Here is a 576,716-nt window from a genome sequence, read left to right on the forward strand (position 1 = left end):
CAAATTATGGAAAGAGCCTAAATGTCCATCAACTGATGAATGGATAAAGAAATTGTGGTTTATATACACAATGGAGTACTACGTGGCAATGAGAAAGAATGAAATATGGCCCTTTGTAGCAATGTGGATGGAACTGAAGACTGTGATGCTAAGTGAAATAAGCCATACAGAGAAAGACAGATACCATATGGTTTCACTCTTATGTGGATCCTGAGAAACTTAACAGAAACCCATGAGGGAGGGGAAGGAAAAAAAAAAGAGGTTAGAGTGGGAGAGAGCCAAAGCATAAGAGACTGTTAAAAACTGAGAACAAACTCAGGGTTGATGGGGGGTGGGAGGGAGCGGAGGGTGGGTGATGGGTATTGAGGAGGGCACCTTTGGGGATGAGCACTGGGTGTTGTATGGAAACCAATTTGACAATAAATTTCATATATTGAAAAAAATAAAAAGAAAAATGCATAAGTAATGTGACTGCCAACAAAATCTAGTTTTAGATATTTTCATCCCCCCCAAAGATCCCTTGTGTCCCTTTTTAGTCAGCCCTACCATCCTTTTGCCTCTTGGAAACCAGTGATATTTTTTTTTATGGTTGTATCACTTCTAAAATGACAAATGACATCATACAGAGTGTGGCTTTTTTTTTCCATTAAGTCTTTCCTTTCACTAAGCACAATGCATTTGGGGTTCATTCATGTTATTGCATGCATCAGTAGTTCATTCATTTTTCTTCCTGAGTAATATTTTATTGGGAATACAGACCATGGTTTGTTTATCCATTCAAAAGTTGAAGGATCACCCGAATTTTGAGTAAAATTGTTATTCTAATATAAACATTATTTGCTCTTTCATGTTCCTCTCCTTGATCATTCACCAATCCCAGGTGCTGTACAAGGTTCTCCAAAATAATTCATGTGCAAATACTGTTGTTACCTTGCTGCCCCCTATTTGTTGTTTCCTAAAAACAGTGGAAGTGAACCTGGAATAGAGTTCCCATCTTGAACAACTAAACCAAAACATTAACATAAATATTTCATCTTTTAATTTTTGATAGTATAATTATCATTGGCAATTATGCTACTTTCTTCATTCAACCAATAGTTTCTGAGTACCTACTTTATTCCTGGAACTGATTTAAGTGCCCTGGAGAAAATGGCAAGTGAATATTTGACATAATTCCTGTGCGTGCAGAGTTTACAGTCTAATAAAGAAATACTCACTAAGTAAATGGTCATAAAAATTAAAGTAAAATATCAATAATAAAAATACTAGATGGGCTATGACACTTTAGGTTATGGGATTAGGCCGAGGAAGCAAAGTTTGAGCAGAGAACAGATGAAAGAGAAGAGAACATTCCAGGCACAGAGAACAGGCACATGTCTCCATGTCAGGAGGGAACATGGTATGCATGAATTTTACAAGTTCAGAGAGCAAAAGAAATGAAGTTGTGACAAGAGACTTGAGATGCATATAAGGGCTAGATGGTCTTACAGGCCGGGCTGAAGAATTTATCACTAACCTAGAAGTATTTGGAAGTCGTTGTTTGGATTTATGTAAGAGAGTTGGAGTAATCAGATTTAAGTTTCAAAAACTGGTTCTAACTGACTACAGATGGAGATATTTTTCTGTTGTGCTTTAAAGGTGAAGTAAAGGGACCACAAAGGCCAAAGTTAAACTCTGGCATTTAGCAAAGTATCACAATAATTCAGGCAAGAGATAATGGTAATTTGAACTAAGATGAAGTTGATTTGGATAGAGAGAAGTGAACTGACATCAGAAATATTTCAGGAGTAAAGGGACAAGACGTTGAATCAAATTAGATAAGGTAGTTTTGGAGAGGAGAATGAGGCATCAAAGGTGACTCCTTGGTTTCCAGCTTGTGTGGATGGCTTGGTGTGGGTGTCATCTATGGAGATAGAAAATTCTCAGGTAATTATATGAGTTCAGTTTCACACTTTTTAAGCTTGGGGTGTTTTAAACATTCAAAAGTAGTTTGAAACGTGCAGATAGCTGTATGGGTCCACCTGGATCAAAAGAGTGCTCTATGTGACCCCGTGGCTCATATGCATAGATAAGGATTGAAGACATGGTCATAGATTATATTGGTTAGTGCAAGAATACAGAGGAAAATAGAAGAGTTTAGGAGTAAGCACTGAAAATTGCAACATTAAATGGACAAGAAGGGTATAGTGATCCTGCAGGGAGATTTCAAAAGAACACGTACTGATATTGACGAAAAACCGGGGATGTGCAGGATTATGGAAAGTCAGGGAGATGAGAGTGTTTCAGGAAGTGGAGAGAAGCCAACATAGCATATGCTCCCAAGAGATTTCCAGTGACTTTAGTGAGAGAAATGTTGGTGAAATGATGGGAGTAGAAGCTAGACCAAAGTGGTTTAAAGAGTAAGTGGGTGATGAAAACAAATGGAGGCAGAAAGCATGCACAACCCTTGGGAAAATATTACTGTGAAGGGGCAGTGGTAGGTGGTGAAAGGTGAAGAGGAAGAAAAGGTAGCAACTGACAGCATGACTATTTCAGTGAAGGTTTTTTCCCTTCGATTGTAAAGACGTGAACATGGTTAAGAAGCCAAGAATAGAATATATTAACAGGGAGAGGTGGAGAATAAGAGGCAAGGAAAACTGGAAGAAATGGGCTCTAGAAAATAGGTGGTAGGATTATCCTTAGATAGTTATTGAGAGAGAACCCCTTGTTTTTAACAAAAAAGATGTAGGATTTTGCTTATGGTTAGGCAAGAAGAAAAAGTTGTCACTTTTTCCTGGCCAGTATTTTTCCTCTGTAAGGTAGAAGGTGAAGGCCACGCACTGAAAGGATCTGTAGGGCAGTGGGTTGGAGGACTGAGCTGAGTAGAAAAGGTTGGAAATAATTGTTGCTTTGTGAGACAGTGAGTTAACAGAGAATGGCCATAGACTTGACATATATTGATCCCTGATTGGATTTCATTAGAATCATCTCTCTCTCTCTCATATATATATATATATATATATATATATGTGTGTGTGTGTGTGTGTGTGTGTGTGTGTATATACGTATATATGTATGTGTGTATATATATGTAATACATATATGTATATATATATTATATATATATAAGTTTTAAGCATTATCAGGTTGCCAAACAAAACAGATGGAATCTGTACATTCGACTCCCTCTCCAAAACTGCTCCTCTCGCAATATTCACGCAAGCATACGTAGAAATGTACAGCTTCACAATTATAGTTTCTAGACAGCACCTGAAGTTATTATGACCAAATCTTCCATAACAATATATTTGCAACTACTTTTTAAGTGACACATACATAGATACTATTTGTGACACATAGTTCACAGTAAATATTGAATTACATCTCTAACTTGAAGGGAAGTAAAGAATGGAGAGAAGAAACAAAGATCAGTAGACACCGTTTCCACTTAACAAACAATACGTCTTGCTTTATTTATAAAATATATTCAAGTTTTAGTCATGCTTTTTTGTCAAGCTAAAGTGAATCTTCCCATGAAGGATCTTTGTTTGTTTGTTGGTTGGTTGGTTTTGGGTGGGGGGAGCAGAGGGAGAAGGAGAGAGAGAATCTTTTTTTTTTTTTTAATTTTTTTTTTCAACGTTTATTTATTTTTGGCACAGAGAGAGACAGAGCATGAATGGGGGAGGAGCAGAGAGAGAGGGAGACACAGAATCGGAAATAGGCTCCAGGCTCTGAGCCATCAGCCCAGAGCCTGACGCGGGGCTTGAACTCACGAACCGCGAGATGGTGACCTGGCTGAAGTCAGACGCTTAACCGACTGCGCCACCCAGGCGCCCCGGAGAGAGAGAATCTTAAGCAGGCTTCACACTCAGCACCAAGCCCGACTCAGGGCTCGACTCGGAGCTCAACTCAGGGCTCGATCTCACAACTGTGAGATCCTGAACTGAGCCGAAATCAAGAGTTGGACACTGAACTGACCGAGTCACCCAGGCACGTGTCCCATGCAAGATCTTTAATGCTTTACATTATAAGTAGTCAAGAAACCCACTTATAAAGGAAGATTGGGTGAATAGATAATAACAATGTCTGGGATGCTCAGAAAATCAATATTATAAAAGTCTATTAGCCAATACATCCCATGTAACCAAAACATAAGATAAAACTTCATAACTTATGTCTGTTTAATATCTTTCCTTTAATTCTAGGACAATTAAAGGAAATGTTAAAAACACACAGTAATCCTCGAATATGACTAAAGGAAGGGATGGTATCTAAAAATGACAATCTGTCTTCTTAATTTAGGATTCCTCATTCTATAGCCTGCAGGTTGTGCCCAATGATAAAGGTCTGTCTCATGTTTCCATATATGCTCTCTTATTCCTTTGAGTAGATGATCTTGTGTCATAAAACCCATCTCCTGTAACACAATATTCTGATTTTATTTTTTTAAACCCGTGTAAGAGCGGAGTAAAAAAAAATCTCTTAATAGGAACTATTTAAGAAGGAAAAGGGCAATGAGAAAAGATTCTGCATATAAAATAAAAACTGACCTTCTGTGGTGAATTTCACTATTTTTCACGTGTGACAAGAGTAATAAGTCTTGGCAGTTGGAACATGGTATTCACCTGAGGGCTGTCAATCATTCTCACTTTGAAAGACAGAATTTATGAATTGTCAATGTGTCTTTTAGGCAAGAAACCAGTGTTCATTAAGAGAAAAACTACAATAAATGCTCAGATAAATTGAAAATCAAAATGTTGCCTGGTCAGCTGATCTTAAGACCATATTACACATAATCTCCAGTTCATATGTTATAATAATTGGTAATATGTGAGATGTGGATGGCCAACTGCATGGCTATTACTGTGCTTTTCAAGTGGAATATAGTCTGGAGATCAATGGCTTGAGCTTTTTCCCTCCCCCTACATTCTATATAAAGTAAACTATTTGTCATTGAGCAACTCCCATAAATACAACTCTGCTACCAAAACTGCTGACAGCCTTGTAGGCGATTTTAGTAGTGGAAGCCAGGACTGAACACACTGAACTGCATTAGAGTTGGTCCCTGGAGAACGGAATTGAACTTCATTGGCAACAGCACAGTCAGAGTTCCATTTGACTCCTCATTAAACCTCTCATAGGGATTACAGCTCTTTCTCCGTGCCTGCTACTGCTTCTTTGCTATAGAAGAGATAGATATGAACACATGGGCATCGGCACATTTTTTACATATTTAGGAAAAGATGGATGTTCTTTTTTTTTTAAAAAAATTTTTTTTAACGTTTATTTATTTTTGAGACAGAGAGAGACAGAGCATGAACGGGGGAGGGGCAGAGAGAGAGGGAGACACAGAATCGGAAGCAGGCTCCAGGCTCCAAGCCGTCAGCCCAGAGCCCAACGCAGGGCTCGAACTCACGGACTGCGATATCGTGACCTGAGTTGAAGTCGGATGCTTAACCGACTGAGCCACCCAGGCACCACAAGATGGATGCTCTTAACAAAAACAAAGTGACTGACAGATTTTTTTAAAAGCATCTTCCAATCTCTTGTTCATTAACAGCCTTATTAGTATTTCCAAAAGAAGCAGAATTTTATTTCAATTTGTGCACATTCATTTTTCAATGCCTCTCTTAGAGCACATAAGAGGTTCTGTTTGGTCCATTTACCTTTTCTCCAGGAAAAGCGGCATTCGGGGTAAAATAGTTGGGGATAACCATCTCTGTCTTCTTTACCCGGCAGTACTGTTATGATAATGAAATCAGAGCAAATATTTTGAAATAACTGGTAAAGCACATATTACCACCTGCACTATATATTGCCCATGGCCATTCTTGCTGATTTGGAGTCTTGAAAATAGCATAATAAGATTTACCATACTTTGGAAGTATTGCACTGGAAAACCTGTCAATAGTTAAAAGAAACACTCTGCATGCTCTATGGAGTGAAAACCCCACACTGCTGGTGATACAACATTCACATCCTTCTCGGGAGTCTCTCCTAGGAAGATTCCCAAGACTTATTGTTTTAAGTGCAATAAAAACAAATGAAACTTTTTTTTTTCCAGCAACAGCTAAGTAAAATACTCTTCTCCAGAGAGGAAATCTTCTGTGATTATGAAATAATGTCATCAGTCTTCAGGCCATCTAATCACAGTGTTACTTAATGGAATATTAATAATGCTAATTACTAATACTTTAATGGAGAATGCTTTACTGCTTTCTGTTCACTGCTATTGTTCCCCAGAAGTGATTCATATGTACATAAGTGCTAAGCAAATTGTGGTATAAGTGATGAAAAAAAACCCAGAAAGACAACATAGCAAATACTGTTATGTAAAAATGTACCTCACTAATAAAGTTCTTTTTGCATTTACAAGATGACTGTATGATCAGTAGAATTGCTTTTTGCTGCCCTACATACACCAGCCAAGCCTATATCCCTGTATCTACACACACACTCACATGCATGTACACACACATATAAATACCTTTATGTATATAAGCAAACCACAACATGGCCACCTTAAAATCAAATTTGATTCAAAAGAGTTGTTAGCAATTTGTGAGTATGATTTTGTCGCTGGTCTAAACGTGTCTTTAGTTCTAGATATTAGATCACTTCAGTGCCACTTTCAGAAACATTTGGGAATAGAATGCTGCTTTCGGCAGCTTCAAACTAAAAGGAAAATGTATCAAAGCAAAGCCCCTACGAGTGCAGTCCCAAGGATAAAATTTTCAGATAGCCCATGAGTCTGATACAGAGCGAGGGAGAAGCAGTTAATATTTTCCCAAGGGAAAGAAAAGGTCCAGGCCAACAAAGAGAGGGTATCAAGGCACTAAAATGAGCATATAAGGGGGAAGAACATGGCAACAAAAGATACTTGCACAAAAGACACCAAAGACAATATTTTCATGGAAATTCAAACCACTATTGTATATTTATGTATATGACCATTTAGTACACAAACATACACATGTAAATATATTCAATCTAAACCTTTCTTAGACACACATATACATACCAACCAAGTGATTAGTATTTGGTCATTAGTTATCTAGCAAAAGGTCAAGTAAACGTAGCCCTTTTTCATGTCACTACTCCCTAATGGTGGGTCTGAGACAAACTCTCTGTATTCATAACCAAGGTCACCTTGCCTGTCTCCTGGTGCCCAAGCATGTCTCAAAGACAAATAGGAAGTTCTATCACTGGCAAGGCACAGCAAGGGTCATTTACATGATAAGAAGGAGTGATTCATATTTGAATAGTGTACTCCATACTTATTTTGACAGACATTTTTCAAAAACTACACATAACCACCAAAGGGATATAAATACTTTGAAAATACACAGCTTGGAAATACTTGCCTGAGCTTCTAAAAGGTCACAGATTAGTTACTCACAAGTAATTCACATGTGTTAAGAAGCAAATGCTGTGAAAGCGGTCAAAGGTTACAAATTTTCAGTTACAAAATAAATAAGTCCAGGGGATGTAAGGTACAGGATGGTGACTTTAGTTAGTACTGGGTATTTGAAAGTTGCTAGAAGAGTAGATCTTAGTTCTGCTCACAAGAAAAAAACGTAACTATCTGTGATGATGGTTGTTAACTAGACTTGTTTGGGTGATCACTTCACAATACACACAAACACTGAATCATTATGAGGTATACCTAAAACTAATACAATGCTATATGTCAATTATATCTCAATAAAAAATAGTTTGGGAAGGTCCTGTTTATCCTTCACCAGCTTTCTTCAAAGGCAACATTTTATATAATTATAAAATCAGGAAACTGACATTAGTACGGTTCACAGTCCTAATTCAGATTTCACCAGTTGTACAGACACTTGTATGTGTGCACGCCGACGGAGGCGAACACTCCTGCGCCTATATGCAGTTTTATTACCTAGGTAGATTTGTGTAACCACCACCACAATCAAGATACAGAACTGTTTCATCACCACAAAGATTCCTAACATTACAGTTTTTTAATTACACACCTCTGTCCCGGAACTCTCTCCCCCACCCCCCACCCCCCACTGGTAGTTATAACCATTCTGGACAAGTTCAACAGTTTCTTTAATAGTTTCACATTTTTAAAGTATATGTTTATAAATACGTAATAGATTGTGATCTCCCCTCCCCCACTTCAGGCGACCTGACAGACTTTGGTATCAAAAGGCAGCCCTTGAAATTTATATAAGAACTGAGTTCAAACGGATAATGTATTTAATTGTGCTTCTTCCTCCCGGGGAGGAGTGGGACGGAGAGAATGGAATCATCCCCATCAAACACACAGGCACGCACCACGCATTCCATCACCCCAATCACAACCACCGCTCCCCTCCGAGTGCTTTCTGTACTTTCACAACAGCAACTGAGAGCAGATGTAGGAAGATTGAGAGGAGACTGGGATCCGCTCCCCAAGTTGCTCTAGAGGAGTCAGGGAAACCCCCGCACAACTCCCGAGTCCCAGAGACGGTGGAAAGGGTTGGGGCGGAGCCTGGAGTGGGGGTTGCCCAGCAAGAAGAGGCGGCAGGCGGACCCCGGTGGGAGGGCTGGGAGGCTGCTGTCACTTTATGAGCCCGCAGACCAGACTGAGAGTATCCTGCTGCGGGAGGACCGCGGCCGGCTGGGTGCAGGGCCCCCGCCTCTCGCTCACCACGCGGACCCCGCGTCTCCTCGGAGCCTCGGTGGCGGCGGCTGCGGCGGCGGAGCCTCGCCCACCTCAATCCCCACCCTCTCCATCCTTAGCTGTTAAAGAACAGCAGCGCCTGGCACGTTCCTGGAGGACCTCGGGCGCAGAAGACGAAAGGAAGCAGGCGCAAGGGGACTGGGAAGGCAGCATGCGCCCGCCGGGAACAGCCTCGGCGCCCACGGTCTGAGGCGGCAGCCTCACTTCGCCATTGTGAGCCGCCGCCGGGGGAGCTCGCACGCGCCGCGGACCCCCGGGTCCCCGTCGGCACCGTGATGGGGCACCTGCCCGCGAGAACGCGCGGCGGCCGCCGCCTCCTGCCTCTGCTCTGGCTCTTTGTGCTACTCAAGGTAGGGGAGCGCCCCCCCACCCCCCACCCCGCCCCTGCCCCGGCGGTCCTGCCTGCGTCCGCGCTCCGACGCCCCGGCTCCATCCCGGGGGCTTGATGGCCGGGCCGCTGCACGCGCCGGTCGTGCAGCCGGGCGCAAGCTTTGTTGTCCTTGCGTGTGCGTGTTCCCGGCGGTTTTGAGGGATGGGATGGAAGAACAGGCAACTTTGCTCCCTCCAGCTTTCGCCCTTTGTGCTCTTTTTTTTTTTTTTTTTTTTCTTTACCGCGGCTGGTATCCACGTCAAAGGTGGGCTTGTTAGGTAGCGTTTCACCAGGCAAAATGAGGTCACTTTTCCTTCTGGTCACTACTACAACTCCAGTGCTCTCCCCAACGGTGTGTGCGGCTGCTTTGTCTCAATTTACTTTCTGCTGGAACTGTGCACCTGGGGCTGAGCTCCCTGTTCGCAAAGGACTGCCGGGGTGGTTCGTGAGCATGGTTTTCTCTGAATAAAGAGTGTCAACTTGAGCCTGGAGAGAACTCTTTCCCCCAGGTCTTCGTCTTCAACCTCATCGTTCCCCTTACAAAGTCTTTAGACTTTCCCCCACCTTATTTACAAAGGCTGGTATCTCTAAATTTAAGTGGCAGAGAAATCTGTGTGATTAACTTTTTCGAGTTTTCTTTGGATTCTACTGCTTTAGGCTGTGATTTTGAAGAAAATGAGAAGGAAGGGGGCTGCTTAAAAAAATCCTACTTTGGTAACTATGCTGTGCATGAAATCTTTCAGACAAATTTCAGCTACATCTTTGCTTGGAAAGTAGTGTGGAGTTGTGAGGTAATTGTCTACCACTTGTGTCCTCAGTGGGTCTAGCTTTTCGTTTCCTCATTAGTCCTTTTCCCTTCCTGGCAAAGTAGGTCACAGGTGACTGGGAGCTATCCTTTCAGCACCACCGTGATTGCTACCTTGGAAATGGATGTAACGTTAATGGATACAAAGGTTTCCTTACCAAAGAGTCACTTTTTGCTTACGTGTACCATTAATTATGAATGCTTGACAAGGAGACAGTGGAATAGGACCAATGGATTGAGAAAAGCATCAATTTTAAATATTCCATATTTTTATGGCTCTTAATGGAATATAGGAAAAAATAGTTTCAGGGAGAAAAAGCAACAGAGTAAATACATGAAATTTTAAGTTATATTTAATATGTTTTTACATTTTTCTTAAGTTTTAAATGATAGTTTTATTTAAAATCTGGCAAATGATAAGTTTGGTGTTAGGCTTTTACTCTAGGAGATTGCTCTTTTAGCATACCCCACAATTGTATTAGATTTATTTAAGCTTTCTATTAATTTTTCTACTTGTCAAATTCTGTCATAACTATTATGTCTATGCAACACTTGTCATGAACCCCAAGTGGGAGATGGCATCACCACACATTTTTCTAAGTAACAGCTAAGACCTACATGTATGACATCTGCTCCAAATCCAACCTTTGGCACAACCACAGGTTTTTATTTGAATTCTTCATAACGTGTGAGAATTTCAGGAATGTTCAAATGATGAGTTTGAGAGCAGGGGTGGAGCGCTGCAATTAAAATGGACAAAATGTGGCAAAACTTCTAATCAAAACCTGATACAGATGTGAGAAAATGCAGTCAGTGTTGGCATAACAGTAGTCTCAGTGACTGTAATAGAGGTTCACCCTATTCCACATAATAGGTGTATTTTTGCCCATTGACAGGTGGATGTCAATTATGGTTGACTGCATCACATAGTAAATACATTGATAAAGCTTGTCATTTAAATAAATATTGTAATGGGACAACTATGTAAATGCGGTTTTGTGTCATCTTAATATAAAGTATATTAGAGGAAAAAAATTATATGTATATATACTGAATACCCATCAGGTGCCAGTCAGTCTTCCAGGGACTTCATATATGCTATTTCAGTAGGCTTAATCTGTTACAGTTGACAAAGAGACGTTCGCAGTGTTAAATTGGGCACAAAGGATAATGCATTGACATTTGGGAATAGTATATTACATGATAAAATGGGCATATCGTATCATCTCTTTATAATTTGGAGATATATTTGCCTTCAAGGTTTTGAACAAGTGTCAGTAAAGTAGTCCTGAAAACAATTCCGTTATTAAATAGCAGATTGTTGATTGAATCCCAATGATAAGTTCTGTGTGCTGAGTCAGAAACATTTATCCAACCTCACCCACATCTCTGTAGCTCTCATTAAGTCAACAAATCTTTCACTACTCCACATGAAGTGTCTTCTATATAAGAATAAAAATTCTTAAAAGCGATAAAGTTAGAGAAACCAAAATATGAGGCTTGATTTATAGTATTATCTTTTTCACAAATCAGAAGCAAGCAACTGGGTATAAGTGATGGGAAGTCTAAAAATTTGAATCTGTATGATTGGCTATAACCAGTTTCATTGAGGTAGCCTAAATGAGCCTGGCCATGGAAGCCTTTGTACATCATTCCTTATCCCTAGCTAAGTGATAGGAACATTTAATCGGGCATCTCAGATTGTCTAAATCATCCACTGTATGCTGTAAGGCTAATATCTGCACAACTAGTGTTGCATAAACAATGTTAATTATGCAATTAAAAAAATAAATTTCATAATCAATATTGATGGTGTATATAACAATAGAAAAAAAAGTAGAACTCTATTATCAAGTATACTGGGAACTACCAGTCTGGAAATCTTCTACCCACATATGAATGTAAATGGAGTAGTTATCTGATGAGTCTCCTTCTTGTGCATCTTCCCATAATTCCCAGGGAAGGCAATATAATTTCTCTCACCTATCCTATCTTTACTAAACCTCTTCTTGAAAATTGCTTCCTGTATCAGTTCACTCGATATCAGTATTTTGTCAACTAAAATGCAAATTGTAGAATATGACATCATAGGAATTTAAATTCTGCCTTCCCTGAAATGGTGCTCATTAGTAGTCAAGTGGAATGTTTCCCTAAACTCATAGGCTTGGCATGAATCCTTCTTTCTTTACTTAACCTCCTCTCTATATTTTTCTCTGTGTCTGCTCTTACCTGATATGTAATTAAAGAACATTAAATTTGAAAGAGGACTTAATTATATTTTCTGAAAGGAGGTTTAGGTTTAATTCTATAAAACATGAGTGTTATGATGTTGGCCATAGTACTCCTATTTAGGAGAAATATCCACTTTCCAAGGTCTGTCTGCCTTTCTCCACCATTCTCTCTCTCTCTTCCTCTTTCTCTTTCTCTCTCTCTTCTCATCCCTCTCTCTTTCCCTTTCTTTGACTCTCTCTCCCTCTCTCTCTCTCTCTCTTACACACACACACACACACACACGCACACACACATGCACACAGACACACACATGAAATAATTTTCACTTCCTCATGGAGGTTTCATTCACATTCTATATTATACAACATTAGCAGATGAACTATAATGTCAGCTTGAACCACCCTCCTCGCAATGAAGTTTGCTGTCATTAACTCTTCTGTCAATCGACTCCTTTGATAAATGTTGTGGCCAACCTTTTAGAGAAACTCTTTCGCATATGACATCGCCAGTAAGTTGGAGAAGGTTCACCGGGCAGGGCTTCTACTGGGGATTGGGTAATCCTTCCAACTGTCCACATGTTTGCCTTTGTTCTTTGTTGCGTGACAGATTATTGTTACCTTAAGGAATAAAAAATCCACACCATACCCCTGCCTCATTTTGGCTCATAAGAAAATGCACATCTGTAGGCATAGGTAATTAAAAACAATGTAAGAATTGTACTTTTAAAAAATTTTTTTTCATGTTTATTTGTTTATTTTGTGTGAGAGAGAGATAGAGCACAAGCAGGGGAGGGGCAGAGAGAGAGAGAGACAGAATCCCAAGGAGGCTCTGTGCTGTCAGTGCAGAGCCCAGTGCAGGGCTAGATCTTGCAAACCATGAGGTCATGACCTGAACAGAAATCAACAGCCAGAAACTTAACTGGCTGAGCCACCCAGGCACCCCTTTTTGTACTTTGTTTATTTATTTTTAATTTTATTATTAAAAAAACTTAATGTTTTATTTATTTTTGTGAGAGAGAAAGACAGAACATGATCAGGGGAGAGACAGAGAGAGAGGGAACCATAGAATCTGAAGGAGGTTCTGGGCTCTGAGCTGTCAGCACAGAGACTGATGTGGGGCTTGACCCATGATCTGAGCGGAAGTTGGATACTTAAACAACATCCAGGCACCCTTGCACTTTATTTTTAAATGTGGCACTATTTCTAGCATCTAAATGTCCAACTTAAAGTTATTTAAACTTATAAACACATTGACTCTTGAGTTTTATGAATATAATTCCAACTTGAGTCTTGAGGGTTTGCAAAGGACCTTTGGTGTTGGATACAGTTGGTGCACCTATTTAAGCCATTGTGATTGGCAGCAGTGTGGCACAAGAGAAGGCTTAACGGGAATGACCATAGGTATTTCTCATTTTCTTCCTAATTTAATGCCTTCAGGTACACAGTTTCAGTGCTGCATTTTCAGAAGCATAGCCCCACTGCAATGATGAGCTTCACTAGAAAGCACCTAGTATGTTCATTTTATTACTCCAAATACATTTATTTCTGTTTTCTTTTTAATTTTTAATGTTTATTTTAGAGAGAGAGAGAGACAGAATGTGAGTGGGGGAGGGGCAGAAAGAGAGGGAGACACTAATCTGAAGCAGGATCCAGGCTCTGAGCTGTCAGCACAGAGCTTGACATGGAGTTTGAACCGACCAACCGTGAGATCATGACCTGAGCCAAAGCCAACGCTTAACTGACCCAGCCACCCAGGCGCCCCTACGTTTATTTTTGAAATAAAGGAAAGTATATTGCAATTTTTTGTCTCCCGCTGTGCTTAGTATGTGGAATTAGGCAAATGATAGAAGCTTCATAAACAGAATTTCAATTTTCAGCATTATATAGTTTCTGACAGAAAAGTGTTAAATACCATCATATTGATTTGTGAATACATCTTTAAGGAAAACATGAGAAAATTATCATTTTGTGAATTAAATCACTATAATTACATTGCAGTCATTACAGTAAAAAATAATAAAAAGTTACCAGTTCCTCATATCAAGAACTCTTTAAGATTATGAATCAAAATACCAAGGTGTTATTTTTTTTTCCAAAAATGCAGCACTGTTGATTGCTCATTTATTCACCAGTGTTACCTCCACTGCATTTGCTATCATCTATATAAAAGCCAAGTTGAAATAATAGAAGAAATTGCTTTCGTTACCTTTACATGTGACCTGCAGCTTCAGCCAACATCCAGCCAGCTCTGCAAGTCATATTCTTGCTTCCTCTTCCGTATCATCATTCTTCTGTGACCACTACCAGCTAGAGCTGACAAAGATTTCTGCATTCTTCTAATAGAAACCACTCTAATTTTTGCCATAACGTTGCCCTTGAGAGAGATGAAGCCTTTCCTACACCCCAGTCTTGGTTCTATTTATGGTGGTGTTTAATCCAAGAGCATAACTCAAAGCCTTAAAGAACTCTTCTGTCATGGCCTCAAAGATCCATTGGTATTAGCTCTTTCTGCTTAAATAAATATGTGAGAGACTTCTTTGTGCACCTGTGTCCTTTATTGGAAGAAGCAAAACAAGGCTGACGTGGCACAAGTGGAATGAGCCAGGGGGTGAACGGGTTGGGACGAAGCTAGAGGCAGATACAAAGACTCGTATCCTCATCTCTCCTGGTGCTATTGGCTCCAACAGGTGCCATAGTGCTTCCACCAGCTCATCAGGGCAATATGTAAATAACCTCATTAAGCACCTCTCTTGTAATCTAGAGTCACTAATTATTCCTAATTACTAAGTTTGTCCTTTCACAAGCTTGTCCTTGGGCGCCAGAGCACTGATCCTTAGGCTGTTTTTTTTTTTTTTTCCCCTCTGAACATGGTGCCTTCAAATTTATTTCTATAAGTACAACCATATTTTATCCTTGTGTCAGAAAACCGTTCTCAACTCTTTCATTTAAAATCTAATTCTCGGGGCGCCTGGGTGGCGCAGTCGGTTAAGCGTCCGACTTCAGCCAGGTCACGATCTCACGTCCGTGAGTTCGAGCCCCGCGTCGGGCTCTGGGCTGATGGCTCGGAGCCTGGAGCCTGTTTCCGATTCTGTGTCTCCCTCTCTCTCTGCCCCTCCCCCGTTCATGCTCTGTCTCTCTCTGTCCCAAAAATAAATAAAAACGTTGAAAAAAAAATAAAAAAAAAAAAAAGAAAAAAGAATGCAAGCATGGCAGAGTTTAGGAAAATACAAGTGCGCATAAAAGGAAGGGAGGGGATAGATACCAGATCAGGGAGACTCCTATATGCTGTGCTAAAAAAGTAGGATCTTTATTTTCTAGGTGAAGATGATCATTGAAGGGTTGGGCCAGGCTTAGTAGAGTAAGATTTGTAGTTCAGAGAGAGTTTTTGGCTATAAGAAAGGTTATCCCAAAGGTGAAGTGGGCCCGGAAGCAGTTGAACTACTAGGAGGTTATTATAATGGTCCAATTAAGAGATGACAAATGGTGACCCTAGGGTGATGGGAAAAGAAACTAAAAGTAAGGAGGCAATGTTAAAAGTAGCTAAATTGACAAGGCTGGTTAGATGTGGGGAACCGGGGAGAGGGTAATTTTCATGCTAACTTCCAGATAACTGACACCTTTGCCTGAAATGTTGCAGTTTTAAGAATGTGTGCTCCTCCAGATCTGTCTACCCCCTTCCCTATCATGCTTAGTACCACTGTTCCTGGTCCACACCTTTATTAATCGTCCTTTAATTAAACTCTCTAGGATTTCCCCTGAGTGCCCTACCGGGGCCTTGACTGATATATAGGACATGACAAATTTAGTGGAAGATCTCTTGAGTTTGAAGTGCCAAAAAACCACAAGAGTATTATTAGATATGAGTCTGATGTCCAGGGGCGATGGCAAGCCTGGAGATGTGAATGGGGATGTCCCAGCAGAGAGAAAAGTAGAGAAGGGCAGTGGGCCAGGATGGGCCTTGAGGAGCACTAACATTTAATAAGGAACTTAAGAAGATGAAGAAGAAACATCCAGAAAGGTGTAAGAGGAATGTAGAATCAAGGAAATTCGGAGTCTAGGAAATTTCAAAGGGGAAGGATTGGCCAACAACATCAAACACAACAGAAAGGTCCCATAAGCTAAGATCTGGAAAATATCTTTGGACTGGAAAATAGGTAGGCCATTGGTCTCCATGAAGCTTGGGAAGAGCTGAGGAATAGAGAACCAGGCACTTATTTGTTAAGAGCATAGGCATCAGGTCAGAGAGACCTGATTTCGATTTTGGCTTCCTTGGCTATGCCACTTACCAACAAGCTGGATGTGGAGAAAAGTTATTTCACTTGTGTGGTGCCCCTTTGGCAATCTGTTGCACTTATGTCAGATAATACTTGTCAGGCAGGAATAGGTGAGATGGCCATAACATACTTTAAAAAGTGCCTTAGAATACAGTAAGCACTCAATAAGTGTTCTGTACAAAAACAAAAAGAGAAGGCAAGAGATAGGATAGGAAGGCAAGAGGTAGTTAAAGCAAAATCAAAGAGGTAGAACAATAAAAATGTGTATAGAGCCACATCTTCCAGAATATGCATCATGGAACATGAGAGACTTCCAATGTCAGAGATGTTATTAAAACTAAACACTTCTGTGGTAACATGACTCTTGGAAATAATCAATTTAACTTTGTTTAAACTATTATTTATTCATTTACTCTTATTTTTTTGTACCAGGACTTCTCAGAACACTTAGTTTGTTAATATGCATTGTGCTTTCCAGAAGGGCGATCTAGCATGTAGCATTTCCCAAGTTTGATTGTAGAACCCATTTTGTAAAAATGCTTCATGGGAATACATGTGATTACACTCTAAGAAACAATATCTGTGCTTGTACACTAGACACTTCTTTTTATTCCTTTATCACTCTTTTTTGTAAATGAGAAATTTAACTTTAATGATAAGAAAAAAACACAGCAGGAAGATCCTTTATAATTTAAATCGCAGAATCAGAAGACTTTGCATGAAGGAAAGTAACCATTCCCAACTTTCTTATCAAGGACTGATGTTCAAGAAACTGTCTTAGGAGAAAACAAATGTACATATTCTCCTTATTTTACGGATTGTGCTAACTCCAGTTTTGGTAACTGTGTATACAAAAAAGGTTCTTTGGCTTTTGGCTATTGAAAAATGAAAAAATCATTTTGACCCTATTTTCTAATATAATCCTCTTACTATATAACTCGAACAATATATTTTATTCAGTATTATTTGTCTCTAAGATTACTGCCAATTGGTTAAAATTTTTTTTACTGTTTATTTATTTTTGAGAGAGAGAGATACAGAGTGCAAGTGGGGGCAGGGCAGAGGGGAGCGGGGGGAGAGAGAATCCAAAACAGGCTCCAGGCTCCGAGCTGTCAGCACAGAGCGCAACATGGGGCTGGAACCATGAGATCATGACCTGAGTGAAGTTGGATGTACGGCCGACTGAGCCACCCTCGCACCCCTGTGACCATTGGTTTTAAACGGTGAAATCACTCTCAGCCAAGAGGTGGCTGCTCCCCTTCTCAGCACCTGTTTTGTTGTTTGGTTAGTTTGGTTTGGGGATGAGCTGTTTCTGGTGGTAGCTTTCACACATTGCTACTATCTCCATTTCACTTGAGTTGAGCACTGTGTTGGGACTGTTCCCGCTTTCTTGCATGCTCTGAATAACTGCTTGTCAACAGACCTGACAGGTTATAAAGATAACATGCGAGAAGCTTGTCATCTCTCTGTCCTGTCCTCAGCCGCCCATCATACCACTTTCACAGTTTACACTAGCCCAGATTTTCTGCCTGTTGCCCGTTCTTCTCTTTTGTGGCCACGACAGCTAGTTGGGTAGAAGGCAATTCTCGTTCTTCCCCAGTAGGGCCCCATGATGAACCATGATATCGGTTTGAGAGTGTTAGCATGAGAAAAATACTTGGTACATTATAAGCATTTTATAAATGCAGATTTTATTTTATTCCAATCTCTGTTCAAAGGGCATTTCCTCAACATGTCTTTTGTCAACAGTCAATCTAAAATCACCCTGTCACTCTAAAATTTTACCACTTTTACCCGGATTTATTTTCTTCAGAGAATGTATCACTCACCACGTGGTGAGTTTTTTATTACTTGATCCTCCTTTGGAATGCTTGTAAGTTCCATGAGAGCAAGGACTTTATCCACTTTGTTCCCTGCTGTATCCCCAGCTGCTAGAAGAGCACCTGGACCATGGGAGATGCTCCGTGAATACTTGTTGAATAAATGAATGAATGTTGCATGAGTACATGGGGTGAGAAAGGTCAGGCAGCAGCGCTGGGACAGACTCAAGAGGATGAGCTGGATGCAGGCGTGCCAGCGCAGGGACGGGGCTGCTGCGCAACCCCGTGAACTAGGAGGGAGAATCTGTCAGGCGGGTGGTTCCTGGCACCGTGAGGGGAATCAGAATGAGGAGATGGTCTGGAAATGCTGCTTTGTTGATCTTGTGAAGAAAGCAGAGACCTTATTATAAGTGAAAATGAACTTTTTTTAGGCATCAGGATGAGGTTGCTCACCTATTTTGTTCTTGCTATTTTCTTGGGTCAGAATAAACTGCCAAGGAAGGACAAATGATGTGTGGCCAAGCAACAGATGGGTTCTCTTGTGTGATCAATTCTCATTTGTAGTGAAGTAAAAACGGATTTTTTTTATCACTTATTCTCTATCTTATTCATTAACTGTGTATAATTTACTTTGACTTCTAAAACAAAGTTATTTCTGAACTCTTGAAATCTAAGAATGTGTTCTTTTTTTAAAAATATAATTTATTGTTAAATTGGCTAACATACGGTGTGTAAACTGTGCTCTTGGTTTTTGGGTAGATTCCTGTGGTTCGTCGCTTACATGCAACACCCGGTGCTCATCCCAACAAATGCCCTTCTCAGTGCCCATCACCCATTTCCCCCCCTCCTCCACCCCCACATCCACCCTTAGCTTGTTCTTTGTATTTAAGAGTCTTCTATGGTTTGCCTCCCTCCCTCTCTGTAACTATTTTTTTCCACTTCCCTTCCCCCACGGTCTTCTGGTAAGTTTCTCAAGATCCACATATGAGTGAAAACATATGATATCTGTCCTTCTTCGACTGACGTATTTCACTCAGCGTACTACCTTCCAGTTCCATCCACGTTGCCGCAAATGGCATGATTTCCTTCTTTCTCATTGCCAAGTAGTATTCCTGAAAAACAGGGTGGAGAGTGTGTTCTTTCTTGGCTTTACAGTTTGAAAATATCAACATTAAAAGAATTTTATAAATAATTTTTCCTCATTTTCCTCTCACCAAGCATGTTGATGTACTCAGATTGGCTCTGGACCTCTAAACTCATTTTCAGAAACTCGTGTAACTAACTGAAGCTAGATGACAAATTATTATTTTTCTTTAATACTTAAAATTTATGATTTTTTACCCCTAAAAATGATATTTTTGAATGCATAGGAGTACTTCACAGAAAAAATTTTAAATGGATTTTAGAAAATGGATGTCCTTTCCTGTATAAGGTCCCAACATGTAACTTTATATAGAAAAAGATGGTAATTTTCATACTCAGTTGAAATACTAGATAATAAGTATTTCATTACCCCAATATGAACAATTAGTTGAGCTGATTGAGTAAATTAGTGCTTTGTTCATTAAAATGTTAGTATATACACACCAAGACCCTGGATTTTCAAGATTTTCAAATGACAAAAATACCCAAAGTATGATTAAAACAAATGCTATTACTTCTATAAATCAGTGTGTCACTAGAGAATCGAAAGGTGTTACATCAGTCATATACCAATCTATATCTAAGTATATATAGTCTACCATTCACTGTGCTGGTCTACTACTGTGCTGGTAAAGTGTGAAAGTTTGGGCTAGTTGTAATTTTTTTCTATTACCTTAATTTTGTTTTGTTGGTTGATAAATTAATATATCCCTTAGAACCAAAAAGAGAAGAAAATTGTGATCAAATATAGATATACTCACATGCATGGCTATTAACCACAATTCTGTGATTCACAAATTATTTTCCTTAAGTTTAATGATCTTTTTTAATATCAAATCAAGGTTTCTGGAAATCTTCAAAAACAGATTTATGAGGGTCCCTTTTTGTCTCTGAGTGGCTATGTTGGAATTAGACTAATCAGACTACATCATCCTGTCTCTTGGTAACCAGGAATTTCCTCTTAAAGTCAAGTTGATGCTCCGTAAAATAGACACCCTAGTAATATTGCTATAGCATTTCTATTTACTTTGACATTGTGCTAAAAACTAAAGTGCAGTCATAAAATTGGAGTGTTCTTGCCAAATACCACAAAGTAAAAGCATCATATTTACAATAAGTGCCAACACCATTATCATAAGAAATGCCTTATTACTTGGATGTACTTAAAATTCCTAGATTTTATCTAAGAAGAAAAATTGGCTTACGTTTCTGAATAAGTTGATTAATAAGGTGAATAATAAAAAGCCAAGGGAATTGTATGTTGTCTGTAATGTATTATTAAACAGTGAGTCATGTGGTCCTCCTTTAAAGGATTATAGAAAAATCCTTTATACATGTATGAAACGTATGGGTACAACAGAGTTATTTACATATAAATATAGTGATGAGATATGGCCAAGTTCATTTTTTTCATCATCATGGAGAAATTCCTCTACGGTTTCCCCTAACTAATTTATACTTTTTAATTAGTCTCTCGGAAATGACTACAGGCCTCACTCAAAATGGTTAGGTACTTGGGATTTGTAATATTGAGATTCTGTTGTTGTCAAAACTGTGCCAAGATGATTTCATGGGCTTAGAATTAAGTATTATGGACTTAGTCCTAAAAACAGCTTATCAGTTGCTTCTTTTCAATTAGCTGTAACTGTTAAATCTTCTAAAAATCAGCCATTCTTTAGAGGTGCTCCACGTTGCTTCCTTGAATTCATTTTTTTGCGTATTTGCAACTAACAAAATACAGCTGTATCTTTAAGTCTTTTTTCATCTGATTGATGCACCATTGTCTTATTTATTTATTTTTGTTGAAGGCTAATTGGGAACATAATGAGAATCTTTCTATTGAAATTCTTGATGCTGTGCCGAGGCCTTCAATTAGCCTTTTACTACATGGCTTCTGGAGGTTCTAAAGAAGGAAGTACTTAATTTGAAATCTGTAATTCTGAATCAGGTGTGCATCACCAGACACAAGAATTTTATAATAATGGATTAAGAATTCAGAAACTAATACATGTTCACTGAGGAAACTCTGTCAGATACAACAGGAAGGAAAAGAAGAAAGCCGTCATTCCTACACACTCTATTCCAAAATAACCACCATCTGGAGATATATCATTCCAAATTTTTCCCAAAGTCTGTGTATCTAAGTGAGTATGTAAAAAAGAAAAAATCAAATTGTCCTACTATTTTAGCCTACTCTTTTCACTTAAATGTATTATAATAATTTTTCAAGCATTTTCAATCCTCTGCAATTTAGGACATTAAGTCATAGATCTTTGGGTCAACTGTATTCAATTCCCAGTTGTATTTGCATTTGTTAAGGACATGGATGATAATGGGGCACCTGGGTGGCTCAGTAGGTTGAGCGTCCAACTTCGGCTCAGGTCATGATCTCACGGTCTATGAGTTTGAGCCCCACATCGGACTCTGCTGACAGCTCAGAGCCTGGAGACTGTTTCAGATTCTGTGTCTCCCTCTTTCTCTGCCCCTCCCCTGGTCATGCTCTATCTCTCTCTCTCTGTCAAAAGTAAATAAACATTTAAAAAAAAAAGGACATGGATGATAATAAAGATTGATTATGATCACAAAGTGTTGGGGATCGTCACCTATATGTGGGCCTCTCATTAATGAGGCTACTTCAGAATTAACCACTTAGAAAAATTTCAGAAGCTATATTGCAAGCATTTATTGCCCATTTCTCCATAGCTAAACACAGTGCATAAAAAATTTAAGAATATAGGCGTGCTAGTCAAAAAGATGTAGTATTGCTGACCCTCTCACAGCAGACACAAATTACAGTGGCTGCCCAGATCACCATTCCTTCTGTGGCCAAGTCGGCCATCTGCTCCACTACCTGCCCTCTGTAGACGGAACTTCCTTCTTTCTGATCCATATGTTCTGAAAGGTGTTGCTACCCTCCTACTTGGCCTCAATGCCCTGGACAGAGTGATCAGTCAAAGGGGTGAACCCCTGCCCTAAGATAAGCCCATTTGGGGACTACACCTCACTGACCGTTGTCTTTGAGCTTGGCATTGATCTAAGCTAAACCTATCAGAATCTGTCCCTGCAAGTATTTTCAAACTGGCAATGGTGGGGAAGAGTCCTCCCCTCTCAGTTGTGGAGCTCTGACAAGAGCTAAGACACACAGAGGTAAGACATGAGATTAGAAGCTGTTCCCAACCATAAAACTGACTCACAAGAAGATACTTTTTTTTAAAATATAAAATACTTTCTTTTTTTAAGTTTTTATTTAAATTGTAGTTAGTTAACATACAGTGTAATATTAGTTTCAGGTGTACAATATAATTATTTAACACTTGCATACATCACCCAGTGCTCCTCATGACAAGCGCTCTCCTTAATCCCCATCATCTCTTTCACCCATGCCCCCATCTCCCCTCCCATCTGGTAACCGTCGTTCTCTATAAAGAGTCTGTTTCTTGCTTTGTCTCTCATTGTCTTTCTCTCTTATTTTTTTCTCTTTGCTTGCTTGTTTCACTTCTTGAATTCTACGTATGAGTGACATTTTCTAACTGAAAAGGAGGAAGGAAGAACAGTAGGGACTTCAGCAAGACTATCATTCATTGCGAGAAGACTGTCTCATTTCTCAGACTCCAGAGAGTCACTCCAGAGGTACTCAGAAAGATTACAAAACAGCAATCTACTCCAATACAATTCCATCATAGCCAAGCAGGCATAATAGCAATGCTTGGAATCTTTAAGTAATCTGAATAAGAGTGATTATATAATTTATCATACTAACCAGGGCATTTCTGAGAGTGAAGGGATCATTATGCCAGGATAGCAGGCATAAACCGGCCTGTTCTGGGAGAACCGGGACAGATGGTTATTCCTTCCTGAAAATACTAACAAAAATGTTTGATGCGGATTGTACTCACGAGCTCATCACCCATCTCACCCATGTCTGAAAACCTATGGTTTAAACAGGTTGAATTAGCCATATATGAGGAACTGTAATTTTCTTCATCAAAACCTAGAGCCTGTGCAGGAATGTTTACAGCAGCTTTGTTTGTACTAGCCAAACACTGAAAATAACCAAAATGGCGTTCAGTCAGTGAATGGTTCAATGAACTGTGGTATTCCCATACCAGGTAATACTACTCACAGCAAATTGAATGAACCTCAGGAAAATTATGCTGAGTGAAAAAAGCCAATCTCAAAGGGTTTCATACTTTAAGATTCCATTTATATATACCCTTGAGATAACAAAATTATGGAAACGAGAACAAACTTGTGGTTGCCAAGGGTTAAAGATTGGGTGGGGAGGGGAGGAGGGAGGAGGTAGAGATGGCTATAAAGAGGCAGCATGAGGGAGCCTTGTGATAATGGAAGAGTTGTGTATCTTGATCGTGGTGGTAGTTACATGAAGTTATACACGTGATAGAAGTGTATAGGTCCGTATATACTCAGACACAAATGAGCACATAATTACTGGTGAAATCTGAATAAACTCTATGAATTGTGCCAATGTCAGTTTCATAGTTTGGATATTTTCTTGTTTTGGTTATTTTCTTATTTGGATTTGCAAGATGTCAACACTGGAGGAGGCAGGGTGAAGGGTGCACGAGACCTTTCTGTCCGTTTCTTTACAACCTTCTCTAAATCTGTAATTTTCTCAAAGGCAAAGGTTAAAAAACCTTGTAAGCATATATATATATTTATTTATTTTTATTGTGATCGCTTCTCAGCCTTTTGGCTAAGATCAAGTGTATTTTTATTGTGCCTGGCCCTCTGTTAAGTATTTTAGCTGACTAGTTGACAGAGCCTCTTTCTTATGAGGACTGTCTCAGAAAGAAAATAATTATACTAGGTAAAGATATCTAAGCAAATGTGAAAACAAAATATTAGAAAATTACACAAGGGCCTCAATACATCACATTTACCACAAATTCAAGTGCATTATGAAGAAGGTTGGGTGTTGAACTACATTCTTACAAGATTTATCTACTGAGCTCTGGAAAGGACCCGAAGTTATTGGTCCTTTCATAATTCCGATAACATCAATGTTAAAGACAACTTTTTTTAAAATTATTTTTTAATTTTATTTTTTTAAATTTACATCCAAATTAGTTAGCATATAGTGCAACAATGATTTCAGGAGTAGATTCCTTAATGCCCCTTACCCATTTAGCCCATCCCCCCTCCCACAACCCCTCCAGCAACCCTCTGTTTGTTCTCCATATTTAAGAGTCTCTTATGTTTTTCCCCCTCCCTGTTTTTATATTACTTTTGTTTCCCTTCTCTTATGTTCATCTGTTTTGTCTCTTAAAGTCCTCATAGGAGTGAAGTCATGATATTTGTCTTCCTCTGACTAATTTCGCTTAGCATAGTACCCTCTAGTTCCATCCACCTAGTTGCAAATGGCAAGATTTCATTCTTTTTGATTGCTGAGTAATACTCCATTGTATATATATACCATATCTTCTTTATCTATTCATCCATCAATGGACATTTGGGCTCTTTCCATACTTTGGCTATTGTTGATAGTGCTGCTATAAACAGTGGAGTGTATATGTCCCTTTCAAACAACACATCTCCATTTTAATGACTCTTCAGAAAAATAGTTGAAAATAGAGTAACAAATTACCATTGTGGGAAGTGAGGACAAAATATTGATTAATCAAGTGATATCATTCTTCCTTTTTGGGGGAGTTATTAAGTAACATATCTGGAAATAATATAAATAAATTAGAATGAAATAAAAAGTGTAAGACAAGTTTAGGAGGCTTGAGTAAAACAGGGGTGATGAATGCAGGATATATAAAGATGAACAGGTATTTAACTATTTCAACAAGTCAATCATCAAACATATATTAATCTGGACATGGAAGAAAGGTGCTGTGTTCATCATCTCCAAGAGTATAGGACAAAGTTATGCCCTCAGGAAGTCTGAAATATAAAGGTAAATAATATAAATATATAGCAAGTTAAAAGGCAATATATGACTTACCACTGTAAGAGATTTCTGAAGTAGTAACACATTTATTCGCAAATGAGTGAGACAGATAACTTATAGGCAGCAAAGTGCCCTTGCCTTCAGATAAGGAAGAGAGCCCTTAGGCTTGAAGGAGCACTAGGTTCATGAAGGAAGACAGATTTTAATCTGAATCTGGTCTGATAGAGTCAGATAGATAGACTAGGTTAAGGAAAACTTTCTAGGTTGGAGAAATAGGAGCAAATAGGAATGTGAGAAAATGTAGACTCTGTTTAGGAGGCTTGAGTAAAACAGGGTGGATGGATTCAGGTCCTAAGGGGTTTGAGTGGCTGGAAGCAAGGTGGAAAAGGTGGTTTTTCCCCGCCAGGAGCTTCTTATTCATAACCTTCGGTACAACAGTGCTACAAAGGCAAACATTAAAATGAGCTTTACCTCAGCAGTGGTGTGCAGGCAAAAAAAAAATTACCATACCTCATTTTAGCTTTAATTGCTTTTATAATTCTGAATTTGCTGGTAAATGCAAATGCTTAATTCTAAATACGTGCGCTCTGTCTTAATTAGATAAAATAATCCTCTGTTGGTTGGGTAGTTCAGTAAATTAGTCCCTAGACTTAAACTCCCCTGGATCGTGTTGTTTATGCATTAATCTGTGTGCACTCTTAGAGATAAATGGAAAATAAGTGGATTTTTCAGAGACAAGTTGTAACTGTCAGCATACTTTTGTCAACCTTCAAAATAAAATAGCCAGTTAGTATACCAACAAAATGAGTTTATTCAGGAATAGCAGATAAATTGCAATTTGAGACATGCAAACTATGCCAAACCATAGGCAAGTCCGGAGAACAGAGAAGTATTGTTTTATAGAGGAGAAAAGAATTTGGGGAGGGCTTTTTGAAACAAAAGTCTACAGGAGGTGAGTTTGGGGTTGTGGTGACTTACTGGCTGAATTGTGGCAGTTCTCATTGGCTGGGTTATTGTTGGGCAAGGAGAAAATCTTCCTTCTTCCTGCTTGGGATAGTAAAGTAAGCTTCTTCTAATCAAGATATATAGAGTAAGCCTCGAAGAGTGGTACATGCATCAGTGATTCCTCTTCAGGACCTCCATTTTAAAATTTAAAAAAAATTTTAAATTTATTGTGACAGAGAGAGAGTAGGGAAGAGACAAAGAGAGAAGGAGTGAGAGAACCTGAAGCAGCCTCTGCTATCCGTGCACAGCCCAATGTGGGGCTCAAACCCATGAACTGTGAGATCATGACCTGAGCCGAAACCAAGAGTCGGACACTTAACCAAATGAGCCACCCAGGCACCCCAGGACCTCCATTTTGAATGAGATTTTCCTTTCCGTGGTTTCACACTTTCAGAATTAGATGCTCTGTATGTGACTAAAAGTTGCCATGCTTATTATAAAAATTATCATTCACATACATATCCTGTCATGCTTGTAGAATTTCTTCTACAGTTTTATCCTTTATTTAAAACTACAAGTAAAAATGACATTCTACTAGACAAAACTAACTAGAAAATCTGAACCTGTTATACACATAAACATCCTACCAACTCAGCAATTAGGGTCCTACCAATAGTGCCACATTTGTTTATAAGGTATATCCAAAAGGAAACAACCAGTACAAGTATCTCTGGCAGAAGTGAAAAGACAAGTTCTTCCAACGCCCGCCATCTTACTGAAAATCCTGACAATCGCTGTCATTTATTGACAGGCTGCTGTTTACTGGGGACTGGCCCAGAGACTTTGCACACATGACCTCATTGCATCCTAATATAATCCTGCAATCATCATCACCGTTTTAATAATGAGTAAACTGAGTTTCAGACAGGTATTGAAGGAGTTAGGAATGTAACCATAGAATCTGAACACTATATCATACCCTTCGGTGTGAGAGCTCTCACATGGCTTCTATTTCCTCATTTACTAACTTATATCTTCTGCCTCTTCGTCTTAAGATAGAAGTATTCTGGCACCTGGGTGGTCAGTCAGGTGAGCGTCCCACTTCAGCTCAAGTCATGATCTTACGGTTCATGGGTTCCAGCCCCACGTCAGGCTCTGTGCTGATAGCTTGGATTCTGTGTCTCCCTCTCTCTCTGCCCCTCCACTGCTGGTGCTCTGTCTCTCTCTGTCCCTCAATAAAATAAATAATAAATAAATAAAACATTAAGAAATTTTTTAAAATAAATTTTAAGATAGAAATATTATGAGACACAGGAGACTGAATCAGCTTTTGAGTCATTGGTGGGGACTACCATCCAGAAAGAAATGGGCCACAGGTTACTCCTGGAGACAGTTGATTCCTGCTCATCCAAAACTCTTTCTTGCAGTTTCTCCTTTCTGTCAATCAGTCTGTCGGTCACATGTTCAACCTTCGGTTTAATGGATTGGGGGCTTCTGCCCTTTGTTAGATAATTGCACAGAGCCGAATATAATACATTGTGTTAAGGTAGAGAGCTCAGACTTCCAGTTTTTGTGTAGAGCACTGAGAATCAATGATTCTCAGGAGGATTTTTGTCCTGGCTTTGGAAGCCGACTTGAGATTTTGTAGCTTGCTGGCTTTGTGCAGCATTTACACCTCAGACAGGCCTTTTCCTCCATGAAAGATGCCACCTGGACAAAAACAATTTTAACACTAATGTCTTCCTTTTGATTGCATTAGATTTGCAAATTAAACAGATTAATGGTAGTGCTCTGTGTTCCTCTCAGCTCTTCTGTTTAATACTCTTATCTGACAAAGTGTAAATAGAAGACATAATTAATTACTCATGACGTGCATGTCAAGTTGCATAAAAAATTACATCCCCAAGACACCCATTATTACACATCTGACTGTTCTGTGAAATTGGTTTTGTAAAGAAAAAGCATACCTGAAGATAAGGTTTTGTTTGTTTTTCTCCTCTTTTTATTTAATTTACTAGAGTATCTTGAAAAAAGATGTGGAAGAACGACATGAACTGTTAACATAATTTTAAAGAGCTTACTTCATTTGCCCAAGGGTGTGTTATTTTTGCTTTTTTGAAATTTTTCTGTTGGGTTATGAGATACTAAGTTCTGTATATGAAACTAGTAAAAATGATGATGCTTGCATAGAAGGAAGGCCCCAGAATATGGCTATTAATGCTTTAGAATATGTCTTGCTGAGAAATTATTAGCCAAGCACACTATGCCTTACCATCCCCTCCATAAATTATCTCAACCTTGAGCTGGGAAGTGTACTACCATGACTGAAAAAAAACAGAATAATTGTTCAGCCATTTCTTCTGTCTCATCTGTTTGAGTTGATCTGAATGAAATGAGGTCTGTGCTTTAACTGGAGAGCTCAGCATTTCATATTTAGCTCTCAATCTGTTTTATGATAATTTTCGAAGGAACAGACTGCTCATGACAAAACGTGCTGTACTATTATTAAAGGTGTCCTGCCTTTATAGATTTCTATCACTTTGAAGCAAAATGATGGCTGGGAGGATTTTTGAATGGGCATATTTTCCAAGTTTTTAATAGATTTTTAATAAAATGTAATAGGTATCTCAAGTTGGAGAAAGCCAAGTACCTGATGGAAAAGTATTTTAGGGTTATCATAATGAAACAAGGCAGCGTGGAGGAGAGATCATTTGCCCACAATCACTTATTCACTTTACCCATCTGTAAAAATGAAAATTTCTACCTCACAGGATTACGGTGTAATTTAAATGAGATAATCTCTGAAAGGTCTTTGTAAATTGTAAGACACAATTTAAATATGTGATATTTGGGCGCCTGGGTGGCTCAGTCAGTTGAGTGTCCGACTCTTGATTTTGGCTCAAGTCCTGATCCCAGGGTTATGGGATCAAGTTCCGCATTGAGCTCTACACTGAGTGTGGAGTCTGCTTAAGATTTTCTCTATCTCGGAGTGCCTGGGTGGCTCGGTCAGTTGAGTGTCCAACTTCGGCTCAGGTCATGATCTCACTGTTCATGGGTTTGAGCCCCATGTCAGGCTTTGTGCTGACAGCTCAGAGCCTGGAGTCTGCCTCAGATTCTGTGTCTCCCTCCCTTTCTGCCCCTCCCCTCCCCTCCCCTGCTCATGCTTTCTCAAAAATAAATACACGTTGAAAAAAAAAAAGATTTTCTCTTTCTCTCTCTCCCTCTGTTCCTCTCCCACTCTTGTCCTGTCTCTTTCTAAAAATAAAAACAAACAAACAAATAAATAAATAAATAAATAAATAAATAAAATATTATCTTACTAAAAAATGATTGTATCTCCTGTTTCATTTGCTCTGGTACAGAGATGTTTTCTTTTTTCACATTTATGTGTATCTGCCCATGTGGATAGTGTGTGTCATGGAGGGCTGTATTTAATACTGTAATATATTCTTTTTCTTTTTAAAAAATAGAGTTTGCCCTACCCAAGTTAATTTTGGGTCACCTATAATCACAGCTTGATTATGTGACTGGTATGATTTAATGTATAAAATTTACTAAATATTTATGACTAGTAACAAAATATTTTCATAACAGCTTTGCCTCTGACCTACTGATCAGATCATTCCAATAAAAAAGATTTTTTTTAAGTTTATTTATTCACTTTGAGAGAGAGAGAGTGTACGCGAATGAGTAGGGGAGGGGGAGTGGCAGAGAGAGAGAGAGAGAGAGAGAGAGAGAGAGAATCCTAAGCAGGCCTTGTGTTTTCAGTACAGAGCCTGACACAGGCTCAATCTCAGAAACTGCAGGATCATGACCTGAGCTGAAACCAAGAGCAAGAGTGGGACGCTTAACCAACTGAGCCACCAAGGCACCTCTAAAAAAGGATTTTTTACATAACTTTGTGCATGTAATACTGTCAAGCATTCTATTCATTCAGTATGTATATGATTATTATTCATCTTTTATATGTTATGTTGAACCATAATTCATTCATTCTTTTAATGAACATTTTTTGAGCAATAATTACATGCCAAATACTGTGCAAATCATTCACTATTTCTTCAGGTTTCACTCATCTGTGCTTAGAAATTGGTACATATGTACAGTAATTCCAAATATAAACCAGTTGGCTCCATCAGTACACGTGAGGCAATAGCCCTCTTCTCTAAAGTGTCCATTTGGGTATTTCTGAGTATCTAGTGGGGCATTTATTATGGAACCTCAGTTCCTCTGTGTACCACCTCTGCCCTTCCAGCCCCTTCATTCCCCTATTAGACATCTCCCCTACTCTTCCAGGTACTACTCCTGCAGTCCAACCCTTTCCCTGACTCTCTCAATATTTCCTGTCGCCTTGATAACTGAGGATTTCTTACTGGTCAAGCTTGTGTTTTGGCTTTTGTTTTTCTCCCCAGAGCTTGTCAGCTGTGAGCCAATGGATTTCTGGAATTCTTGTCCCACTAATTCTTCAAGCATGTGTGAATTCCACTTAGATAGCAGCTGAGATCTGAGCCGCCCCCATCCTATAACATTAACAGTAGCAAAAATTACTTAATTTATTTGATCTGCCTTTCGTTTACTTTGTCCACTTTCTCGCCAAGTCAGATAAACTGCTGGAAAGTGAAATAATCAAATGCTTCATAGCATGCAGAATGATAAACAAATAAACATGAAGACAACCTAACTACAAAGAAAGGAGAAAGCTTGTGTTAAATACATTCTATTTTATGGTATTTATTTTAAAAAATGGCATCTTAATTGAATATGAAAATAGATACAAGATCAATACTTAATTTATATTTGGTACTGTGCCCCAGGTATTGATTTATTAATTCCTCAGTGGTTGAGATATTACAAATTATTAAAAGATCTATTTGTCTCAAACGTATTCACATTTTACAGTAAATGTCCCAAGTAAGTAGCCATTGTACATGAATTCAAAATTAAAATGTAAAAAGAAGCTTTATTGTACACATGAACATATCTAAACTGAAGGAGAATTGTATGTGAGTCTATGTAAACATTATTACGTTCTAACTAAAGTAGAATAAAATAAATAATATATGAAAACCTAGCTTTATTTCTTGGGAAAAAAATAAATACATTTACACCATTTCAAAGTTCCCACTTTTAATTATTGTTAATGTTAAAAAATCCCAGAGTTATGGGCATGGGGAATATGTTATACTGCAAGTGTAATGCTTGCTGATTACATCATTTTAAGAATCATTAGTGAGCATAACCCAAGTGGTTCTAAAATACATTTATTTGGAAACTTAAATTAAAAAAGCAGATCATCTTCAAGTATTTCACAAACATGACACTTATTTTTTAGAGCATGTTTGTCCAAAGGAGTAATTCAATATAGTCAAATTCTGCTAGACCTCCTCCCACGGAAGTCTTATAAAACTTGGATATGTGTGAATAAATCAATGAAAATAATGTCAACTTCTTCCTTCTAACTCAGCAACTTAAGATTAATAAAACACTTATTAAAAGAGGTGAAACCAAATGTAGTAAATATTATTTAAATGGTTTTGTGTTATAAATTAAAACTCCTATATATGAACTTTCAGATACAATCCATGTAAGATTTCCCTAATGAAGCTTTCAGAACACTATGTGAAAAAAAATGGGTTTTAAGTTTGTGATTTCATGGCTCTTTTCATATGCTGATCTCAGTTCAATATCAAGTCTCCCTCTTTTCACAAACCATCTGGGAGATTGACAAGTTGCATCTCACCAGATGGCCTAGCATACCAACCTCTCACTTCAGTGGCACCAACCTCCATGATAAATCGGGGAATGCTTTGGTACAGTGCTTCTGCTCAGGAAGAATTCCACAGCTCATGACATAAAGTGCCAGTTCACCATTGCCCACCTCGTTCTAAGGTTGAGATTGGATATGATTTCCATCGGTATTAAAGTGTTGTAGGACACAGAAGAATTGATGCCGCTCACCAGCCTCCTATTATCCTATCTTTCTATAATTGCTCTTCCTAGCTCATCTTTCCCTCTCTACTCCCTAGTCTACACTTTTATTATTTAAACTTTATATAGAGAGCCTTCTTCTTCCTTCCTCTTCTTGTCCCTTATACAAATCATTGGAAAATACACATTAAAGCATCAGAAAATAACTACACAGTTTTGGGTTCTGTGGGTGGGATAATATCTTCCTGAGTCTAGAGTGCAGCCTGTTTATATTTTGTTAACAAGAAATTTAATTGCCTGTGTCAGTTATTTTGTAGAATAACTTTATGTTTAGAAGTTACTGCCTGTGACTAAGCTCTCAAGGCCTTTCTGCTTTCCTTTTGTCTTTATAAATGTCAAGGAGGCACTAGCAAAGTCATGAAGGACAAGGACATGGAAAGGGCTTTTTTTTTTCCAGCTTAGAGCTCAAACCTGACTTCAATTTCTTCCCCCATTCCCTCCCCTACTTTTCTCCTCTGAACCCCTCTCATAAGTTTTATAAATTCTTCCAGCTATTTAGTATTAACGAAAAAGTGTGAATCAGAAATGTTTACAAATATGATAGGTCTTCTGGTGCCTTGAGCATCTTTCTTTTAACATATTTCATTTTATTTTATTTATTTATTTTTTTGAATGTTTATTTTTGAGATAGAGGGAGACAGAGCATGAATGGAGGAGGGTCACAGAGAGGGAGACACAGAATCAGAAGCAGGCTCCAGGCTCCAAGCTCCAAGCTGTCAGCACAGAGCCCGACGTGGGGCTTGAACTCACGGACTGTGAGATCATGACCTGAGCTGAAGTCAGATGCTTAACCGACTGAGCCACCCAGGCGCCCCAACATATTCCATTTTAGCTTCCAATTTTTTGCTGTCTTTTTCTTGACTTTTAGGCTTTACTGCTTCTGTATTCCCTGACAAACATAGAAACTGCCCATATCCTCAAGTCCACATTTTGAAGAGTAAGCCTAAGTGCCTGCCAGGTTCTTCTTCTCATTTAGCAGTAGTTGACTGTCATGAATGTGCACCATTATAAGCACAGACCATATCACATTAGAAATTCACCTACAGGGGGGCGCCTGGGTGGCGCAGTCGGTTAAGTGTCCGACTTCAGCCAGGTCATGATCTCGCGGTCGGTGAGTTCGAGCCCCGCGTCAGGCTCTGGGCTGATGGCTCGGAGCCTGGAGCCTGTTTCCGATTCTGTGTCTCCCTCTCTCTCTGCCCCTCCCCCATTCATGCTCTGTCTCTCTCTGTCCCCAAAATAAATAAAAAATGTTGAAAAAAAAATTAAAAAAAAAAAAAAAAAAAAAAGAAATTCACCTACAGGAACTTTATTTCAAATCTCCTTTTTACTTAAGTTTTCAAAATTCTATCTTATATGTTATTTTGTCTCCCATCCCCAGCTTGGCTATGACAGCAGCATATTCCCATACTTTTTATCTGTGGAGGTTTGTTTCTCTTTTTCTCAGATGCAGAGCCATAGGAAATTGTCCACATCTTGCCAAAGACAGGAATAGCTTGAGGGAACAGCCTTTGCTCAACCCAATTTGATATTGATCCCAAGCGAGTTTAATGCTCCCCTCATGTGTGATTTTGTAGACTAGAAGAACATCAGCCCATCTTTCCTGGGAATCCTGCATGTTCTATTGGTTGTGGAGAAAAAAAGAAATGAGGTAATCAATGGAAGAAGAATCTCTTGATAGAAAGGGTAGAGATTAGTTTCAGCATGGGGTGGGAGAACTACCAACTAATTCAGTTAGTCGGAAGTAATGGAATTAGGCAAGATGAAAATCTGTCATTTCACTTTTCTGTTTAAAATACATAAATGGCTTTCCATGGTTCTTTGGCTATAATCTACACTCTTTCATGGGCTTAAAGTCCCTTTTTGATCTGGTTTGTGACTATTCTAGTATCATTTCTAATTCCTCACTTTTTATGCTGTGGTCATTCTGAACTTTTCTCATTTCTTCGTACTTGACACTCATTCTCACCATCCTCTAGTCCTTTGAATGTGCCCTTCTTTCTGCCTGGAAAATTCCTTTCTCTTACACCCTCTCCCTAACCCAACAAGCACATACCCATCCTCTGGGTCTTAGCAATGATGATCCTTTAACCACAAATCCATTCCTGACTTTCTCTTCTCCAAACTGGGAGAAGAACCTAAGTTTTTCCCATCTCCCTAGAACTCCATTCCATCCCTCCATGTCCATCTGGAAGAGTTTTGTTTTTTTTCCTCAAAACACAACTTAAAATCTTCACTTCTTTGAAATCATTCCAGCCATATTCCGAATGTGGTGGACTCCTTCCTCCTTAATGCATCACTGTAACATGAAGATATATCTATTATTGGTTTAGTTGCACCATAGTGGCAATATTTGTCCATATATTTGTATTCCTGACCAGACCATAATATCGAGTTCTTGAGGAAAGAGATTGCCTTAGAGCATGTCTTTTTTAAAATTTTAATTCCACTGTCGTTACCATGTCTCTATTACCTTTATATCTCCAAAATGTTCTTTCCTTACCTGTTCATCCTGGACATGTAATTACTTTTTAATTATCTGGTTCCCAATTACTTTGTAAGCCTTGTAAGGGAGGGACCATGTTTTGTTCACCATTCTTTACCTTTCACAAAGGTTGGCAATCTCGATACTCAGATATTTCTAGGATAAATGTATGCATTCATATTAAATTCATATAAATGATAAATCTTTCTATAAGTAGTCACAAAGAAGACAAGAGTCATGATGGCTCTTGAATAGCCTTTAGTAATAATGTTTATGATTTATGATAAATCAAAGATTATAGAAAGATTCATTTGATCTGATGGGTATAATTCATTTGCCATGGTCCATGGTCCCATGAAAGGCAAAGATCTAGAAAACATAATTATCTAGTATTCTTATAAAAAATTATGGCAGAGGTGCCTCGGTGGCACAGTCGGTTAAGCGTCCGACTTCAGCCAGATCACGATCTCACGGTCCGTGAGTTTGAGCCCCGCGTCAGGCTCTGGGCTGATGGCTCGGAGCCTGGAGCCTGTTTCCGATTCTGTGTCTCCCTCTCTCTCTGCTCCTCCCCCATTCATGCTCTGTCTCTCTCTGTCCCAAAAATAAATAAACGTTGAAAAAAAATTAAAAAAAAAATTATGGCAAGTAAATCAGGTAAGAATATAAAATTTTTAATTTATCTATGGCCCTATAAAAATCAGAGATATAATCAAAAGACCTACATACTTATTGTCATCTGCCTATATTTATTTTGTGTTTCAACAAGCACTATTTATTGATCACTTAAAATATGCTAAGCCCTTTCGATAGGAAGAATAATGGTCTCCCAGAGATGTCTACACTCTAACCATGGAACTTTTAAATAGATTACCTTGTAGGACAAAGGAAGTTCGCAGATGTGGTTAAGATTAAAGACCTTTCAAGACTGAGAGTATCCTGGAATTTACAGTTGGGCTTAATCTCACCCATGAGTCCTTAAAAATAGCAGAAAGTAGAAGAACAGATCAGGATGGACTCAGACTCAGCCATTACTAGCTTTGAAGCTTAAGGAAGAAGGGCAAGCCCGGGTATTCAGGCAGTCTCTAGAATCTGCAAATAGTCTTCAGCTGGCAGCCAACAAGGAAATGAAACCTCAGTCCTATGGATGCAAAGAACTGAATTCTGCCAACAACCTGAAGGAGCAAAAAGATTCTTTCTTAGAGCCTCCAGAAAGGAAGCCTTGCCAACAACCTTGATTTCAACCCAGTGAGATGCATACCAGATTTCTTACCTATAGAATTGTGCCATCATAAATTTGTGTTGTTTTATGTTGCTTTATCTGTAAAATTTGCTAGGGCAGTAATAGAGAAGAAATACAGCATTGGACTAAACTCTTGGGGGAGAACAATATGGTCTTAATTATGGTCCTCTCTTCAAAGCATTCTTGAAGACCACACAACAGTTTGGTCAGGAAAACAGATATGTGCACAAATAATGCCAATACAGTGTAATTAAACCTCTAATAGAAATACGTAAGTTTTATGCTTCAAAAATAGAGATGGAATTAAGGAAGGAGTCAACTCTATTTGGAGTGGGATCAGGGAAATTTTCAGAGAAGAGGCAATTTTAAGATGGGTTTTTAAGTGATGAATCCTGATTTTCCATTTGGATGGATGGCTAAAAGATGGCACATCAGTTGGTAAAATGTTGGACTAGGAATGGTGCGGTTTGAGGGGAGTAAATAGATGGATAAGTGTCACAGGGACTTCGTTATCATACAAAATATTTTTTGGATAAATAATGTGGAAGGATTTGCATTTTAGAAAGTATAGAATAGAGAAGAGGCAAGACTGTACGCAGGGAGTCTGCTACAATATTCTTAGCAAGAAGGATGAAGTGTCTGCTTTATAATAGCAACCATTCACCAGAACTTTATTTCGTATGCCAGCAACTATACCAACACTTTACGTGTATAATCTAATTGAATCCTTACTATTCAGCCCTGTGAGGTAGATGTTATATCCATTTCACATATGAAGAAACCAAGGCTCCCTTCAAAAAGATGTGTCCCCTCAAAGAGGTAACAAAAAAGGGATTCAAACACTGGTATTAGTGGAGCTAAAACGTCCACTCTAATTCACTTTTCATGGAAGGAGCAGGGGACTAAAATAAGAAGATAGGGAGAAATTTAATAGGTAAGATCAACTAAGCTTTGATTAGATGAAGTGACAAGGAAGAGAGAAGTTAGGGCAACTACCAGTTTTCTGAGTTGAATTATTAAAGCTATCACTGTTAACTAAGGTAGAGGCCACACCTAGTAGAAATGTTCTGGGACAGGGGTGGGGTGAAATAAAAGTTAAGTTTTGGATGAATTTAAGAAGTGTGAACACGATATCCAAACAGAGATTTCTAGACGCCAGCCAGAAACCAGTTTGGAGTTTAGAACTAGGGCATGGACTGACGATGGCATTTGAAAATTATCTACCGGTAGGTCACTTTCATAGACTAGAACATTTCATATAAAAATCTTGGAGAAATCTCCTATTTCTAATGGACAGGTACAAGTCTATCTTTAACTCTTCAAGAACCGTATACTCTATTGACTGAACCAGCCAGACTGTAATGGACAAAGTACAAGTCTATCTTTAATTCTTTTCTGAAAGAAATTCTCACGTGAGGCCAGGAGATGGCTCAGCCTCACATCAGTGTCATCAGTGTCAGACTGAGGCTGATGGAAGAATGGCAGATGACCAATGGTCCAGGGATCCCACCCATGTGTCCTGCTTGATGGGGTCAGAACCCTGCTCTCATGAAAGACCCTCTATGCGATGTAGCTCTGACTCTGTATTTCTTGGCAGCCAGTGTGAAAGTAAGCACTTTGCTTTAGATAACTTTTTAATCTCCTAATGAACATAGCGACTTCCACCCTTCCCCCCAGTTAGCTGCGTGTCAGTCAATTAGCAGATTGACAGCTCAGCCAAAGGAATAGTGGAGGCCAGTTTTGCAAAGAATCATTAAATCCGGCTTGAATATGCTAACGGAAAGGGAGAGGAATTTAAGACAAATCCTGTTCCCTGTTTTCTGATCAAAATCTTTTAAATGAAAGAATTGCCATCAAATACTCTGGTATGGAATTTCTTGAAACTGCCTGGTTACTTTATTAGAGGGGGAAGCAGGCACTAACTGCAAAAGACTACCTTTGTTGTACCAGACACACAAGAAGAGATTTTCACCATTGCAGAGCTATTTATACACAGCCAGCTTCTGTGCTCAGTTCACACACACACACAACTCCCATTGATATCCGTGGAGGCTACAGACATGTGGCGGGAACAGAACTTGGCCCACTGAGCTGCAAGGCTTGGCATTCTTTTGCTCACTATGACAACTTCAGAACTGGATCTCTTAGCATATGAGCTCTCAGAGAAGAGTTCTTGATTTCTTTTTTCTTTCTTCCTCATTATCTTAGCCTTGAAATACAAAATGGAGACCGGGAAACTACCGGCCACCTTGGTGGCTTGCCTAGAGTACCCTGAGGGACTTGGAGAAACTGAGACCTTCTAAATTTTAGATTCAAAAACTTGACAAAGATCATTTCATAGAAGTGCCGTAGTCCCCAGGGTACAAGACTAAAGGTTTGGCTTCACAGTCACCCTGGAAGTAAAGGCAAAAGATGTCTTGAAACAGCTTTTGAACATATAAAAAAATGCTCAAGTCCCAAATTTAATTTACAAATGACATGTCCCAATAAATGCTTGAAATCTGCCACTAATGTGCCCCTTACATTCTTTCTTATAGAAATTGTTCCTTCTCTAGTCCAAGAGATTCTGGTGGGGAGCAGCCAGACCCCTGTCCCCATTATATGGTTACATGTCAGACTAGGGAGTCAGGGTATCCGATTCTCTTGGACAGAAACATTGGTCCAGAGGTAGGCATATGAACCAAAGAAGGATAATCAGTTATGCTACTTCAAAGACTATAGAAGCACAGAAAAATTGAGACTCCTAAGATTAGGAAATGAAATCATACAAAAGTTTTAGCTCTTTGGGGACAGTATTCTACCACCTGGAGAAAACATGATAAATAATGAAACTAACAGAGAGGAGAGTAAAGATATTAAGGAAAAAAAATTTTTTGGTCACATAATTTAAGTACCTGGACCCCGTTATGCCTGACTGGATTTCCCCAATATGAAAGAAAATAAATCCCTTTTATTCTTAAAGTGGTTTGAGTCCAGTCTCCATAACGCGTATCCTATAAAGATTCAACGAAAACAAAAAACCAAAAAAACCTCCTGTCAAATGTACCTTATCCATCCCATTCAAACACTCATATTTCAACAGGTCTACACATACTGAAACTTTCCTAAATAACCTCAGGGGAAATATGTCATTTTCAAATTACTATGGGTGCTCTGCATACTAAATATGATGTAAAGCACATTTCCATGTCTCCTCTCTATAGGGGAAGAGGAAGCCTTGTGGATATGCTTTGAGGAAGCAACTCATGGTCTTGGCTCTTGGCTCTTGGCTCTTGCCCAATGCAGCACCTGATGGAGGCTGAGCCCAGCATGTAGCCCCTGTAATGGATCTGGCAACAGGGAGAGTGTGTTACAGGGCTCCTTCCACTTGACCGGCTACCATCACTAAATCAGTTCTCCCCAAATTATTTGAGTGCCATTTTTAGAGAAAGGAACTGTTCGTGGTTGGTAGCTACCAAAGCCACAATTTTCAAAGGAATGAACACCAAGGATGGAGGCATAGAGGATGGGATTTTCAGAAGTGTGAAAACCCAGAGGGAAGGGGGTGTCTTCTGCCCTTGCGAAGTTGTACTGCTCAAATCATCCGAGACACAGAGGAAATGTGATTCAGCCTTGATATACATGAATCGGAAAAACAGCTTACAGAAACAGGTTTACTTACCTTCATTTAGCATAGCAATGAATCCACACAGAACCTTAATAGTTCCTCTGTGCAGTAGATTTTCATCAGTCATCCAGAAATATGTGTTAGGAATATATATCTGTTATCTACTTCCGAAGGAGTTTGATTATTGAAGAAATCGTTTGCTTTCAGCATGGTCTGATTTCTGGCATCATTATCAATGTGTGTTTTCTCACATATAATAACTTATTTTCCAGACACTCATCTTAATACTCCCATCCATATGCAGGTTACAGTATCCATTAGACACAGAAGTCTGTTTCACCACACACACACAAACACACAACAGAAAGCTAAAAAATGTTAAAGTTTAAGTAGTTTCACTCATCTAAGGGAATTTCAAACATTCATTTAACCGTAGGGGTAACGATATCAGGCAAGGCTCCAGTCGCCACTTATGCCTGTCATTTGCTGTAATTAAATCGTATTTGCATTATGTTTCTCTTCTATTTTAAAGTGCGCATTTATTACTGAGTAATAAGAAGGACCATTTAAAGAGGGCTATAACAAGCACCTTGAATACATTGTCTTACTGAATACTCAAACAGCATGGCACACATAAAGTGACCCCTATTTTGCAAACAAGAAAACAATCCTCAGTGACAGGAAATCACCAAGCAAGTAGGATGGACTCCAAAGCCCATTCTCATACACGCTAAGTAAATTTCAGTTACATTGATGTCTATTTTAATGGAGCTTTATATAAAAGGATCTCTAAAGGCCAAAACCCTCTATGCGTGTAGTTACAAGCACAACCATCCCCTACCATTCTGCGTATTTTTCCTCAATACATTTCCCTTGAGTCCACACTGACCTACCCAACTGTATTATTTTTGAAATTCTTAACAGTAAAGGTATGTAGGAGAGGGAGGTTGAAGGGGAAGAGGAAGGAAGAGAGAAGCACACAGATTACAATGAATTTAGAAATCAAGGCAACTGTGACTCATGTTGAGTGACACTTCCCTGTCTCCTTCCAGTGCTGCCATCTGAGATGGACCTCTTGCAGGTTAGGTTGTAGGTTGCAGGTTAGGACCTCTTGTTAGGTTAGGTTGCAGTCTCACGACTTTACCCCCAGCACTCTTTTCCTACAAAGGACTGAAGGCAGTGAACAGAAACAAGCTCTCTCATCCTTACTGACAGGTCGGTTTGGGTTTCATGTAATAAACTGTAACTATGCCCTCCTTCCCCCACTGATCTCCATGTTTACCACACCATTAAAGCAGATGACTCAGCTGCAAACCTCCTTTCTCTGCCCAGGAACAGCCCATTTCTTACTGGGCAATTTTAGTTCCCACTATTAAGAAAACACTTCCAGTAAGGACATGTATTGCCTGATGAGAATTCCTGAGAAGCAGCATGGCCCTCGTGTACAGGACAAGGGATGTAGCTATTCCTTTGTGATGTCTAATGCATTGCAAAGGTGAAGACAAATCCCGTTCACGTCTTTCTCCTCATGTGAAGGTTTTTTTTAAATGCTTGAAAAAAATGCCTGAAATCTTGCTCCACAAAAGAACATTTGAGTCAGATCTGTTTAATCTGATAATCATGTATGTTCATTAAAAGTTACCAGATAGTTTAATGTTTGTTAGACTGAAATGTTGGAAATAAAGATTAAAACTCCTTATACATAGGGGTGCCTGGGTGGTGCAGTCGGTTAAGTCTCTGACTCTTGGTCTCGGCTCAGGTCATGATCTCATGGTTCATGAGTTTGAGTCCTGCATCAGGCTTCTGTGCTGACAGTGCAGAGTCTGCTTGGGATTAGGTCTGTTCTTCTGTCTGCCCCTCCCCTGCCTGTGCATATGTACTCTCTCTCTCTCTCTCTCTCTCAAATAAAAAAAAAAAAGTAAAAAAAAAAACAACAAAAAACAAACTCCTTAAAAGTATAAACTGAAGTTTTCCATGGTTATTTATGTTCTTATATAAAAAAATAACAAAAAAGTGCTTTTATTCATTTGAGGAGGTAGCTGGTATTTGCTAGAAAAGGAGAACTACCATATAATTAACTGTGTCAAAATGTTTTCTTTGTTCACAGTTAATCTAACTGCAGCTGCTAGGAGGCAGAATGCATAAATATGACTGTGTACTTTTAATTACAGAAAATGACAGGCGTAAGTTGTGACTGGAGCCTTGCCTGATACTGTTATAGGCGAAAATGTTGCTCAGAGACTCATTGAATTAATAAGTAACCTTTTGTTTTTTTGGTATCAAAATTTTATAGATGTTAACGGCAACTAAAATAAAACAAAAATTCAGAATTTTAATCAGCCAAAAGAAATTTAAATAGAACCCGAGTAACGTATATAGAGAAATCATGGCACACAGTAACCAACTTTATGCCAAATAATATCTCATGCATGGGACTCTATCTTGGAGAAAGAAATGTTCCACATCTGTAAATTTTCTAAAGATACCTTTAAGAATTAAATCATTTTTTCCCAATTTTCCTCTCCATACTATACAAGGAAGTTACTCTCAATTTAAATGTTTATCCTAGGTGCTCTATTTGCAATGGAGAAAAAAATGTTTTCTATTTGATACTTTTTTTGTTTTCGACAGTATGTGGCAATGCCCGTAAATGGAAAGATGTCTATCCCTGGGCCCTGGAGTTCATTTTCCTCTAAATGTTTAGGTCTATGAGATAGTACTGACTAGAAACGAAGCAGCACTTTCCTCCTTATGACATTGCTCTCCTTATCTGCCTTTCATAGCTGAATGGTACAGCGAGCAGAATGTTCACTAGGCTTTACATCAAACATGTTGTATCATCCTCGTAACCCTAAACAAACACTTAAAATCTCTCTGAATATCTGTTCATTCTTCTATGAGGGTGAGATGGGATAATTCATGTTTAAATCTTAAATACAGTAGTTGCTCGAAATGTTATTTTAAAAAATTGCTTTCCTATGATTATTTTTTTAAATCATGCTTTCCTTTACATGCCTTTTCTCTTTTCTGTATAATGTTAGGCAGAGAGGGGGTGCAGTTTGGGTTAGAGAGGGTTCAGGAGTCATGGTCAAGGCTGTGCATGAGTGCTGTTTTTAAGCTTCCTTGTTGTCTTCATTCCACTGTTTATCCCTCTACTCATTCACTGTGGGGGTGGCTGTCACCTTGGTGACAGCAGTTTTGTGCAGCACATGTGGTGTGAACACCGGCCTGGTGCAGAGTATAAACAGGTTCTGCTGTCTCAAGTAATTCACTATAAGCAGATAAGCGATTGCCTTTGTTCTCTTAGCTGCTCTGCTGCTGAAATACACTAATAATAGAACATGTTCGTTGAAATTGTGCCTCTCCATCTCTAATTACTGCATGCCAACATATTCTGACTGCTACTGTCAACAACTGATGGCTGTGGGTGATTGTTTTAGACTGCGCCCAAGGGGGTTCTTCTACTCACTCTGCCTTCGTAGCGTGCACAGTTACTTGACTGGCTCATTTCAATATGCCGGATGGCTTAAATGAAATAAAAATGAACATTAAGAAAATATTTTCAGACCAGCAGATGTTTGTTGTGGATTGACTCTGTTTAAGGGAAAATGGAACAGTCATAGAATGAAGACAGTCTGTTCATTCTTGAGTTCACCTTACCTGATGTTGGTGAGGACAGTTATTCAACTCCGTCCTTCCCCTATCTGCTCCCCCAAGTCTCCACACATTTCAGACCAGGCCTGAAACCATGACCTGGCTTCCTTCCTGCTGCAAGCAGTCAACTCTACTCGGTTAGGCTTCAAGGTCTCAGACAATCTCTAATCCAGTTTCCAAGGACCATCAATGGAAGGAGCTCCATGCTAAATGAATTATACAAGTTCTCAGGGTAGCCAAAGCAGAGACAGAAGAAAAATCCAGGTTTCCCATCTGTTGATCTCATATACTTTCTGCCTCACTTCATTGCATCTTTTACCGGTTAGTTCATGTCACTGATGTTGCTGATAAAATGTGAACAGAAGTTGTTGATGAAGGTACAAATCCCAGGCCAACATGGAAAGTTTATCGCTGCCAGAACTTCTGTTCAGTTTTAGTTACATCTGCTTGGGATTTTATGCTCAGTTGACATGCATCTTCTAAAAGACCCTTGGTATTTTGCATCACTTTCATTTACTCTTTCCTGATACATCTTATGGAAGGAGATTAAAATGATCATGTACCTTGCATGGACTTACACACTCAAAGTTGAATTTTAGGTGCATCCGGAATTTGCTCAAATTCTGTAATATAAAACCTCAGTTGAAACTGGGCTGTCCTCCAGAGCAAGTTTGCTATAACTGAGGTACAAGAACAACATGTATTTTCCAGAAGATCCAACCTGCTATTTCTGAAAGAAAGAATATATTACCCCTAGTATATTTACTAGAGGCAAATTGTATTTTTAATAGAAAGGGGAGGGGGTAATTAACAAATTATAATACTGATTCTCATCCATGGATGAACTTAGATATATTTTGCATTGATTTAGGCATTCTTTCAGGCCCTTCATGATTGTTTTATTAATTTTCAATGCCTTTGATTTATTCTCAGGTATTAAAATACTTTGGTTGCTGTTGATCATGTTTTTGTCCTTTGTTTTCGTTGATTTACTGGAACAGAGTTGATTTTTATGTTGATCTTCTGTCCACCATCACTGCAGAACTCTCTTATTAGCTCAGTTTGTCTTTCCATTTTCTAACCTCATCTTGTACCATGCCCCCCCCCCCACCATTGCTTTAACCACACTGACCTTAAATAGTTCCTAGAACTCCGCAAGCATTTTCCTTACTCAGAGCCTTTGTTCTTCCTGTTTCCTGTGCCTTCGAATGTTCTTCGGCTCTTCAAGTGATCAGCTCATTTTCCTTTATCTTTCAGGACTCCATTTAAAAATCAACATATCCAAAGAGGCTGTTTCTGACTCCACCATCAGAAGTGGGCTCTCCTTCATCCCTTTTCTAAAATCACCAGCATCATGTTTATATTCTTTGTAAAATGAATCACAAGCTGGAAATACTTTATTTACTTATGTATTTACATCAAAATATGAGTTTCAGCAGGGAAGGAACTTATCATTGTGGCTCACTCTTGTCTTCTCTGCAGCTAGAATAGTGCCTGTCTGACAAACAGTAGCTACTCAGAACATAAGAATAAAGAGAGATCTGAGGTTAATGATAGAAGATTCTGGGTTATAGCATAGAAGATACATTTCCAAGCATATAATAATATACTTTATATCCATTGTCAAAGGACACAAATAATATAAAATCATAATGAATATTCATGACAAAGAAAAATGGCAAAATTTTCTGTTCCCAGTACTGTTCAAGGTAGTATGCAGGAACAACCAAAAAAAAAAAAAATCATAATGTTATTGGCCACTAGGATTTAAACAATTTGTCATCTTGTTAGTCATATACGTATATTTTAACCTATAACATACAGGTTAAAAGCACAAACCAATACAAAAGAACTTATGAAAAATATCCAATAGTTAGGCAATCACTTGCTTCAGAAACTCAGAACAGTGAAGAATGGACTTTTTGGTCAAGCTTCATTAACAGAGGGTTCTATTAATGAACCTTAAATCTGCCATAGGAAAGAAAAAAGTTATTCCGATGTGTCAAATAAATGGGTCAACTATCAGTAGCTGGTTTTGTCAAAGAGCACAAATGAGTGAATGAGTTAAAAAAAAAAAGTTATGTGGATATTTGGCAAATGTAAAAGAACAAAATTCTTGAAGTTTTGTCACCATGTGGATGCTGTGCTGTGTTCTGATATACAGTATTGCCCCTAATGTTCAACTGTATATCAAACTTATATGTGGAGAATAATTCCCCCTTCTTTATCCCTCCTCTCATACCAAGCTCCTCGGGAACGGCATAATTTAAAAGCACCAACTATCCCAGGGACCTCATTTATGGGGACATTTCCGTGTCTGTGTGTTGCTATTACTGGAATACTGCCACACTACCACTGCATCCCATTCTCCAAGGTTCTGAAGCATCCCTGAAACTCACTGAGGTCTCTGGATTCACCAGGAACTGTGAAAGATATCAGCAGCTATTGAGAAAACAATGCAAAATGAAATGTAACCCTGGTTGGACAATAAATAGGGAATTGGGTGCTGAGTCCATATGCATCATCCTTGGTCACGCATCAAAGCTAAATGTCAGGTTTTGTACAGCAGTGTCGCATTTATTTTTATTTTATTTTACAAATGCAATGCCATTCCACTATTAAAAGCCCAACTATTCTTAAATGCTTCTAAATATATTTTATCTAAGTATTTATGTTAGATTTACTCTGAATATATCAGGCCTTTAGAGAAAAAACAGCAAATAGGAAATTCCTGATATTTACAAAGTATTTTCTCAGATTAATGTATCTTGTTATCACGTGCCCTTTCTTCTGCGATACAGTTGGTAAAATTTTAAGAGTTCATTAGAAAATAAATTGGGAACTAGGAGTGAGGCCTAGTAAATTAGGAACCAATACAACAAAAGTAATGACCTCTTAATCTAGAAGTAGCTTCAACTATAAAATAAATTCTAGTTCCAAAAAATGAAATTATGACATGCGTGTTCAACAGGTATTAATAAATTACATGAAATCTTTTTATAATCTGAGTTAAGTATTCTCATTATTATAAACTAATACACACAGCTTTCTAATTCCAAACTGGGAAAGCTTACGTTATTTACCAAAATATTTTCAATTAAATTATTTTAAAACTTTACATATATATTTCTATTATTACTTGAGTATTATTACTTTCAGTGTTAATTATTTAAACTAATCTTGGAACACCTTGCAAAATATGATTGGAATGAATCCTTCAGGAAGGAATAGCTATAAATTCAAGATGGTGGAAATTTAATTTCGATGCTGACCTTGAGTACGTCTAGGAGGAAAATTGGAATTCTCTTAACAAAATAAACCGGAGTTTAGTTTCTGTATGGAATGGAGTTTGAAATGAATATGGAATGAAAGTAAATATTTAGAAGATTAATTCCTTGAGCTTCCTCAATATCTTAGTTTTGCAAGACTTTGAAACTATCTTCTCCAGGGACAAAAGAAAGTAATTACCTCTCCTCCACATGGAGTTTAATCATGCTCTATTTTTCGAAGAGCAGCTGTGCAACCCTGGCCAGGCTACAAATTAAACACACCTCCTTCAACTTGCCTAGATTTAAAAGATAATGAATATGTTGGGTGACAGAATCTGAATTCCAAAAGATTTTAATAGGCTGGAGCTATAGGCTGAAAATAAGATGAAAGTCAAAGATAAGTGTAAGATCTTATACTTGGGTCCAGGAAACCAGTGAGCAGACTCAGGGTGCAGAAGATACGGCTTAATAGCAACACAATAGCAGAGTGGATTAGAAAACACAACATTTAGAAGCTTTATTTGACAAAAAGCTAAATATGAGATAGTGGTTTTATCTGATTAGCAAAAAAATTTAATGTGACTCATACTACGTAAGTAAAAGGATTCATAATTTAGGGTTGATAAACAAAAAATAATTGTGATGGATGAAGGCCCTTTGCAAACAAATGTGATTACTGCTCATTTAAAGTTTCTTCAAACCAAGACCCAAAGGTCTGCATTGACATCATGTTCATTTTACTAGTTTTACTGAAACTTGAAGAGCTCCCCTTATGACAGGATTCACAAACTTGTGGGCACTTGGTGACACCGGACTATTATGTATATAAAATATTTGCATATACAACACACATCAGTTAGTGAAACTGGCAGCAGCTAAAATGAGACGACAACAGAGAACCATCCATTTCGCTAATGGCACTTATTAAATCTACTTTACTTTCAGAATTCTGGAAAACTCTGAAACTGACCATTGCACGATACAGAAGGAAAAGTATGATCTCCCCCCAAATCACAAAAAGACATATGAGACATTTTTGAGGATTCACTCCAGATCATAGAGAGTGCACCATGATGCAAGTGGTGCCAGGAGATAAAATAAACCTCTAAGCATATGTAAAAAGAGCGAGGTTATCAGTATCTACGTGAATATTCATTATTACAGAACTGGTGCATTTCCCCAGTGGAAAAAAAAGTGTTTTCTTGGCTTCTCTCTCTACAAATAAATCACTACAGTAAAAGCTCTCAAAGGAATGTCAGGTGGGTATTCTGGAAATATTTACCATAATTGATTTCTGTGGGTTTCTAAATGCTTTAGTCCAAAACCTCATTTATCAACTTTCTGTCTATTTCATTGTAATTGCAGAATTTTCTATTACTATATGCTGCCAGATCAAGGCAGTGCTGACACAGGAGCTCTCATGTTGGAAGGAGGGGAGCACATTCCCACACACCAGCCTAGCAATCCGGGCTCTTGACAGTAATTAAACTTACAGGGGAGTTATCCTTGTCTGCTGGGGAAGGAGGCGGCTGATTTGTAGGATTCATTAAGTTTTAGCAGCCATGCTGAATACCTGCATGAAAACTTTCTCTGAATTTTTGAAGTCTGTACACATTTGGCTGAATAAGAAAAGATTGAATGATTTTGTTCTGCAACAGTGGCACATAGTATATTGCTCAGCCGTACTCTTGAATCCTAGAATCACTGGTCCCATTAATTGAATAATATAAACATGCTCTTTGAAGAGACTGATATACCAAATTTTGCTATTCTAATACCAATTCACTGTAGTTAGAGGTGTCTGGCCTGGGATCCCGAGACAGTAACATTTTCAATGGGTTGGTTACTAAATCTCTTGACTTTTGCATTTGGACCTATTCTTTATCTTTATCCTTTATAGTTATCCCTTTCTGGAGTTGACTTACTTTTCCTTTGCACAGTTAAGCTTTGTCCCTGCTCTGCCTCACTTCCCCAGCTTTGACCATTTGCTTCTATCTTTGCCAAGAATTTTGAATCTAATTTTGATTATACTGCTTTTTCTACACTGAATACACCCCCTTAGCCCCAGTGGTGGTCTTGAGGAACGCTGATCCTGGATGCCCTTGTCTCTTACCCTTCTTCCACCCACTCACCCCTCCAATTGTCCAAATTTGGCCAATTCACATGATCATTTAATTTATGTGAGTATTAAATAAAAGTTGAGAAAACTTTATTTTCAAAACGTAAACACCATTCAGACTTCTGAATACTCCTGTCTGAAATGTGTTCAGATCCTTTGGAATTCAAAACTATGCTCCTTGCCACATGGTTTTCCCTTTGCTTGATGAGAGACTATGGCTTTAAAGTAATGAAAAGCCATTTCAGTATAGATCTTCTAAAAAAGACTTTACCATAGGTAAATGGGACAGATGGAAGTTGTGTTTTATCTAAATAATACATTTACATTCAAGAAAAAGACTATTTAAGGAAAATGTATTAAGCACGATACAACCCCAAATAGCTTCAAGTAGCTGAGCAGATCCCTAGGTGGTGAGATTCACTTCATGCTCTTTCTCACCGAGCCCAGGTTCCACCAGATAGCGGCAAAACCCCACAAGCTCCACTTGCTGACTGGTACCCCCCACCCTCTCAAGCTGCCGTGGCTACTCCAGAAAGTTTCCTTCTCCATGGAAAATGGCAAGTGCCAAAATTTTGGCTTTTGGGTATGTCATGCAGTGACTGCTAATTTTGCCCTTTCAGTAAAAAGCATGGAAAGATTTCCGCACAGAGTCTGAGACAAAGTCGAGAGAAGGAAAGGAAAAGAAACAGCGTCCTCAGGGTAGGATTTCAGGGGAATTAGCTTTTTGTTGCCTTTCCTATCTCTACCTGTCTTTGATCTCTGGGCTGCTTATAATAATTTGACTACCTATTCCTTCTCACACCTTCTTTACTATTTCTTGTGTTTTATTAACTCTACCTTTTAACTCCCAAATTTGACCTTTATTATGATCCTCATCTTAACAGAGGAAGATGCGAGATAAGGTCACAAGGCTAATAAGTGGTGGAGCAGACCATTAAGCTACACTGCCTCCAGAGAAATCTAAAGGTAGTAGTCTGAACTAGAGTTCACAGTGTTGCAGAACAAAATTAGTTCAGTGTATTCATTTTTGTCTGACTTCCCTTATTACAGGGTATGTGAGACTGCCAATAAACTAACATTATTTAAACCTGCAATACAGAAGATGTTGAAATACTTGTCTCATTTAGACCCAGTTTCTGTGTTCTGGATTTTTCCGTGGCTATAGAAACTTTACTGGGAGTATTCTTTGGAGGTATAAAACATCTTTTTACTTATCTGAAATATTCTATTAAGAATAAAAAAAACCCGAGAAGTTCCTTTTTCTCCATTCCATCGACAAAGAACATCCTCTTCAACCTGACTAGGTTGCTCACAAATGCATGTCCTCAGACTAATGTGCCCGAAACTGGGCTTCTCACATTCTCCTGCCAAACCTGCTCTCTTGCAATTTTCCCATCTCAGTTGGTGGCAATTGAATCCTCCCCCTTGGCCCAGGTCTCACATTTTGGATCATCCTTGACTCCTTCCATGCTCTCAAACCCCACAGTGCCCAGTCCTACATTGAATGAGATGAAACAGGCAGAATGTTCTTTCTCTTGGTGGACGGCTGTGGTTATAACCAAGCACTCTAAACCAAGCCTGCAGTGGATGGAGCCGGAACTCACTCTGCCCCAGGCAACAACACCTGTCCTTCCTCCCTTTTTTGGGTCTAAGGGTGATGGAAGAGGCAATAAAGACTGCTTCCTTGACTCAGGTAGTCCATCAATCAGTGAATCAGTCATCTGAACATATCCTAGCAAAACACATCGATGGCTTCATTTCTCAATCAGAGGCAAAGTGCTTGCAACCAGCTACGAGGCCCATCATGATCTGGACACCTCTTACCTTTTGGGCCCTAGAGTAGTGCCCTGCTCTACATGTGGCTCTTCTGTTCCAGTCACGGTCTTTGGCTGTTCTTCCAGTGTGACAGGTAGAAGCTTTGCCCCAGCTCTTCTCCCTACCTCGAATGTCCCCTTGCACCTCCTCTCTGCTCAGCAGTGATCTTGCCATATTTGGCTGGTTATTCAAATGTTACCTTCTCAGTGAGACTCTCCTGGCCACTTTATATAAGGATTTAGTTTAATATGCCCTCATTGCTTTCCTTCCCGTACCTTTCCTTGCTTTACTTTCCTCCTTAGCACTTCTGCCATTAAAGCACTATACAGCTTATCTATTGGTCTTATTTGTTGACTGTCTATTTCGACAATGTAAGCAGGTATGTTTGTCTGCTTTAAAAACTGCTGCATCCTCGGCACCTAGAGTAGTACATAGCCCAGAGCAGAACTCAAACAAATACTGTTGAATGAATATGTCGTTGGAAATGAGTGAATAACTGTCAGGAAGTATAGATACATATGAAGTCTGTTAATGAGCCTGGATTTATGCTCTAGGTTTAGATCTCCATCATATTCGTTTCTCTGAAAACATGTCTCCTAAGATTAAGCACTGAGAGTGTTAGAAGTCGTGTAATTCTTGCCTATTGTTACACCTTTAGTTTGTAGAAGTAGTTTAGTAACCTGGTGTATTTCTGAGATGACAAAGAGGGTTGTCCCTTGTTTGAAAATAAAGCATATCTGCTGTGGGGGGTTGGGGTGTGTGGGAGGGAAGAGGACACAGATAACAAACTCACATTCTTCTCTATGGGCAACCCCCTTGGGGGCTGTGAAATCCTGGGGAAGGGCAGCACTGAGATGGCAAATTCTGTCTCACTAAAGAAGCCTGCCAGATGGATGAAACTTAGTTTGCCAATTTAGTGCTTCATTAATTCTCTAACCACCCTGTGGGCGTGAAGGGGACTGCTGTACATTTTAAAAGGAGTTTTAATTGGGTTTTCAGCCAAGACAGTTTCTGTAAAACGAAAATTAAGAGGAGAATTTTGGAAAGGTTGGAAATTGGAAGGGTTCAGTGAACACGTAATCTGCAATAAGAAGGAAGATTTCTTTGAGTTTTCGTGTATTAACGAGACACACCCCATAATTGAAAACAACTCACAACTGAAAAGGTGTGACAGGGAAGAAAGTAGTCAATTTTTTTTCCTTGACCGGAAAGGCTTCAACTTGAACTCTTTCTCATTTACCCTCTCTTATCGATATGCCAATAACTGAAGGTACAGAGAGAGCTTAGTGTAAACCTACCAGGTAAGATGTGAAATCTCTGTATAGCCTCATGGCCTATTTAAACAATTCATCCAATTTTGTCTCCTTTGAAAGACTTCCTAAATTGGAAAAAACATGATGGATTAAGTTAGTTAAAATATTCTACTGGAATTCCTGGATTATAAATTTGATAACCTAATATAGACTGTAGCTCATGTCTCTTTCCTCATTAGTTCACTGGTTACAACAAAACTGCTTATGCAATGAGAAGTGATTTCCAGCCTCTAAAGTTTCCTTACATATTATATTGACAACACAGAATCTGGAAAATTCTGACAAGTGAAAACTGAGGGTTACCCATCAATAATAAAAATTTAAGTCTGTTTCTTCCTCAAAGATTAAGATAGGTATATATGTTATTTTAGTTATGTGACACATGTTTTAGCAGTTCTTTGAGAAAAATTCTTGTGGACAAAGCCTTTGTATAAATTGAGATCTTCACAAAAATTAGTATAAGCATTTCATATATTTTAAAGAAAAATTGGAATGTTTCCCACCCTGTTGTCTTGCATTCCTAAAGTTCCAACCTCCTTTATGTTTCAATTCATCAGTGATTAAAAAACGATAATAAGCAGGAAACAACTCTATGAATAGCAAGTTCAACTCTGTCATAATGCATTCAGTGGGGAAAAATCTGTAATACCAAAATAAATCCCAAAGTGGTTGAAGTCTTAAATGCAAATTAAAAGTGTAAAATGATTTTTAAAAAAAATATTGAATATTAGTTTAATTATATCATGTAGAGAACTTCTCAAAACATAATTCTAAGTTTAGGCATGAATTTTTTTTAACTTTCAGTATGTTTGATTTTATTATAAATAGATTTAAAAGCTAAACTATACATGAATGACAGTAGTCTTAATTTTGTATATTCTTGATTTTTGTAATACATAAAGATTTTTGCAAATCAGTTCAAAAGAGGAATACTTTGATAGAAAAAATAAGCAAAAGAATTAATTGGCGATTCCGAAAAAAGTACAAATTGCACAAAAGCACAAAAATCCTTAGTGAATGTTACCGAAATTTATGAAGAAACTTCGGAATTTCTTCATAAGAAAATGTGTATTCTATTTTCCTTGGATAGGATGTTTTATATATATATATATATCTTTTAGAACCATGTATTCTGAAGTATGCTTCACGTAAAAAATGTTCTTGTGGGAAAAAATAACTTTAACTAAAGGTACTCACTTAAAATAAAGCATATTAGATAGGAGGTTGGTTGGAGGTTGGGCAAAATAGGTAAAGGGGATTAACACTACACTTGCCATGATGAGCACTGAATAATGTATAGAATTGTTGACTCACTGTATTGTACATCTGAGACTAATATGTGAACTGTATGTGAACTGTACTGGAATTAAAATAAAAACTTAATTTAAAAAAATCAGGCACAGGGGTGCCTGGGTGGCTCAGTCAGTTAACCGTTCAACTTCAGCTCAGGTCATGATCTCATGGTTCGTGAGTTAGAGCCCCTTGTCGGGTTCTGTGCTGACAGCTCAGAGTCTGGAGCCTGCTTCAGATTCTGTGTCTCCCTCTCTGCCCCTCCCCTGCTCATGTCCTGTCTCTTTCTCTCTCTCTCTCAAAAATAAATAAACATTAAAAAAAATTTTGGGGGAAGCACATGTGAAAAAATCCACTGTTTTGCCTTTCAGGGTCACAAAAAGATAAAAATAAATCATAATTCTCTTTGTTGGCAGTAACGCAGGCAAGATTTCTATAAACTTCTTAAGAGCAAGTGGCATTAAAAACCAAAACACACAAAAACAGGCATACATTTCATCCAGTAATTCCATTTAGGAGTCTATATGTATGGAATTAATCAAAGATGACACAAAGCCTTTGTCAAAGATAAGTGCAATGATACGTATGAAAAATGGTCGTTGAAGCACTACTTGGAATATTAAAAAACTGAAGAAGCCTACATTTCCAACAACCAGAGATTGTAAATTGTGACGTATTCATACTTGGCAAGCAAAGACAATAATGCTGCATAAGATACCATCCAGCCTGTAAAATGTTGATGATATGTTGTGAAATAAAAAATAAATGGGATGTTGATTGTGATGCAGATTATAATATGGATAGATCTTCACCAAACTGCTCATATTAGCTTTTTCAAGTTGGCGATATAATGATTTTCGAAGTTTTATGCAATGAGTATTGTATTTATAATTAGAAAGAAATGATATCTTGTAAAAGTTTTAACGCTTTACAACCAGCAAGTAATTTCTTAATGTAAAATAAATAGAAAAACCTCGAGCTTACATTTTTTAAACAACTGATTATAGGAGAATAATAATCCTCAGGCATTCACTAAGCCTGCCATATATTATACGTATGTGTTTGTGGTTTTATAATAATATATGATAAACATATACAATAATTTATTTAATAATAACAAATTAGCTCTTAGTTTAATAACTAATAACAAATATTATCAGTTAATATTAACAGGCTATATTATTAATTAATATTGGTAATTAATAATTTAATTGTGAGTAAATTATAATACATTTATTAATTTATAATAAATTTAAATATGTCCACTTTGCAAAATTCTTTAAATTATGAGCTCCTTTAAAATACATTCTGTTCAGGGGCGCCTGGGTGGCGCAGTCGGTTAAGCGTCCGACTTCAGCCAGGTCACGATCTCGCGGTCGGTGAGTTCCAGCCCCGCGTCGGGCTCTGGGCTGACGGCTCAGAGCCTGGAGCCTGTTTCGGATTCTGTGTCTCCCTCTCTCTCTGCCCCTCCCCCATTCATGCTCTGTCTCTCTCTGTCCCAAAAATAAATAAACGTTGAAAAAAAAAATTTAATAAAAAAAATAAAATAAAATACATTCTGTTCACTAAACATTCCTTAAAAATTCTGTGTGTCAAATACTTACGATATATTAATGTTGATATATATTCCTAATGAACCACTCAATCACGTGTGCTGAGAATGGTTTCTGCCTTCTTAGCATGTTGGGATGCAATTTAAAATGTGAGATATCCAGGGCTCCTGGGTGGCTCAGCCAGTTGAGCATCTGACTTGCCTTCAGCTCAGGTCATGATCTCATGATCGTGAGAGGTCAGGAGATGGAACCCCATCAGGCTCCGTGCTAAGTGTGGAGCCTGCTTAGGATTCTCTCTCTGCCCCTCCCCTGCTTGTGTGCTCTCACTCTCTCTCTCTCTCTTTCAAAATAAAGAAATAAATAAATGTTTTTAAAAAATAAAATAACAAAAATTGAGATCTCTGATTAACATGAATCTTGGGGCCTAAGCAGAACAAGGTAGATAGAACTTCACTTTTTTCTCTCTCTCTATAGCAGGACCCATTTGTACAGAAATACCCCATTCTACTTCCATAATGCTTTTTATGGGACGGCCTCTAAGGTCCATTATGGAACTAATTAGGAAACTCCTTACTATCGTTAAACCCAACCCCTCTGGTTTGACCACAACTGCTATATAGCAGTGGAAACACAATTTGATAGCTCCTTGTCTGTTTTAAAGGAGGAAGTAATGAATAACTTCCCTAATTAAAACCACTATGATTTGGTGGGATTTTATTTTTCTTTAACAGGGAGGACAGGATAATTACACAGATTGGAATGCAGCCAAACAATAAAGCTAACTGCTTAAAAGTGAAATACCGTGCAAGGATTCAGCTTCCTTAATAAGCTGTTCGGTGTGGGGGATGGGCACAAGACATGTACTCAGGACTTTCCTGAGTGGCTTGTGAATTGAATCTACCCCTGAAGATAACCTAGATATAGATTTTTAAATATAAAACTACAGTAAAACTTTGGTTTGCCAGCATAATTCGTTCCGGAAACATGCTTGTAATCCAAAGCACTTGTATATGAGAGTGAATTTCAAGAACCATGGTCTCAGTTGTGATCATGTGATGTTCAGCATCACATACTACTCGTAGTGCAAGATGTTGCTTGCTTATCAAGTTAAAATTTATTAGAAATTCTTGTTCATCTTGTGGAACACTCTCAGAACAAGTTACTTGCAATCCAAGGTTTTACTGTACTCCGTGTTCCTTGGTAATTTAGCCTAAGAAATAAGTAGACTGTCTTATCAGTGCCCAGGATTTTCACAGGCAGTGCTGCAAAGGATATTATTTTGTGCTGGGTTCAGACTAAGACTGGTACAGGCAAGTGGACCATCTTTATTTGTCGGTTGATTAATTAGAGTTGGTTTTGAGTCAGTTAATGACATGACTGTCACCAGGGCAAGTAGGAGTGTAAGTTTATAGGACAGGCAGTAATTAGTGTCTCCAGATGTTTTACATGAAATCTAGTTAAAACACATGGACAAAATCAAAACAGAAGCAATTACAGTACCTATGAGAAACTGCTACCACATTCGGATCCATATCTAAAATGCTAAGTGGGCACAGAGGGGCTTCATAGAAACAAAGATAATTATGGAGCATGATGTTGAGCATGGGCTTTGCTGCCTTGGACTGTGAATACTAGCATGGTGATGACAAATTGTCTTGTGACAAATACACAATAGGACAGAAGAAGAAAGTAATTTGGGTGCTGAGATTGGCATCACAGTGGGGGCCCACAAGAAGCAAATCTTTACCAGTTGTTTTGTATCATTTCATACAAAAGGATGTTTTGGAGAGGCAGAGAGTAGGAGTGGTAGAAATTGAGAGATATCTAAAGTTTCCCAAAGTCTATTTTGAACCTATTCTTAATTTCAGCAGTACTTTTTCATCTTTTTTTTTTTTCCCACCCACTCTACTATTTTATGAGTGCAACATATTTTCAAATTCTTCTAGTTCCTTGTTGAGGGCAATGTGTATCTGTCAAAAATTAAGGGTACAGTTAAGGAGGTTAAAATAAAAATAGGTGAAGTAGTATTTATTCAAAGTGTAATTATTAAACACTTATTATGCACAAATCATTTTATGTATCATAGTAACTGACATTTAATTAGCACTCAGTAAATTTCATCTTTCGTGTTTACAAAGGATAAATTCTCTCAGATACAAAGATGTTAAAAAATATAGAAACAATAATTATAAACAAATGTAGTGTGAAATTCTAGGAGAAGAATTTTTTTATCTGTGTTCCAGAAAGATCTTAAGGATTCAGGCCAATGAATATATTGGGAACAGTGTATATTTTTGTACTCACATGTGTATATATTTTATAGAAAGTGAGAATCAATACTATTCATCATTCTTTTTCAAAGACTCAATCACTACAAAAATGCAAAGAACAATTGGTTGAAGGAAGAGAAAGAGGATACCAGATAAGCTAGAGAACATGTTGATTGATACAGACATTTGTTAATAATTGCATCTGGAAAATATTTTAAAAGATTGTATATTTATTTCCTGCTTTTGGAATGGCACAGAACAATTCCAAGACAAGACTAATATCCATTGGGAAGACTTTCTTTTCCCAAATAGAAACTGGGTCACTAAAATATTGGGAAGGGAATAGGCAAAAATAAGAGCTAATGAAGGGACTTGGAATGTCTGGGATATTAGAGTCAGTCCACTCCTTCATAAAAGCAATGAAAACATAGGAGAAAAAAATCATACAGATCAACTCTTTCAGAATTCTAAAAATTAACCAAAGACTTGTAACAATCTTGAGGAGTGTTATTCCAAAAAAAGAAATTGCTGAACCTCAGTAAGAACAAGATTTATGGCTCTTAAACTTGACCTACCCCATGCCCTTCTCCCGAGTTCTTTTTTTTTTTTTTAATTTTTTTTTCAACGTTTATTTATTTTTGGGACAGAGAGAGACAGAGCATGAACGGGGGAGGGGCAGAGAGAGAGGGAGACACAGAATTGGAAACAAGCTCCAGGCTCCGAGCCATCAGCCCAGAGCCCGACACGGGGCTCGAACTCACGGACCGCGAGATCGTGACCTGGCTGAAGTCGGACGCTTAACCGACTGCGCCACCCAGGCGCCCCCTTCTCCCGAGTTCTACAGTGGCCTTGTAAAACAATAGCCTCAGCGCCATGAAGCATGAGGGCAGGCTGGCCAAATTCAGAGTTCTTCAAATGGTTCCATTCCCAGAGCATTATCACTATTTGATCTGTCTCAAAGCTGCTTGGAAAATCTTTATTCAAAAGGCATTGTCATTATTTGACCTGATCAGAGCTCAAAAGCCCTACCTCCAGGGTGTATGTGGAAAACAACCAACAAAGATTATTTGATATCACAGACACTTACAGCATCAGTTGGGGCAAACAAGAGCCTGGACAGAAAAATAAAAGGAGATGTTCACTGGGGTCTTTGAAAAGATCTGATATACTACCAGGGATTTGGAAGTCCACATATATTAGCAGGGCTGTGCGCATGTGAGGAAAAACCCAAAAGTGCCCCAATCTCTCATCTCTGGTCGGTCTTGAGGCCCTGTACAAGCAGGAAGTAAAGGCAAAGGCAGAATTATACATTGCCTGAGCATTACTGGAGTTCCAGAACACAAATAAAGTTCCTTGAGAAAGGATAGAAGACCTACTGGCTCAAGGCATTTAGGAAAGTATCTGACCAATCATTTCCTGACCATTTAGTTAATAATAGACTTCAGTGGCTGACCACCACAGGGAATACAGACTTTTCAGAATTAGTCCCGGAAAGTCACTAAACAACCCCCACCCCAATAAAGAAATAAATCCAGCAGCAATAACAATAAAAACTAACAAGAACACATCATGGGGAAGGGACCTGAATTCCAGTTTTGCCACGTTATATGTTCTCAAATATACACTTTCCAAGAGGAAAATTATGGTTCAAACACAGGAAGAAAGTTATAAATAGAAACTGACCCTAATGGGACCCAGATTTTAGAGGTACTAGACAAAAATTTTAAATTAGCTATTATTAATATATTCAAAACTGAAGAAAATCATGTCTGAAGAATTAAAGGAAAGTATGACATTGATGCTTCACCAAATAAAGAATATCAATAAAGGAATTTAAAAAATGTTTTTAAGAACCAAATAGAAATTCTAGAATTGAAGGTACAATGACTGAAATGAAAAATTTACCAGAGGGGTTTACAACAGATTCGAGCTTGCAGAAGAAAGAATTGAAAAATTTAAAGGTAGCTCGATTGAGATTACCCAGTTTAAGGAACAGAAAGAAAAATGTCTGAAGACGAATGAACAAGATCTCAAGGAGCTGTGGGATACCATCAAGCATACCAACATAGGCAAAATGGGAATCCCAGAGCAGAGGAGAGAGAGGGAGGGGCAGAAACAATATTGGCATAAATCATAGACACAGACTTCCCAAATGTGATGAAAAACATCAACCTATACATCTAAGAATCTTAAATTTTAAGTAAGAGAAAGTCAAGGAGATCCACATTTATTCAGTCTGTCAAAAGACAAAGAAAGAATCTTAAAATCAGCAAGAGAAAAATGGTTCACCGTGTACAAGAGATTCTTAATAAAGCTAACAGCTGACTTCTCATTAGAAACCAGGGAGGCAAAAGACAATGAGATGAACATTCAAAACGCTGGAAGAGAGATGCCTGGGTGGCTCAGTCGGTTAAGCATCCGACTTCGGCTCAGGTCACGATCTCACAATTTGTGAGTTTGAGCCCCACTTTAGGCTCTGTGCTGACAGCTCGGATTCTGTCTCCCTCTCTCTCTGCCCCACTTGCACTCTGTCTCTATCTCTCAAAACTAAATAAACATTAACAAAAATAGTTTGAAAGCTAAAAAGATGAGGGGCAAAAAAACCCCATATAAACAGTAAGCGAAAACTGAAAGGAAAAACAGAAATTCAAAATCATAGTTGGGAGAATTTAATCTCTCACCTTGAAAAATGGATAGGACACCTAAGTAGAAGATTAATTAGGAAGCAGAAGACTTGAACAATACTCTGAACCAGTTAGACCCAAAAAACACCTATAGAACACTCCATCCAACAGCAGCAGAATACACATTTTTTCTTCATTGCACATACAATATTCTACAAGAGAGACAATATATTAGGTTATTAAACGAGCCTCAGTATGCTTAGGATAATGAAATCACACAAAGTATGCTCTTTAAGCACAATAGAATTAAATTTGAAATCAGTAATAGAGGGAAATTTGAGAAATTGACAAAAATGTGGAAATTAAACAGCACACTTCGAAATAACCAATGGGTCAATGAATAAATAGCAAGTAAAGCTTTAAAATTCTTTGAAATGAATGAAAAGTAAAACGCAACATCCTAAAACTTATGGAATGCAGCTAAAACAGTGCTTAGAGGGAAATTTATGGCTGTGAACATCTGTCTATATTGAAAAAGAAAAAAGATTTTTTAATCAGTGGCCTCATCTTCTACCTTAAAAAACTGGGTGAAAAAAAGAGCAAACTAAATGTAAAGCAAGCAAAAAGAAAAAAATAAACTTAAAAGTTAGAGCATAGAGGTGCCTGGGTGGCTCAGTTGGTTAAACATTCCACTCTTGATTTCAGCTGAGGTCATGATTTCACTGTTCATGAGATTGAGCCCCACGTCGGGCTCTGTGTTGACAGCTCAGAGCCTGTTTTGGATTCTCTCTCTCTCCCTCTCTCTCTGCCCCTCCCCTGCTCATGAGTGCCCTCTCTCTCTCTCTCTCTCTCTCTCAAAATAAATAAATAAACCTAAAAAAAAGTCAGAGCATAAATAAATGTAATAGAAATTAGAAAAGCAACAGAGAAAACCTAAAACCGAACTTGGTTCTTTGAAAAGATCAACAAAATGAACAAAACTTAGCCAGACTGACCAAGAAATCAAGACAGGATCCTCAGATTACTGAAATCAGAAATAATAAAGGGGACACTACCATTGAACTTACAGCAATAAGGAGAAAAAGGATTATAGGAGAATACTATGAACAACTACATGCTAACAAATTAGAAAACATAGATGAAACTGACAAATTCCTACAAAAACACAAAATACCAAAAGTGATTCAAAAAGAAATACAAAATTGGAACAGACCTATAGTAAGTAAAGAGATTGAATTTGTAATTTAGGAATTTCCAGTAATTAAAAAGTCCCAAGCTCATATGACTTCATGATTAATTTTACCAAACATTTAAAGAAGAAATAGTATCAATTCTACACACATTCAAAAAAATTGAAGAGGAGGGAACACTTCCTAACTCAGTGTGAGGCCTGTGTTACCATGATACCCAAAGCAGACAAAGACATCACAAAAGAGACTACAGAAAGGGAGAAAATATTTGCAAGTCATATATCTGAGAAAGGACTTGTATCCCAAATATGTAAAGAGTACATAACAACTCAGTGATAAAAAGTTAAGTAACCCAATTAAAAATGGACAAAGGATTTGAATAAACATTTCTCTGAAGAAAATAAAGAAGTTATTAAAAAGTCCATAAATAGATGCTGAAATGCATTTGTCATTAAGGAAATACCAGTCAAAGCCACAATGAGATAACAATTCACACCCACTAGGATGGCTATGATCAAAAAACAGACAATAAAAAATAAAAATTAAAAACAGACAAACAATACAAGATAAAAAATAAAAAACAGACTGATAATAACAAGTGTTGGCAATAATGTGGCGAATTTGGAACCCTCATACATTGCTGGTGGGAATGTAAAATAATATGGCAATTTTGGAAAATAATTTGACAGTATCTTACCATGTTAAATTTCATTCATAAATATATGTCCAAGAGAAATCTAAATACATGTCCACCAAAAACTTATATAGAATGTTCATGGCATATTACTCAAAATGCTAAAAAAGTGGAACCAACCAAAATTTTTATCACGACAAATGCAGAAACATAATTTGGTATACGCAGACAATGGAATATTATTTTTGCGATTCCATTTGCATTATTCTTTAAATATGGGAAAGATGGAATACTTAAGAAAAAATCTTGCATTTTAGCATTGATGTTCAAACTTAATAAAGGTTTTCTTTCAATGCCTTGTTCTCTGAATGTCAAACTCAGATCAATTTAAGTGGCATCCCTACCAGAAACCTGTCTTTGGTGGCTGTTTTCTATATCCCTAACACAATAGTATAAAGTCATTAATGTTCATCATGTTGTATATTTTCAGCCAGCAGTGGTCAAATGACCTTTCTAAGGTTGTGTATTAGTTTGTTCTCACCATTACTCCCCTGACAGTTCCAAACCTCAATTGTTACTTTACAAATAACCAAGAAGGTGAAAAGGCAACAAAAGCCTCTCATGACACCTTGCTGCTACTTCATGTTGGAAAATGGTCACATTGGGGCACCTGGGTGGCAGAGTTGGTTAAGCATCTGACTCTTGATTTCATCTAAGATCATGATCTCACAGTTAGCGGCATCAAGCCCTGCGTCAGGCTTTGTGCTGGCGGCACGGAGCCTGCTTAAGATTCTCTCTCTCTCTCTCTCTCTCTGCTCCTCCCCCCCACCCTCGTCTTGCACACTGCGTCTCAAAATAAATAAATAAACTTAAAAAGAAAAGAAAAAGGTCATATTTATTGTAACATTTTTTCCCTGTGTTGTTTAAAACATATTTCCTCTTTGAATTCCCACGGAATATGTGACAAGAGACATACTTGCCTTTGTTAATGGCAAAATATACTTAATATGTTTAACTCCCTTCTACCTTTCCTTTCCCTAAATGGAAAAGATCTCTCAGGTAGTGTTTACATTTAAGCTTCAAACTCTAAGTTGGAAAAATATTTGTCTGCAATTAAAAGTTTCATGGCTTTCTTACTTTAGATTCTTTTTAAATGGTGAATTTAAAATTCCCTCATCTAGGGGCGCCTGGGTGGCTCAGTCGTTAAGCGTCCAACTTCCGCTCAGGTCATGATCTCATGGTTCATGAGCTGGAGCCCCACGTCGGGTTCTGTGTTGACAGCTCAGAGCCTGGAGCCTGCGGATTCTGTGTCTCCCTCTGTCTCTACCCCTCCCCAGCTCGTGCTCTGCCTCTCTCTCGCTCTCAAAAATAAATAAAAACATGAAAATAAATCAATAAATTCCCTCATCTCTAAAATAGCTAATAATAGCTCTTTGTGGAAGATAAGCTGAGAAAAACAAATTAGAAACATCTAAAAATATGTCTTATCATTTCTACAACCATCTTTCTGAGCAAACAGATTTTCAAGCAAACAGATTTTCAAACAGAGCTTGTGACAAAAGCCTATGTGCGATTATTTTATTAGAGAGCGCAATCTCAGGAAAGAAGGAGGAAAGAAAAAGGGAGATAGCGTAGAAGTGAGAACAATGTATGTGTGATTACAAAGGCTGTCACCGCTTGGTACCAAGCAAACTGCACAGATTTTTGACGATATTTCAGGAGACTGGATAAATCGCTGAATCTCTCAGGACAACTGGTTTGGGAAGAGGAACAGAAGAATTTATCTCCCAAAACTCAAAGATCTAAGTCCCCCACACGTCCAAGCAAAAGCGCTGGGGCTGCGAGAACACCCTTCTATCCTATTCCCCAGCGCCAACCGGGGAGCTCAAGGGCAGGAGGCAAGAATTGCACAGCACAGACTGTAGAGAGAAAATAGGCCAACCTGAAGCCCATCAGAGCCCGTGCAGTGCTGGTGGCCGCAGCAGCAGGGGCCTCAGAGGCAGGTGATGCTGACAGGGAATGAGATGAGACATAGAAGGTGTTGATTTGCCATCCTTCAAACCAAAGCCTGTGGATAGAAATGCAGCACGTTTAAGTTCATGTTTAAGTGACAGATTGGAGCAATTATGTTATTGTTCTGTTCTTGGGGAAAAGTGTGCAAAGGCTTGATTACAACCATGTCAAAAGGACCATAAAAATTAAAAAAAAAAATTTTAGGACATGTCAACTAAGCACAACTTGTGCCTTTCACTATAAACCTTTGTATGTATTGCAATTCTTGTTAATCAGCTCACTGTAGTAGTCACCTCATACTGACGAAATAAAATACCATAGACTGGGGGGTTTAAACAACAAAAGTTTAGTTTGTCACAGTTCTGGAGGCTGGAAAGCCCAAGGTTAATCTTCTTGCCAATTCCTGGTTCCTGGTGAGCACTTTCTTTCCAGCTTATAGGCAGCCGCCTTCTCAGAATTTACAGTAAGAATAGATGAAATGTTTAAATAAATTAACGCAGGAATAAAAAAAATAAAGAGCAAGAGATTATTAAAAGTGGTCACTCATTTTTGAAAAAGAACCAAAATAATTTCTACATATGAGAAAATTTAATGAATAATATTAAAAATTAAACAGAGGACTTAACTAGCAGAATACATTCAGTTGACATAAAAGATTATAGAATAGATCTGAACAAATTACAAAGAATGTGGGGCGCCTGGGTAGCTCAGTCGGTTGAACGTCTGACTTTGGCTCAGGTCATGATCTCACAGTTTGTGGGTTCGAGGCCCATGTCAGGCTGTGTGCTGACAGCTCAGAGCCTGGAGCCTGCTTCGGATTCTGTGTCTCCTCTCTCTATTCCTCCCCTGCTCATGCTCTGTATCTCTCTCTCTCTCTCAAAAATAAATAAAGATTAAAAAAAATTACAAAGAATGTAGCACAAAGAACACAGATACATGGAGACATGAAAGGCCACAGGGAGACAGTTCAATATATGTCTAATTAAATTCACATAAAGAGTCAATTTTGAAAGAATATTTGTCATTATAAAAACATAATTTTGCTCTACTATTCTTAAAATATAAGAATGATTTTTTCTAATTTTTTTAATGTTTATTTTTGAGAGAGAGACAGACAGACAGACAGAGCATGAGCAGAAGAGGGAGAATCCAAAGCAGGCTCCAGGCTCTGAGCTGTCAGCACAGAGCCTGTGCGGGACTCAAACTCGTGGGCTGCAAGATCATGACTTGAGCCAAAGTTGGGCGCTTAACCAATTGAACCACCTGGGAGCCCAAATACAAGAATCATTTTCTGGGGGCAGGGGAGGACCTGGGTAGCTCAGTTGGTTAAACAACTGACTCTTGATCTCAGCTCAGGGCATGATCTCAGGGTCGTGAGTTTAAGCCCTGTCTTGGGCTCTGTGCTGGGCATGAAGCCTACTTTAAAAAAAAAACTCATTTTGTTAGGATTTAAAAGATAACTAATAATTATTATATCTGAATTTATTATTATAAAACACATTTGATTTGTAAAATATTTTCACAGTAAACACTCAAGCCAATTTTTTAGTGCTTTTCTATCTCTCTTTCTCCACTTCTATTGCCTGTCTGTCTCTGTCCATATAAAGATTAGATAGATAGATATCTGGTCATAAACCTGATATGCACGTATAAGTTGATAAATATAATCTTATGTGTGTGTGTGTGCATGTTTATTATTTTGAACCATATGAAATTGCCATTTGGAGCGTCAAAGAGTCACATAGAGGCAATTTTATATGCTTAAACCTATATATACATATTGGATTGAGGATGCATTATATTTTACAGTAGCCTTTCTACATAAGGGCAAAAATATATTTTTCTCTAAGGATTCTCCGAGTTCTATCTCACATCCGGTAGCCTGTATGATAGTAACATTTCTTCAGGACTGTAACTCCCACACGGGGTTACAAAGATTAGCTCTCCTCATGATAGTGATGCATAGTACTTAATTGGCTTTGTCAGACACTCACCTTTATGTTCCCATCTTCCTCCCTAACAGGCAGATTTCTAGATCTTTTATTCCTCCAAAATCTGCTTAGAGAAATAGCTATGATTTCCTTGCCATTTATTTGGCTGCCAAGTGTTAGTAACACCTGATATTAGATTCATTTAAGATGAAGATTGGAGACTGGCTTGAAATAATCCATTAGATTATTCTTCTCCCATCCTTCCTACTACTACTGGCATCATTGGTAGTAGAAGCGGGTGCAGGCACTGGATGAACTGTATATCCCCCTCTAGCTGGTAGCCTAGCCCACGCTGAAGCCTCTGTAGATCTAACCCTCTTTTCCTTCCACCTTGCAGGCGTTTCTTCAATCTTAGGTGCTATTAATTTCATTACTACAATTATCAATACAAAACCCCCTGCTGTATCTCAATATCAGACACCTTTATTTTTCTGATCCGACCTAATTACTGCCGTCTTGCTACTCCTATCACTACCAGTATTAGTGGCCGGCATTACCAGACTACTAACAGACCGAAACTTAAACACCACCTTCTTTGATCCCGCTGGAGGGGTCCTATCCCATGTCAGCACTTGTTCTGATTTTTTGGGCACCCGAAGTCTGCATCCTAATCTTGCCAGGTTTCAGAATAATTTCACACATCGTCACCTATTACTCAGGCAAAAAAGAGCCCTTTGGTTATATAGGAATAGTCTGAGCATTAATATCTATTGGCTTCCTAGGTTTCACTGTATGCGCTCACCACATGTTCACCATGGGAATAGACGTTGACACACGAGCATACTTCACATCAGCCACCAGAATCATTGCTATCTCCACAGGGGTAAAAGTATATCTGACTTGCCACCCTTCATGGAGGCCACATTAAATGATTCCCTGCTACGCTATGAGCCCTAGGCTTTATTTTCCTATTTACTGTAGGGGGCTTAACAGGCATTGTACTAGCAAGCTCCTCGTTACATAGCGTTCTTCGTGACACATGCTATGTAGTAGCTCACTTCCACTATGTATTATCAACAGGAGCAGTATTCGCTATTATAGGAGGGCTCACTCATTGATTCCCCCTATTTTCAGGAAATACTCTCGGTAACACCTGAGCAAAAATCCATTTCACAATTATATTTGTAGGGTTAACACGACGTTCTTTCCTCAGCACTTTCTCGGATTATCCTGAATACCTCTACATTACTCTGACTATCCAAATGCAATACAACTTGAAACACAATTTCCTCTATAGGTTCTTTCATTTCTCTAACAGTAGTAATATGAATAATTTTTATAGTCTGAGAAGACTTCGCTTCCAAACGAGAAGTAGCAATAGTAGAACTAACCACAACCAACCTCAAATGGCGGCATGGATGTCCTCCTTCATATCATACGTTTGAAGAGGCAGCCTATGTAACCTTAAAATAAGAAAGGAAGGAAGCACACCTCTAAAACTTCCTTCCCCAATACCTTTCAAATTACATAGCCTCTGAAAACTCTTTTTTGTTGTTGTTGTTGTTTACTTATTTTTGAGAGAGAGAGAGAGAGAGAGAGAGAGAGCACGGGTGCGCGCACAAGTGGGGGAGGGGCAGAAAGAGAGGGAGACACAGAATCTAAAGCAGGCTCCAGGATCTGAGCTGTCGTCACAGAGCCCAAAGGTGGGGGCTCGAACTCACGAACCACGAGATCATGACCTGAGCTGAAATCAGGTACTTAACCTTCTGAGTCATCCAGGCGCCCAGCCCATGAAAACGCTTGTAAGCCAGATCTATCTCAGAACTAAAAGAACATGAACAATCTAGAGGAAAATTATTCCACGTATACACAGATATCAAGAAAAACACTGCTTTCATCATGCCATCTCAAACGCTTTCAAAGGCCTTCATTGCTTACATGGTACATTCTAGATCTCTTATTCAGCATGCAGATTCTTCTGAAACCTGCTTCCAGCCCCCATTTCAATCTTACACCCCAGTAACCTAAGCATCTAGCACATGGCTATCAGTTATCACCTCCAAAAATAAGTTGGATCTTTAGCCTACTCCGGTAAAAAATATTACTATCCCAGGAAAAAAAAAAAGCCCAAAGTTCTTAACGTGTTATTAACAAGAAGTAGGGGGGAGGGGACTGTCCTTACCCCACAGAACTCTTAATTTCTGTAGAAATTACTTGCTGTAGAGCCCCATGTCTTTCGTCATGCTGTGCCTTTACCTATAAGCTGTTCTCACCCACCTGGTGAAGCCTGGTCCTCTTCAACTGTCAACTCCTCAGTGAAGCCCTCCCTGACATCTTCAGCAGAGTTTGATGTTTTTGCTTTATGCTTTCTTAGTACTTTATTCATATCTCTGCCTGTCTATCCCCTTAGACTACAAATTCACTTTTGGCGGGTGTCATGCTATCTGAGTATATCGATATCTGCCACATAACCTGGTGCTGTGTCTTTCTGCTGAAAGAATGAACCAGCAAAGGAATGAAAGGCCAATAATGCAAGGTAGTTAAGAGAAGTAATGCTAGACTGCTAATATTTTACTGTCTAACCCAAAAAATCTTAAACAGTGATAACACAGTCATAGGAGAACAGTTTCTGTGCTGCTATTATGCCAGTTGAAAAGCTTCTTCTGGTTCTTCCAGAGACTATAGTTGTACATCTACAGGACTGATTAGTCCCCTGATCTCACAGTTTGATTTATGTGCATCATGCACTCCATAAGGAAAGCCAAAGAAGATCCACTTCACTGTGAACAGTGCTCATTAGAAACCAACCTCCAGCTAGGCCAGTGCACAAAGCCTCAGGGAACACTAAAGGAGATTTTTTTTCCTTTCAAGCACAAATTGTGTTTTCATTTTTTTTAATGTTTATTTTTGAGAGAGGGACAGAGACAGAGAGACAGCAGAGAGAGAGGGACACACAATACGAAGCAGGCTCCAGGCTCTGAGCTGTCAGCACAGAGCTCCACGCGGGGCTCAAGCCCACAGACTACGAGATCATGACCTGAGCTGAAGTTGGATGCTCAACAGACTGAGCCACCCAGGCACCCCCAAAATATTCTATTTTTTTAAATGACTACATACTATCTGAAAGTATAGATGTAGAATCACTAATTTAACCAATTTTTTTTTTTTAACTGCAGAGACTATTCTTTCTTCACTGATTTAATTTTGTCTAATACTAAGACTCTATATAAGCCCAGGCCTGCTTCTGGCTTCTTCATTGTGTTGGAGTCTTAACCAACTGAGCCATCTAGGCGCCCCCAGCACATATTATTTTTTTAAATGTTTTTTTAATATTTTATTTATTTTTGAGAGAGAGAGAGAGAGAGAGAGAGAGAGAGTGAACGGGGAGGAACAGAGAGAGAGAGAGCGACACGGAATCCAAAGCAGGCTCTAGGCTCTGAGCTGACAGCACAGAGCCTGACGCGGGCCTGGAACCCACCAATTGTGAGATCATGACCTGAGCTGAAGTCAGACATTTAACTGACTGAGCCACCCAGGTGCCCTAGCACAAATTATTTTTTAAATATAAAAAAACAATGTGTATGTTTGTCTTCTTAGTGGAAGTGTGATTAATTTCCATAATGTGAGAATATAATATGTGGATTACCCAAGAAAGTTTTATATTTTAAAACAAATTCAAGAAAAAAATATATAAACACTACAGGAATAAATATTACATATAAATTTTTACACTTCCTTTAGATAATATAGAAGAGATATCTACCTGCCCACATCCCAGTTTTATAATAAAAATCTAGTTTTTAATTAAAAACACATTGAACTCTTTCTTCCCATTTTTAAAACTGTTCAAAAATTATAAGATTTGAAAGGCTTTTGGTAATAGCGAGCAAGTCCTGCCATTAACAAATGCCAAAAGCATAATAAAACACCTAAAATGATAAGGTACTGGTGTCGGAGCTGAATAGCCCTTTAATTAGAAAAAGTTCATGTATTAGTATTCAACATTAAGCAGTGATTAATAGATACACCGTGTGCTTTTTTAAGTAGGGTAGATAACATGTCCAATTTTAATGTAAATTTAGTGACAATATCAGCGTGTTTCTCTAAAACGCTCTGTCTGATTAGTTTCAGAGGAGTAAAAAAAAAAATCTTGATCAGTGAGCACATCCGTAAAATATTAATACTAAAACTCCTTACATAATTGTATTCTCTGAAATTGTTGCCGTGGCTGGCTGGGAGGCTTTCATGCTCAAAAACAACATGTTATAAAAAATGAAATCCAAATGAGGTGCTCGCTCTTTTCTCCATCCTAGAAAAACATCTACTCTTACTGACCTCATTCCTTGCTCTCACTGACTGATCAAAGAAAAAAAAAGCCTATTTTTTTTTCTGTCTTCTTAAAGAAAGCTCTATTTTGACAGTGTCTTTTTTTTTTCCTTCCCTCCAGGGAATCTTTAAATAGCCAGGTAAGAAGAATTCTCAGAGTAAAAGGTACAGGGAATGTGAAAGCAAAAAATGACATGTGGGACAACTTTTTCTCAACTTTCACATTCAAGGAGCTCCGTTTTAGTAGTGAAGATACCATGTTCCCTCAAATATTGCTGTCAACGTTGAGTAAATTTCCCTTGCCTATTTTATTAGAATACTCGTCCTTTCTCACAGGTTTATCTACCATCCAATTCTATCTATTCACCTTAGACTTATATTTCAATGCCAGACTCTTTACGGGTGAAATCCATATTCAATTCCACAGTCTAAGATTAAATTTATCGTCTCCCCATCCCCAAAAGTAGCTCTCCTCCCAGGGTTCCCTGTTTTCCCTTGACTCTCGCAGCTGGTTATTCAGGCTCGAGACATTGACAAGACCTAGCAGTCCTTTCACTTCAAATAAAAGTTTCCTTCAAAATGTTTTTCAAGTTCTGTTTTAATCTAGGTTTTCCCCAAAAGCTAAACCATAGACCAAAGCTTGTGTAAAGGTCATTAAAAAAATTTTTTTTAATGTTTATTTATTTTTGAGAGAGAGCTAGAGAGAGAGAGAGAGACAGCGCCAGCAGGGAAGGGGCAGAGAGATGGAGACACAGAATCTGAAGCAGGCTCCAGGCTCTGAGCTGTGAGCAAAGAGCCCGACGTGGGGCTCTAACTCAGGAACCATGAGATCGTGACGTGAGCTGAAGTCGGACACCCAACCGACTGAGCCATCCAGGTGGCCCCAAAGGTCATTCATTTTATTTGGGAATATAATCTTAGAGGACAAGCATGAGGGCAGTAGTTTTGAACAGGGAAAAACCAATTTGAAAAATGTGCTTTTGTGAGCTGCCGTCCTTCATTCTCATAGGAACTTCTAAGGAGCCTTGTGAAACATGTTTGAGAACTAATGGCCTGGGGCAATAGGGGAGGCAATTCATCCCTTGATCCCTATCCCCATTACCTAAGGTGTAACCTAAAGTAATCTCTGGTTGTGCATGCATAAGGGCCAAGTAAGGTGCCACAGGTATCCCACACAGTTGTGCCAAGTAGTCCCATAGCAGGAAGAGTTCCGTGGTCTCAGCCCACAATGAGATGTTATAAGTCTGAACCAAGGTGAAGATGGTGAAGCATTTAATGGAACTCGCTACCAAAGCAGTGGTTGGGATAAGACATGAACTAAGAGGGTATGAAATGGCCAGTACAGCCTATCCCTTGCACCACTCAGATCCACCCATATGCCCTATTAGGTAAAACCTGTCACTGAGTCCCCTTCAGGGTAGTGATAAGTTGTAATCTCTGAAAAGGCTTAATTCTGGGGGTTATTGGAATGAATTACACTCTCACTATTGCAGGCAGTGCCAAGGTCATAACTGATATTTATCATCTCCTTCTTTACTACTCATTCAGTTTATTTTCCTCATGCTAAGCCAACACTCCGGCTGGCCTAGTTTTCTTGTCTGCTGGAATGACCTTGATTTTCATATGTGAGAGATCTGTGCCCTTCGTTGCCTTTCCTTCTTTGGACTGTATTTACTATAATTGTCCATACACATTATCTCTTGGCAGAGAAACACAAATATGCACTCCTCTTGTATGTTGTGATTCTACATGTACTCCTTCCTATTCCCATTATATACCACAAATCCCAGAACTTCATAGAAATTAGATTCAATCACCTCTATGAGAATAGTAATTCTTCACCTTGGTTGCTTCAATGGCATGGGCAATTCAACATGACCAAGTAGTAGCTATAGTTTCAAGTTAAAGTGGACTGTATTAAGAGTTCCACTCTGTCTTCTGGGGGAAACAATCCCTTTGCACAAACCAAGGTCACTAATCCTGTAGAACCCATGTTTATGGAGATGAAGATCACAACTTCATTGGGTCACTGGGAAGAATGGTGAGATGAACTAACCCCACTCTCACTCATTAGTTCTGGGACCCATGCATTTTAGCTACTGGAGAGAGTACCATTAATCAGCCATTGATTTAGTGCATTCACCACATCCTAGAGGACAGCACCCCAACCAGACTGTACCTAAGTGTATGTCTTCCTTAAGCCTCTAACTGACCATTCCATTATTCAGTTCCTAGGTGAGGAGATATATGGTAGGACAAGTGGATTGTGTGTTTAAGTGCCCATTCCTGTATGGTAAAAGAGATAACTGTGAGAAACCATGAAAATATATGTCGTATGTTGTATAATCCTTAGGGTGATAACGTCAGTGGTGATCCTTGAATCAGGGAATGCAAATTCATATCCAGAGAAGGTGTCAATTCATGAAAGGATGAATTTTTGCTCCCTCTACTGGGGTTCAGTTTGATGTAATCAACCTACCACCAAGTGGTAGACTGGCTCCCTTGAAGAATGACTTCATAATGAGGGCTTAATTTTGTTTTATGCCCCTGACTAGTCACCAGTAGTCAGATAAAATTTACAGAAAACGGACCCTAGCAGGGTCCTGAGGCTGCGTAGCTGTATCCCTGCCACAATGGTCACTCTGTTTATGGTCCCATTCTGCTAGCACCAGGGTTGCCAAAGAAAGATGCTTATTGCCATCCACAGGACAAGTTTCCTCCTTGGTTATTGAGTTCCTCTTCTGAGATAAATGGTCCCTAGTGGTCATGAGTATGAGAAAGACAAGTGCACATGCTGTGCCCACTTCCATAGATCCAGTGCATGGATTTTCTTAAGATTTCATTGTCTCTTACCCACTTATTGTCTTTTTTTCTGAGTTCTGACCAACTAGCCAAACCACTCTGCCCAGGAGCCCAAAACTCCATGGAAAATAAACTTCCAAATGTTATCTTTGAAGGTCTAGTGCACTCTCATGTCCTTTAGAGCCAGACCTATCTAAGCCTCAAGTGTAACAATTATCCAGTAAAGCTAACATGAAGAAATTGCACCAACTTACCTGTGAATTGGGCCTCAGTTATTTCCTTTGTTATTTAGTCATAGGGAAACCCAAGATGCCATAGCAAAAGTTGTGACAGAGAACCTAATACCCTACAAATGGTTTAGGTGTTTGGTCACCTGTTTATTGTAATTTACTTGTGTCTTCTGGAACTTCTCCAGCCCAATTCTGAATGGTGCATTCATAACAAATCACTACTCTTCCTGCCCAAACTTATGACTCAATGGATTAGATAATATACAGTTCTAAGGATCTAGTATCATGGCAGGAATTTTTTTTTCCAAAATTACATAATTCTTTGCTGCAGAAGGACTGGTCTTGCTCTAATACCCTAGGAGTTTTTGTTGTGAGTCTTCTACTGAGGTTTGCCCTTTGACACATAGGCAGATTAGGATGCCTAGAATGCCGGCCACTTTCTACTAATCATGTTAAATTACCATTTATGTCACCGATATAACAAACCAACATGATGTGTTGTGGAATGTAAAAATGATCAAGGTCCCTATAGACTATACAGTGACAGAGAGCAAGAGATTTAATGTAGCTCTGAGGGAAGGCAATGAGTGTATATTGTCACCCTTCCCATGTAAAAGTGATCTGGTTTTGATTTCTCTTACCATGGGGAATTGAATTACAGTCAACAAATCAGTTATAGCCAAATACCAAATACAAGAGACTGAGTTAAGTTACTCTGGTACTGAAAAGGTATCACCTTCAACATGTGGTAATTAGGACTACGACTTGGTTAATTTTTGATAGTTTATTGCCATATGCTCTGATCCTTCTTGTTTATTCAAAGGCCAGCCAAATCAATTAAATGGCATTATCAGGCGAACCTCCACTATTGCAACTGAAGTTTTTAATGGTGGTGTTAACGTCTGACATTCTTTTTGGCATGAAGTCTGGTATCTGATTGCTGTCTGTCACCTGGAGAAAACACCACAGGAGTGGAAGAAATCACACATAATAGAAGAGAATTATAGTAACACTAAAATTTAATTGGGAGGCAGAGGAAAAACATGAAGTAAATAAGATAGAGATGGGGGTCAGAGAGGAGAATAAAGTGACAGCAATATTCAAGAAGTGGTCATCAATGTGAAATATTGCTGGGTGTCACAAAGGAATTAGGGCTGCAATAGGGCCAGTAGGTATAGAAAACAGGACACTATTTGCCTTTGCTTGAGCAATTTAGGCAGAAACACAGAGTCAGATGTCAGATTGCTGGGAACTGAGAAGTATAAGGAAACTGAGGAAGTTGAGGCAACGAGTTTAAACTATTTTAATAGTTTAAAGAGAATAGAAAATAGAAAATTTTCTTGAGAGTAGAATAGAAAAGCAGAAATAGGATGGCTTGGAGAGAAGGAAGATGCAGAATTAGCTGGTGGCTGTTGTTGCTGTTGTTTAGGACTGGGACAGTGTGAACAAGTTTTAGTCAGATGACAGAGAGAAAGCAAAGATACAAGAAAGTGAAAAAAAGACTCTTCTTTGCCTAAAAAGCCTCCATTCTTTCAATCCCATGGATAATAACAAATCTCATAGCTTGGCCCATCTTGGAATAGAATCTTTAGTCTCTTATATTGGCTAATTTTATGACTAACATCTTAATTTTATTTCCTTATTGCTTGTAGCTTAGTACAGTCAGATTTGCAAAACCATTAAATGTTAGACTGCAGCATAGAGAAGGCAGGGAATATTTCCACAATTACCTTGCCCAAATTGAAGCTGTCCAAATTTAAATTACTAGTGCTTTTTAAGAGATAACAACCTATGCCCAAATTGAAGCTGTCCAAATTTGAATTACTAGTGCTTTTTAAGAGATAACAGCCTATTTCATTTTATTGTCTCTTAATATATGACAGCACTGCAGAATTAAAGATCACACATGCTGATGATGAAAGCCCTTGTATTGGAAAATGGGATATTCTGGTGTGCCTGAAAAGATTGATTAAGCAATGAACCAAGACAAGTGTATGGTTGTTTCAGAGTAATCAGGCCTTTGGGACTACTTAAGGTTATAAACAGAAGCAGGTGTCTAATTCCTCATGAGTCCTTTTACCATTGAGAACACAGATCAGAGATGTGTATGTATAATATACCATTTCTGGAAGCTCCTATAGTCTGTAAGTTGATTTATTTAATTTCTTCTTATGAGTAGGGTGCGTCTTTTGGTGTGTTCCCATAGAAATGTATCTGAATATATGTGATGTTGGAGATGTGTGAATTTGCACATAAAGATACAGATTCATAGATGGAAATGTATGTATTTGGGTGTATATATTTGTATGTTTGCATGTGCAATTAAGGCTTAACCATAGGGGCTGGACTCATCTGAATCACACTTGTGTCTTCAGTTGTGACTTTAAAATTGAAATGTGGTAAACAATTCAGTTAAGCATTTATGGTTAATTTTGAGAAAAATGTATATATCCTAAATAATGCTGTTGCCTTAAATATTACTGAATTACTATATTTTTTAATTGAAGTTACTGGAAAGATTGCTTTGAGTTGGCACTATTTTTATATTCAAGAACTAACTGCAAAATTCTGGATCCAAAAAATTGTTCTTAATGTGATGTGATAATAATGTCTAATTAGGGGGGAACAAACCGAAAGGAAACTCTCTGTTGAACAAAGAATCCAGAAACAGAAATTCATAGGGCTGGTCAAGTATCTACAGGCACACACGCTGCTAAGTTTTTCATCTGACACAGGCTCATTCTATAACATTGTATAGACTTTTATGGTTCTGTTGAGGAAGAAAATAAAATGGAAGTCAAGGAAGCATTTTTATTAGGTCATTTACTCCCCTTAACACAGTCTTTCCCTTCAAACATTTACAATAAAGCAGATTTAATCCTTTGCCTTCCCATGGGAAGTCTAACACAAGAAAATGGAATTGTAGAAGAATCACACACAGTGTAAGACCAAGTATTTTTAGAAAGTACTCTCCCAGGAAGTGGCTGAGTTACATGATGTGACTAAGGCAGTCTCTGGGAGTTTCACCATTTTGGGACGTCCAGGAGCTTGGCATTCACATGAGTTACTGGATATTTTTCTTTGCTTATAATGCATCACTAAATTCTAAGACCATACAATATTTGTCCTCAATAGAGAGGCACGGTGATACACTGAAATAACAATATTTTAGTGACTGGCCTACCATCAAACTTTGTAACTCAAAGATTACATTTCTTTCTAATTAGATTTGCTTTCCTTAGCCACCAAGATCTAAGCAACTGATAATATTTATATCTCTAACAACTGTGTTTTATTTATACAAAGGAAGAACAGAAATAAGCTTTCATTAAGCAACAACAATATGCCAATGACTGTGAAATATGCCTTCCCATGTGTTGTTTACTCCTTGTAATAACCCTAAGAGATTAATATCATTATCTCCATTTAACAGACAATACAAGCCAGATCTTCCTGATTAAAAAGCCCCTACCTCAGTCTGACAGAGAGAATGAGGACTTCCTTCAATTAGATTGCTTTGAATTGTCCTCAGTTGCCCAGTGTTCAAACAGCCATACTTCTGAACTTGGATTTCATAAACTCGAGTCACCTCTGAGTGAGAGCACAGACATATATAACCTTTAGGGCAGTCCCTTGGGAAGGCTGAGTGCCCCAGGAGAGATAAGATCTGTGGCTTTGTTTTTAGTTTATTCATCTGTCAACCAACCTTTACTGAACACCTATGTGCAATCTACTATTTTAGGAACTGGAAACAAAACAAAAATTTCTGGCCCTCAAGGATCTTACATTCTGTTGCATTCTGTGGGGTGGGGATGGGGCAGGGAGGATGGTGGCAGAGGATTCGGATTAATATCCAAGAAAACTCTGAATACTAATTGACCAATATAACCAAAAAATGTAACTATTTGACAACTTAAATTCTTCCAAGGTAGGCCTTGTGGAATGTGGGAATATGCATTATTATGGCAATGGACTACCACCCTGACCCCATGACCTGTTTTTGTTACCCTGAAAAATTAAGGGTAAAAGGAATAAACCCCAAATAAAACCAGTATCCACAAAACAGGCAGCTGGGGGCCGGGTGGGGGGGGGCAAGGCAAGGGTTAACTGATGCTCCCAACATTTTCCCACCCATCTTTAACTGTGAAGAGAAATACGAGGAGAATCAGAGAAATCTAACGTGGTCAGGATGTGACTGATGTAGGTGAATGAAAAGCCCTTTAAATACTAACACTGTTCACAACACAGAGATGCATTGCTTATTGAATTGGTGAAATGAGTAGTTCTTAGAAGCATGGCATGGTTCAAATATTTAGAAAGCTCTTAATATAATACCTTTCCCCCTTTTAGGCCTACTGTTTTTTTTGGGAGGGGGGGGTTGGTGTTTTGTTTCGAGAGAGAGAGGGAGGGAGGGAAGGGCAGAGAGAGAGACAGAGAGCCTTATGCAGACTCTATGCCCAGTGGGGAGCCCAACACGAGGCTCAAACCCAAGAACCGTGAGATCATGACCTGAGCCAAAATCAAGAATCAAATGCTCAACTGATTGAGCCACCCAGGCATCCCGGCCTGCTGTTTTAAAATAATGGTTCTTTGGTACCCTGAAATAACATCTTTTTTCCATGTGCATTTTTGCTTTCTCTTATTACTTTTGGTCTTTGATCCTCTGGGTACAGTGGAAAAAAATGGACAGAAATGTGTTCCAGTTCCAGGTATGCTATTTATAGACTAGCTATAGCTATATTTCTTCATAAAAAATAACTCTCTGAATCTTGGTTTCTCATTTACTTCATCTTTACTGTAAAAACAATAACACCTACCATAGAGGGTTTTGAGAATTAAATAACATTTAAATTGTCCCCCAAGTAGGCATTTAGTAAATTTAGTTAAATCCTAGAATATGTAATCCTTTGCAGAAAAACTGTTTTTAATCATCTGCCTTATTCAAAGTGGAGTCTCAGTAAATACTTGTGGATTGAATGTTCACATTTTGTATTTCAGATATTTTCAGTATAACACTGAATGTCACTATGTACAACTTAGTAGTTATCATGTATTAGGCATATCAAATTAGTGCATAAAATTTTTGCAAATTATTAGTAAGCGTATCAAATTAGTGTATTAATTGAGGATGGAAAAACAGTCTTCTTTTTTTCTTAAGAGTTCGGCTCAATCCTAGAAATGCTTTCTAACCATTAGAGCTGACCCACAATAAAATGGATTGGGTTATTCGGGGATAAGTGCTACATTTCCACAAATGCTAACAAAGGGACTAAATGGGCATCTGTCAGGAAAGTGGCCGGGATTTCTAAATTAGTTGGAAATTATCCAAGATGATTCCCAAAGTCTCTTTTTCTCAATGATCTCATAATTCTAAACAATACATAATGCTTTATTTAGAAACAAGTAAGGAAAAGGAACTTTTGATTTCCTATTACATTATTCACAGGGACACTTTAAGCATTATTTCATCCCAAATTCTCTTTTTAGGTAATAAAAACATCTAACAGTAATATACCCCTGCCAGGCACTATTCTGAGTTCTTTACACACATTAGCTCATTTAATCCTTATAGCCATCCTATGTGGTGAGTGGGTGGGTGGGTTCCTCATGTTTTACACATGAGGAAACGAAGGCATTGAAAAGTTAAATAACTTGCCCAAGGTGAAGTTAATAAGTGACAGAGCTGGAACTGAACCCCAGGCAGTCCATCCCTAAATCCTAAGAGTATGTGGTGTAAGGGCCACACACAAGACAATCTTGTTTCTCACAGATCCAGAGTTTGTCCCACTAACCCAGAAGCTCCACGAAGTCACAGACCATATATGTTGGTACTCATCCTTAAACCTACAGTATCTGACACATAATAGGTAAAAAATAAATGATTTTTTAATTTTTAATTTTTTTAAATTTTAGAGAGAAAGAAAGAAAGTGGAGGAGAGGGGCAGAGGGGAGAGAGAGAGAGAGAGAGAGAGAGAGAGAGAGAGAGAGAGAGAGAATCCTAAGCAGGCTTCATGCTCAGCATGGAACCAGACACAGGGCTTAATCCCATGACCCTGGTATCATGACCTGAACAGAAATCAAGAGTCCAATCCTCAACCAACTGAGCCACCCAGGTGCCCCGATGATTTTTTTGATATATAAAGATTAATCCAACTCCCATTTTTCATGTCTTTTAAAAGGCATACCATAGAAAAGTGTGCTGCTTAGCTTTTATACCCAAATTATTATTTATCTGATTATAGATAAGTGGTTGAGAAATGCTTGTTTGTACTATACTTAGTACCAGAAGCCCTTTAAGATGACATAACATGAATATATAAAACAGGATAGGATGACCTAAATTAGAAGTCAGTAAAATCAAAAAGCAAAACCTAGGGCAGAAACATACCATGGATAGGGTAATATAAATACACATACTGTTCTATACAGTTACTTCAAGTGGATCACACATTGGTCCTAAGCTTTTCCACAGGCACAGGGAAAAAGGAAATTGATCCATTTAAAATTGTACCTGTCTTTAAGAGTACAAAAAGAGTATTTCTAAGGAGAAGCAAATCTATTCTCAGTGTTAAACCAGGAAGAAATCTCTTCCAAAAATCTTCAAAGAGACCCTGGTAAGGAAATGAACAACGTCATCCAGAACATTCTGTGTGTATTCTTTCCATACTGCCTCTTAACCAAGGCATCTGAGACCAAGGCATCTCGTAGAGCCTGGTTACTAAGGAGGAAGCTGTGCGGACAGCAGGTTCTCCCTCTGTAAGGAGTTGGTGCTTAGTTCTGGTCAGAAGCTTAAGGTAAGTTGCTAAACTCCAAATCATTGTATTTAGCTCTGAGTTAAAGATAGCAATAAGTTGAAACAATACACCCCATACACTCTTCCCAGTCTATTTCCCTCACAGCCACCTGGGTGTCCCTTTGAATCCCTTCAAGCATTGTCCCCTGTTTTTTTAAGCTAAGACGACAATCTTTTTTTTTTTTAATGTTTATTTATTTATGTTGAGAGAGAGAACACGTGTGTGAGCAGGGGAAGGGACAGAGAAGAGAGAGAGAACCCCAAGCAGGCTCTGTGCTGTCAGTTTAGAGTCACCTGCGGGGCTCTATCCCGTGAACAGAGAGATCATGACCTGAGTAGAAACCAAGAGTCAGACACTTAATTGAGCCACCCAAGACCCACGCAACCCAAAGCCTACAGTCTCTAACAAGACCTACATGGCCTGTGTAATCTGCTCCCCCGTCCCCCTCCCAGTGGTCTCACCACACCTTGTACCCCCTGTGCCTATTGTTCTCTACCCTCAATCTAAATCGCCTTTGTTTCTCCTTCGTGTCAGTGGCTCTGCATATGCCATCCCATTTGCCTGGAATGGTTTCTCCTTTCCCCCTCTGCCATCCCTTGCCCCATTAATTCCTGCTTCTCAAAAGCTCACTCTGGTGAGCTTGGGAAGCTCTACTCCCCCTTGGTGGACTGGGCATCTTGCATCAATACAGACTGTCATCACACTTTGTGTATTTCCCTTGTGAAAAGTATCAATATTTTAATTAGATCATTAAACTTCTTCCATTGTTTATCATAGATGTGGAGATGAACATCTGCTTTGCACTGGGTACTTTTCTAGCCCTAAAAAAAAAACAGCCATGAACAAAATATATAAAAACCCCTGCCCTCCTGTAGTTTCCATTCTGTTCTAAGTTTCTTCAGTAAAATCCAAGTGGACTATTTCTGTCTTGTTTACTGATGCATCCCCACACAAGGCACAATGTGTTGCACGCAGCTTGTATTAGAGTAGCCCAATAATGGCATGGAAACAACCCACCCTAAGATTTTAGTGGCTTAAAGCAACACAGGTTTTTGATCATTCTGTATGACTGGGGTCTCTTATCACTTACCAGCACAGTCATTCAGGGACAGTTCAGTAGAACAGTCATCATCTTAAATATTGCCAGTCATTATACCAGAGAGAGAGAAAAAACTCTCCGGAGTTCTAACCAGCAGTTAAATGACTCCCCACAGTTTGAACCAAGAGTTAAATACTCCAGCCTGGAAGTGCACAAGACGCTTCCACTACAACTCAGTGTCCAAAAGTAGTCACCGGGCCGTATCTAACTACGAACGGCCAAAGGGAACAACCACAATTGTTCGGCAGATGTCACTACTGACTATCACAGAGAGAATTTAATAAATACTTGAGGAAAAGATGACTTAATGGCAATGGAGAGTAGTTATGATACAGATAAAAGCCATGTGTGAATTTCTCTCTGAAATACATGTATTCATAAGATGTGTGCAGTATGTAGAGATTAGGCTAATGATAAAACAAATGAGTTTGCATTGCTTCCTCCCACATCATCTTATACCTTGATTAAAGTCAACAAGGAATGACAAAATTGCTATGTGCAAAGTATAAAATAGGCATCCTACAGGCAAATAATGGAGAAGTCACTATCTAATAAAAATTGATTCTTCCAGTGAACTATAAAATATTTCATGGGTTGGATTTCATTGGACTGGTTCACTTGGCTGTTCTCTTTGTGGTCTTTTGCAAATCAGACTTAGACACATTCTGCAGGGGTGACTGAAAAGCAAGATCAATTTCACGTTTTGTTCTCCTTGCCAACTCTAATTTTGTATTTTGCCTGAACATTCAATTTTCTATATTTAATTAAAAATTAATTAAAATTCATCAGAGTATAAATTGTATCTCATAATTTCATTGAATTCTAACCATGGGTCATGCCTCTTAAACACGGAAATGGTCTAACATTTTATTTCAGTATGAAGTGGAAGAATTGTCAGGATTATTTTGATGCCCAGATGGGGATTTGGTATTTGTTTGACTGAATTCTGTCTTTAAGTTAGAGAAAGAAAGGAGCGTTGGGAACTTAAATTAGAAAGATTAGCCAGAGCAATAAGAAAATCCAATAGGAATTCTTTCTTGAGATACAAGATTTTTGTGAAATTTGTTTACTTCGTGGGATTTTCACCTACTAAATTTCACCTACTAAATTCTGAGGATTATGAGCCCCTGTCTGAAACACAATACTATGTTTCAGAGCAGTAGTTCCTACCTGGAGTCTTTGGACATACTTTTGGAAGACTTAGAGTTTGCTATGTAAATTGTTAAATGTTACGTCCCTATTTGATAACAATTCAATGCATATATATATATATATATATATGCTTTAGAAAATAAGAATGGTACATGCTGACATTGCTTTTCTGTCTGACTTTTATTTATTTATCTTTTAATTTTATTGTGGTAGAACACAGCGTGAGATCCATCTGTTTACTATACATTATTATTGTCTGTAGGTATAGTGCTTTACGGTACACTGCTAGAGTTTATTCACCTTACTGAACTGAAACTTTATGCCTTGATTAATAATGGCTCATTTCACCCTCTCCCCAGGTCCTGATAACCACCTTTTCTGTCTTTGATTTTATGAATCTGACATTTTAGGTGCCTCATAAAAGTGGGATTAGGCATTGCTTGCCTTTCTGGGTCTGGTTTATTTCACTTAGCATAATGTCCTCAAAGTCCATTCATGTTGTCACACATTGCAGAATTTCCTTTCTTTTCAAAGGCTGAATAGTATTCTATTGTGTGCATCTGGACCACATTTTCTTCATCGGTTCATCTGTCAATGGACATTTAGGTGGTTTCCACATCTTAGCTAACGGGAATAGTGCTTCAGTGAACACAGGAGTGTTAATCTCTCCTAGAGATCTTGATGTCTGTTACTTGATTGACACCGAGCATTACTGGTTTAGTTATTCTAAGCATTGATATATGGAATGAAAGAAAATAGTTAGAGATAAGAAGATAGTGGAGTCAAGCCAAGTAAAACATGATAAGCAAAGTGAAGGATAGTTTCAAAAAAACTAAAATAAGAAGATTGGTGTTAATATAAGTACATGTCACTAAACAGAACCTACAGTGTGACACTTGGTACTAAATACATGCGTCGAATGCAACGTGAGGTTGGCAGAGATCATCTGCCGCATTAAATCAATGTTGACAATTTTAAATTTACAAGTTTTGTACTTTTATTTCTGGGTGATTGGTGAGTTCAGAGTAAACATTTAGTTTCCTATTCATTTGAAGTTCATATCTGTTTAGACTGTTAGCCCTTAGACAAGCTTTACAACTAAGAATAAAAATCAAACCCTTTACCATGACCTGTAAGGCCCTGAAAGAGCTGACTTCTTCCCACCCAGCCCCTTCCCATCTTGCTATATTATGTTTGGACCACGCCACGCTTGGCCATGTTACTCTTGACCACTGTGCTCTAACTCCACTGGCATTTCTGACAGTCCTTAAAGCACACTCAGCCCTCCCTTAATTCATCACGTATACACACAGTGTTTTTCTCTGCCTGCATACTTTTTTAGGCTCATAATAAAGCTAGTTTGTTCTAATCTCTCCAATCTTAGCTTAATATACCCTTTTTGGAGGAGCCTTCCCTGACCTCTCTATCTCCTCCACCATTACTTTCTATCGCAGTCCCCTATTCATTTCCTTCATTGTAGTGAGCTCAATTTATAACTTTATTTATCTGATTATTGCTTGGCTGCCCTAAACACCAAACACACACATGTACACACACACTCCAGGATGTAAGGTCCATTAAGTACAGTGATCTCATCTTATTCTTCATTGTATCCCCATGTCTTAAAAGAGTGCTTGGTACATACAATAAATAGTATTTGACTAAATTACAAAATTCATTCCTCCTTAGTCTCCAGTACTATCTTTCTAAAAATCTTTGCTAATTTTATCAGCAAAAACGGCATGTTATTGTTTTAGTTTCCCTCTGGTTACTCATGGCATTGGACATTTTTATATGCTTATTGGCCATATGTATACTTTGTTAGTGAAATTCATATATTTTGCCCACTTTTCTTTTGAGGAAGATTTCAATGTATTTGTGTTATTTATGTAATCAGGACATTGATCTCTTAACCATTTTGCATATTACAAAAATGCAGTTCTCATTATTTTATGATTTTTTTGTACCTAATAGTTTCTCTTTATGACATGAAAGTTGTCAGTGTTTTTCAAGTAGATGTTATTAGTCATATTCTATAGGTTAATAATATGAAATTAAGAAAAAAATTACAAATGACTCATGTTTAATAAGATCTATAGCATACGGTTTCACTTATATGTGGAATTTAAAAAACAAAATAAACAAACGGGGCGGGAGGGGCGGGGGAAGAGAGGTAAACCAAGAAACCAACTCTTAACTATACAGAACAAACTGGTGGTTACCAGAGGGGAGGTGTGTGGGGGGACGGGTTAAATAGTTGATGGAGATTAAGGAGGACATTTGTGATGAGCACCACGTGTTGTATGGAAGTGTTGAATCACTAAATTATACACCTGAAACTAATATTACACTGTGTTAACTAATGGAATTTAAATCACAACTTGGAAGAAAAAAAATGTATCTAATTCAAAATTCATGTTTTTTCTACTCTACATGAAGCTGACTTCTGCACAGAGTCAATATGTCTCAATGCTCGGCAGCAGATATTTAGCAAAAGCTATATTTCTGTGCATCTGTTTGAGGGAAGAAATAAGTCTGATTGCTTTGTTGTCACATTCGCATGACTGTATCATGAATGTCATCTAGCAAAAGATCTAAGGTTCCCAGGATTCTAAATTTTACAAAAACTGTCTTGGTGTTTCTAATGGAAATTGCTCATTTGACTGCATTAAGACTGTGTGGGCCAACTGAAATGTTATGTTTCTAAGCTTTGGGCCAACTTTTTTTTGTCACCTAACTGTGGTATCTCATATTAATTAGGAACTCTAATTGATAGTCCTGTATGTCTGACTAATACAAATGGGAAAATGTATTAGTTCCTAATTAGCTAGTGGGTAGGCAAAAATGTTTAATAATATAGAATCTACAAAGAGAGAAGAAAATTAGTTGTATTCTTTTCGGTGAAAAAGTTTGTAAGCCATTATCCAAGAATATCTTTAGTTTCATTTGACTGTACGCAATATTGCACTTTTTTTAAGCTTATTTATTTTGAGAGAGAAAGAGAAAGCACATGTGCACATGAGCGGGGGAGGGGCAGAGAGAGAGAGAGGGAGAGAGAATCCCAAGCAGGCTCTGCGGGGCTTGAACTCACCACCGTGGGATCATGACATCAGCCGAAATCAAAAGTGGACACTCAACCGACTGAGCCACCCAGGTGCCCCCAGAAGTACTGAACTTTAAGAGGAAGGATTCTAAAGTAACTTTCTCATTTTTAATTTACTGGCAGACAATTAATTATTACTATTTTATTTTTTTGTAATTTTTTAATGTTTATTTATTTTTGAGAGACAGAGAAACAGCATGAATGGGGGAGAGGCAGAAAGAGAGGGGGACACAGGATGCGAAGCAGGCTCCAGGCTCTGAGGTGTCAGCCCTGAGCCTGATGCAGGGCTCAAACTCAGGAGCTGTGAGATGGTGACCTGAGCCAAAGTCAGATGCTTAGCCGACTGAGCCACCTAGGCTTCCTTACATTTTAAATAATATATCCTGAATGACAAGGTCTCTTCATACCAGAAGATCAGTTAATTATAAATCGTTCCATTTTGTTAAAACTGATGGAAGTCTACACAGTCTTACCATATGGAGCAGAATGAAAGAAGCAAGACATGAGAGGTACGGTGAAAACAGAAAAAGTAGAAAAGGATGTAAATATGTTCAAGTATGGAATAAATAGAAAATATTTATTTTATATGGAATAAATAAAAAAATATGGAAAAATAAAAAAATAAATATTTTAAGAAATTAAAAAGAAGTTAGTGGCAGTGTTGGGACCTGAATTCAGGGGTCACCTGAGTCTGCTATAATATTCTTGTAGCCATAACTCACTATTTCTTTTAAAAAATTTTTTTAATGTTTTATTTATTTTTGAGAGTGAGAGACAAGAGTATGAGCGGGGGATGGGGCAGAAAGAGAGGGAGGCACAGAATCTGAAGCAGGCTCCAAGCTCTGAGCTCTCAGCACAGAGCCCGATGCAGGGGTCGAACCCACAGCTGTGAGATCATGACTGGAGCCAAAGTCGGACGCTTAACCAACGAGCCACCCAGGCGCCCCTCATAACTCACTAACTCAGATGATGATTTGACTTGTAATTATCACAAACCACAATGGCATCCACAAGCCATCTTCTGCTGGCGACTGTGTGTGCAGGCATCATACGTGGATACTATTAAAATACATTACATGACACATGTAGGGATACATGCAGGGAACATGATCTCTGTAAGCCCAGCAAAGTTATAAAGAGCCATGAAACTTCAAATGAAATTCTTGTTTCCAGAACAGCTAAATCAATCATGAACCCTGAAACTTCAGTCCAAGAACATGTTTTAATCAACATCAATTTTTCTTGTAGTCTTATATACAATGTCCACCCTGAAGTACTGTCATTTTTGAAAGTGATTTAGATACTGATTTTTAATCTTCTTCTTTTGGTATTATAGCCCTTTTGTTTGCTCTCTTTCTGATTAGGCTATTTTATATGCAGTTTTCCTCCAGTGAACCTATTTGGTTAAACAAAAGTAATAATGACATGGTCTTAGATTAAGTTTAGTTCTGAATGTCTTCTCAAGGGCTTGAAATCAAGCCACAGTAAAAAAATAAGTAGATTAATTCGAAGTATCCTGATTTAATTGTGTTTATAGAGAGCACACAAAATGCCACACATATGATGAGGCTCAGAAAGGATTATGCAATATTTTGTTAACGTCCTCTTAGTTACATTGATATAATAAGAACTTAAAAAAATATCATGGTAGGAGAACAGTTTTGCACCAATATAAGGTGAAACAGCACAATATTTTGCTTTCCCTGTTTTTTTTTTTCTAGTCACCAAGATGGTATGGAGTTAAACATTAAATAGTGTATAGTAAATAGTAAATAGACTATCCTGATTAGAAATAGAAACTAAAACTAAAATGTAGAAATAGTGTTTTTGGTGCATAAAGTATTTTGCAGCCATTTGTTATTTCTACTATTTAATTCCGTCAGAGTCTGAGTGATTTTCCTGAGTTTGGATTATAGGAATAAGAATGCCACAGTTCATGTACCTACCACAGGCTTCTGGTCCCCTCATCATTTACCTTAAGATAAGCTTCATCTCCGGGCGCCTAGGTGACTCTGTCGGTTAAGCGTCCAACTTCCGCTCAGGTCATGATCTCACGGTTTGTGGGTTCGAGCCCCGTGTAGGGTTCTGTGCTGACAGCTCAGAGCCTGGAGCCTGCTTCGGATTCTGTGTCTCCCTCTCTCTCTGCCCCTCCCCTGCTCACGCTCTGTCTCTGTCTCAAAATAAAAATAAAAAATTTTTTTAAAAAATTTAAAGATAAGGTTCATCTCTTAGTTCATGCTTAAGTATATTCTGACCTCCATGCTGGTGTTTTTGTTTTGTTTTGTTTTGGTTTGGTTTGGTTTGTTTTGGTTTGTTTTGGTTTGGTTTGGTTTTGACTCAGCATTATTTAGAAAAATCTAAGAACAAATGTTGGTCTAAACCCTTGTATGGCCTCTAGTCCTAATCTGTTTAAAGCCTCATGGAAACTCATTTTGTTCATCACAAAATTACTGGTTTCTTTTCCTAATTCAGTTGATCACCAAATCTGAAAGCATTGATTAAATCCCTAGAACTTAGTGTCTACTCCAAAAAGCGCTTCAAAATATCAGTCTTTGAGCAATTAGAGAAATAGAAAGATGCATTTCTTCCCTTCAAGTAGCTTACTGTTTATGTAAAGTGCCAAAGAAGAACAGTTAAAGAACACAAGCTACGCTTGCATTGTATAGCTTATAACTATACTTCTTACTGTAACCAGTGACGACCTTCCAACCTGCAATTACAACTGGGATTTCTAACCTTTTTCTTGCGATAATCCAAAACATTTTGACTTTATCCTCCCTTTTTATTTTGATTATGTTCACCACATATGAAAAACTAGATCCTAGGGGGTTTAAAAAAAATGAGAGGAAAATGAAAACTAAAAAGAATAAGCATATAGATGACCAATCTTTCAGTTTTTCTTTGATCTTTGTGTAAGAGGCTTGAAACAATCTATTTATTTATCTGGCTCATTCTCCTGCCTTCCTAGCAATTTCAAAGTTGACTGCTCCTACAAGATGAGGAAATTAAATGCCGAGAGAGAGCAGGTACTGCCGGGATGGGGGATCTGATGGAGAAAACTGACTTGATTTCCTTAAAATCCCAGACTCTAGCTCAAGATTATTTTCTTAAGTATCCTCTTTTATCATCATTTAATTTTGGTCTCTAGGATTGAGATTCTATTGTTCCAGGAAAAAATACAGATTTTATAGTAACCATTTGAACATTCCACTCCTTTGGGTGTGCCTGGAAGCTTCCCTATGTGGGGTCAAGGGGGTGGATTTTCAACGATGCTTGTAATTATTGGTCTGTGTTAGAATCATCACTATTCTTTTTTTTCATTATCTCACATTAGAAAAAGACACATACATTTGGTCATTTTAACTTTATAATGACCAACTTTAACTCTATAGAAGTCTGTGTCATCAAGTATCTCTCTTCAGATAAAATCAATGACAGCCTATGTTTGACAAAATCACCATAGTATTAGAGAATAGATCTGCCATGAGAGGTTCCATTTTTAATTTATGTCATTTGAAAAAAATGTTTTTAACTTTGATGGTAGTCAGACTTTCTATGTTAGGTTTTTTCACATACATTATCTTTGAGGTGTGAAAATAAAAAAAAAACACACACCTTATTTTCCATTTTATTCTTGTTTTTAATTATTTTTTAATTATTATTTTTTTTTGAGAGAGACCACAAGTAGGGGAGGGGTAGAGAGAGAGGGGGACAGATCATCTGAAGTGGGCCCTACACTGACAGCAGAGAGCCCAACAGGGCTTGAACTTACGAACCGTGAGATCATGATCTGAGCTGAAGTCTGATGTTCAACCGACTGAACCACCCAGGCACCCCAAGAATATTAGATTCTTATAAAGCACCAAGTTTGGCACAAAATAGTCCAATAAATGTACTTACTGTGAATATCAATGTTTAGTCCAATTTTCTTCAGAGTTGAATTCAAGTTCTAGTTCCCTTTAGAAAATCTTACCTGAAAATTCAAACTTTTGTGATTATTACCTACTCTAAACATTTCTCTATATTTTGTCTTTTGACATATGCTACTTTGTACTTACGTTTGTGGGTTTTTTTTAAGTTTATTTATTTATTTTGAGAGACAGAGAGAGAGCGCGCACAGGGAAGGGGAAGAGAGAGGATGGAAAGAATCCCAAGCAAGCTCTGTGCTGTCAGCACAAAGCCCAATGCAGGGCTCGAACCCACAAACCGTGAGATCATGACCTGGGCTGAAGTCAAATGCTTAACCAACTCAGCCACCCAGGTACCCTACATTTGTCTTTTTTATATGTTTGTCCAATCTCCCCAGCTAGATTGTAAACCCTAAGATATAAGGAATGACAACACCACTGTGTATCTCTAGGACCTATTTATCAGAGTGCCTTATGTCTAGTAGACGCTCAATAAAAGTTGGGAATAATTCAATTTTATTTCCACTTCTGTGCCTTCTCGAATGAATGGGATTTCTATATTAACCTCCTAGAGTTTTTCTCTTTTAAATAATATTTTATAGTGATAACTAACTTAGATAATCTAAGTCAACCTCTTACCAGACTCTAGAAGAAAAAAAGGATCTCATGGAAGCCAGCCAATGAACATCACCACTGTGTCAAAACACTGTAGCTGATTTCAAAACCTGCCCTTGTCTCTCACTGTGCCAATTTACTTTCCCCAAGATGTGCCAAATTTGAGAGGCCTGACAACAAAGGGCTCAGAGGTATTGCCAATTTCATAGACCCATGATGTGTTGGTTGCCTCTGCAGAGAATATGGGCTTACGGAGTTTTTCCCTGGCACTGAGAGTTAGAATGAGCACAAGCCAAGAGAGTATTTGCTTTCATTTGTTAAAGCAACATCAACACTTCTTAGAAACAGTAGACAAGAGTGTAAAAGTAATGTTTATTGTAGTGACACCGTGCACAGAGTATCTTTTCCTCGGCTTCTAAGTATCTGTACCTGTCCTTTTTACCGGCAGAGTAGGGACCATGCATTCAGCAAGCTTAATGTACTAGAAGAGAGAACCTCACAGTAAAGATGCCGCCTGATTAAGGTATAACAAAGACTTACTAGCTACAGGATAATGGGGCAGAAGAGACAGACAGACAGACAGACATCGAAAGAAAGGAGAAGAGTTGCCAATGTAAGGAAAAGCAATAAATGTTTGTGTGTTTAAAGGACACCAGAAGTATGGAATCAACATACACAATTGGTAAAACACATGAGAAAAATAATTCCCTAAATGCAACATGATCTTTGGTCTTTTTTGATGGTAATCAGATTTGGCAAAAGGTAGTTAAACTCCATGACCATAGTTTTCCTTACTGGCGCATAATTATAACAATAAGATTTTGTTGAATAAATTGCCATTGAAAATCAGTGTGGCAAATGAAAAGAAAACAGCATGCAAATAAAGAACAGTTTCTCCCGTTCATTTTCAGCCACAGGCAAATTAGGGAGCCTCAGTATCCTAATCTAATGGAGATTTTTATTTATTTATTTATTTATTTATTTATTTATCTTACTGATGGCTGAGAATATTTCCCAGGAAATGTACAGTGTTTGGCATTCAATATGATGTCTTGTGTTGGTATAGAAGTTTTGGACTTACGTGATAACCAAATTTAGCATTTTGGTTATTTAGTATTTGATTATTATTTGAGAGGTGGCAAATAATATCTGATGGAGTTGTGAGCCTGGCTGGTGCTTTGAGGAACAACTCCAGAGCTGGAAGAGCTATAAAGGGGGCCGACTCTGAGAGAGCGTCAAAGGATGAAAGGGGAGGAAGGAAGAAGGCCCCAAACTGGGTATAGCAAGTGGAAGACCTTGCTGATGGGAGAATTCTGGAGCAGGGCAAGAGATTACTGGGGTCCACCGTGGACTGAGGCCAGGTGGATGGCACTTTGTGTGTAGTTAGGGCAGGTCTTTGGGGCAAAGGGGTGGGACTGGCAGCCAGTGAGATTAAGCTGGATATCTCAGGGACCAGAGGACCATCCTCCTCTGGAAGACATTTTACACCAAGCAAGGACAGCACTGAAAACCTGGGTATTTGTAACCTCTCCTTTCCTGGGAATCTGACAGCATCTGAAATGTAAGCACTGCCTTCCTTAAAGGGTAAAGCCAGGAGAGGTGGGGGCACCCCTGAACCCTAGGTCCAGACCTGTTTGTTTTTGTCTTCCAGCTTGGGGCATGTGTAGAGTCCTCAAAGAACAAAGGCTTGGGGATCCCAAGAAGAGTGAGTTAGGAAAAAAATTTAATTATACATCTAAATTATAGGAAAAAATAGCAATGATCTGCATTAGAAACAAAATATAGTACCTGAAAGATTTTCTTTGAACAAGCAACCATGATAGATGTTGGGCAGGGCAGGGGATGGGGCAGAGTGGATGGTAATGTTTTTGAAATAGTTAACAAGGGGTGGGGGGCTCATAAATAAAACTGCATTATTAAAGATTCCTTAAGGTAATCCTTCTTACTTAGTTTCATTTCGAGGGGTACCTGGGTGGCTCAGTTGGTTGAGCATCTGGCTTCGGCTCAGGTCATGATCTCACAGTTTGTGGGTTCGAGCCCCGCATCGGGCTCTGTGCTGACAGCTCAGAGCCTGGAGCCTGCTTCAGATTCTGTGTCTCCCTCTCTCTGACTCTCCCTCGTTCATGCTCTGTCTTTCTCTGTCCCAAAAATAAATAAACATAAAAAAAAAACCTTTTTTTAAATAAATAAATAAAAACATTACAAAAATCTTTAAAAAAAGGAACAGAAAAAGACTTAGAATGAAAGAAGCAAAAAACATGCTAGAAACGAAGTGGAAGTTAAATACAATCCTATATAGGGGTACCTGGTGGCTTAGTAGGTGAAGCCTCCAACTCTTGATTTCAGCTCAGGTCATGATCTCACAGTTTGTGAGTCTGAGACCCACGTTGGGGTCCACGCTGACAGTGTGGAGCTTGCTTGGAATTCTCTCTCTTCCTCTCTCTGCCTCTCCCCAACTCATGCTTTGCCTCCCTCTCTCAAAATAAATGAATGTTTAAAAACGATCCTATATATTTTATAAAATTAAGTCACCTCTACTTCTGATGAAAATGGATTTTATTAATAATTTCCAGGTATAATTGTGAAGATTAATTTGTTCACATAAATAATTGTAGTTTGTACATGAGATTCAAATCTGCTTGTCATCATCTGTTAGTTTAAAGTCCTGTCAGTAGTAAAAATATTATTGTGTCCCGGGGCGCCTGGGTGGCTCAGGTCATGATCTTGCAGTTTGTGGGTTTGAGCCCCGCTTAGGGTCTGTGGTGACGGTTCGGAGCCTGGAGCCTGCTTAGGATTCTGTGTCTACCTCTCTCTCTGCTCCTCTGCCGCTCACACTCCGCCTCCCTCTCTCTCTCTCTCAAAAATAAACATTAAGAAAAAATTGAGGGGGGCACCTTGATGGCTCAGTCAGTTAAACATCTGACTTTGGCACAGGTCATGATCTCGCGGTTTGTGAGTTCAGCCCCACTTTGGGCTCTGTGCTGACAGCTTAGAACCTGGAGCCTAGAGCCTGCTTCAGATTCTGTGTCTCCTTCTCTCTCTGCCCCTCCCCTGTTTGTGCTCTGTCTCTCTCTCAAAAATAAACATTAACAAAATTTTTTTTTTAATATTATTGTGTCCTAATAGAAATGTAAGTAGTGTGATAGAGAATACTATAGGTGGGATTGAAGTGTAGAATCATTTATGGTGAGGACACAACAGGTTCATTTTTGAAGGAGTGATCTATTATTGACTCCTACATCTAATAGAGTTCATCATAAAAAGACAATAACATTAGAAGGATAGTGGTTTAAATCTTGGCACATAGAAATTATGTGTCTCTGACAGCTAGTTTTCCAAGCTGAGATCAGGATGCTATGGAATTATCTCCCTAAAGAAATTACATGGACAATTATGCAATATTTTTGGTAATGAGGAAATGTTAGCTTACTGAATTAAAGTCTGAAGAAGCAAACTGCTGTGAGAAAAGTTAAGTTGATTATTATTAAAAAAAAATGATATTTGAACTGTATCTTAAAGATAATGGATACCCTTTAAGTCATTCAGTAAAATTTAAAATTACTTAATTTAAAAGTAAGAAGGATGTTTGTTAATTCAGAATGTACTTTACCCACGGATTCAATGAAAGCAATTATTTAGATTTTTAATCCCCCTATCTCCTAATTTGTTATATTCAGAGAACAGTAGATGGTTCAAGTTAATTATTTGTCTAAACTTTTCTGGATATTTGCTTCTATTGTCCACACACAAAATATGGGCTATTACTTCATGTGAAAATGGAATAAAGAGTTATGTTCAAGTCTTTTTCCTGGTGACTGAAGAAAGTTTTCTTCAGTTCTATTTTTAACTTCTTTATTTTTAAATTATTTTTACTTTTTTTAAATTCAAGTGTAATTAACATACAGTGTTATATTAGTTGCAGGTGTACAATATAGTGATTCAAATATCTACCCATTACTCAGTGCTCATCATGATAAGGGTGCTCCTAATCCCCTTCGCCTATTTCACCCATCGCCCCACCCACCTCCCCTATGGTAATCTGTTTGTTCTTTACAGCTAAGAGTGTTTTTTTTTTAAACTTCTTTATAAATAATCTACTTTGCTTGTCACCCTTGGATAAGGAACAGGAAAGGTGACACTGTCTGGGGAAGCTAAAAGCAAAGTAGTGGGACTTTAGGATCTGAAGGTAATCAACAGTGGCTGTGTATTCAAAACAGAATATTCCAGTGCAACTCACAAGCATTCTAAAGTCTGAGCAGGACACTTGAGCACATTCAACTTTGACCTAAGAGCTTGGTGGACACATAACGATATTTAAGATGGAGAGTCTAAAGGCAATACTTAATTCTTCCATGATTCTTGACTTAGGCAATCAGAGTACAGTCCACCTGGAAAGTGATTTCATGCTATTCCATTTTTTAAAAAACAAGCTTAATCCTCAAATAGTCTGTGATTTACCACAAAGACTCGGAGCATTATTTGGGGTCACTTTGCTTTATTTAACCTAGACCTGTTACTATTTGTGGTATAAATTATCTTGGTTAAGCAACATGCTTCAAGCAGGCTAAACACAATCGGAATAATTATCACAGAATAAGGAAAAAGAGAGCCTGTCTCCTTGAGAGAGGCATGTTGCAAATTCTGCCAAGATCATTACCATGTTTATTGTTTTCACTTGCTGGGCTCAGATTCACACGTCAGCGAAATTGCAAAATGTCTTTGGGGTCACTGACACATGGTTGAAACTACAAATCCTTTACCTGGAAATGCCGGATTTTCTGGCGAGAATAGCATTGGAAAAATGTCTTACAATATTTAAAAACACACAGTGTTATTATTTCCTGCCCTAAGGGATACTGCTCCTTTTGAAAACTAATTCTTAGACATCAGATTTTTTTCCAATATTTTGTATAGCCTTAAATCAATGTACACTGTCAGCTGCAACATTTTATATACATTTCAAGAGAAGTAAGATTTTTTTTATTAACAGTTCTATCCTCTGGCTGTTAAAATGCTGTAAAATCAAATGTTTCACTGTGAGAGAGGCTATCATTGCTTCATTGGATAAGTCACCAAAAATGTTTCTTTTTTCTGTTTGTTATGACATGAGTTTAGCTGCTGCTGATTTTGGAATGAAGAAAGCCCTTAATTAACACTCCTGTAACTTCTGTTTTTTGGTTTTGTTTTGTTTTGTTTTGTTTTTTGAACTTCAGCTTATAACTAGTTGAGTCATTATATGAAAGTAATAAACAACTGATAAGCAACTCTAATTGTCATGGATGGTGTTGCATTTTGTATCTTCTTATAAAGATTTGGTGAATCTTTACATTCTCTTGAAAGATTGACACGACCAAGTACTAGCCATTAATTACTGGAAACAGTATTACATTTTATAAAACACCTTACTTGGAGTTTCTTGGCTGATACACGCATGGAGATTTGGGAAGAGCATCACTCTTGGAAAAGGCATGAAGCTCCAAGCCCCTTCTCCATATCTTGGCCTGTGCATCTCTTCCTGAGTTATATCCTTTTATAGTAAACTAGTGATCTAGTGTCCTTATGAGAAAAAGACTGAGATTTGAGTACAGAGCCAAGGAGGAAGACACTATGACAACTGAGGCTAGATGCCATGCTACCGGCTTTGAAGGGGAGGCCCTTCAAAGGGAGGGAGGGGCCCAGAGCCAAGGAATGCACCTAATCAAGCTCTAGAAGCTGGAAAAGGCAAAGAAACAGATTGTGTCCTGGAGCCTCCAGAAGGAGCATGACCCTGGGGACATCTTAATGTTGGCCCAGTGAAACTCATTTCAAATTCTGACCTCCAGAATTATAAAGATAATAAATGTGTGCTGTTTTAAACAAAACGAAACGAAACACACACACACAAACACACACACACACAAACACACACACACACACACAAAACAAAACAAAAAACTAAAACAAAAACAAAAAAGACACACACAAACTCACCTTTTTTTATTTACAGAAAAAGGAAAAATACAAGCCAGTGAATAGATGTCCTTGATATAATTAATGGCGGGGTGTGGTTTTTAGCATGGGTGACTGTATGCTTTGAATAAGAATGCACTGATTGATTTTAAAATCATACTCTTTTTGAGATTAGAAAAAAAATTGTTTAAGTTTTTAAATGATTGAAAGATTTTGTTAAGTGGGAAAAATATTACATTTGAGCAAAAGTTTCCACCATTGAAAAAAAGCAAGCTTTAAAACTACCAACTTGGGATCAAGTAACATTAAAAATTAAAATATAAGTGTCAATATGCTAAATCAATATTTCCATTTATCTAAAAAGTAAAAAACATAAATTGCAAAGTAGTTAGAAGGGAAACAATTGGTCCTTCTGTTCATCTGCCTTTGTATAGATTTAGATTCATTTGTCACAGACTCCCAAATAATACTGTTGCTGTGGTTCCGCAGACCACCCGCAAAGCATTCTAGAAGCATGCAAATCTTAGCACAGTGTCCCTCATCTGGCAGGTCCCCAATAAATGTTTATTTCTCCATCAGAAGCTAGCTAGGTGTATTGGCATAAGATATTTCCTTTTCTTTCCTCCTTTATTCTTTCTTTCCCTAACTCAATCCTCTGCCTAGAAGCTATTTTATTTTTCTCTGGTAAATCGAGCACTTACGTTTGTTCTATTGGGGGTGTGCCCTTTCTGTTGAGCATCCTTCAAAGAGTCATAAAGGTCTGGTTCATACTTTTGACAGTATTTATTTCAAATTTTTATTTACTCAGCTGCCTCAATTACAATCATAAGTTATCTTTTAGGATGGCTTCTCTTTCTCACAGTTACCCTGGCCAGAAACTCAATTATATGAACACCTGTAAAAGCAACAAGAAAGTGTTGACTGATATTTTATTTTTAAAAGCACCAAAAAAAGAGGAAATGGCTGAGATTTTTTTTTGAAAATGGAAATGTAGTTGTCTAATATAGCCATTTAGAAAAATACCATTTCCAAATCTGTACTTGAGTTTGTATGCAAATTTGGTCTATATCTACTCGATCATCTTTTAATCCTACAATGTTACATTGGAGAGTACAAGGCCAACACTGCCCATTAATTTCTTCAAGAATAATCTCAAAAGCTAACTCCACCAAGTTGGTGTGGAATACAGAAGGATTTCATGCATGAGGAGTTCTACTAAGAGAAAGTGGGATGAGCTGGCATAGCTAAGGTGGACGGGCCGAGAAAGAACACGGAGACAGAATACAGAAGCAGCTGCCATGTACACTTCATAGAAGAATACTCAAATTTTGGAAAATCCACAAATAACCTAAATTGTTTCCCTTGCTGACCCACCCAACTATCCATGGACAAAATACCCTAAATGGCTTCTTTGCAATCTCCCAGCTACTCAGAGGTTTGCTCAAGAAAAGGTAAACAAAACTTGATGTTCCATATTGTTCCCAGCTTTTCCTTCTTTCTCTCTGCTTTTTCTTGTATAAATCAGTGTTTTTGTTAGATGAAATCAATTTATTATACATTCTTTGATTATATAAATAAAATAATGTGCTGAGATATAACCTTATGTCTTTCTATTCCTTTTTATTTCTTCCCGTCATTCTTTGAATAGGAAATAGGTGTTTAATTTGAAGACATATCTAAATATAATTATGAGAATCAGCCTCAAATATTAAAAGGCTGGAGAGCAAAAGTTTCCTTTTTGCTATAGAGCACAAAATTTATATCAACAGATAATAATCACATGAGAAAGAGCTTTACTAAAATCAGAATACCAGTAAAGTCTCTTTATTTAAAGTTCAGGGGTCATATAACAGACATGGGACAAATAGCACTTATGTATTTTAATCTATAATTTATTTGTCTGTGAGTCTCATTACAGTGGACCACTTGGAGCCAGGGACTATATCTTATTCATCTTTGTATCTCCTGTACTTAGTATAGTATCTGGTTCACATTCATTGAACACGTCTTGTGGAGAAGTACTAAAAGGCACAATCTTAGGATTTTAGAACTTTTCCAATGCCGTGTGTTTGCAACATTGAATGGTTGAGTTAGGAGTCTCAAGCTTACTTAACATTTCCCACCTGCCATGATTAATGGTCAAGCTAAATCTTGGCTCTTCTCTGTTAATCCAATTTCCGATCCTCATTGACAGCCCTCTTGTTAGGAAATTAGTGAGTTTTTTATATCCTGGCGGGGGTTTTAATACTTCCTTTTTTCTTGGCAACCGAAATACTCTTTTCCGTGACCACGTGGAGTTGTGCAGATTTTCCTCCGAGTTGTAAATAACAACACTCGAGTTCCCTGGCTTTCTCTTCATTACCTTTATGAATTTTACCTTGTGTCAGTGTTTGGCCAGAAACCAATGGTAATAGAAAATCAATACACCATATGAAGAGAAGTGGAAAAATGGCTGGGATACAAATTTTATATGCATTTCCTGTCTATACGGGAACTTATACAGATTGGATGTAGTTGAAAAATTCTCTTATTATTATTTACCCAAGCCCTATTTGTACCTTCCTGAGAGCCACAGGACTTTAGACTCCCATGTTTTGTGAACTGTGTAAACAACATTCTGGAAATGGTCAGAACCTTTATTCCTATACAGCCCAACTATGTGCAAAGGTATCAAGTATAGGTTAAAAAATGAATTAATAAAAACCTGTGCAGTTATGGATATCAAGAAAGAAATGAGTGAATTCTATGCATATTACTTACAAATTTTTAATAACACTTAAATATGACAGAAAGATAAAGGATCTTTAATTCCTATATGAATGAAAACAGCAAAAGGATATATTGAGAATGATTAAGCCCAGTTTTCTGCAATGGTTATGCAATGAACTGTAAATACTGCAAACACCAAGCCTCACTACTCAATGTGACCCACTGTCCAACAGCATTGGAATTGTTTGGAAGCTTGTTAAAAATGTAGAAACTAAGGCCTGCTCCAGACTTATTAAATAGGAATAGTATTCTTTACAAGGTTCCCAAGAGATTTGTATGCACATTACGTTTGAGAAACTAGTTTAATGAGTACATAGTAAGTATTGATCATACCCTTGTTCCTTCTCACAAAGGAAGTGACGGTAGAACCTTAAACAAAGCAATTAAAGAACGTAATTGAAGGACAGGAACATTGCTCTGTTCTACATTCTCGTTTGTGTCTGTGCTACCCCCCAGAGTCTACTTCTGAACTGGAATTCTTCAAAGTTTTTAACACTAAGATTTAGTCTCTCTTTAAACCTGCACTCAAATTACAGCCTTTAGGAACTGAGTCTACAGTTGATAACTCAACAAAGCAGGAACATAGTCTAGAGCGGTTCAATCCAAAGTGAGATGAGAAGACTGTGCCCATCTGTGAGTTGTTTCTTACTAGTCTGCAGCAACACGAAGACCTTGGTAGAATGTGCATAAGGAATGAAGCAACTTATGCCAGAGTGTAAATTACCTACACCACTAGGCACACTGTTAATTTCAGCTATTTTTTTTTTCCTAGTAAGACTTTTTTGATGAAGGCAGCAGTGTACTGACTTCCATTCAGGTCAGGGTCATGGCCCTCCTTGTGGACAAGAACTTTGAGTAGCACAGGCAAAGAAATTAAATGCAGAGGGCCTCTCTACTTGCTAAATGTGAATATGCTTAATTACCCCAAGTTCTTTTTTTTTTTTTAAAGAAATGCTTCTATTTTTATTTTTGAGAGAAAAAGAGTGTGTGAGCAGGGGAAAGGCAGAGAGAGAGTAGGGGACAGAAGATCTGAAGCAGGTTCTATGCTGACAGCAGAGAGGCCGATGTGGGGCTCAAACTCCTGAACCATGAGATCGTGACCTGAGCTGAAGTTGGAGGCTTAACCAACCGAGCCACCCAGGGACCCCCAAGTTCTTCATACTATAGCATACATTAATTACTAATACAGATTAACTTCTCCGTAACTCCATAATGTATATTGTGTTCACTACTAAATTCCTAGTACCTGGCCTAGACATGGGCTTCAATAAAGATCTGTTGAATGAATGAACTGCCCAGATCAACTCCGGCCATTCTTGTTGTTTTCTTTTTTTCTGGCTTGTATTATGAGCTTCCTGCGATGTAGATGTGTGGTATAGATATGGGAGGTCTGGCTTAAAGGGTCCTCAGCAGAAGTGATTGTTGGGACCCATCACACTATACACACACAAAGTATTAACTATTATAATAAAAGTAGAAACATTTTGATACTTTTGGAAGCTTCCAGAGTAAAATCTTGCATGGCTGATGGTACATTTCCTACAATGTAAAATTTAAGGCATTACTAATACATAGTAAATCAGAATGAGAGTAGACAGAAGATAAAATAGATGCGATTTTGAAAGAAGGAAGGTGAGTTCAAGGCATAGACCAAATAGGCACAGATCCGCTATGACTTTTTAGCAGATATTAATTTGCTCCTTGAGAAAAGCTTCCTCTCCCTTCGTTTGTGCCAACAAGTCATTTATCATCTTAAGATACTCCATGGAAGCTAATTGATGTGATACAATTTTTTCAGACCCCAGAGTTTTGGAGAAAGGGCAATGTGGTAGTAAAGTTGCCTATTAAAAATAGCATCTATAAACTGTCAGCAAAGAGTACAAGGAGAGGATGAAGCAATTTAGACTGCTTTCTTCCTTTTTCAGGATCCCTGGAAATAAATATTTTTATTAGATGTGAGAAATGCAACCACATGCTTAACTGAAGCTAAAGTAAAATCATTTTTTAATGGTTGAGATGAACTTCAAGCTATCTAAGCCACAGAATAAAGAGTGGTGACCTCAAAGGTTGACCTATGGGAATTTTTTTTTCTTCTAATTAAAAAACAGACTATGGTTAGAAAATGACTCAGTCCACCACAATTATTTAATGCCCTTTGAGAGTGTTTCATTTAAATAGGCACCATGTGCATGAGAGAAAAAAGGCACAGAAAAGGTAAAAGCTAGTGTTTGTTTTGTTTTATTTTTGTTTTCAGAGAAAAGAGAAGTAATCCAACATTGCATAGACTTTATCAAGATTAGTAAATGTGCATTCAGAGGAACCATTAAACAAACCAACTGAGTCAGTTACGTATTGGACATTGCCCCGAGCTTCTGATTCATGCCCCTCAAGGCCCATAGTTGGCTTTTACAAATCTAAGTCTGGTATTGTCCCTTCCTGCTTATAAGCCAATAGTGTCTCTTTCATAACTTTCGGAACTGTGCCCCAGTTGCTTACCATGTCTTGAGAACCTTCAGATCCCACTTCTGCCTGGTTATACAACCTTGCCCAACTCTTGTACCACTCACTCACACCTAATTCTCCTCCACTGCAGGTGCCAGGGTCTGAACCATCCTATCTCTGCGCATTGGTTAGGATTCTCTAACCACCTGGAATGGGATCACATCCTTTTCATCCTGGGAGATAGCCTTTCAGCTATAGAAACTCAATTCAAGAATCATGTCCTGCGTGTCTTACCACATTCACCACCATAAAAAGGACCCTTGAGACTTAAGTCCTTACATTTTTGCAGGGATTAAATAAAACACTGTATGTATTTAGCACAGAGCCTAAATATGCTAAGTAACTATCATTATATATTAATTACCCTATGCTGAGAAATGATACAACATGGCGAGACCGCCCAGCTCCATTACTCACTAGTTCTGTGAATCTAGGCAACTTACTGAACCTCTCAGTGTCAGTTTCCTCACCTGTGAAACAGATACGCTAATAGTTCCTACCTTACAGGGTAGTTGTGAGAGTTGAATATGTTTATACAGGAAAAGTACTTAGTACCTGCCTCTTAGTAGGCATTCAGTAAATGTTAACTGTGCTAATGATGTACTTCTAAACATTTACCATAAGTAAATTTCAAATATATACAAAACTGGAGACAATAATATAACGATTACCCGTGTATCGTACACTCAGTTTTAGCAGTTATCAAATTTTTGCCGTTATCATTTCATTTATCTCTCTCTCTTTTGTGTAGATACTGTTCCTAGAGTACATTAAAGTGAATTGCAGACATCATAGCAGTTTACCTTTACATGCTTCCTAAAAACTGATGACTTTGTAAATAGAATTATAACACCCTTTGCGCCCCTGTCTTCCATACACCTCTTTGTAGTACCTACAGTCTTTCATTGAACTTATTTATTTTCCTGTCTTTCCTTCTAGGCTCTGAATCTTTGAGAACAGTAGTTGTGTTTGACTCACCTTAGTCTCTAGCTTGCTGACTAGAACATGGAAGGAACTCAATAAATATACATTTTATTTTTATTTATTTATTTATTTATTTTAAAATTTTTTTTTCAACGTTTATTTATTTTTGGGACAGAGAGAGACAGAGCATGAACAGGGGAGGGGCAGAGAGAGAGGGAGACACAGAATCGGAAACAGGCTCCAGGCTCTGAGCCATCAGCCCAGAGCCCGATGCGGGGCTCGAACTCCCGGACCGCGAGATCGTGACCTGGCTGAAGTCGGACGCTTAACCGACTGCGCCACCCAGGCGCCCCTAAATATACATTTTAAAGAGAGGGAAGGAAGGAAGGAAGGGAGGAAGGGAGAGAGGGAGGGACTGGGGCCTGGGTGGCTCAGTTGGTTACGCTTCCAACTCTTCATCTTGGCTCAGGTCATGATCTCATGGTTCAGTTCATGAGTTTGAGCCCTACATTGGGCTCTGCACTCATGGTGCGGGGTTCTGTCTCTGTTTCTCTCTGCCCCTCCCCTGCTTGTGCTCTCTTTCTCTCAAAATAAATAAATAAGCTTAAAAAAAAAAGGGAGAAAAGTGGCTCATGTAACAATGTAAGACATTTGACATTAAAAGATACAATAACAGTACAAATAGTGCCTGATCAACAGTAAGAACCAAATACTATGGTCCAAGAGAGAAGACTCCAAAAACCGATGTATAGGTAGGTTTGATTTGTGGGTTAGATATTATTTCGTTGCCTGGGATGTAGAAAACGAAAATAAAAGAGTGCATTGTTCTGTATCACCATGGTGTCAAAGTGTTTATTCTGGAGTCTGTATCTGTTCCCCACTTCCAATTATTTGTATTATTTACCATTACTGAAATACTACTCTAAAGCTTTGTGATATCTAGTGTGAAACAAAAGAATGTACGAAGTTCAGACATCAGATTGCCTAGCGTCAAACTCGAGCCTGGCCTTTACTAGTTCTGTGATCTTGGCAAATCACTCTCTGTTGGAAGATAGAGGAGAGACAGTAAAGTATCCTCCAAACTCAGAAGGCACTCTGAGAGCAGAAAATGAAGCAGACCACTCCATACGGTTTCAACAGTTTTATTCAGGGTAACTTACCGATTCAGGGGATCGGGCCGGTAATGACGCTGCACAGCTATTCACCCCAAAGTCCAGACGGTAGTCCACAGATTTTGTAGAGCAGGTGATGTGCAGAGGGCATTGTGGTGACACCAAAGGATCTACCACTCAACAGACCTGTGGGGCCACCTGTGTGCCAGAAAGGTGGGTGAAGAAACTATGTCACCTCTACTAATTATCTAAACAACGTTAGGGAAGATCAGAGCAAGCCTTCCTACATTCTGGTCAGGGTATACATTAACCTCCAAGGGGGCCTGGAACACAAAGCCCTGAGGAAGGGAGGGCCAAAGGTGGAGTCCATTTTGTCGGCACTCTTACAGCGTCTTGCTTCAGTTCATTTTTGAAGTAGGGCAATATTAGCACCTACCTCATGGAATTGTTGAGAGTATGTGATATACTTAGGACCATCCCTGATTCATGATAACATTTTTTTAATTGTGGCTAATATTATTAGTATCTAGCGATCAGAGAACAATGAAATAAATGTGAAGCTTTCCATTTAATAAAAAAAAGAGAATGTTTCCATTTCAGATACTTTCTGTGCCACAGAGCTGCTAAACAAATCTTTGCAACAATTCCAAAATAACTTACCCCAGGGAGTAGGATTTGGATATGGCCAAACTAAAGAATTAAGATACTTTTTGAATTGTCATTCATTGTCACCTCTGTCTGACGTAATTGCAAAGAGAGGGAAAAAGGGACATTACCACCACATGAAATGAATTTTTTTTTTACTTTTTTTTTAAACTGTTTTTTTGAGGCACTTGAGGCAATCAAAAACTCACACGTGGTACCCAGCACGTAACTATTAAGATGATGGGTTGGTGCAAATATGGCTTTATAATGAATGAAATTGCAAAAAATACCTTGAAAAAGAATTGTAATAATTATATTAGCTATAATTGGGTGTCTGCTATGTGCCAAAATTTTTTATATATTAGATTGAACCAAGTAACACTGCCAATATTTGACCTAAGAAAATAGCCATGGAATAAAGCTCAGCCTAAATACGTTTTTTTCCATTCCTCCAAGTTGTAGCATTTTCATTTTTTCAGAAGGAAATCTGGGCTTAGAAAGATTAAGTGACTTGCCTAAACCACATGGTTATAAAGCAACAGCCTGGAGATATAGGCCCAGGTTTGGGGGCCCATCTCATTAGTGACTAATTACAACATCCTTTGAGTATTTCCCACCATGTAAATAATAAAAGATGTAAGAAATATTTGTCATAGTAAACGAACAACTGGGCAGTCAGATTTTACATATTTAAAACAGGGTTAAATGTTTAGTGATTAGGCAGAGCAAAACATGCTACCATGTTACCAGAAGATAGGGATTAAAGATGTGAATCCTGTGTTGCATAAAACCGAAGAATATTTCCCTTCCAGTGTAATAATGAGATAATTATCACCTATTGATTTAGATGCCCTATTGTACATCCTCTCTCCCTAATTCTCAAAGATTATGATATTGCTATGCAAAGGGTATTTGTTATTTGTTTGCTTAACTTTTTAAGGGACATTAAGAAAGAGAAAATATTGCACATTTTGAGGGGAGAATCATTTTAGAGAAATTGAAGCAAAGACTTGGGGGAAGGGTCACTTGATGGGAACGTGCCTCTGGCTGGGGGACGGGAGAGCAGAGCTCTTGCCCTACTTCTCTCTAATTGCTGTGAACCTTGGGTAAATCCCTCTCCTTTCCGAGGCATCTGATTCTACTTACCTGAAATAAGATGGCTGGGCCCAATGCTCCCCGATGTTTCCCAGAGTTTTAATAATGTATTCATCTTGTAAAATTAGACCATTAATTATCTTTTAAGTTTATGCTTTGCAAGGTGTTAAGATGGAAGGAATAAAACAGTAAAATATGAAGGAGCTTATGATCAGAAATATTTTCCATATTTAATTATAGTTTATTTCTTACAGAAGTGTAAGCTGAGGTGGGGTATAGTAAAACCAATATTGGCCTACTGTGTGAAAAGTTGGCGGAAATTACTAAATACTTAAATATTTGTAGAAAATCAGGTGTTATTTGCTATTCTGTATATAGACCCAATTTTACTACTTTCTTAAGCTTCAGAACGAATGAAAACATTTTGATTCATTCACATCTGTAGTATTATTTGGGAGACCTAGAAGTGTTTTTTTATTTTTTTACCTATGTGCAATGACATCTCAGATTCATTTGGTTTTAGAGTTGCTTCTTGGCTTTCAGCATCATGCTGGTAAAGGCAAGTAATAGGATAATCAGAGGTTCACTCACATCCATTGCTTTTGCCTGTCAATATCCTAATTACCTCTCTAACCCATTTAGATGACTCAGAGTCAATGCCATGAATACTGATGATCAGAGAAGATGCCAGGGAGACAACTTATTGTAGTTTCATACTGTCTTTCTGCTTTTATCCTTCCTCAACTGAGAATTTAAGGGCACAAGTTAGAGAAGTCTGATCATCTAAAGGGAATTCATTAGCCTTTTAAAATAGGGCAGCCTAGTAGAATAGGCAACCTACAAAAAGATGCATCTCTGACTTGCTGGACAGCATTTCTAATTATCAGCATTTTTTTCTGGTGCTTTAAGTTGTAACTGAATATTCTTAAATAAATATTGCAAGAATATGGAATGTGACATTATGTATTTACTTTTCAGTGAAATATATTCTTATTTATTTACATACAGCACATTCTATTTTAAATCTTGTATTTACAGAACATCAAAACTCACACATTTGACAGTGTAGTTTGTTCTGAAAAGACTTTTCCAAAAGAGAATAAAGATGGAAGTAAAAAAGTAACATTGGTTGATGGTAAAAATATCCTATTTTCCTTTAACATTTAACATTTTTATATCATATATATGATTATGGTTGAAGTAGGAATGAATTTGTTAAAGACTGTGGAATCAATTAATAATTATCCATGAAAATAAAAAGGAGGTATTTTTATTTTTTTAAGTTTATTTATTTTTGAGAGAGAGGGAGACCGAGAGAGGGCAAAGGAGGGGCAGAGAGAAAGAGGGAAAGAGAGAGATTGTCAAGCAAGATCCAGACTGTCAACATGGATCCTGATTTGAGACTTGAACTCATGAACCATGAAATCAAAAGTCAGACCCTTAATCGAATGAGCTACCCAGGTGCCCCAGATAGGAAGTATTTTTAAACAAATACTCACTCATCATTAACAAATATATATATATATTTTTTTCAACGTTTATTTATTTTTGGGACAGAGAGAGACAGAGCATGAACGGGGGAGGGGCAGAGAGAGAGGGAGACACAGAATCGGAAACAGGCTCCAGGCTCTGAGCCATCAGCCCAGAGCCTGACGCGGGGCTCAAACTCCCAGACCGCGAGATCGTGACCTGGTTGAAGTCGGACGCTTAACCGACTGCGCCACCCAGGCGCCCCAACAAATATATTTTTAAGTCTCTACTATGTGCTGGTCTCTACTATGTGCAGAGAAATAAACTAGTAATAGCTTTGGTTCTTAAGGAGCTTGCAATCGTTTGGGAGATATGCACACAGAAGGATAAAACAAGTCAGAAGATGGTGTGCAACCCATAGTCGATACATAAACAACAAAATAATGGGTGCATGAACGAGGAGACTCTCCCCTGAGAACTAAGGAAAATATTCCAGGAGAGAAACCATTTGAGCTGAGTGTTGAAAGATACAGAGAATATTCCCAGATGAAGAAACAGAAGCAGGGCATATCAACCAGAGGAAATATCAATAGGTGTTAAGGGAATGTGCAGAGTCTTTAGGGAATTTAGGGAATGGTGACCGGGCCAGGCAGCTCAAGTGTAATGGTGAAGATGAGCTGGGACCCCATTGCCCAAGCCATTCAGTGCAAATGTTTGTCACTCCACAGGTCACCTGGTCTCATCTGGGAGGCCGGATAGGTGTCCCTCTCCTCCCTCAGGCATGAAGTGCTTCCTTGCTAAAGCTGCGGTCATTTCACTAATGTCTAAGTTTGTGTTTTCCGGTTACTAGAGGTTATAATAAGGGTGAACTGCTTGGCTTTCATTTTTCTTTGATTTGTATCTTTTGTCTATTTTTTCCATAATTCATTGCCACCCACCTCTTGGCTTGTAGAGGCTCTTTACAAATACCGAAAGCTATCCTTTGTCATCTTTATGTTTGCTTGTGCTTCTGTGGCATTTTGCCTGTTTGTTATTCTGTCTGTGATTTTATCCTATACACAAGCTTTATTTTTTAAGTTTAGTTAACACTTAGTATGTGACAGGCCTCTCCAGGGGGAGGGGGCATGTGGCCCACCCACTTGCCCTACGGGCTGCTCCACTAATGCTTTTTTTAAGCTTCAGTTCTCTCCGTCGCTTGTCTAGAGCCAAGTCTACGAGCAGCCTTATGCCTTCAGTGCACCTCTCCTTTCTAACTCATCACCTTCAAGTGTAATTACAGCTTGAAAGGCATTCAATAAAGAAGGAAAAACCGGGCATGCTAAAAAAAAAATGTTAGCACATTTATTCTTAATAACAACTCTACAGGGAAGGTATGAATATCCCCAAATTTCAAGTAAGGAGGCTGAGCCAGCCGCATGGAGCGGTTATCTAACTTGTTGGTATGTGTGAGTCCAGGAAATGTTCCAGAGCCCAGGCTTGGAGCCTCTGCTAAACTGCTTTCTTTAAAATTTCATCAATTTGCAATTCATTTTGTGCACAATTTGAGTTAGAAATCTTTTCCCCTCTAATGTTATGTCATTTGTTGTACTAGCCACTATTTCCTTGATTGATTTGAAATAATGAATGTATTCTAAAATAGACGTTGATATACACATGGGTTTCTTTATAGCTTCTTGATTCTGTTTTGTTGTTCAGTTGTTCATTCCTCCACTAATACTGCATTGTTCTAACTGTAACTTAACAGCACTGGTGCTGATAAATGTTAGAGTAAGTGTCCTCTTTTATCAAATGCCACTCTTCCTATGCATTTACCCCTCCAAAGAAATGAAGTCAGCTTCTTAAATTCTATAAACTATAGAGGGGGTGGGTGGATTTTGACTTGTGATATCATGTACTTTTCTTTTTTTTAAAAAAAAATTTTTTTTAACGTTTATTTATTTTTGAGACAGAGACAGAGCATGAATGGGGGAGGGTCAGAGAGAGAGGGAGACACAGAATCGGAAGCAGGCTCCAGGCTCTGGGCCATCATCAGCCCAGAGCCCAACGCGGGGCTCGAACTCACGGATCGTGAGATCTTGACCTGAGCTGAAGTCGGACGCTTAACCGACTGAGCCACCCAGGCACCCTATCATGTACTTTTCAATTAATTTGAAGAAAACTGACATCATCAAAATGATTATCTTTTTCATACTAGAATGTAGCGTGTTTCCATTTATTGAAGTCTTTTTTATATGATGTGGGGAACAAAGACAGAAGGCAATGGCAGATAAAATTAAATTTCCTTATAACCTGCAGCCCATTGGCAAATACTTGAGGCAGGTAGCGTAAAACGTTTCATCAGGAACTCCCTACTATCTTAATGCTAATGCTTTGCAAGGGAAAAAAACAACCTTACCTTGACAATAGCTAGGCCACCAGTATCCTGTGAGTCTTCTTTAGCATATGGAAATCTCACTGGAAACTTCCCCTGGGCTTTACCTCCCCCAATCCCATAGGATATAACCAGTCTCTCCTCATGGTCCCAGGGCAGCTCTTTATGCCCAAGGGTCCTGTCCCTGTGCTTTAATAAAATCAGCTTTTGCACCAAAGATGTCTTCAAGAATTCTTTCTTGTCATCGGCTGAAGACCCCACTAACCCCACTGTCACCCCCCAAACCTCATCATTATACTTCACACCGTTTTTATACTTTTCTTCTTAAAGGTCTTATATGATATTTGCTAAGCTTATTCCTAAGTTTTTTTCACTGTTTTCCACTTTTAATGAGATCTCAAATTTCATTAAAACTTCTAATTGGATCCTGCTGACGTATTGAAAAACTATTAATATTTGCATGTATTTCTTGTATATAATCACTGCATTACATTATTATATTAGTTCTAATAATTCTTTAATTAGTTATCTTGGAATTTTTCTTGGACAGTCATACTTATGAAAATTGTAAGCTTTATCTCTTCTTCTGCAATATTTACTACACTTTTTAATTATATGGTCTCCTTTGTATGTGTATAACGAGAACTATGGGTGATAATATTCTTAATTTTCTAGTTCCTGGTTTTAATTGAAATGCTTCTGATATGTTGTCATTAAGATGTCCTTACATAGAAGTTTGTTTTTATTCCTAGAGTACTTTATTTCACCCTCACATTTAAATGACACTTTGACCAGTAGAGGACTTTAGGTTCCCAATTCTTTGTCTCAACTTTCTAGATCTTTCCAAACATAGCCTCCTGTGTTCCAGAGAAGTCTGATACCCACCTGAGAGTCATTCCATTGTGGTGACTCATTTAGGGTTCTTCACATCTTTCCATGCTCATTTCTGGAACTGTCTCATCCTTGGAGTTCAACGATTTTATCTCAGTTTCATCTAAATGTATATAGATTTGGAGTTAAGGTGGCTAGACAAGGTACCAGACCCTCTAGCCAGTATAATTTCAGGTAAACAATAAACTAAAACTCTCTCTCTCTGCCTCAAATGTATGTATTTTTATTTGCTAAATCTAACAATACTTATAGGGGATTTATTATTGTTATTATTATTATTATTATTACTTTATTATGCTTTGGCACTTTGTGAGTTTTTTTTCAGCTAAAGTCGTTTTTCAGCTCAGAGAAATATTTTTTTATTATTTGTTTAACACTTTGTACTATGTCAGAAAACTGGTTCTTCAAATCATTGTGTATATTGGATATAGTGCTAACTTTACCCCCCAGACAAGCTGTTCTTAATTTGGTTGTGTGTCTTAGGCTCTTAAATGTTCACATGATAGAATAGAACAAAAATGGTGGAGATTTTTTTCCTCCTTTAGTCTCTTTTCTTGCTTTCTGGGAAAATGAATATTGGATATCCTGAATTTAATCTCTATTTCTCATAAATTTTCTATTACATTTATATTTTTTGTCTTTTATGTCTTATTTTTTGGGAGATGCTGCCAGCCAAATTAATTCTATTATTTAGACTTTTCATTAAAGTATTAAATTTCAGCTATCATGGTTTTAATTTCTAAGAATGTTTTCTTCATCTCAGACTATCCCTTTATCATAGCAATTTGTTCTTCCTCTATGACTTTTAAAATTCTCTTTGTTGCATTATTTTGGGTTCCTCTAGGTACCTCTAATCTTAGAGGTTCTAACTAATCCTCTAGGATTAGTTCTGTTTAATCAGCCTTCTCCTTGTACATGAAGGCTTTGGTTTTCCTCAATTTCTGTTGGCCCCTGGTTATTCTTATTTGTACACATTCATGTTTATAAATGAAAGATTGTGCTTATCAACATAGGTAACTACTGTGGTTCTCACAATAGCTGTAAAAATCTGTTTTGCAATAAGCGTCTCCCCTGAATAGGAGAAGGAAATTCAGGGTTTCTAGGAATGAGGTCTGGGTATGGTGGATTTCCTTTGTTTTACAAACAGTAGGAGGCAGACAGTTTGGACCCTTTCTTTGCTGTCTAAGCAACTGTTCCTCTGGGTAGCGCTTTTAAGATCAAGTGCTTTAACAAAGGACTGAGTGAAATTTGAAGACAACCACATCATTGTTTTTAGAACAAGTTGATTTCAGAACCATTACTACAAATGATTCAGTTGCAAGGGTGCATGATACTTAAAATAACATGGTGATTCTTAGCACACTCACATTGAAATATGGGCTGAGTTTTACATAATAGTATTGTGTCAATATTAACTACCCTAAACTGAAAAGTATGTTGTGGTTATATAAGAGAATGTCCTTGTTCTTAGTAAATATGCACATGTCAAGTAAGGAGTATGGGGTCATGATTTATGGAAGTTACTCTCAAATGGTTTAAATTTTTTAAATGTATTTTATAATGAAATTATATATATATTTGGATGGATGGATGGATAGACAGACAGATAAAGAGACAGACAGAACAAATGAAACAAAATGCAAAACGTTAGCAATTGGTAAATCTAGGTAAACACTCTCTGGGATTCCTTTGTACTATGCTTGTAACCTTCTTATAACTTAAAATTATTTTATAATAAAAAAGTTCTTTAAAATCAAGGGTTCTGAGAAAAAATTAATTAGATTTAGGTTCGACTTATTGCCAAATAAGAAAGAAGTTTACATCCCTGCTGCCAGGAACTCAGGCTCTTTCTATCTTGTTATTTCTCCATTCATGGCTTCCATTTTCATAGTCACCTCATGATCTAGGATAAATGCTGGAATTTTGGCATTTCCATTCACATTTCCACCAGAAGAAAGGAGAAGATCATTGAAACAAAGCACATTCCTTTCCTTTAAGAACACTTTGGAAGTGGTGCACTTTTCTCTTATATCCCAATAACCAGGAATTGGTCCTATAGCCATATATGGCTGCACAGAAAGCTGCTAAACGCAATCTTCTCCAATTCATATACCCACTAAAAGTCAGGGATTATTGTAGAAATTGGATATTAAGGATAATAAGGAGTATCTGACACACCATCTGAACAGATCAGTTCATATTTTTCAAGTTCTTTTCAATCTCATGAATCTCTCACTCATTCATTCATTCATCCATTCCAAAGAGATCTCTTGAGGGCTTACCATGTACCAGTCACTGTAGTAGGATTTGAGATCAACATGATGAGGACATACACATGTTCCAGCTTAAAGGATGGGCAAAGAAGGGGCTGGAGCAGGAAGACCACTTAGAGAAGAGAGCACATGCACAAATCTCAAGGTGGGAGGGAGAACATTCCAGTTAAGAACCTTAAAGAAGGTCTGTCTGGCTGGAATACAGGAAAGCAAGATGGTATGTGGAAGGAGATGAAGCTGGAAAGATTATCAAGGTTAAAATGATGTGAGCACTAAGGCAGGCCACATAAAGTTACATCTGTCCTTATCCCAGGTATACCAGGTGTCCAGTGAAGGGTTCGAGGCAGAGAGCAACATTACCAGCTTTATATACTGGAAATATTTTCTGAATACAGTGTAGAGACTAGCTGGGAGAGCATGAGAAGATAATACACTCTAGAAATCTATGGCAAATAAGAGAAGAGGAAATTTGAGCAGAATCAGACATGTTCCGGAGATAAAAACCACAGGACATAAGTTCAATTTGGTAAGAGAAGGTGAGGGTGAAAAGAAATTGAAGATGACCCCACATTTCCAGATTGTACATTTCCAGACGGATGGTGGAACATTTTCTGAAATGGGGTAATACCAAATAGAGATTAGGGTTAGGGACAAGGTGTTGATTTTTAGTTTGTTTTAAGAGCCTTGAGTTTGAAATGCCTTTCAGATATTCGAGCAGGTATTTCAAGGAGGCAGTTAAATATGCTGGTCTGGGGCTCAGAGGAGGTGTCGGGATTAGAAAACCAGATTCTAGAGTGTTCAGCACACAGATGGTTGGTAAATAAACCACAGTCCCAGATGTGGTCACCTATGGAGATAACAAGAGGGAAAAAATGAGAATTTAGAACTTGAATATAAAAAAAAATTAATAAAACAGCCACAAGGAGGATGGCAAGGGGAGGCAGAGAAGACAGAGGAGTGGCTGGAAGATGAGTCAGAAGTTTGTAGTGTGATAGAAGCCAAGGGAAGAGGACTCAGGAGCACTAACCAGAATCAGATTCTGCAGAGAGGTTGAGGAAGGACAGTAAGTCAAATTTCAGACAAAAGTGTTCTGAAATGTTACTGCAAGGATAAGATGTGACAAATACCTCTTCAAGTCAGCAGTGCATGGGGTGGGGTGTGTGTTATGCGTTAATAATAGGACCTCTCTGAAGCCAATTCTCCAATGATCCTAGTAAAGATTTAGCTTCGTTGAGGACAGAATTTTCTTTTCTTTTTTTTAATTTTTTTAATCTTTATTTTTGAGAGAGAGACAGCGTGCGAGCAGGGGAGGAACAGAGACACATACACAGAATCCGAAGCAGGCTCCAGGCTTTGAGCTGTCAGCACAGAGCCCGACACAGGGTTCGAACTCAGGAACCATGAGATCGTGACCTGAGCCGAAGTTGGACGCTTAACCGCCTGATCCACCCAGGTGCCCCTCAAGCCCTTATAATTTTAGTGGATGTAATCATTGCTATCATTCAATGAAATGGGTCTTACATGGATGCATATATCAAAACACATGAAAATACAATAAGAAACTCATGGTTTTCTACATGACTACAAATTGAGATCATTTTCAAAGGGATTATTTCTCTTTTATTTGGCTTTTTACTTTAGAATGAAAAGTATTCATATTTTAGAAAAACTTTGGGTGAGGTGTTATACTTTTCACCAAAAAAAAACCCCCCCACAACTATATATTAGTTCAAAAACTGTTCACTAATGTTTAATCGTTCCTTTTAAAGCTGCTTCCTTAACCTAGAGACGCATTTGCCGTTCTCTCCATATTCGTGCTACGTGTGACCACATGGCAATCTTAGCTAATATTCCGTGACCATGCAAGCTTGTTTAGTGTGTGTAAATTAATGTTCATTGTGACCTTGAACACAGCACCTTATTTTTTTTCTTTTTTCAGGACTAAATGTCCTCCTGTATATTAAGTTTGAAAATCCTCCAAAATCCTCTATACTGAACATATATAGCTGGTCTCCGGGTCACTGTGCAGAGGCTGCATTTCCTGTGTGTGCCTGTATCACGGGGTCCTTCTTTTTACCCAGTTTGCACAAAGGTTGCTTATTTGAAAATGAGTGGTGCGGTACAAATGTCCTTCACAGGGACACCTGGGTAGTTCAGTCCATTAAGCTATCAATTCCCGAATTCAGCTCAGGTTATGATCTCACAGTGAGGTCAAGTCCCACATCAGGCTTTTACTCTTGGAGTTTGCTTTGAATTCTCTGCCCCTCCTCCACTTTCTCTCACTCTCTCTCTCTCTCTCTCTCTCTCTCTCTGTCTCTCAAAATAAATAAATAAACTTCAAAAAACATCCTCTACAGAATTATTTCCTTTATTTCTATTATAAATTCTACCAAATTTTAGCGTAACTGCCAGAGACCTTGAACAACTTAAAAATGATTGCCTTGGGGTGCCTGAGTGGCTCAGTTAGTTAAGCTCTCTTGACTTCAGCTCAGGTCATGATCTCACGGTTTGTGAGTACGAGCCTTCCATCCGGCTCTGCACTGACAGCACGGAGCCTGCTTGGGATTCTCTCTCTCCCTCTCTCTCTGCTCCTCCCACACCGGCACACGTGTTCTGTCTCTCAAATAAATAAACATTTTTTTAAAAATGATTGCTTTATCAGGTGAAAACCAGATGTAGACCCAAATGAAATACCTCATATTCCGGTGCACGAATTTCCCATTTCATATTAAATTTCAAAATACATGTTGGTTTCTATTCAGCATTTTTAGTTTTGATCCACAGGCAACAAGGTAACACTAAAAGTAAATTGGTTTTGGTGGAATATCTTTCATACAAGTAACGGTAAAGAAACTGAGGGCAAGTAAGCACTTTATTTTCTCTTAGGTAAATACAAAAGTAGCAAACATCAATATTTCCTGGAAGAGAGGAAAACATTTTGCCAGGGGTCTGCAAGTCCATTTGAACAACAAACATTGTCCACAGAAACATAAAAGCTACTACTGGTGTCTCCTGCTTTTCAAAAGTTCAAGTTTTGCTTTGCCACTTTGCTTTTGCAAAAGACCTGCATTAGTACCTGTTTTCGCTAACCAAAGGAAATTAGAAGAGAATTTTCCTTTTTCAAAAAAAAAAGGCGAAAAGCAAAATTAGCATTTAGTTTTTGTTTTGCAGCAATCTTCTGTAGAGGCAGTGCCCACCCAGCGTTATCTAAGAGGGGTCCCGCCAAGTTTCTTCCCCAGGAACCACACTCAACATCTCAGCATCCAGCCACCGGAGCTTTGAACAGTGTCTGTGACCATCTGTGCTTTATCTCCATTTATTTTGTGCATCCATTAGCAAGATGTGTCCTGAGGTATCAGAGAAGCCTAAGAGAGGTTGTTTTGGGGGTCTGGGAATGCTCAAAAAATCTCCATATAAATCAATGCTAATTGCTTTTTCACTTTATGCTATTTCGGCTAAGGAGAGGTTTCATAAGAAGCCTCTACTTTTGGATAGCAGGGAAATCAGTGTCCCTAAATTCTCTCTAGTTCAACTGCCATAAACTGAAAAGATCTGATCAGCTTATTCAATCCCTATCATATAGGGAGCACCTCCCATAACGAAAACTTGTAGATAAGAAAATGAAATGAGGTTATAGACCTTCTCAACTATCAGAGGATAAGAGTAGTTGTAACCATCAAAAATATAACAGACCTTTCAGAAGTATGTCAGCTTAACCCTTCAAATAATGGCTCCTAAGATACGATTTTATATGATTTGGAAGAGTTTTACAAAGCACAATTTTCATCTACCTTAAAAACTAAAGCAAAGAAAAACTATAAGAATTTTTGTGTAACTGAACTGACATGACACATGCAGTCCCTGCTTGGTCAGTACTGTGTCATTCTTTCAAAAAGAATTTATTTATTAATGTTAACACTGATGCAGCTTTGCACTGCATGGGATATACATCTGTGGTTCCTTTGAATTTCAGCTAAGGTTGACCATAGTTTCTTAGTGAATGAATTAGCAAAGCATCTCTTTTTCTTCTTGTCAATCTCTTCATATAATTCCTCTTTACCTCGGGGCACCTGGGTGGTTCAGCTGGTTAAGGATCACACTTTGGCTCAGCTCTTGATCTCACGGCTCACGGGTTCGAGTTCCACGTCAGGTTCTGTGGTGACAGCTCAGAGCCTGAAGCCTGCTTCAGATTCTGTGTCTCCCTCTGTCTCTGCCCCTGCCCCTCCCCCACTCATTCTCCCTCTCCCTCTCTCTCTCTCTGTCTCCTTCAAAAATGAATAAACGTTAGAGGCGCCTGGGTGGCTGAGTTGGTTAAGCGGCCGACTTCAGCTCAAGTCATGATCTTGCCGTCCGTGAGCTCGAGCCCTGCGTCGGGCTCTGTGCTGACAGCTCAGAGCCTGGAGCCTGTTTCAGATTCTGTGTCTCCCTCTCTCTGACCCTCCCCTGTTCATGCTGTGTCTCTCCCTGTCTCAAAAATAAATAAAACGTTAAAAAATTTTTAAAAAATATGGGGTGCCTGGGTGGCGCAGTCGGTTAAGCGTCCGACTTCAGCCAGGTCCCGATCTCGCGGTCCGGGAGTTCGAGCCCCGCGTCGGGCTCTGGGCTGATGGCTCAGAGCCTGGAGCCTGTTTCCGATTCTGTGTCTCCCTCTCTCTCTGCCCCTCGCCCGTTCATGCTCTGTCTCTCTCTGTCCCAAAAATAAATAAACGTTGAAAAAAAATTTAAAAAAATAATTAAAACAATTTTTTAAAAAATGAATAAACGTTAAAAAAAAATTCCTCTTTACCTCTGTCAGTTTTTCTCTCTCTCATATTCCTTACTTCCACATCACCACTGTTTCTTCTCTGTCCTGATTCAGAATTTCTGAGAAAGGTTCTAATCAGCATTGCAAGGTTAGAAGAAATAACTAGGCCCTAGTGAGAGATAATGGCTCAGTAACATGAGAAGCAGAATATGTGTTTCCTAAATACTAATGCTTATAACACCCGATTTTAGTTGCTTATATCATTGAAAATATTTCCACTAGTCATTGACTCAGACTATGATTGCTGGATCCAGCAAGTGCACAGTGGTTACCTCTGAGTGATGGACTTATGACGGTTTATTTCTTCCGTTGTTAATTTTTTCTTACTTATTGAACCTAATTATGGTATCATGATCATGTAGTTTTTTTATTAAAATATTAGGACTCGTGGAAAGGATTATTTTTTAATTTATCATCTGTTATATCTGTTTAATATTTTTATATTTCAACTCAGGGCCTATTAGTGTGTCTCAATATGCTATGATAAGTGGCTGGCTCGGAGCCCCTATAAATACAGTGCACAGCCTTAGAATGTGACAAACTACAGGTACCCAAATGGAAGGGCTGAAGCTAATTGGCTTTTATTTTCAAAGTATCCAGTTTCAAAGATGTATTTGTTCGAATATTAGCAATTTCGTATGGCTTGACATAATACTAAATGGAATTATATCTAAGCAGGATTTCCTCTCACCCTGTTCTAACTTATAATTAACCACATGCCCATAACACATGGATAATCATTACTTTTCTCTATTTCACAAAATATACTTTGGTATCTCCATTTAGGGGAAAAACCGTTTCACTAAAATGAATCATTTTGAACTGACATGAACAACAGGTTCTGAAAATTTCTGCTTGGTTTCTGCATTGTAAGTTTTCTTCAGTAAATTAATCTTTATCTCCCTAGGGCAGGCTTTTGACATGCCTGAAACAAAACTCAGCCAAATGTCAAAATAGCTGGGACAGAAACAGCTCAGCTGAAACATACCAGCCAAATCCAACTTGGAAGAATTTATTTATCTGGGACAGAGAGCACTTATGAAATTGATATTGGTAAAGTAGAACTTGTAGCATGTTAACAAAAAGTACTAAACACAGAGGTTTTTTAAATAGTGAATCACCTAGTGCTCTGATGCCTCATTAATATGGTGCCAGGCTGTCTAGAACAATGCATAATAGCAGTGCATGTCCTCGGTAGATTATTCTGCCGTTCTGCAACTTGAAAAGCAATAAATTATCCCAAACTTTGAGGTTTGGTATTTTAAATTATATAAGTTTATGCTACTTGAGGCTTAAATTTTACTCATATGCCCACATCTCTGTAATTAGAGTCTTCTGGTCCGGGTAAAGAGCATTATTAGAAGAAGTAGGATAAAGTGCGTGTGTGTGTATTGTGTGTGTATACACGCACTTATTTATTTATATATTTTGTTATATATAAATGATAGACCTTTTATGTATAATTATATATAAATTATATGCTGTTTATATAATTATATAATATATTTATTATATATATATATGTGCTTTGCAAAACATTCTTTTTTTAAAATTTTTTAATGTTTATTTATTTTGAGGGAGAGAGAGTTAGAGTGCAAGCAGAGAGGGGTAGAGAGAGAGGGAGACACAGAATCTGAAGCAGGTTCCAGGCTCTAAGCTGTCAGCACAGAGCCCGACCTGGGACTCGAACCCACAAAGCACGAGATCATGACCTGAGCCGAAGTCAGACACCCAACCGACTGAGCCACCCAGGCACCCGTCAAAACATTCTAGTCTCATCCCCTGCCCACCAAAGAAATGAGGGGCAAAGGGATCCCACACTGTCCTCAAAGCAGCAAGTGCTGAAATTGCTAAAATAATGGAATAATCATACAGTCCTGTCTCACTTAACTGGGGCCCAAAAGTAAAGTAAGAGAAGGTCCCCTCCGGTGCCACCAAGGCATGTCTCGTTATACCACCGAGAGCGAAGGGTGTTTGAGGAAGGGACTCCCCTGCGAGCTTGGAAAGAGCAGGCTAAGTTGCACTGCCCTTTTTCCTTTTTCTTACCACCAGAAGACAAAACAACAACACCCTAAAAATAACACCTGCAAGGACCCTACATTACTCATGTTTGGGATAATGACCATGCATCTTCTGGCCCCAGCTTTCCTGCATGTTGACACCAAGGCCCAACCTCCAGTGACTCCTGTGGTATTTGCTTCTTGCAGCCTGTATTCAGCATATGAATCATCAAGCCCCCAGCAGAGGGCTGCCCCAAGAAAAAGCCTAAGATTTTAGTTAAAGAAGCAGCGTTATGGACTGATGGTTGGTTCTCACCCACAACTCATAATGGCAAGTGAAACAGAGTAACAACAAATGGCCATGCTTTTCTCTTTGTTAATGGGTTTCAGGGGAGAAAGGCAGTAGAAAGTATGAATGTCGTAAAAGAATGAAATATTCAGGCCCCAAATTGCGCTTCGGTAAATTAAAAAAAAAAAAAAAAATCACAGCAGTTCTTATTGCTCAATTCCAGCCCATTTGTGGAGAATAATAATAATAATTTAAAAAAAGCAATGTAAGTAAAAGTAAGGTAATAAGCTCAGCAGGTATTTGCTACCTTAGCTTTTTTTTTTTTTAATTTTTTTTCAACGTTTATTTATTTTTGGGACAGAGAGAGACAGAGCATGAACAGGGGAGGGGCAGAGAGAGAGGGAGACACAGAATCGGAAACAGGCTCCAAGCTCTGAGCCATCAGCCCAGAGCCTGACGCGGGGCTTGAACTCACGGACTGTGAGATCGTGACCTGGCTGAAGTCGGACGCTTAACCGACTGCGCCACCCAGGCGCCCTGCTACCTTAGCTTTAAATGCTACTGCATTTGGGAGTCTAGCTGTTTTACCATTGGCCTTCCCAGACCCCACTGGACCTCTGTCAAGAAATATGGAGACACTTTGGATGAACAAGGCAGCCCTGACAGAATTAACTCTAGGAATAAGAGAACACCCCCCATGATGAAGGGTTTACTGGACTTAAAGACAATTAGTGAACTCCTGGTGGAATTTCTGAAGGATGCATCCAAAAATTGATTCTTGAACTTGCCGCAAACCTATGCTTTGTAACTATTATTCTCCACACATGAACAGTCTAGGAAGCAAAATTTTTGACAGCTAACCTCACCAGCTACATAAGTGGGTTGCATCTTACTGTCTTCAAACAAAAAAGACAATTATAGACATATTGTGTTTCTGGTTCTTTTGAAACTGATGGTTCAATATCGTATGTCAGGTTCATTTCAAAAGGATTGTGATTTATCAGGGAGAAATTGTGATTTCATGTCAGTCTTCTCAGGAGATATTTATTTTATTTTGAAGTATAATTCCAGTTGGGCTGCATTGCAAATAAGTGAAAATTGCTTCTCCTCTCATTGAGGTAAAGGGTGATTTCAGTTTTCAAGAATTCCAAATTGTGTTCACTTGTGGCAACTGTAACAATGAAGTCACAAATCTGCAGCAATGCTGCAGAAACTAAAGATACTCTGAAACATGATGTATATTTCATTTCTTTAACCTATAAGGTAGTGAAATGCTAAATATTACATGTCTGTGTACTTCCCCTGCTTTGCCCACCTCGATATAACTTGGTTCCAATATATGTTAAAAACGATGTTTTCTGGGGCATCTGGGTGGCTCAGTCAGTTGAGCGTCTGACTTCGGCTCAGGTTATGATCTCGTGGTCTGTGAGTTAGAGCCCTGTGTCGGGCTCTGTGCTGACAGCTCAGAGTCTGTAGCCTGCTTCTGATTCTGTGTCTCCCTCTCTCTCTGCCCCTCCCCAACTCATGCTCTGTCTCTCTCTGTCTCAGAAATAAAAAAAAATTAAAAAAATTAAAAAAAAAACAAAAAATGATGTTTTCCAATACTATGAATGTTCCTTATGGGATCATATGTACAAGAATCCATCCAGGGTTATGGTTTTGTGTATTCATGCTTCCCCTGACTTGCAAAAAGCACTAATTATTAAGGAACAGTGGGAAGGGATAGAGCGTGGGCACCACCTGTCTGCACTTGAACCATAGGTTCACATCAAACCCTCCTTTGAGGGTTGCCTGGGTGGTCCTGTCGATTAAGTGTCTGACTCTTGATTTTAGCTCAGGTCATGATCCCAGGGTCATGGAATCGAGCCCCACATCGGGCTCTGCACTGGGTGTTGAACCTGCTTGGGATTATCTCTCTTCCCCTCTCTCTCTCTCTCTCCCTCTCTGCCCCTTCCCCACTTGTGTTCTCTCCCGCAAAATAAATAAACATTTTTTTAAAAACCCAGAATATTGTCAAACACTTGTTTGAATGGTTTCCTGTCAACAATGTTCAGGTTCTTAGCCTGGCATTCAAGGCTTGCCTTCCTTTGCTCTAATCTAGCTATCCCTTTGCCTTATCTCTCACTGCTTTTTCTTGTGCACCAAGTGCTCTCACTGAATAAAATTGCTGAATTTATCTGAAAAAGTCCTATTCTTCACACTATCTCTAACAAACTTTCCTCACCATTTTCACCAGCCTGAAGGATAAGACTAAATCACTTCCAAGATCTCTTCTAATTTTAAATGTAATGACTTATGATTCAAGGAAGTACTACTTCCTATATGAAACAATCTTTGATTCCCCCTCCCGAATACAATCTCCCTTGTTTCCTTCCCCACTCTTATTGTCTTTTCATGTTCTGTATATTACCCATCTGTATCCATGTTTATATCCTCTGCTGTATTTGCCAGTTCTCTGAGCACTGCTGCATCATTTTACCTTGTGTCTCCTACATCCCCATGACAGTACCCGGCTTTCGGCATATTGCCTCAAATTATCAAACTGCACCAAATTACTAAGCGACATCCCTGCTGATACGTGAGTTTTATACGAGGGCTGATTTACCAGCTTTTCCTCTCCTGTGTTTTGGAAGCCCTCAGCCTGAAGTAGCTGAGGGAGATGGCCGTTTTCTGGTCCTGAATCAGATCCTCTCCTGCCTTTGCCACCTCGGCCCTTCTCTGCCTGTGTTGACCATAATGATGTGACCGCCGTAGGGAAAGCTTGCTGTTACACCAAGTACACCAATTTTAAGTCTCGCTGTCCATAATTGTTCAATTTAGTTCTTAAAGTCTGAGCTTTCTGCCTCTGTCACATGGAGTTCATCAAATCTACCTGCTGTTCTTTCTAGATCTAAATCTGGTTCACAATCCATACACCCCTGGAAACATGCAGGTGCACTATTCTTCTCCGACTCTTTGATAGACCATTTCTGTGTGTAAAGAATTATATTTAACTGCCCAACATGGAAGTGGCTTATAAACTTTCTAGACCTGGAATGAGAAAAATAATAGTTAGTTCCAAGGCTTAAAGATTCACTCACATGATTTTCAAGCACACATTCCTCTAATGCTTTGAACACCTGCTGTGCAACCGAGTTTCCATGTGTATTATCTTATTAGCTTTTTTGAATAATTCTAAACATAATGTTGACAAAAACTGGAGCTTAAAGTATAAAATTGAGTAAAACTAAGGCTCAGAATCTTTAAAGGGTAACATAGCATCATAAAGCGAGTAACAGGATTTGAACTGAAACACCTAAAGCAAAGTCTTGTGCTCCCAGGATGACACCCAGGGTGTCGTGGCGATTTGTCAACTGTGATGGTACATGGCTAGTGTTTCCCCTGTATTTAGAGCCTCTGAGCCTCATCTGTGTGTTGCTCGTGTTGGGAACCACCCTTTCCCGAAGATGACTTCACAATAGAGTATCAACGAGTTGCCTTGTCCACTCAGTGACCTGTTTCACCCTGCAAATGCCTCCCAGTCAGAAGGACTGACTTTTTCAGTTCCACTTTACCTAGATGGCTCCTGGCTTTGCTGATTAACTATCCATGCCTATAACCAGGGAGTAAAAACTGAAACGTGAGGGCTGGCCGTGCAGTATGTGCTGTTGACCAGAAGCATTAACAACATCTGGCAGCTTGTTAGAAAAGCAGAATCATGGGCTCCATCCCAGGCCACCGGAATTCATATGCCCTTTAAGTTTGAAAAGCCCTACTCTAGGGGCACCTGGGTGGCTCAGTCGGTTAAGCGTCCAACTTTGGCTCAGGTCATGATCTCTAGGTTTGTGAGTTCGAGCCCCGCATCGGGCTCTGTGCTGACAGCTTAGAGTCTGGAGCCTGCTTCGGATTCCTTGTCTCCGTCTCTTCCTGCCTCTCTCTCTCTCTCTCTCTCTCTCTCTTTCTCAAAAATAAATTGACATTAAAAAATCTCAATTTCTTGGTTTTGTTCTTAATTTATTCACTTATTATTAAAAAATGATAATCTCTAAAGGCAGTCTTCTTTGCCACTTGGAAAGCACTCACTTGTTTACAATAGCTTCACAAATCTGACCACTCACCTACATGCCAGATTTGATTATACCGCTATAGCACGTGTAGAAAGCCCATCTGAGTCCATTTTCTTATGGCGGGAAGAAAAAAAATGTCAACTGATTTGGTAGGTTTTGGAGAGTGAAACATTGCAATGGAAATATCACTGGAGAGGGTTCTAGGAGACCTGCACTTAAAGAGTCTTCCTCTGGCCGTAGCAACATTTTTCTAGACATGTCTCCTCAAGCAAGGGAAACAGAAACACAAACTATTAGGACTACATCAAGACAAAAAGCTTTTGCATGACAAAGGAAACCATAAAAAACCAAAAGACAACCTACTAAGTAGGAGAAGATATTGCAAATGATATACAGTAAAACCTTGGTTTGCAAGGATAATTCGTTTCAGAAACATGCTTGTAATCCAAAGCACTCATATATCAAAGCGAATTTCCCCATAAGAAATAATGGAAACTCAGATGATTCATTCCACAACCTAAAAATATTCAAATAAAAATAATTACAATACTGTATATAATACAAAATAATAAAGAGAATACAAAATATAAAGAAAAATAAATTAATCTGCACTTACCTTTGAAAACCTTCATGGCTGGTGTGAGGGAGAGAGGAGGGTTATTGTGTAGGACGACTTTCACTATCACTAACAGATGTTGACTAAAGTATGAATAAAGTCCTGTCACATACTGTATTTAATGTAACTGGCAGTAAGGCAGCAGAGGAAAGGGTCTATATCTGCAGGCAGCCTGACCTAGAATGAAGCGAAGCATCCCTAAGCTTATTCCTGTATGGAAAAGCAAAGGACTGTCCATAGGTGCTTTGAAGTGACAAAAAATACACTAGTGCCAATTGTGGGCACCTTCCAATATTCTGAAAAATCAATGATTCTTGCCAAACACCTCAGCTTGAGACTGGGCATCTGAGCTTGGGAGACGAGCATCCACAATCCCACAGTGAGAGAGAGAGAGAAAAACCATTGGCTCAGTTGTGATCATGTGATGCTCAGTGTCATGTATTACTCGTATTGCAAGACAAAGCTTGTTTATCAAGTTAAAATGTATTAGAAATGTTTGTCTTGTGGAACACTCACAGAACAAGTTACTTGCAATCCAAGGTTTTACTGTATCTGATAAGGGGTTAATATCCAAAATATATAAAGACCATATACAACTCAACACTGAAAAAAACAATCCAATTAAAAAATGGGCAAATGAGGGGCACCTGGGTGGTTCAGTCGGTTAAGCGCCTACTTCAGCTCAGGTCATGATCTTGTAGTTGGTGGGTTTGAGCCCCGCATTGGGCTCTGTGCTGACAGCTCAGGGCCTGGAGCCTGCTTTCGATGCTGTGTCTCCATCTCTCTCTGCCCCTCCCCCACTCATTCCCTGTCTCTCTCTGTCTCTCAAAAATGAATAAAAGTTAAAAAAATTTTTTTTAAATGGACAAATGACCTGAATAGACATTTTTCCAAAAAAGGCATACAGATGGCCAACAGACACATGAAAAGATGCTCAGCATCACTAATCATCAGGGAAGTGCAAGTCAAAACCAATAAGATGTTACTTCATACCTGTCAGAATGGCTAAAATCAAAATGACAAGAAATAACAAATGTTGGTGAGGATGTAGATAAAAAGGAACCCTTGGGCAGTGTTGGTAAGAATGTAAATTGGTACAGTTACTGATGTAAACAGAATGGAATTATATGATCCAATAATTCCACTATTATATATTCCAGAATTATATGATCCAATAATTCCACTATTAGGTATTTACCCAACGAAAATGAAAACATTGACTCAAAAGGATATCTGCACCCCTATGTTTATTGCACCATTATATACAGTAGGCAAGATGTGGAAGCAACCTAAATGTCTATCAATAGAGAAATGGAAAAAGAAAACGTGGTGTGTATAAAGGTGCATGCACAGACACACATATACATGCTCAATGGAATATTACACAGCCATAAAAAACGATGAGATCATGCCGTATGAGACAACATGGATGGACCTGAAGGATATTACACTAAATGAAATAAGTCAGTCTGAGAAAGACAAATACCATATGATTCCACTCATAAGTGGAACCTTAAAAAAATGAATAAACAAACAAAAAGCAGAGTTAGACCTATAAATACAGGGAACTGATGGTTCACAGAGGGGAGGGGGTAAAGGGTTGGGCAAAATGGATGAAGGAAATGCTAGTGACGGAATGAATAATCCAAGGGAATAAAAGGCACAGCATAAAGAATACAGTCAGTGATGAGGGCGCCTGGGTGGCTTAGTCTGTGGAGCGTCCAACTTCAGCTCAGGTCATGATCTCACAGCTCATGAGTTCAAGCCCTGCGTCGGGCTCTGTGCTGACAGCTCAGAGCCTGGAGCCTGCTTTGGATTCTGTGTCTCCCTCTCTCTCTGCCCCTAACCCACTCACATTCTGTCTCTGTCTCTCTCAAAAATAAATATTAAAAAAATTTTTTTTAAAAAAAGAAAACAGCCAGTGATGTACTGGTGATGTAATTGGGACAGAAGGTAGCTACACTTGTGGTCAATGTAAAATTATATATAAATTTGTGAAATCACTAAGTTGTACACATTAACTAATGCAGCATTAGCATGTCAACTGTACTCCAAAAAACATTGTCTTTCTCCTATCAGCCAGATAGCCTTAAGCAGGCCCTTTTCGCCTCTGGGCCTCGGGTTTCCTCATCTGTATTAAGGATTTTGGACAACACAGTCTAAAGCTCCTTCCCACTCTGAGCACCTGTAGGCACTCTCCTATTACCTCCCTAATAGATCTTTCATTGTGCCCCTCGTCTCGTTCACCCCTGCAAAATCCAGGCCAGTCTTCCTGGAGTTACTACCGCGGCCTTCTAATTGATCTCCTGCTTCGTGCTGATCTCCCCCAATTCAGGTTCACACCACCAATAGTTCTTTTGTTCTCAAAAGAAAATCTCACAGCCATCTCATGCTCACATTTCAGTGGCCCTAAAATAATGCCCAAATGCCTGGACATGGCTTTCAAGGCCCTTCCTGCTCCTTGAAGGTGCTGCACTGTCCTCTATTCCCCTTTCCAGCCCCTCTTCTTGAAATATCCCCCATACTCTGGCCTCTTTGCAATCCAAGTCCTATTTATCTTTCAAGCACCAACTTCCCCATCACTAGGAAAGGTGTTCTTGCTACCAGAGTACTTTGTGCTTCTTGTCATAATATTTGACGCTTCTTACTATTATTGCCCATTAGAATTAACCTTCTTGAGGTCTGAAACCAGTCCCTCTGGCTCACAACCATGACCTTGTAGCTCACACCAGTCAACTACTATGAATTATTGTTCAAATTACTCCTATTTGAGTTCCTGGTGTTCCACTTCCTAGTTATTGATAAAATAATAATAGTAAATTCTAAATGTTTTAAGGATGAGGCATAATTAATCTAAAGCACCTAGAATAAACCCTGGCATACATTAGGCATTTAAGGTATGCTGGCTATTACTATTGTCATTATTCTTTTCTCTCTTTAATTATAGCAGTTAGTATGGGCTTAATTATAATTACCTGATAACTAACAGTCTCTTTCTTATTTTGAATGCTAAAGGGAATAGACAAAGAAGTAGACACATTAATCAACTAGACAAATGGATCAAATTAATGGTATTTTTTATTCCAGTGAAGTAGAGAATCATATTGTTATGTACTAAATATATATAATTAATCCTATTTATTATAAATTATGCAGCAATGTATTTGGAAAATATTGTATTGAATTATCATAAGCTATGATTAAATTCTTCCAGTAAATGTTCTATGATTTGTTTCCTCAAAGCTAAAGCTAATGGAAAAGGCCTGAGAGAAATTGTCATTTTGAAGAAAACAGATCCTGGATACTTATAGCCTAAAAGGAAATCTGGCATGCATTTCTTAATATTCTTAGAAGTTACTCATAGGTTCAGCTTTTATTAATTTATAACTCTTCAAAGTTATGAATTGAAAGAGGTCCTAAAGTCCAATCACTCATCCAATATTTGAATTTCCATGGCACCATTCTAGCCAAGTGGATGGACAGCCTCTGCATGAGCAATTAGACCATTAAATCTCTATTAGTTCCCATAGCAACGTAGGATTTATTAATGGTTTATCTATGAGTCTTTAAGAATGTATTCTCTGCAAAGCAGAAACAAATTATAATGTAATCATAGGAGAGAAAAGGAAGGTGGACAGTGGATAAGGAAAGAGTTGAGATATTAATGCAAATTTAGCTTGATTTCTTTTCTGTCAAGTATTAAATAATAACAGAGGTAGAATTCATGACCAGCAAAGATACAAGATCAATGTTATTCTGTCACTGGTTTATTGCTCACTATTTTACTCTTCCCCAATTTACACATGTTTTTTGCTGTCTCCCACCCATTATTTCCTTGTATTTCTTTAATTGTTATTCTTCATCTGATTCCCTCTTTCTCTCCACCTGCCTCCTTGCCTATTTCCCCAATAGCTCTCTTTGTTTGGCCAAGTATTCTTTTATTTCTGTGATACAAAGATACTGATTTTGGCTTAAAAATCCAGAAACTGAACTATAGTAATAAATACTCAGACACATAAGAATAGGGTGTACAGACATGGTAGGAATATGTCATGAAAGGCTCAGTAAGTGTAGAGTACATGAATGGATGGATGATTTAAGTTTACAAATATCTATTAAGTTCAAATAGAAACATACTCTGATAGACAGTAAGTGAGATCTGAATACTTGTCTTTAGGAGATTAAAATCTAGCAGGAAATTTATATATAGAACTAACCAAACACAGCACAAGGCAGACCATGAGAAGCAATACAAAGAGGAAAACATGGAAAGAAAAAACAAGATGTACAGAAGAAGCAAGAAAGGGAATATTATTCAGGGAGGAGGAAAAAGAGTAATTGGTAAATAGAAAATTAATATTGATCATAAATATTATATTTCAAGGCATTTAAAATAAGAAAGGCTTGTTTCAGGGGCTCCTAGGCGGCTCAGTCAGTTAAGCATCCAACTTCAGCTCAGGTCATGATCTCACAGTTCGTGAGTTCAAGCCCCACGTCAGTCCCTGTGCTGACATCTCAGAGCCTGGGCCTGCTTCAGATTCTGTGTCTCCCTCTCTCTCTGTCCCTCCCCTGCTCACGCTCTGTCTTTCTCTGTCTCAAAAATAAATAAACGTGAAAAAATTAAAAAAAAATAAAGGCATATTTCAGAACTTAAAGCACATTGATACTAATTTTAAAAATCCTATGGATCCCACACTCAGCTGTTGATAAAAGTGCTGCATGCTGTGACTTTACTAAATCTTTATTATGAGTTGAATAAAAACTTCGTAAATAAAGATCTTTTGTTGAATGTAAACAGCGTAGATTATTGTAAATTGACATAAGGTACTTGTGTCAGGCAACCAAGAGCAGCTGCTGCCTTTAAGAACAGAAACCTTAAACTAATCAGCAAAGATACGGAGAGTTAAACATTTCTGTAAAGAATCCTATGAAAAATTTTCAATGTTGACATTAGATTCTGTACTATTGACATTTTCTAATGGTCAAAACCACTTTTTAAGATTCTCTCAATGAGGCAAACATTTCACCTTTGTAAAATACATATTATACAGGGCCACAAGAAAATATTTAATGAGGAAATGCCAATTAGCAACAAGTGCAGTGTGTCAAGTAAAACCAATGATATTTCCTTACCAAATACCACAGCATGATTTCCATAAATGCCATCCTTTTCCAAAGAATAGAACCCTTTCACTTGCTGTAGTAAATTGCATACTGTCTTTTTACAGCTGTTCCCAAAGACAAAGATATTTTTGAGCTTCATTTATAAAACATAAATATCAGATCGTTGTTCTAGCCTTCTTGTAATTCAAAATAGTATCAGTGCTGGCTGAACATATTACTCATACCGTGGAAAGTAAGAAATGGTGACAATTTCAAGCTAACACTGTGAAATGAAGATGAATATGTGAAATGTTAACTTCAAATGGTTTAAGTGGATGCTATAAATACTTAACGTGAGGATAGCGGGATTTTGGTAAACGAGAAGAGCCCTTTGAAATTATTTCCACTTCTTACTGCAGGAACAGTGTACCTGTTACTAGACTCGTGTGATCCCGTGTGCAAAGTGATGTGTCCTTCACACATTGGGCTGTGAGTTACAGGAAGAGAGAGCCCATTCTTTATGGGATGGTTATAAAGGCTTTGCAAAGAAGGTGGCATTTGATGGAGATGTCAGTGTCAAATAGAATTGGACATTGAAAGTGGGAGAAGGGATATTGCGGGCTGAAGGAATGCATGAATAGAACCCAGAGGAGAGCACCTGGGGCATAGGGAATGGGGGGCTTGACTAGTGTGTAGGGTTTTCAGGGGTTCGTGGAACTTCTTGACCGAGAAGCAGCAGCAGATAAGATAGAGTTGTAAACAGGGACGGGCTGTGGAGGGGGCTGAGTGTCAAGCTAAAGAATCTGGTTTTTATTTGATAGTGAATATTAAGCTCAGTGATTTTCCCTGAGGTTTTTAACTTGGAACATTCACACGATCAGAACTCTGCCATGTGTTAGGGGCACTTAGAATGCACCCAGGTAGGTAGTTTACAAACATTATCCTATAGAGTCACCACAAAAATGTAGTTGAAAGAAGATGAGAAAAACCCCATTTTACAGATGATAAAACTGTCTCAGAGAGGCTACATAACTTGCCTGTGGTCAGCAATCTAGTAAGCCAAATTTTTTTACCCTAAATTGTATGTTCTTTACTCTTCATGATCCCATTTTCATAAGTTTATTGTTTAACCAAGATCCTGTAACATCACAATTCTGTTACTATTCATAATTCAGTATATTTGAAGAAGACAGAAAATAGAAAGTCAGGCAAGTTTAGAGGCCATTTTAATAGAACAGTAAGAAATAATGTTTCTAATAGAATTATGTTTGTCACTAGTTCAAATAACATCAAATGTGAGCTACTGTTGTTCCTGAAAAATGCACACTGAAAAATTGAGTGATTATTATTTTAGGGTTTTGTTACGATGTGGAGGGTTCTTACACAAGTGAAAACTTAAATTCCTTTTGTCGTCTGTTAGGTTTCTTATGATAATCAGAAAGCTTTTTGATGCAGCTAACAAGAGCTTCCTTAGCAAGATTCATTGCGTGTAATTTCCACTTTTTTTAAACCATCAAAATTAAGTACTTAGTATGTATAAGGTATAAAATCTAATAAGTATCTTTTTTTTTTTAATTTTTTTTTTCAATGTTTATTTAATTTTTTTGGGACAGAGAGAGACAGAGCATGAACGGGGGAGGGGCAGAGAGAGAGGGAGACACAGAATCGGAAACAGGCTCCAGGCTCTGAGCCATCAGCCCAGAGCCTGACGCGGGGCTCGAACTCACGGACCGCGAGATCGTGACCTGGCTGAAGTCGGACGCTTAACCGACTGCGCCACCCAGGCGCCCCCTAATAAGTATCTTAAGTACAGTTTTTTCATTTTATTCTGATAACATTCTTAGTAGGCACTCTTTTCCCATTTTATAAAGAAACTAAGGTTCAGAGAGGTCTCTGTGTGATGGAACTGATATTCATATTCAACTTTATTTGCCTTTAAGTCATTACTCTTCCTACTACAGCCAAATGCCCCGCAACTCCCCATGAAATAAAGATGAGTGATCTTAAAAGACATTCATCCTTCTTGGCCGCAAAGAAATAAAGTAAAAGATGGTCTGAAATGCAGCTCATGGCAGTAACAGAGGCATGTGTAGGATCAGTGTTAATGCACAGACCTTGGACTCAAAGGCATGTGGATTTAATTCTCTTGTCTACCACCTAAAAGCTGTGTTTCCTCAGATGTGTTACTAAATCTTCCTGAGGCTCAATTATTAATCTGGAAAATACAAATAATAATATCTATTTCAGAAGGTTGTTAAGAAGATGAAGCAAAGTAATGCCTAAATAGTTCTTAGCAGAAAGTAGATTCTTAATAAAAGTATAAGTTCTCTTGAACTGCCTGGGTGGCTCAGTCGGTTGAGAGTCCATCTTCCGCTCAGGTCATGATCTGAGCCCCTCATTGGGCTCTGTGCTGACAGCTCAGAGCCTGGAGCCTGTTTCAGATTCTGTGTTTCCCTCTCTCTCTCTGCCCATCCCCTGCTTGTGCTCTGTCTCTCTTGGTCTCAAAAATAGATAAACATTAAAAAATTTTTTTTAAATGTATAAGCTTTCTTAATAGTAGCTGTTGTAGTCCCATGCAATGGTATTTCCTTGATTTCCTGGGCCCCAGCTGCCATCCGTGAAATAATATTTGATGCCGAGCTCTCTTCTGAATTCTGGATCCATATATCTTGTCAGCTACTTGGCATTTGCATTTGAATGTCCACAGGCATCTCATACTCCCTTATGCATCAAACTGAACTGAGTGAATGATACACGTCACCCTTTTTCTGACCCTGCTAATATCGACAGTCTTTCCTATAGATGATGATGATGATGATGATGACGACGACGATGATGAGTGTGTATAAAATCCATACCACAACCAACTCGAATCTCAGGTCACTGAGTTCTGAGGAACACACTGTCTAAATTTCTGCTGACATCTTGGTCCTAGTCACCTTCGCATCCGTAATAGAATACTTCGATCACACTTATTTCTGCCTGTCCTCACCAACCAGCTCTCTGCAATATAACCAGAAGGAGCTTCCTGCCCCTTGGAAGGCCTCAATGAAATTAGCTTTAAATCCCTTCCCATGTCCCATGAAAGCTCAAATTACCTTGGGATTTTTGTCACTTTCCAGGAGGTTTGCCTTCTCACTTCCTCCTCCCTCAGGCGCCAAGTTCCACAAATAGGGCTTCTGTGTCCTAACACATGGATGGGAAACTCAGCCTTCTCTGCAAATTCCACAAATGACCCACTCACACGAAGCATCTGCGGGTATGGCAGATATCATTAAAGGTTGGGACTTGGGAAGATGGAGATGTGTTTACTATACAAAATGCTAACTTCAAGTGGAACATTAGGCATTTGCAGTTTTAAAAATGCTCTTTGACCTCCTCCATCTGGATATTTCCACTGACTGATTTCCCTTCCCTATGCCAGCATCACACCATCCTGCTGGCCCTCCTCTCTGTTTTTTCTAGTCCCTTCCCTCTTACCTCGCTCTCTTACTTTCTGGAATGAAGCCATTTTTTTCTTTGTAACTTGAAGCTTTCCTTGTCACTTGTTTGACCCTTTTTATTTTTGTTTTTGTTTGTTTGCCTAGATGCCTGTGCTCACATCTGTAGAGTGTTCCCTTCCATCCCAGGTGGTTCATTCGTTACCAAGTAGTTTTCTATTAAAAGTCCCCCCAGTAGAAATTTGAGAACCAGCAGTTAACATAATATATTCTTCTATTACCGATGCAAGCCAGTCATTTCACGCTCCTAATAACCTATAAGTGGCTTCCCATTGCCTTTAGCATAAGGCTCAACATTTTTTAGAGATCCTATTCTTTCTCCAGCTCCTCATCAGGTCAACTCTGACTTAAGGCCTGTACTTACCTGTGTGAACTCTTACTTCCTCCAAATTAGATCCTCCTGCTAGGTCTCTCATCATTATGCCATTCTCAACACTTGTAATTATTCATTTATTTAAAATAGTGTATTTCTTCTCTTTTGCTGTAGACTCCAAAGACCATTGCGACGATGACCAGATTTCTTTTCTCAATCATTGTATCCTTAGCTCCACGCATACAGCAAGCACTCAATTTTCAAAAACTACATGAAGGTAAACATCGAGCCAGAAGCATGTATGTAAAGCAATGTACTTCATCTCCCTTAACTTCTGAGCTTGAATTTATCTGGCACGGATGGATCAGTCTTCTAAAAAAAAACCCCATAAAACCCCAATGACGGCGGAGGGCACAGGAAACTATATGCTTTGAAGGTCTGGCAGTTTTGCTGCTGAGGATGTTAACAACTCAGGGGCATTAAAGGTCAGTGCTCACAAAAGGTCATGAAGGTCACATCTAAATATGCTGTGAACTACATGTTTAGTAACGAGACTGCACTCTTTGTTAGCTATCATCAGGATTTAATTAACTGGTGTCACAGTTGGAGAGACACTTCATGCCTGTGGGGAAATTTGACTGAACTCATCCATTCTAAAATAAATGATTAGCACCATCATCTTCCACATTATCTTTCAATAAGTGGGACAGCTACATTTTTCAGAAGCATCTTTCTTAGGTAACACTCTTTTAAAACTATGAATACTGGTAAGGATAGAAAGGAGGTTTGGGGAATAATAAATTCAGGCAAAATTACGGTTTTTGAGTGCTTCGTTTTATGAAAGTAACACTTGTTTCACAGATAGAATTAACCTGCCAGGAACCCTTATTTTTTGTGAAAACATTTAACCAGAAGAATGTTGCCTATTTTTAGGAGTGGCCTGATCATTGAACTGTTGAGAACAAATGTATTTTGTGGCTTCCTGGACTGTGGACCCACCTCCTCCTGAGTCAATCATCAGCCAGGCACAGCTTCACAACTGTTCCCATGGTAACCTTCAGTCAACTAGGGCAGCTCAGGCTCATACGCAGGCATAAGAGAAAAAGAAATACTGGCTGCTCTTGTTCATGATGCCACAAAAAGGGGTAATACTGATTGCTGGATGAATAGCCTCAAAGGCAGAAGAGCTGCTGAACCATGTATAAATCATGGTGTTAGTGTCCTAGGAAGATACAGCTTCTAAAATTTACACGTTCCAAAGAAAATCAGTGTGAAAATGCAGATCAGAAATTTCGTAGTAACAATTAGTTGTGTTTGGAGAATCTACTAAGTAGTAGGTGTTGGGTTAAATAATGCACACATATAGTCTTGTTTGCTTTTCTTCAAAAGCCCAGTCATTCTAGTATTACCACCATCTGCCCAAAGCAACTGAGGTTCAAAGAGTCAAAATGTGAAGGTATCACTTAAGTGGGACTTGAACCCGGGTTTGCCTGTCTCCAGAATTTCTTTTTCTCTCTCAAAGTTGCCGCTTTTGTGACACCAGCGTTTTGGAGTATCTATCAAGCATAATCTAGAGGAATAAGTCATGGTCTGTGCTGAGGGAGTTCACCACCAATTATACAGATATGAAAAGTAGTGTTTGGGAAATCATTTTGGCTCCAGGATCTTACAATCTGGGGACTGTAGTGTTATAGAGTCATAAAATTTACAGTTAAAGAATTGCCTTGAGGTGCCTGGGTGGCTCAGTCAGTTAAGCAACTGACTCTTGATTTCAGCTCAGGTCATGATCCCAGGGTTGTGGAATCGAGTCCTGCATCAGGCTCGGCCCTGAGTGTGGAGCCTGCCTGAGATTTTCTCTCTCTCTCTCTCTCTCCCTCTCACTCTCTCTGCCCCTCCCCACTCACTCAACACTCACTCTCACTCTCTCTCTCAAAACAAATAAATAAACTTAAAAAAGAAAAAAAAGAAAAGAATTGCCTTGAGCGCCAGCTCCTCCCCATTATAACAGAGTAGCCTGGAGAAACCATTTAATTTCTTTGCACCACAGTGTTTTCATCTGTGAAGTGAGATAATGATTTCACGAGACGGGTTGAAGATTAAATGAGAAAATGTGTTTGAAAGTGCTTTATAAAATATAAAATGTGATATATGGTTGTTATTGTTTTCCTAAATATCACATTGAATTTTGGCACATCTCTGCAGCATAACATAATTCTTCCAACTTAAAAATGCCAGATTAAGTTCTTTCCTTAGGCATGTTTCGTTTAATCTCCAAAATTAAGAGTTCTGTACAGCTTCCACCACAAGTCCGTATTGGGAATCAGGAAATCATTACTGCATTCATATGTATATAATAAAATGCCATTTGAGGTGCTCAGTGAGTTAAGCGTCCAACTCTTGATTTCAACCCAGGCCACGATCTCACGGTTTGGGAGATCGAGCCCCACATCAGCACAGGAGCCAGCTTGGGATTCTCTCTCTTCCTCTCTCTCTGCCCCTCCCCCATCATGTGTTCAAGCTCTCTTTCTCTGAAAAATAAATAAAAATAAAATGCCAGTTAACACATACATACATGGTAACTTGATAAGGAGATGCCATTTGTATTTATTTTAAATGAATGCATAGGGGGTAACAGAATTCTGTTACCATTCTGCACTCTGGTTGGGCAGAGCAAAGAGCATGATTGGAAGCTGCCGGTCCAAAGATAAGGTGTTTGATCAAGGAAATGGCAATGCAACAAGTTCGGGTGTAATGAGCTGTCAGCCTCTGGGCTGACACTGACCTTCAAATGTGTTTTCTTTGGCCAGCATAGTTTTATTTTGTTATAATTGTGCATTTTAAGGACGCTTTTAGGTAATGTGTCCACCCTCCCGTTTGCTAACTATTTCATCCATCAATCCTGTTCTACTAGACCGCTTCTCACATTTATATCACCTGCCTGACGTATGAGTGTGGACCCCTCTGCCAAAAAAGAGGCAAAAGAGATGAGGACTCTGCATTTTGAAATCATAAAAACAGAAGTGAAGGTATCTAGGCATGTAAAATATGGAGGTTGAACTGTCACGAATGTGGACTCGGGCATGGAGGGAGAGCTGACACGTTCCACCTGAAAACATACATTTAGGTCACATACAAAGAAATCTGGTATTACACAGAAGATTGTAAATACCAGCAACTTGCTGGAGGAGCTTCACAGCAGTTTCTGGCGGCACATACCAAGCACATAACTGTGTAAGTTAGTGTTCTTTACTGTGATTTCATCATCATCCTTACCATCATCACCATCGCTATGCTTGGTCAGACGCAGTGCTCGTGAGGGCAAAGGCACATACTACCTGTCTTCCTCTTTACTCCTAAGTAGAGTGAATCCCCAGCATCCTGCACCGTTCCTGATATATGCTTGCTGCTCAAGACACATCTGAAGGTTTCACAAATAATGGAAAATTAGTGGGAGGCCATCCCTAGCCTTTGAGATCAACATCCAAATTCTGTTCTGACGATTTCCGACAGAGTGCTGTGCATAATTCTGAGAAAGTGTCAGGAGGAGCTCGGTCCTGTCAGGGCAGCTCTGGGACTTTGATCTTCCTGAAGGAACCAAAAGGAAAGAAGATGTTGCTGGAAAAGTTTTCCTGCAGCTGCACAGGAGGCTAAGAGGATGAATTACATAGCGTCTGCAGAGAAGTATGGCCGTAAATGCTATATGAGCACCGGACACCATTGATATTACTATTTTAAAGAATTGAGCATCCCATTACTTTTTATGTGGTAACCTTAGCACAGCAGAATATTCTAATTGTTCCTTCTAAAATGCCCTCTCATAAGTCTAATCATTGATTGGGGTACCAGTGGAGCATTGATAATGTTCTGGATGCAGGTCACACAGGCAGATTTGGTGTAGGCAGCATTTTCTTAGACTTTCATCGGGTCTTCCCTGAATGGTTGTAACAGCCTCCTTAACAGTCCACTGGCCTTAGGTGGTCCTACTCGGGCAATTCCTAACTATACTGGCCCATGTTCCTAATTATATTGACCTTTCTAAACTGTGACCTAATCATGTCACTTTTCTACATTAAAACAGTCCACGATTTCTTTTGGCCCAAGAAATACTCAAATTCACATCTTGAATTGGGCTATCTACCCTCCCCTCTGAAGGTCCTACTATGATCCAGCCACCACAGAGAACTGTGGAGTCTTTTCTTCCCATTTCTCTAGATGACTCTCTGACCTTTGTTTCCCTGGTAAACTCCTGAGCCTCTTTCAAGCATCACTTCCACCTTGAAACCTTCCCCTCACGCCCATCACAGAAGCCAAATTAATTGCTTTCTTCTCTACATGGCGATAGCACTGAACAATTCTCTTGTATTGACCAGGACTGTAAGTTTTGGAAGTTCAGCTTAACTGACGTAAGCCATAAACTGGAATTTATTCACTCAGGTCACCAAACTGCCCAGGGGCGGGGCCATAGAACGTCTGAAACCAGGGCCTCAGACCGTATCAGGGATTCTCCCCCAATTCTTTCTTCATGACATAAATTATAGATACTGACTTCTCCAGATTTATATCCATACATACTTGGCACCAGAGGGGAAAAAGCCCCTTCCCATTAATTCCAGTCATAAAATTTCAGAGAAAGCATTCTAGTTGGCTGACTTGGTCCACATGAGCTTCCCTATGGCTCTCTCCATGAAGGGAGGACTGGGCAATATGATTCACCCAGACTGAGTCAAGGTACTGACCTGGGAGTAGGGCACTATTAGCAACCCCCATCGGACCCCTTTTTGGCTTTATTTTGGGAAAGAAACAGTGCTCCAAAATAAGGAGGTGCAATCTAAGAAGGGATTCCAGCCAGGCAGAAAAAACAGGCATCAACCAGACAGGCTTTCAAAGTCTGTAACTAAACTAGCAGTACTCACATAGTGTTAAAATTATGCATTTAAGTGAGCCTTTCTCACTAGAGTCCATGCTCCAGGAGTTCAAGTGCCCCTCAGAGCCTGTCGCCAACACCCAGCAAGATATCTGATACCAAGTGGGAGCTCAGCTAGTGTTTGTTTGTTGTTGAATTGACAAAATGGATAGCTCTCCAATATTCTGTAAATATAACATCAAGTGAACACGATTACAGAGTCCCAAAGAGTTTTGAAGTTAGTTAAATGGATGTTTATAGAACCTCTATAGTTTAACGGTCATTGAGGGATTCAGCACTTAACTAAAACACCAGAACCTTTGAAGTACAACCAGTATTTATTGAGTTCATTCTATTAACATTTTTATAAGAGCCATTTAATTCTTACTAAAAGCCCATGAGTTATAGGAATCACCCCTGTTTTACAGATTAAGAAGATGAAGTTAAGAGATCTTGTTTCCCTGTGTTCTCAGATAATAGGCTGCAGCAAAGGAATAGAAACTCAAACCTTCTGATTCCAAGTCTATTGCTGTGTTCTTAAGCAGATTATCTAACCTCTCTGAGTAAAACAGGGAAAATGACACTTATTTCTAAAGATTGTTGTAATGAAAAAAGAAAAACAAAAAACATAAAATGCCAAGTGCAAAGCCTGATCCAGATTAGGGGATCAGTACATAACAGTTGCTGTGTTTATCAGAGATGTTCCTAAGATGTCTGACTCCAACATCTCTGAGGCCAGTTCTCTTCCTTGTCCCACATTCTAGGCACTCATCCTGCATTTTCCTGCTCTTTAGTGCTGCCCGCTCTGTCTCCAGTAGCTTCTGTTCCCTGGGACTGACCACTGAACAGGTCATAGGCTCCTGGGCTCCCCCTTCCTTACTGAGGCCAAGCACCCAGGCTCCCTTTGCTGCCTCAAGCAACTTACCTCTAGTTCATGAAAGAGAAATACCAGGAGATGTAAGGATGTGTGGATCCTAAACCTTGTTGTGACATCAATTAGCTGTGTGACATTTGCACCGCTGTTCTCTCAAGTGTGAAATGAGGGTGTTGGAGCGGAGAAATTTCTGTATTAAATTTTCTTATGCAAAGGAAATTTCAGTAAAAATATTTTCATTGCGGAGTCAAGTCAAGCAATACTATTACTCGGTTTCAAAAAAAAAAAAAGTTTTAAATATTTCTCTATCCACCAAATAAATCCATGTTGGCCTTGCCTAAGTTTATCCATTTCTATTACTTATAAGTCTTCCTTCTTGCTGTACCCAGCAAGGATTACATGTCTGTAGCAGACATTCAGTATTTTCTCCTGAATATAGGTTCCAGGAAAAGCTGAAGCAAAGAGGACAGAGAAGAAATAGCATGATGACATTTCTTTAGGCTCACTGCCTAGACTCACTTGGCCTGCTGCCTTATTCTCATTAGTCCCACTGACTGAATCTGATTAGCCTACCCTGATTTATTTTTGGCAACCTGGGAGCACATGGGCCAATACTTATTTTCATGGCTGATACAATCATGCCCAAAGCTGTCATTAGATTTTGGAAGATTAGTCTCTTTCCCTGGAAGATTGCACTGTCTGTGAAGCATCATGACCCATTAGATATATGTTTCTTAAACACTTTACAAAATTGAGTCTATTTATCCCTCTTTTCATTACCTCAAAAACTGTGTTATTGGCTACTACAACGTAGAGCAGGGGTCCTGGGTAGCTCAGTTGGTTACGTTTCTGACTCTTGATTTTGGCTCAGATCAAGATCTCACAATTATGACATGAGATGGCGCCCCGAGTTGGGTTCCGCACTGGGTGTGGAGCCTGCTTAGAATTCTCTCTCTCCCTCTCTGTCTCTGCCCTTCTGATGCTCATGCCCCCCCCCCCCACTGCTTTCTCTGTCTCTCAAAAATAAATAAATAAAACATAGAGCAAAAAACTCTTGTCATTATGAACCTGATGTTTGTAAACTTAACCGTTTTCTGAGTTGGTGAACCAGTATTTATAACCAATAATTAATAAAAGCCAGAGTTCAGTGTTACTGGATATTCAATGCTTGGTTTAGCGTCACAGTTCCGTCTGGATCACTGGCAATATGAATGGGTCCCATTTTCTATATGTTTATTATGTTTACCAAAAGAACACGATTTTAGAAATCTGCCCATGTGTCTGAGGATGAGAGACAATATGGATAAAAGTACATTTTAAACATCAGTCCGTACTGACTGTTCTATATTAGAGAGACCTGCCTACGACTGACCGGATCACAAAGCACCTAGCATATGCTAGGCAGTGGTCCTAGAACTCCAGATGCAGCTAGCAATGAGACACAGCCCCTGGTCCTAGAGGATTTGGGGTCTAGTATGGTTATAATATCATAAACACAATTAAATCTACTAAATGTTAACATGGAATTAAACTTCTGTCAATGGCCAGATATTCCTTACAAATACTAGGACCTGTAAACACTAGATTTCTAAAAAATCCAAGTAATAAGAAAAAACATTTTTAGGTACACTTTAACCTCGTTTAGGGAGCTGATATATGTATTGTATGCATGATTTGGCTACTGACAATGTGTGAGGTACCATTAGGTTAATTCTCAGAGGCAAATGTCCACGTATAATTAATGCGATCAGCAATGCTTTCATTCATTTAGCAGAGACTTACCAGTTGTGTATGTGTGTCAGACTCAGTGTTAGGAAAAGAAATCAAGAGGGGAAGATAAATAAATATGTGGAACAATAATGGAACTCAATTTTGGTACTTGTGTGATAAGTGCTTAAGAGCCCAAACTAGATGTGTGGCATGGGGCAAGTGACTTCATCCTTCTGAGCCTCAGTTTCCTTAACTACAAACTGAGGTTGAAAAGTAATACCTATGTCATGAGGTCGTTTTGAATATTAAATGAGATGATCACGTTTATAGACTACACAGCTTCATATCTGGATCCATGTAAGTCCTAAACAAGTATTAGCAGTTTTTGTGTCCCACTTTCACAGAAGAGAAATCTGAGGTTCAGAGCAGTGAAATAACTTCCTTGGACCCCACAGACCCAGAAGATAAATTAAAAACAAGGCAGCAGTGGGGCTCCAGGGTAGGTCAGTCGGTTAAGCATCCAACTCTTGATCTCAGCTCGGGTCATGATCTCACAGTTCCTGGGATGGAGCCCCACATTGGGCTCTGCAATGACAGCACGGAGCCCACGTGGGATTCTCTCTCTCCCTCTCTGTCTCTGCCTTTCCCCCATCTGTGCACGTGCGTGTGTGCACATGCACGTGCTCTCTCTCAAAATAAATAAACTTAAAAAAATAAAACAATTAAAAAATAAAAATGGAGCAGCACTGATATAAAGTATATGAGTCTTGTTTGATATCAGAGAGCAGACGGACTGAATCTGCTTGTGCAGTACGGGAAAGAATCAGGAAGGAATATTTAAACCAAGTACACAATGACTTTCCAAATGCTGTCCATAAACATTTATCTAGAGACTTGGAGCAGTTTTCATTCCCCTAACCGCTGCCGTTCCCACAGATCCCAGTGATCCTCAGTCTGGTTCCTTCTTCAAAGAGCATTTTAGCTTTTCTTATTAAAGATTGGCTAACCTTTAATGAGGAGGATTATCACAGGATTCTCAGTCCTGACTTTATTTTCAGAACTGACAGGTGAAAAGTGAGAGAGGAAATAACTGCCTTACAACATGCTTTTAGAATTTCCCTGGGACTACCACGGCATTACTCCTTCCAATATAAAATAGAGTGCTTCAAACCATATAGTTTCTCCAGAATAGCTGAAACCAAGGACTTCTCTGGAAGTTCAGTGCCAAGATGATTTTCATTCATTCATTCTTTACTCATTTCCACGATTTTTTAGTTGTGTTTATTACACGACACAATCCATGAACTGGAAAGCAGCTTTTCAATGGAGAAGAATCAAAAGCGAAAGCCTGAGAAGATCATTAGTCATAAGAGGGTTAAATCTCTCTCTTCCTGCTTTTCCCTGAACGCTAAAATACCTGTGTGATGCTTATCACAAATACTAGTTTTGGAAAAATGATCTCAGCATAATTTTATTGCCAATAATCTCAATTTGACCTTCATGTCCTTTTTTTTTCTCTTCTCTCAAACAGAATGCCACAACATTCCGCGTAACTGTTCAAGATGATAATAGCATCGTTGTCTCTTTAGAAGCTTCAGATGTCACGAGTCCATCATCTGTGTATGTCGTGAAGATAACGGGGGAATCAAAAAATTACTTCTTCGAATTTGAGGAATTCAACAGCACTTTGCCTCCTCCTGTTACCTTTAAGGCTAATTATCATGGCCTTTATTACATAATCACTCTGGTAGTGGTAAATGGAAATGTGGTTACCAAGCCATCCAGATCAATCACTGTGTTAACAAGTAAGCATCATTTGTAATATCATCCTCTTGTGTTTCTTTTTGGGGTATATTTTCTTGGGGCTCTCACTGAAAGGAAGGCAGCCCAGAATGGCAAGATCAATCGCCTTGAAGCCAGGTGAAGTAAATTCAAAGTTCTGCTTTATATTAAGAGTACAGCTGCTTGCAGCATTTGATAATGTTTAACTGTTCCCTTTTATTTTTAAAAACTCTGCTTTAAACTCAGTGAAATAGTATGCTTTGAGACGGAATGACAATTTTAGATTCATGATTGGGCCATGTAATTTTTTGCTATATAACTTAATAGTATGATCATAACTAAACTATTTCTTTCCAGAACACATATTCTCATATTAAGTTTTGAGACAATGAATTTATACTCGTATTTCACCTGCTCAAAATTAATTATACATTTTTAGCTGAGAGAGAGAGAGAGAGAGAAAAGATATCATTATTTATCAGTTTCTATTCTTGACCTCGCCCTCAAAATAGCCTTGGTTTCCACTGCCCAAGAAAAACACCAAGAAAAACAAATCATTGGCATTTTAACCTTCAGTAGCCCATGTCTTAAAGTAAAGAAGTGATGCTGATATTAGGAATTTTTAGGAGTGATTTTAACTATATGTGATTTTCACTTTACTCTCTGGAACTTTAATATCTAATCTCAAAGTAAGATACAGCTCTACTGAATATGTTGAGGTATATGTTGAAAGAAAAACTGTTATCTATAAGATGGTAGAATTTATCACTACAGCAATTTAATGGCTCAGTGGAGTTCTTTTTGCTTATTGTTCTTTAGTGCAGATTTTCCAGTGGCTGCGATTTTTTAAATGTCAGCTACATGCAATCATTTTCGCCACAATTAAGGAAAAGAACATCGTGATATTTTTCTCTTGGGATGAAAGGAAAGAGAAACATCAGGAAGCAAGAACTCAGAATCAAGCTAGGAGACATATTTTTAATATGTCTGTCAAAAATTAATTAAAGTTTCCCTTGGCAGAGTCTCAGAATCAATATTGAATCCTAAAAATTAGGAATGGAATGGCACACACCCAAGACCTTCAAGGTTTATAGATATAATGAACAAATCTACGACCTACTAGAATTAAAGGAAGAACTTGCCTGTTCTTTAAAATACTGTTTAAAACAAGCTGCAGAAAAAAGGTGAATTGAGAGTTAATAGGTATGGCAACAGATCTAAGTATACAATGGCTATAATACAATTTCTTGAAATCAGAAGTCCTGCATTATTCATCTTCACAATCTCATAAGCACCTAGCATGAATTTTGTACTTAATACGTGAACAATAAATATTAATTCAATTTAGTTGAGCAAGTAACGGGAGAAAGAGCAGAGGAAAAAAAAGACTAAGACAAAGCAAAGTAAAAGTGTTGCTGACCTAACATTCATGAACATGCATTCAGCCACTCAAGATCAGACAAAGCTCTAGCAGTCAGCCCTTGAGCTAACGGTTCGTAAAGACATTTGATAAGTAAGTAAATGATAAGTAGGTACATGGTAAGAGATTTCTATAATATCTCATTGATATTTTAGCATGTGCAATGAGTTCTATTCAAAATATATCTTTATTTTCCTTTGTGATTCCTTTTCCAACATGTGGGCTTGGAAGTGTGTTGAATATTCAAAAGTTTGACATTTTTCAGAAACATTTTTATTAATTTCTAGGTAAACGCTGTTGTGATCAAAAGGCATACTCTATATGATTTCAATTACCTGAAAATTGTTTCAGTTCATTTTATGGTCACAAATATGGTCTATCTTGGGATGTATTCTGTACCCACTTGTTGGGTGAAGTTTTGATACATCTCAGGTCAAGTTGGTTGCTCAAGCCTTCTCTACCCATACTACTTTTCTGTCTACTTGTTCTAATAATGATGGATAGTGGTGTGTGAAAGTCTCCAATTATATCTGTGGATTTGTCTGTTTCTCCTTGCACTTCTTTTAGTTTATGCTCTGCATAATTTGAACTCTGCATGAAGTTTGACTTTGTATCTTTCAACTTTTAAGATTACCATGTCTTCGTTTTTTATAATCAGGTATCATTTGACATATAAAGTTATATTAGTTTCAAGTGTACGACATAATGATTTGATATTTGTATATACTGCAAGATCATCACAGCAAGTCCAGTTACTATTGTCACCATTGAGTCTCAAATTTTGTTTCTTGCAATAAAACTTTTAAGATTCCCTCTCTTGACAACTTTCAAACATGCAGTACAATATTATTGACTATAGTCACTACCTTATACATTACATCCCATAACTTATTTATTCTATAACTGGAAGTTTGTACCTTTTGATCCCCTTCACCAATTTTGCCCACCCCACCATCATTCCGTTCTCTGCATCTGTGAGTTTTGCCTTGTTTTGTTTTTTAGATTTTCATATACACGGGATTCTACAGTATCTGTCTTCCTCCGTCTAAGTTATTTCATTTCGCAGAATATGCTCACATTCCATCCAAGTTGTTGCAAATGGCAAGAATTCACTCCTTTTTATGGCTGAGTAGTATTCCACTGCACAGGTATACACCACATCTTCTTCATCCATTCATCTGTTGATGGATGTTGAGGTTGTTCCGTATCCTGGCCATTATAAATAATTCCACAATGAACATAGAGATGCATATATCTTTTTGAATTACTGTTTTTGTTTTCTTTGGATAAATACCCAGAAGTGGAATTTCTGGATCTGGTAGCTGTCTGGTAGCCCTTTTTTTAATTGTTTGAGAAATATACATACTGTTTTCCATACTGGCTGCACCAGTCTACATTCCTACCAACCATGCATATTAGTTCCCTTTTCTTCACATTCTTACCAACACTTGTTATTTCTTGTCTTTTTGATAATTACGATTCTAACAGATGTGAGGTGATATCCTGTGGTGGTTTTGATTTGCATTTCCCTGATACTTAGTGATGTTGAGCATCTTTTTATGTGCCTTTTGGACACCTGTATGTCTTCTTTGGAAAAATGTCTAGTCAGATCCCAAATATTCTGATGATAACAATAATTTTATATATATGTGTGTGTATATATATATATAACTAATTAATGTCCTTTTTATCATACTTTGATGATAACAATAATTTTATGTGTGTGTGTGTGTATAACTAATTAATGTCCTTTCTTTTGATGATGAATTCCTTTAGCTTTTGCTTATCTAGAAAACTTTTTCTTTCTCCTTCAAATGTGAATGACAACCCTGCCAGATAGAGTATTCTTGGTTGGAAGTTTTTTTCCTTTCAGCACTTTGAATATATTTGTCACTCCCTTCTGGTCTATAACGTTTTTGCTGAAAAATATGCTAATAGTCTTATGGGGCTTCCCTTGTATGAAACTCCTCTTGCTACTTTTAAGATTCTCTCTTTATCTTTAACTTTTGACATTTTAATTATAATGTATCTTTTTTTTAAAATTTTTTTCAACGTTTATTTATTTTGGGGACAGAGAGAGACAGAGCATGAACGGGGGAGGGGCAGAGAGAGAGGGAGACACAGAATCGGAAACAGGCTCCAGGCTCTGAGCCATCAGCGGGGCTCGAACTCACGGACCGCGAGATCGTGACCTGGCTGAAGTCGGACGCTTAACCGACTGCACCACCCAGGCGCCCCGTTAATTATAATGTATCTTGAGTGCATCTCTTTGGGTTCATCTTATTTGGAACTCTCTGGGCTTTCTAGACCTGAATGTCTATTTCCTTCCTCAGGTTAAGAAAGCTTTCAGCCATTATTTCTTCTAATATGTTTCCTGCCTCTTTCTATCTTCTCATTCTGGGACTTCTAGAATGCAAATGTTATTCTATTTGATGCAGTCCTACAGGTCCCTTAAACCGCTTTCATTTTTTTTATTGTTTTTTTTTCTTCTGTTTCTCTGTTTGGGTGAGTTCCACTGCTGTGTTTTCTACTGATCCTTTCTTCCATTTCATCTAGTTTGCTGTTGAATACTTGTGGTGTATTTTTCAGTTCAGTTATTGCCTTCTTCAGCTCTGTGACTACTGTTTGGTAATTTCTTATATTTTTATGTCTTTTGTTGAAATTTTCACTGTTCATTCATCCTTTTGAGTTCAGTGAACATCTTCATGACGGCTACTTCGAACCTTTTATCAGGTAAATTACTTGTCATTCATTAAGGGTTTTTTTCCTGGGGTTTTATTTTATTCTTTTGTTTGGAACATATTTCTCTGTTTCCTCATTTTGCTTGACTCTCTGTATTTGTATCTATGTATTAGGTAAAACAACTGTCTCTCCCAGTCTTGAAGGAGTGGCCTTGTGTCAGGAGAAGAACATTATCATTCAACCTTGCCCTAGCTCTTGGTTGTCTCTTGAACCTTTGTGATCAGCTAAGCAGCTTGATTTATTCTTGTTGCATCCCAGTTGGATGCTAAGGGTAGTGCTAGGATTTGTCAGTGGAGATCCCAGTGGGAGTGCTAAGATTTGTCAGTGTTCCAAAGGGGGGGATCTCAGTAAACACTTAGTTTCAGGCTGATTGGAAGCCATGCTCTCAGGCAGAAGCTTTTAAGGTGAGCAAGTATGTAAAGTCCTGAGGCACCACAACTGTAAACCCTGTTGACTTCCAAACCAGTTGATCTGGAAGAGTCCTCTGGACAACTGTTGTAAAAATCAGGGCTCCAGACAGGTATACAAGCTCCTTTCTGGGAAGTACTAGCAAGCTGTAGCAAGACTTAGAAAGATTACAAAAATGGAATTGCCTGACCTAAGTTCCCTACGCAGTCTGTAGATGTGTGGCAAACTTGAAGACTGCCCTTCAGGCTGAAACTCCAGAACAACTAAATAAACCTTTGTCACAGACACACCGGTGGTATGTTTCAGTCTACTGCCTGTGCAATGCCCTCAGGATGGGAGCCTGCCAACAACTGCTTCTCCAGTTGTTACAGTTCTGTGGGGCCCAGGGACAGAAGCCCCCAAGCCACCAGAGCCGGCTGATCAAGGAACACCCCCTTTGTGGACTGTATGGGTTTTAGGGAGGCAGTGGGAGAGCACAGGACTGAGACACATGCACCAGCTCTAAAAAGGCATGACATTTTTTTCTATATGCAATGGCCATCTTTATCCCAAGAAATATGCTTGGTGTTGAAGTTGATTTTGTCTGCTATTACTATAGATATTTTAGCTTTCTTCTGTTAAGTCTTTTCATGGTATACTTTTTTTATCCTTTTATTTTCAACCTACTTATGTCTTTATATGTAAATGGGTTTCTTAGCATCGTACTTTTTTTTCCAATCTGAAAATGTCTGAATTTTAAGCGGAGTGTTTAGACCAGCAGTATCCAATAAAAATAGGATGTTAATCATATATGTATATTAAATTTGGGATAAACACATTAAAAAATTTTCTGAAAAGGTGAAATTAATTTTAATAACATTTTAATTAATATTAATCCACTCCATTTAAAATATTACTATTTCAGTATATAATCAATATAAAAGTTTACATATAACTTTTAAGCGTAAGTTTACTAAAATTAAATAAAGCTTAAATTCAGCTTCTCAGTTGTACTAGCCTCATGTCAAATGGTCAGTAGTGTATGTGGCTAGTGGGTACCAATTTTGACAGTGCTCGCTTAGAGCATTTATACTTAACATAAGTATTTATATTGTTGGATTTAATTTTAATCTATCATATTGCCAGACTGTTAGTGTGGGAGATTGAGGCAAGCTGGGTTTAAGGTATTGTCACTTTCAGTTCATCACAGATTTCAAATTTTTCCAGTGTTTTCTGCCAGCAGTGGATGAGTATATTTCTCAGTGCTCCAATTCTACCCTCAGTATCGATAAGTCCTGAACACCCGCACCACTGGTCTCCATGATTTTGCCCCTCTTCTCACAATGGATTGCTGTTGCTTTTTACTAGTGCTAAATTTTTGGTGAGCATAAGGGAGGTTTTTAGTTCTCCTGACCCAGCCTCGGGCTTAGGCAGATCCTGTGATCCTGCTGGGAAATTGTCAGCATTCCTACCCCTCATTATACACTGACAGCTAGTCTACTTGGGTTGGAATTTCTGTCTTTTCCCCAGTAGGAGTAGAATTCTACTTTGTATGAGTGCATGATCATAGGTCCAAGGGAGATTCTGCCCCTGTCCCAGGAACAGACTCTTTCACTTCTATCCATCCCTCAGAAGGGGGTATCTTTGCCTGAGAACTTGAACAGAAAGTTGTTTCTGTCCTTCCCCAGTGCCTTAAGGCTTCTGCTTTGTATTCAGGAAAGATCCAGGGAATTGAGTAAGGTTTCAACGTGATCTATTAGTGGAGCAAATTATCACCTGCATACCTGTGCCATCCCAACCCCCTGGGGGGAGGGGAGGCTCTTACCCTCAATATTCTCCTGAGCACCTGATTAAAGCCCACAATAAGAGCTAGAAAGAGAGTGTGGACTCTACTTGTGTCTGGGACTCCCAATCATTTGAAACTAGCGCTGTCCTAGAACTTTTAGGTGGTGGAAATATTCTATATCTGCATTGTCCAGTACAGTAGCCACTAATTTTGAATTTTATTTAATTTTGATTCATTCTGAGTCTGATTAAAATAGCCACAGGTGGCTAATAACTATTCTTTTGGACAGAACAGTTCTAAACTGTCATTGGAAACACACTCAGCCCTTATGAATTCATTAAGATCTTAGTTGCTGTCTTCTTTCCTGCTTTAATGGGCCCCTTCCTCTTCCTGCCATGCTCTGCTACAGGTGAGAAAGTCCCTCCTGTCTGCAGGGGGCTTGCCACTACTGAGTATTTAGTTCATTCGATCGCCTGGCAACCTCACTTCCCTGACAGGTTCAAGAAAAGTTATGATCTCATGGATTATTTTGCTTTTTCTTCTTGTTGGGGGTTGAGTGTGACATTGACTTGTAGCTTTCTACATCCTAAGTGGAAGAGGAAATTTACATTGATTTCTAAAGAGCAAAAATTAATTAATAATGGTTTCTTATCTCTCATCTTCTATCTCATTTAAAAAATTTTTTTAACATTTATTTATTTTTGAGACAGAGAGAGACAGATCATGAACAGGGGAGGGGCAGAGAGAGAGGGAGACAGAATCGGAAGCAGGCTCCAGGCTCTGAGTCATCAGCCCAGAGCCTGACGCTGGGCTCGAACTCACGGACCGTGAGATCGTGACCTGGGCCGAAGTCGGACGCCTAACCAACTGAGCCACCCAGGCGCCCCATCATTTTTAAAGACTCAGTTACATCCCCCCAGATTTTAAAAGGGATAATAAGTTCAGAATATAAGAACTGGGAATTAAGGCACAAATATTTTTGTGACCCTAGGCATGAGGTGACATTAGGTGACATTTGGTTTCAGCTTCCTCCTTTAAAAAAAAGTGGGAATTAAAGTACATGATGACTAAGATTAGTTTTGAGCTCTAAAATTACCATTATTTGTCAGTTAATGATGTGTTTTTTGCCATCTTTATTTTTATAACAGGCAGTTCTTTTTAAAGTTTAGGAAACATGCATAGTATCTGCTCAAGGAGTTGACACATTGTTTTTGAGAATAAAAGGGTATATTTGTTGCAGTCATTTGTTGTGTGTTAGATGCTTGTCTTGATGAAATAAGCAATGACAAAGCAACTGGCCTTGGGGCAGTCCCTTGCTATTTGTCTATAGCTGTTCTGAGTCTGACGCTCTTAGAGAAAGCTGAGAAACATGGCAAAAAAAAAAAAAATCAGCACAAAGAAGTCAGTTGGCCATTTCAAAGGAATTTTACCCCTTAGGCCCTGACATCTGATTAATATTTAATTGATTGAGAACCTTCAGTATATTTTCTGCGCTTTAGAGAGAAGTTGCTTCTCAATAGATACATTAATACATGAAAACAATTGCTTAGAAATTGGGGAAATGTTATTTATATCCCCCTGTCTCATGGGTTAGTAAAATCTGAGAGAGAGTAGTTGTAAATATTGCCAAACACTTTAGAGACACTCTTCAAATATAATATGTATAATATATTCTACAAATATAAACATATACCCATACATTATACAAATATAATGTATTATAAATAAAAATAATGCATGAGTTTTTATTTTATTTATTGTGCACATTCTGTATGTCACGTCTTATGTTCCAGAAAAATAAAGATAAATAAATACCCACACTGAAAGATGTATACTATGGTGTAAAAAACAGACAAACCATTACAAAAATATAAATGCTGTAAGAGATTTATGTGAGAGAGACTTACAGCTCTCCTAAGAAACATTGGGAAGGTACCTTAGAAGAAAAATGTATTGAAAATTTAAGGAAAATTTGCTAAATGAGTAAAGAATGAAAAACATTACAACAGAGTCAAAGGGAAGCATATTTGCAAAGAGCGGAGGCTTGCATAGCATGACCCACTTGTAAATTACAAGGAGTTATGATGGCAAGCATCCATGGTTCCAGAAAATGGTAGGAAAAGAGGCTAGAAAACTTGAGAAGAACCTTGACTACCTTACAAAGGAGTGTAGACTTTCTGTAAGAGATGAGGAATGGTGACAGATACAAAGACATGACATAGGAAGATCTCATTGGGGAAAGTTCCTTATTATACCAGAGTGGCAAGTCATAGAATCCTGAATCGTGCGTTGGAATGGGCAAATTGTCAAGCAGGTAATTTGAGTAGTGGTTCAAAGTATGAACTTTAAAGCAAGTAAAGAAAGCTAGAAACCATATGTGTAGCATTAGATAGGTTGTTATTTTCTTGAAATCTTAGTTTCTAAGTCTGTAATCTGTCCCAGTGGTTGGGGTTTCTGTAGAGACTTATATAATAATTATTTTGTTTTTCTGTTGTTGTTGTTGCAGTTATGCAACTCTGTTGTTGCAGCACAAAAGCAGCCATAGGCAGTATATAAGCAAGCAAGCATGGTTGTGTTCCAGCAAAACTTTATTTAAAGACACCAAAATTTTAATTTCATGTAATTTTGATGTGTCATGAAAAATTATTCTTCTGTTAATTTTTTCAACTATTTAAAAATGTAAAGGCCATTCCTACCTCACAAGTCATATAAAGACAAGTGGCAGGCCAGATTTGTCTTGGGGGCCGTGCGTTTGCTGATTTGGGAGAGGGTGCTATAAAACAACGTCAATATTTTGTAATGCGAGAAATGTTAAAATAAACTCCTTAACAAAATGTGTAGCACTTAATATAAGATCAATAAGTACAAACAATACCAATGTAATTAAATAGAAAATTACTCAAGGGGTTGGAAGCAAAAGAGAGTCAACACAGATTAGGCAGGGCAGAGGCAGTGAGGTAGAAGTTACTGGTTTAAGGCAGAGATTCTGACAAAAGTGAGAGCACCAGGTAGCCTGCAGGCTTAAAGATTTTGAGCAGAAACAAGTAGAAAAAATTCAGGTGAGATTTGAGGCAGGGAGAATAATTTGGAAAGCTGTTGAAATATTCTGGGAAAGAAACAGTGAAGACTTGAACTAAGCTTATGGGTGTGTTGGGAGCCATGACTCTTGGACCACAGGAGGCTGCTGCCGCCAGCTCACCTCAGTAGCCTGCTTGAATAGAGCTGAGATGTCAGGTTAGGTTCCAAATCACCGTCTAAATGTTTATTTTTGAGGCAGGGGGGAGGGACAGAGAGAGAGGGAAACAGAGGATCAGAGCCCGACACGGGGCTCAAACTGATGAACCATGAGATCACGACTTGAGCCAAAGCCAGACACTTGACCAACTGAGCCGCCCGGGTGCCCCTCCAAATCACCATCTAAACATAAGTTAGGAACTCTGGCCTGGGACCTGGGAACAGTCTTTTTTTTTTTTTCTCCATCAGAAGTGAGGGTCTAGTCACAGGTTTCTTTCCCTCAAGAGAAATGTGTTAGAACAGGTAGATTCTTAGATTGATCACATCAAAAGCAAGGATACTGGTCACTGACCCAACAGCTCTTTTCGTTTTAATCCATCAAAACAGAGCAATCTCAGAAAGAAGCACCTCTCAGCACTTAGCAGTTACCCATAAGCACAGGGCTAATTCCATTTTCTTGAAAATAGTATTCGCCCCACATTTGTTTTGTTTCTTCATCATCTATCTAAGCTAGTCACCTACAGAACTTTAAGAAACTTCTTATTCATGATTGTCATGAATGATTCAAAGGTAATTAAGGAACACAAAACAGTCTTCAATTTAAACATCAGATTTTATTATGGGGACACCTAATGAGAAAAAAATAATCATATTAAATGTCATTAAAATTTTTTTGATTAAAAGAAAAAATGGGCATTTAATGTTAGGATTTCTAGCAAAAATAATGCAGTAAATACATGCTTGTGATGCACTCTTTACTCCTACCACAAAGCAAAAAGAAAACCGTAAGTACATTGGTAGCCTCAAAAATAAGTTAGTTGTCTCTAAGAATAACACAACAGAAACTCCAAGCAAGGAGGTGCACTGAAGCCCTGGGGCCTCTGTGCTCTATATTTGAAAGAAGACAGCCCTGATCTTGGGCCCCAGTAGAATATGGATTGAAATTCTTCATACTAGATGGGCACTGAGCTAGGCTTTCTCCTTGGTGCAGAGATGCTTTCTGCCTGTGATACAATTATAGATGGAGGCCTTGAGATGCAAGGAACACACACAGTCAGTTTTACTATCAAGGACCAAGCTATTTACCCTCTAATTTGGAATGTATTTGTGATAGCCACTCTGTCTCCCACAATATCAAGAATTTCAGGTAACATCATATGCCCTGTTTCTAGACTAGGGGATGTGGTGAGCTGAAAGAAAGCTATGGCTAAACTGCCTCAACAGCAGGAAACAAAAAATGGGACAAAAAGAAAACAAAAAATTAGCCTAGGGCCTGCATTTCAAAACACACAAAGAAATGTCTGCTAAAAAAGATCAAAACAACAACTCTAACATTGCAAATTATATTTTATACAGCAATCTGACAACAAATATACAGTATGCTATGATGTTCAAAGAAATAAATATAAGAATTGCATCAATTTAAAGGGATTAAAAAATTATGAAGCAAAGATTGGCAGAAATTAAGCAAAAATATCAAAAAAGCATAAAATAAATGTTTTAGAAATTAAAAATACACTTATTTAATTTAATATTTAATTGGTTAGATGAGACAAAATTATCTGAATGCATCAAATTTAAATTTAATTGAAAAAACTTCAGTAGATGGGATAAATTCTATACTGATAACAGTTAAATAGCTAGTAAACTGAAAGATAATACTGTGTGATTGCTTTATAATTATAATTTCCTTACAATTCTCAGGTAGGAAGGTGGGAGAGGCTTTAAGAGGTTAAGAGTTCAAGAAAAAGAGAATGGAGGAAATGATGGGCACAATATTTCAAGAGTTGATTATGAAAACTTCCAAGACTTGAAGAGTGACATCAATCTGTAGATGGACAAAGCATTCCAAATACCTGGTAGCGTAATTCAAAAATAAGACAACACCTAAATATGTGATGGTGAAACCGCAGATTACCAAGAATAAATAAAAAGCTTAGAACCTACCAAAGGAAAACCAGTATCGTATCTACAAAGGAAAACTGACAGAAGTTTTCTCTTGCACAGTAATTGATTAAAGAAACAATGGAGCAATAGCTTCAAAGTAGTGAGAGGAAATCTTGTAATTTTATGCCCAGCTAAACTACATCAAGAATGAAGATAAGGAACTTGTCCAGAATACAAAGTCTAGGAGAATTTAACACTTAGAATCTAACTTAAATACTATTAAGTGATGTGTTTTAACAAGGAAGATAAATCTAGAAGGAAGGCACAGGACACACACACAAAAAAACAAAACAAAACAAACCTGTGGGAATGTGGAATGCAACAAAAGTTGTATTACAAATTAGCAGAAGAATATGGAAAAAGAATCCATGAAACAGGCAAAAGAACCAATTTTACGAAAAGAAAAGCTGAATGACTAACATTAGAAAAGATAATTAACCTCTTTCATGAATTAAAAGAAACAAACTTTCACATGGCAAATTTCATGTGGCAAAAATTAAAAAGGCTGATATGAGCAAGTGCTGGATAAGAATATGGAAAAAGAGGGACTATCATACACTGCTTATCGAAATGTAAATTGACAGAAAGTTAGAACACATTTTTACAATAGCTCATACAATTGAAGATGTGCATACCATACTATCCAGGATTTCCAGCTTCCAGAAACATGTCCCAAGATTATTGCAGCATTATTTGCAAAAGTGAATGACTGAAAGCAATCTATCTAACAAAATAACAGATAAACAGTATAGTGTGTATAATTCTAAAGTGAACACTAAAATAAACTTCCTAGAAATACTCGAATCAAGGTGGACAAATCTCAAAAGCAGTGATAGGTAATAGAAGTAAGCTTCAAAATGACTCATATAATATGAGACCGTTAACATACCTTAAAACACGTAAAATAACATTTCACATGGATGTCGTACACATATAAATATAAAAATAAAAACACATCAGAAGATAACCACCAAGTTCAGAGTAATAATTGACTTCTGGCCATTGTGGGAAGGCAAATAGGATCTGAGTAAGTTATATGAGGGAGTTGCAAATATATTTTGTAATGCTGAACTTCTGGAACAATAAAAAGATTGAGGACAAAAAAGTTATAAGCAAGCAAAAGTAATAAATGATACACATATTCTGACAATTCTATTTCTTTATCTAGTCCAGCCTGGTCCCCAAGGCAAGAAATGGAAGTGTAAAGAGGAAGGAATATTGAATTAGAGCAGAATTTAACCTTGCCATCACTGAAAAACACGTAATAACAGCTCTGGTTTATAGCACACCCCTTAACTGCAAAAAAAGAAAAAGAATGAGGGAAGGAACTGGAGAGACAGTAAAACATTTTTAGAGAATGCATTGGAGTGCTATTGAAAATAGTAATTCTTGGATTGAATTTGCCTCTGTAATGCCTGGGCTTGCAGTTTAGAATTTATAGCTGACCTGGGTCACTTAGGTTGAAGCTCAGAGAACTATAAGAAGAGAACATGCAAATAGGCATTTTTAAAATTCTTTTAGTTTAAATTTAAGTAACTTGCAGCCGAAAAAAAAAATATCACAAAATAAAATACCCATGCTGTAATCCTCATCTATCTCTTGAATTTCAAAGTTGGGCTGTGGCTTTGATGTGCATACTCCATGCCACAGGGAATGAAAGATTGGGTGGGCCTCTCACTTTTCCATAGACAGAACCCTGGTGAGGGTGGGAAACAGGACTCCAGGCCTGGAAGAGTCCGTGCTCAGTGGCTGCTTTTTGTTGTTAGCTTTCATTTTAGTTCTCTTAGATCCAGAGGCAGTAGGTGGATTTGGTAGACTCCCTGGGTTAGTAAAGGGACTGGGTTGAAAGAAAGACCTTCAAATAGTTCAAAACTTCTTTGGGATTAATCAAAGAGCAATACTCAAGAGTCTTCAGGGGTTGGTTGGTGGGTTTGCTAACATGACAAAGTGAATTCACTCTGTAATTGTTACCTTTAAGCAGGAAGACTCAGGACACATCAAAGATAAAATAGAAACATTTTAACCAGAGAACATAGCATGTAGTCTACAGGGACATGATCACAATATATACCCTAATCTGAAGGCCCTTCCTGACTTTTTGATAGCTTGGCTTGGTTTTTTAAGAAAATTCCAGGCAAAATCAAAGCTTTAACATGTTGCTTCAATCCTTCCTGGATCTCTTTAATCAAAAGCAAAAGCTAAAATAGATTATGATCCTGGAGGGCAAAATGAAAAATATTTTTTTTCATTGGTTGAGACAAAGTAGATTGAAACAAGGTAGGTACTTGATAATTGTGGAATAAATTAAATTAAATTTTGATGTCCTATGGTATCAAAATTGAAAATTTAAAAGTGTAAAATTTAAAGTAAGGATATTGCTTCCCTTTGGACTATAGATGATTTCCAAGAATTGCTAATGCTAACACTTTGAATCAAATTTATTTTTTTCTGTAATACAATAGTTGACTCCAAACTAAGTTATTTAAAAGATTTTCTCGAATAAAATGAATTCAAGTAAAACTTATCCAACAGCACCATAAGAGGGGCACAGGAGTTCAATTATTTTACAAGATTTTTGCTGAAGAATGGGTTATGGAGGAGATGCACACATACATTAAATTGCAGTTTTAAAAAATGAGTATTTAAAAAGTTTGTAATGAATTAATAAGTCAATCGAAATATAAATGAACATTTTTTCAAACTTCTGCAGGAAGAGGGGTTTGATAAACACCATAAATTGTGATTCTCACAACCTAGGATGGTTTGTATTCTTATACTTAATATAGAAAAATAAGTAGTAACCTCACACACAAAAATAAAAGATGACATAAACATTTATCCTTGGTCAGGGCCAAATGTATTTTCTGCTGCAGGTCTGTTTTTAATATCAAGTTTTCTTGGCTTGGAAAAAAGAAAAATGAACTAGGAACTTGAAGACATCGGCTCTGCCACATACTTAAGTTGCTTTTAACAAATAATTTAAAGTCTCTGAATCATCATCATTATTTTTATCGGTTGAATGGCAGTATTTAGATTTGCTCATCTTAGCTCTCAGGGTTGTTGCAAAGGCAAGTGGAAAAATGAATATGAAAGTTCTTTGAAAGGCACAAAACACCTTATAAATGTATTCTGTTAGTTACTGCTAAGTAGACCAGTCAGCTCATAAGTATGCAGCAGTTTAATGCTCATGGATAATAAAAGTATATAAGGTTTTGATAGGCATAATTTTTGCTGCTTTCAAGTACTGATAATGATTTTTGTCCCTTTTCCTCCACTTCCCCTTTCTCCATGTACTTCCCTTCTGCAGAACCCCTACCTGTAACCAGTGTTTCAATATATGACTATAAGCCTTCTCCTGAAACAGGAGTCCTGTTTGAAATTCATTATCCAGAAAAATATAATGTTTTCACAAGAGTAAACATAAGCTACTGGGAAGGTAAAGACTTCCGAACAATGCTATATAAAGGTAAGAGGCAAAAGGAAGAGTGATGAATGATAACGATTCCTTTTTACATGATGTTTGCCAAAAGGTCTTCTCTCTTGCTCTAAAGAGGTCTCAGGATTCACTATCTGACCGTGAAAGAACCATTACAAAGAAGTATTAATTAATGAAAATCTTGTCGTCATGAATGTTAGAACATCTGGTTTGCTAGAGTCACGTGCAATGCATAAGCATAAGAAATACTCAAATTATTACCACTTTATATGTGCAGCGTGTCTGGTACAAGAAATAAATTCAAACTTAAGCTTAGAAACACGTCACCCTACCACTTCCTTCCAGGTGTGTTAGAAGGGCATTTCTAGAACTAAGAAGCTAGAAAGTCACCTTCCACCAAGTTTGACTTGGAGGTGGTCCAAGACTATTCGCAAAGGCAAATGATAATGCTTTTGTGTACCCTTGGATGTATTTTTTATCTGTATGACCAGCTAAATGATTTCATGCATTAAAATACAAAAGTTGGTTTCATTGTTTGTACTGTCTTGATGGGAAAGGAGAAAGACAATCCTATGGGAATCAATCTCAAAAAAACCTGCTCAACCTCTCTGAGTAGACTCTTAGAGGATGATAGAGAAGGAAGGGTGGAGGGGAGCATTCAGCTCCATTGGGAGTGAATTGGGAAGGAAAGGAACCTAGAACTCTCAGGATACGACATGTAACATTTCTCTGTTGGCTGGTTATAACTGGAAACATGTATTAGGGAGGTGGAAAATGAGTCCCAAACTACACAGGGCATGATATCCAGAAAAGTGTCCTTTTGACTTGTTGCTTTTACAAACTCGTTTCTTCCATGAATATTTTTATGAGACATTGTTTAAAACACATGCATCGATTTTTATAGTTTTTGAAACTTTAAAAAATGAAATAAATATAATCATGAACTCCACAAATTAATCACATTTTTTATTTTCCATGAGAACAGATTATCTGCAAAATAATAAACGGGACCTTATTTGCTTAGTGATTGCCTGCAAATCCAAGTTCATGAATGACTGAGATGCGGTCTGTGGAATTTTTGTTGAGTTTAAAGCCAGCAGTTTTAAAATAAGTTAATTAATATGCTCTCCTTTTTAAGTTAATTAATTGTTTAAACTATTTTTGGCTTTTAGTTCAATAAGTGATATTTTTAGTTTCTTTGCCATGTTTCTTCCTGATTTGGATTGGAATTTAAATTTATTATTTTCCTAGTGTTTTCCAAATGAAATCCAGATTTGTATTTTCTTCTGTGTTTGATCAAGTGCTATCTGCCAACTCGCAGATAAACCATTCTACTTTAAGAATGGGCCAGTTTTTACAAGTGAGCCTAGTGAAAACATGTCTTACAAAATTATTTTTTCCTAAGTCATAAAGTGGCAAACTATCTTTGATTTTTATCATAAAGTAAATGGCTAGCATAAACCTAATCTCGATAATTTCTATATATTATCTTCTCCATTTAATGCACCAAATGTCCCTGCAATAAAAATTTAATTCCAATTGTATCCAATTCTTGTGGAAAAAGCTTTTCAGGATTTTGGACCGAAAGATCCAAATTTTCACCTCTAACCTTATGCCAAGTTTGTATTACAGACCATGCCAGAAGTTGAAGGGGATATTATTTTATGGCAATTTAATTATGATTGTTTAGAACTTCCTAAACAGACGTGGCATTTAGGAGACCAGAATTGTAATATAATTGATTTTTTTTCTTCTCAGATTTCTTTAAGGGAAAAACAGTATTTAATCACTGGCTGCCAGGAATATGTTATAGTAATATCACTTTTCAGCTGGTATCCGAGGCAACTTTTAATAAAAGTACTCTTGTGGAGTACAGTGGAGTCAGTCATGAACCCAAACAACATAGAACTGGTAAGTCTTCTGAAGAACCAAATTTAGTGAAAAAACAATTAAGTTATATGTTTGTTGCATATAAATATTCTATCATTCTAAGAAAAATTCTGTTCCAGAGCTAAGAAATGAGATACATATATATTTGTAATAGTATTAAACAAATTCTCTATCAGTGTAAGAAGAGGTGAGTAAAATATCCAAAAAAAAAATCTAAAATATATCAATGTAATCATAGATTTACAATCTTGGTTTGGAAAATAGTACATGATACGACTAAAAGTTACAATTAAGTGACTTAACATGACCAAGTAGACATCTATTATTCTATAACCTGGTAAAATGCTCATATGGCAGATAAACAGATAAGAGATGTTCTAGTACAGAATATAGATTATTCAAGGAAAATATTGGGATTCATGTGTATCTAAAACTTGGAGTGTTTAATTTTAGTAGCATCACTAATACGAAGCACGGTTATGGGATGGATGGATGGATGGATGGACATAAATACACACATACTCAATGCCTGTCACCAATACCAATATAGTTGACATTACCTGTGCCTAATGACATTACCTTTGCCTAAATTACTCATTACGAATGTTGGAGATGCCTTTCATATGAACGTTGGGAATGGACTGTAATAGATTACCCCTGAGGCCCTGCCAATCTGAATTCTAAGATGCTATGATTTTCATTAATTAGACCAACACAAACTATTTCAGCTAAATAAGTTATTCACCTCAATACACTTACAAATAAGAGTCTATTTGTATTTTTAATTATTCAGTTACAATACACTTACAAATAAATCACTTACAAATAAGAATCTGTTTGTATTTTTAATTATTCAGTTCAACTAAGGAAGCACTACCAACTGAGTGACTTCTACCTGGAAGTTGTTCTAAGTATGAGAGATGTAGACAAAATCCGGTGAGATAGGTTCCCTGTCCTCAAAAAATGGTAGAGATACAATACAAATGGCAATCATACATGGCAGAAGGTGATAAATGTCATAAGAGGTGCAAAGTTATATAACTGCACAGAGGAGGGAAAGATTAATTTTTATTAGAAATTCATGGACAAAGTGATATTTAAGCTGTTCTTTGAAGGATAGGTAGAAACTGTTGCAGGTAGAGACCATATGGTGTGCCTTCACAATTTTCTCCCTCTAGAAAAGTATACTTCCATAATTCACAAATTGATTTTGGGCTCATATATTTCATTCTAGAGAGGTAAGGTGTGAAGCCATATTTCTAACATGTGTGTTATTGTTTCTAGAGACATGTATTTACCTTTTCTAAGCGCAGCTGTGTCACAGGGAGCATTTTTATCTTGATAGCTAAAGTACACTATAGCTGCTTGTTGGTAAGAAAGTTCCAGTGGTGAGACTCAATTGCTTTAAAAGGAGATTTTGATAAGCCGAAGAATATTTACAAAGCTCTGCTTTGGGCATGGTGAAATTACCTGTTGGACAAGCATACTATCACTCGTTACTGTATTTGAAATATGAGTGGTGATACACCAATGTGAATACATCGTGCACAGAATCTTAGATAAATGTGTACTCCATTAGTTCCCGATGTAGATTATCTTTATATAGTAGTAGTAAAACGAACCTCTGTTTTGTAAATCCGCTGCATATTTGACTCACGAATAACTATTTGCTGTCATAGAATTAAAAATCACTCGAGAATGAACATTGTCTCCCTTACAGCCCCGTACCCACCTCGAAATATCTCAGTTCGCATTGTAAACTTGAACAAGAACAATTGGGAAGAGCAGAGTGGCAGTTTCCCAGAGGAATCCTTCATGAGATCACAAGATACAATGGGAAAAGACAGACTCTTCCGTTTTACAGACGAAACCCCAGAAATGCCCTCTGGCAACATTTCTTCTGGTTGGCCTGATTTTAACAGCAGTGACTACGAAACTACATCCCAGCCGTACTGGTGGGGCAGCGCATCGACAGCTCCTGAAAGCGAAGATGACTTTGTCAGCGTACTTCCCGTGGAGTATGAACATAACAGTACACTCGGTGACACTGAGAAATCAACATCAGGCTCCTTCTCATTTTTTCCTGTACAAATGATTTTGAACTGGTTACCACCCAAACCACCCACTGCCTTTGATGGGTTCCATATCCACATAGAAAGAGAAGGTAACGTAATGGGAAATCAGTGAAAATAGCAAACGGTGTGCAAAGGAAAGGAAATTGAAATGTTTTCAAACTAAATTTAGAAAAAAAGACTGCTGGTAGACAGTTAAGATTTCAAGATAAATGGTAAAGGAAGGGAAGAGTCTAATTGAGTAGCAACGTGGACTGAGATTAGAAAACAAAACTGAACAGGTAGGATCAGCATCCAAGGTTCGGGAAGCGTATAAATTGCAAGTTTTGACAACAGGACACGTTTCACTGCCCAACATGTCATGTACCCCCGGCCGCTGAGGGAAACCTTACGTTTGGAAAGATTTTGATTAAAGTTGTAACCATCACAATTACAAAATATCCTGGAGAAATGTTCTGTTTTCCAGGACACAATTTGTGGAAGCATGCAGCAAAACAGTCTTCCTGACAGGATGGCTGCTTTCCCAAAGGGGTCAGACCTGTGTACTGCTTATCTAGGGACTCTTACTTGCCTTAGGGTGTGCGCCCCTCTGGAGCCAGTACCACTCACGTTTTCCTGAAGAGGAGCTGGTAATAAAATAGAAAACGCACAGCAACTGATAGTCTCACTACAGCTGCTGTATTGTGTCTCATGTTCATGTATCCAGCATCTCAGAGCCATTCTTTGTATTTTAGCCCTTACCATAAGAAAAACGGTCATGGCCTTCAGTAAACTTGGGTCATGAATCACATCCAAATTGTTTGGTAGATTTTTATAGTCATTTGCTGTTTTGTTTCTAAAATAACATTCTTTGTTTTATACTTTCCAGTCCAGTAGTTTGGGTGATAAAAGTTGTCAAGTTGGCAAAATTTGAAGTTCCAAATAATAGCTTTATTTCAGAGTAGGGCATTAGTATCATGGACTCTGATGTATTATATATTGTTTGCTCTTATTTTATTTAATAGAGGAAGATATCAAAAGCTGTGGATTCCTCTATGCTGGATTATAGCACAATCAACCATACCCATATATTGTATAAAGTTGAAATCCTTTGTCATTTCCAATTATTCGAGTCAACAGTCTTAACATTTGCCTGGGATTACTTGTATAAAGTAATCTGTCTTAGTCTGCCCTTAGTTTATTTGTCTCTTATTTTTCCATTCCTTAATATATTCTATGGAAAATAGGATCCCTTAACTCAGAATTTTTTTTAAACGAGTATTTCTGTGCAGGTTCAGTCATGCTTTTATGTGACTGCAATGTGTTCTGTTGAAGGCTATTGTAGTCACCAACGGGTGAGAACAACTTCAAATGCAGTAATAAGCAGCAGGAGATGAACTTTGAAGCAATGTAAAAATCATTTTTACTTTTAGAAGTTCTGGAAGAAAACAGATGAAGGGAGCATATTGCAAGTGTCAGAAAATCTGCCCAGAAGAATTATTTCTAACTAGAAAGAGTTCAGCTTATTTAAAGGCGTTTCTGGATATTTAATACTACCACCAAGAATTTATAAGATACTTTGTTGCCTGTTATTTTTTTATTCCTTATATCTAGATGAAAAAGTCAACTATTTTGATCTTTTCCTCACATTCTACTATTATTGTGTGCATATAATGTTGTTGGGAAACCGTACAGGAGAATCCCTAAGTTTTCTTGATTTCGATGCCAAATTTTAGTTTGGTTATTTAAAAGTATTATGAAAACCAATTTGAATACTTAGTCATCTTTTTTTATAGCACCTTTGATTAAGATGTGTGATATAACGTGACAAAAGGAAAGAAACAATATTTTAAAAACTACTTTTTTTATTAATTGACTTGTTTACATTCGAGGCCCTTTCAGATTCCAATTCATATATATTCTCTTTTTTACATATGATTCAGAAAACTTTACTGAATATTTGACAGTGGATGAAGAAGCGCATGAATTTGTCGCAGAGCTGAAGGAGCCTGGGAAATATAAGTTATCTGTAACAACTTTTAGCTCCTCAGGATCTTGTGAAACTCGAAAAAGTCAGTCAGCAAAATCACTCAGTTTTTATATCAGTAAGTACCAAAGGGATTATGTTGTACTTACAGGGGGACTAGGACAATGGAACCGGGGAGATTAATGATGCTCCAGCATCAATGATTCATCAAACCTCAGAGACCCTGAGAAATCTTCAAGGTCAGGGGAGGCCCAGATCCATGAGATTTTGACAGCAGAGGAAATATATGTATGTTTAATAGTAGCAGACCTACTCAGAGGTTTAGCTTACAGATTTTTTTTATTATTGTGATAATTGAACATTATTAAGCTGACTTTCCACACTAGCCATCGCAAACTCTCCAAGGACATGGACGCACTGTTTAGGAAATATGGCTTTTGTTTAAGGCCGTATAGAAAATTGATATTTTTGGACTATGTGAAAGGTCTCGCTAGAATGTTGAGCGTATACAATTCAAAGGACAAACAAAGATTCATGGGTAGTGGGACCTAGGTGGTTGCCATAAATTTGGCACAAGAGGACAAAGCTAGAGCATCCTAGAAGCCCCGGTGCCAAGTCTTAGGGTGGCTTCTACTGATGCCATGAGGGGCAAGAGTAAAGTAATTACTGCCTCTAAAAGCTGCACAAATCGTGCGTGTCTGTAATGCTTTTAGCTAATCTGAATGTTCACTAGAGGTTTAGAGGTCAAAAATCAGTTCAAAGCAGTTAGATGTGTCTCCAATCAGAAGAAAGGAAAAACCAGGAGGCAGTGGATAAAAACTGCTCATCAAAAAGGATGGCCACCCTATACTTTATCTCCCTCTCCAAAGGCAAAATACCACCTTTTGTCAATCCTCAGAAAGGTGGGTGGGAGAATGAGAAGGGAGGTAGAGGGGAGAGATCAGCTTATTTCACAGCTGAAAAATGTTGCAAATGACCCATGTAGCATTTCTATTTAAGAAACCAAAAATGCCGTCCCTGATAAGAGGCCTAAAGATCCGTTAGATATACAGAAAGATTAGTCCTAATTGTTTGCACATCGATCTTTGACCTGAAGTCACTTGAGAATGAGGACAAAGTTTAGTATTCCATTTTTTCTGAACCTGACAATGTCTCCTTAACCAAAAGGTTTCCTGGCCTGTCAGTAGAGGCCCACCGCAAGTGTGAAGAGCATCCAGGAACACTCCCTCAGCTATTCTAACCTCGCTTGGCTTTCCCTTCTCTGAATTGCTCCTGTGTTTCATAGTGCTCAGCACAAAATACAGAATTTATTTGTGTATGATATTTCTCTCGATTTCTTTTATATGTGTACATCTCGCTTCTCATACCAAATTACAAAATCCTAGCCTGGGGTTATACTATTGATGTATTAATTCTGCTGTACCTTCAACCAACAAGTAATTCACTGAACTACTTTCATGCGTCAGGCACTCTGCCCTAGAGTATCCAAATTGACTAGTGCTATTGAGAATGTGTCAGAATTGCTCCAAAATATAATTATTTCAAAGAGGTACCTATTAATATTCATCTAGAAAAATATAAGGCACTAAAATTTTTGTTTTTTCTCTGCCAATAAAAGAATAATATTTGTAGTACTTAGGATATTCTATTCTGCAGTAGTGGGTCATTCAGGTGTACTATATACATATCTTTAGTTTAAAACAGGACAATATAGATATAAATACTATACTTACCTGAGTAAGCCCCTACACACAGTGTAGTCTCACACCAGCTAAATTCTATTCACAGACCATTTTCCTGATCCAAGCCGGGTGGGAGTTAAGCTATGACATTAATATTTATTACATTTCATTCAGATTTATGGTTTTTTTTGTTGCATTATGATTTCTAGGTATGTAGCTCTGAAGGTTTTCCTTCAGAGATGAGAAGTAAGGTAGAAACTTATATGAGTCCCCCAACAGCCTTACATTTCAATTACCCCCATTTTTCAGGTGGAAAAAACTAATTCATGGAAAGTTTAATGACTTTCCCAAGCGTCCAAGTGAGGACTAGACCTAGGAATATTTGCTAGCAAAGTCCGTTTCCATGTAGCCTGCAATGACCTGTTACCTTGGCTCGATTATCAAATAAGTGAACTTATTTTCCTTATTCCCACTTTGGCTCTCTGTGCACCTGCTACCCCAGTAATCTTCATAACAGTGTTAACACTTCACATTTACATAGTTCTCTAACACGTATAATCTCATTTGATCCCAGCGACAGATGGCATCATGATAAATTGTCACAAAGCAATGACCCAGGAGACGGGGGGTCTGGGTTGGGCCCCAAGCACTTATTAGCTCTGTGACACTGGACATGCCATTCGCATCTCTGGGCCTCAGTTTCCTCATCAGTTAAATGAGGTATCGGATCTCTGAAGTTGTCAATCCTAACATTCTATGATTTATCCATTTGGCCATTTGGCCATTTATCCATCTGAGATTCAGAGATGTTAAATCATTTGCCCAGTCATTTGCTCACTAATGAGCAAAACTGAGTCTGGGTCAACGTACCTGTCTCCAAACCAATGTTTTCATAGTGCCTCCAGAAGTGTCGTGGAGGTGTTAAGAGCATGGATTCTGGAACCAGCCTTCCTGTGTATGAATCCCAGCTCTACTTTCCCTTTCTCTGCCTCAGTTTCCTCATCTGACAGTGGAAGGAGGACTAGTACTTATCTCATAGGTCTGTCATGAAAATTAAAGGATTAAACTATGTAAACATATAAAAGCTTCAAACAGAGCCTGATACATGGTGAATGCCAGGTCTCTTCTTTGCCACCACTATTATGGTCATTTTTTATTGTCTTTATCTCCCTTGCCCCCTTTGCTGTGAGCTGGAGACTGCTCTCCCCTGCAGAGCCACTTCCTTCTTTTCCCTTCATGGGTTCCAGCCCAGGAAGACACTCAGAAGTGTATCCTAAGCAAATAAAGAAAAGTTATGCATTTGCATTTCAACAAGGACTTTCTGTAGATAATAACCATCTTAACACTTCTTGAGTCCTTACTATGTGTCAGGCACTGTGCTAATAACCACTTTAAAAACTTAAGAGAACAAAGCTAATGGTGGGCATTTCTATGCTGATACTTTATAATGAGGAACCCACCGCGACCCTCAAATGATCACCCGGATTGCAGGCAGCTTCTATAATTGAGCCAGCCCGTTTGCCTGTTTCTTCTCTCATACAGTCACACCCCGCCTCTTTGATCCTGCTGTTACCAAATTTAAAATCTTTTCACACGATGGCACTCGAGGCTAATTTGAATCTCAAAGTAATTATTTCTAGAGACCGAAGGTCCTAACAGCAAAGGAACCATAAACACTGATGAAATGCCCCACCCAGTGTTTGTTAGAAGAGAAGTAGATTCTCTCGGGTGGAGAATTGACCAGCGTCACCTCAGATGCACATAACAGCTGACTTAGAGCTTCTCTCTGTCCCTAGAACTGATTTCGTTGCTGCTGCCACTGCTGTTCGGGCAGTGGTGAGACCAGCTGGGCAGAGAACATACAGACGTGCCGGTCCAGCTGCCGGTCTTACTTTGAGTATCTTTGTAAGGGCCAAAGGAGAACAACATGATTTTTAAAAGGAGACTCTTTTATCTCAACCAGCTCGGTATGACACCTCCCTTGTGTTCTTATGTGAAATGTTCAGGCCCGTCAGGAGAGTGGATCGAAGAACTGACTGAGAAGCCCCAGCATGTGAGCGTCCACGTTTTAAGCTCAACCACCGCTTTGATGTCCTGGACGTCTTCCCAAGAGAACTACAATGGCACCATCGTGTCTGTGGTGTCACTCACCTGCCAGAAACAAAAGGAGAGCCAGAGGCTAGAAAAGCAGTACTGCACTCAGGTAAAGGAACAGAAAACAATGCTGACGGGCTCATTCACCTGCTGTGGCACAGCCAGACAGGCAGAGCCAGGAGGCCGGTGCGAGAGGCTGTGCTGAGGTCTCCCCCGGGTGCGTTGTGCACGGGGGATGAGTGTGCATGGCTCTTCAGTGACTGTCTTCCTCCCTGTCCCTCTCAGGACTACCATCTCCCGTTTATTTCCATGCCTCATTCAGGAGACCTACGAAGGTGGGGGGGGCACCTGGGGGCTTAGTCGGTTAAGCGTCCGACTTCGGCTCAGGTCATGATCTCATAGCTGGTGAGTTCGAGCCCCGCGTTGGGCTCTGTGCTGACAGTTCAGAGCCTGGAGCCTGCTTGGGATTCTGTGTCTCCCTCTCTCTCTGCCCCTCCCCTGCTCACACTCTGTCTCTCTCTCTCAAAAATAAACATTAAAAAACTTAAGGGAAAAAAAGAGACCTAGGATGTGGCAGGTACTCTGATAGATGTTGGGGATCTAGATAATTTCTGTGCATCTGCCCCTTGCAGAGTTTATAATCTAGTGAGAACAGAGCATAAGGGAACATACAGTTACTGCAGAGTATAAAATAAGGCCCAGGGAGCCCTTATGAGTTCACAGAAAGAAAGAGCTGGGCATGAGTAAATATGGATTGGGGCAAGAGGATTGGGAAAACTGGCCAGAGAAACTTTTACCTGGCAAGGAGACAACCAAGCAGAAGATTCTGGGGAGTTTTTGTTTGTTTGTTTTACTTTTCCCATTTTCTTTTTCTTGTTATTTAAACTACAAAAAATAATTCATGCTCACCGGAAAACTAATTCAAAAATTAAAAGTACGAAAGGAAAAAAACTCCCCCTTCACTAATCGCAGCTAAGAAGAGCTTTTTAAAAAATTTTTTTTAAATGTTTATTTATTTTTGAGAGAGAGAGATAGAGTGGGAGCCAGGGAGGGGCAGAGAGAGAGGGAGACACAGAATCAGAAGCAGGCTCCAGGTTCTGAGCTCTCAGCACAGAGCCTGATGTCAGAGGCTTAACCCACTGAGCCACCCAGGTGCCCCGTTGAGGAGAGCTTTGAAGGAGAAATAGGACTTAGCTGAGCACAAGGGAGCATGAAGGGCAAGTGGAAATGGGGTGCAAATCATTAGTTCTGGGAATGGCTACCAGAGTGAGCTTTCAGGCCCAACCATCCATCCGGAGGGAAACCCTGCCACGTGGGCCCCGGGGCAGATCCTGCAGTCCGTCGCCCAGAAGTATCCACAGGGAGCCTGGTGCCCAGCCGTACTTTCCCAAAACTTGGTTTTATTTTTTCATACGGTCAAATGTACTGATTCTTGGTGTCTTACAAACAGAGTATTTACTTCCCCGCAGGTAAAATTATCAACTCGTGTGTCATACACTGGAAATGTAATACTCAAATACAACAGTTGCTATATGAAAGCTTTTAGGGCATTTAATGAAATTCAAAGAGTGAGAAACTTGAAACTGATAAGATGAATTTAGGAATCCTGGCCTTTGGAGTGCCAGAAAGGCTTAAAAGTTCTGAGATACGCTTTTACTTGAGGATGAGGCTACCCCTTGACTTCAATTAAATTAAGGAGTAAATATGCTAAACAGATTAACTTGTAATCACGACTCACTGTGCAGTTTACTAGCTTCCTTTCCTGAGCCTACCGAAAACGGCTGACTGGTTACATTGCTAGAAACATCCGTTTCTCTTACAGAACATGACATAGAACTTGACTGCTCCAAGGTACATTGCTTCGCCCTTCATCTGATGTACAAATTCTGTATCTTTTGCATAGAAGCCAAAGGCTAACGGTATAGATAGAGTTTGTAAATTATAAATGAGCCAGAAAAGGCTGGTCTAAGTGTACTTTGACAGTGCCTTCTTGAGATGCAAACATGAAACTGTTAAGGATTACAGGCAAGAAGGCCAATATTTAGAATGGAGGGTGGGATCTAGACCCGCCCGGATCTAGACCCGGGATCTAGACCTCACTGTGTGAGGCATTATCTCAATTAGCACAGGAACATTTTGAAGATTTTATTATTACACCAACATTATCCATTGCCTCACTATACACTCATGCATGCGCGCGCACACACACACACACACACACACACACACACAGGCACACACATATGTTTAGACGAGGAAACATTATTCAAAAAGTCTCAAAAACTGGCCTGCAGTCACGTGGCCATTAATCAAAAGAATCCAGAAGACAGTATCACCAGTACCTGTCTGACTTGGGCTTATTTCCTAAAGCAACTGTTATCCAGAAAAAAAAAATTTAATAGTTCTTTAATTCTGTCTGCAGTGGTACTGTGATTGCATTCAACAGGAAATTCAAGATTTCCTGCAGCTCAAAAATAAGAGTGATTCTAAGGCTAAACACATACAGTAGTCCCTCCCCTTATTCATGATTTCACTTTCCATGGATTCAGTCACCCATGGTCACCCACGGGCCAGAAGCAGATGATCCTCCTGTGACATATAGTCAGAAGGTCAATAGTAGCCTAGCGATAGGTCGCAGTTTCTACGTCATTCATCTCACTCTGTCTCATCACACAGACATTTTATCGTGTCACGGCACCATAAGAAGAGAGCGTATAGTCTTTGACACAGACTACATTCACACAACTTTAATTACAGTATACTGTGTAATTGTTTTTACTATTGGTTATCGTTGATCTCTTACTGTCCCTGATTTATAAATTAAACTTTACAATAGGTTTATAGGTATGTAGGTATAAGAAGAAACAGAGTACATACAGGGTTCGGTACTACCCATGGTTTCAGGCGTCCACTGGGGGTCTTAGAACACAGAATCCCCTGCAGATAAGGCGGGACTACTTAAGATAATGCTTCACTATTCGATACTTTCACTCTCCCGACTTGGCATCTACCACTGACTATACCACAGGATCGTTGTTTATATATCACCCAGGTCATCCATGAGAGTTACTGCGAGTACCGTTACCCTCCCTTATACCACCGCTGATTTCTGCATGCTAGGTGGGTCCTAGTGCAAGATCCTAGAAATAAAACAAATTTGACTCGAACCTTGAGTTCATGAGGCTTAGAGTCTGGCCTTCCATGGACCCATTAATTTGAACTTGTCCAAATCCCGCATGTGCTCTTCATGTCTGGTTGTTGTTTCGTGTATAAGTTTGCGGGCAACAAATGTTTGTGGAAAAGGGTGTTTTGCATTGCATGCCCCCTAACAACCATCGTGGTGCTTTTCATTAATAAATATATGAGGAACATAAAGTCTGTGCTCCATCAGTGTTATACATAAAGGACCCTGTCAATTCTTCAAAGTAAACGTGCTCTCAGTACTTTCTCTGAAGACTCACACACAATCCTAAATTTCAGGATTAAAAAACATTACATAATATATGTATGTATATTTTATTTTTTTTTAATTTATTTTTGAGACAGGGAGAGACAGAGCATGAACAGGGGAGGGTCAGAGAGAGAGAGACACAGAATCTGAAACAGGCTCCAGGCTCTGAGCTGTCAGCACAGAGCCCGACGCGGGGCTCAAACTCACGGACTGCGAGATTACGACCTGGGCAGAAGTCAGCCGCTTAACCGACTGAGCCACCCAGGCGCCCCTGTATATTTATTTTTAATGTGATCTGCCTTGGTCCCTAAGTGCCTTCCAACAATTTACACACCCTGTTATTTAATAGTCTGCATGTATTTCCTGTGCTAAGACATCTTTCCTCCTATTTCTTTAGCTGAAGAGGGATAAGGACTGGTGCCTCATTGGAGAGGCATTGGGCTGAACAGAATTCTCTGAAATGGAGACCAAGTGAGCTGGGAAAGGGAGAGAGGAAATAGTGAAATGCAAAGATGGGATGAAAATTGGGGAAGGGGATGTGGAATGATCCTCTGGAGAATAAAATACATATTATACACATTATTTACTAAGTAGAGTGCAGTGTACCTACTCCCAAGGCGGTCCAAGATAAATAAAGAGTGTGGAGGGATAAAAGCACAGATACCAGCTGGCAGCTTAGCAAATATTCGAAAACAGGGTGGCAGAAAGGAGTTGGTGTTTATTAATTGTTACCAAGGTTATTTGCAACACCGTTGCCCTCTTCTCCTTTTTTTTTTAGTAGTGTGATGTATATACATATAGTTGCTTCTTATTGAAAAATCGAATCATGTCCCTAGGATGAATATATTATGATGGCATATTTTTTGCATTGAGGTATAATTATCACATTATATTATATTAATGTCAGGTTGCAGCATAATGATTCAAGAGTCACATACATTGCAAGATGACCATCCCAATAGGTCTAGTTGCCATCCATCACCATACAAAGTTACAAAATTTTTTTTCTAGGGATGAGAACATTTAAGATTTACTCTCCTAGCAATTTTCAGATAGGCGATACAATATTACTAACTATAGTCATCACCACGCTGCATGTTACAGCCCCGTGACTTGTTTATTTCATAACTGGAAGTTTGTACCTCTTGACCCCCTTCACCCATGTCATCTTCCTGTGAACCCCTCTCCCCTCTGGCCACCCCCATTCTGTTCCCCATACCTATGAGCTTTGTTTTGTTTTGTCTGTTCATTTGTTTTGCTTTCTAGTTTCCTCACAGTGAAATCATACTATATTTGCCTTTCTCTTACTTATTTCAATAGTAAAATACCCTCAGGATATTAAATATGATGGCAAACTTAAGTGGCTATGACTTCAGGTAGTCATTTGAATAATCAGAATCAAGTAGTTGCCTAAAATATTATCAAACCAAAGAGATTTAACGCCACCCTGAAGTAATCTACGCTTTGTCTGTCCTGCTATTCTAAATATTCTAAAGGAGTGATTGATGAGCTAGGTTAACATTCACAGGCATGCCTACATGTGCATAATATGTTGTTAAGTCTTAAAGGAAAGTTCGGAGCGACATTGATAATGCAACACCTATATGGTTCAATATAATATTGTTTATTTATATATGTGTGTAGGAGGGTCTGGAAGATTGTCCCCCAAAATGCTGGAAGTGGGGGGGGAGGAGGATAGAAAAATTGCCAGTTAACTTCATTTGCTCTTCTGTTGGGTGAATAACTTTTGCAATGCGCATTATTAGTTTTATCATTTAAAAATGTATTTTAAAGAAATAAGCCAATGTTGCTTAGTTGTGCACAGCATACACATTCTTATTCATAGTTTGTCTCTTCAGGAAATGCTCCATCAGATGAGAATATCTAGTTGGCTAACTTTACCTAGATGGCTTCCAGCAGAATTCACATTCTAAAACATGGGCAAGGACGCTTGGGTGGCTCAGTCAGTTGAGCGCCCAACTCTTGATGTTTGCTCAGGTGGTGATCTCCGTGGTCATGAACTCGTGATCTGGCAGTCACAAGGTGGAACCCTGAGCCACACTCAGTGCGGAGCCTGACTGGGATCCTCTGTCTCCCTCTCTCTCTGCCCTCCCCAACTCATGCTCTTTCTTTCTGTCTCTGTCTCTCTCAAAATAAATAAATAGACTTGTGAAAATAATAATAATTTTTAAAAAAGTAAAACATGGGCAAAAAATTCTGGTATGAGTGAGTAGGAAAGAAGGGGCGGAAATGCTATTTTATGAATTCAACTTCATTTTATTTTGTTTAAGTTACTGGAAAAGAAATTATGGTATGCTGCTCCCCCTACTTACATTTAGAGCAAGTTGTCCCAACTCAAGTTAAACAATTCCTATTGTGTAGAATCAGTTTCTGGTGTTAGAAAGGCTTAAAATTCATATCCATGAATTCTGTATTTATTCTTAAAATCATAACGAAGCTTAAAAAAAAACCTTATAGCATAGGTAAGCTGTCAACATTATTGTTCTTCTTTGATTTCTTTCTGGTCCTTTCCACAGTAATTTTACAATGTTATACACCCTAGAGGCCAAAAATTGATGAGGAGTGAATTATCTTTATTGAATCTCTAGTTTCAATAGAAACCTGTGAGGTATATAAGCATCCTCACCTGTGAGGTATATAATAGTATTATCTATAGTTTATCAATCATGAAGCCACGCTAAGAATTATAAATAAATTCCCATGCTGATAAGAGGTAGAGTCGGGATTTGATTTCAGGCAGTCTGAATAGAGAACCTGTATTCTCTCTACTAAGCAAGGCTGTCTTCAATATCATAGGCATTAAAGGTCACATTTCTTGACCTGTAAACTGAACCATTAATCCTAGTGCATGCCAACATTTAACTTTAATAAGTACATTTTTTTTAATGTACATTTCGTTCATCTGTTGGTTGTTTTTCTCTATATTGTATTTGTTACCTAACCAAAAGTTAAAAAAAAAAAAAGAACAGTAAAGAAGGGCTCATCTATATGAGAAATATTTTCTACAACATTATTTTAAGGGGTCACAATAGCCTTCAGAAGCATTTCCTACTGTATCTTGATGCTTAGTCCCAGACTTGCCTGTAACAGCCATTGGAGGTCACAACACTAGGCTTCCAGTCCCAACACTGCATCTGAATATGTGACCTTGGCCATTTCCTGGTTTTACTGTTTTGATCTATTAAATGAGATATTTGGAGCAGATAATCTCTGAGGTCATTTCCTTCTCTATAATTAGATATTATATGCTTCTTAGTGACGAGAGACCAAAGACATTCCTGCACTGATCTTTGTATGTTTTTAGCTGACACTACAATTTAGGATGTCAGACTACCCTTATGGTATTGCTGATTTGATTATGGTTAGAGGCTGATGTGTCTCTAGTGTACATGGTTCAAATTGACATTGATGGTATAAAGCAGTTCACGGGGCTTATTAAATCCAGCCGTAGAATTTGAATGTTCCGGGTTCCCTTCAGTGTTCACATAAACTATAAATCATGCTAATTTTGAAATCTGACCTTCCCCAGAACGAGCAAAGACTTCTGGATTTCAAAGGCGTCTGCGGCTCCACAAAGAGTCCCTGAATATGGTATCAGCCTCTGTGTCACATTCTGAAAGCCCACCTCTAAATAAATCATGTTGGGTGTTTGGTTTAAAGGTGAACTCAAGCAAATCTATCATTGAAAATCTGGTTCCCGGTGCCCAGTACCAGGTCGTGATGTATCTAAGAAAAGGCCCTTTGATTGGCCCACCTTCAGATCCTGTGACATTTGCTATCGGTAAGTTGCCAGCCTCAAGAATTATTTTATCAGAGTACTTTTGGTGGGGAGGGGGACGCAGTGTCCATGCCCAAGTCATTAGCATCATATATGGGGGGTCCATACTCATTCACCCAATATTCTACATCCAGAGTCATAAATGACTACAGTTGTATAACCTGGGGTCTAAAGTTAGCAACTATTACTCAGAAAAATAACATCGGAGGCAAATATGATTTATTCAATGACCATATCAGAAGGGCAAAAACTCTAGTTTTAAGAAGTTTGAAGCCATTTCTAAGACATTTGAAAAGATATTAAACCTTTCTTCTTGGCTCTCTTTTCTCATCTTTCCCTGCTTCTTCTAGTTCCAACAGGAATAAAGGATTTAATGCTCTATCCCTTGGGTCCTACGGCAGTGGTTCTGAGCTGGAGCAGACCTTACTTAGGAGTGTTCAGAAAATATGTAGTTGAAATGTTTTATTTCAACCCTGCAACAATGACATCAGAGTGGACAACATACTATGAAATAGCAGCGACTATCTCCTTAACTGCATCAGTGGTAATGGTTCCTTAAGTAGCCGTCACACTTCCTGTGTAAAGAAATTTGCCTTTCTGTACCAAGTGTGTCAGAAAAAGTTACCTGTAAATACACATGGGTGGTTTGCTACCTTCAAGATTTTTTTAGTTGTTTTTGCGTGTAGGACTGTTTTTTTTCCGAGGGAGAGATTGAGAGAGAGAGATTGAGAGAGAAATAATTATGTGAAGCATGCTTTCATCCCTAATTGGGCATATCCACGTTTTAATAGAGCTAAGAGCTTATTGTCCCTCTCTGTCCCTAGGAGGAAAACACAAAAAGTTACTGTTAGTCATTCAATAATTAGTTGACACTGTTTTAACACTAGTGATGAGTATTCTTAACATCTACACATCACTTAAATACCTATGATGTCAGGTTATTAGAGGATGCTTTTCTTTCTTTTTAAAAAAATCTTTTTTAATGTTTATTTATTTTTGAAGGAGAGAGAGACAGAGTATGAGCGGGCGAGGGACAGAGAGAGAGGGAGACAGAGAATCTGAAACAGGCTCCAGGCTCTGAGCTGTCAACCCAGAGCCCAGTGTGGGGCTCGAACCCACAAACTGTGAGATTATGACCTGAGCTGAAGTTGGACGCTTAACCAACTGAGGTTGGTTGCAACCAGGTGCAACTAGAGGATGCTTTTCAAGAGAGCAGGGAAAGATTGCGCTTTCTGAGGCTGGAATAATTTCTAAGGCACAGGTCACACATGAAGTGCACGATTGCCCTCTACCCGGTTGATGACTCTGGTATTTGCCACCCAATAAGGATGCATGATTATGGTCCAAACTGGGAGAACACAAAGTCGTGAGAGGCCAGTTTTTGTAGAAATAGGCGAATGTGTATGTACAGTCGCTTACAAATAAGTACTATTTCACATGCGTAATACAACGTAGGAAACTGCAAAACGAGACCAATATTAGTAACATTTGACTCAATACCTATGAATCACTTTTTTAAAAGTTCTGTTTGTAGATCATTCTATTTACATGCAGATATACATACATGTATATACATACAATACAAAAAGGTATGGGAAGGAAAATAAAAAATACTTATTGATAATTTTCATGACCTAATAAAAGTAACTCTATTCCAAAAATAGGATTTTTTCCCCCTTGCTCTTTTGTCTCCTTGCTCTTTTTAGAGGATAGCCAATCTGCTGCCAGCATGGTACTACAACTTTCGAGTTACCATGGTAACATGGGGAGACCCAGAACTGAGCTGTTGCGACAGCTCCACCATAAGCTTCATAACAGGTGAGTGGTGTTATGGGAACGGCTTCCACGGGGAGAGAACGCCATTTTGAGGAGTTTCTGAAGAGATATATCTCCAGAAAGCGCTAGGCACTCACCCAGCACTGACTGAAGCTCAGTCTCATGGAAGCTAGTATCCTTGATTCTGAAAGTTCATTATTTGTTTAAATGATAGTCTTTGAAAATCAAAATACATTTTCATCCTGAGTCATTGTCCTTTATTTATGTGCCCCTGTTTGGAATCGATTAGAATAGAGATGTAGCAGACAGAACTTTGGGCTTCAACTGATTTTACCCACTCAATGATTTTGTTTGCTAGAGTGCCTCCATTTCCTTATTAATTAAAGTTTTAAAGTCACAGGCTGATGGCAGTATTGTCCACAGTAGGAGTTAAAACAGGCTTTGGAGACTGATGGACCTGGGTTTGAATCACGGATCGGCCATCTACCCTGTGTAACCTGCGCATGTTAACTTTTGTAAGCCTTGGGGTTTTTTTTAAAAGCACTGAAACAGTTGTTAACTCATTTTCATATAGCAGAGATAGATAACAGAGGTGGTCAGAGATGGCAATGAAAGGGGGATTTCATCAAAGAAACACTGACTATTTCTGAATCCTATTTGAACTATGATTTTTCAGGAACTTTTGGTTGGACTACAAGGCTATAATTAGTGTTATACTGAGAGAAGATGTGAGAAAAATATGTTTAGGTGAAGAAAAATGTTACCAAAATGTATTCTTCCCTGGACATCTAGTTTTACTCTGTCAGACTTTATCAATGAAAGAAAATGCAAAGAAATTAATTGCGTGGGAGCACCTGGCTGGCCCAGTTGGTAGAGCATGCAACTCTTGATCTCTGGGTTGTGAGTTCGAGCCCCATGTTGAGTATAGAGATTACTTAAAAATAAAATCTTGGGGCGCCTGGGTGGCGCAGTCGGTTAAGCGTCCGACTTCAGCCAGGTCACGATCTCGCGGTCCGTGAGTTCGAGCCCCGCGTCGGGCTCTGGGCTGATGGCTCAGAGCCTGGAGCCTGTTTCCGATTCTGTGTCTCCCTCTCTCTCTGCCCCTCCCCCGTTCATGCTCTGTCTCTCTCTGTCCCCAAAATAAATAAACGTTGAAAAAAAAATTAAAAAAAAAAATCTTAAAAAAAAAAGAAGAAATTAATCATGTGAATTCTTACACTATCAACATACATAGTATATCCCTTTCCTTTACTAGACAATATCTGGAGCTCCCTGTGTTCCAGATATTAATAGTAATACTAGAGTAGACAAGTGAAAGACTACCAAAATATCAAAAAGGTAGAAAATACCAATTATGTGATGAGTAATGTGTGAGCTTCTTGACTATATTAATAATTGCATACTTAATTTTAGTTACATTTACCATATAAATAATTCATACAGCTTAACTTTATTGACATTGCCTTTCTGAGAATACTTTTTCCCCCTCAGACAGAGATGTCTGAAAGGAGCCCAGACTTTGCATCTGAAGACGTGATTGAGCAGACCTGGCCCTCCAGAATTCTAGCTATCAGACTTTGAGCAAATTGTCCTAATGATCCTCGACTTCTTTTTTCTCATTGGCAGAATTCAAAATGTGACCTAACAACCAGCTAATAGAGCAAGACCGAGTGTTTTAGAACTCTCTGCAATAAAGCAGAAAACCACCTTGCCAGGCTCTCTATGGTGTCTCTGAAGGGGGACACTGGAAATGAACCATTAACAGGATTTGGAGTTCTGGACTCAAGTGGCTTAGGTGTGCCTTTCAGAGCTGGGAACTGACTGGGACCTGGCAAAAGTTATGGGCCTGGCAAGTCTGAATAGTTCTATGGTTAATAAGTGAGCTGCTTGGCTAGGTGAGCAGTCTATTGTCTCCAACAAATTGATTTTTGTGAACTCCTTATCTTTTGCTGGGACAACCTCCTGTTTTAGTGTATGTGCTGCCGAAGCGAGCCCTCCTGGGGCTATCTCCTAAGTCATGCTGACACTGTCCCTTCACGTTGTCACCTAAGCATATGAATATAGATAGTCTCAACTCTCCCATCTGTCAAATAGGCATAATAATATTTCACAGGTAGTGTGAGAAGTAAATTATATAATATAAATCATTATTAAAATATATATGGGCACTGACTTATTTTTAAAGCCAATTGAAATCTTTGCCTTATCTCGTTTTGCTTTTCTTCCCTCGTCTCAAGTTTAAAGGAAACAAGGATATCACACTTCTCTTTCCCGTGCTTTTAGTTGTGATCCAAAACGCCAAATAGTGTGATATAAAAGGATACAGGAATAAAATATTTGAATAAGGTGTGATTTATTAGGATCTCTGGACTACTGTCTTTGTTAGGCAACTTTGTCTGCAAGTCAAATGAGTAGTAATTATGCCAGTGTACCAAATTATGTTTAATAAACAAATAGTGACATCTTGTGGCCTTTCAGCAATATGCTGAATTTTAAGGCAACAACATGGCATACAAAAATCTAAAGATCTAGTTAATTATTTATGTGCGGGGATCTGTGTTAATACTTATACAATTTTAAATACGTTTCCGGGTTTGCAATTTTAAAAGTGTTTCTTGTCCTCACTAGAATTAAAACATGAGAAAATATCCTTTGGCAAAATATAAGTATAGATACATATGTATAACGAAGTACATAGAAATATAATGGAGGAAAGAAGCCATAGGTATTATTCTCTTTATTAGACTATTCTGAAATACGATTTGGGTTTGTGTTACTTGCTAGCTACAGAAATGTATTTTACACTCTATATTACAAGTCTCTTCCGTAAAAATTGTTCTAGAAAGCATAGTTATGAATGTTTGTTACGAGTACTTGTAGCATATCGAGGAAACTAAATCCTCATGGTTTATAGAAATTCTCCTCCAGATATTTCCTTTGGTCTTGTGCTGTCTCTCAGAATGGAACACTTGCTTGTCCAAACCAGCATGCACAGGGAACTGAACTTCACCTGTGTGTGTGTGTTTCCTAAAATCTTCAGAATTATCAGTTAAGCTTAAAAAATAATTAAAATATACATTCAGCGCTCATATATTATAAAGCTGGTAATGAACTCTCCTCCCCATTAAAAAATTTGCATTTAAATGTGTCAGAATGTAAAATAAATGAAGAAACTCAGTGTTAGAAGTTAGCTTTGTGGTGTGATAAAAGAGCCCCTTCTTTCCTTCCTTGCTACTTGCTTCAGTAACATTTATTAAGAGCCTACTTTTTGCAAGGTGCTGGTTAGACATGATCAATGGTATTGCTTTGTGATTTTATATAAACAATATTTATTTTCTGCCCCTCTAATCATTGATCTTACTGCCCTTTATTTCTATAAACATCTTTGCTATACCACAATAAAAAATATACTTTTATAGGACCCCAAGTTTTCCGGTACTGCTTGGAAAATCAATTCGATAATGCCTTATACTATTAATTTATTGATGCAACAAGTGGATGCAAAGAAGTGAACATTTTAGGAATCTTCTAACTATGAAATCAATATAAAAGACCTGATATCCTCAGGTACAGATGGGTCTGGCCGCCTTGTGTCTGGGCCATACAAGGTGGGGACCCAGGAAATAAGTGCCCAGCTTTTACCACCAACCTTCATTATGTTACTGAGAGGTCCTGGGATCCCCAGGACCATCTTATGGCGTGAATTTTTTAAAGTTTATTTATTTTGAGAGAGAGAGAGATAGAGATAGAGAGAGATAGAGAGAGAGAGAGAGAGAGAGAGAAAGCATGTGAGTGAGCGGGGGAGGGGCAGAGAGTGAGAATCCCAAGCAGGCTCAACGATGTCAGTGAGGAGCCCAAAGCAGGGCTCAAACCCACGAACCATGAGATCATGACCTGAACCAAGATCAAGAGTCCGATGCTTAACCAACTGAGGCACCAGGTACCCCTTTATGGTGTGAATTTTAATTCTCTAAGTTAACTCTACATGGGATTGCATGCTCTGTTGGTAAGTACTTTAATTATTATTAGTCTCTTATTAAACTAAAATGTGCCTCTTCCCTTCCTTGTAGCCCCAGTTGCTCCAGAAATCACATCTGTGGAGTATTTCAACAGTCTGTTATATATCAGTTGGACATATGGGGACGACACAACTGACCTCTCCCATTCTAGAATGTTACACTGGATGGTTGTTGCAGAAGGAAAGAAGAAAATTAAAAAGAGTGTATGTTTTTTTGAATCCCAATATCAGGCATCTGAACGTTTATTTACATGAACTCTTGAAAACCATTAAGCAAACATTTATTGAAACGTTAAACAAATGGTTTATGCCAGTTGGCACTGTTTTGGGCTCCGGAGAAGGGACAGTAAAAAAAATTAAATTCCTCCTTTCAGAGGGTTTACCTTTTAATCTTTAATAGTGATCTCTAATCGTTAAAACTACTCATCATTTACATTGAAAGTTATGATTTGAGGTTTTTATTCAGGATGTCAAACATTTTCAAGAAAACCACAGTTAATATGTTTTGATATTTTCTCCATATATCACCAATACCTAAATATTTGGGTACATTGGAAATACTGATTTCTTTTCTCCTGCTTCATTACACTTTTGACATGGCGTTAAGGTACAGACTAAACTACTGTAAAAAAAAAAAAAAAGCATCGCTCGAAGAAAATAAAAGCTTGTTTCTCTCATGCTAGCATAGAACTGTCAGAGCACCTCTGCTGTAAAGGATCAATCATCCAGGGGTCCAGATTCTTTCTGTCTTGTTGTTTCTTCTAGAACTGTGTAGTCTTCATTTGCATAGCTGAACCTTATCATTATATCCATATTCTAGCATGCGGGGAGAGGAAAGGAGAAGATAGGGAGGCCCAGCACTTACAGAGTGTAGACAGGAGTATAAACTGCCCATGTGACTTCCACTTGTGATCCATTGGTCAGAAGTAGATCACATGGTTCCCTCTAGCTATAGAGGAAACTAGGAAATGTAGTCTTTAGTTAAGAAACCAGGTGGCTATAGATATGACTAGGTGTCTTCTAGCTTCTCAGCTAGGGCTGAGTTATATACATATCAGCAGACACCTAGCAGTTGCCTTTTCTAAAATTTGCTGTGAATAAGAAGAAAAGTATCAGAGTAGTACCTATTCTAAATAGAGGATTAATTGCAAAAATGTTCTGATATTTATTGTGCACGTGTAGAGCTACCTTGCATTTGGTTCAGTTGAGGAATTCATATAATTTTCAAAGGAAATAAAGTATCCGTAGGGTTGTAATCAACTGTAGAAAGCCGCATAGAATAGAGAGAATGCCTACCATAGCCCTGTAGTTGTTTGGAGTGGTATTCTAGTTCAAGTTCATTAGAAGTTTAAACCTTCAATCTTGATGGATCTTTCAGGTAACACGCAATGTCATGACTGCGATTCTCAGTCTGCCTCCAGGAGATATCTACAACCTCTCAGTAACCGCTTGCACCGAAAGAGGAAGTAATACCTCCATGCTCCGCCTTGTCAAGCTAGGTAAGAAAAATATACATGGGGGTGTTTGTGAAAATAGTCATGCCCAGAGAACTAGTGTTTGCATCTCTTGATTTGTCATGGTCTTTTCAATTCGATGAAATAACAGAAAAATGTTCACTCTCTTTCATAAGTGCAACATAAACATGTATGTTCAACTTAAATGTTTATGTATTTTTGAGAGACAGAGAATGAGCAGGAGAGGGGCAGAGAGAGAGAGAGGAGGGCAGAAGATCCAAAGCAGGCTCTGTGCTTATAGCAGAGATCCTGACGCATGGCTCCAACTCATGAACTGTGAGATTATGACCTGAGCTTAAGTCGGACACTTAACCGACTGAGCCACCCAGGCACCCTCGTTCAACTTAATATAGGTTTCTGTGAATGGAATTTTTGCTATTCTGGGAGTCAGGAGTATTCCCCATCCTTAGTGAGATTAGAGAAACGAAGAAGTCTTAGGAATTTAGAAAAGGAAAAGCCTTAGAGATTATCTAGTGCAGTGCTTTCAACCCCTATCAGACACCATTCCTTTCTCATGTAAGTATTATGTGATGCCCTTTTTAATATCTCAAATTGAGACTTATAGATAAAATAACCCACATACTGATTTTCAAAGTTGATATAATGTCCTAACTGTAGTGTAAAACCAAGGTAAAAGAAAAAATTATAACAAAATCATATGGATTCCCTGTGTATTTGTTCAGATACAGTGCTTCTGTAAGTCATAATGGAATTGTCTAATGACTGCACATAATTAAAATGAAAAAGTTGAAGTTTACAAGCAGTAAAGGAATCAGTAGTTCTTCCATGCACGTATAAAAGGAAATAAAGGAGTGAATAAATAACTGAGCAAGCATAAGTACAAGTGGACCCTTGAATAAAAGTTCGAATTAGGATAAGTAGTAAGAGACTACATGTATTTGCATGTGATGAGAGAAAGAGGAAAATAACCTTAATTAAAGTAAAGAGAACATGCCAAGAAAAATAATAGGCTGTGGATGAGGGGAAATGAGGAAAGTGTAATATTCTTGCAAATGAGCTGGAAATGATTGTGTAGTGTAGTGTCAAAATAATTATTTATATTATGAAATACAACTAGGAAGTGACACTATTTAGCACAAAACACATCTTTTACATTCAACAGTTTTCCACATAGTGAGGTATACATTTAGTTTCTGATACATAAAGGGGCCTCAGGGATAATAGTCTATAATCAGCAGCAGGCAAGAGAATGGATTGGCAAAAAGTTGTGGGGTAGTGTCAGTGTAAGAGGGGCCACCTAGAAATGAATGCACTTCAATGTGTGATTTTCACAGCAGAGATCTCCTTTTTATATTTTGAAAATTAACAGTATAGAGAATGGCAATATTGAAAATCAGAATATTTTCAAAACACTTAATGCAACTTACTGACATCCTGTTTCGGATGTCTGCTAATTTATAGTCTGTATCTAAGTCTGTTCCTAAGAGTGTCAAATTGTCACTCTCACCACCTATGTTTATAGGTGTAGCTGTAGGTAAAGACTGATCCAGGGTGTTTTATTAGCAGCTTAAACAAACACCCAGAGTACCATTGCTGGTAGGGATGTAGCTTTAGAAAACTCGTAGCAAATCCCAAACAAAACAAAACAAAACAAAACAAAACACAGTCTTTCCTTAGTTTCCCCAGTAGTTGCTTTTCTCTATAATTCAGTGCATAAAACACTCAGTCTTAAATCTTTTTGTCTTCTATTGGCCATGGCAAAAATTAAATCCTCACACTGACACCCTTTAAAATTGGGTTGTCCGGGTGGCGCAGTTGGTTAAGTATCCGACTTCAGCTCGGGTCATGATCGCATGGTTTGAACCCCACATCGGGCTCTGTGCTGACAGCTGGGAGCCTGGAGCTTGCTTTGGATTCTGTGTCTCCCTCTCTCTCTGCCCCTCTCCCACTCACACTCTGTCTGTCTGTCTGTCTCTCTCTCTCAAAAATAAATAAACATTAACAAATTTTTAAATAAATAAATAAAATTAAATAGGTAGCTGGAGATACATAACATATTAAATAGAAACTATTGGCAGAAAAAGTAAATTATTGAGTAATTTGTAAATAACACCTTAATTCCATTTAGGTATTTTTCTTAATGACAACTTTCTTCTAAATTATTTTACTCAACTTCCGGAAAATCTTTTCTAACATTATTATGTGATAAAGTACTTGCAATTACATTTATAGTGGATTTATTTTGGTATGACATTACAAACATATGTGGGATGTGGGACTTGGGACAGTTTTTCTGTTTGGAGCTTTCTTGATCATTGCAGAACATCTAGCATTTCTGCTTCCTGCCTACAGAAGCCCAGTTAACAACCTTCCTGGTGGCTATTAAAAACATGCCTACAAATTTACAAACACCCTCCCATTGAGAACCATGAGTTCAATTTCATTCACTGCGGGCAATCTGCTCTTCTTCCCCAACGGTCTGTACTTCAACTCTAGGAATGTGGAGATCACCAGCTTCCAACGTTGTGTGATCTTTCTATTAAAAAAAAATTGCCTGCCTATCACTTGCAACTGCTATCTCTGATTTTGTCCTTCGTGGATATAAAAGTCCGTTCAAAACTTGTTTCCAGGTAACTGGAATTGCTTAAAGATTATGCTCACATTCCCATGCCTTTCTTTTCCCCAGCTTTATGATTACAGGAGGCTGTAAGTGTTTCTTGGGTCCTAGCTGCTTTCTCTAACTCATTTGGTTTGTTCAGAGGTGGGTCTTACCAAAGCAGCAATTAGGGAGCCTATTGAGAGCCTCGCTGTTGCCATAATGTGACATTATGGTTGATATATGATCAGGAGTATGAGTTAAAGTCCTGAGCTGGTACAATTATACTCACACTACACAGGCGTATGAGTAAAAATCATGATAGTTCCCAGCCCAAATTTATCATGAGGTTTTGAGGTTCCATATCTTCCTGTTAGCAGGCAGGACTACTTAAACCAGTGTAGAAAGGTCCTTTAAACTTTTCAAGAAGGGAAGGCCAGTTTCCATAAAAATTATTTCTTAAAATCAATAAGGTTTTCCTTTTTGTGATCTAAATATCAGACAAAATACTGCTTCTACATCATTGCTCTCTGAAAACAAGACAATCTGTATATAATGTGCCTGAACTCAGCCTTTTTCCCCCTGAAAACTAAATAATTTCACTTGTCATCCATTTGTCTAGAAGTCTATTTTCTATTCCACTCATCACATTATTGTTTTTTGGTTCTTTCAATTTTCCATAACACATATGGCCTTGCCTACTGTAGGTGCTCAAAAGATATTTGTTGAACCAAACTGCAACACAGACCTCAAAGTTGAATACATTCTACCAAATTTTATCTTTCAAAGAAGTAAAATAACATTTTGCTTTAGTAATAACTGATTGCAGTTATCTTTTACTTCATAGAACTTTCATTCTAGTCATTTTATGTTCCTTTATAGCATTCATTCGGTGTCCATAGAAGTCATATGAATTCTACTTTACAGAAACCTGCAACTCTGGCACACAGATTTTTAAGGCTAGTGTGAATCAGAACGATGTTGTTAAAGCTAGGACCAAAACGGTTTGGCTAACCCTGAGGTCGGTTTCTCTGTGATAAAAGCCTCTTTGCAATGGCTCTACTTGGTATCATGGAGGGCAGGATCTACATCTATGAGAAGAAACCAGGCTACGATTGAGTCCAGTATAATATAAAGTAATCCAGGATGGTATGTGCAAGGGTAGAGAGCCTCAAAGCAATTGCCAAAGATTCTCAAATATTATGTCACCGATCAGCATCCACAAGAAGACATCTACCAACAGTGGTACTGTTTGCAGGGCATTGAGCCCATCATCCTATTAAGAATTGTAGGTTGTCAGTAGTTTCACGGTACCATGGGGGTATGTGATGACAGTTCCCTTTGGCAGTCAATACAAATGTGAATCAAATCTGCGCTAAGAAATGTCATTTTACAAGAACGTACTTGTCTACATGCAACTGCGGCTTCAACCAGCAACCAGTCATAACTTCTGGTCTTGGTGAATCCACTTGAAACTCTGGGCCAACTTTAAGAGAACTGGGTAAGTTTACACCAGATAAGCAACCATTCAAAAAATAAAGAAAGGGAAAGAAATAGGGATGAGAAGGGTTGGGCCTATCACAAAATAGCTCTATGGTAGTAGAATATCCATTCATGAATTCATTCGATGAATACAAACTGAGAACCTTCTAAGAATTGCCCAGATGCCAGACTACTTGTAATAATGAACTCGAAGGGTTCAGTTTCTGTTCACAAGGAACTTAGGATCTGCCGAAGGGGGAGATGGTAAGAAGTGCTGTGTACCACATTAAAACAGGGTAGTGTGGGACAGTGTATAAGCAGCAAACCCTTCTCTGAGGAAGCAATGATGAGAGATATGAATCACAAGAAAGGACCTGCCATGAAAAGTTTGGGAAAGGGCATGCAAAGCAGAAGGAATAGGCAGAGACCAAATTATACAGGATTTTTAAGAAGATGGAGTTGAGATTTTATTTTGGGTGTAATAAGAGAGAATTTAAAGAATTAAAAATAAACAATCTGACATATTTAAAATAATCCCTCTGGTTGCTCAAGGGAGGAAGGATTGTTGGGTTACCAGTGAAGATAGGAAGACCGATTAAGGCACCATGTGCCCTAACTTTAAAAATAACATTCATGTTTTGGTTTTCTTCTTCAATATTACTTTGGCTATTCAGGGTCTTTTGTGGTTCCATACAAATTTTAGGATTGCTTGTTCTAGTTTCAAGAAGAATGCTGGTGAAATTTTTATTGGGATTGCATTGAATGTGTAGATTGCTTTGGGTAGTATGGATATTTTAACAATATTTATTCTTCCAATCCATGAACATGGAATGTTTTTCTATTTATTTATATCTTCTTCAATTTCTTTCATAAGCGTTCTATAGTTTTCAGCATACACATCTTTTACATCTTTGGTTAGGTTTACTCCTAGGTATTCTATGATTCTTGGTGCAATTGTGAATGGGACCGGTTTCTTTATTTGCCTTTCTGTTGCTTCATTATTAGTGTATAAGAATGCAACTGATTTCTGTACATTAATTTTGTATCCTGCAACCTTGTTGAATTCACGTATCAGTTCTAGCAGACTTTTGGTGGAGTCTGTCGGGTTTTCCGTGTATAATATCATGTCATCTGCAAAAAGTGAAAGCTTGACTTCATCTTTGCCAATTTTGATGCCTTTGATTTCCTTTTGTTGTCTGATTGCTGATGCTAGAACTTCCAACACTATGTTAAGCAACAGCGGTGAGACTGGATAAAGAATTTGTGGTTTATATATGCAATGGAATACTACTTGGCAATGAGCAAGAATGAAAAATGGGCTTTTTGTAGCAACGTGGATGAAACTGGAGAGTGTTATGCTAAGTGAAATAAGTCATACAGAGAAAGACAGATACCATATGTTTTCACTCTTATGTGGATCCTGAGAAACTTAACAGAAGACCATGGCCGAGGGGAAGGGGGAGAAAAAAAGTTACAGAGAGGGAAAGATGCAAACCATAAGAGATTCTTAGAAAAACTGAGAATAAACTGAGGGTTGATGGTGGGTGGGATGGAGGGGAAAGTGGGTGATGGGCATTGAGGAGGGCACCTGTTGGGATGAGCACTGGGTGTTTTATGGAAACCAATTTGACAATAAATTTCATATTAAAAAATAGCATTCTAATTCGGGGCGCCTGGGTGACTCAGTCGGTTAAATGTCTGACTTCGACTCAGGTCTTGATCTCACGGTTCGTGAGTTCGAGCCCCATATCAGGCTCTGTGCTGACAGCTCAGAGCCTGGAGCCTGCTTTGGATTCTGTATCTCCCTCTTTCTCTTCCCCTCCCTCATTCATGCTCTATCTCTCAAAAATAAATAAACGTGAAAAAAAATTAAAAAAATAACATTCTAATTCAGTAAGTTCCATTGGAAATGAGGGCAACTTTTAGTTAAGTGGTAATAATGGAGATGAAGACAAATGGACAGAATTCAGGAGTTATTTTGGAGGTTGTGTCCATAGAACTTGCTTGTGGGGTGAAAATAGGAAATAAGAGAAAGGGAAATTAAAATTAACTCCTAGGCTTTACTCTTAAGCAACTAGGCTGGATGGTGGTACAATTCACTGAGACTGACACAACTAGAAAACCTAGAAAAGGAGTGACTTTGGGATAGGGTGAGAATCAAAGATTCTTCTCTGGACTAAAAAAAAAACCAAAACCAAACTGAGAGGTCATCCAAATACAGTTGTCAAATAAAATGATTCTTGTTATGTGTCTGGAGATCAACAGCGAATTCTGGGCTAGAAATATAAATTTTGGAGTGTCTAGATGAGATCACTAACTAGTAAGCAGAAATAGAGGAGAACCACTTCCAGCACTTGGACACTGAGCAGAGAGACTGGGAAGGTATAGCCAACGAGGTCAGAGAAAACCAAAAACAGAATGTATACACCATCACTGTCAAACTTCTGCAGTATCCTGACCACAGCTGTGTTCAGACAGGTTCAAGATAAGGAATCAGGTAACTTCAGTGCCAGGAGAGGTTTGGAGGTAATTGAATGAAACGTCCTCATCTGAGCAAGCTGCAACCTACAGAAATTTGACTTCAAACACTGTTGAGTCTGAGTCAAGAAACAGTGATTTGGCACTTTCTGTCCATCTGCTGTTTATGTTTTCCTGGATTTGGAGTGTATTTTTTTTTCTATAAACTTCTTTTTTCAGTGAAAACTCCTAATAGAGAAGGAAGGAATTTCACACCCACTGTGTGGTTTTCTCTCTTCCTCTTTTGGAGTTTGGGTATTAATAACATTGGCTTGATTTTCTTAATCTCAGTCATGAAAAACTTTATATAGATTAGAAACCTTTAAACATAGTTTGGCTATGGATAAGAAAGAATCAATATATTTTCAGGTGTTAGGAATTTGGGGCATATTAGAATCTCTCTGTCATAAAATTTCAGTGATTACAAATAATTATTTCTATTTTGATGAAATGTAATTTCTTACTTAAGAAAAACCCAGCTATTATACAGTACTGCCCTTCATGATCTCATGCTCAGTTGAGAACATTTGTTTATTCTTATGTTGAAATCATTGAGTTCACAGTTTGGGAAATGGTTGCTTGGATATATGCAGCCCTTATTTTTGGTAAGAAGTGAGTGAAATGCTGTGAGTCAGAGCCTACTGAAGTCTAATGTACCTCTCTCTATCCTCCCGTGCCCTTTTCTTGGATCATGTCCTGGTAAGTGACTACCTTGTTACCCCTCTCACCCCCCATCAAAAAGAAATGAGCTTAATAAGATCTAAATGTGAATAAATTGTGTCAATGTAGCACAGAGAAAAGGAAAGATGGATGGATGAATGAATGTATGAAAGGGAAGAGGAAAGTGAAATAAGAAAGAAAATATGCATATCCATTCTATCTCTCATCTATCTATCTATCTATCTATCTATCTATCCATCTGTCCATCCATCCGTCCACCCATCTATATTGACTGCCAGTCAGAAAAAAACTAATAAATTAATTAAGCTACTATGCTTTAAAAAGTAATTTATTCTAGAGGCACCTGGGTGGCTCAGTCAGTTAGGCATCTGACTTTGGCTCAGATCACGATCTCATGGTTGATGAGTTCGAGCCCCGCATTGGGCTCTGTGCTGACATCTCCGAGCCTGGAGCCTGCTTCGGATTCTGTGTCTCTCTCTCTCCCTCTGTGCTTCCCCCGCTCATTCTCTGTCTCTGTTTCAAAGATACACATTTAAAAAATTAATTTATTCTATCAATCAACACATATTTATTTAGCATTTACTATGTGTTACATACTAATCTAGGTGCTCAGAATACAGAAATGAACAAGACTGACAAAAATTTCTACCCTCATTCTACTGGAGAAAAAGAGACAATAAACACAAATATAAGGACATCAGATGCTGTGGAGGAAAATGAGGCAGAGAAGAAGCATAATGAGAAGCAGAGTGCAATTTTTGTAGGCGGTGGCATAAGTTAAGCTTCACTGTGAAGGTGATATTTCAGTCAAAACCTGAAGGAGGTAAAGGAGTGAGCCAAACAGATAACTGGGAGATTTTGTAGGCATAGGCAACTGCAGGTGCAAAGCTCCAGAAGCAGTGGTATACCTGGAAGTTCAAGAAAAGATCAGGAAGGTAGTGTGGCTGAAGTGGAAGGAACAAGAGAGAGAGAGAGAGAGAGAGAGAGAGAGAGAGTAGTAGAAAAGAGGATAGAGAGGTAACAAAGGAGCAGATCATGTGGAGTCGTTGAAAAGACATTTCACACCAAGTGAGATGATATTCCAGTAGATGGTTCAAGCTAAGGAGTCATATGACCTGACAAGTTTCACAAGATCACTTTGGTAAGAATAGTGTTCAGGGATCAAGGTAAAACAGGAAACCAGGTAGATAAGATGACCTTACATCCTAGTTACCACACATAATACCAGTTTACACTGCTATAGATCAGTTAAAGACTAGTCATCCTCTTTTGCAATTCTTTTCTTCCCTAAAAGTATTCCACTTTGGACATATTTGATAAATTACACAGTCACCTTAAAGTTAGGAGACTACTGCGTGTACCCAAATACGAGATTATACTTGCCTGTGCCAGGGTGTTTGCCGTGAAGGTGATGAGCCGTGAGCAGATTCAAAATTTATCTTGAAGATGCCAAGATCTTGGGCCTGAGCAGTTGGAAGGACAGAGGTGCTATTTATTGAGTTGGGGAAGATCATGGGAGAGGCAGATTTGGGTGAAAGATCAGAAGCTCAGATTTGGATGCATCCACATTTGAAGGTACCTGTTAAATATTAAGGAACAGATACTGAGTAGGCAATTAGATAAAAGAGCTTAGATTCTGGAAGATTTAAGGATTGGGGGTATAAGTTTGAGGGTCAGGAAACAGACTTGATGAAGTTATCAGGGAGTAAATGAAGAAGAAAGCATGCTATCCAAGGACTGAGCCCTGGCACTCCAATGTTAAGAAATGGAAATGGTGTGAGGGAACCAGCAAAAGAGCCGGAGAAGGAGTGGCCGGTAAAAGACAAAGGACCACAGAAAAGTGTGATGTCCAAAGAACCAAGCGAAGAAAGTACTTGATTGATCAGCTTACACCTGCTGGTAAGTCAAGTAAGATGTGGAGTGAGAATTGGCAACCCAGGAGTTATTGGTGATTCAGAAAGGAGGCATTTGGGTGGAATAGTGAGGGAAAATTATGCTACTAAAAGTAATTCAAGACAGGGCGCCTGGGTGGCTCAGTCGGTTAAGCTTCCACCCAAGTCATGATCTCACGGTTCATGAGTTCAAACCCCACATCGGGCTCTGCACTGACAGTGGGGAGCCTGCTTGGGATTCTCTCTCTCCACTCTCTCTCCCCCTGCCCTGCTCTCCTTCTCTCTCTCTCTCTCAAAATAAATAAACTTTTCTTTTAAAAAAGTAATTCAAGAGAGAATAAAAGAAAAAAGGAAGACAGCTGGAATAACAAAACTTTTGAGAAGTGTGATTATAAAGAGGAGAGAAAATGAGCAGGAGCTGAGGATAAAAGAAGCCAAGAGTTTTTATTTGTTTGGTTGGATTTGTTTTGTCTTTCTTTCTATTTTTTTAAGTGGGTGGAAACAGCTTTTCAACGGCTAATCAAAATGATTCAACAGAAAAGGGAAAATTGATGGTGCAGGATAGTTTAGAAGGTGACACTCATTAAAATGATGTTCCTTGCTTGGGCCAGAGGAGACAGGACCCCGGGGTGCCAGTAGAGGGGGTGGCCTTAGACGGGGTGAATCTGTAGTAAGGAAGAGTGACAGAGCATAAGGCTGCCAATAGAGTAGGCCAGTCGGGTGAGAGCGATGATGGAAGCTTGTGGGAGATTTCTCCTACTGACTTCTTACAAGCGTGTTCTTTAGGTTTTCAGAGGACCATGATTGCCCTGCTACCCTTCTTGTATGGCCCTATGTGGCCAGCAGCCTTCATGTATGGTCCTACACGGCCAGCAGCCTCATGCCAGCATTAGCTTCTGGGTTGGAATGCCAGGCATGTGATGTTCCGTGGCTCTGTTCCTAGTCCTGAGGCTAACTGATGCCTCTTCTTAATCTCTCTCTCTCCCATTTCTCACTGTGGTCTCCTGAGTTTCACTGCCATTTCCAGCTGCCCACAGCCAAACCACACAAAAAGGACATCCTTTTAAGGAAGTCCTTAAAAGCACTTCCCCTGCACCCCATGACGTGGACTGATAGGGCAGCAACTATGATGTAGTGATTTCAAATGTATAAGCAACTGCCCATTGTGGAAAAGTTGCCCTTTGGGGAAAAAGGAACTTTTCAGAAAGCCCTATCGTCCTCAATTATATGGAAACAGATGGCAAACACCCACATTTTCGGGGAGAAATCCAGGTGTAGAAGGACCCTTAACTAGGTGTGCAGAGGTCTGGATCCCAGTTTGTTTGTTTTTTTTTAACATTTATTTATTTTTGAGAGAGAGAGACAGAGCATGGTCAGGGGAGGGGCAGAAAGAGACACAGAATCTGAAGCAGGGTCTGGGTTCTGAGCTGTCAGCACAGAGCCCGATGCAGGGCTCAAACCCATGAACCATGAGATCAGGCCTGAGCCAAAGTCTGACACTCAACCGACTGAGCCATCCAGGCGCCCCTGGACCCTAGTTCTTGTTCTCACAGACAAGTTGTGTTACCATAGAAAAGTGGGTTAGGCCCTCTGGATTTCAGGTGCCTCATCTACAAAGTGAGGGTCTGGACTAAATAATCTTTAATATTCCTTCCAGTTTTAAAGTTCATACCTGAGTTCAGAATAAAGGCAACAAGGCTAATGATACAATGAGGGTAGTGATCCTTTTCTAAGAATTTGGTGAAAATAACTCTTAACTAAATAAAAATGCTAAGTAAAAAAAAAAATCATATTCTTGGAACCAAAAAAAAAAAAAAAAGAGGAAGTTAGATATACTGTTTTGAAACTAAGTAAAGTTAAATGAAAGCTGTCTTTGAAAAATTCTGCTAATCGTTAGAAGTTAGTTGAGCTGGGAAAACCATAGAAACACCCAATGACTCACAGAAGGGGATGTTACACTTGCTATCATTAAGCCATAAAGAATTTATTTAAAATGTAATGGAAATCATGGGTATTTCTAATTCCTGAGAAAATTGTGTGTTTTCGATATGGAAATGGCCTAATTATAATGTAATATTTGCCTGAATTTTAAAAAATATTTCCCAATGTTGTTTTTAACTTTGCTCATTATTTATTAAAAGAATCTCCCTGGGGCGCCTGGGTGGCTCAGTGGCTTAAGCGCCTGACTTCAGCTCAGGTCATGATCTCGTGGTTCGTGAGTTCGAGCCCCACCTCGGGCTCTGTGCTGACAGCTCAGAGCCAGGAGCCTGCTTCGGATTCTGTGTCTCCATCTCTCTCTGCCACCCACCCCCCTCCCCGCTCAAACTCTTTCTTTCTCAAAAATAAATAAACACTAAAAAAATATTTTTTTAAAAAATTTTTTTTCAACGTTTATTTATTTTTGGGACAGAGAGAGACAGAGCATGAACGGGGGAGGGGCAGAGAGAGAGGGAGACACAGAATCGGAAACTGGCTCCAGGCTCCGAGCCATCAGCCCAGAGCCTGACGTGGGGCTCGAACTCCCGGACCGCGAGATCGTGACCTGGCTGAAGTCGGACGCTTAACCGACTGCGCCACCCAGGCGCCCCAAAAAAATATTTTTTAAAGAACGTCCCTAAATTGACAAGAGAATAGGCTTAGTAAACTTCAGCTCTAACACAAGTTTCTGTTGTTTAATATAAATTTTCATCTTCTTAATTTCATTGCATATCAGTCTGAACTCATTATGAATAATTTCTCTACCACTTTGCTTTTTCTTTCGAATATTTCTTTCTGTTGCGGATGTTGTTTTTGACCACATTGGACATACTTTATGTGGCTGACACTGTTTAAGTCCCAGGTGTTTTCTTTGACCAAGTTGAATATAAGTCACACGGCTTACACTGCCGAAGGAGGAACTGCCTGCCTTGAGGGAAATAAAAATAGATGTAAAAGACATACAATAATATAGATGTTGAACCGTTCTTTGTTATCTGAAGAGGATACCAGCAAATTCCTGTCACTGATACTGAGGATTGAAAATCGATTTTGTCATATTGACCGTTTTTTTACAATGTGTTTTGGTTGAATTCCTCTTATCACCAATGTCACATTTGTAAAACTAATAGGCCCTCACGGATATAATCTTGGCCTCATTAGCATCATTCTTTCGGCAGCTAAACCAATGGGTCACATTAAAATAAGGAACAATGTAATAATTGTCAGGAAAAGATGGTTTTTAGGCAATAAATACATTCTATTCTTCTCCAACTCTAACTATTACACCTGACTCCCTCTGGAATTTCCTAGGAAAGGAAGAAATTTGCTTCCAGAACAAAGAATAAGAATCAGGCACTAGCTCATACTTTACTCAAGGTCACCTTCACTCCCCTGAGACCCTAGGGAACAGCTTGAGCCTCTCATAATCCAATCTAAATTAAATGGTAGAGGTAGCCTTACAGCTTTCCTTTCTGCCCATGTTCTGCGCATTGTATTTAATTTCCTTATAAAATTAGGTTGGATTCCCCACTCAAATAGGACAGGCACTGAAAAGGAGAGAAGAGAAGGGAAGAAGAGGGCCAGACAGTTGAGTATAACATCAGCAACGCTAGAAAGCTGTTCAAAAATATTTTAAAGCAAACAATTCTGTATCTCTACCTTATTTTGTAAAAATAGTACATCTGTCTCCTTTCCCCATATCCACAGTCTCACAACAAACATCGTGGACTCTGAAATGATTTTAAACAAAAGGAAATCTGATATTATGAAGCAAGGGAATTTTGAAGGAGTTGAGATTTCAAATGTCACTTTGGAAAGTAGACAGTGATAGTAGCCAGGGGGATTTCTATAGCTAATATCTACGTGGCTCTTTATATTATATAAAGAGTTTTTGTGTCCATCGTCTTAAAGCTCATTGACTCTTCATAAAATCATTGAGGTCTCTCTATCCCTCCCTTTTATAAGCTAGACTATATTTGAGATTTTGAATAGTAAGAGACTGTATTCATTTGCTAGAGCTCCATAGCAAAATATCACAGATCGGGTGGCTTAATCAATAGATATTTATTTTCTCACAGTTCTGGAGGCTAAAAGTCCAAGAAGAAGATATCAGCAGGTTTGGTTTCTCCGAGACCCTTCTCCTGGGCTTCCAGGTGACCGCCTTCCAGCTGTGTCCTCACATGGTTTCTTCTCTGAACCCATTCATCTTTGGTGTCTCTTTGCCCAAATTTCCTCTTCTTATAAGAACACCAGTCAAACTGGATTAGCGCCCACCCTAAGGGCATCACTTCAATTTACCTGTTGAAAGGCCCTATCTCCAAATACATTCACATTTTTGAGGTGCTGGGGCTTAGGTCTACAACATAGGAATGTGAGTGAACACAATTTAGCCCATAACACAGACCAATCAAAAGGCGTTTGCATGTCATTGTATTCCCTATCACATGAAATTGCCTGGGCAGTATTTAGCCACCACTCCCTTTTGGTCTTATGCCCAAGGATGGGAAACAGAAATCATCTAAGTCATGCTAGGCTATGGAGTTTAGCTGACCTTGCCTTCTTATGAGAGGAGATAGACAGCAAAAGGGGGGCCTCTCTAAGCAGCTTCTGCCAAGAATTTCCACACTTCTGCTCTACCAAGCAAGAAGGAATGCTCTAACCCCATCCTGTACAATTGAAATATAATGAGAGCCATATATGTAATTTTAAATTTTCTAGTGGCCACGTTACAAAATACTAAGAAGAGATGGGTGAAATTGAGTTTAATATGCCTATTTAACCAAATATATCCAAAGTAGTATCACTCTAATATGTAATTGATATAAAGAAATATAAATGAGATATTTTTATTCTTATTTTGTACTAAGTCTTCAAAATTCAGTCTGTCACTCTTATAGCACCTCTCAATTTAGACTAGCCATATTTCAAATAGTCAGTAGCTGTATGTGGCTAATAGCTACTACTTTGAACAATACAATTCTAACATTTAATACATATCCTGGGGCAGATGTTGTCTTGTGTAGTGAAATTTAATTAGAATCCCTTCTCAACCCAATTACACCTCCACTTATGAAATATTGCAGTAATTTTCTTTGTTTGGAATAGCTGAGTGAAATTTCTCCCCAAAACAGCTAAAGAAATATACCTATCACAAAAATCCTAAACAGTCCTCAAACAGGTGATTTGTATATGTTATTCATTGACCTACAGAGCTAATATGCATATGTCTTTCAGAAAAGAATACTGAGATAATGGGTGCAGTGACTTTGGAATCATCTCTTGCCCCTGCATAACACCTGAAAGGAAAAATTTGTTTTGTGGCTGGCCAAAGGAAAGGAAAAATTTGTTTTGTGGCCTTTGGAGATTTACCTGAGGATCCAACTTATCACCTAGATTCACATTTTTTAGCCAGACCCAAAGAAACCTCTACTCCATTATTAAAGTCATAATCTTTGGACCACTGCGAACGCTTACAATTCATGGCAATCTTTGACTCTGCCACTGAAAGCTGGTAATTTTAGCAACACGATCACTGTAAAAAGGCAGAGGACATCAAGATTCAACCCCAATGTGTCTGATCTTGCCTGATGCTTAAATCTTAACAGCTCTGATTAATGAATCTTGACCTGTGGTTTAAATCAGTCAATAGATAAGATTTATTGAGCATTTCAGGTGACTAGTTCAAGGTGAAGACAAAAAATAATTTATAACACATGGTATTTGTTCTCAAAGAATCAAATGGGACCTAGTAGAATCAGGACTTTACTCACGTAGATCAAATAGGGTAACAGAAGGTCAGAGAAGGGATAGATCATCAAAAGACAGAGTGAACAGGTAAGGCTTCAGGAAGAAAGGAAGACTTTTTCCTGATCTTAGGATGATCCAAATAGAAGGAAAAGTACATTGAAGGGAAATACATGAGTTGAGTAAGAGTACTGCTTGTATGGTAGTCAGTGAGAAAATTGGCCCTACCAAAGGAAACATTTCTGGGTAGGAAGGATGGTGATGAAGCTGGATGGGTAAATGTGGCTGATGTTAGTAGGATCTTCAAAATTCGGCACGTTTGATGTGATGCAGTAGACATTGATCACAATAGATTATTATGCAGATAGGATTTAACATGAGCAAAGTGGTATTTTAGGTGATTTATGCCTTCATTGACAAATAAGAAAGAACTGATTAAAAGCAGGAAAAAGAATTAAAGGTCTGTCGTGTTGATTGATAAAGTGTGATGACAAAAGCCTGAACGTGCAATATAATAAAAAGAATAGATAAAAGGAAGAGATGACAAGAATTATTTGAAGATATGCTATCAGGGACTGAGAAACCAGAGGAGAGCCTCGTCAATTGAGAGAATGGTGTTGCTCGTCAGAGTATCAGTGGTTGGAAAGCAGATTGATTTCGGGAAGGCGGAAGACTCAAGGTCTATTTTGACCCTATGGGAGGTTAAGGCAATAGTGAAGTATTTGAGTAAGCAAGGATGATAGGGGATTGGAAATACACGTGTAAAAAGTTGGATCTGGAAATTGAGACCTGGGCGGTATTCTTGTTGGATAGCTAAACTGATTTTTTTCTACCCATCAGGGGAAAACAAAAACAAAAACAAAAACAAAAAGCAAGACATAATGTCCTAGGGAACCTAATCAGTTTAAGAGGCACTCTGAGGAGAAATTCTGTCTTGTGGATTTTGAGAAGAGACATAACCAAGGTTCAGCCCAAAAATCATCCATCTCTGCCCCCAGACAACCCTCACTTTTCTCCAAAGATTCAAGTTCTATGAGAGTCAGAGGACCTATTCTCTGACTCATACCTATTGGCAGTGACAGTTATAAAAGATGTGAGAAGTGGAAGCTGACCGCTATGTTTCATCAAGTGGACAATTCATTGCAAATGAGAAGGGGGTCCTGACATCTGTTGTGAATCAAACCTGCCCGAGACTAACCCCTCCCTTTCCTTCTTCAGCTTTTCTGCCTAACCTCGTCAATTGGCTCTAGAAAGAAAAATGCTTCTTTTTAGTTGCACACAAATTTAAGTTGTCTGGGATAAACCATGAGAAGAATGGTTCTGACATACTTCCTGGTTCTGAATAGGGCCATGAGGATGGTATTCTAGAACGAAGGTCTAAACCTTCCCCCACAAAGATAATGTATATGTCAAAGGAGTGAAATGGCCTTCAAGAGCTTCTTCAAGCACTACTAAAAGCCAGGAGCTAGAGGACAGATTTGGGGGCATGGGACAAATAATAAAAAGAAATCCAAGTAACGAGCAAACAGTTTGGGTAGTTGTCTAACAGGGACATGCAGGTGGTCGGAGTATGATGTTTCATGAACCTAACAGCAAGATATGTGATATGTCAAACAAGCAATGTCAAGGAGGTCTGACAGGGGGTAACAGGGACTCTGGCATAAGCACTGGGGTTCAGGCATAGCACTTTGCGTACTGGAGGAGTTCAAGGGAAAGACAACACCCAAATGATAGGGCACGGAGAGGAGAGTAGGAGAGACTCAAGAATGGGGGATCAAGACAGCAAGATCACTTCCTAAAACTGAGGAACAGGCAGGGGTTTGGTCTCAAGCCAACAAATCCAGTGACTCAGTTACTGGAAATGAGGATGAAGGGGCATAGTTTCCTTGACTAACGGATTAATTTATTGATCAAGATGAAGTGTCTAAAAGAGTTAGGTAAAGAAATCAGTCCTCTAACATTTTATTAACCATCCAGTCCCCTTCCATAATCCTTTTCTTTAAAAAAAAAATCATATGTACTTAACTCTACCCCTCTTAATTTCGACTACATTTTCAAGAAGCCATTCTTCTGACAAAATGATTCCAGATAGTCTCCAGCAGGTTTTTGGCTAAGTACCAGACTGAATGTCTGCATTAGAAGGCAGCAAACCACTTTCATTTTCCTCAGCCATTGAAGTGCAGATTTTTGTGTCTCCTGCAGAAAGTCTGTATTATCAGGGCAGTGCTAGCTCCAATGCAGATGACGTAAAAACTATTAATAGATTATGTATATAGTAAAGCTGAAGTAGAAAACAGAAGTGCTCCAAAAAGAGAAGTATAAAATGAAAGGGGGAGAAAAAGGCCAAATCCTCTGCCTTCTAAGTTAGGTGACCACTGTCTTTGTGAAAGGACATATTTCAAAAGCAATATAAAATTTTGATGGTGCTCTCAACTGCCTGTATTTGGTTTTTGTTTTTGTTTTTGTTTTTGGCCTATTTTTATCCTGCCAATCAGTGAAAGAAGAAAGAATATATTAAATTAAAATAAAATTGTAAAACTCTATCTTTGCTCAGAACCAGCTCCTCCAAAATCACTCTTTGCCGTGAATAAAACCCAGACTTCAGTGACTTTGCTGTGGGTGGAAGAGGGAGTAGCTGATTTCTTTGAAGTCTTTTGTCAACAAGTTGGCTCTAGTCAAGAAACCAAACTCCAGGTACTGTACATTTTGATTTTTCTTTTCTGAGTTGATTTTGATTAAGGCTAATTTTCTGAATGAAGTCAAGTCCTTTATTTGTTTAAACTATAGAAAATGAAAATTGTTCATTTGCACTTTTGTGTTTCAGTGATAGAAATTAACAGTGTGCTTAGAATAAGCCTAAAATGTAAGAACCAATTTGCCAAATTGCAAAGTTTATTTTCCTCTTTGCATTAGCTTTTGTCCCTAGTTCTTAGTTACCCTGGGTCCTGAGGACTTAAAAGGGTTCCTTTTTCCTATTGCCATTAAATCGACCAAAGGTATAGACACTGCCATATAAAATATAATTTAACAAATATGAACTGATTGCCAGTTATGTGAAAGGCACTATATGTGATACAAATGGTAGAATCAATACTGGCCTTTAAATTTTTTTTCATGTAGTTATGGATATTGCGTCAGTCTAGAAATAATTCAAGTAAAACTCAAGTGCCGTAGAGAGATCCATTCTACTTAGAGAATTTAAAGAAGGGACTATTTCTAGTCAGTAAGGAGGACAATTTCGCTTGGGAAAATGAAGGCTGAGAGAGGTGATTGTGAAGGCTATAGAATCACAAACAGCAGGTAGAATGACTCCTGAGTTATTCACCAGGTCAAAAGGAAGGGAAGGAGGGAGATGAACCGGGAGCTCCCAGGGTAACAAAGCCACAAGAAAACAATTTTTTACAGTCAGACGTGGAAGGAAAAGGTCAAGTGTGTGAAGGATGTCACAAAATGCAGGGTAGAGACTAATTCTATGAACATGAATAATTGATGCTTTTTAAATAATGCAGTTCATGAGATTGAAAAGAAGAAAGGATTTCTGGGAGTGGGAATCTTTTCATACAGAATGTTAAGATAATTTGCTTTGATTTCTTTCCCCTTTTGATACTCTCTTCTACAAACTTATCTCTTTTTGATCTATACTGAACAGCTAATCTCTTTTTCTATTCAAATAATTCTTTTTGGAAATAACTGCTTTGTCAGTAGTGGATTTTCTTCTCCGCGGCTATAGTAACATCTTTCCTCAAGAAAACAATGGTTATGTAGCTGCTTATTACAATTGAGCCTTTTCTTAGAATCATTCTTTTATAGGACAATAAAAGAGGTGGGATTGGAAATAAGTGCTGATGGCTGTCATCTCTTTAGGCAGGAGTGTTTCAGATCCCTGTTTTGAAAAAGAATGTTATGCTGGCTCATCTTTTTATATTGTACTGTGGTACTTGTCACTGGTCCAACCACTGGCCCAACAAATTAACAATCTGTTCTACTCAAGAATAAGTTAATATCAAATGTTTTTGAGAACTCAAAGTTGCTATGCCTTTGGTGGCTGCTGTTTAAAAGCTGAGAATGCAGACAAAGGGGGTAATGTCTTTAGTAGACCAACAACCCAAAACAAATATATCATAGAAAATAAACACAAAAGATTCTTTTTTAAAAACATTTTTTAATGTTTATTTAGTTTTGAGAGAGACAGAAAGAGAGAGAGAGAGAGAGAGAGAGCGCGCAGGGGAGGGGCAGAGAGAGAGGGACACACAGAATCCGAAGCAGGTTCCGGGCTCCCAGCTGTCAGCCCAGAGCCTGACGTGGGGCTCGAACCCATGAATCATGAGATCATGACCTGAGCCGAAGCCGGACACTTAACCACCTGAGCGGCCCAGGTGCCCCAAAAGATTCTTAAACATAGGAAAAGATGATCAAGTTCATTTATGGTAAAAGAAATGCAAAATAAATCTACAATGAGGTACAATTTCCACCAATATGATTGGAAAAACTCAGAGTTTGCGGACACATTGGATTGGAAAGAGTAAATGGGAACAGGTGTTGTCCCACATTGACAGTGGCAGGATAACATGGAACATGTCTGCAGAAGACAGTATGTCAATAGCTTTCCAAATGAAAACTACACAACTTTTTGACCCAGCATTCAACTGTTGGGAACATGAGTATACATATATGTATGCACATTCACACATCTACACACATGCACGTTTTGTGTATGAAGGTGCATGCATACACATGCATACACACACACATATATTGAGTGTGGGTACATATATGTTTGTTCCCATAATTTAAAATTATGTTCACTGTGGCATTGTTTGTAATCGCAAAAAATCAGGGACAATGTAAACATTCCTCAGTAGGGGACTGGTGAAATAAAGTGTGTCCCTTTCCATGAATTTCTACAAAGCCCTTGAGAAGAATAAAACAGCTTTACCTGTGCTGACATGGGCAAAGCACCGAAATATACTGATAATCAAGGTAAAGAGTAAGCAGCATGATGTGTGAACTACATTATCACTTTTGTTTAGCTGTATCTTATGTTTTTACCTCCATAAAATATAGATGGGAAAGAAAAAAAAAAAACATGCCTGACAACAACAGCTCCATCTGTGGAAGAGAACTCGGTAGATAAGAAGTAGTGAAATAAGGAAGCTTATTTTTCATTGCTATCCTTTCGCATCTTTTAATTTCTTTACTGTTTATATATTACCCACTCGGCTCTGAAAAATAGTTTAAAAAACAAAGCAGGTGGAGATAATATAACATTGATCTTATGTTCTGCATCTCCAGGAACCGATTTCTGTTTCCTCTCACGTTGTAACCATCTCCAGCCTCCTTCCTGCCACTGCCTACAACTGTAGTGTCACCAGCTTCAGCCACGACAGCCCCAGTGTCCCTACATTCATCGCTGTCTCCACAATGGGTAATTCCTGGCATTCGTGGAATCTGGTGTCCTTGAAAGTTTTATCTTTGTATTATTTTTTTAAGTTTATTTATTTATTTTGAAAGAGAGAGCGAGAGTGCACAAGCAGGGGAGGGGCAGAGAGGAGGAGAGACAGAATCCCAAGCAGGCTCTATGCCATCAGCACAGAGCCTGATGCGGGGCTCGAACTCACAAACTGTGAGATCATGACCTCAGCTGAGATCAAGTTTGACACTTAACAGACTGCGCCACCCAGGCACCCCCAGAAGTTTTATCTTTTTAGATTTTCCTTACATTTTCTTTTCAAATATATGTACTCTGTACTTCTAATAGATCCATGCTCCACTGAAACATTCCAGCCTGCGGGGTCAGGGAGCACGTACCTGCCCTTACCAGCTATGTGATTTAGGGAAAGATATTTACTATCTCTGAGCCTCTGTGTTTTCATCTGCGAAAGTGGAATCATAATATGTGTACCTTGTTGAGCTGTTTCGAAGCCTAGAAATGAAATACGTAAAGCTTTGCACACGTAGTGTGAGTGATAGCTGCCACCACCAACTCCTCCATCGTCATCCTCCTGTCCAGCAGTGGTCACAGTGCCCTGATCGATTAGGGCTCATCTGTTGTCCCTCGACCCTTAGCCGTCACTGACCATGCGGTGACAATGCTAAATTACTGGGTCAGAACAGGCGAGTTTCCAATGAAGCCAAACTATAAGTAGGGAAATTAGAAATTAATGAAAGGTCCGGAATAAGGGAGTTTTCCTTTTCCCCTTCTGAGTTCTATTAAATGTGTTGCTCCCCTGTTTGTTGGAGTCTGATTCTGCAACCTGAGACCCTCAATGAAATCTCCTGTAATACAAACTTTCACTGTCACAAGATCCCTTTACTGGGTTATTTTCATTTCTGTAGCATTCATCATATAGTTGTTTGTTTTCTGTTTTGAATTTTTATTTTTCCAGAAAAGAGGACAAAAGTGGACCTGAAAAGTACATTAATGGTCTGTCACTTCTGTGTCCTTCCCACCATTCTGTGTCTCTTCATGCTTACTATTCCCTGTCGTTGCTACAGCAACCCCAGAAACAGGTGATACTATTAAGCTTATTTACAAGTAAGGAAAACGAGACCCAGAGAGACAGATAAAATAGCTTCTCCACATGATAGTTAGTAGTCAGATGAACCTGAAAAAGGTCTCCTGACCATGAGTCTAATGTTCTTTGTGTTCAGTTACTCTGCCTGTGAACAGGAATCAAGCTGGCCCAAATGGGAAGTGGCAAATACACAAAGGTTTATGGATTGAATGTGGTGGCCGGTTGTGTGATTTTTATGATCAATGCTGAGGGTGGTAGCAGTCTTTCCTCTTGGGTCCACCGTAACGAATTTCATAAAAACATGTGACACGTAGTCCCCATTGTTAATATCTGGCTCTTCCCTGTAGTGTGATGAACTAGGCAGCGCGCAGTGCCATAGCAGCCCTTATGTAAAGTATATGCGAGGGACACAGCCCCTGTTCTTAAGGGCCCCACGACTTAATAATCGGTTTCATCTCTAGAGTTGTGCAGATGGGAAACCTCTCAACATATGGCTACCGATCATCAGAATGCCTGCTTCTAGTGATGTGTTAAGTGTTGCAGCAGATGGTAGCTTGCTAATGCCTTTTTCATATACATTATTAGTTGCGAGTGCAATATACAGTTGTGCTTTCTGCCTTTAACGTCATAGGCGTAACGCAAAACCTGCCCCTCTCCAAGCTTCTGAAAATGTGAAGCAATAATAACGCGTGATGATGACCTCTAGATATTTTGATTTTCAAAAGAATTTAAACGACGGTACAGGCACTCTTCACAGTTTATAATTTCCCTTTGTAAGAACATTCTGAACAGAAGCTTTGGAGATGGACTCAATTCCTCTAGGTACCTGAACACCGCTTATCAAACTGCTTTGCTAGATTATATTTGACCAGGAGGAGGCCATTGTCGGCTTGGAGAAACACCATTGTTGCTCTTGTTTTCAACATCATAAGTTCCATGGTGTTAAAAATCAATGGAAAACGACGAGTGGTTCTGTTAGCTTTGTGTAATGGAAGTTTGTAATGAAAATGCATGGCTTTTCTCTTTAGTGACAGAGATGAACCCCAACGTGGTGGTCATCTCCGTGCTGGCCATCCTCAGCACGCTGTTAATTGGACTGCTGCTCGTGACCCTTATAATTCTTAGGAAAAAACATCTGCAGATGGCAAGGTAAGTTAAGTTTGGTTAATCTTTTACCCACGGCCTTTAAAGTATTTTAATTTATCATACGTGTATACTTTTGCAGACCTAAATTTTATTAGCGATAAGTTTCATTTCAGTTTTCAGTGTCTATTGTGTGTGTTTTCTAGGTAGACTTTTAAATATTAGTTTAGAAAACATTATGATGGGGGCACCTGGGTGGCTTAGTCAGTTGAGCGTCTGACTCTTGATTTCAGCTCAGGTCATGATCTCATAGTTCATGGGTTGGAGCCCCACGTCAGGCTGTGCACTGACAATGCAGAACCTGCTTGGGATTCTCTCTCCCCCTCTCTCTCTGCCCCTCCCCCTCTTGCTCTCCCTTTCAAAATAAATAAATAGACATTAAAAGATAATAATAATACTAACAAGAAAACATCACAGTGGAAATGGCAAAGCAAAGGATTGTTTATACAAATCCAGATCTCCTAGTCTCAATCTTGTCATTTTAAGAAATGCATACAAAGGGATCTATTAATGATGTTTGGATATTTTCGAACGTATTTTGGAGTCAAATAAAGATCTATGGCTACTTAGTATGATTAATGAAAGGAGTTAATATATGGAGAGACCACAAGAAAGAAAAACATCCCTCTCTTCATCAATTCTGCCAAAACTGTCTTAGAAAACATTTGCAGAGTCTATGATCAGGTCCATTCGAGGCCCCTTCTCAGTTTTGTTCCTACTACTCAGACTTGCAGGCAGTTTTCATTTTTCTTGCAGCCTAAAAAGACTTTTGATTTATGACTTTGGTGATTCCCTATTCCTTTGACCACTGATGCGTTTCTTATCAGAGCACATTCTCAAGTACTTTCAGTGGTCCCCTATATTATCAGAACAATCCATCAATCCTCCTAAAAACTGTTGTTTAGTTGAGTACTACAGGGTTTGGGAAATTTGATTCAAATTTATATTTACCCATTGGGAGCCTGCTGAACTGCCAATCAACATCCCTTTTCTTTCTCAGAATTCTATCATTTACATTCATAACTAAATGTATCCATCCAATAATGATTTAATCGGCGTCTTATATGGCACAATTAAATAAAAATCAGACATCTAAGCTGTCCACTAAGCACTTAGAATATAGGTGGAGATATGTACCTAAATAAATATATTTGGGGCTCTGGGTGGCTGAATCAGTTAAGCATCTGACTCCTGCTCAGGTCATGATCTCAGGGTTCATGAATTCAAACACTGCATCGGGCTCTGTGTTGACAGCTTGGAGCCTGGAGCCTGCTTCAGATTCTGTGTCTCTCTCTCACTCTCTGCCCCTTTCCCACTTGCGCTCTCTCTCTCTCTCTCAAAAATAAAATAAACATTAAAAAAATTTTTAAGAAAATAAATAAATAAATGTATTTAAAGGTATAAACTGACCTGCCCCAGAAAGGAGATAAAAATGAGCTATTAACATAGAGAAAAGAGATTAGTCTAACTATAAATATCAAACTTTTTGAATGTTGTCATTTAAAAAAATCTTAGAAGGATAGGGAAGAAGGTGGTACCACATTGTGGCTAGAGTAGAGAGCTCTAAAATTACACTCCTTGGGATCAAATCTTAATTTACAATCTATGTCACCTTGTGCAGTTCACTGAAATTTCATTTATTCATTAACAAATATTAATGGACACCTGCTATGTGTCAGACTCTCCAGATGCTTGGGAAAACAGATGAGAATTTCTGCCTTCATGGAGCTCATATTCTAGTGGAGGAGGTAGATAATAAATAATATCAATAAAAGTAAAAAGATTACATGGCATGTGAGCAGACAATAAGAGAAAAATAATAGAGCAGAGTAAGGGAAATTAGCAGTACAGGCATAAGGAATATGTGTAGAAGATCTCTGGGAGGTGGGTGAGTCTCACTGAAAGGATATCTGAGAAACAACTTGAAGGATATGCGGGAGTTAGCCATGTGTTTTCTAGGGGAAGAGTAGAGGAAAGAGCCAGTGCAAAGGTCCTGAGGCAGGAACATGTTCAGAAGTAGTAGGAAGGTTAGTGCAGCTAAAGCAGAGGAAATGAAGGAAGGTTTATCAGGAGATGATGTCAGATCACGTAGAGCTTTGTAAGCCATTGTGAAGACTTATACTTTTATCCTGAGTAAAGGACAGACTTATGCTTTTATTCTGAGTTCAGGACTTGGGGCAGAAGAGCTGCCTTACATTAGAAAACAATCTGTATTGAGGGGCACCTGGGTGACTCTGTTGGTTAAGCGTCCGACTTTGCCTCAGGTCATGATCTCACGGTTCGTGGGTTCAAGCCCCGCATAAGGCTTTGTGCTGACACCTCAGAGCCTGGAGCCTGCTTCAGATTCTGTGTCTCCCTCTCTCTCTGCCCTCCCCTACTCGTGCTCTGTCTCTCTCTGTCTCTTAAAAATGAGTAAATGTTAAAAAAAAATTTTTTAAGAAAACAATCTGTTGAGACAAAAGCAGGCATATTAACTGGGGGATCTATTCCAGTAATCCAGGCAAGAGATGGTAATAGTTTAGTCCAGGATAGCAGCAATAAAGGTAGGAAGAAATGATCAGATTCTGGATATATTTTGAAAACAGAGTCATTAGCTAAGGGGATTGGCTAACAAATTGCACGTGAAATGGAAATGAATAAGGGTCAAAGATGACTCCAAGGTTTTTGGTCCTAGCAACTGGAAAGGATGGAGTCACCACCAACTGAAATGGGATTCCAGATGAGGATTTCAGAGTTGGAGGAACATCAAGACTTTGGCTTTGGAAATGTTACATTTAAGATGATTGCAAGTGCAGGTGTGGAGTGGGAGTTGAACACAAAGGTCTGGTGTTCAGGAGAGAAGGCTGGATTAAGGATATAACTTTGGGAGTTGCTAGCATATAAACAGTATTAAAGCTATATAAAGCTGGATGAAATTCTCATTTACTGGAGGGAGTGCGTGTAAATTAGAGAAGAGCGTCCTGGATTAAGCACCAGAACAATCTAATATCAAGATTTTCAGGGAAGAATAAAAAGATAGGAGCAAAGGAGACTGATAAGAGGCACCCAGCGGAGTACAAGAAAAGCTAAGAGATTACGTGGCCTGCAAGCAAGGGAAAGAATGTATTTCAAGAAGATACGGGAATAGCCCCTAGGTGAGTGGATGGTTAGGAGCAATAATGCAATCATTGGGAAGCATGCAACAAACGTTAGCTCGTAATAGTTACAGTGGTGGGGGTGGGGATAGGTATAGTAATGGATTAGTGGCATTTCTGAGAATACTATCACAGGAGCATTCGTTGTGGTGCACCCAGCAAGATATTTAGAAGTGGATCTACCTCAGCCAGCTAGTCATTAGAGCAGAGATTCTTAACATTTTTTTTGTGCTGCGATCTTTTCTGGCAGTCTGATTAAGCTTGTGGATCTCTTCCAAGAATAATGCTTTCTTTTTAAGTGCATAAAATGAAATACATAGGATTAAAAAGAAATTAATTATATTAAAATATGGTCATCAGACTATTTTTAAAAATGCTTTACATGCTTTTTTATAAATATATTAGATAATATATAGTATGATAATATTGCATAAGATGTCCAATAACTCTCATAATTTCATCAGAGTGATGAATATGAACAATATTTCAATATCTGCAGCAGGTTCATTATGGAAATATGTCTGCAGTTTCTATGGTTTAGCGATTTCATCTCATCAGTACTGATGATATTATTGTGGCTTGTTGCCTACTCTAATAGTTGAAGGAATTGCTGAATTTCAGTTAGAAATTTAGAGGTGGTGAAATTAAAGATGAACTTTTCCCCCACTATGTTCTAGAGCCCTAAATTCTATCCTTAGCCCCCAGAGTAAGAACCTTTGAATTATAAGGTAAAGTAAATCCTATATATAGGAAATTGACATAGGAAAATTAATTGATGGTGTGTAATTTATAGCACAATGTGATATAACAATATATTAGTGTACTTTTCAAAGAAGAAAAATGTTCCAGGCACCTGGGTTGTTCAGTCGGTTGAGTGTCTGACTCGGTTTTGGCTCAGGTCATGATCTCACGGTTTGTGAGTTCAAGCCTCTCATCTGGCTCTGTGCTGACAGCTGAGAGCCTGCTTGGGATCCTCTCTTTCCCTCTCTCTCTGCCCCTCCCCCTGCTCTCGCTCTCTCTCTCACACACACACACAAAATAAATAAATAAACTTAAAAAAATTTTTTTTAAAAAGAGAAGAAAAATATTTTTAGAACACTGTAATAAGAGCAGGCAGGTAACTAAAGTGATTAGTACGTGTGCCAGTAATGTCAAAATCCCTTCTTCAGTTCTGAATAAGTCAATCAATTTCATATAGGGGGGAAAATGAGATGCATGAGCCCAGTAAGCTGTGTTGTTTATCCATTGACATTAGGCAAAGGTGGAGAAGGCATGAGAATATGTTTACTTTTTACCTCCACTTCTGGGGTAAAAAAACTTTACAACAACTTTAACAGTATTTTCTACTGACAGATTAATAAGCAACATTCTGGACAAGAGGCCAATCTATTTCAATATGTATCACTTTTTATACTCTTATCTCAATTGATACATCACATGGACATCCCAACGTGAGGAGAAATTTTTGGAGGGAAAAAAAAAATCCAACTTGATCCACCATCATTTTAGAGAGGAAATTTAAATGCTATAAAAACAAAACCCCACAAAGAATATGTGCTGAAAACAGAAAACCCTCAGTCTAGGAGGCTTTGTAAAAAATATGCCCCAAACAGTTCAAAGCTTTATGTTAGGATTGGGGTGCCTGGGTGGCTCAGTCGATTAAGCATCTGACTCTTGATTTCAGCTCAGGTCATCTTCTCATGGTTCATGAGATCGAGTTACACATCAGGCTCCACGCTGACAACACAGAGCCTACTTGGGATTTTCTCTCTCTCCCTCTCTCCCTGTTTATGCTCACTCTCTCTCTAAATAAATAAGTAAACACTAAAAAAAAAGAGAGAGAGAGAGAGAGATTCAAGCTAGGATCATGAGTGCCTTTTGGAAAGGATTGAAAACAAATCCTTTTGGCTTCAAATGACTTGGGCATATGCAACCTTATGAAAAATTATTTTATCTTTCTATTTTGCATTGCATGTGAAAGAGAAGTACATGGAACTTAGATGTTTTTTAAGCTGTTTTTTTTCTTTTGGAGAGAGTGAGCATGGGGGGAAGGGGTTGCAGAGAGAGAGGGAGAGAGAGAATCCCAAGCAGACTCTGTGCTGTCAGTATGGAGCCCGACATGGGGCTCTATCTCATGAAGTGAACTGTGAGATCATGATCTGAGCCAAAATTAACAGCTGGATGCTTAATCAGATGAGCCACCCAGGTGCCCTCCCCCCTTTATAAATGTGATGATAAACCAGTAAGGGCTCTCTATTATATCAAGGTAAAAGAGTGCTCTGTCAAGCAGTAACCTAATTTTGTGGTTCCTTCCAAACAGGGAATGTGGAGCAGGAACTTTTGTCAATTTTGCATCTTTGGAGAGGGATGGAAAGCTTCCATACAATTGGTGAGCATTATTTTGGAATAAGCCTCTAGACAGCTTATCTATGCTGTGTGTGCCTCCAACTTTATTTTACTATCTTTTGCGGATAAATGGTTTTGTCTGATTATCCTTTCACAATTTCGGTGATAGTGGACTTTGAAGGTTAGATTTTCTTCACCAACTACATTAAGTTCATATAAGTTTACTGTAGTCACAAAGTAGAGAAAATGTCTTAGTCTGCTCAGTATTTACTATATTAATCAAAGGACTAACGCAGTCATGAATGTAGCCCATAGCTAAGGAAGGGCGTAAGTGCAAGACCCGCATTGAACAGGTGGCAGCCGAAGGCACAGGACAGACCCCACAGAAGCAGCATGTGACAGAGCAGCATCTCTATCTCAGACTGACACTTCAGTGCCCAGGAATGTGAGCCACCACCTTTTGTTCAAAAGTCAAGTAGACGTGTACAGCCCAGGGCTCTCAACTGTTACACTTACAGGTAAATAAATCTCAAGGGCAAGTAAAGTCCCATAGGAAAACATGGCCTCATTTTTTTCCGCCTGCTGGCATATTAAGGACCTGGAGGGAGGAGGTATTTTCAGAATTAAGAAAGCATTGTCAGGAGATTAAATTGCTTGACATTATACTTTAACAGTGATAGATGAGAATTAACGATCCTCTCCGCTGCAATGGATGCCTAACAAAATTGCTAATGAAGTAACCATTTAAAATGGAGCCAGCACTGCTTACAGGATCTACTTTGTTTCTTTTGCAAGTGACCATGCAAAGCACATTTATTTAAATGTATACATTTCATGTTAATCCTCGTAAGAGATCTTAGGTTTTTTTCTTGTTTTCCAAATCCCCCAAAATGGTGACCTTAAAGAAATAGTTAGGTGAGACTAGAAACTTTACGGAATCTATGAAAGAGGGAGGGCTTTAACTGAAATATAAATTCTGCTTCCCTGAGTGGGCATCTAGCAGTTGAAAGTCTAGTTGAAATAGGATTCTTTTTAACAAGACAATGTGTCGTGCTATTTTTAAATTTTAGCCTGAATGGATTTTTGCTAACTATGAAGAAAAAGGACCCATAACCCCTCGATGGTGAAAAGTTAGTAAACATTTCTAGGTTTGTTCGAATACATTAACACTCTTGCCAAGATTAAGAAACTAATTCACTGATGCGTGTTTCTGGTCTGGCTCACCCTTTAAAAAGGCTCAGTCACAAAGCAGTGACGAGCAGCCCATGTAGAAATTGGCCCAGTTATACTTGGCGACTCAGGACACCTATGTATTGACTGACTACACAGTCACTCACAATGGATAGAATATGAGAGACCAGTTATAGGAGAGCTGAGGCAAAAAAGAATTCACTTCAGGACCTTTCTAGAAAATCTAGAAAATTCTCCACCAGCTCTTGGCAAAGGTAGTTTGCCAGCACACCAGCATTTCCTGGCTGACAAAATAGATATCTCAGTGGGAATTTGTAGTAACTAGAGTGACAAGGTGATGCCATTTCCCCCCACTAATTCTCAGAATAGTTATAGATGCAGCCAGAAGGCAGTTTAAAATCCACATTAATGAATGTTCTATTTTGCAGGTGGTTTGAATACCTGAAATTGGATTCAAAACACACTTTTTAAAATCAACAGTCTGAATGAGAAGTTAAAAGTAAAATGAAATAATTTTGTTCTCACTCAGCTGAGTATCAGTCAGATTCCAGAACAGGCAGTTTCCTGAGCTCCTTGTCTTGAAAAATGATACCTGAGTGTCATACCATAGCTCTGTTTTGAGGGTTATTTTTCAGAAAGAAGGTATTAATTTAAACTAAAAATAATATAGAAAGTCATACGTGGGGTGCAGCTTTGTAAGAATGTGTCCCAGAAGCTTGGAGTCTTTGTCAAAATCAGTATACGCACAAATTGACAGTTTATATTTCCTCCCACGAGCTGCTGTTAGCTATCAAATGATGTTATAATGGTTCCTTAAAAGAGGTTTAAGCATTGCAAGGGTAATAATACCCAAGAATAAGACCGGAGCTAGCTAATGAGGCATTGAAGAGTCTCATTTAACTGATGTAAAATGTAATCACCTAATAGCAGACTAATTGACACAACAGAAGTTGAAAGAAATATATCTGATTACAATATGGATGTGTGCGAATCAAACTGATTTTGGCAATATGATAGCACTTAAGCCCTCACGTTTAAGTTTCACAGAATGGAATAATATTTAATCATAATTAAGATGCTTGTCATTTTAATTGATCTTCGTAGGTAATTTACTGATATCTGTTCACAGTTTATGCTACTAACTCTTGCCACTTTTTCATCTTTACATCTGTTATCTATTAATGCTCACAGGCGTAGGAGTATATTTGCTTTCTTAACCCTGCTACCCTCATGTCTTTGGACTGATTATCTTTTGGCATTTTATATTAATCCTTGGTAAGTGATTTTTTTTTTTACTGTTTACCTAACACAAAGTCTATAAAGTTAGCCCTCCAGAAGTAAAACAAAAAGGAAAAATTCTTTTTAATTATTTTATGTGTTTGGCAGCATCTGAAATTATGACTCGTGTCTTGAAATGGATTAAAGTAGTTAATGGTACCAAGATGGCCTATACCTATATTGGTTTCCCAATTAAAATTTTCTTCTTGGGATGTTCTTGGCAAGCTTTTCTTCCATTTATTACTAGTCATTTGTTTCTTCATTCAGTCAATGCATTGGCTTCTTATCTTAGTAAATGATGCTTCCCATTTTCCTTACCATCTCCATCCATTAGAGAACTCTGTTTCCAACAACGAAGAAATGCATGAAGGTAGAGAGCCAAAAATACTGTACTGTATTTGGGGTCTCAGTGTTTTCGTAGTTAATGCTAACTCGGTGAATATTGAACAAATGGCTATTTGCAAGCCTCTTTGCATAATTATCTTATTTAATTGTCCCCACAACTCTGCAGAAAGTATTATCAGCCCCATCTTAGAAATATGCCAAAGAACTGTTGGTGGGAATGCAAACTGGTGCAGCCACTCTGGAAAACAGTGTGGAGGTTCCTCAGAAAATTAAAAACAGACCTACCCTATGACCCAGCAATAGCACTGCTAGGAATTTACCCAAGGGATACAGGAGTACTGATGCATAGGGGCACTTGTACCCCAATGTTTATAGCAGCACTCTCAACAATAGCCAAATTGTGGAAAGAACCTAAATGTCCATCAACTGATGAATGGATAAAGAAATTGTGGCTTATATACACAATGGAGTACTACATGGCAATGAGAAAGAACGAAATATGGCCCTTTGTAGCAACGTGGATGGAACTGGAGAGTGTGATGCCAAGTGAATTAAGCCATACAGAGAAAGACAGATACCATATGGTTTCACTCTTATGTGGATCCTGAGAAACTTAACAGAAACCCATGGGGGAGGGGAAGGAAAAAAAAAAAGAGGTTAGAGTGGAGAGAGCCAAAGCATAAGAGACTGTTAAAAACTGAGAACAAACTGAGGGTTGATGGGGGGTGGGAGGGAGGGGAGGGTGGGTGATGGGTATTGAGGAGGGCACCTTTTGGGATGAGCACTGGGTGTTGTATGGAAACCAATTTGACAATAAATTTCATATATTGAAAAAAAAAATATGCCAAAGAATCTCTTAAGGAGATTATCTTAACATCATACTACCATCTAAAATATCCAGGTTCCAAATCCAGGTTTCTCTGAAATCTATTCTTTCCTCTGTAAAAAGCAGCTTCCTTTAAATTCTTATTTTCTTAACTTTTAAATATTTTTAATAATCAAATCTCAAAAGAGTATTTTTTCAGTTTTTATAAAATATAATCATCATCATCATCATCATCTTGAAATCTCAGGCTAACGTATCTAGAAGGATCTATTCCCTTTCCTGAGCCACAGGAAAAGAAAAGTAGTGGTTTCCTGACCAAAACCAAAAATCATTGTCCTGAAATATCCATGGTGTTTAGGTACTAAATTATGTACAGGCAGATCCAGGTATCTGGACAACTTCAGAAGGACTCAGAAAAAAGCAATAAAAATAGTTCATGAACTGGAAAAATGGTGCATGGGCAGGGGGGAATAGGGAAAGAGTAAAAAGCGAAAAGCAATCTGTAGAGTTATGTATTCAAAAAGACAATTGATTAAATGTTCTTCAGTTTCTCCAAGGACAGAATAAATACAGCTAGCAAGGTTAGGATTTTGAGTTGCAATGGACGAAATACAAAAAAGGACTTCCTCACAGTAGAGATTGTTTATACCAGAATTTGCATTTTTCTTTTTTTTAAAAGAAAGACTAGAGGAAAGCTGTTGAAGTACACTAGACATGATGTGTTAAGTAAGGAAATCAGAGGAATGTTCTGGATGATGAGGACCATTTGCTGTTATTCTAACTTGGTTGATTGATTGATTGATTGATTGATTTTGAAAGAGGAAAAAATGTGCACGCGTGTGTGTGCTCATGCACGCAAGCAGGGGAGGGGCAGAGGAAGAGAGAGAGAGAATCTTAAGCAGGCTTCTCACCCAGTGTGGAACCCAACTTGGTGCTCGATCTCACAACCATAAGAGATCAGATCTCACAACCTGAGGCAAAATGAAGAGTTGGACACTTAACCAACTGAGCCACCTGGGGGCCCCTCTAAGTTGGTTTTAATAACAGTTTTTAGTAGAGGGCTTCACTATACCCAACACAATATTTTAAGTATTTGACATCAGATAGCATTCAGGTGCAAAAAGTGCGTATAAATTCCATTTTGACCTTCAACATATGCATCAATTTTTACTCAACATCTATTAATCATTCTCAAGTATTCTACCTATCATCAGACCAATTGTAGTCAATACCCTTAAAGTACCCTCCACAGATCTCAATTAAAACAAAAGAAAGAAAGCTGCATATGCTACCCTATAAATTTCTCTGTTTAATTCTCTGACTTTCCCACAGACTGGTTTTTAAGCTTATATGAGGCCTATGCATTTTTGCATGCCTTTGTTAATAGGTCCCCTTAATAAACGCATCTTCAAATTCCAACAAACCCTTTAGGGTCTGCTACTTACAGTACTGGCCAAATAGCACTAGACCCAAGTTGGGGGGCGGGGGGGGAACCATTCAGTAGTTTTGTCTGTTGGTTGTTTTAAAAAAATCCTTTTTTTGAGAGAGAGAGAGAGAGAGAGAGAGAGAGAGAATGGGGAGAGGAGCAGAGGGAGGAAGAGAGAACTTTAAGCAGGCTCCATGCCCAGCACAGATGCCAACATGGGGCCTGATCTCAAGACCCTGGGATCAGGACCTGAGCCGAAACCAAGAGTCAGATGCCTAACCAACTGAGCCACCCAGGTGCCCCCTATTTGTTGTTTTTAAAAAACCCTTCAGTAGTTTTTAGAAGAATGGTCTTGAGACTGGAAATGGTTATCTCCATGTGAGAAGAGAAGGCAAAACATAGAGCCCCCAGCTCTCTGTCACTTTCAGTAAACCACACGCATATCAACCAATGAACATGGACTGAACATAAACTATGCTTTCAGCCTTTGGCTTGTGCTGTGTCAGATAAATAAAAGAAATAAAATACATTATCTTTGCTTTTTTTCGGGTACAGCTACCTCAGTACTCACAAAGCCACCCGAATTCCCTACTGTTCACTACTTTTCCCCTCATCTAGTAACTCGTGGATATTTTTCCCTGCTAAATAGCCATTGTTAATCCTCTCCACATGGTTCGTCTTCACATTTCACCTACTCTAGAAGTAACAGAGCCACCTGCCCCGCCTCCTTCCTTACACATACCCTGATTCTTCCCTAAACTACCAACTTCATGGAAATAGACGTTCCTGATCATTTTGTAAAATCCTCTGGATGAGTGGTTTGTGTGGAAATCAAGGGACTCTTTCTGGCTCATGGTATTGCTTAAATCTGTCCCAGGGTGGTAGAAAAACCAGGGCAGAGCACCAATGCCCAGGTGGCTTAGTCTCAACATGGTATTCTGCCAGGATTTCTGGCTACAGTCATCTCAGATCATGTTTCCTAGTCAGAGAAAACCATTTCATTCAGACTAGCTCCATCTGTATTCATTGTTACTACTCTCTCTCTCTTTCTCTAAGGCCATAGTCACCTCATGCTCTACTCAAGTATTCATCTGCTTGCTCTAAATTCTCGACAGTTGTCATTTTAAGGGTGAAGCAACATTTAGTTTAAACTGCTCGGCTTTACTCGTGGTTTTTGCACACTTTATTCAGAGAATGATATAACTCTAAACACCTTTTTAAGATTTGGGGATGATTTCCATTTAACCTATGAAAGAGTAAGTAGAGCTTATGATTTGGGGACATTTAGACTGTTTGGAGTTTATGTTGGAGGTGGATGTTTGTTTGCTTGTTTGTTTGTTTGTTTGTGGCCATTATAAATCCCATGTCTCTGCCATGCCTTGTATTCTCCTTTGCAATGAATTCCAGTCTGGTTGGCTTTCCAAGATGTCATAACCATGAAGAACTTATGCGTCTTAACTTCTTGAAGTCATCAGGATTTTGAACCTTACCTAATATAAGTGAAAGAGAAGATTAAAAGATGTGCATGGCTGTGTATGCATATATTCTGCATGTCTGATGGGTGTTATCACTTTTATTAAAAAAATATTTTGCAATGACAAGATGATACCCTAACATCATCTCACATGTTCACTGTGACACACACACACAAGCTAGTTCTTTCCATAATGTGCTGAAGTTAAAATGGCTGGCAAAAGCTTGACTTACATGTTCAAAAGTGAATTGTCCCCTGATTGTAGTCTTAGAATTAGCACAGCAATGGAAAACATAGGAACGTTCTATCAGCGCTGCCGGGGAGTCTCATAATTCAGCCCTGTCCTTATCCCACAGCCTAAGGATATAAGGATCCTTTGGAATCTTTGGGATTTCAGCAAAATCTAAGCAAAACGTAAAGACTGTACACAAATCCTGAAGATATACACATAAATATACACTTGACACAATAAGTCATTCAAACCATGTGGTGGAATTTTACATTATATGTAAAAGTTAATTCAATCAATGAATGAGATTGAAAGAAAAAAAAAGGGCCTCTCTTCCACGAACCAGGCTTCCATGCAGCTGTTGAATAGTAGCAGCTTAATATTTCAGCACTGAATGTATTCAGCGTCACTCTCCACAGACATTTGTTTCTTCCAAGTTTCCCTTAAAGTCTGCTTGGATAAGAAAGCTTGAGGTTTGGGTTTGTTTGTTTGTTTGTTTGTTTTTTCACTCCCAATCACAAAATATGTTGGGCAGCCTCCTGACTTCGCCAAACTGTTAGCTATCTAAGCTAACATTCCTGTGTCACAAAGCACCAAATTAATTAGTTTCTACTACATGAAGTCATTGTGGGATTCCTAAAGTTAACTCCGCTACCTTCACAAGAGCTGAGTAAACATTATTCAGAAGGTGTTCTTTTAAGTTCCAAAATGCTTAGATGATACAGCCCTGTCCAACATTACAGTGGCTTTTTGAGGGCGGGGGGAGGGGGCAAAGTAAAAACTATAATGTCTCTTCCCGCTAAATTTCAAGTATGGAAGACAGAGGATGAGGGAGAAAAAATAAGACAGGAGCTGTGGAATGGATTGTCATCACTCAGAAGTGGGAAGAAATAAAAACCGCCTGAAACCAGAAAATGAAAACAAGAAACACCATTTGCCTTTATGGAAATTTCCCTACATTCCCTACCCTTATTACTTCCTCTCCACCCACCAGTTCCATTTCCCAAGTCTAACATCAAATTCCTAATTGAATCATTAAGTAAAACTGTGAGGGCAACATGGCAAAGATTTTTTTTTAGTGTTTATTTATTTTGAGAGAGGGAGAGCGTGTGAATGTGCCAGTGGGGGAGGGGCAGAGAGAGAGAAAGAGAGAGAATCCCAAGCCAGATCCATGCCCAGCACAGAGCCCAACATGGGGTTTGACCTCATGAACTGAGAGATCTTGACCTGTGCCGAAATCAAGAGTCAGATGCTTAACTGATGGAGCCACCCAAGCACCCCAGCAAAGATGTTTTGTTTCGGTCCAATTAAGTAAGATTTTTTGAGCACCACCATGTGTTCTATTAACTGTGCTCAGCTCGGGGGGGGGGGGGGGGCAGGGGGAAGGACTGTCTAGAAAGGAGCACATATGCAGCTGATAGACATCATGAGAAATACTCCATCGACAAAGTACTATGAGAGCACAGAAGAAGCAGGGCTTCATTCTGCTAAAGCCTTTCTAGAAATGAAGGTACCCAAACATTCACAATTTCAGTATAAATAAATATTTGGGCACATGAGAGCACTCAGGTCACAACTGGTTATTTACTATAGATTGTATATTTTCAGGAAGTTTGGGTGCTTCCATCAATATTTAAAGACCTTGGGAAATTACTTATAAAAATTGTCGCTAGCCCTCAATCATATCAATACACAGGAATGAAGTGTTTCATCAGATAGCATGTTAGCATTCCCTAGCTTAGGTCAGTTATCTGACTTATTGGTTGAAACAATTACTCTAAATAGCCCCTGAAATGTAATTAACTGAAGCACACATTAGCATTGTATGTGTTTGAGCTTACAGAATAGTAATGAATTAAGAACTAGTAAGTAATAGGTCCAAGTCTTCAGATAGCTTAAAAAACTAGCTCAAAAATTCGACTCTTGGTTTCAGCTGAGGTCATGATCTCACGGCTTTGTGGGTTCGAGCCCCAGGTTGAGCCTGATTGGGATTCTCTCTCTCTCCTTTCTCTCTCCCCCTTCCTCACTCACACTGTCTCTGCCTCTCTCAAAATGAATAAATAAACTTAAAAAAAATTCAAGATTGAATAAGAACAACACCATCATAGAATTCTGTAAGATGCATGCCAAAACTGATAGCACACACTCATGTTCCCAGGGAAAATGCCCAAAGGTTCTTTTAGTCTTTGACAACCAACATGTCTACCCTCCTAGACATTAGTTCTCCATTTTATTCCCCAACTCTTTCCTTCTTGTCTGTAGAGCCTGGAGTATTCAAGCAGTAGGTACTTCTATATATATTTATAAAAATACTTCAGCAATTTAACCACTAGTAGTAAGAAATTACATTTCTAGAATTCGGTATTTGGCAAATCGGAAACCTAAAATGCAGTATGTTCCTGCAATCTAACAGGGTTTTTAAAAAATGAATCTGAAATTATTATCATTATCTTCTCATTTAAGGAAAAGTAATTAAACAAAATGGAGACAATGTTTAATGAAAATTAAATAAAATTGCGGAGCCTGATATAATTATTTAAAGCTCTTCAAATTTAATCATTATGTCAATCAATTCTTTTGCTCAGATAAACTTGTCTTTTTTTTTTTTTAATTCTCAGGAGTAAAAATGGTTTAAAGAAGAGGAAACTGACTAAGTAAGTTGTTCTTTATCATTAAGATATAACCGACATGTAAATTGTGCGATGTATTATAGCATTTAGCCAACATCTCCATCATGTCACATAATTATTGTTTCCTTTTTGTGGTGAAAACATTTAAGATCCAGTCCATAAAACCTTGAAATATACAATACGTTTAAGTTTTTCTTACTACTTCCTTTAAAAATATTTTATTTAAAAAAGGTCTTCATAATGATCTTAACTTTGCAAATTAAAACAATTGCTTATCTTCAAATAGAGGAGATGCTTAAGAAAGAGGCAAATGTGTACCTACAACATCTAAACTATTATGTGTTGGTGTCAGTGATCACTAAGAAAGCATATCACAAAAACCAAGTTAGGAATAAGGAAAATCATCATCATATGAAAACTGGCAAAGAATGGGTTGTTAGGAATTATAAAAGTCTTTCATAGAAAGCTATCTGCCATTCTCAATCTAGAAAATGTCTAATAGTTAGCTACATGAAAGTTGTACAAAAACCTTTACTGGTTTGTACTTTGAAATTCTGTGCATAGTGCAGGGAAAAGCTTTTACTCTATTTGATATTATAATAATTACTTTGAGAAATGCTGTCTCTGGAAATCTTTATAATAAATAGAAAAGAATAATTATTGTAGCCAGCCTATGGTTTCACTTATCTACTGAACTGCTAAGTCATAAGAATTAAGATTTTGATGGGCAAAAATTAACCGTCGGTTGATTTCAAGAGCCTAATTAGATTGTCACCTCTGGGCCATTGGTTCAAACACTGAATATAAAAAGTGGAATATTTCCATACATAGAGTTCATCCTTGATTCTTGCCTTGGATAAAATATTGATGACTTAATAGGAGGCAATTGGGGGTTCCGGCCAAATCTATGGCATTCATGCTAATGGAATACATAATACCAAAAAAATTTGGACATAAAAATATTTGTTTAGCATTTTGTGATGTATAGATTTGGGGGGGGGGGGCACATATAGATAACAGAATAATTTTTTCCTAAATCTATTTCAAATCAGTATGTGGTCCATTGGTATACAGCAACTGATGCAGGAGAGATGAGACTAACTAACACAGAAGAGAGGTACCATCACCTGGAAAGAATGATTCGACAGAAACAGGAAGAATTTATTGCCCAAAGTTCTTGGCTGGGTTGTTAAGTAAGGTAGAAAGGCGTAGACTAGAGTGTTTAGAGGACAGGGTCTCTGGACCAAAAAGGGAGATTCTATCAGGCTTGCTTTTCCCAAGGCTCAGCAGAGAGGAGGAGGAGAAGGAGGGTGTGGACAACAGTCTGGGTAGTGTCGGCGTGGTAGAACCTGCCCACAGGCCTCAAACTCACGTCAAACCAGCTTCCTCCTTCCCGCTTCTCGCTTCTCGTTTCTTTTCTAATCCTCCCTCCTTCTCCAAAAGCCAGTTCTCCAGGGACTCTCCCACCCCACATTTCCATTTGCCGTCTCTGTACCCTTTCTCTTTCACTCCCAAAGCCCCCGCACCATGTCCCCATGGCTCCCCTTTCCTATCTCCACCTACCTTCATTTCAACACTCCTTTGCTTTACCTCCTCCTCTCCCTTTTCCCTCTAAACCTTTGTTCTCCTCATCTCTGCTCTCTCCCAGCTTTCTTTTGCTTCTCCTTACCATCCTCCTCCTCTCCCTGATGTTCATCCTTCTATTTCCTGGCCCTTCCTCTGTCTCTCTTTTCCTTTTGCTTTTTCTAATTCATAAATATTTTCTCAGATCGCCTTCCCTATTGTGCCTCCATTCTCCTGGTAACAGGATGAAAACTAGAATCGTAAATCTAATCTGAAGGTCAATGCACTGCTCACAGACAAGAGCCAGAGAGTGCAGGTCTGATGGAGTTCATTCCAGGACAGGAGCCCCATGTATAGCCATTCTTTTGGAAGGATAGCAAGTTTGGAGTAGGAACAGCTTTGAACCACAAAGCATTCTCCCTGCATGCTAGTCTACCGCTGAGAGCCATGTGATCTTGGACTATTTGCTTGACTTACTTAGCCTTGGCTCCCTCACTTGAAGCATGGGGCTAATGTTGCCCATGTGTACTTCAGGGGTCAACTGAGCAAGATACCATATGCGAATATATGTGCTGTCAGGTGTTTTATGGATACAAGTCATTAATATTATTTAGTGAAGCCATTAGGGTTTAAATGTGCCTCTGGCAGGTATAATGCCCTTTAAAATCTACTAAATTCTTAACATAATCTATCAGATTGGCTATTCAACAACTTGAAACAAATATCTATTAAATATTATGTATTGGCTAATAAGACCTAAGACCATAGGTAGATGATGTAAATGGAGTAATTTGCAACAAGATTAAGGGAAAGGTGGGCTGGATGGATCCTGCCAGGGTGAAAAGGCTCGAAATAGATGACAGAGTACAGCATCCTGCAGAAGCTGAGAGAACAGGTTGGTATTGGTAGGCTCTGGAAAGGAAAAGCAGCTACAGAAAACTATAGGAAATAAAATGTAATTCTTATTCATGAAAAGAAGAAGGCAAGAGGTGACAACTTCTGCTACAGATGCAGAAATGTAAACTCAGAGGTGTTACCTGATTGTACCTTTGAACCATTTTGACACTTTTATAGATACACAAGCCTCTAAACCTGGCTCTCTAAGAGTGAGGCACTAAAAGCTTTCTGGCGAGGCTGGCAGTACAAGGCCTTATACTTGTAAAGCTGTTTAAATTTAGAAAGTTCTTTAATATACTATGTCAACCTTATAAGGTAAGTAGGACCATAGTATTTTATAGATAATAATGTTGAATCTTACAAGAGTTAGGTAAATTCTCCATAATCACACAGTAAATAAAGAAAAACCATAACTCAAGCAGTTCTTCAGGCTCGAATCCTTTGTTCTTTCCCATAAATCAGAGCTTTCTAGAAACATTATATACATGTGGGTATATGAGTATGCATATATATGATATTTTATTGCTAGAGTAAGAGCCAATTAAAAATCTAGAGGTCTCTCCTATCTCAAGGAAGTGTAACCTGTAAGGCCCGCTTTTTAATTACAATATATTAGGGACTGGTAACTTTAACAACAACAACAAAAAATGGTGAGTGGTAACCTTGGAGAAGTAAAAGTTCTTTTTTCTCCAAGAAAATTGTTCGTGTGTGAAAAGTATGGCAGTAAGCAATATAATAGATACCTGTCAACAGGATTTTTAAAGCATACATTTTTTTGTGTTTGATAAAGCCCAGTTCAACTGGATGACTTTGATGCCTACATCAAGGATATGGCCAAAGACTCTGACTATAAATTTTCTCTTCAATTTGAGGTGAGTGGATAAAGTATTTCCCACCTTCTGTGATAGATAAGGCATGAGAATTGGCATATTGGCATTGATGTCATTTTCCTGCTCATTGGGCACTACCCGTGATATGGTTCATAACGGGCAGGGTGGTAATTGGGCTGGGAGTGTCTAGTCTTGCCTTTTGCAAGTCAGGGTGAGGAAAGCAGAGAACAGATGCAGGTCGTGGGGTGAACAAACATGGTTATAAGAGAAGCCGTCACGAAAAACCAGTGTATTCAAGAGTGCAGGGAAAAGCAAGATGAGAATTTAGGCCTGAAACAGAATTTCACTTTCAGGGAATTTTTAGTGTATGTCTTACGTCACGTGGCCCACAGTAAAGGTAGGTGGTGGCTGAAATGTCTTTGTCTTCTGAGCATAGAAGAGACTGGGGTGGGGCTCTTACAGCTATAGGACTCCTGACATTCTGCTGAATACAGTAAGACTTGGTTTGCGAGCATAATTTAGTCTGGAAACATGCTTGTAATCCAAAGCACTCGTATATCAAAGTGAATTTCAAGAACCATTGGCTCAGTCGTGATCATGTGACGTCCAGCATCACATACTACTCATATGACAAGACATCGCTCGTTTATCAAGTTGAAACTTATGAGAAATGTATGCTCGTCTTGCAGAACACTCGCAGAACAAGTTATTTGCAATCCAAGGTTTTACTGTATTTTTTTGTGAGGTTTCCCTTTTCTTTTCCTGGGGAAATTGGGGAAGAGTTATATGTGGTTAATGTAGAAGAAGAGAAAAATACCAAAACCTCCTTTCTCTGAAGCACGCATGTTCTTTGAGTCCAAGACCCCATGTCAGGGAAGATGGAAATGAGTCAGCCTCAGATCTCAGCCGTGTGAGGAATGTAACTGGTCCTCAGGGGTTTTTTCCCCATGTTTTTCATAGCTCCTAATGGTCTGGATGGCCTCATCCTTCAGGATCCTACAGCAAGGCTCAGGTGGTCTGTGATTCAAGGAGACTAGGGGAAAGAAAAAGATAAAGTGACTTTTCAAAAGTGTTATTTGAAACGTCTTAGGTTCTCTTTCATGGAAAACACCAGGTCATCGAATGGAGCCGCTTTCTTCTCATTATTCATATTCAGTTCTTCTCTCCCGTCATCAGCCTAGGATGTCATAGGTCTGTGAGAAGCAGCAGGAGTCCTGGTGTGGATATACTAAGAGGGAATTTAAGAAGGAAAAGAACCGTACACATTATCAAAAACAAAGCCCCCTAACGACCACCCTGTGTCATTAAAAATTCTACCCAGAGCCCAGCTCAGTTACCCACTGCATACAAGGGCACAAGAGGCTGTTAGATGTTACACCAATGCTGTATCTCAAAGAACAGAAATTCTGTGTGAACTGGAGATCTATGGCAAGGAAGGCATTTCAGGAAAAAAGGAGACTTTCTATAAGAATGCATATGCCAAAATTCAGGAAAAAATAAATGTCTAGATAATTCTGATAATGATGATGGCAATTATGATGGATGCATGCACACTTTCAACTTCATTGAAATCTCCAGCTCTTAATTCCTATAGGATATTACCTTGGTGACACTGCCTTTGCTGGGAGGCTTAGCAGTACCTCCTGGTTTGTGCCATCAAAGCCCAGGGTGACTATTATTGTCCTGCTGGGTTGCATCACTATAAAGACAATTCAAATTTTACCGTTTCCTGGTAAAAAGGAAAGATGATTTTAGTTGTGAATGACACACCATTCAAGCTAGTCTAGACCAAAGAAAGAGGGGATTTGTTCAAAAGAGGCTGAGCTATCTCATGTAATCAAAGGAATCACAATCGGAGCTCCTGTAGGGGGAGGAAAGGGAAGCAGCTCAGTCTCAGGTATGTTGGAACCAAAGGCCACACCCCTGCAGGGACACCCCCTACCCTCATTTTTTTCCTCATTTCTGCTTCTCTCTCTGTTTGGCCTCCCTTTCTTTCACTACAAACCAACCCCTGAGCGTCACATGCTGGTTTCCACAATTTCCAAAGGGAACTGTTGACTCTCCTTCTTATTCAGGGTTTGAAAATTCACAACCAATTCTGACTGGCTGACCTGGGTTGTGACTTCCACTCAAACTAACCACAGCCAGAGAGGGCAGAATCATGTAAGAACAGGACAGCTCTTACTGGAACCACTTGGCTAAACCAAAGGAGACCATTAATCCCAAACAAAGAAAGGACACTGGGAGAACCACACAAGAAGTGATTAGATCCTAGCTTCAGGTGCTTCAAAATTGTGAAAAGTGGAGTAATAAATTTTATGTGATAATGTTTAATTTATAACATGCTGAGAGCTTTGATATCTTCGATATATAAATGAACACATCCAGGCTTATTTCATAGGACTTATAAAGGAGGTAGGAATGTACTAAAGTGGGAATCCAAAAGTCTTAATTCTCACTAACATTTTGGCATTAACTAATGTTGAAAAAAAGCCACAATTACTCATCACCTCAACTTTTTCATCCATAAAATGAGTAGGCTGAACTAAGTCAGTGGTTTTCAACTGGGCCAGTACCAGGGATTACCCCTAGGGAGAGTTTGGGAAGGTGTGGGAGTATTTTTGGCTCTCATAATGACTTAGAAGGAAGCTACTAGTAGTATTCAATGGAAAAGCAGACAGGGATGATAAATATTCTGCTCTGAGTGAGACTGTCTTGCACAATAAAGTACTGTCCCAGGTCAATAGTATTCCTTTGAGAAATAGTAAATGTAGGACAAGGGAATATCCACACGTTCTAACTCATGGGTATTAGTGTTCTCCAGAGAAACAGACCAATAGGAAACATATACATGTATAAACACTAATGCAAGGGCACCTGACTGGCTCTGTCAGAACTTGTGACTCTTGATCTTGGGGTCATAAATTCAAGCCTGACATTGGGTATAAAACTTACACACACACACACACACACACACACACACACACAAAACTGCTAATACAATATAAAAATCAATATAATTCTTTCATAAGTTTATTACATTATGTAATTATTATATATTTAATTTTATGTAATTATTGTAATATGTATATCCTATATCCTATATCCTATATATGATAATATAATAGATGAAATATATATATAAAGAGATGGACTTATTTTAAGGAACTGGCTCACACAGTTGTGGGAGCTGGCAAGTCTGAAAACTGCAGGGCAGGCTGTGGACCCCAGGAAGAATTGATGTTGCTGTGCAAGTCCCAAAGCAGTCTGGAAGCAGAATTCCCTTCTTCTCAGGGGATTTCAGTCTTTTCTCTGGGAGTTTTCAACTGATGGATGAGGCCCACCCACATTATGGAGAGTCATTTGCTTTCTCAAATCCCACTGATTCAAATGTTAATCACATTTTAAAAAAAAAAACAACCTTCCTGCAACATCTAGGCTGCTGTTTGACAAAGCACTATATAGTCTGGCCAGGTAGACACATGAAATTAACCACTAGACCATGATTTGAAGGAGTATTTAGTATCTTCATTTATTATGAAGCTTTTTTTTTTCATATATCTTCGAACATTGTTGGTCAAATAGGTAATGTATTTGGTGCCATGCCCTCATGTTGTATCTCTGCTCCTAGCAGAAACCAAGAGTTGGATGCTCAACCGACTGAGCCACCCAGGTGCCCCTCCAGAAGTCTGCTTTAAATCACAGGCTCAGCTATATTTTCTGAGCTGACATTTGCCCAGGCAGTGACCCATTGGCCTGACTCACTTCCTTTTTCATTCTCCAGCCTCCCGGGCACTGCCAGCCTCCAACTCCACCCAGCTCCAGATCCTCAGGTTCCGTGCCAGGATAGCCTCAGCTATTTCCAAAGACTCATGCTCCCATACCTGATTTCAGGATGTAGGTCAGACCTTTCACAGGGCAGCCCTCAGATTTTCCTGAAATTGATAATCAATCAAAGCTTAAGGGAAAAAAAAGGTTTCCTACTCTAATAGGAACCCAAGAGGGTATCAAGATGGCTGAATCGTTGGTCTAACTAAATTCAGTAGCTGAACAGTTATTTGTCCTGTTTCTATGAATGCTTAATACTTTATATTCATTTTGATTCTGACATTGAAAGATCACACACATATTGAGAAATCACATCATCTATAAGCATTATGCAAATTGAAACTAATGTCTGGATTTACATATATTACCAATACGGCTATAAGTCATACATGAAGCTATACGACTTGCTAATTTGCACTCACTAAATACATTCTTTTTTCACTCTGCATCTGATTTTGGATCTCCTGGAAACATTGATTATCCTTCTGATGAAACTGTACATCTTTACTTAAGGAGGTTTGGGGCTCCGGGATTAAGTTCAAGTCCTCCTTTCCTATGTCTCATATGGAAAGGTTTTGAAGAGCCAGACTTTAGAGCTTGAAATGTGAGCGTCCACGAGACATACCATATATTGCTCCTTCTGCCATTAATTTCTGTGTTTTGTATTGGTTTGAGCAGGATGCTAGCGAAAGCCCTTACCGTTTTTGTTCAGAAATGTGGTTGCAAAGGTCAAGATTAGCTACACTCCTGGCCACATAGTTCATGAGAGATGATCTTTGATTTCTGATAGCTTCTGTTTGCAGCTGTTTTTTCCTGTGCTCCATCCAGTGCACTGGAGACCTGCCCATAGTCGTTGTTGAAATGGGTCACCTTGAACCCTCTCCAACAGTTCTTACACCAGAGGTCTTGCTTGGTTCTCAGACCTGAGTTCTCTCCTCTTCCTAATCTTCTAGGTTTGGTTTCTGTTTCCCAGTGCCTGTGCCACTGACTGGAATGTTGCCCCTAAATCCCCTCCTAGCGCCAGGGCCCTGCAGGCTACTGCTACACTTTCCTGAGGTTGGCATCCTCATCCGGTCTTCCTTCACCTCCCGGAGATGCCCATTACTAATGCACCCTATTCTTCCTTTAGAATACCTGTTATGGGTTTAATTGTGTCCCCCCCCCAAAAGATATGTTGAAGCCCTAGCCATCAGCACTTCAGAATGTGACCTTGTTTGAAAAGAGGGTCATTGCAGTTGTAATTAGTTAAGATGAGGTCAGACTAGCCTAGCGTGGGCTCTTAGTCTGACTGGTGTCCCTGTGAAAATTCAGCTGTGTTAAGACACAAACAGAGAGAATGCCATGTGGTGACAAAGGCAGAGCTTGGAGTCATACAGCAGCAAGTGAGATTGCCAGCAAACCATCAGAAGCTAGGAAAAGGCAAGGAGGGATACTCTTATATTCCTCTACAAGTGACAGCGGCCAGAGGTCCCTGCTGACACCCTGATTTGGGGCATATAGCCTCCAGAGCTATAAGACAATTAATTTCTGTTGCACTAAGCCACCAGTTTGTGGCACTTTGTTATGGCGGCCCTCAGATGAACGCAGAGCCTCACTAAATACTTTGTTCTAAATCCCGTGCCCTTTTGTGTTCATCTGGAAACCAGCCAGACCTTGCCCCATTCCACTGAGCCTTTTACTTGCTACAGATGGCACTGCTTCTGTCAACACCACTGATCCCGCTGTTGCTCCTCACTTCTTCTGTAGTCTAGTAATCTCACTCACCCGATTCTGATGTCCACCCTGTCCCAATTGCTTACCACCTGCTGACATTGTTACAGACTCTAGAGCCAGAATACAGGTTGTGGTCTTCTCTGAAGATTAATGTGCATGGGATGGACTGGATGTGTTCTCCCAGAATTGATATGTGGAAGAGGTGGGGTCTTGGGACGGTAAGTAGGGTTAGACAAGAAAGACCACGTGAGCACACAGTGAGATGGTGGTCATGTGCGAGTCAAGAGAAGCCTCAGAATGAAATCTGCCTTGTCAGCACCTGGCTCTTGGACTGTGGGAAATGCATTTCTGTTGTTTAAACCACCCCGCCTATGATATTTTGCTATGGCTGCCTGAACAGACTAATACAGTGCATGTGTTTGGGCTTTGCTTTCCAAGACCTGCACGCTTCAAACACAGCCCACACGACAGAGATGGGTTTTGGGGATTGCATTAGGGCCTGCCGTAACAAATTACCACAATCTTGGTGACTTAAAACTACAGAGAAGTATTCTCTCACAATGCTAGAGGCCAGAAGTCCAAAATCAAAGTGTTATCAGGGCCGTGTTTCCTTTGAAGGCTCTAGGGGAGAATCCTTCTTTGCCTCTTCCAGCTACCGGTGGCTCAAGGCACTCCTGGGCTTGCAGCCTGCATGACTCCAATCTAAGTCTCCATCGTTATGTGGCCTTCTCTTCTCTCCTCCAAGGACACGTGTTGTTAGATACAGGGCTCACCCAGATAATGCAGAATAATCTCATCTTATGATCCATAACTACGTCCGCAAAGCCTCTTTTTTCATAAGGCCACAACCACAAGATCTAGGGGTTAAAATGTGGACACATCTTTTGGGGAGCCACCACTGAGCCCAATGTGCAAATGACTACATGGCCCAGGGGAAAAAAAAACACAATGATAAGTTGTGACAGAAACAAAACTGGCAAATGAAAATTCAAAAATGATTTATGTTGGTTTCGGGCCATCACCTCATACTTTGCCTTTATGAAGATTTAAGCCTCTGGAGTTTCCATATGGTTGGAAAGAAAATAACTACAAAGCCACTGAACCGGAAACTGAGTATTTGATTTTCCACTTAGTGACAGGCTAAATTACAAAAGATGGTGAAGCATTTTGTGTATACGCTCCTGTTCCTGCTTTGCTACGGTTCAGCTCTGGCAATTTACATTTACAGTGTTCAGACAATTAAACCTCTCTTATCAACTAAGGGCATTTACAGCAGGGAGACAACATACAATTAAAGTTCTATCATTCAGTCAGCTTCCATATGTGCTACAGCTCTCAGCTCCAATCTGTTTCCACACTTTTCTTTTGTATCTGAGGCCTCTTCCTGTGGCTCGTCAGTCTGTCCTCAAAGCAGGGGATTTGTGGGGAAAGTTGTCAGTCTGGTAGTACAAATGGCAAAGGAGGGAGAAACTATGCATACAGGCAAAGCAAAACAAAGCATCATAACACCAGCATTTCATAATCATTATCAATAGGGCTGTATTTTTTTTTTTAATTTTTAAAAAAAAAATTTTTTTTAACGTTTATTTTTGAGACAGAGAGAGACAGAACATGAACAGGGGAAGGACAGAGAGAGAGGGAGACACAGAATCGGAAGCAGGCTCCAGGCTCTGAGCCATCAGCCCAGAGCCTGACGCGGGGCTCGAACCCACGGACCGCGAGATCGTGACCTGAGCTGAAGTTGGACGCTTAACCGACTGAGCCACCCAGGCGCCCCAGGGCTGTATTTTTTTTAATGTTTATTTATATTTGAGAGAGAGAGGGAGCACATGAGTGGGGGAAAGGACAGAGACAGAATCCCAAGCAGGCCCTGCACTGTCAGCTCAGAGCCTGACATGGGGCTTGAACTCACAAACAGTGAGATCATGACCTGAGTGAAAGACGCCCAACCGACTGAGCCACCCAGTAGGTGGTGCCCGGTAGTACTGTATTAATATTTGTTGAGTTTAATCATTCCAGTGGATAGTCGCTATACGTGACTGAGGGATGGAGGTATTTATTGTTAGCCTTATCTTACAGAATACTAAACTGATGTTAACAAGAACTGAACTACTTTTCTAAGACCCTACCATTTATAAGTGGTACAACAAAATACGCCATATGTTTTGGCAAACTATCTATAAAGACACTCTCTAAAGGAGGTAGATTTCCAAAATATTTTAGGCAATGGATGCATCATCTAAATAAGCTTATTACTGCCAAGAGGAACTAACCTAAAAATACTTGATTTGATTTAAAGTTGCTAAAAATAAATGATTTTCCTACAAGAACAATACAGTCAGTCTTTGAAAACCCTTTAAAATGGAAAACCACTTACAAAGTGACAGTGACAAGCTTCTGTTTAAAAGCATTTACCAAGCATGTATTTTGCCTGAGTGGAAAAAACCCATTTTGTGAATGGAAGATCAAAGTCAGCGTGGCTTGTCTTTAAGGTTGGCTTCAACATGGGCCAAGGAACTTGAGATTTTGTGATGTTAAAAAAGCCAAAAGTGTTGGGACGCCTGGGTGGCTCATCTGGTTAGCGTCCAACTCTTGATTTTAGCTCAGGTCACGATCTTATGGTTTGTGAGATTGAGATCTGCGTCCAGCTTCACATAGACAGCGCTGAGCACAGAGCCTGCTTGGGATTCTCGCTCTCCCTCCATCTCTCCCACTCCCTCACTTGCACATGCATGCTCTCTCTCTCTAAAAAAATTTTAAAAATAAGCCCAAAGTGTTGCAGAATTAAAGGAGGAGAGAAATATGAGTGATTCACGTCAATCCATTCGTGCTGACCACAGGTTTGCATCCCAGGGCCAGTAAGCACAATCAGCTGTCAAGGACCTTTTATGGGGAAGCAGCAAAAGACCCAAGAACTTTATTTCCTTAAAGCATATGCTTTGCAAAAAGCACTTAAATACAGAAAGAGATATGCTTGGTCAGCCTCTCAAAACATCACCAGTGTCTCCAACTCCCTAGGAAGTCTTTCCAAGAGTCTCCAAAATTCTTCCCCAGATATGTATTCCTCCAGCTTATGATTCATTGAAGTAAAAATTGGGAGGAATTATGAAGAGTTAAATGCGTGCGCAACATTAACATACTATACGAGTAAAAAAACTTACAGCAGGTGGTTTCTCTACTGCCTCACTGAATAGTATTATAGAAAGGTGCATACCATACAGATGATTCCATTCACAGATGGTTCTATATGCTGTTGACTAATAGTTCCCTGAAATTTGTTCAGGTATAACCAGACCTGCTGCACTGGTTGTTCACTGTTCAATTACATGGAGCGCCATTCACACAGACCAGAGTGAATGATGCCTCCTGGAAAATCCAGGTGACCTGACTGTAATTGCTTGTTTCCTATAAGAGATGAAAGCTTAGAAGCTGCCCCCCTCTCCTGCATCCTGTAACATAATCTTTTTGAATTATGATGGTTGTCTGTTTATATAAAAATTGCCCTACTAATGTACATTCTGATAAATTGGATTTATAAGAGTACTGATACACACAGACAGGTACGTGGATGTTCCTATTTTCACTGACGGGTTTGCCTACCCATTACTGATTCATCCTTACTGTTGAATTTATTACCAGATATTTAGTGCCTGTAGATCTTATATCTTGTAACACGGAGAATATTCCCTACTCGTTCCTCACTCTTTCTTTTACTGCTTCTTGAAGACCTGTTGCCTGCAGGAGAAATAACTCATAGAATAGGAATATTTACATATATCATATAAATTTCAGTTAATACATACTTCCAAAAATCTGAAATGTCTCTGTTTTCAAATTTTCCACACCTTGAATGATACTCATAATTCCTACCTTCTCCACATGATCACTAAACTATCCATTGGAATTAAGTGTTTTTTTTTTTAAGTTTTATTTATTTGTTTTGAGACAGAAAGAGCACAAGCAGGGGAGGGGCAGAGAGACGAAGAGAGAGAATCCCAAGCAGGCTCCGTGCCATCAGTATAAAACCCAACATGGGACTCTAATTTATAATCACATGTGAAATCATGTCCTGAGCCAAGATCAAGAGTCAGACACTTAACCAACTGAGCCACCCAGGGGCCCCGAGGGTATTTATGTATTATGTTAGTCAGCTGTTCCTCCAGTAATGCTATATAAGCATTATATAGTGTAAATCTCAAAATCTCAGTGATCCACAACAACATTTTTTTAAATATTTATTTTTCTTGAGAGAGAAAGGTAGAGAGCAAACAGGGGAGGGGTAGAGAGAAAGGAAGAGAGAATATTCCAAGCAGGCTCCACACCATCAGCATGGAGCCCAATGCTGGGCTCTCACTCACAAACTGTGAGATCATGACCTGAGTCGAAACCAAGCGTCAGATGCTTAACCAACTGAGCCAGCCAGGCACCCTGATCCACAACAACATGAATTTATTTTCCTCATTCAAGGGTCTGTAGGACAGTGGACAGGCCGGCTTCAGGCCATGGGTCAGAATTAGGTCTGCTACAAGTGTCTCCTCATTCTGGGGCTAGCAGCCTCCCTGGGTGTTATCACAGCAGATGGCTGCAGCACAGGAGGGCAAACCAAACTGAGCAAGCACACTTACTGCTTCTGATTGGAATGATTTCTTCCCAAGTTCATGGGCTGATGCAAGTGGAGAACAGTGGTATGATGAAGCATGCTCGGCACCAAAAGGGAGCTACTGGAACATCATGTGGAAGAGGGGGGGTGACGCTTCCATTACAGGCAGGGAGTGAGGAATAATCCAATGTGAACAATAAGCCAATGTGAACAGTAGCCCAGTTCACATCAAGTATGGAAACTCAACTCTATTCTCTGTCATTTACAGGAGTTAAAATTGATTGGACTGGACATTCCACATTTTGCTGCAGACCTTCCACTGAACCGATGTAAAAATCGCTACACAAACATCCTACCATGTAAGCTTATCACTAGAGCCTGTCCTAGTGTCATCTCTCAAAGGCTGACGGACTGTTACTGCAGATGGATTAGTTTCCCCAATCTCTGGCTAACCCCAGCTGTGGTCTGGATCCTCAAGGCCATCTCTGCCACTGCATTGATCCCAATCTTGCTTCCGTGTTACTCAATTCTGTCCTGTGTCGGAAGATTTAATTTCTTTGCTTTCAAATGAATTGTGTCTGAGAAGGAAAGACTGACCATTTGGCTCTTTTTTATCTCTATTTGGAGATTAAAAGTCTTAGCCAAACTCGGGGTAAGATAATCTGAGCTCTCATAAACTACTTTCAGTCAACTCCCTGACAACAGCAAGAGTGCGGTGTTTTAAATTCCTCCTCTTCTGGCAGGTTCTGCTGTTGCTTAGCGTTTTGTAATAAAGCCAACATTCAAGAGAAGAGTAATATAAAGTACTTATAGGACAATTAAAATACATTCCAATAGAGATTTAACTTTCTGCCATACTGGGTAGAGGTGGGGGATGCTGGGAGAAAATGGAGATTGGGAAAGAAGAGAGGTGAAAAAGCTCTAGAAGGACAACCCTTCCTTGATCAGGCTTCTTGATAAAATTGGGTAGTGTCATCATTTACACTTTTACATCTATACACATTTCAGAATTTACTTTTCTCATCTGAAGTCTGTTTGCACAAAGTCCATGCAACCCCATCTTCTCTGGGTTTCCCAAAGGCAGTGGATTCTCTGGATGTGTTAGGTGACATGGAAATCATGGATTTAGGCTACACTCTACAGCCTTCCATACAACCTACCAGATACCTTAGTTCCTATAAATATCCTACACAATCCCCCTGAGGCCTGGAGACAAGGACAGGGAAGCTGACGGGGAGGAAATGGTGATTGCAAGGTGTTTCTATATTTATTTAAACAAGAAACTAAGATTGAGGTGTGGTGGAAGTATCAGGCTAAAGTAAACGTGGGCTGCTCCGACTTGCTATTGGTTAGAGAAAGTTAAGGCAATCCTTCTTTCCACTCAGAGTTTTGACATTGTTTCTTCTTATTCTTTACAGATGACTTTAGCCGAGTGAGATTAGTCTCCATGAATGAAGAGGAAGGCGCAGACTATATCAATGCCAACTATATTCCTGTAAGTAAAAGACAATAAAAAATTTTTAAAACCAGGCGTCCAAATTCTAGCTCAGACACAGGAGGACTATTAGAGCTATACATATATGTCAAACAGTTAAAAAGAGAACCATTCTCCACCTGGCTACCCAATTCTGAAGAATTATCCTATTAATTCCCAGTATCCCACTTCAGAATAACAAATAGGGGGAAAAGCCCATAGATTAGTAATGTTCACGTTTCTTTGTAAAGAGTGAAAGTGAAAGTAAGTAATTATATTAAACATCATCTTTTTTTGTGTTTAAACTTCAGTTTTGGGGTGCCTGAGTTGACTCTGTTGATTGTCAGACTCTTGATTTTGGCTCAGGTCATGATCTCAAGGTTCATGAGTTCAAGCCCTGTATCGGGCTCTGTGCTGACAGTGGGGAGCATGCTTGGGATTCTCTCTCCCTCTGTCTCTGCCCCATCTCTCTCTCTTCCTCTCTCTCTCTCCCTCTCTCTCTCTCTTTCTCTCTCGAAATAAATAAATAAGCATTTAAAAATAAATAAATAAGCTTTGGTTTTGGCAACGCAACTCAAAGGGCTCCACCTGAGCCCCTATTTTAAAACTAGTGACTGTTCTCATAAAAAGGTGTGAGTGCGATTGTATGTATACACTTCAGAGAACAATGCTTACGATCACGCAGACCTACCTGGGTCAGTTACTCTGATTACCTCTTTGATGAGAAAGGGAGGAACCATTACCTAGGTGTGTGATCCTTTGCTAGGCTTATCCCCAGTACATTTTCAGTTTTTTACATTTGTGTGGAACAGCATTTGGTGTTGCCAGTAGCTTCTTGGGTGACCGCTTTGTCACTTAATCTTTCAGGGATACAACTCACCCCAGGAGTATATTGCCACACAGGGGCCACTGCCTGAAACCAGAAATGACTTTTGGAAGATGGTCCTACAACAGAAGTCCCAGATTATTGTCATGCTCACTCAGTGTAATGAGAAAAGAAGGGTAAGTGTCTAATGGGGCTGTTCCCACTGGCAGCAAAATCTGTACCAGCCAGGGCTATGGCTGGAGTGCTTACTATGTACCAGAAACTTCCACTTGCTTCTTTTATAATGCGCACAATAATACTATACAGTTCTTCAGAGGCAAGTACAGTAAAACCTTGGTTTGTGAGCATAATTCGTTCCAGAAACATGCTTGTAATCCAAAGCACTTGTGTATCATGCGACTTTTCCCATAAGAAGTAATGGAAACTCAGATGCTTTATTCCAGAACTCAAAAAGATTCATATAAAATGATTACAATACTATAATATAATCCAAACTAACAAGGAAAATACAAACTATAAAGAAAAATAACAAATTAACCTGCACTTAACTTTGAAAACCTTCGTGGCTGGTGCGAGGGAGACCAGAGAAGGGAGGGTTATTGTGTAGGACGGCTTTCACTATCACTAACAGATGTTGACCACGGTACAGTATGAATAAACTCTTGTCACATACTGTATTTAATGTAACTGGCAGTAAGGCAGCGGAGGAAAGGGTCTATATCTGCAGGCAGCCTGACCTAGAACGAAGCAAAGCATTCCTAAGCTTATTCTTGTATAGAAAAGCAAAGGACTGTCCATAAGTGCTTTGAAGTGACAAAAAATACACTAGGGCCAGTGTGGGCACCTTCCAACATTCTGAAATATCACTGATTTCTGCCAAACACCGCAGCCTGAGACTGAGCATCTGAGCATGGGAGACCATGCCCACAATCCCGAGCGAGAGAGAGAGAGAGAGAGAGAGAAAGAAAGAACCATTGGCTCAGTTGTGATCATGTGACATCCAGCATCACATACTACTCATATTGCAAGACCTTGCTCATTTATCAAGTTAAAATTTATTAGAAGTGTTTGTTCCTCCTGCAGAACACTCAGAACAAGTTGCCTGCAGTCCAAGGTTTTACTGTAATTTTGTTTTCTCTAAGTGAGCACGGACTATTTCTTTCCTAGCCTGTTTGTTTTAAAAGGTTGTGTGCGGGGTGCCAGTGTGGCTCGGTCGGTGAAGCATCCAACAGTCAGCTCAGGTGATGATCTCAAGGTTGCAAAGACTGTTCGAGCCCCGCGTCGGGCTGTGCGCTGACAGCTCAGAGCCTTGAACCTGCTTCAGATTCTGTGTCTCCCTCTCTCTCTGCTCCTCCCCTGCTCAAGCTCTGTCTCTCTCCCTCTTAAAAATAAATAAACGTTACCAAAAAAAATAAATAAATAAATAAATAAATAAATAAAAGATTGTGTGCTATTGTCACCTCAGGTGAAATGTGACCATTACTGGCCGTTCACGGAAGAACCCATAGCTTATGGGGACATCACCGTGGAGATGATGTCAGAGGAAGAACGGGAAGACTGGGCCTGCAGACACTTCCGGATCAACTATGTAAGTCAGGTGGCTGTCCCCACGCTGAGGGACACCAACGTGTCAGAGACCAACCCCCCGTCATGTAAGACTATGAGCTCTTCCAGCTTTGCAGCACTGCTTTCTTCAAGAGATAAATCCCACGTTTAGTGTATTTATTTCCAGTTTCATCAGCAGTGCTGTGTAGATGAAATGGTTGGCCTGGAGACCCCGAGGAGATGGAATAAAAAGTCTGCACCTTTCCATCTCAGATCAGCCCAGGGCAATAGGAGACACAGGGCACCACTGCTCACCAGTTACAATTGACAGGTTCTCATTACTTATACTAATTATGGATGGGTATACTTAGGATATATAAGGCACACTTAAATTTTAAACTAAACACCTAAACCATGATATAGTAGTTTGGGTTTGGTTTTCTTTGGCTTTTTTCCTTATGTTTTGTTATGGTTTGGCTTTTTATTATTTCAAAGCTATTTCTTTTTAATCATGGTTCCATATCTCTTTTCAAATGCTATTGATTTCTGAATATTAGCATGTTAGAAAAGTCTAGAGGCACCTGGATGGCTCAGTCGGTTGAGTGTCCGACTCTTGATTTCTGCTTAGGTATTGATCCCAGGGTCGTGGGATCGAGCCCCATGTCTGACTCTGCACTGACAGCACGGAGCCTGCTTGGGATTCTCTCTCTCCTTCTGCCCCTCTCCCCTGCTTCCACTCTCTCTCTCTCTGTCTCCCTCAAATAAAATTTAAAAAAGAAAAAGGAAAGTCTATTTGTCCTGGGTCTGCTACTTCTCTGAAGATTAGGCTTCGAGCTCATGCCCAACGTTTGTGTGCCAGGCTGGGTGCCCCTGTCAACCAATCACCCTTCTTCACACACAGTAGTCCCAGAAAATAGGAGGGAATTTTTCTAGTACTCACTTAAACATGCTCTCTGTTGAGGACACCATTCAATAGGAAAGTCCTCAGCACAATGTTCTCTGCCTAGAAACAACACTTCCTAACTGTATACGTCAGGGGTTCAAGACTGGGCTATGGACAAATTGACCACTGCTTGTTTTGTAAAACCTATGAGCCAAGAATGAGTTTTAAATTTTTAAATGCGTGAAAAAAAAAGAAAAATAATACTTCACACCAAATATGGAAATTATATGAAATAGAAACGTCAGTGTCCACAAATAACATTTCATTGAAACATGGCCACACGTTTGCATACATATTGCCCATGAGTTATTTTTGTGCTGCATCAAGCTTGAGTCGTTGGAACAGAGAAAAATGACCCTTAAAACTAAAATATTTACTCTCTGCCCTCGACAGAAAATGTTTGGTGACCCTTAATATGCACAATAGAAACAAATATTGTCCCCGTCAGTGCAGCATAAGTACTCATGAACTAGCCACTTACTATATTTGCAAGTTAAATCACTTCTTAACCACTGGTAGTTAACAATGACTTTTGTCACAATGAGAATTTGGGCAAATCCCTAGCAGACTGCTTCATGCTGTTCCTTTTCTTTGAAATGGCCATCTCCTCCCTAAACACATTCCACCCAGAGTTTCAGCTCAAATGTCACCTCCTTTGTTACGCTTTCTGTAGTCTCTAGACAACTTTATTCCTTTCCCCCTCTGCTCTGTCTCACCTACTGCTCTATCGCAAGACATCAGAGATGACTGCAGTTCTCTCCCTTCGTGTCTGCCTCACCCAGTATGCTGTGAGCTTGGGAAGCAAGTACCCCGTTTTAATAAGCTTTATAATCCCAACCTTTAGCCACTTATAAAAATCTTTGTGGAATGAATAAATCAGTGAATGAATGAAGGATTTCAAAAATAATAAAGCACTTGGAAAGACCTTCCATCAGAGAAAATACTTGACAATCTGAATGCCATTTGAATCCTGCTTTCTTTTTTGGTTATTTTAGCTGGGAAGCCAGTGTAAACTGCTGGAAAAATGTAGAACAAATATTTCCCTAGGTTTGGATTCAGGAGACAAGAAACTGCAGAGCACAAGACAACACCTGTTCCCATACCTGTTTCCTTGGCAGGGAAGAGTCACAGAGATCACTGTATGATCAATACTATGCTTCTTGTCCTTGGTCTTTTTTTTTTTAATTTTTTTAACGTTTATTATTATTATTATTATTATTTTGAGAGACAGAGAGAGACAGAGTGTGAGCAGGGGAGGGGCAGAGAAAGAGGGAGACACAGAATCCGAAGCAGGCTCCAGGCTCTGAGCTGTCAGCACAGAGCCTGACGTGGGGCTCGAACTCATGAAAAGCGAGATCATGACCTGAGCTGAAGTCGGACACAACCGACTGAGCCACCCAGGGGCCCCTTCTTGTCCTTGATCTTAAATTATGACCTATCTTTCAGTGACAATCATGTGAAGGGCTTGAAACATAAGAATAAAATATTGAGTAGTAGTGCTTTCTGGTAAGATTGTTTATACGGTAGACACAGTCACGAGCATTTGGTCCTAGAGTGCCCCCATTTGGCCATAAATGCAGAATCTAAAAGAACATTGTGCCTTGCCAATGAATATGTTTTTCTATTTGTTTCCATTTTTGTTTACACTCTTCTTTATTCCCTCTATATTGATATGTGGAAACTTTCAGCGTACAACCAGGTAAAAGTATATGAGTGAGGAAATCGGGGTAAGAGAGGTTTTGGAACGGCTAAGTTTTTCTCCTTCAACAAAGAAAGGAGGAAAATGACCATAGCACACAGTTTTTCACTGTCCACTGCTTAAAAACTTGGCATGAACTGAGTAAGAACTGGAAACTAAAACCAGCAAAACTTTGTCCCCATTGATGTGTGCCTTGCTATCCAGCTTGACCAGGGATCACCCCAATACCTCTGTCTTACAGCTGTAGAGAGACTAACGACAATATAAGCATTGCCTATTTTGGAATCACTTTGCTCATTTTAGCTGGAGACATTTTCAGATCAATTATATATATGCATATACATATATATACACACACATATATGCCTACAATGCACAAGCCTTTGAACTAAGCCTATAATCAGCCTTTGAAGAGAGCTAACATTTTTTGTGAGCTTTTCTGGGCAACCGAAGTTGTCTAGTGATTGATTGAGCGTCCTTCGGTCCTCATGGTGTTGAGTAATGGAGTCATTATGCACAATTTATTATGCTTGGGTTACTTTATTGCCATACTTCCTGAAAACAGCAGTGAGAGGGGCAACATTTTTGCAGACTTCATGCTCTATGTGTCTAAGAAAGAGCCCTTAAAGGTGGTGAGGGAGGTACTGCATGTGGCTTGGGATGTTTAGCCTTAAGTGTCTGGGGACAGTGGGTCTAATTGAGTGCTGATTTACTTATGTTTATACAGATCTTATTATGTGTTTATTTACATGCTTTATTTATGCATTTACTTATATTTATACAAATTCTACTCCACCCAAGACCACTGACTCTTTGGAATTCATTCCTCTTTAATGCCTGAACCTAACTTTAGTTTCAAACTCATAACCAGGCCAAATTCTTCCAAATTATGATACAGTATTCCATTCACTGAGGGGATTTTAGGTTCTTGCCAAGTTTGAGGGAAGGGGAGTGAATTAGATCTTTGTTGGGGCCTGGGTTTGGAATATTCCTGACTGTTGATAACAAGAACAGAATAAATCTTTATGCTTACAAATTAGTAGAGACTAAAAAGAGTGAATCTTGAATTATCCTGATAATTACTCAGTTCAGAGGGGACAACAATATATTTGATGTATGGGTTAATATGAATAAGATACGTGTACAAAACATACCCACTCACTGGGATTCCCAGAGCCAACCATATAAATGCCCTGAGCTGGAAGGAAGAGAGGGGTGGAAACTATGGAGTAGTGGTGATGCTTAACATCTGACCGGTCCATCCTTCACAGACATGAGCACACTTAATCTTCCCAACAACCCCTGCGATAGGTCGTATTGTACTCTTAACATCTAAAATGACGCATCTTAGGTATGAGAAACCTGCTGTTCAGCCAGTTTGTCTTGGGTCAGAGCCCAAGACCGGGATTGTCCTATTGGTGAGTTATGGCAAGTATGATCTTGGATAAAACTGTAAGGGAGCAAGGGAAGCAGGAGAGGACAGGGCAGGGAAGGAGCCAGGCACAGCTGTGGGTTCAGCTGAATGCTAGCCTCAGCTGCATACCATGGGGAGTGTTGGGGCATGAACGGCACCTTACAGTTACATGTGCCACTGCGACGTAAGGGGGCCGGCATTTTATACCCCAATATCGGTCACTCCGTAGCTGTGGACTGCCCTCAGTAGGAGAACACATCCTCTCAGGCGCACTCCAGCAAGGCATTTCCCTTCGTGGAGGGACAACCATGAGGAGGACAGAGCCATATGCTGTTAGCAGCAGCTGGAAAAGGGGCAGTCAGCCTGGCAGAGGGGACCCTATGGGAGAGGGTCACCAACAGCACCTCCCACGGTATTTTTGGGCCAAAGCTGATGCCATTGCTAAACGGCCGAGCCAGAATACACACCCTGATCTGCTTATGCTCTCATCTCCGCACAGGCCTGGATTCGCCGATTTATCCTACTATTTGAAGTTTTAAACAATTAGTATTTTTTCCCCAGGGCCTGCTTTGTGCCAGACACGATCCTCAGAGCTGGGAAGGGAAGCGTGCTGACCAGGAGTGGAACATGGCTTTCACTTCTTAATGGCATTAACTTGTGAGCTGCAGTGGCGGCCCGGGCCAGCTGGCTAGTGGACCGAGAGATTAATGCTCGCTTTGGCTTTTTCTCCTAAAGGCTGACGAGATGCAGGATGTGATGCATTTCAACTACACGGCGTGGCCTGATCACGGTGTGCCCACAGCAAATGCTGCAGAAAGTATCCTTCAGTTTGTACACGTGGTTCGACAGCAAGCTACCAAGAGCAAAGGCCCCATGATCGTGCACTGCAGGTAAACTCATCAGCCGCATTTTCTGTCGCAGCAGCACAGGCTTTGCTTTATAAAGGGAATCACCCACCAGTCCATAAATCCCTGAGCACAGTGAATTAACGATTAAATGAATTATGAATCTATAACATTTACAACTCACTGATACCTTACTAGGTACACAATTTGCTTATAACGTGGCTTTTCCTATCTCCTATAGCCTATGAGATAGATATTTTTATTCTCATTCTCAGCTGAAAGAAAGAAGTGGGGAGGTTAAGGGACTTGCTCAACTTCGTGCAGCCAGAACGTGGAGGGGTTAGGACTCAACTCCAGGTGCACGGTCTCTAAAGGTCGTGCCTTTAGGTACTGTGTGAAATTACCCCCAGCCTATGAGAGATTCCGAGTGGTTTGTAACATGGCCAACTGCAAGGGCAGATTAAAAATAGCCGATCACAGCCCAGAATAATATTAATAGACATAAAAGCAAGATGAGAGAAAGGAGAAATGAAAGTATTCAGCTCATTCAGATAGACATTTGCTATGATTGCTCTTAGAGATTGTCTCTGAATTTCTAGACAGCTCAAATGAAAGGGGTTGTATGATCTAGCACATTATCCAAAAACAAGGGCCACACTAATTCCTTAGGAGAAACATTATCTTTGAATTTAAGCTTTCTTTCTCACCAAGTGAACCAAATCTCCATCAAAATCCATCAGTCTGACATGATTTCGTTGCAAAATTTTTATGCAACCCCCAAAGAGCATGGGATATAAATATGTTCCCACTGTATGCCACAGATAGAAATGGAATGGGGATGTTAGAGGAGGCACTGGTAGCCATGTCAACCTAAGTAAATAAGTCTATAATCCTGGGTCTAACACCTTGGCCTTTGTGAACCAGAATGGCTAGGGGAGTGTGTGTGTGTTTGTGTGTGTGTGTGTGAGAAAGAGAGAGAGAGGTGGGGGGGAGGGGTGGGGACAGAGAAAGAGAAGTATGTGTCTGTGTCTGTCCAGAAAGAAAAACACTTTGTAAGCTACCCAGTTTGGGATCAGGGAGGATATTCTTGCGTGAGTTCATCTCACATGTTCACAGGCGTCACCAGACAACATTATCTAGTTTCAACACCATTCTTCCCATGAGCAGATAATAAAGGTGCTCAACCACACGGTCAAACCCGTGGTTCCTTTCCAAGCAGGAAGCAGCCACAGCTCTGGATGTGACTTTATGGGTGCTCACCCAGAGGCAGAACGTTTTCTCTTAGACAGTAAGTCTTAGGAGGGAAGAGTTGTCTTGTAGAAAAGCAATCTCTGAACTCGAGGCTTCTAGTGTTGGATTTCTCTCCCAGCAGAGACTTTCTCTTTTCTCATTTTACCATAATTCACAATCCGCAGCCTCTCAGTGGTTGGGAGAGAAGAGCTGACTTGAATGTCGAGCTGGGGGCTCTCCTGACCGCCGGTGGGCGGCGGTCAGTGTCAGTCACTCGCTCCACTTTGTTCCGCTCTCTGAGCCCTGGGATTTAGGGACTGGAAGAGACTGAGTCCAAATATCAAATGTGATTTGGAGGCAACTATCTAAAAGATCGCTGGGAGACGGAAGCAGGCCCAGGACCCACCAGAATGGCCGGTGTGCTGTAAGGAAGGTCTGGGATGGTGAACTCAACTTAGGCCTGACGGCACACAAGTTGCTATGGCCCCAGAGCTAGAGCTGGCGTGTGGCATCTCAAGCCGACTTTCCAGCAGGGTGTGTGTGCCTAACTCTGAGGTTATGCAGAACACTGCAACTGTTTATGTGTATCAGCTCTCTAACAGGCTCTACATGGAATAATCACTTTCCTCCGGAAGCAGAGGGCCCTGCGGGAGAGGGGGTGTGTGTGAGGCAGTGCAGACCCACATCTCCTTAAGCGAGGTGGCAGGGATAGTCAGAAATGTGCCATCGAACGACACCCCGGACCACAACTGCACACTTCAAAATCAGGAAAATACTCTGAGGAGTTCTTCCCTTTTCTCAGTGGTGCCACCTGTAGTTTGGCGGGTTTTAAACTGCCAGTTTGTTTGCAACAGCGCAGAGGAATATGTCTGAGGAATATGTTGTCTGAACACTCTTTTGCAGTGCTGGAGTGGGACGGACAGGAACATTCATTGCCCTGGACAGGCTCTTGCAGCACATTCGGGATCACGAGTTTGTCGACATCTTAGGGCTGGTGTCCGAAATGCGATCATACCGGATGTCCATGGTGCAGACGGAGGTAGGAGCAGAATCAATACGCATTTTCAAATTTGCCCTGGAATGAGAAACTTCTCATTATTCAATCTCATGTTTCAAAACTGTTGTGTCCATTTTTTTTCCTGCATCCACTAGTCTCAGTTTTTTATTGTGCATGTTCAAACTGCTTCAGGGTATTAAAAAAAAAGATACTAGCTTCTAGCAATCTCTTCAGTGCATAGAGCTGGCACTGTTGTTGGCATCATATGCCCTTCATAATCCAGAGCACGTGGATGTATCTATGATATCTATAATGGAATAAAGCCTCTTTGAACAGAGAGTTCAGTGAAGGTGACAGCCAATCTGGGTAAATGCCACCAAGTGGGGACTGTGGAACTGACATGATTTAATTCATACTTGAAATGCTAGATTTGGTTCAGTTAGTTTGGCATTAGTTTGTCCTCCATAACCCTCTGTCCCAATGCACTTTTGATGATGATCAAGGGTTGATTTATGCTTCCTGTCCCCCTTATGATTTTAAGGCTTTCCAGCTCCCAACCTAGCAGTGCAGCCAGTTCCTTTGGTCTAAATGAATGGATTTATCATTGTAACAACAAGGGAACATCCCCAGAAATATCCAGCGGTGTTATATGCTCCCTCCTCCTCCTCTTCAGCCAAGCCTTCTCCTCCCTGCAAGCCTCAGAATGCACCCTGGCTGGAGTGGCAGCCCCGGGCCGCTGCCACCACACAACACACACTGCCTCCAAACAGCAACAGGTGTGCACCTGGGGGCGCCCCGAAGCCTACGCACAATAGCTTGTTCCTGATCCTAATCACCAAACCATAGTTGTGACTTCTTAGCTTCCAGCTTACAATAATCCCTTTTTTTCCCCCAAGGGGTGTGCAAGAGGAATGCTTGTAGAGTACAACACAACCAGGCCTGACCTCGTATTCCATTTCCAGACTAAATAAATGCTGCCTTAGTCTTTTTCCTGCTTTTTCTACGATGCACCACTAGATGTCAGTCTAACTCAAAAAGCGTGCAGCCATGGCTGCTGTTAGTGCCCGGGTTTTTCTCCTCTGCCTCTGTTTGCTCTCCTGCCTCCCCACTCCCACCTTTCCAAGGCTGGACACAGCCGATGGATGGTATTTATTTCTGAGCTATAGCAAGATCATACCACTTTGGAAAGAGTGACCCATTCACACGCAGGTGCCTCATTGATGATGTGTTTGCTTCCTCACTTCCTTGAACCCACTCACATCCCAACTCTGCTGCCTTCTAATTTACAGTGGTGGGGACGTGAACTAATATTACCTCCTTATCGTAAGCTTGAAATGTGCTGGTTCCCCAGAGAAGCCCACTACCTAGTGATTAAACAGTGCTTTATGAATCGGTCCATATTTTTGGTTTCCACTTCTATAAATTTACATCCTCATATGTGGTTTAAAATGTCCCCATTATGTATAGTAATCCCTAGCCTTCAAAGGGCCACTCCTTATTTTAAGTATTTTGGATGTGATGAATTGTCTGCCCCATTGGCTTAATTTATGCCTCTTATAACTTTATAGACTTTGATTATAGCCTGTTTGCCTATGGCTTTCCCAATTACAGAATCTTAATCCCCTTTTAAAAACTACCTTCACATGGCCGACCCTCCATCCAGTTCTCAGCGCCATTATCTTTCCTCGCATGTGGTAATCGCACAAAGCTAGAGCAGCCTCCATGTGCCTCTCTGCAGAGCTGAGGAAGTATTTTGTTTTTCTCCCTAACGCTCTGGCCCCGCATTTTGGTTGTTTGGCTTCTTTGTTTGGGGCAGCATTTTAGGTTGACATCTCCAGGGAAACGGTCTTTTTAAAGTACAGCATCCCTTCCCTGAACTCTTGTGGGAAAACTCAGTCAGTAAAAGAGGCGGAGGTCACCACAGGTTACTGATTTTTTCCAACTGTTCCAGCTTCTTGAGTTCCCTCAGGATTCTGCAATGGATGCTTTCTAGTTGGAGTTACTTATTTATCTCCATTTTGTTAGTTACGTCTGAAACATCTTGTCCATTTACCTTTATTTTTCATGGCTTCTATGCTCATCATAGTTCAGCCTGTATTTTGAATGTTAGGGTTTTCCTAACATCCTTCTTGAGCCCGTTCATACCCCCCAGACCTTCTGTCTTCTACTTGACTGATGTTAACACGTAAGGAGCGGAGTCAAACAATAATTTTCTTCAGCTTTATCATCCCACAGTACCCTGCTGACACTAATGATTTTCAAGAGGCCAGTTCGGATTCTCTCTCTATAAACCGCCTGCGTGCTGTGTACCAGGTTTCCTCCCGTGGCTGGTTTCTAATTTTCCTGCCTCCTCTAGACTACCCGCCATCTCCGTTCCACCACCCCACCCCACTCGAGCAATTGCAGAAGTTACCGATTAAAACAGCTGTGTCCTCAGATGCACATTTCACGTCCCGGCAACATGCTGCATGGTCTGCAGCGTTGGCATGCCCTCTTGCCTTTTCTCAACTGACCGGGCACGTGGTCTGGGCCTCTCCACAAGAGCAGGAAGGGCAGTTAGAGAGTAGGGGTGGTGGGGTGAGACCCCGTGAGGGCCTGGGTCACAGCATGGCCTCTGTACAACCCCCTTCACCTCTCACAGGCCCTCCGTCATGTGTAAAATGTGAATGATGCATTTGTGAATCGTACAGCACACATCATGGAAATATCACCTAGACAAGCATGGTGAAACTGTAAAGGGCTCTGTATGGATGGCATTCACCTCTCCTGGGCTCTCTTCTATTTTTATCAAACGTTTTGTTTGATTTTCTTCTAATAGGCTTTTCCTGGAGGTCAGTGACGGCTTTGCTTTGAGCAGCCATTCTCCTGATCGGCAGCTTAGACTTCTCAGGGGCCCTCAAGGATGTGTCTGTAAATAGTCTTTTATTTACTTTGCCTGTGGTCTGTCTACTTTTTTTTTTTTTAATTTTTTGACACCCAAGTTTGGCCACTGAACAGTTACGCACTGAAGAGCCAGGCAGTTTCTGGCCTTAACTGTGCCCAGTGCCTGACACGACACCAGAAACAACGGAGTGGTGTGTGATAATGAGAAGAGGTAGCCAGTTAATGATATTATCACAAAATAAGGGAATATATGGGGCGCCTGGGTGGCTCAGTCGGCTAAGTGTCCGACTTCAGCTCAGGTTCATGAGTTCGAGCCCTGTGTCAGGCTCTGTGCTGACAGCTCAGAGCCTGGAGCCTACTTTGGATTCTGTGTCTCCCTGTCTCTCTGCCCCTCCCCTGTTCGGGCTCTCTCTCTCTCTCTCTCTCTCAAAAATAATAAAAAAATTTTAGGGGCGCCTGGGTGGCTCAGTCGGTTAAGCGTCCGACTTCGACTCAGGTCACGATCTCACGGTCCGTGAGTTCGAGCCCCGCGTCAGGCTCTGGGCTGATGGCTCGGAGCCTGGAGCCTGCTTCCGATTCTGTGTCTCCCTCTCTCTCTGCCCCGCCCCCGTTCATGCTGTGTCTCTCTCTGTCTCAAAAATAAATAAATGTTAAAAAAAAAAAATTAAAAAAAATAATAAAAAAATTTTAAAAATAAGGGAATGTATTTTTTCCAAAGCTTGTTGAAAAATACAGATTGGGCTTAGGTATCAACTCAGTGAGGTTTGAAGCATTAACCTATCTTTTATAAAGTTGTACAAAAGACTCCTTAAATCCTGCGAATACCATGACTGGTTTTTATTTCAAGGTTATTTCTAATGGTATTACTTACAGAGACGCTCTAGGCAATGAAGACAAAGTAGAAAGATCATGAAGTTTCTTTGATTTCATGGCACTAAGACAGCTACTCTCCATATGCTGATGCATTTCATCTCCATCTTCAGTCAAGTATAACTTTCATCCAGCTGTGCTTCGATGCTACATATACATATGCTAATTTTACATTCTAATTTTCCACCTAACATTTTGCTCTGTGTATCTATCATCCCAAATTGTCCAAAATTCTATAAATCTCATTTTAAAGACTGAATAGTGTTTCAGTATAGATCTGCTGTAACTTATTTAAACCATTCTCCTTTTAATAGAACATTAATTGGGGTCTTTTCCCACTTGTTTACTATCTGCGTCCAGGGTGTCACTTATTAGCACTTTATTAATAATACTCCTGGGGGCGCCTGGGTGGCGCAGTCGGTTGAGCGTCCGACTTCAGCCAGGTCACGATCTCGCGGTCCGTGAGTTCGAGCCCCGCGTCGGGCTCTGGGCTGATGGCTCAGAGCCTGGAGCCTGTTTCCGATTCTGTGTCTCCCTCTCTCTCTGTCCCTCCCCCGTTCATGCTCTGTCTCTTTCTGTCCCAAAAATAAATAAATGTTGAAAAAAAAAATTTTTTTTTTAAAAAAATAATAATACTTCTGCCAACCACAGATGAAAATGACGGCTTCAACAAGCTCAAGTTATCATTGAATGTGACTTTTCCCCTTCGGTTTTGCTCACGTCATGGATGAAAACCAGTTGTTTGAATTTACATTTTTTTATTATGTCGCCATTTTTTGCTTATGGTTTAATATTTCCTTGGTTTACTTCAGAAAATATTTACTAAGCACAAGCTGAGTGCTAGACATTAGGAATAAAAAGATACAGTCCCTGCCTTCTAGGAATATTTGGTCTAATTGTCGATATATTTTGTCAGTTTAAGTGTGTGTGTTACTGATTGGAGGAATTTTAAAGAAACGTAAAGGTATCGACTTTTTGTCATAATTCTAGAAAATAATTTTCTCTCCCAGTTTCTGGTTTGACCTTTATTTTATTCTTTTCACTTTGTTTCATATACAGTGCTTTCAAAGTTTCATTTGTAATTTGTTACATCGTTTTGAAGTTTAGAAAGTCCTTCCTAAAAGGAATCAGAGAAAAATTAACCCATATTTCCCCCCCTATATTTTTATGGCTTAATTTAGTAAACTTCCTGGATTTTGTTTTGGTGTATATTATGAAGTGATACGCTATTTTTTTTTCAAAAGAGGCCCATGATTTATCGATTGGACATTTTCTTTAACATTAAGCGGTGATTACGTAAACTCTATTATTAATCAGAATATTTTTACGGTGGATTCTCTTGGATTTCCTAGTGATAAAATTATTTCAGAAATAATGGAAATTGTTTTTTGACATCATGGTATTTAATCCTGCCATAGGATTAAAATAGTCTGTCTTGGCACGTGTTTGCACAAAAATATCTTGTTCTGAAACACGTTTTTGTCCTATGCACCAGGAGCAGTACATTTTTATCCATCAGTGTGTGCAGCTGATGTGGACGAAGAAGAAACAACAGTTCTGCATCAGTGACGTCATCTACGAGAATGTTAGCAAGTCCTAGTTCAGAACCCGGAGCAGTAAGTAGAGAAAAGGCCATCACGGGCACTCTGTCTTAGAACAACAAAAGGCAGCAGTCACCAGTTGTATGGATTCTGCCCCCACAAGTGGGGTCACAGGGCGAGATTAATACCATTGCAGATCTTAGAGCTTCCATGTACCCGGGTTGGTAAGTGTGACATTAGGGGCTTCAGCAACTCCTTGTGACATGACCTTCATTGTCTCCACCTGAACCTTAAATTGTTCTGATATTGGATCCATGCACGAAATGTCAGGATACTCTCACCCAACTCTATCTAGATATTTTGTGCAAATGTTTTATTGATTCAAGGGTCATATGAGGGGTTAGTTACAAAAAAGACGTGAGCTGGAGCACACATCCCAGAGAAGAAAAACAGTATTGACAATATTCTCAGAATAGTGGAGTTTAAGAATGCCTTGGTCTCATCCATGATGTGAACATTTTCCTGAGAGCTTCCTGAAAACATTAGTAACATAGTTGGTGCCTTGTGCTCAAATTCGACAGGAGATCAGATTTGGGAGGTGTAAGTAATCTTAGCTGAAGTAACAATATGCCAATTCAAGTCAGTAAACGGAGTGTGAAATGTATCTGACTACACTGAGGTGGGGGTGGGGGGACCATTCACAGGGTGTGGAGAAGATAGCTGTGCATTGTGGCAGGAAAATGGAAGGATAAATAGCGTATGGACCAGTGGGTAGCAAGGTAAGATTAGCATTCTACCTTCATATCCATCAAAAGACAGAAAGCCCGAAGAGGCAGGAAGGATAAAGACTAAGACAGAGACAAATCTGCGGAAAAGGGAAAGATATTTAGATCCACAGGAAAGGCTTACACAGAGAAAGATGTACAGATAAACCTATGTCATAGAGCTGTCCGTGTGTGGCTTGACCCTCCCAGACCGCTTACTCTCTCTTTCAATCTCTCTCTCTCTCTCTCTCTCTCTCTCTCTTTCTCCCCACCCCCCACCCCCACAGGACAGGACATGGTGTGCACCCATCCTCCCTTGCTTCCTGAGTTTTTTAGGGGCGCTGCTAGCCATTTTGCTAAGAAGAGCCCCTGCTTTGTAGTATGTGGCCAAGGAGATAATTTATCTCATTGAAGCACCGGGAAGACTTAGCCTTAAAGAGCCTCCAGTGTCTTTTGGACTCTTTTACTTCTGGACATTGAATAACGGACCACATTCAACCGAACACCAGAAAGGTCCAGACGCTCTGCAAAGGGCAGGAAGCACAGCACTTCCGAAGAAGAGTTTTCTTGGCCCTTGGCTGGTTGGGCTGAGTTTTTGTTGTTGTTGTTTCTAAGTGCAATAATTTTTGTATGTGTGATTTTATCAGGAAGTTGAATTGTTTTCTACCCACATGACCGATCAAGCCCGTAGCCCAAGAGGGAACAGGCATTGTTAGTATCAAATTATACCTCATTGTTAAAAAGCGGCATGGCCACACATGAGGAAACGGTAATTCTGCTTCACGGAAATTGAACTGGCAAAATCTGTACTCCGACATTCAGATGCTGGATCAGGAGGGGGGGAGGGTGCAGGGGGGAAGAGAGAGGGGTTGTACCCACGGATCAACTGCATATCTTTTCCAAATATGAAGAGCTGTAATTCAGCTTCAAAGTAGAGTAGGAAAAATATTTAAGTCTTAATTGTTCTAGTTCTTGATGGTTTTTTTCCTTATTAACAGCTAAGTGTTTTTTCCTTGGCCCTCTTGAACTAATGTCACCCTCCAGATTCTTTTTCAACAAATCAGATCTGGTTCAGAATGGTTTTAAGAAGGACTCGTTAGACTCCACTGCTGTCTGAGCAACCCTGGTGCCTGGAGTTTGCATTCCTTTATCTGTTGACTTGCATACATGTGAAAGCTGTTTCTTTGAGAACTGTAGGCTGTGAAAACGCACTTTCTTTCCCCCAAAGAGCTGGGAACTTATGAAGTTATGGCAATGAGCTGCAGCATGCTAGGACAATTATTTGGCGGCATTTTTGGGTAATATTGTCAGGCGTTTCTATGGATTCCAGCGTTTGATTTCTTTTCGTTTGGTTTCATTTTTGGTTGTCCGTTTGATTTTAACCAGTGTTAACTAGTAACATTTTATTCTTCCGATTTTGTACAATTCCAGTACATGACTGTGTATTGTGACATTTGACGGCATTGTGAAGCCTGTTATTTTGTGTCACTTCCTTAAAAAACAAGAGGTGATGGTACGGATATACAAAGGAAAACATTCTGAGTGGAAAGTAAACACAAGCTGACTGCTTCACTGTGGCAACGTGGCTGTCCTGCCTCCCCGTGCGCATGCGCGTGCTCTCCTCTGTGCATCTGATCTGATGGCTGCCCCTCGCCCTGGCTTCCCTTCATTCCCGATCATCTTCATGAAGCCATGTACCCAGGATCAGCTTAATATTTTATCGGTGACCTTAGTGGTGGTGAAGGATGCCAAGTGAACAGCTCCACACCCTACTGTCTCTCGTCACCGAGGAGCCCTGGCCACCGCGGACCTTGGCACAGTTCTGTGCAAGACCTGGCCAGCGAGTGTCAGGTTCACCTTGCAGGGGGAACAGCAGAAGATGCCCACACCCTGCAGGTTAACAGCTTGGGCTCCTCAGGCATTGTCAGTTCTTACCTCCTTTCCTCTCCTTCTCGCCTCCCTGCTGCCACCTCCTCTTCTCACCCCTACCTCTTCATTTCCCTTCTTGGACATGTTAATAATGTATCACCCACTCCATTCGCGGGAACACACAGGGCTAAAGAGAGGTGGCGAGTGTATGTGTGACATCCTTAGATTTTCACACAAGGACAGGTCAGGAGTGACGTGTGCAAACTTGGATGAGCCGATAAGGTGCATGGGTAAGCCGGAATCCATTTCGTTTTCGTAGGCTGGAATATTACTTCCCCTGAAACTTAAAGCACTTCATAAATATTTCATGTTTTTCTTGAGCACCCCTTCAGGGATCAAATAGTACCAGATCAACTTTCCCAAAAGAGAAAATGAAGTATCCAGAGTTTAGACTGGAGACTCAAGAGTTTAGACCACAGAAAGGGCACACGAAAGCACTTTTCCAGATAGCTCCCTCAGGGGTCTCCCCAGCAGTCACTTTGTCCATTGGTACGCTGGTGCTCCTGAAACTATAGAATTTAGAGTGGGGAAAGCATCCATCCATCAGAAGGCTTGGATTTTGAGAGATGCAAGACAGCTCAAGAGGGGCAGAGAGAGAGTGAGAGAACCCCAAGCAGTCTGTGCACTGACTCGCGAACCATGAGATCGTGACCTAGCTGAAGTCAAGAGTCGGGTGCTTAACCGACAGAGCCACCCGGCACCCGAGAAGTCTTGGATTTTAATCCCAACAGATGCCTTTGGAACTTGCCTCTCCTGAATCTCAGTTCACCAACTGTAGCAGTGACCTCCTCAGAGCTCTCTATTTTTCAGGTATAAAGAGTATCAGCATGATAATTCACCCAAAGATGTTCTGTATCTCGTCCCTTCAGGTACCCTAAAACCATTTTAAGCAGCTGCATTTTCACTCCAGGACTCAGTGTGAGCATTCAGAGCGGAGGCTGCCAGGACCTCTGTATTATTAATAAGGTGTTTTGTTTTGTAATCATCTGAGTTGTGCTATAACCTTCTAAACATAGAGGCGCTTAGCACATGCAGTTCATACTAGCCTACGTGGTACAGAGAGAGAGGAAGACTTTATCATCACAAAATATTTAACTTGGAGTGCTATTGAGATCAGATTTCCTCACTGCAAAAGTCAGTTTCTGAAGTTAATTGAGAAACTACCATGAAGGCTTAATTTATAAATTTAATATCTAATACCAACATATCCACCACCACACACGCTTTTATGTAACTTGAAAAAGAAAAAGAAAAGTGACGAATTACAACATTTTTTTAGGACAGCATTTTGATTCAAGGCTTATAAATTTTCCAGTAAAAGTCAATGTTACCCCTCCAAATTTAAAATGAGAGAAGCTAGTAAGATTATTTAAATCTTTTATAAAATCTTTTATCAGATTTTCTAATGTCTTTTGTTATAAAAGCTGTCCCTGCCCCCCCCCCCACTCCCACTCCCCCAAAGGCAATCCATCTCTCAAGGAAGGTGTGGTATTAACATATAAAGCAGGATCTGGAGACTTTGGATCTGAATTTTTTGCAGACCATATGATAGCTGCTTGCTAGTGGGTTGGCCCTTAGCCAAGGAGTTAAAGTTACTGAATCCAATCTCTAAGAGCCAAAATCCTCCCTGCTTTCTAGCAAGGAGGCCTTCCTTTCCACCTCAGGAAACGTCTGATGTAATGTGCCTCAAATTAGCTGGCTCGCTTCCTGGCTCACAGCTTTCTAGCCTGGTGTTCGGCACAGGCTCAGAGTCCAGAGGCCATGCCCGGGACTAAATATAACATCTACTTTGGCCAAAGGGGTTATAAAGCAACCAAAACATAACATATGCAGACTCCTACCCCTAGTTTTTCACAGCATTTGACGCATTTGAAAAACAACTTAAGTTATGACATCTCTGACACTGGGCCTCCCAGAACAGCCAGAGGCTTTTTGTCAGTTTCAGCCCATGCAATGGCAAGGCCTGATCCCGGCGGGGCCCTCAATTAAAGATGGGTACGGTGTGTAGCTCGGGGAGTCATATCTCCAGGGACATTAAGAAACTGAAGGTTGTCCAGGGGCGCCTGGGTGGCTCCGTCGGTTAAGCGTCCGACTTCAGCTCAGGTCATGATCTCACGGTTCCGTGAGTTCGGGCCCCGCATCCTGTGGTGTCCTCTGTCTTCGGATCCTGGCTCCCAATCTCTGCCCCTCCCGTGTTTTCTCTCCCTCTCTCTCTCTCTCAAAGATAAATAAACATTTTTAAAAAAAGAAGGAGAAGAAGAAACTGCAGGCTGTCCAAGGCAGTCACCAGAACCATTAGGGATGTGGAAAACAACAGGTCAAAATTACAAGACTTGAGAAAAGTGAGACTGTTAAGCCCGGAGTAAAGGAAGGTTCCTTTGTTTATTCAATCATTAATTCAACAAATATTTGTTTACCTAATCATGTTGAATGAATCAACCAACCAAGGAAAGGTTTCTTGACCCCGTGCAATAGGCTAGGCACCATCGTAAGCACAAACGGTGCCATATGCTATCTTCTAAAAAGACATATAAAAATATGTCATGGAATCAATTTTGTCGTTGTTGGAAGGACCAAGAAAACATCAGTCAAGACTTCTTCAACATGTTTCACTTATATATCTCAAAACTTAATATATTTTCTGCAGTGAGGGGCCAGTGAGGATAATGGTGTTGGGCTTTTCCCCTATGGTTTATAGAACAGCAATACTAGGTTCCCATCGTCTTTGTTGCTCATCAGTCACCACAGACCGTGACATAGTCCCTCTTCCTTGATGAGAATCATCATATATCTCCCTGGAAGATGGCGGATTCTTTTCTACTGAACCCTTCCAGTATGTAGGATTGCCCCCTCACCAGGCAGTCCATCGCTTCATTTGTCAGAAAGCATTACCAGCATTCCCTTCCTCTGTCTGCACATCTAAGGACTTTACTGACACTAACGATGTAGGAGTCTGTGCCTCTCATGGATATAGGCTTGAAGCCCAAGTCACTTTCCCATTTTGGTAAAAGGGCAGGTGCTGTGTGAGTGCTAGAGTCCAGAGCTGCTTGGGACAGAGACCTAATTTCAAGCCATTCAATTTGAGAAACAGCCGATTTCTAACCCTCTCGAAAAATGATTTATTTACTCAACATCCCTTACGAGGCACTGGGGCTGTGAAGATGGATGAAACAAGGTTCTTACCTCAAGGAATTTACATTCTATTTGGGGAAATTTGAAGTGAAACTAAGGGCAACAAAGTGTTACAGATGCTGTGATAGGAAAACATAAGGCATCCAATGCAGGCTCAAGAGCAGGATAGATGTTTGTTTTCTTGAAGGGCCAAAAAAGACTACACTGCCATATTAAAATATTAAAGACTATTGAACTATATTAAGGAATGCTAATGATGTACACTCATTTTGCAATCAGCAAGCATTCAGAAAACCCATTGTATCATTCACCAGGGCCCATGTGAGTAACCTAACCTCAAATCCTGCCTTCTGAAACGTTTCTTTTTCACTTGACTCTAAAGTGACAATTTCTTTCCAAGCCTCCACAGACAGCTCCAGCTCATGTGTTATTCAGCAGAATGCAATGAATTTACTGTTCCTGCAAACGTAACAGAGCCTATTGGGGCTACATTTTCCAGCTACTTGCGATTAGTGCTGTCCAAGGCAAGATAGGCAGAAATGCTAAACTCCACTCCTTGGCCTGTGACCCCTGATGATCACCCAGGAGCAACCTTCCATCTCTGTCCATCTGTCTATCTATCTATCTATCTATCTATCATCTATCTATTTCCATCCCTCCAGATCAAGATGGTGATGCCAAAAATACAGAAGGAGGCTGGGGCCCCAAATCACTACCTGGAGCAGGAATGAATGCCTGCTGCACCGACTCATGATGTGACCAAGTAACACATTTCCATTGTGTTCTCACAGTGATTATGGTATCGTCAGCTCTGGCTGTCACCCTGCTCTTAAATAATATGGCAGCACCAGGCTATGCTTTACAACTGTGTGTGGCTTCAGTTACCGTGGGAGTTTTCCTGGGCAGTGGTGTGGACTTCCCAATAAAGTTCCCAGAAGGCAGGTGAGAGATGAAACAGGGCAGAGCAAGGTCACCCCACAATGCAAACAAGTGCTCAGGAAAAGGCCACAGGAGCAATGATGTTTCTTTTAATAAATATAGTTTTCTATGGAAATATATGCCTTCTTCTCCAGAAGTGGTTTTCCCCCACGTTAGATCTCTCCTTCTCTTTGTCACCCCGTTTTAAACCCTATAACAAGACCATTATATAAGAACCCCACTTGAGGTCTTTAGCCTTGAATGAGGCTATTGACTCTGAATCAAAGTCCAGGGTTTCTGTGAACAACAGGCCCCACAGTGGTTTCCAACCAATAAAAGCCCAAACACACAGGAGGCCGTGAGGCTCGGCAAGGGAGGTGAAGCTCAGCCAGCCGTGCCTTCGTGTCTTGTACATCACGGTAGGTTCCAGAGCAGCGGCTAGAAGTTCAAAGCCAGCTGGCACAAAGTATTTTTGTTCACTTCTACGAATACCAGAAAGTCCAAAGGGCCATTTAAACTACAGAGAGGTCACTGCAACCACTACTGCCTTTACAAATAGAAAACAGAATGGTCTCGAAGGGCCCCTTTATGTCCAAAACCAAACTGGATCACGTCCCCCCCCCCCCCCCCCTTAACCTGTGAGTGAACTTGGGAAGCAGCATCGCAGGGTGGATCAGTTTAGAACAAGGGGCTGTAGATGGAGAGAGACTTGAGCTGAGATTCTGTGCCTGACTGTGACTCAGTTATCTCATCTGTGAAATAGGCATGGTGATGGTAGCTTTATGGTAGGACAGGGCTTCAAGAAGATAAAGGAAACATGTGGTGGGGCTGAAAACAATACCTGGAGAAACAGCATATTGCATAGCTGGCGGGGACAAACCTCCCATAGTCTCCAAGGGCCATCTTGGAATTCTTGAATAGATTTGGTAAGAGCATCTGGAGCTGGTCCCTGAACTGGGCTGGGTTAGTTTCCCCAGGATGACAAGTGAACCCTCACCTCCATTCCTACCACACACAGTCACAAACCTCAGAATATAAAGGAGGTGCAGCCTGTGTGACCCAGTGTGGACTCCTGGGTCATAGGCATGTGGTGCCGAAGCAGGAGCTGGTCCTCCAGATGGTCCGGGCCTGACTTTCTACTTTGCCTCTCTACTACCCGGTGCATCAACAGTGTGTATTTTGCGTCTGGGTGCACAGAACCCCCACTCGAGGCAAAGCCATGCCACGGCCTGATTCGCATTCAGTGAAAACGTCTGTAATTGGGCAGGCAAGCTGTCCAAATTCACAGCATAAAACAATGTGTGAAAAGCCGACCACTTCTTCGAAGACAAAGAGGCTGATCTGTACAAACTGTAAGATGCAAGAGTTACGAGTTAACCCTCCTGGGTGGACTGAAGAATACAGGCTCGGAGTGAGCAGACGCCCCTGGGGACACCGCTCGATGCCTGAGAGAATGAGTCTCCTTGTCTGTGAGCGGGAATAAGAAGAGTTTCCCCGACAGGGTCGTGTTGAGGATTACACGTAAAGCCCTTGGTGTGGTGCCTGGCGGTTTGAGGACGCGGAGTGACGACTGAAGGGCAGACTTGGAGTTCCAGCGGCCCGTGCTTGTCAGAGCAGGGGGCCCTTGAGAAGTCACCACCGCTGAGCCCAAGTGTCCCCACAAAGTACAAGCAGCCCCGTGGAGTTGTGCTGAGACTCAGAGCTGGTTGTGTAAAGCACCAGCTGGGGGCCTGGCAGCGTCTGCATGGCGTAAATGCCGTCCGGTTCTCCAAGCCTCTCGGCGGGTTCCGAACACCAAACCTCCCGCTCATTCCAGCACCGAGACGTCCCCAGAGTAGGCGTGTCCCGTTGATTCCTGGATCCCCTGCGGGAGCACTTCTCGTGAGATCCCGTCCATGAGGCCCGCTCCCCAGGTTAGCAGTTAATTTTTTTTTTTTCAACGTTTATTTATTTCTGGGACAGAGAGAGACAGAGCATGAACGGGGGAGGGGCAGAGAGAGAGGGAGACACAGAATCGGAAACTGGCTCCAGGCTCTCAGCCATCAGCCCAGAGCCTGACGCGGGGCTCGAACTCCCGGACCGCGAGATCGTGACCTGGCTGAAGTCGGACGCTTAACCGACTGCGCCACCCAGGCGCCCCCCAGGTTAGCAGTTAAAACCCTCCGCGCTGAGTGCTGCCACACTGGGGGTCAGCCACTCGGTAAGGGAGGCCCCACCTGCGCACGTACATCTGACAGGGGTGTGGGAAACGCAGTCTGACGATTGCTAAAAGAAGTGAGAAGCACCCAAGCAATTTCCAGAGAGCTGTTTTAATTTGCGTTTTGTAAATCCACTGCACTGTCACCAAGGCATAAAACAACAGTCATTTTTCTTTTTTTTTTTTTTCTTTTTCCTATTGCTACAAGACAAATGAAATGAATTACCTAAATGTCTACACTCTGCCCTATAAGACTGGTTGTAGTGAAGAGGTAATAAATTCACTTCCCTGGGCTGCTTTCCTGATGCGAAATGTGTCTTCACTTATTGGCTGCAAAATACTGGGTTGCTGTCATTAAGACTCTAGACCTTGTCGCCTTGCAAAGGGCTATATTTTGTAAGCTAGACAACAGATCGTGGCAATTGTCTTCGCCTGTGGCTCAATGGCTCTGCCACTTTCATCTTGTGACTGGTCACGCTGATTCTACCACATGCCTCCGGGGAGCCGAAGAAGACCCTGTCACTGTTGTTTACTAGATAAACCACACCACAGACTGACTTGCAGCAAATGTGTACCTCTTCCTGGTTCCAGCCCGGCCATCACCAGGAAAACTGGGACCAGGATCAGCTAGTATTTGACAATTTATCAGCATCCTCTATAATGTCTACTTCAAAGCCTATGTATGAAACTAAAGAGATGATATCCAAAGGCTATTTTCCTGTCTAAATAAAGTATTCCTTTGAAGGGGTGGTCAGCCACCTGAAATTTCCCAACGGTGTAAATGCTGAGATCAGATCTAATTGTGGGCATGGAATAATCAGCTCCCAATAAAGCTTCATGTTCACCTGCAAGGGCCTTTGTGGAGGAGGGAACCTATGAGACCTGGGCCAGGGGCTTCCAAATGAGGCTCCGTTGTCTCCTCTCTGCAGCATCGGCGACAGAAGCTCTGACTTTATCTGTTTGATACAGTGGTATGTTATATAAAATTTCATGTTTTGAAAGGATGCTTTTTATGCTTCCAATTTTTTTTATACACTGGCCTATGATATCTGAGGGTAAAGATTTGTAGGATATGCAAAAGTCCAAGAGAGCGGAGTCCAAATTTAGTTTTTCTACTTACTGTGTGACATTGTACAAACTACTTGACTTATGTCTGAGTTTCAGCCTCGTTATCTGTAAAATCTGTAATGTGAGAGATTGTAGGGTACTGAATTCGGTTCTTGTTTCCCTTTCCCTAGAATAGATGGGGAGCAGAAGGACTTAGCGGGTGATACCAGCTTAAAGTAAGAAACTTTACAACAGGACAAGCTATACATATTAATTTCTCACTGTGTGTGTGTTATTCCTTGTTTTTCCATTATCTGCAAGAGACTATTCATTTGGGGGGATGACAGGAATAACTAATGTTGGAGAAATCATGCTCCACTCCGCAGCCAGGCTTCAGGGACATGGAAAGAAGCAGGAATTGGGCCAAGTGCCTGGGACTACAGTCAGGAAGGAAAGAGCTCATGGGACCAGCCTGGACCAGGACCATCTGGGCCTGGCAGGAGCCCTGATTCATTGCCCATCCCATCCCCACACCGAACCAAAGGCATACTTTCTAATATTGTTCCGGTCTCCTTGCACGAGCATTGAGAGGAGAGTGCACAGACCCAGTTCTGGTGAGAACTCTAACATAATCCCTCATGCAGCCTCTATAAATTTACTTTTCGAAAACAAGTGAATCTCAATTTCCTATAGATTTTCTTAGAGAAAAGTATTGGAAGGAAGAGTTTTACGTGATTAGAGTATCCTATGACCCAGTGCATCTTAAGTGGAGGGAAAGAGAAAATTTACTGCTCAACTCTTATAAGCAGTATAAGACTACAGTCATTGGGATAAGGAAACTCACTGGCTCTTTGGGGATAATTCCCCAACAGTGCAGCAAGCTAGGCTTGAACAGTTAGTCCTGCTGAAATGAGGAGGCAAAGATCAGAGGTCAGGGCACTGGAAGGGGCTAGAATTTCCAAAGAAGGGCACCAGAGTGGAACTATTTGTGCAGAGACTGGCCACAGAAATCTGGAAGTGAATCCCCAGTTTGCAGAGGGTAACATCACCCAGTGTTTAGCAGAGCGTGGCTGCCCAAAGGGTGAGAGTGGAATAGAGCTACCAGCGGAAGCTGTGCTGGGGGACAGTAGAGGTCCAGCCCAGCAAAAGGGAAGAGACCTGTTTAACACCCTTTAACACTTTGGGAATCTATCTGAGATAGATTCACCCTAGAAATTCGCCCAAAAAAGGAAATGCCTTAGAAGTAAGAATGCCTTAGAAGTAAGGAATTCCTTAGAAGACTCCACAGTAAAAACTACTCTTGACAGGTACAGACAAAGCCTAAAATTAAGCGATAACCAGATATGCAGAACAGAGAGACCTTGTAGATAAAGCAAATCAAGTGAGAAGACCTTGTGAAACACTTTGAGCCATCAGGATCCATCCTTTGCATAAAATCAAAGACATACAAGTTCAAAGTGATCAGCCAGTACTGAATTGCTCTCCAGAACAAGAATACTCTTCAAAGAAAGATAACAGGTTCTAGAGTATATAAAACATATCTATAATGCCAGGTATGTAATAAGAAAAAATTACTACACATGCAAGGAAAATGGAAACTAGAACCCACAGTGGGAGAGAGAAAAAGCAATCAATAGAAACTGAGCCTGAGATGACCCAAATGTTGGATTTGGCAGATAAGGATTATAAAGTAGCTTTTATGTGCTAAAAAAAATTTTTTTTAAGTCATTCAAAGAATTGAAGAGAAATATTTTAATGAGTAAACAGATAGTCTCAGCACAGAAATGAAAGTTAAATAACAGCATGAAATGTAAAACCTACAACTAATAAAATACAATAACTGAAAAGAAAAATACTCTGTATTAACAGCATGTTGGAAAAAAGATCACAGGGGTAGGAGAGAGGAGAGCTGGTGAGCCTGAATACATAGTAACATAAATTTTCCAATCTGAAGAATGGGAAAAAAATTTTATTAAGAGACACCGAGATTGCTGGGATGATATCAACTGGCTTAATATACATGAAATAGGAGGCCAAGGAGAGGAAGAGAGAAAGCAGAAAAAAGTACTGGAAAGAGTATGGGCTTCGATAATGGGAAAACATTATTCATTGAGGTGCACACAGGATAAATACCAAGAAAACTACATCTATTAACTTTATAATCAACCTGTTGAAAATGAAAGACACTGGGAAAAAAAATCCTGAAAACAGCCAGAAGGAAAAAGCATGAATGGTGACTGACTTACCATTACGAACAATGGAAGCCACAGATCAGTGGAATAACACTTCTAAAGTTCTAGAATAAAAACTGGCAACCTACATTTCTATATTCAGTGAAATGTGTACTTTAAAAAGCAAGGTGACTCCAAGTTTGGGCCCAGATGGAATCAGAGAAACTGGATTTACCCTCTAGCCTGAAAAATTAAAAAACAAGCAAAACATATGAAATTTAGGAAAGAACAGTTTTCAAGATACTGGACACTGGGCATTAAATGGCTGTGATCATTGAAAGATGAAAATCAAACGAAAAAAACCCTACAAGTGCTCCAGCTTTCTACCTAGATATTGTCTCCAACCTGGACTGCAGGGAGGGAGAGCCCACTTGGGAGTTCACAGACTCCTTGAGTTGAGGACACAAATCTTATAATGTAGCAAGGACAGAGGGGCTAAGGTTCATAGCACAGAGTAATTGAGAGGAGGAAGCTGTGTGAATAGAGAGTTCTGGAGCTCTCTATAGGATCTCCACAGAGACTTAAGTTGAAAATGAACCAGTGCAGGCACATGAGAAAATGCTCAAGGTTGAGGAAAGAACCACCTGAAAGGTTTGGAGGAACAATTCTCAGAGCTCACACAGAACCAGGAATAGTTCTTATCACCATTGGCTAGAGTAGAAAACATGCTGATTCATGGAACAAGAGGTTGGGTATTCAGAAGGGTTTTGCCTCAAGAGTGGCATAAAATTAGGTTTAATGCAAATGCCACTCTCAAGTTCCACCTAACAAAGGCAAGATCAGAAAGAACCAAACTCTTTCCCAGTAACTTCACAGCATCCCAAAACAAAGCATGAAGATATTTATAGGAATACAAAAGAATCCAAAAAGGCAAAACCTACAATGTCTTTAATCTGATTAAAAATCACCAGGCACATAAAGAAGCAAAGAAGTAACACTCCATAAAGCATTAAAAAGATCAATTAAAATTAACCTGTAAGTTATGATGATAGAACCCATAAACAAGAACATTAAGACATATATTTTAACTGTATTCTCTACGATTTTTTTAGAATTCATTTTGAGGGAGGGCAGGGGCAGAGAGAGAGAGGGAGAGAGAGAATCCCTGCACTGTTAGTGCAGAGCCTGATGCAGGGCTCAATCTCATGAACCGTGAGATCATGACCTGAGCTGAAACCAAGAGCCGGACACTTAACTAACTTGAGCCACCCAGGCACCCCTGTATTCTCTATGATTGGTAAAGTTAAAGAAATATTGAGCAAATGGAGACATGGGAGATATTTTGAAATATCAAATCAAGCTTTCAGAGATGGAAACTCTAATGTCTGAAATGAAAAATACAACGAAAGAGACTAAAATCAGACTAGAAACTCCAGAAGAGTAGTGAACTTGAAGACAGCAACAGAAACCACCCAAAATGAAACTCTGAGAAAAAGGACTGGGTAAAAATTAAAGGAGCATCAATGAACTTGGGAAAACATCAAATGGTCTAATATACATGCAACTGGGAGACTTTCAAGGCTAGAAAGGCAGGAGGGACAGAGAAAAAAAAAAGGAAGTAATAATTGCTGAAAATGTTGCCAAATTTAGTAAAAACTGCGATCCCACAATTCCAAGACGCTCAGTGAACACAAAGAACAAGAAGAAAACTACACAAAGGCCACGCCATAATCAGATGGTTTAACCAGTCAAGAGATCACCAGTTTGGCAGCTGCAATTAATCCGGTAGCAGTGGGTGATTCTAGTTTCTAGTTTCCCCCCTCCTACATTTTCAGAACCAACTTCACTACACCCCCTCAGAGATACGAGCATCGAGTGTCCAGAATCCTCTCCTCAAAGGTCTCTGTCCCAGCTCCTCATGGCATCTCTCCTCTGTGCTCCTGAAGCACCAGCACCAATGCCAGACGGTGCCTCCCCCAAGGCTCTGGATCCAAGATTTCTAGGTCCCTTCCCTCAGACTTCTAAATGCTAATAAACCCAAACCCTTCCTTTGCTCCCCCAGAGCAAGGTGTGGAAGCTGTGTCCTGTTATTACTCAGTGTTGTCTTTTTGCCTATTTAACCAATTCTTTAAGTTAAATACCATTTAAACAAGAGAAGGATGAATGCATCTTGTTAGGTGAAAGTATGAACTTTTAAAAATTATTAGATGGAATCTCAAATAAGTATAGAAGAGTAAGTATACAGGCCAAGTAGCCAGAACTGGAATGGATTGTTTATTGAGCTCTTTCAAATCTACCCCTTTTCTCATGTTTATGATTTGGGGCTTTGCCAGGTGTGTTCCCAACAGATTCTGCCCAAGGAGTGTGCTATGGGCAGACAAGAAGCTAGAGGGGGCAAGGCACTTGCTCCCTTCTGTTTTACTTCCTGATCATATTAACATCACCCTCATAATAGTTCTTTACTCTAGAAGTAGCAATTGATCCCCAGCAGGTTCCAGTTACCGGTTTGTTTGTTTTCCCCCCACACTCCCAGAGCAGCCTCACTGTGCCCTCAAGGAAATCTGAGTACCAGCTGGCTGGCGTGGTCTCCTGAGGTCTGCATCCCAGCTCTGTGGGTTTGCTTCACTGTTTCCTCAGCTGAATTCTTATCTGAATTCCTGAGGCAATGGCACCAGACAGGTTGTGCCTCCTTCTCAGAGGTTTGTGTACCAGCTGTGGGGTCTTTCCTCTAAACTTCTCAGGTACCACAGACCAAACTCCTCAGATGTCTGGATCCAAAGTCTGCAGTCCCTCTCCCTCAAAGATTCGAAATTCTGTTAAGCCCAGTTCTCCCCTTTGTTACCACAGCCCAGAAGGAGGTAACTGCTTCCTGTAATCACCACTGTGGTGCTATTTTCCATTGGAGTTTTATAGCATAAGGACATCCTTATAAATTACACCAGTTCTTGTAATATCACTTATGTCACAGTACACTCAGGTTATCTCACCTTTCCTATCTATTTTCTCTTGTCTTATCGAGAGAAGATTTTCCACATTTTCAGAGATTTTCAATAAGGGCCAAGTTATAAATGTGTGCCTGTGCTTACGACATGGAAAAGATCTAGAGTCATGTTCATCATTCTCTTGGGGGGAAATTAGACCTGGGAAGCTGTTTCCTTATCTACAAAATAAAACTCAGAGAGTTACGGCAGAAACCTCAGTAAGCATTTCTGTGGAAGCACTTAGTAATCGTAAGTGCCGTGCACTTTTGTTTTTACTACTGTGACCAGTTCTGACTAGATGGTAGAAGGAAAAGATAATGAAACAAGAGAGGTGGAAAGAAGAGAAACCAGTGGATAAAGTATTCTAGAATGGTTTTTACCCACTCCGAAATATACTGGAAATCAATCAAAAACACAATAAATAAAAAAAGGGCGGTCTCTGTTCTTCCCATTCCATTCAACCCTGATCCACAGTCTACATACCAAAGACCCCATTTGTCAATGAGACAGAAGCCATTTATTAACATACAGCAAATACTGTTTATTGCAGACTTTCCAGCTGACTCATGTGAAAAAGGCACTATGAAAATTAATGAATCTAGATAATCTCTCTAAATGGATTTATGTTAAAATATACAACATTCTTACATAACATCTGTTTTATATATGTGAAATAATATAACATTTAATGACAAAAATTGTGTTTCCAAAAATAACATTTGTTGAAGGTTAAGTATCTTTGTTTTCTCTATCTAGAATCTTTCACAGGATTAAAATATGTGTAAATTAAGTGTTTCTTTATTACCAGAAAAACTTGACACAGATAAACACATAAAATGGCCCCAATATCCATTTAACTACTTATATCAATATTCAGAACTGAGGCTTTCATTAGCAAAATACTGTGACGCACACCAATGTGGGCTACTTCCTGTGATACGTTCTGACGGCATATGACCTCTTTTCCACTTGTGCTTTCTCATATATAAGAACACAATATAGATAATAAGCAGAATATAAACTAAATCAAAACACAGGCTATACAAGGAGTTGTGATCAACAGAGCCATGATACATAAAATGTCTTGGGAATGTTCCATAGGTTTATATTTGCATGTCCAAGGCCTTGTTGTATTTTACAGTTCATTAAATGTTTTGATTTTTTTAAAAAACTGTTGGCATTAAGAACTTTAAATAAATGTAAATAATTCTATCATTGAGTATGTCAAAGAAGAGACCTAAGTAAGCAGAGGCTAGCCTACAGTAAGCTACAGTCTGAATGACAGACACCAGAGTCATGGGCAAAACTGAAATCAACAGATTTTAAATCATGGGCAATATCTTTGTTTTGCTGCAAGAAATAAATTCACCACTGTCAAAAAAAAAAAAAATGCTGGCTTATCCACTGAGATGGGGATGAAATAATTAATCCAATAAAGGAAACCTGACCTTGGTAAAATAGGCAAAATATTTCCCAAGGGCAGAACATCTATTAAAATTATTCAGTTTTAATAAAAAATAATAGGCCAGGAAACAAGTCCTCTGATTTCTTATGTTTGCATTGTTGCTTTATGGTGATAAATTAAGTATTCCAAGAAATAAGGATCTGACATTCCCTTCATGGCTTCTTAAAACAAAGCACATTGGAATAATGCCAAACATTTCAATGGAGTTTAAAAACAAATTAGTGACTGCTCCCCTCATCAAAAGATTCCACTCCCGAATCACTAGCAGCAGCACTGATTTTTTCCTGTCGTCTTCGCATGATTTCTTGCAACTCGGAGCTGCCGCTGTTATCCTGAAAATTAAACATGGTCAGACAAGATGGTTACTGGTTTGTGCAAGCTGCAGGTCATGTAATGAAATGGTTCAGGGTAAAAGTCCTTTGTTTTTCCTCTAATATCTCTTGGGGAAAACTGAAGGCTGCCCTTCCTGTAAGTGATGCTTCTGGACTTCACTAATCCATCACATGAATCATTTTCTCATTTATGGGAAGTCTTAAGGCAATTCATTCACTATGCCTTTTACTTGAACATGATAAAGATAAATCAATAATGTATGTGGAATGCCCCAGACTCCCTGGGAGAAAGAAAATATGTATACAATAAACATGATAAGATGGTGAATTATCAAAGAACCCTCTTAAGTCCAGCAAGATGTTCATCTGCCTTTAGGGGATTCTAAATTAGGCTCAGAGACTGGGCTCAGAATACGCCAAAGTTCCCTTCAGAATACACGAAGGTTCTGACCCTCTGACATCATGTCAGCTCTCCTCCTTGCCAAGCCCTACCTACGATCCCTGTGCATCCTCCTTATTCTGCTCTCATCAATGGAAGTTTCTGGCAACTCAGATGAGTAATGTAAAAGATGGACTAGATGCAAGAGAAGGGTATAATGGGAAGGCAGTTGAGGAAGGTGAAGAACCTCAGGTACTCAGTCCGCCTCAGCTCACATCCAGAGGAATGGAAGCCAGAGATCAAGAGATACTTTTGAGGACAAAGTATAGGCAGTCTGAAACCAAGGAATTCGGGAATTCTGGAACTTTCTATCCTACTCTTAAGAAGTAATTTTATATACTCTCAATAAAATTAAAATATATAATGGTAAAAAAAAAACTGCCTCAGAAAAGATATAATTCTTATTCAGATTCAACAGAAAGAAAGCCTAATACAGAACACCCCGGGGATTCATCTAATATGGAACTCCCAAGATCAGGACCATAGGAAACATTTCCAAGGAAATAAAATTTCTCCTAAGAGTGGTTACAGGGTTGCATGCATGAAGCTACTTCAGTCTGACTTATGTAACTGTTGAATTTAGATGATACACCTGCTGGAGAGAATTATGTATCAATTTTACACCAAAGCCAATATCCTTTCATTTGAGTCGAAGCATAATTTTGTGAAAGTTATTAAGAGCTGTGAGATATAACAGTTTGAAACTACTACTCTTACACAGCCCATTTTAAGAAGAATAGGATATTGGAAGCTTAAGGATATTCAATCTAAAAAACATTCATTCTCTTCCTTTTGTACACACAGCTAGGACTAAATAATTACTCTTCAGCACTATTTTCAGGGATCCCTACCTACTATTGTCCCTCTGATTATTTAGATATATAACAAGACCTAAGACACAAAGCCAGAGTTTTAAGACCTTAAAACCACTAACCTACTGGAATCCTCCAAACTCAATATTAAGAACAGGCCAAAGAGTTCTGGCCTCTTAAGGCATTTACTCACTTAGAAGTGAATGTCCATTATCGTGTCAAAATTTAAATTCCTGCAGAAGTAGTTAATGCATATAAAATCAGCACATTGGGCTTTTCATTAACTGTTCAAAAGCATATGCTCCAAGCTTCATGTTACAGGAGCATTTATGATAAATTAATCTTCCTGCAAATGGTCATTGATGGTCTCCAAGGATAAATTGTAAAAGCTGAGTCAAATCTAATTCAGCTCTCTGTGAAAGGGAAAATAACCAATGTGGACATCAACAGCTGATTTCAGAGCTTTCAATTTGCAGACCACACTCCTGATTAATGCAGAAAAACACCACCTCAGGTTGACAAGTCCTACCTCTAGTGCAGCTTTTTGTACAGTGATTTGGCTAAAGACTCTGGGCCCTTCAGGGCAGACTGTCTTCAGTTCATCTTTATTGAGAGAGAAAAGCTGTGCACCGTTTAATACTCCAAGACTATTGACAGTCCTGAAAAACACAGAAGAAAGAAAAAGAAATGCAGCATTAAAAATATTATCTAGGTAAAACATGGGGTGCCTGGGTGGCTCAGTCGGCTGAGTGTCCAACTTTGGCTCGAGTCACGATCTCGTGGCTTGTGAGTTTGAGCCCTGCATTGGGCTCCGTGCGACAGCTCAGAGCCTAGAGCCTGCTTCGGATTCTGTGTCTCTTCTCTCTGCCCCTCCCATGCTCATGCTCTGTCTCTCAGTAATAAATAAATGTTAAAAAAAAATTTTTTTAATTATCTAGCTAAAACAAAAGAAAAAAAATTTCTGGTCCTGCTATAACCTCTCTTTTCCAAGTGTTCCATACAATGAAACTCTTATAAAATGGTACTTTGGTACTTATTACGGCACTAACAAGGGACTCTCGTGATGATGACCTTGAGGCTATATAAGATGATTATGAAGTATCAAAAAGGAGCTGATTGTGTTTAGTACCATTATTGTTGAGTACCAATTCCTTGAAATACAGTGCTTCATAGGGGGAACAGATAACTTTATAGTAACCGGGCAACAGACTAACCTGTGTATCTCATTCACTCATGTTGGGTATGTGAGTTTATAATATTAAAGTTCCCTTAAATATGTATTACTGAAATAGTTCATTGTATCAAATACACATTTATTATTTTCAGATTTTTAGACTATAAATAGAATCTTTACTATGGGTTTACCAAGGGAAAAGCTCTATTACGTTATAATCTACGATAGGTAACTTATTTTTTTATTTGGCTGAGAATCTAAATTTTGCAGTCGATAAAAAGATATGTCCTCCACGGTCTGGGGAGTCTAGCTAAGACCTTTGTCCTCCCCTGTGTAACCTGATGTGAGGGAAAGGAAGTTACCACCTCAAAGCTACTGACAGTTTGCTTAAGGGACCGATGGTAAGCAGACACCATCACGTACAAAATAGAGCACCACCAAATTGTAGTTATTATTATAGTATAGAGTTTTAGCTGTAAATATCTATAGCTATTTCCTGAGCATGGAACACGTGCAGTCTGGGCTTCCCAAAGTTTTAAAGAGTCATTTGTGGCGTCTTAGCGACCAAACTGAAAAGAAGGCAGATTTTACACAAAGAAGTGTAAAGTATTCCCAGAGACACTTACACAGGGCTGAACCCCTTTGACTGTAACCACGTCTTCACGTCTTCTGGTGTGGAGTCATAAGTGATATTGACAACTGGCACGTTCTGCCGTGGCACGTGGAACCTCTTCTGCGCGGCACTCCGACCAATGGTGAGTCTGTGGATGAGCTCGTCCTGCACTTCCTCCATCTGAGATTTCCTTCCTAGACACCAACACAGAGTAGGTTATTTCTGAAAACCCCTAACATGCGTCAGTCTCTCTAGAACCCAGTGCCAAAAATCCTTTGACCCCAACTGGACTTATAATCTAGCATTCCCACCATCTTCCCTTTCATCCTCAACCAGTACAAATCTCATGATCAATTATTGAAATCACTCCTTGGCTCTTCTCCTCTCTCTTCTTTGTACTCATTTGGTAAAACCCCACCCCTTGTTAAGTCTCACTTTCTGCTTATTCTGTGCCTGCACCTGCACACTGCATATAACACAACAATGCTGAATGATCTCATGTTAAATTCATGAATATGAACCTCAACCATGCTGTTAATGTTTCCTGACAAAAGCACTGCATTTCCTTAGGCCCCTGCTCTCAAGTGGGGGAAATTTTGACCCCAGAGACATCTGGCAATGACTGGAGACACTTGTGGATGGCACAATGAGAGGGGAGGAGGAGAAAGAATGCAACTATCATGTAGTAGGTAGAGGCCTGGGATGCACAAAACATTCTACAGTGTCCCTGTCAGTCTCCTACAACAGAGAATTATCCAGTCCTGTGTCAACAAGGCTGAGAATCTGCCCTAGACCAAGTAAGACAAGTGCCCTAGACCACTGTTAGACAAGTATTTAGTATCTTCTTTCTCTGCAAACTTCCAACACTCATTTCCCAATTCTCACCCTGAACTGATGACTTCACTTTCCTAATGTCAAATAAAATAAGTTATAAGAGAACCTCCATAAGTTCCCCTAGTGGTTCACCTACCAGCACTTTCCTTGTGCACCCTTCCTTCCTTCCTTCCTTCCTTCCTTCCTTCCTTCCTTCCTTCCTTCCTCCCTCCCTCCCTCCCTCCCTCCCTTCCTTCCTCCCTCCCCCTGCCTTCCTCTCTCCCTTTCCTTCCTTCCTCCCTCCCTCCCTCTCTTCCTTTCTCTCTTTCTCCCTCCCTCCCTATTACACTATGGATGAACTGTTTCTGTGCTCCTAAGGAAGGGCCACCCCTCTATGTGTGCACTAGACCCCATGTCCTCTGCCTATTTATTTATTTTTAATGTTATATGTATATTTGAGAGAGAGAGAGAGAGAGAGAGAGAGAGAGAGAGAACGAACAGGAGCAGGGGAGTGGCAGAGAGAGATGGAGACACAGAATCCAAAGCAGGAGCAAGGCTCAATCTGTCAACACAGAGCCCAATGCAGGGCTTGAACTCACGAGCCGTGAGATCATGACCTGAGCTTGAGCTGAAGTCACAAGCTTAACCGAATGAGCCACCCAGGCACCTCTCCTCTGCCTATTTAATTTCTCCTCTACTTATCCTAGGTTCTCCATTTTCCTCTTTTATTGGATCATTTCATCAGCATACAAATACTATCAGTTTGTGATTGTTCCTCTTGCCTTTAAATAAACCCTTTCTTGACCCCATGTGCCTCCTAGCTATTGCCCATTTCTCTGCTCCCCTTTTCACAAATTCCATGAAAAGCTGTGTGTACTAGCTGACTCCTATTCTTGTTCTCCAATTTTCTCTTGAACTCACTGTTAAAAAATAAGACTTCTGGCCCCATCCCTCCACTACATTTTGCTAAACTCCTACAGTCAATTCCCAGTCACTGTCTCACGTAACCTACCAGCAACATATGAAGAAGGTGCTCACTCCTTAAAATGCCTTCTTCCTGTGGCCTCCAGGACACCACACTCACCTGATTTTCCTCCTGTCTCGCTGGCCTCTCCTTCTCAGTATCCTTTTCTGATTCTTCTCATCTCCCCAGTAAGCAATGTTGAGGCACAATGCTTGGACCTCTCCTCTGCCTGCCCTCACTCCATCAACGAGCCGTATGCCCTTTAAAAGCTGCTGACTACCAAAATTACTTCTCTAGTCAGAACTCTGAAGCCATAAATGCCAGCCATCTTCTTGATATATTCGTTTGGGTATCTATTAGGTAGCTCAAACATAACATGTCCAAATCTGAAAGGCTTCTCTTCTTCCTGAAGCTTGCTTTTATGCTACACTTCTCAGCTCAGTTCACGGGAATTCTATTTTTTCAGTTCCTCTGGCAAAATGCCACAGAGTCATGCTCGACTCCCCTTTGTCTTCTATTACATTCAATCCATCATCAAATTCTGTTAGTCCTATCGTCAAAATGTACGAAAAATCCAACCACTTTGCTCCATTTTTTTCTGTGACCGGCTTGGTCTGAGCCACGGGCCTATGTATGGCCTTCCTTCTATTCTCTACCATGGCACCTTGTGCACCTTCATTCGGTTTTCAATACAACAGTTAAAATGGCCTTTTTAAAATATAAGTCAGATATTGCAAGTCTTCTGCTCCAAACCTTTCCAAGTAATACAAATTACTCCCAGTGAAAGGCCTCAGAGAACCACCTCCTGAGGTAACTCCACTGTCCCCTGGAGCCCTCTGCTCTCACTCACGCTGGGTTCCTTGACGCTCTTGAAATTTAAGGGCCTCTGCCTGGAATGCTTTTCCCCCAGAATCCACTCAGTTTATTCTTTCCCCTCCTTTAGATTTCTCCTATTTAAAATTGCAACCCCCTTCCCAACAACACTTCCCATCCACATGGCTTTATTATTCTCCAAAACCACTTACCCCCTTCTAATATTCCTCATCAACTCAATCACTTAGGTAGCCATCTCTTGTTGTCAAAATACATGCCTGAAGAGAAAAGGGATGTTTGCCTGCAACTGCTGGAGCAGTTAAATATTCAGCGAATGCTCACTGAGTAAATGAATGACTGAGGCATTCTGCTGACTTTTTCACTAAGTGAGACTTTGAAAGGCATCATATACAAACTCCTAAATTAATAGCTAAGAGAACGGAGGTCAAAAGAGGAGAGATGATGCATCAAGATCACACTGTTGTTAATTAGCAGAATTTAGTTAGAACTGGATTTCCTGACTTTCAGCTCACGGTTGCTTTATGATCAAAGTCATTGAATCTACCTTTGATTAGGTTACATGTTATCCCTCTCCCCCACCCATTTTATGCTTATGGGAAATATGTGTATATGCACATATGTTTATGAGAAAAATGGGGAAAAAATGAAGGTATAGGAAAGGGAATAATGTATTTGTGTATTTTAAAACATTACAGATTATATTATATATATTACATATATAATAGACACATTAAATATATATGTACATACACATATCTATATATATATATATATAGATATAGATATAGATACATTATTTGTATGCTACCTTCAAGGATTAAATACAAAAACTGATACAGTAATCCAGTTAACTGATTACCTTGGCAACAGGCAATGACCTGGCCTCTAAAGGAGCTTTTTGTGACCACTGTTCTATGATCTTTTTTGTCTTTTTTCTCTTCCTTTTCTCTTCTTTTTTTTCACCCCCAGGGAGAATGTTTCAGAAAGTGTTCAAGTCCTTGAGAAGTAAATGAAAATATGAAATAACCAAAAAGTGTTATTTCAGTCGAATATTTTAATGCCTTAGGCATTCTGGGAACCTTCTGAAGAAGGCAAAAGACAGAAAGAGGAGAAATGAAGGGAGAGAGGGAGAAAGAAGAGGGGGCTAGGGAGGGTGAGGGAATATTACTGACTGATCATTTAAGTAATACACTACATGCGTTTCACTAGATAACTCTTAACTCACTGCATCATACTGCCACACAGAATATGAGTACATCTCAAAGAAATCAGAGAGAAAAAGCGTCACCACACTAAAAGACTTGTTTTCTTATCTACTAACTTAGCTACTGCATGAACATCTCTGGTCCACAGCATAACCTTCCATGGAGTACAAAAACTTCTGCTGTGCTCCTGACTTTCGGTTTCCATTTGCAATGTTCTAGCACACAATAACAAACCAGACTAACTCTACACCTCGTTCTGAAATAACACTTCTGATTACAAAAGATTAAATCCAAATAAAAGGACTAACATTTCAAAGGAAGTGGAAGAAATGCAAAATAACTAAAGCATTGGTTTCTTCAAAAGTGATAAGAGGAGAACCTTTTTAAATCCTGCGATAAACCAATTTGAATAGCTTCTATGACACATGGCTCCCAACAGCCAGTTTGAATAGGCAACCATAGTTACCTTCAGCAAAAGAAGTGTCATTCTGTCTCACTCCTGCTACCTGCTAAATTTTAAAAACAGGCATGCTGGGGCTCAGTTGGTTAAGCGGCTGACTTCGGCTCAGGTCATGATCTTGTGGTCCGTGAGTTTGAGCCCTGCGTGGGGCTCTGTGCTGACCGCTCAGAGCCTGGGGCCTGCTTCTGATTCTGTGTCTCCCTCTCTCTCTGACCCTCCCCTGTTCATGCTCTGTCTCAAAAATAAAATAAACGTTTAAAAAAAATTTTATAAAACAGGCATGCTAACTTTTTTCCTTGTTTATGGCTACTTGGTAACTTTTTTTTTTGAGTATTCACTTTCCAGTTCCTTCCATTTTAATCACAAGGCTAAGCAGTAAGCAGAGAATATAGGAAAGCATAAAAGGTTTAGTTTGAGAGAAACCTGGCTATCGACAAATACACATTTTGGTATGTCTGTCTGGATCTAAAAGACTTTTGAGAAGCCCCAACATTGATTCAGAAAAACCGTTCTCCAAAAGCGTGCTCAGGAGAAAGCTTTCACGAAAATAATTCGTTTAGAAAAAGAAATACATTTATTTAATATGAAACTATGCTTCTGAGTGAGATATCTTTAAAGAGAACTTTGTGTAAATACATGGAACGTTTTATTATTGTAAAGAAAAACATGCAAATGTTAATTTGGGAAGAAAGGTTTATACTTTATATGCCAATGTCACCCTTTTACTTATGAAAAACAGATTTGAAAGTGATGAGTCACAATTATCAGGAGAGTTGTCTATCTTGAAAGTATTCAAACTATGCCTCTTTCCCATTAGGTTATTCTTAGTTTCTTAGACTAGGACAAAGAACAAACTGTCCCAACCCACAGACTGTTCCAAATGGGGGCTAGATGCCTATGGAGTCTGACCTAGGCCTAGAAAGACTAACTACAGTCCACAGTGTCAAAGATCACTATGCTGACGTAGCAAAGAAGGGACGGGTTATAAACTTGTGGTAAAAATGAAAAAACAATGTTCATTTCTAGGAGAAAAATTTTCCTTAGGGAAATCAATAAACATATTTATAGAACTTTCTCATCTCAAAACTACGTCTTTAAGTGTCTTTGAAAAAAAGTAAAAGCATCTTTTAAAAGAATACACAAACATTCAAAAAACTTCAGCAGCATATTATGCTTATATACACTGACATGTTCTCGTACACACACACAGTTTTTGCAGCACAGTTCACCATTTCTCTGAAACGTCACTTTTCTGTTCGTCTTTTGGTAAGGTCGGGATATAGATAAGAAGGTGACGGATCAACTTTACTTTGGGAAAGAAAGTAATGTATAAAAGTAGGCTAATGCTTATGGCATTTAGCCAGGATTTCTAGAACTAAACAGTAACATACGTGTCCTCTTTTAAATTTTTAAAAAAAATTTATCAAGAATGACCACAACTGAATAGATGTGGCTCTGATTTACTGAAATAAGCAAAATGTAGGGTGAAAATTGGAGTGAAGGATCCAGTCATTTGACTTTGAATCTAATCATCGAATCTCAGCTTTAAAGTTAACAGTTCAATACTTGTATCTGGATGGCAGAGATGAGATTTGACAAATCTGGGAGTCATTCCTTCTCTAACAATATGGGCAGTACTGAAAGAAATGGAAATGGACTGATCATTTGCAGTAAAAGTATGTTTACATGGAGAGAAGAACCCAGAACTGAGACCTAGGAGAGGCCACAATGAAAGAACGACAGACATCCTTTATACATACGCACACACAGGTGCATGTGCACACACACAGATACTGTTTATATACTTTTATCATATTGAGGAAATATCTTCCCGGCTCTAGTGTTCCAGGAATTTTTACTTGTCAAATATAGGTAAGGCAAAGTAATTTTACAATACTTATACAAACATAATATGAAGATTAAATAATAAGAAAAATTACCTTAGAAGTACCTTCAATTCTTAAATTATCTATACTGCCGTTTAATGGCACTAATGAGGATAATCCAAGGTTTGCCATAGTGTCTTTTCTTTTAGTTTTTAAAATCTGGTTTTCACAGAAACATTCATGTGAAAAATCAAACTTAAATTTATGAAAATATGAAGTTGAAGTCTAAATCAAATGAAATCTCAATTGGAGGGCAAATTTGAAGCTGGAATTGGCAGGTTGACTCTCTCAAGCAAGTGTGAGTGTGTATGTGTCGCAAATATGAGGAAGAAGAGCCGGGACACCATGATTATGACACTGAGGATGACAGCAGCGAGCACTGGCTGACTGCTTACTGTGTGTCATATTGGTCACAGTCAAACAGAGTTTTTCAACCTCGGCATCCATGACATTTTGGACCAGATAATTCTGTTGTAGGGGGACTGATCTGTTCATTGTAGGATGTTGCTAAACATCTTTGGCTTCTACCTATTAGATGCCAGTAGCCTCTACCCCACTGTGATGAAAACATGTCTCCAGACAATGGGAACCAAATGTTCCCTCGTTGGGGGTGGGTATATAACCATCTCTGGGTGAGAATGACTGATCTAAATGCTTTAAATGCATTACCTCATTAAATCCTCACAATTATCCTATGAAGCAGACGCCATTATTCTCCCCCACTTTTCAGATACTCAAGTATAGAGAAGATTATTAAATTCTTGAAGGTCACATGGCCATAAGTGGTGGTTCACTGTACAAACTCGAGTATGTCTGGCACCAGAGTCTGCATTCAACCACCACAATATAGTGGAATATGCATAGACATGTATACAATAGAGAGTAGAGAGAACTTCATGCTTCTTAGAACTACCTGAAGGACAAGAAACTAGATGAAAAGTCTTTGCAATCTGTGAAGTACCATGCAAGTATAAAGGACCACTATTTATATTGGATAATGTTTAATACCAGTAGAACTAATAATAAACAATATTTTATTACTTAGCAGTGCTTTTAATTCACAGAAGAAACTGTATATTTTTGCCCCCCTGGCAAACTTACGGTCGACCGGAAGTTGTTTGTGTTTCTGGTTATCTCGCACAATACTACCACCACTGTCACTGGAGCTGCTGTTCTGACGGGTTACATTTGCTGGGACCTTTGGCACAGAAACAGGTGCTGGAGTAGAAGGAGGAAGGGGTACAGGAACAGGAGCAGGTGTTGGAGGAGGTGATGGAGCAGAGGGAGTATCCGTTGGTCTTGGACCATATTCCATCCTTTGTTTCTATAAAAAGACAAATAATTAATTAGAAATTGCAGAAATATAAAACCTAGGCTAGGAAAACAATTTATACTTCAACAGGACATTGTTGGCTATTTATTTGTAAACTTACCTGCAAATCCATAGCCAATTTGTGTGTGTGTATACACACACACACACATACACACACACACACCTCCAATCCTATATGGTAGAATGATCATTAAAAATCATCTTTTAAGTATTCTACATATTTTTTCAAATTCAAAATGTAAGTTAAAAAGTCAAAAAGATATACTACTAGGAAACAGTAGTATTAAGGATAGTAATAAACGTCAAAAAAATAAAATTTGAACTTGGAATCACACAACACCAGGGTAGGTCAAAAGATTTCTGATTATTCTACAAATTCCATCAATATTAACCTCTAATTGCATTGGAAGTTTAAATATCAGTAACATAAAGCAACATTTAATCCTCAGTTTAAAAGTATGCTAGATTAAATAATATTTAATTCTGCTGCTTCCCATGTAGTTTGTTAAGAAAAAGGGTAATATCTCAGTAGATAAAATATCTCAGGACTATGTTTTACAATAAATAATTTTAAAATGCTGTTAATTTTTTCAAGCCTTAACACTTTCTGCCATCATTTTAATGTTAGCTTATTAAAATCAGAAATTTTCCTTGTTAAACAGGAACGCTGTGGGGTAAGTGGTGGGAGGGTAATGGTGTGGTCTTTAAATGTTTATGACTGCAACTCAAAAACATATATTAAAAACAGTCCATGTGGGGATTTGTATTAAAAAAGGTGAATGTGTTAATATACACAATAACAGTGGTGCCTGGATGGCTCAGTCAGTTAAGGGTCCTACTTCAGCTCAGGTCATGATCTCACAGTTTGTGGGTTCAAGCCCCGCGTTGGGCTCTGTGCCGACAGCTCAGAGACTGGAGCCTGCTTCTGATTCTGTGTCTCCCTCTCTCTCTCTACCCCTCCCCTGCTCATACTCTGTCCCTCTCTCTCTTTCAAAAATAAATAAACATTAACAATTTTTAATAAAATAAAATAAAATACACAATAACTTTCAGTAAGTTTTAAATCATGATTGTTAGGCTATTAGAAAACTTTATTTATGTATATTCCCTATTAAACTACACAGGAGAATTAAAACTTTAAACAAAATAATCTTAACTAATAAATAACTGCAATATAACAAGTTCCAAATTCTCAAAAGGCAGTATTTGGGTGCTTTTTGTTTTTTGCGTTTTTTGGTAAGATCAAAGATACAGAACAATGACTTATCATTTAGGTAAAGTTTAGATACTGCAGTGGCATGATTTTAATTATGCTACTATTCAAGATTAGCAGAAAAAAATGCAAAAACGTAGGCCTTTTGGTAATCTGGTCCTTTGTTTAGAACAGTATGTACTTTTAATTCCTAAATTGGCCCAAATATAAGGTGGTATTGATTTTAAAAGAAGGCTCCCCAATTTCCACAGAGATGAAAAACATAAAAATACACAACACACACCGTTTTTAAATTAAATCATTACTCAAAAAAATTTTTAAAAAAAGCAAAAACAAAAAAACCACACTATCATCACAGTTGCCTTCACAGCAAATGAGTCACACCTGTGGAAACCGGTGTGGGAAGAAACCCGGTTCTTCTCTGCTGTTTCTCTAAAAGCTACCACTCACCAGCCAGTGGGGTGAAGAAGGTGGGAAGGGTATCAGGCAGAAATGAAAGCAGAACCGAAAGAAGGGTTTGCAATGCTGCCAGCTATTGGGATATACAGAGGGGGGAGAAAGAAGGCAAGAGGGAGGGAAGGAACAGAGGGCAAGATCCATAAGTGTGCCACGAAGTTAGATGGGACAGAAGTTAGATCAGAAAGAGAGGCTGCTGATGCCCCCGGCATTGGAGGCCTAAAAACGTTCCTGATATATTCAATAATAGAGTTCATAGTATTATTATTATTATTATCATCATTCCCCATAAAATAATATTCCTATATTTGGGCCAATAAGACATTTAAAAGCAACCAAAATACAGCAATATCACCAAAATGTTATACTTAGCACACACCAAAGTCATCTGATTAATGTAGATGCAGTGTTCCTTTGACAAGAATAGCCTTTGCATGTAATTTCATAAAGGGTCAGTGAATTCTCATGTTAGGATCTCAAAAGTGTCAGTTTAAATTGTTATTTTTAAAGCTTAAACAAGCAAACAAAAAATCCTATCAGCCCTGCATTCCATGATATGATTCATACTTTCTGCTTTCATAAAAACAAGAGCAGCTAGTGTTCTGCTATCCATCAAATAATACTGTGAAAAATGGGATATGCTGTGTGTTACTGTCACAGTCAAGTCTGAAGACAGGCTCACCAAAACTCGTGCCTCACCTCATTTCCGTCATTGCTGCATAATGCAACTTTATTAGTACCAGCTGACAGAATAATAGGCTTAAAATACATGTAGTTGATTAAACAGAAACCATATGAAAACTTGTCATGAATTTACTTGCATATTTCCCCCTTTTCCTGATCCTTTCTTCCTGCCTCGTGTCTCCAACCCATGGAATGAAAAGGGGGAGAAGTGTCTCCTCAGACCATCAGGACCTGCTCTGAAACAGCAACCAGGGCAGCGTTTCTGTGGAAGTCGATTCCTCACTCTTGGTGCGGAGGAAACAGAGCATCAGTACTGACTCTTGAAATCACTTCTCTGTGTCCCTCCCAACCTTCTTTACTCTCCTTTACCCACCACCCAGTTACTGCTCTTCCCTTCATTATTTCTGTCTCTTGGAGGCAGATCCAAATTGATGGCTCCTCAACTTCCAGGAAGTCTTGGAGAGTTGAACCACACCCTGCACCTTCTTCTCCTGAAGCTCTAAGTCCTGCCTCCAAAAACTCTTGACCAAACTCTTCCTGGTTTGCCCACAACTCTCCCAGTGTTAGCACTGGAAGTCCCAAGTCCCTAACAACCCTCACTTGCGAGCAAACCGGCATGACTGGTCACCTTGAGGTAGACCAACTTCTCTATAGTGACTGTCACCCTCCTATCTCCCACAAATATATTTAAAGTTCTGTTTAAAACAAAATCCGTCTTCTCTTTCTCTGCAAGGAGTCAGAATGACTAGAGCCCATGGCAAATTTACTTTCTTATTGATAATTAAGTCAGAATGAGTCACTTTAGCCACTAAAGTTCAAATTCTCCAGGATTAAGGACAGTTATTTAGAGATAAGCTCCTGATTCATGTAAGAGACTGCTTCAAGGGGAAGTTATGCAAGTAAGCCCAACCAAGCCATTGAAATTGAACTGTTCTTAAAATTTTAACCTACACATTTTTCCTCTAAATTTGGTCTCTTTGGAGCTCTGCAGTGGAAAAAAAAAAGGCACAGCTGGAACATTTGGAGGGTGTTAAGTCCAGAAATTGAATCCAAAAAATGATATTAAAAAGAAGTGCCATGAGGGAACAAATGTGGGTTACCTCTGACAGCTCGCCAAGTAATTGCTATTAGGAAAATGGAGCAAACCACATTAAATGAGAAATTAACACAGGAGATGGAACTAAAATAGTATCAGTTACAATTCACATCAAATATCAGAACACGTGAGCAAATTATTTTTTGACAGTAAAATTACCTGCCTACAAATCAACTTATATAATTAATTTCCATCATTCTTATCTAACAATGGAAAACTAATTATATAGAATCATGCTACAGTATAAACCGTATAGAGTATTTCAGTACCTATTTGTATATTATTGTGTTTTTAAAATATTAAGATAGGTTCATCTTATTCTTATAGTTTATAAAGAATACAATTAGAGTGCACTATATATAAGGTTAATTTCTCTTTAAAAGCTGACTTTACAAAAGGAAACACATATCATGGTGTGTTTTAGGGAGCTTTAGGTTTAAACTTGTAAGCAGTCTCAACAAAATTTTGTAATTCTGCACATGCATGTTGGGCAGTCATTACTATATATAAATAGTAACCATATATAAGTCACCTAGATCCATAAGATATATAGATACATATGAGAGAGAGACAGAGAAAGGGAGATGACTTTTCAAATTATTGCAAGAAATACTGGGGAAAACGTCAACACATAAGGCAGAATAAAAAGTAAACATCCTTTTCTAAAAACCATGCCTCTAATTAATAAATAGAATTTTCTGAGATTAATTTTGAAAACACATTTTAAAGAACTGGGTACTATCAGGAAGTAAGTCTACTGGAACGAATACGAAAACATCTTTAGTAAAATGGTCACTGTCCAGCAGTATCTGAATATCTGGACTGAGCTTGAAAAACAGAGCATTCATAACATGGGGTGAAATTAGTGGTGTTCGTGGTTTAAAAGTCACAGGAAATATTTCCTTTCCTATTTTAGGGCTGTTTAAACATGCATTGAGAAAAATACCACAAATTTGTATCTAGATGGGATTGTGGAGATTGTTGACCCCTTCCACTTCACAGCTGAGCAAACTGGGCACAGAAAAATAAAATGCTTTCTTGAAGTTCACACAGCTAGTTAGTGACAGATTGGGGCTTTTTGCGTACTATCACCATATCTCTTGCTAGGAAACAGAGAAGACAGGAAATTTTCTGTTTAATTCACAGGACTGTAACGACCAGGTATTCATAATTATTGGCACCTTGGTAGACTAAGAATATCTACAATAATAGTAAGTACATAGACTTAATAGTAAGTGGAAGACCCATTTAGTCAAGCCTTTGAGTACACCAGAGATAACAGGAGGGTGGGGTTAGTTTCTGCCCTCATACAGCATGAGAATCCATATGGGCAAAAAGGTAATTCTAGTAGATGAACAGTCCTAGTGCCAGAGGTCTGGGAATCAAATCAAAAGAGGTATCAGGAAACTTTATGTGGCAAGTAGATTATATGGGGAGAAAGCACCCTGGATGTCGATCTGTCGCCCAGCTAAAATACAACGAAGTACTGGAATGCTCTACAACAAAATTTTTATCAAAGGATATATCATTTTTCTTCATTTCTCCATAGTCTCTCATAAGCATCTACTTCCTTTTCCCTGTGGTTTCAGTTAATCTTTTCTTGATGTTCCATATCTTTTATAAATTCTGCATTACTTCCCTCCCTTTTATTGTCAAAACTTTGTGGAACCCATGGGGGAAACACAATAGGTGGGAATGGCTGTCTTTACAGAGCTGTTAAAAATCACTCCAAATGTGAGGATATTAAATAGCCTAGACTCTCAGGGACATTGGTGGCAACTCAACACCTATTTACTCCTGCTGCCAGGTACTAGCATCCCTGCTATCAGAAAAGAATCTCCAACCGAAAGTGTCTGAACAACAGCAAGTACTGCTCTTGTGCCTTTCACCGGGGAACTGCCATCATTCTTGACAGGAAACACAAGGGTATGAAACAATAAGAGTCACAACCGTGTGCACTGTTAAAACATTTGACGACTTGTAGACGCCACATGGAACAGTTTACATCTAATTCCCTAGTCCCACCGTTCACAAAATGTCTACTTTCTAAGTAAATTATGTAATTTGGATTACCTTCCTCAAGTATGAAAAAAAAAATGGAAGAACTGATGAAATCTAAGGAATTGATAGATAAGGCAAAAATTCCACTCTGAGGATGGTGATTATCAGATTAACTTTTATCGCAATACCATGCATGGTAAAGTTATTCTGAGAAAATGTCTCTTAAGCATTCATAGAGTGAAAACTGTACGTATGTACAAAATGAGAAAACAATCTTTTCTAAGCATGATTCCATTATTGATTGAGTGCATCAGACCATGGGCTCTGAATCCAGAGTCCTGGGTCCCAATCCCAGGTTCACACAGCTGTTAATTGTGCATAACTTACTTTTCCAAACCTTAGTTTCCTCATATATGAAATGTGCCTACTTCATAAGGTTGTTGTGGGAATTAAATGAATCAGTATTTGTGACATCCTTAAACAATGCCTGCACTCGGCATGAACACTGACTACTGGCCATTATCTACTCGGAGGGTAATACCATTGCTATCAGTGCATGTAAAGGAAACTTAAGCAATTAATCATTAAGTATCATTCAGCAGTCCAGTACAGGGATCTAAAATGTTTTTGCTAGAAGTAGTTTCTTGGGTGCCTGGGTGGCTCAGTCGGTTGAGTGTCTGGCTTCAGCTCAGGTCATGATCTTGTGGTTCGTGAGTTCAGGCCCTGTGTCGGGCTCTGTGCTGACAGCTCGGAGCCTGAAGCCTGCTTTGGATTCTGTGTCTCCTTCTCTCTCTGTCCCTCTCCTGCTTGCGCTCTGTCTCTCTCTCTCTCTCTCTCAAAAATAAACAAACATTAAAAAAAAAAGAAGTTTCTTTAAATTCCTTCAAAATTTTGATCTCAATGGATAGAAGATACCAGGGGGAAAAGAATGTCACCAATTTCTTTTTCTTTTTTAATTTTTTTAAATGTGTATTCATTTTTGAGAGAGAGAGAGGGAGAAAGAGAGACAGAGCACGAGTGGGGGAGGGGCAGAAAGAGAAGGAGACACAGAATCTGAAGCAGGCTACAGGCTCTGAGCTGTCAGCACAGAGCCCGATGTGGGGCTCGAACTCATGAACTTTGAGATCATGACCTGAGCCGAAGTCGGTCGCTTAACTGACTGAGCCACCCAGGCACCCTTACCATCCTTTTCTGAGGAGAGAGAGGGTCACTGGTAATGCTTCAAGAACAAAGGAGCAAAGCCGTGGCAGATGGCTTGGTGATCCGATGCCAGACAGCAGGCTTTTATGGAGGACCTGCTCAGTGCTAGGCTTTCTGTCTTCCTTTTCATCAAATGCAAGATCCTGGCACTCAATAAATATTTGGGAGGTGAATAAGGAGATGAATAAGACACAGAGTTGTTCTTGATTTGTTTGTAATCTGGTGGAGGTCTGTTAGGCTAGAGGGTTAGGATCACTGGAATTTACATAAATATGTGGTATCTTTATTGTCGTTTCAAAATAAGCCACACAGTTTTTCTTTAGGTATATTAGACCAAGGATGCTTTTGTCTTTTCCATCTTATTCTACCTAGTCACTGTGTGTGTGTGTGTGTGTGTGTGTGTGTGTGTGTGCGCGCGCGCGCGTTATAGATGCTTTGAGAAAAGGAATTCTTTTAGAGTAGGATTTATGCCAGATAGCAGATTGTCAAGACTGCTTATTAAAATTTTACAAGATTTTGGTGGTTTTGTTGGGCTAAGCCCAAAGTTTTCAGGAGCTGTTAAAAAATAAACTCTTTTTAATACCTTTTAAAAGCAGAGCTCTTAACCTAAACACACACACACACACACACACACAGCTTCTATAACGTTTCCACATATATCACTGTATTCAGAGCTGCATCCAGAAATTTTTAGAAGACAGTCAGATAGTGTTGAAAAGTTTAAAAGGAACCAGCCCAAACAGGCAATTCCCACACATTTCTATTTACATAAAGTAGCAAAACAAACTCCTGAAGCTTGTGAGCACTTAAAAAATTTCTTGGTTGTGCCAAAGTTGACAAAAATGTAAGACGAGGCTCTGTTCGAGAAAGGAGGAATAAAATTTATGTCCTCAAAAAGTACTCTCCCTACCTGTGATATGTATCAACAGTTTTGCTTTGGTTTTAAACAGAAGCAACCTTTAAACAGAAAAGTCAACTTATGGCTCAGGCCAAGAATCAAGGAAAAGACAAGACCGAACAATAAACAAAGGTAAGAGAGGTTAAATTCCTTAGGAAATTGCTGGTGGGGTAAAATACTTAGTTAGAATTGACATTATTTGCATGTTTCGGGTATTTTATTGGAGTTTGCTCATCCCTAGTAAGGATGCACACAAACAAAACTTTGGATAATTGTTTTTAACTCTTGACTTCTGTTCATATGCAGCATCTAGGGAGAGTCTCTGTGAACAGTGTCTCTGATAGCTTATTACAAGTTAACTGTTAAAAAGTTAACTTTTTAACATTAACATTGCATAAACTCAAAGGGTATATACTCCATCACTGTTCTAGGCATATATTTCACTCTTTAACACTGTTTAAGGCATTTGGTCCAACTGTCTACAGGAAAGAAGGTAAGGAATTGGCACTTATAAACCAGGCGGAAACCTATGTTATGTCAGGTAACCATATCTCAAATCAGAAAGGAACTCAGGAAAGAAAAAGGTATTCAAACTAAGTTAGAAAAGTCACTTCAAAAATCCACAGGAAATGGAGTAGTAGACCATACCTTGAATAACTCAAACTCCTTCTTTGGCATCAAAAGCTAATGACAAATGATGAACATAAAATAAGTACATAGTACGTATGCACATCAGGCTAGCCAAAACAAGCACGGCAAACAGAATTTCCACCACATCACCTTAAGTTATCAAGATACATACATTGTACAATAATTCTTTACTTTATAAGTTTGCATGGGGCGCCTGGGTGGCTCAGTCAGTTGAGCGTCCGACTCCCGATTTCAGCTCAGGTCATGATCCTAGGGTTGTGGGATCGAGCCCCATGGTGGGCTCCACACTGAACATGGAGCCTGCTTAAGATTCTTTATCCCCCTCTGCCCTCTGCCCTCTCTAAAATTAAAAACAAAAAAAAGTTTGCTTGACTCTTGGATTCTAGTAAGGCCAAAAGTCACTCTGGATGACCACAGGACCTATACTCAGTGTGAACACTATGAGGGGCCACAAGTAATGAATGGTCATGCAGTAGAGGTATGATCACCATCCTACATGTGGACAAGCTGTATCTTACTAAGCCTAGACCTGGCATGAACATCAACTCTGTCACTGGACAGCATATGTAGCTTCTCAAGTTTATGACATTATTTTGGGGTCAGATGTGATTTTTTGCTGAAGATTCTGAAAATTAAAATAATTCTTCCTGGGGGCATGATATAGAAACCACCACAGGTTCATATGCTACATATGAGACGATCCATCCATTCCGCCTCTGCTAGCAGACTGGACTCTAGAGGTTCTGTCACAGGTCAAAAATCCCAAGTTAAATAGTAAGTGGATTCAGATGTTCGGGTGAATGAGCTACCAGAGTTAATAAAGTCCTGAAAATGTGTCATGTGACTCAAAGATTATTTAATGATCAACAAGAGAGAGCCTGATCAATCTACCCTATGTCATTAAGTATATTTTAATCTTAAAATCAAGAGAGGACCAATATTATAGTCCAAATGAATACCCATGTGTTGGTGTAGGGGGGGGGGGAGAGTGCAAGTTCAAGGTCAGTGACAGAACGTTTAAGAGAATAAAGGCGAAAGATGGTGAAGATGAGCCACCCTCCAGCCACTGTCCCAGTGCCACCGTCTATGAAGAAACCACTGGATAGGAAGGCTATGGGCAAGAGTGAAGAGGCAGAAATACTGCTTCTCTGAACATCAGAAGGACTATAGGATGTGTATGAAAAAAGAGAAGGTCACTTACTGGTAAACATTTTAAGCAATTTTCTGAAGAAATAAATCAGAAAAAACGTATATATAATTGTTTCCTATATCTTTCGCCATTGCCCCCCTCCCCCACTAACCCTAGGAAAAAAAACTATACAAATTGTACAACAAATTAAGTCTCAAAATGATTAATACACAAAAGGTATTTAAGTCCCATTTTAGAGTAATCAATTTGAAAGTTTATAAAAGTTAAATTTTGCTAAAAAGTCATAATAAATACCTGTATGATATGCGTGTATGGTGGATCAGCACGCCCTAATCCAGATTCTGGAGGTCTCACGATATCCAAAATGTTATTTGGCACAAATCCAGAGTCTCCACTTGCATTTCGAACCTTCCACCATTGTTTTCTATCATCAAGGATCTGTCATCATGAAAAAAAATAAAGGCATCATTCCATACCAAAACCAATCTATGAAAGAAGTTCGATTTTTATTCCTTAGATCAGGAAACTCTTTTCACTTCTAATAAGCTGACTTACTATCAACACACTGTGGGTTGAATGATTCTCAGGAGTTACACTGATAATCATAATTACTAGTATAAAACATGTATGGAACCACTACTGTGAATGTACCCAAGGTCCTCATCACCTGCCAAGAAGGTTTAACTGTTTATGCTATCTGAAGCACGGAAAGATGACTAAGATGACATGTTTGGAGAGGTCTTTTGTCTACACCCTTCAAACAGGAAGGAAAAGAATGGAAACCATTGTTCTTATAAAAACTATCATGACTGCCCCACATTACATATTAAAGAAGATGAACTCCGAGTTATGATCTAAGAAATGGATTCGAGAGTCACGGTAGATTATTCCCAGAATCAACAGCTTACTCACTGATGGGTACATTTGTGCAAGGGGACTATGACAGGAAGAAGGAAACGTTTTCTCTCGTTAAAATATTATGATGTATCTACATAACTAGCCTTGATTCCAAAATGGATAAACCCCAGAAGAAAAGAGGACCAAGTAAGCCAAGAAATTCAACCTCTGTCCTCCCCACCAACCTCCGTTTTTCACCCCCTCCCCCAGAAAAACCCAACAAAAAATAAGATAAAGCAAGCTCCCCCTCCTAAATAGATATAGGTATCTATAACATGCTTTTATCCTGGATAAAATAAAATGACATTGACCTTGGCATTTTTTAAGAAGGTTTAGATATATACCAAATACAACATGCAGTATATTGTATACAATATACAAAATAAATCCACTTTATTAAGAGTATAAAAAAGGTAAAATTCTATTACCTCTAAAATATCATCTTTTAGAACTGAGAGCTCACTGTTGTTCCTTGCCACAAAGTCATACTTGGATTTGGCATACTTCTTGGGTTGTGCTTTCAGTAGATCATAATTTCTATAAAAAGAAAGAGAAATGATCATTTAGTGAGCTCTTCCTAAAGGCTGAAACAGAAGTAAGACATTAAAGCAAATCAATGCCAATTCCTACCAGAAAACATTCTGACAAATTATTACAATAATAGTTTAGTTTATTATATTTCATAAAATATGAGAACTGAACAAAACTTTGGAGTTATTACTATTAAAATGAGCAACTATGGCTAGTACAAAACTAAATAATGCAAAAATCATAAGGTTAGTGGATACTAAGCCAAATACAGAATACAAATCTATGAATTCTTTGTCCATTAAATATACCGGGACATTACTTTGTTAATTATCAACTCTACCATGAAAGAACTGGGATAAAGATCAATGGTAGCATTTTTTATAAAATTAAAAGAGGCTGAAGATAATTTCCATAGTAGAAATTTAAATTATATGTTGATTTCACTAACTCAAGCAATGTCTTTAATTCATATTTAAAAATTATGACTGTCAAGTTTTAGAAAAGCTTTGTCCAGTTCCTAAATTGTAAGGGTAGGTATGAATTAAGAGTAAGACTAATAACACCTCCTAATTAGTTAATCCATTCATTCATTATAAACTTATTTTAATAGTAAGAACAGGTCCAAGAGTCCTATGCTTTTTTAAAAAGAAAACTTTCTTGGGGCACCTGGGTGGCTCAGTCAGTTAAGCACCGAACTCGATTTCAGCTCAGGTCATGATCTCACAGTTCGGTGAGTGAATTGGAGCCCTGCATCAGGCTCTGAGCTGGGAGGGCAGAGCCTGCTTAGAATTCTCTCTCCTTCTCTCTCTGTCCCTCCCTCACGGTCTCTCTCTCAAAATAACAAAAAAACAAAAAAACCCACAAAACTTTCTTAAAAAACCAAATATTTCCTTTAATCATTAAATTACCACTAATAAATTTAACATAACTAAAATATACCTCTATATGTAATACAAAAATTGATATATCAATAATGCACTACTATTTTCTTCATTTCAATAATAAAACACTTTAACTATTGTTTCTTAATTTAACTCCCTCATTTTCTCCTCCATTTATGTTTCCACATTTCCTTACTCATTTCTACAAGGGAAAAAGCAGAAAGGAACTAAAGACGTTTGTTCATCTTTCCCCTGTCAAGTGGCCCACCAGGGTCCTCTGGAATAATGAGTCGCAGCAGGGCCAGCACGACAATTGTGACACAACGTATTCTGCCATCAGAGGTAATTGGCAACCTCTTAGTAACTCCAGAAGAGGAAAGGGACAATGAGAAAAGATGACCCAAAAGCTATGCTACCTACTGGCTATTTTTGATATAGTTTTAAAAAATAAGAAAAGTGAGAAAAGTGACATTATAGCCAAATAATTATTATATATTAATAATAATTTAACAGCTGTTCTGTGGGCTTCCTACCCCTTTTCCCTACTTTATATGTTTACATTCTATTTAGATTTCATTTGGGGGGATAAAAAAATTCAGCCACTCCAAAAGTCAGAAAAACAATAATTTCAGTTCTCTATCTTTCTCTCTTCCCTTGTGTTCCCCTCCCATGTTCTGGAAAATAATCACCATTAATAATAGAGAGTTGAGTATACTATAACAGGGCAGAATAACTCTCCGCCACTGTGTTTCGGAACCAGCGAGTTAAAAAGAAAAGTTTGCCACAGCTCTCCTTGAAGTCTTTGCTATTTTGAGTGTCTCAGAGATGACTACCCAGCATGCACTCAAAAAGTGCTTTAGAGAGTACAAATCTTTACGGTTTACAGTTTCTTGCCCTCTATAGATAAAACTTAGCTACGATATTGACCATATAATCAATCTGAAAATCATACTGTATAATTTTTCAGATATACTGAAGTTTCTTAAGAGATCTATAATATATAAAAACGTATGTTCTCTGTTCGTGGTTTGGAATAATCGATATGCACTTGATATAGAGCAGATGTGGAGTCGGCAATGATCGGAGACATCTCTGAAGCATGAACTGCTTTGGGATAGAAGTAAACTGTAATCCCTCAAAGGAGAGGGCTCTAAATTCAACAGGTGGTTTACCTAATGGCACAGTAAGTTTCACTGAAGAGTGAATATACTTCACATGGTATTTACTGCATTCCAGGCATAGGCATGTAATAGAGTTTAAGGGTAATAAAAAATAATTATAAAAGCAAATTCCAAACCTCTGTGTATTTTATATCAGACCAGAACTTTCAGATTATCTTTTGCAATAATGATGATACATTTTCTTAGCAACCTGAAACATCAACGATCCAGGTGCCTATGTCAACGATCCAGCACCTATTACAATAGCCTGAGTGAGAGATGGGATCCACAAGACAACTCAGATATACAATCTACCCACCACTCAATGTATTTTTTTATTGAATTTTTAAAAATGTTTATTTATTTTTAAGAGAGAGAAAGTGCGACTGGGGGAGAGGCAGAGAGAGAGGGAAACACAGAATATGAAGGAGGTTCTGAGCTGTCAGCACAGAGCCTGACTTGGGGCTTGAACTCACTAACTGTGAAATCATGACCTGAGCTTAAGTCAGATGCTTAACCCAACTGGGCCACCCAGGTGCCCCCACCACTCAATGTATTTTTTTAAAAATTCTTTCCCCGGGTAAATTTTGACAACCCTAAACTCTATATATAATTGAGTATCCCTTCATGGAATTGCCTTCAATAAATTCCATTTAAATTTTTTATTTCTCAAAGGTTACTAAAAGAAACTTTGTGATATTTACCACAACATTCTCTAAATGAGGAAAAAAATCTTTAAAAGTAATGTCCCTTACATCATCCCTCACATTCTATACAAAATTTCATGAGACAAATATTTTTGAGGATGGGATAAAAAAAACATTATTTATCCTAATAAACCGATATATACTTCTTCCTTTTCCTAATGACAGCAAATGATTGTTTCTCTTTCTGCTGACAGCTAGGAACCTCAAGACAAATCTGAAATTCAATCACAGTATCAATCTATACTTCCAAAATTTTAATTCTTACCCCCACTCTTGATTACTTAATTTTGTAGTTTTTGCTTCATTATTTTAATATTAGCATTACTTAAACTGCATGTAATTTAAGTGAGTTGACTGAATCCATTTTGGAAGCAGATGAGGTACAGAGATATAACTAAGTCACTAAGTCAAAGTACACTCTCCTGACCCTTTAAAATGATCAAGATAAACTTTTAAAACACTTTGTGGTAAGCTGTCCAAAACAAATGGCAGAGTTTTTTCCATCAGTAACACTATACCTAATAGGCTTAGAGGTGAAGAGCAAAGACATAGGTAGTGACTCTGAAATGTTGGATACACTATCATGTGCCTATTCAATCATTCAATACATCAAATAAATCTACACTTACTGAGTGGCCACAATGTGCTAGATGTGGTCCCACGGTTGACAATGATCAAAGTTAGTTATCAATATATATTATAAATCTGAACACACATGAGAAATGTACTCAAGTGGTTTTGTAGCTTTGTTACTTTGCTATGAAAAATCACTGGTTTACTGGAGAGATAGAACAAAAAGGGAAGAATTACCAATTTAAAATAATTTCTGGTACGTGGATATGTTTTAAAAAAAGGAAAAAAATACTGGGATGAGTAATAAGTTACTCAAGAATTTCAATGAAATAACTTTTAAGCTTCAAAAATAAGTTTCATGCATTATCTCCTAAAAATTGAATCTATAATTAAAACTTATTTCGGGTGCCTCGGTGGCTCAGTTGGTTAGTCGCTGACTTCCACTCAGGTCATGATCTCATAGTTCGTGAGTTCGAGCCCCACATCGGGCTCTCTGCTGACAGCTCAAAACCTGGAGCCTGTTTTAGATCCTGTGTTTCCCTCTCTTTCTGCCCCTCCTCCGCTTGCACTCTGTCTCTCTCTCAAAAATAAAATAAACGTCAAAAAATTAAAAAAAATATTTCATATGTTGGCATCTTTAAAATGTATTATTCATTGCTGACTTTATATTCTATATGTTATTGGTGTCCTTAGAGTAATACTTGGAAAATTTCTACACCAGTTACTTAAGTATTACCTCTGTTGTCGTTCCTAGCAAAACCAAAAAAATTTAAATTCTACCTTCTTTATATTCTATTAAGAAAAGAGTATACTAAGGGGCTCCTGGGTGGCTCAGTAGGTTAAACGTCTGACTCTTGGTTTCAGCTCAGGTCATGATCTCATGTCTTGTGAGTTTGATCCCTGCATTAGAATCAAGAGCCTACTTGGGATGCTCTTTCTCCCTCTATCTCTGCTCATGTTCTATCTCTCTCTCAAAATGAATAAAATAAACATTAAACAATTTTTTTTTAAAGAAAAGAAGTAAAGGGAATGCAACCCTCGTGGTAAGAGAAGCTTTGTGATAGGAAGGTACCAGCGCAAGCTTTCAGTCCCATTCATCTGAATGGCCATCCTTCCATTTCCTTTTTCACCTCCTTTTCTTTCTGTTTTGCATATGGGTTGGCCACAATCCTCATTTGTCACCCTCATTTGCAGAGGCTGGAAAACAAGACTGAAGAAGTGAACCTTCTCCAGTGCCATTACTTCTCCCCCATCTCAGTTCTCCACATTTACCCACGCTGAATTTTTTTTCAAGAGTGAAACTAAGGGGAAATAAATGAAAGCTAAAACTGAAAAGTAAAAATAAAATACAGTAAGATGAAATGGTAAGAATGGCAAATAAGACACTGACTTCTTCTAAATATTTAGTTTATATTTAGAAATAGTTCTATCTAAGGGAAGGTTTGTTTTTGTTGGAAGGAGAGAAAGATGGAAATTGTTTCCTTTTAAAGAAAGATCCTTAGAGACCATCTGGTATAAACTAGTGGAGAGTTTCAAAAACAATTCTTCTTTCTTCTTAATTCACAGATTTTGTCAGAGCACCTTTTTAAAAAGGGAAAGTCATCCAAAGGCATTTTCTCTAAATTAGAGTTATAGGCTGGAGGTTTTCCAGTTAGAATTATAGACTAGAGGCTTTCTTTATCAAAGCCAGCTCTATAAAGGAACAACTGAAATTTTATCAAACAATTAACAGATGGAAAGTTTAAAGAAGTAGTGAACAAAGCAGACACTGGGACCTCTACTTGCACTAAATCAGAGACAGTCATCCGCAGCTCTCCAAGTGGCGCCCATGAAATCTTACCTATCTACGTGGAGATTAGGAGTTGGCTTAAAAGCCACAGCAGCTTCCCCTTGGTCCAGATGGGGCACTCTTGTGTACATGTTATTGAATGCATACCCATCAGGTGGAGGATACTCTGATACACTGGACTGCTGAAAGAGAAACAGAGATTAAAGAATTGCTAAGACTATTTGAATGACCACTGACGTCAGTGAACAAAACCCTCCACTATAATATGATCAGTTTCATTTTCAAGTGATTGACCATTACTAACAAATTATGAAATGGGGTTGGTACATTTTTTTTATCAAATACCTATTTATAACAGGAAAAGTCATTAGTACAAAAGCTGTATGTTAACTCTGAAAATAGCCGGGTATGCAAGTAATACATTCTTTCCTTAGGAATTCCATTGAAGGTGATTTTGGTATTAGATAGATGTTAACAATTTATATAAAATGAAATTGGTTTAAAAACAAGAATAAAACTCTTCCCCCTTGCTCTCTAAGTTTAAGGAACAGACCTTTACTAGTCAAACAAAGTAAATGTCACATGAAAATCATCTAAACTCTGTGTATTAAAATTATACCACCCTCTCATTTTTTTAAATGTACACAGTCCCTATTTTTTTTAAATGGCAGCACTATTACCAGATTTACTACTGAGGAAAATACAGAAAGGCAGAAACATACAGATCTTGAGAGTCAGTAGTCCAGGGTAAGATAATGATGGGAGTAATTTCTTTTTATGTTTAACACAATTCTGACATGAGCCTACTAGGTGCTACCAGGAGGGGGAGCTGAGGTCTGTGGGTCCCAAGGAGCACCATAGTTTTAAAGCTATGAGGAAAAAACAAAGAAAACAAAGACCAAAAAAAAAAAAAAAAGTACGTAAAGATTTTTAACTGTTTCTTTATGTGAAATGAGTATGGGACACGTACAATAGACCCTGAAGCAATGGAAGTCCTTGGCTATTGAAAGTGTTTGTGAACTCACTGGGGCAGAATATTTGAAACTGGAAATGTCTTAGAAAAGTGTTAGATACATGTTTACTACAGTTCATTCTAATGACAGAGTTAGTTGGAGTATGGATAAACACAGTGTGGGTAGGGTTTCTTCAGTGGACAAGTGTAGATGTCAAAAAAACTCACACTATATTACTCCTCTGGAAGATATTTCACTGGAATACACTGCACTTAACACACAAAGAAAAAATTCTCACCATTTAAATACCTTAGCTTAAATCATCATCAAGACGAAAAGGCAACTTACAAACTCAGAGAAAACATTTGCAAATCATGTATCTGATAAAGACTTAAAATCCAAAATATATAAAGAACTCATAGCTCAAGAGCAAAAACAAAAACAAAAAAACCCAACCAACCAACCAAACACAAACAAACAAAAACCCAGTCCAAATAAAAAATGGGTAGAGCAACTGAACAGACATCCTTCCAGACATCCTTTGGCATACAAATGGCCAAAAGGTACATGAAAAGGTGCTCAACATCTCTAATCATCCAGGAAATGTAAATCAAAATCATAATGACATGTCACCTCACACCTGTTACGGTGAGTATCATCAAAAAGACGAGATAACAAGTACTGGTGAGGATGTGGAAAAAAAAGGAAATCCCTGTACACTATTGGTGGGAATGTAAATTGGGGCAGCTGCTATGAAAAACAGTATGGAGGTTCCTCAAAAAATGAGAAATGTTCAGTAGTTTCACTACTGGGTATAATACTAAAGGAAATGAAATTAGGAACTTGAAGAGATATCTGCATCCCCATGTTCACTGCAGCATTGTTCACAACAGGGAAGCAACCTAAATGCCCATTAACAGATGAATGGATAATGTGGTATAAATATACAATGGAGTATTATTCAGCCATGAGAATAATGCTGTGTGTAACAACATGGATGGACTTTGAAAGCATTCTGCTAAATGAAATAAGCCAAACAGAAAAAGACAAATACGACACGATAGCACTTATATGTGAAATTTACACAAAGAAAAACCAAAGTCAAATTCATGGAAACAGAGTAGAAAAGTGGGTACCAAGGGCTGGGGGAAATAGGAAGAATTTGGTAAAAGGGCAGAAACTTACAGCTATAAGTGAGTGAAGTCTGAAGATATAATGTAATGGTGAATATAGCTGAGAACACTATAGTGTATAATTGAAATTTTCTAAGAGAGTAGAACTTAAATGTTCCCCCAAAAGAAAAAAAAAGATAAATATGTGAGGTGATAGATGTGTCAATGTGTTAATTAACTAGACAGGGGGGTCCTTTCACAATGTGTATCAAATCACCAGATGAACACCTTAAATATCTTAGGATTTCCAATTATATACCTCAATAAAGCTGAAATTAAAAATAAAATAAATAGCTTAATTAAGTTGGTTTCTCATTTCCCTGGTTGAGAGCAGAGGCATCAGATGGTTAGGCAGCTTTTTATTAAAGGTTGTTATAAAAGGCGGAGTGCAAGAACCTGGTAGAATCACCCTCACCTTTGGCTAACTTTGAACAGAACAGAGTGAGGTCAGCCAGCATGAGATCACTGGGTCCTAAGAGTGACTGGGAATATTGGGAGGGAGGAGAGAATGATGACAAATGACTAACTGTGATGACTACATACACAGCCTTGTCTAGGGCTGTTGCTGGTTCAGAGGAAGTAAAGAAGTTGAGTATTGCTACCCACATTTGACACCCCACGTCACCTATGCCTTTCGATTCTAAACAAAACCACCAGATCTTGAATCATCCAAGTCTTGTCCTGAGTGCATTTATTTTAGTAGCAATAAAGTATAATAAAGTTTCTCTTCTAGGGATGATTGCATTTTTTATGTATTTTAAATCACCATTACTCGGCCTCTTTTCCAACAAATTCTTAAGGCATCAATTCCCCTAGAACAGCTAGCAGGCGCTTTTCACTTCATTTTTTTAAAACCTCGGAATAAGTACTTAAGCCATAAAATGGCAAATAGTTTACAACAGGAAAATGATAACTCATTATAAGGAAAGATTCTCAATAATTCTTCCTTTAAAATTACTTATTCAGTGAGAGTAGACAACTTTTACACTGGGAGCCCAGAACACATTACTCTCCCTTTAAATACACAAATTGAAAAAGAACTCACAGAAGTGAATTTCTGAGGCATGTATTATTAAGTGGATGTATTTTCTTATTTAAGATATAAAGACTGTAAGCTAGAAATTCCTGTGATTTGAAAAGAGTCAGCTGTAACTATAGCAGCAACATGTGTATCATAATTTCCTATTTGATTACATCTTTTTTTCCCTCTAGAAAAGTCACCCTCTATGAGGAAAGAAAATCCACAGTGATGAGGTCTGAACTATAAAATCCTCATCACCATCCATCAGGATGAGGTCTGGAGAGGGATGTGTGCCTGCCGACCAAGGCAAAGGGCTGTGAAGTCATCTTCTTAATCCCTCATTTAGGAGGACAGGCAGTTATAGACTCTACCCTTATTGTGCCAGAGGAGAAAACAATTACATTAGGAAAAAACATATCTTCAAAGCAGTACATGTGCTTTTTTAAAGTTTTGGAATTTAATTAATCTTCTATAATATTATGGTTATTGTTCAAGGGAATGATTTTTTAAAAATTTAATTTATATAAGTGTTTTTCCTTAAACGTGAAGATTTACTCTAGTTTGCTAATCATTCCTTCCTATCATGTTTGCTATGAATACCCACAGCAGTCTGAGAAAATTTATCTACGGAATTAAATAAAGGAAACAAACAGGACCTCAAGGGGGATCTAGTCATCATTTACTGTTTCTTCTCCAAATAGACCTCATTCACCTAATTCCTCAGGTTCTGATCATCCTGTTTGGTTTGCTTCAGCTTTAAGCAATGTTTAATTTTCTGACGGAACAAGAAGAATCACAGAAAAGTCATTTTTAAGAGACGTGAAGGGATAACATAGCCAATTTCAATCCCCCCACTGGCTCCCAAAATAGGTTATTACTCCAAAGCTTACTAAATACTTGAAAGATACAGTAAATTTTGTGATTCTTCTCAAGGTATGATACTGTTAGAAATGCTCATTTGAGCCTGGGGAATGAATCCAGGAGAAGCTCTGGCCTTCTAGCCAGGCTGAGAGGGCTCCAGGGTTTAGAACTAAATGAAAGGAAGGAAGGAAGGGAAGGAAGGAAGACAGGGAGGGAGGGGGAAGAGGGACAGGAGGGAGGAAAGAGGGGAGGAAGGGACAGAGGAGGAAACAAATGGGACATTTGGGAAAAAGCTGCTTGGGACAGGTTAGGAGACCTAGGTCCAGGGAGCTGTCTTTTTTAAATTTTTATTTAATGTTTACTCATTTTGAGACAGAGACAGAGAGACAGAGTATGAGCAGGGGAGGGGCATAAAGAGAGGGAGACACGGAATCTGAAGCAGGCTCCAGGCTCTGAGCTGTCGGCACAAAGCCCAACGCGGGGCTCGAACTCACTGACAGATCATGACCTGAGCTGAAGTCAGACGCTTAATCGCTTAACAAACTGAGACACCCAGGCGCCCCAGGGAGCTGTCTTAAGGGTATGATAATGGATGAGAAAAATAGAACAAGCCAACAGGCAACAGGGTGATTCCCTGACAAGGAGAGAAACTAGGCACTCAAAAATTGAGACTGGCTCACCAGGGCACTGGCAGGGTGATGGCTGGCAGGCTGTGGAAGAATGATATGGGGGGTGGGGGGGGCGGGGCGGCTTGGGCTTCACAGGGAAACAGAGCAACTGTCACAACAACGATAAAAAGCTGAGAGGTAACTAAGGGCAGCAGGACATTTAAGTCATTAGTTCTAGAACTATCTTCAGATCAATAAAACTAGAACTCACTATCAGAATTAGAAGAGAATGCACAGATTACTGCACTTTCTACAAAAAGTGATGTTAAAAACTTTACCTCTGTGGATAATCTTTTTGTCTCTTGTTTGCGCTGATGTTCTGCTACATTTGCCACAGACTCGGCCAGCTGATAAAGATCTTGTTCCATCGGTGCTCCCATGAAGTTCAGCATTGGGGGCTCCCAACCGTTGCGGAACCGTGGTACATATGGTGGAATAAATTGTTCTTTTGGCCACTCTGCTCTGTAGAGGGACATTAAGGCATAAAATTAAGAAATGTATCCATGTTCAAAATTACTTTCAACAAGGTTAGCCACAAAAAAACAAAAACAGGGGCTCCTGGATGGCTCAGTCGAGCTGGACTTCAGCTGGGGTCATGTCTCTCGGTCTGTGAGTTCGAGCCCCGCATCGGGCTCTGTGCGGAAAGCCCAGAGTCTGGAGCCTGCTTCGGATTCTGTGTCTCCCTCTCTCTCTGCCCCTCCCCAGCCTCTGCTCTGTCTGTCTGTCTCTCTCTCTCAAAAGTAAACATTTTTTCTCTCAAAAACCAACAAAAACAAAGCATACGTAATCTGCCCTCTCTCCACACATAAAGGGAAAAGGAACATGCTTATGCCAGATTGTAATGCCAACAAAATGAAGATTGAATTTTGCTTCACGATCTGTTTTTTTACATAGCCTCCATTCTCCATTCATTCATCTTCGTAACATGGATATAGGTTTTGAAAAACTGGAAAGGGAGTGTGAGGCTAGAAGTGCTGAAAGTATTTAGAACATGAACTTCTCTTGCATCTAAAGTAGTTTCAGATTCTCATCTTTCCCTTCCCTTCCCTCTCATCATCATAACCAACCCTCCTGGTGTCAGACATATCTTTCTAAAAAGAAATAACAGAGAATGTTCTGAATGTTTATGCTTTATAAAGGAATAAGTCCTCTAAATGAAACATTACCAATTTTATAAATTAAATTTATCAGCTAGTCTTTAATCAGTGAAATCAAGTTAGGACTAATCTGGAACCGTAATCATTACCCATTCATTATTTAATGACTCTGAGTGAGACTTATTTCTACGAGCTCCTAATCACTCATGAACCACAAAAACACCTGGGACAGAAATTATAGGTTCATTTCTGCTCCACTGTGTTGTTTTATCTCTCACAAGTGAAAGATTAATTCTTCAGGTTATATTTCTACTATGATAAAATGAGCCACTTTATTCAGATTTTTAAGTACCTTCATAATTTTTGTTATCTTTATGAGTTTTTAAATCAGTATATTCTTTTCCTAATACTCTTAACAATTAGGATTTGAAATGACCATCTCTCATGTCAAGAGCTAACAGTGTATTTTCTTTTGATGTAGTTTTTCCAATGGTCATTCATTTTCTCATTGTGAGGTAGGACCCAAAACCAAGAAATTTAAAAATATAGGTTACTTTTGTACTATGAGATCTGATTAATTTAGTAAGTTTCATGTGAAAATATTAAAAGATCCCACTTAGACTTATCAAAAGATCATAACCTACAAATATCTAATGGATTTAAGAAATCTGTTTAACCAAGTTTTTACATAGTATGATATACAAATAGCATGATACATTAATATACAAATAATAAAAATAAATTTAAATAATGCTTTCAATATAAAAGTAACAACTACAGTGCTTTTAAAGAATTTTTTGCTTGGTAAACCATTCAATATGTAAGCCATATTCCAACACAAGCTGTTGCCAAAGCGTAAAATACAAGTGGGAACAGTTTATATGTGTTTCCACAAAAGAAACAGAAGAAAGAAAGTATGAATTGATCCATTACTTTTAGGCTAGTCCATCCAAAAGCATTAGGAAGAAAAGCTTCTAAATGACCACCTGAATGGCTTATTCTAAGTAGTGAGAGCAATAAAATGATTTGGATAAGAAAGGCAAAAATTATTTATTCAATGTCATAAAATGAGAAAGTTTTATACCTTGCTTTGCTCAGAAAAACTTTAATACTGCAACGATAAATGATGCAATGTTAATGATCTGTCTTCCACAATCACTTTATTGACAAGATACAATTTTTAAAATGATCCCCTCCTTCTTTCCACCCAGAGAAGGATCTTGTCTTCCCTGAGCTCAACTACCAGACTGATCTTTCTAAAACACAGATGTGATTATGTCACACTCCTATTCACAAAGCTAGTGGTTCTCTGCAGCCTATACAATCTTCTCCAACTCCATAGCATGGCAGGGGGAGCCCTCATAGCCCACCTGTTCATTTCCATGTGCCTCATTTAACACCATTTTCTCCTCTCCCCCTTTTCCACAAGCACCTGCTACCCAAAGCTTATATGTCAGCTAAACCCATATTCATTCTCCATTCTCTTGACTTCCTGCTTCATGCCCTCATTTGTGTTTCTCTATTAGAAAAACCCCTTCCCAATTATGTATTCATGGAAATCCTACTCATCCTACTGAGAGGCAGCATAGCAAAATAATTATGGACATCAACTCCAAAGCCAGACTGCCTGAATACAAATGGCAGATCTGCCACTTAAGAGTTATATGGCTTTGAGCAAATTACTTAACCACTCTATGCCTCAGTTTCCTTATCTGTAAAATAGTGACAACAATAGTACTTACGTAAAGTTCATGGAAGACTGCTTAGCAAACCCTATATGTATGGTGTGTACATATATATTACACAATATGTGACTATTATTATATATTGATTTAAATGCCAGCCCTTCTCTGAAAGCTAACTACCCTCCTCTTTAAATCCTCCTCCTGATGGTTCCACCTTGCCAAACAACAGCAGTTTATGTGTCACTCCTGGTACTTAACATGCCTTATATTGCGCATACTTTATATCTTTTCCACTAGACTAGCTTTTGAAGGGTTTAGGCTTTTTCTCTGTAATGCCTGGTCCTTCATAAGTAGAAGGCTAAAAGTATGTCTCATTAGATTCATGTAATAACAAAGAACAATACTTAAAGTATTATAGGTATTAAACTCATACACTTACCTGGCTTTCATCCAAGTTTCTCCCAGTGACACCCAAAGCTGCCTTTCATCAGCGTTGACAGTATAATTTAAGAAATCAATTGTGTCCTTAGTCAACAGGGGGCTGAGTACTGAACTGGCTAGTTCAGGACCTCCTGTTGCCTGCACCACCTAAAACGACAATAAATCATTTTTTAGCACTAAGATGATGATCACTTAAAATCTATGCCCCAAACAAGCACTGTTTTCATATACTCAAATTTTGACGTTGTGCAGCGTACTACTGAATGAAAAACAGTTTGTTAAGTCAACTTGCCCAGGCTAATAGTGCCTAATAATCTAGAATGAAAAGTTAATAGTTTAACGACTTTCACAGGATCTGTCTATTGGCTGCACAGGACTGTATTTTCCCTGGAAAATACTAATGGCTATCCAGAGAATTCTAAGGTTTAACTATCTGCTTTTTGCTTTAAAAAAAAAAAAGTACATGTATCTTTCCTGGCAAATCTATTACGCCCAACTTGAAAAATACGGTTCTATAAAGGAATACTCTAGAGAGAAATAAGTCTCACGTTAACAGCCTATGGTTGTGCCTATAAAGACATACAAAAATAAAAGGATCCGGAGAGAAAAGTGAGAGAAGAATGAGAACTGGTACTCTGAATCTATGACAGCTTTTCCCAGAATCTAATTCTAGGAAACTGTCCTGATTTAAAATGGATAATTTAATGACTAGCAGAAACAAATAAACAGGTGCAACTCTCTGATAAACAAAATGATGATAAGTGTATGTCTGGAAACTGCTCCAAATTGACTTCTCAGAGGCTATTTCCTGGCTAAAGAATGGTAGTTATCTCCTAGAGCAGAAACCAGAGCCCTTTTATAAAAATTTCACTTTCCCAGAGATATGGCACAAGTAAAAAGGGATTTTTTTTGAATGGCTTCAGACCAAGAGTCAGTTTCTCCCCAGTCATCCAAGTGCCCTGAGCATGCCATGCTATCGTATACCTCTGTGTATCTGCACATGTTTCTTCCCAGTTCCCCATGAGGCCCTTCGTTCATCACTCAGAACTCTACTCCAGTACCACCTCTTCCAGGAAGCCCTTCTTAACCCACAGCATAGCTCTGAGGCACCTCACTGTCCCCAAAACAATTTATATGTATTAGCAACATATTACATTTTAACTTATGGCTTATTCTTCACTTTTCCCTCCCGTGAGGACTAGGACCAAGTGAACTGCAGAAAACACAGTGTTGGAGGGATGAATGAGAATCAGTGAAAGACCAAAGATAAGGAGGGACATTGGCTCTTACTTGAGAACAAAACCCACCCTGACTGTTTGGCATGTAATTTTCTTACTTCCAAGCCCTATAAGCACTTCTAGTAAATGTGTAGGGATGATTAAGAAGGAAAAGTTAAGGAGTAAAATCTAAGAGTAAAGGAATTTTTAAATCTTTGGTTTCACAGAGGGAGGAGGGAATGAAACAAAAGAAATGTAAATAAAAAGCTGCAAGACATAGTTCCCTCTGGAGAAAGGATGTCAGGCAGGTTTGCATGTATGTGTGCTGTAGGTAAGCTTGTGTGCAGATGCTGGGGGCAGGCAGCAGGTTTTTCAAGGTTTAAAGCCATTCAATTTTGTGTGGCTGGAAGTAGGCTCTTTATGAACGTTCCTTCCCAAGTTTCTTATCCAAGTAATACATCTGGATCTCTGTAGGCAGAACATTAAAAGAGCAACAGACATATTTTGATCAGAGACACCATTAATAAGGAGCCATTTTTGATGAAAAACAAAGATAAAATACATCGTATTTTCAGATACATAGCCTGATCGCAAAGGCTAATTTCTACATGTTAGGGAAACCAGTCCTATTATCTTATAGTTCTCTATGTAATGACTACGCAGTTACTTACAATGTGTGAAAGAGTTTGAAAGAATGAGAAGGTGGCAAAAAACTGCTCTATAACCAACACTTCCTAATACGCAAACTAAGACAGTATCAAATGTGTTAAAGAATAAGGAATATAGGGGCACCTGGGTGGCTCAGTAGGTTAAGCATTCGATTCTTGATTTTGGCTCAGATCATGACCTCGCAGTTTGTGAGTTTGAGCCTGGTGTCAGGATCTGCACTAATAGTGCCTGGGATTCTCTGTGTCCCTCTCTCTCTGCCCCTCCCCAACTCATACAAGTGTGCATGCACCCCCCCCACACACACACACTCTCTGTCTCTCAAAAATAAATAAATATTTTTAAAAAGGAGTGAGGAATATAAATTTTGTTAATGAGCTAGTCTGGGCTTCTTTGCATGTGAATGGCCTTGATCTAATTTTTAAAAGAGCTTATATAGCAAGAATTATTCAATAATAACTAGACAAGTAGAAATTTGATGTTCTATATATAGCAACAACATATGGGAGCATTCATAAATTATTAATGTAGCCTTGGACTCTCATCTTCTAATCTTTTATTGCCCAGTTCTGACATTTATGCTGATAATGTTACTTTCCTATGTTTGTAAAGCAATATTCATTTCATATGCTACTTCAGGTCTTGTCTAGTTGCCCTTGAGGAAAGGAGAAGATTTATTATTCCTTTTTGTAACTTGGATTTTGTTTTTCTCATTTTTTTTCTGATAATCAAGTAAAAGCTATGAAAAATGCATTTGAATTTGCTCCATTTTTGATAAATATTAAAGAACTCAAACCATAATGTCCATATGCCCTAAACCAAAATTAAGCTTATTGGCTTCATATAGTTCTTACTCTTTAAAAAACAGCCATAGAAATAATAACACCAAATAATCACACACTACTAACAATTATCATTACTGCTATTGTCATTCTGTTCTCTATTGTCTGCCCTTCTGACAGGGAAAGCCATTCACAACCACTCTACCTGTGCTTGCCTTAGCCCAGAAAACAGGAAACTTTGTCCTCCTGGAAGTATTTAAAACAGATTCTGCCTTCTTCTTACTCCTTGCTCACTTGTCCTCCCACAAAATGGGAATGACCTAGCTAATTGGTGGAATTGTAGAAAAGAGTGATTTGTAGCCCAGTCTCTTTTCATATCTGTCTGTATGTGGGGCCAACAATTGTTCTGCCTGCTTTCTGTCGCCATGCTTTTCCTAAGCCCCAGCACTTTTTTTGTGTACTCTTAAATATTCCAGTGAATTCTCCTAGCTGTCCTGTAGGACAAGACGGTTCTACATAAAGTCAGCTTGGAACAATTGCTATTACAATATTTGCAAGTATAAGAAATATAAAATAGGAAGGGAAGTATACTATCATACCATATAAGGAAAGAACATACCTGGATACTGAAAATTCAGAAAATGAAGATGTGTATCTTGGATCCTGGCCTATGACACAAGGGTATATAACCTTTTGCTGGATAAGCTCATAGGAAAGTCCAACTCCTCTACAAAGGGAATTGTTTCCAACACATCCTTCTTTTTAGCTTCAAAAATTATACCTTATGTGAGGGGGGTGGCCTGGGTGGCTCAGTCGGTTAAGCTTCTGACTTCAGCTCAGGTCATGATCTCATGGTCTGTGAGTTCAGGCCCCGTGTCAGGCTCTGTGCTAACAGCTCAGAGCCTGGAGCCTGCTTCGGATTCTGTGTCTCCCTCTTTCTCTACCCCTCCTCCACTCTCACTCTGTCTCTCTCTCTCTCAAAAATAAATAAACATTAACAAAAATTTTTTTAATTATGCCTTATATAAAAATATACCTGTATGAGAAGGGAGTTTTCTGGGGAGAAAAAAATTGTACTACCTACCTGTCACTCTACCTGACATATAGTGGGCAATGCAAGGACTACTAATTGTTCCCTAGTGTCCACTCTCTTCTTCCATCTAGAAAGAGAAGCCCCTACATTTTAGATGAACCAACACAGATGGAGACTATATTACTCTGGTGTTCGGTGTGGCTATATGAGAACATTCAGGCCAACTGGACAAAGGCAGAAATTATCTGTTTAATTTCAGAGTCACTTCCTTAAAGACAAATCATCTTTCTTTGCCTTTGTACAGCTGTAACAAGAACGTGGAGGTAAAATCAGCTTCCACCACACAGATATCTGACACGGTTGTTCAATTCTTCCTCTTGGAAACATTTTCTTCATTTGGCTTCCAGAACACCGTCATATTCTTATTTTTCTTTTCCCTACTTAACTGCTTTTTCTCAAATCTTTGTTGGCTCTTTCCATTCTCCTCACACTGAAACTGCACAGGGATCCACCAGTCCTTACTCCTCTTCTTTATTTGTAACTACTACCTTGGTAGTAGTCTCTGTCTTACCTATTGTTTTCTACATCTTGGTTAATAATTAGGCCATCTCTTCACTCATAGGCCAAACTTTGGAGATACGCTTGGCTGTTGCACAGCATGTCCTATCTACCAGAAAGTGTTGCTTCTATGGTTTACACCCAGAATCAGGCTTCTTACGATCTCTAATGCTACTTGATCCAAACACCGTCATCTCCAATCTGGATTATTCTAATAACCATTCCAGTCTCTTCTTCCGCCAGATCTCCAAGTATTACAGCCAGAAGAATCCTTTTGGCGAAAACCTTCCAAAGTGTACAAGATTTCACAATCACCTACAAGGACCAACAAAATATGACCTTCTGTTTCTTTGCTAACCTCATTTCCAATTAAGATCTCCCTCATTCTATGTCAGTCACAATACTTATTTATTCCAAGAGCATAATTTGCAATTACCACCCCAGAGCATTTACAATAGCTGCTCTCTACCTGGAATTCTCTTCTTTCAGAAATCCACATGACTCATTCCTCACTTCATTTGCTCAAATGACACCTTCTCACCTTAACCAACCCTATTCAGAAAGGGTATTACTCCAGCTCACACACTCACGTGCGCACTTGCATGAGCACGCACCTGAAATGCTCCCTGTTCTCTGTCCCTACTGCATTTTTTCAAGTAACACTTATTTTTAGCAAAATGCATTATTTATGCATGTATTTAGATTAACAGTTGCCCCTCCATACTACAATATACGTTCCAAGAGGGTAAAAATTTATGTCTGTTTTGTTCCTGATAAGCTACGAATAATACGAAGCACACAGCAGGCTCTCAATATTTGTGAATACATAAATACATGAGCAAAACCTTCCATCCAGTACCAGCGCCTCCTCATGTCTAGCCTATTTTGGGAGAAAGAGAAAAGCTTTTATATTATTATAGCCATTTCTATTTCTATTATATACTAGTATACATTGCAACACCAGCATCCGATAAATCTTTCTTTTCATTTCCCTAGCGCTGTCACAGACATCAGTTTCCTCAACTGTAAAATAAGGTGTTTGAACTAGATGATTTCTAAGGTTCTTTCAAACTCTCAAATTGCACATTCTTGATATGTGCACAGATGCCAAGGGAAATAGTATCCATGCAAGGTGATGAAGAAAAACTGTCTAGGTAACTCCAGCCAGGCACATGGGGTTGAAAAACGTACTAAGAGTAATTCCTTTCTTATATTAACAAAGCCTTACCATATTTAATGGAGTAAATAAAAAATGAACCAAATCTGCAGCACTCGGATTCTGGATATGAGACTTCAGTTTGGCCTGTAGCATTAAGAAACCAGACAAACAGATTACTATGATGTAATCAAGCAAAAAAACAGACACTCATGAAGGTCCAACACAGACTCAGAGGAAGAGTTCTTTACTACTACTTTCACTTTTAGTGTATTAATCAGCCTAGGTAAGTCAGATTAGGGGAATTTAGTTTTTAAAAAGTTAGGAATCATTCCTTTTTGATAATTCGCTTAGATACATAGGTTTTACTAGCTATTGTCCTAATTAAAGAAAAATCAAGACACACATACCAAAAAACCCACAGGAAAAAGCTTATCTCTTAATTTAATCAATAACATCCTGGCTAGGCTTTGATTTCTTTCATTTGTTTCTTTTAGTTATATATAAATAAATTTCACCTACCAGAAGGTTAAATCCATGTTTAAACTTTTGTAAACAGTCAATAAATTCATCAGGAGGAGGAGGTTTTGCCCGCAGAGTTAAAACGCCCTCTGAAAGAAATAAATGGAAAGAGGGACAGATGAAAGCAAAGTTCTAAGAAAATACATTAAATGAAAAAGTAGAACACATTTGCGCCTATAAAATTTGATGATCATACCAGATACCACGCTGTGTAGCTACTCTACCACATGTCATAGACTAACTGCAACAAACTAAGATGGTCTGACATTTGAAACAGATTCTTCTATCCTTAGGCACTACCAATTACTCATCAATTCCATAAACGTATACTGTAGCCTTTTTATGTCCCAGTTACTGTGCTTATCATTGCAAAGACTATAAAAATGTATAAGTTATGGGGCCTCCAGGGGGCTCAGTGGTTAAGCATCTGACTCTTGATTTTGGTTCCGGTCGATTTCACAGTCATGAGACTGAGCCCCTCCCTCATCAGGCTCTGTACTGAGCATGGAGCCTGGTTAGGATTCTCTCTCTCCCTCAGCCCCTCTCCCCACTGCTCTCTCTCAAAATAAATAAATAAACTTTTTTTTTTAAATGTGTAAGTTATAGGCCCCACTCTGTAGGGCCTTAAAATCTAATGGAAGACATGAATCAGATAAGTAACAAAGATACACCAATGAAGTACTATAGAAAGAGACTACACCTGGTTGGGAGTTGGGAGGATGTACACCTAAAAGATGTTTCACAGGGAAAGTAGCCTTTAAGATGAGATTTGGAAAGTCTGTTACATGGCAATTTGGTAAGAAAATGTCTTGGTTGGATAAACACAGCATAAGTAAAAAACATGAAAAAAGGAAATCGTATGTACATGAAACAACAAACTAAAACAAAGAAACACGAGGATAGAAAAGTAGATCAAGGTTAGATTGTGGGTGACCTTGACTGCCAAGGGGAGGAGTAGACTTAACTCAACAGAACATGGAATTAACATGCTTTTCAGAAGAACAAAGTGACCGCCTTAGAGCTTTAAGACAACTGTCCTCCCAGAATAAAAAACTGGAGGCTTGAAGACTACTTAGAGAGCTGGGTAAAAATGATCACAGTTTGAAGCAGACACTAGTTATGCAAATGAAAATGAAAACAACTGGATATAAAACACAGTGAAGGAGCATGTGGGTTGCTCAACCGGTTAGGCATCGACTCTTGATTTTGGCTCAGGTCATGATCTCATGGTTTGTGAGATCGAGACGCATGTCAGGCTCGCCGTTGAGCATGGAGCCTGCTTAGGATTCTCTCTCTGTCCCTCTGCCCCTCTCCCCTGTTCACACACTCTCTCTCCCAAAAAGAAAAAAAACAAAAACAAAGGAACAAAAAAAAACCCCAACACATTGAAAAAATAATATTGATGTTGGCTGTAAGCTAGAGAATGAAATCATACAAGAATCTGTGGTCTAGAATCTGGGTGACCAAAAGGATAGAACACCCTTCATAAAGAATACAGCAGGAATAAGAGGTGTGAGACATAAGGAAGCAATAATACTTAATCTCAGAATATAAGGAAGTGACGTATATATCCAGATATACACATCTGGAAGACAAGTCTACAGGTCACATGCTTATGATATAGACATGAGCTAGAGAAAGACTGGAAAGTCATGTGTCATGAAAGGGATATTTATTTACTATTCTTTTATGTATTTCATTATGTTCTACAATTGCAAGCTTATATATTTTGAAGCCATTTTAAATAGCTAACTACAGCATACTCAAAAACTGCTTGTATGTGACCTGAACATATTGTTTGGGAGTTCTGTGATTAAAAAAAAAAAATCAAATCCACTGACATTTGCAACTATGTTAATGAGAAAAATCAATCCTTCTAACAAAATAATGAGGTTCTATATTTACAATAAAATACATCCAATTATGGGAAGAAAAGAGCTATGACTTTAGCAGACATTAATTTTGCAGTCACTAATTAAAACTATAAACAGATGGTCACCAGCTGCATCTCAGAGTCTCTGTGATTTAGGTGAAGTATCCTAGACTCTTTCCTTACCATAGCCAACTTTGAACCAAAATGGACTTTTCCCTGGGCTCATCTTAGTCTCTGCCTAACTTCCAGGTGCTATCCCAAAATAAAAAAAGGGATCTTGGCCCACTGTCAATGGAGTTTTGCTGAGCAGTTCACAAGGGCAGAAACTCTGCCTAGCACTGGAGTTCTCAAAGGTCTTTAGAAGATTAAGAAAATCCAACTTACCTCCTGGCCCCTTCTTTTTACCTTTCTTAGTCTTCTTCCTTTTAGAAAGCTCAGAAAATGCTTCAGCTGCTTTTTGGAGTTTTGTGATAAAAAATTCAATATCATCCAAAATGTGGTTTAATATTTGCTGGAATTAGAAATTACAGAATGAAATGTAAAACAAAATAAGACAATTTTTTGCCTTGACTTTATACTGTCAGTAAAGGAAAATTAGAAAAAAAAAATACCTCCCACGTGCAAATTTTAAGTTTAGCACTAATTCCAAGAAATGAATTAAACTGAATATATCTATACCTGTGGCTGAAGTCTGACATTCACATTTTTCTTTAGTTTAATTTTGTTCTATTTTCAATACCATCAAGAAAACATTCACAGTATCTATTCAGATTATTAATTATTTTCAACTACTCTAATTTTCTCATAGTGTTTCTTCCACATAAAATTAGGGTAAAAATTTCTAAGAAATATCTTGTTAGAAGAGCACTAACCATTTTTGTTTTTTTTTAACAAATGTCCCAATAAAGTACCGACAGTATTATTTCATGGAAAAAGGTATACAGAATGTTGTATAACCTAATAAACACATAGATAACCTAGAATAGTCATTAATAAGAGTTTCTACATGGTTAAATAGAATCAATGATGAATTATGCTTTCAGGGATTATTGGATGAATTTTGATTATACTACAGTCTTAGCTGACTTTCTCTACTTTGTGTGAAACCTGACATTCTTCTAATTTAAAAGACTAGAAATCGGGATTAAATAAACTTCTAAGTGTAATAAATAATGGTGTGATATAAAAATGAAGTTCCAAACTTCAAATTCCTCTAAGTATTTGTTTACAAATAAGCTAGGAATGTGTGTATAGTATAAAAATAATTATATTACGACCATATGTTGTTATTACATCACAGGACATTCTCACTGTATAAGTAAATTACTATGGACTAATAAAAATAAATACAGCCCTATCCTTTATAAAGAGTTAAAATTTACATTTTATTTTTTAGGAATTATAACATTTTTTAATAAATGTCATGAAGATATATTTAAAATATATTTCAATTATGAATTACAAACTATGAAAAAGCTAAAATCCCTCAAATCTGATAATTCAGTTTAAATTCCTTTGTAAACTAGTTAATATGCTAGTTCTTCTATCAGAGCCCTATTCTACTAAATATTGGCATAAAGGCAAAAAACAGTTAAGATAAATAATTCAAAGGGCATAACCACCAATGGAAAGAGAAAATATACTTTCCACAGAACACCTTTATTTAAATCAACTTCATTTTCCCTGTTGATATTTTCTCCCCTTTAAAAAACAAAACAAAACAAAACAAAACAAAACAAAACAAAACAAAACAAAACAAAACAAAACAAAAAGTCAATGATCTAAAGATGAATGGTAGACCTACCACATCTCTGTCAATTCGGGCCGCCATCATCTCAGGCGTTTCTTCCTGCTCATGATACTGCCTTGGCTTCTCAACTAAAGAAAGGAAACCATTAAGTCTTTCCACCTGTTGCCTGAGCAGTATCAATATAGGTAATGGAACATGAAAAGAGTACCATTTACAAAAGAGAACACCTTCTTTAGATACAGAATCAAAATTGCTCGTCATCTATGAATGACATGCACTCTTGCTACCACTAAAAAAGAAGGACTTGGGCAGAGCTTTCAACTTTCACAATGCTGATTCACCCTGTAACTTCCCCGTTGTTCTCCCTTCTTCCTGACAGCTGCCTGTGGAACCAATCCTAACTTGTCATCCTATAATCCCTACAGAAGAAAACAAGTACCAACTCACATTTAAGCACCTACCCCTCAAAAACTGGCCAACTATTTCTAACGTAACAAACCTCCCAATTCTTACACATTCCAACACTTTGATTATAATAAAGCTTTGGGGGTTCTGACAGTAAAGTCCTTTTTAAAATTCTGACAGTAGGGGCACCTGGGTGGCTCAGTCAGCCAAGCTTCTGACTGCAGCTCAGGTCATGATCTCACCATTCCTGAGTTCAAGCCCCACATCAGGATCTGTGCCGACAGCTCAGAGCCTGCAGCCTGTTACAGATTCTGTGTCTCCCTCTCTGTCTCTACCCCTCCTCCACTTGTGCTCTCTCTCTCTCTCTCTCTCTCTCTCAAAAACAAACATTTAAAAAATTTTTTTAAATAAAAAAATTCTGACAGTAAAGTGCTTTTTATTTATTTAAAAAAAATTTTTTTAACGTTTATTTATTTTTGAGACAGAGAGAAACAGAGCATGAACAGGGGAGGGGCAGAGACAGAGGGAGACACAGAATCTTAAACAGGCTCCAGGCTCTGAGCTGTCAGCACAGAGCCCGATGCGGGGCCTGAACTCACGGACCGTGAGATCATGACCTGAGCCGATGTCGGACGCTTAACCAACCAAGCCACCCAGGCGCCCCAGTAAAGTGCTTTTTAAAATGTCATTAAGCTTAAAACATGCAATGTTGGGCTCACTGACTTACACTTTAAAAGTATAAATGCCCTACAGGATTTGTAAATTAAATAATAGATATCTTAAGAGAACTCAAGATATTAAGTTAGCTCATTGAGCTAAAGCATGATGTTAATTGTAAGGTCATTATCATGATCTCCTTCCTGGTTAACACTACTACTAAACACAGATACTTCTACAAACATTTCACAGTATATGGAATAAAAAAACCCAAAAACTGTACAGATGAAACAGGAAAAATGTACCATCAATAATGGAAATGCAACTCATAATACATCATGACTCATGATATTCAATACAGAAAACTATAAAAAAATACTCAAAATTCTGTATCGCTATGCCTTTTTATGCCTAACTTTTCCCCAAAAAAGGAATAGGTACCCCCCACACACACACAAAAGAAGAAATTACAGAGTCTTATGAAACTTAATTAGTGGCTGTAAAGTACTTTAAGATAATTAAAATTTACATTCATGAAATCTTGCCAGTTAAATGCTGTTTTGCATGGGTTAGCTACTTCCTTGGGTATTGTATACTATAGAAAGCAGCAAGTTGACCTTGAAATATAGCTAGTAGGAACTCCAGATAGGTCCCAAAATGTCACTTGGCAGGTGAGATAAGGGAGAGGTGCAATATCTTGCAGACTTTTTCATCACCTAGGACCCCTTCTGCCACTATTCTACAGAGACCACTTTTAGAAGCCATGGGTAAGGCTATGTCAAGGATTCAAAGGAGATTTTAGCCTGAGTCAGCCAGAACTTGCAGAGGGACCAAAAGATACTTCTTGCGGGGGGGTCACGGAAGCAGGGGGGCGTGCAGTGGATTTCCAACTAAAAACTGGCCTGGATCCAGACAGAACCTCACATGCGTAAGTGTTATGTTCTATTTGGTCTAGTAGAAAATTAGAAGTTCTGAAAACCGTTTCTTACTCTAATTTAAATAGATGAGAATGCACAGCATATTTTAGACAAAACCTAATGAGAGCCCACAAACACCCCAGGAACAAATTTTCTCATTTCTGTAAATTATATTAGTTTTACAGATGTTTTTACAATTTTATTCAGAATATTTGTAAACTTAAGATGTCTTATCCTTCCTCAACTTCAAGGAAGACCATTTTGATCTCTCTCAAAACCTACATTTCTTCTGCCAAACAGCAGCAACAACAAAAGTACCATAAGAACAAAAAGTAAAAAACACTATAAACTCCTACCAGTTTTTTTAAACACAAAATTTTACAAAAAAAAAAGCATCAACAGAAATTTACCTTATAAATTTCTAAAATCAGAAATTGTTATAAAAGTTAAAGTAAGTAATTCTGCTACTTCACTTTTGATAAATGGATGTTTCAAAGATTTCTTTCTTTCATCTGTTTGGTAGCTGGGCTTATGTGTAAATCTCTAAAAATAACTTCAAGGATACCAAAAAACAAAACAAAGCAAAACAAAACACTAAATAAAATGGAAAGCATTTCAGAAATAAAATGAACTCCATTTGGCAAAAGTGAGACCAACCACACATTATGTGTACTACACTGCAAGAGATACTGTTAGAGGCGTTACTTGCTTTCAGATTCACAGCAACCCATGAATTATTATCCCCATTTTACAAGTGAGATTGAAGCACAGAGAGATACTGTCCAAGGTCACACAGTAGATCCTGGTCTTATTCCAGAGTCTAACTTGCAACTCATCAGATTCAAAATAAAGCCCAGTGTCACTCATTTTGGCCACCAAGTTCTATTGTTTACCTACCCTGCTAGATATCCTGTATGAATAATGCTTTATTAGATAAAGGATAAGTGATTTAAGAAGTCTATTGAACTGTGAGGCAAAAGAGTGAAGCTTCATCAAATTCAAACTTGCTGGATCACAATTATTAACCCTTATAATGAAGACACTGGACCTAACAACATATCATAAGGCATTATCGGTCATAACAATCTCATATTTGGCAAGAAACATTCTGACATGTAAAATGTTACACTATGTTCTATGCTGTGATTTGTCTTTTAAAAAGAATACCAAGGTAAAATGATGGTGCCCACAAGGGTCCCTTTGACAAACTTAGCCAGATGGAGAATGCCTTTTACTCTTGTCCTAATACTACCCTGATATCCTTTTCATGAAAGCACAACACTTTTTCCAAATAGGAAAGATAATAATAATGGAAAGAATTCTGAAGTATAGTCTTTAAAAACAAACAAACTGGTAGACTCTTGTTTGGTATATATCATGTTACCATCTTTTTGTTAGCTGAGTCAAACTTCCCATCTTTGATTGCATTTAAAAAAAAAAAAAAAAAGGGACCATAATCCTAACACCATATTTATTTAAATGACTGGCCTGAACTCTCGTATACAATAGTCTTAAAGTGTCCAAGGCTTAAATTTCTTTTCTAAGTTTTGTTTCAATTAAAAAAGCTAACCTCAGGCTTTAGCTCAGAAATCAGCATCAGAATTTGAAAGCAAGAACTATGTCACAACCCATAATAAATGTTCAAGAAGTAGCAGTTCCTAGAAACACTCACAGTCCCCCTGGTCAGCTGCCCACGCAGACCAGGCTGCCACCCGACTTCTAACATCCACCTGGGTAACAGTCCCAGGGGGCACTGGGGCAGGAGCTCTTGGTGGAGGCGGTATACCAGGGTCTGCTTTTGAAATCATCCTAAAAAAGACAAAAAAAAAAAAAAAGAATTTTTTACCATCTTACTTTCTATCAATTCTCTCAGTTTATGGTATTAGTTCTTCAACCTTATTAGTTCTTCAACCTTCTACCTCTACCTTGTTCAAGAGGTAGAACAATAAGGGTTTCCTAACCATTTCATATTATATATATTTACAAATGTACATCAAATACAAAAACATAGGAACATTTTAATTCACTGATCACTAGGTTTAATTTTTTTTTCCTGTGTCTCCTGTGATTTGGAAAGGCTGTGAACTAACTATATTCCTCACATCTATTTGTACTCCCTTAGGCTGACCTTCCCTTAAATTGTCACTCATCAGTCCTGACTCTCTTGGACAACACACGTGAGAGAGAAGCCTTCTCAGAGAAAGACCAGAAACATGGAGGGAAAATGTGCACACATAAACCCATAAACTGACAAACTCAGAAGAGCAAATGAGTTGAAATCACAGGTTGTAATCTCTAAAATATACCTTCACTGAAGGCAATCTTTCTAAATCTTTAGAGCAAAAAACAAAACAAAAAACCACAAATGAAAAAACTTTTCTAACAAACAAAACAATTCTACCCCTCAATCCCTTTTAATGATTTTACCTCAGGGCTTCGGGCCGCCTCTTCTGTTTCCCTCCTTTACTGTCACTGATTGCACTTTCAATGTCTTCACTAATGAGGTTTGCCTGCAATGAAAGACAGGAGGTCATAGATTTTTCTTGTCTTGATATGTAGGTTCAAACAACAACAAAAAAAGGGATTATGTTTCCTGTCTGAATCAGTAAGTGTCCTGACACAAAAGAAGTGTTTTCTTTTTTTTAAACGTGCTTTCCAAACATGACTCTTGTGGTTTTTTGATGGTGAACTTTATAATGGCCAAATTTATTTATTTATTTTGTTTATTTATTTTGAGAGAGAATGCAAGTGGGGGAGGGGCAGAGAGAAAGGGAGAGAGAGAATCCCAAGTAGGCTCCACTCTGTCAGCGCAGAGCTCGACACAGGGCTCAACCCCACGAACTGTGAGATTATGACCTGAGCCAAAATCAAGGGTCGGACGCTTAACCAACTGAGCCACCCCGGCGCCCCAAAGACAAAATTTAAAACGGGAAGAAATTTTTAAAGATTATCTAGTCCAGATTCCATTAGTTTAGACACAAGTTATCCTCGCATAAAGGCAAAGAGGAGAGGGATTTGCATGTGCTGGAAGTATAGGTATATGCAGAAAGTATAACTGGGGGAAAATCTCTGCCTAAGGAGAAATGAAGGAAATAGAAGTGAACGCGTGAGGAACAGAGCTCCTTTCCCATTCTCATCCTCAGGCTCCAGTGGGTGCCTATTAACCTACTGCAACATATCACTCAGACCCAGCAGATACTCTCAGTTTAGAACAAATACACTATAATCATGGAATGAACCCCCAACACTAGGTTGTATCCTTTTGTATCCTATTTTGTCATTTCAGATAAAAGTTAACTTTCTCCAAACAATTAACTTCTCTAATACTCTCCCAACAAGAATATCTGATTGGGTTTTCTTGAGAAACAAGGTAAGATTAGTAGCAAAGAATTTTATTTATGGCCAGTGATTATTACTGCATATTAGATTCTTGCTAGGATGTACTCATCTTCTATTTTTTATTCCTGCTGGTTCTCTGTAACTATGTATGTTTTTCTCAAATATGTATGTTGTATATCCTTTTACCATAAGCACAGATAATCACAAAATTTTAGAGCTGAAAGGAAATTTAAAGATTATCTAATATGTTCTCCTTGTTTTATAATTAGTGAAACTGAAGAATACTCATGATAGCTTGGCCAAGGTCACATTCCTAAATAATTGTGAGGGCTAATGCACCCTAGTTCAGTGTTACTGCCATAAGAATATCTTACTTTCAGGAAGATATAATAAACATCCTGTCAAAGGCTCTCTATTACGCAGGATGTTAAATAAAACTGAAGATGCCTTATGAGCAATTATACACCAACAAAATGGGCAATCTGGAAGAAATGGACAAATTCCTAGAAACATATACACTACCAAAATTGAAACACGAAGAAATAGAAAATTTGAACAGACCCATAACCAGTAAAGAAATCAAAATAGTAATCAAAAATCTCCCCCCAAAACAAGAGTCCAGGGCCAGATGGCCTTCCAGGGGAATTCTACCAAACATTTAAAGAAGAGTTAACACCTGTTTTCTTGAAGCTATTCCAAAAAAATAGAAATGGAAGGAAAACTTCCAAACACTTTCTATAAAGCCAGCATTACCTTAATTCCAAAACCAGACAAAGAGCCCACTAAAAAGGAAAACTATAGACCAATTTCCCTGATGAACATGGATGCAAAAATCCTCAACAAGATACCACCAACTGGATCCAGCAATACATTAAAAAATTATTCATCACAACCAAGTAAGATTTATACCTGGAATGCAGAGCTGGTTTAATATCTGCAAAACAACCAATGTGATACGTCACATCAATAAAAGAAAGGACAAGAACCACATGATCCTGTCAATAGATGCAGAGAAACCATCTGACAAAGTACAGCATCCTTTATTGATAAAAACCCTCAAGAAAGTAGGAACAGAAGGATCATACCTCAAGACAATAAAAGCCATATATGAAAGACCCACCACTAGTATCATCCTCAATGGAAAAAAACTGAGAGCTTTCCCCCTAAAGTCAGGAACAAGACAGGGATGTCCACTCTTGCCACTGTTATTCAACATACTATTGGAAGCCTTAGCCTCAGCAATCAGACAACACAAAGAAATAAAAGGCATCAAAATCGGCCAGGAGGAGGTCAAACTTTCACTCTTCACAGATGACATGATACTCTATATGGAAAACTCAAAAGATTCCACCAAAAAACTGCTAGAACTGACCTATGAATTCACCAAAGTTGCAGGATATAAAAATCAATGCACAGAAACCGGTTGCATTCCTACACACCAATAGTGAAGCAACAGAAAGAGAAATCAAGGAATTGATCCCATTTACAATTGCAGCAAAAACCATAAAATACCTAGGAATAAATCTAACCAAAGAGATGAAAAATTTAAACACTGAAAACTATAGAAAGCTTATGAAAGAAAGTGAACAAGACACCAAAAAATGGAAAAATATTCCATGCTCCTGGACAGTTAGAACAAATATTGTTAAAATGCCAATACTACCCAAAGCAATCTACATATTCAATGCAATACCCATCAAAATAACGCAAGCATTCTTCACAGAGCTAGAACAAACAATCCTAAAATGTGTATGGAACTAGAAAAGACCCAGAATAGCACCAAAGCATGAAGCATCACAATCCTGGACTTCAAGCTGTATTACAAAGCTGTAATCATCAAGACAGTATGGTACTGGCACAAAAGCAGACACTCAGATCAATGGAACAGAATAGAGAACACACAAATGGACCCACAAACGTATGGCCAACTAATCTTTGACAAAGCAGGAAAGAATATCCAAAGGAATAAAGCTGGTGTCTTCAGCAAATGGTGCTGGGAAAACTGAACAACGACATGCAGAAAAATGAACCTGGACCACTGTCTTACACCATACACAAAAATAAACTCAAAATGGATGAAAGACCTCAACGTAAGACAGGAAGCCATCAAAATCCTCAAAAAGAAAGCAGGCAAAAACCTCTTTGACCTCGGCTGCAACAACTTCTTACTCAACACGTCTCTGGAGGCAAGGGAAACAAAAGCAAAAATGAACTATTGGGACATCATCAAAATAAAAGGCTTCTGCACAGCTAAGGAAACAATCAGCAAAACTAAAAGGCAACTGACAGAATGGGAGATGTTTGCAAACAACAGATCAGAAAAAGGGTTAGTATCCAAAATCTATAAAGAACTTATCAAACTCAACACCCCAAAAAACAAAGAATTCAGTGAAGAAATGAACAAAATACATGAATAGACCCTTCTCCAAAGAAGACATCCAGATGGCCAACTGATACATGAAAAAATGCTCAACATCACTCATCATCAGGGAAATACAAATCAAAACTACAATGAGATACCACCTCACACCCGTCAGAATGGCCAACATTAACAACTCAGGCAACAACAGATGTTGGCGAGGATGTGGAGAAAGAGGATCTCTTTTGCACTGCTGGTGGGAATGCAAACAGGTGCAGCCACTCCGGAAAACAGTATGGAGGTTCCTCAAAAAATTAAAAATAGAACTACCCTATGACTCAGCATTGGCACTACTAGGTATTTATCGAAGGGATACAGGTATGCTGTTTTGAAAGGGCACAGGCACCCCAATATTTAAAGCAGCACTATTGACAATAGCCAAAATATGGAAAGAGCCCAAATGTCCATCGATAGATGAATGGATACAGAAGATGTGGTGTATATATATACAATGGAGTTATTACTCAGCCATCAAAAAGAATGAAATCTTGCCATTTGCAACTACATGGATGGAACTAGAGGGTATTATGCTAAGCGAAATTTGTCAGAGAAAGACATATCATATGACTTCACTCATATGAGGACTTTAAGATACAAAACAGATTAACATAAGGGAAGGGAAGCAAAAATAATATAAAAACAGGGAGGAGGACAAAATATAAGAGACTCTTAAATACAGAGAATAAACAGAGGGTTGCTGGAGGGGTTGTGGGAGGGGGAATGGGCTAAATGTGTAAGGGGCATTAAGGAATCTACTCCTGATATCATTGTTGCACTATATGCTAACTAACTTGGATGTAAATTTAAAAAATTAATAAATTATTGGAGCACCCAGGTGGTTTAGTTGGTTAAGTGACTTCAGCTCAGGTCATGATCTCACAGTCAGTGAGTTCAAGTCCCGCATCGGGCTCTGTGCTGACAGCTCAGAGCCTGGAGCCTGCTTCAGATTCTGTGTCTCCCTCTCTCTCTGCTCCTCCCCCACTCGTGCTCTGTCTCTCTCTGTCTCAAAAAGGTGAATAATTGTTAATTAATTAATAATTAATTAATTTAAAAAACTGAAGATGCCCAGGAACCCTGAATTTCCTACGAGGGGGGGACTATCATATTTCTTTTTGGGGAGGGGATATCATATTTCTAAGAAAAATTTTACTACAGAAGTGGGCAGAAGCATTGTTTAAAATCCTCTAATAAAGAAACTTGAAAAAAATAAAAAGAAACTTTATAACTCAAAAGTGATGTTGCAACATGACCCATATAAAAGAAACCACATCATACTTCATTGTGTTTATATTTTCAATGTCTCAAGGAAAAAATGGCCTCATGGAGAATATGGCACTAATGAGTAAAAACATATAGCTGCATAGTACTTGAGCTTTTAGTTACATAAAACAATAATTCAGTAAATGTTTCAGACTCCTCAATACTACCATCCCCTATCAGATAAAATAAGTCCTTTATCCTCAGAATTGAAATTCAGAAACTCTACTCAGCACAGTAACTATTAGTTTCAGGGTAAGTTTTAAAACACTGAGGCAAAAAAATAAAAAATAAAAAAATAAAAAATAAAAAATAAAACACTGAGGCAAACACCAGATTTAACATGTCTTTTAGCTTAGTCCTCTGTTTTCAAAATATTTTAATTTTATTTCATTATAATTTCATTTTTCCAGAGAAAATATACACTTTCATACTAATTTCATACTTAACAAATCTAACCTTGCACATTTTTTTTGTTTATTTATTTTGAGAGAGAGGGAGAGAGGGAAGGGCAGAGACAGAGGGAGAGAGAGAATCCCAAGCAGGCTCTGTGCTGTCAGTGCAGAGCCTGATGCAGGGCTTGAACTCACAAACAGTGAAATCGTGACCTGAGCTGAAATGAAGAATAGGAAACTTAACCAACGGAACCACCGAGGTGCCCCTAACCTTGCAAAATTCTTAATGCCCTTTATGACTTTCAAAAGGTACTATATAAAAGTTTGATGAACATCACATATGTAATCTACCTAATGCCACAGTTCAAGTAAGGTTTTTAGAAAGTCATCTAAACATAAATTAAAAAAAAAGAAAATTATAAAATATCCTGATGACAGTCTAATTTATCTATCATGTCAAAAAATACAGAAAAGATCAAGTGACACTTTATGCTAATCTCCCAGCACTTCTTTATAAGATAAAAATTACCTGTATGTTTTATAATATAAAATCAAAGTGATAAATCACTGCCTTGACAAAGCACCAATCAACTCAACCCAAAATGATTTCCCTTTTGGAGAAATAAACTCATGAAATAAAGATACCAAGGTTCATGATAATTTCTAATGTCCAACAAAGCACTGCAAGTTATAATCATTTGAAAATTACAGTGTACTTTGAAATACAAATCTTAAGGATATAGCATGTTTTTACAGGTAACTGTGCTTAACCACTTTCACATTACCACTTGGGGATTACATATCTTGAGCAATTATTCAAGACACATAATTAAAATTAACTTTATATCATGGGAAGTGTCTAAGTGTTTCATCGCAATAATCCATGTTTAGTGCAGAATAAAATAAGATGATATGATTACTTACTGTCCATGAAGTATGATTCTTGAAGAATCAATTTTTAATTATAAGTCCAAGTAACTCAATGAAGAATTTAATATATTATCTATGCCTGCTTTTTTTTAATAAGTAGAATGCATCTTCTTTCTTTCTTTCTTTCTTTCTCTCTCTCTCTCTCTCTCTCTCTCTTCTTTCTTTCTTTCTCTCTCTCTCTCTCTCTCTCTTTCTTTCTTTCTTTCTTTCTTTCTTTCTTTCTTTCTTTCTTTCTTTCTTTTTATACCACTCTATCTCCTCTTTATTTCCTGGAAGCCCTCAGGAACATACTAAGGTATTTGTTTTCCTTACAAAATCCTAAGAAACTAAAAATCCACCAGTCATATGACTGCAGTAGATAATCCAAAAGCTGTCAGAACATCTACTCAGAGGGGAAAAAAAATACACCATTCATTTACCTTAATCTCATCACATTGGAAAAGATGAAGATCTGGCTTGTTCTGAGTTGGCTCTTTGCACACCAGGGCAAGAACTGAATCATAGTTACAGGAATGCATCACAGCTTGGCAGTGCTGGATTGTGTTTAAAGGAAAATTCTCTAGTTCATTCTATAAACAAAGTAAAAACTTGTCTTAATTTTTATCGTATAAATATAATCGATTCCACAAAGACCTCTTGGCACTGTACACATCAGTTTTAAAGTGTGTAAATCATACTGACAGTGAATACAAGTAAACACCTAGGATGGAGAGGATGAGTAGATACAAGGTGACAGCAGAAAACAAGGTGGGGCCAGGTGAGTGGGAGAAAAAGCAACAAAAAGGAAATATTTAGCAGAGGAATGCAGTTATCTTCTTAATAAACAGAAGAAATGCTGAACTTAGTAATATTGACTTCCTTAGGTTATGGAGTGGAGATGATGCCTTTAAGAGAAAAAGAAGTAAACTGAGGCCTCTTTCCAAGATTATTCCCCATCTTACATGGTATTTTTTCCCCTCTGGCTATATAGTGTCAGAATTTTTTTTTTATTTGCACATTGAACAGTAATGCTCAGTCATACACAGAAGTCTATTTTCTGTGATCATAAATGTGGGGCTACAAATAATACATCATTTGTACATTTTTATTTCAATGAATCTCTCAGATGAAAAGATTAAAAATATCTATATTTATTTATTCCAGCCCAAAATATCAAACAGCTGGGACAAAAGGATCTCACTAAAAACATATATTCTTCAAAGTGATTAAGATGTTCGGTAGTATAAAAGTGAATACTCTTTAACCTATACATAGCCCACTAAATAAAATACTGATAGATTAAATAATTATTTCTTAAACAAATGAACTTTCTGTTCACAATCAGAATTCTGAATTTCATGAGATAAATTTAAAGTGTCTATTGTTAGACTAATGCCTTTATACAAATAGTAAGTGGGTCATGATGGGAGAAACAGTGATTTTTTTAAGCAAAGAAAATACAATATCCCCGATAAATATAAATTAATAAAAGTAAAAATAAAAAGCATCAACTTTTATTACAGGCGGCACATATATACATATATCACACCATAGATTCATTCTAAATTCTGATTCCCTGACATCCAGTGAAGGCAAAACAAGAAATACTGGCTCATCAGAATAAAATGCAATTTCTCAGAGTACCAGGGAAATAACAAATTTTCTTTCTTTGCAAAGGTTAATTAAATAATATCCCTTCCCTAGAATTACTTGAAACCACAAGGATCGGAGAGGCACTCAGTTGCTATTTTCTCACAGGGTACGATGGATGTGACTGGTGAAAGAAAGGGCAAATTGTACTCCAAGTCCCATCAGACAGAATACGCTAAAATGATTACAACAGTTGTATTCTTTACCTTCGCAACTCAAGTGCTTCTGAAATGATGGGGCTCAGAAGAGTGCTGTTTCAGGAGCTCCAGCATCTTACCCGCCAGCCTAGTGCGAAATAAAGGTGCCTGCTACATGGCTGGGGAGAAGTGAATACGTACACACAGACACACCTCGTCATCCCAGGTCACTCATTTCCTGGCATATGGTTTGGCCTAGCAAGTAATTGATAGATGTCATAAAGGCCCAGTGGGGGCCTTGCTTCAGTGCTCTGAACTGTTTTTGTCACTTCCTTCATCTCATCGTTTGTGGTTTAAATAAAACAATAGAACAGGCATCCCCGATCTTTAGTTTCAGGAACTGATTTTTTTGTGCATGATGTGTATGCAGTATTATATTTCTTCTTTCAAATCACTGACAAAATATTTTATTTTATCCAACTTTCATCCACTTTTATACAGTATGACCTGCTTGTAAATGTAAATACCTGTGGAACTTTCTTACAAGTAAAATAGTCCAAATTTTACAAACTTACCTTTGATTCTAAGTCAATCAGGCTCACAGCTCTGTCATCCACTTGAAGAATCATATCTTGAGTCCACACTTTGCCCTTGGCATCAAGCAATTTCAGCTTCCTTATTCCATCATCCACAGTTATCATTGCATCTTTCCGATCCAGAACAAAGGTAGTCAAGTGCTTATGATTGACAAAAAGGAAAAATATATATAATGCTCACAGTCTCTTAGTACACGTTTTCCAAAAGAAAGCAATGGTAACCTCATTGAAGTCGGTGAGTAGAGTGGTGAGGAACCAACACAAAGCACCTACAACTTCATGGCTATCTTACTGAGGTAATAAAGTGAAGCCAGGTTTTGTTGAATAGAGGCAACAGTGCCTTGAGTCATAAAATACCTAAATCTGCTTAATACTGAGCCATGTCAAGCTACATAAACATAAGATAAATTCCAAACAGCTTAAATAACATTCTCTTAAAACCCAATCCCTCCCATTTTATTTCATTTTGGTTACTTAAGTGCTGAATACCAGCAGGGAAGCTACATTGCAGGTGGAAAACTACAGACATTGATAAATGAGAGAAGTAGTTGACTACTACTATAACAACTGTCAAAGTCTTCATTGAACTGAAACAAAATTTTAAAGTTTATTTATTTTTGAGAGAGAGAGAGAGAGAGAGAGAAGAAGAAGAAGAAGGAGGTGGAGGCGGAGGTGGAGGAGGAGGAGAAAGGAAGGGAGGGAGGGAGGGAGGGAGCGAGCGAGGGAGGGAGGGAGGGGCAGAGACAGAGGGAGAGAGAATCCCAAGCAGGCTCCAGGCTGTCAGCACAGAGCTTGATGCAAGGCTGGATCCCACGAACTGTGAAATCATGACCTGAGCCGAGATTGAGAGTAGAAGACTTAACCAACTGAGCCACTCACACATGCCCTTAAATAAAACTTTAAATCTAATTAAGCATGCTTGCTATGGGTAGAAAACTGAAAATAAGAGCAATTTAAAATTTACTCCCTACTTAAATATTTTCTATTACAAACAAAAGTCACTAAATAGATTCCACTCAAGAGCAAATATAGCTTAACAGATAACAACACAGGAAACTAATAAGAAACCACTGTTTAAATAGGACTACTAATGACTTTAGGTAAAATTAAAAATAAAACCAAACCACTCCATGAAACCACCAAAGGCATAAGTTCAAGATTCTATAATATAAAATAGAAGCCTCTGTCCTGTTTTTAACAAAAACAAGGCTGGCAATAACAAATGAGTAGTTATTTTAATTTACTCTCTATGAAAATAGACCCCAGACTAACAAGATACTTTGATATTTTACATCTAAATTTTGCAAAACTCTAAAAGAAAAAAGGTGAACACAATTCATAGTACATCATAGGAATACAATAAAACATAATTCTGATTTTACTACCAAATTTGTATGTCCCTCAAGGTTCATTCTACATTTTAGCAAACACCAAAACATCTTACCTCAACACGGTATTGGGATGTGTCGGACACGCTGCTGACACTGTCCCGGGCATAACTCTTCCTTTGCTCTGAAAGCGAAGTTGAAAAAGCCATTATGTACCCACTAAGAGGCTAAAGTTTGTGTACCAGGGCCTTGTGGCCATCTCTAAAACCAGTCTAGCTCACGTATAAGTATAGCAGCTGACAAGTCACTGTTGTGTGGTGTATCTGAAAACACTCATTATTCACATTAAATGAATAAGCCACCAGAAAGCTTATTTAAAAAGAGTTATTTAATTAAGGGCTTTATTAATCAGATACCTACTCTTTGGCAAAAAAAGATGAAAACTGGCTTATAACTCTCATTTTTTAATGTGTTGAGAACACAACAGAATTGCAAATACTGTCACAGATACTGTATTCTGTGAGTTAGACTGTATTATCAAAATAATGGCCACGACAAAGAACATCTCCTTTCACAACATCCAAACTATGGAGAGTGTCAGAGGAGATTCAAAACATGACTCAATCATACCGAGTGCCATTAAACTTTAACAGTCTCCACACAGCTACAGAACAAACAAACATGATGCTCAAAACTGTAGATATCAGCTGTTAGAAAATACAAGAAAGTCAGGTGGAAAGTCACCACACCACACTATTTAAAAAGCAAAAATAAACCTTTATTTTCTTTTGTATAATGCTGCAAAACCAAAATAAAATATAAAATATTTTATACATGTTACTTTCTAATCAAGGAACGTGCTTATTTGTAAATTCAGAGTTGCCCTATTTTTCCTAAAGCAGAATGCTATGATGAAAAAGAACCCTAAGTAGGAACCAGGAGATTATTGACTCTAGCTTTGGCTCCGTCACTAAGCAGGACACTAAATTTGAGCAAGGTGCTTAGCTCTGGACCTCAGCACTCTTATTGTAAAATAAAAGGGTTAAATAAGATCAAACCTCAAAACTCCTGCAGTACTAATATCTACACACACACACACACTCACGCACGCACATGCACACACACACACGCACACACCCCTTAACTTTCCTGATATCCAATTGTTTTTCTTTTTTTTTTTTTTTTAATTTTTTTTTCAACGTTTATTTATTTTTGGGACAGAGAGAGACAGAGCATGAACGGGGGAGGGGCAGAGAGAGAGGGAGACACAGAATTGGAAACAGGCTCCAGGCTCTGAGCCATCAGCCCAGAGCCTGACGCGGGGCTCGAACTCACGGACCGCGAGATCGTGACCTGGCTGAAGTCGGATGCTCAACCGACTGCGCCACCCAAGCGCCCCCCAATTGTTTTTCAAATATAAATATGTTTCCTTCAGTTGATATGAAACCTCTAGATCTTCCTACAACTTCAGAGGTTGAAAAGTTCTGCTGAACATGAACTCAAACCAAGTACAAAATATAAAGCACATATACAGATCAAGAATGTTAACAGAATTTTTTAAAACTTTGATAAATTCTTATTTCACAATATATATGAAAGTAATTATCTTTTCATTTATATTTATCTGAAACTGAGATGAAAAATACCTATGTCCTTTATATTACATCAGTCTGATATTATTCTGATATACTCTATTTTTGTTTTTGCAGCATTAAAGTTACTTAATAGAAACAGACACACTACAAAATTCAGTATCTGCTACCTTTCTTTTTTTGTTTGGATGATGACCTGAAGAAGTATGATCCATCCGTTCCTACCAAAACAATGTGATCAAAAAGAAAGATCTGGTTTCACCGTAAATTTTCTACTCCAATATACAAAACATAACCTCCACTTACATGACTATAGTCTACTTATCAAGAAAAGAAACAACCATGATTCTTCTGATTCTTAGCTAAGAATTAATCAAGGTGAGATATTAACAAATAGATAACTGTTCTCAGGAGAACCACTGAAATACAATATGTAACTGAGGAACATTTCTGACAAAAGCACTTTTAGAAATAATTACTATTTCTTTTTTTTAACTAAAAAATGTTTTTTAATGTTTATTTATTTTTGAGAGACACAGAGACAGTATGAGCAGGGAGGGGCAGAGAGAAAGGGAGACAGAATCCGAAGCAGGCTCCAGGCTCTGAGCTGGAGGCTCAGTTCCAGGCTCCAGCACAGAGCTCGATGTGGGGTTCGAACCCACAAACCGTGAGATCATGACCTGAGCCAAAGTTGGACGCTTAACCAACTGCGCCACCCAGGTGCCCCAGAAATAATTACTATTTCTAAATAGTGTTGTATGTTAAGTGATGAATCATGGGAATCTACCCCCCAAACCAAGAGCACATTGTATATACTGTATGTTAGCCAACTTGACAATAAATGATATTAAAGAAAGAAAGAAAGAAAGAAAGAAAGAAAGAAAGAAAGAAAGAATCACTATTTCAGAATCACTAGTTTATCATTTTCTAGCACAACTCTCTATGGCAGACTCAGAACATGAAGGTGGTTCTGTTTCCTGTGGTCTGACCTAGAGCAAAAGAAATGGCAATGGTTGCCATGGTATCCAGTTGTGATATGGCAACCCCAGGACATTCAAATGCTTCACTGAGTCTTTCAGATGAGTGAAGCCCAATGGCGTGTTTTGTAATTCAAGTTTCTCATTATGAAGTAGTAAGAATTTGTTCTCCCTAATTTTCTAATATAGTTTTTTAATCCCATAGAAGCTTATTTTATAAGTACAATAGAAAAACACTGACTATTCGATGATATTTGTAAAAACAAAAACAAAAACAAAAAAAACCATGACATTAACTGATCACTCTGATTGCCTGGAAGATAGATGTTATTTCGAATATTCCACATGAAAAATCCATTTTAGAAATTCTTAAACTGCTTTCTCTCCAATGCTACACAATAAATAAGATGTATGTGTTATAAGAAATTACCTTTTAAGGACCCTAAAAATATATAAATGCCACGAAACGGATTTATAAACAAACTAGTAGTTCCAATGATTTAAGCCAATGAATAAATAAAGGCTAATATTAACATTTTAATAGGAAATTCTGAAAGAAGGTTCCTAAGAGGCAATTATGGTACATTTCTTTTTTTATGAGAATCATATGTACTCTCAAATACAGTCGTAAATAGTAATCATGCTCCTAAGCTGAAAATCTCACCAAAAGCCTTAAAAAAGTATGAGAAGTCTAAATAAAGTCTCAATGATGCTCCAGACAAAGCCTCTAATGATGTTCCCCACTTTAACAGTGGTTTTCATCCCTGGCTGCACACTAGAATGAACTTTGAAAAATAATGCCTTGCTAGAGATTCTAACGTAGCTGGTCTAGGGTGCAATTTGGGCACTGGGATTTATAAATGGCAATTCTAATGGACAGCCAAGATTGTTCCAAAATCTGTACAAAGGCCAACTCATCCACTACATGTTACCTCTTTAGGTTGAAAACTTTTCTTTCCTAATTAAGAGTGTAAAGCACGGCCAAATAGTACATTAAATAATAACTGAATAAATCTGGCAGCAGAGTTTTGGGTTTCTCATATATAGGCTGCTCAACTCCCAATATAAAAGCTTCAGTTTCTGTCTCCTTAACTTTCTCAATCTGAGTCAATTAAAGCTAGGAATAAACTACTTGATTGTAGTACCAATGGTTGTGGTTTTACTGCTTTTCTCACTTGCTTTTACACTGCAGAACAGAACATACAAACCCACAGAAACAGAATTAGGTGAATTCAGTGACCAACGATAAAAATTCTTTACAGGCTTTTTTTTAGCATTATTGAGTTGATATGTTTTTACAGATTTTTTTAGCATTATCAAGCTATTATGTGATAATCAACTTGCAGATCAGGAACATTAAATTCGGGTTTCATAAGACATTGAGTGATTAGGATATATTAATATAGGTTCATCAATAGTAACAAACGCACCACTCTGGTGGGGGCTGTTGACAGTGGAGGGCTATGCATATGCGGGATGATAGATAGGAAATCTCTGTATCTTCCACTCAATTTTGCTATGAGCCTAAAACTACAAGTCTCAATTAAAAAAAAAAAACAGGTAGATTTCATTTAACTCTTCAATTAGTACAATGGCAACTATAACAACATGCAAGTCTGAATATTTAAATGCAATTCCCTTTTGTCTGTATTGCTGTTTATATACACAGCAAAATTTATAAGAGCTAATATCCAGAAAATTTTATTTTCTTTTTCCAAAAATAAAGCATATCTTAGAAAGTAAGGATTTTGCAATTAAAAAGAAAAAAAATGTAACATAAAAGCAGCTGCTGAGTGGGGCGCCTGGGTGGCTCAGTCGGTTAAGCATCCGACTTTGGGTCAGGTCATGATCTCACGGTTTGTGGGTTCGAGCCCCACGGTGCACTCTGTGCTGACAGCCTGGAGCCTGCTTCAGATTCTGCGTCTCCCTCTCTCTCTGTCCCTTCCCCTACTCGCGTTCTGTCCATCTCTTTCAAAAATAAACATTTAAAAAAAGTAACTAAAAACAAAAAAAAAGGTCATTTTCATAAAACTGCATTATTTAAGAATGAATTTTCCTGGTTTGTCCCATGAGGAGAAAAGAAGTTTAAAATTTTCAGATAAGGTGAAGCACCAGAACACTCTACGGAACTGAATTTTGACTCTTAAGTGCCCAACTTCCTGATAATATATAATCATGAGCCATGTGCTTCATAAGAATTAAAAGAAAATCGTTCTTAAAAAAGAATATTTAAACGTTTTCTCCAAGTAAAATACACACTGTAAGTGATGCATGTGGAGAAAAGAGAAATCGGCTTTAATTCGTGAATGGCACCTGAATGTGTAAGAGATTGCTTGGGCTTCAATTGTGACAGTTACACAAAGAGACTAACTCCTAGAAAGGGACAGGAAGAGAAGAAAGATAGGTACAAAAAGTAAAACATGTGGGGTATATATCTATTAAGACAAGTGCTATATTCAGAAATCTTGCTATGAGAAAGAGAAGGCAAGTGCTATGCAAAGATACAGAAAAGTTTGCAGTAAAGTCAATTATACAGAAGCCATACGCTTTACAGACTACTTACATTCAATTCTTACTAGTACCTCCTGGAGAAGAAAAAAGAAAAATAGGAAAAACACAAATATATTTTCCTCCTTGCTATCTTTGCAAAAAAGTTCACACTGAAGGCTAGAATGAGACTTAAGAGGGTGCCTGTCTATCATACTTATCCAGTACTACTTGGACTCCAACAATACAAATCTTAAAATTACTATAAATGTTGGTAATGACAACAAAATATTGCTAACTGATGATTCTGTGAAACTTGAGTTTTTCTGGATAGAGGATGACTTTAAATACCTGATTATTATAAATGGCTATATTACAAATTCAGCAATATCTAACTTAAAGAGAAGTTACTTTTCTAGGAAGTTCAGCTATTCAGAACACAGCAGAGCCCACACTTAAAGAAGTCCTCTGAAGGGCGGAGAGATGTCACAACGTCGACACATCGAAACTTGCACATTTTAATATGTAGACTTTAACAAGACTCTCAACTCCCCACTCAGAATCTACTTACTCTACTAAAGATATTCTATCTAGCTGATCAGCCCATACATATCAGAAGCAATGTTAGAAGAAGGCACGTTAACAACAGGGAAAAGTGACGGGTATGGGACACAGATGCACAGAAAAGGCAGCCACAGATATTCAAAACAGAAACGATTTTGAATGATTTGGCGTAAAGAATAGAGCTTCTGAACACACGACAGTACACAAGCTAGTGTGCATTGATGACCCTCCGAATCATCGATAAGAGATTACAGGCACCACACCCTGATAGAAGGGAATGTTTAATATATTTTACAAGTACGTCCCTTAAAAATGATATTAAATTTTAGTGCTTAAAGACTTTGACAAGCAGGCTAACTACAAACTGTACATATCTACAAAATTTTCAATTCCCTGACAACACTAGCCAAATGAAATGTTACCGTCATGCAGTATGTGGAGGAGAATGAAATTAATATTTATTTTCTGTTTATTTATGTTGTCAGGGACTTTAGTGATACAGAGCTTCTCACATACTGGCTCTGAAATTCCTTATAATGAAGAAATGGCAAAACAGGGATATTACACTGCAGTATATTTTAACTACTTTCCTTGAATAAAATTACACATATCCAAAAGAATCAAAATTTATCATCATAATTCTATAATTGACAATACACTTACAGGATTTATAAAAAATATTTCTGGTAATATCTAGAATATAAGCTTAAAAAATATGATGAAGATTACCACTTGATCCTGTCCAAGTTTCACTGTAATTATATACCGTATGTATGACATCAAAACATCAAATTTGAGGGGCGCCTGGGTGGCGCAGTCGGTTAAGCGTCCGACTTCAGCCAGGTCACGATCTCACGGTCCGTGAGTTCGAGCCCCGCGTCGGGCTCTGGGCTGATGGCTCAGAGCCTGGAGCCTGTTTCCGATTCTGTGTCTCCCTCTCTCTCTGCCCCTCCCCTGTTCATGCTCTGTCTCTCTCTGTCCCAAAAAAATAAATAAACGTTGAAAAAAAAAATTAAAAAACAAAAACAAACAAAAAAAAAAACATCAAATTTGAGGGCCTTGATTAATCTGAGCACCCAGGACAAAAAATAACTCTCCTACATTCCCCCTCAATGCCATGACAGACTCGTTACTTCTGTTTTCTCATATAAACTTATTACCACAATATTATTATCATTTCTATTTTATAGATGAAGAAACGGGGGCCAACAGGTAAAATCACCTGCTCAAACTGGCAGTGCTCTGGTAGAAATGCCATGATTCAGCCCCAAACTGCTTGGCCTCCAAAACCCATGATGCCTCTCTTGAGACAGAAGTTCGTGAGTTACTGAATCAGTCTAGGAGGCACATTATGGTGTCAGATCTGAAAAGTGTTCTCATGAGAAAGACAAGCTGCATGAAACTCTAGATGCAGTATCTAACCTGTGGCCGGTGTATGAAAAACAACGGTCATTACTGTAAGACTCATGTTCCAGTGCACTAAATAGTATCCTCACATCCCAAAGAAGTTCGTGTACCATCCACAAAAGAAATGAACTCTTGATTTACTCAACTGGTTTAATCATTGTGAAAAGAAAAATTGTTAAGAAAATGCATACATTGTGACAAACTACATTACAAACCTCTCCTTTACCACCTCCCATTAAAAAAAAAAAAAGTTGAAACTGGGAGGCTAACCATTCTATATTAACTAACTACAGCTGGAACTCCAACTTATTTACTGAAAAAGATTGTTCAAAATCTGAACATATTTCTTCCCTGTCATTCATTCCATTCATTCCATGGGCATTGGACTTAGAGCCCCTTTTGGGAGGGAGGGGTGAGGATTAGATACCAGGAGGAATGAAACATCATCTGTAACTTCAAGAAACTTAAAACCTGCTTACTTCTAAGCCAAACACATTTGCTAAGTCTTCTTTCTTCTTTGACTCTTGGATTTCCTCCATTCTTTCCCTCTCTTTATGTCCTCTGTTTTACCTATACACTGTTCATTTTTGTCACACTACACAAAGTTGTCACATTTTCTCACAATCAAGATTTTTAAAGTTATGTGACTTTGACAATCACCTCACCTTAGAAAGGAGCCTCAGCTTTCTCTATATGTAAAACACAGAAATTCTTGATTCACAGAATCTACACTTTTATGAAGGTGCTCCTAACACAAAATAAACATTAAAATTTGAAGTGAATTCCACTTTTTTTATCCCGTATCCCTTTCTTAGCTGAGAACAGACTTTTGGATCTACAGTATTTGTGAGATGATCAATAATACTCTTTCTCCTTAACAAGTCTCAAGGCTATTGTTTAGAAGTCTGACTTAACCTGTTTCCATCCATACTCATCATATCCATTCTCAATACTGCTATGAGAGTGACCCAAGACAACAGAACTATTTTTCCTCTGACTAAAAAACTTCAGTGACTAGTCATTCCCCATAAACAATGCTCAACTTCCTTAGTATGATTGTTCCTACTGTGGCCCATGTTTATTTTTCTAATCTTATTTCCCAATGTAACACCTTGCACCCTCCAGTTAAGACCAAACTGTTTGCAGTTCATACATTCATGACATTCATTCTGCCAGTATTTTACTGAGCGCAAATTATACATCAGCCCCTGTGCTATGCTTAGGGAATCCCAAAGTAAACAAGGCAGATATGGCCCAATTTCACAGAACTTACAGTCGAGTTTATAAAGGACTCATACTGCTGTTTATGGTACTCTCCAGCCTCCCAAACGCCTGGAGCATACTACTTACATTTCAGACTTTAGCTCAAGGCTCAAGTCTTCTATGAAATCTCTTCTGACTACCGCCCCTACCCATGTAGAAGAAGTGACCACCCTCACTGCACCTCACACGCTGCCATCCAAGCTTATTTAGCTCTTTATTATAATGATGCATTTACTAACCTAACCTCACCAAAATAATGCATAATGAATATGTGTCTTATTCATCTTTGGAATGACTGAATGGTCATGGAAACAGACACTATGAAGACCTTGGCCTGGCTCACAGAAGTACCTAGACTACCTACCTAGAAATAAAAGACTGAAGGAATTCATTATTTTATTTTTGCAAAAACCAAAAAGGCAAAAAAACCCTCTTTTTCAGTTCTTTCAAGTCATTGTCTAGACTGCAAGTCCCTTAAAGCCAAGAACCATATATTACTAGCTCTGTTCTGAGCACATATTAATTATAAAATACATATTTGTTGAATATATTCTCTGGATCTACTATTCACAACTACTAGGACATAATACTGTTCTTATTCTTTATTGTACAATAATAAAAGCCCAGACAGACCCTGTGAAAACAATGCATTCCTAAACACATGTAGTATATGTCAGGAGTCTTCAATCTCTTCTTAGTAATGACTTCTATTTTATACCTAAGTTAAAAAATATATTATTTACATATGAGACAATCTAGAGAGGACAAGGGAAGTTAAAGGAGAATCAGGGAGAAAGCCTGCTGGTTTTGTAGTGCAGAGAGAAATAATGTAAGGACTGTTCCTCATACTATAGTGCTACCCAAAAGTTCAAGAGCTATAAGGAAGAAGTCCTGTCAACTGTCAGCCTACAATCAAATGGATCAGTCATGAAGATCAACAATCATATCACAAATAATTGGCCAGGAAATCCACCTAAGGCACTGATGCCATATAAAAGACTCCTTAGAAAACACTATAATACATTTTGCCTGTGGCTTTAAATTATATGACAGTAAGCAGAAGTCACAGCTTTAGTAGCTTTTATAAAAACTCTTTTTTAAACAATCCTAATCTCTCACTACTTCACTCCAATTAATATAAACGAGGCATGGATTCAAATTATAACTTCGAAAACCTCGTTTGTGAAATGTGGTTGGAAATAGAATTATACCTCACCAAATAAACAAACATACCATAGAGGGCCTTTGCACTGGTTCTTGAACCGTGTTCTCTGTCCATTTGGGAAAAGGTGGGTGATGATCCGTAGCCACTGTAATAAAAAATGGTCATGGTGCAGGGTTAAAGTCCAAAGTAAGCAATAAAAATTCAAAACGACAAATAAAAATTCCAAGGTACCATAATCACCGTGAGTTTTTTAAAAACATATAGAGTTAATGATACCTAGGCGTCAAAATGAGCCAGATCCTGCCCTGGTCAAGAAACAGAACATGAATGACACTACCCTGATGCAGACTGAGGTAGATGTAAATTATAGCCATGTCTTAAACTTGAAGGCAGAACCTTAGCCAAGAAGATTCAATAAGGTTGAAACTATCTTAGAAGAGTTTAAGAGTGCCATACTAAATCGAGTTGTGAGCAGTGATCCAGTTATAAAAAGTACTAAATGACTCAATTTATAATGGAACAGACATTATTTTCATAAAAATTTAAAATGCAAAATAACACTTTATCATTAAATTTGACCAGCTTTGCCCTATTTCTAGCCTCCTGTTACTAATATGTTAGGTGAAGTAAACATATTATTTGAATTTTTAAAATTCATTCAGTAAACATTTATTAAACCCTAAAATCTAGAAGAATAAGGATAATGGCAGGGGACAGGGTTCAGCTAATAGAACAAGTAAAACAGTTACAACAGAATGTAACATCTGGATAACACTAATAGATTTCATCAGGATGTCCAAAAACACTTTATCGCCAAGTTGGCATTTCAGCAGAATATAAAAGTTTGGAAAGAAGCTCTACAGATGGGTGGAGAATTAAGTGAGGAAAAGGCATGCGGAATTGGCTCAAAGACGAGCCTGGTGTCCAAGGGAAAAAAAAAAAAAAAAAAGTATCTAGTGGGGTATGCATAGAAGAGAGGAATGGCTTCAGACATACAGAAGGCAGATAGAGGGCTTAAGAAATAAGAATTAAGTTTTTATTCTCTAGATGGAGTGTGTATATTAATACAGGGAAGTGACATGATCAAAAACATTTTTAAAGAAAATAATCCCAGAACTAATGGCAAGGTAACCACGTAGAGGGTGCTGCAAAAATTACGGTAGGAAAAAGGGCCTTAAGTAGGGCTAGAATAGAAAGAACAGAAGAAAGGGACAGAAATAAGAGTTCCCTAAGAGAAGAAAATGTTATAAATTCACGATTAAATGGACATTTGTTGTAAGAAGAAGGAGGAAAATTGAGAATGTGGTCAAACTTTCTGGCTTGCATAACGGATGGACAAGGTAAACATGGCACCTGACAATACTCGCCTGGTGTCTCTTACTGGCCAATTATAAAGAGATTTGGAATAATCTTTACAGAGAGAAAAGATGAAGTATAACTCTTTACAAAGGGAGTAACCTGTGAATTCTGAAAAATGACTATATACCACAATGGCCAGTAGAAAATAACAACAATATTAACCATGATATATAAGGGGATGGCAACTTAAGCCAGGGTTGTGATTTCAAATTATACCTGAAGCCACAGGGATAGTTCTGTTTGCTTGTCTGTTCTTTTTATTTGGTTTACGTAGTGATAAGTATTCTGACAGACTGGACTAAGAGACCTTTAATTCTCCTCAAATGCCAATACTTTATAAGTCAAAATAGTAGAATGCTCCAGAGAAACTGAAAGCTCTGAAGCAAAGAACATGTTTAACTATGGAAAACAATAATACATAAAATACCTAGAACAAAATGTCTTCTATTTGATCACTGCCATTGAGGTTGATGTTACTTTACCATCTTTTTCTTACTAGACACAGTAAACTTTTAATACTATCATACCTTAGTATTAGAAAGAGATTAAATATTAATGAGGAATAAACTACATAAATAAGTGGAGCTAGCTAGTCCTTTCATTAGAAACATAAAACAAAGCCACCAAATCAAATCCAAAAAGAACCCCAACAAATTAAATATAAATCTTCCAACCTACTTCATTTGAGATGGATACATTCCAAAGCCACTGGGATGATTAGAAATATGACCATTCATTGTGGTTTTCACTCCTCTGTTCTGAAAAAAGAAAGGTACGTAGATTAAAGGTAATAAAAAGGTCAAGTCTTTCAGTTTCAAGTTATTCATCCAACAAATACAGTCACTGCCAGGATGATGGCAGAAATATGAAGATAAAGATCTCCACCCTCAAAGAGCTTGCGCACCAGAGGTACAGAGGGACACAGAAAAAAAGATTCAACTGGCATTTAACATTATGTACTAGAATTATAAGCAAATTTAGGTGAGTAAAAGAAAAAATCTAAAATATAGTTCCAAATGCTCTACATATATAGGCTTAATTGTACATTTTTCTCAAACTCATAATCAAAGGTCAGTTTTATGATGTTTTAGATGTTACTTCGTGTATTGTTTCATTAGGAAAGTAATACAGGTTCATTACATTAAAAAAACTTGAGAAATACAGGGAAGTACAAAATACAGAAAGGCACAAAGGGGAAAAATACCACCCAGAGCCCTACCATTTAAAGATAACCATTTAACAGTCTGTCAATTTCCTCCAGACTTTTTCCTGCATCTACTTTTCTTCTTTCTCCCTTCCTTCTGTTCTCCCTGCCTTCAAAGCACATTTGACATCTTATACATACACACTTGGATACACATTTTTTTTCCAAGAAGGTATCCACTTACATATTCCTTCCGCTTTTCACGAGAAAGCAATTTTTAAAGTCAACACCAAATGATATTTAACTTCAGAAAACATTTTTAATATGTTTCACAAATTGAACAAATTCCCTCAACAAGATGAATAAGTAAAACTTCCTTACTGCTAAATCCAACGGCCTTTTCTTTCTTTGTGCTTCCAGACAATACTGCTACACCTGATTTATTTCTATTGTCTCCTGAATACTTGGTCCTTCCTAGGTTCTGTGACACTGAACAATTTTGGGTCTCATCTTATTTTTCTGACTTTTGTAGACATTATATCACCGTGTCTTCTCAATAACTGAGAGGTAGGTAGGGCACGTCCCAGCTTTATTATAAGACAAAGGCAAAGGGAGCAGAAGAATTAATAACTACTGAGTGACTATTATGTGTCAGGCAATAAAGCTGATACTGCCAAGGTGAACAAAACAGTCCCAGCTCTAGGCCAACACTCTAGTAGGAAAAACAGTCACTTAGTGAATAAATACGAAACTACAGAATGTTCCCATTACAAAGGAAAAGTTTAGGGTGATATGGAGGTGCATATTAAAAGAGAATGTAATTCAGATTAGTAAGCCATCGAAAGCCCACATAAAGAAATTGTATTCATGATCAGTAACTTCAAATTAATTCTTTCTCATTCTTCAGATCTCAGTTCAATCACAATGCCCTCAGGGAAGCTTTAACTCACCTCCCTTCTAGACACAAAAGCCCACTATCAGACATTCTCATACTATAATCAATTTTTCAAAGTATGCATCACAGTTATAGTTTTTCATTTGTGTAACTAAATGACTGATTCTTCACTAGACTAAAAGCTGCATAAGGGCAGAGACTTTTGTTTAATGACTGCTGTTTCTCAAGCAGCAGGAACAATACTAGGCATGGAATAAGTGTTAATTAAATATTTATTCAAGGAAAGAAAAAAAAGAAAGTCCATGTCCCACTTTTGAAAGGCTGCATTGCATTCCTAAGGATATAAAATTAATTCATATGAAACACAAATAAGTCCCAATGTATAAGGCTCCATTTTAAATCTATTTAAAATCCTATTTTAAATGAAAAAGCCAGGTCGACTACCATAATTTTGGGAAGGGCTGAGACTTGACCTAGTTCCTGAAGAATAAGAATTTATAGAGGTCCTCAAAACACTCAAGTTTAATTCACGCTTTCCCAACAGTCCTGCCCATATTTATTCACAGCTTAGAAGCAAATTTCTAAATTAAGGAACAAAGAAATACTGACCTCTCCCCTAGATAAGTACTGCATTTACAAAATTACATTACATTTATGTTACATTGTTGTATTCTGTTTTTATTGTTGCTGTTATTGTTTGTTCTCCTCCAATTTATACTTGGATGCAATGCATAGTGTACAGGTCAACCAGTTCTCTGGGGAAAAATTAAATCCTGATCTGTACTGCTTACCGATTTCCATGGTATGAATATTTCCACTATGGTTCATCTCAAGCTATCAATACTTTTATAGCAGCTTACAAAATTCTTAAGTATTTCACAATTGGTTCTCATAAACCTATAGGATCTGAACAGAGCACATAACTGTTACATTCTAGAATGTGGGCCAGGACAGAGGCCTGGAATAACATTCTAGATCTAGAGCCCATAGCCAGACACATTCATTCACAGTTAGAAGCCTGGAACTCTATTCTGGCACTGACTAGACTACACAAGTCAATTAAGCCTCTGTCTCAATTTTCTCACCAGCAAAATAGAGAAAATTCTTGGATCCTTCTAACTCACAGCGCTAGTGAAAAAAATCAAATGATGGATGTGTAAGTTTCTTCTAAGTTTTTTTTTTTTAAGTGTGCTTTCAAAACAAGCTGGTTCATTCAGTATATAAGTTAAACGCTAGGGTTTGAACTGATTTTGATCTGGTTTGCATTTCAAAACCACAGCAGCTGGTTTAATGAAAAGTGATAGCCACAGCATCTCATCCTTTTCATGTTTAATTCTTCATGACAGTCAAATAAATGCGTGGTTTGTGTTTTGTTTAAAACAGTGATCTGTCAGAATAAGAGAATATTAGAAACAGGAATAGAAAATGTCAATTTGCTAAATTGGATTTTAAATATAGAAACTTTTCCTCTTTGGCAATCACACTGTCACTTGTCACAGATGCTCATGCAGCAATATGGAGTTTCCAAATCCTTAACTATAGCAATTAGAGTGCGCACCTTACAAAGGAAACAATGACAAATGCCGGGTTTTCCTTTAGGCTTCTAGAAGACATATCCAAATCACAGCTATGTAGATCATATATATAATTGAGAAGAACCATCAAGTCTTACTAGAAAAAATATAGGTGTTTTCATTTTTATTAACTATTAAGCAAAACAAAACTAAGGAGATAAACACTTTCTTTATCACTTTAAAGATGTCATAAATTCAGTTAACTCTATTAAGTTAGCTAGTTAATCCTACTAAAAGGGTACACTAAAACTGTCATAATACCTTGTACAGATGTAAAATTAGAGCTTCACTTTCCTTATAAAAACACTTTTATAAGTCATAGTTATTATAATTTTCTTCTTCTTTTCTACAGAAAATAACATTCTTCAGCAAGTATTAGATAAAAGTGGTAAATTTAAGATCTAAGTTAAGCACACCAAAAATGTTAAATACTGAAGTTTTCAGAGAAGTTGGAGTCCGTGAAAATCATCATAAGCAGAAATAAATAAAGCTATCTATAATATGGCAAAACCAGAAAGTTAAATTTGGTATTAGAAAGTGTTAAGATCACAAATATAAATAAACAAGTATTTAGATTCCCTTTCCTTTTCTTTATTCTTGCTAACACACAATATCAGTTTTCAAATTGCTGAATGAGTATGTAGTCATTACTCAATGTCAGAATACCACCTACCCAATCTGGCTACCAAACTGCTAGTAGCTCTCTGTAGACTGAGCTGTCCTTGACTTGTTCTCTCAGAAAATACCACAGACTTTCTTTAACTTTTTGTTTATTTATGCTTGACAGAGTATCTTGAGGTATCTCTACTTTGATTTCAATGTAATTAAATTCACGTCTCTTCCAGTCAACAGTTAGCTATGAATAGATGAGTTTGGAGGAAGTCAAAAGTTATATAATAATTTTCGACTGTGAGGGGGGCATGCCACTAACCCCCATGTTGTTCAAGGTCAAGTTTATAAAAGTGGGTCTTCTGAGTGCTCATGCATATGTAAATAGCATGTGATACCCATAAATTTACCTGGATCGTTAGCATTTCTTCCATTATAATGAAATACATATTAAACTGGGGGGGGGGTGAGGGTAAGCCTCCAATTTAGTTGGAATCCTCCAACAAAAATAAAAATTTGGTAGGAAGGGGAATGAAATTCAGAGACAGAAGAAATTGTCTTAACCTTTCTTTATTGCCCACTGAACCATATGCTGGGGGTTGGGTTAGGAGAAATGGCGGTTGGATTGGATCTTGAACTATTTCTCAGAAAAGTGTCCATTAAATTTCACAAGTGACATGAGGAATTTTAACTGAAATCTCCAAGTATTTATGTGGGAGTTTTCCTTTTTAAAAAAAATTTTAGGGACGTCTGGGTGGCTCAGTTGGCTAAGCATCCGACTTGGGCTCAGGTCATGATCTCACAGTTTGTGAGTTCCAGCCCTGCATCAGCCTCTATGCTGACAGCCCAGAGCCTGGAGCCTGGAGCCTACTTCAGATTCTGGGTCTCATTCTCTCTCTGTCCTTCCCCCACTCATGTTCTGTCTCTCTCAAACACAAATAAACATTAGATAGTTTTTTTAAATGTTTATTTATGTTTGGGAGAGCATAGGAGCAGGGGAGGAGCAAAGAGAGAGGGAGACAGAGTATCCAAAGCAGGCTCCTGCTGTCAGCAAAGCCCAACAGGGCGGGGCGGGAGGGGGGGGGGGGTCGAACTCAAGAAGCTGAGAGCATGACCTGAGCAGAAGCTGGACAATCAATCAACTGACAGGAGTTTTCTTTTTTTTCATATACCTTGGCAAATAGGCTTGAATAAAACCTTTCCTCAAAATGTTTATCCCCCGACTATATTATTTCCACAATTAACAATGGACTTACAGTTAGCCTTATATAATGACAGCTGCAAGAAACTGACTTTTAAAGCAGTATACACTTTATTAGAGGAAGTTTCTGATTCAATTACCCTGCAACATAATTAATCAGCATAATTCATCAGGCCTCGGTGCCTCATCACCACTGCTACCATCCTTAAAAATACTGCCATTTACTCCATCACATGCAGCAGAGGTCTCAATAAAACTGCAGCTAAATCCTGGTCTTTTTTTTTTTTTTTTTTTTTGGCAATAAACTTTTTTTTGGAACCACTTTATTTATATTTATAGAAAATCTGTGAAAACAGTACTGAGAGTTCTTGCATACCCCACACCCCATTTTCTTATTGTTAACATCTCACATCAGCATGACGTATCTGTCACAATTAATGAACCAATATAAGTATTTTATTAACTAAAATCAATACTTTATTCAAAGTTCCTTCATGTGTTTACCTAAAGCTGCTGGGTTTTTTTTTTTTTTCTGTTCCAGGATCCGCTCCATAATACCACATGGCATTTAGTCCTCATGTCTCATTAGGCTGCTCTACACTGTAACCATGTCTCACACTCCCCCTTTGCTTTTGAGGACTATATTAGTTTTCCAGGGCTTCCATAACAAAGTATCACAAAGTGGGCAGCTAAAAACAACAGAAATTTACTCTCTCACAGTTCTGAATGCTAGAAGTCCAAAATGAAGGTGTCAGTAGAGCTAAGCTCTCTGAAGGGTATAGAGGAGGAATCCTTCTTTGTCTCCCCTAATTTCTGACAGTTATCTGGCTGGTAATCTCTGGTTTTCCTTGGCTTGTAGATGCATCACTCAAATCTCTGCTCTATCTTCATATGGCCTCCCCTGGGTGTCTGTGTTCAAATTTCTTTCTTCTCAAAAGGACACCAGTCAGTGGATTGGGGTCGACCCTAATCCAGTATGACCTCATCTGGATTTATCAGCAAAGACCCTCTGCAAATGAGGTCACAGTCATAGGTACCAGGTAGCAGGACTTGAGCCTATCTTTTGGGGGAACACGATTCAACCTGCAATAATGACCTTGATAGCTTTTTTGAGGAATACTGTATTTTGATATTCTGTAGGCTGTCTCTCAGTTGGGATTTGTCTGATGTTTTCTCATGATTAAGCTGGAATTATAGGTTTTGGAGAGGGAGACCACAGAGATATGTGCCACTCTCACCATATCATATCAAGAGTCCACGCTTCTGGCTCTGAGAACATGGTTTATGCTAACCTTGCTCACTGACTGAGGCAGTATTTGTCAGGTTTCTCCATGATAAAGTGACCTCCCTCCGCACCATTCTACAGGCCTGTTTGGAAGGAGTGATTACATGCAGCCCACAACTTACGGGGTGGACAGTTATGCTCCACTTTCTACAGGGGGGAATATCCGCATAAATTATTTGGCATTCTTCTGTATGGGAGATTTGTATATTCTCCACTATTTACTCATTTATTCTATGTTTTAGTCAACAGAAAAGATGGAAAAACACACAAGAGGGGATCAGATTCATCAAATAGAAACTCCTGATTATTCAAACCCTATAAACTCCTATTTCAGGTGCTTCAGACAAGATCTGAGTTAACCTTCCCTTCTGTTCTGAGTATAGCATAGTGCTGAGAGGGAGAGCAGGAGAGAGGGAGAGAGGGAGAGGGAGAGAGGGAGACAGAGAGACAGAGAGACAGGGAGAGACAGAGAGAAGAAAGAAGAAAGAAAGAAAGAAAGAAAGAAAGAAAGAAAGAAAGAAAGAAAGAGAAAAAAAGAGAAGGAAGGAAGGAAGGAAGGAAGGAAGGAAGGAAGGAAGGAAGGAAGAAAGAAAGAAAGAAAGAAAGAAAGAAAGAAAGAAAGAAAGAAAGAAAGAAAGAAAGAAAGAAAATGAGAGAAAGAAAGAGAGGAAGATAGGAAGGGAAAGAGAAAGAAATTGAAGCATGGGAGAGATCACAGCCCTTAACAAAAAAAACCTTGGCTAACACCACCAAAAGATGATTGGAATTTTAAGAAGTAAACATTATCTAGGAAGTTCAAATCTTCCCAGGCAGAAAGTTGTTGAGTGCAGATTCTCAGAAGAGGTAGAAGAATATTTACTGTGGGTATTTTCTCACAGAATAAGAATAAAAGTACAACTTTTTCTGTCAGTTCAGTTCTCAACTGAACACATATCAGGGAACAACATTTTGGAACAAGAAGTAAAGAAAACCATCCCACCTAACTCATCTCATCCCATTCCCCAGGAATTTTTTTTTCAAATCTCTACTTTTTGAAAATCAGCCTTAAGGGTTAGTATTCACTGACATTCTATGAACCTTTTGGAAAGGTTTCAAAATGAAATTTTGTGCCACTGCTAGTGCAAAACAAAAGCTACTGAGGAACTTAGGATCTCACATATGACTATTTTTTATTGTGAGATATTCTTTTTCCATAGTGTGCCATCGGCCAAATTAGTACAGCTCAACACATTTTACAGAGGCAAACAGATAAAGAGCTATCTGGGCCTGATATAACCCACACTTTTCCATTCTAAATATGTTCTAAAATCGTCGTTATGGGTTTAGAAAGAAAAATACGTTCTAAAATCATCTTTAATGAGCCCAAAAGTCTTGAATTCAAATTTTATTATGATGTATTAAATGGTCTCTAAAAATAGTAAATCATAAAACCTCACAGGTACAGTGAGAAGAGTTTTAACCTACGGATGAGATATAACATTTTAATATTTAACTACCCTGCTGTCACATGATTACCTCCCTCTGCATTACCCAGAGCAAAGGACATGAAGCAGTAAATAAGACACCACTGGTGACTCACTCTGATCTGTCAGTACACCTCCTTACGAGGACTGATGGTGTACAAACATACCACACAGCTTTATAGCAAATGTAGCAAACGCCACACAAAGCGGCAAATGTCACCTTTAAGCAACTATTATACTCAATTCATCTTACTTTTCTAAATCATAAATACATCTCTCCAAGGTTAGTGTAAGTAAAAAATGCTTAAGTGTTAAACTACACAGGACTTTTTTAAGCAATGCAATTCTGTTTAAATGGAGGTTAAATAAAGCTTTCTACCAGATTATAATGTACATCACCCCCAAACTGCTTCCCAGATAGTTTATAAAAAGATGCTACTTCTCACCTCAACCTCATTTCTGCCTGTTTGCCATACTACTCCAACAGTGATCATTTCGGTAAGAGGACACAGAGATAGCATATCTCATCAAGGATTATTCATGATTTCAATTTGTTCTATATTGGCAAGATAGTTTTAGAGATCCAAATGCCAGCATAATGGTTATATGGGGGCAGGTGTCTCAAGTTCAACATCTATAACTTTATAAGCCAACAGAGTCCATGACTGGACTAATAAGGTAAAACTCTCCAATCATGCTTAACGACTCCTTACTCCTATTATTCCACACTGTTTAACATTTTGTTGACAGAGATAACAGTGCATGCCTTTCAAAATACTATTTTTCACTTACCTTCAAAATCAGAGACAGTCCTCATATGCTACTAAAGAGTGATGTAACAAAAAAACAGTCAAAACACAACAGAAAAATCAATTCCAGTCATTATCTACATTTGGCTGAATATAAAAATAACTGATAGTCCGTACTCCCACGAAGAAAACAAATCCTAACAAAACCTTCCTTGAAAACTCTCCCATCTTATACAGAAATTTTAGGGGGGAAGAAAAAGTAGGGGCTCCTATGTGGGTCAGTCAGTTAAGAGTCTGATTCCTGATTTCAGCTCAGGTCATGATCTCCCAAACCGTGAGATCGAGCCCCATGTTGGGTTCCGTGCTGACAGTGGGGAGCCTGCCTGGGATTCTCTCTCTCCCTCTCTCCCTTTGCGCCCCCTCTGCTCATGCTCTCTCATTCCCTCTCAAAAATTAAAAAATAAATAAACAAATAAATAAAGTTCAAGGGAAGTCAGAGGAGTGGGCCTAGAAACCAAAATCTTCCTCAAAAAAGGGTTGAATCAAAGAAGGTAAGATAAAGATCTTTAGAAGTGAACAGCACACGTAGGGGCACCTGGATGGCTCAGTTGGTTAAGTGTCCAACTTCAGTTCTGGTCATGAATTCAGGGTTCACAAGTTTGAGCCCCACATCGGGCTCTCTGCTGTCAGTGCAGAGCCTACTTCAGATCCTGTCTCACACCCTCTCTCTGCTTCTCCCTCTGTCTCTCAAAAATAAATAAACATTAAAAAGGAGAAGAAGAAGGAGGAGGAGGAGGAGGAAGAGGAGGAGGAGGAGGAGGAGGAGGAGGAGGAGAAGAAATAATGAATGGCACAGTGAGGGGAGGAGACATCAACAGGATCATTTATGTAGTTCAACGTGGCAAATAAAAAGACAGAACGCAAAGTGGGCAGCTTATGCTGGGAAGGGGCTAGGCATTCAGTTCATAAAAACCTTCCTCCAGGGGCACCTGGGTGGCTCGGTCAGTTAAGCGTCCGACTTCGGCTCAGGTCATGATCTCACGGTCCGTGAGTTTGAGCCCCGTGTCGGGCTCTGTGCTGACAGCTCAGAGCCTGGAGCCTGTTTCAGATTCTGTGTCTCCCTCTCTCTCTGCCCCTCCTCTGTTTATGTTCTGTCTCTCTCTGTCTCAAAAATAAATAAATGTTAAAAAAAAAAATTAAAAAAAAAAAAAACAACCTTCCTCCAGGCTGTAATACATGAGCTGAGTAAGCCAGAAAACAGAAGAGCAAACACAGGAGACAGCATGGTACCATGCTTTTGTTAGACCAAAATTCAGTGTTTAGTCACCATATCTGTGTAATGCTATTCACAGTATAGACTAAGATTACATTTCTTTCATTGTACAATCTTTTGTCTTTAGAATTAATAATCATCTTACCTTCAACCCTTAGTTCTCCTTCATTTCCATTAATTTGATCCTTTCCCTCTCCACCAAAAGTGAAGTTTCTTTTGATGCATTTAAACACAATCTACTCTACCACTATTCTTATCTTTCTGCAGGCATCTCTCCCTGATTCCTACACCTTCCTGTTACAATCAATCGATTAATCCCTAGGTCTCTTGTACAGCATTCACTGTGGTTTCCAAAGCAGCCTTATCCTACCCATTATTTCCTCTTCCTCCTATCTTCAATCCTTGTTTCTTGGATCCCAGGACTCCCTCTTCTTTACTTTTACTTTTTTTATCTTGGAAGAGTACATACTTCAGGGTATAAGAAACGTAATTTCTGCAGCTTTACTAGGCTGAAAACATGTTTATTATACCTTCATAGATGGCCAGTAGTTTGTCTTGGTTTCCAGTGCTATCTTGCAAATTACTTTTGCTCCCAAATTTTGAAGCCATTGTTCTGTCTCCAGGGTTCCTGCTGAGATATTAGGTGGCATTCTGTTTCTCAGTGGCCTATTTTCTTCTTTCTGCAGTTCTGGAGTTTGGGAATCTTCATTCTTTTTCCCCTAATGTTCTGAAATCTCATGAATACACTGGTATAGACTTTTTTTTTTAATTCAATATATTAGAAATTCAATGGATCTTTTCCAATTTGAAAATCATGGTCCTTAAATTCTAGTAAATTTTCCTGAGTTATTTCTTTGATCGTTTCTTCACTACATTTTTTTAAAATTTTACTTTTCTAAAAAATTCTATTGTTCTATTCTGAGGACTGAGCTTCTAATTTTATTGCCTTTTCACTTTTGTTTTTTCATTTCTTGGTATTTTGTTCTACTCTCTGGTGGCTTCCTTAACTTTATCTCCTAAAGTCATTTAAAATTTTTCAAGTCTTCTATCAATTTTCAATTTCCAGGAGTACATTTTTATGCCCTACATGTTCCTTTTATCATGATACTTGTTCTTATTTCCAGATTGCAGTATATTCTTTGATCTTTCTGAAAATATTAATGACAATACTTAACAGTTTTCTTCTTCTCCCTTTATTGTGCCTATTGCTGTCAATTTTGTTTTCTCCAGGCTTGTTTTGGTCTCTAAATTTCCTCAAATGTCTGATGATCACTGGTCACTATTCACAGTGAAGATAAAACACTTGAAGACTAATTAGAAAGTTCTGTGGGGGCACATGGGTGGCTCAGTTGTCAGTCTTGTCTGACTTTGGCTCCTCAGGTCATAATCTCAGGGTTCATGAGTTCAAGCCACACATCAGGCTCTCTGCTTGTAAGTGAGGAGCCTGCTGTCAGCACAGAGCCTGCTTCAGACACTCTGTCTCCCTCTCTCTGCCCCTCCATCACTCGTTCTTTCTCTCAAAAATAATAAAAATAAACATTAAAAAAAAAGAAAATCTGTGTAGGTGAGTGGGACTTGCCAACACATAGGTTTCACTGTGGAATTATCTGGCTGGGCTATTCCAGCGGGAGACCCTCAACCAACAGTATCCACAGGACTTTTGCACAGAAGGGTCAGATTCTCCAAAAAAGCATCTTCCAATTGAAATCCTGGAGAATATATATCTAACTGCCAAATTTTTGGAGATGAGTAGAGGACGTGTGCTGAGAGTACCTCACTATTTAGTATTTCATTTTCCACTCTCCTTCTATGCCTTGGTGTCCCCTACTCAAGAGTTCCCTAGCCCACATTCTCCACAGAATTAACTTCCAGTCTTGCTGGAGTGTGGGGAGGCATCTGGGGCCTAAGTTCACTTTAAACACACTTACCACTTAATTCTCCTGTTTTCAGCCTCACTCTCATTGTCGGGCCTTCCTGAGGTTCTGAAGGGAAAATCAGGCTGCTTCTCAGAGTCTCTCGCTAGCAGCTCAGGTGCCTGCTTCTTAGAGCTTGTAGGTTAGTAACAATCACCCACAGGCTTTCCAGAGTCATTTTATCTAACTGAATTCCTGCATTTTTTTTGAATCCCTTTGCTGTCACTCTTTTGAAAGGAGTGGAATAAATGTATGTGCTTGATCTGCCTTTTCCTGTAACATATTTTCATTGTCAAAACACTGACAAATATTTGTTAATGGAAAACTCAAGGGAAAAATTCAAGTCACCTCCAATATGAACTTGAGAGGTTAAGGTGGACTATAAAATACGAGCACAGGTTTATACTAAAAACAAAAGGACCAGAACAGCTGCAGTGAAAGCAAGATAAAAAATGAAGGAAATTTACCTCACATAAGTCAGCTGATATTTTGGTAGATATGTTTAACTACCTGATGTTATATATAACAACAAATGCTGGTTTTCAAATCCCAGGAAAGAAACAACAATTATAGTGAGTAAAAGTGAGGCAATATCCCCAACTACATCAGGCATTATTGTTAATTTTAAAAATGCCTTGTTTTTCTAGAAATTAAACCATAGCTTTAACTGCACAGCAGAGTTAGGTGACTAAATGAAACCTGAAATTACCCTTAGATAAATAATCAGTGATGTATTCATTTTCATTATTCAGATTTTTAATCTGTTTCCAAAGAGAAGCCCTATTTAAATGAATATAGGTGGGAATAAAATCTTTGTCAGCTCCCCAGAATAGAAGTCAGAGATATCTGTGCATTAGTTTTAAAATTCAAGTTGCCTAAGGGGTGCCTGGGTGGCTCAGTCAGTTAAGCAACCGACTTGGGCTCAGGTCAGGACCTCACAGTTCATGGGTTCAAGCCCCACGTCGGACTCTGTACTGGCAGCTTAGAGCCTGGAGCCTGCTTCAGATTCTGTGTCTCCCTCTCTCTCTGCCGTCCCCTACTCACACTCTGTCTCTCTCTCTCAAAAATAAACGTTAAAAAAATTTTTAAGTAAATAAAATTCAAATTGCCTATAAAAGTAGTGTGAAACTCTTTTCTTGGGAAGTTAGCTATTTACATAGTCATACGAATTAAAGAAAAAAAAATTAAGTCCAAAGGAAAAACATTTTTAATTGAGGCTACTAAATTTCATATTTAAAGACAGTATAATACAAGCTTTGGTTACGAATAATATTACCCTTGAAAAATGTCTACCATATAATAACAATGGAAGCTCTCAAAAATAGGAGTAAAGTTCCTCATAAACGTGAAACCATCCATGAACAGGGATAAATTTAGACATATCTCTATTTGTTGTCGTCAAAAAAGTAATGTTCATTTATAAGCATTTTAGTAAGTCACGGTGCAAGCGCTTTCTTATATTATCTTACTTAATTCTTACGCACCTTATGAGATTGTTGAGAGGTCACAGATACCAGACAGGCCAAGGCCCCTCACCAAGACGGTTCCTGGCTTTGTGTGAGAAAGAATTCAAGAGCAAGCCCTTTATAGGGAAGGGACACAAATTTATTATACATAGAGGACTAGAACAACTTCACAAAGAAGTGGTCTCTCCTCCCAGATAAGAAAAAGGACCCCTGCTTTGCTTCTAACAAGGGTTTTATCAGTGTTTTGTTTTGTTTTTTAATTAGCTGACCATATAGGAAGGGGCATACTCTAACTTTGGGTTTATCACTTACATTGGGTGGTTAGTTTTTCCATTGTCTTAGGTTGTGGAATTACCCACAGGGGAGACTGTTAATAATGTCCAGTCTTTGAGGCTTTTACTGCCACAGAGAGTGAGGTATTGTGGTTTTCTATGAGTTGGATCTTGTGACTCTTTCTATGACCTACTGACTTTCAGCCTAAAACCAAAATGGCTTTACTTTGGTCAACCTGTCCTTATTATCCCCATGTTAATGAGGAATCTGAGACTTTTAACTATTGGGTACTTCCCCTTAACTATGGATAAATCTGGAATTTGGAAACTGGTCAGGGATATGTCAACACTGATTAAATAAAAGCCAAAAGGACCTTTGTAAATAATTATTCAAATAAGATTCATTCAACAGTAATTGCCACCAGCCAATATCAGTACTAATTTATTCATTCATTCATTCATTCAACAAGCATGTACTATGTAACCATTATGTGCCCATCAGGGATCTAGATGAGCACTGATAAATAAAACTTCCTGTGATGGTGAAAATGTGCAGTATCACCACTGCCCAAAACAGACGCTGAGTCCAAGTGCTGAACACCTGAACTGTGGCTAGCACTACTCAAGAGCTCTGATTTTAATTTTATTAAATTTAAATTAGTTCATACTGAAATGTAAATTGCCACATCTGGCTAATGGCTATCATACTAGACAGGTGAGCTCTAGATACTGAGCACACAGTTAACAAACAGACCTGGTTCCCACCTTCATGGAGTTTACAGTCTCGTAAGAGAGCCAGCATGAAGTAAGTACAATAATAAATATAATATTATAATTTGTTAGTGGCTTAGAAGAAAAAGGATAGAAAAGATAGTATTTATAAAGGTTACAAAGTCAGACTGAGTCACATGTAGCTAGGAACATCTAAAAACTGTATGATTCATTTTGAAAATGTTATTTCAAGCTTTCCCCCTTCAAAATCCAGGATAATCAGTGAACCACTGAAACAAGATAATTAGTGAACACTGAAACAAAGAGTTGATGCATTTTTTGAAACTGCTTTCAATGTTTTAAGACTGATGCACAGAAACAGTGCTCTGTTGGCAAAGAAATTTATGTAAAAATGATTCTGAACAAGGAATGTTCTTTGTATCCTGTTAATATCTTGAATTTAAACAAAATAAAATTAAAGAGAGTAGGGAAGAAGAATCATAAGAAATAAAACAATAAAATCTATAAAATGGCAAATTCAGGTACTTCGAGTTTAAAAATGTGGATTTGATGGGTCAGGAAGTGAGAGAAAAACAAGTGAAGTACTATTCCACTTGGGGTTAAATGGAACTTTTTTCATGGTAACATGTCCCCTTTTGGGCCAGTGTCATTTTTGAGGAGGAGGAGGAGGAGGAGGAGGAGGAGGAGGAGGAGAAGAAGAAAGAAGAAAGAAGAAAGAAGAAAGAAGAAAGAAGAAAGAAGAAGAAGAAGAAGAAGAAGAAGAAGAAGAAGAAGGAGAAGGAGAAGGAGAAGGAGAAGGAGAAGGAGGAGGAAAGGAGGGAGGGAGGCAGGGAGGGAGGGGGAGGGGGGGAGGGAGGGAGGGAGGGAGGAGGAGGAGGAGGAGGAGGAGGAGGAGAAGAAGAAGAAGAAAATAAATGTTTCTAGGAGTTACATTCCTAGATTTGAGCACCTGGAAAAGAAACAGAGCAAACACAACTCAAGATAGTGAATTAATAAGTTAAAGAGAGGTGCTTGGGTCAGCTGAGGAAGGGAGAACCACCAAACACTTTCATGTTCCCAGATCATATGGTGTGAATTTTTGTTTGGGAAGTTAAGATAGACTTGTTTGGGTAAGTAGGCTAGTTGAAGTTAAAAGGAAGAGGAAATTTGAAGAGGGATCTAGCACAAGGGCTAGTAATGTCACATTTGCATTTCTTTCCATTCCCATCATTCCCACTTTTAAGCAAGTGGGAACCCTGCCTATAGGCTGAGGTAAGTAAAACTGGGGGGAAAAGCATGACCTGATTTAATTGAAATGTGTTGTTCATATGAAGAACAAGTTTAATATTTCTAAATAGCCCCCCCAATTATTCCAGCTCCTTATTAAATAAACGAGGTATAATTTAGCTGGCATAATCACTACCATTTTATTTATTTATTTATTTTTCAACGTTTTTATTTATTTTTGGGACAGAGAGAGACAGAGCATGAACGAGGGAGGGGCAGAGAGAGAGGGAGACACAGAATCGGAAACAGGCTCCAGGCTCTGAGCCATCAGCCCAGAGCCTGACGCGGGGCTCGAACTCCCAGACCGCAAGATCGTGACCTGGCTGAAGTCGGACGCTTAACCGACTGCGCCACCCAGGCGCCCCCACTGTCTACCATTTTAAACCAACTGTTTTTATAAAATCCATTCACTAAGAGATCTAAGCTACCACTATGAGTGCTAATAGCATTGAGAGGAGGAGGAGGAGGAGGAGGAGGAGGAGGAGCTAATATTTACAGAGCACTACGTGCCAGGCACAATTCCATTGCATATATTTGTTTTAATTGTCACAACAACCTCATGAGTTAAGACCATTACTATGGCCTTTTACAGATGAGTTAATAGAGGGACAGAGTTTAATCAAAGTCCCAATAAGTAGTTGGTATGAAATAAAATCCAACAGCTTTGCCATATAAAGGAAAATAATGGTCAGAGTTTGTTTTTTGCCCCAAATCACATGGTCACCTAGCATCCAAATAGAACTAATAGGATTTTTTTGTTTTGCTATAAAGCTATTATAAATGAAAACACATACATTTGTATAGAAAAGAACTAACAGTGAAGCTTTACTTATAAAGAAGAAAGAAAAACCACTGGATTCAGAATGTTCATGAAGTAAAGGCAGGAGACAATCAGGAGTGTCAGAAATATTATCAAGATAAAGGCAAGGGTCAGACCAGAATAAAAACAATGGCCCCTAGAATTTCAAAGAATTACAAAATTCTAAAGGGTCATGGCATCACCTTGACTTCTGATCAGCAAAATCCATGCCTATTACAGAGTACTTCTCTATGGCAACATATTTCCAATTGTTTAATGGCAATCAATAAAACTAGAATTGACTTTTATATTCAACTTTCAGGTAGCATGTTTTTATAAACATGGAACATATGAATTATTATAAAAGAAATGTGTCAATATGTATATTTCTTCAAATAGGCTCTATTCCTTCAAAAAGCCTCTATGAAAATGTAGAAATAATCCATTCTGCCTCTATCAAACAGAATGATACACAGTGGGTGCTCTTCCTCCAACTTCTTTGGAAAATTTATTTTCTCGGGAACTTCAACAAATCAACCTAAAACGTGTTGCTTTTTCTAACATAATCTTACATAGTTTTACTGAATTTGATGAGGAAGGGAGTTAAGTTTTCCTCAAGCTGCTCAACTAAGTGTCAGCCTAGGTTTAACTCAGCAAAATCTTTTAAAAGTTCAATATATTACTCTCTAAGAGAGATACATGATTGTTTCTGATAAAACATGTTTTTTTTTAATATTTGGTATTATTTCTTAAAAATAGTAGTTTTCAAACTCAAAATATTTGTGTCATGTAAGCAGGAAAAATCTATTAATGAGAGGTGCCAGGATTTTAAGTGATCTTTTGATAATCTAAATTGGAATCATTTCAGAAGCTTCTGTAGATAAAATCTGAATCAACCTAATACTCCTGCCTTCTAAAACTTAAATTTATTATTCTTTATTTTTATGTTTTTTTTAAATTTATTTTTCAAGGAGAGAGAGACAGAGCATGAGCGGGGGAGGACAAAAGCAAGAGGGAGACATAGAATTTGAAGCAGGTTCCAGGCTCTAAGCTGTCAGCACAGAGCCCGATGAGGGGCTTGAACTCACGAACTGTGAGATCATGACCTGAGCTGAAGTCGGACGCTTAACCGACTGAGCCACCCATGCGCCCCAATCATTCTTATACATAAATCCAATCAATGGTTCCCCACTGCCCTCCAGGAAACATCCAGTTGGATGAAACCGCCTAGTACTCTGTGATCTGGCCTTTTACACCTGTAAAGCTTCCTTTCTCTCCACTTCTGCCTTCCTGCCACCTCCCCTGTTCTGTCCCAGACCACTCTTCCACCCTGAACCCTCCCTATAACTACACAGGCACACCATACATCATTTTAAAGATTCTTGCCAGCAAATTACATCTTCTATCTGGAATATTCTCTCAGCCAAAAACCTCCCTGCCACCTTCATCTGGCCAGCTCCTACTCAAACTTCAGATATCAATCTAGGGAGACCTTCCCTGATTTCTGCAAAGTAGGATAGACAGATGCCTCTTCCATGTGTTCCCATTAATGCTGGAGTCTAACACTAAGATGCACTTATCATACTCAAGTCAGCTTCCTATTTTGTTGTTTGTACACAGGATTGTAAGTTTCGTGAGGGCAGGGGCTAAATAGTTTTACCGAATATAAAGGGTTAAGTGTAGTTCCTTAAAACAGTAAGTTCTCAATAAAAATTTATTCAATGAGTGAAAAAATTATGCCCAAATTAAAATGTTTTTTTTTTCAATCTTATTAAGGATGGGGCCCCTGGGTGGCTCAGTCGGTTAAGCATCTGACTTTGGCTCAGGTCAAGATCTCATGGTTTGTGAGTTCAAGCCCCGTGTCAGGCTCTGTGCTGACAGCTCAGAGCCTGGAGCCTGCTTCGGATTCTGTGTCTCCCTCTGTCTCTCTATATCTCTCAGAAAAAAATGTAAAAAAAATAAAAATAAAAATAAATAAATAAATAAATAAATAAAATCTTATTAAGGAAAGACAGAGTGAAACAATGCTCTAAAAGCAAGAAAATCTGAGTAGGAAATATGTTAGCTTGTTGAAGAGTTAAAAACAGAAAATATTTAGCATCACTAGCTTCTAACAAGAACCACTCAAGGAAAACAGCAAGCATGGTCTGCTTTATGCCCTAATCCCTGTAAGTCACCCCATCCGCACTGCATATTTTGCACCTCCTTCCTCCAGCCTCTCCATCTTGACCTCTGTTATTGTTAGCCAACTTCCTTATTTTCCTCAAATGGAATGGAATAAAAATCCTCATCTAACCATATCCTCTCACCATTCCAATTCTGTCCCTTGTCTGATGGTGAGCATCAGTTCTACCAGAATCCAACCACTTTCTGTGGGTGTGAGGAAATTTCGTTCCTAGGCTTGCCGTTAGAACATCCTACCTAGATGTCAACTTGACTTAGGTTTGTTGTGAAATTAGAAAACACTGAACACCAAAGTTGATACTCTTGCTTGCTTTGTCAATACCATTCCCAACTCTGTGCCCTCGGACATGTTAAACTCATCCTCATCAGTCCTTTTCATAAGCTGGAAACTAGGGTATTTCCAAGAATCCTTTGCAGCTCCAAAGATTAGCTCAGTGACATCAGTCATAGGCCAGCACGCTGGCTCAGTGTGCTGCTTCTTGTCATCTAAATTTACCTCTACAGACCACCTGACAAAACAGAACACAGGAGAAAGTATCCTATTTTACGGGGGGGGGGGGGGGGGGGGGGGGGTAGTTAACACAGGTTAACTCAGGTTAGTCCTTTGAGGACTGGATATATGTTACCCTCACAACCTCCAAGCCTGCCTACGAAGAAAGCATGTGCCATAATTTTTTTGTCTGTTTTCAATTTAGTTGGTAAGAAGCACTGGGAACAGCACATAGCAGCATATAGTAGCACACTCCTCTAACTATTTAGCTGGGAAAAATAAGATAAATTTCCCTGATCTCCCAAGAAATGAAGCTGCTCCATTCCAGGATGCTAAAAAAGAAATTTTTCTAGAAAACAAGTGTTTGAATTTTATGAGATATGATATGTTTATGAGAGTAATACTTAATCTTAACTGTCACTGATGTCACCTCGGGGAAGACTAGTTTTGCCAAGAGTCACACAGCTGCTTCCCTGCCATGAAAGAAATAGGATGAAGGAAAGCGGCCTACTCTAGAAGTGACTGTGTGCGTGAAGACAAAAAAATCAAAGACTCCAACTGATCTAGACCCAAATGCTTAAGATACAGGAAGTGAAAAATGACCAACTAATAATCTACTATATAAGTGGGCAAAGGATAGGATCCATGCTGTGGATCACCAGTACCCACAAATGTTCCTAAACATAATTGACGGCCCTTGCAAACCTCACAGAGCTTCAAATGACAATACTCTAGTCTTAGAAAGCAAAGCCCTATTGCTGCTCCCTGGGAGGGAGTGAGACAGCTTGCCCATAAGGCGATTTCCCACCATCTAAAGACCACCTTCCAATTCCTAAAAAATAATAATAGTATTTCCGCCAAGAAGAAAAATGCTTTTGGGGTGCTATTTCAGAGCTACTGGAAACAATAAAAACTTGCCGAGTATATTGCAATGTTTGCATTGTGGTATCGCGGGATAGTAAAAAGAAAGTAGAAGGCCCTAAATGTAAATTTTCACTCTACCATATCTCTATGACGTTGAACAAACTTTATCGGCTCTGAGCCTCTGTTTATTTATCTGTGAAATAAGGTTGTTATGAAGACTGTATGCAAAAGCACACACAGGTCACTTAAGATTTATTATCTATATCGACATCTATGAGTTCTTTATCTCCCTGAAGAATTGTATATTGGAGACAAATAGTAATGGAAGCTTTCTTTAAATACTGGTTCTAATAATGAAATCCACTGAGGTAAAAACCAATCGCAATCAATCAAATACAAGCCAAGTGAAATACATGAGAATCAGAGTAAAGAATGTTACCAATTACATACTCACACACCCAAAAAGAAATTTCCTTTGCTTACCATTCCAGGCCTACCACGATTTTGCCCTAAAGAATTTCTCCAGTCCTCCATATTCTCTCCAACACTCCCACCCAGAATCCTTCACTCTCTTCTGAGCATACGGAGCACTGAGCCACCTTCAGGCCTCTGCTCTTACCCTAAATACCCTTCCTGCCACTTCACACCTCCCGTCGAACAACAGCTCAATTCCTCCATTCCTACCCCTATTTTAGTCTTCCCTGACCAACTCAACATCAACAATATCTAGTCATACAGCAACTATTTATCATGTTTAATATTTTTAATGTAGTTACGAAGAAGAACTCTGGATTATTCCTTCGTATCTCTGACACAGCTCTGGGGTGTGGCAAGCTAGCACAATCTTCTGCAAAATAACTGCTGTACTAAAATTGCACTATAGGAGTTTTATGTACATGTGCTAGAATTTTAGTGATCAAAGGAGATAGCATTACCAATATAAATTTCCTCTAAGATTTACACAAATGACCGCCTAGCACAAATCAGTCCTGTCCGAGGACTGGACATTTTTGTTGCAAAATAGGAACTAATTTAGAAGTACAGAAACTGAATTGAAATTGTTCAAAAAAATTTATTTAACAGAATTTCTATAGTCACAATTATATAAGACTCTCTGTGTTAATTCAGTGGAAATACCAATAAAAGTACCGTTGTTGGTGTGGTCAATGATTTTAACATATGATCTAAAAAGCAGAACTTTGGGAAAAAGTACGCCTATTTATATCAAGGAGACTCAGAACTGACTCAGAGGAAAAAAGTATTATCCTCTGACTCATCAAGACCACTTCCTGAAACACCCAATGTTTTTCTTGGAAGGAAGTCTATACAACAAGTGCCATTTCATTCAAACACTGATTAGACAAAATTGAAGTCTAACACAAAATGAACAAAAAGACATATATTTCCAAAGCCAACAAGTTTCAAAGGAGACCATTTCATAAACATATATTATCTGGTCATAAAAGGGAAGACTTTAAATACAGTCAAAATGGATAATCCAAAGTATATTATAATGAATAAACCACTGACTACCTACACATATCCCTCTTTATACCATAATCTCTTAATGATAAAGAAACAACCATATGATTTTAATCCACAAAATTAACTAATGTCTTTGGCTTCAAAACAGTCTTTTTTTTTTTTTTTTTTTGAAGGGAATTCTCTTCTGAATCAACTGAATCAACTGTGTGGCCAATATTTAATTGTAATTTACAAAAACAATAAATAACACTTCTTAAGTGCTTATGCATGCCAAACATGTTACAGGTTGTTAGCATGCATTTACTCAATAAGGAACAGATACAACTATTACTTCAATTTCATAGATGAGGAAACTGAGACACAGAATCACACCTATTACACAGTAAAGCCTCAAACCCCAGGGAGACCACCACAAAAGCCTAAACTGTTTTTTTTTTAAGTTTATTTATTTTGAGAGAGAGAGAGAGAAAAGAAGGTGCAGCACACGCTCACGTGAGCAGGGGAGGGGTAAAGAGAGCAGGAGAGCGAGAGAATCCCAAGCAGGCTCCACACTGTCAGAGCAGAGCCAGATATGGGGCTTGAACTCACAAACACTGAGATCATGACCTGAGCCAAAATCAGGAGTCTGACACTTAACCAAGCGTCCTGAGCCACCTAGGTGCCCTGAGCCCAAAATGTTTTGACGCTTTCTGTGCATGTGACCACACACCTCCCACTAGAATGCTCGCTAAAAGTTAAACATGCTTAATTAAGCACACACACAACACACATATAATTACATATATGTATAAATATTTCATTTACATAATATGTGCCAAAATTTAGTATGTCCTCACTTATTAGTTTATAAATCCTAACGTGACTATTATATTGATAGGATTTGTGTACAAACACCAAGTCTTTGAACTAGAAGAACAATTACTTGGATGAGCTTTGAAACACTCCACTGTCTGGATACATTTATATCAGTTTCATTTGTTTTTATTTCTACAACACTGTAAACATCTCACAGAACTATAAAAACACCACAATGATACTGTCCTGGACACAGCCCTTGGGGAACAAAAATACACATAACATTTCCTATTTCAAAATAACAAGCAATTAAACTGAATCTTGCTGTTTGTTTCCTCTTGAGTAATCTAGACTGGAAGGAGTTCAAATATCTGACTCTCACAGTATTTTGCTTTCAGTACAAAGACCATCCTTTAATATGCCAATTCAGCTAATAAATGTTCACTGGTATCTACACCTGGTTCATAGAAATGAGTTTAAATATTAAATGACTGCATATTTCTAGTTCTAAACATTTGAAAAGGAAATTCATAGTTAGCTAATGAGGTAGAATAAGCACTTATAAATATGCCACACCACTCTGCCTTTCAGATTATTAAGGACCAGTATAAGAAGGGCAAATTTATCACAGAGGGTTAATCCCTTAAAGCAGCAGCCTATGGAGACAGAATATTCCCAGCATCAACACCACTCTGGAGGTGCTGAGATGCAGAGGTGCTGTGGAGCCCTGCCTGCCCAGTGTGATTTTAGGGCCAGGACAGTCATCCTGCTTTTTTTAAATGTATCATTTACCCAAGTGACACGGGGAATGAAATTCTACCAGTTGAAATTAATTTATTCTTTTGAATTATGTGTTGTAATCCCTAGGAACCACTTTTAGACTTCAATCACTTCTGGGACTAAAAATATATTATTATCACGTAAGTATGAATTATCAGATACTTCCTGCTATGATAGGAGGAATTTAAAGTACTATAAGAATACCTATGAAGCCAGTGTGCCAGGAAATGTAAGAAAGCTTCACAGAAATGAAGCAGTAGTAAGCTACTGAGAAAAAAATTTGCCTGCTTAATGCTTTTGCCTATGATATGTCCAGTTATTAATAATTACTGAAATTATGAAATGAATGCCATCTTATACCTGGAATGATTACTTATTTACTTATTTTTATTTAGGAATGATTCTTTATTAAAGACAAACATCCTATATAGCAGGACTATATGGACAAACAACCTATACAGCGAGCAAAACCGTCTAAGAAATGCATCCAGTATTTTTGGTCTACACCTGCCAGGTGCTGTGCTTCACAACAAGGGCATATAATAAACAACATGGTGTCTCTCCGCTAGGAGCACTCAGTTTAGCAAAGAGATAATTACAGTGCAATTTAATAAATGCTACTGTCATGGCATGAACAATGTATTATGGAAGCATCCACCTGGAGAAGTTTGTTGGTAGGTTTCATAGAAGAACTGACAGTAGAACCAGGTGTTGAAAGACACAGAGGAGTGTGTCAATTGGAAGGTGCGAGGGCAGTGAGAGAGCATTCCAGGCACATGTAAAGCATGGTACATGGAAGGACATGAGCTTCAGAGAACAGGGAGATATTCAGTGTGGCTGCAGTACAAGATGTATAGAAAGAAAATGTAGTTGAGAAAAGCCTGACGCCAGATCGTGAGGGGCCTTGTAGAGTATGCACAGAAATTCAGACTTAATCTTTACGGAAACACAAAATCATATTACTAATTTTTAATTAAGTATGGGGGCATTTTGGAGGACAGACAAGATTAGGAATTAAAGCTAACTTATTTTGAGGAAATTTTATCAGTTTCTTTCATTCCTATGGGAACCATCTCAACTGTATTCTGTGCTAGATATCTTTTTGGAAAAACTAAGATTCACCCATGTCATTCCCATAACTTCTTCAAATCTGAATTCTCCAAAGAGAAACAGGAAGATAATTTAATCTAAAATATAGTACAAGGACACAGCCCACATTTTCAACAGTTACTAGATACACAAGAAATCCACTGAAGTTGCACACATCCTGTTTTAGGAAAGTTCATTTTATTTTATTTTATTTTTTTTAACATTTATTTATTTTTGAGACAGAGAGAGACACAGCATGAACAGGGGAGGGTCAGAGAGAGGGAGACACAGAATCTGAAGCAGGCTCCAGGCTCTGAGCTGTCAGCACAGAGCCCGACGCGGGGCTTGAACTCACGGACCATGAAATCATGACCTGAGCCGAAGTTGGCCGCTTAACCGACTGAGCTACCCAGGCGCCCCAGGAAAGTTCATTTTAAAAATCCAGAGCATAAGAGAACTGAAGGTTGTTTTTGTTTGTCAGCCATTGAAAACATTCCTTTAATGAAGTGGCTTCTGTGGAAACCCATGGCAGAGCTTCTCAAAAACTTAAACACAGAATTACCGTGTACATTGTAGTAGTTCCACTTCTGAATATACACCCAAAAGAACTGAAAACAAGGACTTAAACAGATGCTTATATACCCATGTTTACAGCAGCACTATTCACATCAGAAGAAGGTGGAAGCAAGCCAAGTGTCCATTGACAGGTAAATGGATAAGGAAAATGTATATGCACAGAATGGAATATTACTCAGCTTTCAAAAGGAAGGAAAGACTGGTACATCCAACAACATGGATGAACCTTGAAGCCATTATGCTAAGTAAATAGGCCAGTCACAAAACAACAAATATTGTATGATTCCACTTATATGAGGACCCAGAGTAGTCACACTCATTGAGATAGAATGTAGAATCCAGGAGCTGGTGTGGGGGGGGGGGGGGGGAGGAGGGAGGAAAAAAAGAGTAGTCGTTACTGTTTAACAGGTACAGAGTTTCGGTTCATGAAGATGTACACTTAAAGATTATTAAAGTGGTAAATTTTATGTCATGGATATTTTACACAATAAAAAATAAACCTGAGGAATGAAAAGACTGCGTCATGTCGGCAAGCCCATCAGGTGTGGCCACCTGGTCCACTAAGGTGAAGGCTGTAAATGAGGATGTAATGGAAGCATAAAGAATTTACATGTGGCAAACACACTTGTAAAAAAAAACTTAAAACCATCCTACAATCTTGTGTGTGTGTGCATACATATACACATATGTATGTATTTTTTATTTGAAATACACTAGATTATCATATACTCCACTTTAATAAAGATCAAGAGACAAAATTCCTAATCTGTAAGACCAACAAATTGGAACTGTGTTTTGGAAACAAACAAACAAACAAACAAAAAGCACTGATCAAGTTTTTACCAATCCTTGTTACCATCAGCGCTAACATGATTTGGCAGTCCCTCTTGCAAAGGCCGTTTTTCACCGATCCTTCACTTTCTTATTAGTCAAATGGAGTAGGGCTCCATGCTCCATCCCGACACACTGATCTCACAGTGTGTTGAGGGGATAAAATAAGACAAGGTACACATACAATTACTTTCAAAGTTTAAAATGATTTGGAATCGACATGCTCCTGTACAAAAGGATCATCTGACTCATGAAAGGGCTTAAAGAGTTTTTTTCAATTTCTCTGCATTTTTCACTTTTTAATTGAACTTTTAAACAATTTAGTAGGCACGGAAACTTTGAGGAAAACAGGCATTGAGCAATAAAATATATCAGTATTCCAAGGGGGGTAAATTCATACACATGTATATATATGCACATATACAACCGACCCTTGAAAAACACAAGTTTGAACTGCACTCCACCTATACAAGGATTTTTTTCAATAAATGCATACAATACTATAAATTTATTTCCTCTTACTTATGCTTTTCTTAATCACACTTTCTGTTCTATAGCTTTATTTATTCTAAGAATACAATATATAATACATATACAAAATTTGTGCTAATCAACTAAAGGCTATTAGCAGTTAAATTTGGGGACAAAGTTATATGTGGATTTTCTACTCTGCAAGGGGTCAGTACCCAAACCCCCACATTGGTCAAGGGTCAGATGACATATTAAATATACATATATTAAATAAGATGGCTTCAAAGGTCTAGCTTTTAAAGCGATAAGGAAGAAAATATTTAGATTTTGCTTTTATAATGAATTAGTCCATTGCTAAGTATCATACCAAATATCAATAGGAATTATAAAATGATGTTAACAAAAATTGTTAAGATTCATTTAAAAGGCCTAAAGAACATGCCTGTACTTTCGGTTAAGAAAATTGTCATGAAATTGATGCCTTAGGACAAATCAGTTGTTACCTGCAATAGTTAGAATATCCTCTGTTCCTGCAAATGAGCCCAATGGCACTGACAATATCTAACTCACTAATTTTAATACTCAAGAGAGAATCCATCTAAAATAAACATCTAAGAGTTTTTCACATGCCAGTACTGCCAATTCCCCTCCCAACATATCCTTTGTAAAACTTGTATTATCTCCATGGGACAAGGGGAAGAGTCTTTTTTTTTTTTTTTTTTTTTTGTCTCACTGATACAAACAAACTTAGAGGTCTTAGTACTTACCTCATCTGCTGTCCAATATTTCTCTTTTTGTAGGAAATAGACTTATGACATCCAGTAGGGAATGCCTCAGATTTCATATTAAACCCCCAATAATGTGATACCATTAAACTAAAGTTCACTGAAGTTTAAGCTTAAGTAAGGCATACACAAGTGGCATTATGAAATTGTTGTATAATCAATTGTATGTGTGTTGTTTTTACCACTTAGTGGCTATTTTCTTTTAACTCAAAGACCATCATTTATGAATAACCCTGAAATGTTTTCTTTCCTTCTTCTCCAATTCCCATCTATCTTCCCACTTAAAGTCATCCTCTCTTCCCTTAATTGTCATAAACCTCTATTTTACCTCCAATGCATGCTTAATATTTTGTAAAATAGTCCTTCCATGGTTACTACAACTTTATATCACAGACCTGGGAAATATGCAATCCTCTCCCCATTCTTTCTACTTTATAAATTCCTCAATGCACTCAAACCAGTAAGTGAAATTATCTAAATTTAGAAGTCCAAAGATGATTTTGAAGAAATAAGCTACACAAATAATAAGCATTTGAGTATTTAACTTTTTAATTAAACCTCTAAGCCTGATGATCATGTGCTATTTGGCCACCAGTGATCACCCAGAGAATCAGGGATCACATGTTCTAGTAAGGAACACCCTTCCTTTCGGCTGGTTATTTTTAGAAAAATGGCAATATTCATTCTAGCTCAGATTTATTCCTGATGTTGTAATAATGCAAATGTACTTTCCTTCTCAGGCTCAGACCCAGCTGAAACAGTCTACGTTCCTTTTTTCCTGCTTTTTCTATGCAGACTCTCGGTCCAAGTTCCATTCAGACCCTCTGACCATAGTTACCAAGGTTTGGGACATCTGGGCTGCAAGTGACCTAGGATAATCTGGGATTACCAACAATCTGAATAGTTTGATGTAATTAGGTAGGCTTCAGAGAGAGAGTAGTAGCCTTCATCCAAGGAATCCCTATACTCACAATTATACCATGAATTTCCCTATGAAATGTCCATTCATTCTTTGTCCATTCAATAAATCTTGCTAAGGGCTTTCTATGTGCCAACAGATACTATGTGTATGAAGCTGGATATACAAGGATGAACAAAACACATATAATTCCTGTCCTCAGAGTCGTTAGGAGACACAATGACCTTCTTTGATATTCCTTTGAATATGCCAAGCTCTTACCATCCTCAAGGCCTATCATTATCTGTCTGGAATAATTATCCTCTTTGTCTTTGCCTGACTCCTGCATCGCAGCTTAAATGACCCCTCTTGGGATGTCCTGTCCGGACCTTCCAATCTATATTATTAGATCCTTCATTGCATGTTTTCACAGTACCCTGAAATCTTCTTCATAAGGCTTTATAATTAGACTTATGGGCCAATATTTGTAACATGAGCTTTTCAAAAATAAATGACTGCCCGGTATACTTTCTATTGAAGCAGAATAAACTTTTCTATTCTGTACTTTATATTGAAAACGTTTTAAGTCTCATCTTTCTTTTAGGTGAATATTATTTTAATTCTTTCAGGGGCGCCTGGGTGGCTCCGTCAGTTAAGCGTCCAACTTTGGCTCAAGTCATGATCTCACAGTTTGTGAATTCAAGCCCCAAATCGGGCTCTGTGCTGACAGCTCAGAGCCTGGAGCCTGCTTCGAATTCTGTGTCTCCCTCTCTCTCTGACCCTCCGCCATTCATGCTCTGTCTCTCTCTGTCTCAAAAATAAATAAACATTAAAAAAAAAAAACAGATGAGTCTTGAATTTTTTCTTCACACTTTATCTCTGTTACTCCACAATTTATCCAAAGATCTTCCTTCATATGCAAATTTTATAATAAAATTACAATTCTTCAAACAGTCCTATTTTTTGTATGTGAAACTTAAATGTTCTGTTTATATTTGAGATACTAGCTAAAGATACTACAAATGTCCACATATGATATCTATTTGGATATTTTCAAGCCAGAATTCTGAATAGTCTATACTCAACTTTTACCATTTTCTTATGTGGGAGAGCCAAATATATAGGAATCCCACTACTCATTAAGTGTGAAACTTTAGGCTTACTTAGCTTCTACAAGGCAGGATTCCTCACTTTAAAGTAGTTATAGTATCTGGGACGCCTGGGTGGCTTAGTCGGTTAAGCGTCCAACTTTGGCTCAGGTCATGGTCTCAAAGTTTGTGAGTTCAAGACCCACATCGGGCTCTGTGCTGGCCTGCTTCAAATTCTGTGTCTCCCTCTCCCTCTGCCCCTCCCCACCTCTCACTGTCTCTCTCTCCCTCTCTCAAAAATAAATAAACATTAAAAAAAATTAAAGTAGTTATGATATCTTTTAAGGGTATGAGAAATAAATATAAGGTATACAGAGCCCCTAGCAAAATATTTTTAATAAATATCAACTCCTTCCCACATGAGGGGAAAAAAGGCACATGTTCAGAAATGTAGCTATGAAATATAATACCAGTTTCCATTTCCTAATCTGATTTCCTAAAAGAGAACAATCTAACTTTTTTTTGGACTATTTTTCAGGTCAGGTGTTGACAAACTTTCTATAAAGGGTCAAGTGGCAAATATTTGGGGCTTGTGGGCCCCATATGGTCTCTGTTGATAATTTTGTTTTTGTTTTAATAATCTACTAAAAATGTAAAAACCATTCTTGGCTTATAGAAAGAAAATAGTCTATTGGTCAGTTTGCTAATCCCTTGCTCTAAATACATAAATACTCATCAAGTCCACCTTTATTTATCCATTACCTGTATAATATTTAGCTTTTAATCAACACTCAACTGAAGAACTACTCTCTCCACTATTCATCAATGCTTCCATTTAACAAGTATGGATTAAACACTTGTGTCCGTGTTTCTATGTAAGGCCCTGTGAGGTAACTGGCCATGTAAAGAAAAAGTGACTAAGGACAAGCAATAAAATCAGTACAAATAAAGCCTTTTGAAAGCATCCTTTAGCATAACCTCTCTCTTTCCTCTCTTTTTTTTTCCCTGAGCCTACTACTAATCAGGATTTATAATATAGCTATTTTATGCTCATGACCTCAGATTTCTTGTGCTATAACCTTGTATCAAAACTGGTACTGATTTTAGTTCTTTTATGAGAATCTGATTGGACTACACACGACATAGAGTGAGAATCCCCTTTGCTCATTCTCCATTGGGCTCTCATCTTTCAATTCTAACATATTGTTACAAATTCACCTCCTTTTTTTCCAACTTCCAAAGCAATTATTTCTCCTTCTATTCAGCTTAGCTTACCTCCTTATTGCCAACTGTCCAAATTTTCACCCTTTCTATATATAAACTCCAGAAAAAAAACAAAAAAAAACCTGAATTAGGTATTAGAATTAATTCCTGTTATTGTTCTGCCTCTGACAATCTGCACATTTCTTAGCCTGGGCACCTCCGTTTCTTCAATTATTACAGGCATTGAAATAGCCCGTGATGCCAATCAGACACAGTTAAGCGTAGAGGAAATAACACCTGTAGTTTATTAACTTATAATCTACAAAGTACTGTGACAGACCACTAAAATCTAAGGCTCGGAAGTCAGACCTGATTCTAGAACTGGCTCTGCCCTTTATATTTATGAGTTACCTACCTTGGGCAAGTTAATTAACCCTTCTAAGTCTCATTTTCCTCATCTGTAAAATGAAGACAGTAATAACACATACTTTATAGCGTTTTATGACGATTACATGGCATCAACTATGTCAAGCACTTATCACAGTGCCCAGCATATAGTAAAGGCTCAAAAAATGTTAAACATAATTACTATTATTTAAAGGTAAGATATATTTTTACTCCAGGAGGCCACTGGCTTTTGTATTTACTTCTCAGTCCCTGCCTGCTTTTGAAGATACCCATTTATGTCCACCGGTAAATTTATGCCCTTTTTTGTAAAAAAAAAAAAAAAAAAAAAAAGTCCTTTGGTATTTTGCTCTGTCATGCTGTGTCCCTCCTTACAGGGTCTATTTAGTTTCTTTCACCATCAAAAGAGAGGGAAGAGGAAGAGCAGAAATGAAGGAAAGAGAGAGGGAGAACCATCAGTTTGCACTCTGTAGGTTAACAATTAGGACAAGCCTATTCTGTTATAATGCAACACACATATTCCTAAAAATCATGATGCGATGCAAAATCACATCATTAAAACCACAAGGCTTATGGAGAAAATGGGGTTAGAAGCACAACACTCAAAAACTCTGTCAGTGACACTTCATAAAAAAAAGGAAAGAAACTAATAAAGATTGTAGCAGTTTTACGTATGTTAAATGGTTAAAAAAATAAAAAACCACAATAAACATGGTACCTTACCTTGAAAAAGACCTGAAGTTTGCTTGTGGAACTGGCTGCCACAGGGTTACACATAAGTAAGTTATTGTGAAATGGAGGGAAAAGGGTTATCTGAAATTGGAGAGAAAACTATAAAAGATATGGGTGTGTTTGCAGTTCATAGCGTACAACGCAGTGAGGTAGCTGGAGACGTCCGAGGACTGTGCCCCTGCATTTTGTGTATTCCTACGTGGCTCAGGTCAACCAGGTGGAACTTTCGGTGTTCACCTACTATTTCTCAGATAATATACACATGACAAGTGTGAAATATACGTTATCCTCAAACTGTTCCCTAGTACCAATAATGTAGGAATAAATTCCCATTTTCAAAACAAGCATTATAGAAGAACTGACTATTCATTCCCAAACTACAGACTAATGATTAATGTTCTCTGACTCAGAACTCTAGTCATGATCTACAAAGCCTGTGTTACTCTTCAATTTCCTATTAGCCCAAAGTGTTTATCTAGAAAACATTGTTCTTTCCTCGTCAGTAGTGAGCCATTAAACATGATCTAAAACATTTAACTGCATCTTTGACTGTTCCCTCAGCTTTCCCTTCTGGGGACAGCTCGGATTCAGACAGCTATGTCACAATTATTTTCTTCTCTAACTGATCCCCTATCCCCAAATGTCCATTCCAACAGAGGAATAAAATGTCTGGTGGTAACACGCTGTCATGTCATTTCATTTATTCGCTCACCAAATATTTATGAGTATTTCCTGAATACAAGGTATCATAGGAGAAACATGATAAAACCACCTCCATCCATCCTAGTAAGAGGTAAGAGACTTAAGTAATTCAGTGGATCATTTAAAGTTGGTCGAGGCTATACAGGAGGGGTAAAATATTATAACACATGTAAAAATAACTGCAACACAAGACAGAACATGAAGCACCTTAAGACAATGCAGAAGGGGAACCTGGGTGGCTCAGTCAGGTGGGCATCTGACTTAAATTCGGGTCATGATCTTGCAGTTCTGAGCTTAAGCCCTATTTCAGGCTCCCTGCTGTCAGCACAGAGCCTGATTCAGATCCTCTGTCTGGCTCACTCTGCCCCTCCCCCACTTATGCTCTCTCAAAAATAAATAAAAAAATGTTTTTAAATGCAGGAAAAAAAAAAAACAGATTACTTTCAATGTTGGAAAAAGGGACCAGGAGAAATTTAATGGGGGTGATTAGCAGACCTTATGGATGAGTTAAATTTTGATTATGAGGGAAACGTTTTCTAATTGCTGCATGAATAAAGAAAAAGGCAGGAAATATACAATAAAGCATAAAGATCAAGACACGTAGGCCACAAATTAAGATACATGATGACAAATAATAAGTTCTATAACAAACTTTGAATTTTATCTGATGGAAAATGGGAAAGTCGCTGACAATTTTTAACCAGAAGAGTGTAATTTAACCAGAAGAGTGTAACATCAGTGATGAATGAGCAAAAGGGAGCCCAACTGGCCTTCACAAACCCAGGCTTTGAAATAAGTGAAGAGACTTCATTCAGAGTCTTTGGAATGCCAAGTAAGAGCAGCAGGAGGGCTTTCCCAACAACAATCCCCAGCTTTGTGTCCAAGATTGATATTCACAGCTCTACTTAATGGATCCTAACTGTGTCATTTGGTCTGGCAAATTATAAAAAATAGTGGAATAAAAAAAAATTACCTGCAAAATGAGAGGAAAGTATATTTTTGGAAACAATGAGGGAAAAAAAAGAATACAACTTAAGAGTAATAATAATATTAGCAGATATTTAAATCTGATCATTAGATCATATAATTAAGAAAGTTAATATGGTTTTGAATTACATCTAAATATCTGACACAATATTTTTTTAATAGTCAAGAAGCTGTATATCAATGTTCTCCCAAAGCAAAACCTTCTTGGATTAATGTGCACATAAGGTCTAAGGCAAGTATAAGAAACACATGTTCCATTTCAGCTCAGATTTTACATCACTAAGTACAAAGAGCACAGTATTTCACATATTGCTTTAATACCTTAGAATATATATTAAGAATTACAACTACTACAAGTTTCTTCTAATCAGGTCCCTGAATCTGTTAATGAATTCTATACAGCAGACAGAAATGCCACAAATTTTAACTAAAATAATACATTTTTATTAGCTGAAAGTCCACTTTTCAGTGTTTCATGAAAAAATTAAAAATTAAAAATATACACACGGGGGGTACCTGGGTGGCTCAGTCAGTTAAGTGTCTGACTTCAGCTCAGGTCATGATCTCATAGTTTGTGGGTTCAAGCCTCGCGTCAGACTGCTTTGGATTCTGAGTCTCCCTCTCTCTTTGCCCCTCCCCCGCTTGTTCTCTCTCTCTCTCTCTCTCTCTCTCTCTCAAAAATAAACATTAAAAAAATATGTATATATACATACACACACACACAAGCTTAAACTCTAACAGAAAAAAGAATTTTAAAGAATAATTGTTTAATTAAATTAGAACTTTGTTACAGGGTAAATGATCAAAAGACTATATGAAAATCTACTTTGTTATATCATCCACACAAAAATTTTACACAATTCAAGTAAAGTATTATTTAAAAATCTAAAATATAATGAGCTAATTTTTGTCTGCTTAAAACTCGAAAGAATCTCTTTATCTTCATGCCTACCTTGATGAATTAATGCAACATGATTTCTCTGAAAAATAAACTAAAAAGGAAACTTCTCTATACAGTTTATTTCAGAATTACACAGAAAATCAGTATAAACATCTTATCCTTCCCAAAGTCATTTTCTCCTATATGTAATTTACTTAAACTGAAGAAAGTATTTCCAAGTCCATCTGCAGAAAAACAGAAACCACTTTTAAAACTAAACTCCAGGTGGGGCACCCAGATGGCTCAGTTCTTCTCAGCTCAGGTCATGATCCCATGGTTGGGGTATCAAGCCCCATGTAGGGCTCTGCACTGAGCATGGAGCCTACGTGGAATTCTCTCTCTCCCTTGCTCTCTGCCCCTCCCCAACATTACATACCATTCCGAGAGCATATACAAAATTTATACTGAGCATGACACTGACACTTGCTTTAGAGTTTGCCCTGTAAAGCTGACCAAAGCTCTGCAACAAGGTTAAGAATAACTCAGGCCATAAACATTCCACGGAATCTCACCTATGTATGCTACCAAACAGTTGCACATTGTGCTTATATGGGAAGTTTAAGTTTGGGGTGTAGATGACATTCCTTATGGTGTAGAGTCTTAATAAATAGCAGACACATTAGAGAAAAATCAACCTATTCAAGAATGTACTTCAATGGATCACTATAGGCATAATAACCATGGCACCTGAACTCAAGAATGCATTACATTTCCCAGCACCAAAATAGAGATGTAACCGGTTATTTACTTTTGTTCTCTATCTAGTATACTGTGATACAATACTATTAACTCTTGTTTTTAAATAGTATAAATCTTGGCCTTGCACTTAATTACTCGTAACATAACAACAAAAAGACTCCTCCTAAAAAAAATTAAATGTAACAAATCAATAAAAGCTACAAAAACATCTCTATGTAAGAATTATGTATCTATATATATCTATATATATCTATGTATCTATCTATAGATATATATAGATATTTCACACTAAGCTCAAATTTTATACTTACAACATAATCACATGATTGAATTTTTTGGAAGAGTTTTTCCTTAAAAATTTCCATTAATTGACTATTTAAATGTTTACAAGTTCCATTAATATACACAGGCTCAGGGGAAGAAGAAAAAAAAAAAAAACTTTAAATACACATATTCACTACAGTTTAGGTCCCAAGCAAAATGTTTACACAGAAATTTGGCAGTGTTAAGTCTGTGGACTCAAAGCCAATAACAACCTAAGAAAACTGAACTTGGTTAATAAGCAAATTTTCATAGTACAACTGACATTGTATAAACAATCCAAAGGAGTTAATATTTATAGGATAATCACAGTATTTTGCCTATCAGATTAACTTAAAAGTAATTTTTAAGAAAACTTCATATATTCTATCTGTGCTTCCCCAACTATTAATCGTCAACAGATTTCTTCTCACCTACAATTTATGGAGGAAAATGATTCTCTTAAACATATGACCTAACAGAAAGAAATCCTTTAAAATCCCCCAGAGGCAGGAGGCAGGAGGCAGGGCTCTGAGGAGCCCGAGGCACCAATTTCAACAAGTTCAGAATCCACTTGGAATACCAAATGGGAATTTAAGAAATTGTCAAAAGGCTAACTGGGACTAAAAAGTATTACTGCGTGTTTCAAGGTCTATATATATCTTCTAAAATAATTATGCCTTTGAGAGCCCTCCTTAGCAAAGTAAATATTCACAAAGTCAAACTTACCTACCCACACAATCCAAGCAAGACTCCTCTAAGCGATCCGCCAGGCAATATTGAGAGGACATTCCTCTCAGCTCACTCTGGGTGCCAAGTGACCTTCGGCATATCAACAGAAAGGGTGGGACTCTAAGCTTCAGTTTCGGCATTTTACTATAGTGAACAAAGTTTCTCCTTTGGTTTCTCTAGGGCGTTAACTAAGACTTCCTCTTCTTGTTAAGTAAGAAACACAACCACTTCATTTCCAACTCTTCCCTAAGGTGCTAAAGTAAAGCTGTAAATGGTGCAAATAATAATAGCTAACAATGACTGAGAACTTAAGATGTGCTCCAAACTAACACCATACAGACAGACACTATTATTATTCCCATTGTTAGCGGTGGAATCTGAGGAACAGAGGTTAATAAGTAACTGGAAGAAATTCCAGGTACAGCAACGTGGTTAACTGACCTAATGAAGACCTTCCACTGCAAACACACAGAAAAAATGAAAAAGAGTGTAACAAAATTTAAAAAGAAATAACACAGCTTCACTTACGACAAAGAAAATCCCCTGGTGCTACACCAAAGCTAGAACCAAGGGCCAAAGTGGTATGCACCAAAGTAAATACTGCCAGTTATGGCCTCCAGAAATGACCACAGGAATCACCTTAGCACTTTGGCCTAACTGAAATTGGTAAGGAGATGCCCTCTCAAGCAATGAGATGGGAAGAAAGTATTCTCTCAGAAGAAGAGTCTAGATTTCTGGCCCTGCTTTTCCTCAACACAGGATACCACCTACCCAACTGTACCCTGATGACCATGTGCAGGCAGAGAAAGAGCTCTCAGACACACAAGGTATAAAGTTGGTACTGAGATCCTTTCAAAAAACCAGAGCTATTTTCAAAAGGCTGCAATCACAGTCAAAAAAATGATGCAGGGAACAGGACAAATCCACCCACTGTCTTAGTAAGACTTCAAGACAACCTGTCTCTGGAAATCTGGGTAAAAGCATAGGGGAAATGCAACAACCAGAAATTAAAACCCTACACCTGTGTCACAACAGTTCTCAAGTCTAAATCTTATTTCTATGAGAATCTTCAAACTCAAAAATTAAGATAAAATTGGGTCTGAGGCTTGTGATATCCCTGGAGTATCCAGAAGAAATGAAACCACTCTAGAATAACACTCTATAGGCCACATGGGACCTCTATAAGCTAGAAAAACTAAACCAAACAACAACAACAAAAATCTCAAATGAAGATAAGCCTATAATTTAGAAATTACAAAACATGTAAGAAAATGATTTACTGTGATTGAACATTAACAAACCAAACAGGGGCGCCTGGGTGGCTCTGTCCATTAAGCATCCAACTCTTGATTTCGGCTCAGGTCATGATCTCACAGGGATCGAGCCCATGTCAGGCTCTGCACTAACAACATGGAGCCTGCTTAGGATTCTCTCTCTTCCCCTCTCTCTCAAAATAAACAAATAAACTTAAAAAAGAAATGGGTACACACACACACACACACACATACACACACACACACACACGTGTGTGTGTGTGTGTGTACACCAAATAGAAAATACAGCACTCAACTAATTTTTTAATATGAAGATAGAAAAACAAAGCATAATTATTAAGAGACGGAGGAAGAAAAAAGAGCCTATAAAGAATAGGAAACAGAAAAAACAAGTAGGTTTTACAAAACCATACAGAATTTATATGCAAAGACATGCATATTCTCTACATAGAGCACCCTGAGTTTTCATCAGGTTTCTGTAACTTAAAAAGAGAACATTGTTAGTATAGATGGATAGAAGTTTAAAAACTTACTTAGACAATAAGCAAAGCAGGAACTCAATTATATGGCAGGATCTATTGCACACCAACTTTGCCTCTCTACCATTGATGACCACTCTGCCCTTGCAACGCCCCATTGCTGGAAATCCTGACCCATCCCCCAGGCCGCCGTGAGCCCTCTCCAGCACCTGTGCAAAAAGGACAGAGTGGAAACTGTGATGTGCCACTCAGATCCCCTTTCAGGACTGAATGATTTATCCCCCTGTTGAACGGCTGCCAGCAGACAGCCTTCAGCTACCAGCTCTCTTGAGAACGGCCTTGGCTGAAGATTCTTCTCACACAAGCTCATGCTCCCTTTCCAGGGCAGCCCACATTCAAAGACAGGTGGCTGCAGGGAATATAAAGACGTGGCCCTCTCTCCCTAATGGGGGACAATGGTGGAGAGCCATCCTGGCTTCAGAACTCCCCTCTGGGTCATACCTCCATCAAGACTGCACAGTAGCCTAATTTCCCTTCTGCCCAATACTGGTATCTCCCTTCCCTTCCACAGGGGTTGATCCAAAGAGCACTTTTTAAGAAACTTCTAGCACACTAATTTCCATCTGAGAGTCTGTATCCTGGGGAACCCAGGCTGCAACAGAAGAGCATCATAAAAAAAAAAAAAAAAAAAAAAAAAGGACAGGATATGGGGCAGCACTATGAAAGGAGTGATAGTGAGAAAGGGCTGCCTGGGTGGCTCAGCTGGTTAAGGGTCTGACTCTTGATTTCAGCTCAGGGCATCATCTCACTGTTCATGAGCTCAAACCCCACATCGGGGCTTGGGATTCTCCCTCCCTCTCTCTCTCTCTGCCACTCCACCACTCGTGCATGCTCTCTCTCAAAATAAATATTTTTTTTAAAAAAAAGGAGAAAAGAAAAATAATAAAACTTTGAAACCAATGAAGAAAACACCAGAAAGTACTAATATCTCTTTGGTGAGGAGACCAGTAGCACAAGGGAAAGACTTTTTGAAAATGAAAATATAATCATAAAATTCCACAACACAACATTTCACAACATCTCAAGGGTATACCAATTCCAGTGTGTCTTTGTGAAGACAATACCTCTTAGGTCCATGGGTCTGCTAAATGCCAAAAACGTTGCTGCTTAGATATAGGCCATTTATTCTTCTAAGACAGTCACTTTCCTAACAGTAAGTTAACTGGTACATTTAATTCCCTGATGGGGGGCAAGTTTACCAATAGAGATGTACGTGTACAATTTCCAGCTTCCTTCAATAGTCATGGGAAAATGTGCAACAACCAAATCTAACACATTCCAAATACATGTTTCTTATGGCTACTTCTGGTAAATGCCCTATCTTCTAAGGGTGAGGAAATCTACAAATCCCATGAGCCCTGTTTATATTTACCCCATGTTCCAAGTAACAGAATTCTGATACACCTTTTGGTTCTGAACCACCAGTAAAGATGTTAATGACAGTTTTATAAAAGGTTAATCAGGTTCAGGCAAGTATATAACTAATCATTATTAAGAATACTAATAGGGGTGCTGGGTGGCTCAGTTGGTTAAGTGTCTGACTCTTGATTTCAGCTCAGGTCTTGATCTCAGGGTCATGAGTTCAAGCCCTGTACTGGGCTCTGAGCTGGGCATGAAGCATACTTAAAAAAAGAGAATATTAATAAAAAAACTGCATGGACTATAGCTATATTCATTCATATGCACACTAAAGGATGTCAATGACACGGGACAAATCCAAGCAAGGCTCATGGGTATTTGTTGACTGCCTCACCCTTCTAAGACAGGGCAGTGTACCAGAAGTAGCCATTAGAAATATATTTGGAACATAGATTTGGTTGCCATACGTCTTCCATAACTATTAAAGGAAGCTGGAAATTGCGGACGCACGCGCGCACGCGCACACACGCACACACCTCTCTACTGGTGTCCCTGCCCTACATTCCACACTTTGTAACCACAAATACAAAGGCAGACAAGATAAAACGTAGCAAAAAGTATCAAGACCTTCAGATTCAAAATGACACGAAGTCATTAACATAAATTATCAGGACAGGAAAGCAGAACAGATCAACAATGTCACAATACATTCACCTTGGAAATATGCAGAACTTCACTCTCAGTTTCTGTACACTTCAATCGCGGTTCCTCATCTGTCTTTCAGCACTTCCTCTCCCAAGAATCACAATCTGCTTTGTTTTCTGTAAACCAATCCTTCTTCTTCTAACTTTAAAACTCTTTCTCATTGGAAGTAAGAAACTTAACATGTTACTAATGAGAGAATCCAAAAGAAGTTTCTAAACTCTAAACTGCACATTGCCAAATCTCAATAACATGCAAGTTAAGCTAGCTAAATTCATATGGGTAGAATGATCAACCAAATCCTTTAACAACTTATCTAGATATGAAATAGCAGTGCAATATAATTCATATTTGGGGAGAGTCATGTAAAATTATTAATATATCACAGGCATACAAAAGAGCAAATATGCATGGGATGTGAATGAGATGAAGAGCCAACTTGCTCATATTAAAAAAGATTAAATGATGGGGTGCCTGGGTGGCTCAGCTGGTTGAGCATCTGACTTCGGCTCAGGTCATGATCTCACGGTTTGTGGGCTCAAGCCCCGCGTCAGGCTCTGTGCTGACACCTCAGAGTCTAGAGCCTGCTACAGACTCTATGTCTCCCTCTTTCTCTGCCCCTCCCCTGTTTGCACTCTGTCTCTCTCTCTCTCTCTCAAAAATAACTGGATATTAAAAAAATTAATAAAAAAATACTAAATTTAAAAAAAGATTAAATGAGTCACTATCATTTTGGAGATACTGTTTGGGCACAGAATCTGGATTAAAGGTGAAAAACAAACAAAAAAAGATAATGGACACTTCTTGGGATGAATAAATATAAATAGCAGGACCAAACAATATTCATTCTTTACATAAGCTATTAGAAGAGTGGTACCATAATTACATTTTCAAGTCTACAGATGGTTTGAGTCTCCAATAACAGAAGTACGAATTTGAGAAAAATGAACTGCAAAATTAGGTAACAGGGTATATATAAGGGAACAAAATGGTAGTTTCACCTTAAAGTAGCAAAGTTTAGGTATATACTCAGGGAAACACCACACAAACTCATTTGATTATGGATATTGTGTGTCAATTTTCCACTTAGGAATCCCCATACAGTTCCAGGAAGTCACACCCTTATTTGACAATTACAATCAAAAAGAAAAAAAAAACACAAACATTTTTTTAATGGTGAAAACAAAAAAGTGATGTCTCATTTCTATTCAAGTCCTATAATCAAAGACAAGTAGTAAAGTGCAAAGACCTCAATACTAAGAAACTGAAGGCTTGTGTTGAAGCATCCACTCTGCCACTTAGTAGCTCTATAATCTCAGGCAAGTAACTTAACCTCTCTCAGCCTCCATTTCCTCACCTGTAAAATGAGATCAGTGAGACAAATTGGTGAGCTCGCATTCAGATCTATTCTAGAACATTCTCACAGTTCAAATTTAAAAACAGAAAATCTACTTAATTAGATTTTGGCTAAATCATTGTAAATGGCAGTTTTACACTTTTAAACATAAAATGGTAAATTTTCAGAAAAATTAAATCACCGAATGAATAGTCAGGAAATCTAATGACAAATGAGGAAAAAGTATTAGTTGCTATGAGGACATTTGTCAATTTACCTCACAAATTATGAAATAACACATTTCAGAGGCCCCCCCAATTTCTGCTAAAAAATTCCAATTTAAATACAGACTCTTCTAAAACAAATAGGTATAAAGAATTTCTGGGAGGCAGGAAAAGTGGAAGCTTTTGGCATGTAGTACCAGTATTTCCTTTCATTATTAAGATTTCACTCAGAACTTCCTTATTTCACCTGACTCACATGGTACTAGCCTTCATAATTGACTCAGTGAATGCATATCAGAAGAACTAACAGATGTTCCTTGTAAAATGGCATTTTTTAAACCTATATCATCCTCCAAACCTTTGTTTTCCACAAAACGTTACTCTTAAAAAAAAAAAAAAAAAAAAGATAGGAGTACTTGTTTTATTAAAATCATCGGTGCTTCTGGATTCTTTAGTGTCATTCGGAAAGAAAATGGCATTTCATATAAGCCCACTGATCCTTTCCAGAGTATTTTTACCATAACTCTGTAATACAGTCAAGAAATTATCACATTAGCCATATAATGAGACTCAACCGCTCTTGAGTATTGTAATCATGTGCTATAGCACTGGGAAGAAAGGGAGGGAGGAAGAAAGGGAGGGAGGAAGAAAGGGAGGAGGGGGAAATTAACAGATACAGAAGACAAAGGCTCATAAGGACCTATCTTATCAAAAAATAAGAATTGCCCAAGTTTAATTTCAAAGCATATACCTACTGAAATACTGCAAAGAACCATCACATATACACTTCAACAAGTTAACTGAGCAAGCAGGCGTGAAAAAGTAAATCAGGAAGCATTACAATACAGAAAGAAATGCATGTTTTCAGAGTAGCAGTTTAGAAAAAGCTGTAGAAATAGCTATTAGAATGACATAGCTTATGTCATCCTTCAAAAATAAAACCTGCAATTAAATTTGCACATCAAATGATCCTTAAAGCTCATGTGTTACCAATAAAGAGGGGCGGCAGAGGGCACTTAAATCAGACAAGCTGTGTCAGTGGCACATAGTACCGTGGTCATATAAAGAGAAGCCATTACAGCAAAGCTTCAACAGGATCTGAAGTGGAATGTCACAAAGAAACACCGATATTAAACTGCCAGAGGCTATATTCATTTCAAAAAGTGATTTAACTTCTTTGAATATCACCAGGCTAGAGTCTGCACAGGCAGAAAAATATATAACTACATGGCCTTTGGCTGAAGTGTTAATACGTTGCAAGTTTACTGGGGTTGAGCAAAATATTAAGGATTTACTTTCAAGTTTATTTCTCGTCAATAAAGTATTGATCCTCCAAAAAAACTTCTTAAGCTTTATTTAATCTGCAGTTTCAAGACCTTCCAATGACAATTCTAACACTAGTATCTAATTCCTCTGTATTTGGGAGATGGACCTATGGAAAAGAGGTTAAATAAACCTATGTCAAGAGGTGAAATGTTATGGTCCAAAGAGCCATGGGGTTTCAAACAGCTACATTTTTTCCCCTGGCTCTATCATTTAGTATCATATGACCTTAAACAAATCATTAATGTAGGCAATAGAACACAGTTGTAAAAAACTCAGGTTCATGTGCAAAACAGGTACAAACACCAGTGCTATTATTTATAGCTGTATCACTTTGGCCAAGTTACTCCACCAAATCTGTCTGCTTGTCTATGAAATAAAAATAATAGTATCTTCTTCAGAGAGACTGAATGAAACAATGCATAAAAGAGCACAGTGTAATAAAGTGGTTAACTAAGTATTAAATGGTGAGCTTAAAGAACATTGCTATTTCTCTTAGTTTTCTTTACCTTTTAAGTAATCTACCTTAGATGTTGTCTTAGAATAATTTCCTGTGCTCCATGTTGTCTTTATCAGGTCACTGGTTACTTAAGAAAACTGAGTTCCCTCCATATTAAAAAAAGTTTGTTCACAACTAGGTAACCTTCTGTATTTGCCTTTAAAATCCTCTTTCACTTTGGTCAGATAATGTGACCACAGGTCAATGATCTGTGACCCGATTTAGTCAACTAGTCCAAACCTTTTGATATTTTTGACAAACTTCCTAAACTCTTGTTGACATCAACTTGATTGTCAGGTTATCCAGAGGGCCCTTGGAAAATCTTAAAGGATTTGTCTCTCATCTTATGCAAGAGAGATGTTAATATAATTAGGTTTGACATGGGAAAGACTGAAATAAGAAGTGGTGATAAACATTCAGGTTATGTTTTATGGATACATCGTATTAAGATAGGTATTCCAGAAGTCGTACAAAGTTCATAGAAATTTGTCACCACCCTCTATCCAATTATCATCTTAGATTGTTGTATACCATAGAAATAACTAATTTTCCTATCAAATGAACTCTCATCAGAATTTTAACCGTACCAGGGTGCCTGGGTAGTTCAGTTAAGCATCCCACTTCGACTCAGGTCATGATCTCACAGCTCGTGAGTTTGAGTCCCGCGTCGGGCTCCGTGCTGACAGCTCAGAGTTACTGTTCTGCTCCGACTCTTTCTTAAAAGTGTTTACAATCATCTACTATAAGAATGCTCTATGATGGTATCACTTGAAAAACTCTGACACTATGCCACTGGAATGGGTAAGAATTTCCAGAACTGATGTAGGAGCTGATAGACTCGTAAACCTGTTAACCCAAGAGCAAGCAGAGTAAGAATTAATTATAAGGGACTGAATGGACTGATATGATGATTATAACTTCTGTTTGAAGTAGCACTTGTTCTTTAATGTTGTGTTTTTCCAATTTAAGGAAACCTTTTTCTCTTTCCTTTTGAGCTACTTATAACTCACAGCAATTTGGTAAATTATACTTTTGTAAACAGAATTGAAGCATTTCTCTTTTCTCCCCAACTCATCTCTCCAGAATTGAGAATTCTTACTGAGTATTCGTATTTTCGTGGCAATATAGTTATTTGCATAAGTTCAATAAAAATCGGTCCTCCTTGTAACAGGACACAATTGTAAACATTGCTTATATTAGAAAGGCTTTGACTGGAATGACATATTTGAAAATGATGTGCGCAGAATCAGATGTGACCAGACAGCGTCAAGGAACTAAGGTTAGCTTTAAGGAGCCAATGCTTATACAGCTACCCTTCTAAAAACTACCTGGTAGCTTGCTTATAGGATTTCTGCCTAATAGGTGGGTACCCTTACTTCCTAGCCGAATCCAGGAACCTCAGGATACTTGGGGGACCTCAAGAACAGAGGACTTTACTCACATTTATAAGTGTTACAGGCAAAATCTGACAGTGAGTCACTGGCTGAGTCTACAAGCTTCAAGAGCCTTTTGAAAGTCCAATCTATGATTCCTCATTAGAAGTTCCAGCAAAGCAGGGGTGCCTGAGTGGCTCAATCAGTTAAGCAACCAGACTCTTGATCTCAGCTCAAGATTCATGAGATTGAGCCCCACATCAAGCTCTGTGCTGACAACGTAGAGCCTGCTTTGGATTCTGTCTCCCCTCTCTCTGCCCTTCCCCTGTGCGCATGCGCGCGCTCTCTCTCTCTCTCTCTCTCTCTCTCCCTTTCCTCTTTCAAAATAAATAAATAAACTTAAAAAAAGTTTTGGCAAAGCAGACTTTTAAAAAGTATATATGGTCAACCACTATCCTTGCTGCACCGATATGATCAGTCCAAGTTAATGAAACTAGACTTATGTGGCAAACAGATTGGTCTTACTTAAATGACCTTTGATAGAAATGAGGGTGACTATAAAGACAAAAATTGTGTTTCAATGGAAAACTACAGCATACCCATGTGGGTGTTAAATTCTAGTCCTCTTCATTGTCTTTAAGGTTTTGTTTTCTACCTACAAAGTAGATGGGATCCTGAATACTTCTAGTCTCCTCAATACTTCTAGTCTCCTCCAATATCTAGCTACAATTCTCCAAACTAATGTTTCCAATTTTTCTCCCACCCTTCTGACTTGGAATTACTAAAAATTAAAACTGCCTCTTTCCCAAAGCGCTGCAAGTTGAAGCTGGACAACTTGAGATCAATTTCAGAGAAGTCACCACAACAACTCCTATATGGACAACCTTCCTGCCTACTGCTATGTGGGCCACTCAGAAAGTTCACCAGAACACCTGATGACATCACCAGAGACATTCAAACTGCAAACCAGGAAAACCTGCCAGGTTACTACGACCTGCCCTCACCCTATCTGAAGATGCTTTGAGTCGAACATCTATAAATATTCTTGATGACTAACTGCCCTCTGGACTCAAAAACCACGTTCATTGGTTAATGGTTTGTTCTAACCATTAACCATTAACCTTTTCTTTTTCTTTGGTATCCACAGAAATGTCCAGGACTGAGAAACTGGTTCAACAGATAATCTACTAAATCAGTTTCTAGACCTTGGAAGTTCTTGGGGGAAGTTTCAGATAGGGGAACAAATGACATGTTTTAGGACAAGCTAACCCTAAAATATGGAACCTTGGCATATTGGATATTTTAGGGTAAAGGAGTTTGAGAAAATGGAAGAAGCAGGAAGATCACTCTGACCTTCCCTGGCCCTTCTCTCCTAAAATAGGTCATAAAACCCTAGTGTGAGAGATGCCCTCCATTCACCAGGAAGAAAGGAGCATCCTTATCTCTGAAGACAAAGGGACACTGAGAAGAATCAGAACAAACAGGCTTTGCTAAATCTCCTCCAGTTTACTATATTTACCCCATACTCTTTATTCTATCATATTCCTCCATAACTGATCAGTTTTCATCTAACCTAGATAAAAATACTCAGGCCTCCTTTTTCCTTTCTTTATGAAGGCTCCTATCTCATGAAAACCTTCTATTAAATAAATCTGTATTCTTTTCTCCTATTAATCCTTCTCTGTCAGTTTAATTTGCAGATCCAGAGACCCTAAGAGAGCTGAGGAAAACTTTTTCCTCCCCTACACTCCACAGATGCTATACTTATACTCTCACCAAAACTGTATGTATATCACTTGTAAAAATCTATCCCAATTTGAAGGAGAAAAAACTTTTTATGCCATTCTTAGTTTAGCAGTGATCTTTCACTAAAACCTTAACCTCAAATTTTTCTTGCTGATTTTTCACTTTTTCTTTTAGATCAATAGGATTCATTCTGTTAGCTATCAGCATGGATTTTTTTTATTATGTATGTACAAGACACAAACATGCATAACATTTTTCCTCTAGACCAAAAGAAACACACACCTTGCATTGAGGTTCTCAGTGTCAAGTTCTAACTTAGAAAACTATAATGTAGACCTATTCTACATCTATTAAAAAAAGAAAAGATAGTAGGTCTTTTGGTACTCTCAACAATGTCAGTCAAAGAAAGACAGATGTATGTTTTCACTCATATGTGGGACTTGAGACAACTTAATGGAGGACCATGGGGGAAGGGAAGGGGAAAAAGTAGTTTCAGAGAGGGAGGCAAACCATAAGAGACTCTTGAATGCAAAGACTCTTGAATGCAAACTAAGGGTTTATGGGGCAGGAGCAGAGAGAGGGGAAATGGATGATGGGCATCGAAAAGGACACGTGTTGGGATGAGTACCGGGTATTGTATGTAAGTGATAAATCATGGGGTCTACCAGCAAAACCAAGAGCACACTGTATAAACCGTATGTTAGCTAGCTTGACAATAAATTATTCATATATATATATATGAAGAATATCAGACATGATTCCCTAAATTAACAACCACATCTGTGTATCTTTTTATAAATCTGATACATGTGGTAAAACTTTCTATATACCTGCCTAGATTATTCTAATTACATTTAATCCAAAACCAAAAGTGCCTGTTGACCAACTCCCAAGTTAAAATCATTTTATACTGCAGGGGCATCTCTGTGGTTCAGCTGGTTAAGGGTCCAATTCTTGATTTCAGCTCAGGTCAGGATCTCAAGGTAATGAGACTGAGCCCTGTGTTGGACTACAGGCTGGGTATGGAGCATGCTTAAGATTGTCTCTCTCCCCCAGGCACCTGGGTGGCTCAGTTGGTTAGGCATCCAACTTTGGCTGAGGTAATGATCTCACAGTTTGAGTTCCAGCTCTGCATGGTGCTTGGTCCTTGCTGACAGTGCGGAGCCTGCTTGGGATTCTGTCTCTCTCTCTCTCTGCCCCCCTCGCTCTCTGCCTCTCCCCCACTCACTCGCGACCTCTCTTCTCAGAATAAACCTTAAAAAAAAAAAAAAGATTCTCTCTCTCCTTCTTCCTCTGCTCCTCTCCAACATGCACACACACTCTCTCTCTCAAAAAAAAAGATCATTTTATACTGCGGAAGAAAAAACTTACATATTAACTTAGTGCTAACTCTTAACCTCTTCCATCTCAAAGAGGCCACAACTTAATTTTTACTGCAAACACAGAATTCAATTTTAAGGTAACCAATATGTTGACTGTGCTAGTATTAAAGCATTATTTCATTTCTGTAAGGATGCCTGTTGTCATTCTTTCTTAACTTCCTACTGACTTTGAATATTACAGTACTCCTTAACAGAAAAGCTGTATGGCTTCATAATAAGGAATCAAAATATCACCCAAGGGTCAGTCAGTCCCTCTCTAATGCTCATGAACTTTCAGAACTTGGTGTCAAAATATAATCCTTATCCAAGACTCCTGGGATAAATCGGGCACTTCACATATATGGTATTGTCTCAAATACCACCAAAAAGTCTCCATCAATTGACTTCGACGTTAGAGAAGGACTAAGATGCTAACAATGCAGATTTTCTGACTGTCAATAAGTTTTGGCAAAAGCTTTCTATATCTTTAAATACAGAAATTAATTCAAATTAGCAATAATTCTACTTTAAAATTTGGCTGCTATAGCATAATAAGTACATGTTGAATAGGGGGTTACATGGCTCTTTAGATTTTTACATGCATCTTGTAGAAAGACACATACATATGCATAACTCCCACACAAAATTTTCCTGGCTGGTCTTGCTCCATTTTGCAAGGGAGCTTGTTTACAGACAAGCCAGTATCTCCAAGGAACAGATACTGCTTTATTGTTAAAACCTATCAGTCTTCAAGGTTTCCCCCCTCCCAAACTAAAATGCCATAAGATGCATTAGAATAATGAGTCTTATATCATTTTGATTCATTTAACAATGAAATAAAATTCAATGTCAAAACAAAAGATCACATAGGCATCCTGTTAGGGAACATAAAAAACATCTACTTTGTTTACTTCGAGGCGAATACTCTTCTGCATTCTATTAGGATACCACTAGCCCAGGGATCCACGCCAATAAATCAGGATAAACCAGCAGATCTTATACTTACCTGCTAGATCTCCAAACCAAGTTCATTCACAGGGACTTCCAGTAATTACAGCAGCAACATGCTTTATCTCTACCACTAGCTTTGCAAAGACTGAAATCACTCTCAGAGGATGTGTGGGCACACACAGTATATAGTTTACATAGCACTTTCACTTACGTTATTAATTCTTTGACTTTTGTCACCTTATCAAAAATTATACAATGGGGTTACACTAGCAACTCTTAGTCACACAGTTCCTTGCCCACTACTCGGTACTGACCTTGGACTTCAGACCTGTAGAAATCTCATTACAACAGCCCTGATTCACCAACAAAGAACTGAGAGATGAATGAAGAAAAAAAAATACAAATGAGGGGGGAAATATGAATTTTAAAAATTCATAAGCTCTGTCAATAAACAGTGTCTTAAACATTTGTTGAAATTTGTCTCAGGTGAGTACTGAAGGGGAAGGAGAACTTTTCCTTTGTCCCTTTCCAGGTTCTCCGGCTGGTCTGACAACAAATTGACATAAAACGGATGAACAGGAGAATAACAAAATTAATTCATACATATGGGAGCTCAAAGAAACATGAATTTCAAAGAAATCACCAAAACAAGGAGCTTTTACATCTTTTAGACAAAGAAAAAGTACATTCGTGAGGAAATGACAAGACAAAGGGGTTTGTGCTTGTGGTAGGAAATTAGTAAGGAAGCAGTAACAAGGTTTGTTTATACAAGCTTCTCAGACTTGAATTCCCTCTCTTTGGTAAATAAAGATGCTTTTTACCCTCCAGGTGCAGGGAGGGTACCCTTCACACGGAGAATTTAATTCCTGCTTTCAGAGGGAGAGAAGAAGGTCAGTGTCCTTCTGGCACAGGCTGTTTCTTAAGTGACTTTAATCCACAATAATCGTTATGCCAAAGTGGTATATTTTGGGGCAGCCTGTCCTGAACCCATCAGTGTGCTGACTTGCTCATAGAAAATGTAGAATTCTCCCTTTAGGTTGTATTAGAGATATAAACACACACTCTAAATACAGACTGCCCTTCAGGTTAATCTGTATTACAGAAGTACATATACACGCTAAAAGCATACAAGTAGCACAGGTATATGCATAAACATTGAACACCACATAAATCTAATGAAATCACACTTATGTATAAATAAAAGATCGGAAGACTTTAATAGGATGACCAGTGAGGAGTCAGTCAGTTTACATAAAAACTGAATAAATAAAAGGTTTCAGGAAGCAAATTGCCACTTCTTTTCCAATAAGGTGAGAAAGCCTTCGTGGGGAGTTTAATATCTGAAGATAATTTCCCAAAAAAACTGAAGAGCCTGATAAAGCAAGGAGGATTGTTTTCTTTCACATGACAGACAAGTTGAAAAGAATACAAACAGAAAAACATCAAGAAAGAAGAGGGTTCATTACTGTCAAGGACGGCAGAGTGGTGGGTTTTGGGGAGAGGGCTGCGAATTTCATATTCACCTATGGGACAGTCCCTGTGGCTAGCAGGAAAAAACATCTTACAAACAAATCACCTGGAAAAGGCAGCACTGGCTTCGAATTCAAATATGTGCCAAAGTCAGGAAAAGAACTAGAACAAAAGTTCTACAGTAATACATGCCAGGTGGATTTATGAAAAACAGTCAAGAGGGAAGTGCCAGGTTTTGTCAAAAGCCTGTTTGTCTATACAGTGACAGCAAGGAGTGAAGAAAAATACATATATATGTATATATATGCATACACACATACAGGATGTTTTCGTGCTGGACACATTAGTGATACAGTAGGCATTCCTCAAAACAGTGAAATAGCAATAAGAGGCAGGTTTTGAAGTGACGGTGTATAGCTTTCTCCTTTAATTTATTTGATGCAAGTTGGTGATTAATTATCCTGCCTCTCCTTGCCTCCTGAAAGAAGGAATAAATAAATACTTACAGTAACACTATTATGTAGTGTGTACTATATTAGGTATCAATGAAATTATATAGTCATCCTAGAAGCAGAAATGATTGGAATTTCAATTATTTATTTTTAATTTTTTTAATGTTTATTTTTGAGAGAGAGAGAGAGAGTGCGTGCCAATAGGGGACGGGCCAACAGGGAGGGAGACACAGAATCTGAAGCAGGGTCCAGGCGCCAAGCTGTCAGCACAGAGCCCAACATGGGGCTCCAACTCACAAACCATGAGATCGTGACCTGAGCCAAAGTTGGATGTTTAACTGACTGAGCCACCCAGGCACCCCTATAATTTTATTAATGATGTAGAGATAAAAGAGAAAAATCTCTTCAACTGCAACTAATTAAATGGAAAATCATTTTGATTACTGAGTCATGAGTTAAAGAGGACGTATCATAACCAGAACTGAATTAATTTAAACTTTGTTGCATATGTGACTCCTCAGATTTAAATTATTAAATAGATGAGACTGTAATTCAGTATGTGGTATTTTTTCAGGCTTTGAAATTTACTAGCTCTCTTAAATCCTCATTCCACTCAGGAAATCTTATTAATTTGTGTAAAGTTGAGTTATACACAAGTAACTACAGTTTTACTGTTTAAATCTCACAAGGCCTGTGGCATCTGGGGTTCTCATTGTTTTCCCAGCTGATTTAACTTCTAAAGATATCGGGCTGTACAGAACTGGGTTCGCTATAGGAGCACTGACCCCAAGCAGGAAACTCTCATCATATCCAGTTCGGCCATTAGGCAAAATAGAGCGTGCATGCGTGTATGTGTGTGTCTATCTCCAAATCAACAAATCACTACCCCCAATTCATTGTTTTGCTTGTATTCGCCCCTCCTCATTCTTGTGTTATATTGTAAACCTAATTGAAATACCTTAATTAATGTTTGTAGAAACCTACAGGTTTAAGACAGCTGATCCACTACCACAGTTTATGTCCATACAGTAAAGCAAAGTATATGAAATGATGACTCAGTAAAATTAAGCAAAAGTAAGAATTAAGAAAATTAAAAATGAATAAACCTTGTTTCTTTTATCATGATGTTTTTGTCCATTTTCTTCTCTCTCCCCCATTATGCTTCAACAAATGAAGAAAAGTTCACAACTACAGCACAGGATAACAAATCCCCACCCGTTCTGATTGCAATGGACAAGTTTAAAACCGAAATGAGGAAACCCCTGCTGGCTAGCATGAAAGGAAATAATCAACAGATTAAAAGCATTGATGTGGCTAATTCTACTAAATCACTAGTTTTGCATTCTAACTACTTGCTTTTTTTAGTGTGGCCAACTGGTCATAAGAAAACACAGGTGACTTAACCTGGAAGAACCATGCCAACTATAAAACTAAGCAGGCTATTCATTCCCATGGTAATAACTCTTAAAACAGACACAGAAGCCAATTCAGAGATTCCATTTTCAAACCAGGCAGCGATTTGGGGGTATATGCATGTATATAATTTAATCAGTGTCCTGTACCAAGCTAATAACAGTCCAAGAGATGAAGCTTACAGAAACTACAGCAGTGGCCCTTTTAATATTGACTCCTGATGCTTGGTAAGGTAATCTGCTCCTCAGGCAAAGAACCACAGAGGATGTTACAAAAGCACCACGACAATAATCAGGAACATCCTCCCAGGTGCTGAGTCATTAATTGAATTTCAAAGGTCAGGCATGTCTCTTCAGGGCACCATATCTACTTTAGGAAAGCACGTACCTTTTTGGGTGAAAATTTAAGTCTGATAGTTCTGCTTTACGCGTTGAACACAAAAGAACATTACAAATCTAAGACTTTATACTTTCGTTACTGTTTTTTGTACTTAGTTCCTTTAACTGTTTCCCCAAGCTCTGCTTTTGAGCCCTTTGCTTTGCAGGTGGCTCTTCTAAGGGAACGCTGGTTTGTCCACATATACAGATTTATCAGAGTCCTCTTGCCCCAGATCTACAGGGCCTCTTATCAAACATAAAATGGGCCCCAGACTTACAGATCTGACGTAGACCTGGAAAGGTGCCACCCAGATATCCCTTCAAGGAATGATTCCTTGTTCCAGCTGCTTGCTGTACAGTCAGCAGACAGCCTTGAGCAATCAGCCCTTTGAGGGATTGCCTCAGGGGCAGTAAGCTACCAAGTCCAAGGTCATGCCCTTCCCAGGGAGGCCCACGACCAATGAGTGATCAAGGTGGGGGTACAGACATTTGGCCGTTTCAGCCCAACGCAGGACAACTTTTAGGCCATTTTGCTCCAAAACTCATGGTGATGTCAGCAGTCTGTCATTGGTCCTGCAGTGTAACCTGACTCCCCGCCCCCACTGCCTAATCATGCCATATCTAAGATTTTAAGTAAGCTTTACTGAAAATAGTCATTTCAGAGATACTATTTCCAGAAACAGTTAAAGCACAATATATCTTGATATCAAACTTTGGGAGCAAAATATTTAAGCCGGTAAAAATATGCTAAAAAACACAAAAACATAAAAAGACAAGCCACAGACTAGAATATTTACAAATCATATTTCTTTTAACATTTCTTTCAAGGCAAGTGTACTGGTCACAAACTCCCAGTGCGGTGTTGTCCTTGTTTTGTCTCAGAAGGTCTTTATGTCTCCATTTTTGAAGGATAATTTTCCTGGATACAGAATTCTAGACTGGTGGTTTGGATTTGGTTTTCCCATAACGTTTTTGTTTTGTTTTTAAAGTAGGCTTCATGCCCAGCATGGAGTGCAATGCGGGGCTTGAACTCACAACCCTGAGATCAAGACCTGAGCTGCGATCGAGTTAGATGCATCACCGACTGGGCCACCCACGCACTCCATGGTTTTCCCATAACTTTAAGTATTTCACTTTATATTCTTTTCTTGCTTACATGGTTTTTGAGGAGAAGCCCAGTGTGATTCCTCTAAAGGTGAGCTACATCATGTTAGCCACTATTAAGAATAAAAGCACAGAGGTGCCTGGGTGGCTCAGTTGGTTAAACATCCAGCTTCAGCTCAGGTCATGATCTCCTGGTTCATGGGTTCAAGGCCTGCATTGGGCTCTGGGTTAATGGCACAGAGCCTGCTTCAGATCCTCTGTCTCCCTCTCTCTCTGCCTCTCTCTCTCTCTCTCAAAAATAAAAAAACAAAAAGAATAACAGCAGAGCCTTTCCCTTTAGCATTTGATTCCATATTGCCAGTTTAATTTAATCAATGCATATTCCAAACACTGAGCTAGGTACTTGGAGATGATCAAAAAAATAGAGATTCAATAGGATACACTGGAACTAGGTTGTTCATGTCTACAGGGAGCCTAGAAACTCAGGGACTTTAAGACAGAACATTCTATTTTGTAAAGGAAACTATGAAGTTTTTGAGGGCAGAGACTTTCTCTTCATTGTGGCCTAGTACTACTCAACCTTCTTTACATTTGCTTCCTGGTTTACTAAGGAGACTTATAAACTTGATAATGAGACACACTATAAATCTGTATCAGTCTTAGTTGGTCTCTGACTGTGGTGGACTCCACACCATATTCCCCATAGTGACCACATTCTCAAGTCATAATAGAGCACACTCCTCCTTGCCTTCACCCCTCCTCAGAAAATAACTACGCTTCCCATATAACTACAAAAATACAGACAAACAGCATCACCTCCCTTATCTCCATGTAAATAAGAGAGTCTTTTTTTAAGAAAATCTTTAATTGCACAAAAGGTCTATTAGACGTTAAGTATTGCTTCAAAAATGGATTCACAAATGACAAGTTTACATATGACATTTAAATATTCCATTTACTCATTTCAGAAATGTATCTCAGGCAGAAAGTTTAGTCAACAATATATCTTATGGTATCTTAAAAGCCTGTCTTTATATCATCTGGAAATAAATCCTTTTCGGATAGAATAATCTTGTTACCCCAATTTTTTGTTGATTTAATCAAATCCCCTACACAGAATCTTTGTCATCTTGGAAATATTTATTCCCTTTTCAAAAGAGTTTTAAGAGTTAAATTCAGAATATAAAACTTTAAAACAAACTTTTCACCATTTTAAATGTTTCACACACTCAGGTCTTTCTCACCTCATGCAAATCTCACACCAAAGATTCAAAGAGCTAGGGTATTTTCCAAATAGAAACATCTTTTTTTCTGGTATTCTTGCATAAAAAGATTTCACTGCATTTTGTGTGTCAGTAATTTCAATCATCCCCAAACTGATAGCAAGAAGCCACCTGATGTGCTGTTATCTAATCCCGACATCTTGTATGCTCACACTCTAAAATGAAAGAAAATAAAGTGTGCCTGTATGCAGGCAAAAGAAAGCTGAATGATTAATTGCTATATATGTCTGTTCTTTAAAATCTGATTTTGTAGCTGAATTTTTTCATCATATCCAAAAACAGAAACACATACTGAAAAAGGTAAAATTTTTAAGTGGTTAATACTTTTAGTGTATTGTTTCTGCAAAGGTAAACAGTTTAAATAACTGCTTACTTCCAAGGGCTAAGTCTGAAGCGAAACTGTGTATTTCCTAAAACTCTAGTGCTATTCTCAGAAACAGCTCATTAGCTACCAATTAACCCATTTCTGTAAGTCTTTAGTAATCTTACACATGCTGACCTATCTCTAGGCTTGGACCTTCTCATGGTAACGAAGATGAAGGGTGTATCAAAGAATCTGTATCTACACACAATTTCAACAGCAGACTTTTATCAATACTGCATTGTGTCTGGAGCTCACTGGTACAAAACTCCTTTTGGGCTTCATCTCACAACCATGACAATGATGATAAATTGCAGGAAGAGGATGAATCAGCAATGACAATAACTACCTAAGCACAAATTTGTGCTCCATACTGTATTGGGCACTTTCTGTATGCTATCTCAACTCAATCCTTACAATTCTATGATGTCAGTAACACTATACCTACTTTACAACTATAAAATTTGAGGTTCAAGAGACTACATGTCCTAAATTTTACAAGTGTTGGATGGTGAAAGCTGTGAACAGGCTTTCCTCCTACAACCTACACACACTATCTAGATAAAAAGGCAATTGGTAAAACCCCTCTACAATTATGTTTCTTTAGACTGGTCAACTACTTTTTTGGGGGAAACCAAAGAAATGACTTTTAGGTGGAACTAAATAAGCCAGTTGTTTAGTAAGTCACAAACAACATTTCTTAAAAATACAAAAGAATATGACTGGCAATTGTATTAAGAGAGCACAAAAGTAGTTGCTACATGACTCAGCCAAGCAATAAATTAGAGGTTAGAGCAAGAGAATTAAAACTGTTGAAACCGGATTGAAGATTAAAAGACAGGTGGCTGATGGCTGTGAGGGACCTTGAACACCGCCCCCTCAGTCACTCAACAAGGAACTGAGTAAGTACATTGTATGAGAAAATTTTAACATTTTCTTCTGGACTAAGACACAGAGAGAGTCAGTAACTGCAATGTTAGACAAAAGATAACCAAATCATCTAGCTACAGCAACAGCCACTGCACTAGAATCCATAATATCTGAAGACAGAGTGCAGGAAGATGGTTAATTTTACTACCATCTGACCGGTATTTCTCTCCCAAGATATAAGGAAATACTCTTAAAACATAGTTACTAGGAAGAAATATCGTAACCACAATTGCTAAATAGTATCCTGGCACCTTAAAAAAGCTTCAGGATACAATTTGGGACACCCAGAATAAAAGGTTATGTGCAAATCCTAAGCCCAAAAAGAGATAAAGACATGACGTGTGCCGGGTGAGTTGAAGAAAAACAAGAGAAATAAAGGAAGTTAAGAAGACAAACAAAACCAATTTATGAAGCTAAAAGAAACACCCACTCAGTATTACTCAAGCAAGCCTCAGATCACCTATACCAGGGTATCCAGATGAATGGCTAAAACCCCAAGGAAGAGAAAAATCAGAACTAGATTTTTTTCCCCCACATCAAGAATGTAAAATACAGAATATAAAAATATTGAAAATAATGTGTACAGGTTTTTAATAGAAAATGCATTTAAATATTGAGATATAATTTGCATACCATAAAACTCACCCTTTTAAAGTGAACAATTCAGTACATCTGAACTATTATTAATAATACTTTGTTTCACACACATACACACAAAGAAAATGCATTTAGTAATCCCCAGATTAACAATTCCTTCAAATACATCCCAGTAAATAAAGAAATTTTTAACTCTAAAAATGCCAGTACTTTCAAAGCCACCCAAGTGGTTTTGTTTTCTTTCCTCTGCTGCTTCTTCCTCCTCTTACTTTCCCCTCTTCTTTTTGTGCTTGCCAGTTTTCTCAGAAATAATATAGAAGACGGCACGGTCTTCCTACCGTTCCGCTGCTAGTAGGCTACAGTAACATCCAAAAATGTCATACTCAAAAAGATTCTATGCATATAACTGTTAAGACCCATTGAACTTACTGACAGTTGACAGTTTTAATACCTCCACCTAACATTTTTCTTAATGAAACACTTACATATCCATGATCTCAATTTATTTTCAAAACATGTAATCTGGAAGGTAAGCTGAGTCAACAGTCCCATCATCCCTCTTTTAAAAACAGGCAAACTGACACAAAGAAGTCAAGTAAGCAGGGCACCACACCAAGGGCCCCTGCAGCAGGACTGGGCACGAAGGCAGGGGCAAGCCCTAGATTCAGCCCGGGACTCTCAGGCTCACACTCAGCACTTCATGTGTAACTGTAGTGTTTCTCAGAGTACATGCAAATGTCAAAATTTCCTGAGAAACAGCCGACAGCTTGAAATACACTCATCTCTCTACAAGTGGACTTACCTCAAAAATGAAAATATGCTCCAATTCTCATTTTTCCACTTCAGTCCAACGAGAGCTGTGTTAAAGATGACCTGTACATAAAAATAAGTGAATACAAATTAAATTCCACTTTGAAGCACAGTATGAAAGCAGCAGTCGTTTTTGCATAAAACAGGTATGTTCTCTTTTAAATTTTTTGTTCTCTTTATGTAGTGAAAAATTATATGAATGGAAAAGATAAAAAAGAAAGAAGTCATAAGGGATCAAATATTGGGATGGGCATATTAACACGCCCTCTGATTTAGTCCTGCATTGCAGTAACTCTGAGAAGTACTAACTTCCAAACAAACTACAATTCTAAGACTTATTACACTAGGATTTGAATGGACCAAATGCCTCAGAGGTACTTTATTTTGCAACTTTTAACATTTTCCTAGCAGTTTACAAACTATATGTAGATTAGGCATATTCAATTTTTTCCTATATATAGTTGGACCTATATATTCAGCTCAAGGTCTATAAACAAACATTTAAAATGTACACCCCAACATTGTAAGGGCATGTTATCAAATGACTTATATCTGTGTAACTGATAATATCGCTGATATTAATATCACTGATAATAACTGATATATAATAATATATATTTTCAGCAGGTACCTATCCATCAGATATTTAACGAATCCATATGTGTGAAAAAAAATTTTAAGTTAAATAATAAAACATGGGACGCCTGGGTGGCTCAGGAGGTTAGGTGTCTGACTTCAGCTCAAGTCATGACCTCACGGTCCTTGGGTTTGAGTCCCCTGTTAGGCTCTGTGCTGACAGCTCAGAGCCTGGAGCCTGCTTTAGATTCTGTGTCTCCCTCTCTCTGCACCTCCCCCGCTCACGCTCTGTCTCTTTCTTTCTCTCTCTCTCAAAAACAACTAAAAACATTTTTAAGTTAAATAAGACAGAGAGTTCATGCTGTAAATAAAAAACAATCAGTAATACCATATAATGTTCAAGAACTATAATAATTCAAGTAAGGACTTTTTTGACATGTGACTCTAAGAGCAATGAAAACGGGCTTTGGAGTACAGGAGTTCGAACAGAAATCCCAACTCTGTATCAGCATGGAAACACTGAAGATCAGCACCTCATTCTTCTGTTCATATCCTAATATAATCTCACTTGCCTAGAGGCCACACATAAATGACAACCTCAGCAATGTCAAAGAGTAAATTAAAAAGTTACATGGCTAGTGAAATAGATGCCACATCATCTACGTGCTAAATTTCTGCATTTGACTCTGAGAAGATGCCCTGAAGCTCAGTTTAGATCTTTCAAAATCTTATTGTAGAAAAAGTTCTAATGAACTTGGTAGTCAAATCAATCCACAGCAGGGAGAAGCATTGATCAGAAGTATTAAATCTGAATTTGGGAAGCTAGGACTGCTAGAGGTTAACAGAAAGAAACAATAGCAGAAAGAAACTGGTAGATTGTAATGAGAGATTATGACACAATGGGAAGAAAAACCGTATAAGGCATCCTTAGAATATTTGACATAAAACCCATGCATACATTAATTTCAAGGATACACTATATTATGATCCAAATAAATAGTATGCATAGTAATAAGTAACATTCTGTTTAAGAAGACTAAAAAGGGCTTGATACTTAGAAGAAAAATTACCAACTTAACAGTTTAAAAATAAATAAAATTCTAATATTTACTGAATTATATATACAGAATTATAATATACTTCAGAATTAACTCTGAAGTATATAGCTAGGAAATGCACTTATTTTGAACTTGGAAAGCATATTATTAGGCAGACCTGATAAATGAAATGTTAATGTAGTTAAATGAGCAAATATTAGGGACTTAGGCCTCATAACTAAAACCAAGCACTATATTAAATAGTCTCTCCCCTCATAAGGTTCAGTAGAAAACACCACCATATATACAATTAAATTTTAATACTATTTATGTGTAAAAGAGGTATAAGCAAGAGACATATAATATTTGGTTGTTTCTCTTTTTATGATGTTACCAATGTGCAACATTATTGCACATTGATGTGCAATGCCTAGACACTTTAATTCAGTAAGGGTCATAAGTGTGACTTCAAGAAGGCTGGAATATATAAAATGGATGAGAAAAAAATATATCAAAAGTAAAACTATGACATGGATTAAAGATAAGTATCAGAAATTCCCTCCCTCCTTTCCACTATAATAGCAAAGAAAACTATTGACAAGAGGATCAGTTAACATTTACTGAGAATTTATTGTGTTCTCAGCTATAAGGGCCTAACATGTATGAACACATTCAGTTCTCAACAACAACCCTATGAAGAAGGCTCTATTATTATCCTGTTTTAAAATTAAGAAAATGGAGGCATGCAGACTGTAAATAACTTGCCCAAAGTTACACCAGTAAGAACCAAAATTAAAATACAGGAAATTTGGCTTCAGAATCCATGCTTTTCATCACTGCATACCTAAGAGTGTACTAAACGCGTAAAGATATACTCTCTTATAGAAGGGGTACTTCTCAAAGTACCACACATTGTTTGCTTTATTTTTTTTTATATATGAAATTTATTGTCAAATTGGTTTCCATACAACACCCAGTGCTCATCCCAAAAGGTGCCCTCCTCAATACTCATCACCCACCCTCTCCTCCCTCCCACCCCCCATCAACCCTCAGTTTGTTCTCAGTTTTTAAGAGTCTCTTATGCTTTGGCTCTCTCCCACTCTAACCTCTTTTTTTTTTTTCCTTCCCCTCCCCCATGGGTTCCTGTTAAGTTTCTCAGGATCCACATAAGAGTGGAACCATATGGTATCTGTCTTTCTCTGTATGGCTTATTTCACTTAGCATCACACTCTCCAGTTCCATCCACGTTGCTACAAAAGGCCATATTTCATTTTTTCTCATTGCCACGTAGTACTCCATTGTGTATATAAACCACAATTTCTTTATCCATTCATCAGTTGATGGACATTTAGGCTCTTTCCATAATTTGGCTATTGTTGAGAGTGCTGCTATGAACATTGGGGTACAAGTGCCCCTATGCATCAGTACTCCTGTATCCCTTGGATAAATTCCTAGCAGTGCTATTGCTGGGTCATAGGGTAGGTCTATTTTTAATTTTCTGAGGAGCCTCCACACTGCTTTCCAGAGCGGCTGCACCAATTTGCATTCCCACCAACAGTGCAAGAGGGTTCCCGTTTCTCCACATCCTCTCCAGCATCTATAGTCTCCTGATTTGTTCATTTTGGCCACTCTGACTGGCGTGAGGTGATACCTGAGTGTGGTTTTGATTTGTATTTCCCTGATAAGGAGCGACGCTGAACATCTTTTCATATGCCTGTTGGCCATCCGGATGTCTTCTTTAGAGAAGTGTCTATTCATGTTTTCTGCCCATTTCTTCACTGGGTTATTTGTTTTTCGGGTGTGGAGTTTGGTGAGCTCTTGATAGATTTTGGATACTAGCCCTTTGTCCGATATGTCATTTGCGAATATCTTTTCCCATTCCGTTGGTTGCCTTTTAGTTTTGTTGGTTGTTTCCTTTGCTGTGCAGAAGCTTTTTATCTTCATAAGGTCCCAGTAATTCACTTTTGCTTTTAATTCCCTTGCCTTTGGGGATGTGTCGAGTAAGAGATTGCTATGGCTGAGGTCAGAGAGGTCTTTTCCTGCTTTCTCCTCTAAGGTTTTGATGGTTTCCTGTCTCACATTCAGGTCCTTTATCCATTTTGAGTTTATTTTTGTGAATGGTGTGAGAAAGTGGTCTAGTTTCAACCTTCTGCATGTTGCTGTCCAGTTCTCCCAGCACCATTTGTTAAAGAGGCTGTCTTTTTTCCATTGGATGTTCTTTCCTGCTTTGTCAAAGATGAGTTGGCCATTCGTTTGTGGGTCTAGTTCTGGGGTTTCTATTCTATTCCATTGGTCTATGTGTCTGTTTTTGTGCCAACATTGTTTGCTTTAAAAAGAGCTACTATCGGGGCACCTAGGTGGCTCAGTTACTTAAGCAACTGACTTTTGCTTTTGGCTCAAGATCTCAAGTTCGTGAGTTCAAGGCCCACATCAGGCTCTGTGCTGACAGAGCAGAGCCTGCTTGGGATTCTCTCTATCCCTCTCTCTCTCTGCTCCCTCCCCTGCTCACTCTAGCTCGTGCATGCTCTCTCTCTCAAAATAAATAAATAAACATTTTTTAAAAACAGCTATAATCATTAACACTTTCATATTCCTTCAAAACCAATTTTCCATTTTTGCTAGTTTATCAATTCATGTTTAGGATTTGGTTCTATAACTATTCTATATTCTCCAGATGCTTTGCTTAAATATGTCAAAATTTCCCCAATGACTCCTACTATCACAAATTCTGAAACTTACTAGGAATTTATCCTAAGGATACAGGAGCGCTGATTCATAGGGGCACATGTACCCCAACGTTTATAGCAGTGCTATCAACAACAGACAAATTATGGAAAGAGCCTAAATGCCCATCCACTGATGAATGGATAAAGAAGATGTGGTAGGGGCGCCTGGGTGGCTCAGTCGGTTAAGCGGCCGACTTCGGCTCAGGTCATGATCTCACGGTCCGTGAGTTCGAGCCCCGTGTCGGGCTGTGTGCTGATAGCTCAGAGCCTGGAGCCTGTTTCAGATTCTGCGTCTCCCTCTCTCTGATCCTCCCCCGTTCATGCTCTGTCTCTCTCTGTCTCAAAAATAAATAAACGTTAAAAAAAAAATTTAAAAAAAAAATGTAAAAAAAAAAAAGAAGATGTGGTATATATATACAATGGAGTTGGCAATTACTACTTGGCAATGAGAAAGAATCTTACATTTGCAACAACATGGATGGAACTGGAGGGTATGATGCTAAGTGAAATAAGTCAGTCAGAGAAAGATATCATGTTTTCACTCATATGTGGAATTTGAGAAGCTGAACAGAAGACCATGGGGCAAGAGGAGGAGAAAAAGATAGTTTCAAACAGAGAGGGAGGCAAACCATAAGAGACTCTTAAATACAGAGAACAAACTGAGGGTTAATGGTGGGGCGAGGAGGAAAACAGGTGATGGGCATTGAGGAGGGTACTTGTTGGGATGAGCGCTGGATATCGTATATAAGCGATGAATCATGGGAATCTACTCCTGAAACCAAGAGCACACTGTAAACACTTTATGTTAGCTAACTTGGCAATAAATTATATTTAAAAATAAAAATAAAAAATAAATCTTTTAAATTAAAAAAATAAAAATGAAAATTCGGAAAGGAATAAAGAATGGAGCATTTATCCAAACTCTTTCATATAAACTATACAATTAGCTAAACAAATAGTACATGAGGGGGAGTTTTTCTTTGTAGACTCATTCCAGATAATAAATCAATATAAAGCGGCAATTAAAATATCATCCTGTGCAACTCCTAATGAATTCAAGTATGGAGGCAAAACAGCTACTAGTATCAAAAAAAGAAAAACCACCACATGTGTCTCCTGAGAGAAGAAATACCATTCATATATTAGGAAGTGAGGAGGATGGGGAGAACAAAGGGAGGAAAAGAAAGAGAAGCGGAGGTGAGAGACAGGGAGAAAGGAAGGAAGGAAAGAAGGAAGGAAATCTGAATTTGATTAAGTCTCTAGACTCTACCACTTTATAAAAACACACAGGAGATAAGGACATGTTAAACTATACCACCAAGACCCCATCAGCAATATGTAGCAAAGTACATATTAATAAGAATAAAGGACACCATTTGGACCCTGACTCAAACAAATGCAAAAAGAAGCCTTATGAAACCATTGGCAAATTGAACATTAATTATTTAGTAATATTTAGAATTAACTTTAAGTTTCAGGTACGATAATTAAATTATGGTTACTACACTTTAAAGTGTTTTTATCTTTTAGAATAACATACTGGAATATTTACAAATAAAATGGTATATCTGACACCTGCTTAGTTTCACACAGAAGAGAAAAAATGGAAATGGGGCCGATCAGTGAACCAAGATTAGCCCAGAGTTAGTAACTGCTGAAGCTCGATGATGGCTACCTAGGAGTTCATTATACTAGTTTGTCTACCTTGTATATTTGAAGGTTTCCAAAATACAATTTTTTTAAATAGGAGGTATACAGCACATTAAACAAATGGTACTTCAAATATTATAACAGAAGTACTTTTAAGAATTTAAAACTTCACTACATGTTTGTATGAGAAAAAAAATGTTTTAACAAAATAGTAACACTAATGTCTCAACTAGTAGGTATTTTTCTCAATTTTTAGCTAAAATGTTATGCTTTGTTTATAAGTAAGTAATGGTTGATCTCTTTATTAAGTACAGCTAGTATGCTGAAAACAGCTGAAACAGTTGAAAATGAAAAAGCAGTAACTTTAAAAACATAAATATAAGCAAACTGCCAGACTTTACATTTTTTTACTTCCAAAGTTTTTTGTTCACTTTGTCTGGCACTAGAAAGACTCAGGTTGAGGTAGAGGGGTGCATAGAGTTTAGCTCAAATTCTTCAAGTTTGGATAACATATGTGTAATTTAAATTATTGTATGATGAATCCTGTTAAGTGAGAAACAGTTGTATTCAACACAAAAAGGTGAAAAGTACAAAGGCTTTGAAATTCAGTTTTTGTTCCATCACTTATTAGTTTTACATCATTTCAGGCAAGTTTTAGTGCCTTCATCTGCAAAATGAGAAAAATAATTTCTTCCACATAATGATGCGATACAGGAATTTGATTATACTATGATATAAATTATAAATACATATTCAATGTATTTTAATATTTTATATAAACTACAGAAGTGTGTGCACACACACACACACACACAGTTTCCTAGCATTGTTCCATTAGATAGTGTTTCACAGTAGCTAATATTCCAATTGTCAACATCCAATCATTATTCTACCAGTTAACAGTATTGTTATGCTACCTGATATTACACTCACTTCTTCCCAAATGCCAACAATATTTCCCGTGGGCATAAATAATAATTTGGAAAACACATACACTGATGAACTAAGAAACCCCTTTATACACTGAAGCTATGGGTGTTCTTTATGAAATCAGCAGGCCAAGAATTTGCCTATAACTTCTATTTACTTAAGTTGTATAGATTTTGGATAAATAATATTATTTGAAAAGTTTAAAGGTAGGCTGCTTTCAGTTACACAGCCAAATCTTACTTACACTTGAAATATATTTGGTGTTTGAAGGATAAATCTACACTAAAAAATATCAAAGTAATCACTGGACTAATGCTCCTATAAGAAAATTCTTACCCTTGAAGATAAAGTATCAACAAGAATGGGCTTCCTTCCAACTCACTTGATGCCCTAGGGCATTTTGCATACACCTTAAAACACTTATCATGTTATATCAGTTATTTATTTACATACTGGTCCCACAGTTGGAATATAAGCTTCAAAAAGACAGAGAAAGACTTATTTTCCTTTTCTATCATCAGCATCTGCATAGTAGCGCCTGGCAGCAGCAGGTGCTTAGTAAATGTTTGCTGAATTCACATATAAGTATATGCACCTTCATTCTCTAAGGGCTTCCAGATCAAATCATTACATGCCCCTTTGTTAAGTACTCCATGAAGGGACTGAGCCTATCAAACCCGGGACTAGAACCTTAAGAGACTTCCATTGTACTCTTACCCTTACCCCTTATCCCCTAGAGGGCACATCTATTGCAGATCACTTGAATTCAACACAGACAATATTCCTGGGTTACTCTTCTAAGCCTAGCCTTCAATCTATAATACCAGCTAAGACTTACTGACAGCACTTTATGTGCAAGGTGCCACACTAAACACAGCATATACCTTTGCTCGTGTGTTCTTTACGATAGCCTGGGATTATTAGTATTACTCCCGTTTTACAGGTAAAGATGCTAAGGCTTAAAGAGGTTATGAAATATGTTCAAAGTTCCAAGGTCATAGAGCAGAGGCAGGATTTGAGCCAGGTCTGTCTGACCATGGCCCACATTCTTAATCACTGCCTCTACTGAAAAGAAGACTACTAGTAAACAAAACTTTTCAAAAAAGACTTTGAAAGTCTCTTTCTTCTTACATTTTCTGACACATGGGGACCCTTCCATACAGTGAATACTAATCAACAGAAGCCACTCTAAGATGGCAACAGAGGATGGAAATCATGCTTAAAGAAAAAACAATCTGAGCAGCCTAGAAATCTTGTGAACAAGACTAGAAAATTTTTTTTAAAAAAGGAGAGACGCATAAAGGACTAGATCACTATTAATGACTAAATCTGTATAGAACTCAAAAGCTACAAAGCACATACAAATACACACACTAATTCACAAAGCTGCCCTGGAATGTTGGTGTCTATAGATTTGACGCTGAGACCTTCATTAGAACCAGCAGAGATAGTATAGGTTAACATAAGACTGTTTTTCCCAAGTTTAACTCTCAGCTTTGACAATTACTGCATAGCTTTAGGAAAGGTACTTATCAACCACACTAAGCCTCAGTTTCCAGGGGTGTAAAATAGAAATAATGCCTCCCTTGTAGCAAAATGATGAGAAAAACAATTAATACATCATGTTGCTCAAAGGTGTTAACTTAAGCACATGTATGTGGACTGGTAATGATAGGAAGAAGGTAATGCTATTTAAGGAAACAAAAAATGGTGCTTTAGAGGCCTGGATGTTCAAAAGCAGCAGCAGTAAAGAAACTAAAAACAATCAACAAGCTGTCCTCAGGCTTAGATTCCCAGGCAAAACTGGACTGCCTACAGAGGGGATCCTACCCAGAAAGGTATATCTGAAAAAACTGTTCTTCGCCCGGGCAGGCTTCAAGGGCAAGCAACAAGAACGGGTAACAAATACTTTTTTTCTTTTAAGTCAGCTCTATGTATAATGTAGGGCTCAAATTCACGATCCAAGTTGGTGCATGCTGTACCAACTGAGCCAGCCAGGCACCCCAGTTAGGACATACTTTTTAAAGTGTAAAAACTACTGGGAAACTATTAACCACTTCCAACTAAGATTAACCTAACTGCTTTCCTGACAAACCCACATTGGGATCAATAACATTAATTCTTAATGACTAAGGGGAAGTTTTCACCTAGAGTGGACCTGAGCAAGAATGGAAATAGCACTTATGACAAAAATTGCTGGCCTCTCACTGTTTCACCCTATGAGATACCCTGTGACACCTTCCTCCGCCAATTAACCCTTCAAAAATTCTTACTAAATGCAAACACTGTTCTAGTTCCAAGGAATACAAGGACGAACCATGAACAGGAGAGTGCAATAGGACAGTAACAATAACAACAGCTAAGATCTGAGTGTTTGCCCTGTGCCAGGCTCTTCAGGTGCTTGACATATTTCATAACTTAATTCTCACAACAAGCCCACAAGGTAGGTAGTAATACTGTCCAATAAATGACAAAAAATGGAAACATGGAAATCTGTCATAACTTGCAAACTCATTCAGCAGTGAAGCTTAGATTCAAATCTAGGCAGGTAAGATAGAATGATAAATGTTGGACAAACAGGTTATGGGAACATCAAGGCCCCCGAAATGTAAGTAAACTGGTTAGTAATGAATAAAGTTAATAAGTATGCTTTAAAGTCTTAGAAATATTTAGAAACACACAAAGAGAAGGTAAACAAAGACACGGGCCCCATCTTTAAAATTTTCATGGACCACGTAGATAACAGCTCAGGTTCACCACCACTTCGCAGAAACATCAACAGCTGTTACCTTTGGTTTCACTCAAACAAAGAAGTTTAAAAATAATAAATGAAGAGTGACTAGGGAAATACATTGCCCAAACGAAACCAGTTAACGTTATTAAACTGAATTACAATCATGACCAAAAATGTGATCACATCATAAAATATCATAAAGCCGCTCCAGCAATGAATGGCTGAAAGGTAAGACCCTTCTCTGTAACACATAGGTTTTACATGGGGTTGCACACCCAACTAATACTTTTATTGGAGGAGAAGCATCATACAGTTGGGCCAGTAAAGGTCTTCTTGAGGTGAGCTTGCCCACACCAGTTAACCAGTTAATTAATCAGACGTTTCATCAGTGACACATCTAATAGATGTTTCTCTTAAAGCAATAGTCTTAGGGAGACTTTCTGGAATTAAATTGCCTTCAGTTGTACCATGTGAAGAGATTAGTTCTATAATACATGCTATGCTACTAGTCAATCCTCATTATCTGCAAAGTATAATTTAACATTTGCAACATGAGTCCCATATTCTTGTCTGCCTAATAAAACAACTCTCATTGCTTTCCTAATGGATTCAAAAATGAGCTTGATCTTCCTCACAAAACAAGTTTACTCTCCAAATTTACTAACTTATTTTATTTTATTTTTTATTTTTTATTTTTTTTATTTATTTTTGGGACAGAGAGAGACAGAGCATGAACAGGGGAGGGGCAGAGAGAGAGGGAGACACAGAATCGGAAACAGGCTCCAGGCTCTGAGCCATCAGCCCAGAGCCCGACGCGGGGCTCGAACTCAAGGACCGCGAGATCGTGACCTGGCTGAAGTCGGACGCTTAACTGACTGCGCCACCCAGGCGCCCCTTTACTAACTTATTTTAATACATTTCCTTTTTCCTCATCACTCAGCCTGAAACTCTAGTTGTTACTGACTCCTCCATCTTTTTCATTCTGTATCACCTCACACCAGGATTATCAAAATAAGCTTCACCGGTCTTCCTATTTCAAATAACTTCTCCTTCTAATCCTTTTTCTAAGACTGAAAGTTTTACTCTTAAAAAGCAATGCTTTCACTTTGCTACTCTCTGTCCCAGAACCAACAATGGCAACAGCATATAAGATCGAATAATAGAAGCAACATTAGCTTAATAATTAAGAAGCCTTGGTTCCAGGCCCAATTTCTCCACTAACTAATTTGAATGATTCACTTTGGTTTCCTTACCTGGAAAACACGAGTCCTAGGCTAGAAGAGCACTGCAATCTTTAACTTGAAGAGCAACAAATCTCTTGTCCTGGAATTCATAGTCCACCATAATTAAGCTCATCAAACTCATCTACAACTATCCCCAGCATGTATTTTCCTACCCCCAGCTACTGTCTGCATACTCCTGAATTATGTCAGGCATGTTTGTACTATACTAATTCCTTTTTTTTTTTTTTTAGAGAGTATAAGCAGCGAAAGAGGAGGGAGGGAGGGAGGGAGGGAGGGAGGGAGGGAGGGAGGGAGGGAGAGAAAGCTAAGCAGGCTCTACACTCAGCATGGAGCCTGATGGGGGCTCAATCCCATGACCCTGGGATCATGACCTGAGCTGAAATCAAGAGTTGGACCCTCAACCAACTGAGCCACCAAGTGCCCATAATTCCTTCTTCTAACATGACCTCACTCTTTTAGTAATCTTCAGTAATATGTCCTTTTTCTTTCTAGAGACTCTATCTATTGTCTACATTTGGCCCTGTTAACTCTAAAATTTAACCTATGTATGTTGTGGCTCCAACATAAGGACTCAGTAGTTAATGAACTGATTTTATTTTGGTTCTCCTAAGTGCACAGTCTAATTTATCAATGCTCATCTGAACTGATTATCATATATAGCTAATGTAGTTAGTGAAAGTACTTAATCCTAATACATTAACAAATTCACTTCCTGTTTGCTGGAAACTTATTTTTAAACATCAAACCATATTATTTTATGAGCAACAAGTTAGTTCTAATAATGTCAGTTCAGGAATTTTATAAGTTCAATTATTTTTTGTGAGCTGATCTGAGACCCCCAAGTTACCATCTTCAACGCTGCATTGATAAGAAAGTGCCAGCTGAGGAAATGATCACTTGGGAGGAAGTCCAAACCTTTTCTCCCGTCCCCCCGTGGCCATTCAGCTTGCAGAAAGGAGAAATTAATGACTCAGAGACACCACATGGACCTGATTTTGACATACAACAGAACAAATACTCATTTACAAAAAAAATCAGTGCCCTATAACACAGTAAAAAGAGCAAAGAATGTGCTGTCAGAAAACCTGTACCAAACCCCACCACTTAGTAACTAATAGCCACAGGTTAAGTCTCATGACCTTGAATCCTGATTTCTCATCAGCAAAATGGGGATAATCATAACACCAGCCTTACCTACTACATAAGACCTTGGAGGCTCAAATAACATAATAATGTAAAAGTGTTCTGAAAACTGCAAAACATGCTTCACAATGCAAATTTGGATATTATGTAAGCAATATTCATAGTCAAATACTCACCAATTGTATTTATTATCAAATAAATGTACCTAGTAAGAAAACTAAAATGACTAGATAAGAATCATCCTTAATGATACCAATTTTCTAAGTCTGGGTTTTTAAACACCGTGCTTTTTGAACTAGGACACACAAAACTCTACACAAACAACTTCAGACAGTTAAGTGTATGAACGCCTTTTCTTAAAGATCTCTAGGGAGGAAACTTCTCATAGCTCTCTTGGTATTTTTCCCTCTGGAACTGAACAACTCAAAGTATAAAAAAGTAAGTTCTCATTTCTTTCATCTGACATAAAGAAAATAAAATATACCAAGTTGGTGTAAAATAGAAAAATTGGCTGTAAAAATTCTATTCTACAACAAGTTTCATGGCAGATAGAGACAAAATATCCAAGGTATAATGGATGTAAGCTTTTTCTCTTTCATCAAATTCCCTCCTTGCAGAGGTGGAAACATGCATTGCCTAAATAAAAGAAAAGAATGCCGATCAGTTCTTAAATTTCATAATGGAATACTAACCTTGACACCTGGCAACCTAGAATATAAAATATAAGGTCTCCTTTTCAACCTACACCACAGAACCTGAGCACTTTGTGCACTTGTCAAATGTTGATGTTAAACTCCTGACAAAAGCAAATATTAAGACAATTGGTACTAGAAAGAATTTAAGGCCCATTTAACCAAATTTCACAAGATCCATCCCTGAACTATATTACTTTCACATTGTTACCAAAATGTTTTTATTACTTGACTACTTAGAGTTATGCCTTAGACTCTCACTGAGGAGCAAGTACTTACAAGAATGTTTTTATTCTGGCATCCAAACTGTCCAGTACATTATTCAATACCTCTTTCAATGCACTGTCTTCCTATAGCAAGCACTCTCTCTGGGGCACTTCACTAACAATTCACACACTCCAATTTACTGAAATTCTGATTTGCTTGTCTATTATCTCCCCTGGACATTAAGTTGAACGTAGAAACGACATTTTATTCAACATGATTTCTCACACACTGAGGACAGTGACTAGCACATAAAGGAGCTTAATTATCATGGATGTTATGAATAAATCATATATTTTATTTTCCCAGGACATATGTTCAGTCCTAAATAGAAAATAATCTTCTTAAAAAAAAAAAAAAAGAAGCCACATCTTCCATTTATTTATCTTCTCCACTCTTCCTGGAACTTTCCTTGTGTATTAGCCAGGAATTAGTAAATATTTGAGGAGGAGGATGACAACAATTATGATAGTATTGGTGGAAAAATAAATTATCCTCCTCAAAACAAGGCAGAGCAATAATTGTGTTCATCATTAAAATCAAATACCAAATATTAACAATTTTGTATCTTAAAATTATAGATGATTATTTTCTATTTTCTAAGTTTTCCAACATTAGTTGGGAGATTTTACTTGTGCTATTATACATCAGTATGCCTAAAAAGAATCAGCTCCCACAGTAAACAAAATCTAGAGTGGCTACAGTAATTCATCTAAGAAAAATTAATCACTTGCCACAGAATATTTACATTTCGAAAACCTCAAGCTTCCAGGCTTTTGCCCCCTAAGTCCATGATTTCAGATGATAACGTTCCTCGGTTCCCTCCTGCTGAGGACGACTGCCTGGAGAATTGGACTCTATCTTTCTGAACCTGCCGGGTGCTTGGATGAAGATAGAGAGAGAGCAGGGAGCCAACAGTGACAGTGATCTCGTACCCTGTAGAGGACACACCTGTCATTCTGGTGTTCGGTGTGCTCTTGCCATGGCCCTGCTCTAATTCCAGCTCCGGTTTTAAGTCATACCTGGCGGAAGCAATTCCTCTTGATTAGCAAGCCTAGCTCTATGCTCTATCCTATGGTGGACAAACATGCACCAAAAAAAAAAAAAAAAAAAAAAAGAGAAAAAAATTCTCAAAATTATACATGAAGCTGATGTTTATCCCAATCAGGGACGATTTGATCCCATAAGCAGTACAAGCACTCTCTGAAGGTAAAACATTGAGAAGAAATTCCTTTAAGTGTAACATCTATCAAGATAACCTGTCCTCTTTAATAGAATCATTCAATTTGTCCTCTGGATAGGTTTCACTTTCCCACAGTAGTATAGTATTTGGAAACTATACATCCTTATGGCTTAAAATGGCCCACACCAGAGTGCAGAGATAAAGGTGGATGAAGATGTGAGTCTGACACATAGAAGCACTCACTTCAGAGCCCAGATTCAAGGAGCCTAAAGCAGTGAATACTTGCTTAACACCACTGAATGCCAAAATAGACCAGCAAGAATGAAAACAGTGGATGCCTTTCATCTCCTAGTTGAGTACTTGAAAGCAGAGCTGTTATTCACATGATATTAAAAAGAAATATATTTCTGTAATTGGTGTGTATAAAAGTGTTGACTAGCCAAAAAGCAAATTTTTAAAAGCATATTTTAGAAGCATATCTACCTATTTATATATTGGACTTAAATTAACTCAAAAAGGAAGATCTTATATAAAAATAGACCTTTTCCTCAGAATCAAAAGAATTCTCTTTCTGAATGCTTTAGTGTAAATAAGAGTATACTTAAAGAACAAAATTCTTATTACATTAGGCAGCAGATGGAGATAATAAGATCCACACCTCTGCTTCCTTTCTTATCATGAGACCCAAATCCTTGGCATGACATTTGAGATTCTGCATTATCGATTTCAGAATGGTAGTGTCAATTCCAGTGATCCCAATACTTATTCATTCAACAAAAATATGTACAGCTCTAGCAGTAAACAAGGGTGAAGTCAATCCTCGTCCCTAAAAGTTCACACTGAAGTGCCCTCCAGGCAAACCAGTCAATTCAGTGTATCCCCCAAACAATCATTCAGCAAATATTTACTGGATAGGTTAAATGCTGGGCTTATACAGAGACAGAGCAGTAAACAACGGGTAAGATTTCTTTCCTTTACAAAGTTCACAACGTTATGAATGAAGACATGTACTGGTCCTTTCGTACTTTTCTTCTCTGTTCATGTCAATTTCCCCCTCTCCTCTGTACACCTGGACATCCCCCCTTCTCCTTAGTACCAGTCCTACCAAATTCCATTTACACCATAGTTCAGATAACATGTTAGCTGGACTGCTAGTGAAGAAACTGGGACTCAAGCAAGACTTAAATCTGGAGGGTGTGTGGGTATGGGAGGGTTGGGGTGGGTGGGGGTGGTCAGCTCAAGTTAAGAAACCAAAGAGAATTAAGAGATTCTGGGCAGGTTTTTAAGGCCAAGACAAGTAGTCAATATAGGAAATCTGTGACTAGGCCTGGGGTAGTCACCATACAAGCAAGACGGAAACCCAGTTATCAGGCTGATGCACAAAGTTAACACAAAGAACCAACAGTAACATTATTTGATATCAAATAAGAAGCTAATGAGTCGGGGTTATTAAAATTCTCCAAAGGACAGAGCTGGCCCCTCAGGACTGGGTACAGCCTTTAAGGAGAAGTCATATACTCTCAGCAATGAAATGAAAAGGAATGTATCTTTGCAAACCATATATCTGATGAGAGGTTAATGTTCAAAACATATACAGAACACACGCAACTCAATAGCAAAAAATAATCAGATTTTTAAAATGAGCAAGGGACCTGAATAGATATTTTTCCCACAAGGACACATAAATGGCAAACAAATACACAAAAGATGCTTAACATCATTCATCATCAAGGAAATGCAAATCAAAACCACAACGTGGTATCACCTCACACCTGTTAGGATGGCTATAATCAACAAGAGATAACAAGTGTTGGCAAATGTGCAGAGAAAAGAGAGCTCTTATTCACTGTTGGTGGGAATGCAAACTGGTAGAGCCATTATGGAAAACAGTAGAGACTGCTCAAAAAATAAAAATGGAACTACCATGCAATCTAGCAATCACATGCCGGAAACAATCTCTTCTAGGTGTATATACAAAGGAAATAAAAGCAGTACCTCAGAGAGATACACCCCCATTTTCACTGTAGCATTCTTCACAATAGCCAAGATATAGAAACAACCTAAGTGTCCATCAAGGGATGAATGCATAAGGAAAAAATGTGATATATATATACACATAGGAATATTACTCAGCCAATGGAAAGAAGGAAATCTTGCCATTTAAGACAACATGAATGAACTTAGAGGACATTATGCTAAGCGAAGTAAGTCAGAGCAAGACAAACATTGTATAATCTCACTTATATGTGAAATCTAAAAAAAGACAAACTCACAGATCAGCAAGTAGAATGGTGGTTGCCAGGGGCTTGGGGGATAGAAGGTAGAGGGGAGATGCTAGTCAAAAGATATAAGCCTCCAGCTATAAGATGAATAAATTCTCGGGATCCAATGTACAGCATGAAGACTAGAGTTAATAATACTGTTTTGTATTGTTGAAATTTGCTGAGAGTAGATTTTAAGTGTTCTCACCACACCAAAAAAAAAAAAAAGGTTGACTATGTGAGGTGATGGATGTGTTAATTAACTTCATTGTAGTAATCATTTCACAAGGTATATGTATATGAAACCATCACATTGTACATTTTAAATACATACAATGTTTACTTATCAATTATACTTCAATAAAACTTAGGGGGGGTAAAGAAATTTAGGGGCTCAAGGTCAAAATTATTATTACATTGAGGCCTCAGATTCCCGAAGAAAATTAAAAAAAAAATCTCCAATTATAAATTCTAGATTACCAATTGGCATGATGTGCCTTCCTTTTCCTGGTAAATTAGTCAGTAAATAGAGGATATTAGACATGAGAAATTATACTTCAACAGTGAAGATGTTAATAGTGATGTTAGCTGTGATAAAATAGAAAAGTTAAATTGTAGTATGTCTCTTTACATTTATTGATCAACTACAGTCTTTTCGTTTTCTGTTTAGAGAGAGAGAGACAGAGACAGAGAGAGAGAGAGAGAGAGAGAGAAAGAGAGAGAGGGAGGGAGGGAGAAGAGGGGCAGAGAGAGAGAAGCCCAAGTAGGCTTCGCGCTATCAGCTCAGAGCCCAACCTGGGGCTCGAACTCACGAACCGTGAGATCATGACCTGAGCCAAGATCAAGAGTCAGACACTTAATGGACTGAGCCACAAAGGCACCCCTGATCACCTATAATCTTTAAAAATACTTTTGAATCTACTATCTTATTTCGTTTCATAAAATCCCATAGGAAGGCAAGGCAATCATTACTTTTATAATGACATTGGCAATATTAGTAGCATTTCAGTGACATTATGGCAGCAAAAGCATTTGTAGGATAACGGCCATTTATTTATAGCACTGTATCTTACAGAAATGTGCTTCAGGCTGTAACTGTATCCTTAAGAAATCAGGATATTTCCTACAGCTACAAATCCAGTGGTAAATAAGAGACCCCAGTGTTGGCTAGCAGGAATAAGTGTTCTCTCCCCAAACCTACCAAAGTAATTCAGCTTTGTTTAAAAACAAAAGTGTGTCCAGAAATATCATCAATAAAGTTCCTGGGCTTTCTCTGTTACTTTCGAGAAGATTTTTTAATTAAATAAAAAGTAATTGTAAAAATGCTATTAGTAATGCATCATCATCGCAGAAAGCAAAGCTAGTGTTAAAATGGAAGACCTATGCAGATGAAGTTCTGCAAAACAACCAGGACTTTGTTTTTCAGAATTCTCTCTTGATTTCTTCATATACCTCCAACTACATTTCGGACTTAAAAACAAATCATAACAGCCATACATTATTATCAATAGATAACAGCTATCTATTATCATTGTTCAAATAAGGCATCCTGAATATTATACAATAACCCAGGCACAAAAGCCTAAGTACCTTCAGAGGCAGCAGATATATGTCCACGTGAGGGAAACCTGGGATGTTCATTTCTGACTTACATATGTCAGAGAGTGACTGAAGGATAAAAGGTATTAAAAACGACTGCAAACCTCGGTACAAGTATTTCTAGTGATCAAAATAACTTTTTATAGCACATGAACTACACTAGTTCAATAATTCACATCTTCACACTTCCTCTCCTATGCTCAATCCCTAAGTTGTTTTAATACTTTAAACAGCCTCGTGTTAAATGGATTTCATTCTTGAATTCTGGCAAGCAATTTGAAGCTTTCACACTACTAATAAAGTCATATTGATAGTACTATAGTTACAAATTTAAACAAAATTATGTAAATATCAAGTAACAGTGAGGGCAATTACTGTTTCCACAGGGTAAGTCCTGCAAAGGGACAGCTGGACATTTTATCTTAGACATGAGTGGGTTGGGGAAAGGCGAGAGCCAATGGGTCACCCACCAGGTTGCCATCTGGCTTGGAACCAAGCAGAACAATCAAGCCTGGCAAAAGAAGTCACTGTGTTGTGCCTCCAACTGGGCATTAGCTTTATCCCAATGGCCACTGTTAGGAGGCACAGTTTCATGCCATTCTTCTAGTGTATGAATTCTTCCCCTGTGCCAGGCGGATGAGGGGAAGATTCTGTCACAGTTGGTGTTGGCCTGACCTCAATTAAGATACTTGTCCCATTTGGGGGCGGGGGGGGGGGGGGGGAGTGTAAATGGCTCCTGTTCTATAAACTCCCAAAGAGTCCAGAACCCAAACCAAAACAGACAAATGGAAGGAAAGGATGGAATTGGCAGGGGTCATGAGCTTGGCAGGAAAGGGAAAGCAGAAATGGAAATCCTGGATCTCTTCACACCACACCATTATAAATCTGAAATACAGGGGAAAATACAGAAGGATGAGTCACATAATAAGATATTCCTGTTTTATTTAGTAGCTCATCTGAGGATATAGTAGTTGACATGGCTGAACAGTAAATGGGGAATAAGTGAATAGGTATTCAGCTTTAGATCCTGGGTGAACAGAGTAACAGTCATGTGTGCTAACACATGATAAAGACATCCAAATAACTGTCAAACGTTTTCCGTAACTGGATATGATAACTCTTGTCCCTGAACACCCAACTCCATGTATTTCAAGCAAACTACCCATAAGATTTAGCTAAAAATGTAAACAAAATACATGAAAGAACCACACCCCCCCAAAAAAAATCTCTACGAGCAACAATATTAGCTTTACTTTTTCCCCATGTGTTAGAGACAGGGATACAGACTGGTTCAGCAACGTGTAATGTGATGTTGTGATGTGAAGAGGCCAGGGCAATCATTAGGCTCCCTGGGAATTCCTGCCACTTACCCTCTTCTCCCTCTTTCCCTCTGAAGGAAAGGAATGCTCTCCCTCTAACGCCTAAGTCCTTGAGACCACAGTTCCTCACCCTTACTACCCTCTCCACCAAAATACCTCACTGGCCTGATGTGCACATACCCAGAAATGGTATGTCTGAGGTCAAGTGTGCTTGATCCTACTGGCTAAAGATGTCAGGAGAGTGGAGCACCTGGGTGGCTCAGTCAGTTAGTTAAGTGTCCAACTCTTGGTATCGGCTCAGGCCACAATCTCACCTTTCTTGGAAACAAGGCCTGCATCAGACTCCATTCGAATAGTTGTTTTTGGATGACATTTACCAAAGGTCCATGTAGAGGGCATGACTCACATGTAGGCACACTTTTGGAGACTTTCAAAGTTTGTCAGCCAATGCTTTCTGTCTTGAGATTGTGGAAAACCAGCCCTTTCTCCAGACACTTGAAAGTATTCATCTTGCAACCACCTGAAGCAGTGATGTCTCATTCTATAGGTTTCCCACTCAGCAAATCCTTAAACTAGTTTCTGTTTCTTAAGCACCCAAGCTCACAGCTCTGTTTCAAAATTTAACAGGCTTACTCTCTCCTCTCCTCCTTTCCTGTCTGCCAACATTCACACCTACCCTAACGATCTCTTTCTATCCCTCCATTGACTCTTCACTCCTCAGTTTTGCTCCATTTCTTAAATAATCCCGTATTCTTGCACATTTATCTCACCATCCCAGAATGAGGCCTTCTTATCATCACATGCCTTAGCATTTTCCACTTTCCAGAACTCATTTATATTTTGATTGCTCTTTCCCCAGCTAACTACCATTACTCACATATTTTATATGATTCCGAAGGAGCTCCAATCACATTTCCCCTCTGTCTAAAGGTACACCATTTTACTTAGCAAGAGTTGTACTCTGATACTCTTCTCTAAGTAGTTGATTGATCCATTCACTCTGTCCTGGAATTTTTCCTGTAACCAAAGTTACATGGAAGAAAATGTTGCTAAATATTCAGTCTGAGAGCAAGTAACAAATGAAACTGTATAGTCCACAGAGGAATTAAATATCATGAACTTAATAACATTAGCAGAGTTGTCTAAACAACAGAGTTTCACCAAAAAGAGACAACAATGAAGTACTCTAAGTAGACCCATTATGATACACTAAAATGATTAAAGCAATAAATAGCAGAAATCAATCCTTATTGCAGGGCTTAAAGGAGTGTTTTTAGAATGAGGAAATCCCAACATCCCAAATTCACAATAGGAACTTGCTGAAAAAGTTTTAAAATTTTTACTGTGTTTTCATAACACAGATAGGGATTAAGTCATTCTTTGGGGAAAGTTTAACACCATTTCAAGAACCACATGTACAACTGTTTGGATTATACAATACATAATGTGGCATATTTAGTACTTTTTTCACATTACTAATCTATCAGAAACCCAGTTATGATTCCAGGATTTTATAGTGTGGGATTTATTCCTTCTTATTTGTATTGTATGTCTTACCAAGAACTGTAAATAGAATTCAGAACAGATAAATCTGTAAATTTACCATTTTCAAACCAAATCAAACAAAAAGTGCTTCTATCATTCTTATATCCCAGAACAAAATAAACAAACAACTATAAGAAGATGATGGTCCTTATTGACAGAACTTTTAAATCCCCATAGAGATCATTTATTATGTATTCTATTCATAATCAAGTAACAGAGGGTGTGAAGCATGGTTTATCTGTACAGAACTCCCTCAACAACTATTTGGGCCCTATGCTTGATGCTACCAAGGTTCCTTAAAGCACTGTACCCCATATCTTTAAAATATTATTCAATGGGGGTGCTGGGTGGTGTAGTCAGTTGAGTGTCCAACTCTTGATTTCGGCGTGGGTCATGATCTCATGATTTGAGTTCAAGCCCCGCATTGGTTTCTGCACTAACAGTGTGGAGCCTGCTTGAGATTCTCTCTCTCTGCCCCTCCCCTGCTCATGCTGTCTCTCTCTCTCTCAAGATAAATAAATAAACTTTAAATAAATAAATAAATATTGCACAACAGTATCCTTACAGTCTTTAATTCATAAACATTACTATTCGCTAAGTATTTAATAATAAGAAATTTGGGCCATGATAGATTTGTATTTTAAAACACATACATTTCTATATTTAGAAAAAGATACATCAAAACTCACAGAACTACTAATATAAAAGTGCACTTAAAAAAATCTGTTTTTAATTTCAAACCTGCCTGATAAAAGTATAATTCAGGCAGCACCAATGACCAGTCTTAAATTCCAGTATACAGTTACCATAATGACATCATTTTACTCTCTTGGAAAATAAAATATCTTAGTTGAATCATCTTGGAACACAAATGTACCACTCGGTCAATCCTTGTGAATTCCAGTCATGTTAGTTTTCATCCATAAGCTCCAAGGCTATAAAATCAAATCTCTTGGATTTCTATGTCCCTAGTTTCAAGGCAGTATCTCCAATGGAAACCTAACAATATTTATTAAATCAGGGCGCAAAATGACAAGAGTAAAATGATTTCTAAGATTGTTTCCATTTTTAAATCCACTCAAAACAACAGCATAGAGTGAAATGTTGACACAGAACTTGATGGAAGCTTATATTATTCGCAAAGTTACACTTCCCTCACGTTGCTTATTAATTGCAAAAGGAAAAAGGTATTTATGATGGAGAGAGATGATGGATACCACCTTAACCAAGTGATCAAACATCACCAGTTAAGTCACACTGACATCACATTCCTCCTGATGTGATGCAATAGGAAATTCACACCATCACTAATGTAGAACCCTTGCTAAATTGTTTAATCTGTGTATGACCTATTTACTGCTAATTTCACAGCTCAGAATTACTGTGAAAATTCCTCAAAACTTAGCAACTTGAAAAAATAACAATAATCTATGAGCTTTCTCTGTTTCTGTGCATCAGGAATTCAGACAGACCCCAGCTGGGACTGCATGTCTCTACTGTACTACATCTAAGACGTCAACTAGAAGAACTGAATCATCTGAAGGCCCATTCACTGGCACATCAGGTTGTCAGCTGAGACCTGAACTGGTACTGTGTAACATCTTCATAAGACCTAGGCTTCCTCACAAGGTGGTAGTTGGGTCCCAAAGGTAAGCATTCCAGGAGTGAGTGAGGAAGTCTTAAGGCATATGGCATACTTCTACCGCACTGCAATGATCAGCTGGCACAAGTCCTTGCCCATCATGCCCTCCCACAGGGAGGGAACAAAGGCTCCACCTCTCAGGTGAGATGGGCTAAATATATTAGTGCAGCTTTCTTTGAAAGAAATTATCTGCCACAACTGGAATCAAATCACTAAGGAGCAATCAAGTCAAACTCATAATGTGGAAAATTCAACAAGACAACCAGCCTGAATGCTTCAAAAAAATAAATCAAATTTCATGAAAGACAAAAGGGGGTGGGACATGTCCTAGATCTGTCCAATAGAACTTTCTCTGATGATAGAAATGGTCTGAATTTGTGATGTCCAACAGAGTGGCCACTAGCCACATATGGCTACCGAGCACTTGAAGCGGAGCTAGTGTGACTAAGGAAATAAGTTTTTAATTTGTTAATTTTAATCTACTTAAATTTAGTCACATACAGCTAGTGGCTATCATATTGGACAGCATAGGTATAGATCAGAGGAGGCCTGTCCAGAAAAGACAGGATAAGCATATACAATGCATCTGCCTTGTTAGATCCTAGCTCATGCAAATGAACAAAATCTAAGAAAGGCAATTTTAGTACAACTGGAGAAATTTGAAAATGGCTTATATAGTTGGTGATAGTACAAAATCACTATTAAAAATGTTTTATTATAAAAGTGGTACAGCGCTTATGTAGGAGAATGTCCTGTAATTCGGAGGTAATGTAGTCAGGGATTAAGCACCCTGATATCTACAGCTTACAATGAAATGATTAAGGGAAAAAAAGAAGCATACATGTATGTATATCTATATACAGATGCACAACACACACATATGGGGGGAGGGAGAAAAAAACATAATTCAAATATGATACAGTGTTGACACTGAGGAACTTAGATGAAGCATATACGGGTGTTTACTGTATGTACCATTCATTCAACTTTTCCATAGGTTTAAAAAAATTTTAATAGAAAGATGTGGGGGAAGTAATTGTTTTTCTTAATACCTAGTATACAGTATACTTCTCACATAAATCAGATTATCAAAATTAGCTTTGGTTTCATGTTTTGTGGCTTGGTACTATATAACCCTACATTTTCAATGGATTTCACACAGGAACCAACAGAGTGCTATGATACACCAAAAGTATCCCCAAAAGTATGTTTTGATTAACTGATTAAGTTTAAAAAAGAACATCTGTAGAGGGGTGCCTGGCTGGCTCAATTGGTAGAGTATGCAACTCTTGACGTCACGGTTGTAAATTCAAGCCCTGTGCTGGGTGTAGAGACTGAAAAAAAAAAAAAAAAGACAAAACAAAAACACTAAAAATGGAAAATCTGTTCATTTAATTGGGAAGCAGAATTACTTCTTTTTTATTTTTTTAATTTTTTTTTAACGTTTTTATTTATTTTTGGGACAGAGAGAGACAGAGCATGAACGGGGTAGGGGCACAGAGAGAGGGAGACACAGAATCGGAAACAGGCTCCAGGCTCCGAGCCATCAGCCCAGAGCCTGACGCGGGGCTCGAACTCACGGACCGTGAGATCGTGACCTGGCTGAAGTCGGACGCTCAACCGACTGCGCCACCCAGGCGCCCCTAAGCAGAATTACTTCTTGATGGGGGTGCCTGGGTGGCTCAGTTGGTTAAGCGGCCGACTTCGGCTCAGGTCATGATCTCACAGTCCGTGAGTTCGAGCCTCACGTAGGGCTCTGTGCTGACAGCTCAGAGCCTGGAGCCTGCTTCGGATTCTGTGTCTCCCTCTCTCTCTGACCCTCCCTCATTCATGCTCTGTCTCTCTCTCTGTCTCAAAAATAAATAAACATTAAAAAAAATTTTTTTTTAAAAAGGATTACTTCTTGACGAATAAAGTTATATCATGCCCCCCATTTTTTTTACTATTTCCAGATATCCTTTTTTTTAATGTTTATTTATTTTGAGAGAGCAAGCACCAGCAGGAAAGGGGCAGAGAGAAAGGGAAACAGAAAATCCCAAGCAGGCTCCACGCTGTCAGCACAGAACCCTATGCAAGGCTCTATCTCACAAACCATGAGATCATGACCTGAGCCAAAATCAAGAGTCATTCAACCGACTGAGCCATCCAGGCGCCCCTCCTACTTTTTTTTTTTTTTATTGAGGTATAGTTGACATATAACATTATATTAGTTTCAGGTGTACAACATTATGACTCAATATTTGTATATATTACAAAATGATCACCATATTCAGCCTAGTTAACATCCTAGTTATACAATGCTTTTAACATAGCAATTAGCTATATTTTCAGAATCTTGATCTGCTTCCACACAGAAATGATTCTATACAATAAAATGCTGAATGTCTAATGTATTTAATATGAATTTAAAAATATACAAAAAAGTTATATTGAAATGAAAAATAAATAAATAAAAAGATACGAGCATCCACAAATTAAATCTTCTATACTAAAAAAATTCTCAAGCTTTTTTAAATTTCAAGTTGTGTTTTCACTATAAAATTATGATTAGATGTTTCTGATACAGACTTATATTTTAAAATAGAGAGTTTTTTTTAGGAAGAAGACAAGTCAATCATAGCTGGGTAAAAAGAAGAATAGGTGTGTATGCTAATGTCAAATAATGACATCTGACTGGGTTCGAACACTCAACTTTCCAAGTTGGCCATAAATACAAGGCAAGGCAATGAAATGTGAAAAAAACAAGGCAAGGCAATAATATTTAAGAACCCTAAAGGATGACACATCTGGATCAGTTCCAAACTAAACGGAGACACTGCACCTATTAGAGAACACAGAAATAGCCTGACAGTTGCCTTCGTCTTCCAACAAAGGATCCTTAGGGCATGAGAATGAGAGGCAGGAACAGACTTGACATGCAAGGCAACCTACCATCTTGCACCACAGTGATGGTGCTGTATTTACAACAAGCGGCCTCGGATTCTTAATGGAAAATACTCAAAGATTCTCAACTCTAAGTGGCTTTGTAAAGGTAATTATGCTCCTCTCACTTAGATGATAAAACTAAAACAAGACAAATTCACAAGGCTACATAGACACCTGCTATATGGCATCTTCCTTTCTCCATCTCATTTTAGCCTGGTATAAAATTTTAGTGTAGCCCTTCCACAACATAATGCCACTGTTCTAATTTAGACTTCAAAGTCACAAATTCCAGACTCATTTCACACTCAGGACATACTATCCCATGCCTCCTCCACTTATTTAAGCCTCCATAATTTTCTATTAAAATATATAAGATTATTTATCTTCTAAGTCGTTTCCCTGCTACAGTAAAACAAACCATGACTTACTCATTTTTTTTTATCCATAACAATACTCAGCACAGTATTTGTACAATGCTGGAGTATAAAAGATACTTCATCAGAAAAGCTAGCAGTAGGTAGATGGGAGGTCAAGAGACAATCTGTTCAAATCAACAAGGTTCTAGGCAAAAGCATAAAATTAAGAAACTTGCCAAGATCAGTAGGAATTCTATTAAAGACCTCTTCTCTCTTAAGTCTATGACTGTAAGTCACAAAGATTGTATTTTCTCGGCTTGGTAAAGCTTCAACTAGATAAAGTAGGATAAAAGTATGAGATGTTGAAATGACTGGGGATGAAAGAGGGAGAAATAGGATGCAGCAAAAAAAAAAAAAAAAAGCAAAAACTGGAGAAACAAATTTCTTCATAAAACAATGTGATCATTATACAGGGAGTTAAAGAAATTACAAAAGTCTTCTATAAGGCAATAGTATTTTTGTTTTAGATATATGTCTACACTTGGAGAAAAGTTTTATCAGAGAAATTAATGCTCTTCGATGATTTGTCTCAGTGTTTAAAAAAGAAGCTTAAGAAAAAAAAAGAATGTGTTACCGACCATAAGACCCTTGTCCAAGTTAAAAGCTAAATGAAACTGATTTTCATCCAGGCTCAAACAAATGAAATAAGACTCCATAGGGTCATTCACATACACATCTAAACTTGATTCTCTGAAATAGGCAAAATCACTCAATCACTACTATCAAAAGGAATTAGTCTTTTTTTTAATGTTTATTTATTTTTGAGAGAGAGAGAGAATGGGAGCGAGCGGGGGAGCGACAGAGAGAAGGAGACACAGAATCCGAAGCAGGCTCCAGGCTCCAGAGCTGTCAGCACAGAGCCAACGTGGGGCTTAAACTCATGAACCAGGAGATCATGACCTGAGCTGAAGTCGGATGCCTGACCGACTGAGCCACCCAGGCGTCCCATGGAATTAGTCTTAAGCTGTAGCTATTCATAACATTTCCTCTAACTTTAAACACCAAGTCACATTTGTAAGATTCTCGAATTTCTATTTTTCACAAATCCTACAAATCAGTCAAATATCTCTTATTTTTGATGAAGAAGGCAGCAGCAACAGTGATGACGGTGGTGGAGAAAAACAATGTGGCAGCTGCTGACATTTGGTGTGAAGTGAAGAACAAGAGACTGCAGGATTGCTTCTTGTATTCCACTCAAAAAACAACACTGTGCTTCTACAGTTAAGGAGCCCTAAAGAATATTATTTAAAATGCATTCATGCTAATGAGAAGCTTATAAAATGGAAAGAGAATGAGATGTAAATAGAACCAAGAGAGTTCAGGTCTATCTTGTTCACAAATTAATTTTCTAGAAATAGACTACTTCCACTGAGGTCTGGAGAATACTACTTACCAGTGGTATTTTATGCAAAAAAAAAAAAAAAAAAAAAAAGAATCCCACAAAATTTGTTTCTGCTAACACTTACTTTGAAGTTTTCTGTTCTAAAGCCACAGGTTGTACAGAGGACAAAGCCATTAAATGACAAAGAGCAGTACAAATTAAACCCTCCTCTAGGAACATCCTACTGAATGGAAGACACAAAAGTTCACAATAACAGGTCATGCTGAAGCCATAAAAAAGTACTTCATACCAACATTGTTAGTTTCTCTATTCTTCATAATAGCAAAGCAAATGCCCTATTTTTCCAATACATTAAAAAAGTTTTATATTCACCCATCCCCCAACACAAAATACTTGTGTCAAACTGTGATATGTCTTAGTCTCTACTAAACATAGTTGTTGTAATAAGGAAACTGAAATGATTGGTGGTTGTAGCTCTCCTTCCAGGAATACCTGTCAAAATGCCCATTTGTCAGTTTCAAGCTGTCTGGAAATCTACTTTCCCAATAGGGTTTTCCAAAGTAAAAACATATCAAATAGAAAAAAGTATTCTACAATTATCTTTCCCCAGAGAATAAAATCTAGATATTTTGGGGTTGTTATTTTACAAATAGTTTTCCACTCAATTTAGGATAATGTAAGAAAGGGTAAACATTACCCTAAAAATTAGACTGGTGCTACCTTTCAGCCGTAGTTGAGAAGTAGTGTAAGTTAAAATCAAAGACTTGTAGAATATTAGACCTGGGGAAGGAATCTTGGAGATATCCAACTTGTTAAAGACTGTTCCAGGCTATCCAATTAATTACTGAATAATCCTGTGGAAATGGAGGAAGAATGGGATATATGAATTCTAAAACAGAGATAATAGCAATTACCCAGCAAAATATACCAAGTTGGGTATGTAGTATTTACAAAATATTAAAGAATACCACTTTAAAAGTTGGGTTCTTGATACTTTAAGTCACAAAATTATCAGAAGCCAATTTTTATAAATTTTTTAATGTTTATTTATTTTTGAGAGAGAGAGAGAGAGAAAGCTTGAGCAGAGGAGGGCAGAGAAAGAGAAGGAGACACAGAATCCAAGGAGGTTCCAGGCTCTGAGCTGTCAGCAGCACAGAGCCTGACGCAGGGCTCAAACTCATGAACTGTGAGATCATGATCTGAACCGAAGTCAGATGCTTAACCGACTGAGCCACCCAGACACCCCATCAGAAGCCAATTATTTAAAGGGAGAAAAAAATGTTTTAATATTAATATCAAGCAAATATAATCTCCTTCTATCAAAGCAGTGGTTTGTCTATACACACACACCCATAAAGGAAAAACTTTTTTCCTACTCATATAGGTGAATAGCTAACATTAAACAATATTGACAGTTGTCTCGTAAAGTCATCTTAACAATGATACAGAGGAAGGGTGCCTGGGTGGCTCAGTTAGTTAAGCGTCTGACTCTTGATTTCAGCTCAGGTCATAACCTCAGGGTTTGTGGGATCCAACCCCATGTCAGGCTCTGCCCTGACAGCAGGGAGCCTGCCTGGAATTCTCTCTCTCTCTCTTTCTGTCTCTCTCTCTCTGTCCCTCCCCTGCTCATGCTGTCTCTCTCAATTTCTCTCTCAAAATTAATAAATATTAAAAAAGACAATAATACTAGGGAAAATATGAAATAATAGTGAAAAATGACAAAAAGAGAAGGTCCAGGGCTCTCTGCATGTTTTCTAGGTTTACACACCTTTTGATTAGGTAGGAAAAGGAAAAAGAAACTAAATGGACCAAAAGTATTTCTTAGACACATACTATTCTAATTAGACTATACTTTTAACATTTTATAGATGAAAGTAAAATCATCTGAGCATTTAAATTGAAAATAAAAATTAAGCAAGCTACAGTTGTTCATAATTACAGTGGCAAACCATTCTAAGATTCTTAAAAATTCTTTGTGAAGAAATAGCCCATTCTCCATATGCCCCCAGGCTAAACCAAACATTCTCTGCCACCCCGTAAGATCTCACTTCATATTCTATTAACCAAGACTGCATGAACTAACCTCAAAAAAAAAGAAAAGAAAAGAGAAGAAGAAGAAGAAGAAGAAGAAGAAGAAGAAGAAGAAAAAGAAAGAAAGAAAGAAAGAAAGAAAGAAAGAAAGAAAGAAAGAAAGAAAGAAAGAAAGAAAGAAAGAACAGTTCTCTTTCTATAGAATAATGTTGGTACACTCAGCCGTAGCAATTTCTTACTTGACACATCCCCAAAGGCAAGGGAATTAAAAGCAAAAACGAACTACTGGGACCTTATGAAGATAAACAGCTTCTGCACAGCAAAGGAAACAACCAACAAAACTAAAAGGCAACCAATGGAATGGGAAAAGATATTTGCAAATGACGTATCGGACAAAGGGCTAGTATCCAAAATCTATAAAGACCTCACCAAACTCCACATCCGAAAAACAAATAACCCAGTGAAGAAATGGGCAGAAAACATGAATAGACACTTCTCTAAAGAAGACATCCGGATGGCCAACAGGCACATGAAAAGATGCTCAACGCCGCTCCTCATCAGGGAAATACAAATCAAAACCACACTCAGGTATCACCTCACGCCAGTCAGAGTGGCCAAAATGAACAAATCAGGAGACTATAGATGCTGGAGAGGATGTGGAGAAACGGGAACCCTCTTGCACTGTTGGTGGGAATGCAAATTGGTGCAGCCGCTCTGGAAAGCAGTGTGGAGGTTCCTCAAAAAATTAAAAATAGACCTACCCTATGACCCAGCAATAGCACTGCTAGGAATTTACCCAAGGGATACAGGAGTACTGATGCATAGGGGCACTTGTACCCCAATGTTTATAGCAACACTCTCAACAATAGCCAAATGATGGAAAGAGCCTAAATGTCCATCAACTGATGAATGGATAAAGAAAGTGTGGCTTATATACACAATGGAGTACTACATGGCAATGAGAAAGAACGAAATATGGCCCTTTGTAGCAACGTGGATGGAACTGGAGAGTGTGATGTTAAGTGAAATAAGCCACACAGAGAAAGACAGACACCATATGTTTTCACTCTTATGTGGATCCTGAGAAACTTAACAGAAACCCATGGGGGAGGGGAAGGAAAAAAAAAAAGAGGCTAGAGTGGGAGAGAGCCAAAGTATAAGAGACTCTTAAAAACTGAGAACTGAGGGTTGATGGGGGGTGGGAGGGAGGAGAGGGTGGGTGATGGGTATTGAGGAGGGCACCTTTTGGGATGAGCACTGGGTGTTGTATGGAAATCAATTTGACAATAAATTTCATATATTGAAAAAAAAGAATAATGTTGGTACAATAAATTGATGTGTACTTATCAAAAAGCACACAACATAAGGGAGATAATCAGGTACATGTTACAAGTCATTCTTCCACCATTAAGACAAAACAGCAATTCTACTTGTATAAATTTTATCAAGAGACTCTCTCATTAAAATACCTACAACAAAAAAGAAATAAATGAAAAATGCATTTCTGTGGAAATATTTAAGAGAATCAATCAAAATGAGGTAAAGTAATCAAATTAACATCATGGCTATCCATCAATTTTCAAAAGTTCTAACAAATATGGTATAGGATGCTACTATTGGCAAAAATTAGAACACGACATTTCCATGGAAGTATCTTAAATATATCTGGAAAGCAAAACAACATTTTAAGACATTAGCATATAAAATGTATGTATGATTTAAAATAGTCTCTACCAAATTATTCCAAACATGTCATGAGAACATTCAAGATTCTGTTGAATTTCTTCTCAAACAATGAACATCTCTAAATAGTAATCATATTGTCAGTCCTTTGTCCAATCCTGGCATACTCCAGAATCTGAGCACACAGCAAAATGAACTAAGCTAAACACAGTACAAAAATTTCCTGAGGATTCTGACCAAAGTCACCTTTCACTATTTTTCAAATTTTTGTGCAGTTTTATTTATTTTACTCTCAGGAGCTAAATAATACCCAAAATAGTTCCACTACCATAATTACTTGTAAATTTCATATTTTTAATTGGATTTGATTCATTATAAAAACCTGGAGTAAGAATCACTTAATATTGGGGCGCCCGGGTGGCTCAGTCAGTTAGGCATCCAACTTCAGCTCAGGTCATGACCTCACAGCTCATGGGTTCGAGCCCCGCATCAGGCTCTGCACAGACAGCTCAGAGCCTGGAGCCTGCTTCAGTTTCTGTGTCTCCCTCTGTCTCTGTCCCTCCCCTGCACATGCTCATGCTCATGCTCTGTCTCTCTCTCTCTCTCTCTCAAAAGTAAACATTTAAAAAAAAAATCACTTGATATTACCCTAATAACCAACAGTGAATCTAATTCACTTTAGCACAGAAAACTGTGCAAAATAAATTAGAAAAAAAGCAGGTAAAGAAAAGATAGCATCATTCATACTATTAAAAATATTCATAATTACCATGGAGCTTAATAAAAAACAATGTGCTGAAGGATGGCTTTTGAGGCCCTTTTCATTTTTTATTTTTTTTTTTAATTTTTTTTTCAACGTTTTTATTTATTTTTGGGACAGAGAGAGACAGAGCATGAATGGGGGAGGGGCAGAGAGAGAGGGAGACACAGAATCGGAAACAGGCTCCAGGCTCTGAGCCATCAGCCCAGAGCCCGACGCGGGGCTCGAACTCACGGACCTCGAGATCGTGACCTGGCTGAAGTCGGACGCTTAACCGACTGCGCCACCCAGGCGCCCCCCCTTTTCATTTTTTAAATGAAAGTATCAGAAAGATCTCATTGTCTCACTCATAGGTTGTTATTTTACACAAGCCTTGAAAACTGTACTCTAATGACAGGAATGGATAAAAAAGTAAGGTGTGAAACTGAATTACTCTCACCTTTGTTGGCCTTTTATTTCAAGAGTTTGGTTTCTTCATGAAGTTATAAACCACTTTAAGACAATGGTTCAATTATTAAATCTGTGAGATGTTTAAAGGGAATAATCATAGCCTACACTGAAAAGATTAAGAACTTGAAAAACAGGCATGTTTGCCAGAAGTTTTATCCTAAATAACAGAGTACATTCTGATTGTCTCCATGATTAAACTTTCTCAGAGTTTTTCATTTAGGCTCAGCAAAAATTGTGGTCAGTATTACATTTTTCCTTTTCAGACTGAGAGTTGAGGTGCTATTGATACAAAACTCACAACAGAATACACAAGACAGAAATTCATTTATTTCATCATTTAACAAACGTGTATTGAGCTCCTACCACACCAAAATCGCCACTCCAGGACTCGCAACTTGTCTGAAAGTAGAAATTAGATACGAGCCTACCTAGGAGAAGCTTAACACCTGGTGGAAAGTATGACATATGTATATATATGTTACAGTACATGATAAAAATAAATATCAAAGGATCCTGAGAAAACACATGAGAAGAACATTTATCAGACAACATAAAGATCATTCCATGATGGCATAGAATAAATCTGCCAAATGACAGATCAGATCTGCACATGAAATAAAGTCAAAACATATTCCAAAGAGAAGGAGAGACACCAAAGGCAGAGAAATTGGAAAGACAGAGGTAGATAGGGATAAGGGTGTAGTACTTCACCTTGGCTTATCAGTAATTCATAGGAAAGAGAGTAGTGGGGCTAAACTTAAAATGAAGGGAAATCAACAGGGCTTAGGTAATGATCTCGTGGTTCATGAGGTCGAGACCCACACTGGGCTCTGTGCTGACAGTATGGAGCCTGCTTGTGATTCATTCCCTCTCTCTCTCTCTCTCTCAAAAATAAATAAACTTTTTTTAAAAATGAAGGGAAATCACCAGGCTAGGGAGGATCTAAATTGAATCTGCTTCTGTTGGCAGTGTTTTAAGTAACGGACTGACATGATCTAGGCTCAGCTTTAGCAGAACTGATCTAGAAGTAGTAATTTACAACAAACTGAAGTAGGACTGAGGCAGATGTAGAGACCACTTAAAAGGTAATAGGTTAAGAAAACAGTCATGTGGCCCTAAAATAGTAAAAGAAGGGGAGATAGGGCAAAAGCAAGGGTGAATTTCAATGTGAAAGCAGCAGTACCGGGCAACCAACTGGATACGGCAAGGCAAGGAGAAAGGGTCAAAGATGTGGTCTTCCGATGAGCTAGAAATTCTCCCTAGAGTTGAACGATTCCTGGAGCTAACTCACTGTAAGGCTTATATGTGCCAGTAGTGAGAGCTAATTTCACAATACAAAAGAAAGGGGGGAAAAACTTATTTCGTGCAATTTCATTAGGAACTCAAAGGAGATATCACATAAACAGTGTCATCCACATTTGTTTCACTCTTCCTTTTATTTTAATACCTTTGGGAATAAATTAGAGAAAACATACCCACCATATACACATCATTCGAGTAACAAAGAAAACACAAAACTCAAGTATTATCCAATCATAACTTTCTTTTCAGACTCTAGGCAATAAGCCACTGAAAGAAGAGTAGGGTTCACCCAAACAGCGAGTGAGGGTTTGAACAAGCACAGGGTTAGACTTTGGAGTGGAAAAGCCTTGTTTTCTAGAGAGTTGTGCAGTCCGATCCACTCCCTAAAAAAACAAGGGAGCTCAACTTTTGGACATCAACCAAAGACAAGTCCAAAATAATACACTGTCACCAGAAGGAGCAAAACTATCCCAAGGTTGAGTAAATTTTTGTCCTTCAAGCTTTTTACCTTCATGCTTTAATTTTGGAATATTTAACCACCAGTCTCTAATTCAGTTTAATTTCAGCCATACCACTCTAGTAGAGGATCTGGGGAAAAAATCAATTTATCAAGATGTTAAGAGATTTGGGTGGATAGTTAGGATGCTAAGCAAAATTCAGTTGACCTTTGAACAATGTGGAGGTTAGAAACTCTAACCCCTGGCACAGTCAAAATCCACAAATAACTTTTGACTCCCCCAAAACTTAACTACTAATAGCCTACTGTTGACCCAAAGCCTTATCAATAACACAAAAAGTTGATCAACACATATTTTGCATATTACATATATTACATACTGTTTCCTTCCCCAAAAAAGTATGCTACAGGAAAGAAAATACTAAAAAAAAACCAAAGGAAAAGAAAATATTTACAGTACTATACTGTGCCGAAAAAAATCCACATGTAAGTGGACCCACGCAGTTCAAATTCACGTTGTTCAAGAGTTAACTATATTCACAAAACACAAAGTTAAACAGCATAAACATAATTTAAGATCAAGACAGCCGAAATGAGATAAACCAACTTAATCACTTTATCATACAGAAATACTATTCTTCTTTTGGCAAAAGTTCTCTACCACTGAATCAGCAAAAGGAAAAGAGAGATGAAAAGTCCTCTCACAGAGAAGGGGACAAATTTGTTAAACACATGAGAATGGCCAGAGAGAATACTATTCAAGGGGTTTTGGCAACAATAAATGTTTCTCAGGTTCCCAGATGGGTTTTATGATTTTTGTTCCTATTATGAAAACACAAAACTTTAGTCACTATAAATCAGCTCTACTGGGGATTAAATAAACTACAAACTCACCTGAGAACATATCATTTTTTGTAATGTTTTGGGAAAATAAGTTCAAGCCTTAGACTTTATTTCAGTACCAGTCAACTCATTTATAATCTCTGCAATAAACCAGACCCTGACTTTGGCACTGGACAAAAAAGTTTTCTTTAAAGTTACTAACTCCTCAAAAAATGTATAACTCTAATGAAGTATAAACATAAGTGAACAACAAAAGCCTCTCACTATCATATGCTGTAACAGATCACTCTCCATTTCAATTAAAACATGCAGCTTTTCCACATAAGTGACTTTTCTAGGTAATAGAGTACCTCTTAAAATAATTTTTAAATTGTTTTGATTACTTTTATTTCCATTTGTATGTAAATCTAAAATACATATCTATTGTAAAAATTTATATATTTTATAGCATTTTATAAGATATTTCTTCTAATTTTTTAACGTTTACTTTTGAGAGAGAAAGAGAGAGGGAGGGAGAGAATGAGTGGGGAGGGGCAAAGAGGAGGAGACAGAGGATCTGAAGTGGGCTCTGCACTGGCAGCCTGACGCGGGGCTCGAACTCACAAACTGTAAGATCATGACCTGAGCCAAAGTCAGACACTTAACCAACTGAGCCAGCCAGGTGCCCCAAGATATTTCTTAATCATTTAATAATCTTCTTAAAGCCTCTATTTGAATATTACAACAATTTCTCTTTTTCTCAGCTTGACAGAGATATAATTGACACATGATGTAAGTTTAAGGTATACAACATGATAATCTGATACACCTATTATATATTGTGAAATGATTACTACAATTTAGTTAATAACTCTGTAACCTCAAGTAATTGCCATTTTTTTGTATGTGGTGAAAACATTTAAGATCTACTCTCTTAGCAACTTTCAAGTATATGATCCATATTGTGACTGCAATCAACAATGTAGTACATAAGATCCCTACAACTTATTCATCCTATAAGTGGAAGTTTGTACTCTTTGACCAACATCTCTCCATTTGCCCAACAACCAGTCCTGCCAACCACTGTTCACTAGATTCCACATATAAGTGAGATCATAAAGTATTTGTCTTTCTCTGACTTATTTCACTTAGTATAATGCCCTCAATCTACGTTGTCGCAAATGGCAAGATTTTCTTCTTCCACTGGCTGAATAATATTCCATTATATATATATAATATATATATATACACACACATATATGTGTGTATATATATATAAATATGTGTGTGTATATATATGTGTGTGTGTGTATATATATATACACATATATATATACATACATATATATATATATATATATATATATATATATATATATATATATATACAAACCATACTTCCTTTACCAATTCATTTGTAGAGGGATACTTAACATTGTTTCTATGTCTTACTATGAATAATGTTACAGTGAATATGAGTGTGCAGATATCTCTTCAAGATCCTAATTTCCTATCCTTCAGTTATACAATCAGTATTGGGATTGCTGGATCTTATGGTAGTTCTAGTTTTAATTTTTTTTAAGGTACCTCCATACTGTTTTCCATCATGACTGTACCCATTTATATTCCCACCAACAGCACCAAGGGTTCCCTTTTCTCCACATCCTCACCAACACTTGTTATCTCTTATCTTTTTGATGACAGTCATCCCAACAAATATGAGTATCTAATCGTGATGCTGATTTGCATTTCCCTGATTAGTGATGCTGAATGTCTTTTCATGTACATGTTAGCCACTTGTATATCTTCTTTGGAAAAATGTCTATTCAAGTCCTCTGCCCATTTTTAATTAGATTATTTGTTTTGTTTTGTTCACACTATTGATAAAGGAGTTTCTAAATATTTACAATATTAACTTCTTATCAGATATATGGTTTGCAAATATTTTCTTCCATTCCTTTGGTTGCCTTTTCATTTTATGGTTTCCTTTGCTATTCGGAACCTTTTTAGTTTGACGTAGTCTCACAGCTTTTGTTGCTTGTTACTTTTGGTATCATATCCAAAAAACCACTGCCAAGACCAACATCAAGGAGTTTTTTCCATATGTTTTCTTCTAGGTGTTTTCAGGTCTTCCATTTAAGTCTTTAATCCATTTCAAGTTCATCTTGGTAAATGAATTAAGATTGAGCTCTAATTTCATTCTTTTGCATTTGGACATTCAGTTTCCCAACATCATTTACTGAAGACACTATCCCCGGTGAGTATTCTTGGCTACTTTGTCAAACATTAGTTGACCATATACACATGAGTTTATTTCTAGGCTCTCAATTCTGTTCCATGGGTCTATGCCAGAACCATATTATTTGGTTACCATAGCTTTTTTATATAGTTTGAAATCAGGAAGTGTGACACCTCCAGCCTATTCTCCTTTCTGAGGATTGCTTTAGCTATTCTAGGTCTTTCATGATTCCATTACGACTACTTTTTCTATTTCTGTGAGAAATGCTATTAGAATTTTGATAGCAATTATAATGAATCCATAAATTGCTTTGAGTTGTATGGACATTTTAACAATATGAATTCTTTCAATACATTAACATGATATTTTCCATGTATTTCTGTCTTCAATTTCTTTCATCAATGTCTTATCTTTTTCAGTGGTACAGGTCTTTCACCTCTTTTGGTTACGTTCATGCCTAAGTATTTTATTATTTTTGATGCTATTATGAATGAAACTTTACTTCTTTTTCAGGTAGTTCATATTAGTGTACAGAAAGACAACTGATTTGTGTATGGTGATTTTTGTATCCTACAACTTAGTTTGTTAATTTGTTCTAACAAGTTTTTAGTGGAGTCTTTAGGTTTTCCATATATAAAATTATATCATCTGCAAACAAAGACAAGTTTACTTCTTCCTTTCCAATTTGGCTGCCTTATTTCTTTTTCCTACCTAGTTGCTCTGGCTAGGACTTCCAGTACTACATCAAATAGCCGTGATAAGAGCAGACATCCTTGTCTTGTTCCAGGTCTTAGAGAAGATTACTTCAACTATTCCCACTGAGCATGATGTTAGCTGTGGGCTTATATGTGGGCTTATATGATCTTTATTATGTTGAGATATGTTCCCTCTACACTCAATTTGTTGAGAGTTTTTATCATGAAACAATGCTGAATTTTGTCAAATGTTTTTTTCTGCATGTATGGAGATCATCCGATTTTTATCATTCATTCTATTAATGTGTCATATCACAATGATTTGCATATGCTGAACCATTTTTGAATCTTAAGGATAAATCTCACTTGACCATGATGCATGACCCTTTTCATGTTCTGTTAAATTTGGTTTATCAGTATTCTGTTGAAAATTTTTGCCTGTGTATTCATTGGGAATATAGGCCTGTACTTTCCTGATAATGTCAGGATCTTGCTTTGGAATCAGGGCAATGCATGTCCTCATAAAATGACTTTGTAAGTGCTCCTTCCTCTTCAGTTTTCTGGAAAAGTCTGAGAGGAATTGGTTTCAATTCCTCTTTAATAGAATTCATCAGTGAAGCCATCAGCTTTTCTTTGTTGGTAGGTTTTTTTATTACAGATTCAATCTCCTTGCTTATAATTGGTCTGTACAGATTTCCTATTTCCTCTTGATTCAGTCTTCACAGGTTGTATGTTTCTAGGAATTTATTCATTTCTTCTAGATTATATACTTTGTTGCCAGATAACTGCTCAGCCTCTTATGGTCCTCTGTATCTATGGTATCAGTTGTAATGTTCCTCTTTCCTTTCTGATTGTATTTGAGTTTTCTCTTTTTTGTAGTCAAGCTAAATGTCAGTTTTATCTTTTCAAAAACCAGTTCAGTTTTATTGACCTTTTCTATTGTTTTTCTGGTCTCTATTTATTTCTGTTCTGACCTTCCTTCTGCTAACTCTGAGTTTCATTTGTTATGTTTCTAGTTCCTTGAGGTTTAAAGTTAGGTTGTTGACTTTCCTTTTTCTCACTGGAAATGTTTATGGCTATAAACTTTCCCATTAGGACTGCTTTTGCTGTGTCCCGTAAGTTTCAATAGGCTGTTCCAATTTTGTTTTTTGTTTTTTTTATTTCCCTTCTAATTTCTTCTTCGACCAATTGATTATTCAGGAGTACACTGTTTAATTTCCGTATATTTGTGGGTTTTTCAGCTTTCCTCCTGTTACTGATTTCTAATTTCATATCACTGTGGTCAAAAGAGATATCTGGTATGATTTTAAACTTAAATTTACTAAGACTTGTTTTGTGACCTATCATATGATTTATCCTGAAGAATATTGTGTGTGCACTTGAGAAGACTATTTTGCTGCTGTTGCATAGGATGTTCTACATATGTCTGTTAGGTCCATTTGGTCTACAGTGTTGTTCAAATCCAATGGTTCCTTACTGATTTTCAGTATGGATTGTCTAACTTTTGTTGAAAGTAGGGTATTAAAGTCCCCTACTAATATTGTATTGTTTTCTATGTGTCCCTATAGATGTGTTAGTATTTGTTTAATATAGGTACTCCAATGTTGGGAGCATATGTGTAATTTTATATCCTCTTGATAAATTCACTGTTTATCATTATATAATGACCTTCCTGGTTTCGTGTTATAGTTTTTAACTTAAAGACTATTTTGTCTGCTATAAGTATAGCTACCTCTGCTCTCTTTCGGTTTCCATTTACATAGAATATATTTCCCAACTCTTCAGTATGAGCCTATGTGTGTTGTTAAAGCTGAAATGAGTCTCTCATAGGCAGCATACAGTTAGCTCATTTGCTTTTCTTTAATCCATTCTTCCATCTATGTCTTCTGATTGGAGAATTAAATCCATTTACACTTAAAGGAAGTACTGATAGGTAAGGACTTATTAATGCCATCTTATTGGTTTCTGGCTGTTTAGTAGTTCCCTTGTTCCTTTCCTTCTCTCTTGCTATCTTCCTTTGTGAATTGATAATTTTTGGTAATGGTTCCCTTCTCTATCTTTTGTGTACCTACTATAGATTTTTGCTTCTGGTTATCACAAGGCTTGCAAAAACATAGATATAACAGTGTCTTTTTTAAATTTTTTTTTCAACGTTTTTTTATTTATTTTTGGGACAGAGAGAGACAGAGCATGAACGGGGGAGGGGCAGAGAGAGAGGGAGACACAGAATCGGAAACAGGCTCCAGGCTCTGAGCCATCAGCCCAGAGCCTGTCGAGGGCTCGAACTCACGGACCGCGAGATTGTGACCTGGCTGAAGTCGGACGCTTAACCGACTGTGCCACCTAGGTGCCCCTAACAGTGTCTTTTTTAAAGTAATAACAACTAGGGGTGCCTGGGTGGCTCGGCTGGTTAAGCATCCAACTTTGGCTCAGGTCATGATCTCACGGTTCCTGAGTTCAAGCTCCGTGTCAGGCTCTGGGCTGACAGCTCAGAGCCTGGAGCTCGCTTCAGATTCTGAGTCTCTGTCTCTCGCATTGTCTCAAAAATAAATAAACATTGGGGCGCCTAGGTGGTTCAGTCGGCTAAGCGTCTGACTTCGACTCAGGTCATGATCTCCCAGTTCGTGAGTTCAAGCCCCGCGTCGGGCTCTGGGCTGACAGCTCGGAGCCTGGAGCCTGCTTCAAATTCTATGTCTCCCTCTCTCTCTGCTCCTCCCCTGCTCACGCTTGGTGTCTCTCTCCTTCAAAAATAAATAAAAACATTTAAAAAATAAATAAATAAACATTAAAAAAATTTTTTAAGTAATAACAACTTAACTTTGATTAGGAAAAACTACACTTTTACTCCCCCCCTCAATTTTAAGTTTTTGATATCACAATTTACCTTTTTGTGATGTGTATCCATGAAAAAATTGTGACTATAGTTATTTTGAATACTTTTGTCCTTTAACCTTTACACAGAGTAAGTTAATGTACCACTACGTTATAGTATTAGAGCATTCTGAATATAACTAAACACCTTTACCAGTGGGTTTAATATTCTCATACATTTTTCTATTACTAATTAGCATCCTTTCATTTCAACTTGAAGACCTACTTTCAGCACTTCTCATAAAGCAAGTATAGCAGTGATGAATTCCTTCAACTTTTGTTTGTCTGGGAAAGTCTTTATCTCTCCTTTATTTCTGAAGAACAACTTTGCTGGGTAAAATCTTGGTTGGCAGTGTTTTGTGTTTTTTTTTTTTCTTTCAGCACTTTAAGTATACCATCCCACTCTCTCCTAGCCTGCAAGGTTTCTGCTGAGAAATGCACTAATAGCTTTGTGGGATTCCCTTGTATGTCAGGAACTTCTTTCCTCTTGCTGCTTTTAAAATTCTCTCTTTCTCTTTGATTCTACACCATCTTATTATAATGTGTCTTAGAATAGATCATTTTGGGTTAAATTCTTGGGGCAGTGGGGAGATTGGGCTTCATGAACTTAGATGTCAATTCTCTCCCAACATATGATAATTTCTCAGCCATTTTTTAAAAAATAAGCTTTGTGCCCCCCCTTTCTCTTTTTCTTCTCTTTCTGGGACTTCAAAAATGTATCAGTTGTTTCTTTTAATGGTATCCTACGGTTCAAGTAGGCTTTCTTTACTCTTTTTCATTCTTTTTGTTGTTTAACAAAACTATCCTCTAAACTAGATAATTTGAAGTGATCTGTCATATACTTCACAGATTCTTTCTTCTGCTTGATCCAGTCTGATGTTAATGCCCTCTACTGCATTTTTTTTGTTTCATTCATTATATTCTTCAGTTCCAGAATTCTTTCGGTTCTTTTTTATGATTACTATCTCTGTTAAACTTCTCATTTTGTGTATTGTTTTCCTGATTTCATGGAGTTATCTTGTATTTTTTTTTCTTTTCGTTGTTGTTGCTGTTCCCTGAGCTTCATTAAAATGGCTATTTTGAATCCTTTTATCAGGAAAATTGAAAATCTCCATGGGTTGGTGGGGATGTCAGTTAGTGGAATACTGTCTTCCTTTGGTGGGGTAATTTTTCTTTGACTTTTTAGGTTCCTCAAAATTCTGCACTGTCATCTCTGCATTTGAAGAAGCAGTCATCTTCTCCAGTTTTTACTGACTGGTTTCAGGAGTGAAAACCTTGCTTCAGCCCTGTTAAGAATTCTGAGGCTTTCTCAGACCTTTTCTATAGATATCCCTGCTACATACTTTTTATTCCCTTTTCTGGGGGAATTCATAAGATCGTATACCTTCAGTGGATCCTGCAAGTCAGGTCAAATGCTGATAACCTCCCTTTGCTTTCTCTAGGGCAATAGTGAATACTCAATTTGTGTAGTTTCTCCAAGTTCTGCAAAGTCAGGCCGGCTTTCTGAAAGTACTCACTAGCTGTCTGCAAATGTTCATTCTCACTGCTTTAGAAGTGTACAGAGGAGCTGCTCACTATGGAGTCAGGGGGGTAAAGGGGTAAGGTACACAAAGTGTTTGGGGTGCCTGTGAGCCAGGTGTGAGATCCACAGGTGAGGCATCCCCTGCAGCTCATGGATGGGCTTCCTGATATAGTCTGCAAAGCTGTTAGTAGTATCTGCAGCCCTTCAATACATCCCAGCCTGAGCCCTGACTGCTGTTTTCCCAGTCATGCAATTCACTACTCAGTATTTTGGATGCAGCATATTGAAGTAGGTTTGTTTGGTAGCACCCCCATACTGGGGAAGCTGGACACTCACTCACAGATTCTCTTTTTCTCCTGTGAGAGAAATCCCAGGCCAAGAAGGTCTCCCTTGGCACCAAGCTGTGCCTTAGGGGAGGGGCAACACATGTAAAGTGAAACTGTTCCTGTTACCCTCCCCAATATGTCCAAACTCAGATTTTGTTTTATTTTTTTCTCCAATGATGTGTTGGAACTTCTCTGCTGGACTCCCAGGCTTCCACAAGGGCACTACTGTCCACAAGTGATTGCCAAAACTGCTGTTCTTTGTAGGAGGGAGGGGAAAGAATGAAAAAAACAAAAACAAAAAAACGAAAACTCTTACTCTACCAGGATGATAACATCACTTTTCTGCAACACAAGGGGTATTCACTCACCGACACTCCGCTCTGGTTATGGCCCGTAATCATTTCTTAACAGTTATTTTATGGTTAAACATGTTTAACATCAAGTAGTATACTGTGTTACAACATTCTTACAGTGTATGACGTGTGAAACATAATTTTTCTCCTTCATTAAATGGACTTAGTCTACAATGATTTGGGTTCTTTCGCTTAATACAGTACGGTATATAAAGTATATAGTACATAATGTGTGCAGGCACTTTTTCTCTCTCTACCAGCCTGTCAGCTGTGCCTTCCCTTTATTGTTTATATACCTCTCTAGAACCTCATCATTGCCTGCAATTTCTTTATTCTTCCGGGACTGGAAATAAGCTAGGCAAGTTTGTTCTAAAATTCTAATAAAGACATGTTGAATAAAAGCCTAAGTATTGTACCTGTGATGTGAGGAGATAAACTATCATTTATATCATTTCAATAATTTGTTTATCTCTCCATGAGTTAGTCCCAGCTATGGAGAGCTATCTTATTACCATCTCTATCCCCAGTGCAAACAGATAGGTAGATAGATAGACCTGACAAACATTTCGAATAAATGAATTTTCAACCTCTTAACCAAATCAAGAGAGCATGAGGCATATGACAGTACAGTCAGATGAAGGCTTGGGACACTTAGATTTTAGGACTAACTCTGTGATGAACTAGTTGTGTGACTTAGGACAAATCATTTGACCTGTCTTGGTTTTACTTTCCTCATTAGTAAAATAAGAGAGTGGACTACACAATATTTACGTATCTTATATGTCATATATTTTAAGATTCTTTATCACCTATTCTGATTACTTATACACTCTTTTTTCTTAAATAATTGAGATTTAAATAATTAAGATTATAAACGAAGTCACCACCAGAGAGGTATTGTGACTGAATACTGATCTATTGGCAAATATTATGGGTCTACTTCTAGTGGAAAGGAGGGTTATAAAGGGTGGTGGCAAGAAGCAAAAGGTTCAGTTTTAAAGCTTTCCATTCTGGCCCAATCCTAGCGTTTTACCTAAAAATCACAGTCTCCGCGGCCAGATGTAACTTGAATGTTAAATTTCACAAGTGTAGGAGGCATGGCAACAGTGACATGTCCTGGGCAGCTGGAGGACAACCTTGTGACGTCTATGGTACAAAACAGGGAAGAATGACAAGAAGGAAAGAATGATACTGCAGACAAACTGTGCCCATCTTACCATTTCACCTCAGAACACTCTGGGAGAGAAAATAGGTAAACCAGTCAAACAGCGAACAATGAACCTGCTCAGTTTTTCTACCATAGTGGGTTTATAGGTAGAGCAGATACGGTAATCTCACTCACACCAAAAAGTGTGTTAAGCATTTATTCATTGAACATGTATTAAAACAAAAACTGAGTGCATGCGGTACACTTAGCATTGTGCTAAGGCACAAGAAAGACAAAGATTTCTCAGACACACTTCCTACCTGCAAGTGTTCAGACTAGTTAAAGAGAAAAACAAGTAAATAAACCATAAAATGCAACGTAATTATTACTTTAAAGTAAGTATGAGATACCACTTGGGCACAAAGAAGGGGCTAAACTTTTTCCAGGAAAGTAATCTTTAATAAGCCAAATGTAAAATAATATAGACAAAATGATGAGGTTGACAGAGAACAACTCCAAGCAGAGGGAACAGCTTGGGCAAAGTCATGGAAGCATGACGCTAAATGCATTCAATTACTGCAATTATTATAGTAGTTGTGGAGTACGAGACTCAAAGAAAGAGACCTGAAAGTAAACTAGGGAGACAGTCACAGAGGGCCTTCGATGTGTGCCAGTATACAGAGGACCTAGACTTTTAAAGATCATATGGGGAACATTGAAGAATTTCAAGCAAGGTAATAATATATATGATTAGCAGTGAGGATCGAAAAGAAGGGAATGCTCTGTCAGCCATTCTGTAGTAAGAATCAAAAGGATTTGGTGACTTACTTAAAGGTAAGACAGAGTAGTGGGTAAGGCAAAGAAAAGAGTCCAGAAAGATCCACAGATCACTAATGTTACCATTTCAGTTACAGTGGCTCCATTTAGAAAAACACAGAGAGAAGGTTTAGGGAAAATGCAACAAATATATTTTGGGAAATGTGAAGTCTAAGAGGCCTTTGCTACAGTCAAAAATAATCAGAAATAAGCGACTAGAGCTTAGGAGAATGCTACCAACAGGAGACAAAGAGTTGAGAGTCACTGTTCTAATTAAAACAACGTGAAGTACTGAAGTCATCTTGGGAAACAATGAAACATGAAACGAGATGACAGCTGAGAAAAGAATTTTGGAAAACTCAGAAACTTCTCAACTTGTGAGTGTTCAGATTATGAACAAAACCATGAAATGAGCCAAACAAAAACAAAACAAAACAAAACAAAACAAAACAAAAACACAAAGGGGGCACTGGCTGTCTCTGCTCCCAACAGATGGAGCCAGAATGTACTTGAGGAGATTACCACTTTAGAACAACTCTTAGATACACATTAAACTCCAAAGAGCAGAGCCTCTGAATGGACATCTAAGTGCACACAAATAACGAGAGAAGTAGGATGTAAACTGGGAAAGGGTAGCAAGCGCCATGGGAGCCAAAGGAAGAGAACATTCTTTAAAAAAAAAAAAAGAAGAAAAGCATACATTCTTTCAATAAATGGACAATCTACAAAGTACTAGATTCTAAGCAATAAAACATTCAAAAGTGAACAAAACAGTCCATGTCCTCTAAGGGCTTGCAGGCAAATGTAACAAAAAATCAAGTAAGATAAAAACTAAACATTTTCCTTTTGGCTTGGCTTCGACAAGACTACAAATGACCTAGAGACATGAGCTCAGGCACTAGACTACAGTGGGTAGACTAATGTAGGAAAAGTGAGGAAGAGGAAACAACAGGTAAAAAAGTTGTCATCAAGAATCTTATCTGGGAACAAGACAGAAATACAGCAGCAGAGGGGCGCCTGGGTGGCGCAGTCGGTTAAGCGTCCGACTTCAGCCAGGTCACGATCTCGCGGTCCGTGAGTTCGAGCCCCGCGTCGGGCTCTGGGCTGATGGCTCAGAGCCTGGAGCCTCTTTCCGATTCTGTGTCTCCCTCTCTCTCTGCCCCTCCCCCGTTCATGCTCTGTCTCTCTCTGTCCCAAAAATAAATAAAAAACGTTGAAAAAAAAATTAAAAAAAAAAAAAGAAATACAGCAGCAGAAAGAGAACATTAAGAGAATAGTTTCCAGATAGGCATGACACTACATCAACAGACACAGGAACTCCAAGGGTTTACAGTATAAACAATCTGACATAGACACGTACATGTAAGAGAAGAATAACATTTTAAATTGACCCAATACATTCTACATATGCGCCTGTCTCATATAATATTAAAATTATGTGCCAATGCTATTAATTTTGATTAATGATTCTCTTACTACAATTTACTTTAAGTCATGTTGAAAATAAGAAAGCAATCCTGAGGCCAAAGACATTCAATCACCCCCAACGGAATAAGGAAAAAGAATGATACCTTGATGCAGTTTAGTATTAAAGATATGCATGGGACCAGTTACCTGTTACAAGGAGATGCATGAAATATTTTAGAACCAGGTTTACTGGTCCCTTCAAGAGACGCTAGAAAGAAGTAAGAAAGTATTGGGGGTGGGGGAGAGAGACAATTGCATAGTACAAGCAAATTAAATATTTTAAGGACATACTTACTAGAAAAAAGAGTGTGATTTATGTATGTCCAGTTGGCAGAAGTCTGTGCCAGCTTTGGAATCCCAGCAAATCATGTTGGTTCAACTTATTTCAAAACAGCATATGACGTGAACTATATCCATACCATGGGGCAAAGAAAGAAGCTCTTATCCACTTCTAGCTAACATATAAAAGGCAAGATGGCAAGTAACAATCCGTGTCTGACCTAACAAAATGGACCTATAGGCATAGTCAACTACATGTATTGGTAAATATTTGCTTAATGAGAGAAAAACAGCCTAATCATCTTGGGATCATCAAGGAACTGCTACCAGAAACGCACAAACTAATTCACTGAACAAGTGGAAAACAATTCCACCATCCCTTCCCAACCCATTCTCATACTACCTTTTTCTTTAAAAAAAAAAAAAAGTCTTCAAAACAAACTTCAAAAATAACTGAGTATGCCATAAATCTTTAAAAAATAAATAAGATCCTCTAGTAAGGATTTGAAACACATATAAGAACGAATAACCAAAATGAGGAAATGAATTAAGTTTTCTTTTTGAACAAAAGTACTTTTATGTTATGGATCTGGCAAAGCTAGAGAGATAGATTTATGTTTCTGCCCCTCCTTCTTTCTCTCCCCAATACCCAAACTTGTATACAAGCCTACTGTTATTTAAGCTAACAGCATACAGCTATAACTCTCCAGTTGGGTACTCAGAGCATGGAAAATTAGGTCACAAGCTTGCCACAGGGACTCCAATCGTCTATCTGGCAAGTTTGTATAACTTCCTCCTCCCTGTGATTCTGTTATACACTGCCCAAAAGGCAAGATAAGGGAAAGGTTATCAGGACTTTCTATAATAGCTACAAAAATATTTGGTCCACATCATGAACAATGTGGGAAAACTCAGGCACTTTTATCCTTCTGAAGTCAACCTATCAGTGCTTTGACAAATAATTATTGAGGGCCTTCTTTGCACAGAAATTTTGTTTTTTAAAGTTCAATGCCAATCACGGCCCAACCCATATGTGCTGACTTACAACTTGAAAGCAATTCTTGATCCTGTTTCCAAACAATTAAGCTCTTTGCAATGCAAATAAAGATGCTTTTTGAAATAGATAGTTAATGAATCTTTCATTCATAGTAGCTAACAAGAAACACAGGAGCCAAACACATTGTGGGGATCATTTCAATGCTGTGTAATTTGAGAGGTGTGTCAGAAAGCACTTTGCTCCACTAAAGGAGTCCACATTTTTCTTTCTTGCAAGTAAAATGCAAAGGCAATGTTGCTTCATACGGCCGTCTTAAAGTTACCCACATTCCAAATTCAAGATAAGAAATATTTCCCCATCTCTAAAGATTAACACTTTACAACCAGCCTAAAGTCTTCAGCATGACTTTGTTTTATGAATAATGGCTTCTTCATTCCTAAAAGTTTCCAGGAAAAAAAAAATATTGCATAGTGTCTATAGAAATAACACAAACCATGCTTGTCTGATCTGATCTTAAATTAAGCTTGACAACTGAAAATCTTTCAAAGGGAGTACGGGTATATTACAATTTTTCCCAAAACTGTGCATAAATAAATCTTCCTTTAGTGGAATTATTGTAAAATCAGTCATAATTTTGAAATACTTATAAATTCACATTATCAGTACATGTAAAAATTATAATGCAAAATGTGAATATCTTCACTCTCTTAAGAGTCAGAGAGAAGGAAGGAGGGAGAGAAGGCCAGAAAGGTTTTTATTTCCCATATTTTTGATCATTTACCTAGAATTTGATGCTTACATTTTTAATGCTTCTTTTATTTATTTTTATTTATTTTTCTTAATGTTTATTTATTTTGAGAGAGACAGAGCACGAGCAGGGAATGGGCAGAGAGAGAGGGAGACAGAATCTGAAGCAGGCTCCAGGCTCTGGGCTGTCAACACAGAGCCTAATGTGGAGCTTGAACCCGTGAGCCTTGAAATCATGACCTGAGCCAAAGTCGGTTGCTTAGCCAACTGAGCCACCCAGGCACCCCTTTAATGCTTCTTTTAATTTAGGCCTCTGACATTTGTATATTTAGCAAGGATAGAAAATGCAGCATCTTCATTATTTACTAATATGTCTAGCACTTAATAGGCACTATTTTTTTTAGTATTTCTTTATTGATGTATAAATTCCACTAACTGAAATAGAACTATTTTCTATCAAATAAAGCTGCATATGTCTACGACTATTATATCAAGAAATTAAATTGGGCTGAATTAAGCCAATGACTCTGCTAATCGTTTAGCCAAACTCCTGACCTCACATAACTATCTCATACATGCAGATCACAAGAAGAATTACTGTAGAAAGTTGAGATGGATTAAACAAGCTCCATCACCAATTCAACAAACAAAAATCACCCTCACATACAAAGGACAGTTCCATATGCATTTTATTGTATTTGGTATGCACTTGTGTACATATTCCTCTTCTATAATTTTCTTTTAAACGAAATTTAGCCCCACTATTACCCTTCCCAGTGACTGCTATGGTTGACAGCAGTAACAAAATCTTACTGAGAGTAATTAGAGAGGGAGGAATAGGAAGCTGAAATGACCATAGCTAGAAGCTTTTAAAGTTCTTTAAGGAAAAAAAAATGAAAACAAAATAAACACTCTTAGCTGAATTAGTTTCTCTCACCTTAAAAATTAAGCTATGTTCTCAAATCAATCCCTTGCAAAAATCTACGGGCTCTTTCTTGTCTTCCTTGAGTGGAGAGAAAAATTCTTAGGCTTAGATCAGCTACCTAATCTAAAAAGCTTCCCCCCAAATTCATGTCCGCTCTCTCAAGAACATATAACTAGATCAGCCTCCATATACAGTAAGCGTTTGTTACACCTACTATCTAAACTCCAATTAATGTCCACACTAACCTAACAGAATCGATGTTAGCTAGAAAGATCTTGCAATAGTAAGAATTTCCATGTTCTGAACCCAAAGCCTTTTCTTCTGCATTTAAATATTTAACATACATTTCTATCACATAATACATTGTTCTTTACAGTATGTATAATCCAAGTTCCCCAAATATAGCTCATGAATGATGGTAAAAATGGCTTATAGGTTCCTCTCTCTACTTTTGTCACAGCAAACTATTTCTATGAACTATCAGATACCACCACCACTGGTTTTCCCAATCATTTTCCTACTTCATCCATTAGTTTGGAATCTTCTAGTTTCATCATATAAATGCCTTTGAAAAACACAAATATAAAACAAAATATAACTGGTAGCCATTAGGTGCAATGATCCCCTATTCTCAGGTCTTCTCTTCTATCATACAGTAACAGCTCATGAATTCATACCTCAAATGTTGCATTAACTCCCCGGCAGAGAGAGAAAATGGAAATAACTATTAGTAATGGATATAAGTAGAAGGGAGGAGGTGCTGGAAGTAAGATCAAGAGACTTTTATTCCTATTTGAAGACTTCTTAGAAGGCCATGGAGTATTCCAAATAAAATTATTTTTTGTATTATATGATTTCACTGAGATATATTTGAATTCAAATTCTAAAACTCCCTACACTGTTAAGGGGCTCCTACACAACAAAATGGAAAGAAAGAAAGAAAGAAAGAAAGAAAGAAAGAAAGAAAGAAAGAAAGAAAGAAAGAAAGGCCAGTAACATATATTCTAATATACAAACAAAACCACAGTGGATCTTTCCTAATTAGTACAAAAACTGGTGTTAAAATGTATTCCAACTCAAGTTAATCAGTATTAATGTGTTCACTCTGGACAGGATTTTGTTATCTTCATAATGAGACTTACTACTTCCAAAATAGTTTACTTACTACAAAATAAGATGAAGGTGATGAGGGCTTCAATCACTTCTTTGTTTCAAACCCTCTAGCAGCCTAAACTTAACCTTCAGTGTCGTAACCCACTATGAATGTCCCTTCATTCAGACTTCACTCTCCGTGACTGAGATCTCACCTGGCAGTGAGGAAAAGCTAGAACAGTAACTAGAAAGACAGCAGTCACGAAACATACATGTTTCAACCTAGTCACCTGAAAATTGAAAAAAGCTGTCAGATACTAAAGCTAGAAGATGGGATAGAACAGGGATGAAGGAAACAAGATGGAGAAGAGGTGTCAAGGGAAAACCCACACTGTCATCTATGTGCTCCAAGATTTTTATGACTATTTTCTTCATGAGACCATGGAAAATAGCAAGACTTAAAATACTTTTTAAAATGGTAAAATATAGCCAACTACGTGGATCTCATAGTAAATGGTGCTGAAACTTTTTGTTTCAATAATCTGGATAAGAAAAAATTTTAAATAATATAGAAAGAAAAGATGAAGCTTTAAACATTTTATTCTGTAATTCTACAAAGAGAGCAAATATACTACTATACAAAAAATACAGAACTGATCCATCACTCCTAAATTTAAATGAAGTTATAATTTTTTATATTATCTTGTTTTCTTATTCTTTATACATTGATATTCAAGCTGGCTACCATAGATTAGTCATTTAAAAATAGAAGAGATGAAGGGGCACTTGGGTGGCTCAGTCGGTTGAGCGTCCAATTTTGGCTCAGGTCATGATCTCACAGTTTGGGAGTTTGAGCCCCACATCAGGCTCTGTGCTGACAGCTTGGAGCCTGGAGTCTGCTTCGGATTCTGTGTCTCCCTCTCTCTCTCTGCCCCTCCCCTGCTCATGTTCTGTCTCTGTCTCAAAAATAAATAAAACATTTAAAAATAATAATTAAAAAAAATAAAAATAGAAGAGATGAGATATTAAACAAAGCTGTAAATTAATGCAAATCTAGTTAAAATCTTTAGAGGACTAGTTTCCTCAGTAATTAAAAACACCCTCTTTAATACAAATTCTTTAGGCATACATAATAATTCCACACCTTTACATGCATAAGTATCACGTGAATAATGCTATAAGTTTTGGCCCAGTGACTAGATTTTTATCACAGAAAGAATTCCACTGCTTTTAAATTATTCAGAATCTAACAAGGCCCCACAAAAGACCTAATGAAAGAACTACTGGGGCACCTTGGGTGGCTCAGTCAGTTAAGTGTTGGAGCCGATTTCAGCTCAGGTCATTATCTCACCCAGATCAAGCCCCACATAGGGCGCTCTGGGCGTGGAGCCTGCTTAATGTTCTCTCCCTCTCCCTTTCTCTCTCTCTCTCTCTCTCTCTCTCTCTCTCAGCACCTAGGTGGCTCAGTCGGTTGGCATGGCTCAGTTGGTTGAGCACCCTACTTCAGCTCAGGTCATGATCACACAGTTTGTGGGTTCAAGCCCCGAGTTGGGCTCTGTGCTGACAGCTCAAGCCTGGAGCCTGCTTCGGATTCTGTGTCTCCTTCCCTCTCTGCCCCTCCCCAGCTCACACTCAGTCTCTCTCTCAAAAATAAACATTAAAAAAAAAAAAAAGATTCTCTCTCTCTCTCTTCCTCCCCCTCTGCCCCTCCCCTACTCATGCATGCATGTGCTTTCTCACACTCTCTCAAAAAAAAAAAAATTAAATTAAAAAATTGCATATAGTAAGGTTACCTTTTAAAAATAAATAAATAAACTACCAATAAAATTATATTTTATCTTGACAAAAATGATTCAGAGATGCAAAAACATAATAATAACACTAGTTGTAGTATACGTGCTGAAATAGATTATACATCACAAGTTTTAATAATGAAAATAAACATGTTAAAATAAGAAAGACAACTCAATCTGAAGATAGGATTTCTACTTAACATTTTTTTTCTACATTAAAGAGTAATATTTTTAAATTTTGATATACAGTTGGTTATAAAACAGGTAAAGTTTTGAAAACACACTGAAAAGGGAAATTGTAAATTACACTCAGGCATACAAACACAAGCTGAGCATGGTATTAAGGCGGGGGGTGGGGTGAGGAATCTATACGATAAAGTAACGTTCTATTTTCTTTCACTTATCAAAGTTAAATGTAGCTTCTCTATCATCACAAGTATATCTTTCTTCAAATTTAAAAGTCAACATACTTAAAATCACCTTATTTTATGTTCATGTCTTACAAGTACCATTAACTTCAAACGTCAAAACTATTACAGAAAATTAAACAAACTGTATTCAACGTCTTTTCAAAGTGACAGATTTCACTTTTCTTTGTGGATTGGTTTTGCTGCTTGTACTTTTTAAAATATTTTATTTTCAGGGTGCCTCAGTGGCTCAGTTAGACGTCCAACTTCAGCTCAGGTCATGATCCCATGATTTGTGAGTTGGGAGCCCCATGTTGGGCTCTGTGCTGACAGCTCAGAGTCTGGAGCCTGATTCAGATTCTGTCTGTCTCTCTCTCTCTCTCTCTCTCTCTCTCTCAAAATATAAATAAACATTAAAAAAAATTTAATAAAAAATAAAACATTTTATTTTCTAGTGAAAAACAAAAACAATTATAATATCACAAAACATTACAAAAACAAGAATCATCAATCAAAATACCCCACAGTGTTTAATTATCACAAACATTGTATTTCAGACACTGGAAACATACTACCGTTGCAGTAAGCCAATAAATATATCAATAATATACATGTATTTCTAGAATAAGGACTAATATTCTAATGGTGATATTCTAATAGAAATGTAACATTTTAATGGTGTTGATAAGACTTTCTAAATAAAATGAAGTTTATATCAATAGTCTTTAATAATGGACTTTGGGGGCATCTGGGTGGCTCAGTCAGTTAAGCACTGACTTCCTCTTAGGTCACAATCTCCCTGGTCCGTGAATTTCAGCCCCCCATTCCCATTCCCCAACTCCCCGCATTGGGCTCTCTACTGTCAGCACAGAGCCTGCTTTGGATCCTCTGTCTCCCTCTCTCTCTGTCCCTCCCTCACGCGTGTGCTCTCTTTCTCTCTCTCAAAAATAAACATTTTTTAAGAAATGGACTTTAAAAATGTTTTTCTCTCCTTTTGTTTTTTAGCTTTTTGGTTATTGTTGAAGAATAGTTGATATACAATATTACATTAGTTTCAGGTATACAACATAGCCAACATTTATGTACATTATGAAACAATTAACCACAATAAGTCTAGTTACCATCTATCACCATATACAGTTATTACAATATTTTTGGCTATATTCCCGATGCTGTACTTTATATCCTCATGACTTATTTTATAACTGAAAGTTTATACCTCTTAATCCCCTTCACTTATTTTGCCCCCCCCCCCATCACCCTCCACTCTGGCAACCACCAATTTGTTCTCTGTATTTATGAGTCTGTTTCTGATTTGTTTTGTTTGTTCACTTGATTTTTAGATTCCACATATAAGGGAAAGCATACAGTATTTGTATTTCTCTGTCTGGTTTCTATCACTTAGTATAATACCCTTTAGGTCTATCTATGATGTTGCAAATGGCAGGATTTCATTCTTTTTATGGCTCAGTAATATTCCATTGTATTCATATACCATATCTTCTTTATTCACTCATCTACTAATGGACACTTAGGTTGCTTCCATATTTTGGCTACTGTAAACAATGCTGCAATGAACATACAAGTACATATATCTTTTTGAATTCATATTTTCTATTTTTAATTTTTTTAGAAAGCTCCATACTGTTTTCCATAGTGGCTGCACCAATTTACACTCCTTCCAAGAGTGCACAAGGATTCCCTGTTCTCCACATCCTCACAAACACTTATTATTTCTTGTCTTTTTGATAACAGCCATTCTGATTGGTATGATGTGATACCTCATTGTGATTTTCATTTGCATTTCCCGGATAATTAGTGATGTTGAGCATTATTTCATGTGTCTGTTAGCCATTTGTACGTCTTTGGAAAAATGTCTATTCAGGTCCTCTGCCCTTTATTTACTTGGATTGTTTGGGGTTTTTTGGTGTTAAGTTGTATTAAGTTCTTTATATTTTTGGATATTAACCTCTTATCGAATATATCATTTGCAAATATCTTATTCTATTCAGTAGGTTGCCTTTTCATTTTGTTGGTTTCCTTTGCTATGCAAAAGCTTTCTAGTTCGATGTAATCCCACTTGTTTCTTTTTGCTTTTGCTGCCCTTGCCTGAGGAGACAAATCCAAAAAAAAAAAAATATTGTAAGACTGATGTCTAAGAGCTTACTACTTATGTTCTCTTTTAGGAGTTTTATAGTTTCAGGTCTTACATTTAGGTCTTTAGTCCATTTTAAGTTTATCTTTGCAAATGGTAAAAGAAAGTGGTCCAGTTTCACTCTTTTGCATGCAGCTATCCAGTTTTCCCAACACTATTTACTGAAAAGACTATCATTTCCCCATTGTACCTTCTTGCCTCCCTTGTTGTAGATCAACTGATCATATGAATGTGGGTTAATTCCGGGCTGTCTATTCTATTCCATTCACCTATGTGTCCATTTTTGTGCCAATATCATACTGTTTTGAATACTAGCTTTGCAGTACAGTTTGAAGTATGATACCTTCAGTTTTATTCTTCTTTTTCAAGATTGCTTTGACCATTTGGGGTCTTCTGTGGCTCCATACAAACTTTAAGATTATTTCTTCTAGTTCTGTGAAAAATGCTATTTTTCAATAGGGATTGCACTGAATCTAAAAATTGCTTTGAGTGGTATGGACACTTTAATAATATTAACTCTTCCAATCCATGAATATAGGATATCTTTCCATCTGTTTTCTTTAACTTCTTTCATCAATGTTTCATTGTTTTCAGTACACAAGTCTTTCACCTCCTTAGTTAACTTTATTACTAAGTAATAAACTATTGCTACTGTAAATTCAATTTTTTTTTCTAATTTCCTTTTCAGATGGCTTGTTGTTAGTATATGAAAACAGAACAGATTTTTGTTTGTTGATTTTGTATTCTGAAATTTTACTGAATTCATTTATTCTAACCGTTTTTCATGGAGTCTTTGAGGTTTTCCATATATAGTAACATGTTACCTGCATACAGTGACAGTTTTACTTCTTCCTTTCCAATTTGTATGCCTTTTATTTCTTTTTCTTATCTGACTTCTGTGGCTAGGACTTCCAATACCATGCTGAATAATAGTAGTTAAAATAGGCAACCTTCTCTTTTTCCTGATCTTAGAAGAAACACTTTCAATTTTTCACAGTTGAGTATCATGTTGGTTGTGTGTCTGTCATATATGGCCTTTATTAGGTTGTGATATATTCCCCCTATGCCACTTTGCTGAGAGTCTTTATCATAAATGAATGTGAATTTTGTCAAATGCTTTTTCTGCATCTATGGAGTTGATCATATAATTCTTACTCTTCATTTTGTTAATATGGTGTATCATGTTAAATTGAAGATACTGAAATATCTTTGCATCCCTAGACTAAATCCCACTTTATCCTGGGGTAGGAATCTTTTAATGTATTATTGAATTCAGTTTGCTAAGATTTTGTTGATGATTTCCGCATTTATGTTCATCAAGGATACCGATTTGTAATTTTCTTTTTTTGTGGTGTCTTTATCTGGTTTCGGTACCAGGCTAATGCTAAACTTAGAGAATGTATTTGGAAACATTTCTTCCTCTTCAATTTTTTGGAATAGTTTGAGAAGTACAGGTATTAACTCTTCTTTAAATGTTTGGTAAAATGCAACTGTGAAATAGTCTGGTGACTATTGCCCCTCTCTTGGCTTTTACCCCTCTCTTTAAATATAAACTTCTCAGGGCACCTGGGTGGCTCAGTCGGTTAAGCGTCCGACTTCAGCTCAGGTCACGATCTCGCAGTCCATGAGTTCGAGCCCTGCGTCGGGCTCTGGGCTGATGGCTCAGAGCCTGGAGCCTGCTTCTGATTCTGCGTCTCCCTCTCTCTCTGACCCTCCCCCGTTCATGTTCTGTCTCTCTCTGTCTCAAAAATAAATAAAACGTTAAAAAAATTTTAAAAATATATAAACTTCTCTTCCCTCTATTGATGTTCACTTTTTTCTATTTGGTCTTTCCTTTTTTTTTTTTCTCCCATATATTAAAAATGAACTGTAACCTCCTATCAAGCACATAATTCGTTCACTTAAATTATTTTAGCACATTCACTTAAATTATTAATTTAGAACATATTATGTTCAGGTTCTTCTCAGAAACTGTTCATAGCTCTTAGAATTCTGGATTGGCTCAAATAGCACTAGATGGTGCCTTTATGGGATGTTACATTCTAATGTTGCTACGCTACTAAATATATGCATGGTTTTAGACAGAAGCTCTTATTTCACTTAAAAACACACAAGCCTCTTTCTTAATAAAATCACTTGAGTGTCATAGGACTGGGTTAAACACACACACACACACACACACACACACACACAAGAATTTATCTACCACATAAAGGACTATATTTAAAAAGTCCTATGATTAGAAGAGGAGATTCATGCAATTCTTAAAACAGGTTTGATATCTTTATCCTCTCCTACTATGATGCAGTAAATACTCTATTGTACTGTTACTTACAAAAATGAAAAATAACTGGTTATTCAGTTCTTTCTAATATCCCTGTAGGCTCTGTAAGAATGTACAGAATTTCCCATGACTCCCATCATGTCCACCCATTCTGCACATCAAACATATTCATCTTTCTGTCTGGAATGCCCTAGAGTCCCACCTCATATTCTTATTCTTTGCCTCAAAAATTCATCCTATAAAACGCAAATGTCACATTCTCCAATAGAGATTTTTCTGATTCCTCGGCCACAGTAAGCCTCTCCTTTTGTCTATATGCAGAGATATAAATTTTTTTTTCATTTAACCTACCCCCAACAATCATGTCAAATAAGTACTATTATCATTTTCACTTCCTAGATAAGAAAATTGAGGCAATAAGGTCTCTCTGATTTCAAAGTCCACTGCTTGCTTGCTTATTTATTTAATATATATATCTCATTAGTTCCACACTCTACTGAAATGGTTGTCTCCATTCTCTGGGTTCCCTGAAGACAGAAGGTAGAGATCCTGTCTCATTCATCTTTGTATTCCCAGTGTCTGGCACAGAACAGATACTCAACAAATGCTCAATAAATGATGAATGAATAAATGAAATGTAATAATGTTCATCTTCCTCTGGGAGGAAAACTCAATCCCTTCTAACTGTTCTTCTGCAAGAAGTATGATAGTAAGTGCTAATTTCATTCAGCAAACATTTTGTGAGTATCTATTCTATGTGATATGCTGTGCTTAAAGATAATTGAGTTTAGAGGCGCCGGGTGGTTCAACTGGTTAAATGTCGGACTTCGGCTCAGGTCATGATCTCATGGTTCATGGGTTCAAGCCCCGTGTTGGGCTCTGTGCAGACAGTTCAGAGCCTGGAGCCTGCTTTGGATTCTGTGTCACTCTGTCTCTCTGCCCTACCCCACTCAACGGTCTGTCTGTCTCTCTCTCTCTCTCTCTCTCTCTCTCTCAAAAATAAATAAATGTTAAAAAAAAAAAAAAAGATAATTGAGTTTAGTTTCCTGCCCTCAAGAAACTTGCAATTCAGTGGGGAAAAGGTATAAACAATTAGCTAATTCTACTATTACATGTCTTATTTTTCCCAACTCCCACAAGTTCTTCTCTTTAAAGGAACCTCCTTCTTTATAAACATGTTTCAATGACTCACATCTCTGGGTTAGGAAGATGCAAATCAGTCAACAGAAAAAATTTTTAAAGAATCTCCATGTATCTCAAAAACACAATTTTTGAACCATTCGCATTTAGCTCAGTTGTCATTTAAGTAGTGCACAGTTTTAAAGAAAAGAATAAAGGCAAGGACACCCTGATACTATCCTTGCACTTTTTCTTTTATGAGAGACCACGTGGCCAACTGGAAAGTTTTAGAGTCAGAAAGATAAAGTTCTCATCCCAACTCTGTCCCTTTCTCCCCACACGGACCACAGACAAGTCACTTTATCTTTCTGAGCATATTTCTTACCTGTAATACGGAAATAAGGAGATCTGCCTTAAAGACCTCTTATAAGAGTTTTAAAAGATAATGTATAACACCTGCCACACCAAAGCTACTACTTTTACTGTGTCAGATCTCACTAGATGCTTTTTGAAAACTAATTAATGGTTCTATCTATAGCGTAACAATACAAGTATTTCTGGCCCCACCCATTATCAATAACACAAGTGTTTACCAAAAGAAAGGTACTTGAAAAAACTATTTGTGGCAAGGAGAGAGGTAGGAGATAAGATTCAACACCATACAGTTAAGTCTCAAATTTCTAGATGGCACATACATCATCTGCCTCTTCTCACCACACACCTTGTAAATCATGTCTTTCAGACACTCTTTGTGAAAAAGAAAACCTTACTAATTATTTCTTACAGTTCTAAAAGATCTAAAAGAACTGAGAGATATTACTCTGTATTAACAATTCCATTTTTCACAAAGTAGAATCTCTTAGTAAGGAAGAAAGAAAAATGTACAACCTCCAGGAACCAATCTCAACGCATAGTCTGTGTATTACTACATTTTAGTTTACAAGTCATTTCTCAACTGTTTCTTTTAAGCAATTGTGCAGAGTGTATTTTTAAAAATCAAATAAAAACAGTCTCCTGTCAATCCTAAACCTAATTTATAATCTACTTGACTTAAAAAGCTCATTTACATGATACTGATACAACTGAAAGTCCATGGGCAAAAAAAGTGAATCTAGACACAGACCTCACACCTTTCACAAAAATAAACTCAGAATGGATCATAGACCTAAAAATGTAAAACTATAAAACTTCTGGAAAAAATAAAAGGATAAAATCCAGGTGGCCTTGAGTCTGACAATGAGTTTTTAAATACAACACCTAAGGCTATCCATGAAATTGATAAGTTGGCCTTTATTAAAATTAAAAACATTTGTTCTCAAAAGACACTGTTAAGAGAATAAAAAGGCAAGCCAGACTAGAAGAAAATATCTGCAAAATACATATCTAATAAAGCACCTGTATCAAAAAGAGATAAAGAATTCTTAAAACTTAACAATAAGAAAACAGATGAGTTAAAAAATGGTCAAAAGTGGGGCGCCTGAGCAGCTCAGTCGATTAAGCGTCCAACTTCGGTCAGGTCATGATCTCGCAGGTTGTGAGTTCCAGCCCCAGGTCAGGCTCTGTGCTGACAGCTCAGAGCCTGGAGCCTGCTTCAGATTCTGTGTCTCCTCTCTCTCTCTGCCCTTCTCCCACTAGTGCCTGCGCACGCGCGCTCGCTCTCTCTCTCTCTCTCTCTGTCTCAAAAATAAACATTAAAAAATTTATAAAAAAATAGTCAAAAGTTCAGAACAAATATCTCACCAAAGAAAATGTACAGAAGACAACAGCATATAAAAAGATGCTTAACATTAAATGTCATTAGGAATGACAAATTAAAGCAACAATGGGATGTTACGACACGTATTAAAATCCATAAAATCCAAAAAACTAACAATATCAAAAATTGACAAGGAGGAAAAGCAACAGAAGCAAGCATTAATTGCTGATGGAAATGCAAAATGGTATAGCCACTAAGGCAATATCTTACAAAGCTAACAATAATCTTATATGATCCAGCAATCATGTTCCTAGGTATCTACCCAAATGTTCTGAAATCTTGTGTCTACACAAAAAGTTGCCCATGAATATTCTTACCAGCTTTGTTCAGAGTTGCCAAAAACTGGAAGCATCCAAGATGTCCGTCAATAAATGAATAGATACAAAAACTGTGAAAACATCCATACAATGCAATATTATTAAATGATAAAAAGGAATGAACTCAAATCACAAGAAAATATAAATGAACCTTAAATGCATATTGATAAGTGAAAGAAACCAGTCTGACAAGGCTCTATGATTCCAATTGGAAAAGGCAAAACTATAGAGACAAAAAAAAAAAAAAAAATCAGTGGTTGTCAGGGGGAGGGAGTTAAGGGAGTGATAAATGAGGCACAGGATTTTTTTTAATGTATGATATTTTGATTCTATAATGATGGAGACTTGAAATTATGCATTTGTCAAAACCCAGAGAACCTTATAGGATGAAGAGTGAACTTTAATGTATGCAAACTTTTAAAAAGTCATTTAGAAGGAGGGGAGGATCCCAGGATGGACTGGAGATTTAACAAAAGGGTCTGACCCTATTATAAAGGCATGCAACTACCTCATATTAAGTAGGACAGGAGAAAAAGGAGTAGAATCTATAAACTAAAAGCAAAAGAAGCAGCATGAAAGCACTGTACTCTAGTTGATAAAGTTGTTTCCCTCTCTCTCTAAAGAGAATAGAAGTTAACAATTTCAATACTGCTATACATATGTTATAGGATTGAACAATTAAATAAATGGATGGCAGATGGTGGGATCCAGGTTACTTCTCACAGTTAGAGTAAGTTTACGGATAAGCAAGTAGAGGAGAACAGAAGAACACAAGTGGAGATGGGGTAGGCAGAGTCACAGACATCCATACAAACTCATATTTTGCTTAATATGAATACATAGGATTACATAGAGAAATTGTATAGATATGTGTATATACATAGGTTGGTTTACATGCATATATTTCCTGCTCTGTAGATGAGAAACTCTAGAGGCAATGACACCCCAGTAACAATAAAAACCAAACACCCAAATCCTGGCTTCTAATACTATTTTCCCAAGGAAATGAAACAGATTCTTTCTGGCTGATTCTAAGACTGTAACAGGAAATGGAAATATAAAAGATGAGCCTGGAGCATCTTTTAATGCCAGAAAGTAAGGAAATGATGTTTAAGTTTATTTATTTATTTTGAGAGAGAGAGTGTGTGTATGTGTGTGGGGAGGGAGGGGGGGTGGGGAGATAAAACGTGAGTGGGGAAGGGGCAGAGAGAGACCGAGAGAGAGAATCCCAAGCAGGCTCGGAGATAACAGTGTGGAACCCAATGCAAGGCTCAAATTCAAGAACCGTGAGATCACGACCTGACCGGAAATCAAGAGCTGTATGTTTAATGGACTGAGCCACCCAGGTGCCCCACCTCACATTAATGGAGACATGTCAAAGGAACACAGAGCCAACTAAACGAGCTCCCAATGACAAAAGCTGAAACAATGTGAGCAACAAAATACAGTAGTACTGGATTACAACCCAAAGTATAAAATGAATATCCATGAGTACAGGCCAATGTAAGTAAATGATTGAGTAAATACATAAATGCAGAGAAAAGAAAAATCTGCCATGCAGAAGAATTCTAAATAAATTATACAGATACCCCACCCTCAAGGAGGAGAAGTAAAACTCTCCACTCCTTAAGTGTGGGCTGTGCACAGTGACTTCCTTCTAAAAGTACAGCGTGGAAAGAAGAGTAACTTTTCATTGCAGAAACCTAGCAAACACTAACTCAGCCAGGTGATCAACATCAAAATCAACAGTGATAAGTCCGTGTGATAGGATGCACCCTTTATATGATGTAACAGAAATAGCATTTTACCTCTGTGATCTTCCTTCCAGAAACCTAAAACCCCAGTCTGATCATGAGAACAAAGTCAGACTAATTCCAAAAGAAGGGCATTCTACAAAACACCAAACCAATATTCCTCACAACTGTGAAGGTCATTAAAAACAAGAGAAGTCTAACTGTCATAGCCAAAAGGGGGCCTAAGGAAACATGACAACTAAGTGTAATATGGTATCCTGAAACAGAAAAAGGACATCAGATAAATACTGAGGAAATCTAAGTTAAGTATGAACTTCAGTTGGTAATAATGTACCAACACTGGTTCATTAATTATAGCAAATACTAATGTAAGATGTAATCAGACATGAAATTGAGTAACAGTGCATATAAGTCACTGTACTATCTTTATACTTTTTCTGTAAATCTAAAACTAATCTAAAAATAATATATATATGTATATATATATTTAAATACCATCTAAGAATGTATCTAAAAAACACTGGAGAGGTTGTAGTGCAGTAGTGAAAAACTTCACACCTTCCCTGCATACATTAAAGTTACAATGTTTACAACCATTTTGTTACAGAATTTTTCTTAGGAAAATATTTTCAATCACTAACAGCTGCAAACAATTTCATGCAGTAATTCCCAGTAGGATGTACTATAGCTGAAGTACTTTAACCAAAATTCCACTTTTCCCTTATATACCATTGCAGATGTCTGAAAGTTTGTAACCTATCATTAACTTATGTTCTGTGATGATCCAAATAACTACCAAATACGTTTAATACAACTCAGAAAAGGTAACCTAAATTTTATATAAATTAAGTCAGTGGTAAAAATACTCATCCAACAAAACCTCAAGCATCTAAAGAGAGACCTCGAGAAAAAACTATCATCTTTTATTGTGGATAATATATTTTCTTATATAAACCATGGTTCAAGGGAACTGTTGCAGAATTAAAATAGGTAAATGAAAATAACAGGAGAGTCAGGAGAAAAATAAAAGGTAGCAGTGAACATCTTTGCAGCATAGCGTAAGAAAAGCCAGGGTCTAGGATCTGAAGTGTAGCAAATAAAAACTGAAGGCAAAGGGAGCCTATGTTATAGCACAGAAAAGGCCCAATTAACTGAAAACAAAATAAACAAAATTGTTTATTTAAAAATAAAACAAAATGAAATCTCTTCATTCTATCAGAAACAAGCAAGGTGTTCAAAATTAGACTCCTAGAGAGAGCAAACCAGAATAAACCACATTGAAGAATCACCATAAATACAACTTACTCTCCCACCATTAATAAAAGGCTGAAAATTACCATATAATGATGTCCAATGACACTGGAAAGTGGGAAGAAAAAATATTACAAAAAGAATGTACCAAATATCGTGAACAGTGGTTATTGCAGAATACTGGAATTAAAAGTAACTTTTCTTCTTTTTTTTCCTGCTGTGAAGTGAATGACTTGTGGAATTTTAAAAAGTCTTAATCTATGAATTGTGCACTAAAGGCATTTATACAATGTTATTACATTTGTGATGCACTCTATCCTTTAATGGCAATTCCATAAAGTGCATTATTTGTCTCACTGTAAGTCAAAGTGTGAGCCGATGACCCAATTTTTTTCACAGTAGCAACTTAAGGACTATAACTTAACTATTATAACTATAATCTATCCAAAAAACTCCAGTTCCAAATAGAAAATCTATAGTAGGTGAGAGAGGATGATATTGACTTTAATTTCAATGACCACTTGATCTACATTTAGTGCACACTTTCCAAAACCCAAGTCGTTGTAGAATGGTATCCTCTCAGTGGAAATAAAATAGAAGCAACACACAACACAGCTACTTTGGTATTATGTGTGTTATGTCCATATATATATGGACATACACACACACACACACACACACACACACACACACACACACACACATATGTATGGACATACACACACACGGTCTTCTGGGAATCCTAATTCTCCTATCTCCCAAAAGAATAACAATGTCAAAAACAAACTATTCGCATGCATCTGAAACCAGGTTGTTCCTGAACTCTTAAGACAGTAGCTATTTCTCTCATTATGAGACCAAAACTGAAACCTTCAAAAGAAAAGCAGTAATACATTTCACTGGAATGTAATTTGTAAAGGAGAATTCCAATTCCTAATGCTCCACCACTCGAGACATCGATGGATTTCAAATCCTAACACCACAGCGTCCTACCCACAAGGAGATTCCAGCAGTACTCTGGGTTCTACGGGAAAAGAAGCATTTGAGAAACAATGCGAAGGAAGAGAACAATCCGTGCAAAGATTTTTGCATTCAGATGGTCCTTGGAAGGAAAGCAGGAAGAGTGACCAGAGGAGAAGCGAGCCGGATCTTCATACGTGGTGAAATCCACTCCAAAGGCATTAACTGACAAAGACACCACAAAGGCTATCTTTCAAAAGTAAAATTGTGAGTAGAGCGGAACAAACTAAGAACGGAAAGTCAACAGGAAGGAATCAGGAAAGACAACTATTCAAAAACAATGAGCTATCTTAATTTGAAGGGGTAAGCGATGGTGGGACCCTGTCCCAAAGTGTCAATTTGAAAAGACACCCTCCATGTGAGGGTGGGGAGGGTAGCTCTCGAAACCCCAAGCCTAAAACAGGCCGTGAGAACACCCGTTGTGTAGTCGCCCCACGGACAAGACAAGCGCAGGTGTATGTGCGGAAGCTCAGGTTACCAGGAACTATTGAATCTTCCCTGCCCACCCGTCCCGGAGCCCCGGGCTCGGCGGGCGGCGCGGGGCGGCGGGGCGGCCGAAGGTCGGCACGGGCTCCGCGGCTCACCAAAACCGGGCGCACCACGACCGGGCGCACGGACGCGCTCCGGTAGCAGCGCCCTGGCACACCTGGCTCCCAACACCAGTTGAAAGCAGTCAAAGTGAATGAAAGCGGACGCGGCGCCTGGCACCGCTCCATGCAAGCACACAAAGGCGGGTTTTTAAAATCGAGGCTGAGTCCAAAACACTCGACCCCCGGCCGGCGCCTTTCGCCCGAGGGTCTCTTACCTCGGATCCGCCCTCGGGGCCGTGGCTTTCCCTGGAGACGCTTAGAGCCCGGACGAGGCAGGAGGCGGCCAGGAGAAAGCCCCCGTCCTGGACCACGCCCTTCCAATCCTCCGCGAGCCGCCAAGCCGCCGTCTGCGCCCGGCAGAAGAGGAGCGATCTCCCGGGCGAGCACAGCGCCCGCCTCGCGCTGGGCAAGACCGCCGCGCCCGCCGCCGCCTGTGAAGTCTGGAGCCGCCCGCCCGCTCACCCGCTCGCCGCCAAAGCCAGACGCGCGCCGCGCATGCCCAGTACCCCTGCGAGGAGTGAGCGAGAGCGCGCTTGCGAGTGCGCGCCTCGCGCTGCCGGAGCGAACTCCACCCTCCGGGTCTTGCCGGCAGCCGAGCCGCGGAGTATCTGGTCGACCCCGGTGCTGGAGGCGAACTGGGCGGTGGGGGCGGTGGGGCCGGGTGGGCGGGAGAGGGGCGGAAGAAAAGAAGGCGAGAGGCCGCGCTAAGTTATCTAGGCCATCAAAGTCGGACCAGGGTTCCCAGCTGCAGACAGGTTTCGAGAAGTGCCCTAGCAGGACCGACTAGCAGCTGGGAGACGCGGGAAGGGGAACCGAGCGTGTGGAGAGGTTCCCCTCCCGGCAAGGGTTGATGCCCCCGGCCATGGGAGCTCCCATCTACATCGCCCCAGGTCCTGGTGCACAACTGCTGGCCACTATCCTACGGGCAGTAAGCCCGCCGCGCCCAAAGCCCCGCGAACCTTTGTCTTCCTTCTTGCGGCCCTCCCACCTATTTTCCCCCTTTTGTCGCTCTCCTCTTGTTTTGTCTCAATTCATGCCATCAACTGGTGGCACCCAAGGGCCTTCATTTGGTCCTTAGCTCCAGCCAGCAAGCCCAGACTCGCTTCGCTAGCCTGCCTTGGATCCCATTCTTAACGTAGCTCTTGCCAAGAGCCTGATGTGGTTTGAAGTGGTGGAGACTTCCCTGAATGCCTCTTGTAACTTAACCAACCCTCGTGATTGGTGCCTCCTCCATGAGCAGCTCACGGAGCCACTCAATGTGAAGCCCTTTAGTCTTCTAGTTTATTTTTCCTTACTCTTGAAACACTCATTTGTCATAGCTACGCCCCCTTCCTGTTCTAACTTCTTTAAAGGCAATTGACTCTCAGAAATCAACGAGGATTGGATAAAAGAGAACCTGCTTGCTTTGTGGAGCAAGGGAAAAGACAGCGCAGTCAGGGGAAAGCACCAAGGTGGTAATCAAAACCATTATGCTGAAAGTTCAAATGTATCTTAAGTCCAGTCCCCTATCCTAAATGAAAATCCTCTCTTCATATTTCCACCATACCATCATCCACTTAAAGTTTCACAATGTTTTGAATCTTTATTTTTATCAATATTATGTATAATCATGATTATTGAGTTTTTACATATGCCAGGAACTAAGCAATTTTTATGTATTATTTCTAATCCTTAAAACGAGATAGGCCTTATTATCCCCATTCAATAGGAAAATAAAGCTCAAAAGTATCATTTCTTTTGCCAAAGCCAGTTTTGATGCTAGAATGAAAATCCAGATCTGCTTAACAGACAGGTCTTTAACGTTTGATTCTGAACATCAATTCAACTTCCCTTAACTTACACCACAGGTGCTCATTCTGACCCCTAGGAATTAACTAATCTCATTCTTTACAGACATTGCAAGTCTTGAAATATTTGAAACAAACCTCTAAGTAGCTGTCAGAATATCTAATATTTTTCCATTCCTCAAAATTTGTAGATCCTTTCATTATTTGTCAAGTGGAATGGTGAACTCTCATAACCACACTCTTTACCCTGCTTTGAATATCCTTTGACTTTTCCTTTTCCTTCTCAAATGTGCACTCAAGACAACACAACAGGGGTGCCTGTGTGGCTCAGTTGGTTACGTGTAGGACTCTTGGTTTTGGATCAGGTCATGATCTTACCGTTAGTGATTTCAAGCCCCACCTGGCATCAGGCTCTGAGCTGACAGCACAGAGCCTGCTTGGGATTCTCTCTCTCCCTTTCTCTCTGCTCCTCCCCTGCTCACTTGCACGTGCGCGCGCTCTCTCTCTCTCTCTCTCTCTCTCTCTCTCTCTCTCTCTCTCAAAATAAACAACTAAACTTTAAAAAGAGAGAAAGAGAACACAACATTCAAATACTGTGAGCCAAGAACTTTGTCACAAAGTGACCAGCAGTCCCTTTGACCCAAGCATACCTACCCTGTCAATAAGATATCCCAAACTTGAATAAGGTTTTTCTTTTAGCAAATGTATTTTACCTAGGGTTGAATAAAACATCCAAGTCTATTTTATATGGACTACAAGTAAGCCATACTTACCACATTACATAGTCTATACTTCTATAATTGTATATGCTTAAACCCAATTTTTGCCTTTAATCCATATTAAACTTCATCTTGTTTGTTTTAAGACATAATTTCAGATTTAAAAATCTTATTAGTGATCACTTTTAACTTACAGTATCTGTAAAGTTAATGAACATGGCTTCTTTGTGTCCAGTTAATTAAGTTTATAAAGTTTATAAAAAAATTAATAAATTCCAGTTTATTAAGTCTAATAAAAGTTATATAAAAGAGGCTGAGAAAAGAGCCTTGTAGCCCACCACCAAGAATAGTCTCCAAGACAATCATAATAAATGAACCAACACTTTTCAAGATCATACATTTTATTTCATGCAATCATACTATAACCAGCAAGGATTTTATGAAAAGTTTTCTAAATGCTTTACTGAAATGAAAATTCACTGTCTCTAGCATCCCCAAATATACCGGTCCAAGTATTTATTAAAGAAATAAAAGGGGAAAAAGAAGCAAATCTAGTTAAACTGGATCTGTTTTCAAACTAACCCATTCTGGCATCAACGATCTCCATCACCTTTTCTAAGTGCTTGGAGCCACTGTTAATAATCTTTTTTACACTTTTCTGAGAATTGGTCGAACTTTCCTGTTTATAGTGCTAACCATGTACAAGTTTCTCCTTTCTGAAAATCTCATTTGTTCATGTTGGTATGTGGGATGAAAATGATGCAGGACAGAATGAGGGCAGATATATGGAATGAACGGGGTCTTTCAGATGTGGGGCGTAGTTGCAAAACTTGAGGACCATATTAAGTCTATAGCTGGGTGTAAAAGCCAGATGCAGAAAATGGGAAGGAATTATAGTGCTGAACGTATACAATCTGAAGACTAAGAGCTGTATCTAAACTACCAAGGAGACAAATATATTCTTCAAATACCCCCTCTCCATCCCAGTCCCCCAATCTAATGTCTGAATGTCACGTAGGGACTGCTATGTGTAGCTTTGCAGGCAGTCTTAAAACCAAATAATGCGAACCATATCTGTGGATAAATTAGAGAAGGTATACAGGCATCGCTTGTTTTATTGCACTTCGGTTTTTTTGTGCTTCAAAGACACTGGGTGGATTTTTTACAAGTTGAAGGTTTGTGGTAGGCCTGCATCCAGCAAGTCTATCAGCACCCTTTTTTCCCAAGAGCATTTGTTCACTTCATGTCTCTGTGTGCCATTTTGGTAATTCTTCCTATATTTAATTTTTTTTTCGTTATTATTATATTTGACATGGCGATCTGTAATGAGTGATCTTTGATGTTACTATTGTTACTGTTTTGAAGCTCCAGGAACTAAAAACATACAACATATCAGATATATAATCATGAAAAGAAGACTGGTGTATCTGTATGGATATCACACACAATGGACTCAAGATAAAAAAATATATATTATTGGAGATAGGGTCACCACTTAATGATAAAATCTATAAGGAGAAATTGATAAATCCACCATTATGGGGAGATATTTCAACACCCTTTCACCTATTGATAAATTATTCAGAATTCCACGTATATACACTGACATTGATGTACAACATATAGAGATGACAGCGTGGGCATACAATACTGAGAGAATGCACATTCTCATTAAACCCATAAGAAGTATTTACATACATTAGCCAGCTTATTTAATACGTTTCAAAGAATTGTATTATCTAGTCCAAGGGTTGAGAAACATTTCCTGTAAAGGGCCAAACAGTAAGAATGTTTGCTTTGCAGGTCTCTGTTGCAGCTACTCAACTCTGCTACTGTAGCGTGAAAGTTGCCATAGAAAATACACTTATGAAATTCAACTATCTTTTCCTGCAGGAGCAAGGATAGTAATTAAGCTAATAGCCATGGCCATTTTCCCATAAAACTTATTTAGGCCCACTGAATTTGAACTTTATATAATTTTCACATACCTCAAAACATTATCCTTCTTTTGTGTTTTTCAACCATTTAAAATGTGCCAACCATTCATAGTTCACGAGTGTAGACAAATAAATGGCAGGCTGGGTTCGTTCATCACTGACGTAGACCTTGTAATCTCTACTAAAATCTCCCGATAGATTTTAGGAATCAGTAGACTAATTTTTTAAAGATTTAAATTTAGGTGGGTGATGTGTATTGAGGAGGGCACCTTTTGGGATGAGCACTGGGTGTTGTATGGGAACCAATTTGACAATAAATTTCATATATTGAAAAAAATTTAAATTTAGCTTTAAATTTAAATAACAGCGCGTTTCAATTTCTAAAGATTGACTTCAATAGATGGGATTTAAAAATAGACTTCAAAAAAATAAAATAAAAATAGGCTCCAAATAACTCATGGATCAAAGAAGAAATCATGAATGAGAATTTTAAAGTACTTACAATTGAATAAAAGAGAACTAAATTTTGATATACCCAGATCATGAAATATTCATGGTGTACATGAGGTAACAATTGCTGTGTTCAGTAGCAGAGGTAACTCTTAGAAACATAACACTGAGTGAAGTTCACAGAAGACTGCATATAAGTTGCCCTTTCACAAAGCTCAGAAACAAGCAAAACTAAGTGATATGTTATCTAGGAACACATATACATCTGTTTAAAACTGATGTGTGGGGCGCCTGGGTGGCTCACTTGGTTAAGCATCTGACTCTTGATTTCAGCTCAGGTCATGATCTCATGGTTTGAGGGTTCTAGCCCCATCTTGGGCTCTTCACTGACAGTGTAGAGCCTGCTTGGGATTCTCTCTCTCCCCCTTTCTCTGCCCCCCCCCCCCCCCCCCTCAGAATAAATAAATAAACATTAAAAAGAGAAAACTAGTATGTAAACAAAGGAATGTTATTCACAAAATTCAAGACAGTGGTTTCCTCTGAGGGCAGGAAGGGAGCTAGAACAAGGCTAATGTGGATAAATTGCAATAGTATTGTAAAGTGAGTCACCTTACAGTGTCCCTGCTTCTGCAGGAGGAAAAGATTGTTGAATTGCATACAGCAGGGAGGACATTAATGCAGGGAGTCAGCTATGGCTAGGGACAGTCTGGAAGAGGTGAGGCAGCATGACATAAGAAGGACAAGGCAATTGTCTGATTTGTAGCGCAAGTGATCCAGTTACTGTTCTTTTCTTTACCTTGACACAGGTCGGCAGAATGCCTCGTTGCTTATTATCCCTGACCTTTCAATGACTGATGAGCTCTGGAGATAAAACACTCCTTTCTGAGCAGGACCACAGCTACTCTGTTCCTGATTTTAAATGTGAAGTTCATTTTTACAGTAAGATTCATTTCCCCCAGAAATTCTAGTGCTTCTGTACAATTGAGGAAAATTTTATTTTTGAATCTGAGAGATATTTATCAATTTACTAGTAACAACTGAATATTCCTTATTTTTATTTTCTTTATTTTTTTCCTGAATATTCTTTAAAATGCAAAACAGACACCATTTGTTTTATCTTTTTGAGATCATTTTCTGCCTATTCCACGGAACTGGAAATTTGCCATTCAAGAACAACACTTATTTCACTATTTGCAACTTTTTCTAGTCAACACTAGGCTTTTTGTTTTTCTACGTGTGTCTAAGTAGATGAGATTCAAAAGAAAAAAAAAAGGTAAAACAACGGTGGGAAAAAGTAATCACCAATTTTAAATGGCAGTATCGCCATTAAATGGAATTCTCTCTTATGGTTGAAAGGGGTGAGGTGGTAATTAACTACTAACTTTGGTGGACATCAAGATATATAGTTGTTAAGGTGGAGGGAGGGGAAGGAAGGCAAGTTGCAATGCACTCTCTAGTATAAATTAATTTGTATTAAAAAAAGAATATAAGACAGAAATATAAGCCAACATTTTTTAATATGAAATTTATTGTCAAATTGGTTTCCATACAACACCCAGTGCTCACCCCAACAGGTGCCCTCCTCAATACCCATCACCCACCCTCCCCTCCCTCCCACCCCCCATCAACCCTCAGTTTGTTCTCAGTTTTTAAGAGCTTCTTACGGTTTGGCTCCCTCCCTCTCTAACTTTTTTTTTCCTTCCCCTCCCCCATGGTCTTCTGTTAAGTTTCTCAGGATCTACATAAGAGTGAAAACATATTAAGCCAACATTTTAACAGTATTTTTATGGGGAGAGAGATGACTGTATAGTTAGGAGTTACTTCCACTCTTTCAGTTAATATAATTCTATAATATTTGAATTTTTACCTATGTACCTACATTATTCTGTGGCACAGAAAATAACATAGTAATATTTTATTATCTATTGTGAATTTTGGGTGCTTCTGAATGCTTCATTCCTTCTAGAACTCAGCTAGATTTTTAAAATTTTTGTCCCTAGTGCCTAAAATTGTGTTTTTATGTCTTTAAGTTACTGAGCTATAATAACCCTCAGGCTATTTAACAATTCCCTTTGGCTATGCTCATTGGCATTGCAAACACAGACTCTGTTTCCTTAAGCTGGCACCCAAATTTTTTTCTTCATTGGTAGCAGAATCCCGAGGGAGGGGTAGAAATAAAGCAAAACAAAAGAAAACTCTTATTACAAATTTGGAAGGTTTTAAAAAGCAAATTAGGATCTCTGAACAGCTTTCTCACTCTAATATCCCTGGTGCTGAAGAAAATTCCAACAACCTTACAAATAATTTCCCTGAAAACAGCATATAAATCCAAGTTTCAGCAAGGCAAGAGCAAATATATCCCCCAGATTCCACGTCTAATTTCATCACAAAGGACTTGGAACTACGCACATACACACGGAGAAAAAGAGAGGAAAACATCTAACATGTACTATAAACACTTATTGACTTTCCAAATACGCTACAACTTTCCTTTCCTTTAATAGACACTTTTTTGAATGCAAAGCTTTCGAAGCATTTCTCACACTGTCTTACCATGTTAAGCAGAGCATTTCTGATCTTATTACTCGTAGGTATCATTGTGAGCATTCATGACTCTACTACACAGGTAGTAAAGGGGGTGTGTAACCCCTTATGCAAAGCTCTTGCAACTAGGCATGGAAATCTAATGAAGGTACTCTTCATACAAGTAATCTGCACCGGATCTTGCCTGGTGCTTATGCCATATATTCATAACACCCCCAGCAGGGTCTGTAATTAACACATTTTTTTCTGCAGCAAAACATATTCACACAAATTAGAACTAAGTTCATAAGTAACCTTGTATCACTTCAGATCAGATTTGCTGCCAAACAAGTGTAAATCAAGTAAGGCTTTGTCAGCAGATGAAATTTGAAAAACAAAGAAATAATTTTTTAAGGAGTCTTTCAACTCAACATTGCAGATAAAGTCTTATGCACCAGAATGGTGGTACCACAAAGCCACTGTATACTGTTCACCTCAATAACTCCCATTTTGAGTACTTGATGTCTGTATGATTCTTTAAGTCTTTCTGCCCTTACTGTGCAATTGGGAATCCCTCCATCCATGTTGTGGCTGTGATGTCCTCTACTGTCTTCTGCCCTGATAATTTGTTACTTTTAATCTTCTGTGACTTAAAACAATGGGCAACCAAATTATTATAATCGTGTATGAAATCACAGTAAGTTTTACATAAGGAGCTCAAAAGTTATATTATGATAAGAGGTGTAAATTTTGCTCATGTTCTTAACGACACCTATTTTAACAATTTAGAGGCTTTTTTGGCATCCTAGTGATTATTACTTGTACGCACAATATTTTAGATTGTTATCCTTTAAAAATTAACTCCAACTTCTTGCGCTTTAACAAAAATGTTTCATTTTATAGATGTCACCTACTTACAGGGATTGACATCTTATGAAACCCTATTATTCAAATATGTCTTTTTGGTCATATCAAAGTAAGTTAAGGTTTAAAATTTATTCATTTTAAAAATGAAAATAGGTTATGACAATAAAATAGTATTTATAAAAGCTTAAAGAACAATTTCAGGGTGACTTTTTTTTATTTTTTATTTTTTGAGAGACAGAGACAGAGACAGAGACAGAGACAGAGAGAGCACAAAACGAGGAGGGGCAGAGAGACAGGGAGAGAGAGAATCCCAAGCAGGGTCTACACTGTCAGCACAGAACACGACGTGGGGCTAGAACTCCTGAACTGTGAGATCATGACCTGATCCAAAGCCGAGAGTCGGATGCTTGACTGACTGAGCCACCCAGGCTCCCCTGAGGGTGACATTTCTAAATAATCACAGTCATCTGTCTTTGCTCAACTTGCAATTTCTTCCATTTTCTGACCCCACCCTATACATTTATCCTCATTTTTTAGTGCCTGGTCAGCCTTCCCAGGCTCTAATATGCAGAGTCCTTTGGCCACACTTATCACTGCAATACATAGGAACCCTGGGGAGGAGCTGGAGGGTCACGAGTGGAAATCAATGTGGGAATGTCCATGATGCAAGGTGCCAGGAGAAATGTGGCCAAAGCTGGTGAAAGATTAATACCAGATGCTAGGAGAATGAGGTGATGAAAAGAAAAGTGTGGAAAACAGTGAGAACCCACAAACCTAGTCAGGTGACTCAAGCATGAGAACGCATCTTAAGGGCCTCTGACTCATCCTTTCAGCAAAGGTTCAAGCACCTGCCAAGCATAGGGATAGGCCCTGGGGATATAACAAGGAGTACAAAATGGTCCCCACCCTGGAGGGCTTGCAGTATTTGCAATTAAACAGACACACACAAACAGTGACAACCATATGTCATTTTGTAACAGCACAATGTAATATCAAGCACTGTCAGCACAGAGAAATGGATAACCACCTCCGCTATGCAAAATCCAGCGGGCATCCTAGAGACTTCTATTGTTTTTCACTGACTACCTTCCAACTTCCTCTCTGTTCCTCGAGCACTCTAGCACACCTCCATCACAGTGCCTTAGCACTTGCCATTCCTGTCTTCTGGAATGCTCTCTTTCCAGATAGATACGTGGCTCACTATTTCACATCACTGAGGTCTCAGTTCAAATGTACCTCATCAGAAAAGATTTCTCTGACCAGGGCGCCTGGGTGGCTCAGTCGGTTAAGTGTCTGACTTCGGCTCAGGTCATGATCTCAGGTCCGTGAGTCTGAGCCCCGTGTCAGGCTCTGTGCTGACAGCTCAGAGCCTGGAACTTGCTTCAGATTCTGTGTCTCCCTCTCTCTGCCCACTCCCCACTCATGCTCTGTCTCTCTCTCTCTCTCTCTCTCTTTCTCTGTCAAAAATAAACATTAAAAAAAATTTTTTTAAAGATTTCTCTGACCAATTAGCCTATTTGAAACCTTCTAACTTGTCTCTACTTCCTATCTTCTATTCCACCAACCAATGTTCATGTATTTTCTAAGACAAAAACCTATCATTAATTCAATCATGCATTCACTCATTCATTTACTCACTTGATCACTTATTTTTACTTAATAACATGTTATGGAAACCCACTGTGTGGATTTATTTCCCTCTAAATTCCTTCAAAGTGCCTTGGCTCCTTTATACTATCCTTATGCCTATGTACATTCTGTATCCATTCCCCCCAGCCCATCCCCCCATTCCTAGTTCCCTTGACAAACTGCTACATGCTCTTCATAACTCAGCTCAAATTATTCATTGTTAATTCATTCAGTTATGCTGAGCACTGGGGAAACAGTAAATAAATACTGCAAATAAAAATCCCTGTTCTAGGCTTCTGGGTGGCTCAGTTAAGTGTTCAGCTCTTGATTTTGGCTCAGGTCATGATCTCATGGTTCGCGGGATCAAGCCCTGCATTGGGCTCCATGCTGGGTGTGGAGCCACATGCACTTTCCCTTTCTCAAAAACAAATAAATAAATAAATAAATAAATAAATAAATAAAATCCCTCCTCTCACAGAATTTACATAAGGGACACAGACAATAAAGAATTGAACAAGATGATTTCAGACTGTGATAAGTGCTATGAAAAAAGGGCAATGTGAGGCAATTTGTGGGGGGGTGGGGATTAAGAGAGAAACAGAATGTGCCTGTGTGTGTGCATATGCATGTGTGTGTTACAGGGTACAATGATCTGTACTTGGCACACAGTGGGTTTTCATTAAACGTTATTAAGTAAGTGAGCAAGTGAGTAAATGAGTGAGTGAATATGTGATTGACTTAATAATAGATTTTTGTCTTCGAAAACATGTGAGCATTGGTTGGTGGAATAGAAGGTAGGAAATGGAGCCAACTTAGAAGGCTGGTCTTCTGTAGAGAGAAAAATAATGATGGCCTGAGCTAAGACAGTGGGAATAGAGAGGAGAGACCACATTTGAGACACAAATAGAATTGTCATATGATTGAATATGGAAGAAGTCAATGAAGGAAGAGGATTCTGATATGGGTGTCCAGATGGGTGGTGCCATTGAGTATAAGGTAAAACCAGGTTTGGTGAAAGGAGGCTGTACCAGGGAGATAATCCATTCCATGCTGGACATCTTGGGATTGAAGTCTCTTTGTTATAGGTGGAGACAATTAACATGTAGTTACAAGCATAGAGCTATGAGTGAAGTCAAGACAGAAGACAGGTTTGGAATAGCATGGATGTCTTCACCTTCAGAAAAATGTAGTAGTGTAAGAAGACAAAATTTAAGGATAATTTAAGATGTCAAGAGGTAGAGAGAGGCAAAGAAGTCTCCACTGAACACAGAGAAACAGGTAATAGGGTGAAAGAAGACAATTAGAAGATGAACCCATGGGAAATAAGGAAAGAGTGAGGGATGCAAGGATGCTTAGAGAGATTGGTTAACAGAAATAGTCCAAAGGTATGAAGAAAGGTAATGATAAGCTAAGAACTCAAATTTATTTTATTAAGGGATTATAACACGCCAGAGACCATTTTTAGCAGTTTGCATGGCTTGATACATTCAGTTCTTACAACACTTTTGAGATTATTATTATTCTTCCCACTCTATAGATGAGAAAATGAGGCAGAGAGAGGTGAACTTGCAGCCCAGGTTTCCACAGGAAGCAAACGACAAAGGCAAGATGCAGAGTCCAGCCATGGTACTCCACGGCCCACGTTTGCACAGATGGATGAGTGTGCTTCATGAGCGCCCTTTGTGAGGGCAGTTTCAGCAAAGAGGCAGCTCTGTGGCCTGGGGAGGTGAAAGGAAGGTGAGAAAGTCGAGAGAGCAAATGTAGACAGACTGCTGTTTGCAAGAAGCTTAGCTAGGAAGAGGGGTAGAGTAATAGCTGGAAGGGAACACAAGAGTGGGAGAAGCTGTTTTGTGTTTAATGAGCAAGTGTAGAGCATGTGGTCTTGATAGATTCTGTTTACATCGCACTCTAGAATTGCTAGAACCAAAATGAGGGGGTTGGATGAAAAGATATGCACGTTACTTCCAGCTCTGATTCTACTATTCCACAACTTGGAAATTCTCTCTCAGTGCAGCCAGATGGACCATTTCACTCCATAAAATTAGTTGGAAAATAATTTCATACACTTTGAAAGATGAATTTAAATAGAAATAAGTGTCTGTGTATTCTAGTTTCCTTATAATTCATGAGCTTTTCATATTTTTCCATCCTGGTCTGTGACACTTTTTGTTCTTATGAGAGACCTGAAGTTTTTGCTGTCTTCTGACAAGTTTTTGTTTTCTTTTTCTAAGCTTAGGAAAAAAGGAGTCATAGTATTCTGGGTTCATGTTATTTTCCTCATTGCCTTTCATTTGTGCTCTGCCCTTCCTTCCACAGGAAAAAAAATTAAAGCACAGGAAGTTATAGAAAAGCCCTATTGTTTCTTTCACCATATGTCCTATGCCCTATCTAATGTAATCATTAGTGTTGTTTCCTGCCATTCTCTGTCTACTAAATCCCTTGAAACACCTCAGCTTTGAGCCCTTCTATCTTTTGCTTCTGCTAAACTTTTTTCGAAAACATTATTTATTTATTTTGAGAGAAAGAGAGAGAGAGAAAGCACACGCAAGTGGGGGAGGGGCGGAGAGTGGGAGGAGAATCCCAAACAGGCTCCCCCTGGTCAGTGCAGATCCCGATGTGAGGCTGGAACTCTCAAACTGTGAGATCATGACCTGAGCCGAAGTCTGCCGCTTAACTGACTGAGCCACCCAGGTGCCCCTCTTATGCTAAACTTTTCCTTCTACGAGCAACTGCAATGGACACGTACCAATTCCAAATTGATTCCAAAAGCACTTCATTTGGTTTCTATGTTCATTTGCACAAAGCCCTTTCTCGTCACACATCCTTCAATTACACATATTCCTATCTTTTTCTTACCTTGGCACAACCTTTCTATATCCAGTTGCTCTTTTTCCTATTCACACAATGTCCGTTTTCAATTATCCACCACTAGGACTATAAGACGGGGGAGAGACTGGCTGTAAAATATATAGAACTCACTTCTTTTCTGGCTCTCTGATGTGTTTTCACACTTACCAAAATTGGGATATACCCACTTTTGGAAATCACAACACTTCATACAAAGTAAAGCTATACTTGGAAAACACGGCTCAAAAGGAATTAGAAAGCTGTCCACTTAGCAAATCTTTGCTCCTTCCTCATTTCTATTCTGGGCAGCCCTCCATACAATGGATGAATAGCATTATCTCCTAGACAAATGCAAATAATCTTCATAGAGAGATCTTTATTTTCCTCTCTAAAACATGATATCGTTCTAGCTCACAATTCCCTGGAGCAAGGTGATAATTAGTGTTTCAGGTTCAAAGGCGTTCCTGATGAGCTAGCTTCAGACAGGACGGAGGATAAACAGAAACGGCAATGATATCATAAGTGAATCAGGTTGTAATGTTAATAAGACGTTGAAGATAAGAAGTGTCTGTCTAGTATCAATAATTGACTCTATTCACGTTTTCCCTGACACATGTGAATCCAAATCCCATCGTTCACAACAGTAGTTACTTTGGCAGGCAAACGCACCTAGCGAAGATGAACGGAGCTCATACAAAGAATCTCCGTCAGTACTATAAGCCTGTTCCGTGATAGCACCTCATTATAAAGAGACCTAAAACATTTTGTGACAGCAGGCAATACTTCCCTAGATATAGCAGAAATATTTGCAGCTCTGAATCCAAATAATGATTTGCACTCTTTATCTTTACACGATGTGCCTTTGTAACTACAAAAGATTTTAGAATAGTGAGCAATGATCTGGGGCAACCCAAGTCCTTTTTTCTACAGTAAGCAACATTTTCAAGTGGATGATTCTAAACCAATTTAATCGGCTTCATCAGGCAAGTGTTCCTTCATTTTACTCTTGGTAAAAATTATTTTTACATTATTTGATACAATAAGTAGTTCCTTCATTCTATTTTTCCTTATTTCTGATTCTTCTTATTTAAAAAAAAAAAAAAAAGAAGCAGCAGCAGAAACCAGGTTGTTGACCCAGGAAAATGTTACACTGGCTAGGAATATGGGCCTTTTTAGGTTAAAACAATTAAGTGGCAAATACAATGCAGATGCTTTTTGTCTATTAAAATTTTATGTCCATGTTTAAAAGGCTAAAAAATAAAAAACTTAGAATATGTGATTTATGCCATCCAATAGTGAGAATTCATCTGAATCTGAGATTCATCTGTGAAAGGAAAAATTTCCCCTACGTGAGTTTTTGCATGGATCCATTTCCTATATTCCTGGGACACAACAGTTCCTGACTTTTTGACAAGACCTACCTCTTAGAGCTTCGATACTCTTTCTTAATGGTCATTGAGAGGAAGCTTCTCTTTGCTTTCTCTGGGGGAAAAGGCCAGCACACTCTCCTGCCGCTATTCCCTAGTGACCTACTGTCCCTCCCCACTTTTAGCTCCTAAGGGTTCTGCCAATTGGTTTTAATCCAATTCAACTTTTTAACGACGGGCTTAGAAAGGCAACTTAGATTTTGTAACTTAACTTCTCTTGCTTTATAAAACATAATATAAAAAGATTATTATAAAATACTGACTTGCAAACACCTAAATGGCCTTGGCTATGCTTTTATTGGCAGAGTTTAGGAAAGCGCTGTGGTACCAAGACCTTTAAGAGATAGAATCTTATTTCTGAAATGGATTTGGACAATATGCAATACATGTAAGAAAGTTGTGTTTTCCCGCTGCAGTGGAAAACATGTGTTTTGCTCATGGATTTCACTCTACTTGCCAGAATAACTTTCCAGATGTTTTAAAAGCTCTAAACAACTGCAGACTTTCTGATCTGCTCTGGTTCAAAAATTGATTTACAAAGAAAACATATGAGTCTGTGACAGGAATGAAAACAAAAATAATTCCTCTTAACCACTCTATAATACCCAAATATTTTAGATATGGCCTTAGATTAAAAGCATTTTATAGATTTTTTTTTCCTAAGACATGTATACAGGCATTTATACACATAATCTCTTGGAAGGGATTATAGTCTGAATAGAAAATTGTTCCCATTTTTCTCAATGCAACTAATTGTTACTGCTAGACTATGCCCTTTTGTCATTTCTGCAGCTTTTTTTGACTTTCAGTAAATGATATTCTGGTAAGATATAAGTATGCCCAGCACACATTTGATCTGTCTTCCTTTATGGGCTCCTAAAATGCAGGAAAAGTATTTTATATTACATACTATTCATTCTTCTTCAGTTTTTGCCCTGGCTATTTCTTTCTAGTTAGTCTCCAGCTATGTTTTGTTAGTGTTGTTGTTTGTTTGTTTAGTATTTGCATAATTTAAAGAGACTATTTGTATCTCATTCTTTCATGATAAACTGTCAACCAATACTTCTTTTTCCTGCCTCATTATACCTATAGACTTCACTCTGTGCTATTTTTCCTAACCTCGTTTGGATCTAAATCCCTTATGTTTTAGTTTCATTTATGTGAACTACTCAGCTACTCACATCCCCTATGTTTTAGTTTCATTTATGTGAACTACTCAACTTTCCCTTTCCCTCTGTACAAAGTCCTCCAGGAAATCATATTCTCATGTCCACTACAATTCAGAAATATAAGTGTTTTAAAAGGAAATTCAAAATAAAACAGAACAAATCTATTGTGTATTAAAATTTAGTGTGGAGTGTGCTTGAGATTCTCTCTCTCCCTCTGCCCCTCTCCTCCTCTCCCACTTTCTCTCTGGGGACCCTGGGTGGCTCAGTCAGTTGAGCATCCTACTCTTGATATAGGCTCCAGTAATGATGCTAGGGTTGTGGGTTCAAGCCCCACATTGGGCTCCACTCCAAGGGTGGAGCCTGCTTGGGATTCTCTCTCTCTCTCCCTCTGCCCCTCTCCCCTGCTCACACTCTAAACAAACGAGTAATAAAATAAAATTCAGTACGTATTTTCCTTTATAAATATTTACCAAACTTTTATATGTTTCTTTATTTCATGTTATACATAAGTTTCCAAACATCAAGAATCTGTTTTCAGTATCTTTTTAAACACCAGTCAGTCATTTCTAATTAAAACTTTTTATATTCATCCCCTAGATGTAGGCTTTATCTTGTTCACCTATATATGACTACTGCCTAAAGCGGAACAGCTGGTAAGCAATACAGTACCATTGATTAAATAAATCTAACACTTCTGGAGGGGAAATGGGGGAGGCATTATGTCTAGAGCACTTTGCTAAGTAATTTTACATATATATGTGTATACACACACACACACACACACACACATTTCATGTAATCTTCTCAAAGTCCTGTGAAGGAAGTATTATTATCCCCATTTTACAAATGAGGAAACAAACTCAGGGAGAGAGGGAAGTAATTTATCCAAATTTATACAGGTAGAAAGTTGCAAATTATTAAGCTCCAAACACAGGCTCTTTGAATAACATAAAAGAGAAACATGATCCATACAAATTGCATTCTTTCCTATTTCTCTCTATTGTGGCTGGTCCTAAGGAAAACTTTAAAAATAGAATTGATCTTCAATTCTTTTCTTTCTCCTCAAGACCTAAGTTTTGGTGCCCCAACTTTTTGCTTTATCCATCCCAACCAACCCCCAAAAGCTTCTGCTATGGACATTTCCTCCATCATTGTGAGTCTATGTGCCTTGATCTGGTTCTCCAGCTATCCTCAGCCTTACTAACGTCCAATTACCCACCTTTCATCAAACACTTTATCTCATTGCTTCATACTGCTTGCAGTTTTGAGATTGAAAACTTGCTTATTAGGTAACTATTCCTCCCTAATGTTGAAAGCTACAAGTGTCTAGAATTATATGGTCGTGATTTTATGGCCTACGTGTCACTGCCCATTGTAATCAAAAGAAGTAAACTTAAATTAGGCTGTATGGAGTTAAACAGTACTACTATTAAACAGTAGTGAAGTATTCAGTTATTTCACTCAAAAATAAAGCCTGGGGGTATCTGGGTGGCTCAGTAAGTTAAGCATCCCACTCTTGGTTTCAGCTCAGGTCATGATCTCACAGTTCCTGGGAAGGAGCCCCAGGTCAGGCTCTGTGCTCATAGTGCAGAGCCTGCTTGGGATTCTCTCTCTCCCTCTCTCTCTGTCCCTCCCCAATCACACACTCTCTCTCCCTCTCTAAACAAATAAACATTAAAAAATCATAAAATAAAGTCTGGAGGTAGGCAGTTCAAAACTAGGGGAAGAGTTTCAATATCATAAAAGACACAGGTTCTTCCCATATTTCCCATCTGCCAATTATGTGATTGCACAATGGTTAGAGATTCTTCTTCAGTATTGTGCAGTCACACAAAAGTTGCAAAAGAAGTAAGAAAGGAGGTATTCTCCTTAAGGCATCTCTCTGCTACAAGGGAGGAAATCATTTCCAAATAGCCCCCGCTAGCCTCTCCCATGTCTCTTTGGCTTGACTTGGTTCACCTGCCCACACCTAAGGCAATAAATGATGAAGGACAACAGGGCTGCCATGATGTAGTAACCCCTACAGGTACTGCTTCCTCACTATCTCCCAAGACCTCAGTTTAAATACACAATATGTTTGCATTGATAATAGAATTTCCATTACTGCTTTTAACAGAATCATTATAATAGTTTCCTATTTGTCAACCATGGCCACAGTCTTGTACCACAAATGTACATTAGTTTTATTTTAGTAGCAAGAAACAATAAGTGTTATATGAGTGGAAATAGTGATTAAGTAAGGTAAAGTTTTATTTAATTCCTTTGTCATTTGGTCCAATCTGTGACCATAAAATTTTGCTGAGGGGGTTCCTACTAGCAACTAGATGATGAAAACTGGCCCATGTGACATGAGAATAGTGTCAGAGAAAAGTGAATGGCTAGCATATTTGAAAATATTGTGTCTGTCAGTGTAGTACCTGTTTGAATTTATTGTGTTAATTTCCTATTCTTCTTATATTTACCCAGAGTTCCAACTTTCCAATGTTAGTCCAGACATTGAAGTGGTAACTCTATGTGTAGTGTCTATGTGTAGAATGAAAGAACCATTCCAACCATTAAAATAATATACACAAAAACTTTGTTTTAACGTCATGTAACTTTAAAGCTTCAATATAAATATTTTATTTAAGGATCCTTCTTCATTTATACTGTGATAGTTTCAAGACTATATTCCAGTCTTCTATTACTGCATAACAAACCACTCAAAACTCAGTGACTTAAAACAAAATAATCACTTATTTTGCTCAGGAGTTTGCAATATTTGGGCTGGTCTTTGTTGGAAAGGCATGTTTTGTTCACCCCAGCATCAGCTGAGACAACTTGACCAGGGCAAAATCTACTTCCATGATGGTTCGTTTACACAGCTAGCAAGTGCCTAGCTTAGCTACAACTCAGCTGAGGCTGTTGGATGGGTGTGCAGTGGGTCCTCTACACATGAGCTTCTCTGCATGAGCCTTGCCATAGGACTGCTTGGGCTTCCTCATGGCATGGCAAATGGATTCCAGAAGCTAATATTTCACAAGGAAGTTGAAACTGTAAGGATCTTAAGGCTTAGGCTCAGAAACTGTGACATTATCACTTCTGCTGTATTCTATTAGCTGCACAAACCCTACCCAGACTTAAAGCAAGTGAACATAAATTCCTCTTTGTTGATGAGAGGAGTGCTCCTCCCTGACAAAAAAAGGAAAAAATATTTTTTTGATCTTTAATCTCTATAGGCTAGAAGGAGAATTTGGTTCTATTTTCAACATTCATTCCTATGGAAATTCCCTATTCTTTATAATATAGTACAACCAAACCCAGTTTTGTAAATAAAAACCACAGTGAAAATATAGCACAGTTTAAGGATAGAAACTACCATAATTTTTGGCATTAAAAATGGTCTCTCTGCTTTAACTGGTAACATCAATATTATCTGTTATCCAAAATTAAATTGTGTACTTTGTATTTTAGAAATTATACTAATGCTATGTATTATTTTAGATAGCTATTTTGGGTTTTCACTATTAAAGAGTCATAACTTGATTTTTCTTGAGGTATTTGGAAACATTTGCTCATTTGGAACTGAGATTAACAACAATTTCTACTTACAGAGCCCCAATTTTCTTCTAAGTCTTTTTTTGTGATATCATCTTTACCCTTAAAACATATACTAGGAAAGTTATTTTTATCACGTGTTTTAGACAACAAAACCAAAGCCTAGCTATGTGAATTAATTTTTTTCAAGATTACTAAAAATTTTAGCAACAGAATCAGGACCCAACTTTAATGTCCAACCAATGCTTTTCTCTAAGAAAATTGGTCAAATTTTCACCATGAAGCAATACTGGTAATTATGACTAAAAAAATGGTCTTTGCTTATACTTCTTTATCTTAATTAAACAATTCTTAATTAGGTAAGGTATATCTTCTCTTAAAATGCAATATTCTAATTATATAATCGTTAGGTGTTCTAAAATTGTATTTTTTGAGAGGGAGAGAGAGCATGTGCGTGCATGTGCATGCGAGTGGGGGAGGGGCAGAGGGAGAGGGAGGAAAAGAATCTTAAGCAGGCTCCATGCCTAGTGGGGAGCCCAATGCATGGCTCAATCTCACGACCATGAGGTCATGAACTGAGCCCAAATCAAGAGTCAGTCGCCTAACTGACTGAGCCACCCAGGTGTCCCTCTAAAATTGTATTTTAATATGTAGTTATAAGAAAGTGAACCAGAATGGGAAATTTTTCTATGTAGAGTTATGTGGAACATAGCAGGTAACTTCTGATGATAAATAAATCTAAAGTATTATTCTATAATGAGAGAATAGTATTAACTCAATATAGGGCACACTGAAGTAGTTTTCAGTTAACTTTTTACTTTTACGAGGATGATATAGTTGGATTTTACAGAAATTGGAAGATTTCATCATACAGTAAATGACAAATATTACAGGTTTTTCTTCTATTTATTATTTTTCTGCTGAAGAAAATGCCTTTTTTTTATTTGTGAGAAAACTCTATGTTCTCTGGTTTTACAGGCATCATTAACATTGTCAGTTATTGTTTAACAACAATGTGCAAGGTTAGGCATGAGCAGTCAAAGCAATAAAATGAGAGACTAAAAAAGCGAGTAGGTATTTGCACTGGTAGTGTTTTTCCTTCCAAGGATACGCTATTCAGAGTTTCTAGTACTATTAGTCAGAGGACCACTTCCTCCTTGAACATTTTGATGATAGTGCTCCCCCCACTCCAGGCTCTCTCGCTTCTTCTCAGTCTCTGATGGTCTTGTGTCCTCTTTCTCCCCAAAGAGTGTTGGTATCTTCACAGTTCTGCTCCTGGTCCGCTTCTATTATAATTCTACCTTTCCTGGTCACAGCTCCCAATATTTACATGTCTAGCCCAAACTTCTCCACTGAATTCCACACCTATAAGCCAACATTTCCATCTATGCATTTTACAGGAATCTCAGCCCCAAATCAGAATCATCATCCTTCTCCCTAAATAATTCAGTTTCTCCCCTTCATCCACACCCATTAGCTCAGTAGGTTCTTAGGTTAATTCCTTCTTAAAACACCCTCAATTTGCCAGATCATCATCATTAGTACTAACATATATCAGGCCCTTATTTCTTTCCTTGGTCATTACAAAGGTCTCCATGTAGGTCAAACTACTTCCGAAGGAAACTGGAAGCAATCCTACAAACTGCTGCCCGACTGACTATCCCTAAAATACAAATAAGATCATGTGACTATCATACTTAAAATATCCAATCTTAAATATCATACTTAATATATCATACTTAAATACTTAAATACTTAAATACTTAAGTATATATAATATATCATACTTAAATATGATATATATATCATACTTAAATACTTAAATATGATATATATATCATACTTAAATACTTAAATCATATATATGATATATCATACTTAAATACTTAAATATCATACTTAATATCATACTTAAAATATCCATACTTAAAATAGTCCAGTCTCCATAATCCAATACAGTAAATCCTCCATGATATAGCCCTTGTCTTCTTCTCTGTTATCTTCTTCCTCTGCTGATTTCCCAAACTATTCCATTTCCTGAAAGAGCCATCATGCTGTTTCATGCCTCCATGCCTTTCTGTGCACCACTTCATGTGAGTGCACACGTACACACACACACACACACACACACACACACCCCACTCCTAAGCAGAATGCCTTCCCTCTCTTCATACGTATACAGAGTGACTCTGTTTGCCAAGACGTAGTGTAAACATGGCCTTACCTTTGAAGCTTTCCCTTACCCCTCCTTCTCTGTTGCAGGTGGTTTATTACCAAATGCATTGTGTTTGCAATTTTGCCTAAACCATGTAACTTCTATTATTACACTTACAAGATTGTATTTCAATTACCTTTTGCATATCCATCTTCTGCAGAAAAGCATGAGTTCTTTTAAGAGTGGGAGCCATGGCTTGTTACCAGTAGCATCTAGTTGTAGGACCTCCACAAAATCTGTTAAGCTGTGTAGTATGAATGGAAAATGTAAAGATAAACTGCACTAAATGTGGAATGCTTACTAATTTCTGAAATTATGTTGAGGGAGTAAGAACTACATTCTACTTTAAGAGAGAAAAGGCATAAAAACCAGATATCCAGAAGAAGTAACACTTTGAAATCTAGTCACAACAAAAAAATCAGTCTGTCAGATTTTAACAAGTGGTATCAGATACTTTTCTATGCAACAAAGCCAGAATTTAGAAGCATACATGATTAGGGGCGCCTGGGTGGCTCAGTGGGTTAAGCATCCTACTTCGGCTCAGGTCATGATCTCAGGGTTCATGGGTTCAAGCCTCGCATCAGGTTCTGTGCTGACAGCTCAGGGCCTGGAGCCTGCTTCAGATTCTGTGTCTCCTTCTCTCTCTGCCCCTCCCCTGCTCACGCTCTGTCTTTCTCTGACTCTCAAAAATAAATAAATGTAAAAAAAAAAAAAAGTTGTAGAAGCATACATGATTAGAAAAAAGCAAATGAAAATAATTGATATTCCAAACAATTGTAGAGGCAGAAAGGACTGAAAATTGTTACTGTAGTATAAACACTTTGATATTAGGAAGATGATAATACAGAACAATGTGAAAACAATGAGGAGGAAATGAAGAATCATAAAGAATTATAAATCAAAATAATAATATCTACTATTTATTTCTTATTACATGCCAGACACTGTTCTAGAACTTAACATATCTCACTTTATCCTCACAACCATCTTGGATATAGACATTACTATTTATGCCTGAAGAACCTCTGTCTTGGAGAGGTTAAGAAACTTAAATTATCAAAGTCACATAGTACAGTGATGGAGCCACGCCTTAAAATCTGACTTGAAAGCCAAGTTCATATCTTAACTGCACTAATACAGAATGATTTTTTAAAACTTTTTATTAATGTTTATTTATTTATGACAGAGAGAGAGAGAGCACGAGCACAAGTGGGGGAAGGGCAGAGAGAGAGGGAGACAGAGAATCCAAAGCAGGCTCCAGGCTCCAGGCTCCAGCACAGAGCCCAGTGTGGGGCTCTGACCCATGAACCGTGAGATCATGACCTGAGCTGCAAGTGGGATGCCCAACCGAATGAACCACCTAGGCGCCCCCAAACAGAGAATTCTTTACCCATGTTTGACCATGTTTCTCTAGTCCCACAGTGGGGAGAAATTAGGAATCATATCAAAACCAAATTTCCTTTAATCATAGTAGTTGGATGCGATTACATTTTGTGCTCCTGGTCTGAGATCATGACTGCAACACTGGCGAATGGTGTTTTCCCTAAAGGGCATATATGTTTGCCATGTCAATCATCTATCCACTAAGTAAAATCCCATGTGCACAACTAAAGAATCAGACGGCAGGTGATGGCTTGAAGTGGGAGAAGAAGTTTCCTATTTCTCACACTAGAAAGCAGATTTTTGCCTCCCAACAAAGGAGATATATGAAATGATTTTAGTGGACATTGATGAGCTGATCCTGGCACATAGATTTAGTCAAGGCGTCTGCCTGACCAGAGGGTGGGACAAGAATAGGGATTTGTACAGAAGTTGTACTTAATTCTTAGATTTGCAAAAGCAGCGAAGAGCAGGCAGCCGTGCCCGGCAAGGCAGATATTTCATGAGGGGGGCGATGGGAGTTTCCCTGTGGACAGCAACTAGAGAAAGCTGGGCTAAACCTGTGAATAAACGGCTGTGTGTACCAAGAATAGCGGCTGCCACACAGGCAACAGTTTATAAATGTTTGTCATTACGGTCAACATAACTTGATTACTGATAGTAGCTATGATCTTATTTTTAGCCCTAAGCTGTTGAGGTCTAGACCTTTAAATCTCATTAATCACATTAATGCCCAGCTTTAAGACCTTTAGTACCTCCCTGCTGTCTTCAGAAGGAAGCTCAAATTCCTTAGCATGGCACACACAAGGCAATTTACGAACAGCCGTATTGCTAAGGTCCTATCCTACCAGCCTTCTGCCACCACATACAGGCCCGCAAGCTCAAATACACTGAATTATGAGCATTTCTCCAAATGTGCTGTTCTCTCTTTTGCCTGTGGACATGTGCTCCTGTTGCTGTGTGTAATACACTTCTGCAAACCCCTCACCTGGTTGTGTCTGTGAAATCCATTCTTTGGGGCAGGGCTCAAGAATTGCCTTTTTAAAGAAAACTTGCATGACTAGAGTTCAATTTAGGTACCTAGCTTACACTATTCTCCCTTAAAACCCTGCAGAGACTTATACTTTAGTCTTTACCACCCTGCCTTGTTAGGATGTTTATTTATCTGCTTCCTTTTTAAACCACGTGCTCCTGGAATGCCTGGCCTATGTAGGTAGATTTCAGTAATATTTGGTGAGTGAACGAATGGCCAGAAATCCTCTCAGTCACGTATAGTCGCTGCTCTAGCCCCAGGAGATTTGCATGTGCCCTTTCTTCTTTGAAAATCATTTAGGCTGGAGGCTGGTTCTTCCTTTAATTTGCAAAGAAGTTTGAACAAGATTGAAATTAGTGAGAAGGGCAGAAAAGGACTTAAGAAGGAAAAGTTGACAATATTTTCTTTTCCTTCCTTAGTTATATTCATGGAAGTTATGACTGCTTTTTTCACATGTTATATGAATTAAGTTGATGATACTTAGAACATGCCCAAATGTTTATAATATGGATATATTACTTATTGCTTCCAAGATGGCTGCTGAAGGAAGTCTATCTTTTTATGTGCTCACTAATAGATTTTCTCACAATGAGCACTTTTGTTTTTTTAATATAGATTTTTAATTTTTTTTAACATTTATTCATTTTTGAGAGATGGAGAGAGACAGAGCATGAGGGGGAGGGGCAAAGAGAGAGGGAGCCACAGAATCCAAAGTAGGCTCCAGGCTCTGATCTGTCATCCCAGAGCCCTACGCAGGGCTCGAACTCATGAACCGTGAGATCATGACCCAAGCTGAAGTCGGACGCTTAACCAACTGAACCATCCAGGCACCCCTCACAATGAATACTTTCTAATACTCTTTTCTCACTGTGAATAATAATAATAGTAACAATAATAATAATAAAGATGTACTTTCCATTAGACAAATTTCAGTATTTGAAATGAATGAGAGTACTTCGGGAAACAAAGATGATTAATTCTCCCGGTCCATACCGACTATGATTTCACAACTCTTTTTTTAAATTTTTATTTATTTATTTATTTTTTTAATTTTCTTTTTTTGAACGTTTATTTATTTTTGGGACAGAGAGAGACAGAGCATGAACGGGGGAGGGGCAGAGAGAGAAGGAGACACAGAATCGGAAACAGGCTCCAGGCTCTGAGCCATCAGCCCAGAGCCTGACGCGGGGCTCGAACTCACGGACCGCGAGATCGTGACCTGGCTGAAGTCGGACGCTTAACCGACTGCGCCACCCAGGCGCCCCAAATTTTTATTTATTTTTGAGAGAGAGAGAGAGAGAGAGCAACTGGGGGAGGGGCAGAGAGAGAGGGAGACACAGTATCTGAAGCAGGCTCCAGGCTCTGAGCTGTCAGCACAGAACCCGATGTGGGGCTGGAACTCACGGACCAGGAGATGATGGCCTGAGCCAAAACCAAGAGTGGGACGCTTAACACACCGAGCCACCCAGGTGCCCCTCACAGCTCTTTTAAATAAGTCTTTCACCACCATGTCATTTTCTGGCACTCTTATCCTATTAAAGGAGTAGAAGAATGTATTGCTCTGATCCTTGACATAATCATCAAATTTCATCAAACTTTGAAATGAACTTGAATTACAACAGTCAGTAACAAAGATCAACATTTGCTTCTCAATTTAATGTATTCTTACCAAACAGGTTGTTTTACTAGAAGTTTCTGTCCCAGATTTTATGATCTATTTTAAATTATCACGGGAGAGCACCCACTAGCCTCTGTCTCACTGTGTTCCAATTCTATTTTGTTTGTATTCTATTGCATAAAAATGGATCTAGATATTGACTCATCAATCATGTTGAATCCTTATATACCCCTTTCTTCTAATTGTGAAATGGAGGTTTTATATTTTGATATAATTACATTAACATCAATTAACAGCTTTTCTCTCTACTGCTGATTGAACATTGTTCTTGCTTTATGTTCTGTGCATTTCTGTCCCAAATATGTATTTGAAAAAACATTTAAAGCATTCTTCTGTTTTTCTTTTTTTTTTTTTTAATTTTTTTTTTCAACGTTTATTTATTTTTGGGACAGAGAGAGACAGAGCATGAACGGGGGAGGGGCAGAGAGAGAGGGAGACACAGAATCGGAAAGAGGCTCCAGGCTCTGAGCCATCAGCCCAGAGCCCGACGCGGGGCTCGAACTCATGGACCGCGAGATCGTGACCTGGCTGAAGTCGGACGCTTAACTGACTGCGCCACCCAGGCGCCCCTCTTCTGTTTTTCAATATTCACCCAATTCAACATTAACAAGCTTCAGATGGCATCAGCCTCCATATCAAGATTAAATTTGCAAGGATTAGTTAAAAATTTTTTGAGTTAAAAAAAATTTGTACATTCAAGAAAGCAGAGAAATAATAAACACATGGAAAGATATTCAATATCATTAGCCATCAGGGGAATGCAAATCAGAAACACAGAGAGGCTCCAGTCCACACTCAATAGAATGGCTGTAATTAAAAATAAAGACAACAGCAAATGTTGGCAAGGATGTGAAGGACCCTTACACATTATTCGCAGGAAGGTACAATGATGCAGTTGTTCCGGAAAGCAGTTTGGCAGGTCCTCAGAATGTTGCATATAGAGTGAGCATATGACCTAGCCATTCCATTCCTAGATCATGTGAATACATGTCCACATAAGAACTTGCCCACAAATGTTCATGGCAGCATTACTCACAGTGATCAAAAAGTGGAAACAATACAAATGTCCACCAACAGATGAATGAATACACAAAATATGATATGCTCCAACAGTGGAATATTATTTGGCCACAAAGAGAAATGAAGTACTGCTATATGCCACATCCATCTATGTTGTAGTAGGAGATTCATCCTTGCCTTGGGCAATGGAGGGCTTGGGGGAAGTGAGGAGTGACTGCTAACGAGAGCACAATTTCATTTTGGAGTGATGAAAATATTCTAGAATTGATAACAGTTATAATTGCATAACCTTCTGAATATACTAAAAAATCATTGAATAGTTTCAATTGGTAGATGTGTATGGTATTTGAATTATATTTCAGTAAAACTGTTAGAGGGCTCCTGGGTGGCTCGGTGGGTTGGGCATCTGACTCAGGCTCAGGTCATGATCTCGCGGTCTGTGAGCTCCAGCCCACGTCCGGCTCTGTGCTGATAACTTGGAGCCTGGAGCCTGCTTCAGATTCTGTCTCCCTCTCTCTCTGCCATTCCCCTGCCCATGCTCTGTCTCTCTCACAGATAAATAAAAACATTTTAAAAAAAAACTGTTAGAAAATAATAGGATGAAAAAACCCTTCATATTACACACATATGTAGTAGGCCCATAAACACACCTTCAAGATTTCAAAATATGTTGTTTGGCCACTTATGCACCAATATTTTTCTAAGAAACAAAAAAGATTACAACATAAGTTGAAATCCCTGATCTTCACATTTGCCACCTTGCCTAGAAATAACCACTGTCCTAAAGTTTGTGTGCGTCATTCCCACGCGTATTTGATCCTTTTACTATTTACATATAGATCCGTTAATAAAATATCTATCTGTTTTGAATAGTTTGGACGTTTTGTGTAAATGTATAATAAAACAACTTACAAAGCCTGCTTTTTTACACTCAGCATGGTGTTTAAAATGTAGAACTGTATCTATGTGTACATATGTAGACTTAGTTCATCCACTTAAATTCTGTATAGTCTTCCACTGTGTTAAAATAGCACAATTAATTTATCCATTGTTCTAGTGATGAAAAGTCAAGTTATTTCCAAACTTTTACTACTATAAAAAATACTGGAACAAAAATTCCTTGAACATGCTTCTATGGGCATGTTTATAAATGTTTATCTAGAAATATATATTTGATGTTGAAATTTTCTGGGTTAAGGTTTATGATCACTTTAAATAAAGTCAAGGTTAATTTCCAAAGCATTTGTACCAATTTTCATCCTTGGTACATCTAATCATCTCAAATTAGAATTTGAGACTAATTCCTCCCACCTCGATCATCACTCGGTATTATCAATCATTTCAAGTTTTTGCCAGTGTGATGGTGGTAAAATAATGTCTTATTGTATTTTATTTTTTTTTTCTTGAATTTGGGTGTGATTGAACATCTCTGTGTTTATCACCTTTTTGATGTTGTTTCTAAATTTTTGCCCTATCCATTGCATATTTTTTATAGGGCTATTTATCTTATTCTTACTGATTTGCAGGGACTCTTCATGTATTCTGGATTATAATTCTCTATTAGTCAGATCTATTTTAAAAATCTTCCCCAATTTTGGTTTGCATTTTAAGTTTTTAAATAATGTCTTTGTCAATGCAGTTTTTAAATTTTTATGTCACTAAATTTAATAATCCATTTCCTTACAGCTGGTGCTTTTAGGGACATGACTATATTCTGCTATATATTTTTTAATATTTTAAGATTTCACTTGACATATATGAATCATAAGCATCTGAAATTTATTTTTTGTATTGTGTGAAGTAGAGAGATATTTTTCTCTCTTCCTTTAAAGGCCACTTATCTCAGAACCCTTTTATTCCTTCTTAAGAACTGTTATACACTCTGTTCCCTATATAGATTTTTGTCTGTTTCTGGATTATTGATTCTTTACCTTTGGTCTATTTATCTTTTCTTGTGTTAATACAATGCCATTTTAATTACTATACCATAGAAGTCTTGCTGTCTTACTACTTATTCTTGTACCCTACCAGCATTACTTTGACCAATCACCTAATAAACTTATAAAGCAAAATATTGGGGGAAATAAATTTCTCAAAATGATAAGATGTTGGCATTGGTTCCGCAACATTGTTTGGAATATTTCACAATGGTACTTGTCAGTGACATATGCAACTATCTAGAAATGTTTTGACTCATGGCCAACTGCTCTGGACTTTGAATATTGTACCTACTATGGAGAAGGATTTTCACCTGAACTTGCATAGAACTCCATTAAAACACTGGGTCTATGAGAAAATACATTAGAGCCTTGTTTTTAGTTTTTTATATATAATATAAAACTGTGCATGGGAAAATTATTTCAAAGGCAAAATAACTAAATTCTGGAAGTGTAAGACACATTAATCATAATATGAATTTTTATGGTGCATCACAAACATCCATATACACTTTATACTGAGGTGTTACTGCAAAAACTGATTGAATAACTGAAATATACAAATAGAAAAATTAAGAACATGGAAAAGGTCTTACCATAGTAATAGTTGGCAGTAGTCAAATAGCAATTTTTCTAATACTGATAAAAATTCTCAATAAAGGCTGTTGGGAAATTTCATTTGCATATAACATTAATTAAAACTCAATGTTTTTCTGGGGCGCCTGGGTGGCTCAGTCAGTTAAGCGTCCGACTTCGACTCAGGTCATGATCTCACAGTTTGTGGGTTTGACCCCGCATCGGGCTCTGTGCTGACAGCTCAGAGCCTGGCGCCTGCTTCGGATTCCGTGTCTCCCTCTCTCTCTCCCCCTCCCCTGTTCATTCTCTGTCTGTCTCAAGGATGAATAAACATTAAAAAAAAAAAAACAACTCAATGTTTCTCAAGATGATTTGTCCACATATCAATTTCCCCTCAACTGCCTTGTTTCTGATATAGGTATCATTTTCTTTACATTTTTTTCCAGGTTCAAAACCTTGGAGTTGTCCTTGATTTATTTTACCTCCATCTAATCTATATATAGTAGGCAGAATAATGACACCCCCTGACTCCAAAGAGATGTCCATGTCCAAATCCCTGGAACCTGTGATAATGTTATATTACATCACCAGGGAGAATTAAGGTTGTAAATGGAATTAAGGTTGCTAATCAGCTGCCCTTAAAACAAGGAAATTATCTTGTTTGTATGGTGAGCCCAACCTTAATCACAAGGATCCTATAAGTGTTGATGAGGGAGAAGGAAGAGTCAATGGTAGAGTGACATGGCTTCGAAAGACTTGATAGGCCACTGGCTTGGAAGATGGAAAGGAGCCACAAGCCAAGAGAGGTGGGCGACCTCGAGAAGCTGGAAAAGACAAGGAAACAGACCCTCCCATAGAGCCTCCAGAAGGAATGCAGCCCTGTCAACACCTTGATTTTGGCCCAGTGGAACCCATTTTGGACCTCTGACTTTCAGAATGGTAAGGCAATAAATTTGTGTTGTCTAGACCATCAAGTTTATGCTAATTTGTCAGAGCAGCAGTAGCAAATGAATACACTATCCAATCAGCAATCACACCTTCACTGGTTCTTACTTTATACTTCCTCTCAAATGTCTGTTTCATCTCCATTTCAAATGGCATTTTGGGCATTCATTTGTTAGCTCCACATGTTGCAATAGATTCCTAATCATAAACAGTCCGTAATTGTGAGTGAGGATACCTGAGTTCCAGTCTGTTTCTGCTGTCTGAGAAAACCTCTGTGCCAAACTTTCTCATCCTCCACCCTAACACACACACACACACACACACACACACACACACACACACATTATCAGAAAAGGAGGAAGTTGAATAAGATGATTATTTCATTCATTTCTAGCTCTTATTAAGGCCACTGTATAGTCAGTCCACCTCTTAGCTCCTCCCATCTTTAATCCATTCTATATATCAATTCAGAATTCCTACTACCTGCTTTGAATACATAACACACATATGCGGCAACTTGCATTAACTTTTCATTGCTTGCAGGTTAAATAAGTCTCTATTAAAGATCTTTCACAATCTTTCTACTGCCCCATATCTTTCCAACATTTTCTTTTCTTTCCCAGAGTACCTTACCCTACCTATTTCAGCAAAACATGTCTGCTCATTCATTCCTCAAACATGGGCTGCTCAAGCTCTTCCCCCATCCTGTGATATCCATTCCACATGTATCTGGTTATCTGAGCCTCGCTCCTTGTGTAAGAAGCCCAGCAACTACCACCCCACGGTTACCACCGCATTTGCTCCTCCTCCTCAACTACTGACTTTGCTGTCTTTCTCAAATTAAGTGATATTGAGAAATTATAAATGATCTAAAACTTCCAGCTTCTTAGTGTTGAGGATCATGGTAAAAGGATGATTGAAGAGGGATAAAGGAAAAGAGAAACTAAGTCCCAAGGGGTAAACTTTGCCTCTGAAGTTTCTGGAGAGTGAGGAAACAAATATGTTCAGAACTAATCTGGGGCTATCTTGCATTATTATTTCTCCTTTTATGGCTATGTCTTGTCTCCCAAGGCATAAGCCCTTAATAACAAGGTCATTTCTGATATTTCTTTTTATTTTCACCACCTAGAAAAGGTTTTATGTTTTACCAACAAAAGTTACTTGCTTGTTTGCTCAATGTTGGAATACAAATATGACAATGACATCAACACACCAAATCCAGTTTTAGTCTTCACAATTCACGAGGGATAGGAAATACTTAGAGAAGATTTAATCAAAGAGTTCATCAATCAAGTATATATCAAAAGCTTACTTGAGCTCCGTGTATGTTATTCAAATAATCCCCGGTGCTGGACTATATGGACTCTCACTTAATCTTCATTTCTTGGACTCCAAAGCCCACCTTTTTTTAGCAGCACTTTTTGGTATGTGCCAAACATGACTCATAGTTCTCTGATCCCTCTTGAGTTTCTCCAGTTTCGGGGAGGGAGTTCTTCCTACCAGTGGTCCAAAGTCTACTTCATTGCAAGCTATCGTCATGGCCATATCCTGGAGCAGTCAGTTATAGCCAGTGGGCAAGGCAGTGGCGTGAATGAATCCAAGAGGTGGCTCCTTTTCCAAAAAGAAGGGCAATTTCTTAAGAAATTAGGCATCTGTGAAAGCTAATATTAAAAAAAATGTATTCCCATTCTACAACTTTGTGAAACATTTTTAATTTCCTTAATTTAGTTAACTTAGTTTCTTTGCTTGAAATTCTGGGTTGAAACCATCTATTAAGCCAATATTTGCAATTCAACTTCATGGGAGCTCCCTAACTTTTCCGTTTTATTCTGAAACCAGAAGGACTTCTGCCTGATCAGCTTACACTCTTGTACTCCACTGTGCTAACAGCTCAGCTGCCATGACAGAGGTAAGCTCTTGGCTCAAATCTGGAATAATGACTTTAATCCAAAGTGAATAGAGCACTTGCTTGAAAATCCTGGACACCATGTCAGCACAGATGCATCACTGAGAATCTAACGTGATATTTAAAATCATTACATATGGCTAAACATTTTATTTTTTTGTATTGGTGTTCTCTCTCTCTAGTCTGTTCTCTTTTTTTCTCACACTGAAATTCATTTCCACATACGTTTTGTACCAGCTGTAAGTGGCATCCAAATGCTTGTTAACGACATCAATTTTCTCTAATATATCTTGACAAGGACATTGTATTTGAAATGTCATTTCCTTCTGTCATTTAGTCACAGATTTTAACTCTCTTTTAAGCATTCTGTAGCTTTTTCATACAAATTCCCTTACTTATACAACATTTTTTCCTTTCTCACACAGAACAAGTATTTTTTTTTAGTTTTTTTTTTTTTTTTGAGAGAGACAGAGAGAGTGCAAGCTGAGGAGGGGCAGAGAGAGAGAGAGAGAGAGAGAGAGAGAGAGAGAGAGAGAGAGAATCTCAAGCAGGATCTGCAGAGTCAGAATTCACAAAACCATGAGATCATGACCTGAGCCAAAATCAAAAGTCTGATGCTTAACCAACTGAGCCACCTGGGTGCCCCCAGAACATGTGTTTCTATATGACATACTACAACCACTGTAGCTTCCCAAAACCATGTTAATATCTTGGACCTAACACACTCTGAGCTAGTTAGTTCAGTCATACATGTGTGCGTATACATAGATACACTTACAATACACAGACACTTTTAAATGATGAGTCATTTACAGTCTCATTCACATACATAGTCATACTCATACATTAACTGTTGCTGATTTAAACATACAACTTGGTGAGGAGGGCACCTTTTGGGACGAGCACTGGGTGTTATATGGAAACCAATTTGACAATAAATTTCATATATTGAAAAAAAAAATAAACATACAACTTGGGCCTGCCCACACAGCCCACAGATAGGTTATCTGACTGCTGGGCCCAAAGCTATTTGGAAGAACATTTGGATGAAGTGCTTTGCCAGAATAAACATAACTGGATTTTACAAGACAGTGCAAAATATTCCTTTACTTTTATATCCCATCATCTTATTTGAGGATACGGAATAAACCTTCTATGGGTGTTGTCAAGTCCCCCTTTCTTCTAAGAACCCACGTTTCTTTTGTATTCCTCAGCACTGTTGCTGCCAGCCCATAACCCTGGCTCCATCTTGGGAGAGTAAAGATGCATTTGTGGTTCTTGACAGTTCTTTATGAAAGTAGGCTTAGAGTCTTCCAAGGAGGGTCATGATAAGACAAACAAACCCTTCTCTTTCTATTAATGGTCATTACTCAAAACAAAATTTCAGTGCACAATCATGATATGAAGAATCCGAACTGAGGATAGAAAGAAATAAAAGGACAGAGAACAGACATCCCTCTCTTACCACAAATATGTAACAGAGGCCAGATACAGAGGCCCACAGTCGTGAGGCCCAGCTCAGGGTGACCCAGGTTAAATAATGGCCTGGGCAAAACTCTGACTGACCTGAGTCTTCAGGCCTAAATGGGACAATTGCTTTAGGCAAGAGAGATACTTTGAATGAGTAGGGAGGCTTTGAGAACTTGTCTGGGAATCTCTTGAGGAACTCAGCCCAGTCTTTATGACAGCAGTGTGGTGCCCGGGATATAGGCAAAATCTGACAAATGCATGGGACTTAAGATGTAAATAACAACAGAAAATGGAGTGACAGGGAGTGTAAAAACTAACAGTGAGGAAGAGATGAGTGCAAGTTTCAAGGAAATGTTGACAGTAGTTCAGAAGGAGTGAAACAGTATAGGATGGAATCCCTTAAACCAGTAAGAACCCTAACATCAGAATGTAAGCTCCGTAAGGGCAAAGATCTAGGACTTTTGTTGGGAGAGGCAATCTACTAATGGACCCTAAGAGTCCCTGTGCAGTCTTCCTAGATATGACAAAAATACAAGGTCCTCTGTCTGGGGACTGGGCCATTTTTCAGGGTTACATTTGTAGCAAGCAACTTTGGAGGGAAGAAGTAACATCTTCTCTCAGGAAAATAACAGGCTTGTTACCATTCATTATGAAATTGATAAATACTCCAAGCACAATGTTCTTCCCTTATAATGCAATCCAATGGGTGTGTACGCACCCACGTATTTCCCCCGGTGTCATCCTGTGGCATTTGGGGGTAGAGAGAAGTTGACAGAAGCAAACATGGGGGGCTCATGCTGCTGGCTATACCATGAGTAATGAAGTCCTGTGTCTGACTCAAGAGTCTCTTGTCTTCTGCCAGTATCATAACACAGAGAAAAGCTAGCTTACTATCTTGAAAGTAGAATAAAATTCCAGACCCTTCACGGTTGCTCATAGTTCTATTCCTAGCACTGAGAATAATATCCAGCAAAGAGGGGTCATTCCATGTGTTAAATGAGTCCCTTAATAAAGATTTTAATTTGGTTTGTTTCCCTATTAACCTCATTAATGAGCACTAAATTACTCAATATATGCTTGTGAAATCACATGGCATATTATTTATGACTGTTTAAAAGATAATGCTAAGCATTTAATGCTCAAATTCAAATAAAATGGAGTTAGTGGGACTTCCATTAGGAAATGCTGCTAGGGGCGTCTGGGTTGCTCAGTCGGTTAAGCATCCGACTTCAGCTCAGGTTATGATCTCGCGGTTTGTGAGTTCGAGCTCCACGTCGGGCTCTGTGCGGACAGCTCGGAGCCTGGAGCCTGCTTCAGATTCTGTGTCTTTCCATCTCTCGGCCCTTCCCCTGATCATGCTCTGTGTCTGTCTCTTAATAATAAATAAATGTTAAAAATTTTTTTTAATAAAAAATAAAGAGAAATGCTGCTAATAATTTCTATATGCTAATAACAAATCAGCAGAAAGAGAAATTAAGAAAACAATTCTATTTACAATTGCACCAAAAATAACAAAATACCTAGGAATAAACTTAGCAAGGAGGCAAAAGACCTATATTCTGACAGTTATAAAACTTTGATAAAAGAAATTGAAAGTGACACAAAGAAATAGAAAGACATTCCATGCTCGTGGATTGGAAGAGAGAACATTGTTAAAATGTCTATACTACCCAAAGCTGTCTAGAGATATAATGCAATCCCTGTAAAAATAACCAACAGCATTTTTCACAGAAGAGAACAAACAATTCTAATATTTGTACGGAACCACAAAAGACCCAAAATAGCCAAAGCAATCTTGAAGAAGAAAAACAAAACTGGAGGTATCAGAATTTCAGACTTCAAGTTATATTACAAAGCTGTAGTAATCAAAACAACATGGTACTTGCACAAAAATAGACACATAGAACAATGGAAATGAATAGAAAGCTCAGAAACAAACCCACAATTATATGGTCAATTAATCTTCAATAAAGGAGGCACGAATATGCAATGGGAAAAAAAGTCTCTTTAACAAATCGTGTTGGGAAAACTGGACAGCTACATTCGAAAAAATGAAACTGGACCACTTTCTTACACTATACACAAAAATAAACTCAAAATAGATTAAGGACCTCAATGTGACACCTGAAATCATAAAAATTCTGGAAGAGAGGACAGGCAGTAATTTATCTGACATTGGCTGTAGCAACATCTTTCTAGATATGTCGCCAGAGGCAAGGGAAATAAAAGCAAAAATAAACTATTGGGACTACATCAAAATAAAAAGATTCTTCAAAGCAAAAGAAACAACCAACAAAATTAAAAGACAACCTACTGAATGGGAGAAGACATTTGCAAATGACATATCCAATAAAGTGTCAGTATCCAAAATAAATGAAGAATCGGGGCACCTGGGTGTCTCAGTCAGTTAAGCATCTGACTCTTGATTTCAGCTCAGGTCATGATCCCAGGGTCAGGAGATGGAGCCTGGGTGTGGAGCCTGCTTAAGATTGTCTCTCTCCCTCTCCCTCTGCTCCTCCTCCATTCCACTCATGCTCTCTTTCTTTCTCTCTCTCTCAAAAAGAAAAAAAGTCATGCAAAATGTATAAAGAACTTATAAAATTCAACACCCAAAAACCAAACAACCCAATTAAAAAATGGGCAGAAGACATGAACAGACATCTCTCAAAAGAAGACATCCAGATGGCCAACAGACACATGAAAAGATGCTCAACATTCATCATCATCAAGAAAATGCAAATCAAAATCATAATGAGATATCATTTCACACCTATAAGAATGGCTAAAATCAAACACTCAAGAAATAAGTGTTGGTGAGAATGTGGAGAAAAAGGACTCCTCATGCACTGGGAGGAAGGTGTACTGGTGCAGCCACTGTGGAAGACAGTATGGAGATTCCTCAGAAAGTTAAAAATAGAACTACCCTAAGATCCAGTTAATGCACTACTGGATATTTTTCCATAGAATACAAAAACACTAATTTGAAGGGATATATGCACCCCTATGTTTATTGAGGCATTTAAAAAATTTTTTTAACATTTTTATTGAGACAGAGAGAGACAGAGCATGAACGGGGGAGGGTCAGAGAGAGGGGGAGACCCAGAATCCAAAACAGGTCCCAGGCTCTGAGCTGTCAGCACAGAGCCCGACGCGGGGCTCGAACTCACAGACTGTGAGATTATGACCTGAGCCAAAGTCAGACGCTCAACTGACTGAGCCACCCAGGCGCCACTGATGCATTATTTATAATAGCCAAACTATGGAAGCAGACCAACTGTTCACTGATAGATGAATGGATAAAGAAAATGTGCATATATATGTATAAGAAGATATGTGTGTGTAGATATATATATATATATACACACATAGTGTGTATATATATATATATATATATATATATATATATATATATAGTAAAGGAATGCAAAACAGACTTCTCACCATTAATTTTTCAGTGTACCCTGACCAGAATCCAGATCAAGATGTTTTGGAAAAATAAACAACATAATTTTCCCTTTCACCCAAGGAAGCCATTTGGTCTCAGATTCTCTGAGTTTATTTCCATTAAGGCCTCAGGGATAATCCTCTCACTTGTGCCTGTAATTGATTTGTCAATAAAATGAATAACCATTGATTAATGACACCTTTAAACTGAATCTTTTATTCACTTATATACAAGAGCATAAAACGGCTTAGACTTGAAGTAACAGTTGCAGGGCATGCGCTGTGTACCCGTCTCTGTTATGTACTTTCACATCCACGCTGATGCATAATCTTTTTGTAACACATGGCCAGTGTTAAGTCTCTATAACTAGTTCATTGTACTTTCTTCATTATGTTGCAATCTTTTTGCATGTGGGTTCCACACCTTTTTAAATACTTGGTAATTTATGGGAAAGGCAGTTCTTTTTTTCCTGGTGAGTCGTTGTAGAATTTGTTTCAGCTGAAAAAAACTTCCTTTTAATTTCAAGTAATGTGAAACTGTAAGCCACCGGCAGTGGCACCCATAACACTGGAACAAAACTTCAGTGAGGAAAACGGATCATCAATATTTAATCCAAATCTTTAAATTTGGTGACTGCCTTGACATGATCTTACTGAATAATCTTCTCTAGATGTCTGAGTATGTTGAAGATGAAAAGTACTTTATTATAAAGAGAGAATAAAATTGGACTTTGTAGATAAGCTCGCTACACTTTTTTTGCCACTGCTCTTGCTGTAAACAATTCACTCATATAAGATCCTGGAGCCCTAGGATTTGGACCAACATGACCATTAAGATCCCATCTTTAGGATGAATGAATGTCAAAGGGAACATTTAGATTATTCAGAGCATCTCACTTGGCTGAAAAGGAAGAAATTGGAAGAAAACGAAACATGGAGATATGTGAATTTTCCCAGGAGGTGTTGCACCAAATAATAATGCAAGACTTTACAAAATGAATATGTATTTTCCATGTCATCATATAACCAGTATGACAAACATTATGTAGATTTGCCTCATGTCTGCTCTGAAACAGAATTTTCAAAGATGATCAGTGATCTCATTACAGGCAAATAAAATTGTCTTCCTTTTGTCTTCATTTTTTAAAGCGTTTCTTGCCATTGCTGGTCACATCCACTTTCTTGACTATTTCTCTGCTTAATATTATACTATGACTATCTCCTTACTAATCTGTCACCACCACTGGAGGACTGAGATCTTTGATTAGAGAGATGATTTCTTATTATTATATTTGTATAATCATGCATAGCTAACTGTTTGGAACATCTGAATAATTAATAAATATTGATTGAATAAATGAATTTGTATCCAATCCTCAACTTAGAGCTTTTTTTTTTTTAATCTCTACACATACTTCTTTGGCTTTCACTTATATATGGAAATCACCCAAATATATCTATTCATCCATCTATTCTCTCTGAACATTGGGTCTTCAGACTCCAACTGATTGCTGGATATTTCCCACTGGATATCCCAGAAGTGTGTAACCTCAACAGATTTGTATGATTAACTTCTTAATAGAGTCCCCTAATTCAATTCAGCTTGAAAACTACAATTCAAAACTAATTTGTTGACATCCCTGTGTAAAAGGCACTATAGTGGACAATGCAGGTGAGATGAGTAAGAGTAAACCACAGCGTCTACCTTCAAGAAGCTTACGGAGGTGGTGGCAGAGAGCGTCGTGGGCACCTGGGTGAACAACTCACAGTTCGTAATTCAAGCCCAAATTGGGCTTTGTACTGAAAGTGCAGAGCCTCTTTGGATTCTATCTCCCTCTCTCTCTGCCCCTCCTCTGCTCTCAAAAATAAACACTAAAAAGGTAACAATATTAAAAAAAAAAATAGAACCTTACAGGCTATAAAGGGGGCTGGGCGTTTCAAACTGTAGGATGGTATTACAAGAGAAGTACAAACTAAGGGCTGAAAATTCTGGAACTACCTCACAAGCACTAACTCTCTGGGAAGTAAGAAAGATTCATCTAGAGCTAGATGCGAACTTTAAAAAATTAACCAACATGCTTTGTTCCATGTTTACACCCACACCATGCACTGGTTCTTCACATTGGCCTCAATGCTCTAATCATATCCAAAATTTTGGCGACAGTTTTTGGATCCTGACTGGCTTTCCCACTTGCTCCACATTCTTAGCTTAAACATGCTGAAGGTGGTTTACGTATCTCTCCAACCTCTAAACCCCTACTTGCTGTCCAGGAACATTGGCATCCTGACCCTCACCCATTAGGCCTTCCATGCTTCATTCTGCCCCAAGGTGCCTCGAAATCTATAAGATGTATTCCCAGAGAAAATAAAAAATCATACTTTAGGAAATACTTTAAAAGTTAGCATTTGACCTAAATATTAAAGGATGGGTTTGATTTTAATAGGTCAAGAGAGTAAGCAAATTGATTAAGGGAGATGGACTAGTATGAGCAAAGACACCAGAAAAGACCCAAGGGCCTATTTCAGAAAGAGTGGGGAGGTTAATTTGGTGTGCTTTGGTCTATTAGGTTCCCAGCCACATACTTACTCCTCTACTCACAAGGACTACTTGACCTCATTATCCTCATACTCAAAGACTAACCCTAATATCAGGGAAAAGAAATAATATGCTAGAAAAAAGGCAGTAAGAAGATGGGGAAAGAAGTAAATACACAGTAAAATAAGGCAGGAAATAGCATCAGGAAGTAGCAGAGTTGCACAAAGTCAATTTGGGCATGTTGGTGGTTGTGCATGCTGTTTGCCCATTCACTAGCCCGAGGCAGGACAGTCAGGGTATGGAAAAACAGAATTATCAAATAGTAGATACTCTACATGGTCTCTGGATGAGTACTCACTGGATGAAAGCTGTCCTCCCAGCTACCCAGATTTCCTTTCTTTTCCCAGGCGGTATCAGAGGGATCAAGAGCTCTCCCTGTTGGCCTATGGGCATGCTAATGGCAGTAGGCTCTGCTGGGAGGGTAAAGATGGAGGTGGTGCTGTTCTGTATGATGAACGCCTCTTCTCTCAACTCCATGGTATTGCCCTGTGCCGGCAGTGCCACCACCTCTGCCTCTTCTCCAGATCTCTTCCCACTGAGGCTGTTGCTCTGCCTCCCCCACACCCAAGCCACTTTGCTCCGGAGTTGTGAGGCCTTCTGCTACATAGTCCAAGGCCTGGACTCTGCCACTATGTCAACCCAATTGGGTGCTATGGAAATGAGCAGACAGGATAGAAGACTATTCTAGCACAGAAGAGAAAAAAATGAAATGGTTCTTGGAAAAGGTCGATCTTGTCCTGAGCTTTGAAACATGGGGAAAGGGGAATTTTGAAAGGCAGAGAAGACAAAGGAGAGCTTTCTCAGTTTGAGGTAAAATGTCAACTATAAAATTACAACCTGTGTTTGGGACTCACACCATAGAACTGTTTTGCAAGTGATAAGAATTCATGTCAGGGACTGTTGACATTATCATTTATCGTGGAGCTAAATATTTTCTTTTAAATGTCACGACAGAAAGGTAGAATTAACAAACAATAGGCTTTTATGAAGCTGGAATATGTTCTCTTCTCTGTTGAAGAGAGTTGAGAGTTGTCTTTCTAAGTTGAAAATGGTCTTCTTTTTCACATGGTCTTCACGTAGAGAAAAAAAGGCACACACTTCTAACTAGAATAAGCAGAGTGAAAACATTTATCACAGTGGTTCAAGATTCTCCAATTAATTAACAATTAATACATTTGCTTTCAGTACCAATAGGGTAGCCTTTAGTAGGGCCACCTACTGGAAGGATGTCACCTTCGTCCAAGCAGATATATTCTCATGTGGGCACATAGATTGGCAAGACAGGTGAGAACTGAATTGAACCCCACTTGCCCCATTAGCCAAATGTCCTTGGGTAGCAAACAGCCTGTCCTACAACAAACAAACAAGCAAACAAATAAACAAAATGAAGGCAATTGTCAAGTTCTAGCTATTTTAAAGTGAATGTGGGAGGCCCCACCCCCCTCTCTTGTTTGACTTGAAAATAGAGGTTTCAAATGACAATTTGTTTATTTTCTGGTGCGGTAAGACATAAGCCTTGATTCCCCACCCCCACACCTATTTTTCCTCATCTTTTTCCTTGAAATTGCATTACTTGTAGCCTTGAGTGTTTAAAAGGGAAGAGCTAACCCATTTATTCAATGTCACTATCAATATTGATCCCAGGGCTCTCTACTGGAATGGATTCTCTGTAGGCAGTGCTCACTATGACTTTCAGGAGTTCAGGAGAATTTATGAGCACAATTCTTTTTTCTGTTAAAAAGGAAACACATTCAAGATGTACTAAACTAGTTGAAAAGAAGTGCAGTGCCCTGCTTTACGAACATGAGATGAACTTGTATTTACTAGACAAAGAATTTATAGCTGGAAGAAGTAGACTTCATTTTATAAGAATTTCTAACTATCCTTCTACTCACTCCAAGAGCTCACTGAAGAAAATTGGTTTCTGAGAGACTATGAAAAATGATAAGGTCATAAACAATTGGATAATAACATTCAATTACTAGCTTTCTCAACTAATAATGTTGCCTGTATGATTTAATGCAACTTATAAATAGCCACTTAAAATACATTCTTTCCATTATATACGGTGACATATAATTTTGTAGATGGGTTACTACATAGAATGTAGCTAGCTACAAACCATGCTTTTTACCCAAGGATTTGTTCTGGGAATCTAAAGAAAGTGTGGACCCAAAAGTATTTTCCCAACTTACATAAATGTAAGATAAGATGAAGCATTTTATACTTTGTGACATCTTTTAATTATATGAGAAATCAATACCCTGCTTTGTTGTCCCTGATATTTATTTGCAATTACAGGTAAGGCTACTCAAATTTTTTAAGTTGTGAAATAATATTGAAAAAAATTAATGGTAGGGTTTTCTGCTTAAAACAAACAAACAAACAAACAAACAAACAAAAACTAGACAACAGGATTCTATGTTTACACTTTTAAGGATAACATTGATCAAGTCCCTTCATATTCTGGCATTTTGTTTTCTATGATTCAAATGGATATTTTGATCCCTGTTACCCTAAAGTCTGCTGTGACAAAATGAGAGCAATGATAACCTCTCAACTCGATAATCTAAATTCTACCTGTAATCCAAACCAATCTCAAGCCTCTGAAGGAAGCCCTCCCTGATCCATCCTCCTTTCCTTGAGATCCTATATCACTCATACCCATACACTCATTTGTCCAATTTCAATGTAATCCCATGCAATCTTACATTATGTCTGTCTAATATGTATGAGCTTTGTTTCCTTAGCAACACTATAAGCCCCAGAATAGGAAATGAGGCTTATCTCATTTTTGTTCCTGTATAGAGTTTGGTGTAGAGCTGAGCACAGAAGTGGTACAACTCAGTTGAATTCAGTAAATTTGAGTCAGCTTCCCCTCCTGCCCCCCAACATACAGACTGTAAATTCCCAGGATGTTTGGTTATGTGATCAATGAGATCCCCACACACAGCTTGACACCCACCACTATGTGTGTGTGTGTGTGTGTGTGTGTGTGTGTGTGTGTGTATACACACACACACATATATATGTATATATATATATATATATATATATATAATTTTTTAACTACCAATGCTCACCAGATTTTATCAGCCTTCACCTATAGCCTACCACCCAACGTCAACTAAAGAACACAACACATATAATTAAAAAATGTTAAATTAAATTTAAATTAAGATTCCCTTTTCTCAAGAGACTTATTAATAGTTTGGAAATGAAAAATGCTTCCTAACATATAATCAGCACCATAATATGTGAACAGAGAGTAAATGTGGACTATCTCATCAGATCCATGAAAAGAAGTAAGGAGGAATTCTTCAAGTTGAAGAGACTGGACAGGGTATACCACAATCTTCATATCACAAAAAATACATGAGATTAAGAATTTGGATTTGGATAAATTCATGAATGACAGATGCGCTATAGCTTACCAAGACAGAAATAAGGAATATAAAATAATGTCTAATGCTTACTTACCATACACCAGTTTCCATTTTATTTTTTTTTAACATTTATTCATTTTTGAGACAGAGAGAGACAGAGCATGAACGGGGGAGGGGCAGAGAGAGAGGGAGACACAGAATCGGAAGCAGGCTCCAGGCTCTGAGCCATCAGCCCAGAGCCCGACGTGGGGCTTGAACTCACGGGCCTCGAGATCATGACCTGAGTTGAAGTCGGACGCTTAACCGACTGAGCCACCCAGGTGCCCCAACCAGTTTCCATTTTTTTTTTTTAAATTTTTTTTTTCAACGTTTATTTATTTTTGGGACAGAGAGAGACAGAGCATGAACGGGGGAGGGGCAGAGAGAGAGGGAGACACAGAATCGGAAACAGGCTCCAGGCTCTGAGCCATCAGCCCAGAGCCTGACGTGGGGCTCGAAGTCACGGACGGCGAGATCGTGACCTGGCTGAAGTCGGACGCTTAACCGACTGCGCCACCCAGGTGCCCCCAACCAGTTTCCATTTTAAAGGGTGTCTTCTTCATCCTCATAATGACCCTTAAGGGGGACACTATCATCTTCATTTTTTCAGAGAAGGAAACTGAGACACAGAAAGGTAAAGTTAACCCATGACAGAGCTGGGATTCAAACCCACACAATTTCAAATAAGATCTGGAGTCTGAAGTTAGGACATCTTTTTATCCATTTGGATTGACAGTCTAGTGCAACTACTATATACTCAGTATACATAAAGTTGCCCCCCAACTCCCAGGCCCTGTTCACTGAACTGAAAAAACTGAAAACCCCTTTTATTTGAACTTCTTCCACAGTCGCTCTGAGTGTAGACTTTTCTGGCAGACATACCATAATGTGACCCTCCGTGAGTCATACTCTTTCATAATTCCCTTCTCTTCAGTATGGGATAAAACTTACAAGTTTTATCACTTGTTTTATCACAAGTTTTACAAGTTACAAGTATGTAACTTGTTCCTAACCCAAAAGAATATGAGAAAGGTAATGTCACTCCCATGATTAGATCACATCATAGAAGACTGTTTTAGCAGACCAGAGAAAGGTGTTCTCCTACTGGCCTTCAAGAAGCAAACAGCCATGTTGTAAATTGTCTATGGAGAAGGCCTATGATAGGGAGCAATGGGTAGCCTCTAACACCAGCGAGTGGCACCCAGCCAACACCCAACAAAAATCCAAGGTCCTCAGACATACAGCCAACCAAAAGGAAAGGAATTCTAACAACCTCAATCAGCTTGGAAGTACATTCTTTCCCAGTCAAATCTCCAGATGAGAATACAGCCTAGATGACACTTTGGTTACAGACTTGTGAGAGTGATAAGCAGGATTCTAAGATTGTCCCCAAGATGCCCCATCCGCTGGTGTATACATCTCTTATCCCAATTATTCAGTCAAACATTAATCTAAGTGCTGCTGTGAAGGGATGTTGCAGATGTAATTAAGATCTCAAATGAGTTGACTTTAAAATAGGGAGATGATCCTAGATATCCTAACCTAATCAGGTGAGTCTGTAGAAGGGACTGGGACCTTCCTTGAGAGATCTGAAGTGTGAGGAGTATTCGACACAAGGGAGATTCTCCACTCCTGGCTTTGAAGATGGAGGGCGCCATATGGTAAAAATGCAGGAGGTCTCCATGAGCTGGGAGTAGCGCCTTGTTGACAGCCAGCGAGAGAATGCAAGCCTCATTTCTATAGTCACAGGAACTGAATTATGCTTGGAAAAGGTCCAGATGAGAATGCAGTCTGGCTGACACCTTAATTTTAGCTATTTAAGACTCCGAGCAGAAAATTCAGTCACACCATGACCAAACTTCTGACCTATAGAACAGTGAAGCCATAAATGCCCGGTGTTTTAAGCTGAAAATTTGCAGTAATTTGTTTAATTTGTTACATAGCAGTAGAAAACTAATATACTACTCATATTTGGAATTGACATAAATTGAGTCATTTCAAGCAAGTAAAGTGAAAACTCCCAGTACAGTGCCTGTAATAAAGAAGATGCTAACTATTTATGGGACCGTTTTCCTAGTGAGCCTCTGAAATACAGGATTTCTTCCTTCATCATAGGAGTGATCAGCAACATTTGTGATAAAAAAATGTTCACCATGAAGAACAAGTAAAAAATACCATATGACAGTCTATTGAAACACGGCACAGTCACTATCCCGTGGACATCTATAACTACTCAGGACCAAAACAAAATAAAAGCCGATAATTTTTACCTGCACATCTCAGAATTAGACTACAAAGAATTCATGTTACTGTCCTGGTTCTTAAAAAGTAGAATTTTAGTATTTCATATTTTAGTTATTCTACCACTTCTTATTTCTCCAGCTTCCAGCCATTCACTTTCTAAAGTCTGAAGACATTGAGATCATGGAAGAAATTTCAACAAATTGTCTCCTGACTGAATCATAAAACTTGGCAGCTGTGAATTTGTTTGTTGTCCATGTAAGAAGATCTCTGGGTTGAGAATTTAAATGCTTAAATTCGGGCCTATGTGTCATAGATAATATGGGTATCAGTTCCAGGATTTGGAGATACATTCCAGTGTAAGTATGTGTTGTCTGAAATTTAGTGATTCTCCTGTTGTTTAAGGCTTTTCACTTTCTGCTTTAAGAGATGTTATGCATCAAGTTGGTACTATTTGAGATGATGTTTATGGCCCCAGAGGTGGTTTCACATCACTGGCAAAAATAAATGGTTCTCTTGTATCTGTCTGTTAGCCATTTGAGCCCCTTGGGTTTTGAAATTTGTAAGTGATCCTGACCATTTGAAGACGCCAAGTATTATGACTGAAATGAGTGCATTTAAAAATTATTCTTCCACAGTGGAGAAAGAGTGAGCATGCAGCATGCTGACTTCAGCAAGGTTACAACTGGCATAGAGCACTACAGGAAGGTACCTTGTAAAGAAAAGAGCTCTTTTTCATTAGAAACACATTTGAACTTTGAACAGAGGTCTTTTTTCAAGTTTGTGCTGGTAAGGGGAAGAATGGGGTGAGATGTCCCAAAATTTTTACTGATGTAAAAAATTTACTTATGACCCCCGTGGATGTAAATTTATCCTTAATAAGATAAGGTAAATTATTTGAGCTGTTTTATGTTGGTTCTAAGTTTATCATACTTACTTCACGTTTTAAAGCAGGCACTTTTGCTTTTGAATGGAGATTCAGTTCAATATTCAGTGAAATAAAAAATTTTTTGGTCTTTCTTCGGTCTTTCCTTCCTTTTTTAACTTTTAAACACCAACTACCTTTGCTACCCAATCCTATAGTCCTGAGAAATAACTCTATTTGGTTTGAAGGATAGTGTACTGCTGTAGGAAGGTAGGGATTCATTTCTTTAAAGGAACATGACATCTCTTGCTTAAGAAAATATTATCATCAGGGATTCTGACTAGTATTTAGGAATTTACAGATTGAATTTTATAAAGTTTTATACTGCTACTCACCAAAAAGTCTCATTAACAATTTGAGGTGTTATTCTTTGAGGGTTCTGGAATTCCAAGATATTCTTATTATATGTTGAAAAATAATTTCTTGTTAGTATGACCTACTGGCCTAGAGGTCTCTTCCTAAATTTTACCCTTGGGGTAGTGAGGATAGGACAGGCTCTGTATGATCAGTAAAGGGAGACATAAGGGAAAATAGAGGATTTTGTTGGCGCTCTTCCACATATGGTTTGAATATCAAGGGATTCTGAAAGCCTGAAGAAATGACTAGAAGGAAAGAATGATGGCCTTGGCTATGAAAAGATAAAGCAGAGTGAAAGTACAGTATTATAAACAACTCTCTCGGTTCTCCAGCTATCTCTTGAACCAAAGTTCTTCTATTTGCTTTGTGAGCCCCATTATTTTCCCACCTCTCAGATCCCCAAACAGGATTCATGATCTTTCTTAAAGCCCTGCTGTCGTGGATGGCACCGCCATTCCAACATCTAAGAGCTGAACTAGGCTCTCTCTCTTTCACTGCCTGTGTATAATTACCAGCTCCTATTGCTTAAAGCTTCCAGATATTTATCAGATCCCTCTCTTTTGCTTCATTCCCATTGCTTTGGCTTTAAGACAAACCCAAGCATGTCCGTGTCTGAAACACTGTAATAGCCTCCTTCTAATTGGTCTCCTTGCCTCACTGCCACCTGTCTACCCTCCCCACCCCCACCCCACACCCATGGAGCCAACTTCCATGGTGCTAGAAGGATATTTTTTAAACACAAGCCTTGGCTTTTCACTGCCTTGAATGACTGACTTCCCATTGACTAAAGAATAAAGTCCAAACCCTTCAGTATGACGTGTGAGCTTTTTTATGATTCGGCTTTGACCAGTTGAGCTTCTTTTCTCATGGTTTCTCCATATACAGAGTGTACTTCTCACACTTTGATGCCTTTCTCACATGCCCTTCTCTCAGCCTCCAATCAATTCCCTTTCCTCCCTTGTCCATATGATAAGCCTTTACTTTTCTTTCTATTTGCCCTGTCATTCCGTCGATTCCGTTTCCTTCATTCATCCGTGTGCAAATAATTATGAAGACAGAAAGCTGAATCAACATCTAGCCTCCTCTCAAGAACCGGTAGTCCAGTGGAGTTCCGTGGACATACGATGGGGTGAAGTGGGTACACGCGGCAAGATGTTTGCCACTGTGAGGGTTCAGAGAAGACAAATAAAATTGGCGTTTTTGCATTTGTATCCTTTTGGCATCTTTCTTAGCAAAAACATAAAAAGTCACAGACCACAGGCTGATCCAACGTAGTGTTTCATTTATTCCCCAAACATCTCATATTTAAATGTATTGCTAACACAAACCATAACTAAATGTGACAAAAGCATTGCTATAATATCATGTATAAATTAATGTATTTACTTAATTCTCTTTACTGTTTTTTTCTAGGTACTAATATTTAACAAATACTTGCTTCATTTATAAACACAATATGGAAATTTTGTTCACATTTACTATTGTGCTTTATACTTTGTTCTGATTCTTTTTTTTTATGAACTAAACTCTCTTTTATTTTTTTTTTATTTTTTTGAATTTGAAAGCTTTATTTTTATTTCTTTTTTTTTATATGAAATTTTTTGACAAATTGGTTTCCATACAACACCCAGTGCTCATCCCAAAAGGTGCCCTCCTCAATACCCATCACCCACCCTCTCCTCCCTCCCACCCCCCATCAACCCTCAGTTTGTTCTCAGTTTTTTTTTCAACGTTTTTTTTTAAATTTATTTTTGGGACAGAGAGAGAGACAGAGCATGAACAGGGTAGGAGCAGAGAGAGAGGGAGACACAGAATCGGAAACAGGCTCCAGGCTCCGAGCCATCAGCCCAGATGCTTGACGCGGGGCTCGAACTCACGGACCGCGAGATCGTGACCTGGCTGAAGTCGGACGCTTAACCGACTGCGCCACCCAGGCGCCCCTGTTCTCAGTTTTTAACAGTCTCTTATGCTTTGGCTCTCTCCCACTCTAACCTATTTTTTTTTTCCTTCCCCTCCCCCATGGGTCCTTGTTAAGTTTCTCAGGATCCACATAAGAGTGAAACCATATGGTATCTGTCTTTCTCTGTATGGCTTATTTCACTTAGCAACACACTCTCCAGTTCCATCCACGTTGCTACAAAAGGCCATATTTCATTTTTTCTCATTGCCACGTAGTACTCCATTGTGTATATAAACCACAATTTCTTTATCCATTCATCAGTTGATGGACATTTAGGCTCTTTCCATAATTTGGCTATTGTTGAGAGTGCTGCTATGAACATTGGGGTACAAGTGGCTCTATGCATCAGTACTCCTGTATCCCTTGGATAAATTCCTAGCAGTGCTATTGCTGGGTCATAGGGTAGGTCTATTTTTAATTTTCTGAGGAACCTCCACACTGCTTTCCAGAGCGGCTGCACCAATTTGCATTCCCACCAACAGTGCAAGAGGGTTCCCGTTTCTCCACATCCTCTCCAGCATCTATAGTCTCCTGATTTGTTCATTTTGGCCACTCTGACTGGCGTGAGGTGATACCTGAGTGTGGTTTTGATTTGTATTTCCCTGATAAGGAGCGATGCTGAACATCTTTTCATGTGCCTGTTGGCCATCCGGATGTCTTCTTTAGAGAAGTGTCTATTCATGTTTTCTGCCCATTTCTTCACTGGGTTATTTGTTTTTCGGGTGTGGAGTTTGGTGAGCTCTTTATAGATTTTGGATACTAGCCCTTTGTCCGATATGTCATTTGCGAATATCTTTTCCCATTCTGTTGGTTGCCTTTTAGTTTTGTTGGTTGTTTCCTTTGCTGTGCAGAAGCTTTTTATCTTCATAAGGTCCCAGTAATTCACTTTTGCTTTTAATTCCCTTGCCTTTGGGGATGTGTCGAGTAAGAGATTGCTATGGCTGAGGTCAGAGAGGTCTTTTCCTGCTTTCTCCTCTAAGGTTTTGATGGTTTCCTGTCTCACATTCAGGTCCTTTATCCATTTTGAGTTTATTTTTGTGAATGGTGTGAGAAAGTGGTCTAGTTTCAACCTTCTGCATGTTGCTGTCCAGTTCTCCCAGCACCATTTGTTAAAGAGGCTGTCTTTTTTCCATTGGATGTTCTTTCCTGCTTTGTCAAAGATGAGTTGGCCATATGTTTGTGGGTCTAGTTCTGGAGTTTCTATTCTATTCCATTGGTCTATGTGTCTGTTTTTGTGCCATTTGTTCTGATTCTTAATGAAATATTGTTGCCTACATATACTTTAGCTACCTATACAATAATTCAGCCACATTTATTCTGTTGTGGCTTCATATTTAGTTAAAACCCTCAATGAAATACTACAGTAGCATTGGTTTACTATATTATGTGCTTTCTAGTTGTCAGTAAATTTGTCGTGTGCCTGCCTGCTACATGCCAGTTTTCCATGATACCATAACACTTCTGAAATGAGTGATTTTCATTTTTCGGGGATACAGGTTAAAAATTCTGCATACCCAGAAATTATGCCTTCCTGCTGGATGGTAGTTTTCAGTATTTACATAAGCCAAATAATACATTTTTACTCTCAAAACCAATTTCAAAACATATTGGGTAATGGGCACTCATCACTATCTCCCATTACACAAATTTTATTATAAACTGGTGGTATATTTTATCTACCAACAAACGTCAGCAAATAGAGTATTTCCAATTAAGGGATTTGGGAGAAGATCCATGGAGGAAGTAACATTTGAGCAGGGCTGTGATAGATGGTTTGGAAGCAACGTGGACAAGCCTGACTGTGAAAATAAAAGGAAGTCTGTGAGGAAATTTCATGAAGGTAGGAAAGTTCAGAGCATGATTATGGTACTGCTGTAACTCAAGAAGACTACAATCAGTGTGTACAAGAAGAAATTTAGGAAGTAAAACTGAAATGCTAGATTGGAACCAGATCGTGGAAGCCCCTGAATGACAGGCTATGGATATAGATGTTCGTGTTATAAGAAATTGTAAGCCATTAAAGGTGTGTGTTTGTTTTTTAAGTACATTAATTATACAATGAAGGCTGCCCTTCACAAAAGAGTCATCTGGCAGCAGCACTTTAAGAGTATTTAGAAAGGACAGCTTGGGGGTGGGGTGGGGCACCTGGCTGGCGCAGTTGGTTAAGTATCCGACTTTGGCTCAGGTCATGATCTCAGGATTCATAAGCCTGAGCTCCGCATTGGGCTGTCTGCTCAGCACAGAGCATGCTTCGGATCCTCTGTCTCCCTCTCTCCTCTGCCCCTCCTCCCCATGTCTCTCTCCCTCAAAAATAAATAAACATACTTTAAAAAGTTAAAAAGTAAAGAAAGGACAGCTGGGAGGTAAGGAACACTGCAGAGGGGCCAACAGTGCAGATAATGTAGTATAGAGGTGATGAGAGCCAAACTATAGTGGTAACATAGGGAGCCTATAGAAAGAACAGAGAGAAAAAATAGGATAGAGATTGGATTAACAAAATTCATTGGGGTTATTTGGATCTGGAAGGCAAAGGAGAGAAGAGGCAAAGATTGCTGTTGGTACTTGGGGGAAGGGTGGTATGAGTTAGGACAGAACTAATATATTCATTGTAGGAAGCACTGGATCACTGAATTTGAGATGTCACCACATCATTCAGAATGAGCTTTCCAGTAGGTAGTTCACAATTTAGGAGCAGAAATCAGGAATAAGGTTAGGTTTGGAGCTGTGGAGTTAGTGGTTGTGCAGCCATGTGAATGTGCCTGATAAACTTCCTACTACAGGGAAAGTAGTTAAATGAGGGCCCCAGTTACTGAACTTTAACTCCCCACAGGGTTTGAGCAGAGGATGAACGTTTCACAGATGGCTTCCAGCCAATGAGCAGGTGCAGTGGAAATACAAAGCAGATCAGCCTAAGACAAAGGATTTCTTTGTCGGCCAACTTGAGCTCAAGGATTCACCAACGGCTTTGCTGAGCCTTCTATTGACCATGGTGCAGTCTACAGGGCTCCCACCCAAACTTCCTTCTTCCCAATCTTCTCTTTCTCTCTCCTTCACTTGAGATTAGATTTGCATCAAGGTCAGACCTATCTCCCAACCTCTCTGGACTCTTCCCATTTTCTGTAGCACAGCCATTTCGCACCAACATAAACTCTTTCCCCACTTAATGCTGTCTTGGCAACTGCTTCTCAGAGCATCTAGATTAACACAATAGTTATTTGAAGAAATGATAAATATTCCATATGCCACTTTGTACAATTAGAATTAATGTTCAAAATAGTGATATTAAAATTTTCTAAACTCTTGAATCATTAAAGCAACAATAAATTACTAAACTTAACTCAAACTATAAAATTATGTTTAGTAGGTTATATCTTTAAGTGAGGATGTTCTACCTTTATATTCTAAAAGATTATTTTAAATGGAAAGTGGAATCATTATAAAAAAATTCTACTTAGTGGATATATTAACCTTCAACAAATATCTCCGAGTTATGAATCACTAATTTGGAATCATAGATAAGAGTGACCTTTGAACAATGCTAAACTCTAGGTAAGTAATATATATATATTTTTTAATTTTCCAAATACTCGGAAATATGATGATCCATTCATGTTGCTCATCAGCACCCTTCTTTTTAAAACTTTTAAGCAACAATACTCCCTCTAATATTAAAAATAAATTCTGATGATATATGTATTTCATAAATAAAATTAATAAATACAATAAAAAATTATCTGATTGACCATCCACTATTGCATTTTACAATAAGTCGAGTGGACTAAAGGTCTTTTTTGATTGTAGGCCGCAAATAATCTTAAGATTTCTCTTACACCATTGTTTCAAAAGAAAATCCATGCTCTCTAAAAAGATATGGCTTAAAATCAATCAAAACAAAATGGCTTACTCAATATAATAAATAGACTAGCATCTAAATCAATTTAAGCTATTATGGTTTTTAGGATTATTGATGTGAGTATTCCAAGGACCAATGTAAATTAAGAATTGTTGCTTTGGTTGCTACAGATATGGTAGTGTATCTCTTTAGATGTTAGAATTTAACTTTAAGAGAAACATTGTATGGATAGGCCTTTACTCAAAAGACTTGTATTTCTTTAAATTCTTAGGAATTGTTTACTTTCTCTTTTGCATGAAGCTGTGGTTTAGAAATCTAATATGCTGTTAATTCTGTATCTATTGGATGCCTTTTGACTCAGGAGACTAACAAACAATTGTAGCAGGAACATCTGTTGATCTTTTGAAAAGTAGCCAGTGAGTTTGGAGTTTCCCTGGCCAGACAAATCATGGGACCACAGCCCAGTCCTGAGCTAAACTTAAGAACAATAAGATTAGTTCTGACATCTAGAAAAAGAATGGAACACATGGGGAAATGCTACACTTAAAAAAAATTAATATTCTTTCATTTTTTTTCACAGTTACAATGAATGGAAAGTTAAGATTAGTGCTAGCTAGAAAGGTTGTAAAAACTCATATATACACAATTAAAGGGTTGAATGATTACATGGAAAATCTGGATCATATAAAACTGCTGTGAAAGAAAAATACTTCATTCGTTAGCAATAGAATTTTTAATAAACATATTTGAACTTGAAATGCTTAAAATAAGTTTCTAGAAATAAAGCATCTCTCACTAATGCAAACTTCCTTCAGATATTGTGGATTGCCTCTTGGTAAAATTTCAGGTTTCAATTCTTTCCAGGTTGTTTTTTTTTTTTTATTCCTTCAGTTACTCAACCAGCCAACTAACATGTCTTCAATTCTTCCATTAGGTGATCTCCTAAAGGCTCTTTAATTCTCTGCAAACCTTTATTCCTTGTACGACTATATTAGTTCTTGGTGATAATATTAACTCTCTGGGCTCCAATTACTACTTATCTACATGCATTTCATATCCACATCCATCCTTCTATCTCTATTTTGTTCTCTGACATTCTAAATAGTACATCTGAAGTCCCACCTCGAACCAACTTACTAAGGTAATTCTTAACTGTCTTTGAACTATCATATATCCCCAAATCTAATTATATTCTCGTCTTACTTCAGTGCCATGACATGCAGTTTATTTCTTAACTATACTTGTAAACTTTTAAAATACAGATATAGGGGCACCTGGGTGGCTCAATCAGTTAAGCATCTGACTCTTGATTTTAGCTCTAGTCATGATCCCAGGGTTGTGGGATTGAGTTCCGAGCTCAGCATGGAACCTACTTAAGATTCTCTCTCTCCCTCTCTCTCTGCCCCTCCCCTGCCCAAGTATGCTCTCTCTCTCTTTCTACCAAGAGCAAAAAGACAGATATATATTTGCTACTCTTTTATATCTCTCATATGTAAAATTCAATTTTATCTTGCTCCTAGCAATATATAACATTTTCTTTACATCTTTATTTTTAATTCTCACTTCTAACAAAAATAAAACACGATCAACTTGGACAGATGCTTCATCTTAAAACACTCTCCCCTTGTCTTCTTAGTTACCACAAATTGCTCATTCTGCTACTTCCCAGACAGCTTTTCTGCCAACTTTGCTGATTCCTTCTCTCCCAGCCCTCAAATACCAAAGTTGCTTGGGACTTTTTCTAGGTCTTCTTTTCTTACAAATTCCTGTCACCTTAGGTGATTTCTCTTCTTCAGTAGTTTCCATGGTCTCCCCTTGGATGTGAGGATTGTTTAAATATGGCTGCAAATTCTTTAATACTTTAATACTGTCAAAATATTAAGATCCAAACAATATTTTTTTTTAATTTTTTTTTTCAACATTTATTTATTTTTGGGACAGAGAGAGACAGAGCATGAACGGGGGAGGGGCAGAGAGAGAGGGAGACACAGAATCAGAAACAGGCTCCAGGCTCTGAGCCATCAGCCCAGAGCCCGACGCGGGGCTCGAACTCACGGACTGTGAGATCGTGACCTGGCTGAAGTCGGACACCTAACCGACTGCGCCACCCAGGCGCCCCAAGATCCAAACAATATTATCTGCATAGGAAATAATTCCTTGATGTGCACTGGCTACCACTTTCAGGGACTAAAAGCAGAGCTCCTTCCTTTCCAAACTCATCTTCTCATGCAACTTTCAGGTCACTGCATCAGTTATCTATTGCCTCATAGCAAGCCACACCAAAACATGGTGGCTTAAAACAACAGTCAATTATTTTGGTTACAAATCCATAAGGCTCAGCTGGATGGCTCATCTCTGCTTCGTGTGGTGTCTGTCAGCTGGAATGGCTTGACTGGGGGCAGGAGGGTCCAATTTCAATATGGCACACTCACATGCATAACAAGTTGGTACTGGCTGTCAGCTGGGAGCTCAACTGTGGCTGTGGCCAGGGGGCCTCCATTTCACTTTATGTAGGTCTTTTCATGGCCTTCTTGGGTTTCTTCATGGCATAGTTATTGTTCCACATAAATGTCCCAAGAAAACAGGTGGATTTGGATGGCATTTTTATGACATTCCTTTACTTGAAGCAGTCATAATGACCTGCTGAGGTACAAAGGGAAGGGACCTAGACTCCAGCTTTTGCTTTTGGATAGTGGCAAGGGTCTTGAAGAACACTTGGATAGGTGATACTATTGCAATTGTCTTTTAAAACCACCCTTCGCTACAACGACTAAAGTACCAAAGTCACCACCTGTAGGTTACTTCTGGATTATAGACATAATTCAAATGCTAACCCATATGCCTCTCCAATTCTAATCAGTACAACTTTTTGTCTATCTTTCTCCAAGGGTTTAAAGATAGCAAGAGGGGCGCCTGTGTGGCTCAGTCAGTTAAGCGTCTGACTTCGGCTCAGGTCATGATCTCACAGTTCATGAGTTCGAGCCCCGCGTCAGGCTCTGTGCTGATAGCTCAGAGCCTGGAGCTTGCTTCAGATTCTGTGTCTCCCTCTCTCTCTGCTCCTCCCCCACTTGTGTTCCATCTCTCTCTCAAAAATAAATAAACATTAAAAATTTTTTTAAAAATATAGTAAGAAATTGCTTTCATACATTACATAATCAAATCACTATACATTATAATATATATTATAATGAGTATATTCTATGCATATAATATGCTATATATACATAATATATAGTACATATATGTATTGCATATTATATGTGTATCACATATAATATATATGGGTTACATAATGATTATGTACATAATGTAATCATGCATATCATGTAAATAATTTCATGCATTACAATGTCAAATGACATCTCACAGTAACATCTAGGTTAAATGCTGATTGATAATCAAATATATACCCCTGTCAATGTGTCATTTCTTTTTTCCACAGCTTTTGAAGAGACAAGAAAATAAAACAAGCAAACAAAAACTCCCCCTTTGAACAGGTCTTCAAAGAATAAGTCTTACAAAAGTGAGAGTCAAATACACAATCTTATTCAATTTCTGTCCCTTCTGCTGAGGTGGCCAGTTTTTAGAAGAAGCATCAATTTCCTAGAATACTAACTGTGGTCCTCAATTTATTTCTCCTGAAACATCATTTTTGAAAAATTGAAAAAAATTATAGTCAGCACCTACATAAACTTAAATCAGAGGCCTTCAAAATTAATACTAAATGTCTCATTTTTAGAATTTGATATAGTCTTATATTTAACACAGCTTTACCACCTAAAACTTTTAGGATCATCTATCATCTATCACAAGCATAAAATAACAAATCAACATGTGACATTCTTCTATCTCCAAGGTCACAAAAATATTACTTCTTCATAAAAGTCACTCACACACAAAAAAAGACAATATGTGCTGGTTTTATTCTGTTATTTCCTTCCAAATACAAATTATATAAGCTATTATCTTGTTTTCAAAGAAAAAATTTACGTGAGCCTAAAGCTCACATATTAGGTCTCCAGTAAAAGTCTTGATTCTGTTTGTTGGCACCCTGTCCAGATTATGGATCTTTTGTTGGCTTTATGGGTTTACAGACTTGCTGTTCTTGGCTTGATAATCTGGGAAAATAATTAGAAATGTGATTTGCTTTCCCTTTTTGTCTATACATATGCATTTACTTTATGATGTCAATTTCATGGGAAATAAATAAAATTCTGTTTAGAAACAGTAAACCAAGATACATGGGATGCACTTTATCTTAATAACTTATGCATTCTTAAGTATGGGAGCTGTAACATCTTCCTCAGAGTTTTAGATGTTTTTATTATGTACATAGATTTTCAGAATGATACTACGAATCAGAATGATATGGTCAGAGTGTTTAGATAATACACAACACCAAATGAATAAGCTGAAAAGAGAAAAACATAGCTAGCCAACTGATTCTTATTTAGTTGCATAGTATCTGTAAAAGAATGAGTTCTATGCTTAGATTAACTGGGTTGAAAGCCTGGTTCATATATTTATTGTGAAATGAGAATGATTAATAGTATCTGCCTTTTACGGTTAGCAGGATTAAATGAGAAATTTCCTGTAAATCCCATTAGCATATTGGCTGACACATAGACAGGACTTGGTGACTCTGAGCCGTTATTATTATTGCCAAGCTCAGCTGTCACCTCATCTGTGAAGCTCATCTCTCAAATCTTCCCAAATACTTTAATGAGAACTATTCCTCTCCTTCTGCACTCCTTTGGCATTTTGCTTAACATCTCTCTTATAATTCTCCCTATTGCAAATTATGGTCATTAACATATATGTTTGTCTTCCTCATTAGATATTAGATTCCAAAGGGCAAGGACCATGTCTTCATCTTTATATTTTTCTCTCAGTATATCTTTGCCAATACCTAATAGCAGGCTTATATATTGTAGACTTTATTTATTTTGTAATTTTTTTTAATGTTTATTTTTGAGAGAGAGAGAGAGAGAGAGAGATTTTTCTCTCAGCACACCTTTTCCAAAACCTGACAGCAGGCTTATATATAGTAGACTTTTATTTTTTTTAATTTTCTTAATGTTTATTTATTTTTTGGGGGGAGGGGCAGAGAGAGACAGGGAGACACAAAATGTGAAGCAGGCTCTAGGCTCCAAGATGTCAGCACAGAGCCTGATGCAAGGCTCAAACTCACGAACCGTGAGATCATGACCTGAGCTGAAGTTGGATGCTTAACCAACCGAGCCACCCAGGCACCCCTACAGTAGACTTTAAATGCATGTTTATTAAGTTGACAGGTTGCTTTTCATCCTTCAGGTCTCACGTCAAAAGTCACCTCTCTGTTGGCTCATTCTAAAGAACCCTCATGATCCACCCACTCCCTACTAAAGCAAGTCTATTATACCATGTGTTTATTTCTTTATCATTTGGGGAAATTATTTCATTAACGTATGTACTTACTTATCTCTCCTGGCAAAATGTAAGCACTATGACAGTGGAGCCTTTATTCGCCATTGAATCCTTAGCATCAGAGCAGTAAGTGTCTATTTAAGTACTCAGGAAGTATTTCTTAAATGAACCATTATACCTCCTAGGGCCCAGGTGTGACAGCAGCAGCAGAGGTGATGTGTCCCAGTGACCCTTCTTTAAATAACTAGTAAAGTTGGTGATGACTTTTGAATATTAAGAAGGTGATACTCAGGAACAGCTGTGAATAAGTTGTCAGTCCCTGCCTCACTTCCTTTGCCATCCCCAGCTACTTCTGCACACAGAGAGCCCCACCTACAAGCTTAAACCCAAATGAATTCCCAAACCAATCTTAGCATGAGGAAGGAAATCCTTAAGCAGGTGCTGGAGCCATGACTGAAAGAGAATTAGTAAGGCTTGATTATACCTAAATAGTTTGCTTATATAGTAGGGTCTGCCAAATAATACTCCCCAGGCAAGCCCTGCCTCTTACTGTAGATAATGAAAGACTCTGGTTCATGGGAAAACAGCAAGGACATCGCACCATTTGAACGATTCAACCAAAGTTTTGAGTTATTATTGTTAAATGTAGTGAATGGGATGGGGCGCCTGGGTGGGTCAGTCAATTAAGCCTCTGACTTCAGCTCAGTTTCTTGAGTTCGAGCCCCGCGTTGGGTTCTGTGCTGACAGCTCAAAGCCTGGAGCCTGCTTTGGGTTCTGTGTCTCCCTTGCTCTCTGCCCCTCCCCTGCTCATGCTCTGTCTCTCTTTCAAAAATAAACAAACATTTAAAAAAATAATAAATGTGGTGAATAGAGATGATCTTCCACTTGGCTCATTCCCTGGGTCTGGTCAATAACCTGATGCAAAAGGTCTGGCAGGATCTTCTGTAGAAATAGTATTGAAGCTTGATAGTCATTACAGAACAAGGGTTTCTTATTCTTTTTCTGCTTAAAGATTACAGGAGTCCTAACCAGTTATATGGAGTATGGTATATATTAGAGTTTGGAAAAGAAATAAATCCTTTTTGGCAGAAATTGATGACTTCCATGTGAAAGAAATTATATGGGTTAGGTCATAGCTTAAAATCATCAACTCAGTTTCTCATTAACTAAAAATATTATTACTTGGACCACAAATCTTGAGTCTGGAGTTTCCAGGTTGGTGAACGCGTGGAGGCGCTGGGAGAGTCGCGCACTCAGAGAAGACGTGAAAGCTCCACATCCCTTCTCACATGCCTCGCCCTAGGCATCTCTTCCATCTGGCTGTTCCTGAATTCAATATGCTTTTGCAACAAACCAGCAACTCACAGCACAAGGCACACAGAGAGAATACCACACAGAGACAGAGGCGGAGATTGGAGCAAGGCATTTACCGCCGAGGAACACCAAGGGTTGCTGGCAACACCAGAAGCTTAAAAAATACAGGTATGAGGGGCACCTCAGTGGCTCAGTTGGTTAAGCAGCCGACTTTGGCTCAGGTCATGATCTCGAGGTTCGTGAGTTCAAGCCCAGCATAGGCTCTGTGTTGTGTGGAGCCTGCTTGGGATTTTCTCTCTCTCTCCTTCCCTCTGTTCCCCACTTGTGTTCTCTCCCTCAAAATAAATAAATAAACTTAAAAAAAAATTTTTTAAAGGTATGAAACAGATTCTTCCCTAGAAACTTCAGAGAGAGCACTGGTCTGGCCACACCTTGACTTTGGACTTCTTGCATCCAGAATTGTGTGAGAATAAATTTCTGCTGTTTTAAGCCACCTTGTTTGTGGTTCTTTGTTATGGCAGAAACTCATATTGGTTCCTTTTTAAATCGACCACATCATAACAAACTTTTCCTCTGAGCACAGCATTCACTTCATACGGAAAAGAAAACAAAAACAAAAACAAAAATGGTTTGTTCCCTGGCGAATTTATTACAGTGGCCAGGTTGTCGCTTACTGGAGACAGATTTAACGCATTTTTGGTTGTGACGGGTTATTTGATAAGATTAAAAAAAGTGCACAGGGACTTGTTATTTTCTGTAAACATAGAAATAAGCATGAAAAGAAGAGCCTTCAAAGCTTATTACGTAACACTTGGATAGAAGATGAGAATATAATTGGTTTAATTGCTTTCCAGAGGTAAAGATGAGTGAGGATTTTAAATTATATTGGCTTTTCTAACAAAAGCTACATCTACATACCCTCAGTTGTATTGTATTGGAATTGCAAAGTTTAGTGTAGACCTAGCTGAACAAATAAGTGATAAAACAGATAAAGCAGATGACAAAACACATAAAACTATCCGAAAGCAGGTTTCAGAAAAACCAACCTCAGGAAGTTGCTGGAATAAATAGTATTCAAAGCAGAACAGAAGCTATATTTTATACAACATAATATAGGTATTTAATAAATGCAAACGTTTTCATTAAAAAAAACACAAAAAACCTTTGACTCTTTCTCTCACACCCTCCATCCAATCCGTCAGCATATTTTGCCAGCTTTTCCTTCAAAACATTCTAGAACCTGACCACCTCGGATCACCTCCACTGTAGCACTGTGGTACGGGTTTCCATCATCTCTCTAAGGAATTATTGAAATATCCTCCTAATCTGTGCCCCTGTGTTAACCTCAGGTTATCTCACTCTGTCACTCAAAACTCTCCAGTTGGCTTCCTACCTCACTCTGAGTAATAGCCAACGTCTTTACAATGTCTCCAAAGACCTAGGTGATCTCCCCCTGTACCTGCCTCCACCTCTCTCACTTCATCTCCTACCAACCTCCATCTTGATAACTACACTCAAATCTTGGTGGCCCTCTTGCTCCCCTCTTCCCCTGAAATGTTCTTCATGCAGGTATCCACACGGCTTACTCTTTTATTTCCTTCAGGACTTTGATAAAATATGACTTCATCAATGACACTCCCTATATCCCATTATGTTTCTCCACAGCTCTCATCACCATGTGCCACACCATGTATATTATTTGACTATTTATCTATATTCTCTGCTCCCACTAAAATGTAAGCTTTATGAAAGTGGAATGGGGGTGCCTGGCTAGCTCAGTCAGTAAAGTATATGACTCTTGATCTCAGGGTTATGAGTTCAAGCCCCAGGCTCAGCATAGATATTACTTAAATAAAATAAAATAAAATAAAATAAAATAAAATAAAATAAAACAAAATAAAATAAGAGAAAGAATGCTTTGTGTGTTTTGTTCACTGCTCTGTACCCAGTCTTCAAGACACTACCTGGAATATAGTACCACTATAAAAAAATATTTTTCATACATTGTAATCCTACATTTTTCTGACTCCTTCTCTAGATTCTGTGTAAAAGATGTGTCTTATTCATCGATCTCAGTGATCCAGTGTTCTTTGGATGAATTAATATGAAATGTGTTTAAAAGAATGCTCAGTTCCACTTATTTCGAAAATCACTTTACATTCGCACCAAATAGCAATTAATGGGCACAGATGGTGTTATTTTTAAGTTTGTTTGTTTGAAAAGATGAGAAAAATAATTGAAGAGCAACCAATATTCATTTTGAATATTGACTTCTAATCTTCTTATTTTAAAATTCAAATTATGCTCTGAAATGCACTAAAGGACTGAAGCAGATATTTTTAATTCTCTAGACGTTGAACCCATATTTCTTAGGTTGATGTAAAACTTAGGCTTCCCATTCTCTTATTTTAATTTTCCCCCTTTTCCATTTCTATATGCAGAGGATAAAGAGAAACATTCATCCTCACAGAGTGGCATAGCACAGGGGAGTGATGAGGGCTGCACTCTAAGAGGATTAAGCACACAAAGAAGATAATTAACTTGCTGAGGCCCCACAGAAAATCGTGGAATAGCAAGAACAGCATTCAGGGTTTCTGTTATCCTAAGAAAGATTCAGTCACATAGCTACAGTTCATGTCACATAGTTCACTGGTAGCTCCAAGTGTGAACACAATTAAGAAAAAATATTGAACCTTATACATCATGCAAAGAAAATAAACTCTTAATAATTTACAAAACTGCTTTGTTCTTAAATATAGGTTGATATCTACCTTAAGACCAAAACACATTCCATTCTTTTTTTCTTGCTACTGTCTTTAAAATCATTCACAACAGCAATAGAGCTCAAATAAGAAAATTTCACTAGGGAAAATAAGAATGCAGAGACATAGATTCACTTCTCTAAATACAAAACCTTAAAATTGGATGTATTATAGGATACTTTCCCTGGGTGGGGAAATTAGGAGTGATTTTAATTTTTCTTCTTTGAGTTTTTTTAGAGTCAAAAATTTTATAAAGAATATGTATTTTTTATAAAAAATATGAAAAGTACAACGTGTTTATATATTCTTCTGTAATATATAGTAATTCCCCTTGAACATAATGTTCAGCCTTCAAATTTAGACATTAAAAATGCTCTTCTTGTGTTGGAAAGCAGAAGTCCCAGTTGATCTGAAAAACAGCTCCAAGACTACCAAATTTGACTTATTCCCTGAGTAGTGTTTATTATAAATTGCAAATGCAATGCCAGTGGATATGCCATCACCTAATGAAAGTGAAATATAGAGAATAATTTTTGACAAGTAATTGGACTTGGAAAGAAAGGAATAGAGTAAGAGAAAACAATTGAGGAGGATTTGAGATTTCTTTGATGCCTGTAATATCCTATATGCAAACAGCAGTGAGAAATGGGCAGTAATTAATTTAAAAAATCATGCTTAAAGATCTAGTATCCTCTAAAATCTTAGAAATAAATATTATCAATATCCCTGAGTATATTATTTCAGGAAAGACTTTACTTTTTTATTTTTATTTTTTGGTTATTTATTTATTTCATTATTGTACATGGCCTTTTAAAAAATTTAAATCCAAGTTAGTTAATATATAGTGTAATAATGATTTCAGGAATAGAATTTAGTGATTCATCACTTACATGTAACATGCAGTGCCCATCGCAACAAGTGCCCTCCTAAATGCCCATCACCCATTTAGCCCATCCCCCTAGGCAACACCCCTCCAGCAACCCTCAGTTTGTTCTCTGTATTTAAGAGTCTCTTACGGTTTGTCTCCCTCTGTTTTTATATTATTTTGGCCCCCCTTCCCTTATGTTCATCTGTTTTGTATCTGAAATTCCACATATGAGTGAAATCATATTTGTCTTTCTCTGACTGGCTTATTTCTCTTAGCATAATACACTCTAGTTCCATTCACATTGCTGCAAGATTTCATTCTTTTTGATGGCCGGGTAATATTCCATTATATGTATATGTATATATATATACACACACCACATCTTCTTTATCCATTCATCAGTCGATGGACATTTGGGCTCTTTCCATACTTTGGCTATTGTCCATAATGTTGTTATAAACATTGGGGTTCATGTGCCCCTTTGAATCAGCATTTTTGTGGCCTTTGGATAAATACCTAGTAGTACAATTGCTGGGTCCTATGGTAGTTTTATTTTTAATTTTCCGAGGAACCTCCACACTATTTTCCAGAGGGGCTGCACCAGTTTGCATTCCCACCAGCAGTGCCAAAGGAACGGTTCCCCTTTCTCTGCATCCTCACCAACATCTGCTGTTACCTGAAATGTTAATTTTAGTCATTCTGACAGGTATGAAGTGGTATCTCATTGTGGTTTTGGTTTGTATTTCCCTGATGATAAGTGATGTTGAGCATCTTTTCATGTATCTGTTAGCCATCTGGATGTCTTCTTTGGACAAGTGTCTATGTCTTTTGCGCATTTCTTCACTGGATTAAATTTGATTTTGGGGTGTTGAATTTCATAAGTTCTTTATAGATTTTGGATACTAATCCTTTATCTAATATGTCATTTGCAAATATTTTCTCCTATTCTATCAGCTGCCTTTAAGTTTTGCTGATTGTCTCCTTCACTGTGCAGAAGCGTTTTATCTTGATGAGGTTCCAATAGTTCATTTTTGCTTTTGTTTCCCTTGCCTCTGAGACATGTTAAGTAAGAAGTTGCTGCAGCCGAGGTCAAAGAGGTTGCTGACTGTTTTCTCCTCTAGGATTTTGATGACTTCCTATCTTATGTTTAAGTCTTTCATCCATTTTGAGTTTATTTTTGTGTATAGTGTAAGAAAGTGGTCCAGGTTCATTTGTCTGCATGTTGCTGTCCAGTTTACCCAACACCATTTGCTGAGGAGACTGTCTTTTTTCCACTGGAGATTCTTTCCTGCTTTGTTAAATATTAGTTGGTCATGAATTCAGCAAGGACGCAGGATATAAAATCAATGTACAGAAATCAGTTGCATTTCTATACACCAATAATGAAGGAGTGGAAAGAGAAACTAAGGAATTGATCCTATTTACAATTGCACCAAAACCCATAAAATACCTAGGAGTAAACCTAACCAAAGAGGTGAAAAATCTATACACTGAACACTATAGAAAGCTTATGAAAGAAATTGAAGAAGAAATTTAAAAATGGAAAAACATTCCATGCTCATGAATTGGAAGAACAAATATTGTTAAAATGTCGATACTATCCAAAGCAATTTAAATATTCAGTGCAATCCCTATCAAAATAACACCAGCATTTTTCACAGAGCTAGAACAAACAATTCTAAAATTTTTATGGAACGACAAAAGACCCTGAATAGCCAAAGTAATGTTGAAAAAGAAAACCAAAGCTGGAGGCATCACAATTCCAGATTTCAAGCTGTACTACAAAGTAGTAATTATCAAGACAGTATGGTATTGGCACAAAAACAGACACATAGATCAATGGAACAGGATAGAGGACTCAGAAAAGGAAAGACTTTAAATCATTCTGACATAGATATGTGTCATTAGGACATTCTTCACAGATACACCCTTTCTCCTACTACTCTCCGATTTTGAGAAGTTTGATCCAATTTTTAGGTCTCTGCCAACATGGAGTTGGTATACAGAGAAGAAAGTGGTTGTCTCCTAGCCTTCAGTAACATTAGTTAGACTAAGTAATTCCTGTGGGTATCATCTTCAAGTCTAAAGGTCTAAATCAAGAATAAAAGCAAAAGGAACTTCAAGAGTGAAAGGAATTTCTGCCATCTTTTAAGAAGTGGGATGGGGCTATTGTTGAAAATCCTGCTATAAGCACTGGGGTACATGTGCCCCTATGCATCAGCACTCCTGTATCCCTTGGGTTAATTCCTAGCAGTGCTATTGCTGGGAGGCAAACCATAAGAGACTCTTAAATACAGAGAACAAACTGAGGGTTGATGGGGAGTGGGGAAGAGGGGAAGGTGGATGATGGGCACTGAAGAGGGCTCTTGTTAGGATGAGCACTGGGTGTTGTATGTAAGCCAATCTGACAATAAATTATATTAAAAAAAAAAAGAAGTGACATGGGGTTATTAGAATAGAACTGATTGGGATAAAACCAATAAATGTGAAATTTTTATAAGGAAATGGACTTAAATTTTAGATAATTAAAAACCATGATTTTCTTAGCATGTGTTGAAATATCATCTAAATACATTTTAATTTGTTAGTTTAAAAATAAAAATCTTTAGGTAAACCATGAGCAGTCAGTCCCTTTACAAAGCTGCTTCAAGGTTATAAATGGAGCAACACATGTGGAGGGAGTGCCATCTAGTGGCTAAAGAAAAGATATATTTTTGTGTAGGATAGGGCTAAAAACTTAAAGCAAATGTTTGTATTCCCCATTATCCTGTTTTATTAATCAAATACTTCTACTTTTATTAAGGAATCAAAGAGGTTCAGGTAATATATATATCTTGTGCTTTAAAATACATAAATTACTTTGCTGATAAATGTTATTTTTTTTTTGTTTAACAGTATAGTATATGCCATTGTAGAAAATTTCTAAGCCACAGAAAATTATAGAGAAGAAAGCAAACTCTGTAACCCCACAACCTAAAGACAACCATAGTTAATATTTTAACTAATTTTGTTCAACTTTTTTTCTATGCATTCACAATTTTTCATATAACTGACATCACAGAAAGCAACCCATTTTGAGGGATACTTTTCATTATGTGTTTTTAGCCATGTTATTAAAACTTGCTGTGGTTTGAGTGAGGTTCCTCTTCCGGAGGGAATAAAACATGCACATGTATAGATAAGTGACAGAATATCTTATGTTCAAAATTGCAAGTGGCTCAATACTGTTGGAAAATAAAGTGAGAAGTTTACAGCTCAGTGAGAATGTTAGGGAGAAGAATTAATAGGGGTTGGAGAGGTATGTAGAAACTAGATCAAGCACCATGGGCATGCCAGTTGGATACATTGTTGGTTGGTATGAATAACCACTGAGGAACTTTGAGTCATGGGCTGACTTTATTGGACTTGCATGCCACACAATAATAAAATAATTTGATACTAATATGGAGGACAGACTGAAATAATGTTTCTCGAAGTTGGCTGTACTTTAGAACTACCTGGGAAGCTTTAAAAAATGCCGATCCCCAGACTCCAATCCAAACCAATTAAATCAGGATCCTTGGGAATGAGATTTTTTATAAGTTTCCCAGATGGTATCATTACATAGCATGGAATGAGGAGAGATGAAACTAGATATAGAAGTACCACTTAGAAGGGTGTTGCATCAGATCGTGCGAAAAATGATGTGTGCCTAAACTAGGTGAGTGATAGTGTATGTGACGAAGTTATTTAATTGACACAAGTTGATAACTGCACACAAGAAATCAAAGATTATGGTCTCATGGTGTCTTGGTAAATGTGGTGTCAGAAGGAAATACAGCCACTTGGGCATGTATGTGGGAAGTGGGGAGTATGTTAAGAAGCTAGCATTTTCCTTTAGATTCATCACCAATGACACAAACACACTTAGATATATTTTCTGTTTGCCCTTTTATAAATCCTTCGGCCAGATAATTTCTCTTATCTCCACCCACCCTTTAACTATCTGCTTTGTAGTGGGGGCGGGATGGAGGACCTAGACTCTGCAGATCACACGTTAGGCTCTTTTAGCAACTGCAACACAAGAGGAAGAAGAGATTTGCTCTTTACTGTTTGATTCTTGGTGGCTTCCCTTCTGCCAGTGGTTCTACTAAAAATCACCCTGGCCACACGTGATTGCCCCTACAGTCACGCTTTTCCATAGCAGCTGCTGAATCCGGTTCGCAATTTTTTCAACACTTGCGAAACCAGCCTCATCACCATCCCCCAAAGACACTAGCACTAACTAGCTGGTGTCAGCTCCTCAGGGGTCTAGGTTTCAACACCCCAAGGCCCCTTCTCTAAGTTTCTAGGTTTTTCTCCTTGTTCCTTCAGGCCTAAACCTGCTTCTACTAGACTGGCCTTACAGAAGAGGCTTAAAAGAGTTCTTCAAGTTGAAATGAAAAGATGCTAATTAGTAACATAAAAATAGACAACACACTGGTAGAGGTGTTAGTATCTTAGTAGTATGATGGAATGTTTCCCACTTAACTCTAGAATAAAGGTTAAAGTATAAGAATATTAAAAAATAACTATAGCTGCAATACTTTGTTGATGGATACATATTATAAAGAAGAGGTAAGTTGTACATTAAAAAAATAAAATGTAGGGGGGTAGTAAAATGGAAGAGTTTTTGTATGCAATCAAAGTAAATTGTTATGTTTTATGTAAACCTCATGGTAAGGACCAAGGAAAAAGCTATAGTAGATTCACCAAATATAAAGGGGAAAGAATCAAACAATATCACATGAAAAATCATCAGTTTACAAAAGAAGGCAGCAAGAAAAGAAGAAAAGAGCAAAGGACTTATGAAACAGCTCCAAAACTAATAAGATGGTATTGGTAAGCCTGCACAAAGACTCAAAGTGAAGGGATAAAAGATACGTTCCATTCGAGGGAAAACCAAAAGAGGGAGGGGTAGATAAACTTACATCACACAAAATAGACTTTAAGCCAAAAACAATAATGAAAGACGAGGAAAGTCATGATATAATGATAAAGGGACAAATTCATCAAGAGGATATAAAATTATAAATACGCACTCAAATCAGAGCATCTAAATACCACAAATCTGTGGATATAAATGGAAAACAATGCAATAATAGTAGAGGACTTCAATACTCCACTTTCAACAAATGATAGGTCATCAAGACAGAAAATCAACAAGGCATCATTGGACTTGAAACATATTTTAAGCCAAATGGACCTAACAGACATATACAGAACATTCCATCCAACAGCAACAAAAAAGTCTTCTCAATGTGCACATGGAACATTCTCCAGTAAAGATCATACGATAAGTCACAAAACCAGACATAGAAAATTTAAGAAGATTAAAATCATACCAAGTATCTTTTCCAACCACAATTGTATGAAACTGGAAATAAATAATAGAAGAAAAGCTGGAAAATTCACAAATTAATGGAAATTAAACAACATATACTCTTGAGTAACCAATAGTTCAAAGAAGAAATGAAAAGGGAAACTTAAAAAAGTCTTGAAAAAAATGAAACTGGAAACAAAACACACCAAACTTTATGGGATGCAGCAAAAGCAGTTCTAAGAGGGAAGTTTACCGTGGCATTAAGAAAAAAGAAAGAGATCAAATAAAAAAACCTAACTTTGTACCTCAAGGAACTACAAAACAAAAAGACAAATTAAGTACAAAGTTAGCAGAAGAAAGGAAATAACAAAGATCACAGCAAAAGTAAATGAAATAAACACCAAAAATAGAACTGAAAAGACCAATGAAACTAAGAACTGTTTTGTTTTGTTTTTTTAAAGACAAACAAAATTAACAATCCTTAAGTAGACTAAAAAAGAAGAGAGAAGACTCATAATAAATAAAATCAGAAATAAACGAGGAGACATTGTAACATACCACACAAATAAAAAGGATCATAAGAGACTATAAATGTTTATATGCCAACAAACTGGATAACCCAAAAGAAATAGATAAATTCCTAAAACATACCTACCAAGACCAAATCATGAAGAAATAGAAAATTTCAACAAACCACTTAGGAATAAGGAGATTGCATCTGTAATCAAAATCCTCCCAACAAAAAGCCTAGTATCAGATGGCTTTACTGGTGAGTTATAACAAATATTTAAGTAAAAATGAACACTAATCCCGCCAAAAGTCATCCAAAAATTGAAGAGGAAAAAAAACTCCCAAAGGTGTTTTATGAGGCCACTATTACCTTGATATGAAATCCAGATAAGGACACTACAAGAAAACTACAACAAATCAAAACCACACTGAGATAACCTTACACCAGTCAGAGTGGCTAAAACGAGCAAATCAGGACTATAGATGCTGGTGAGGATGTGGAGAAACGGGAACCCCCTTGCAGTGTTAGTGGGAATGCAAACTGGTGCAGCCACTCTGGAAAATGGTGTGGAGGTTCCTCAAAAAATTAAGAATAGGTCTACCCAATGACCCAGCAATAGCACTGCTAGGAATTTACCCAAGGGATACAGGAGTGCTGATGCATATTGGACATATGCAATGTCCAATTGCATACAAGTGCTATAAACACTTGTACCCCAATGTTTATAGCAGCACTTTCAATAATAGCCAAATTATGGAAAGAGCCTAAATGCCCATCAACTGACAAGTCGATAAAGAAGATATGGTTTATATAAACAATGGAATACTAGTTGGCAATGAGAAAGAATGAAATCTGGCCTTTTGCAGCAATATGGATGGCACCGGAAGGTATTATGCTAAGTGAAATAAGTCAATCAGAGAAAGATACCATATGTTTTCACTCGTAGGTGGATCTTGAGAAACTTAACAGAAGACCATGGGGGAAGAGAAGGGGGAAAAAAGTTATAGAGAAGGAGGGAGGCAAGCCATAAGAGACACTTGGATACTGAGAACAAACTGAGGACTGATGGGGGGTGGGGGAGAGGGGAAAGAGTCATGGGCATTGAGGAGGGCACTTGTTGGAATGAGCACTGGATGTTGTATGGAAACCAATTTGTGAATAAACTATATTTAAAGAAAAGAAAACTACAGACAAATATCCTTAATGAATACACATGCAAAAATTCTTAACAAAATATTTGCAAATCAAATTCACATTAAAAGCATCATGCATCATGATCAAGTGGGATTTATCCCTGGGATGTAAGGGTATTTCAACATAGGCAAATTAGTAACTGTGATACAGGACATTAATAGAATAAGGATAAAACCATATGATCATCTCAGTAAAAGCAGGAAAAGCATTTAACAAAATACAACATCCTTTCATGATAAAAATGCTCAACTTGGGCATAAAAGGAATGTACTTCAGCATAATAAAGGCCTTATATAAACCCACAGCTAACATCATACCCAATGATGGAAGGTTGAAAGCTTTTCCTCTAAGATCAGGAATAAAACAAGAGTACACTCTTACCACTCCTATTCAACAGAGTACTAATAATCCTAGCCAGAGCAATCAGACAAGAAGAAATAAAAGGCATTCAAAACAAAAGGGAAGGAATAAAATTGTCTTTGTTGGGGATGATATGATTTCATATATAGAAAATCTTAAAGGCTCTGCCAAAATACTGATAAGATTAATCAATAAAGTCAGTAAAGTTGTAAGATACAAAAACAATATACAGAAATCAGTTACATTTCTATACATTAACAATGAAACATCTGAAAAAGAAATAAAGAAAATAATTCCATTTATAATTATATCAAAAACAATAAAATACTTACGAATTAAGTATTTATTTAACCAAGAAGGTAAAATACCTATATATTAAAGACTTTTTTTTTTAATTAAACATTTTTAAAAAAAAAAATTTTTTTTCAACGTTTATTTATTTTTGGGACAGAGAGAGACAGAGCATGAATGGGGGAGGGGCAGAGAGAGAGGGAGACACAGAATCGGAAACAGGCTCCAGGCTCTGAGCCATCAGCCCAGAGCCTGATGCAGGGCTCAAACTCACGGACCGCGAGATCGTGACCTGGCTGAAGTCGGACGCTTAACCAACTGCGCCACCCAGGCGCCCCTAAACATTTTTTTTTAATTTTAGAGAGAGAGAGAGAGAGAATGAGTGCAAGCAGGGGAAAGGGGCAGAGGGTGAGAGAGAGAGAATCTTAAACAGGCTCCATACTCAGCACAGAGCAGAGCCTGATGCAGGTCTTGATGTAGGGCTTGATCCCACAACCCCAGGATCATGATCTGAGTCTGATGCTCAAGAGTCAGACGCTCAACCGACTGAGTCACCTAGGTGCCCCCATACTAAAGATTAAAGATTAAAGAAGTTAGAGAAGACACAAACCAGTGAAAAGATATTTCATCACAGATTGGAAAAATTAATATTGTTAAAATGTCCATACTACCCAAAGCTATCTATAGATTCAATGCAATCTCTGTCAAAGGTCCAATGGCATTTTTTACAGAAATAGAAAAAAAAATCCTAAAATTTGTATGTATTCACAAAAGACCCCAAATAGAGGTAACAATCCTGAGAAATAAGAATAAAGCTGGAGGCATTGTACTTCCTGATTTCAAACTATACTACAAAGGTATAGATATCAAAACAGTGTGGCACTAGCATAAAGACAAGCATACAGACCAATGGAACAAAATCAAGAGCCCAGAAATAAACCTTTGTATATACAGTCAATTAATATTTGACACGGGAGCTGAGAATAGACAATGGGGAAAGGACAGCCTATTCAATAAATGATGTTAGGAAAACAAAATAATCACATGCAGAATAATGAAATTAACTGAAGATGGTTTAAAGACTTAAACATAAGAACTAAATTGGTAAAACATCTAGAAAAAAAAATAGGACAAACCTCCTTGACTTTGGTCTTGGCAATGATTTTTTGGATAGGACACCTAAAGCATAAGAAACAAGAGCAAAAATTAATATGTGACACTACACCAAAATAAAAAGCTTCTGCACAGCAAAACAAACAACAAATGAAAAAGCATCCTATGGAATGGAAGAAAACATTTGCAAACCACATATCAGATAAGGAGTAAATACTCCAAATATATAAAGAACTCATACAATTCAATAGCAAAAAATCAATCCAATTTAAAAATGGGCAGAGGGACTGAATAAACATTTTTCCAAAGAAGGCATACAATGGCCACGGAAAGGTGCACAATATCACTAATCATCAAGAAAATGCAAATCAAAACCACAATGAGGTATCATTTCAAATCTGTTAGACTGGCTATTATCAGAAAGAGAAGAGATAGCAAGTGCTGGAGCAGCTGTGGAGAAAATGGAACATTTGTATCTTGGTGGAAATGTAAATTGGTGTAACGACAATGGAAAACGATATGGAGTTTTCTCAAAAAAACAAAACCAGAAACAAAATAGAGCTACTGTCTGATCCAGCAAGCCTACTTCTGAGTATACATCCAAGGAAAAGGAAATCAGTATTTTAAAGAGATATGTGTACTCTCGTATTCTTTGCAGCATTATTTACAATGGCCAAAATATGGAAACAATCGAAGTGTCCATCCATGGATCAATGGATAAACAAAATGTGATATACATATGTAATGTGGTATACATATATGTATAATGGAATACTGCTCAGCCATAGAAAAGTGAAATCTTGCAATTTGCAACAACGTTGGAGCTTGAGGGCATTATGCTAAGTAAATCAGTCAGGCAGAGAGATAAATACTAAATGCTCTCACTTATACGTGGAATCTAAATTTTGGAAAGACCAAACAAGGTGAGAGATACTGAGAACAGATTAGTGGTGTCCAGAGATGGGAGGGGGGAGTGTGGAAAGGGGGAAGGAGTAAAATGCTACAAAATTCCAGTTATAAAATAAACAAGTCATGGGGATGTGATGTATAGCATAGCAACTATAAAGTTAATAGTCCTGTATCGCATATTTGAAAGTTGCTAAGAGAGCAAATCTTAAAAGATCTCATCATAAGAAAAAAACTGTAACAATGTACGGTGATGAATGTTAACCACACTATTATAGTGATCATTTCACAATATACACAAATATTGAATCATTATCTTGTACACCTGAAACTGTTATATGTCACTTATACCTCAATTAAAAAAATTTACAGCTTAAGGAGCGTCTGGGTAGCTCAGTTGGTTAAGTGTCCGACTTCAGCTCAGATCATGGTCTCACAGTCTCATGGTTGGTGAGTTTGAGCCCTGCCCTGGGCTCCATGCTGGCAGTGCAAGGCCTGCTTGGGATTCTCTTCTTCTCTCTCTCCACTTCTCCCCTGCTCATACGTTCTCTCTCTCTCAAAATAAATAAATAAACTTAAAAAGAAATTTTTAAAAAATCAGCAGCTTGGAATATCACAAATTTGTTATCTCAGTTTCTCTATTTAGGAGTCCAGCATATTTTAACTGGGACTTCTCACTATTTTAAAGGCCGAAATCAAGATGTGAGCCAGCTGTATCCTCATCTGGAAGCTGAACTAGGGAACTAATCTGCTTCCAATCTCCTTTAGGAACTTTATCGAAATTATTCTTTCCCCCCCTAATCCATAGTGTAGCTCTGTCATTGGATTTTTCTCTATGAGGACTATTATTTTGTTCCTTTTTGGTATTTTTATACCATGCCATTGCCACAGTGTTTATTACACTTGAAAATGATATTCATGGTACCCAGTTAGAGAAGTCTTCTCCCTTGTTTTTTTTTTTCTTTTAGAGTATGATGGCTAGTCATGGTCTTTTGCTGTTCTATATTTAACATTAGTATGTAAAGCTCCATTTTATTGTTTAAATGTTTATTTTGAGAGAATGAAAGAGAAAGCACGATGGGGGAGGAGCAGAGAGAGAGGCAGAGAGAGAATCCCAAGCAGGCTCTGCACTACCAGTGTAGACCCCAATGTGGGGCTTGATCTCGTGAACAGTGAGATCCTGATCTGAAATCAAAAGTCCGATGTTTAACAGACTGAGCCACCCAGGTGCCCCTGAAGTTTCATTTTAAACAATTGGGGCTTTAACTTGGAATAGTATTGAATCTGTAGATCAATTTGGAAATGTGTTAGTTTGCTAGGGTTGCCATGACAAACGATCACAGATTGGGTGGCTTTAACAACAGAAATTTATTTTTTTTCACAGTTCTGGAGGCTAGAAGTCTAAGATCAAGGTGGTACAGGTTTGGTTTCTTCTGGGCCTCTTTCCTTGGCTTGCAGGTGGCTGCCTGCTCACTCTGTCATGTGCTCATCCGTTTGTTTGTGTTCTCTCCTGTTAAAGTCACCAGTTATGTTGGACTAGAGTTCACCCATATGATCTCATTTAACCTTCATTACCCCTTCAAAGGCTCTTTCTCCAATTCTCCAAATATAGTCACATTCTGGTGGTTAGACTTGAATGTATGAATCGGTGGGGGGGAGGGGGAGCACAATTCAGCTTGTAACAGGCGACCACTGACATTTTTCCAATACTGAATCTTCCAATCTATAAACACAATATATCCATCAATTTATTTTTATATTCTTTAATGCCTTTCGATGAAATTTATCATTCTCCATAGAGGTCTTAAATATTAAATTGAGGGGTGCTGATGGCATGGAGCCTGCTTGGGATTCTGTCTTTCTCTGCCTCTCTGTTCCTCCCCTGCTTGCTCTCTACCCCCTTCACTCGACGATAAATAAACATTTGAAAAAAATTATGTTGAATATTCTCAATTTACTTAATCAGATCCTTACTCCTTCCTTCTGTACTACAGTTCATGTCTTAAGAGGGATGACATTTATGGCTTCTATCAAGTGACATTTAGGCACTCCTTGCCTCCTGACCTCTGGATAGGTTTAGCCAGTGGGAAGCATGGGCAGGAGATCTGAGTATTCATTCCCTTACTTCTTTTCCACTACTGGGGCTCGTGATGGGTGGCTACAGCTGTGTTCCTCTCCTGAGTTTTGCAGCTCTCTCCCAGTAGCCTTCTCCTATCGACATAGCTCTGGGAATTCAGGTTAAGATAACTGCTCCTTTTCAGTCACCCATTCACATCTATGGTTAGTACCCCATCTTTTCCCTGAGCCTCTTCAGCATTCCTTATCAGTTACTTTTGATCCTGACTACATCTTAGTAAATGCTCCATTCATTAAACTCTACATTTTCTATATGTCAGTGTGCCAGCTTTTTCTCCATTTCTACATTTCAGTGTGCCAGGAATTTCCTGCTGGGAAACATACTCGGTCAGATTTATTCCCAAGTACTTTTTATGTCTCGAAGCTATTTTATATGGCACATTTAAAAATTACATTTTCTGTTTGTTGCTAGTTATAGAAATGCAATTAGTTTTCTGATACTTTTTTTTAAATCTAGCAACCTTGCTAAACATTCATTACTTCCAATAATTTGTTAGATCTTTAAAACATATTTCTTTATATATTAATCTCCATGAATAATCTTTAAATAATCGCAGATTTGTAACTTTGTTTGCAACACATGCCTATTTGGGTTGTCTAAACATCTAATAGAATGCTGTGTTGGAGTGACATTATATTAATTGCATTAATCTGTCTTCTAATATTAAACTGCTTTTGAAGTCTACACCATTGATCCAGATACATATTACTATCAAAAATTAGAATCCAAATGAGCAGGAAGTACACTTTTTAAAAACACATTTTTCCGTTTCCTTTTTTTAAAATTGAAGTATGGCTGACATACAATGTTATATTAGCTTCAGGTGTACAACATAGTGATATGACAATTCTATACATTATGCAATGCTCACCACCATAAGGGTAGTACCATCTGTCATTATATAAAGTTGTATACATTCTTTAGAGACAGGTAGTTATCAGTTATATACTTATCTACACTCCATGAGCAACTAGTGGATATATACTAATATTTTACTGACTAGTTGCTTTGAGTTGTGTCTTTCATTTACCGCCATCAGTAATAGTTATTTAATCAGTAAACAATCATTTGTTGAGCATCCACTAAATGCCATTCACTCTTCCAGTACTAGAGTACAAAGATGACAAAGCCATAACCATTGCCATTAAAAGAAGCTCATAATTTAAGTGTGTGGAGTCTGTATGTGTTGGACCGCAGAGAGAGCAAAACCAAAGATAATGAAAAACATATAGAGTAAGGCTGTACTGTAAATGAGTGAACAAAATGCTAAGAAAATAGAACGGGAAAGTACTTCAAGTCTCCATTCAAGACTTGAATCTTGAATAAGCGATACACGCTTATTACCAAAAAAAAAAAAAAAAAAAAATGGAGAAGGAAACATTCAGTCATTTGTGCTGATTTATTGGTATGTGCTAAAATATTATGGTCTTGGGGATAAAGTACTGAAAGAGCCACAAAAATCTGTCTTCCCTTTACAGTCTATATTAAAAGGAAAGAAACTTGCTCCAGGAAGGACGTTTCCTGCTTACAAAAGTTTTGTATCAACAGTTCTGATTGTTTTACAGAGCAGCAATACCCCTGCCCGAAGTGGGCTGCCTGTAGGAAAATAATACCCGAGTTTCTATTTATAGTTTTTAGATTCTTCTGGTATTTACGTTTTTGCCTAATTGTAATGTACAAGTATGTAATACGCACATCATCTCCCTAATGGGAGTGCAGATTCAAATTTTACTGACTTGAGTATTTCATCAAAGTTTGGGGACCACTGCACTAATTGTATTTAAAACCACATAACACTCATATCTAAATCGCTAACACTACTGGAATTTTTATGAGTGCCTGGAGAAACCACGTTTCTTAAGGGCCTTACTTGTAGACAATCCCAGAGGAGCTGCCTATGTAGTTGTTTAGTAAGAACTGAAAAAAAAAAAAAATTCCTAGACGAAGTTTGCTGGTTTGGGGCGCTGCTGGGAACAACTCTGTTTTTCTGTTCAGATAACAAGCACGGTCCAGCCAGTTGGATTGCTTGGCGCATAATCCACAAGGGCCGCCAGGTCCAGGCTCCGAGAAGGGCAGTCACAGCTTTCGCACTCAGCAAACTCCGCCCAGGGACAAGACCGGTTTCGGCTGGTCAAAGCTGGGAACTGGATGGAGACGCCAAGGCAAAGTCTAGAGCTTCTCTAGGCGCCGTACGTGGCCGGTGCGGGACCAGGGTCATGTGGCCAACGAGTGCTGATCTAGCGCCTGCGCACTGCTGTCCTATTAGCTCCTCACCGGGCAAACTTGCCTTCTTGCTAGATCGTCACTTCCGACGGACGCTTGACGTCATTGGTATCGTCACTTCCTGCCGGTACCGGTGTGGACCGTGCGGGTCTTGGCCGCGGGTTCTCCGGTTTTCCCCCTCCCCTACTTTCCTCCCTCCCTCCCTTTCCCTCCCTGGCCGCTGTCGGTCGCCCGTCGCAGACACCCTGGCCCATCCCCAAACCCTTTCCTGACCTCGCTGCTACCCGATTGGCCTCTTTTTCCTGTTTCTCGGCCCATCCCCAGTCCCCAGTGTCAGGGCGGGGGCCTTGAGCCAGAGGCTCTGCGGCAGAGGAAAGAAAAGAGCAGACGACCCTCGGCTCCGCAGCCGGATCGCTCGGTTCGCCGCCGCCATGGCAATGAGGCAGACTCCGCTCACCTGCTCGGGCCACACGCGGCCTGTGGTTGATTTGGCCTTCAGTGGCATCACGCCCTATGGCTATTTCTTAATCAGCGCTTGCAAAGGTGAGCAGGGCCCCTGGATCCAGATCCCTGACGGCTAGGACTGGCTCCAAAGGTATTCCCCAGTGCCGAAGGGTGATCTCAGCCTTTGAGATTGAGGCCAACATGGTCTGATGGGGAAAATAGGGATTCGTAGTTGGAGCCAAGAGAGGCTTTTCTGATCCTCTGGTGAGGCCAAGTATTGCCCTCCCCCCGTTTAGGCCTCTCATTTTACTTTTATTGCTATTTCTGGAGCATCCGGACTGTACGCTTGCGTAGGCGCCCCGGCCATCAAATACTGTAAATAATCTTTCAAGGATTTGGGGCATGAAGAAACTAGGCCAGGCTAAGTAATACCTTTCGTTATTTTACAGAGACTTGTCATTCCTGTTGTTATTTCATTGGACATTCCTTTGTGGTATTAGTCCCGTTCTTCAATTGGAAACTGAGATTTAGGTTAAGACGTTTCTCCAAAATAAGACTGAAATCTGCATTATTTTGACATAGATCAGTATTCTTCCTACCGAATTACAGACGCTTCAGTGAGCATGTCTGGCTCAGCTCTTCAGTTAATTTAGTTCTGGACGTTTCATAGTGACCTCAGTGAATGAGAGTAGTTAAACAATAAAAGCAGTGTTCCACTTTGTTATTGAACACAATCACTTTATGTTCGAGTCTTAGATTTTAAGTAATCTGAACTTCGAAATAACATGCTTTTTTAAATGTGTTTTAGACGGGAAGCCTATGCTACGTCAGGGAGATACAGGAGACTGGATTGGAACATTTTTGGGTCATAAGGGTGCTGTTTGGGGTGCCACATTGAATAAGGATGCCACCAAAGCAGCTACAGCAGCTGCGGATTTCACTGCGTAAGTATAGCCGAAACAGCCAGTTTTGGAGATCTCCGTGGATTGTGTTAATGGAAGTACTCAAAACTTCAACCTCAGTTATTCATAAAACTCTGACTCAGTGCCTATCAGATAGAGCACATGATGTTTGATCTCACTAAACCTCTAGTCCTTTCTGCTTCTTTCTCTTCAGTGGTTCTCACCAATTTTCAGAGACTTTAAATGATTTATTGTCTGTGTCTGGATTAGGACCCAGGAACCTGCATTGTTAACAAGCACTTTAGATAACGAGTCTTGGGGGGTCGTGCTTACAAATGCTGCACTACATGTGCTTTCTGAGTGATATTGCACACTTCTGTGGCTTCCTAGTGCTGATGGCCTGGATTTTTAGCCCCATCTCATTCTCTGTTTTTGTTAACTGGCTTTACACATATTTAAAACTTCCAAACTCCATTGCTTTTTATTTTCTAAGTTTTTTAAGGTTGAAATTTAAATCATTCTTGATTTCTTCCTTACATTCACATTATCATCTTTTTTTTTTAATTTTTTTTTTTAACGTTTATTTATTTTTGAGACAGAGAGAGACAGAGCATGAATGGGGGAGGGTCAGAGAGAGGGAGACACAGAATCTGAAACAGGCTCCAGGCTCTGAGCTGTCAGCACAGAGCCCGATGCGGGGCTCAAACTCATGGACCGGGAGATCATGACCTGAGCTGAAGTTGGCTGCTTAACCGACTGAGCCACCCAGGCGCTCCTCATCATTGTTGATTCTATAGCAGCATATCTCCTGGCTATGATGTTTTTATGCCCCTACCACTAGTAGCTTTCCTTTCTTTTTATCTTCCATAATATTCCTAAAAACAGATTTCATCATGTCACTTCTCTAATGATCTTCCTTCTTCCCTCTGCAGTTTTGGTGGTTTGTGACCTTGCATGTACCCAAGGGAACTTTAAATTATTCAGATGTATGTGTCTGGGAAATTCTGATTTAATTGATCTGGAGATGGGGCACCCACATCCCCCAACATCAGTTTTTTAGTTTTTTTTTCCTTAAAGTTCTACTAAGTGGTTCTGATGTCCAGCCTTAGAACCACTGCCCTAAAGGTTAAATTTCAGTTGTTGCCAGCTTACACTTTGGCCTCATCTTGGTTTATCTACCTCTCTGGCACTGCATACCATATGCCTTGTGGTCTAGTTACACTAAACTTACTGTCGCCAAAATACATCTTACCTATTTTGGTTTTGGCCTTTGCATATGTTTGAGTGACTTGTAAAGACCCACTTTTCCCTTCTGGGCACTTTCATTTTTTTATATAGTCTTGGTATTCTAGTTTCTGATTGTGTTTATGACTTAACAGACACTTAAATGTGTAAACTGATGAAGGCAATGTCAAGAGCAATTGTATGGTAGTAGACTTTGTTACACTCAACTCTGGAGAGTAAAAGTAGTCTCCTTCCTTCCTTCCTTCCTTCCTTCCTTCCTTCCTTCCTTCCTCTCTCGTAATTCTATGTTAGGAGTATTTATAAAAAATAAAGACATTGTAGTAGTAGATATGTGACCATGCCTTTGTTGAAACGTGTAGATTTCTATGGCACAGAATGAATTCTACTGTATGTAAAATTAAATAAATTAGTTTTTAAAACAAGGTGAGGGAGATAATAATGCTTATCCGGGATTAAATTTGAGATGGTGAGAGCAGTAACAAAAGTTATAAATGTCAGCCTGAACTTTTGTCTGTACTTCAATGAATAGATTTCTATTACGTCTTTATGCGTAACTGTTACAAGGCTTTGTGCTGTGCCTTGTTGTGATTGTGTGTAATCCTGATAAAATAAGGCGCTGTTGATTTTATATAAATCCTGTAATGTCAACAGCTTCAGGTCAAATGTTACTGTAGATGTGAGCATGCATACTTGTAACATGTCCTTCCCATTCACCTTTTTTTTATTTAATTTGGTAAAAGTGATTCTCAGAAGACTTCTGGAGTGCAATCAGGTGAAAGTGCCCATTCATTCCTTCTTGGGCTCACACTGTTCCCAGTATTAAAACTTCTGGCACTTTTATAGCACATAATTGATTTATGTGTTGTTGCTTCTTAAAGTCAGGGGCCATGTCTTATATTTTTTATATCCCCTGGCTTGTTCAGTACTTAGTATTTGTTGCATAAATAACTTGAGGAAGTTTTCTAAAGTAGACGGTAAAGAATGGGTTAATCACAGATCTTGGTTTTGCTTCTGTAATACTTGTGTCTGATTGCCAAGAGGTTAGCTTTTTTTTTTTCTGCTTCAACTCCTCCAGAGTTTTTTGCTCAGTCTAGTAGGAACATTGTCATTGGGAATGAAAGTCATTGATTTTATAACAGACGTAGAAACTGAGGTTTTCAACTCTAGTAGACTTCAGACATTTGGGATGTGGATATTAAAAATTTCGTTGTTGAAACTAGCTCCCAGTCTGCTGTAATAAGTGAATATTAATAAAGTGGTATTTTAAACATAATTAAGTTTTGAGGCTCCTGGCTGGCTTAGTCGGTTGGGCGTCTGCTCTTGGTTTCAGCTAAGGTCATGATCTTAGGGTTGTGGGAGTATGGAGCCTACTTGAGATTCTCTCTCTCTCTCTCTCCCTCTCTCCCTCTCTCCCTCTCTCCCTCTCCCTCTCTCTCTCTCTCCCTCTCTCCCTCCCCTTCTCTCTCTCTACTTCTCTCCCTCTCTCTCTCCTACCCTCCCTCCCTCGCACCCTCCTGCCCCTCCCCCTCACGCAAGCTTGCACAGTCTCTCTCTCTCTCTCAAAATAAAAAAATACAATGAAGTTTTAAGTGGAACAAGATGTTAGACACTGCAAACATTAGCATTAAACAAGCTTTTGAATTGCAATTCTGAAAGGATACATTTTTGTTAACCTCAGTTCTGGGCCCTGTCAGTGTTAATTAGTGAGCAAAATGTTTTGTCACCTCCTGCTTGATGGGCTTGCTCTGATCTTTAAGAGACTTGTGCAAAAAGTTGTCGGGAAGGATGCCTGTCTCTGTAAAATCTGTGAAGAGCCTTCGTTTTGTGCATTTGACCAAATTATAATACCAGTCCTTGGGAAGATAAAGAGCTAGATAGAAATTACTGTTCATGCGATAACGCCTCTGAAATGGAGAGCGAAAAAGGCGTGAAAAAATATGGCACTTTAAATACTTAGTCTTGGAAAGAGTAGTCAGGATTTTATCTTGCTGCCAGAGGAACAATTATCTTTATTTAGGTCACTTATAGAGCATTAATAACCCAAATCACACATTTGAGGACGTGTCTGCGGATAGGTATTCAGTGTTGTTTTGTGCTTAACATTTCAAGTCTCAATGTCTATGTTTACAAGTAGCATGAAAAGTATGAACCGGATTCTGTAATTGAATCCTGCTTCCGGCATTTAGTAGTTCTGTGACCTTGGGAATTTATTTAACCTCTTTTTTCTCAGTATCGTCATCTATAAAGATGAGAATAGTAATAATGCTTGTCTCCTATGTCAGTTGTGAATATTAAATGAGTTAAAATGTTTCTAATATTTAGAACATTGCCTAAAATTGAATGAGTATGTAAGTGTTGCATGTGTAAGGTAGCAGTGATAGCTACCATTCCCACTAGACCAAAATCATATGTACAATTTTGGAACTTCTTTGGCTAAAGCCATGAAATTACTTGGTTTTGTGCAAAAGGGTTGAATAGATTTAAATATTAAATGCTTTTGGTTTTGTTCCCCCCCCCCCCCGAGGCTTTTAGGTGCCATGATAGAGTGGGAAAGATATAAGCATTCGCTTTGGTGAGGGCTGAGTTCATGTGCTAGCCATGCTGTGTATTTCCAGTTTGATCATGGGTTGCTTCTTAAAACTTTGGCTTTCGTATCTGTAAGATGGGTGTAAGACCACATGGTCTTTGGGAGGATTAGAGAGATCTTTCTCCATTTACATCCTTGGAGTTTAGCACAGCGCCTGTTGCCTAGTAGATGCTTCAATAAATAGTAGTTGAGTCTTACCCCTTACTTGTTCAGTGTCTGTCTTGGAGGAGTAGGAGCCTTGTGTATAATCTCTTTTATTTATTTATTTATTTTTTTTTTTTTAATTTTTTTTTTTCAACGTTTATTTATTTTTGGGACAGAGAGAGACAGAGCATGAACGGGGGAGGGGCAGAGAGAGAGAGGGAGACACAGAATCGGAAACAGGCTCCAGGCTCTGAGCCATCAGCCCAGAGCCCGACGCGGGGCTCGAACTCCGGGACCGCGAGATCGTGACCTGGCTGAAGTCGGCCGCTTAACCGACTGCGCCACCCAGGCGCCCCGTGTATAATCTCTTTTAATGATTTGCATGGGACTTGCTGTTACGGAACCTGATGCAGCTAAAGAATAGCTTCCCCCACTTACCTGATTAATCATAGTTGGTATAAATAATTTTTGGGAAGCACTCACCCTTCCTATGTTTCTCATAAAATTCATTAATGTCATGTGTATCTAGAGGTGTATTTTGTTCTTGTGGAGAAAATGTATTCAGCAGAGCTGGTCTGTGGGTCAGTTTGGAATGCTATCTTGAGATAATTCGGGCAATTGAGTCAGGTGATAAGTACACTATTTCCTGAAACTCCATCCTCTTTATATCTTTTAATTCATGAAGCTAATGTAAGCTTTACTTCCCATGATCCTCTTCTTAGCATCTCCACTTTCCTCTTAAAATCATTTGGAGAGGGTGCCTAAAGTGGAGAAGGTTACTGTGCTCTGTTCCAGAGGGTGATTAAATGGATCTGGAGTTAGGCCCAGAAATCCATAGGTAAACAGTGTATGGTCAGTTTTCTCGCTTGTAAAAGACAATAGAAAGATGGATTTTTCTCTGAATAAGGTTGCCAATACATTGAAGGTGGAATTATCTCCTTTTTGATGACTTGGTCATGTTAAGATAGCTGGGCAGTTTTTTCCCCCTAAAATAACTTAATGTTTTTTGTTGTTAAACTTTAAGCAACCCCTCTTTTGAGACTTACGGTAAGTCTGTTCCAAGGGTAAGAAAAGTATTGAATAGATAACATTATTATATGCACGAAACAGGGGATGTAAGGTGAATCCGTAGTTGAGGGAGATGACGGGTACTTCATGAGTTGTGCAGAAAGTAAATGCTGCATGATTAGCTGATGAAAGGGTATTGTTTTAATGATCCTTCACTGCCTTCATTTGAGCCCCTCAGCCAGCTAGTTAATATCAGTTTCATGTCTGGTGATTGAAAAATACATTAGAAAACATTTAGGTTATTCTAGATTATTTTTAGGGCTATAAACCCTTTTTAGGATTGTTACTGTGAATAATGGAAATATGCCAAAGTTAGTAGAAGTGATTATTAGAACACACTGTCAGAAGGTGTCATCTTCAATTTTAGTAGTGTTTCTAAATAGGATGGAAAAGACTATAGATATGTTGGCACCCTGGATGCTGCTGCTTTGGTCGTGCTTCCCCCACACCCTCCACTCTGCCCCCCACTGTATACGGTTCCCTTTATTTTTAAAAATAAATGTCAGTTACATTAAAATGAAAATCTTTATGGAGCATAGTTTGTTCACTCTTAACAGTTCTTTTCCCAGTAAGCAAGGTTTTCTTTGTTTATCTTTCAATAATCACTTCTGATAGAAAATGAGTTTTTTTCTTCTCTAAGCTTTTTTATTTGGGGGACTTCTTTTTTTTTTAATTTTTTTTTTTAACATTTATTTATTTTTGAGACAGAGAGAGACAGACCATGAACGGGGGAGGGGCAGAGAGAGAGGGAGACACAGAATTGGAAGCAGGCTCCAGGCTCTGAGCCATCAGCCCAGAGCCCAACGCGGGGCTTGAACCCATGGACCGCGAGATCGTGACCTGAGCTGAAGTTGGACGCTTAACCAACTGAGCCACCCAGGCGCCCCGTGGAACCTCTTATAGTGTGCATACATACATATATATTTGTATAGACACACAACCACACATATATTTTGGGTTGGAGTGGGTCAGGGAAACAGGCAGTTGACAGATTAAAAATCCTGTTTTAGCATTATATAATCAAAGGCTGATACTTTGGAGGAAGTTAATTGGACTAGAATTTGAGAATTTAAGAGTCAACTTTGAGGAAGAGAGAATATTTTCTTCTCTACTGTCTTGATATAAAATTTTATGTGGCCTTTTCATTCTTCTGCAAATTTTTTCTAGGATTTTTTGTTTTTCACTTGTTTGTTTTGCACCTAAGTGAGACTAGTGACTAGAGAAACAAATTGGAAAGATGAAACTTAAAATTGGTTAAAATGTTTTGTAGTCCTGCTAAAAGGATATTATGGCTGCAGGCTAAAGGTAAGGATGGGTTGGTTCATGGATATCATTTACTTAAATTTGTAGATCTTTTTCGTTGTCAAAATTAGATTCGCTACATGACTTCTACAGGTATATTTTTCTTTAGAATCATTTAAAATATGTAATCAAATGAACTCTTAACAGTGAGGGATACTAAAGATAATGAGAGATACGTAATACATTTATATAACATTTCATGTATCTAACTTACTTGGTAATCATCAAAATTACCATTATATTTCTCTTCTAATTTCACTCTTTTTACTTTTAGCAAAGTGTGGGATGCTGTCTCAGGAGATGAATTGATGACGCTGGCTCATAAACACATTGTCAAGACTGTGGATTTTACGCAGGTATCAGAAAATAGAATTTATTTTAGGGAGTGAAATTGCTGTTACTATAGGATGTAGTGACGGTTGTATACTTGATTGGTTTGTATATTTGGGGCGATATTAGGTGTATATTGCCTTATATTTGATAATATAATTGCATATTACGCTATAGAGATTTGTTTATTTATTTGGTTAATCCTGAGATACCCTGGAACTCTTGGCTGAGTTCTCTGTCGGTAGCAACAAATATCTAAAATGTGCCAATAATGTTTCCTAACTACTTTCAGAAGGGAGAGGATAAAGTTGAGATCACCAAAGAAGTGTTTCTTAGTGGGGAGGGAGCAGGATCAAGGCAGATGGAGAAGATTCATGTGGTAGGTGGTATAATACACTTGAACTGGAGAAGCTTAAAGGGTTTTACGAATAGGCAATTACGAAAGGATAAATGTTCTACAGTATCTTCTCAGAATTGGTACGTTTTACGTCTCTTTATGATGCCTGCGAACTTTATTTATTTCAAGGTTATTTATTTTTGAGAGAGAACGTGAGCAGGGGAGGGGCAGAGGAGAGGGAGACACAGGATCCAAAGCACGCTCCAGGCTCTGAGCTGTCAGCACAGAGCCCGATGTGGGGCTCAATTTTATGAACCCTGAGATTGTGACCTGAGCTGAAGTCAAATGTTCAACCAACTGAGCCACCCAGGTGCCCCTGATGTCGGTGAACTTTATTTAGATTTTAGTTGGTGTTGAAGAAGTTTCAGAAAGATATAGCTGTTAAAATGGCTAATCTGTTAACATTTTCCTTGTGTGTGTTTTCAGGATAGTAATTACTTATTAACCGGGGGACAGGATAAACTGTTACGCATATATGATTTGAACAAACCTGAAGCAGGTGAGCATAATTTATACCTGTGTTATATTTTGTTTTAATTTAAATAAGTCTTCTTGATTAAAAAGAATCATGTTCAGTGCTCAAATTTGGAAGTTAAAGATAGTCACAAAGAAAAAAATGAAAACATAATTCATAATCCAGTATTTATCATTGTTAATATCTTTAGTTTCTGGTTCATATTCTTCCAGGTTTTTTTTTTCTATGCAAATCTCTTTTTTATAATGTCCATTTATTTGCTACATTGTACTTGTATCTTTTTCTTACAACCTAAAATCTTATTTTGCTAAATTTTTATCATATTAAGTTTAAAAAGATGCATAGCATTGTTACTACTTTTTGGTAAGAATGAGTGGTTATCTGTAGAAGGTAAGAAGGGTGCGAGTTCTTAGTGTGTACATATATTCAGATTTTTGAACCATGTGAATGTATTAGTTAATAGCATTTTTAAATTTTTTTTGAATTTAAAAAAATTTTAAAAATTGCAATTCACAATTTTTTCATGTTTTGAAATATTCTATCCACTGTTTTTAATGACTGTATCATTTTCATCCTATGGATAAGTGGATTAAAAAATCTCTTACTATGTGACCTGTTTGGGCTACTTAACAGATTTTAAATATCATAAGTAGTGTTATGCTTGAGGTGCCTGGGCCGTTCAGTTGGCTGGGCATCCAACTTTGGCTCAGGTCATGATCTCACCATCTGTGAGTTTGAGCCCTGTGTCGGGCTCTGTGCCGAAAGCTTGGAGCCTGGAGCCTGCTTCAGATTCTGTGTCTCCCTCTCTCTCTGCCCCTTCCCTGCTCGTGCTCTGTTTCTCTCTCGCTCTCAAAAATGAGATAAAAACATTAAAAAAATCTTTTTATAAGTAGTGTTATGCTTAACATCCTTTTAATTGCAAATATTTCCGCAATTATTTCTGTAGAATAACTACATAGGAATAGAATTGTTGGGACAAAAAGGAGGTATACTTGGAAACTGTTGGTAGGAATTACTAAAGTGTGTTCTACAGAAGTGTAAAAAATATATCTATAGTTAACCTGTTCTAACAAACACTGATAACTAACTGTATCTTTCTCAATTCAATAGAAGAAAAATGTTTCTGTGGTATTAATGTAAACTTGAAAAAAATTATTCATGAGATTAAATAACTATTGAGTGCCATTTTAATGTATTTGTTGGTGAATAGCCTGTTCATACTTTTTGCCAATTTATCTGTTGTGGTGTTCATCTTTTTTTATTGGTTTTAAGGTTCTTTATTGTATTCTAATTTGTTGCTTGCTTTTACATTTTTTAAAAAAGTTTATTTTGAGAGAGAGAGAGAATTCCAGGTAGGTTCTGCACTGTCAGTGTAGTGGAGCCCATTGTGGGGCTGGAACTCAGCAAACCATGAAATCATGATCTGAATCAAAGTAGGAAACTTAACAGACTAAGGCACCCAGGTGCCCCTTAAATTTTATTAGTTAAGGTTTATGGTATAGGGGTGTCTGGGTGGCTCAGTTAGTTGAGATTTTGGCTCAGGTCATGATCCCAGGGTTGTGGAATCAAGCCCTACATCAGGCTCCATGCTGAGTGTGGAGCCTATTTGAGATTCTCTCTCTCCCTCTACCCCTCTCCCCTGCTCATGCATGCATGCTGTCTCTCTTTTCCTCTCTCTCTCTCTGTCTCTCAAATAAATAGGTTTATGGTATACACATTGTAAAGTTTTTGGTGGTAAAATTTATCATTTCCCTAATGAATTCTCTATTGCATAGAAGTTGTAAAAGATTTCTTTTCTGGTACAGATATTCATTTTGTAGTAGTCTATTTTGTAGTAGTTTAATGCTTTTCTAGCCACATTATATATATTTCAAAAGCTATGAAATTATGATGAACAAGATTTTGTTTTATATAAGTTGGTATCTTAAATTTTGTACTATGGGTATTTATTATTTATTCATAAATCTGTGAACTTCCGAAGTTTGTGTGAAAGTCAAAGCTACATTGGATATTAAGTAATTATTCTCAAGATACTCTCTTTCCTAAAGCATTTTTAAGGTGACCAAACAGACTACATTTATAGGTGATTCTTCATTAGCATCTGGAAGTATTTCTCTTCATTCTCTTTGATAACTTGAAGCCAAAACATAGCAAAGTACTTGGACCTCTTATAATCAGCATGTCTATCTGACTCTGCGAGGTAGTTGAGGCCTTTGGTGGATATTTTTCATCTTTTACCTTTCTCAAAGGTGATTTTTGAAAGTGGTTCTTGCACTGTACTGGCAATAGAAATAACAGCAATTAACTGAAGTTTTACTGTATGTCAGACACCAGGTTAGAAGCTTCAGATGAATATTCTCATTTGGTCCTTATACTCAAATTATGAGGTACAGTAACTGTCGTTATCCCATCATACAGATGAAGAAATGAAAGGGTTAAGTAACCTTTACTTCGACAGATTAAGTAACTTGCCCCAAATCAAAGTAGTGTTGACGAGCTTTGCCTCCAGCATGTTTTTGTCCAAAGATAACACTGAGTAGTTTTGTTTTTGTTTTTGTTTTTGTTTTTGTTTTTGTTTTGTTGTTGTTTTTTAATCTTTTGAAGGGAAAGTCTCCCAATGGAGACAGGTTCCTATTTTTTGGGTGCTTTGCTCTCAGCGTAGAAATATTCTTGGGGGGGCACACGGGTGGCTCAGGTCATGATCTCATGGTTCCTGAGTTCAAACTCTTGCATCAGGCTCTGCACTGACAGTGTGGAGCCTGCTTGGGATTCTCTCTCTCCCTCTCTCTCCCTCTCTCTCAAAATAAATAAAGTTAAAAAAAAATATTCTTGGGAAATGCCACATTGCTTTTTATTCTCCTTTTCTTCTGTCAGCCTCTATTTCCCTCTTTTTTCCTGTTAGTTACTACCAACAGTGACTTGGATGAAGGTCCCAGTGTTAGTGATGATGTTGGATTAGCTTCTTTTATTTCATTGTGGTACAGTAATGGTAATGCTTTTGAAAGCAGAAAGTAGCCTGGAGGAAGTGATATATTCAGTCCCAAGTGAGGATAAATAACAGCATAGTTCTTGGGTTCTTTGTTATGTGAATAAGTTTTCCATCCAGTGCAGAAAAACTAAATGTATTCTTTTATAAACAGTAACTTTGCATTGTGTTGGGCTTTGAAAAGTTGGCAGTCTTACTTAAAATTTATTTTTTCTTTTCTTTTTACATATTGTTTCAATGTTGCTCAGTTAAGAAAATGAAATATTAACAATTTTAAATTGTTTTATCTTAAGAACCTAAGGAAATCAGTGGTCACACTTCTGGTATTAAAAAAGCTTTATGGTGCAGTGAGGATAAACAGATTCTTTCAGCTGATGATAAAACTGTCCGGTAAGTAATTTTTCTTTAATAATTTAAAACTTAAGCTGTGCATAGATGACATTTTTCTGGAGCTGTCTGTTTACTATTATAAACCTAGAGCAGAATCCACAAGACACTTAATTAAAACTACTGATATCTTTATAAGCACCTACTCTTAACCTGAGTCAGTGGACAGGCTGGGTGTAGGGAGTCCATGAAAGTCCTGAAATTCTATACACAATTCTTTGTGCTGATTGTTTTCTCCCGTAGTAATATATAATAGCTGTCATCATATTCACAAATACAGAGTATAAGAACCATTATTTAGAGTGACACTAGAATGGCAAAATTAAGATTTATATGTCTTAACAGTGTAATTTTGCTAAATGGCTTGGGAGGTATGTGTAAGTGTTAAAGTTGACCTCACCAACCAGATACCAAGTAATTTATCATTGTATAGGAACCCAAACATTCTCTGTATCATCTATAATTTGTGAATTGGAATGAAGGTTGTTGTACCACAATTGTGATTATTCTCTCATTGATTAATCTGTAGGTATAATTGGGAATTATGCACTTTTCTTAAATGAGTAAATACCACTGTTTTCCTCTTCCTTTTTTGCAGCCTTTGGGATCATGCTACTATGACAGAAGTGAAGTCTCTAAATTTTAATATGTCTGTTAGCAGTATGGAATATATTCCTGAGGGAGAGATCTTGGTAATAACTTATGGACGATCTATTGCTTTTCATAGTGCAGTAAGGTATGTCCAAGAAATACCTTAATTTTTCTTTCTTTTCTTTTCTGTCTTTTTTTTTTTTTTTTTTTTTGGTAACTTAAAAATTAGAAGGCAAATGTGAAAGGTATTTAACTCTTTACAAAACAAATCTTAGTCTATACTACATAATATAGGAGGAAATATTTCCATACCATTAACAATATGTTTTTTAAGAATTTGGAATATTGATGAATTAATCATATTAATTTCCAGATATCTAGGACATTGGTAAAATTTAACAACTTTTAAATGATAATTTTCTTAAAAGGATTGCTAGACTGGTACTATAATTAACATTCATTACTGTATAAAACCACTGTGATCTTGATTCTCTTATTTTCCCTTTAAAATTTTAGAGAAACTGTTTGTTTTTTTTTTTTTTCTCTGAAGTTTGTGTATACCTAGTGATGTTTTCCAAAAACAGACCTCTTTTTTTTTGTGACCATAAATATGGTTAATACCTCTGTTGTAAATTTGGGAAATAGAAAAAAAAATTTACCCACAGTTCTTCAACTATAGCTGCCAGAATGTTAATGGTAGTTTTATTTTCTGTTTTAGTCTTTGATAACATATGTGTGTGTTCATGTGGGCATTTTTCTTTAGTTACTAGGGTCCTATGAGTGTAATTCAGATTTTTTATTTTAAATTATTCTTAGCTATTAAAAATTGTTTGAAAATATTTTTGGTAGGTGTATTACATAATAGGTGTTAATCATGTGTCAGTTTCCCTGTTTTAACGCTGCAGTGATTTATGGTACATCTCTGATATTTCCTTGTAAGAGAAACCTGAGTAGTTCCTTATATGAATTAGCAGTTCAAAGGGTAGGAAAGTTCTTTGTAGGGGCGGCTGGGTGGCTCAGTCAGTTAAGTGTCCAACTCAATTTCAGCTCAGGTCCTAATCTCTTGGTTTGAGTTCAAGCCCCATATTTGGGCTCTGTCTTGGGATTCTCTTTCTCTTTCTCTGTCTTTGCTCCTACCTGCTTGTTCTCTTTCCCAAAATAAATAAATAAAAACTTTGATAAGTAAGTAAATAAAGTTCTTTGCATACATGATTTCTGTAAAGATTATACCACATTATGCTCCAACCAGCAGTCTTTTACCTTTTGTCAGAAGGGCCGCTTGCACAGTTGAGCTTTACTGAAGGGCAAAAGGAAAGAGGAGGGGGGCGCCTGGGGGTGGCGCAGTCGGTTAGGCGTCCGACTTCAGCCAGGTCACGATCTCCCGGTCTGGGAGTTCGAGCCCCGCATCAGGCTCTGGGCTGATGGCTTGGAGCCTGGAGCCTGTTTCTGATTCTGTGTCTCCCTCTCTCTCTGCCCCTCCCCCGTTCATGCTCTGTCTCTCTCTGTCCCAAAAATAAAAATAAAACGTTGAAAAAAAAAAAAATTAAAAAAAAAAAAAAGGAAAGAGGAGGTAGTAAAAACGGAGAAAAGCAGTTAAGAATGTAAAGGAGTTCATGCACCCACAGTGAAGTGGTAGTAATAGAATGCAATTGCCCGGAGCCATTAATTTGTATGACTGTGTTCATTGGTCCCTTGTGGATTTAGGCAGCACATAGCCCTGCTTAGATCAGCACCTCGGATCTTGTTTCAGTGGCAGAGGTTTGCTGGCCTACTGAACGTTCTACCATTCAAGGCAGAAGGTTGCTCTTCAGTGATCCTGCACCAGTCATGACTAACTTGAATTTCTGTATGTAGTGTGTGATGATGGGAATAGGGTGGTGGCATTTCGGAGCAGGAATGCTCTTGATGTTTTATGTTGGAGCCTTTCAGGACTTTTAGAATTAGACTGGAAAAGAGCTGATGTCCAAACTCATTGATACTCAAGTGAAGCTGTTGTTGTGCATTGATTTTTATTATATAGCTGTAGTTTTAAATTTGGTTATTCTTTTAAAGCTTGATATTAAAACCTGAACCATCTTTAGCAGTTTTATATTTTTATGGCACTGAAGGGTTTTTGTTGTTGCAGAAGCTCATACATTTTCAGCAATTGAGAATAATGTGCAAATAATCCATTATGTTAATTACTTACTGTAAAACCTTTTTCTGTTTACAAAGATAATGCATGGTTATCATGGAAAAATCAAACAATATAGAATTACATTTTGTTCAGTGTAAAAATCCAAATAGATTAGCCATGCTGTTTTAATTAGCTAACAGTCATTTCCAAGAAGGCATTTGCTGCCCAAAGTGCCTTGTATTTCTGGTATGAGCTCCGCTTGGGCATAGTATCTTTCTGAACTTTTTTTGCTAATATTATTTACAGGTTTTTTTTTTTTTTTTTTAACATCTCTATATGTTTGACTAAATGAAGATGTAATTATTCCTTGTGTTTCAGAAATTAGGAACAGTTTAAAAGAAACTGAATTATTTTTTGGTATTATTATGCAGTATTCAACGTTTATAAATATTATTTAAATTATTTTCCAGTTTGGACCCAATTAAATCCTTTGAAGCTCCTGCAACCATCAATTCTGCATCTCTTCATCCTGAGAAAGAATTTCTTGTTGCAGGTGGTGAAGACTTTAAACTTTATAAGTATGATTATAATAGTGGAGAAGAATTAGGTGAGTTGTCCTTTTTTTCTTCCCTTAAAATGATGTGTTTACATTTGTCAAATGCTAGGTTTTAGTAATTAACACCTCAGCAAATTTTATGGCTAACTAAAGCTTGCTATTTCCAAGCGAAAAAATAAAGGACTTTTTTCCATTTTTGGTAGAAGTATTTGTAGAACTACAAACAAAGTATACTGAACTCTCAATTTTACCTTTTCCTTTTAACCTAAGTTCATTGTATTCTGATATTCTATACAGTAGTGCAGTATATTTATCTGAGGATACAACAAGGCAGTCTTATATCAAAATTCCGTTAAGCAGCTGTAAGGATATTTGTTCTTTGTGAAGTATAGTGCTAGTATGTAGCCCGTCTACCTGGCTCCTCTGTTTTGCCAGCTTAAGAATCTCTAAGCTTTGTAGAGAATAGTGGGGGCGGGGGGGGGGGGGGGGAGAACAGCTGTGACCTATTATAGGGATACCTTTGGGATCTGAATTGGAGGAGGTTTTGGGGTTTTTTTGGAGTCTGACTTTTGGTTCCATTTTCATAATAGTCCTTAGTAAAGGAGGGGGAGGGACATGTAAAGTTAATTTGAAGTTGACATACATCCTAACTTTACATTTATCTAGGTTTAATAATCATTTATCTAGGTTTACATTTATTAAACTGATAAGAACAGATACTACACTTGGTCTTAGCCAAAAGGCTGAGAAGTGATCTAGGTTTACATTTATGTAGGTATTTCATAATCATTGCTCTCAGTATCTACTTTTAGCCTTCCCAAAATAGTTTTTGCTTTTTGAACTAGTATGTTTAGTTTTTATAATCCCTTTTTCCATAAGCTGCTATTTTATTTCTTCTAACTCTCCTGCTTTACCACCCAATGATATTAAGCTTGTTAGAATTATACACGAGAGCAAAAGACAACTTTATGTTTTGTTTCTTTGGGAAAGCTAATGGATTTGGGTTGGATAAATGGAAGTTTGGTGAAGGGACCATATAATTGCTTATGGTTCACTCTTTATTATTTGAGTATAAATGACTTTTAAATAAGAGATTCTTTTATTCTTAATCTCTACACTCAAAGTGTGGCTTGAATTTATGACCCCAAGATCGTGAGTCATGTGCTCTACCAACTGAGCCAGCCAGATGCCCCAACTAAGATTCTTTTTTTCATTATCTTTATTTAATGTCAGTTTCCAAGGTTTCAGAATGTTTTGGCCATGTATTCTTTTTGAAAAAGAAGTAAATTATTTGCCTGAGATCTGAGGTCACAGTTAGTGAACTCTGGACCTTTGACCCAGCTATTCTCATTACAAACCTCTCATATCCTTTCTACTGTCATGAAAATTTTTCTCTTGTGATAATACTCTCATGATATTCTCTGGTTGGACAGAGATGGGGGAAGATGAGGGTTCTTGAGTTGAATGGATGGAGACAGAACAGGAGCATTGGTCTGATAAAGACTTTGAAAACTAATAAGATGATTAGCATTTAGAAAGTAGATGAGAAAAGTTCATAAATAAGGATACGATTTAAACATAACAGCGCCACTACTGATCTGTACACTTTCTCATTAAATTCCACAGATTAAAATATTTAAGGATCAGCATTGAGCTTGTATCTTAATGTACTGTGTGACAGAATGAATAGTAGAATCCTGATAGTCTGGTAGGAAATTAAGAGGCAACGTGTATAAAAGAGCTCCATCTGGTGGCTCTCCGTAGTCATAATAGGATTGGTTTCCTGGTAAATAGTCAGTGAGTTTAGGATGTGGAAATTGGGATTGAACTGAGACTTTAGACCTGTTTTCTGTAGAATTTACTCCCTTCCTTCATCCTTATTGGCACATGAAGCCTCATTTTTTTTTTTTTTTGAGGGATAATATGAACCGTAATGTGCGCTAAAATTCGAAGTGGGTAATTTTACCGAGAAATGGTAGACATTATGTACCACTTTGTGAGAAGAATCACTTTGATTTTTGAAAAATTGTTTTTTAAATTTATTTTAGAGGGAGAGAGAGAGTGGGAGTGGGGAAGGGTCAGAGAGAGAGGGAGACACAGAATCTGAAGCAGGCTCCAGGCTCTGCTCTGTCAGCACAGAGCCTGACACAGGGCTCGAACTCACAAACCGTGAGATCATGACCTGAGCTGAAGTCAGATGCTTAACTGACTGAGCCACCCAGGTGCCCTTCATTTTTTTTTTTTTATGTTTATTTATTTTTGAGAGAGAGACAGAGACAGAGCATGACCAGGGAATGGGCAGAGAGAGGGGGAGACACAGAATCTGAAACAGCCCCCAGGCTCCGAGCTGTCAGTACAGAGTTCAGACTTATGAACCATGAGATCATGACTTGAGCTGACGTTGGACGTTTAACCAACTGAGTCAATCAGGCGACCCAGAATCACTTCATTTTTTTTTTAGTGAGGTTTAGCTCTTTGAATTTGGACTTGAGAATTTTGCATCTTCCCAATAATAAAAGACAGTATTTTCTTTAGTGTATCAATACTTAGGCACCATTTAAGTCTTAAATTATCTAATAGCCCTTCTCCTCTTTTTCAGAATCCTACAAAGGACACTTTGGTCCTATTCACTGTGTGAGATTTAGTCCTGATGGAGAACTTTATGCCAGTGGTTCTGAAGATGGAACATTGAGACTATGGCAGACTGTGGTAGGAAAAACATACGGCCTTTGGAAATGTGTGCTTCCTGGTAAGAATTTGTATTCAAAGTTATCAAGTTTATGGGGCCCCCGGCTGGCTCACTTGGTGGAGCATGTGAATCTTAATCTAGGGGTTGGAAGTTGAAGCCCTGTGTTGGTAGAATTTACTTTAAAAAGCCCACAAAGTTATCAAGTTAAACTTCATAATTTTGTGTCATTTTTCATCACTAGTTTTATTTCTATGTTTCTGTCGCCTATAGATTTTAAATTCTATAATATGGTTGAAGCAGAGAAGCCCATGATTATAAATTGGCTACTGTGTTATTTTGTTTGGTTAAATTTTTTTGTTGTGTTTTTTGTTTTGTTTGTTTTTACACTTGATCATTTGGTGAATGGAATGGACCTAATTCAAATTTTGCTAGAGGGCAGTATAAAGAATTTATAAGTAAATGTATTTAATCTCTGAATGGTATTACTCACAGATCCTTATTAATAAGGTAGACATGTTTTTAATAAAAATACTTAGTTATTGATCCCAAAATAGTTGTAGTATGAACTTAATAGTGAACTTTGAGGAGACACATAATATTTTAGAATTTTAATTATTAAGAAAGAGGTTCCTATGTTGTAGCTCGTTGCTGAGAATAATGTGTACTCTTCTTTAAATATTGGAAGTTATTGGAAGTTATTCACATAATCATGAAGTGCTTTTCTTTCCATAGAAGAAGATAGCGGTGAGCTGGCAAAGCCAAAGATCAGTTTTCCAGAGACAACAGAAGAGGAGCTAGGTAAATACTGATGAATGAACTTTCGTTGAGTCCTGGGGGATGTAAATTAAAGGGTTAGATGAGTTTTATTGATTGACAAAGGACACTTATTAAATACGGACATACTTAAGTAATGGAAAGTTTATTATATGTATGTAATTTTATACACATGTTCATAAAACAAATATTTAAGTATCTGTAGCATAGTGGTAGGCATGAAGATGTAGTGTGGATTCGAGGTGGTTACTCTTATAGTGGAGTCTAACTTAGGAGGCAGTTGCTAAAATAAAAATGCAAGCTGTTGCAGTTGTAATTGTTTTGTAACATTTATTCAGGACATGCTACTTCCCAAGTGCTGCTTCCCAAATGTAGAATTACAGATTGGAAGGTATACTGATCATAAAGTATTGTTTGATTTTGAATAAATAAAGGAGGCGGCCAGGTCTTCCAAAGATAAGACTTTAATTCAGTGTTTACTCAATAGTTGGAGTCACTGAAAGTGTAGCCCAGCAGAGGGTCCCCTGGGAAGTTAAGTTACAGTGTAAGAGTGTAATGGGTGAAATACATGAACTCTTTCTTCATTGCATTTTCAGTGACATGAGTCTAGTCATTAATGGTTTGTGCCCTTGTTCTCTTTTGCCTCGCCTCACCAGCACACTTACCAAAAAAATTTTCATTCCTTTATTACACAGAAATGTGGTTAACACAGAAATTTTCTTTATTAAGTTGACTAATGTGGGGTGTTTTTCATTGTTATTTTTTTCATTGCAGAAGAAATTGCTTCAGAGAACTCAGATTCCATCTATAGTTCAACTCCTGAAGTTAAGGCCTGAGCATTGGGCATATGCTGCAGATAATGTACAACTTATGGACTAAAACAAGCAAGCAGAGAAAAGCATCAGCCTCCCGGAGTTACTCTCTGCTTAAGGCAAACATGAGCAGTAAATTATGGGGAATATGACTTAGCTCCAGTGCTGGAACTAACTTGGTGTTTGTTACCTGTACATGAAAACGCAAGAGTATCACATGAAGGCAGGTGGAAGTAGGCTCTTGTGGTATGATGGCCTGTTGTCTTTTTAATGAGTATGTGCAAGCCAACATCCAATTTCTCTTATTATAATTAGATTTCTTGTAGCCGTTTATGTTATTATGGAGAAGAAAAATATATTGGCCTATTTTTCTGACGTTTCCCTTAAAAGCAGAAAGCCTTTTTTTTTTTCCTTTTGCTTTAGTTGTAAAGAAGAGGGAATTCACGATAAAGTAACTGGTTTGATTTCTCTTTCATTGTACACTGCTTCTGAACATCTAATTGTTTTAGTTGTCTAAATAAAATGCCTCTAAACAAAACAATGTTTGTTTCTTGGGAGATTTGAGTTTATAAATGGAAGTTGCCAGAAAGCTTTTCTACATCATAACTATATCAAAAAGACAATGTGGTTAAAGAATTTGTAGTAAACATGTTGTTTCCTGAATTTGAAATTCAATTATTTGTACTAAATTTTTAAAATTTCCATGTTTTTTGCTGGGTTTGCATTTACCTTCCTTCTTCCTGCTTTGGATGGAAATGCTTGACTTGCTTTTTAAAAGAAATTCAGAATAATGACTTATTTAAATGATATATGCTAGTTATAAGAAAAAAATAGTAAATCAAAATTGGCGGAAAGCAGGAAAATCACTTAAAATCTCACCATCCCCCCAAAATCTGTTAAAATTTACTGAGCGTTAATGCGCATTTGTGTACCTATATGTGTATATACAGATAGCAAATATTTTATAAACGTGGGATAATTGTACACCTGCAATGTTTATTTTATTTTAAGTTCAGATGGCATTCAAAAAGCCTTTTTACCAGCCTTATAATAAAATGGGTCAACTGGCTTTAGACTTATTTTTTTAAATATGAGGAGTCTGTTAAACCAGTAATTTGGAAAATAGACCAATGAATAACATCGCTGCCAATTGCTTTTTCTCTCCGTATTCATCTTGTGAATGACCCTTGATAACTTTCCTTAAATAACCAACCAGAGAATACGTTTGGGGGGATTTGTGGTATTCAGAGGAAAGCCCTGTAGGCCATGACAGCCTCTGAAGGCGAAGAGAGGCATGGCACGGGGAGAGCCGCTGATAATCTCCACGGTCTCAGGATGGTGGTTTTGTGACCGCTTGTTCCGTGCCTGCTTCTCCACTCAGCTGCAGCAATATTATCAATGTTCCGTGGGTTGCTTAGACTCTAGTCAGAGTCCGACTTACCTTAAATAAATTGAGATTTATAGGTGTCAGATTGGAATCATGAAATTTATGAGTCAAGGGGAGTTCTTCTTATGGGTTAGAAAAATCTAAAGACAATAACACAGATACATGCTTCCACATCATTGGGTGGCATATAGCTTGGAATCTATAAAAGTTGTTTCGAGCTAAGTTTGTAAGTTGAAGGATTTCAGGCGTGAAGTTCTGTCATACCATGCCTTATAATTCTTTTGTAACTAGGCTATTCATGTTGGTCAGGTTTCTGGTTGACCGTGTTGAATAAAGTGTCAAGTTCTTAAGCTTTTAGCATGTTTTTACATACTGGTTACTCAGGTAAGTCATTTTAGTTGTCAGCTTTTGCCAGATTAATGTTGCTTTTGATAGCTACTTTTGTTTTTATTTTGTTTTTCTGTATTTTTAAAGAGGTTTTTAAATTTATTTTTAAAAATGTTTTTAATGTTTATTTTTGAGAGAGACAAAGTGTGAGCCAGGGAGGGGCAGAGAGAGAGGGAGACACAGAATCAGAAGCAGGCTCCAGGCTCTGAGATGTCAGCACAGAACCCGATGAGGGCTGAACTCATGGACCATGAGATCATGACCTGAGCTGAAGTCAGATGCTCAACTGACTGAGCCACCCAGGTGCCCCAGAGTTTTTAAAAATTTTAAGTCATCTCTATACCTAATGTGAGGCTCAAACCTACAACCCCGAGATCAAGAGTGTCATGTTCCACCAACTGAGCCAGCCAGGCACCCACTGCTTTTGTTTTTAATAAGAAAAGGCATGTTTTCAGAGACTTTACTTTTTAATTCTTAAGGCTAACCTTGTTTTTCTTTGTAGTCATATATACTGACTATACAGACCAGTCTGTGGAAACAACCAGTTTGGTATCCTTTGTGTATTGATTTTCTATTGCTGCTGTAATGCTGTAATAAATTACCACAGATTTGTGGCTTAAAACAATACATATTTGTCTTGAAGTTAAGGAGGTCAAAAATCCAGAATGAGTCTCACTGATCTAAAAATCCATGTGTTGGCAGGGTTGCATTCCTTCTGAAGACTCCAGGGGGCCATCTGTTTCCTTTCATTTTCCTGCTTCTAGAAGCCGCTGACCTGGGTCATCATCCTTTCATCTGTCTTCAATGCCAGTAGTGTAATCTTCAAATCTCAGACTCTCCTGTCACTGTCCTTCACTTAAAAGGACATGTGTGACTACATTGGACCTTTGTGGATAATTTCCCCAGTTCAATATCCTTAATGACCTCTACAAACTCTTTTTTTGCCATGTAAGGTCATATTTACAGGTTCCAGGAATTTGGACATGGACATCTTTTGGACTGGAGCGGGGGGTGGGGGTGCATGGCCATCTTTTGGAGGCCATTGGTCTGCCTCCCACACTTTGTAATGGTAGAATCTTCTAGTAGAATTAAGCAAAAAGTTTGAGAATATATCTTATTTAAGTTGCACTTGTCAAAGTCTTCAGTGTTTGTCATGGTTCTAACCTAGGCACTTTTCCATCCTCATTTTACTAAACCTTCAGCAGATTCAATAGTTGTCTACTTCATTGTTTTCGAAACACTTTTTTTCCCCACTGTCTATGAAACCACACTCCTGGTTTTCCTTCTACTTTTCCAACTGCTCATATAGTTGCCAAATCTCCCTTTACTCACCTTTGGTCTGGGCTGTACTTCCTAGCTCTGCCTCTCCAAAGGGGGACAAAAAGTATCATCCATATGGCATTCAGTATTTTCTGGTATCTTCTAAATTTCTATATCCAGCCTGCCTCCCTGAGCACCTGAGTGTTGCACCTTCACCTTTATAAGTATTACAGACCTACCTAACTAAAACAAATCTTACTGTTTCAACCAAACCGGTTGCTCTCAGCACTCAGCTACTTATTTCCATTACCAGCTCTACCGGCACTACCTAACATTTGCCTAAACTAAGGAAGTCCTGGAGCCCATTCTCCCATCCCCATTTCTAATCTCTACGCAAGTCCTGTGGGCTCTTTTGAATCTGTACCTTGCCTCTTCTCTCCACTGTTACTCTCCTAGGCCAGGCTCTATTTCTCGCTTGACTATTGTGGAGCCTCTCTGCCCCTGCCTCCCCCACCCTGCCCTTATCCCATCCATCCTCAACATGGCAGGAAAGGATTTGAAGAGACCAGGGACTGCCTTATTTAAATCCATAGTGGCCTCCCACTTTACCAATTTTTTATTATGATCAGACTTCTGCCTTCTTGTGACCTTTTCATTTTTCCCTTGCTTACACTGCTGTGGCCATGGTGGTTTTGTTTCTATCTCAAGGCCTTTTCGCTTGGCTTGCTATATCTGCTGCTTGGTCCGCTCTTAACCTAAATATTTGCAAGGCTAACCCTTTCTTGTGATTCAGGTCTCAAGTCCTGTATCCCTTCTGTTGTCACTTATTTTGCTTTTCTTTTTTCTTCTTTTTCTTTTTTTATTTTTAAATTTACATCCAAGTTATATTTTGCTTTTTTATTCATAGTCCTTACACTATCTGAAATTATCTTGAGTCTTTTTCATCTTCAACAATACTATCTTTTTTTGCCTAGAAAAGAGGCTGGTATACTACCAAGTGTTCAAAAGGTGTTGAGGGGCACCTGGGTGGCTTAGTCGGTTAAGTGTCTGACTCTTGACTTTGGCTCAGGTCATGATCTCACAGTTTGTGAGTTTGAGCCCAGCATTGGGCTCTGTGCTGACAGCGTGGAACCTGCTTGGGATTCTCTCTCTCTCTCTCTCTCTCTCTCTCTCTCTCTCTCTCTCTCCACCCCTGCTGGCCCTCTCCTCCCTCTCTCTCAAAATATATAAATATGTTGTTGAAACAAGGCCCTAACTTAGCACCAAATTTATCAGACCAGGAAGATAATTTTCTGGTTATCCCCCATGTAGCAGATCATCCTGTTCACGGAAGAATCTGACGTGGAGCGGTCCCCTCAAAGCCCTTGCCCATGTACAGCCAAAGGCAACCTGAGGCCCAATTATCTAGGTGCAGTCCAGCTTATAGGATAGTCTCGTCTCCACCCACTGTTTCCCATTCCATTCTTCCCATGGAGCCTCCTGTCTATGTCCTAATGGGCAGTAGGTCATAGTGATTGAATTCCCATCTAGGTTTTAGTAACTTCACTTCTGAATCCTTACTTCTCAGTTTTGGTATCATCCAGAGGTTTCTTCCAAGAAACCAGAATTGAATGTGGTCAGTAAATTGTCTTGAGGCTTTGTCCTACCAGTAAATTAAGTTCAACACATTCTTTTTCAGGCTGTGAAATAGTATAAGTATGTACCATAATTCACAATGACAAGACATTTTTAGTAGTTCAAATTCATGGTATTATTAATTGAGCTGTCTTTTCTTCTTTGAGACTAAGGGCAGGGGGGTTGAGGTAGAGAGATGTAATTTTCCAGAAGGAGCAACAACAAAATGAGAGTTGGAAAATGCAGACGGGGAAAATATTTCTGTAGTAGCTACCTATGTTTTACACAAGGAGGATTAATATTTTGAAACAAAAAGTGATTCTTACTGGGTTACCATATACATTACTGTACATGTTGGTTCTTATACTAGGGGAATTCTTAGGTAAAAATAATTACTGGAACAAGAGCATTCTCAGGAGTTTTAGCTTTTCTTTGTTTATCTATAGGAATGCACCATTGCCAGTGAGATAGTGTCACCTACAACAGTGTGACTATAGATGGATAAAGTTCCTGAAGAAACAAAGGAGGCATCTAACAAAAGTACCTGTGGAAATAAGGCCAAAGCCTATTATCATTAGCCATGATAGGTAATACTTTATAGGTTGAGTCACCTTATATAATTAATGAGAGAAAATAACTTAGGCAGAATATATCCATAACCCAATGAAGATAGTATCCCTATTTTATATACAGAAAACCTGACTTTCAGAGGTTAAATGGCCGATCTAATGAGTTTGGGTTCAACAAGATAGTGGGAACAGTGTGTGGTCTGTAGGCAGGGGAAGGGCAGAAGGAGAGGGAGAAGGAGAATACTCATTTATTTTTTACTTTAGAGAGAGAGCATGAGCAAGGGAAAGGGGCAGAGGGAGAAAGAGAGAGAGAGAGAAAATCGGAAGCAGGCTCCATGCTGAGGGTGAAGCCTGACATGGGGCTTGATCCCACGATCCTGAGATCATGACCTGAGCAGAAGTCAAGAGTCTGACACTCAGTCAAGAGTCTGACTGAGCCACCCAGGTGCCCCTATTGCCTGGGTTTTAAATCATCCTCTAGCACATAAACTATTTTCTCTGTGCCTTAGTTTCTTTATCTGTAAAAGAAATTGATAGTTCACACATACATCTTTTTGGAAATATCTAACAGGGTTTTTTTTTTTTTCTGAAATCTTGAATAATGTAAAGAACTTAACTCATAGGAAGCACTTAGTATTAGCTAGTATTATAGATTTATTCTACCAATGATTCTCTAACTTTGGGATTTTGTGGACCAATAGATTAAAGAAAAAGGAGGGGTGAGGGGCAAGATAGAATGGTTTGCTTTTAGTCTTGCCAAGTGAGGCTGTTAAATTTTTTCTTTCTACCACTGCAGTCTTCATAAAAGAGACATTTTTACAAATCCAAGTTGGTAGTAAAGACCTAGTATCAGAATAAAGAACTGTTATTTAAATGGAATAAATTTATCTTTTATAAAAGACTGAGTATACTTCTTATTTCTTTTATTTCACCATGAAATAGAAATTAGATGTTCTATAAGTGTCCCTTCAGTTCTGAAAGATTTCGATTCTGCCATTCCTACTCTTGTCTGGTCCTCCTTGCTTCTATATCTTTCCTGTTTTGATTTAGAAAATCTGGCTACAATCCATATATTCCAAGTGAATATTTACCTAAGGAATCTGTGAACGCTCTTAGAAATCATAGGATAGAGACTACAGTCAAATGGAATTGGACTGGATAAAACCATGGGCATTATAAAAAAAAATAGCCCCGCCAATAATATACAATTATTCATTTAACAAATATACACGGTTTACCATGTACCAATGATGCCACTAAACCTTAGGCATGTGAACAACCAAACACAAATGGCCCATGCCCTTTGAAGGTTAACAATTGGATTACTCTTATGTCCCAGGCATTGTAGGTTCTTGAGGCTTCAAGAATAAATATGACATAGTCCTAGAGCTTTACTTTTAATTGAAGAAGGAGTGGGGATGGGAAGACAAGTAATTTATCTGGCAATTTAAAGTTTATATTAAAAAAAAGAATGACAAAATTTGCATGGATTAAAAAAATACAATTCTTGAAATAACTTTATTCATGTAAGAGCCAATTTGGGCTGAAGCTTCAGGGTGACATGCATAGCTTTCTCTGCCCCTAGGTTGATGATTCTTTACATTTAGGTTGCATAAACATCATAGGTTCCAGGGGTGTGTGGTTGGCTCAGTCAGTTAAGTGGCTGACTCTTGATTTCAGCTCAGGTTGTGATTTCATGGTTGTGAGATCACGCCCCATTCTGGGCTCTGCACTGAGCAGGAGCCTGCTTGGGATTCTCTTTCTCCCTCCTCTCTCTCAGTCTCACAAAATAAATAAATAAACTTAAAAATAAATATGGATTCCATGATCCTAGAGATTCTGATTCAGTAGGGCTGTGGTAAAGCCTAGAATTTGCTTTAGGAAAAACTCCTGGGAGATTCCAGTGTCATAATAGTGGTCTACAGATCTTTCTTGGAGAAGCCTTGCCTAGGGATACTTCAAAAGTTTCAGAAGGCAGTAAGTTTAAAAATGATATTCACAAAGTGAAACTTGGCAACATTTTCCCCCATTAAACTTATTTTGTGTGGTGCCTAGCTGGCTCAGTCTGTAAAGCATGCAACTCTTCATATTAGGGTCGTCAGTTCAAGGACCATGTTGGGCATAGGCATAGAGCTTACTTAAAAAATTGGGGTGCCTGGGTGGCTCAGTTGGTTGAACATCTCACTCTTGATTTCAGCTCAGGTCATGATTCCAGGTCGTGGGATCGAGCTCTTTGACGGGCTCCATGCTGAGTGTGCGGACTGCTTGGGATTCTCTCTCTCCCTCTGCTTTCCCTCACTCATATGCTCTATCTCTCCCCATCTCCAAAAAATATAATAATAAAATAAAATGAAATAAAATTAAAATAAAATAAAATAAAATAAAATAAAATAAAATAAAATAAAATAAAATAAAATAAAATAAGAGGCATCTGGAAATTGGTTAAGCATCTGACTCTGGATTTCAGCTCAGGGCATGATCTCATGGTTAGTGAGATGGAGTCCCTAGTTGGCCTCTGCTTTGGCAGCTCAGAGCCTGCTTGGGATTCTCTCTCTTTCCCTCTCTCTTTTCGCCTCCCCCTACTCCTTCTCTCTCTATTTCTCTCAATAAATAAACATTTGAAAGAAAAAGTTAAATGAAACTCATTTTTTTTCCTTCTATCCCTACTATCCTTCTGAATCCTGAAAGTTTAACATACTTTCAAACTGTAGAGATTAATTCCAGATTAGTATTAGAAACATGTCAATTTTAGAAAAAGTCCTTGAGAAGTTTTTGTCAGATACATTGCTGAAATGTCAGCTGTAGGAGGCTTCCCTGATTCTTGTGTTTTAACTAAGTTAGGATCTCACAGTTTTTGTTTGTTTTAATAAATTTGTGTTGCATGTGGGTGTATATAAGTGGCTTAGAATCTGGCTTAGAGTTATGTCTGCCCCTAAAAGCAGAATTCCATTTACTGTCTTTGTATGGATGTCAGTGCTCTCTAGCTGAAGACACCTGTGGTTGGATAAATTTGGATTTATTAATTTATTGAAACAAGGAAGAACACTCACCATGCAGGACTCTGAGGTGTGTCAGAGAGTGTTAGAAATGGGCTTGTGTTCCATGATTTGGGGAAGGTTCAAGGAAGCAGAGCATTACTCTGGGTTGGATGCTGGAAGGAAGTGGTAAGAATTCTTTTTTTTTTTTTAATTAAAAAAATTGTTTTTAGTAGTCTCTCCATTCCATGTGGGGCTCAAACTCACGACTCTGAGATCAAGAGTTGCATGCTTTTCTGACTGAGCCAGTCAGCTGCCCCAAGTGTTCTATGACAGAGCATCTTAATTCTTATTTAGAATACAAGAAGAAGGGGGTAAGGTTAAAGTTGCTAGATAAAGAAGTAACACTTATATTAGGCAGGAAAAGGGCCATTTTGTCATTTTTGTGTTTTGGACATGTTCATGTTTTTTCTGTGTTCAAACAGGAGTACGAGTGGTCTTGTTTTTGTTGTTTCATCATGGTTACAATGGCCTTGGCTGATGTTGATTTTCTGTGACATTGTTTATGTTCTACTTGAGAGCAGATGGTCTAGCTGCAAGTGCTCCAGACTTTCAGGGTTTGCTCTTCTCTTTTTGAGGGTTAAAATAAAAATAAAGGAAAACATGCTATTATACATGGATTAGAATCTAGACACATTCAAACTACTGAGCAATAGCTATGTCTTGACAAAGCTGAGAGGCAGCTCAGTGTAAGGGAGTAAGACTGGGGTTACTTTTCCTGTTGAGCCCTATAATTGTTTTGTGAACTTGACAATAACATTAACAGCTTCCATTTGTTGAGCACCTATTATATGCCATAACATTTCCTAGGTGCTCGACACACACAGCTTTGCAAGGCATATATATTTTGATCATTCCCATTTTACAGATGAGTTGTTAGTGGAATTGCTGGTATATTAAGGGGTTTGTGTGCCTTTTCCCTGCCTTGTCAGTTTCCAGTATACCAGGATGCCTCTTAACGCAGAACCTTGGTGTCTGCAGGTATAGCAATGAGATGTAATACATACTTGGCAGGATTGTTCTGAGACTCAAATGCTATCATACATCTAAAGGCACCTAGCACAGTAACTGGCTCCTGGTGGACAAGCCACGACTAGGAGTTTTCTTTCTTCCAGCAGAGAGGAGGTGCCTTTTATGGTGAGTAGAGAGGAGCTGACTAGTAGTCTATGATGAATGACTCTAGACAATTTTAACCTCCTGATTACAGAAAAGTTAGGCTGAAAAAAATCTTAGTATTACAGATTCAGAGTTTAGAGCTCCAAGAAATCGTCAAAGTCTTTTCTTAGAGACGAGGAAAATGAACCTTAGAAACGCAGTTGATGTGCCCACTGTCCCACTTAATTACTGCAAGTGCTATGCTGAGAAAGCCGACTTCTCACTCCTAGCCCCACCCCCTTTTTTTCCAAGCAACTGATCTGCTTTTTTTTTCACGAGGTCTAGGTTAGAAGTCCCAGTGTGCTCTGGACCCTTGTTTGTTCGCTGGCCGCCCTTACGAGGCTAAGGGACCACTGCTGCCCTTCAGGCATGGGGCTGCAGAGCTCTGCCCTCGGACAGCAACTGGGAGCAATGCTCTCCCCTCTGGTTACTTAATCTTACAGTTAAAAGTTTCGAAATGTCTTTATTCAGTGCAGTTGGCAGCTCAAGCATTTTAAAACGGGTTTTGGGGGCATTGTTTCGGGAGCTAGGGCTCGAGTCGCATACCTGCGGGAAGGAGCCAGGGCGATGGGCGGCAGGATTCCTACGCGGGGCAGCAGACGGGGGCAGAGGGCCCGGGGGCAGAGGGCCCGGGGGCAGAGGGCCCGGGGGCAGAGGGCCCGGGGGCAGAGGGCCCGGGGGCAGAGGTCGCCGGCCCCGCCCCCAGAGGGACAGGGGCGGGGCGAGCGCGCCGGAGCCGAGGAGGTGGGACGCAGGAAGGGCTGGGAGGAGGTGAGCTGGGAGTTGAGGAGCCTGCGACTGCTGCTGTGGCCCGCGCCATGTCTGCTCGCAACTTGGGCACGGAGCTGGGTAAGGCCCCCGCGGGTTGTCCTCGCCCGTCTCCATCGCCTTCCGTCCCCCGCCCTCCGCCGAACGCGGGGCTCGCCGCCACCCGGTGCCGGGGCCTCGGCCGCTGGGAGTGCTCGACGGGGCGGGAAGGGGTGGCGCCGCGTCCGCACGCACCCTGAGCAAAGGCCGATCCTCCGAGACTTAAACTCTTGTGCACATTGGCACCCAGGCCTTGTGTTGTAAACGGAAGACAGCAAAGGATTAGACTTTCATCTTCCAACTTAATGCGTTCACCTTCTAGCTTTCTGGTTGCAAAGAACAAAACCAAACCAAAAACCAAACCAAAATACTAAAAAAACCAAAACAGAAAGCAACCCAAACAAAACAAGATAAAAACCTTCTGTACCCACTCAATAGGGTCCGTGTGCATGCTGGATTTCTGTAGATAATTTTAACACAGCTGTATCCCAAAAAGGCATGCTGGTGGAAAAGTTGCCAGATCTCTGTACTGTAGAACTTACTGTAAATTGTGTATGATTTTAGAGGTACAGAGATTTGTAAGAGTGCCTGAATTATTTCAGTATTTTTCATTTAACTGATATTATTAAACATTACTGGGCGAAAAGTTTAGTTCTGATTTCCTAAAATGTGAAAAATTTATAATTCAAAACGTAGCAAAACCATGATCGGAGCCGAAGGTCAAGGCTCTCAGTTTAAGTATCATAGCTTGGGATATCTGTATCCTGGTTCTTCACTTTAGCTGTGTGACTTTGGGCAAATTACTTAATCACTTGTGCTTAAATTTCTTAATCTGTAAAATGGTTGTAATAGTACTTCATAGGGTAGTTTGGAGATCAAATGAGAGGATGTAAAGTGTTTGGTACATTGTGGGTAACTAATAAGTGTTAGTGAATAGTAATATTGTATAGAATTACATTTTTAGAGGTTAATTTTCAGAAAATTAGCTATGATTGTATATAACACATAAGGTGCTTTATTTTCTTTAAAAGTGACTGTACTAAGTTCTCTAGACTAAAAGTAGTCCAGAAATTTTGTTAAATCATTAGCGTGTGATTTATAAAGACACTTGATTTCTTCATCAAATTTATTCTCTTTTAGTCATTGCTGTTTAGAAGATTATGCCTTATTTATATATTTATGTATTTATGTATTTATTTATTTATGTACTTATGTATTTATTTATTTTTGAGAGAGAGAGAGAGAGAGAGAGAGAGAGAGAGGCAGAGCATGAGAGCAGTAAGGGAGAGGCACAGAAAGAGAGGGAGACACAGAATCCAAAGGAGGCTCTGAGCTGTCAGCACAGAGTCCCACGTGGGGCTCAAACTCATGAATCCTGAGATCATGACCTGAGCCGAAGTCCCATGGTTAACTGACTGAGCCACCCAGGTGCCCCGGAAGATTATGTTTTAAACTCTAAAAATAAATAAATAAATAAATAAATAAATAAATAAATAAACTCTAGTTGTATCTATGGAATGTGGACTCTAGTAATAAGGAATACCCCTAGATTAGAAGATCCAGATAGATGGTGGATGGGGTATAGAGATGGAGTGTAGGTCTTACCTTGGTATCTTCAGGGATATGGATGTCTTAACTTTGTACACATCAAGGATACAACATTAATTTTCCAAAACTTACATGTTTATTTTTCTTTCTAGAAATACAATCAAAGCTTTCTTAACTTGGAAGAATTCCCATCACATCCATACATTTGTTGAAAAGTAATAGTAATGACAAAAAATTGCTGTGGGGCGGGGCACCTGGGTGGCTCAGTGGTTGGGCAACCGACTTCAGCTCAGGTCATGATCTCACAATACGTGAGTTCGAGCCCCGCATCGGGCTCTGTGCTGACAGCTCAGAGCCTGGAGCCTGCTTCAGATTCTGTGTCTCCCTCTCTGTCTCTGCCTCTCCCCCACTCGCACTCTCAAAAATGAATAAACGTTAAAAAAATTAAAAAAAAATTGCTGTGGGGCACCTGGGTAGCTCCGTTGGTTAAGCATTTGACTCTTGATTTTGGCTCAGGTCATGAACTTGGGGTTCATGAGTTTGAGCCCCACATCCAACTATGTGGTTACAGTGTGGAGCCTGCTTGGGATTCTCTCTCCCTTTCTCTCTGCCCCTCCCTCACATGTTCACTTCTGCTCTCTTTCTCTCTCTTCTGTCTCCTCCCATCAAAATAAATAAACTTAAAAAAAATCCTAAATGACAAAAAAACCCCACAATTGCTATGTAGAATAATAGTAAATGTAATTTTTATGTAGTTATTTAAAGGATCATGGTTTTGTTTTATTCTCTTTGTTTAAATAAAATCAGATATATTTCAAGGATTTTTTTCCTTCACTGATATTAATCATTAATCCAGACAGAGATTTAACCTAAAATGTAAAATAAGTTATTTGAACTTATGTACTAAGAAAAAAAATCATTCAGTATTAATTTATGCTGCATATTAACTAATGCCTTTTATAGTTTTCTAATTAAAGGTCTTTTTAAATGAACACTGTCACTTTTTTAAAGAAAGTAACTTATTCTCTTTCCTATTACAAAAGAAATGCATGTTTATTGTAAAAATTTTAGAAAATACAATTAGCACAAAAAAACTAAAATTGTTACTAATCCAATCACTTATTTATATTTTAGTGTATGTACTTTTAGTTAATAGATTTTTTTTTTTTTTAATTAATAGGCTCATTTGAGACTGAACCTGGCCCTTATGATAAAGCCCTTTAGGGAAAACATGCTTTTATCATGGCATTTAGACACATGAAAGAAAGAACAAATTCTCTAACTGTAATGTTAGTTTTTATGTCAGTGTTTAGTGGTCAGTGCAATCTGCTTAAGGTCTTTTATACTTAAAGCATTTATTTCTGATTTTCTCCAACTCAAACATAGAGCTAAAAAAACATTTTTCTTTGGGCAGTGTTTGCCCTAAGCGGACAAGTATATCTTCATAAAGACTGGACCATTTTGGAGTTAGAAGGGAGAAACCCCTAAATCTGGGCCTGGTGTCAAGCAGCCTATGGTTCTGGCCAGGTTACTCGTTTTGTTTCCAACTAGGTCAGTGGTTCTCAAAGTTTGCTTCCTAGATTAGCAGTGTCTACATTAGATGAGAGCTTATTAGAAATGTAAATTCTAAGGCCCCACTGAGATATTTTTTTCTACTTTTTTTTTTGCCATATATATATATATGTATATATGTATATGTATATATTGTATATGTATATATATTTTTTAGTTTACATCCAAGTTAGCATATAGTGCAATAATGATTTCAGGAGTAGATTCCTTTGATTCATCCCCTATGTATAACACCCAGTGCTCATCCCAAGTGCCCTCCTTAATGCCCCTTACCCATTTAACCCATCCCTGCACCCACAGCCCTCCCGGCAACCCTCAGTTTGTTGTCTATATTTAAGAATCTCTTATGTTTTGTCCCCCTCCCTGTTTTTATATTATTTTTGCTTCCCTTCCCTTATATTCATCTGTTTTATATCTTAAATTCCACATATGAGTGAAGTCATATGATATTTATCTTTGTCTGACTAATTTCGCTTAGCATAATATCCTCTAGTTCCATCCACGTAGCTGCAAATGGCAAGATTTTATTCTTTTTTCTGAGTAATACTCAATTGTATATGTATACCACACCTTTATCCCTTCATCTGTCAATGGACATTTGAGGCCCCATTGAGATCTTAATGAATCAGAAGCTCTGGGGTGGCGCAGGGCCTTCCGAGTTTTTAATAATTCCTCTGGATGGTTCTGAAACACATTCAAGTGTGAGAACCACTAGTGGTGCTAAGGTTTGCTTCTGGCCCTGCTCATTCTCTTAAAATGAACCTATGTTCTTTTCTTTATTCTCCTGGATGCCTCCAAAGTTCTGCCTAACGTGTAGGTACAGCATGGGCAGTGATCTTTCTTTTTGTTCATTGATGTATCTCAGGCACCTAGAATAGCGTCTACTATGCCAGAAAGCCTGCAAACGTAACTGTTGAATGAACAACTGAATTTAGAACTACTTGCTTGGGAGAACTGGGGCTTCTGCCTTGGCTTTTCTTTGTAGACAGGAGCTGGTGGATGTACACCTCCCTCTTTTCTGAATATCATTAAAGTTGATATTTGTTTTGTCCCAAGTGGCTTAGGAACCATGTTGACAGTGTGACTTTATTTCAATTGTGATTTTCTTTGGAGACATCTGGAAAGTAGGGATATTGTATTAGGTGACTTCTAAGACCTTTCCACTCTGTATCTGTGTATCTGTCAGCTTTTGTGTACAGAAAGAAAAATTTCAAATAGCTTATATCTGAGAAACAATAGGAAAAAAAGTAACAAAACTGATTTTTAATTTGGAGGAATGGAGACAAGTCTATGGATTTTCTGTAGCGCATTAATAAGAGGTTGTTTTAGGCATATATCTGCAATTGGAATGATCAGGGGCCATGATTACTGAGGAATGTAGAGATTATTTTTCTCTGTGGAGACTTTTCTGTAGTGCAAGTGAGAACAAACAGAAAGGGCAACTTACTTATTTAAAACACAGATAAAGGAGATTAGTTTTGGCTAGTTGTCAAACCAAGAACCATGATGGGATTTTGTATTTTATGAAGCATATTTATTCATTCAAAAAATAGTTAGTTATTGAGTACGAATTGTGTACTGGCTAATATTACCCTGGATACAAGATGGACAAAGATAGTTCTGCTTTCAAAGACCTACATCTGATTCAGGAGCTGGGCATCAAGCCAAGTCTACAATTAAAATAATTGCAAATGTGATAAGCAGTTACTTTTTTGTCTATTTAAGAAATTAGATAGATGTACCTAAACTGTACCTTAAATGGATTGTGATAACCAAGTGCCCTCTTGCATTATAATTTTTATTTTCCCTTTAAGAACTTAGATAAGAATTGGGGATGTAGGGAGCTCATTTTTGCCACTCCTGCTAAAGCATAACTTTGGTGTAGAATGTAGATTTTGGTAATGGTGATTTTCTTTTTTATTTATTTATTTATTTATTTATTTATTTATTTATTTATTATTTTTATTTATTTATTTTTTTTTATGAAATTTATTGACAAATTGGTTTCCATACAACACCCAGTGCTCATCCCAAAAGGTGCCCTCCTCAATACCCATCACCCACCCTCTCCTCCCTCCCACCCCCCATCAACCCTCAGTTTGTTCTCAGTTTTTAACAGTCTCTTATGCTTTGGCTCTCTCCCATTCTAACCTCTTTTTTTTTTTTTTCCTTCCCCTCCCCCATGGGTTCCTGGTAAGTTTCTCAGGATCCACATAAGAGTGAAACCATATGGTATCTGTCTTTCTCTGTATGGCTTATTTCACTTAGCATCACACTCTCCAGTTCCATCCACGTTGCTACAAAAGGCCATATTTCATTTTTTCTCATTGCCACGTAATATTCCATTGTGTATATAAACCACAATTTCTTTATCCATTCATCAGTTGATGGACATTTAGGCTCTTTCCATAATTTGGCTATTGTTGAGAGTGCTGCTATGAACATTGGGGTACAAGTGCCCCTATGCGTCAGTGCTCCTGTATCCCTTGGGTAAATTCCTAGCAGTGCTATTGCTGGGTCATAGGGTAGGTCTATTTTTAATTTTCTGAGGAACCTCCACACTGCTTTCCAGAGCGGCTGCACCAATTTGCATTCCCACCAACAGTGCAAGAGGGTTCCCGTTTCTCCACATCCTCTCCAGCATCTATAGTCTCCTGATTTGTTCATTTTGGCCACTCTGACTGGCGTGAGGTGATACCTGAGTGTGGTTTTGATTTGTATTTCCCTGATAAGGAGCGACGCTGAACATCTTTTCATGTGCCTGTTGGCCATCCGGATGTCTTCTTTAGAGAAGTGTCTATTCATGTTTTCTGCCCATTTCTTCACTGGGTTATTTGTTTTTTGGGTGTGGAGTTTGGTGAGCTCTTTATAGATTTTGGATACTAGCCCTTTGTCCGATATGTCATTTGCGAATATCTTTTCCCATTCCGTTGGTTGCCTTTTAGTTTTGTTGGTTGTTTCCTTTGCTGTGCAGAAGCTTTTTATCTTCATAAGGTCCCAGTAATTCACTTTTGCTTTTAATTCCCTTGCCTTTGGGGATGTGTCGAGTAAGAGATTGCTACGGCTGAGGTCAGAGAGGTCTTTTCCTGCTTTCTCCTCTAAGGTTTTGATGGTTTCCTGTCTCACATTTAGGTCCTTTATCCATTTTGAGTTTATTTTTGTGAATGGTGTGAGAAAGTGGTCTAGTTTCAACCTTCTGCATGTTGCTGTCCAGTTCTCCCAGCACCATTTGTTAAAGAGGCTGTCTTTTTTTCCATTGGATGTTCTTTCCTGCTTTGTCAAAGATGAGTTGGCCATACGTTTGTGGGTCTAGTTCTGGGGTTTCTATTCTATTCCATTGGTCTATGTGTCTGTTTTTGTGCCAATACCATGCTGTCTTGATGATGACAGCTTTGTAGTAGAGGCTAAAGTCTGGGATTGTGATGCCTCCTGCTTTGGTCTTCTTCTTCAAAATTCCTTTGGCTATTCGGGGCCTTTTGTGGTTCCATATGAATTTTAGGATTGCTTGTTCTAGTTTCGAGAAGAATGCTGGTGCAATTTTGATTGGGATTGCATTGAATGTGTAGATAGCTTTGGGTAGTATTGACATTTTGACAATATTTATTTTTCCAATCCATGAGCAGGGAATGTCTTTCCATTTCTTTAAATCTTCTTCAATTTCCTTCATAAGCTTTCTATAGTTTTCAGCATACAGATCCTTTACATCTTTGGTTAGATTTATTCCTAGGTATTTTATGCTTCTTGGTGCAATTGTGAATGGGATCAGTTTCTTTATTTGTCTTTCTGTTGCTTCATTGTTAGTGTATAAGAATGCAACTGATTTCTGTACATTGATTTTGTATCCTGCAACTTTGCTGAATTCATGTATCAGTTCTAGCAGACTTTTGGTGGAGTCTATCGGATTTTCCATGTATAATATCATGTCATCTGCAAAAAGCGAAAGCTTGACTTCATCTTTGCCAATTTTGATGCCTTTGATTTCCTTTTGTTGTCTGATTGCTGATGCTAGAACTTCCAGCACTATGTTAAACAGCAGCGGTGAGAGTGGGCATCCTTGTCGTGTTCCTGATCTCAGGGAAAAAGCTCTCAGTTTTTCCCCGTTGAGGATGATGTTAGCTGTGGGCTTTTCATAAATGGCTTTTATGATCTTTAAGTATGTTCCTTCTATCCCGACTTTCTCAAGGGTTTTTATTAAGAAAGGGTGCTGGATTTTGTCGAAGGCCTTTTCTGCATCGATTGACAGGATCATATGGTTCTTCTCTTTTTTTTTGTTAATGTGATGTATCACGTTGATTGATTTGCGAATGTTGAACCAGCCCTGCATCCCAGGAATGAATCCCACTTGATCATGGTGAATAATTCTTTTTATATGCCGTTGAATTCGATTTGCTAGTACCTTATTGAGAATTTTTGCATCCATATTCATCAGGGATATTGGCCTGTAGTTCTCTTTTTTTACTGGGTCTCTGTCTGGTTTAGGAATCAAAGTAATACTGGCTTCATAGAATGAGTCTGGAAGTTTTCCTTCCCTTTCTATTTCTTGGAATAGCTTGAGAAGGATAGGTATTATCTCTGCTTTAAACGTCTGGTAGAACTCCCCTGGGAAGCCATCTGGTCCTGGACTCTTATTTGTTGGGAGATTTTTGATAACCGATTCAATTTCTTCGCTGGTTATGGGTCTGTTCAAGCTTTCTATTTCCTCCTGATTGAGTTTTGGAAGAGTGTGGGTGTTCAGGAATTGTCCATTTCTTCCAGGTTGTCCAATTTGTTGGCATATAATTTTTCATAGTATTCCCTGATAATTGTTTGTATCTCTGAGGGATTGGTTGTAATAATTCCATTTTCATTCATGATTTTATCTATTTGGGTCATCTCCCTTTTCTTTTTGAGAAGCCTGGCTAGAGGTTTGTCAATTTTGTTTATTTTTTCAAAAAACCAACTCTTGGTTTCGTTGATCTGCTCTACAGTTTTTTTAGTTTCTATATTGTTTATTTCTGCTCTGATCTTTATTATTTCTCTTCTTCTGCTGGGCTTAGGCTGCCTTTGCTGTTCTGCTTCTAGTTCCTTTAGGTGTGCTGTTAGATTTTGTATTTGGGATTTTTCTTGTTTCTTGAGATAGGCCTGGATTGCAATGTATTTTCCTCTCAGGACTGCCTTTGCTGCGTCCCAAAGCGTTTGGATTGTTGTATTTTCATTTTCGTTTGTTTCCATATATTTTTTAATTTCTTCTCTAATTGCCTGGTTGACCCACTCATTCGTTAGTAGGGTGTTCTTTAACCTCCATGCTTTTGGAGGTTTTCCAGACTTTTTTCTGTGGTTGATTTCAAGCTTCATAGCATTGTGGTCTGAAAGTAAGCATGGTATAATTTCAATTCTTGTAAACTTATGAAGGGCTGTTTTGTGACCCAGTATATGATCTATCTTGGAGAATGTTCCATGTGCACTCGAGAAGAAAGTATATTCTGTTGCTTTGGGATGCAGAGTTCTAAATATATCTGTCAAGTCCATCTGATCCAATGTCTCATTCAGGGCCCTTGTTTCTTTATTGACCGTGTGTCTAGATGATCTATCCATTTCTGTAAGTGGTGTATTAAAGTCCCCTGCAATTACCACATTCTTATCAATAAGGTTGCTTATGTTTATGAGTAATTGTTTTATATATTTGGGGGCTCCGGTATTCGGTGCATAGACATTGATAATTGTTAGCTCTTCCTGATGGATAGACCCTGTAACTATTATATAATGTCCTTCTTCATCTCTTGTTACAGCCTTTAATTTAAAGTCTAGTTTGTCTGATATAAGTATGGCTACTCCAGCTTTCTTTTGGCTTCCAGTCGCATGATAAATAGTTCTCCATCCCCTCACTCTCAATCTAAAGGTGTCCTCAGGTCTAAAATGAGTCTCTTGTAGACAGCAAATAGATGGGTCTTGTTTTTTTATCCATTCTGATACCCTATGTCTTTTGGTTGGCGCATTTAATCCATTTACATTCAGTGTTATTATAGAAAGATACGGGTTTAGAGTCATTGTGATGTCTGTATGTTTTATGCTTATAGTGATGTCTCTGGGACTTTGTCTCACAGGGTCCCCCTTAGGATCTCTTGTAGGGCTGGTTTAGTGGTGACAAATTCCTTCAGTTTTTGTTTGTTTGGGAAGACCTTTATCTCTCCTTCTATTCTAAATGACAGACTTGCTGGATAAAGGATTCTTGGCTGCATATTTTTTCTGTCTAGCACCCTGAAAATCTCGTGCCAATTCTTTCTGGCCTGCCAAGTTTCAAAAGAGAGATCAGTCACGAGTCTTATAGGTCTCCCTTTATATGTGAGGGCACGTTTACCCCTTGCTGCTTTCAGAATTTTCTCTTTATCCTTGTATTTTGCCAGTTTCACTATGATATGTCGTGCAGAAGATCGATTCAAGTTACGTCTGAAGGGAGTTCTCTGTGCCTCTTGGATTTCAATGCCTTTTTCCTTCCCCAGTTCAGGGAAGTTCTCAGCTATGATTTCTTCAAGTACCCCTTCAGCACCTTTCCCTCTCTCTTCCTCCTCTGGGATACCAATTATGCGTATATTATTTCTTTTTAGTGTATCACTTAATTCTCTAATTTTCCCCTCATACTCCTGGATTTTTTTATCTCTCTTTTTCTCAGCTTCCTCTTTTTCCATAACTTTATCTTCTAGTTCACCTATTCTCTCCTCTGCCTCTTCAAGCCGAGCTGTGGTGGTTTCCATTTTGTTATGCATTTCGTTTAAAGCGTTTTTCAGCTCCTCGTGACTGTTCCTTAGTCCCTTGATCTCTGTAGCAAGAGATTCTCTGCTGTCCTGTATACTGTTTTCAAGCCCAGCGATTAATTTTATGACTATTATTCTAAATTCACTTTCTGTTATGTTATTTAAGTCCTTTTTGATCAGCTCATTAGCTGTTGTTATTTCCTGGAGATTCTTCTGAGGGGAATTCTTCCGCTTGGTCATTTTGGATAGTCCCTGGCGTGGTGAGGACCTGCAGGGCACTTCCCCTGTGCTGTGGTGTATAACTGGAGTTGGTGGGCGGGGCCGCAGTCAGACCTGATGTCTGCCCCCAGCCCACCGCTGGGGCCACAGTCAGACTGGTGTGTGCCTTCTCTTCCCCTCTCCTAGGGGCGGGATTCACTGTGGGGTGGTGTGGCTCGTCTGGGCTACTTGCACCCTGCCAGGCTTGTGATGCTGGGGATCTGGCGTATTAGCTGGGGTGGGTAGGCAAGGTGCTCGGGGGCAGGAGGGGCAGGCTTAGATCGCTTCTCCTTAGGTGATCCACTTCAGGAGGGGCCCTGTGGCAGCGGGAGGGAGTCAGATCCGCTGCCGGAGGTTTGGCTCCGCCGAAGCGCAGAGTTGGGTGTTTGCGCGGAGCGAGCAAGTTCCCTGGCAGGAACCGGTTCCCTTTGGGATTTCGGCTGGGGGATGGGCGGGGGAGATGGCGCTGGCGAGCACCTTTGTTCCCCACCAAACTGAGCTCTGTTGTCAGGGGGCTCAGCAGCTCTCCCTCCCTTTGTCCTCCAGCCTTCCCGCTTTCCGAGCAGAGCTGTTAACTTATGACCTCCCAGACGCTAAGACGCGCTTGTTGTGGGAACACAGTCCGTCAGGCCCCTCCGCTTTTGCCAGCCAGACTCGAGGGCTCTGCTTGGCAGGCGAGCCGCCCCTCCGCCCCGGCTCCCTCCCGCCAGTCCGTGGAGCACGCACCACCTCGCCGCCCTTCCTACCCTCTTCCGTGGGCCTCTCGTCTGCGTTTGGCTCCGGCGACTCCGTTCTGCTAATCCTCTGGCGGTTTTCTGGGTTATTTAGGCAGGTGTAGATGGAATCTAAGTGATCAGCAGGACGTGCGGTGAGCCCAGCGTCCTCCTAAGCCGCCATCTTGCCGCAACTCCCGGTAATGGTGATTTTCCACTGCAAAGTTATTTTAAAATTTTTTAAGTATTTGGAATGAAATTTTATTTATTTATTTATTTATTTATTTATTTATTTATTTATTTATTTTGAGAGAGAGTGAGAGGGGCATTGAGAGAGAGAGAGAGAGAGAGAGAGAGAGAGAGAATCCCAAGCAGGCTCCACGCTGTCAGAGCCTGATGTGGGGCTGGAACTCACCAACTGTGAGATTATGACCTGAGCTGAAGCTAAGAATTGGATGCTTAACCAACTGAGCACCCGGGCACCCCTGGAATGAAAGTTTAAATCTTAAAGTTAGGCAAAGCGCAGGATGCTTGAGAATATTCTTTATTTAATACCAGCCATGTGCCAGACACTGCCTAGACGCTAGGTAGAAAGATAGTGGTTTAACATAGAGCTTAAGCTGTGTGCTAGGCACTGTGTTAAATACTTTTTGTGTTATCTCAATTAGTCTTCACAACAGCACTGTGAAGATTCTGTTGTGATGCCCTTTTTACAGATGTGTAAATTGAGGTACAGAGAGGTGTAAATAATTTGCCAAAAACCAGTTAGGCAGAGCTTATGCAGAGTTAATGTGGCAGAGCCACAATTCAAACCTAGGTGGTTTGGTGCTAACATTGTATGCTTAACCACCACACTTCGTCTCTTGGTACCAACGGGGATACTCAATCTGTAAGACGAGAGAAGGCATGTCAGCAATTGGTGAATAATTTTAATGTGACTCTCTGAGGTTTGCCTGTGTCTTTGTGAAAGCTTTTTGTTTTCTTACATTCATCCACTTTTTTTTTTAACCTTTTTCTCTTTTCCTCTTCTTCTTCTTCTTCTTTTTTTTAAAGTATGCTCTACAGCCAACATGGGGCTTGGACTCATGACCCCGACATGAAGAGTCGCAGCCTGTATCAATTGAGCCAGCCAGGCACCCCCATGATCCTCATCTCAACCATGGCAGTTTGTTTCAGAGAAGTTTATCTTGGGAGAGAATGGAAATATCCAATCTTTGGTAGATTGGAGAGTAGGTTTAGATGTCATTGCATTAGAAATTTTATGGGATGACATGTTAAAACCAGCCTTCCTCTGGAAGTTCCTTATGTAGATGTGCTGATGTGCCTCAGAGTGTCTCGGGGTGGGGACCTGGAAGTGATCTCCAAGTGATCAGAGTAAAGGGGTTTTAGTTTTTTAAATTTCTTTTTCTTGTCTCTTTGTATTTTTTAATTTTTTGTTATTTTAGAGAGAGAGAGTGAGAGTATAAGTTGGGGAGGGAGCAGAGGAAGAAAGAATCTCCAGCAGGCTCCACAGTCAGCGTAGAGTCTGATGTGGGGCTTCATCCCACGACCCTGGGATCATGACCTGAGCCAAAATCAAGAGCCAGGTGCTCAACAGACTGAGCCACCCAGTCTGTCTTTTAAAAAACAAACTGTGGAGTGCCCACTGTTCCTGGCACTTGGTTCTGGATGCTTATGGGAATAGCTGGGATACCAAAGTGAATATTGCCTGTTCTCTGCTCTTCCTGTAGCTCACAGTCAGCTAAGGGAGTTAGTCACGTAAATCATTACAGAGAAGTAGTCAGATTGGGAAGATACAGAACAATTCAGGGGAGGTTTTTTGGTGAAGGGTATTTTAGTGAAGGGAGTAGTTTCTGTGAAGGAACTGAGTAAGACCAGCTTGTCATGTTTCATTAACTATAGGAACCCAATTTTTAGATTTCTAGTGTAATCTTCTCATTTTGTAATGGCTAAGGGTAATATTTTAGTGAAGAAAGATGAAAACAATCCTTCCTATTCTATATATAAAATACATACACAGTGAATGTTATGATTATCCTTTTATGAATGCTAACTTTGATTTTACCTTATAAGTTCTTTTACTGTTTGCTTGTAAGCATGATGATGAGGCTGTCTTTTATTATTCTGATACTGTTCTGATAAATAGAAAAAACCTATAAAGTAATAATTTGGGTTGGTCATATAGTTAAATAATTAAAAGTTCTCCATGGTGCCTCTTAAGTTAAAAAAAATTTTTTAAAGCATCTAAGCCCCGTAGATTTTAATTGTTAGGAAGGAAGACGAACTTCAAGCGCTCACTTAAAATGGGATGCCTCTGCCAGGAAAGAAAGACTAGTAAATAGGACAGCAGATAGAGCCCTTGAGGATACGATTTAAACATGTCACTAGAAATTGTTTAAGTGGAGAGCTCTGGCCCTTTTAAAACACTGTCTGTCACTTGAGGATTGGGTCACCTTGAAATGTGTTCATCTTTGAGTTAAAGGCATAAAAAGGCACTTTGAAATTTTTCAGTTAACTTTGGTGTGTGTTGTGTGTGTGTCTACGGATGTACCTCTCGTCCGCCTGCCTCAGCTGTGAGTCAGTCCCCTGGAAACCAAAGTGGTTGCAAGAGAAGGATAAATGTTTCATCTCCGCTCCAGCAAACTATACAGAATTTTTAAAATGTTGAGACACTGGCTGCAACTTCTGACTCTCTTTGTAGAGTCAGGCCTTCCTCCCCTAAAGCAAAGTCTGATATAAGAGTGGCTTCTGGTAATTACTTCTTAAAAAGGTGCCACTTAACAGGTGCTTTGGTTCTTTTGGAATGTGGCTAATGATGTCAAGATTGTGGTCTTTAATGGCTGGTAAAAATATCCAATTTAACTACTTTTGTAATCCAGATTTGGATAAGCTTTTCAACTGAACACCTAGTGGTCACATTCTTGCCCCCATGACCACTAGGTAGGAGTGTGTGTGTGTGTGTGTGTGTGTGTGTGTGTGTGTGTGTGAGATTTCATTCAAGTGCCTAACATTTGACACTAAACTAGGTATCTGGCATGCTTAAGGTATGCACCCTATGTCTCCAATGTAGAGATCCTTGAATGAACGTTTCTGAGCTGCTCAGTAGCTTTAACTGTCCATTGTAGGGGGAGGAGTCCAGGACTCTTCATTTTCACAAGCTCCTCAGAGGGTTCCTAAGGACATTTCAGATTCAGAACCCTGCAGTAAATTATAGAGTGACCCAGATTAACTAGAGATTCAGAGAATCTTTAATTACTATATATTATTTTTGACAAATCCTGTCTGTCACTTTTATATTTAATTAATTTCTTTTTTAAAAATTTTTTAACGTTTTATTTATTTTTGAGACAGGGAGGGACAGAGCATGAACAGGGGAGGGTCAGAGAGAGAGGGAGACACAGAATCTGAAACAGGCTCCAGGCTCTGAGCTGTCAGCACAGAGCCCAACGTGGAGCTCGAACTCACGGACCGCGAGATTGTGACTTGAGCCGAAGTCGGCCGCTTAACCGACTGAGCCACCCAGGCGCCCCTAATTAATTTCTTTATGATATTTTTTATATTTGGTTAGCAACATTCCTATAAGCAGATTTTAGGAGAAATTAGCCTTTTATGTTTTGATTCAGGAAGTGAAGACGTGTATTAAAATGAGAATGAAAGCATATTGGAAAAATCAAGAGGGTTAGGCAGTAAAGTAGGTGGTAGGTGGTAGGTAACTGAAAAGTGCATTGTGTCTAAAGAGGAGCCTATTTTATTCAAATAATGCCAGTGACTAATGGGAATTAAAAGCACTCTTCACGGTGATTTTGGAAATTGACATGAGTTTATCTTCTCCATGGTCTCCGACACTGGAGGGGACAGAGCCTAAAGATTTCTCATTGCATACAGATGCGAGATGGTCTAACAGAAGGAGTGATTTAGTTAATTTTCTAGTGGAAAAAAAAAAGAACACATTCATGTTTCCTTTAAGATTATTAAGTTTGTGTTGTGGATTCGGTGGGAAGGTAGGTTGTGATGATTCTCATATTTGTTTTGGCAAAGGAGCTCTAGCTGTGTACATTTTCTTGTTTTGGGGGAGATTTTTCTTTCCCTTCAGTATGCAGAGAGAAACCTCAATGTTTCTGATAGTTTTCCAAAGTTGACACAAGAAACATAGTTTAGCCTTCTATCTTTATAAGCAGAGTTTATTTCCCTTTTTTTTTCTACTGTTGACTCTTCAGGTTGCGATCATTATTATAATTTCAAATTCTTTCATTCAGCAGGCATATATATATATATATATATATATATATAGAGAGAGAGAGAGAGAGAGAGAGAGAGAGAGAGAGAGAGTACCTTCTCCGTACTTTCCCTGTCTTTGTGAAAGAGACAAGAGCAATGAAGTTAGGAGGCTCTGCCCTTGAGAAACTTCCCTTAATCAAACTAAAACATCACTGGGGAAGCACACTGCTGTACACAAAGCAAACTTTGCTCATCATCAGGGTATGTAGCTGCTCTGTTTCAAAGGATGAACCAGTCAACATTACATTCTTAACCTTTAGATAATCATTTAAAAATACTGTAGGAAATATCTTCATATCGGCAAAGATCTAATGGATTTCTATGAGTGAAAACATTTCCATAGATCTGAGTCCAGGAAGAAAAAAAAACTTCAGTCTGTAGATGAATACTATGTTTGGTTGTCATATTGCCTTAATGATTACATAATATAGAGA

The 576,716-nt window shown here is 38.4% G+C and overlaps 4 protein-coding genes, 1 long non-coding RNA gene and 2 pseudogenes across 11 annotated transcripts in view; 5 read left to right on the forward strand and 2 right to left on the reverse strand.

Annotated features, from left to right (window-relative positions):
* Nucleotides 1-8,930: 8,930 nt before the first annotated feature.
* On the forward strand, nucleotides 8,931-249,027 carry PTPRO (protein tyrosine phosphatase receptor type O). 2 transcript variants are annotated; one of them, XM_043561933.1, is made up of 27 exons: nucleotides 8,931-9,021; nucleotides 140,885-141,158; nucleotides 155,959-156,117; nucleotides 157,846-157,998; nucleotides 159,698-160,141; nucleotides 161,972-162,133; nucleotides 165,704-165,900; nucleotides 172,924-173,044; nucleotides 173,392-173,585; nucleotides 174,748-174,859; nucleotides 178,888-179,039; nucleotides 180,214-180,334; nucleotides 197,754-197,893; nucleotides 200,492-200,624; nucleotides 202,743-202,863; nucleotides 208,312-208,380; nucleotides 210,720-210,803; nucleotides 217,725-217,760; nucleotides 220,987-221,068; nucleotides 231,436-231,526; nucleotides 232,586-232,662; nucleotides 233,509-233,643; nucleotides 234,933-235,055; nucleotides 239,804-239,958; nucleotides 242,047-242,182; nucleotides 247,389-247,509; nucleotides 248,486-249,027. In XM_043561933.1, exons 1-26 carry the CDS (start codon nucleotides 8,947-8,949, stop codon nucleotides 247,491-247,493), a joined length of 3,651 nt encoding a protein of 1,216 aa, XP_043417868.1. In that variant the 5' UTR covers nucleotides 8,931-8,946; the 3' UTR covers nucleotides 247,494-247,509; nucleotides 248,486-249,027. The 2 variants fall into 2 exon arrangements, with proteins under 2 accessions (XP_043417868.1, XP_043417869.1); XM_043561934.1 differs by lacking the exon at nucleotides 210,720-210,803.
* On the forward strand, nucleotides 65,488-66,776 carry LOC122472419 (annotated as a pseudogene).
* A 1-nt stretch (nucleotide 249,028) lies between the features above and the next one.
* On the forward strand, nucleotides 249,029-263,983 carry LOC122472420. The gene is made up of 2 exons (XR_006294430.1): nucleotides 249,029-256,090; nucleotides 256,322-263,983. It is a non-coding gene; the product is annotated as an uncharacterized LOC122472420 (long non-coding RNA).
* On the reverse strand, nucleotides 263,094-456,049 carry EPS8 (epidermal growth factor receptor pathway substrate 8). 5 transcript variants are annotated; one of them, XM_043561939.1, is made up of 23 exons: nucleotides 455,100-455,370; nucleotides 450,270-450,340; nucleotides 390,222-390,292; nucleotides 333,747-333,826; nucleotides 331,778-331,854; nucleotides 322,371-322,438; nucleotides 320,906-321,067; nucleotides 318,984-319,133; nucleotides 312,652-312,734; nucleotides 311,897-312,033; nucleotides 308,300-308,373; nucleotides 306,880-307,006; nucleotides 304,623-304,711; nucleotides 304,173-304,247; nucleotides 298,687-298,835; nucleotides 295,744-295,927; nucleotides 290,842-290,969; nucleotides 285,578-285,686; nucleotides 284,547-284,690; nucleotides 274,672-274,894; nucleotides 267,422-267,602; nucleotides 266,151-266,280; nucleotides 263,094-264,370 (listed from the first exon to the last, which is right to left on the reverse strand). In XM_043561939.1, the coding sequence occupies exons 4-23, from the start codon at nucleotides 333,803-333,805 to the stop codon at nucleotides 264,257-264,259; spliced, it is 2,463 nt and encodes an 820-aa protein (XP_043417874.1). In that variant the 5' UTR covers nucleotides 333,806-333,826; nucleotides 390,222-390,292; nucleotides 450,270-450,340; nucleotides 455,100-455,370; the 3' UTR covers nucleotides 263,094-264,256. The 5 variants fall into 5 exon arrangements, with proteins under 5 accessions (XP_043417874.1, XP_043417871.1, XP_043417873.1 ...); XM_043561936.1 differs by having other exon boundaries at nucleotides 290,842-290,972; nucleotides 455,100-455,359; XM_043561938.1 differs by lacking the exon at nucleotides 450,270-450,340 and having other exon boundaries at nucleotides 455,100-456,049.
* A 75,192-nt stretch (nucleotides 456,050-531,241) lies between these two features.
* LOC122473794 (serine/threonine kinase receptor associated protein) lies at nucleotides 531,242-552,036 on the forward strand. Of its 2 annotated transcripts, none has more exons than XM_043564518.1 (10): nucleotides 531,242-531,706; nucleotides 532,416-532,551; nucleotides 539,130-539,211; nucleotides 540,009-540,081; nucleotides 543,337-543,433; nucleotides 544,029-544,166; nucleotides 546,608-546,744; nucleotides 549,293-549,442; nucleotides 550,115-550,180; nucleotides 550,931-552,036. In XM_043564518.1, exons 1-10 carry the CDS (start codon nucleotides 531,595-531,597, stop codon nucleotides 550,990-550,992), a joined length of 1,053 nt encoding a protein of 350 aa, XP_043420453.1. In that variant the 5' UTR covers nucleotides 531,242-531,594; the 3' UTR covers nucleotides 550,993-552,036. The 2 variants fall into 2 exon arrangements, with proteins under 2 accessions (XP_043420453.1, XP_043420454.1); XM_043564519.1 differs by having other exon boundaries at nucleotides 531,260-531,706; nucleotides 550,118-550,180.
* On the reverse strand, nucleotides 547,323-547,448 carry LOC122474199 (annotated as a pseudogene).
* Nucleotides 552,037-560,973: 8,937 nt separating the features above from the next.
* Nucleotides 560,974-576,716, forward strand: part of DERA (deoxyribose-phosphate aldolase) — a 125,343-nt gene continuing 109,600 nt past the window's right edge. Inside the window, exon 1 of the mRNA XM_043562192.1 lies at nucleotides 560,974-561,224. Within this exon, the coding sequence (XP_043418127.1) occupies nucleotides 561,194-561,224 (31 nt within the window). The 5' untranslated portion in view covers nucleotides 560,974-561,193. The remainder of the gene's footprint in view (nucleotides 561,225-576,716) is intronic.

This window comes from Prionailurus bengalensis, chromosome B4 (genome assembly GCF_016509475.1).
Source record: "Prionailurus bengalensis isolate Pbe53 chromosome B4, Fcat_Pben_1.1_paternal_pri, whole genome shotgun sequence".
Lineage (NCBI taxonomy): Eukaryota > Metazoa > Chordata > Mammalia > Carnivora > Felidae > Prionailurus > Prionailurus bengalensis.

Coding starts and splice junctions, on each gene's coding strand:
- PTPRO (XM_043561933.1), top strand. CDS start 8,947: ATGGGGCACCTGCCCGCGAGAACGCGCGGCGGCCGCCGCCTCCTGCCT. Junction 200,625..202,742: donor CATCGCTGTCTCCACAATGG/GTAATTCCTGGC, acceptor TTTTCTCTTTAG/TGACAGAGATGAACCCCAAC. Junction 239,959..242,046: donor CCCATGATCGTGCACTGCAG/GTAAACTCATCA, acceptor ACTCTTTTGCAG/TGCTGGAGTGGGACGGACAG.
- EPS8 (XM_043561935.1), bottom strand. CDS start 333,805: ATGAATGGTCATATTTCTAATCATCCCAGTGGCTTTGGAATGTATCCA. Junction 331,855..333,746: donor ATGTATCCATCTCAAATGAA/GTAGGTTGGAAG, acceptor TTTTTATTACAG/TGGCTACGGATCATCACCCA. Junction 295,928..298,686: donor GAAACTTGGATGAAAGCCAG/GTAAGTGTATGA, acceptor GTCCCTCTACAG/AGCAGAGTGGCCAAAAGAAC.
- LOC122473794 (XM_043564518.1), top strand. CDS start 531,595: ATGGCAATGAGGCAGACTCCGCTCACCTGCTCGGGCCACACGCGGCCT. Junction 532,552..539,129: donor GCAGCTGCGGATTTCACTGC/GTAAGTATAGCC, acceptor TTTTACTTTTAG/CAAAGTGTGGGATGCTGTCT. Junction 540,082..543,336: donor TTTGAACAAACCTGAAGCAG/GTGAGCATAATT, acceptor TTTTATCTTAAG/AACCTAAGGAAATCAGTGGT.